General features: G+C 42.4%; 10 protein-coding genes across 29 annotated transcripts; 4 read left to right on the forward strand and 6 right to left on the reverse strand.

Moving 5' to 3' along the window:
• Window positions 1-5,540: 5,540 nt before the first annotated feature.
• On the forward strand, window positions 5,541-22,906 carry LOC129858473 (cilia- and flagella-associated protein 36-like). 2 transcript variants are annotated; one of them, XM_055927735.1, is made up of 11 exons: window positions 5,541-5,881; window positions 7,863-7,927; window positions 8,302-8,403; window positions 13,284-13,398; window positions 13,727-13,814; window positions 19,737-19,893; window positions 20,623-20,734; window positions 20,865-21,025; window positions 21,230-21,373; window positions 21,684-21,791; window positions 21,964-22,906. In XM_055927735.1, exons 1-11 carry the CDS (start codon window positions 5,779-5,781, stop codon window positions 22,045-22,047), a joined length of 1,239 nt encoding a protein of 412 aa, XP_055783710.1. In that variant the 5' UTR covers window positions 5,541-5,778; the 3' UTR covers window positions 22,048-22,906. The 2 variants fall into 2 exon arrangements, with proteins under 2 accessions (XP_055783710.1, XP_055783717.1); XM_055927742.1 differs by lacking the exon at window positions 21,684-21,791 and having other exon boundaries at window positions 5,544-5,881.
• Window positions 22,907-23,636: 730 nt separating this feature from the next.
• On the reverse strand, window positions 23,637-45,267 carry LOC129858431 (serine/threonine-protein phosphatase 4 regulatory subunit 3-like). Of its 5 annotated transcripts, none has more exons than XM_055927647.1 (16): window positions 44,711-45,148; window positions 43,614-43,669; window positions 40,562-40,660; window positions 39,514-40,137; window positions 36,102-36,179; window positions 35,878-35,994; window positions 34,653-34,769; window positions 32,656-32,787; window positions 32,388-32,490; window positions 26,176-26,217; window positions 25,926-26,084; window positions 25,466-25,635; window positions 25,245-25,384; window positions 24,887-25,029; window positions 24,597-24,796; window positions 23,637-24,430 (listed from the first exon to the last, which is right to left on the reverse strand). In XM_055927647.1, the coding sequence occupies exons 1-16, from the start codon at window positions 44,850-44,852 to the stop codon at window positions 24,332-24,334; spliced, it is 2,421 nt and encodes an 806-aa protein (XP_055783622.1). In that variant the 5' UTR covers window positions 44,853-45,148; the 3' UTR covers window positions 23,637-24,331. The 5 variants fall into 5 exon arrangements, with proteins under 5 accessions (XP_055783622.1, XP_055783658.1, XP_055783629.1 ...); XM_055927683.1 differs by having other exon boundaries at window positions 24,597-24,715; window positions 24,887-25,026; window positions 44,711-45,147; XM_055927654.1 differs by having other exon boundaries at window positions 24,887-25,026; window positions 44,711-45,147.
• A 267-nt stretch (window positions 45,268-45,534) lies between these two features.
• On the reverse strand, window positions 45,535-54,129 carry LOC129858448 (polyribonucleotide nucleotidyltransferase 1, mitochondrial-like). The gene is made up of 28 exons (XM_055927696.1): window positions 53,899-54,129; window positions 53,505-53,565; window positions 53,348-53,422; window positions 53,031-53,136; window positions 51,321-51,370; window positions 51,143-51,206; window positions 51,006-51,053; window positions 50,807-50,920; window positions 50,482-50,668; window positions 50,338-50,389; window positions 50,191-50,248; window positions 49,971-50,067; window positions 49,752-49,854; window positions 49,533-49,603; window positions 49,391-49,427; window positions 49,219-49,285; window positions 49,026-49,115; window positions 48,827-48,880; window positions 48,613-48,722; window positions 48,443-48,514; window positions 48,294-48,357; window positions 48,119-48,202; window positions 47,952-48,035; window positions 47,728-47,834; window positions 46,479-46,534; window positions 46,251-46,329; window positions 46,039-46,086; window positions 45,535-45,942 (listed from the first exon to the last, which is right to left on the reverse strand). The coding sequence occupies exons 1-28, from the start codon at window positions 54,042-54,044 to the stop codon at window positions 45,787-45,789; spliced, it is 2,340 nt and encodes a 779-aa protein (XP_055783671.1). The 5' UTR covers window positions 54,045-54,129; the 3' UTR covers window positions 45,535-45,786.
• Window positions 54,130-70,933: 16,804 nt separating this feature from the next.
• LOC129858404 (girdin-like) lies at window positions 70,934-160,719 on the forward strand. 5 transcript variants are annotated; one of them, XM_055927627.1, is made up of 35 exons: window positions 70,936-71,740; window positions 71,874-71,974; window positions 78,277-78,385; window positions 105,799-105,868; window positions 110,330-110,388; window positions 111,668-111,751; window positions 112,039-112,179; window positions 113,899-114,068; window positions 128,303-128,384; window positions 130,304-130,462; window positions 130,641-130,787; window positions 131,477-131,621; window positions 132,368-132,546; window positions 133,661-133,798; window positions 134,354-134,668; window positions 134,857-135,612; window positions 136,115-136,245; window positions 136,428-136,566; window positions 136,910-137,092; window positions 137,235-137,396; window positions 138,179-138,456; window positions 141,474-141,617; window positions 141,898-142,084; window positions 142,491-142,636; window positions 142,774-142,866; window positions 143,391-143,593; window positions 144,163-144,225; window positions 148,727-148,804; window positions 151,826-152,038; window positions 152,347-152,409; window positions 154,162-154,239; window positions 154,600-154,856; window positions 155,051-155,510; window positions 157,417-157,513; window positions 157,967-160,719. In XM_055927627.1, exons 1-34 carry the CDS (start codon window positions 71,678-71,680, stop codon window positions 157,476-157,478), a joined length of 5,658 nt encoding a protein of 1,885 aa, XP_055783602.1. In that variant the 5' UTR covers window positions 70,936-71,677; the 3' UTR covers window positions 157,479-157,513; window positions 157,967-160,719. The 5 variants fall into 5 exon arrangements, with proteins under 5 accessions (XP_055783580.1, XP_055783586.1, XP_055783596.1 ...); XM_055927605.1 differs by having other exon boundaries at window positions 70,934-71,740; window positions 155,051-160,719; XM_055927637.1 differs by lacking the exons at window positions 144,163-144,225; window positions 148,727-148,804.
• On the reverse strand, window positions 160,592-164,615 carry LOC129858486 (ubiquitin-40S ribosomal protein S27a-like). Its single transcript, XM_055927755.1, has 6 exons — window positions 164,539-164,615; window positions 164,365-164,429; window positions 163,810-163,864; window positions 163,641-163,726; window positions 161,379-161,510; window positions 160,592-160,777 (listed from the first exon to the last, which is right to left on the reverse strand). Exons 2-6 carry the CDS (start codon window positions 164,410-164,412, stop codon window positions 160,628-160,630), a joined length of 471 nt encoding a protein of 156 aa, XP_055783730.1. The 5' UTR covers window positions 164,413-164,429; window positions 164,539-164,615; the 3' UTR covers window positions 160,592-160,627.
• Window positions 164,616-224,783: 60,168 nt separating this feature from the next.
• Window positions 224,784-256,507, forward strand: LOC129858509 (reticulon-4-like). 6 transcript variants are annotated; one of them, XM_055927800.1, is made up of 9 exons: window positions 224,784-225,488; window positions 232,082-232,135; window positions 232,892-234,691; window positions 246,565-246,772; window positions 251,648-251,786; window positions 253,261-253,330; window positions 254,079-254,125; window positions 254,279-254,337; window positions 255,633-256,507. In XM_055927800.1, exons 1-9 carry the CDS (start codon window positions 225,023-225,025, stop codon window positions 255,676-255,678), a joined length of 2,889 nt encoding a protein of 962 aa, XP_055783775.1. In that variant the 5' UTR covers window positions 224,784-225,022; the 3' UTR covers window positions 255,679-256,507. The 6 variants fall into 6 exon arrangements, with proteins under 6 accessions (XP_055783775.1, XP_055783784.1, XP_055783793.1 ...); XM_055927809.1 differs by having other exon boundaries at window positions 224,785-225,488; window positions 233,342-234,691; XM_055927818.1 differs by lacking the exon at window positions 232,892-234,691 and having other exon boundaries at window positions 224,790-225,488.
• A 422-nt stretch (window positions 256,508-256,929) lies between these two features.
• Window positions 256,930-343,894, reverse strand: LOC129858493 (echinoderm microtubule-associated protein-like 6). 4 transcript variants are annotated; one of them, XM_055927766.1, is made up of 43 exons: window positions 342,499-343,894; window positions 316,381-316,540; window positions 314,339-314,437; window positions 313,893-313,961; window positions 312,680-312,865; window positions 312,164-312,299; window positions 303,874-304,075; window positions 302,811-302,948; window positions 296,911-297,167; window positions 295,144-295,356; window positions 294,793-294,963; window positions 294,410-294,516; window positions 292,983-293,101; window positions 289,191-289,377; window positions 288,965-289,070; window positions 288,673-288,766; window positions 288,151-288,251; window positions 287,646-287,848; window positions 283,534-283,645; window positions 283,074-283,201; window positions 279,712-279,853; window positions 279,372-279,524; window positions 279,036-279,167; window positions 278,841-278,929; window positions 278,517-278,693; window positions 278,166-278,370; window positions 277,878-278,004; window positions 275,696-275,710; window positions 271,762-271,840; window positions 271,469-271,598; window positions 271,248-271,346; window positions 270,883-270,903; window positions 270,440-270,613; window positions 270,047-270,255; window positions 269,728-269,885; window positions 267,704-267,818; window positions 266,892-267,080; window positions 266,495-266,667; window positions 264,534-264,696; window positions 262,541-262,644; window positions 261,256-261,409; window positions 261,022-261,122; window positions 256,930-259,249 (listed from the first exon to the last, which is right to left on the reverse strand). In XM_055927766.1, exons 1-43 carry the CDS (start codon window positions 342,693-342,695, stop codon window positions 259,225-259,227), a joined length of 5,919 nt encoding a protein of 1,972 aa, XP_055783741.1. In that variant the 5' UTR covers window positions 342,696-343,894; the 3' UTR covers window positions 256,930-259,224. The 4 variants fall into 4 exon arrangements, with proteins under 4 accessions (XP_055783741.1, XP_055783750.1, XP_055783759.1 ...); XM_055927775.1 differs by lacking the exon at window positions 275,696-275,710; XM_055927784.1 differs by lacking the exon at window positions 270,883-270,903.
• Window positions 343,895-347,670: 3,776 nt separating this feature from the next.
• LOC129858541 (spectrin beta chain, non-erythrocytic 1-like) lies at window positions 347,671-470,804 on the reverse strand. 2 transcript variants are annotated; one of them, XM_055927863.1, is made up of 35 exons: window positions 470,644-470,804; window positions 434,936-435,162; window positions 404,996-405,147; window positions 397,678-397,851; window positions 384,670-384,761; window positions 377,962-378,158; window positions 376,967-377,079; window positions 376,585-376,772; window positions 375,940-376,057; window positions 375,362-375,520; window positions 374,724-375,026; window positions 374,404-374,557; window positions 373,277-374,147; window positions 372,277-372,414; window positions 371,407-372,163; window positions 368,664-368,866; window positions 368,265-368,355; window positions 367,840-367,986; window positions 367,088-367,351; window positions 362,221-362,445; window positions 361,301-361,390; window positions 360,845-361,129; window positions 359,576-359,706; window positions 358,941-359,145; window positions 358,469-358,843; window positions 358,051-358,295; window positions 356,763-356,901; window positions 356,483-356,567; window positions 356,128-356,324; window positions 355,376-355,476; window positions 355,016-355,070; window positions 350,729-350,931; window positions 349,426-349,599; window positions 349,265-349,307; window positions 347,671-349,076 (listed from the first exon to the last, which is right to left on the reverse strand). In XM_055927863.1, exons 2-35 carry the CDS (start codon window positions 435,111-435,113, stop codon window positions 348,873-348,875), a joined length of 7,056 nt encoding a protein of 2,351 aa, XP_055783838.1. In that variant the 5' UTR covers window positions 435,114-435,162; window positions 470,644-470,804; the 3' UTR covers window positions 347,671-348,872. The 2 variants fall into 2 exon arrangements, with proteins under 2 accessions (XP_055783838.1, XP_055783828.1); XM_055927853.1 differs by lacking the exons at window positions 434,936-435,162; window positions 470,644-470,804 and adding an exon at window positions 424,252-424,838.
• An 11,878-nt stretch (window positions 470,805-482,682) lies between these two features.
• Window positions 482,683-517,706, reverse strand: LOC129858559 (acylphosphatase-2-like). 2 transcript variants are annotated; one of them, XM_055927897.1, is made up of 4 exons: window positions 517,599-517,706; window positions 496,476-496,492; window positions 495,939-496,048; window positions 482,683-483,259 (listed from the first exon to the last, which is right to left on the reverse strand). In XM_055927897.1, the coding sequence occupies exons 2-4, from the start codon at window positions 496,476-496,478 to the stop codon at window positions 483,145-483,147; spliced, it is 228 nt and encodes a 75-aa protein (XP_055783872.1). In that variant the 5' UTR covers window positions 496,479-496,492; window positions 517,599-517,706; the 3' UTR covers window positions 482,683-483,144. The 2 variants fall into 2 exon arrangements, with proteins under 2 accessions (XP_055783872.1, XP_055783864.1); XM_055927889.1 differs by lacking the exon at window positions 517,599-517,706 and adding an exon at window positions 496,928-497,010.
• LOC129858552 (forkhead box protein G1-like) lies at window positions 517,447-519,031 on the forward strand. Its single transcript, XM_055927875.1, has one exon. The coding sequence runs from the start codon at window positions 517,649-517,651 to the stop codon at window positions 518,705-518,707; it is 1,059 nt and encodes a 352-aa protein (XP_055783850.1). The 5' UTR covers window positions 517,447-517,648; the 3' UTR covers window positions 518,708-519,031.
• Window positions 519,032-576,716: the final 57,685 nt, after the last annotated feature.

The following is a 576,716-nucleotide window of genomic DNA, read 5'->3' on the forward strand; positions in this document are numbered from 1 at the left end:
CCCAAAAAATGACGCTTCTGACTGAAGTAGAGTCACCGGGTGCGTTCCTATTCTTAGACCTTGCTGACACCTGACAGATCTTTGCCTGGATAGGTATTTTAAGTATCAGCTAACCACTTTACAGCAATTTGTCAGTCGATGACGTGGCACGCAAACATTGGTTGTTGCATCGCCTCGGCTTATTAGCTGTGGAACGTGCCCACTGCCTGCATTGGCGAAATGGCAGGGAATTGAGCAGTGCTGTAGTTGGTCCATAGATGGTGAATAAATGAAGATAGTTCACTCAGGCCGATTACCATTTAAAAAAGGTCAGTTCTGGTCTGCTTAACAGGGAGATTATCTCTTAGACACCAATGCAATAGCAGCTGGGTCTGGTCTGCTTAATTCATTGACTGTAATGTAACCAGTTTCAGTTTCTGGTTGGTCTCCACCACCTAAAAGGCTCTGCATGGTCAGTCCAATGTCTGCAGTAGCCCTACAGAATTTATTGTGATATGGCCTCTGCAGAAGTCAGGGCATTCCAACTTCTTGCTTTTCACAGAGCAGAGCAGAGCTGTTGTGAAGGAAGTTGTCAAGGAAGTGAGTTTCTGTTTATACCGCCCCCACCTACCGTCAACCAAACAAATCAAATCAAATTGCATATGTGATACGCGCCGAACACATCAGGTGTAGACCATACCGTGAAATACTTATTTACAAGCCCTTAACCAACAACGCAGTTAAGAAAAATATCTACTAAATACTAAAGTAAAAAATAAACAATAAAATAACAATAACGAGGCTATATATAGTGGGTATCGGTACTGAGTAAATGTGCGGAGGTACAGGTTTGTTGAGGTAATATGTACATGTAGGTAGGGGTAAAGTGACTATGCATTGATAATAAACAGCGAGTAGGAGCAGTGTAAAAAAAAATTGTGGGGTCAATGCAAATATTCCGGGTAGCCATTTGATTAGCTGTTCAAAAGTCTTATGGCTAGGGGGTAGAAGCTATTAAGAAGCCTTTTGCACCTAGACTTGGCGCTCCGGTACCACTTGCTGTGCGGTAGCAGAGAGAACAGACTATGACTAGGGTGGCTGGAGTCTTTGGCAATTTTTAGGGCCTTCCTCTGACACCTCCTGGTATAGAGGTCCTGGATGGCAGGAAGCTGGCCCAAGGGATGTACTGGGCCGTACGCACTACCCTCTGTAGCGCCTTGCGGTTGGTGATCAGGCCTACCACCGGTGTGTCTTCGGCAAAGATAATGATGGTGTTGGAGTCGTGCTTGGCCACGCAGTCATGGGGGGACTAAGCACGCATGCACCCCTGAGGGGCCCCGTGTTGAGGATCAGCGTGGCATATGTGTTGTTGCCTACCCTTACCACCTGGGGACGATGTGTCAGGAAGTCCAGGATCCAGTTGTAGAGGGAGGTGTTTAGTCCCAGGGTCCTTAGCTTAGCGACGAGCTTTGAGGGCACTATGGTGTTGAACGCTGAGTTGTAGTCAATGAACAGAATTCTCATGTCAATGTGTAGCTACACAGAGCCCTCAGCATAGTTACACATTTTGAGAGTGGCACAGCGATGCAGTACGGAGCTTGGTTTGGCCTCTGCATGCCTCTGGAGGCTCCGCAGTTGCATCACACCCTCCATACAAGCCTCTGACCACATTTGCAGATCAAGCATAAATTGGCTTTTTAATGTAACCTTCTCACCTTAAAGGCTCTGCACAGTCAATCCAACTTCTGCATTGGCCTTGCAGCCTTTACTGTGATATAGCCTCTGCAGAAGTCAGGACATTCATACTTCTTGTGCTTCTCTGAGCATTGCAGAGCAGTTCTGAAGGAAGTTGTCAAGGAAGTGAGTTTGTGTTTATACAGGACCTCCCGCCCGCGCCTACCGTCAACCAATTGGGGACCCTCATCATTGGTACACATTTTTAGAGGCACGTGGCGATGTGGTATTGAGCTCAACTTGTCCTCTGTGTGCCTCCAGAGGCTTCGGAATTGCGTCTATACAGCCCCTCCGACCTCATTTTCGGATCAAGCATAAATTGGCCGTTTCGTCAAATACAGTACAGTATGAAGATAGGCAGAAACTGCTTCTCCAATAGAAATCCCCGATCACGCTTATAGTTGACGTCATGGCGACGTTGGCTAGCTAAACTCATGCGTGGAAACACGTAATTTGGTCTAACACGGAACCCAAACCGGTTGCGTGTGTGCGCCATCGTGCATAAATATATTTTGTCCCCCCACAACAAACGCGATCACGACACGCAGGTTAAAATATCAAAACAAACTCTGAACCAATTACATTAATTTGGGGACAGGTTGAAAAGCATTAAACATTCATGGCAATTTAGCTAGCTTGCACTTGCTAGCTAATTTGTACTATTTAGCTAGCTTGCTGTTGCTAGCTAGTTTGTCCTGTGATATAAACATTGAGTTGTTATTTTACCTGAAATGCACAAAATCCTCTACTCCGACAATTAATCCACACATAAAACGGTCAACCGAATCGTTTCTATGCTTTTTCTTCTCTTGACTTTATATTGCGATTGGCAACTATCATAAATTAAATGCATTACCACCACCGACCTCATTTGTCTTTATAGTTACCCAATGTGGGTATAACCAATGAGGAGATGGCACGTGGGTACCTGCTTCTATAAACCAATGAGGAGATGGGAGAGGCAGGACTTGCAGTGCGATCTGTGTCAGAAATAGAACTGACTTCTATTTTAGCCCTTGGTAACGGAGACGCTCGTTGGCGCGCGAGAGCGGTTTAGTCAGCCTTTAAAGGTAGTCTCGCACCGAATTAGACATCGCGTGCCTTTTACTCCCATAGGTCGGTGCACAATTGGCCCAGCGTCCTGGTTAGGGTTTGACTGGTGTAACCCGTCATTGTAAATAAGAATTTGTTCTTAACTGACTTGCCTAGTAAATAAAGGTAAAACATATCATTTTTAAAAATGGTCGTCAAATCAAAGGCACTCCTTAAATATAACGTTTTTTGGCTAATGAAAACGTGTCAGTATATCACTTTCACGAGGTTAGAGTAATAACATGTTCAATTACTTAAGACAATGGCTCAAATCTAGGTTGTGCCTTTAGATTTCGAGCAAATGAACAACTAAAAGGAATACTTTTTCAACTTCTCTCATTGACTTCCCAAACTCTAGCCTGGTCTGATTGGTCTGCTTCGCAAGCGTTCCCGGAAGTCTCGCTATGTTGTGCCTCTGGGTTTAGAAACGATGGTTTCATGATTGCTGCCACTTTTCTTACTAGGATTACTACACATGCGCACTAGCACTAAATGGGCAGCAGTATCAAAGACCGTACAGTATTTTTTTTTAATTGAATAAAATAAAAAAATAAAAAATACAGATCAACAATTTACATTCTTACATCATACAAAACAGAATGCAGGTATTATCGAGAAAATACTGAAACAAACAAAAATGTTTAAAAAATAAACAATTCTAGTGCAATTGTAATCACTCTGAAAAAATCTTATTGTAATGATTTAGGAAAATGTTATTCTTGTTATTGTTCACTAGGGTTAATGTTTTAATAAAATAGTTGAATTCAATCAAAACAAATGTGTAATTTTGGTATAGAATTTGGGAATTTTTGTTTGTGTATGAAGTATTTGGCAACAAGAATAAAAAAAATCACAATCATTTCAGTGGTCTTGTTATCATTGCAATAGTAACATATTATATCTTTCATGTCAAAAACATAGGTAGTGTTCATAATGGTAAATAAGTATTTTGCAAGGTTTTCCCAAAATTCTGACACAAATTTACATTCAAAGAACAAGAGACAGATTCTCACCTTCTTTTTCACAGAAAACACAGATATCATCAGTTGCTATAAATTTGGATATCATAGAATTACATGCATATATCTTATGCAAAATTTTGAAGTGCACTTCCTTAACTTTGTTTGGTATACAATATTTGTAAGGCTTTAACCATGCATTTTTCCAGACAATGTCAGGAATAAAAATGTTCCAGAAAAACTTTCCTCTCGGTGTGAGTTGGTTTTGTGAATGAAGAATTTGTCTTATATATTTATTACAGCAAGATTTCTCAAGTAAGCCCACGTCTTCCAATCTGAGTTCTGGATAAACTTTGTGATCATTGCCAAAAGCTAAGATGAGTTTTCATTAGTGTAGTTAGACCACTGGGAATGGCTTTGAACACAGAAATAAACTCTCTGAAAGGAATTGGAAACTCTTTCAATGTTATAAATTGTTCATATGTGAGAATATTACCCTTGTTTATTCCTCTCATTCCAGCTGGGATAGAGCAATGACTTATTCCTTACAGTTATGTCTGAATTATTCCACTAAAGAGCTTTATGTGGGGAAAAATTGTACAGGAAACATATTTTCCAGGCCATTAAAGCTTGTTGGTGAAACCTAGCCAATTTAGCATGTAATCTTTCAGGAATATAATTACATTTCAGTAAAAATTGAAGACCTCCCAAGTTTTTAAACACATTATTTGGAATGAAATACCATTTTGAATCAGCATTGATCAAACATCTTTTCAACCAGTTTATCTTGAAAGTGTTATTTATGTCAACAAAATCCAACACTTCTAGAGCGCCTTCAGCTCTTTTGTTAGAAAGGACTGACTCTTTTAGTTTGTGAGACTTATTTTTCCAGATGAAATCAAGAAAGGTCTTATTCATCTCTTTACAAGTAGCAGGATGTACACATAACGATAATGAGGGGTACACAAAACGAGGCAGTCCCTCTGCCTTGGACAGAAGTACTCTGCCAAGTATAGAAAGATCTTTTTGTAGCCAATTATTGAATATATTTTTGGTTTTCTTAATTTTAGGAGAGAAATTCAAATGTTGTCTGACTAAGTGGTTTTTTGACAGATGTATTCGTAAATATTTAACACAGTCCTTTACAGGAACATGTTATATTTCTTTATCATCAGATTCAAATAAACATAAGATTTCACATTTAGAAACATTCAGCTTTAATCCTGACGCAAAAACCGTACAGTATGAAGATAGGCTAGCTGGGCTCATGACGTCAGAGGAAGACAATAATGCCGCGTTCAAAACAACTGGGAACTCGTAAATCTCCGACTTTAGACTTCAGTATGTTCAAGACAGCTGGGAACTCGGGAAAAAACGAGTTCCATCTGGGAAAAATCGTTTTGAACAGTCATTATACCCTGAATTCCAAGTCGGGAACTAGGGCATCTTTCTAGAGCTCCGACTTTCTGACCACTGACGTCATGATTTACCTCGTTTTTCCCGAGTTCCCGGTTGTGTTGAAAGCACCATAAAATGTTAATATGATCGGCTGTGAGTGATGGGAGAAAGAAAAATATCCCAAAAACTATATGAACAGAAATTCACATTTTGGTCAAAAATAATCAGTGTCATGTATAAGACTTAAGTGTCAACAATAGAATAGAACAATATACACATTTTTCTTGTGAAAACCCCTTTCATTCTCTCTTCCAGCCTTGTCAATCCACACTCCCACTGCTCTCACTTGACGGACTGTTCTACTTGTAGAACGTAATCGGTCACCATAGGAACCGGGACCGATTAGGTGTCAACCCTTTCGAAATTCATGAGTACGCTTTTTCAGATTTTATGCAGCTACCAAAACATGCTACGGAGAGGGATAATAACAATGGACTAGCTTGCTAGCTAGATCTCAACAAATGTATGGATCCTTAGACTTCAGTTGTGCATTGTTGTACAATTTCAGGGCTAAACTTCCTCGCCTGAAGAATATTATAGGGTGTTATTAGCCAACATGGCTGAGGACAGCGAGTGGGTTGTGGAGAGCATTGCTGGATATTTGTCAAGTCCCGAATGGGTCATACCAGTTACGGACTTCATGGAAAACAAATGTACAGGTAAAGCCATTTATTTGATATATGTTTTTACCATAAGGGAAATTATTAAAGGGTTTATAGGACCAGGATTACACATGCTATAATCAATGCTTTGCACCCGAGTTAGCTAGCTAGCCAGCTAACTTAACGTTAGAAGGCATTTCTGAGTACTTTAGCTAGCCAACGTTAACTGTTGTTAGATTTTACTCTCTTAATCAGTCTGTAACACACAATTTAATTGGTACAGTATAACTAGCTAATTTAGCTATACAGCCCGATACATTTGTGTGCAAAATCGTGTAAATGTTCCTTACAAGCCAGAATGTTTAATCAAATTATATTTCAACTTATTCTACCGGTTGTCTGTGCAGTTTGTCCTTCAGTTTAAGAAAAAATATCCACTGGAAAGTATTGTTTACCCGACTTTTCAGAGCGCTGGTAACGTTAGGTACACGGTCGGGTTAGATTGGATATTCGGGTTTTCTCGTCAATAGTTATTGAACCAACCAAGCGTGCCATGGACAATGAAAATGGTATATTCGGAATCAGGGTGGAGAATATATATTTATTTTTATTTATTTATTGAAATCATGGAATGGCGTGCTTTGTTCAATAGTTTAATTAAAGTGTTGGAATAATGATTACACCAATATTTTATATACACACTAGATGGCTGACATGGGGTGCTGTTTGAAGCCACTGGGCCTCATCTTGGCACTCCCCTAACGTAAAAATATATATTTTGGAAGCTATATAAATGCATTTATTCATGTATACAGTTGTTTTGCCACGTATTTTATTACAGACACCATAATGCATACTTTTACATAATATTATGTAAGCTAAACATAAATACAAATCTATAAAAACATTATCCTTAAAATATATATTTTTTTAAAGTTCTAATGTTACTGTCCCCACTAACACAAAAAATACATGTCATTTTGTCCTTTAATTGAAATACTGTACAATTCCATTCGTTCGTATGGAGAACTGCTTCTTCTTGGGAGTGCCAATATGGCCGACCGGTGGCTTCAAAGCCTCTCCTTGGCCAATACATAGAATCAGCAATCCAGGGTTTATAAATATCATTGGATTATACCCCAGTTCAGGTGTGTATTCATTACTGAAACCGTTTACCATTTTAAGAACCAAACAGAAGCAAATAGACCATAACATTTGTTTCTATTGGACAAATTCAGATAGGTCCCGCCCTGTTTTGTTTAATTTGCATCCATTTAAGAACTGTTTTGGCACAGAATGAATACACCCCAGTTGTTTACATTGTTTGGAATGCATCAGTGCTTCACATGTTTGAGTGACATCAATCCAATTATTGGAAATTATGAATTAGTACTTTGATGCAAAGAAGCTAGCTAGCTAATCTGTCTGGCTCACGCTAGTTAGCTACCATTCCTTTAAGCCACTCGTGTGTGGAACTGTCACACTGTAGCAACAACGGTGCTTAACCAAAATAACAATCACCTCAGTTGCCAAACCTCCCAGTTTCAGGGGCCAGTTTTTAAAAAATGATCAGGATTTTGCGTATTGGATAGGATAAAATGCATAGGAATAGAATGTGAGTCCCAATTTAAGACAATTATTTGTCCGTTCTATGAATTGCATTTCTATACATTTAATTATATATAAATATGTGTGTGTGTATATGTATGTATGGTATATATATATATATATGTATGTGTGTGTGTGTGTGTGTGTGTGTGTGTGTGTGTGTGTGTGTGTGTGTGTGTGTGTGTAGATATATTATATATAGATGTTATAGAAGACAGCAGCTGGCTACTATAGCCTAACTTTTGTAATCCGATGTTAGATGGGCACACATGAAAATGGAACTTGATGTTTGTTGCTATTGTTTATGACGATGGATTAAAAAACACAGCTGCAAATCAGGAATACATAATGTAGGTAGTGTCCCCCTAGTTGTTTAATTGAGATTATGCCTGCAAGTTTTCATAGTTCACCAATTTGGATTTTATTTCAGTTTTTGATGACGAAGATGAGAATAAATTGACTTACACAGATATCCATCAGCAGTACAAGCATTTGGTGAGTAGCTAGTCTTTAGAATGGCTTGCAACATTACTACCGTGCTTCTACACCTGCATTCTAGCTGTTTGGGGTTTTAGGCTGGGTTTCTGTACAGCACTTCGAGATATTATCTGATGTACGAAGGGCTATATAAAATAAAATTGATTGATTGATACTATGCATTGGGTTATTGTGCAAGTTTTCTTATTTTGATTATTTAACATTACACATGCATCTTAAATACAAATACTTTGGATCTACAATTCCAAGTAGACCTAAATCAAAATGTGAAATGGATGAGTTAGCCTAGTCATGAAAAGTTTTTCAGTGTCTTAACATCACATGTTTTGTCTTTGGAAAACAGTGATGCAAGTAGCCACATTTATTTTCAGGTGGAGAAGTTGTTAGAAACCTACATGCAAGAGGTTGGCATCAATGAGCAGCAGTTTTTGGAGGCATGCTCCTCTCCTTTCGCCAAGTCCAAAACCTTACAGGTAAGCGCGATAATCATCTTTTTCATACGCTGCCACAAATACGCAAGATACGTAGATTTAGATGGATGAGTGTGCAGTTTTACAATGCAAATGGTTTCAGATAACAGAACCTCTACAAACAATTGCACAGTAGGAGAGTTGTCTTTTTAATGTAAGGCATATTTTTAGATACAGGATTAATGCCACTCTGCTCTGCCACTTGCTCCATCTTGCCTCTTGTGATGACCAATATCTAGGGGATTTGTATTATGATGATGACATCCAATGGTTGCTGGAGATTTGCCAGCTCTTGGTCTCTTACTTTGGACTCTGGCCTTACTGAACAGGCTATATTCTGTATCCGGGCAGAATTCAATAGCCTCCATCTCAGGATAATTCATTTAATGCACCATTAATGCCATATAGGCTGTCATGTATTTGTTATGGTTCAGTGAAGAACATCCCATGGCCCCTAAATGATTCCTGTATGTGAGGGAATTCATTAGTGATGACTTATTAATGTAATGTTACACCTGACGTCTCAGACCTAACACCTCTAACAGTAGAGATTAGCTCTTTGACATCCCAAAGACCTTGTTGCTTGCTGATGAAGCCAAGTGTCAATTTTCAGGTCTGCTCATAGGGATTACCTAAACTGGAAGCTAATCAAGTCATTTGGGATGATTATTGCACAGTGGAGGAAGGAGTAGTGGACAGTGCTAGTGTCCCTAAAAACGCCACTGAGGTAGCCTAATATGGGATATTACTTTTTTTAGGACTCCCTATTATATTGTTACCATTTAAACATGTAACTTTGGGCCATATCCAATCAAACTCAATTACCAGGTTTCTGAGATAAATTCAAACCGTGATTCTTCTTGCACTAGAAGTCAGCCTAGGTTATGCACATTTTGGGGTGTGTAGGTAAACAAACTATGTTTACAGTGTTTCTTTTTGTGCCAGAATAATCACTTATCCTGTAGACCCAGGGGCGCATCTTTGGTTTAAGAACTGGGGGACATAATATTATTACTTTTATTTTTGCAAGTCCCGCCTCTCCCATCTCCTCATTGGTTTTTAGGAGCATATACCCACATGGGTGATTTTAAAGATGAACTGAAGTCCACACTCCAGTCCAGTTGGTAGTGGTAATGCACATTGGTTGCCAACTGCCATATAAAGTCCAAAAAAGAAGCCTGAAGGAAGAGAGATGACTATAAACAAACTTGGTTTACCCTTTTATCTGTGGATTAATTGTTGTAGTAGAGGACCATGTGCATTTCAGATAAAATAACAACCCAATGTTTATATCTCAGGACAAATTAGCTAGCAAAAGCAAACTAGCTAAATTGCCATAAATGTTTAATGCTTTTCGACTTGTCCCCAAATTAATATAGTTGGTTCAGAGTAGGGATGCATGATATATCGGCGAACATATCGGAATCGGACGATATTAGCTAAAAATGCCAACATTGGTATCGGCCCGATGTCTAGTTTAATGCTGATGTGCAAAATCGATGTCAAAGCAGACGTGCATACCTATAACGCTGGTACATGACGTAATGACGCCACGTTAAATTTTGCGCTACACGTGCAACACAGCATTCCTAACCTAGCCCACAATGTCTGCTGTGTGGATCGAGCAGTCATTTGAAAGAGTAAGAACATTTCAGCGAGACAACTCAAAGGCTAAATCAATTAATGCCAAGATAATGGGATTCATTGCCCTTGACAATCAACCGTTCTCTTTTGTGGTTGATGTTGGCTTTCGCGACTGGTTGAGCACCGGTACACACTACCAAGTGCGCTATTTTTTAGATGTTACACGGTAATAGCATCACTGCTATTAGCTTCACGACATACTATGGAACGTCGTTTGGGTTATTGCGTGTCAAAAAAGATACACGTCAAATAACACTATTTGACAATAACACTATTTGGCGCGTTAAATAAGCTTTTAATTTAACATATCAAATAACACAGGTCTATTATAGAATGTTGTGTGTTCTGAATTTGCACGTGCAAGCCAAGCACCACCACTACTATCAGTAGCACTGTCAAAGCTGCACAAAAAAGTCTACAAACATGCAAACACCGGCCACGAGCGATGTGTTTACAGAAGCGCGTTGGTAATAAAGCATTATTTGTTTGACCTCAACTTCTAGGGTAGCTAGCACCAATACAACCAGCCTGAAAACCATGACCAGTAGAAACTGCAGTCATTTTCATTATTCTTAGCAATGATTTAGGAATCCTTGTGAGTAACTATTAGCTATTGTTGTTCGCTTATTGAAATTGAACTTCAGTTCATGAAAATAAATAGCTAGCCAGCTACTTAACCCTGTTGCCAAAAGCTAACGTTATAAGCAGCCAGCTAGCTTCATCTGGCTAGTGAGGCTCGACTGGACCGGGTTATGTGTTGTGAAGCTAGCCACAATAAGGATTAGGCACATTAGTGGAATTTGCGGTTTGCCTTCAAAATAAAAGTACCTTTTTGAAAAGTTACAATTGGTGGAATCATGCCATATTTAGACTAGATCATGTTAAATAAGGTTTGAATATGAAGCAATGAAATGGGGTATCAGTCAACTTGGTGACACCCACAGAACACAACTGTGAAGAGTTTACACAAATATTAGCATTGTAGCTCTTATCGTGGGACGGTGACTGTGTGAAATCACCTCCTCAGTCAGCCTATTGTGTGTATTGACATTCATATTGCACTGTACAGCTTTACCTAAGGATTGGGGATCAATGAAATGGGGTATCAGTCTACTCAATACCCAAGTAATTTTTCCCCCAACATCTTCCTCAGAGTTATCAGACTCCAAAACATCCACACAGTATTGTTTTTCCTTGGGAATAGTGTTCAAAACACATAGGTTGACAATAAATGGGGCTCAATTCACAGTTGTTTCAGAGTCCCGCAATAAGAGCTACAACGCTAATGTTCTCTGGGTGTCACTGAGTAGACTGATACCCCATGTCATTGATCCACAATCCACAGGTAAGGCTGTACAGTGAATTTTGTATGACCACAATGCAATTCTAAAGTATAATACATCCAGTGTGATTTTAATAATTTGTCAAATTAACAAATGATTGTCTTTTGTTGATTTCAAATAACAACATTCCAACCTCGTTTAGCATGATCTATTCAATTATGGCATAATTCTACTATTTGTATTCATTAGCATCACTGTCAATGACATACTTTTATTTAGAAGGCTAACCGCAAAGTCCACTATTGTGGCTAATCCTTATTGTGGATAGCTTTACGTAGATGGGTCCAACCATCATTAATCAAATAAGAACAGTCTTATAAATTAGGGTTATTTTAGATGATGACACCTAGCTATATAGTTAGCTAGCTAACTATAGCTACTGAAACATATTATGTCGTTTTGCTATGTTTTTGGGGAAGAACATTGTTTGCATCCATGAACTAGCTAGCTTTCTTTTATGACCAGCACTGTAATGTGTAATAACTACGTAAAAAATGAATGAATGTGTTAAATTATTATGTGACGCGCAGTCATATTCAGGTCCTGATTGGTCAACAAACATATTTGACACGTCAAATAGTGTTATTTGACGTGTATCCTTTTTGACACGCAAAGACCCAAACAACGTTCCATAGAAATACTGGTTGAGAATGAAATGACTGAACAACAAAACAGCACATCAAGTAAGTGAAAGAAATAGGTTTTGATTATGTTTTACTGGTAATGGGGACATACGTAAATGCCAACAACATAACATTTTCGACAGTGTGGTGTGTAACCTTTATTTAACTAGGTAAGTCAGTTCCTTTACAATGACGGCCTACCCCGGCTAAACCCGGACGACGATGGGCCAATTGTGAGCCGCCCTGTGGGACTCCCAATCACGGCCAGATGTGATACAGCCTGGATTCGAACCAGGGACTATAGTGACGGCTCTTGCACTGAGATGCAGTGGCTTAGAACACTGCGTCCGTGTGTGTGTGTGTGTGTTAACTATTTAACTGTACTAGAATGCTTAAATGGCCGCAAAAAATGTAAATATCGGTATAGTTTTATTTTTATTTTTTTGCAAGGGAAATATCAGATATCGGTATCCGCCAAAAATGTAATATCGGTGCATCACTAGTTCGTTTTGATATTTCAACCTGCATGTCCTGATCGCGTCTGGTGTGGGTGGACAAAATCAACATGCACGCGGACACACGCACACGAGCGGTCTGGTCAGTATGTAATGCTCTCCTGCAAAACATTCAAGTTAATTTACAGCCTAGTTGAAATGCTTCCTCCTCGTCGAGGACTGAGGAACATGTCCCTTCATGTTCAATTCCATGGCCAAAGAATGTATGGACCTGCATGACAATACACAATAGGAAATAGTTCTTGTACATAATGATAATGTATTCTGTTTCTCCATCTGGTGATGTTGGGTTGTGAGCCTGAGACGGTTAGCTTCTGGAATTCAGGTAGACCTGATCTATGACAGGATTAGTGGGCCAGGCCTGAATTGGGTTAGTGAGATATAGGAACAGCTCAAGGGAGCTATTCCTGATGGAGAGTGTTACTTAGTCCCAGATCCAGCGGTGCCTTCTGGGACTTACCTGGGCCAGAAAAAGACATCAGGTGTGTGATAGAGAGAGAGCGCTAGTTTCAACCCTAACCATGCTGTTGGCCCACTGTAACAATGACAGTGCCAACTGCCAAGAGTGCACACCCAGAGGCAGTAGAAAGTACAAACATGATCTAGTCAAAATAGTTAGATAATGTTGAAAATGATTAGTGCTTGTTATTAACTTGTTACTACCGTAACCCCTTTTTGACTGTTTGTTCAAGTCCATCCTAATTACTGTTAGATAGGCCTAACTGTTTTCTGCTACTGTCCTGTTTTCCTTGATACAGGCTGTATTCCATCCCGTCCTGGCCACAGATGACTTCCAGATGTTCAGGGCTCTCATGGTACAGAAGAATATGGAGCTGCAGCTCCAGGCGCTGCGTGTCATTAAAGAGAGAAATGGTAGGCTTATTGGCCTTGTCAGAGTTGTCACACAACTCCCAATTAGGGTTTCAGAATCCTATAACTTTGCAGAAATGTCCAGATTTTCCAGAAGTCTTGTTTGGAGGATTCTGGATTTCCTGATTATTCTCTGAATCTTTCAAGTGGGATTTCTGTAGAAAATATGGGAAAGTGACTTGATATTTTTGCAGCCCTAGTCCTAATGCTTGCTTACCATACCTGCTTACATTCTACATTCACACACACTATGGTACTGATGAACCAACACCGTCTAAAACGACACCAATTAAACCGTTTGTTCTAATGTTCACCCTTCCTGTGTGCGTAGGCGCTCTGCCTGAGTGTCTCACAGATGGAGCAGATGTCATGAGTGAGCTGGAGCAGCAGGAGCTGAAGATTCTTCAGGAGGTGCTCAAGTAAGAGACATAGAACTGAGGCCTTTCCACCCAATCTCATACATGCACTGTGACTCTGCAATTTATTGATGTAATTTTATAAGAAAAGTGTTTTCATCAGGATCTCATCAATGATGTAGGCCTTTGTGTAGTTTCCTTTACTCATTGGAGCATACATAGGGCCCATAGTTTTTCCTGAGCACATCCTTAGACCTTGAAAAAGCTCCAATGATGGTCTATAACCAGGGTCTGGAGGCTTTCCTGGTCAGGACATTTGGTCATGAACAACTCCTGGCATTATGCTATGCTAAAGCATTATGCTATGTATGCTAATGCACTTGACTACAAAAGTATCCATTTTGGTGTTTGTGTTCTGTACAGTCTGCTGGTGTTTGCTCTGGTTGCAAATCCAATGTCATCTTTGGGGATCAATGTATTTATACACTGGTCAAAAAAATAAAGGGAACACTTAAACAACACAATGTAACTCCAAGTCAATCACACTTCTGTGAAATCAAACTGTCCACTGAGGAAGCAACACTGATTGACAATAAATTTCACATGCTGTTGTGCAAATGGAATAGACAAAAGGTGGAAATTATAGGCAATTAGCAAGACACCCCCAATAAAGGAGTGGTTCTGCAGGTGGTGACCACAGACCACTTCTCAGTTCCTATGCTTCCTGGCTGATGTTTTGGTCACTTTTGAATGCTGGCGGTGCTCTCACTCTAGTGGTAGCATGAGACGGAGTCTACAACCCACACAAGTGGCTCAGGTAGTGCAGTTCATCCAGGATGGCACATCAATGCGAGCTGTGGCAAGTAGGTTTGCTGTGTCTGTCAGCGTAGGGTCCAGAGCATGGAGGCGCTACCAGGAGACAGGCCAGTACATCAGGAGACGTGGAGGAGGCCGTAGTAGGGCAACAACCCAGCAGCAGGACCGCTACCTCCACCTTTGTGCAAGGAGGAGCAGGTGGAGCACTGCCAGAGCCCTGCAAAATTACCTCCAGCAGGCCACAAATGTGCATGTGTCTGCTCAAACGGTCAGAAACAGATTCCATGTGGGTGGTATGAGGGCCCGACGTCCACAGGTGGGGGTTGTGCTTACAGCCCAACACCGTGCAGGACGTTTGGCATTTGCCAGAGAACACCAAGATTGGCAAATTCGCCACTGGCGCCCTGTGCTCTTCACAGATGAAAGCAGGTTCACACTGAGCACATGAGCACATGTGACAGACGTGACAGAGTCTGGAGACGCCGTGGAGAACGTTCTGCTGCCTGCAACATCCTCCAGCATGACCGGTTTGGCGGTGGGTCAGTCATGGTGTGGGGTGGCATTTCTTTGTGGGGCCGCACAGCCCTCCATGTGCTCGCCAGAGGTAGCCTGACTGCCATTAGGTACCGAGATGAGATCCTCAGACACCTTGTGAGACCATATGCTTGTGCAGTTTGCCCTGGGTTCCTCTAATGCAAGATAATGCTAGACCTCATGTGGCTGGAGTGTGTCAGCAGTTCCTTCAAGAGAAAGGCATTGATGCTATGGACTGGCCCGCTCGTTCCCCAGACCTGAATCCAATTGAGCACATCTGGGACATCATGTCTCGCTCCATCCACCAACGCCACGTTGCACCACAGACTGTCCAGGAGTTGGCGGATGCTTTAGTCCAGGTCTGGGAGGAGATCCCTCAGGAGACCAGCCGCCGCCTCATCAGGAGCATGCCCAGGCGTTGTAGGGAGGTCATACAGGCACGTGGAGGCCACACACACTACTGAGCCTCATTTTGACTTGTTTTAAGGACATTACATCAAAGTTGGATCAGCCTGTAGTGTGGTTTTCCACTTTAATTTTGAGTGTGACTCCAAATCCAGACCTCCATGGGTTGATAAATTTGATTTACATTGATCATTTTTGTGTGATTTTGTTGTCAGCACATTCAACTATGTAAAGAAAAAAGTATTTAATAAGAATATTTCATTCATTCAGATCTAGGATGTGTTATTTTAGTGTTCCCTTTATTTTTTTGAGCAGTGTATTTTACCAGATCTGATGTGTTATTCTCCTACATTAATTTCACATTTCCACAAACTAGAAAAGTATTTCCTTTCAAATGGTATCAAGAATATGCATATCCTTGCTTCAGGTCCTGAGCTACAGGCAATTAATTGGGTATGTCATTTCAGGCAAAATATTTAAAAAAGGCCCAGCCTTCGGAACTTCGGTTTTCCTAGAAATGGCTACTATATTGTTGGATTTGGATACTACTTTAAAGGAAATTACTGCTGCATTAATAAAGATGTGATGCATACATGGTGATGATTTAATTTCTGTGCTCTTTGTAACTGCCCTGGTATTTTCACTGATAACTTAAACCAGGTTGCAGGCACTAGGTACAGTTTGAAGCTGTTTCTTGAGTGGGCAGCTTGATGAAAGCCAGTCATTATCGAAATCACCCAGAAAAGATACCTCTGTTGATATCACATACATTATCAAGCATTTCCACACATTATCCAGGTACTGACTGTTAGCACTTGGTGGTCTATACCAGCTTCCCACAAGAATGGGTTTTAGGTGAGGCAGATGAACCTGTAGCCATATTACTTCAACAGTATTTAACATGAGATCCTCTCTAAGCTTTACAGGAATGTGGTTCTTAATATAGACCGCAACACTGCAGCCATTGGCAATTCTGTAGATGTTATAACCATGTATTGCTACCACTATCATAAAAGGTATTATCTAAGTTAGTTTCAGAGATAGAAATAGAATATGAATGTCATCTGTTACTAGCAAGTTATTGACTTCATGAACCTTGTTTCTTAGGCTACATGCATGTTAAAGTGGGCTATTTTTAGCACTTTCTGGACTGCTTGATTGTTTTCTTCACTGGAAAGCTTAGCAGAATTAGACATACTCGTGCTATGTATGTTAGTGCAGGTTGAGCTGCACACAGTGGACTTCCTACTAGGGCACACCACCTCAGTTCTAACAGTATAACTCTGATCCATAGGCACATGATTACTGCATATAGCTGTGGGATCAGCAGAGGCATTCAAGGCAGTTAGAGGGACATATATTGGGTTACTTACAGTACATTGTGTCTTCCAATGACCCTGGGATAATGTAAATTTGCTGAAGCATTATGACAATGGTAGGGATTAAGTGAGCTGAGGTCATTGATAAGTAATCGTGTCTATGCAACCTTATAATGCTGTGAAAGGATCCAGGAACCAAAATGATTTGGGTGGATCCCATCCTCCTTATAAAATGAGCATTGTTTCCAGAAGGTATCAAAATTATCAATACATGTTAAACCCGCAGAGCAGCAATAGTCTCAGAGCCAGTTATGGAGGGCTAAAAGTCTGCTGAAATGTTCAATGCCATGATTTAGGAAGGGCAGAGGGCCAGATATTATGGCGCGTTTGTTGGTGTCAAGCAGTGACACAATCAGTTTATTTAAATTCCATCTTCAGCTGTTCTGAGCTGCCCTTCATAATGTCATTGAATCCCACATGAACCATGAAACTCAATTTCCTGATGTTTAAAATGTTTGGGGGCAGCTTATTGATGTCCTGTACTCGTGCTCCTGGATAGCACAACGTTTTTACTCCAGGGACTGAGACATTTCTCACCATTGAACTGCCCTATACAACGGCCTGAGAAGGGAATGGAGAAATCCGCCCATTCCTACCCCTAACACAATTAGTTGAACCTTTTCACGGATCCACAAGAAGCAGGATAGCGTACGTCCGCTGCTCCCGGCGACAGGTCCAGACCTCCCACAGCAGGCAGTGCCCCGTCAGATCCAGAGAGAAGGAAAGGACCCAAACTCAACGACGAAGCCGTTCCTGGAATCAGCATAGTTCGAGTATGGTGGAATTTACTAGATTATGTTATAATGCTGTTATTGCATCAAATGGTTGTTAGAACGCTCATCTGTGTGTGTTCTACTGAGGATGGGCCTCTAGAAGATTTACAATGTCTTTGGGTGATACCTGCATTCTAGAGCATGAGTTAATGTTTCTGTTCTATAAGGTACCAGGGAGAGATGACTCCAGGGACAGACCCTGGTCTCTACACAATGAGATATTGCCTGCTGTGAATTCTAAGTATTTTTCATACAAATCTTAACCTTGTGACCCATTCCATACATCTGTTGTTTGTCATGTAGACTGAAGGGGGATGGACTTTGCTATAAAATGCTGTGGCTCAAACCAGCTCGTTGAGTTCTCAGTGATACCTCCAGGGGTGATTACCGACCAGCTCCATTACCTCAGTAATTAAATAAAAGTTTTTGATTGTTTTGAAGAAATCTAAAAGTCTCCTTTTAGATTACAATAATTCCAACACGAGTCAACACCAGCAATCCCAGCAATGAAGGCGCAGGTAGATCAGGCACCAGTGCAGCAAAGCTATTCCTTATGTCAATCTGCTCCGACCCTCTCGCAGTCATTCCTATCCACTTAGCAACATGCCGCTGCCTTCGGTTTCCGCCACTTGTGACATGGGACCAGCGCTGATTGGAACAGTCTTCTTGCTGTTCTCGTCTACTTCATTACAAGATGGAGGAGGAGAAGCAGATGGAGACGACTTCTTTGGCAGGCTAGTTCCAGGTAGGACAGGCCATTCGAATAGGGACAGATGACAAGGGACAGATGACAAGGCGGGGAAACATTCATCAGGCCCGAGCGGCGTTTCCCCCATAAATTCGTGCAGAATTGAGATTTGCTTGCTAAGCATAGCCACCCCATTCCTGTAATCCTCCGCTAGCAAACAATTGCCACATTGGAACTCCGGATTGTCAATATTGTCCCAGACAAGAGCGTAATAAGAGCTGGAATATCTCACAGAGCTGGAAACGCTCGTTAGCTATTCCAGGCGAAGCGGGCTCCATTGCAACTTAGCTAGGTAGTTGGTAGCAGGTGTTGACACAAACACTTATAAAACTTCGGAAACAACAGTTTGAGGCGGAGGAGGTATCAGCTTGTGAGCGGAAATGACATTTGATGTATAGCCAGGAACAACACAAATACTGGTCTCACTATTTTAGTAGTTCTTGAAAACCCATGTGTCTGTGTCGTCATGTTTCGTAGTAGATAGCAGTGTAGTAAATCAGTGAGTGCCAAATCATCCGAGATTATATCTTCCTTGTTCTATAAGCCGCTCTATCTCTAATGGGATTTCTGCATTTGAAGCTAAGCGAAGTGCAGCACTAAAGGTTGTGTGTCCATAGGGAACTAAGCTCCTTAGTGTTACACTGAAATTGAAGGGTTTACACTCCATGGCAATGGAGAGAATTGTTTTTATCATTTTATTTTAGGGTTGGCCCCACCCACCATTCTTTGGTCCTGATTGTCTACTTGAAGTCTCAGAGAGACATGTTATAGATCTATGTGATGCGTCTTCATGCTTTGACTGTAAGTGGTCTAATCGGGGCATTAGATTCCTAGTTTACCCAGAGCTTTGAGATGTGCTTCACAAGAGCTAGGCCTATTTTATAGCACATTCTGCGTAGAGACCATATCTCATATTAAGTTATGTTCTCGGCTATGCTCATCGAAAATGTTGCAACATTTTTGTTCTCTTCAAATCCTGTGTGATGGAAAGTTTCATCCTTGTTGAATTAAGCTGCTAATCAATTCAATTAAGAGATCATGATGGTGAGTGGCAGCAAGGTGATCACTAAGGACAGGAGCTTGGACTCATGCCAGCTTTGGGCCTTATAGTGTCTTTATAACACTCATACTTCAGTACTTTGTGGGTTAATGTACTGTATGTTATTTAAGACTGGCAGTAGGCCAACCTTTATTCAACTACAAGTAACACATTCACATTCTTTGTAGTAAAGTAACCTCTCTTATCATAGGTGTTATGCGAATATCTAGGCCCAGAATAGGGGATTAATCTACTGATATTAAACATATCTCCCTCTATATGTTTGCACAGGATGTCAAAGGATGAGTATGACCAAGAGATGGCTCTGAGACTGCAGTCAGAGGAGGAGATTGGCTCCACATCCAGAAGCTGCTCTGATAGGCCACTTCTAGAAGCAGCCAGCATCCAGACGACCGCCTCCACTCAACAGACAAACACCACCAACAAGGTGAGTTATGAATCTAATACTGACCCATTGGAGTGATGTAATACAAAAATAATAAACACCAATGACTTTTTGTCTGCCTTTCTTCAGAGTGTGATAAATGTGTCCTATTTCATGTATTTGGAGCTATAGTATTCTTCTGAGCTATGTAATTTAGCATCAACACAAAGGGGTAGTGATGAGTACTGCAGCCAGCTGCTTACAGCCCCTGCATAGGCTACATATCATGTTATTAGATGTTCTTCAATCAGTCACATCAATCTACTAATGCAGAGCCGTACATGATCTGGCAGATATCCAGCCCTATTCAAGGACATGGACTCTCTTTACTACAATGGCTGTTTTTTCAATCATCTCAGAAAGAGGCTTGTGTCCCTATAAACTAAAGCATTGACTTGTAACACTGTTTTTGCTGCATTATCGTTACAGTGTGGTGTTTTAGCCTGTATATTAACCTAATGTGGGACATGTGACAACTCTTGTATGTTGCACATGCGAAGGTGGGGAACAGTGGGGGCCAACAGCCCTGTCGCACTGGTGAATGGCAATGCAAACCCCCCCCCCCCCCAGTTATGCAATAGCAGATTGTGTGCACTGAACTGTTAGACCTGTAGTCTATCATGGTCGTCCATAAATGTTAGCTGTACAACCTGAACTTTATGAAGCTCAGTATGGCATTAGAATTGGAACAGCTAGATGCAATGACATGGCTGCCCTATGCCCTCCCTGTAGGTGAACAGTACATCTCAGAGGAAAGAGGAGCTGAAGCCTGCTGTAGCTGGAGGTGGTGGGCAGATTAGTCCAGCCAAGACCAGCACATCTGCCCTTTCTAAGTTGCCATCGGGTAATAGTACTGACTCTGTATACACTACTCTGTTCCCCTTTCCTGTAGTATAGACATAGCACATGAATGCTAAAAGGTTGAATATACTTCAGAGGGTGTATGAGTAATAGATGGTTATGTGTTGATGCAGAGCGGCACAGTTCAGAGCCAAGGATCCTGCCTGCAGTGAGGGTTCCAGTGAAGGGCATTGAGCCTCCGGCTGGCTCCAGGGAGAAGGGGAGCAGCAGCCAGGCAGCAGAGGGCTGGATAGAGGAGGCACGTAAGGAGGCTGGCATCTCCAAGCCATTCACAGTGAGTCTCTCCTACTGCATATACCATACATGCCATGTGTGTCATGCACTGACTATAAATCACTCTGAATGAAAGCCTCCGAACTTGATTGTGGGAGAAAAAAAACTCGGGCAACAGTACATAGAAAGGAAACCTTGAAATGCTACATTACCAGTTTTGTTGGAGACTGAGAACTGATGGGAGTGTGTTTCTCTGTGTGTTCAGGAGTTGTCAGCAGAGCAGCAGGAGCAACTACAGCAAAGGGCACTGTACCTGAGGCAGCAGAGGGACAAGCTTCAGGCCATGAAAAAAGAGCAGAGACCCAAACCAGCCACGCCAGAAACCCCAGCACCCACTCCCAGCACACCGGTAACATCACACCTTCTATTATGTCTCTTCCTGTAAACATATGGGTAGTACTCCTCCATAAGACACACGTAACAGCTGTAATTTGTGGTAGATAATAATGCACACCTCGGCTGATGACTGCATTGCACCTGGGGTCAACTCTGGTCTTCCTGTCTCATTGTTTTTAGTAGTGAGTTTCAATCCTTTCTCTTGATTTCCCCTGATATTTAGTCTCAGTTTTGTCCGCTTTCACATTCTTCCCTTTTTGAAGTTTGGATTTTCTCCTGCTCTTTATTCCCGTCATTTTCTTTTGCTGCATTGCCAATCAAAGGACGATGGTCCCAAAATGAACGGGGGTGGTGCTAGTATAAAGGAAGAGAGGGTCAATACACCCCAGCCTGTGAGCTCTCCTGTGGGGGGACAGGAGAAGCAGCCCAAGGTGATCTGTTTGTGATGACGTTTTGATTTCACTTTGTAGTGCTGCTTCCGTATGTGCTTCTATTCTTACTGTAGCTACAGCCGTGTGCCTGTCAATATGGCTGATATGTGCGACTTGACTAGATTTAGTGGGCCTACCGTTCAAAATTTGACTCACTTTGTTCTCTTCATAGGAGATCTCTGTCGAAGAAAAAAAGAAGTTGCAGAAAAGAAAACATCTGGCAGAAAAACTGAAAGAGGAAGTCATCAAAAAGTAAAACTGCAATATATCTCCCCCAGAGTGTAACTGTAGTCAAACTGGACCATCAATTCCTTGGGAGTGAGATGGACTGTGCTTGTGAAGGGGCAACAGGAAATGTGCATTTGTAATGGAATGTACTATTTCAATGGTTTTGATAGTCTTAAAGGGAATGACACATTGGTTTCCTTACCCTATAAGCAGTCTATGGGCAAGGTGACAACAATACATGCTTTGGTTTAGTTTCCCTGGCACTGATTTGGAAATGATGCACAAACTATTCTAATATTGGTCCTATGACTTGAATATGATTTGTTCTACACATGCTTAAATGTTAGCATGTGGTAACAGTGCCAGGGAAACTAAACCAATGTATGAATTACTGTCATACCTTGTCTATAGACTGCTTACAGGGTAAGGAAAAATGTAATTTTGTAATTTGGGTGAACTATCCCTTTGTATAATATGTGGTTTAATACATTTTTTTTAAATGTAAATCCTGCCAGAGATCTTGTGTAATAAACCTACTGGTCTGTGACAGGTGGTTAGCATGAAACGATGTAATTAACTATCCATGCTTGTAGATAAGATGCTCTGAGGTATACATCCTGTTAAGTGTGAATAGGCATTAGGAAATGATCAGCACACAAATATACAAACTTTACTGTATATGAAAAATGTAAGGGTTGTAGCATTAACACAATTCAGAAAAATAAGCAGGTTGTTCACATTTGTATTGCAGGTTCAATTCAATGTATATAAACCCTGGATTGCTGATGCTATGTATTGGCCATTGAGAACTTTGAAGCATCTGGTCGGCCGTATTGGCACTCCTCCATAGAATTTTGGTATTTCAATTAAATGTTAAATACATGTAATTTTGTCCTCTCTTTTTAAGTTGGGACAGTATCTCAATTATACATTAAGGAAAATATGTATGTTTAGCTCACAATATAATTTAAAAAGTATTCATTAAAAGTGTCTAAGAATAAATATGCCAAACATGAATGTAGACAAATGCATTCTAAATATTTTTTACACTGACCGAGTGCCAAGATTTAGGAACTGTGGCTTCCAACACAGCACCCCCTAACAGCCATCTAGTGTAAATATAAATCATTGGTTAAATTCAACTCCTCCAGATTAAAATAAAGCTAGATTCACACAATGCCAGGGTCACAATCTGAAAACGTATCAAATGTTTAGAATAGTGGTAGTAAATGCACATGGAGACAAACCTACACAATCTAGACATATTTGAAATGGTTACATTTGGGCACTCAGCTGTTGTACGTACTCAGACTGAAATGCTTTCCACCTTTCCCTGACATCACACTTCATCTGTCATTAGGAATGTCTATATAAAATGGCAGTAGCTGGCCTAAACCACCACTGCTGCAATTTAGGATTTAAATATGCTCTGACCCACAGGGACTGTGCTAGCAACAAAATCCATGAGTACTGAACTGGAACACTAGTATGAGAAGGGCTTGTGTCCTTTAAAAAAAAAGGACACACCTATCTGCTGGAAAAATGACTTCTCTTAACAAAGACACCTCTGGGAGCCACAGTAGGTCAAAGCCACTGAATACACACAGACTTTAGACATTCTCAGTGGGCTGCAAAAATGACTTTACTGCCGTTTAATACATGTTATTTTAAAACCAGCATTGCAACTCTTGCTTTATACAATGAATCAAATAATTGAATTAAAAGGGTGAACAGTGATCCCACCATTTGTGCAAAAGCAATACACTGGCAGGTATAGCTCTACCCTTTTAAAATCACTTAAGGGGCAAATTATTAAAAAGAAAAATAACTGTACAGTACTTTTAATAAACTCATGAATACAGGACTCCTCGCTGATGTAGGTGTGTGTGAGCCTCGGCGATGCAGCCCCAGCTTCGACGGTTGAGTCCTGCTCCTCGGAACTAAGCAACTTTGTTTTCTGTTGGTTAGTTTTTTTTTGTTAACCCTCATTTTGCCTAGTTCTCTCCACCCAACCCAAATTAACAGTTCTATGGGGTCAGCCAATCAAGCTTCCATTACTAAGCGGCTAGTCCTGCTAGCCTGACTGGCTCTCCCATTAGCCCCTGCTCCCCCTTTTGTATCGCGGCTGAGGTTTGCGTGAAGTGCTGCGTCCCTGCCGGAGCATCAGAGAAACCTTGGCACTGATCAACCTCTCTGGTCCACAGGCCAGGAAGGGGGGCGTAGGAGCAGGCTGGGAGGGTAGGCGGGAGTGGTCTCTGTCCAGTGGACTGTGACAGTGGCACAGCGGACCAAGACCAAAGGACTTCACTGGCTTATGAGCCCAGACGGGGCCGTTTCCGTGGGGACTGCTCTTCATCTTCGTCGTCCTCGTCTTCATCATCAGGGTAGTCTACAAGGCCGACCATCGCAGTCTGTCAACAAGAACACAGGTCACAGAACTCAAGTGACTAAACCCTGCGGTTTGGATAATTTTGACTATTGGGGTGGCAGATGGGGCATTTTACTACAGATTGACAGGTAAAAAGAGGATATGGCTCACCTTGGCAACTAGAATGGCAGTTGACAGGGAAAGCTCACCTTGACTACCGGGGTGGCGGGTGGCGTTGCCGACTTGGCGGGGGAGCCGTTGGGACTGGCGGCAGAGGTGGGCGAGGTGGCTGGCTTGCAGTTGGCACCGTTGGTTCCGTTGGCAGCCCCTGCAGAATGAGAGAAGGTAAACTTAAAGCTGCCAGTTGGGGTCCGCTTTGGGAAGTTCTCTTTGTTGTCACTCTCTTTAACTGCAAAGAGATGGAAATACATAGGGTGAACATACCATTCCACAAGTTGTGGGGTTGAACACACACACTGAGCAGAGTGGAGGCACTTACCTTTTTTTGCTTCCATATACTTTCCATAGCTCTCTGGGAACTCTTCCTCAGGCCTGCTTTTCTCAATAGCCTCACCATCTTCATTGAACCACATTTCCTCATCCTCGTCCTCGTCCAGCGTTCGGGCATCCCTACGATATCTGCTTGAATAACGTCAAGATTACTTTTAAGAGGCTTTATGTAAATAACCAATAAAATGTTTTAAGTCACTCGACAATGCAAAACTGCTGAAGTTACTCTGCTCAATACAAACTACTATTAAATTATATGCTATCCTCTTTGGCTGAAACAAACCACAAATTAACTTCTCCACTCTATTCTAGTTGTCCATGTCTTTGGGAGATGATGCCTTACTGACCTGTTGAGTCTCAGAGTCTGTCGGTCCTTCTCCTGCTCATATCTGCCCTTCAAGCCCTTAAAAGTCTGGACGTATTCAATGGATTCAAGTGCTTTGTAGTAGTTGTCTATAATGTGTGCTATGAGGGACTTGATATCCTCCTGTAGAGACATATAGATATTAGGGTGTATACGTGTGGTAAAATGGTAAACAGACATGTTAAAAGGTGAATATGGGCATACCACTTTGATGAACTCAAAGAGTTCAATGATGGCTGAGTTTAGGAGGTTGTATCTAGTTCCATTGTCCAGCAGAGTGTTGATGACTGGCTCAAACAGGTTCCCTTTGACAATGTAGCGGTTGTAGTACTCATCCTTCTGCCCAATTATCCTCCTCATGAAGCGCAGAGCACCTGTTAAAAGACATAACAAATCAGTACAATCAACACCTTGAAAAAAGGAGTTGAGGAAACTCCATATTGCAACTATTTACATCACAAGCAGTACATTTAAGTTATATCAATGATTATGCTCCACCCAGGAGCCAAACGTTTTTTTTTTTTTTATCATGATGTGCTTCATCAAATCATTCAATTATGAATAAACAAATTCAGTCTACTGACATACAGAATGTTTGTCAATTATTGGTGCTTCCACTATTCTTGAACACATATCCCCTCTGTAGTGTTTCCCAGTGACTCACACAGCGCAAGGAAGGTGTGTTTAGAGTTCATTAGCACCAGAACTCGTCGCAGCAGGTCCTTGTTCATAATGTAGGTCTTTATGTGGTACGTGTGGTGCTCTACACAGAACGTCAGCAGCTCCAGTATCAAAGCCAGGAGTTGGGCTGTCTGGAAATTATCTGAAAGACACAAACATGCATTTACAATAGGGAAAGAGACACTAATATAAATGAGAATTATGATTGGGAGTATCAATGTATGATTATATACCAGGACACACTGGGTTGATCTTGGTGGACCCCTCTTGCAGATCTGGAAAACACAGTAAAAGTAAAGAATATCAGTCTTACAAATGCATAAGTCTTTAACACAACACAGATCCCAACAAAGACATCATGGCCTGTCGAAATCGAATAGAATTGTATTTGTCACATTCGCCGAATACAACCAGTACAGGCTTTACTGTGAAATGCTTACTTACAAACCCTTTCCCAACAATGCCGTTAAAAATAAAACTAACAAAGACAAAGTAAATAGTAACACAATAAGCCTCATGTCTTCTTGGGTATGACGCTACAAGCTTGGTATTTGGGGAGTTCCTCCCATTCTTCTCAAGCTCTGTCAGGTTGGATGGGGAGCGTTGCTGCAGTTATTTTCAGGTCTCTCCAGAGATGTTCAATCGGGTTCTGGCTGGGCCATTCAAGGACATTCAGAGACTTGTCCGGAAGCCACTGGCTGTGTACTTAGGGTCGTTGTCCTGTTGGAAGGTGAACCTTAGCCCCAGTCTGAAGTCCTGAGTGCTCTGGAGCAGGTTATCAAGGATCTTTCTGTCCTACTGGAAGGTTCTCCCATCTCCACAGAGGAACTCTGGAGCTCTGTCAGGGTGACTATCGGGTTCTTGGTCACCTCCCTGACCAAGGCCCTTCTCCCCCGATTGCTCAATTTGGCCAGGTGGCCAGCTCTAGGAAGAGTCTTGGTGGTTCCAAACTTCATCCATTTAAGAGTGATGGAGGCCTGTGTTCTTGGGGACCTTCAATGCTGTGAAAAAATGTTGGTACCCTTCCCCAGATCTGTGCCTTGAAACAATCCTGTCTTGGAGCTCTAAGGACAAGTCCTTCGACCTCATGGCTTGGTTTTTTTTCTGTGACATGCACTGCCAACTGTTGGACCTTATATAGACAGGTGTGTGCCTTTCCAAATCATGTCCAATCAATTGAATTTACCACAAGTGGACTCCAATCAAGTTGTAGAAACATCTCAAGAATGAACAATTGAAACAGGCTGCACTTGAGCTCAATTTTAAGTCTAATAGCAAAGGGTCTGAATACTTATGTAAATAAGGTATATATATTATTTTTTGCTAAAATACCGAAGAACCTGTTTCCGCTTTGTCATTATGGGGTATTGTGCGTAGATTGGTAAAAAAAATGTATTTGATGCATTTAAGGGTAAGGCTGTAACGTAGCAAAATGTGGAAAAAGTCAATGGGTCTGAATACTTTCCGAATGCAACTATGATTGAAAAAGTCGCAAAAAAAGGCATACGCAGTTTCTTGCCTTACTGCACACAAGCTGGGCATCATTCACAAGTGATAGGCTAATATTGTCACCCAACAGACTGTTCTTGATTTAATTTTGTAGTTAGATAAATAATGTGTGAAATTTGTTTTTATTTAGAATGGACCATTATTGTGCACCTGTCTCGAAACAGGGGCGGGGGGGGGGGGGGGGGGGGGGTCACCTATGCACTTAGATAGTGAATGAAGGACGCTTTTCCCGTGGTTCATGTTCATGCCAGCCAGGTAGACTATACTCCTGTTGCAAAGAGAAGCAATGTGCTTAATAATAGCTGTAGGCCAAGCTGATGGGATCCTCTATTTAATTAGAGGCCATCAAAACTCTGTTCTCACGCAATTGCATAGCCTATAGAAATATTACGCAACATGAGCGCTCATGAGGTGTTTGATTAGATTTTCCATTACATTTGTATTAAAATGTCAAGAGTTTATTTTTTTTCAACTTGACAATAGATTGCTGAGTACCAGGCAGTTAGCAAGTTTGGGAGACTACTAATGACCATCAGCATCATCAGAGCTTGAAAATGCCTAATTACCGTGACTAAACGGTCACATGGAATTTGACTGCCATCATGACTTGTGACCGCCGGTGTGGCGGTTCACCGTTGCTTGCCTCGAAGAAAGCATAAAAAGGCATTTAGCTCGTCAGGTAGGCTTGCGTCACTGGGCAGCTTGCTGCTGGGTTTACTTTTTTAATCTGTGATCGTTTGCAAGCCCTGCCACATCCGACGACTATCAGAGCCGGTGTAGTAGGATTCAATCTTAGTCCTGTATTGACACTGCCTGTTTGACGGTTCATAGGAGGGTGTAGCAGGGGGGGAAAAAACCATAAACTTCCGGATATGTGTCCCGCTCTGTGAAAGCGGCAGCCTTTAGCTAAGTGAGGATGTTACCTGTAATCCATGGCTTCTGGTTAGGATGCACTACATGAACAAAAGTATGTGGACACCTGCACGTCGAACATATCATTCCAAAAGCACGGGCATTAATATGGAGTTGGTCCCCCCTTTGCAGCAGTAATAGCCTCCAATATTCTGGGAAGGCTTTCCACTAGATGTTGGAACATTGCTGCGGGGACTTGCTTCCATTCAGCCATAGAGAGCCTTACTGAGGTCGGGCACTAATGGTGGGCGATAAGGCCTGGCTTTTCAGTCAGCATTCCAATTCATCCCAAAGGTGTTCAATGGGGTTGAGGTCAGAGCTCTATGCATGCCAGTCAAGATCAACACCAATCTGGACAAACCATTTCTGTATGGACAACACTTTGAAAACGTGGGCATTGTCATGCTGAAAAAGGAAAGGGCCTTACCCAAACTATTGCCACAACGTTGGAAGCACAGTATCGTCTAGAATGTCATTGTATGCTGTAGTGTTAAAATTTGGGCCTAGCCCAAACCATGAAAAACAGCCCCAGACCATTATTCCCCAACCAAACTTACACAGTTGGCACTGTGCATTGGGGCAGGTAGCGTTCTCCTGGCTTCCGCCAAAGCCAGATTCACCCGTCAGACTGCCAGATGGTAAAGCGTGATTCACCACTCCAGAAAACACGTTTCCACCACTGCAGCCTACACTCGGCATTGCACAAGGTGATCTTAGGCTTGTGTGCGCCTGCTCGGCAATGGAAATCAATTTCATGAAGCTCCTGTTGAACAGTTCTTGTGCGGTCACTGCTTCCAGAGGCAGTTCGGAACTCTGTAGTCAGTGTTGCAACCGAGGACAGGCTATTTTTACATGATACAGCACTCAGCGGTCCCATTCTGTGAACTTATGTGGCCTACCACTTCGCGGCTGAGCCGTTGTTGCTCCTAGACATTCCCACTTCACAAAAACAGCACTTACACAGTTGACCAGGGCAGCTCTAGCAAAACAGAAATTTGACGAACTGACTTGTTGGAAAGGAGGAATCCTATGACGGTGACACATTGGTAGTCACTGAGCTCTTCAGTAAGGCCATTCTACTGCCAATGTTTGTCTATGGAGATTGCATGGCGGTGTGCTCGATTTTATACATCTGTCAGCAACGGTGTGTCTGAAAAAGCCGAATACATTAAATTGAAGGGGTCTCCACACACTTTTGTATATACAGTACCAGCCAAAAGTTTATACCGACTACTAATTCCAGCGTTTCCTTATTTTTACTATTTTCTACACTGTATAATAGTGAAGACATCAAAACTATGAAATAGCACATATGGAAACATTGTAGTAACCAAAAAAAAAGTGTAAAGTCAAAATATGTTTTATATTTGATATTCTTAAAAGTAGCCACCCTTTGCACAGCTTTGCAAACTCTTTGCATTCTCTCAACTAGCTTCATGAGGTAGTCACCTGGAATGCATTTCAACTAACAGGTGTGCCTAGTTAAAAGTTCATTTGTGTAATTTATTTCCTTCTTAATGTATTCGAGCCAATCAGTTGTGTTGTGACAAGGCTGGGGTGGTACACAGAAGAAAACCCTATTTGGTAAAAGACCAAGTCCATATTATGTCAAGAACAGCTCAAATAAGCAAAGAAAAATGAGTCCATCATAACTTTAAGACATAAAGGTCAGTCAATACGGAACATTTCAAGAACTTTGCAAGTTTCAATGCAGTCACAAAAACCATCAAGCGCCATGATGAAACTGACTCTCATGAAGACCGCCACAGGAAAGGAAAACCTAGTTACCTCTGCTGCAGAGGATATGTTCATTAGAGTTAGCAGCCTCTGAAATTGCATCCCAAATAAATGCTTCAGAGTTCAAGTAACAGACACATCAACATCAACTGTTCAGAGGAGACTGCATGAATCAGGCCGTCATGGTCGAATTGCTGCAAAGAACACACCACTAAAGGACACCAATAAGAAGACTTGTTTGTGTTTCTTGGCCCAAGCAATGGACATTAGACCGGTGGAAATCTGTCCATTGGTCTGATGAGTCCAAATTTGAGATTTTTGGTTTCAACCGCCGTGTCTTTGTGAGACGCAGAGTAGGTGAACGGATGATCTCCACATGTGTAGTTCCCACCGAGAAGCATGGAGGTGGTGGTGTGATTGTGCTTTGCTGGTGACATTGTCGGTGATTTATTTAGAATTCAAGGCAAATTTAACCAGCCTGGCTAGCACAGCATTCTGCAGCGATAAAACACTCCATCTGCCTTGCGCTTAGTGGGACTATCATATGTTTTTCAACAGGACAAAGACCCAACACCTCCAGGCTGTATAAGGGCTATTTGACCAAGAAGGAGAGTGATGGAGTGCTGCACTGGATGACCTGGCCTCCACAATCTCCTGACCTCAACCCAATTGAGATGGTTTGGGACGAGTTGGCCCGCAAAGTGAAGGAAAAGCAGTCAACAAGCGCTCAGCATATATGGGAACTCCTTCAAGACTGTTGGAAAAGCATTCCAGGTGAAGCTGGTTGAGAGAATGCCAAGAGTGTGCAAAGCTGGCAAAGGGTGGCTACGTTGCATAATCTAAAATATATTTTGATTTGTTAAACACTTTTTTGGTTACTACATGATTCTGTGTTATTTCATAGTTTTGATGTCTTCATTATTATTCTACAATGTAGAAAATAGTAAAAAATAAAGAAAAACCCTGGAACGAGTAGGTGTCCAAACTTTTGACTGGTACGTATAGTGCATGTACGTACGGTCACTGTGGGGACTACGTCATCGATGCACTTATGAATGAATCCAGTGACTGATGTGGTAAACTCAATGCCATCAGATGAATCCCGGAACATATTCCAATCTGTGCTAGCAAAACAGTCCTGTAGCTTAGCGTCTGCTTCATCGGACCACTTCCGTATTGAGCTCATCACTGGTACTTCCTGTTTGAGTTTTTGCTTGTAAGCAGGAATTTAGAGGATGGAGTTATGGTCAGATTTGCCAAATGGAGGGCGAGGGAGAGTTTTCTTTGTGTAGAGTAGAGGTGATGTAGAGTTTTTTTTTTGCCTCTAGTTGCACAGGAGACATGCTGGTAGGTATGAGGTAAAACAAATTTCAGTTTTCCTGCATTAAAATCCCCGGTTACTAGGAGCGTTGCATCTGGGCGAGAATTTTGTTGTTGTCTTTTTTGCTTATGGCGCTACACATCTCATTGAGTGCGGTGTTCTTTCCAGCATCAGTTTGTGGTAGTAAACAGACAGCTACGAAAAATAAAAGAAAACTCTTGGTAAATAGTGGGGTCTACAATTTATCATGAAATATTCTAACTCAGGCGAGTAGAACCTCAAGACGTCCTTAATATTAGAGATCAGGGACCAACTTGTTGACCAAGCGACGTACACCCCCTCTTCTCAGCTTACCGGATGCAGCTGTTTTATCCTGCCAATGAAAAGAAAAACCAGCTCGATTTATATTTTCCATGTCCTTGTTCAGCCACGAGTCGGTGAAACATAGCATATCACAGTTCTTCAGATCACGCTGATAGAATAGTCTTGAACGGCGCTCATCCAGTTTATTTTCCAAAGATTGCACATTGGTCAGTAGAACGTAGGGTAATGGCGACTTGTCCACTCGCCGTCGCAGTCAGGTTAGATATCCCGAACACCGACCTCTAGAGTCACTGCTTCCACCTCCTCTGAGTTATAGGGATTTGGGCCTGGTCTGGGATGAGTGTTATGTCCTTCACCTCCGATTGGTTGAAATAGAAGTCCTCATCCAAATCAAGGTTAGTAATCGTTATTTTGAAGTCCAGAAGCTCTTTTCGGTCATATTAAATGGCCAAACATTAGGCATAAAAACAAGTTAGGATCAGCGCAAAAAAGCACAACTGGTCAGGGGCCCATCCCCTCCGGCGCCATTATACTGTCCAACATAAAGCCATGCATATCCACATACAGCTGGACCTAAACACACCCATTCAAGCACGACATGAGACCATATGCATTTAGATCAAAAGGTCCCCCCCTGCTCACCTTTACAGTTCTTCTCATCTACAGTGCTGGCCAATAGAGGGACTGTGAGGACCTGCATGCAGTACTTGTAGAAGAAGCTGAGGAACTCAGTCTTCTCTGTTTTCTAATGGGATTCAAAGTAAGAAGTTGATTAGACAGTGATGCTGACATATTGCAGAGATCTTTAAAATGTATGAAAGTTTGGTACAATAATCATTAAACCCAGTGTTATGACAGAACTGTGTGTGAGTGACTGAGTGAGTGAGTGAGAGATCGGACAGGGTCTTACATTGGTGGGGGCCAGCATGTTCTCTGGGTCGATCAATGTGCGTAGAAGCCCCATAAGCTGCACAGCACCACCCAACTCAGGGTCCGAGTCACAGATCATCTGCTTTATCACCACGTTGATCAGCAGCACATCCTAATGCACACAGAGAGGAACTTTGAGCCGCAACACCCACAGGGAACCTTGAACTTCCTAAACATCTAATCACTGAAAAAGATCCGGAAAATATATGCTTGGGTAAACATAACACCTATTATAAGGAACAGTTCAATTAGCATTTTATAGTGCCCTGAGAAAGTACACACCCCCCTTGGCCTTTTCCTATTTTGTTGTATTACAACCTGTAATTTAATTAGATATTTTTTTGGATTTCATGTAAATGGTTATACACAAAATAGTCCAAATTGGTGAAGTGAAATGAAAAAAACAACTTGTTTCAAAAAATTTATTAAAAAAATGTAAAACCGAAAAGTGGTGCGTGCATCACTCCCTTTGTTATGAAGCCCCTAAATAAGATCTCCTGCAACAAATACCTTCAGAAGTCCAATAATTCGTTTTTAAAAAGTCCACATGTGCAATCTAAGTGTCACATGACCTGTCACATGAGCTCAGTATATATACACCTGTTCTGAAAGGCCCCAGAGTCTTCAACACCACTAAGCAAGGGGCACCACCAAGCAAGAGGTACTATGAAGATCAAAGAGCTCTTCAAACAGGTCAGGGACAAAGTTGTAGAGAAGTACAGATCAGGGTTGGGTTATAAAAAAATATCAGAAACTTTGAACATCCCAGCACCATTAAATCCATTATTTTAAAAAATGGAATAGGATAGGGCACCACAACAAACCTGCCGAGAGAGGGCCGCCCACCAAAACTCACGGACCAGGCAAGGAGGGCATTAATCAGAGAGGCAACAAAGGGACTAAAGATAACCCTGAAGGAGCTGCAAAGCTCCACAGCGGAGATTGGAGTATCTGTCCATAGGACCACTTTAAGCCCTACACTCCACAGAGCTGGGCTTTACGAGAGAGTGGCCAGAAAAAAATAAGCAAACATGTTTGGTGTTCGCCAAAAGGCATGTGGGAGACTCCCCAAACATATGGAAGCAGGTACTCTGGTCAGATGAGACTACATTTTAGCTTTTTGGCCATCAAAGAAAATGCTATGTCTGGCACAAACCCAACACCTCTCATCCCCCTGAGAACATCATCCCTACAGTGAAGCATGTTGGGGGCAGCATCACACTGTGGGGATGTTTTTCCATCGGCAGGGACTGGCGGGAAATTCTTGAGGGAAACCTGTTTCAGTCTTCCAAAGATTTGAGACTGGGACGGAGGTTCACCTTCCAGCAGGACAATGACCCTATGCATACTGCTAAAGCAACTCAAATGGTTTAAGTGGAAACATTTAAATGTCTTGGAATGGCCTAGTCAAAGCCCAAACCTCAATCCAATTGAGAATCTGTGGTATGACATAAAGATTGCTGTACATCAGCGGAACCCATCCAACTTGAAGGAGCTGGAGCAGTTTTGCCTTGAAGAATGGGCAAAAATCCCAGTGGCTTGATGTGCCAAGCTTATAGAGACATACCCCAAGTGACTTGCAGCTGTAATTGCTGCTAAAGTTGGCTCTACAAAGTATTGATTTTCGGGGGGTTAATAGTTAAGCACGCTCAAGTTCTGTTTTTTGTCTTATTTCTTGTTTGTTCACAATAAAAAATATTTTGCATCTTCAAAGTGGTAGGCATGTGTAAATCAAATGATACAAACTCCCCAACAAAATATATATTTTAATTCCAGGTTGCAAGGCAACAAAATAGGAACAATTCCACGAGGATGAATACTTTCGCAAGCCACTGTACATTTTACTAGGTAAATAATCATGCCTTTATTTACATAATCACAGCTCCATATGACACCTAGATGTGGCAGAGAAATTTGCCCACCAGTGTCACATTTCATGTAGACCTAGTTATATGACAAGGTTGATGCTATACTTACATCATCAGTCTGCTGTGGCTCCTGCATAACAAACTCCCGGACCATGGAGGGGCTGAACTCCACCAGATAGGAGAAGATATCTGTGGCTGCAGCCCTCACCTGCAGGTCATCCATACCCTGTGGAGACGGTGAGACACAAACTGATAGTGTGCTCAAACTAATAACTCATTCAGCGCCATCAAGGTGTTTCTTTAGGGCACATGTGTCAAACTCATTCCACTGAGGGCAGATTGTCTGTGGGTTTTCACTCCTCCCTTGGACTTGATTCATGAATTAAGGTCACTGATTATTAAGCAGTGGTGTAAAGTACTTAAGTAGTACTTTAAAGTATTTTTACTTAAGTCGTTTTTTGGGGTATCTGTACTTTATATTTGACTACTTTCACTTCACTACATCCCTAAAGAATATTATTTACTTTTTACTCCATACATTTTCCCTGGCACACAAAAGTACTAGTTACAATTTGAATGCTTAGCAGTATAAGGAAAAAGGTCAAATTCACACAATTATCAAGAGAACATCCCTGGTCATCCCTACTGCCTCTGATCAGGTTGACTCACAAAACACAAATTATTCATTTGTAAATTACGTCTGAATGTTTGAGTGTGCCCCTGGCTGTCAAAAAACCTAAAGGAAATTGTGCCGCCTGGTTTGCTAAATATAAGGAATTTGATGGATAGCATCTACTTGTACTTTTCCTTAAGTATGACAAGTGAGTACTTTCCCCATCACTGTACTGAAGTACATTTAAAATCAGATACTACTTGAGTAAAAGTCTAAAGTCTAAGTATTTTACTGTGTTACATTAATATAAAATGACTCAAGTAAAAGTATCTTTACTTTTACTCAAGTATGACAATTGAGTACCTTTTCCGCCTCTGTTATTATGTAACTCCCATCACTTGGTTGTCTAGGTCTTAATTGAAAGGAAAAAACAAAAACCAGCAGACACTAGGCCCTCCACGGAATGAGTTTGACACCCATGCTTTAGGGGCTCAGGAGCCTGGTGCAAACTGGACTGACTTAATACCTTTAGTTCAGGGTTAAGAGACATACTGTTACATACATTTTGACGTGCTTCCAAGATGCAGCCCTTGAAGTTGAGATGGCATTTCACATTCAAGGGTTCAAGAGAACTTTGTCACATCAAAATGTCTAGGACAAATATGCAAAACCTGTTTGACATTTAATACGCACATGCATACAGTAGTAAAACCATTCATACCATGACTATTTCAAGAGCAGGAAGAATGCCTAGATTCGCCAGAGTCTTGAAGAAAGCATCTCTATTTTGCGGTTGCAAGGTTTGTGAAAAAGCACAAAATTCTTTGAAAAAGTTCACCTGTGAAGAGGAAGGAAAACAGAGGACAGTATGTCACTGAAACCTTCATGGCATTAAAGCTTAGTATTTGCATGCTTTTAATTAAACAATTTGATCATTCAACTTACTAGTTCCCGCCTTTTACCGTCATCTGTCGCTTCATCTGTTAGCTGTGCAAAGACTTCAGTTAAGAACTTCTCATCCTCCTGTAGTGCAAGGCAGGGATAAAAAGTTTACAAAAACATACTGCATCACAGTTTGTGGTCATGTTGAAAAAGCACCAGGACTTTACGTACTTCATTATGAAGTCGACAAACCTTAGCCAAAAGCAGTAAAAGTAAGCATGTTTTATAATCGGTGGTTCGATGTGAAAGGAGAGACGAAAGGAGACAAATTGCCAAGAAGTGTTGTGGAACAAACAGCAGACTGAAGACGGCTGCAGCCAACATGGTTGAGCCTGTCTCCGTGGTAACATGGACTCAGGACCTTGTCCCGAAGCTACCGACAGCATCACCTCCTCCATGCTTCACAGAACCACACATGCGGAGATCATCCGTTCACCTACTCTGTGTCTCACAAAGACATGGCGGTTGGAACCAAAAATGTCAAATTTGGACTAATCGGAGCAAAGAACAGATTTCCACCGGTCTCATGTCCATTGCTCCCATTTCTTGGCCCAAGCAAGTCTCTTCTTATTATTGGTGTCCTTTAGTAGTGGTTTCATTGCAGCAATTCGACGATGAAGGCCTGATTCACGCAGTCTCCTCTGAACAGTTGATGTTGAGATGTGTCTGTTACTTGAACTCTGTGAAACATTTATTTGGGATGCAATTTCTGAGGTGCAGTAAACTCTAATGAACGTATCCTCTGAAGCAGAGGTAACTCTGGGTCTTCCATTCTTGTGGCGGTCCTCATGAGAGCCAGTTTCATCATAGCGCTTGATGGTTTTTGCGACTGCAGTTGTAGAAACGTCCAAAGTTCTTGAAATGTTCTGTATTGACTGACCTTTATGTCTTAAAGTAATGGACTGTGGTTTCTCTTTGCTTATTTGAGCTGTTCTTGCCATAATATGGACTTGTTTTTTTACCAAATAGGGCTTCCTTCTGCATACCACCCCTACCTTGTCACAACACAACTGATTTGCTCAAACGCATTAAGGTGTTAAAAGTTAATTTGAGAAATTTCTTTCCAAGGCACAATTTTTAATTGTGACTACCTCATGAAGCTGGTTGAGATAATGCCAAGTGAGTTCTCAAGGCAAAAAGGTGACTACTTCGAATAATCTCAAATATATGTTGATTTGTTTACTACATGATTCCATGTGTTATTTCATAGTTTTGATGTCTTCACTATTATACAATATAGAAAATAGTAAAAATAAAACCCCTTGAATGTGAAGCTGTGTCCAAACTTTTGACTGGTACTGTACATACATACACACAGTGCATTCAGAAAGTATTCAAACCCCCTTCAAAACTTGTCCCGAAGCTACTCCTGCGCTATCTTGGCTGTGTACTCAGGGTCTTTGGCCTGTTGGAAGGTGAACCTTCAAATACAATTTTATTGGTCACACACATATTTAGCAGATGTTAGCGAAATGCTTGTGTTCCTAGCTCCAACAGTGCAGTAGCATCTAACAATTCACAACAATACACACACATCCAAAAGTACAATTATGGAATTAATAAAGACAAATATTTAATTGAGCATTGACTAAAATACAGTAGAATAGAATACAGTATACACATAAGATGACTGGGAGACTAGTCTGGACCTTCACCCCAGTAGGTCTTGAGCGCTCTGGATCAGGTTTTCATCAAGGATCTCTGTACGTTGCTCAGTTCATCTTTTCCTCGATCCTGACTAAACTCCCAGTCCTTGCCGCTGAAAAACATACCCACAGCATGAGGCTGCCACCACCAAGCTTCACCGTAGGGATGGTGCCAGGTTTCCTCCATATGTGACGCTTGGCATTCAGGTCAAACAGTTCAATGTTGGTTTCATCAGACCAGAGAATCTTGTTTTTCATGGTGAGAGTCATTTAGGTACCTTTTGGCAAACTCCAAGTGGGCTGTCATGTGCCTTTTACTGAGGAGTGGCTTCTGTCTGGCCACTCGACCATAAAGGCCTGATTGGTGGAGTACTGCAGAGCTGGTTGTCCTTCTGGAAGGTTCTCCCATCTCCACATAGGTACTCTGGAGCTCTGTCAGTGTGACCATAGGGTTCTTGGTCACCTCCCTGACCAAGGTCCTTCTCCCCCGATTGCTCAGGTTGGCTCTCGCGGCCAGCTCTAGGAAGTGCCTTTGTGGTTCCAAACGGCTTCCATTTAAGAATGGAGGCCACTGTGTTCTTGGTGACCTACAAAGCTGCAGACATTTTTTGGTACCCTTGCCACAATCCTGTCTCGGAGCTTTACGGACAATTCCTTCAACCCCATGGCTTGGTTTTTGCTCTCACATACACTGTCAAATGTAGGACTTTAGCCCTGACCTCAACCCCATTGAACACCTTTGGGATCAATTTGAATGCCGACTGTGAGCCAGGCCTAATTGCCCAACATCAGTGTCTGACCTCACCAATGCTTGTGGCTGAATGAAAGCAAGTCTCTGCAGCAATGTTGCAACATCTAATGGAAAGCCTCCCCAGAAGAGTGGAGGCTGTTATAGGAGCAAAGCGGGGACCAACTCCATATTAATGGCCATGAGATGTTCGACGAGCAGGTGTCCACATACTTTTGGCCATGTAGTGTATATAAAAAAATTCTATTTCCCTTTGCATGATTATAAAACAGTGACCGTGGTCATTTTACTGACAAATATCCATCATCCAAAAACTCATGACTGTCACATCCCTAACCAAGTCCCTCTTGAACTTCTAAACTTGTATAATTATATTGCGAAGTGCCAACAAGGGAACTTAAATGTAAATCGTGCCACAACCTCATTGTTGTTAATGTGAGATCATAGACAAACATCAGGGCCTGTTGATTTCAGATTAGATACCTTGATTAAAATTGAAGATAACCTATCAACTACAAACCATTTCAACAATAGAGCCAAAGACAAGCAGTTTGATATAGAACTAATCCTTAGAGAAGTCACAAGCATTGATTTACAATACTGCAGACAAAAGCAGCAAAAACATATTTTATGACATTCCATTACTGTTAAATAAAATACATTCATAAAGTTAATAATTTCCAGGTTGATGACAACAGCAGAATATCACATACATGTAATGATTACAATTGATGTTCAAATCTGAAGATGGAGGGAATGTTTCATACTTTTCACAGGAAAATAAAACCACCAGCAGAAAAACATCATCATCTACATTGACAATGGTGTGAAAGTTTGTGATATGTAGTGAGTTAAGTGATTGTGCTTTATTACCTTCACTGAACACACTAAAATGTAACCTGTTAAACTGAAAACACCAGAGCTGAAGAGGCAGTGCAGACAACACAAACGGATTTCTAGTCAAGAACGGCAAAATGGAAGAGAACATTTTCTGAGGGTTCTGTGGTTTGCAGTAACTCACCTGCAGCATGCTGACTATCTCCACCTTGTTGAAGAAAATAAAGGATGTGAGGGTGGAAAGGAAGTTCTCCTCGAAGACAGAAGGTGTGGGCAGGATGATGTCCTGGATGTACTGCACCCGGTACGTCTGGTGAATCTTTTGCCGCAGCTCTGAGTCCGTGATGGGGATTACCTCCTTGAACTTGGCCGTCTTGGTGAGGAACTCCCGGTGCTTTTTAGGCTGCACCAGCGACGGATCAAACTCCAGACAGCCAACCACATCCATGATACAGTCGTCCGAGAACATGACCTCGAATAGAGCCGCCTTGTTGAGGAACAACACTCCACGTATAATCTCATACAGATGGTGTAGGCCCTCCCGGTTGTCGAGGTCCTCGCACACCTGGAAGAGCTGCAGCAGCTTCTTCATGTAACCTTCGCTCATAAGGGCCAGGGCCAGCTTCTCCCGGCGGATGGGCGAGGACAGGACAGAGGTCACAAGGTCAGCGATCTCCTCTAGCCGGGCCAGTTCGCATGGAGGCAGCTCCACTAGGTGGCTGGTCTCTGGCATCTCCTCGAAGCGCTCCTCCTCAGACTCATCGATGGGGTCCTGGGTGATCTCCAGCGCAGGGTCTTTCCCTTGCACCTGGGGAGGAAAGACACGGGGCCACATGTAAGAACTACTGAGAGAAAGACTTTAGTCCCGCATTGCTAAGGAGAAAATTCAGTTACATGATATTCTATACTTAATTATTAAATGGCTTAGTTTTGTAAGAGACATGTATTTGTTTGTTTACTGCCCCCCAAAGAAAACCAGTGACCTAAGCACAGACATGGCTATTCATAGTACTGGGGCTTAAAATAACAAGAAAATACAGTACAATCAGTTGCTCTAGACAATGTGCTATTGCAAAAGGATGTTGTTTAACTTATTTGTGTACATGCGTCACCAACAGTAGTGACATGTAGTATTAAGTGTGCTTTCTGGTACCATAAAAAGACTAACGAGCATAGTAGTGTATCCTAAACTTTACACTGAATTACAAAACCGTATAAACACGGTACAATACCTGACATATCTTTTCCCAGATTTCATCGCAGCCAGCTTTTTCCTGAAAACTCAGGGCCAGATCATAGTTCTCTGCTTCTGACCACACAATCAGGGTGTCCTGAGGGGAAAAACCATTCTCATAATCAAGTTGAAAAAACATATTTTCATAACATGAAATTTGTAAATCTGGTCTTTGCATAAATGTAAAAATAATAATAATAATAATCTCAAATTAACTGCAACTGTACACATGCAGAATTCTTTAGATACATAAGGATGAGCCATAGACTACTCTCTGCTTCCACACGGCAAGCTGTACTGGTGCATTAAGTCTGACACCAACAGGCTCCTGAACAGCTTCGATCCCCAAGCCACAAGACTGCTAAATAGCTAACAAAATGGCTACACAGACTGAGTTGACCCGTGCATTTTTGCACCGTCTCTGTGTACACTACTGGGACTCTACACACTAGAGGTCGACCGATTATGATTTTTCAACGCCGATACCGATTGGAGGACCAAAGAAAGCCGATACGAATTAATTGGACAAATTATTTATTTATATTTGTAATAATGACAATTACAACAATACTGAATGAACACTTATTTTAACTTAATATAATACATCAATAAAATCAATTTAGTCTCAAATAAATAATGAAACATGTTCAATTTGGTTTAATGATATGCAAAAACAAAGTGTTGGAGAAGAAAGTAAAAGTGCAATATGTGCCATGTAAAAAAGCTAACGTTTCAGTTCCTTGCTCAGAACATATGAAAGCTGGTGGTTCCTTTTAACATGAGTCTTCAATACTCCCAGGTAAGAAGTTTTAGGTTGTAGTTATTATAGGAATTATATGACTATTTCTCTCTATAGCATTTGTATTTCATATACCTTTGACTATTGGATGTTCTAATAGGTACTTTAGTATTGCCAGACCAATCTCGGGAGTTGATAGGCTTGAAGTCATAAACAGCGCAATGCTTGAAGCATAGCGAAGAGCTGCTGGCAAATGCAGGAAAGTGCTGTTTGAATGAATGCTTACGAGCATGCTGCTGCCTACCACCGCTCAGTCAGACTGCTCTATCAAATCATAGACTTCATTTTAATATAATAACACACAGAAAAACGAGCCTTAGATCATTAATATGGTCAAATCCGGAAACTATCATTTCAAAAAACAAAACGTTTATTCTTTCAGTGAAATACGGAACCGTTCCATATTTTATCTAACGGTGGGCATCCCTAAGTCTAAATATTGCTGTTACATTGCACACCCGTCAATATTATGTCATAATTATGTACAATTCTGGCAAATTAATTACGGTCTTTGTTAGGAAAAAATGGTCTTCACACAGTTTGCAACGAGCCAGGCGGCCCAAACTGCTGCATACACCCCAACTCTGCTTGCACAGAACACAAGAGAAGTGACAATTTCCCTAGTTAAAAGAAATTCATGTTAGCAGGCAATATTAATTAAATATGCAGGTTTAAAAATTTGTGTATTGATTTTAAGAAAGGCATTGATGTTTATGGTTAAGTACACATTGGTGCAACGACAAAGTTTTTTTTTTTTGCGAATGCTCTTGTTAAATCACCTGTTTGACGAAGTAGGCTATGATTCAATGATAAATTAACAGGCACTGCATCGATTATATACAACGCAGGACAAGCTAGATAAACTAGTAATATCATCAACCATGTGTAGTGAACTAGTGATTATGTTAAGATTGATTGTTTTTTATAAGATAAGTGTAATGCTAGCTAGCACCTTGACTCCTTGCTGCACTCACATAACAGGTAGTCAGCCTGTCACGCAGTCTCCTCGTGGAGTGCAATGTAATTGGCCATAATCGGTGTCCAAAAATGCCAATTACAGATTGTTATGAAAACTTGAAATCGGCAATACATTATCGGCCAAGCCGATTAATCAGTTGACCTCTACTACACACTAATTTATACCGACTACACACACCACCATAATTTACACCGCTGCTACTCTGTTTAGCATACATGCTGATACCTAGTCAACTAACCCATATACATATCTACCTTTATCACTCCAATATTCCTACATATTGTAAATACGGTATTGGAACTAACCCATTATATAGCTTATTTTCTTGTGTTCTTATTTCTTGTGTGTTTTTGTTCTGTTTGGGGCAATCCAATAGAACACATTTCTGAATACCACTCTCCATACTTTCAAGCATAGTGGTGGCTGCATCATGTTATGGGTGTGCTCATAATAGTTAAGGACTGGTGAGTTTTCAGGATAAATAGAAACTGAGCAGTCACAGACAAAATCGTAGAGAAAAACCTTGTCCAGTCTCTTTACACCAGACACTGTGAGACGAATGCACCTTACAATAGGCCAAATCTACACGAGTTGCTTACCAAGAAGACAGTGGATGTTCCTGAGTTACAGTTTTGACTTAAATCGGCTTGAAAAACCTATGGCAAAACTTGAAAATGGTTGTCTAGCAATGATCAACAACCAATTTAACAGAGCATGAAGAATTTAGAAAATAATGCGCAATCAATATGTTGATTCTAACATGTATTGAATTACGTAAATGAGATATTTCTTAATTTAATTTTCAATAAATGTGCTTACCTTTCTAAAAACATGTTTTCACTTTGTCATTATGGAATATTGTGTGTAGATGGGTGAGAAAAAAATATATACTTGATGCTTTTTTAAATTCAGGCTGTAACAACAAAATGTGGAATAAGTACACAGAGCAGTCCATTATAGACAGGTTGACAAATTGTCATGAGCTTTTATAGACAGGTTGACATATTGTCATGAGCTTTGTCCAGGAGGCAGAACTGAGCGATTTCCCCATAGGTCAGCTGCAAAGCCAAAATGTGCTACATTGTAAAAATTCATGAAAACAAACATTTGCTTTTTGGTCAGGGTTAGGCATTAGAGTTAGCAGTGTGGTTAAGGTTAGCTTTCAAATCAGATTGTATTACTGTGGCTGTGCCAGCTAGTGCCCACTGCCTCCAGAACAAGACTAATGACGAAAAAACGCTAACCTACCCGTTATAGAGGCAGAATACTCACTTGTTGTTTCTGATATGCAGTATTTGGGCTGATTTTAGACTCCAGGAGAAGTGAGCCTAAAAGACAAATGGGAATTTAGTTAGCTACCCACTATCTTATTGAAATAATTAGTTGATGCCTAAATGTTCGCAAAATGGGTGTGAAAGAACATGTTCTTCAAATAAGACAGATGTAACTAATTGTCAGTCTTACTGCTGAAACCTAAACACCACACCTTTACTAACATGAACTGTGCATGTAAACATGGACAACTACCCATAAATTAGCTTACATAATGTGTATGTTTTTGACTGGCAAGCAAATGTCCCTTTATCTATTACCGAGTAAGCCAAGTGAGTTTACTAGCTGGTTAACGTTAATTATCTAGCCAGCTGACTAACATTGGACCAGGTAACGTTAGTTAACTAACGTTAGCTGGATATAGTACTTTTAAACTGTACCGAAGGTTAACTAGTTACTGTACCAAAATAGCTATAAACAAATAATTGAAAGGAAAACAGGATTACAAAGCAAGTCAGTTAAACCACACTTTACTTCCAAGCATTGGCTAGCTAGCCATCCAACTAGGTTAGTTAGCTAACAAGCTGGTTTGAGTAAATAATGTTAGTTAACGTTAGATAACTAAAACGAATCAATAAACAGCTAACGTTAATTAGCTAACGAGCTACCTAAAGCAATTTGTTTTGATGATTTGTATTTGATCTTAAAGCCCAACCACCAATAACATTAGCTAGCGTTAATACAAGTAAACGTTTAAATGTGTTAGCTAACTAACGTTAAATAGATACCATTAGCTAGTTAACGGTAGCCAACTAGCATTAGCAATAGTGTGATGGCTAGAATAACTAATTCACAACGGCAGCAGTTACTGTAACGTTACGCTACTAACGTTAGCTAGCTAGTTCAGTTGGTGGTTTAACGTTAGTTAGTTACAGTCGCCAATTGTTCGCAAACTAGTTAGCGATATTGATTTATTGAATTTGCGGCCTGTTAATGTTACCAGCCAACTAGATAGCTGCGTTACGAACAAAACAAACATGCGACGAGCTAACGTTATCTGACCATCTACTAATAAGATATGTTAGCTAACAACTCACCGTCGGATTCGGCCCGAACTAATAATGATATTCCCTTCAGTCGTTCGACAAAGGTAGACGAGACATGTCCTGTGCCCCTATCATCCCACTGTCGGTCTTCATTCAGCGTATATACTTTCACACGCCGCCGAGTATCCGACATGGTTACTTGAACGGAAAAGCTAACAATCTAACGTTAGCTAGCCACTAGTTCACTATTTCAAATAGTTGCCTAGCTATTTTCTTATCCCCGAACTTCAAACTTTGTTTCTACCCGCATGTTTTGCAATAATGTGCTAAAACGTAAAGCTAATTCACGAGCATATTACGATGATGATTATTTTCCCCGCAGAATGCCGGATTTCTAGCTATCTAACTGTACAATTCACCGTTGAAAACACAACAACTACGACGGCCTCTTCACTATCATCCAGAGACCGCCATCTTGTAATCCGATCTTGTCTTTTTCTTCCCTACGTCAATCAAACGGTTACCGCCGCGGGGTCTCCTCCGAGGGGCTACGGAAACCGGTGTGTCCCACGCCACATTCGCGCCGCCCAAAAGTCCCCCGCCCTCTCCTTCCATTGAAAATGAATGGGAAGCGGTGTTTCACCGCGCGGTACCGCGTGCTAGTGTACACGGGGCGTTATTGTGGCAATATCGAAACCGACAGACCTGTTACAGAGTCTGTCCTTGGCAAAAAAAAATATATACAATAATGCTGTTGATTTCAATAAAAGATGTCAACTCTAAATATTGTAGAACTAAAACAATGAGTATGTAGAAGTTTGGAATATGCCATCACATGAGAGGTCACAGGTTTAAATCAAGTCAGCGTGAAACAATTACATGGTTCATTTACATATTTATTACACATTGTATAAAATAGATGCAGAAACTGGCAGCATATAAACTCAAAATAGTATGGCCACCCATCTGATCCCATTGCTGAAATCAGCAGAGAATGAGAGTACAGTAAGTGGTGCTTGGAGGATGTTGGCGAGAAACGGTAGTTCAGTGAAGTCAGGGTGAATGGAGAGTGTCCTAAAGATGCATGGTCATGGACAGTTGGTCACAGTCTAGGAGGACAAGGGGAGTCAAGAGGAGGTGCTGGTCGCTTGGCCATCCCCTGTGCCTATGGAGATGCTCTGTTTCTCACTCAGTGTCTTAACAACTGTTGCTGCTGGAGATTGTAACACCTTCCTCGAAAGCCTCATTCTACCATCTGTTGGGTCTCGCCCAAAGTATTTAACCTGTTGGCAAAGTTCCATCAGAGAAATAATGTTAGTTAAGAAATCAAGCAGATTAACAACTAAAGGTTAGAAAAATGATCCTACTGCAACACATACCTGAATCTGCTGTCCAACTTCTAATCCAAGAGCACTTGGGTGTTTTATCTGTACAAATTCAGAGTTTACAATTATTTCACTCTGTCAAAAATGTTATCTGAAACATCTGACAAACAGAAAACAAGCAAACACATGCAGCCCTTTCCAAAATGGTAACATCTGTGTCGAGGGTCCTGTGAGCCCTGCATGGTATTCTGGGGCAAGACTCTTACCCGTTTGTGGTCCAGCTGAGAGTTATGGAGCAGAACAGCACTCATGTTGGGATATAGCTTCACCATGACACCAATGTCCCTGTGGCGGAAGGGAGACAGAATTGAAGCAAGTCATGAAGCTACCCATTTAGCAATCCAATGTTTAATCAGTCCTATGTTTAAAAACCACCGACAGTAGCTGCATCACAGATTAAACAGCATCCTCCAATAACACATAACATTGTGTACCTTATTTCCATGATGGTGGCAGTGTAAACAGCACCAAACTCCAGCAGCTGCTCTTGCTGCAATACAAAAAATGTATCTTCAGATTCATATCAGTATTGATGTGGGTAAACATTGCTTTTTTTGGATGATATAGTCTAGCCCTTGATCATGACTCTCAGTTCCATTACATTACACATAAGAGTCATTGGACGAAGGCGTCTTCTGGAGAGTTTTGTTAAGATCCCAGACACTCGCTCTGCGCATTAACATTCATCGCTTGCGGTACGGTTTTGGAAGCATAAGGACCCCATCTTTCATAGGAGCGAGAAATAATTTTCAATACACAGGTTAAATTGATACACATCTTGATATGGTTAGGGTTGGTGTTCCCACATCTCTATGTTATAGAGCTTGTTTATTGAAAGACAAGAACACCTGTGTGTAAGCGCAACTCGGGAAGTGTAGCGGAAGTGTAGTTTCGTCGGATGGAGGCTCCCCTAGTTGTATGGATCTATACAAAACATTTACAGTAAGTGTTTTTTATTTTAAGGATTATTCCTCACTATGAAAGATAAGAGCCATATGTTTGAAAGCCATATCGCAAGCGATTATTAGAAAGGTTTCTAAACGTTAAAACACAGCGTCGGGATTGCAGTTCACATGAGGCAGTCGTGAATGAAGCTAATGGCTGATACCTGTAGGGAGAAGGCAGAATGTCGCCTCGAGTTTGAGAGCAAATATAGAGCCCTTTTCTGTTACCCATCAAACGTCACGTTAGAGTAATGTGCGCTTCCCAACATCAAAAAGCTCTGTAGCAGGATAGCCAACGTTGATGTCGGGACCTTGACAAACTTAACAGTAAGTGAGTGATGACCATGAAAACATTCAAGACTGATGGCTATAGCTATGTTCAACAAGTACAGTATATTATTCTTCTGGCCTTATCTAGCTCTATTTGTGATATTTCACCTTGCCTCGCTGGCTTGCTAGATAATCAATCCTCTGATGACATCTGCAATGTTGTAGACGATAACCAACTGATTACATGTTTGTTAACTTGCACAAGCTGCATTTGAAGTTGCACGTGATCGTATCCACTGCTAGGTAAACAAAGAGGGTTTTAAAGACGAACAGCGCACAAAACTTTATGACGCGGCCGGGAAATGGGTCTATAGTACAATAATTGTAGTGAATCAAAATGCATTAAGGATGCATTAAGGAATGGTAAGAAATTAGGCAATACAGTGGAATCAGACTAGGTTGGACTCACATCATCCTTGCAGATTTCTGTGATGAATTCCTGGGCTTCATTCATGGCACCTGGAGTAGGTGCAAACACAGAGAAGGACTCCTCGTCCACCTGGCTTATCGTCACACCTATCCAATGACACAGAACCTGTCATTTTCCCATACACTATGCACCTATGAAGAAAGCTCATGTGTCAGGGTTGACACAAATGGAGTTAGAATGTTTTTTTAAATATTAAATGTTACCTGTTTGAGCTTGTAGTCTGCGGAGGTTATATCCCCCTGGTCCGACAAAGCGTGCTCGTCTAGAGACAGGGACTCTGACATTCTCTGCAACAGACAGGAAACATTCCTTCAAAGGGAAATACATAAATGATAGGAATCAAATAAGGGCTAGACACCAAGAGTCTTACCAACAACTGGACCATTCTCCTTTCTTTTATCCCTTGGCTTGGCAATGGTCTTGTTCATGATGCCCAAAATCTCCCTCTTGGCAACTAAAGATATGAGGATGAAATGAGGATTGGTGACTACGATATTTTATAGCGACATAAACAATATATTTCTGGAGCATGTCTTTCATTTCACCCGTGGCTTGCTGAATAGCCTCCATTACAAGTTTCAGAGGTAAGCCTGGAATCTTCACATCAGCCTAGAAGAAGGAGGCATACATTATAGCAAAAATAAAGTCAAAATACGACAGAATAGCGAAACCACTGGACGTTCATCTACAGTACCTGTAAGGCATTGATACCCTTGTTTGTTCCTGCCAGTTTGAAGTCCATGTCTCCTAGGTAATCCTCTATTCCCTGTGACAGAAAACACAAATTAAACAGTTCTACAGGGGATCCCATTATTACAGTACGAATGTAGGATTGGTGAGAAAAATACTAGTAATATTGGGTACCAGAATATCAGTCAATATTCGGTAGTCCTGGATTTCTGATGGCTTCTCTGGGTTTGCCTTGGATATGAGTCCAATAGCAACACCTGCCACAGCTGATGAAATAGGAACACCTGAAACACAAAAGTGCTACATTTCACTGCAAACAGAAAGATCATTAACAACATTTTCAAATTACGTTTTTTATTTTCCACTTCAAAAACATGAAGTTCTGTACCAGCATCCATCAAAGCCAGACTGCCTCCACATGCTGATGCCATAGACGAGGACCCTGAGAGAATGAGAGTGCGTGAGAGAAAGAAAGAGCGGGGGCTAATCATACAGTCAATGAAATTATTAAGATTTTGCAACTAAGCTTATAATAAGTAATAGTCTAAAAATGTAGAAGCAAAATGGAAGTCATCCATAGATCTCACCATTAGACTCCAGAACCTCAGAGGTAACTCTAATTGTGAAGGGGAAGTCTTTGGGAATGACAGGTCTCAAAGACTTCTCAGCCAGTGCCCCTGTTACCATAGAAGCAGAATATGATCTAAATGGTCGCATCAATTTAATAACCATGCCACCCACACTACCCATGCGTCGTCTAATCTATACCAGCATACTAACCATGACCAAGCTCTCTTCTGTTCATTCCACTCATCTTTCCAATCTCATTGGTTGCATAAGGTGGAAACTGAAAAATAAATATAATTTCAGCCCATTCAGATGTTTTTTTGTGCAATACCAAACTAATAAGCAAATCCTTGAATCCTGCGTATTTGCAAAATGTGATACTCACCTCATAGTGAAGCATGAAATTCTTGTCTTTGACTCCACTGTTAAAAGAGAGCAACTAGTTTCATCTAACCTACATAAATTGCATTAACACTTGCTTGAAATTTGTTTTCAAGAGGACCGTAATTAATAATGTATAAGTTTACCTTAACGCCGTAGTGATGATGTCTGTTTTAATACTAGACTCCAAGGAGTCAAATGTTACAGAGCACAGAACCTAGAGAGAAAAGGCTTTATTAAGTAGGCTAAAGATAGAATGACAAGCCACCCAAAATAAATCAGACTCCGCCAATACTTTCCAATGTCCCCAAAATGAATAGGATGCATACTCTGAGCCTACATCTTTATAAACGCCAGGTCCCTACCTGTGTCTGTCCCCTCTGGAAAAGTGCAGACCCATGAAGGGGCTTAAAGATGTCCGCCTCACAGGAAATATTTCTCAATGAAGTCAGGTCTCTTCCATCACACCTGTAAAACAAGGAAACTATTTTATTGTTCCAAACCACACAGTATTCATCAATCGCATATGTTGGTCATGTATTCATGAATATTTGCTAAATACTACTGAGACATGTTCTTTTTACCTCCTGTACTCGTTCAAAACCAGATTGCGGAAAACCTCTTTTGATACCATGTTGAAGGACTCCATCACCTCGTAAGGTTCAGCTTGAGGATATTTCTCTACAGAATACAGACATATGTAGGCGGTTAGACAGTAAACAACCACTCACAATACCTTGAAAGTTGCAAAAAGCATAACATTTGTAGCATAACATTTATTTGGTATAAGGCAATGATATGTACCTTTTATTTGTTCCTCTGTTTCAAGCCTTACTTTATTAATGGCATCATCTCTGGAAATCTGAAAGGACATAGTAAGTTAGTGATCTTAGTGAATGAAAAAGTACCACAAAAACATAATAGCAAAAACACCCAGACACAAATACTTACTTTGTCATGAGTGAAGTCTGTGAAAACAGCATAGACCTTTTCAGAGGCCAACCTGAAAGCAAAATCGTGTGCTGTCATGTTACCATCAATAAATAAAAACATGACAGATATGAGAAATATTAAAACAGAAATTTGATGCCTTACTGTCGCGCAAGCTCAATCATTTCCAGGGGAGCAGAAAATATTTTGGGAGGAGTGCGCTTGGACACCTTTGCTTCTCTGGCCATCTGCTGAATTGCCAGTATGATCTGCTGTGTGTGCTTCACACCAACCTTGACTGCATGACAGAAGTCCTGCTGCAACACATTCTCAGCAGAAGCTTCTATCATCACTAAGACACAAACAATACGTGTTTTTTGTTTTTTACAGAGACTGAATATGACACACAATATATATCATAGAATGTTACAGTAAGGTAAAAGAGAGTCCTATAGGAAAAATGGATGAGCGATATAGATGGACTACTAACCCACTTGGCTGAGCGGTGCTCCAGCCACTATCAGGTTGATAGTGCTGGAAGCCATTTCCTTTCGTGTTGGGTTCACCAGAAACTCTCCATTCACCAGGCCAATGCGCACTGCACCTAAACATCCACGAAACACAGACCATATGGTTAAAGCCACACACACTGTGCAAAAAAAAAGGACAGGTCTGTAAGAGATACTAACCAATGGGCCCATTCCAGGGAATGTCAGACAGGGATAGAGCAGCAGAGGCTGTAGGGATGAGAAATTGTTTATTTAATCACTGGATGTCAAACAAAGGTCATGTGACTGCTTCTACAAGGAAATCAATCTCTCCTCACCTCCATTAATGGCCAGTACATCTGGATCATTAACACCATCAACTGCCAACAGGTTACACAGGACCTGAAAATATACATAGCAGTATTACAATCAAGAGCATAGCTTGTAATAATAGTGTAAACATATCAGTAATGAGTCCATAAATGATTACAACATTAGCTACAAATGATGACTCACCTGAGTGTCATAGAAATAACCAGCTGGAAAAAGCGGTCTGATTGCCCTGTCTGAGGTGAGACAACAAAAAAGGATACAGTTAAAAGTCTGCTAATGGTATTTGTACTAATTCATGACTAGAGTAATTGTTGGTTTGTTACACAAAATGAGTGCCTTTGATATAGATCACAAGGATAATTTAATAAATCAGATTATTAATAAAGACTTGCTAAAGTGCTAAAATTCAACATTTTGATATTTACCACCCTTCACCCTCTGAATTCCAGGTAGATTTTAACCCACTTAACCCAAAAGTTATGACCATCATTGTAAAGCCCTAGTTATTTTGTTGTAATTTCTGAAGATTATTTATTTCATGTGATTAGCAATTCATTTTAAGGAGAAAAAAATAACAATCATTTTAATTTTAAGGTCAATCCTGTTACATGAACTGAACTCTAATTTAATATGGTGAAACTATTTATTTTTTAAATATTTTTTTCAAAAGAAACATCTTACAGTGAAATCCTAGTGTAAAAGCAGGTGGTTCTACTCTTTTTGGCAATTTACTGGTGTTTTATGATGGAAAACAGAGTGGGTCAAGCATAACACATCAACCCTGTTACCAATAGACAGACAAGCTAGACATGTTTTTATAATTTAATTTTGTTTGTGAACCTTGCATTCAATTGCCCCTCCCTGTTGCACACATTTACAATTACAATTTAGTAATTTAGCAGACGCTCTTTTCCAGAGTGACTTAATGTTAGTGTATTCATCCCCAGACAGCTAGGTAGGACAACCACACATCACAGGCATAGAAAGTACATTTTCCTCAATAAACTAGCTATCAGTAGGGTCAGAGCTAGAGTGCTGGTTCAGGTCGAGGTGAGGAGGATTATTTAAGACACTGTTTGATGAGGTAGGGTTTCAGATGTTTTCAGAAGATGTCCTAGCTTCAGGGGGAAGCTGGTTCCACCATTGGGGTGCCAGGACAGAGAAGAACTTGGACTGGGCTGAGCGGGAGTTGCCCTCCAGTAAGGGGTGGTAGGGCAAAAGGACCTGAGGTAGCAAAACGTTGTGCTAGGGTTGGGGTGTAGGGTTTGAGCATAGCCTAAGGTAGGGAGGGGTAGTTCCTCTTGCTGTTCCGTAGGTAAGCACCATGGTCTTGTAGTGGATGCGAGCTTCGACTGGAAGCCAGTGGAGTGTGCGAAGGAGTAGGGTGACATTTGAGAACTTGGGGAGTTTTAAAACCAGGCTGACGCCAGCATTCTGGCTAAGTTGCAGGGGTTTGATGGAACAAGCGGGGAGCCCAGCCAACAATGAGTTGCAGTAGTCCAGACGGGAGAGGACAAGTGCATGGTTTAGGACTTGCGCCTCTTCCTGTGTGAGGTAGGGTCGTACTCTATGGATGTTGTAGAGCATGAACCTGCAGGAGCGAGTCACTGCTTTGACAACAAGTACCCATTTCCCCTGTCATAACGGGATTTATGGCCCATTTAAGATGAAATCATCAACCCTGTTACTATATTTGGCACTTAATAGGAACTCACTAGTCATTTTTTATTTAACCTCTTTAGATGGGAAAATGTTTTTTCTTTATTTTTTACCATGTGCTCTTTATGACTGTTAAAAATAGGCGAAATCCCCCCCACAAATTCACCAAGGTAGACATCTCAAAAGTCACCGCATTGGTGGAACATAGGATAGAAGTTAGAATAATCTTCTCACCTATTAGCCTACTAGTCAGAATCTCATTTTCAGTGGTGCCCAACTCCCGCCGCAGGTGGTTAGTGGGGATTCTACCAGCAGCAGCTGCTTTTTGCCTGTAGTCCACCTGTCAATCAAAAACACACAGCTCTAGCCAAGGGACCTGAATTACTCCAAGGGACCTGAAAACACTATGTAATTGCCCAATACACTAAAGCGATCATTACACATAATGAACCATCCTGCATGGAAGACTAAAAGCAGTTTTTCAATATGTTTGAAGGGCATTAAAATAAATGAATATGACCCCACTTTAAAAAACAGGAGCATTAACTTACCACTAAAGGCATAAATTGGGAGGGGGATGGTTTTGTTTTGCTGACAGCTGTCACCATCACTGTTGTATCCCCAAGCTGAATAAAGAGGTGGAATGCATCTGAGTAACTGGTTTGAACATCTTGTGCATATTCAAGTTGCAAACTGAAATATAACTACCTGCACAACAGCCGACCCATCTGCAAATCTGGCAAGTTTCCCTGTTGAGATCTCAAGTTTTCTTTAAAAGCAGGGAAATCAGAAAACATCTGAGGTTAGAGTGAATTGATGTGAGTCAATCGCCCATTCATCATCACCGCAATACAAATTTAGATAGACTCAAGACCGATAACGTTATATTCTAAATAATATTCCTTCTTATAAATATATCTGACTCAGACCATGACAATATCAAATCAACAAGTACACTCCTGCATTGAATAATGAACTTGAAACCTTGACCCACAGGCTTGACTGGTTGTTACTGTGTAACGTTATGTTATTAGCAAGCTATGAAGCTAGCTAACTACTAACTAGCTAGCCAACTAGCTAGCCAAGTCATACGTCAACTTACTTCTCACCGAAGTCCACTCTCACTTTTCGTATCGTTCCATGACTGTTCCAGACGCTTTGGTGGCACAACCGCACATTTAGTCGAGCCAGCGAGGGCCCAAGTCTCAGTAAATGTCTCATATTCAAGTAAAAGCTAACATTATACATTTTTGTGAATTGCACAGGTATCCTTTACACAATTTTGATGCGCATGTGGGCTGCCATTACAGTTCATCACATGCACGGAAGTACGTCAGAAATACATTTGTCCTGTGATAGGACCAAAGAGAAATCGACAAAACAAAGGCGTTTCAACATACCAGACCACTTTAGAAATTCCCTCCTCATTTATAGTCCAAATTACATACAGTATATACACTACCGTTCAAAAGTTTGAGGTCACTTAGAAATGTCCTTGTTTTTGAAAGAAAATCACTTTTTTGTCCATTAAAATAACAACAAATTGATGAGAAATACAGTGTAGAGACATTGTTAATGTTGTAAATAACTCGTAGCTGAAAACGGCAGATTTTTTATGGAATATCTACATAGGCGTACAGAGGCCCATTATCAGCAACCATCATTCCTGTGTTCCAATGGCACGTTGTGTTAGCTAATCCAAGTTTATCATTTTAAAAGGCTAAATGATCATTAGAAAACCCTTTTGCAATTATGTTATCACAGCTGAAAACTGTTGTTCTAATTATAGAAGCAATAAAACTGGCCTTATTTAGAATAGTTGAGTATCTAGAGCATCAGCATTTGTGGGTTCAATTACAGGCACAAAATGGCCAGAAACAAAGAACTTTCTTCTGAAACTCGTCGGTCTATTCTTGTTCTGAGAAATGAAGGCTATTCCATGCAAGAAATTGCCAAGAAACTGAAGATCTGGTACAAGGCTGTGTACTACTCCCTTCACAGAGCAGCGCAAACTGGCTCTAACCAGAATAGAAGGAGGAGTGGGAGGCCCCGGGTACACAACTGAGCAAGAGGACAAGTACATTAGAGTGTCTAGTTTGAGAAACAGACGCCTCACAAGTCCTCAACTGGCAGCTTCATTAAATAGTACCCGCAAAACACCAGTCTCAACGTCAACAGTGAAGAGGCAACTCCGGGAGGCTAGCCTTCTAGGCAGATTTCCTCTGCCCAGTGTCTGTGTTCTTTTGCCCATCTTAATCTTTTCCTTTTATTTGCCAGTGAGATATGGCTTTTTCGTTGCAACTCTGCCTAGAAGGCCAGCATCCCGGAGGGATCCCTGATAATAGGCCTCTGTACACCGATGTAGATATTCCATTAAAAAATCTGCCGTTTCCAGCTACAATAGTCATTTACAACATTAACAATGTTTACACTGTATTTCTGATGAACTTTATGTTATTTTAATGGACAGAAAATGCGCTTTTCTTTCAAAAACCAGGACATTTCTAAGTGACCCCTAACTTTTGAACGGTAGTGTATGTCAAGCTGCAAAATTACTAAATGCTAAATGTGTTTTTTCTCAAGAGGAGAAAAGGGTGATATTTGAATTTATTTGTGTTTACTTATATAATGTGATTTTTGTTTGTACCCCACACAATCACGATAACCATGAAGTAAATGGAGCTAGTACCTATTTCATGGGGATTTTTGAGTGGTACATAGCTAGCTACCTTATATAAAAAATCTCTGGTACAGTGCTGTTTAAAAATGTGAACACAAGAGGGCACTTTCTCCTCACAATAAACATGATGCCCACATGGCCCATGCCCCAATTATCTCTCCTTCCACCCAAAGTTTGCACTGCACTCCCCTTTGCCGATTTGAAAGAAAATTACTGGTATAAGAATTATTGTGGAAACTCCCACCAGCCCATGCCTCCGCCAATTCAATGCTTTTAGATTTGTTGGAAGTAGTGAACGAGCGCACACTTCAAATCAGATTGTATTTGTCACATGCGCCGAATACAACTGGTGTTGACCTTACAGTGAAATGCTTACTTACAAGCCCTTAACCAACAATGCTTTAAGAAGTTTTAAGTTAAAAATTAAAAATAAAAGTAACAAATAATTAAACAACAGCAGTAAAATAGCAATAGCGAGGCTATATACAAGGGGTACCGGTACAGAGTCAATGTGGGGGGGGGGGGGGGGGGGGGGGGGGGGCACCGGTTATTCGAGGTAATTGAGGTATGTACATGTATGTACATGTAAGTAGAGTTAAAGTGACTATGCATAGATAATAAACAGAGAGTAGCAGCTGTTAAGAATTATGTTGGACCTAGACTTGGCGTTCCGGTACAACTTGCCTTGCGGTAGCAGAGAGAACAGTCCATGACTAGGGTGGCTGGAGATTTTTACCATTTTAGGGCCTTCCTCTGACACCGCCTGGTTTAAAGGTTCTTAGATGGCAGGAAGCTGGCCCTAGTGATGTACTGGGCCGTACACACTACCCTCTGTAGTGCCTTGCGGTCGGAGGCCGAGCCAGTTGCCATACCAGGCAGTGATGCAACCAGTCAGGATGCTCTCGATGGTGTAGCTGTAGAACCTTTTGAGGATCTGAGGACCCATGCCAAATCTTTTCAGTCTCCTGAGGGGAAATAAGCTTTGTCGTGCCCTCTTCACGACTGTCTTAGTGTGTTTGGACCATGACAGTTTATTGGTGATGTGGACACCAAGGAACTTGAAGCTCTCAACCTGCTCAACTTACAACCCTGTCGATGAGAATGGGGGCGTGCTCGGTCCTCCTTTTCCTGTAGTCCACAATCATCTCCTTTGTCTTGATCACTTTGAAGGAGAGGTTGTTGTCCTGGCACCACACGGTCAGGTCTCTGACCTCCTCCCTATAGGCTGTCTCATCATTGTTGGTGATCTGGCCTACCACTGTTGTGTCATCGGAAACCTTGATGATGGTGTTAGAGTCGTGCCTGGACATGCATTCATGAGTAAACAGAATGTAAAGGAGGGGACTGAGCACACACCCGTGAGGGGTCCCCGTGTTGAAGATCAGCGTGGCGGATGTGTTGTTACCTACCCTTACCACCTGGGGTCGGCCCGTCAGGAAGTCCAGGATCCAGTTGCAGATGGAGGTGTTAAGTCCCAGGGTCCTTAGCTTAGTGATAAGCTTTGGAGGCACTATAGTGTTGAACGCTGAGCTGTAGTCAATGAATAGCATTCTCACATAGGTGTTCCTTTTGTCCAGGTGGGAAAGGGCAGTGTTGAGTGCAATAGAGATTGCATCATCTGTGGATCTGTTTCAGGAGAAATTAGATATTATTGGGACGCACACAAGGATAATGCCATATGACGAGGTTGTTCTTGAATTCAGGGGCCTCCCTTGCCTTTGCAATCATACATGTCTTTGTTTATATTAAACTGTTGATCAATGATAAAACATATTGCAAGACCTTTATACTGCAAATGTTGTTTATGCATTGCTTAAAGTACTTAGGGTAAGCAAATTGTCTTGTCCCAGTAGAGATAGAGTGTAGAATTGTAGAGACATGTTTTGGGGATTTAGAAATATCTATTATTTTGAATGCCAGAAAGTGAAAAGTATTTAATATCTTGTATAGATCAATAAAAACAAAGAAGGCTATTAAAATAAAAAATGTTTTACTAGTATAATGTCTGTCCCTCAGTTTTATGTAATTGGTGTTACCGCCTTGAAAATCACTCATGACAAAGATAGACAAGGAATTTGAGCATTCCCTCCAGTGGCAAACTGTTACCGGCGGAGTGGTCTATATTAAAGAAGATTATTAGCTAATCACACCCTTTTAGTGTGTCATGAATTTGAGGATTCAGTGATAATTTGGTATGTCTAATATTGTATTATTGTATTTAACTAGGCAGGCAAGCCAGTTAAGAACAAATTCTTATTTACAATGACAGCCTTCCCCAGCCAAACCCTAACAACGCTGGGCCAATTGTGCACCACCCTATGGAATCAAACCAGGGTCTGTAGTGACGCCTCTAGCGCTGAGATGCAGTGCCTTAGACCGCTGCGCCACTCGGGAGCCACTCAGGAAATCCAAAGGGTCACTTGGTGTTACTCAATTTAATTGAAGGGAAATAACATTGTGAGCAAAATTATTAATCATATCACTATATTTAATTATTTGTGTTAACGGCCTTAGAGTTGAGCATCTGTGGCCTCCATTTAAGAAAATCTTCAAAAATCAAAAATGTCTCATTGATGTTACCGTCGGTGGTGTTACTACACCGACTGGTGGCACAATGTTATCCTTATGGTAAAAAATAGTTATAGTCATTAAGCTGCCATATTAGTTGATTTAGAATGGGAAGATGTACCCAAATACATTTAAATAAATACAACTATTCTTTTCTCCAAAATCCCATGCCCAAATGCAACCGCAATTCAAGACCGACCCATGAACCGGAAGTCTTTGGTTGTACAATGTCAGGCTTGCCAGCCATGCTGTTACTGTACTGTACCAGCCTAAAGAACAATGTGAGGATATGTTGAAAGACTTGTTAGATAGGAATATGATGTTTTTGGTCAACACAGCATTATCAGCTTTCTCATCATGAAATATTGGTTGTCCCTTACACTGTATATTGGGAGTCGAATTTACCTGCTTTAGAGTCAGTTATTGGTACTTTCAGAGTGGTGAACGGTGGTGAGGGTCCCCTACCGAGGACTTAGAATGTGAGCGCTATTAATCCTTGCTCTCATTCATCCCCACTCTCAACCACTCTGACTGCGCCTATGGACTCTTCCTGTGCGGGTGCATTCTCAGCCTCTTTAATGTCAACCAGGACCCATGAGTCCATTGAATGGAGAAACTGCTCTCCTCTCTTTTACTGTACATTTTTTTGTCAGTGGATTTCACTTCTTCAATGGATGAACCACTCACCATATCCTCTATAATAATGACCACAGTGTCGTTATTGGTGTTGGTGATGGGTGTTGGACCCGCCAGCAACCTAATCGTCGACACGGCAAGAGCATGCATAATTAACCTAACATCTATAAAGAGGGAAAGCACACTGGATATGCATGTTCTGTTGCAAATAGGCCTGACTGGCATGCTAGTCACAGCATCATGTTTGAAGTGATGCATGCTTCATACCAAATCATGTTTGTAACTTTGAATTGAATCATCTTTGTCTATGAACACTACAGTTCACCATCCTTACACTCAGATAACAACAATTTGGACCTGAAGCTCTCTCTTTCATTGTTATACCTTCTCAGAAAGATTCAATTCTTTGGGGTGCTAATTCAGGAGGCCATTACTGCTTTCTACTGGACATTTTGGTGTGTGGTGTTTTTTTGGTTCAAATTTCACAATTACACGCCATGCCTCATGTGTCAAAAAGATCCCCTTGCTGTATCCCAGGAGGACATCTTGGTGTAATGAAAGGAGATTAGTGTGAGCACCCATGCTGAGGAAGGGGTGGGAGACTGTGGTTGTTATGACAACAGATTAGTGTCAGCAGTTCTTTTTGCCAGAGATTCTATTAGGCTTATCTTGTTGCCATAGATATGGACAGGTTGAGAGCTCCTGTACTGACGATATCCAGAGGCAAGGACCATCAGTGTCTTATGGACCATTCACTTAATGTTGCCATCAGATTGCACTTAGATTGTTATTGTTTCATGGTTTCTTACAAAAGTTTGTCTTGGAAATGTAATTCTAACCATGTGTGTGCTGTGATCATTTTTTTATTGTTCCTCTCTCATCAGGGACTGGTTTACACCTGGTACACTAGGTGTGTGCAATTAATTATCAGGTAGAACAGAAAACCAGCAGGCTCAGGACCTCGTAGGGTAAGAGTTGAGTACCCCTGGTCTATAGGGACTGGAAGGTGTCTGACCTCGTATCTGAAATCAAATTGTAGTTGTACTGTGAAAGGCACGCTGAAAGATTGAGAAAGCATTCGTGTAGTGTAGAACAGTGGTTCCCAACTCCGGTCCTATAGTACTCCCAACAGTACACAATTTGTATTGTAGTCCCAGATAAGCACACCTGATTCAACTTGTCAACTAATCATCAGGCCCTCAATGAGTTGAATCAGGAATGTTTGTCTGGAGCTACAACAATAATGTGTACTGTTGGGGTATTCAAGGACTGGAGTTCGGAACCACTGGTGTAGAATGCGCTTGGGGGCAGGTCACTCCAGGACTCCGGTGGTTAAAGAGAGTGAACCCATTGCTAGTGTCTATATATTATGGTGGCGCTAGGCACTGACGACAGGCTGTATAAGTACCACAGTAATACATTTTTGGCATATCCAATTACATTTTCAACAGTGGAGTGACAATTTGGGTTAAGGGTGTCTGGCAATCAATCATCACTGCGTCTTAGATAGGAATTACACATAAGACCATTCTGTAAAAATACAGTGCAAATATGTTTACAACAGAAAGTCTGCAGCACACATATCTAGAGTATGGGTGATAGAACATAATACGACGCACAGGAGGTTGGTGGCACCTTGGGAAGGACGGGTTCGTGGTAATGGCTGGAGCGGAATCTGTGGAATTGTATCAAACACATGGTTGGATGCCATTCCATTCGCTCCGTTCCACCCATTATTATGAGCCGTCCTCCCCTCAGCAGCCTCCACTGATATTACATATAAAGGAAATTGCTTTTACAGTGGCCATAGTCTGCCTACAATAGCTTGAGGTGCAAAAAGTACAATATCAATTTTGTGAGTGATAATGGAATTAGATTTCATTTTCTACATCATTTCATCCCCAGTTTACCAGACAACATGTGGTGGCCATTATCCTTGCTCCTGCCTTAGCTAATTTACTGTCAAAAGTGGACATTAGCTCATGAGCACAGTCAGTCATTTTGATTACTAAGACTTGAAGTGGAGAAGACTGATCGTCCATGTCAGGTGTGCAGTAATTGCATGGTGCCTAGCAGAGCTGTAGGTATCATAAAAAGTTCTAAGGAAATTCTAACATGACATATTAATTATGACAATGAGGTGTTGATACTGTAGTCTTGTCAGAAACAAAGCAACAGGGAATGTATTGGTATTTTTGTGGTAATCAGGCTGACCCAATTATGTATATAAACCCTGGATTGCAGATGTTATGTATTGGCCATTGACAGGCTATGAAGCCACCGGTCGGCCATATTGGCACTCTCCAGTAGGAGCAATCTTCCATAGGAATGAATGGAATTATACAGTATTTCAATTTAATATTTCATGTACAAAATTACATTTTTTAGTATATATTTTTTATTGAAAATGTTTGTTTAGCTCACATAATAATTTAGGAGTATGTATTAAGGTGTCTAATATAATAAATATGCCAAAATAACAAATGTAGACCATAATACATTCACTTCTATAGCTTCCAAAATATTGTTTACAATGGTGGAGGAGTGCCAAGATGGAGGCACGGTGGCTTCAAAACAACGGTGGCTTCAAAACAACATCTTAGTATCAGTCATCTAATGTATTTATAAAACGTTGGGCTGACCTTTGCCATAGGGGCTTTATATCAACAGAAGGGGGATTTGATCCATTTGGTTTGATTTCCCATATCAGCCCGACAGGATGAAGAGAAGTGAGTTAGGGAGCTGCTGCTCCAAATAGGTCAGTCATCCCAAAAGCATACATCAATCATTTGACAAGACCAGCAAAGTGTAAGGTTTATAGTGATGTATTTTAGTACACATTCACACCTTGGATAAAGATTCCAAAATGTTTGTGATGAGGCATAGATAAGCAGAGTTGGGTAGATTACTTTCTAAATGTAATCAGTTACAGATACTAGTTACAATACCTTTGTAAAGTATTCATACCCCTTGACTTTTTCCATATATTGCTAGGTTACAGCCTTATTCTAAAATTGACAATATTGTTTTCTTCCCCTCATCAATTTACACACAATGAGAAACAGGTTTAGACATTTTTGCTAATTTATTAAAAATAAAACTGAAATGTCACATTTACATAAGTATTCAGACCTTTTACTTAGTACTTTGTTGAAGCACCTTTGGCAGCGATTACAGCCTCAAGTCTTCTTGGGTATGACGCTACAAGCTTGGCACACCTGTATTTGGTGAGTTTGTCCCATTCTTCTCTGCAGTCCCTCTCAAGCTCTGTCAGGTTGGATGGGGAGCGTTGCTGCACAGCTAATTTCAGGTCTCTCCAGAGATGTTCAATTGAGTTCAAGTCCGGGCTCTGGCAGCGCCACTCAAGGACATTCAGAGACTTGTCCTAAAGCCTCTCCTGCGTTGGAGAGGTCCTGAGCTCTCTGGAGCAGGTTGTCATCAAGAATCTTTCTGTACTTTGCCTCGATCCTGACTAGTCTACCAGTCCCTGCCGCTGAAAATCATCCCCACAGCATGATGATGCCACCATTATGCTTGACCGTAGGGATGGTGCCAGGTTTCCTCCAGACGTGATGCTTGGCATTCAGGCCAAAGAGTTACATCTTAGTTTCATCAAACCAGATAATCTTGTTTCTCATGGTCTGAGAATCATTTTGGCAAACTCCAAGCGAGCTGTCATGTGCCTTTTACTGAGGAATTGCTTCCGTCTGGTCACTCTACCATAAAGCCCTGACGGGCAGAGTACTGCAGAGACGGTTGTCCTTCTGGAAAGTTCTCCCATCTCCACAGAGGAACTCTAGAGCTCTGTCAGAGTCACAGAGTCACCTCCCTGACCAAGCCCCTTCTCCCCTGATTGCTCAGTTTGGTCTTGTTTGGAACCACCTTCTTCCATTTAAGAATGATGGAGGCCACTGTGTTCTTGGGGACCTTCAATGCTGCAAAAATGTTTTGGTGCCCTTCCCCAGATCTGTGGCTCGACAAAATCCTGTCTCGGCGCTCTACGGACAATTCCTTCGACCTCATGGCTTGGTTTTTGCTCTGACATGCATTGTCAATTGTGGGACCTTATATAGACAGGTATGTCCCTTTCCAAATCATGCCCAATCAATTAAATTTACCACAGGTTATCTCCAATCAAGTTGTAGAAACATCTCAAGGATGATCAATGGAAGCAGGATGCACCTGAGCTCAATTTCAAGTCTAATAGCAAAGAGTCTGAATACTTATGTAAATAAGGGATCTGTTTTTATTATTAGAAAATATTTCTGCAAACCTGTTTTTGCTTTGTCAATATGGGGTATTGTGTGTAGATTGCTGAGGATTTTTTTTTATTTAATCCATTTTAGAATAAGGCTGTAACGTAACAAAATGTGGAAAAAGTCAATGGGTCTGAATACATTCCGAAGGTACTGTACCTGTCCAAAACTGTAATCACTAATGCAACTTTTGGATTACCGAAACTCAGTAATGTAATCTGATTACTTTCAGTTATGTTTGAGGCATTAAAAGAAGACAAAAAGGATCAATCAAACGCATTTGGCGTGTCATCATATTGGTCTCTGACTTATAGTCAGACTCACTTAAGGTGGAACAAACTTAAACTTGCGCCTTTTGTCAATGGTAAATTCAATGTCATTGAGAAAACAAAGGTGTCATAATGTATTTTTTTTTACAATTATCCTTTCTGAATTTAAAAGTAATCCAAGAAGTAATCATTGTGTTTTCCAAAAGTATTTTTGCTGGTAACGTAACTGATTTTAGTTTTTTGTAATCAGATTCCATGCAAATGATTACATGTAATCAGTAACTCCCCAAACCTGTAAATAAGTAACAGGAACCAAGCAAGAACGAGGAAAGGGTCATGAGCTCATGAGAGTTAGATAAAATTAGATTTTTTCGCAAGGACCTATAAAGGATACTATCCTCTACAACAGAGGTGTTGTAACGGTCGTTCTCCTCCTCTTCGTCCGAAGAGGAGGAGTATGGATTGGACCAAAGCGCAGCGTGGAATGTGGACATAATGAAGTTTATTAAAGTAAAGACGAAAACACTTAAACAAACTACAAAATAATAAATGACGTAGACTGACCTGAACAAGAACTTACATAGACACGAAGAACGCATGAAACAGGAACAGACTACCTAAAACGAACGAACAAACCAAAAACAGTCCCGTGTGGTGCACAGACACAAACACGGAAGACAACCACCCACAAACAAACAGTGTGAACAACCTACCTTAATATGGTTCTCAATCATAGGAAATGTAAAACACCTGTCCCTGATTGAGAACCATATCAGGCTAAATGACAATGAACCTTAACATAGAAACACATAACATAGAATGCCCACCCCAACACACGCCCTGACCAACTAAACACATACAAAAACAAGAGAAAACAGGTCAGGAATGTGACAGGTGTCAAACTCATTCCATGGTGGGCCTAATATCTGCAGGTTTCAGTTTTTTCCTTTCAATTAAGACCGAGACAACCAGGTGAACCAGTTTACTAATTAGTGACCTTAATTCATCATTCAAGTACAAGGGAAGAGTGAAAACCCGGAAGACACTCTGCACTCTGTGGAATGAGTTTGACATATACACTCTACAACATAACCTTCACTCCAAATCAAAACTCCAATCCTACAACCTGGAATTTGGACAAAATTACCTGGAAGGATTCTTACTACCAATAACTATTCAGGACCATCCAGCAAACCAAAAGTAAAATGCATTACCATAAATTCTAGATATTTTACTTTATAAAGACTGAATGGTAAATTAGGGTTACAGAGCTACCAAGCTTGCTAGGACAGAACAGGTCCGGCTGCAACTTCAATTTGCAGTGAAGTGAGAGGTGTGAAAGCCCTTGGCAAATTAAAATCACAACTTCCCCCGCCCAAATGCAGCCGTGGATTCTTTACATCCCTTTGCAGAGACTATCATAGTACAATTCCCCTCAAATTAAAAATGACTCCAGAGACACTATCTGCGGACTGCTACAAGACTGGCAACATAAGCAACTTAATTTTCCACACATACAATCCCCTGGCATGGCACACTGCTATAAGAGCACACTACCCCTCTGTCAAGAGAGAGGGTATTGGCCCAGGGTGGGTGGAAAATCAGACGAGGGTCCCTGAGACTGAGACAGCCTATGTCAATTTGTACAAGGTTGGAACAGCGGAAGCTTCAAAGGCTTCCAACAGGACTTTTACAGAATCAAAGACATGGCACAGCAGGAGAAGCTCTCTCTTGGTGACGACTCCCCGACTCCAAGTAAGTCCACTGACCACTGTGACTGACGAGAGAGAGAGAGAGAGAGAGAGAGAGAGAGAGAGAGAGAGAGAGAGAGAGAGAGAGAGAGCGAGCGAGCGAGCGAGCGAGGTTTCCTTAGCCAAATGGGTAGTCTGCGTTTTTAAGAAGCCAGCCAAGTTGAAAGAATTTGTAGAGTTGTTTTCCCTGCTGTGTTCAAGCTGCGTAAGGAATGGTGCTGTTGCTCTATGACCCAATAATGAATTAGTATGCTCTGTTACGCACCACATAAACATGATTAATAATTTATGAATAAAAGACATAGGACCAATCGCATTTTCAAAACCAAGGTTTATGCTAAACACACACTGTTCTCCCCATTGAAAAAACAAAAATGGAGCTCCACTAAAAAAATGTCCACATTAAATATAATTGTATTCAGATTGTGGTAGGTGTGCATTACATGAGTCATGATGAATTGATGAGTATTAATTACCTGTAAGTGTTTCAGAATCTGTGCTCAGCCTGGCCTGTGGGTTGGCTGGCTGTGTATTTGAATCTGAATCCCCTCCTACAAAAATGGTAGTCCAAAGTCCCACCCAAACCAGAGAACACATGGAATGTCTACCTAACATCCTCTTTTTGAACATAAACAAAAGCCTACATCCATGGGAGATAGTGTTCCCAGAAAGTCCCATCAAAAGAACTCAAAAGCTCTCCTTCCTTATCTCAGCAGACTAGAGAATGACCTGTGCTGGAAATGTTTAATGTTTGTGCTTTTCTAATACCAAATGTCTGTGTTCTATTCATGTGCTTTTCTAATAACTGTTTTCTGTGTTCATGCAAGTGACTGACTGAACGGATCCCCACTATCAGTAGCTGCAATTTGGCAGTACGCCCAGACCTTTGTTTTGAGAACGAAAGATATCTGAGTTTCAAGGTCTCAACTTAGAGACAAGAAACTTTGTGAGGTATTGATCTGTCAAATGTCTTGAACCAGTATTGGTTGGTCACATGAATGAAACAAAATGGTAATGATGAATGAATCATGCAAATATAACTTGTCTGTGTACAGCTGTATATAAGACAACTGCTGGGACTGCCCCGGCAGAGCTCCTAACAGATGTTCACGATGGTGCTGTAACGGCTGTCAATGTCATTCTCCTCCTCAGACGAGGAGGAGCATGGATCGGACCAAGATGCGGAGTAGGAGGTATTCATGATTTTAATGGCAAACCAACAAACACTACAAATTAACAAAAGTGACTAACCTGCAACAGTCCTGTGTGGCCCAAACGCTAACACAGGAAACAAACACCCACAAATCACCAGTGAAACCCTGGCTGCCTTAGTATGACTCTCAATCAGAGACAAACGATACACACCTGTCTCTAATTGAGAATCATACCAGGCCGAACACAAAACCCCACATAGAAATAGAAAACATAGACTGCCCACCCAACACTCACGCCCTGACGAATAAAGACATATAAAACAAGAGAAAACAGGTCAGGAACGTGACAGGTGCATTGAGTTGGAACCTCTCCAGTGCACTGGCAATAAACAATGATTCATTTAAGATTGACTTCTAGTGTCCCTGTGTAAAATTATTTTCACAACATACCCCTAGTAATTATTTCAGGGAAAGTGATGTGCTTGTGATGTGCTATAGATTTTAGCTAAGCCCTCAGACTTAACCATTAACAAGTAAATAATTGTTTTTAAATTGCCTTTTTGGTGGCATTGCCCTTTCCCCATTCGTTCCGACAGACCAAATAATCAGTTAGGTTGATTGTGAGGCTTATCTCGTGGGATGCATGAATGGGCTGGTCTCAAAATATGCCACAGGAGGTTGGTGGCACCTTAATTGGGGAGGACGGGCTTGTGGTAATAGCTGGAGCGGAATAGTGAGGTGGTATCAAATACATCAAACACATGGAAACCATGTGTTTGATCCCATTCCATTTACTCTGTTCCAGCCATTATTATGAGCCATCCGCCAATCAGCAGCCTCCACTGAAATATGCTTCCTAACTGCTGACAGCTCACCAAATCAAAGTTTATTGGTCACATACATAGTTTAGCAGAAATTCTTATTTGACTATTCTGAATAAAACTGAGTTACGAGTCATATAAAGAAATCAGTCAATTGAAATAAATTGCATTTTATAGATAGCAATTTGAATGTACAGAGATACCGTGGCTAGACCCTGAGGCCCATTGTCGTACCATTCATCTGCCGCCATCACCTCATGTTTCAACATGATAATGCACGGCCCCATGTCGCAAGGATCTGTACACAATTCCTGGAAGCTGAAAATGTCCCAGTTCTTCCATGGCCTGCATACTCACCAGACATGTCACCCATTGAGCATGTTTGGGAATGCTCTGGATTGACGTGTACGACCACGTGTTCCAGTTCTCACCAATATCCAGCAACTTCGCACAGCCATTGAAGAGGAGTGGGACAACATTCCGCAGGCCACAATCAACAGGAGATGTGTCACGCTGCATGAGGCAAATGGTGGTCACATCAGATAATGACTGGTTTTCTGATCCCGCCCCTACCTTTATTTTTAACGTACACTATCTGTGACCAACAAAGGCATATTTGTATACCCAGTCATATGAAATCCATGGGTTAGGGCCTAATTAATTTATTTCAATTGACTAATTTCTTTAAATAAACTTCAACTCAGTAAAATCTTTAAATTGTAGAAGTGGTGCTCCTAGTGGCCGGAGACTTTAATGCTGGCAAACTTTTACCTCAACGTCCATTTTACCTAATTTCTACCAGCATGTCACATGTGCAACCAGAGGGAAAATAACTCTAGACAAACTTGACTTTGCACACAGAGACACAAAGTTCCCCCTCATCCTCCATTTGACAAATCTGACCATAATTATATCCTCCTGATTCCTGCTTACAGGCAAAAACTAAAGCAGGAAGTACCAGTGACTCGCTCAATACGGAAGTGGTCAGATGTCTTCACTGACATTTTCAACCTCTCCCTGACCGAGTCTGTAACACCTACATGTTTCAAGCAGACCACCATAGTCCCTGTGTCCAAGAAGCCAAGGTGACTCTGCTTAAATGACTACTGCCCCATAGCACTCACATCTGTAGCCATGAAGAGCATTGAAAGCCCAACACCAACACCAACATCCCGTAAACCCTAGACCCACTCCAATTTACATACCACCCCAACAGATCCACAGATGTGGCAATTTCAATTGCACTCCATACGGCCCTTTCTAAGCAAAAAGAAACACCTACGTTATAATAGTGTTCATTGACTACAGCTCAGAGTTCAACTCCATAGTGCCCACAAAGCTCATCACTAAGCTAAGGATCCTGGGACTAAACACCTCCCCCCAGCAACTGGATCCAAGCGGTACCAATGCATCAAGTCTGGAACCTGATGACCATGACCATGAACAGCTTTTATCTCCAAGCCATAAGACTCCTAAATAGTTAGTCCAGGTAGTTATTGGTTAACTATTTATCTGCATTGACCCTTTTTGCACTAACTCTTGTGACTCATCCCATATTCTGCTTGCTGTTTATTATCTATCCTGTAGCCTAGTCACTATATGTTATTTTACATTTTTCAATTATTCCAATTTTTTCTCTCTGCACTGTTGGGAGGGGCATGTAAATATGCATTTCATTGTTAGTCTACACCTGTTGTTTACAAAGCACTTTCCCTGGCTGCCACTACTCACCTCTCCTATGGGGAACACCCCCCCCCCCCCCCCCCCCCCCCCCGGAAATCCAATGCAAGTCAATACTATCTACATTTGCATTTTAGATACTTTATGATGATTTGGACATGATTTAGCAGGAACATGAAAAGAGGTACCTTACATGAAAACATAATCATAGTTAGTAGTGGAAAAAGTACCCAATTGTCATACTTGAGTAAAAATCAAGATACTTTCTTTTTTTTCAAGATACCTTAAGAGAAAATTACTTAAGTGAAATCACCTAGTAAAATACTACTCGAGTTATAGTCTAAAAGTATTTGGTTTTAAATATGCTTAAGTATCAAAAGTAAATGTAATTGCTAAAATATACTTAAGTACTTAAACATAATTTCATGTTCCTTATATTAAGCAAACCAGACAACACAATTATCTTGTTTTTATTTTATTTACAGATAGCCAGGGGCACTCTCAAACACTCAGACATAATTTACAAATTAACTATTTGTGTTTAGTGAGTCCACCAGATCAGAGGCAGGGGATGACCAGGGATGTTCTCTTGATAAGTGTGTGATTTGGACCATTTTCCTGTCCTGCTAAGCATTAGAAATGTAACAAGAACTTTTGGGTGTCAGGGAAAATGTATGGAGTAGAAAGTACTGTATATTATTTTGTTTAGGAATGTAGTGTAGTAAAAGTAAAAGTTGTACAAAATATATAAATAGTAAAGTACTTACCTGCAAAACTGCTTAAGTAGTACTTTAAAGGAATTTAACTTAAGTACTTTACACCACTGATCATTGTGAGCATATTAATAGTGAGATGTGCATTGCCATTTTGTTCCAATCTTTGATTTCTTTAAAAACAACATTTCACAAAATAACTAAAAAAGTGAAAACTTCATTGTTTGTTTGCCTAAGCATGACCATCATCCACATACCAATTTTTTTACCAAACTTTTTTTGTGTCAGCAATTGGACATTGTTTTTAGTGGGGGGGCTAGTTACCCCACGTTAATAAGAGTGATTTGTACAGCAGTAGATATATTAGAGTGGGTTATGTCAATAATCCAGTATATAAATAAATATATGGTGTGTATAAACAGTGTAACTAAAACCCAATGTATGGTAGTAGAAATATTGCAATGAGCCATGCCGAGAATACAGTACTAAAATACGTAGCACAAAACCCCATGGCAAAATGGATAGAATTGCAGGGAATTAGCTTCTGGACCAGAGTATGGAATATAAATACTATGTATGTGAATGGTGTGTATAGACAATATAGATCGTATGTGAATATAAAAGGTGTGTACAGCAGTAGTTATATAGGATGAGTTATGACTACAGTAGAATACATTACATACATATTAAGTGGGTAAAACAGTATGTAAACATTATTAATGTGACCAGTCTCTAAGGCGCAGGGTAGAGTACCGGTAAGCTAGTGACAGTGTCTAAGGTTCAGGGCAGTGTACTGGGCAGAGGCCGGCTCGTGATGACTGTTTAACAGTCTGATGGCTTGGAGATAGAAGCTAAACATCAGTCTCTCATGCCCAGCTTTGATGCACTTGTACTTTCTCTGCCTTCTAGATGGTAACGGGGTGAACAGGCTGTGGCTTGGGTGGCTGAGGTCCTTGATTATCTACTTGGCCTTCCTGTGACACTGTGTTTGTAATTACAGGTAGAAATCCAGTGTAAAAATCCAATATGAATTTCCGTGACCTACAAAGCAGTGCATTCCAATAGGATAATAAAAGGGTTGTGTGTGTTTGAGGATAAATGATATGTGCACTGGCATGCAAGTATCACACAAATTGAAGAAAACTGTTTTTTTAATCAATTACATCAGGATATATCAATAGATGGGCAGATGAGGATTTCTTTCCATCCTTAATACAAATATTTGTCTGGACATTCTTATTGATCTCTATGTGATAACACTAATGATTTTTCTAGTCATGTTGTTTGAGATAATTTATATGAATACTACCCATAACCTACATTGGCAGCCAGCCAGCAGGCTACACACACGCACACACACACACACACACACACACAATGCGTAGTCCTACTGACACACTCACTTTAACAATATTAATTGACAAAGAAGACACATCAAATGTGAATCATCATGTCCTGCTAATGTAGTCTATAGTCTACATACAACATAATCCATTTAATGTGGAAGTGGAACTGTTAATGACAACGTGCTGCAGCCCTATTTTCTTGAGCGCAGTTGATTTTGGCGGAAGAAGACACGTCCTCTACGGGTGGATGAGTTGGCTGGAATGGAAACAAAACGGAGTCGAGCCCGTGGAGGCGGTACTTAGTCTAGCGCCATCAGTAAACTCTTGTCAGTAGTAGGCTATTCAGCCGTTAGTCACTTGGCTGGAAGAAGGGAATACATGACAGAAGAAAGACATCTCTGCCCAATTCTATTGGAACAGTCGTTGGTTTTATGGGGGGAAAATATGTGATCTTCAAGACTTAAAAGAACGTGATGGGGAAAGGAATACATTTTTTAAAAGAATATTGTAACTCGACGTCCATTGGAGGAAACCAGTTACTGTCTTTAGGCTTACTACTAGCTCTGTGTTTTATCAGATCAACGTTAGATTTTCATGGAGCATGTTCTTTATTATTAGCCTACCTGTACAGGTCTAATGTCTTAGTTAAAGACATTTAGCTGTAGGTAGGTAAGCTGCCTTAACGGGCACAGGATAGATGAGATTCAAGGTTTTTCAAAAAATGTGATGCAGTCCTTCTCAAGGAGGGTAACGTTAAAACATGTTTATCTAGGGTAGCAGATACGATACTTGTGGATAAATTTTATTTTCAGCTAAACCCGACGTCATTGACTTGTTTTCTTTATCGGCAAAATTTGTGTCTATTTAATTAAATCAACCACATGAGCGGCGTCTAAATTAAGGACACGTTCAGAGGGGTGAAAGGCGACGCGAAGAAAATTCCCCGACAAGAAGAAAATACAGTTTAATTCAAATTCTCAGGAATTGTCGCTGTCCAACACAAGGAAATGGAAAGTGAGGTTTTTACGCCATTGTTGGAACAATTTCTGCTCACGCCTTTGGTCGCCTGGGTAAGGCACCCTAATTAACCATTCTATGGGAAATTGAGCATAGCAATTAAGCAGGGTATCCAAAATAAATGCCCTGTTTAACAAGTGATTTGGTTTTGCTGACAGGTTTGGTGTGTATTGTCATATTTTTCAGGTTAAGGCGGCTGGGCATTCATCAGGAAACGATGGCACCAAACTATCGGAATACATTGAATTGTTGGATGGCATTTATTTAAACGAGATCATGCTTGAGATGTAAGTAGTAGCCTGTCTGTCATTTATGGGTGCTCTCTGTCTTTCACATGAATGAATGGCCATGCATGCTTCTGATCCATTGGCCACTATCATCAATTTTGCCCTGCACTGTAGGTTACAGTGGATTCATGACACAAATTCAGGACAATAAAAAAAAAAGAAGAAGAGTTCCACAGACACATTTCGCAAGTGAAATATATGTCAGCCATCGATGCAACTAGATCAGGTGGTCAAATCAGAATGAGTTGTAGGTATTTTGAAGCAGATCGTTTCACCTCGAGTTCTGTATTGATGGCAGAGTCTGCAGCAGGTCATCTTCCACTCGAGCAGTCAGTCACTGAAAAATGTCAGAATGTGAATTGTCATCTGCAGCCTACTGAAGACCTCCTCTCCCTGGTGCTTGCTCTGCTTGCCTGCTAGAATAATAGTGCGGCTATTCTACCTCACTCACCCAGCCTACCCCTTGAGGAGGAGTAGAAATGAGGAATCCATCAATCTCTGCCATGACCACTGACACTCACTACAAAAGAAGGCGGTTTCCACCCATGCTTTTGTCTGGGCTAGTTTTGCATTATAAGGTAGCCTATGTCAATTTTGGCCTATTTATCCTGTATGAGTAGAATGACCCCGAACCAAGTTAACCTGCGCCTCAACAGTTATTTAGAAGGCAGACATCAAATAAATAGATTTTTTGTTATTGCTGAGCACCTTCTCACTCTGGGCTTGTTACTTCTCACACATTCTATTAACAGGTCTAAGCTCTACTGGCCCAGAGTATCAGTTATCTCACAGTTTCCAGGTACTTGCTGTGCTCATGCTGCCTTGGCAACACTGTCATCAGCTCTCAAATCTTACTAGGTTGCCAATGACCTTGCAAACTCTACTCAGGTCTGTTGAGGCAAATTTGGTATTGTATCCATATCCATTACTCCAGTCATACCGGTAGACCTTGTTTACAATTGCCAATATAATCAGTCAAAGCCTAATATTTGGAATTGTTGATTCTCATCCCAAGAGCAGTTTTCAGTTTTAATGACCTGTAGTTTAGCTGTGCTTGTCTGGCTGGCAGGGTGTTGGGGCTGGCCAGTCTCTTCATCCTAGCTCTTTGTGTGTGTGTGTGTGTGCACAGTCAGTTTTGGGCAGCTGTTGGCACTCGTCTGCCCAGCAAGACTCCCATACAGAAGGCACATTGTCAAAATCTGTTGTGAAGCAGGTCTTTGTCTCGCTCTCACAGTTTCATCAAGGCTACATGTTCATCTTGCATTGGCTGGTTTAAGATATTCACTGGTAAATATTTACCTTGTGCTGGATGAAGTTATTATTATTCCCCCATGTTTGTCCTTGGTTTATTTGATTCGGCCATATCAAAACGCAGGCTTCCAGTTTATTTAGTGAAGTTGTACAAAAGAGTAGATTTAGTTCATGTTAACCATGTCACATCTCATATGGCTTCAGTTTATTCAACAGGTCATGGCTACCAAACTTACTGTTGTCTGCAGTGATGCTGAGTTGGTATGCAGAGTGGAGAGCTGCTTTAAGTGATGAAAAGATGAACTGCCCAGCGGTCTGTAAAGTTGATGGCTTTGCCCAACAATAAGCCCTCTCAGTGCCCATGTCTGTGTTGAAACTCCTGCTAAGTGCTGTTATCGGGGGCGTAATGGTAGGCATACTTGGTATTGACCTGCCTATGATCAATATAGCCTTGTAAAGGGGTGCTCAGTCTTGTCCATGAGCAGCCGTTAGACAGATAAATGGATGTCAAAGATCAAACAATCCATTTAAAAACACATTTCTAATAGGCATACAGGCATCATACTTCTAGCACAGAGCTGTGTAGACCTCCAGGTTGGCATGCTTTGAAGTAGAAGGTGTATCATGTACTGCATAAAATGAACATGAAATGAGTTGCAGTGCTTGTTGTACAAATAGTGAGTTTGGCTTACTACCATTTGAATCTTCTCATGGTAAATACTGTGTGTGTGGTTCATCATGTACTGTACACAGAGCGGGGCTCCAAATGATTTAAGCATCTGTATGTTAATTTGGTAATATCTCTCCAAGCTGTTGACAGAGGCAGGCAGACTTAAGTTGTCCAGGAAGCACAGAGGCCCTGCTGGATTATCTAACGGCTAGTTGGACTCACAGATGGCATGGTGTCACTGTCTGCCCCTCAGTCACTACTGCCCAACCAATTAGACCACCTTTCAGCAATATACTGTAGGTCTGTTTTCTTGTGTGGAGCACAGACTGGACAGAAGTGAAATTTCTCTCTTCTCATTACATTGGTCAAAAAGCAGTTATTTTTTCTGGTTGTACTGGCATACATTACAGTGGTTCAGGTCCACAGTTGGAATAAGGTGAATGGCTGCATTTTTAGTGTCTGGGATGGTTGACCTGAAGGCCAAATTGTAGCACAAATTAGAGCTGAACCTGTTTTTGAAGCAAAATGTATGAATCAAGGCCAAACTACATCCCCCTCAAATCTGGAAGTGTGTGCTATTTTCCACTTCAGTGCTCAAAAACATCACCTCAGTCCATGAAACTCAGATGAATGAGACTAATGAGCATGTGACACGCCATACACACACGTTAATTTCACCTGAAGCCGTGCAGCAGCTGTAGGGAAACCACATGCTCATTGTTCCTGAGCCCCTCCCTCAACACCTCAGTCAGGACAAAAGCACAGACGAGTGCGGCCCATTTCCAACCCGACATGGCCAATTAACGCAGCGGTGCAGTAGCTTAGAGGAAGCTATCTGTTGAAGGACAACAGTTGAATTATCTTAATCCATATAGGATTAAAATCTCCAGCAGCTCCCCAAATTCACACAAACAGGTGTTTTGTTTTTTTCAACTGGAAAAAAAATGGGTGCTAAGACAGGACAGCATCACAACCACCACCTCTGCAACACTGTTGAACCAGACACAACACGCCTCCATGCACGCTCTCTCCTTGTGTTTTCACTGAGCGGCATGCCTCCTGCTTAGGAGGACGGGGCATAGTTTGGATTCTTGCTGGACGGCTGGTGTGTATTTGTTGAATTTCCCTCAGCTAGGTTATTTTTCCTTGGAAATCAAAGGCTTCAGTCATAGGCTACTACTGACAGCCAGCTAGACAGACATCCCACACCATGCTGCTTGCCCGTTATCTGCCACGGACCGAACCTTAATGACCATCCTCCTTGCGTCGCGTCTTCCTGGCCGACATTCCGTTTATCTGCCTGAACCAAAACATCTCTCCGTGTCTACCTATGGTTGGTGTGAACACAACAGAGCTAGTGGTTTTGTTTTTGAATGGTAATGTAAACAGTGGGCATTTATTATTATTATTATGCCTGATGTCTTGTGCTTCACTCACATGGTCGCTAGACTATGGTATTGAAGGAGGATGTTAGGCTGGAAAAAAGCCCTTTGAGTCAGACATGCAGGAAGCAGCTGTTGTGACCTTGAAAGGGTACTGCTTTAACAAGGCCATGCAGAGACTCACAGGAATAGGAACGGCCCAATGGAAATGTACATGAATGACACAAAGCTCTGTACAGAACCAAACTACTATGATTGGGCAACACTATAGCAGCTCCATCACACACACACACACTGTCATCCTGCCTGTATAGTTCTGAGCACCGCCTCACCACAGTGGGACAACTGTAGTCATCATCCACATTCCTCTCTGGTGATTTCCCCCAGCTAGCCCTCCATGTGCCTGGGAAGTAATCACTCCTCCCCACTAGTGTGTTTAGACTGAGAGGCTCACTGGCTCTGTCCTCTCCTCGTGCTGGGCAGCCGGCCCCTGCTCTACTCTGCCCCCGTTGACTTGCTGCATGATGATGCATGTCAGAAGTAGGTTATTTCCCAATGCAACACAGGAGCGCCCTGGGCAGTATTGTGCTCTGCATTGACTATTGACTTATGTTGACTCCCCATTTTCTGAAGCCTATATGATCATTGTGGTACATCATTTGGGTTTTGTCTACCTCACAAAGGGCCCTATTCAGGCGCCTGCTGTCACTAACACTGGGGGTGATGTTGTCCAATGAGGGAGGAGGAATAGAGAGGGCCTCTGCCTAAAAAAAACTAAAAAAACTTGGGATTGTGTTTTCAAGGCACATTGAATTGGCTGTGTGTTTCTGGCTCTGTGATGTATAGAGAAGTTAGTTACTAAATTAGCATCCTCCTTCCCAGCTCCCTCAGTGCAGCCACTGCTCGGCTTGAAAGGATTACAGCTCCCTCCATGCTATTTAATTAGGGGTTAAGACGACCCCCCCCCCCCCTCAAAGTGCTCCTCTAGAGGGGCTCTGAGTGAGCGGTGGGGTCATGTGGCCAGTGCCATTCAAGTACTCTTAAAGTGGACACTGTCTTTCTGATTTGCAAGACTGAGCGGACAGTGTGTGTTTGTGGGAGCATAGCTGATCAAAATGCCTATTAACACATCTGCTTTGTACCCGCTTCCCTTCTCGGGGAAGTTGCTTTCATAAAAAATCATGAATGTTGTCATTTTATTTAGCATAGTTCAATGATAGCTCTCTGGTCTTATGAAGTGCCATTTTTATTTTTTCTAGGCCAACTGCTAAGTCTTAATACAGGGGGTTTCGGGAAGATGCTGGAAACTCTGTTTATTCTTTTTTATCAGTTGCTTGGCAACGGGCCTATTTTTCCATTATGAGTAATATGACCGAGGTGCATTTTATCCCTCACTGAGTGTACTAATTCCATGGAAGCCCAATCTAGAACAGAGTTAACGGTGAGGGGAGAAATTGTGCAAGGTTAATTTGAAATTAGCCGTGTACACATAAGGTTGTGTTAGACATGAATGCTAAAAGCTTGGATCACAGATGCAGGCATGTACTCACGCATGTATGACTGCACGCACATGCTAAACACATACATGCACTCATGCAGGTAAACACACAACCCTGTTTACAATAGATTTAATGAACATGCCATGCCATTTGGGTTTAATGGCCATGCAACAAATGTAGAGAATTTGTTGTCAAAAAGAATTGTCCCATCCTCCAACATTGTGACATCATTCGCTTTATCAGCAAAGCTTTTAGATCTCCAGACCAGTGCAACGCTGCAACGCTGCATGGACGCACCATCAGATTGGCTTCAGTAAGAAATGAGGTCAGAGGAGAGCATCCAGAGACTGAACTCAAGCCATCTGGCCAGTGAAGGAGCCCAGTGGAGGCCTGCGTGTGTTTAATCTCTGAGCTTGTAAACCATGTTGGTCCAAAACCTTTTGGTTGATGATCATCAAAGCATAGCTCTGAACTAACAGACAGTAGACGAGAGGGACTCAGAAATTGGGTCAACCTTGATGGTCTGTGAGGACAGATGAGGTGAAATTCCTCTGCTTTTCAGTGTCAGTGTTCAAGAATTCAATTCAATACCCCTTTTTTTGAATTTCAGGTTGTTTCATAATGAATTCCTCATAGCGTGTAATGAACGTAGTTTTGAAAACAATAATGCAAAATGATTTAGAATGCATGATTAATTACTAAACTGTTGATTAATTAAATGTAGATTGTTGGAATTGCATTGACATTTTTTTACATTTTAGTCATTTAGCAGAAGCTCTTATCCAGGGCGACTTACAAGAGCAATCGGGGTTAAGTGCCTTGCTCAAGGGCACATCGACAGGTTTTTCACCTAGTCGGTTAGGGGAATGTCATGCATTCCTCATACACTCAGAGCAAGGAAAATACGTATTGTTCAGAAGTACCACACCCATGCTTAGTATGTCTGGAATGCCTGTTAATGCAGGTTGACACTCCTGATAACAGTTACGCTCCTAGCCCTGGGGGCAGTGCATCTCAATAGTACTCCTTGACTAAACTAGAATGCACTCCCTCTGCGATTCTCACACCAGACTCGGGTAATAGTGAGTTGTTTTTGCTACAAACTGTTCTGCAACACAGACAAACGTTCTAGAGTTTAGACCAGAGCTCTCCAACCCTGTTCCTGGAGAGCTACCGTCCTGTAGGCTCTCGCTCCAACCGTAATCTAGTGTACCTGATTTGTTATAATTAGCTGGTTGATCAGCTGAATCAGGTTTGTTACAACTGGAGTTGGATTGAACATCTACAGGAAGGTAGCTCTCCTGGAACAGGGTTGGAGAGGCCTGGTTTAGACATAGCTCTGTTAGTACTGGGGACATCAACACAACCATGAGAAATGTCAACACTGATTTAACACTGTACTGCTAATGCAGCATTTTACTGACTGACTGAAAGGCAGAAAGACAATTTACAAAGTATTTGTCTATTCTGCTCTTATTCACATCTAATTCTTCCCCACAGAAATCCAAAAGCCACTGTTCAAAGAACCAACAAGAAAGTGAACAATGACTCAACACTGCGCATACAAAACCTCTCCATCCTGGTCCGGCAGATAAAGTCGTACTACCAGGTGAGTGGGCAGTTAACCCTGAAGCTCTAATGGAAAAATGATACAGATTGCATCTGGTGCTGAGGTCTGGTTCATTGTGCTGATCTGTTAAAGCCATTAGCTTCCTTGCTCTTTGGGATCAATGACATTTTCTACCCTGAGGTTTGTCAGCAAGACACGTTTCAGTGGAGACTGCCTTGTACACACACACACATGTGCACAAAATCAAGTTTAAACTAGCCTATAAACAAATACACACACACATTGGAAAATAAGTATAAACACACACATATTTGAAGATATCTGTGGCTGGTGTGATGTGGCAAGGGGACCTCCATCCAGATGTCACGGAGGCGTCTATAAATGGAAGGGAACTGCATGCAGACATGTTAGACATTTCTGGAGCTGAAACGCAGCACACTAATGTGGTTCTCCGTCTCACGCTTTGACTAATGAAGATCTGGGATGTATTTTGGCTTCAGTTTTGTGAGCGCTCAGAACAGTATTAAAACGGACACAATATGAGGAGTTACTTACCCACTATAGTAACTTTAAAAGCTGTCTGCCAGTAGTGTCTCAGTTTCGCTGCTTGGCTGATGTTTTCACTGCATTAGATCATATCAGGTTCTTGCATGTGAGAGTCAATTCAGAGCGTGGTTGATCATTTCCATTCTGCTCAAGTAATGAGACTTCCCATTAATCTGATGGATAGAGGGAGGAAGCGGGGCTTCCTGATGACAAGATCTGGTATACACGATGACTGCGGATGGAGTGGCTCTGGCCTTAATATAAGGGAAGCTTATCTAGCTGTCAGCACCTCTGTCCACCAACTTTTTTGTCAACCTCACATCCGAGAGAGAACACACTTAATAACTAACATGAGGACGATAAAGAATTCCAGCCATGATATGTTGGTGTTTCTGCTGGGAGAGATAATTGGTCGTCTCAGGGTGTCTTGGCTCTCAGAATGATAATCAGGAAATGCACTTGATCCAGCATGCACAACACCAACGGCAGGAATGTGTGGAGCTGACTATGGGGTATTTACCCAGCAGCACAGTCTGACACAACCGTGGGAAATCCTCTCCTCAATCCGGACAGAGATGTTCTCTCCAGTCGGCCGCCATCGATCTTCCTATAGTCATCTGCAAGTCTCAAAGCAGAAACTACGCAGTCACATCCCCATAAGCCCAATGCTCATCAACATACCATATTGTGGAGTAGGATGATGACCAGGACTCTGGACACTGCTATTACATGCTTGGCTAAGAGACCTTCCTGGAACATCCAATTAAACATCCCTTGAGCATCTCATTACGCAGGGCCATTGTTTATCGACATTAATGTCATAAGCCTTGAAAGCTCTGCTAGGCCCTCTCAAAATGGCTTTCAAAATAATCTGTCACAAAGCCAAGAGTCTTAAGACCCTTATTAGACGCTTGGGTTAAGTAAGAACATCAACTCTCCAAGTGGCCATGTCAAGCTGAAAGCATTAGCTTTAGATGCACAATGAACGTGTTGTGCTTCTAGGGTGGGTGTCATCAATCTTTTCCTAGCCTTCCCTGCCTTTGCGCTAACCTCATGTTTTATATATTGTCAATCCAGTGAAGCCCCCACTGTTTGTAGCAAGTCTCTCAATTGTTGTTGTGGCTTTACCACCCACAATCAACTACTCCGTTAACTGGAAACGCCATGCCATTTTCCTTTCATGTGGACAGCAGTGATTCTTGTGGTGTTTTGAGTAGACCTGCGTAGTCCGTTTGACTTGTTTGTTTGAAATCCACTTGATTACCTCATTCACATTCATCAAAGGTTGAGATTTGACGGAGGCCTGGCCTTTGGTGTGAATGACAACTACTTGACTGAGATCAGTGGACCAGTTGCCAGCAAACACGGCTTGGCTTTTTTTAACGTTTCTTTTGTGACTTTCAGCAATATTATTATTATTTTTTTGGATGATTAGTGAACAAGTAATTGCTCCACTGAAACAAGAACAGCCCAGTCTTATGATATTGAAATAATTTCAATATCATAAATAATAATAATTTCAGATTAAAGGTCTGGTCAACAGACCCCTTGATTTTTGATGTCTTGAATTGAAGCATCCTCCAGCACACTACTCCTTATTCCTAGGTTCTGGATTGCCTACTATCCAGCCTTAAGTTGCTATCTCTGCCCTGGCTAAGGTTCACCCTGGTGCTTCAGTGCTGCTGGTTATCAACCTCTATGACTGGCCTGCCTGGCTGATCCAAAACTAGGCTCGTGGAAAACAGGCCAGCGGGCCCCAGCCATTCACCACTGGGGCTGATCAAAGTCTAGAGAGAGGCACTTTGTTCAATGTCAATGTCTATGCTTTTCTTTGCTGTGGTCCCAGTTGTTCCTGCCTTTTTAATTCATCCCTTTTTAATCTTACGTGCTCCAGATGGAAATGTAATCAATTCTCTAGGTTTTCAACTAATGGAGTTAACATCATACTAAAGTGGGCACGTACACACTGCAGGGCTCATTTGGCATATATGGTGGTTATGTTGGCAGCTCTACCATCTAAGGGTCTGTGTAGTTTGGCGGCATTCTTTTGTCTGTCGAGCTTCTGCAGTGTAGCTTCACTCTTGAATCTCGGGATGAGGAACATTATTAAGCTACTGATCGTGCTGACTCCGTTCAAAGTCTCCTGCAACTGAACAAATGTAATACTTAAGCTAACTCTCCTCTTCAGAGCTCCGGTGTCAGACAAGAGACCTCCATTCCTCTGGGACCCGCCCCCCTCCATCCATCCATCCTATTAGTGCACCAGTGTCTTGGACACGTGGAAAATGACTTTGTGCAGAGGTTGTTAAAGTGGAGTGGCCTATAGTTCCATAATGTCTTTCATATATATATTTTATTTTATTGCGGTGTCAACTCTCATTGGCATGCATTTTGTCATGTGTCCCAAGGTTTCTGCTATTGCACTTATCGATCGGCTGCTTAAATATTTGTAGGCGCTAGTCGCTCATTGAGTGCTATTGTTGTTGGCATGGATACTGTGTTACTACGGTATGACACTGTATTGCGGTTGGGTTTTGTAGGGAAGGAGCAATGCTCATGACTTGTTTCTGTCAGAAGGAATGATTGATTAGAACCAATGCTTTCCTAGTTCTGACTTATTACACTAGGAGTGCACTAGATTTTCATTTAAAAAATGGCATCGCCTTTTATTTATGAAGTAGGCTATTCATTCTTTGTCATGTTCTTTCAGGATCCTCATTACTCAACTGTACGTAATACCTTCCTTTAGCTAGGCTTTGGTCATTAGGATCAGGGCCTGATGTAATCATTGGTGGATGCATCGCTTCCAGGTACTTCACAGTCCACTGAATTCGACTGTGAAGCTGTGAGGGGTGCTTTCCAAATAGCCAACAGTTCACTGAGTACTACCTGGTGATTGAGGCCAGAAGGTGGTTTTGAGATCTAACTTATTAACTCTAGTTCACACTGGAAATGGTCATTTTACATTTTTCCAAACATTTTAAGTGACTCTGTGTGGAGGATGTTGGGATTTATTATTATTATAATAATTATTTTCATTCCTAGTAATGATATTTGGGTTTTCCAGTATTGTTGATTGGTCCTATGAAGGTTTCTCTTCTTGGTTACTCAATCCAAATGAATGTTAGGCCTATTTATTTGGTGGTCTCTGTTTGGCATGCATGCAGATTTTTCTGGAGCTCTCCCCAGCCCCCAAAAATCCATGTGCGTAGCATCACGTCAAGTAAAAAAAAAGACTTCTGGGCCTACACTTTTCAGTACCGATGTGAATTGAAGAGTGGACCTGCTGTGTAACATCGCCCCTTAGCACTGCTTTGCTTTGGGGTGTGTTAAGGCAGTAGCTCATTTTGTTTTCACTGCATTAAAGGGAACAGTGCTCCATTCACACACAGGGCCTTGGTCCTCAGGGCACTGAGCCTAATGTATCTTTTGACCTCACCCCTACCCCATGCCCATTTTTTAGAAGCCATTTAAAGATGAGTTGGCACACTCACAGCTCACATACTCTCTGCTATCATCCAAATGCTAAATAATTCTCAACATATGACACTTTAATGCTGTATGTCTCTATGCTGAGCCCCGGAGTAGTGGAGCTTGTTTTGGAGGCTCCAGGGGACTGAGTTCCCATCGCGGCTGAGGCTTGCTGACCTACACAAAGACTGTCTGTTATTGGGCCAGAGGGCTGAGATGGCTAGAGCAGAGCCTAGGGTGGATGTTGTTGTTTTTGTCTTGGACTTCATCATGGAAAGATTTAAGTGTGTGTTATTATGGGAAAGCTTCAAGCCAGAGGTTATTTTGCTTTCTTTGAATCATCGGCATTTCGCAACATTTATTTAATTTGGGAACCGCGTATGCCTGATCCCCAAGTGATTTCTTTCATGGCCTTTGCATTTGAAACATGAGCAGATCAGTTTATTAGGGCATGTATGCTACTTGTAGCTTGGGGCTAAATGCATCTACTCATGCAATCTCACATGCTAAGCCTAAATGTCCTGTTGATGTCAGAGCTGTGCCGATAGCTGGTATACGCCAGCAGTCTTTGCAGGGTTGTCATTTGTAGGTTTCTTTTTTTATTTGGCAGATGCAATATAGATTGAGGCCGGAATTCAATTCATAGCGCAGCACGCTGGACAGCTGACATTGCGGCTTTTAATGGCCTTTCCCCCGACTTTCGCAGAGATCGCATTCACGGTAAAGGCCGGCATGTCGGCTCCATCAGAAATTAGCGCAGATCTAATGTGGATCGGATCAAACCAAGCCTTTATCTAGATGCTGCATTGCTGTGTAGCCAATGCCCCTTAAGCTACACTGGAGCAAAGTATAATAGAGAATAGCATCATGACTATCTATATAAAAAGAGATTGTGTCAGTGACCTCGCCATGTTCAGAGAAATTATAATTGGATGAGTACTGCCCCTGTCTTAATATAGCATAATGAGAGGTTTTTAATTAATTAAAGCGTATTCCGCAGAAGAGCTTGGCGAGTGTTATATTAAGCCGCGACCCAGGTTGATAATTGGTGCAGTCACCCCTATGTGGCCTCCTCGTTGAGTACCACCAGATCTCTAGCAGGCCTGGAGTCCCAGTTAACAGTAAAACTGCACCCTATAGCTACACCCTTATCCTAATCAGTTGAGAGGCTGGTGAAATTGGCGCTCTCTTGTCCCTTTGCGGCAGACATATTGTGAGCAATATGTTTGGAACATCGAATCGCAATGAAATCACAGGATCGAATCCAAATATGTGTGGAATCGTAATACATACCAGCACCAAAGTAACGGGATAATATTGTATCGTGAGGTCCCTGGCAATTCCCAGCCCTAGTTTCTACACACACAGAGCGAGAGAGAGACCCATTTTTGCCTGCTGTAGGGTTTTGGGTGAAAACTGCCACAACGGGAGCACCCTATAGATTGAAGATCAAATAAAGGGAGATGTCTGCCTGAGGACATCCCTGTGACAGAGTAAGAGATCTGTCACCATGACCTGCTTTAGTACAGAAATACGCCTATTTATTTAGCCAAGCCTGAGTTCGATACTGTCGGACCTTGAGTTACACCACTCTTTCTATCTACAGTAAGTATTGTCATGACATTACAGTGCAGCCACTCCAGCAGGTGCACTTCTCCATAGCGACTTACACTGTAGTTGTCTTATTGAGCATGTGTAAAAGAACAGCACATTTCAAGATTAATTTAGATTAAAGTAGAAAGAAAAGAGCCTGATCTGTAGGAGAGACAGGACAGTGTTGGTACCTGCCACCAGATGCTAGTCTCTGAGTGTGGGCCAAGGCTGTCCTAGTGGAGGTGCCTCTATCTTGGTCATGAGCAACAGCAGCAGCCCCAGGGGGCTATATTAAAACCACTCTAACTGATAGCTCTGGAAACAAAGGGAGGACAGGACTAATGGCTATGTACTCTTCTCCTTCACATGTATGAAGTCTGTCCATCTGGCTGGGTCCTTTGGTTTCTCATTTGGCCTTGCTAACAAGGGTCATTGACAGTCTGACTCGTGGGGTCGTTTGATCAGTTGGTGGTACTACTGACTGTGACAGCTGGTATGATAACATGGATGCGTTGAGATGTTTGTCATGTATCCAAATCGGCACTAAAGCTATGAAATTTGGTATGTGTACAGTAATTTACGGCCAGAGGATTTGATTCTGACCTACATTACAGCAGATCTGATATAACCAAGCACATTGGAGACCATGTTTTATGCCACTATTCACACAGGGAGGTATTCTGAAATCTTTGCGCTGAACTCATTAAATGAGAGAATCATTTATGTGAAAGTTCCACTTGTGCACGCTTATCTCAGCTCTGAATGTGACCTACAATCCTGTCTAAAGGTTTTCATTGTTCTCCAGCTTTTCTTGAAATCCTCAACAATAGGAGCGCTTTCCTTGTCTGTCACATGTGGTGAGAGACTGGTGTGTTACAGTGAGAAAGAGGAAACCTGCTGTGGGCGCAGCTCGTTTCCATAGTGCTGCTTTCTGGAGCTGCTCTCGCTCTTTCCTCTCTCCTGCTTTTTCCTCTCCTCTCTGCATGTCCTCTTCTCCTTCTGCTATCTGACCAGCTTAAGCCTGTCTACATATTTGTAATCACATCACGTTTGTACTGTACCGTAGGGGAGTTAAGTCTGCACTGCCTTTCCCAGAAGTGTGTGTGAGCGAGACGCCCAGGGAAGATTCACCAGGCTGGGGAGAATAAACCCCATCGTCGTTGCTATGGCAACCCACTGTGTGCAGAACGGTTGTGATTCAAGCACTGAGTTGATAAGCAAGCAAGCCACTATCCACCCCCTCCCCAACACACACACACTCTCACGCTACTGCACACTTGCCCCCGTTTGAGAGGTGCCTGTAGTGGAACCTGGGGAGTTGGGGGTAGTGAGCTGCTGAAACAGACTGGGGTCCTGTGAGACAGAAACACAGCCGTCTCAGAGCAAACCTCCCCTTTCTCCTTCCCTCCCTTCCTGGGGCTGGGGCTCTATACTGTTGGTGCCCAGCCCCAGTGAGGGAGATCTGCATTCTGCATACGGCAGCAGAATACTGTATTAGGGAGAGGCTAGTATATCAGCAAGCATGATTTGTCAGCAGAGCACACTGTCTCATAAGTATACTCCAGTTTATCGGGATAAAGAACACTGTCTAGTTGGCGTACAGTGCCAACAGGATCCACATACTGGCATAATGAGGGTTGTGGTTATTTTGAGCAACTGCATTTTTTGAACACCTTGTCATTGTAAAAATGAGTTCTGTTTTGATGCACTGTGAGAACACGGTTTCATCTCAGCAATACATAGTACTACAGAACTGAAGGTGTAGCACTTCAGCAACACCTTATCTGATTGTAACGTGACCCAGTCTTGAAGAGCAATGAACTCTGAGCTGATCTATAATTCAGGAGTACACTGTGTGAAGAGGAAGTGTAAGCTAATCACAGCATACTGTAACTTTCTCTCTCCACACTGGCACATCTGCTTTACAGATTTACTATTTTCTCACCATGAATATTAAGTTGCAGATGTGAGAAGTAAAACAAATCACAAGACAGGCATGTACTGAGTGCTGTTTTTGATGCCCTCCTGCCTGGCACCATGGAGTGTGCCACTGGATGATGGAGGCTTTTCCATTTCAAAGAGGAGTATATATTCCTGCCACCACATGCTCAGTGTTTCCCCTATATGTATTTAGCAGCCTGTCATCGCAGCTGCTAAATTGTGGATGCCACTGTAAAAAAAATAAAAAAATATGTCGAATTAAAGACGGGTTGGTTGTTTAGCAACAAAACTGACACGTGGGCAACAGAGGCAAAACAGACTGGGTTGGCTTAGATTGTTGACATGTAAACTGTTGTTAGTTTCCAAATGTTTATTGAAAATCAGAGGTTAAAGTAAGGCGGTCCGATACAGCGTCCCGGCAAAATAAATAGTGGGGTATGCCGTACCGGTAAAACATGAGCCTATCACAATAATGAAAAATAAATGTCAAGAAAACTGTAGGCTATTACACCACTATTTACCATCACTACATGTTGAGGCATGAAAGATGAGCGAATGGACTTGAAAACGGGTGGTAGGTCTATAGCTTATGCTCCAAAATGCGATGTGGTTCGACGAGAACACTGACATTTTGCCAATGCAGAGATGAGTGGCCGACACTGAGACGCGCGGACAGCAGTGGAGCAATTCATTCTGTCGCCAAAATGGCATTACTCTTTTTGGTGTTTTGTGTAACAGATGTCTCTTTCCATTCACCACTGTTTGGAGGCTGGAAATATGTTGCGAGTGGATCAACGTGAATGAGTAGCCTAGTGAAGGAGCCCCTTGAAGTGATTCTGACAATAATATAAAAACATGACTGGTTGTGTTTATGCTACAGCATATATATATACAACTCGTTATTCAACCACTCCACAAATTTCTTGTTAACAAACTATAGTTTTGGGAAGTCGGTTAGGACATCTACATTGTGCATGTCGCAAGTAATTTTCCCAACAATTGTTTAGCGAGATTATTTCACTTAATTCACTGTATCACAATTCCAGTGGATCAGAAGTTGACTGTGCCTTTTAAACAGCTTGGAAAATTCCAGAAAATTGTCATGACTTTAGAAGCTTCTGATAGACTAATTGACATCATTTGAGTCAATTGGAGGTGTACCTGTGGATGTATTTCAAGGCATACCTTCAAACTCAGTGCCTCTTTGCTTGACACCATGGGAAAATCAAAAGAAATCAGCCAAGACCTCAGAAAAACATTGTAGACCTCTACAAGTCTGGTTCATCCTTGGGAGCAATTTCCAAATGCCTGAAGGTACCACGTTCATCTGTACAAAAAATAGTTCGCAGGTATAAACACCATGGGACAACACAGCCATCATACCGCACAGGAAGGAGATGCGTTCTGTCTCCTAGAGATTAACGTACTTTGGTGCGAGAAGTGCAAATCATTCCCAGAACAACAGTAAAGGACCTTGTGAAGATGCTGGAAAACAGGTACAAAAGTATCTATATCCACAGTAAAACAAGTCCTATAACGACATAACCTGAAAGGCCGCTCGGCAAGGAAGAAGCCACTGCTCCAAAACTACCATAAAAAAGCCAGACTACGGTTCGCAACTGCACATGGGGACAAAGATCGTACTTTTTAGAGAAATGTCCTCTTGTCTGATGGAACAAAAATAGAACTGTTTGGCCATAATGACCATTGTTATGTTTGGAGGAAAAAGGGGGAGGCTTGCAAGCCGAAGAACACCATCCCAACCGTGAAGCGCGGGGGTGGCAGCATCATGTTGTGGGGGTGCTTTGCTGCAGGAGGGACTGGTGCACTTCACAAAATAGATGGCATCTTGAAGAAAGAAAACGATGTGGATATATTGATGCAACATCTCAAGACATCAGTCAGGAAGTTAAAGCTTGGTCACAAATGGGTCTTCCAAATGGACAATGACCCCAAGCATACTTCCAAAGTTGTGGCAAAATGGCTTAAGGACAACAAAGTCAAGGTATTGAAGTGGCCATCACAATGCCCTGACCTCAATCCCATAGAAAATTCGTAGGCAGAACTGAAAAAGCATGTGCGAGCAAGGAGGCCTACAAACCTGACTCAGTTACACCAGCTCTGTCAGGAGGAATGGGCCAAAATTCACCCAACTTACTGTGGGAAGCTTGTGGAAGGCTACCCAAAACGTTTGACCCAAGTGGTGATCCTAATCCTAGTTTTTACTATGATTAAATGTCAGGAATTGTGAAAAACTGAGTTTAAATGTATTTGGCTAAGGTGTATGTAAACTTCTGACTTCAACTGTATTTTTTAAATTTAAAATGTATCCTTTTATTGAACATGGCAAGTTGGGTTAAGAATATATTCTTATTTATGATGACGGCTTACACCGGCGAAACCCGGACAAGCTAGATAAATAGGACAAATTAACATTAGCTAGCAAGTGCAAGCTAACTAGCTAAATTGCCATACATGTTTAATGCTTTTCGACCTGTCCCCAAATTAATGTCATTGGTTCAGAGTTTGTTTGATATTTTAACCTGCTTTTCGTGATTGCGTTAGGTGTGGGATGGCAAAATAAATTTATGCACGATAGCGCATGCGCGCAGCTGGTTTGGGTTCCGTGTTAGTGCCTGTAGCACTAAGATGCGCCACTCGGGAGCCCCAATAAAAGGTAATACATTTTAAAAGTTAAATGACATGTCTTTGACTAGAGATGCTTTTGAATCAAATATAAATCTAGGATTAGGCAGCTGCCTGGAGCGGCAGTTTGACAAGGGCGGCATTTTTTGAGCTCAACTGACCAAGACGCACCTCCAACAACACCTCACATTATTCTTTCCAAAAACAATATCTTCTCTCACTCAGTGGCATGAAGGCTATTTAGGTGAGTGCTGATGCCGCCCCATGATAAGCAATGCCCACTTTGCCAAAGGCAGTGCTACAAAATATTTATATTTTCCATGCCCAGCGTGCCTCTCCAGGGTGCTGTTGGAGAAACGCAGCGCTGCGGCTCTCCACCAGTGCTCCATCAAATTAATTTAACATAAATTAGACCTATGTAGCCTACAGTAGAAAGAGTAGTAGCCTGTGGGGTTTTTCTGTAGTCTTAGATGGGAGCCCAAATGTATTGCAATGTCATGAGACACACTTTTTAAATCATTAACTTATTAATGAGGAGAGAGTGCAGGAACAAAGAGTGTGGTCAACAAGAATTGCAAGCGGGCAGACATCAGCTATGGAGCGGCTGAGGCATAATCAGAGGTAGACAGCAAATGGTTCTGAAAGTAATTTCAACATTTTTTATTTGACTAAACTAACAACAAAAGGGCTTTGTTGGAGCCCATTTATTCCAATCTATCAACAAAAAAAAATAATGTATAAGCCCAAAGTTGCTTTTAACCTTATAGAAGCAGAAAGGGGGCATTAACCAGACAGACTGTATGTTTCTCAGTTCACATGTAACAATTCACTGCCTCCCTCTTCACAAGTTCTGTGCCAGGAACACCAGCCTATTGACAGTTTCAGGCTTCAAAGTTGCCGTCTGGCATGTGACCACATTGCCCCCATTGCTAAATCTCTGAGGGCACACAGCCGTGGGAGACTTCTCTCTTGAAGAGGACCAGAGTGAGAAAGAAGAGAAAGTTAGGGATGCATAAGTATTTCTTTGTCAGACAACTCACTTGTGGGAAGTTGGATGCGTGAACTCGCCACCACTCCAAAGGATCAGCCTCACTGTCTGCTGCCATCATCAGTGTAGCTGTCCAGCTCTTGCTCGGTGATTGGTCTCTGGGTTCTTAAGGCAGGTGCACTAATGGTTTTCTTTAAAGATGCTCTTCTTGGACTTCTTTGCTGATTGTGGTGCAGTGGCAGCTTCTTTCTCACTCTGGTCCTCTTCAAGAGAGAAGTCTCCCACGGCTGTGTTCCCTACCAGGAGGGCTTCTGTCTCAGGCAGCTGCTCACCTTCACCACCATCTTCTCAGTGGTCATGTAGGTGGTCTTGAACCTTGGGTGCAGAAAGGTAGCCATGGTGAGCAGCTCATCTGTTTCAGGGTTGGTGCATTTGTCATTCAGGTAATTGAGGACATTCATAATCTCTTGGGTCAGTTTGGCTTCGCCCTCATTTGATTTCTGAACCTCCGTCTTGAACAAATTGAGGATCGGCTTCAGATAGTACACACTCCTGTATGTCTCTCCTGACAGGGCATCTGTGAAATCCTGGAGAGGCTGCAGTGATAGATTCAAAGGCATCAATGTCTTGCCCGGAGGGTGCAATGTGCGGTGTTCTTTTTTTGCCTGCTGCCAGGACTTGTGTGATGGCCTTTTCCTGCACCAGGACTCTTTCTATCATCTGCAGTCGAGGTCCCCACTTTGTCGGGGATTCTGGGATGAGTTTGTGGAGGGGCAGGCTCTGTTTACCTTGTGCACTTGTCAGGGCCTTCTGCTTCTTCTAACTTTAGGAAAATGTGCTGACCAGTTTCTTGCACACTCCAGTGGCCCGGGAAACCAGAGGTTCATTTTGGAAACTCTTCTCTGAAAAAATAAAAAGGTGAAAAAGAATTACATATGAATCACAATTATTCAATAGAAATAATATTGCATCTTCTATAATTACAGCCATTTACAGCATGGACACTGGACATGATTACAAATGTAATCCATTTATAGATTTACAACTGTTGTGTTTTAAGAGAGCTATGTTGCATTAGAAAACAGGATAGCCTACTCAATAAATTATTATTGAAAGAAAGAGGATGGATGCATATATTGAAACCATAGGCAACTGTATCAATTATAACTAAGCAATGTAATCCATGTAATGTTTGGATATTGCACACGTAAACAAATTGCAAATATTATAGATTTGCGTAGCTGTATATATTCGGCGTAACATATGAAGGATCAGACCGTGTAGTCAATTATAACTTTAAGCAGAACTTAACTATAGTTCTGCATTTTTTCTTTATTTTTAAGTTATGTAATTATTCTACCTAGCTCTGTGCTTGGGACATTTTGAAACTTACCAATAGCAATATATAGCCTGTGTCCGGAATACCCTAGTCTGTCTGTAGTCCTACATACTTGACGCAACTCTTTCAGGCCTCAGGAGGAAAGTGCCTCCCTCAGCCCAGGTGCAATTATTTCTCCGGTGTGATCATCTGGGAAATAAGAGGTTTGAAGGAATTGGCTTTGCAGCAGTTGTCGTCAATGTAATGAATCGTGAGGCTAATGTATGGCTCTGTGGTCCGGCTTGATCATAAGTCGGCAGTGGTAAAGAAGAATGCAGCGTTAGGGATTTTGTTGTCAGGACAGCGTTGCCATTCTGTGTAGAGTTCTGGCAGACATGTTTTGTGAAGCTCTGGATCTCGTATCTTGGGTCTAGCGTTCAAATCAACTTCCTGAAACGGTCTTTCTCCACAGTTTAATTGGTTCCATGTCTTTCGTTATGTGATACTTAACTGCATTTGTTATCGCATTCCTTTTTTTGTCATAGGGAGTACCACTAACGAATGATGCCTTGAGTTATAGCTGAGTGCAGGTCTGACTTGAAGATGTCTTGAGACTTGCGCTGAGGGTTTGTTGCACGCATTCTGCTAGATTCTTCATATTCGCGCTAGAGTTTGACCGATTTATGATTTTTCAATGCTGATACCGATTATTGGCGGACCCAAAGAAAGCTGATGCCATATTATTATTTTTTTAATATATGTTTGTAATGACATTTACAACAATACTGAATGAACACTTATTTTAACTTAATATAAAACATTAAATCAAATTAGTCTCAAATAAATAATGGAACATGTTCAATTTGATTTAAATAATGCAAAAACAGTGTTGGAGAAGAAAGTAAAAATGCAATATGTGCCAGGTAAAAAAAGCTAACGTTTAAGTTCCTTGCTCAGAACATATGAAAGCTGGTGGTTAAATATTCCCAGTTCATCAATATTCCCAGTTAAGAAGTTTTAGGATGTAGTTATTATAGGAATTATGACGCGTCGACTATTTCTCTCTATACCATTTGTGTTTCATATACCTTTGACTATTGGATGTTCTAATAGACACTTTAGTATTGCCAGCCTAATCTCAAGAGTTGATAGGCTTTAAGTCATAAACAACGCTGTGCTTCAAGCATTGCTAAGGGCTGCTGGCAAACACAGTAAAGTTTGAATGAATGCTTACGAGCATGCTGCTGCCTTCCACTGCCCAGTCAGACTGCTAATCATATCATAGACTTCATTATAATACACTGCTCAAAAAAATAAAGGGAACACTTAAACAACACAATGTAACTCCAAGTCAATCACACTTCTGTGAAATCAAACTGTCCAATTAGGAAGCAACACTGATTGACAATAAATTTCACATGCTGTTGTGCAAATGGAATAGACAAAAGGTGGAAATTATAGGCAATTAGCAAGACACCCCCAATAAAGGAGTGATTCTGCAGGTGGTGACCACAGACCACTTCTCAGTTCCTATGCTTCCTGGCTGATGTTTTGGTCACTTTTGAATGCTGGCGGTGCTCTCACTCTAGTGGTAGCATGAGACGGAGTCTACAACCCACACAAGTGGCTCAGGTAGTGCAGTTCATCCAGGATGGCACATCAGTGCGAGCTGTGGCAAAAAGGTTTGCTGTGTCTGTCAGCGTAGTGTCCAGAGCATGGAGGCACTACCAGGAGACAGGCCAGTACACCAGGAGACGTGGAGGAGGCCGTAGGAGGGCAACAACCCAGCAGCAGGACTGCTACCTCCGCCTTTGTGCAAGGAGGTGCACTGCCAGAGCCCTGCAAAATGACCTCCAGCAGGCCACAAATGTGCATGTGTATGCTCAAACGGTCAGAAACAGACTCCATCAGGGTGGTATGAGGGCCCGACGTCCACAGGTGGGGGTTGTGCTTACAGCCCAGCACCGTGCAGGACGTTTGGCATTTGCCAGAGAACACCAAGATTGGCAAATTCGCCACTGGCGCCCTGTGCTCTTCACAGATGAAAGCAGGTTCACACTGAGCACATGAGCACATGTGACAGTCTGGAGACGCCGTGGAGAACGTTCTGCTGCCTGCAACATCCTCCAGCATGACCGGTTTGGCGGTGGGTCAGTCATGGTGTGTGGTGGCATTTCTTTGTGGGGCCGCACAGCCCCCCATGTGCTCGCCAGAGGTAGCCTGACTGCCATTAGGTACTGAGATGAGATCCTCAGACCCCTTGTGAGACCATATACTGACACATGCACATTTGTGGCCTGCTGGAGGTCATTTTGCAGGGCTCTGGCAGTGCACCTCCTTGCACAAAGGCGGAGGTAGCGGTCCTGCTGCTGGTTTGTTGCCCTCCTACGGCCTCCTCCACGTCTCCTGATGTACTGGCCTGTCTCCTGGTGGCGCCTCCATGCTCTGGACACTACGCTGACAGACACAGCAAACCTTTTTGCCACAGCTCGCATTGATGTGCCGTCCTGGATGAACTGCACTACCTGAGCCACTTGTGTGGGTTGTAGACTCCGTCTCATGCTACCACTAGAGTGAGAGCACCGCCAGCATTCAAAAGTGACCAAAAGATCAGCCAGGAAGCATAGGAACTGAGAAGTGGTCTGTGGTCACCACCTGCAGAATCACTCCTTTTTTGGGGGTGTCTTGCTAATTGCCAATAATTTCCACCTTTTGTCTATTCCATTTGCACAACATCATGTGAAATTTATTGTCAATCAGTGTTGCTTCCTAAGTGGACAGTTTGATTTCATAGAAGTGTGATTGACTTGGAGTTACATTGTGTTTAAGTGTTCCCTTTTTTTTTTTGAGCAGTGTATAATAAACACAAATTACGAGCCTTTGGTCATTTAATATGGTCAAATCCGGAAACTATCATTTCGAAAACAAAACGTTTATTCATTCAGGGAAATACGGAACCATTCTGTATTTTATCGAACGGGTGGCAACCCTAAGTCTAAATATTTCTGTTACATTGCACAACCTTCAGCCGAGCGGTAGAGATACTCTCAATGATCCAACTGACATTTACTCCCGAGGTGCTGACCTGTGGCACCCTCGACAACTTCTGTGACTATTATTATTTGACCATGCTGGTCATTTATGAACATTTGAACATCTTGGCCATGTTCTGTTATAATCTCCACCCGGCACAGCCAGAAGAGGACTGGCCACCCCTCATAGCCTGGTTCCTCTCTAGGTTTTGGCCTTTTCTATGGAGTTTTTCCTAGCCACCGTGCTTCTACAGCTGCATTGATTGCTGTTTGGGGTTTTAGGCTGGGTTTCTGTACAGCACTTTGAGATATCAGCTGATGTAAGAAGGGCTATATAAATACATTTGTTTTGATTTATGACATAATTATGTACAATTTTGGCAAATTAGTTCGCAACGTGCCAGGTGGCCCAAACTGTTGCATATACCCTGACTCTGCTTGCACTGGAACAAGAGAAGTGACACAATTTCCCTAGTTAATATTGCCTGCTAACATGAATTTCTTATAACTAAATATGCAGGTTTAAAAATATATACTTGTGTATTGATTTAAAAAAAGGCATTGATGTTTATGGTTAGGTTCATTGGTGAAACGATTGTGCTCTTTTTTTCGCAAATGTGCTTTTGCTAAATCACTACACGTTTGGTGAAGTAGAAGGTGATTCGATAAATTAACAGGCACCGCATTGGTTATATGCAACGCAGGACAAGCTAGTTAACCTAGTAATATCATCAACCATGTGTAGTTAACTAGTAATTATGTGAAGATTGATTGTTTTTTATAAGATAAGTTTAATGCTAGCTAGCAACTTACATTGGCTCCTTGCTGCACTTGCGTAACAGGTGGTCAGCCTACCACGCAGTCTCCTCGCGGATTGCAATATAATTGGTGTCCAAAAATGCAGATTACCGATTGTTATGAACTTGAAATCGGCCCTAATTATTCGGCCATGCCGATTTAATTGGTCGACCTCTAATTTGCGCACACATTCAGGGTTTTCAGGTACTGAAATATATTACTAATGTTTCCACCTCTGGCTAGCATAATGCGTTGACACAACTTGCACAGTACTGTTGGTCAGTGATCTTAAAGCGAAACCAATTCCAAACCACAGAGGCCCCCCTTTTCTTTCTTTTTTTCTAATCAATTCTTCGTCCTGCGAATCAACCTCAACAGTTATTTTCCTTGTCTTCAGTCATCATCAATGCTCGCTTACACGTTTGCGCTTGATTTTCGGACATTTGCTAACGAAAGGGGTTTACTTCACTAAATGTTTGCTTACTCTGCAGTTGCGCAAGCTTGTTTGTATACTTTGATTGGTAGGCAGATTGCGTGTAACATCCATGCTTCTAGTTTTTTTCTTTGCTAAAAAAGGCTATGTTTTTAGTAAAAGAGAAACAATTTGAACTAGCCCAATAGGCCGTAACACTCGCCTGAAATCTTGAATGAAACAACGGATTATTTTATTCATTCATCATGACATGCACGACATGGCAAAATCCATATCATGGCAAAACGTCATACCGGTATTCGCGTTCATCCCGCTATACCTCTACAAAAGATGTGACACTGATGCTTATGGGGATGTTATTTGTATCTGACATTCTGATGCTGCCTTCAATTTTGAGGAGCCAGAAAATTGACCTATTCGGTCCCTATTATTTGAGCTTTTCACTTTCTGACAAGATGTTTAAACTCGGGAAGCTTTTAGGGAAGCCCTTCTCTTGGGTTAAGCTACGGATGAGTAGCCCAGAGTTGAAGCTTACATTTATCTGCATCAGGCGAGCCGCCTCTGTCTGGGTGGATGAGTAACTTTTGAAAGTGTCATGTTTAGATTCATACTGATGTCTAATATTATTGAATTATTTGCAAACCGCAACCGTTTCATTGCAAACAAGACACTTTGGATTGACATTGGAGAAATATAGTAAGAATGCCTATTTCGCTGTCTATTCTTCCCTGAAACTTTTCAATATCCACCTTTTTGAGACTTTTTCAGAGCGACATTTTCTCTTGATTGCAAGCGGTTTTTCCTCAATCAACGCACCAAGAAATATATATAAAAAAACAACTTGATTTTTAGCAGTGTAATCAGATTAAAAATATTAGGATGTATTATTGACATTGAACTGATTTATATAGCCTACTAACCAGATGTGTTTAATTTGTAGCAAAGGCCTATGAATTGAGCTGCTATTATGTTCTGCCGATTTAGCTGAGAAAATATCGTCCCAAGTACAAACCATAACAAATTACGGCTTCCAGTCACATCGATGTGCACGTAACATTTGTGACATTGTTAGCCAAACCGTCTATAGATGTATGCCCCAGGAAGACCCCCCCCCCCCCCCCCCCCCACGCTAGACCCCATCCACATGGTGCAGCACAGCGCCCAGAAAAACAACTTTAAAACTAGATTTCGTAGCTAAGGTAAAACGCTAATTGTGCTCATAGATTATGCATGTGTGAACTACACATTGAGAAATCCAGCCGAAAGTGGGAGGTTTAAAAAAATATTTAATATTCCTAAATTTCCAGAGCATGTCTTTAATATGCTAACCTTGTTTTTAGCATCAACTCATTTAGCCTTTTAATTTAGCAATTAGTCCTATGCTGCTTGTTTTGCTTTGCCTAATCAAGCATCCATAATGAAACATCATGGAGTTTATCATTCATTGGCCAATCTGTGCACCTCCCACTGCTCTATTTAGAATCCAAACCCCCACTTCAAGCATTTATTTGGGGATTTAAAGAGTGAGATTTCATAAACCAAACAAAGGAATACACTTGAGGTCGTTTTAGCCTGGATCTGAGGCTTTCCATTCCCTGTGTTTTCTCTCTTTGCAATAGCAGATAGTTCAGCTTCTTAACCCAAATAGAGGTGACAGAGCAGATAAGGTTGGTGGACTGGCTAACGTACACTCAGGCTTTTGACTCAGTGCCTGACAGTGCCACAGTATGTGATTGCATTGCAAACATGTGCTAGTTGTAAGGGACAGGTGTGTGTCGGCAGGTGAGGCAGCAGCTAGAAGGGACATGTGTGTGGTGGAGAGAAAGGGTGTTTGTATTTATTCCTTTTTGGGTTTAGTGGCGCCAGAGGAGATGGCTGCAGTTTTACGGGCTCCTAACCAATTGTTCTGTACTTTTTTTGTAGCATTATTTGTAGCTTTTGTACATAATGTTTCCGTCTCTTATGATCAAAAAGAGCTTCTGGATATCAGAACAGCGATTACTCACCTCATACTGGACAAAGATTTTTTTTCTTTAACGAGTTCTATGCAAAGGATTTACTTCAGACACCGGACAAGTCCCAAATCCCCATCATTCGCATGAAGAAGAGACAGAGATGTAGGGTCGTAGGTCGGGGTCCCTGGTAATTAATCAGATGGCGAATGGATAACCCGCATCTGCCATCAGTCTTATTAGCCAACGTGCAATTATTGGATAATAAACTGGATGAGCTCTGATCAAGACTATCCTACCAACAGGACATTTAAAAACTGCAGTCTTATGTTTCACCGAGACGTGGCTGAACGACAACATGGATAACATACAGCTGGCTGGGTTTTCCGTGCATCAGCAAAATAGAACAGCTGCCTCCGATAAGACCAGGGATGGCGGTCTGTGTCTATTTGTCAATAACAGCTGGTGCACGAAATCTAATATTATTGAAGTCTCAAGGTTTTGCTCACCTGAGGTAGAGTATCTCATGATAAGCTGTAAACTACACTATTTACCACGAGTTTTCATCATATATATTTTTCGTAAGCTCAATAAGTACATTGATGACGTCATCCCCACAGTCACCGTACGTACATGCCCCAACCAGAAGCCATGGATTACAGGCAACATCTGCACTGAGCTAAAGGGTAGAGCTGCCGTTTTCAAGGAGCGGGACTCTAACCCGGACGCTTGTAATAAATCCTGCTATTCTCTCCAACAAACCATCAAACTTAACACAGGACTAAGCTTGAATCCTACTACAACGGCTCTGACTCTCATCGGATGTGGCAGGGCTTGCAAACTATTACAGACTACAAAGGGAAGCACAGCCACGAGCTGCCAAGTGACACGAGTCTAACAGACGAGCTAAATTACTTCTATGCTCGCTTCGAGGTAAGCAACACTGAAGCCTACATGAGAGGACTAGCTGTTGTGGAAGAATGTGTGATCACGCTCTCTGTAGCCGATATGAGTAAGACCTTTAAACAGGTCAACATTCACAAGGCCACAGGGCCAGACTGATTACCAGGATGTGTACTCTGAGCATGCGTTGACCAACTGACTAGTGTCTTCACTGACATTTTCAACTTGTCCTTGACCGAGGCAGTATTATACCAAGATTTAAGCAGACTACCGTAGTCCCTTTGCCCAGAAACACCAAGGTAATCTGCCTAAATGACTACTGACCCGTAGCACTCACATTTTGTAGTCATGAAGTGCTTTGAAAGGCTGGTCATGGCTCACCTCAACACCATTATCCCAAAAACCTAGACCCACTCCAATTTGCATACCGCCCCAACAGATCCACAGATGACGCAATCTCGATTGCACTCCACACTGCTCTTTCCCACTTGGACAAAAGGAACACCTACATGAGAATTAGAGGTGAAACGGTTCACAAAACTCATGGTACGGTACAGTGGTGTCACGGTTCGGTATGGTTTCGATGATACATCGACAAAATAAATGCCTGAGAAATGTAATTTGTATTTAAATTTTCCATTTATTATAATAGTAAACACGGGTAGCTTGAATTCCCAGGAGCATATGGAAACAAAGGGACTACAAAAAACAGCAGTGGCTGCCGTATAACATGAAATAAAATTTTAAACAGAACTTCAACGAGTGCATAGTCCAGCAGCATATATCAAAATTAAGTCACATAGCAGTGCCTTAAACAAAATAGGACTACTTGAGACTGGTTACTTCATCTGATAAAAATGTTTAAAAATGTTTTCAAGTTTTTCTTTAACTTCTTGACGCTAGGAGGTAGAATTTTTATGTTTGGAAAAATAACGTTCCCAATGTAAACGGCCTATTTCTCAGGCCCAGATGCTAGAATATGCATATAATTGACAGATTAGGATAGAAAACACGCTAAAGTTTCTAAAACATTGTCTGTGAGTATAACAGAACTGATTTTGCAGGAGAAAATCTGAGGAAATCCAACCTGGAAGTGCCTCTTATTTTGAAAAATTCCTGTTCCATTGCCTGCCTTTCCTCCATTTAAAGGGATATCAACCAGATTCCTTTTCCTATGGCTTCCTCAGGGTGTGAACAGTCTTTAGACATAGTTTCAAGCTTTTATTCTGAAAAATGAGCAAGATTTATCAAATTGCGTCAGTGGACTGCCAGATGTCCTTGATTAGTTCATGCGTGCGAAAGTGGTAGCTCAACATTTTCTTTCTGTCTTGTATTAAATAGTTTACCCTCCGGTTGAAATATTATCGATTATTTATGTTAAAAACAACCTGAGGATTGATTATAAAAAAAACGTTTGACATGTTTCTACGAACTTTATGGATATTATTTGGAATTTTCGTCTGCCCTTCATGACATGCACGAGCCTGTGGATTACTGACCATAACGCGCCACCCAATTGGAGGTTTTTGGATATAAAAATAATCTTTATCGAACAAAAGGAACATTTATTGTGTAACTGGGAGTCTCGTGAGTGCAAACATCCGAAGATCATCAAAGGTAAGCGATTCATTTCATTGCTTTTCTGACTTTCGTGACCAAGATACTATGCTGCGATGTGTTTAATGTTTTGTCTACCGATCGATAAACTCACACTAACGCTTGGATTGCTTTCGCTGTAAAGCATATTTTCAAAATCTGACACGACAGGTGGATTAACAACAAGCTGAACTGTGTTTTGCTATATTGCACTTGTGATTTCATGAATATAAATCTTTTTAGTAATTTTTTTTTAATTTGCCGCTCTGCAATTTAGCGGTTGATTAAAATGATCCTGCTAAAGGTATCCGTGCGCCAAGAGGTTAAGAAGATTAGTCTATCCACATGTTCTGCAATGAGCACAGATCGGCTTGCTGTGACAATGTCAGCCGCTGTGGAGAATACCCTCTCGCTAGGAACAGAGGTCCCAGGCACAGCCAGGTAGCACCTTGCTAATATGGCAACATGACGGTATATTAACTCCTTGGTCTTCCACCATGTAAGTGGACCAGCATCCAGGGGAATACAGTCCACTTCCCTGTATGAGGTCACCACCTCCTCGATGACCTTGACCTTTGACTTGGTTCAGCAGGCCACAAATGTGCATGTGTCAGCATATGGTCTCACCATACCTATTGGCAGTCAGGCTACCTCTGGCGAGCACATGGAGGGCTGTGCGGCCCCACAAAGATGCCACCCCACACCATGACTGACCCATCGCCAAACCGGTCATGCTGGAGGATGTTGCAGGCAGCAGAACGTTCTCCACGGCGTCTCCAGACTGTCACGTCTGTCACATGTGCTCAGTGTGAACCTGCTTTCATCTGTGAAGAGCACAGGGCGCCAGTGGCGAATTTGCCAATCTTGGTGTTCTCTGGCAAATGCCAAACGTCCTGCACGGTGTTGGGCTGTAAGCACAACCCCCACCTGTGGACGTCGGGCCCTCATACCACCCTCATGGAGTCGGTTTCTGACCGTTTGACCAGACACATGCACATTTGTGGCCTGCTGGAGGTCATTTTGCAGGGCTCTGGCTGTGCTCCTCCTTGCACAAAGGCGGAGGTAGCGGTCCTGCTGCTGGGTTGTTGCCCTCCTACGGCCTCCTCCACGTCTCCTGATGTACTGGCCTGTCTCCTGGTAGCGCCTCCATGCTCTGGACACTACGCTGACAGACACAGCAAACCTTTTTGCCACAGCTCGCATTGATGTGCCATCCTGGATGAACTGCACTACCTGAGCCACGTGTGTGGGTTGTAGACTCCGTCTTATGCTACCACTAGAGTGAGAGCACCGCCAGCATTCAAAAGTGACCAAAAGATCAGCCAGGAAGCATAGGAACTGAGAAGTGGTCTGTGGTCACCACCTGCAGAATCACTCCTTTATTGGGGGTGTCTTGCTAATTGCCTATAATTTCCACCTTTTGTCTATTCCATTTGCACAACAGCATGTGAAATTTATTGTAAATCAGTGTTGCTTCCTAAGTGGACAGTTTGATTTCACAGAAGTGTGATTCACTTGGAGTTACATTGTGTTGTTTAAGTGTTCCCTTTATTTTTTTGAGCAGTGTATTTTCGGTTTGTACCGAACCGTGGACCCTGTACCGAACAATTCAATGCGAATACACGTACCGTTTCACTCCTAGTGAGAATGCTATTCAAGGACTACAGCTCAGCGTGCAACACCATAGTGCCCACAAAGCTCATCACTAAGCTAAGGACCCTGGGACTAAACACCTCCCTCTGCAACTGGATCCTGGACTTCCAGACGGGCCACCCCAAGGTGGTAAGGGTAGGTAATGACACATCTGCCCCTCAGGGGTGCGTGCTCAGTCCCCTCCTGTAATTCCTGTTCTACCACTACTGCATGGCCAAGCACGACTCCAACAGCATCATTAAGTTTGCCAACGACACACCGGTGGTAGGCCTTATCATCGACAACGATGAGACAGCCTATTGGGAGGAGGTCAGATCTGGCAGTGTGGTGCCAGGATAACAACCTCTCCCTCAATATGATCAATACAAAGGAGATGATTGTGGAATACAGGAAAAGGAGGACCGAGCACATCCCCATTCTCATCGACTGGGCTGTCGTGGAACAGGTTGAGAGCCTCAAGTTCCTTCGTGTCCACATCACCATCGAGCTGTCATGGTCTAAACACACCAAGACAGTCGTGAAGAGGGCACGACAATGCCTATTCCCCCTCAGATCCTGAAAAAGTTCTACAGCTGCACCATCGAGAGCATCCTGACTGGTTGCATCACCACCTAGTATGGCAACTGCTCGGCCTCCGACCGCAAGGCACTACAGAGGGTAGTGTGTACGGCCCAGTACATCACTGGTGCCAAGCTTCATGCCATCCAGGACGTCTATACCAGGCGGTGTCAAGGCCCTAAAAATTGTCAGACTCCAGCCACCCTAGTCATGGAATGTTCTCTCTGCTACCGCAAGGCAAGCAGTACCGGAGCGCCAAGTCTAGGTCCAAAAGGCTTCTTAACAGCTTCTACCCCCAAGCCATGAGACTCCTGAACAGCTAACCAAATGGATACGTGGACTTTTTGCGTTGACTGTTATTTTATTGTTGCACTAATTATTTTCCTATTTTTCCCCATTTGTATTTATTTGTTTACTTCAGTTTATTTAGTAAATATTTTCTTAACACGTATTAGTAAGCATTTCATTGTATTCAGTGCATGTGACCAATAACATTTATTTGATAGTTATCCAAGCCATAGTTGCTGTCTTGGGATCTGACTTAGCGGTCAGCACCTTATGCCACAAAATGATTGTGGTGGGATAGCATTTGATGGCAAATCACATGTTATTCCATTCGATCTATTCTATTCTGGAAGCATGGAAAAGAAGTGTGACGGTACTCCCTTCCTGTGGTGTTAGCCATATAATCATCCATCCACCCTTCACCAGCATGGCAGCAGTACAGGGTGGAGCAGCAGCTGGCACTCATCCTGACTGACACGCAAAACCATGGCAACCGTGTAAAATTCTCACTTAGTAACCCTTGGAAACGAATGACCTTGAGCCCTTCCGTCCCCTGGCGCTCGTTAGTGTGACCGGCATCTAGCACACATCTGAGGTTAGGGGTGCTGTGGATAGGGAGAGTGTGTCTGGTGTCTGAAGCATCAGTATTTTGTCCACTCTTATCTGTTTATCCTCATGCCATGTTATACACATCATATAGGGCTACAACTGTAAATCTCGCTCAAAAGACGAGCATATTAATGAACAAAATAATTTTCACCTTGTGCCTCCCGAGTGGCGCAGCGGTCTAAGGCAGTGCTAGAGGCATCTCTACAGATCCGGGTTCGATCCCGGAATGTGTCACAGACGGCTGCGACCGGGAGGCGGCGCACAGCTGGCCTAGCGTTGTCTGGGTTAGGGGATGGTTTGGCCGGCTGGGATGTCCTTGTTCCATCGCACTTTAGCACTGTTCTTACCTTGAATGCCGAGAGTGTGCAAAGCTGTCATCAAGGCAAGGGGTGACTATTTGAAGAATCTTTAATATATCAAATATATTTTGATTTGTTTAACACTTTTGTTGGGGTACTACATGATTCCATATGTTTTATTTCATAGTTTTATGTTTAAACTATTATTCTACAATGTAAAAAATTCAGAAAAACCCTGGATTGAGTAGGTCTCCAAACTTTTGACTGGTAGTATGTGTGTAAATCACTCTACTATTATTCTGACATTTCACATTCTTAAAATAAAGTAGTGATCTAACTAATGTAAGACATGGAACTTTTACTAGGATTGAATGTCAGGAATTGTGAAACTGAGTTTAAATGTATTTGGCTAAGTTGTATGTAAACTTGCGACTTCTTCTACTGGATATAGATTTATATATATATACACACACACACACACACACACACACACACACACACAGATATACATATATACACTCTCGCTCGCTACACTGGTCAAAAGTTATAAAACGTCTACTCATTCAAGGCTTTTTTTATTTTATTTTTGCTCGCTGGACAAATGACAAGGTCAGGCCACCGCCCCACATACTTTAATGGTTACTTTGGGTTGGAGTTCTTTGGCTCAAGTCCCGACGTAGGCTTTAATTACTATTAATTATGCTTACACCGTAAGCAAGGTCATTATCAAAGGTTATTTTCCAAACGGCGGCCAGTCAGTCTGGCATTCTGTTAGAGATTACACAGGCCCTAGAACAGCACTGCCCACTCGTCTCATTCCAGTCCCACCAGTTCAACAGACTTCTTCACTACTGAATCAATAGTTAAAGCTGTTTAATTGAAGGTCTCCCTCATTTAGTGAGTACTTGGCTTTTTACATAATAGATGAAGGTGTGTGTGTGTGTGTGTGTGTGTGTGTGTGTGTGTGTGTGTGTGTGTGTGTGTGTGTGTGTGTGGACAGAGGTGTTATGCCCACAGGGGCACGTGCCCCCTCGGATAAAAAAAAAAAAAAGTTTGTTTCTCTGTAATACTACTAGCCACCTAGCTAAAGCCAACTTTATAACATTGCTAACTCGGATAGGTTCCCAACCTCAACTAGTTACCAAGAAGCCATTTCAGGCTATCAATCAAGTTTGAGTAGCTAGCATGTCTATTTTAGCTGGCATGCCTACTGGCAAGGTTTGTGGACTTAACTAAATGTACTGAATAATACTCACATTTTAATATTATTATTATTTTTTTAATAACCCAGATTTGATCAGAGATAGAGAAGCATATTTAGTTTATTTAAAAAATGTATTTAAAAAAGAACCACTAGTCCGGAGGATTCAGACTGCGAGGGCTACATACGGGCCCCGACAGAGAGCATTGCGGCGTGGTCTACATTTTTCAGGCTGCGGTTGGGAGCAGGCGGTCAGATCAGATGCAAATTGTCCCGCTCCTTATAGGTAGGCTATAAAATGTATCTCAAGAGAAAGTGCAAGTGTCCACTCTGCTCTCTTCAAACTAGCCTATTGGTTGATATAGCCCAGTAATACCTACCGATAGCCTAATATAATGGGCCCAGTGAGAATCTCTGGTAATTTAACCTATTTCTTAATCTATTTAACCTATTAAGTTATTTTTGTGTTTTTTGATATTGACTATAGGGTGCAATGTTGCTGCGACCTTGGCTGGCAAGTGAGCTTTGTCGTCACATACGTCTAAAATAACATAGCGATACTGCGGTTGGGTTCCAGACCATTTCTTGCGGTAGTGGGTGGGAGTCGGACACACAGACAGCAGGTGTGGGCGGGGGCAGTATGAAAAGCTGCAGGCGGGAGCGAGATGAATAAATCAGTGTAAACCCGCACAGACCTCTAATATAGAAAGCTGAAGAGGTATGCTTAGATATGCAGAACATTTGACATCGAATTTAAGCATAATGATTATGGCTCTCGATTGCAGGAACAGGGTTTCGGGTGTTTGAAAAATGCTAAATTCTCCAACTTCAGGAATGGCAGTCTAGTTCTCCAAGACCCTCCCCCCCCAGCCATCCTCACGTACTTTGTGCTCCCTCAGATTGTTGGGGTGCATGTCACCCCTATGGGTGGAGAATCGACCAGTCGGCATGACTGGCTGCCTGTCAGAGTACCAGTAGCAGCATGGTGGTGTAGTACTGAACTAGGAGGAGCAGGAGATGAGCAGCTTTAGTTGTCTAGTCAGCTGACGACAGCTTTTGCGCTGATAGTGTGGCGCTGTGTGTGTGTTTGCACTCCCATGTGCTCATTTTCACTTATGTATCTGATATTTGTATGTGAGCTTTAAGTGTGGGAATCCTGTTTTCATGATGGACATATGAACACCTGTGTAGTGAAAGGGGGATTTGAGATTTACAACCTACAGACAGACCAAGGTCACCGTTGTCACATGACCGCCAAGAGCACAGTCGGCACATAGACACAGGACGGGTGACATCATCAAACAATGCTATATGAGACTTCTGCTTTGTCCGTTGTTGGACAAATTGATACTCTTTTATATAACATCTCCATTGGGCCTCCCTCTGCCTGTACGGTCTCTGTACACGGCCTGCCTGAAACTCTCTAGCCTATAGCGATCACGTTTTGGGGGAGGGGGGATTCATACATGATTCTGCAGTGATCCTTTAAAGATTCCTTCTCCATGCAGTCACTAATCATTCTGATGTTCAGTGAAAACAATATGTACACTTGTCAGGATGTATAAAATCCTGTGAACATCTGTAATAACTAATACTGTAATGATAAGTATTTTATGTTTTGTTCTTCCAGGAGACCCTCCAGCAGCTGGTGGCGATGCCTCTCCCCAACGTGCTGGTGCTGGGCAGGAACCCGCTCAGTGGTATGTCCTTCATCTGACTGACCTGCCAACAATGCACACTGTTACACACTGTTACATTTCATGGCTGATCAGTGTATAATACACACTCTCTTACACTGGGATATAATGTGCTTTTTGAACATTTTATAACTTCATTATTGTGCAACTTGCGTGTAGGTTGTTTTTCATTTCACGTTCCCCTTTTATCTTGAATTCAGTTTTCCTTGTGTCAAACCCTTGTGTGTAGATTTGATTTCCCCCAGCTAGAATTAGTCTGGGTTATCTTCATAGTACAATATTGGCTGGTGAAATAAAATGAAGATCAAACCAGCCATTGGTTGTATTGTCAAAATACTGTGATTTGGGAAACGCTATGCTGGTTTATTGAATCTTGAATCATTCTGCTACTGTGAAACTTAGCTAGTATCTATCTGCGTCTAGAGTCAAGACCTAGACAACGCAGCCATGAAATTCGATACTCCTATGTGCAAAGTATTATCAGACCAACTCAAAGTCCTGAACCAAAACATGTGGCATTCCAGTCTCTTTCCTATGACCTTTGACCCTGGTGGTGTGCAGCGGTGCTGGTATCTGGAGCCATCTGAAAGTGATTGAACATGGGGCTTTTATTATGCAGTCATTAAGGCTCAGTGGGGTATGGGCCTATTATCAGCACTATGGGAATCCACCCCAGGCTCTGATTATTAACCCACTCTGTGCGCAACACTGCAAAACCCCACTCCTCTGAGCCAACTAACTCATCTGATTACCTCTCCCCTCCTGCCCCCCTGCCCCAGACTGTCTGTTGAACTCAGACGTGACTTCCACACTGAATATCACTTCGATTCAGTCTGATCCAGCTTCAAAATGGAAAGCACTTTGGCCAGCTACAACACAATGTGCTCCTAAAGGCTCATCTCCTGTTCAATGTGGACAGTCATGCCCTGTCTGTGTCTTTCTAGTGAAACTTCTCCTTGGGTGGAACGATCAAGCCTTAATTTCAGAGACTGGACACGTGTGTCAGTTTCCTGCCACGTGGAGAGCAGTTTGTACCTACTTTGTATTGCTGACATTGTGATTCTAGTGTGGTCGTTTAGATGCCAGAGGAGTGTCTCTTTTCAGGAACAATGGCAACTGCATGGAGATATGTGCTCTCCAATGACAGGTGGAGGCAGGCCAGAGTGGCAATCATCAGCAACGCTGTGTGGGGTTGTGGGAAAGTCAGGAAACCTGAAGTCACATTTAGAAACCTGAAGATGGTTCGAGCACCTGGGGTCTCATTTTATAACCGTTACATAAATTGAACACTAAATATCTGTGCGCCATTTCTGAAAAGACTGCACACGTGCAAAAATATTGAGATTGATCAACTTGCCGCACGCCATACATGCGTTTTATAAACTTCAATGCAAAATATTAACATGTTCACCTGTTAATCTTATGAACTGTGCTCCCTGTCGGATGCATAGAGCAAAATACTTCTGTAATTTCAAGTTATCTAATAGGCCCAATTTTAAATGAGATGCGTGCATGGTAATTTGTTGTGTAGCCACTTCGGGTATATGAGCTCCACTGTCTCAGCACAAGGATACTGCTTTTGCCTGCAATGCAATACTTCAACCAATAGAAACTGCGTGCACGTGGTCTAAAGTTTGCGCGAGGATAAGCACATTCTCGCTTCAAGCTCAGTTTTTATAAATGGCAAGTTTTGCGTGATCTGGGCACACGCATATTTTGTGCGTGTACAATGTTTATAAATGAGGCCCTTGGAGTAGTGGAAATAAGTGATTTATAACGTCAGTTTCAGTTAAGTGAAATTAGCAAAAGTATGGTATTTTCTTATCAGAGGAACCATGAGTAGTCCCTGACTCACGTTATAGACAGATATAATGAATAACAATTCTTGGGCCAATTGACAAAATACACTGACTGTACAAAATATTAGGAACACCTGCTCTTTCCATGACAGCTTTCACATAGTCATTCTATGATCCCTTATTGAAGTCACTTGTTAAATCCACTTCAATCAGTGTAGATGAAGGGGAGGAGACCGGTTAAAGAAGTGTTTTTAAGCCTTGAGTCAATTGAGACATGGTTTGTGTATGTGTGCTTTTCAGAGGGTGAACGGGCAAGACAAAAGATTCAAGTGCCTTTTGAATGGGGTATGGTGGTAGGTGCTGGGCGCACCGGTTTGAGTGTGTCAAGAACTGTGACGCTGCTGGGTTTTTCACCTGTATGCCCCAGCGTCACTGAGGCCTTGTGCCCCTGCCCCCTGGTAGGACCCCCCCCCCCACCAGGTTCCTGTGAACAATGGCTGGGCAGGAACGGTTGCAGCAATGAGGGGTTAGTCACTGTCTGTGTCTGCCCCTGTGAGTTTCCTGTCAGGAAGAGCGGCGTGTAGCAACCGAGGGAAGGAGCCACACTAGGCGCATACAGCACTATCATAACAAAGCCTGCGGAGTCAAACCTCAGCAGAGCCAGGGCTTCTGAAGGGAAATTCCATCTATTTTAAACCACCCCCTATCTCCTCTTGCTCTCTCTCTCATTTTCTCGCCACATCTTGCTCTCTCCCCCATCTCTTTTCTTTCTCTCTCATGCTCGCTCGCCATGCTTGGTTCAGTCAGCTTCTTAAATTATTCATCCAGCGCCTGCCTGCTCCTTTATCTTCAGCGCTCAAGAAGATTTGCCTTTCTAAATCACTGTGCAGGCTTCTGTGTGTAGGCTCTACTGTGTGTGTATGAATCCTTAAGGCTTTCAGCTGGAAGAAAAAGCATTTAGAAGGCATTCGTAACAGCTGGCCTTCTGTACTCAGAATAGAATCCAGAACGGACTACTCTCGTATTCCCTAAAGGACCACACATATTGTCGATCTGCCGCTTGTTCGGTGTGGTGTGTTTTAGAGACCACCCGCTGATGGACTTCCCGACTGCCAACATTTTTGCACAATTCTACATGAAGAATGGTTGGCAAATTATGGCCTGCACTCGGTTCAGAGGTGCTAAGTACTCTTGGCCGGCAAAAGCTATTGTACGTCCTAGCCTTTATAGATGTTGTTTAGCTTTGATGACGTCTTGTGAGGATGGGCCTCAACTTTCTCATCGTCGTCCGTTCCGTCCATATCCTATCTATCAGAATATTATCTTGAGTTATTCATTGCGACCTTAACACTAAGTGACCAATACCCTTCTCCCCTGATTGCTCAGTTTGGCCCCTGGCCAGCTCTAGGAAGAGTCTTGGTGGTTCCAAACTTGTTCCATATAAGATTGATGGACACCACTGTGTTCTTGGGGACCTTCAACTTTGCAGACATTTTTTGTTACCCTTCCCCAGATCTGTGCCTCGACACAATCCTGTCTCGGAGCTCTACGGACAATTCCTTCAACCTCATAGCTTAGTTTTTGCTCTGACATGCACTTTCAGCTATGGGACCTTGTATATACAGGTGTGTGCCTTTCCAAATCATGTCCAAACAATTGAATTTACCACAGGTGGACTCCAAGTTGTAGAAACGTCTCAAGGATGATCACTGGAAACAAGATGCACCTGAGCTCAATTTCAAGTCTACTAGTAAAGGGTCTGATTACTTATGTAAATAAAGGTATTTCGGTTTATTTAATGCATTTGCAAAAGAAATAGTGTTTTTGCTTTGTCGTTGTGTGTGGATTTGAGAGGGGGAAACAATTTGAATCAATTTTAGAATGTGGCTGTAACGTAACAAAATGTGGAAAACATCAAGTGTTCTGAATACTTTCCAAATGCTCTCTAGGCTACATCCAATAGTTCAACCTTCCAAACCCACTACCTCTGTCACTACACACCCACATGGAGGGATGCACCATAACATACACGAAGAACAAAATATTGCCATTGATGTTATGGCTGTCCATGAAGATGTACCTACTGGTGGGGATTTACAGTAGTTGTTATTGCTGTGTGGCCCTTTTTTTCTGAATAGACATGCCTGGTTGTCAAAGCCTGTTAGTAATCTGTGTTTATGGCCTTGGGGCTGATGAGCTGGCTTACACACACACACGCAGACCCACCCACCAACCGGCTCATTATTTTACAGTGCAATTCTACAGATTACCTCAACCTTGTTGAGCTTCCTAGCAGCTGTGTAATCATTTCCTCTACATGTGGCTTGGCATCATACCGTACCTAGCTGATTGGATGCTGCAAAATACAGTACAATCTTTTTGGTTCAGGACCTCGCATTATAAGTAAGCAATAGTAGGTTTGCGTGTAATGGGGTTACTTGAATGGCTCATCTCAGGGCTGTAGTAAGTATCCTATCTGTGTGACCGGGCCGGGGGGCAGACATCTTTTTAGCTTTTTGCAATATGATACAGAAAAAGCTTATGGAATTTGGTTGTGATTTATGAAATGAATTTGAAAGGAGGCAAAATGACAAGGACAATAAAAACTACAGTCAATGAAAATATGTATGGTAGTAAAACACTAATTGACAATCTCTGTCTGCAGAGCAAGGTCTGGAGGAGATGAGGAAGCTGTTGTTGCTGTTGCTTGGCTGTGCTGTCCAGGTAAGTCCTTCAGTACACTCATCATCCCCTTAGTCATCTACTGTCAATAGTCTACCATTTACCATTTCCTGTAGGATTAACACTCTTCTACTGATTTGAGTAGCTCTTACTCACTAGTTCCTGACCATCAATAACCTTCGGCTCTATTGTTCAGACGAGTGTTAACACAGCTACAGTTGTATGAGTAAAATTAGTCATTCTCACTCAGACTAGCATTCGTTTCCTCTTCCTCAGCAGAGTTGGCACTATGACAGGTGGTCTGTCCTCTGTCCTGGCAGCAGGCCAGAGAAGGGTCAGAGGGGCTGTCAGAGGGTATGTCTGCTCAATGGGATGCTCTGTATGCCCTGACCCGACCCTTGTCTCTGTCTTTGCCCTGGGCCTGGCTAGAGTAGCACTGATGATGCATCATACTTAACCCCTGGCCAGAGAGACGCTAACCTCACACAGTCATTCTCGTTCACACTTAGCTCACTGTTTTAGGGAGTTCTGACCTAGGATACTTCTTCAAGGACTCCTGATAGGGAAATATGCGTGATGTGTGAAGTCAGTGTTGATTAAATGTTGTTTTGTAGATCATACTTGTTAGGTGACACTGTTCTTTTACAGGGTAACTTGATTTTTAGTTGAATTCCTGGTGGTTTTAGTCGTGTTTGACCAAAACATGAAAATCGCCTTTTTCTTTTCTTTGCAAAATAACTTTGGGGGGAAATCAGTTGCGGGCCGGTTATGGCCTGTTGCTGACCCCTGACCTACATATTCCTTCACAGGCATTTTTCCTCAAAGTCAACCAATCAGAACCCAGGCCATTCTCCTGTTAAGACCATGTAATAATTCAATGCTGAAGCATTAAAAAATAAACTAATGGGACCGGCGCCATTGACAACTACTAGTGCCGTTGCTAACTAGTAAAGCTAGGTCCATGAATTGTAAAGAGTTATGGGATATTAGAACCCTGTTGTCTTAACCTTGTAATCTTCAACCTCGACGTTAGCTAGCTGGCTCGATGTCTTTTTTTCTGGCTTTCGCTTAAAATGCATTTTTCACCAACCTGATATCTGTTTCAGAACGCTTGCCTTCTGCCTAGGCAGCGTAGCTACAATATTTTAGCTGCTCCCATGGTTGATTCAGAGTGGTAGAACCTGCTGTATTGTGACGCTGGTGTCTTAATCTTCCCATCTTCAACCTAGCCTGTGTTCAGGAAGCTGACCTCGCAAAGACCTCTCTAATTCCACTCTCCAGACTGTCATCCAAACCCCAAACTTCCTCCTTTTGTTTGCAGTGTGAGAAGAAAGAAGAGTACATCGAGAGGATCCAGACCCTAGACTTTGACACAAAAGCTGCCATAGCATCTCACATCCAAGAGGTATGAGAGACGGATATATAGATATATTTATATATCTCATTTTGTGAAGGCATCCAGTTCAAACATAAACCCTGGCGTCTCGTGTGTCTGTTTTGGGCCATCTTTTTGTAAAAGGAAACTTGAGTTCTTGTAGGACAGATCTGTGAGCTTTTCAGCCAAATTTGTCACTGCCCTCCACAGCAGTTTGAGTTCAAGTAAATTAGTTTGCTTCCCATTGCTTTCAACACATTAGTTCTGTGTATTGGCTGGCAGAGTGTGATGACTCTGCTAATGCTGTTGTTTTGAAGGTGACCCAGAACCAGGAGAATGTTGTGGACCTACAGTGGCTGGAGGGGGGTGACCTGCCCCCAGAGGACCTGGACTCCTTCTCCAGGAACATGGCCTTCCATCTCAAACGCCTGGTGGACGAGAGAGACGACCAGCTGGAGGTACATGTCTGAAACCGGGCACATTGGTGCCTTTTTAACTCCACTCAAGAGGTTAGAGCGTTGGGCCAGCAACCGAAAGGTTGTTCGATTGAATCCCCGAACTGACAAGGTAAAAATCTGTTCTGGTCCTGAACAAGGCAGTTAACCCACTGTTCCTAGACTGTCATTGTAAATTAGAATTTGTTCTTAACTGACTTGCCTAGTTAAAATAAGGCACTAAAGTAAAATTGCCCAAAAATTTGGCTAAGAAATATCCTGAATACAAAGTGTTATGCATGCATTCTGTGCTCAGTCAATAATTTAGATATGAGAAACATACACCATTATTTAGTGATCACACGGGAAGAAGCTCCTTTCGCACCCCTCTTTTATAGCTCAATAATCTCAATATTTTAAGATCAAAATGGCAAATATTGCCAAAAAGGAACAAGCTTGCATCCCTGTAGACAACTCACAGACGAGGACCCGGATCATGTACCCTACACACAACCTCTATACTTGACACATGTATCCCTCCCTCCTTACTTGAAGTGACCAGCCCAAGTAATCTAACAGATTTGGATGGGTGAAAACAGCTCTCACCAAATTGCTTTCAACAGTGTTAGATCATTGATCACAATGAGGGACAAAGCAGTTGTCAGACAGAGTATTGAGGATACTGACAGTGTGGATTGCAGTCTATATATATAGTCTACCGTGACACCTTGTTATTGAACAGTAGAACCTATGTTGCGTCAGGCTCCCCTGCTGTTCTGTCTGCTCAGTCTGGGAGGTGTGAGTTTAGGGAGATGACTCTGATTAGGACGGACCTCAGAGGAGGTGGAGGAGCAGCAGCACCTAGCCACCAGGATCAGTCACTTAAATGGAAACCCCAAACATAATGAAAAGCCCAGTGCTAATGCAGTTAAGGCTCAAGTATCGGCACACAACAAGGGTATATTAGGCTGGGTTCAGAGATAAGAGTCGCAAAAGGCATTGGTTTAAAATTGTCTGTGACAACATATCGTCATTGTAGTTCACCACGCAGCCCTCCTCTCTCATCGTCCGTTCATAACCCAGTGGCTACGCAATGAAATGGGCTTTTAATGAAGAGCGTCTAGCCTCCAGTGGAGATCCTTATAATCCCACCTCCTTCTCCCTGCCCCCCTAGACCATAGGATGCTGGGACTGCTGCTCTACCAGGCTACAGGTGGGCTGTCCTTAATCAGACTGCTCTGGGTTCAATTCACACACACACACACCCCAACCATACACACAAACTGATGCACATGCCATAAAAATGCACAGACAACATCGCATAATACAGACTCTATACAGGCCGTTAACTCATTGAGACAACATTTTATGTATTTTATTTTACCTTTATTTAAACAGGATGCATATTTTGGAGCATTTGTATTCTGTACAGGTGTTTTGTATTCTAGTATTGTAGTATTTGTATTCTGTATTCTGTTCTTTTCACTCTCTCATTTAGGTTAGTATTGTGGAGTAACTACAATGTTGTTGATCCGTCCTCAGTTTGCTCCTATCACAAACCCTGTGTGGTATCACGATACCACTCTGTATCGTGATACTTGGCCATCGTTAGTAACATTTTGGTGTAGTGACAACCCCATTCTGAAAATAGCCAGTTTACACAGAAAATGTTTTGTCACCTTCTTGGGCCTTCACCAGTTTGCATCCCTGGTCTAACTGTTATGGTGTTGTGTGTCCTTCCAGACCATTGTGGAGCTGACCCAGGAGAGGGACTGTGGACAGTACTCTCCCCCGCCCCTCTTTGCCCAGTCGCCCAACGACTCGCCTAGCATGCGCCGCACAGAGAGCCGCCAGCACCTGTCTGTGGAGCTGGCCGACGCCAAGGCCAAGATCAGACGCCTGCGCCAGGAGCTGTAAGTACCCTCACTTGGCCTTTCTCCAGCTCCATTGGCCCTTTTTAGTAAGTCTGTGGTAGACTGCAAATACTGTTGGACCTCCCAGGATCTCTTAACACATCATTGGTTCTTACAAGTTCTATAAGCTTCGTACAAGTATCCTAAGAGTACTGTAGGTGCCTCGTGTTGTCTAGCAGAGTGTCTCTAAATGTGAAACTCTGCCTTCAACTACTGCTGTCTCGTGACTGCCTAGTAATGGAAAACAACCCAGTACGGTGTGTCATTGGAGCTAGGAACCGTGACTCAGCTCTCTGTCTGAGTATCCCATTCTCTGTTCGCCAGTTCATGGAGCACTCTAATGCTGACCGGAGAGAACCGCAAAAGCAGGACGCTAATTACGGAACTTAAAGTTTTATGGCAGCGATATTGTTAAAGAAGAATACATTTCCTCTTGCCTCTCAGTAGGAAACAAATGGTTCTACACTACTGTTCTGATGCCGTAGTGCTAGACCTTCATTGTTGTCATAAATAATTGAACTTCCTCTTCAGAGTCCATTAACCCTGGGTAGAGACAAAGGCCAGTGGTCAGTTTATCAAAGGGAGGGGTTTTTACGAGAAGCATTCTCTGTTTCAGACGGAAGTGTTTTCTAGGATGCAAAAAACTGAGGCGCTGACTCTGGAATCTCTTAATCAAGTCCATCATAACATTGATACGGTTGGAGTTCTGTAATGCAGGCTTCTTAGTGCTGGGTCGAACCGGTTCTGAGGTACTTTTGGTAATGTAGTGTATGTGGACACCTGCTCGTCGACTATTTCATTACAAAATCATGGGCATTAATATGGAGTTGGTTCCCCCTTTGCTGCTATAACAGCCTCCATTCCTCTGGGAAGGCTTTCCACTAGATGTTGGAACATTGCTGCGGGGACTTGCTTCCATTCAGCCACAAGAGCATTAGTGAGGTTGGTCACTGATGTTTGGCGATTTAGACCTGGCTCCTCGCAGTTCCAATTCATCCCAAAAGGTGTTCGATGGGGTTGAGGTCAGGGCTCTGTGCAGGCAAGTCAAGTTCTTCAACACTGATATCGACAAAACATTTCTGTATGGACCTCACTTTGTGCGTGACAGCATTGTCATACCTTCCCCAAACTGTTGCACAGCTTTGTCTAGAATGTCTTTGTATGCTGTAGCATTAAGACTGCCCTTCACTAGAACTAAGGGGCCACCAAACTTTACAGTTGCCACTATGAATTGGGGCAGGTAGCGTTCTTCTGGAATCCACCAAACCCAGATTTGTCCGTTGGACTGCCAGATGGTGAAGTATGATTCATCACTCCAGAGAACGTGTTTCTGCTGTTCTAGAGTCCAATTGGTGGCGTGCTTTACACCACTCCAGCCAACACTTGGCATTGTGCATGGTGCTCTTAGGCTTGTGTGCGGCTGCTTGACCATGGAAACCCATTTCAGGATGCTCCCGACAAACAGTTATTGTGCTGACGTTGCTTCCAGAGGCAGTTTGGAACTCGGTAGTGAGAGTTGCAACAGAGGACAGACAATGTTTACGCGCTTCAGCACTCAGCGGTCCCGTTCTGTGAGCTTGTGTGGCCTACCACTTTGCGGCTGAGCTGTTGTTGCTTCTAGATGTTTCTACTTCACAATAACAGCACTTACAGTTGACTGGGGCAGCTCTAGCATGGCAGAGATCTGATTAACTGACTTGTTGGATGGGGGGCATGCTATGACTGTGCCATGTTGAAAGTCACGGAGCTCTTCAGTAATGCCATTTTACTGCCAATGTTTGTCTATGGCGACTGCATGGCTGTGTGCTTGATTTTATACACCTGTCAGCAACGGTCACTTAGAAATGTCCTTGTTTTTGAAAGAAAAACACTTGGTTTTTTAAATTTTAAATCTAGACACTAATATATAGTTCTCTTGCTCAGTTGTGCACAGGGGCCTCGCACTCTTTCTATTCTGGTTTGAGTAGTACACAGCGTTGTACGAGATCTTCAATTTCTTGGCAATTTCTCACATGGAATAGCCTTCATTTCTCAGAACAAGAATAGACTGACGAGTTTCAGAAGAAAGTGCTTTGTTTCTGGCCATTTTGAGCCTGTGATCGAACCCACAAATGCTGATGCTCCAAATAATCAACTAGATACTCACTCCATCACTCTCCTACTTGGTCAAATAGCCCTTACACAGCCTGGAGGAGTGTTAGGTCATTGTCCTGTTGAAAAACAAATTATAGTCCCACTAAGCGCCCACCACATGGGATGGTGTATCGCTGCAGAATGCTGTGGAAACCATGCTGGTTAAGTGTGCCTTGAATTCTAAATAAAACACTGACATTGTCACCAGCAAAGAACCATCAACTCCTTATCCGTTCTTCACTCTTGCGGAGATCATTCATTCACCTACTCTGCGTCTCACAAAGACATGGCAGTTGGAACCAAAATCAAAAGTTTGGACTCATCAGACCAGAGGACAGATTTCCACTGGTGTAATGTCCATTGCTCGTGTTTCTTGGCTCAAGCAAGTTTCTTCTTATTATTGTAGTCCTTTAGTAGTGGTTTCTGTGCAGCAATTCGACCATGAATGCCTGATTTCAGTCTCCTCTGAACAGTTGATATTGATGTGTCTGTTACTTGAACTCTGTTACTTGAATGTGTCTGTTACTTGCAGCCCACTTTATTTGGGCTGCAATTTCTGAGGTGCAGTAAATTCTAATGAACCTGTCCTCTGCAGCAGATGTAAATCTGGGTCTTCCTTTCCTGTGGCGGTCTTCATGAGAGCCAGTTTCATCATAGCGCTTGATGGTTTTTGCAACTGCACTTAAAGAAACTTTCAAAGTTCTTGAAATGTTCTGTATTTACTGACCATGTCTTAAAGTAATGATGGACTGTCGTTTCTCTTTGCTTATTTGAGCTGTTCTTGCCATAATATGGGCTTGGTCTTTTACCACATAGGGCTATCTTCTGTATACCACCCCTACCTTGTCACAACACAACTGATTGGCTTAAACGCATTAAGAAGGAAAGGAGTTAACAAGGCCCACCTATTACTTGAAATGCATTCCAGGTGACTACCTCATGAAGCTGGTTGAGAGAATGCCAAGAGTGTGCAAAGCTGTCATCAAGGCAAAGGGTGGCTACTTTGAAGAATCTCATAAATATATTTGGTTTTGTTTAACACTTTCTTGGTTACTACATGATTCCATATGTGTTATATCATAGTTTTGATGTCTTCACTATTATTCTACAATGTAGAAAATAGTACAAATAAAGAAACCCTTCGACTAGTACTGTATCTTTTTTTTTATTCTATAAGATATCCAGAATATCAGAGTGACGCGGCAGACTTTCTCTGTAGGAGTGTGAGTGCATATATTGTAGTCTCGTATGTGTGTGGAGCTGTTATTGCCGTAGATGGCCACAGACCCCTCCAGTCACCCAGGCCTGATGCTGGGTCAGATGTCTGAGGATTTGGCCCAGATCCGATGATGCCGTGCAGAGGCATGTTATTTTTTTATGCGTTTTTGACCTACTTACGCAGTTCCTATTGAATTCCACTTGCTTTCATCCGATTTCTGGCCATTGTTGACTCTGGCGCACCAACACTAGAGGGAAGGGGAACTGGCCATTCTCTGCCAAAGGCATGCTTTAAAACACAATAAATAGAGATTCAGTTCTACGGAAGGTCCTTTTGAGGGCACAGTAAAGTGACCATGTTGACCATACATCCTGCAGAATGTCTTTAGAAAATATGGCTTAATGTTCGTATTTTATTTAATTTTTTTGCCTAAATATGAAACCTGTTAAGAGGAATGCAGGAATAGATTGTATAGAAATAGATTATGATATAGCCCCTAAAGACTCAATCTCAATCCTGTCAGGTCCTGTGGAACTACAGTAGGGTGCATTTTCTATTGTGAATGTTAGACTGGAAAATGCATGTAGACCATGGTACCATGGTTGTTAGTGTGACCCAGAGCTGCTGCAGGCTCAGTGCTGTCACCCACAGTGGATGAGCAGCTTTCTGTTAGGCCTGGGCTGTCAACTACTCTCTTTGTTAGGGCCTTAATTAAATGTGGAATACAGTGAAAGGTGTTTTGCTGCTTAGGCTGAATGTCTGATGACAGGATCTATGGTGGGATGGGATTAGATGAAAGGACTCTAAACACAAGGGGTACACACTTGGAGTGTGTGTGTGTGTGTGTGTGTGTGTGTGCTCACCAAAAGCAGCTGAAGAAACAGAAGCATAACGTGAGTTTTATTCCATGCTCGAAGCTAGCTGCCCAAGCCTCTGATTTCAACATGCACATCACAGGAAGCATAGAACAGAACAGTGATAATAATTCCTACAAGCAGCAAAGCCAGTACAGATCGCTAATCTAGCAGGCCATAATAAATTATGTTCAGTGGACCAAGGAGTCTGGAAAGCATCTCCACTCATCTGAAGAATGTACAGGTCTCTTCAAAGCTTTGTGTGGCACATTCTTAATTCCTCACCGACCAGGAGCTTGCAGGACTGGCCACCCTCAGCCTCATCAAGTCCCAACCTGTATTTTGGTTGCATTGCCTGTCTACTGTAGTGTTACAATCACGCAAACCCATTAACGGTCGAATATTTTATCAGATGAGCTCTATTTGCTGCTAAATCTGGGTTGAGGGGGTTTGAAGTCCGTCTAGTCAGAGACGGAGCGAGGAAAGGAATCTGTTGGCCTGTTGCTCACTTAACATCTGGTGATCTGGATTTGCTCTGTTATAAAGAGCTGGTGGAACTAAAGCAAGGCAGCTCTACAGTTAGAGATTTGCATGTCATAGGGGAGCTTATTGTGAGGTCATTTGTAGGTTGTGTTTGTGGTCCTACTTTGTATATTTTCAGTTGAGCTATGTTTGTTGTCCTGAGGAAAGAGTTGCTCTGTCACAGTTGAAGTTGTAAAATAACACACAGACGTTTTTGTTTTTTCCCACTCAAGTTCATTGACTTGCCTCTGAAGGAAATGTATGCTTGGTTCTTTTTCCCCAAGTACAAATCAGGTTGTTTTCATGTGATCAAAAAGACAGAAGACGTACTCACACACTCATGTCAATTGTTCATTACACATATAAATCAATTATCCTCACCTGCAGAGTCTGAATAGCTCCTAAGAATGTCAAATATAATCCACTATGCACTGTATATAATTTGGTAATTAACCACGCCCCCAACCCACACAGGCAGAAGTAAACAAGCTGACCTGACCCGGTAAGGACAGAGGTCCATGGATTCCTATCTGCTGGGTAAACACCTTGGTTTGTACTAACCAATGAGTTACATGGCCTAAGTAAAAATTCCAGTTTTTCAAGACTACTTTAGAGAAAACAGAAATAAATATAGCTGTGAGCAGCAATAAACGGGATACATAGGACACAAAGCAAGCACTTTAGTTCCTACATGATATCTTTATGTGCAGTCAGTGAAGGCATTACCATGTTTATCTCTCAAATTGTTGAGGTTTACTTTATTGAAATCAAAAGCATATTTAGGATAGTGTTAGAGCACAATCCATTGTACAACAAACCTTTTCACACACTATAGCAATTGATTTATTCAAGACATTCACAGCAATTTAGAATAAAAATGTTGGTATTTGTTCATTTGCACACACTGGCAATAAACTAATACAGTGCATTCAGAAAGTATTCAGACCCCTTGACTTTTTCCACATTTTGTTACATTACAGCGTCATTCTAAAATGTTTTCCTCATCAGTCTACACACAATACCCCATAATGACAGTGAAAACAGGTTTTTGGACATTTTTGCAAAGTATTAAAAATAAAAAACATTCCTTATTTACATAAGTATTTAGACCTTTTGCTTTGAGACTTGAAACTGAGCTTAGGTGCATCCTGTTTCCATTGATAATCCTTGATATGTTTCTACAACGTGATTGTCCACCTGTGGTAAATTCAATTGATTGGACATGATTTGGAAAGGCACACACCTGTCTATACAAGGTCCCACAGTTCACAATGCATGTTAGAGCAAAAACCAAGCTATGAGATCCAAGGAATTGTCCGTAGAGCTCGGAGACAAGATTGTGTCAAGGCACAGATCTGGGGAAGGGTACCAAAAAATGTCTGCCGCATTGAAGGTTGAAGATCCCCAAGAACACAGTTGGCTCCATTCGTAAATGGAAGAAATTTGGAACCACCAAGACTCTTCCTAGAGTTGGCCACCCGGCTGAACTGAGCAAGTGGGGGAGAAGGGCCTTGGTCAGGGAGGTGGAGATGGGAGAACCATCCAGAAGGACCACAGTCTCTGCAGCACTCAACCAATCAGGCCTTTATGGTAGAGTGGCCAGACGGAAGCCGCTCCTCAATAAAAGGCACATGACAGCCCGCTTGGAGTTTGCCAAAAGGCACGTAAAGACTTAGACCATGAGAAACAAGATCCTCTGGTCTGATGAAACCAAGATTGAACTCTTTGGCCTGAATGCCAAGCATCACATCTGGAGGAAACCTGGCACCATCCCTATGGTGATGCACGGTGGCAGCCTCATGCTCTGGGGATGTTTTTCAGAGGCAAGGACTGGGAGACTAGTCAGGATCGAGGGAAAGATGATTGGAGCAAAGTACAGAGAGATCCTTGGATGAAAACCTTCTCCAGAGCGCTCAGGACCTCAGACGGGTGAAGGTTCATCTAACAGGACAACGACCCTAAGTACACAGCCAAGACAACGCAGGAGTGGCTTCGGGACAAGTCTCTGAATGTCCTTGAGTAGCCCAGCCAGTGTGTAGCATCATACCCAAGAAGACTCGGCTGTAATCACTGCCAAAGGTGCTTCAACAAAGTGCTGAGTAAAGGGTCTGAATACTTATGTTAAAGTGATTCTTTTTTTCCCTTCAGTTAAATTTTTATTTGTAATAAATTTGCAAAAATTTCTTAACCTGTTTTTGCTTTGTTATTATGGGGTATTGTGTGTAGATTGATGGGGGGGGGGCTGAATATGTAATCCATTTTAGAATAAGACTATGTAATCCATTTTAGAATAAGACTTTGTAATCCATTTTAGAATAAGGCTTTAAATTTAGATTTTTTGTCATTGGACTAGACACAATCTTTACAAATGTAAAACCTTAAGTCGCATGGACTCTGTGTATAATAGTTGTTTGACATGATTTTTGAATGACTACCTCTGTACCCCATTTGACCAATTATCTGTAAGGTCCCTCAGTCAAGAAGTGAATTTGCAAAAAAGGGAACCTGGATGGGTAAATTTTTTAAATAAAAAGCAATACATTGAATATCCATTTGAGCATGATGAATTTATTAATTACACTTTGGATAATGTATCAATACACCCAGTCACTACAAAGATGCAGGCGTCCTTCCTAACTCAGTTGCCGGAGAGCAAGGAAACCGCGGGTGACTTTAAAACAGAGTTTAATGGCTGTGATTAGGAAAAACTGAGGATGGGTCAGTAACATTGTAAACTCAGCAAAAAAAAGGTCCTCTCACTGTCACCTGCGTTTTATTGTCAGCAAACTTAAGGTGTAAATATTTGTATGAACATAAGATTCAACTGAGACAAACTGAACAAGTTCCACAAATGTGACTAACTGGAATAATGTGTCCCTGAGGGGGGGGGGGGGGTAGAAATCTAAAGTAACAGTCAGTATCTGGTGTAAGTACATCTCCTCATGGACAGCACCAGATTTGCCAGTTCTTGCTGTGAGATGTTACCCCACTCTTCCACCAAGGCACCTGCAAGTTCCCGGACATTTCTGGGGGGGAATGACCCTAGCCCTCGCTCTCCAATCCAACAGGTCCCAGACATGCTCAATGGGATTGAGATCCAGGCTCTTCGCTGGCCATGGCAGAACACTGACATTCCTGTCTTGCAGGAAATCACGCACAGAACGAGCAGTATGGCTGGTGGCATTGTCATGCTGGAGGGTCATGTCAGGATGAGCCTACAGGAAGGGTACCACATGAAGGGGGAGGATGTCTTCCCTGCAATGAAGACAAGCTCAGTCCGATGATGCTGTGACACACCGCCCCAGACCAGTCCTGTCTGGTCCAGCGAAAGTGGGTTTGTGCCCGTAGGCGACGTTGTTGCCGGTGATGTCTGGTGAGGACCTGCCTTACACCAGGCCTACAAGCCCTCAGTACAGCCTCTCTCAGCCTATTGCGGACAATATAAGCACTGATGGAGGGATTGTGTGTTCCTAGTGTAACTGGGGCAGTTGTTGTAGCCATCCTGTACCTGTCCGCAGGTGTGATGTTTGGATGTACCGATCCTGTGCAGGTGTTACACGTGGTCTGCCACTGCAAGGACGATCAGCTGTCCGTCCTGTCTCCCTGTAGCGCTGTCTTAGGCGTCTCACAGTATGGACATTGCAATTTATTTCCCTGGCCACATCTGCAGTCTTCATGCCTCCTTGCAGCATGCCTAAGGCACATTCACGCAGCTGAGCAAGCACCCTGGGCATCTTTCTTTTTGTGTTTTTCAGAGTCAGTACAAAGGCCTCTTTAGTGTCCTAAGTTTTCATAACTGTGACCTTAATTGCCTACCGTCTGTAAGCTGTTAGTGTCTTAACGGCCGTTCCACGGGTGCATGTTCATTAATAGTTTATGGTTCATTGAACCATGGGAAACAGTGTTTAAACACCTTTACAATGAAGACCTGTGAAGTTATTTGGATTTTTACAAATGATCTTTGAAAGACAGGGTCCTGAAAAAAGGACGTTTCTTTTTTTGCTGAGTTTAGTTACTCCACAATACTAACCTAATTGACAGAGTGTAAAGAAAGCCTGTACAGAATAAAAATATGCCAAAACATGAATCCTGTTTGCACTGAAGTAAACCTGCAAAAAATGTGGCAAAGAAATTAAATGTTTATCCTGAATACAAAACGTTATGTTTTGGGGCAAATCCAACACACATCATTGAGTACCACTCTTCATATTTTCAAGCATGGTGGTGGCTTCATCATGTTATGGGTATGCTTGTCATTGACAAGGACTAGGGAGTTTTTGGGGGGATAAAAATTAATGGAATAGAGCTAAGCACAGGCAAAATCCTAGAGGAAAACCTGATTGTCTACATTCCAACAGACACTGGGAGACATTCACCTTTCAGCAGGACAAACTACAACACAAGGGCAATTCTACACTGGAGTTGCTTACCAAGACGACATTGAATGCTCCTGAGTGGCCTAGTTAGTTTGACCTAAATTGGCTTGAATGGCTGTCTAGAAATTATCAACAATCAACTTGAAAGAGCTTGCAGAATTTTAAAAGGAATGTGCAAATACTGTACAATCCCAAGTGTGCAATGCTCTCATAGCTGTAATTGCTGCCTAAGGGGATTTTATTTAAATGAGATATTTCTGTGTTTCAGTACATGTTTTTACTCAGGCTGTAACACAACAACATGTGGAATAAGTCCAGGGGTATGAATCATTTTCTGAAGGCACTGCAAGTAATGTAATAGAATGAACAGTGCCTGTCAAATAAATGCAAATCAAACAAACCACATCCATCAATGGAAAGATCTTCAGCTCTTCTTTATTTCTGCGTGTCTGTTGAGTCACTCCCCATTCTCCACCATCCATCTCTGTTTTCCAGTCTTATAAAAGGCAGACTGTTGAATCTCCCTCCAATACCATGTACACTTGTGCTAGGCAGTAGATATTTTCCTGACACTCCAGGGAAGCCGGTATGTGTTGGAGGGCTGTTAGGGCCTTTCAGTGGCTGATGGCAGAACTTGTACAGACGGCCCGAGGTATCCACCCGCTTCTGGATCTCTTTCTCCCTGTGGTGCTTGGCCAGTAGCCAATCAACAGCCATTGGCCGTGGCCTTGGTCCAGGACGAACTCCTGTCTTGTTGCCGGTCAGGGAGAAGCTTTCAGGGGCAGTGGTGGCGTGGCTGGCAGATGTCTGCGCTGCTGGGGCCGGATCGTTCTCAGCAGGGAGGAGAGCAGAAAGTCATGCATGTCCGTCCTCTCCTGAGATAGACAAAGAATTAACTTAAGTGATAATAATCACACAGCTAAACTACGTGAGTGGCGGACAGGTAATTGTGTGATCATGTCGCTATGCTCTCTTTTTTTTTTTTTTTTTTTTTTTTTTTTTTGCGTTCAGTCACTAGGCACATGGAGCTTTTTTACGTTGTCTTTTTGTAAACGTTTAACTTGCTTTGTCATGTGTGTTAGTAATGCGCGGTTTGACTCAAGAGAAAACAATGCATTAAAAATGAAGTATGAGGACACCGCTTCAAATCAGTGGATTTGGGTATTTCAGCCACACCTGTTGCTGACAGGTGTATAACATTGAGCACACAGCCATGTAATCTCTCATGACAAACATTGGCAGTAGAATGGCCTGTACTGAAGAGCTCCGTGACTTCCAACGTGGCACCGTCATAGGATGCCACCTTTCCAACAAGTCAGTTTGTCACATTTCTGCATGATAGAGCTGCCCCGGTCTACTGTGTTTGTTATTGTGAATTAGAAACGTCTAGGAGCAACAATGGCTAAGCCGCAAAGTTGTAGGCCACACAAGCTCACAGGACGGGGCTGCCGAGAGCTGAAGAACATCAAAATCTTGTCCTCGGTTGCAACACTCACTCACTACAGAGTTCCAAACTGCCTCTGGAATCAATGTCAGCACAAGAACTGTTTGTCGGGAGCTTCATGAAATGGGTTTCCATGGCCAAGCAGCCGCACACAAGCCTAAGATCACCATGTGAAATGCCAAGCATCTGCTGGAGTGGTGTAAAGCTCGCCGCCATTGGACTCTGGAGCAGTGGAAACGAGTTCTCTGGAGTGATGAATCACGCTTCACCATCTGGCAGTCTGACAGACGAATCTGGGTTTGGCGGATGCCAGGAGAACGCTACATGCTGTTTTTCATTGTTCGGGCTAGTTCCAGTGAAGAGATCTTAACGCTACAGCGTACAATAACATTCTAGACGATTCGGTGCTTTTCAACTTTGTGGCAACAGTTTGTGGAAGGGGCTTTCCTGTTTCAGCATGACAATGCCCCTGTGTACAAAACGAGGTCCATACAAAAATGGTTAGTTTGTCGAGATCGGTGAGGAAGAACTTGATTGGCCTGCACAGAGCCCTGACCTCAACCACATCGAACACCTTTGGGATGAATTGGAACGCCAACCTCACTAATGCTCTTGTGGCTGTGGGATCAAGTCCCTGTAACAATGTTTCAACATCTAGTGGAAAGCCTTCCTAGAAGAGTGGAAGCTCTTCTGGAAAGGTGGGGGGGCAACGCTATATTAATAGCCATGATTTTGGAATGAGATGTTCGACGAGCAGATACTTTTGTAGTATGTACTTTTGTAGTATGCCATGTAGTATAGAATTTTTGTACAATTCATATGAAGCTACATGTATTTTTTTTATCTGGCGTTAGTGCGTAAGCCTAATCTTTAGGGCCTAAGTGTACGAGCACCAATACATGCCAATTACAGGACGGGGCTGCCGAGAGCTGAAGAACAAATTGTGAGGCGGCTTATTCTAATGCTTACCCAATAAAAATCATTGCGCACATGTTAGGCTACACATCATGAAATATGAGACAAATTACAGACAGTAGCCTAACTAGCCTACAAGCAGCAAAATATAACTCAATTTATTGCACATTAAATGTAAATTGATAGGATTGAAATAGGCCTATAGCCTACTGTATTTATATTTTAATGCAGTCATCTGTTCATTTGAAGCATGTTTTTATGTCACTTGTTTGTATCATTGGCAACTTTGTAGTCAACTTTGTTCTGAACGTATCAGCTGTCACAGAGAGACTGATAAAGCATGTGATTCTATGTTTAGCAGAGCTCTTCTGTGTATAAAGTGACGCGGGAGGGCAAAAAAAGCATCTAACGACGCACTTCTATGGTTTATGAGTGGTCTGAGGCAGGCATTAGATTATGATCACTTTCAAGTGCAACGTTAATAACGATGGTTTAGGGAAACAGCTCGGAGATTTACCGACGCGCCTACAAAGGATCTAACGATTAGCTTAGCCTTAAAGACATGTGCCAGTCCTTTGACGGCTAAGAAAGAATTTTATAAACCTCCTGCATTGGGCTGGATGTTTAGTTCACACATGCAGAAATACTGTCTAACTCAATTAGACACAAAATCCCTAGTTTGAAACTACTATTCTTGAAGCTGTGCCGCGCCATTTTCCCACACGTGGGCCATATTCCCCGGCGAATCGAGCCCCATAGCAATTTGAGTTCTAGCCAATGAGCTTCAACCCCTTGCATTTGAGTGACAGCTAGCAAGAGGCCTAACCAGCATTTGCCAATGAGCGTGAGAGAGAGACACTTTTCGGGGACCACTTTTGGCTCATTAGTGCTACTTTCAGAACTACTGGCTAAAAAGTATACCGCCGTCCATCTGCGTGAATGTGTGGTGTGTCTCCCTAATGTTAATTTAACAATTACAAGACCAATGAATTACAGAACAGTAGGGTGACTGTCATTCAGTTATACTGTACCCCATATCAACCAACTAGCTAGTAGTGACAAGCCTACTTTGTCATTCAGTATTGCTGTAACGTTACTGTAGACTACTACTGTACCCCACCCACATCAGCCAGTACTTAGTGATATAATAGCAATGACATCGACAGATGTATAAAATAGAATACTGGATATGCAATATCTCGCCATCTCCCAACCCAGAAAACAAACGTGTTTTTTTTTTTTAGCGTATGTGCTAAAATGCATCTACTGGTATAGTGTGGCCATCTTTGAATGCATCAACATTATTTTCTCAAACACTTCAGGGACTATTGTGATGAATTCAAAGACCACATTTGGAGTGAATCTGACCTTTTAGTCCATGAGCAGATTTTCTTATTTATTTTCAGCATTAGCGTTATATATTCCAAAAAGTAAATTAAGTTTCCTTATTTTCTTTAAGATATCAATGCCAATCTTAACATGGTTCATCATGGTAATGTCTTTGACCCTAGAAGGTTTCAAGTTGATGGGCCAATGGGAAGTGGATTTACAAAGGATTTATATGGACATATAAAATCTGATATACTGATTTTTATCAATAACTCAGCCATCTCTTAACCAATCCCGTACATTTTTATCAAACTAAGTCAAGAGATGTGGTTGCAAAGCTATCGGTAATTTACCACAGTTATCGGATTCTTCAGTAATTTTGAGATTTAACAATCTATCGTAACTTTGGTAATTTATACTTAAATAACTTAAAACGTATTCATATATAGTATTAATTTGTGTCCATATTTTCCATTAGTTTCTGGTAGATAGACTGTATGTTTCAAGAGAAAAATAATTAAGGAAAAAAGCATCTAATCAATGATGGCATTATTTTCAATTAACTCTGCAACTCTTCCCGCTATTGACATTTTTCATAACTGCCACCAGTTTGACACCAAAACATTCACAACAAATACATATTAACAGAGTAAAATAAACAAGTTTGTAAAATAACAAACATTCACTAAGTTGGTTTATATTTAGAAGTGTTTTACACCTTTGACATTATTTATTTGAAAATCATTTTTAATTATTTCCATATTTTACATAAATAATGCCACAGAGTGACAGACACCTGTAATAATCTGAAGTACCCAAAAGTGCCACTAAATGTCTTGTGATAGATCAAATCCTTGAAAGAGACCAACATTCTGGTAGTTTACTAGTAAACATTAAACATTTCCAGTAATTTTCCCTCCGTTTGCAACCCTAACAGTTGGGTCATATACAGGACCTACCGCTGTTATAAGCAGTCTCACTTAAACCCTCAAATCGCCATCTGTTTGACCTAGAGACTTGAAACTTGGAATGTAGGCGTATTTCATCATGCTGAACAAATCTGCCTCAAGGACCCATAAGGTCTGTCAGCATATATTTTCCTCCATTTTGGAAAATTGTTGAAAAACTTCTCATTAACCAAATAACAGCAAATTAGTCATGGTTAGGGTTGCAAATGTAGGGTATATTACTGGAAATATAGGCCAATCGGTGCCTTTTCTTTTTGACCAAGTTACTCATGGCCTCTAGTTTCTGTGCCAAATTAGAAAAATGTAAAGAAAAAAATATTATAAGAATAACAACTGTGTGGGACAGTTATGGTCTTGTTTGTGAGGAAGGATATTTTTGTGTGTTTAAAAAAAAAATGCGTACATGTGTGATTGAAGATATTTCTCTTTCTCTTCCTTTCGCTCTCTGCCTCTTTCGCTCACTCTGTCTTTCAGGGAGGAGAAGAGTGAGCAGCTCCTGGACTGTAGACAGGAGCTGGACAATATGGAGACTGAGAACAAGAGGATTCAGCAAGAGGTACTGGACAAAACAAACCTAGCTACTACAGCACGAAGAAATATAGAACAGATTTCCAACAATGCATTAGAAAGATGAAACTAGCACAACATATAGCCCAACATAACACATTACCGTCCAACCCCAGAGCAGACTGAGACCTCACAGATGAGTAATCACCAGGAGTCAATTACAGCTGATGTCAGAGATCCCAGTCCACGTCACATTACACAATTTAGCACCAGCATGACTCCACTTAATACACACAGTCTGCCTTGGACCAAACATGTCACTTCTGATCTCCAGCTACACACTTTCACACACAAACTACGCACCGACCATGCTGCTGAGCTATGCTAGGCATCGATCCAGATTTACAAGCCTGTCACACAGAGCTGGCCCGCCGACAACTGGACAAAAGCGCCACCTATAAGACATGTCACCTGTTGTGCCCTGACTGTTCTCAAGGTTATACAACACATCAAACCATCTCCACCGCCTCCTATTTGACATTCTTAATCATGAGGTTAATGCCCTTAACCAATTAGTGGCTGAGCTATCTATAGTTTGGCTATCTCCTTAGATGTAGGCAAAGATGTTCTTTTATTTATAGTCTTTGCTGTAAACATGATTCGCAGTGCTAGAAAGTAGGGACAACAGCAACAGCATGGCAGAGGATCTTGTGTGTGTGTGGGGTCATTTCAAATCCCCTTTCCAGAGAAGATTACTGGCTAATGACCCTATTGACTAAGAGGAGCTTTAGTCTGTCCCTGTGTGTGTGTGTGTGTGCGTGCGCATCTACCTACTCAATCTATGGTGTGTTTGTTTACCAATATGAATTATGCATGTGCGCAATGCATGTACATTGAGTGTATAAAACATTAGGAACACCTGCTTTTTCCATGACATAGCTTTCACCTGGTCAGTCTATGATCCCTTATTGATGTCACTTGTTAAATCCACTTCAATCAGTGTAGATGGAGACAGGTTGCATAAGGATTTTTTTTATTTTTTATGTTAGCCCCTTTTCTCCCCAATTTTCGTGGTATCCAATCGCTAGTAATTACTATCTTGTCTCATCGCTACAACTCCCGTACGGGCTCGGGAGAGACGAAGGTCGAAAGCCACGCGTCCTCCGAAGCACAACCCAACCAAGCCGCACTGCTTCTTTTTTTTTCTTCTTTTTTTTTTTAATTATTATTTTTATTATTTTAATTTTTTAAATATTTTTTATTGGGGGCTTCTTAACACAGCGCGCCTCCAACCCGGAAGCCAGCCGCACCAATGTGTCGGAGGAAACACCGTGCACCTGGCCCCCTTGGTTAGCGCGCACTGCGCCCGGCCCGCCACAGGAGTCGCTGGAGCGCGATGAGACAAGGATATCCCTACCGGCCAAACCCTCCCTAACCCGGACGACGCTAGCCCAATTGTGCGTCGCCCCATGGACCTCCCGGTCGCGGCCGGCTGCGACAGAGCCTGGGCGCGAACCCAGCATAAGGATTTTTAAGCCTTGAGACATGGATTGTGTATGTGTGCCTTTCAGGGGGTGAATGGGCAAGACAAAAGATTCAAGTGCCTTTTGGAAGGGGTATGGTAGTAGGTGCCAGGCGCATCGGTCTGCGTCAAGAACTGCAACGCTGCTGGGTTTTTCACGCTCAAAAGTTTCCCGTGTGTATCAAGAATGGTTCACCACCCAAAGGATCTCCCAACTGTGGGAAGCATTGGAGTCAACATGGCCCAGCATCCCTGTGGAACGCTTTCAACACCTTGTAGAGTCTATTCCCCGGCGAATCGAGGCTGGTCTGAGGTCAAAGGGGGTGCAACTCAATGTTAGGAAGGTGTTCTTAATGTTTATTACACTCAGGGGAAATAAGTCTGTGAAAATAGATATCTTGAATGTGTGTGACACTGACATGAAGTGTTTTGTTTGTACCCTCCAGAGCCTGCAGTTGTTGTCAGATGCACGTTCTGCCAGGGCCTATCGTGACGAGCTGGACGTTCTGAGAGAGAAGGCCATCAGAGTGGACAAGCTGGAAAGTGAAGTGGGACGCTACAAGGAGAGGCTCCATGACATTGAGTTCTATAAAGCTAGAGTGGAGGTATACCCAAACAAATAAATAGCAGTTCAGCACCCAACAAGCTTGATGTGTCAATGAAGCATCCATTGGGTGTAACATAAATGTATTGACTTGTTTCCCCAATGTTTGTTGAATGTTGTGAGCCCCGTGTATTAGACGTGATAGGGCTGATGATGTTGCTCTCTGCTGGGCCCTACAGGAGCTGAAGGAGGACAACCAGGTTCTGCTGGAGACCAAGGCCATGCTTGAGGACCAGCTAGAAGGAACCAGGGCTCGCTCTGACAAACTCCACGAACTGGAGAAAGAGAGCCTGCAGCTCAAATCCAAGATCCACGACATGGAAATGGTGAGGGAAAGATTGAGAATGAAAGTCTGTGTTTTGTGTGGGATGAAAGTTTTTTATTTATTTATTTTACCGTTATTTTACCAGGTAAGTTGACTGAGAACACGTTCTCATTTGCAGCAACGACCTGGGGAATAGTTACAGGGGAGAGGAGGGGGATGAATGAGCCAATTGTAAACAGACATGATGGTATGTTTGTATATTTCCACTTTATGGAACCATTTTTTTAGGTTCTCTTTGAATAAAATCCCATATGCTGTACTGAATAGGTTCTCACTGTAAAAGCCAATTTATGCTTGATCCTGAAATGTGATCCAGAGGCTCTATACGGAGGGTGTGATGCAATTGCGGAGGCTTGCGGAGGCCAAATCAAGCTACGTACCCGCGTTGTCGTGCACCTTCCAAATTTTGTAACAAACCGGAGGGCTCCGTATAGCTCTGCGCTGACATGGTTGATGATAGGTGGGGGTGGTAGGTCCTGTATCAACGCAATCTTACTTCCTTGACAACTTCCTTTACAACTGCTCTGCAAAGCACAAGAAGTATGAATGCCCTGACTTCTACAGAGGCTGCATCGCAGTAAATGCTGTACTGTCAATGCAAACGCTGGAATTACCTTAAATCGGCTTTAAGGTTTAGTAAATTGTATAGCCATCCTGACAGTACGTTGTGTGTTTGTCTATGTGCATCAGGAGCGGGACATGGACAGGAAGCGTATTGAGGAGCTGCTAGAGGAGAACCTGGTGCTAGAAATGGCCCAGAAACAGAGCATGGATGAGTCTCTCCACCTGGGCTGGGAGCTGGAGCAGCTCTCCAAGACCCCTGATCTGACAGAGGGTGAGCAGCAGTAGGCTCTGGCTTCAACCCCAGCCCTGGCCCACCATACACACACACACACACACAACAGATTGGACAGGGTTTATTTACACATGATTAGCTCCTGTAATTAATATTTAATGAATCCGAGACCCAGATTAGCAACGGGCCTGGATTTGGAATACTGTTTAACTGGTCTTGGATCAGGATAAACACTGTGTGTTTCCTCAGTAACTACAGTACTGATATAATTTACATTTAGGGATGTCCCATACTTCCTCTTCCCTTTAGGAAGTTCCCCAACACTAGAACAGTACCTTTTAGCATATCAAATCAAATTTTATTGATCACATACACGTGTTTAGCAGATGTTATTGCGGGTGCAGCAAAATGTTTGTGCTTCTAGTTCCAACAGTGCAACAATATCTAACAAGTAATATCTAACAATTTCACAACATATACCCAATACACACAAATCAAAAGTCGAAGTAAAGAAATTAAGAATATATACATATATGGATGAGCAATGTCATAGCGGCATAGACTACGATACAGTGGAATAGTATAGAATACAGTATATACATATGAGATCAGTATTGCAAGAAATGTAAACATTATTAAAGTGACTAGTGTTCCATTTATTTAAGTGGCCAATGATTTCAAGTGTGTGTATATAGGCAGCAGCCTCTCTGTGCAAGTGATGGCTGTTTTCAGTCTCTCGGTGCAGTATGTTGTGTGTTTAACATAGAGTTGGTTTCATTGTGCAGTGCCTCAGAAGTCACTGGGCCACGAGGTGAATGAGCTGACGTCCAGCCGCCTGCTGAAGCTGGAGAAGGAGAACCAGGCCCTGCTGAAAACCGTAGAGGAGCTGAGGGGCTCTGCCAGCGAGGACGCCCCTGCACACCGCCTCAAGGCCGACAAGGAGAACCAGAGGCTCACCCAGAGGGTCAGAGCAGCTTTTACAATTGTCCCATACGTCTTCACACTTGCTGCCTAAACATGGGCCCTCATCTGCCCATCAATCATCTGCCCACTCCACATTGGCTCCTTATTGTATCAACAACACACACAATGGCTGCCTGCTCTGTAACCCTACAGTGCACTAGCATCTTTCTCCAGCCCCCTATATTTCACCCCAGGACTTGGCTTTCAGGACTCATAGATCCATGACAACAGAGGGAGTTGAAAGAACTGAGTAAATCCTGGAGTCCATTTCTTATTATTTCTCAGACTTGACACTTGAATGTTTCTCCAAGCTAACTCTCTCGGCTATTTTCAGACACTTAAGCCTTCTCTGTGCATATAAACTGCATGAAATGTGCATTTCTCAGGCGAAACAGAGTTAGGCAACACCACTCTGTCTGTAAAAGAGCTCATTTAAAAGTGAATCCAAGCAGGAGCAATAAGAAGGCAATTTTGAGTTAAGCTGCTTTGACGTAATGAAGTGCTTGTGAATATATATCTATGATATGATTAGTAATAGTCCGCCTGCTTTTTGAAGAATGGTGTGTGTATGTGTATACAGTGCGCTTGTAGTTGCTGTTGGTGCCACAGTGTTTGTGCGTCATGCGTTGAGCAGAAATGGGAAAGAGGGAGAGAACAGACTGAGGATGAAGCGGCTCGAGTGAAAAGCTTTTATTTGTAGATAATTCAGCCCTTCCCTTTGTAGAGGGTGTGAGTGACATGAGTGGTAATTACCTTGTGCAGTCTGACAGAGCATCCTCCGGAGGGGAGAGGAGACAACAGAGATTGGAGCCGGTGTTCATGGGAAGGGCGATATGGAGTCGCTTACGCATCTCTTTAATATAGGACATGCATCACAACACGGAGCCACTGTAATTAGAGAAATATAAATGTCTGTATCATAGTCAATTCAGTTTTATTTTGGCAAATCAGGAAATTAAATTGAGAACCGTGGGTTCTTCAATTTCATTGACCGGATTACAATGTAATTGAGTCCAATTGTGATGTGTAATGATGTGGTACTGCATAGTGTCATTGTCTGTGATATAAGTGACTGGGTGCCATGGTAACAGTGCGTTCTCTGTGTGTGCCTGCAGCTGGTGCAGCTGGAGAGTGAGCTGAACACAGGCAGGGAGAGTCTGTGCAGTACAGAGAGCCTCAGCACTGACCTGATGAAGGAGAAGGCTCTGTTGGAGAAAACCCTGGAGACACTGAGAGAGAATGCAGATAGACAGGTACACACACACACACACACACACACACACACACACACACACACAGAGGCATGCATGTCCATGCTCAAGACACAAACAGCCTTTCATTTTAGGCGGGTCAAAGTACTGATTTGACCTTGTTCTGGTCTTGTTCCAAGAAACTCAAAACGACATTGCTACTTAACTCAATCCAAATCCATAATGATTTTCTTAGGAGAGCGTAGTCTTTGTGCTTGCATTCTCCCAGTGAGTTTGAAGAGCTCTGTGTGGCTTGGGGGGGTAATGAAAGCCGACAGAATCTAATGAGGCCCCAGACACAGGGAGTTTAGATTGATGAGGTTTACAGTAGAAGAACAGATCTCTGGTGAACCTACACTACAGGGTTCAGAGCTAGGGCCAGGAACTTTTCATGACTACTCGACCTGATTAGAACAAATTCAGGACCCTAGGGTATTATAAGAGCAGAGTTTTTCATGGTCAGATAATCTCTGGGGCTCTGTTCATATTAACACCATACTGAAGCATGACTCGAGTTGAAGCTGTCCCATAGCGCCACTCAGACATCCTCTGTTCCAGGTGAAAGGCTTGGAGCAGGAAAACGAGCATTTGACCCAGACCGTCTCATCGCTGAGGCAGCGCTCCCAGGTGGGCGCTGAGGCGCGGGTCAAAGACGTGGAGAAGGAGAACCGCGTGCTGCACGAGTCCATCCGGGAGACCAGCTCCAAGCTCAACAAGCTGGAGTTTGAGCGCAAACAGCTGCGTAAGGACCTGGAGATGTACAAGGATAAGGGCGAGAGGGCCGAGGAGCTGGAGGTGGAGGCGCAGCGGCTGGAGAGGGAGAACGAGGCCCTGCAGAAACGAGTAGCCAGTCTGGGCATCACCTGTGACAAGGTCGGCCCCTGCGTGCATTGGTGGCTGTAAACTTCACTTATAGTTGTCAATATACCTGGTGTCTATTGTGTGCCAAATTAGTCACTTATTTCTTTGTTGTGCAGCTCCCATTGTATAAAGTAGATGGGAGTTTGAATGAGGAAAAGTGCTTTGTTGATAAATGTTCCCATATTCTCCTAAATCCTCAGGTGGTGTCTCTGGAGAAGGAGAACTCCGAGCTGGAGGCAGAGGGCCGTCGTTTAAAGAAGGTGGTGGACGGCCTGCGGAGCACATCCTTCCAGCTGGAGGCCCTGGAGAAGGAGAACTCCCAGCTGGACGAGGAGAACCTGGAGCTTCGCAGGACTGCTGAGGTGCTCCGCTCGGCTGGGAACAAGGCGGCTCAGCTGGAGCTGGAGAACCTTGAGCTGGAGAGTGAGAGGAGCCAGCTGAAAAGGAGCCTGGAGCTGCTCAAGGCCTCCTCCAAGAAAACTGAGAGGCTCGAGGTGAGCAACCAGGGCCTGGATACGGAAAACCAGCGGCTGCAGAAGGCCCTGGACAACAGCAGCCGCAAGATGCAGCAGCTGGAGGGGGAGCTGCAGGACATAGAGCAGGAGAACCAGAGCCTGCAGAGGAGCCTGGAGGAACTGAAGATCTCCAGCAAACGTCTGGAGCAGCTGGAGCAGGAGAATAAGACTCTGGAGCAAGAGAGCTCTCAGCTGGAGAAGGACAAGAAGCACCTGGAGAAGGACAACAAAAGGCTGAGACAGCAGGCGGAGATCAGGGACTCCAAGATGGACGAGGACAACCTGAGGATCAGCCACCTGGAGAAGGACAACCGCTTGCTGGGCAAGGAGATGACCTCCTTCAAGGACTCCTGCAACCGCCTCAAAGATCTGGAGAAAGAGAACAAGGAGCTGGTCAAACAGGCCACCATCGATAAGAAGACCCTGGTCACTCTGCGAGAGGTAATGATGTAGTGACTACCTTAGAGATGCATGTTGTAATGTTAGTATATATATTGTAATGGTAATGCATGGGGTGAATGCCCACAAGTCTTCAAATGTACATTTTAGAATATTGATTTAAAGGAAAACTCTTTTGGTATTTGTTTGTTTCATTAGTCCATTGTTGAAATAGTCCCAAAATGTTTTGCATGTCAGCAATCAAGTTTTCAAGATATATGCAAAATGCATCATACTGGCTGTATTTATGTGTTTTGAAAGTAAAATATTTAGAAAACTTCATTCCTGACATTTTGGGACTAACCTTTAAATTCAGCTATAATCATTGCACCTGCGTTATGCCAGAAGTAATAAAACCAGAGCACTATGCCAACACTTTTTCTTAAACATGGAACTTAACTATGTTCCATTTAAGTACATTAAGATTGGATTATTCATTAATAAAGGATTAAATTCTAGGGATTATGAATGTAGAGTGACTCTGGATTGGCGTTTGATGTTTCAGGAACTGGTGAGTGAGAAACTGCGGACTCAGCAGATGAACAATGACCTGGAGAAACTGACCCACGAGCTGGAGAAGATAGGCCTCAACAAGGAGAGGCTGCTGCAGGACGAGCAGAGCTCTGACGACGACAGGTAATACACACACAAACCATTATGCTGCTGCTCAAAGGTACCCATCCCCCCATAAATAATTGTGACCACATCAATTAAGGTTCATAGTAGACACTCTGCCAACAATACAGTGTCAAGACATTGAATTCTATCCAGGAAAGATCCTTGGTCTTTTAATGATTGTGAATGTCTATTATGTGCAGGTACAAGCTGCTGGAGTTCAAGCTAGAGTCCACTCTCAAATCTACTCTGGAGATCAAGGAGGAGAAGATAGCAGCCTTGGAGGCCAGACTGCAGGAGTCCTCCAACCTCAACCAACAACTGCGCCAGGAGCTCAAAACTGTGAGTCCTAAACAATATAGAACAGCAGCCCAATGAACATCTGTACAAAACAACATTATCCCAGAGAGGTCCTGTGTTATGCTTCTTTAACGCGTGACTCAGAGAAACACTCAAATGCTTCTGAGGCAATTCATTATTTATTAATTCCTTTTCCATTGTGTTATCTATTCATGAGGCACCAGGAGCCTAGAAAACCCTGAGAATAGTTTCCACAGCACATGTTTAACTTTGTGACAAAAACTAGAACCCTTGCCGCTGAGGTGCCAGAACAGAGATGGAACTCTTAAGTAAGGGCATATTTTGGGGGATGGAGGTTTAACCCATTCACCTTTGACCTCTCCAGGTGAAGAAGAACTATGAGGCCCTGCGACAGAGGGAGGAGGAGGAGAGAATGGTGCAGAGCTCGCCCCCCAGGAGAGGGGACAGGGAGGACTCTCAGGCGGTCAACAAGTGGGAGAAGGAGAGCCACGAGACCACCCGGGAACTGCTCAAGGTCAAAGACCGCCTCATCGAGGTGGAGAGAAACGTACGTAAACTCAATCTAATCAACAAGTCAAAATAGTAATCTTTGATACAGTATGTGAAGGGCCTCTGTATGAAGTGTGAAGGGCCTCTGTATATAATTAATGCATGCGTTAATCTTGTGTGTGTGTGTCTGTCATTTTCAGAATGCCACCCTACAGGCAGAGAAGCAGGCCCTGCATACCAACCTGAAGCAGCTGGAGACCCAGAGCAGTAACCTGCAGGCTCAGATTCTGGCTCTACAGAGACAGACTGCATCTCTACAGGAGAATAACACCACCCTACAGACCCAGAATGCCAAACTACAAGTAAGGGAAAGGGGGATACCTAGTCAACTAAATGCATTCAACTGAAATGTGTCTTCTGCATTTAACCCAACCCCTCTGAATCAGAGAGGTGCGGGGGGGCTGCCATAATCGACATCCACGTCTTCGGCGCCCGGGGAACAGTGGGTTAACTGCCTTCTCGGGCAGAACGACAGATTTTTACCTTGTCAGCTTGGGGCTTAGATCCAGCAACCTTTCAGTTACTGTCCCAACGCTTTAACCACTAAGCCCTGGTTCCCTCTGTTGCTCATTCACTGCTGTGCTCTGCACCCTATACGCTGGCCTTGTCTACACTACATTGATAGCCTATATTGTAGTTTAAACCCTCCCCAAGCTCTGTCTCTGGTTCAACAAAATCTTGGGTCGTAAAATCTACATCTGAACAGGATTCGGCTGCATTCTGCTGCATGTCAAATCTAACTTTAAACATGTCTGTGCTTGGGAATTTGTACTTTCAAAAAACATTTGACCACTGATGTATATCCAAATCAAACAAGAACATGCGATGTCTCAACCGGATGGACAGGCTGTCTGGGTACACAGTGCCCCCTATTGCTCAGAACCGACACCTACACTTATTCAAATTGTTTTGTGAGGTTATCGGCCTGTTTTTTTCCCCCCACATAACTGGATAATCTAATCCAATGCAATGCCTAGAAGGACATGACACACGCCTTGAAAAAACAGACGTAGTTAAGGGCATTTCTGAGTAACTGAGTTCAGACGGCACAGATGTCCAATCAGATGTCTTGTTTCCCCTTTAGGTGGAGAACTCCACCCTGAACTCCCAGAGCGGCACTCTCATGGCCCAGAATGCCCAGCTTGCGACACAGCAGTCCAGCACGGAGAACGAGAAGGAGGGGGTGATGAGGGAAAGGGAGGACCTGAGGTCCACCTATGAGATGCTACTGAGGGACCATGAGAAGTTGGCTGCCTTGCATGAGAGGCAGGCCTCGGAGTATGAGGGCCTCATTGGCAAACACGGAGGCCTGAAAAGTGCCCACAAGAGCCTGGAATCACAGCACAGAGACCTGGAGGACAGGTGGGATTTCAACTGATGCTGTTATGTGCCTACAGCATACTCCAGCACAGCTGGCATCGATCACACACTTAAAACCTCTCTAGGGTACGTGGCGTCCCACCTCTTCAACAGCAAGTGAAACTGCAGGGCGCCAAATTCAAAACAACAGAAATCCCATAATTCAAATTCCTCAAACATACATGTATTTTATACCATTTTAAAGATACACTTGTTGTCCGATTTTAAAAAAGGCTTTACGACGAAAGCAAACCAAACGATTATTTTCGGTGAGGGCCTATTCACAGAATAACACAGCCATTTTTCCAGCCAAAGAGAGGATTCACAAATTTGAGTGTACATTGGCGCGTTACGTTCAGTAGTTCCAAAACATTCGGTGATTTTGCAGAGAGCCACATCAATTTACAGAAATACTCATTATAAATGTTTATAAAAATACAAGTGTTATGCATGGAATTTTAGATGCACTTCTCCTTAATGCAACCACTGTGTCAGATTTCAAAAAATCTTTACAGAAAAAGCAAACCATGCAATAATCTGAGGTCGGCGCTCGGAGCCCAATCAAGACAAAAATATATCCGCCATATTGTGCAGTCAACAGAAGTCAGAAATAACATTATAAACATTCACTTACCTTTGATGATCTTCATCAGAATGCACTCCCAGGAATCCCAGTTCCACAATAAATGTTTGTTTTGTTCGATAATGTCCATAATTTATGTCCAAATTCCTCCTTGTTGTTCTAGCGTTCAGTACACTTTCCAAACTTACGACAAACTTACGACGAAGTCCAGCGGAAAGTACGGACGAAAAGTTAAAAAAGTTATATTACAGTCCGTAAAAACATGACAAACGAAATATTGAATTAATCTTTAGGATGTTTTTAACATAATTCTTCAATAATGTTCCAACCGGAGAATTCCTTTCTCTTCAGAAGTGCGATGGAACAGAGCTCGCTCTCACATGGTCAGCGCATGTTCAGGTCATGGCAGACCTTACTCAATCCCCTCTCGTTCGGCCCCACTTCACAGTAGAAGCATCAGACAAGGTTCTAATGACTGTTGACATTTCGTGGAAGCCTTAGGAAGTGCAACATTAACAATATCCCACTGTATCTTCAATAGGAGCTGAGTTGAAAATCGACCAACCTCAGATTTCCCACTTCCTGGTTGGATTTATTCTCAGGTTTTTGCCTGCCATATGAGTTCTATCCAAATCTACTAATAATATGCATATTCTAGCTTTTATCGCTGAGTAGCAGGTCGTTTACTCTGGGCACGCTTTTCATCCGGATGTGAAAATACTGCCCCCTACCCCAAAGAAGTTAACCACACATGGCCAAATACGTCCACACTACCATTACACAGTGCTCAAGTCAGAAACACATACATTTGAAGTCGGAAGTTTACATATACCTTAGCCAAATACATTTAAACTCAGTTTTTCACAATTCCTGACATTTGATCCTAATAAAAAATTCCCTGTCTAAGGTCAGTTAAGATCACTGCTTTATTTTAAGAATGTGAAATGTCAGAATAATAGTAGAGAGAATTATTTATTTCAGCTTTTATTTCTATCATCACATTCCCAGTGGGTCAGAAGTTAACATACACTCAATTAGTATTTGGTAGCATTGCCTTTAAATTGTTTAACTTGGGTCAAACATTTTGGGTAGCCTTCCACAAGCTTCCCACAATAAGTTGGGTGAATTTTGGCCCATTCCTCCTGACAGAGCTGGTGTAACTGAGTCAGGTTTGTAGGATCCTTGCTCGCACACGCTTTTTCAGTTCTGCCCACAAATTTTCTATAGGGTTGAGGTCAGGGCTTTGTGATGGCCACTCCAATACCTTGACTTTGTTGTTCTTAAGCCATCTTGCCACAACTTTGGAAGTATGCTTGGGGTCATTGTCTATTTGGAAGACCATTTTTGACCAAGCTTTAACTTCCTGACTGATGTTGCTTCAATATATCCGTATAATTTTCCTCCCTCATGATGCCATCTATTATGTGAAGTGCACCAGTCCCTCCTGCTGCAAAGCACCCCCACAACATGATGCTGCCACCCCCGTGCTTCACGGTTGGGATGGTATTCTTTGGCTTGCAAGCCTCCCCCTTTCTCCTCCAAACATAACGATGGTCATTATGGCCAAACAGTTCTATTTTTGTTTCATCAGACCAGAGGACATTCTCCAAAAAGTACGATCTTTGTGCCCATGTGCAGTTGCAAACCGTAGTCTGGCTTTTTTATGGCGGTTTTGGAGCAGTGGCTTCTTCCTTACTGAGCGGCCTTTCAGGTTATGTCGATATAGGACTCGTTTTACTGTGGATATAGATAATTTTGTATTGGTTTCCTCCAGCATCTTCACAAGGTCCTTTGCTGTTGTTCTGGGATTGATTTGCACTTTTCGCACACCAAAGCTCGTTTATCTCTAGTAGACAAAACGCGTCTCCTTCCTGAGCGGTATGACGGCTGCGTGGTCCCATGCTGTTTATACTTTCCTACTATTGTTTGTACAGATGAATGTGGTACCTTCAGGCGTTTGGAAATTGCTCACAAGGATGAACCAGACTTGTGGAGGTCTACAAATCTTTTTCTGAGGTCTTGGCTGATTTCTTTTGATTTTCCCATCATGTCAAGCAAAGAGGCACTGAGTTTGAAGGTAGGCCTTGAAATACATCTACAGGTACACCTCCAATTGACTGAAATGATGCCAATTAGCCTATCAGAAGCTTCTAAAGCCATGACATAATTTTCTGGAATTTTCCAAGCTGTTTAAAGGCACAGTCTACTTAGTGTATGTAATTTTCTGATCCACTGGAATTGTCATACAGTGAATTATAAGTGAAATAATCTGTCTGTAAACAATTGTCCTAACCGACTTGCCAAAACTATAGTTTGTTAACAAGGAATTTGTGGAGTGGTTGAAAAACAAGTTACAATGACTCCAACCAAAGTGTATATACACAACTGTATATACACACACAGCTGCCATCCACTAACCGGTGGTAATGTGTTGCAGGTATAATCAGTTGCTGAGGCAGAAGGATCAGCTGGAGGAGCTGGAGAAACAGCTGAAGGCAGAGCAGGAGAAGATGCTGTCTGAGAACAAGAGCCACGAGGCCACGGCTATAGACTACTACAAACTGAAGGAGGCGAATGAAAAGTGAGTGTTTCAGGGATAAGCTGAGGCCTGTGTGTGTTTGTATGCGAAAGAGGGGGATTTGTCCTGAGGGTTACTTTGAGGTGCAAGGGAACATCCTTCAGCTGTCATTCCAGGTACAGAGAAATCTGTTCATCTAAGTTTTTAGAGAGAGAGGGGGAAATAAAGTTAGCATGTTTTGAGTGGCAATATGCAGACATTACAAGTGGTTGCAATTAGAGAACTAACCAGGGGGCTATGAGTAAAGCAGCTGCTGTTTAAAACACATGACGTCTGTGTGTAGGCTGAACATGGCACACCGCCAACTGGTGAAGGATAATGAGGGCCTGCAGGTTGACCATAAGAACCTGAAGAGCCAGATGAATGGTGCCAAGCTGGAACAGACCCGCCTGGAGGCAGAGTTCTCCAAACTCAAAGAGCAGTACCAGCAGCTGGACATCACCTCTACCAAGCTCACCAACCAGTGTGAGGTACAGTTACACACCCCTCAGTCCCCCTTCACCCCTTCCCACTCACTAACCTGTGTGAGGTTCTACAATATCTGTACCCCCTACCCATACACCAACCACTAGATTATAATTATTATGTTCCGCATATTTCCAAACACTATCACAGGTAACTCTTGGTAAATGTAGTCCTATGTTATGTAAGTGTTCAAAGCCGATATGTGGCCTCGGTCCAGACATGACTATGTTTGCCTAATATCTGTCTGTTAGATGGTTTCTCAATACCATGCTCTTTAAGGCTTAATAAGTGTCTGACCTGTATTCACCCACTGTGAAGGGAAGGCACAGCCCACGTGTAATATATACAACAATGTGAAAGCAACTTGGATACCAACCACTATGCTCAAATAGTCTATTTCTCTCTCCCTAGTTGCTGAGTCAGTTGAAGGGGAACCTGGAGGAGGAGAACCGTCACCTGCTGGACCAGATCCAGACCCTGATGCTGCAGAACCGCACTCTGCTAGAACAGACCATGGAGAGCAAGGACCTGTTCCACGTAGAACAGAGACAGTACATGTGAGAGATGACCCCCACTATTACATTTTGTAACCAGTGTTCAAGTTAACATTTCAATAAGAGAGCGATGTCTGTTTCTTGGCTATGTAGCTAGATGTAATTTGTTCCTGTGCCTAACTGGTCTTTCCCTCCTTCAGTGACAAGCTGAACGAGTTGAGGAGACAGAAGGAGAAGCTGGAAGAGAAGATCATGGACCAGTACAAGTTTTATGACCCCTCACCTCCACGGAGGTAAGTAGCTAGGAGTCCACTGCTATCGTTGTGGTTGGTGCTTTGACCATGTCAGTCTCTGTCGTAGTAAACAGCTGACTGAGACAATGCTGACATCCCCCACATGAAAATTAAATATATAACTGCGGTAGATTGCTGCAGTTGTCTGGTTATGGTTAATTCTATTGCATATCCAACTGCCCTGGATCTTATGTGCCTAAGCATTCAGTTCTGATTCATTTCCATGCCTGACTAAATGCATATGGTTTACTTCTGAACCTAACCAACTCCTGCATATGGTTCAAATTAACCAAGAAGCTCTGGTTCATCTTTATGCCTCACTAACATCATCATAGCTGTCTCTGGGGAATTGGGAGGCTGTACAAGAACACCCCGGATGCTGGAAAACCACTGGTTCAATAAGCCACAAAATGGGAAAACATCCCTTAATTTCACAAGTTTTCTGCTCTTTTTGTGCCTACTGAACACTACCCAGAGTCAAATAATTTACCCTAAATTACAAAACCCCCTCGCTCTCATCTTAGACGAGGGAATTGGATCACCCTGAAGATGAAGAAGCTGATCAAGCCGAAGAGTCTGGAGCGGATGCGTTCCCTGACACTGACGCCCACGTGCTCCGAGTCCAGCGAGGGCTTCCTGGGGCTTCCTCTGGACAGCCAGGACTCCTCCTCCATAGGCTCTGGCTCCAACTCCCTGGACGACACGCTGACACAAAAGAGGAACAGCAGTGAGTAGACACTCTGACCTGCATGGAAAACACCAGATCAGATCAATTCGAGCCTTATTTGAAGTGCATTAAAACACATCGATATACTTTACTGTAAAATAGACACAATAGAAGGAAGTAATAGACCTATATTTTGAAAGAGTCCACTCCAGACCAGAACATAGTCTAGGACTAGGTCTTCCTCTCACTCAATATGTCCCTTCCTCTGATCAGAAGGACTAACAGACAGGAAGAAGGACTAGATCACATATTAGTTAAATAAGACACTGGGAGCAGAGCGTATGTTAATAAATATATGCGGTTTAAACACAGGAAATGCATGGTCAGACAGAGGCAGATACATGCAGACACTGGTAATATGATGCACGCAGACAGAGAAACCGAAGTACACTGGGTCAGACGGAAAAGTACATGCTGGCACAGACACTAGAACATGAGCAGCGGTGAGTTGTAGACAGTGAGGTATGCAGGGCAGGAGACACCAGGACAGTAGCCCATTGTTGCTGTGTGGTGGCTGGTTGTGCGGACCTAATGCTTCCTGTGCTTGTTTTTCCCTCTCTGTGCGATAGGGAAGAAAGACTCTCAGAGAGTGCAGCACTCCCATGTGCAGAGTAACCAAGGTTCCTCTAATGGTATGCTGAGAGGGGAGGGCTGGGCGGGGCTTGTAGTTGAGCTGTCGTGTCACTCAAGGCACGTCAGCATGTTGTGTCTCATCCTTCAGTCAATGGTCGCGTTCCCCTACTCAGATGTTGCATGCATCAACCAATGTTTGCGTGCCACGTCATCGGCTGTGTCATCGACTGATAGATTGCTATAACATATGTGATTAGCTGATACATAAAATACCTATCCAGGTGTTGTAAGATCTGGCAGGCGTCAGCAACGCCTGGGCAGAGGAACGCACCCACATTCCATACCTATTAAATGGTGTAGTGCATTATATGTAACCTGTGTTCAATGCACCAGCTATGTATGTATGTATGTATGTATGTACAGTGGGGAGAACAAGTATTTGATACACTGCCGATTTTGCAGGTTTTCCTACTTACAAAGCATGTAGAGGTCTGTAATTTTTTATCATAGGTACACTTCAACTGTGAGAGACAGAATCTAAAACAAAAATCCAGAAAATCACATTGTATGATTTTTAAGTAATTAATTTGCATTTTATTGCATGACATAAGTATTTGATCACCTACCAACCAGTAAGAATTCCGGCTCTCACAGACATGTTAGTTTTTCTTTAAGAATCCCTCCTGTTCTCCACTCATTACCTGTATTAACTGCACCTGTTTGAACTCGTTACCTGTATAAAAGACACCTGTCCACACACTCAATCAAACAGACTCCAACCTCTCCACAATGGCCAAGACCAGAGAGCTGTGTAAGGACATCAGTGATGAAATTGTAGACCTGCACAAGGCTGGGATGGGCTACAGGACAATAGGCAAGCAGCTTGGTGAGAAGGCAACAACTGTGGGCGCAATTATTAGAAAATGGAAGAAGTTCAAGATGACGGTCAATCACCCTCGGTCTGGGGCTCCAGGCAAGATCTGACCTCGTGGGGCATCAATGATAATGAGAAAGGTGAGGGATCAGCCCAGAACTACACGGCAGGACCTGGTCAATGACCTGAAGAGAGCTGGGACCACAGTCTCAAAGAAAACCATTAGTAACACACTACGCCGTCATGGATTAAAATCCTGCAGCGCACGCAAGGTCCCCTTGCTCAAGCCAGCGCATGTCCAGGCCCGTCTGAAGTTTGCCAATGACCATCTGGATGATCCAGAGGAGGAATGGGAGAAGGTCATGTGGTCTGATGAGACGACAATAGAGCTTTTTGGTCTAAACTCCACTCGCCGTGTTTGGAGGAAGAAGAAGGATGAGTACAACCCCAAGAACACCATCCCAACCGTGAAGCATGGAGGTGAAAACATCATTCTTTGGGGATGCTTTTCTGCAAAGGGGACAGGACGACTGCACCGTATTGAGGAGAGGATGGATGGGACCATGTATTGCGAGATCTTGGCCAACAGCCTCCTTCCCTCAGTAAGAGCATTGAAGATGGGTCGTCGCTGGGTCTTCCAGCATGACAACGACCCGAAACACACAGCCAGGGCAACTAAGGAGTGGCTCCGTAAGAAGCATCTCAAGGTCCTGGAGTGGCCTAGCCTGTCTCCAGACCTGAACCCAATAGAAAATCTTTGGAGGGAGCTGAAAGTCCGTCTTGCCCAGCGACAGCCTCGAAACCTTAAGGATCTGGAGAAGGTCTGTATGGAGGAGTGGGTCACAATCCCTGCTGCAGTGTGTGCAAACCTGGTCAAGAATTACAGGAAACGTATGATCTCTGTAATTGCAAACAAAGGTTTCTGTACCAAATATTAAGTTCTGCTTTTCTGATGTATCAAATACTTATGTCATGCAATAAAATGCAAATTAATTACTTAAAAATCATAGAATGTGATTTTCTGGATTTTTGTTTTAGATTCCGTCTCTCACAGTTGAAGTGTACCTATGATAAAAAATTACAGACCTCTACATGCTTTGTAAGTAGGAAAACCTACTGTATCAAATACTTCTTCTCCCCACTGTATGTGTATATATCGGTTTTTCTTAATCTTTTACTATTTTCTGTTTTGTACATGGTAGAATAATATTGAAGACATCAAAACTATGAAATAACACAAATGGAATCATGTAGTAACCAAAAACGTGTTAAACAAATCAAAATAAATGTTATATTTCAGATTCTTCAAAGTAGCCAACCCTTTGCCTTGATGACAGCTTTGCACACTCTTGGCATTCTCTCAACCAGCTTCATGAGGTAGTCACCTGGAATGCATTTCAATTAACAGGTGTGCCTTGTTAAATGTTAATTTCTGGAATTTCTTTCCTCCTTAATGCGTTTGAGCCAATCAGTTGTGTCGTGACAAGGTAGGGGTGGTATACAGAAGATAGCCCTATTTGGTAATTGACCAAGTCCATATTATGGCAAGAGCAGCTCAAATAAGCAAAGAGAAACGACAATCCATCATTACTTTAATCCGGAAAATGTCAAGAACTTTGAAAGTTTCAAGTGCAGTCACAAAAACCATGAAGCGCTATGATGAAACTGGCCCTCATGAGGACCGCCACAGGAAAGGAAGACCCAGAGTTACCTCTGCTGCAGAGGATATGTTCATTAGAGTTACAAGCCTCAGAAATATCAGCCCAAATAAAATGCTTCACAGAGTTCAGGTAACAGACACAACAACAACTGTTCAGAGGAGACGGCGTGAATCAGGCCTTCATGGTCAAATTGCTGCAAAGAACCCACCACTAAAGGACACAATAAGAAGAAGACTTGCTTGGGCCAAGAAACACAAGCAATGGACATTAGACCGGTGGAAATCTGTTCTTTGATCTGATGAGTCCAAAAGTTAGAGTTTTGGTTCCAACCGCTGTGTCTTTGTGAGACGCAGAGTAGGTGAACGGATTATCTCCGCATGTGTGGTTCCCACCGTGAAGCATGGAGGAGGAGGTGTGACGGTGGTTTGCTGGTGACACTGTCTCGGATTTATTTAGAATTCAAGGTACACTTAACCAGTATGGCTACCACAGCATTCTGCAGCGATACGCTATCCCAACTGGTTTGCAATTAGTGGGACTATAATTCATTTTTCAACAGGACAATGACCCAACACACCTCCGGACAGTGTAAGGGCTATTTGACAAATTAGGAGAGTGATGGAGTGCTGCATCAGATGACCTGGCCTCCACATTTACCTGACCTCAACCCAATTGAGATGGTTTGGGATGAGTTGGAACGCAGAGTGAAGGAAAAGCAGCCAACAAGTGCTCAGCATATGTGGGAACTCCTTCAAGACTGTTGGAGAAGCATTCCATGTGAAGCTGGTTGAGAGAATGCCAAGAGTGTGCAAAGCTGTCATCAAGGCAAATGGTGGCTACTTTGAAGAATCTCAAATGTATTTCGATTGTTATTTTATAGTTTTGATGTCTTCTCTATTATTCTACAATGTTGAAAAGAGTCAAAATAAAGACAAACCCTTGAATGAGTAGGTGTGTCCAAACTTTTGACTGGGACTGTATATATAGATACATATACGTCTCTCTATCTATAGTATATATCTATCTCATACAGACGCACACAAACATCAACATCACACCTGTTCTCACCCCTATCTCCAGTGTCTGCACTACTTTCTCCCACATCCTCAAATCGCACCATTTTGTTCCTTTCTGTCACCCACACTCTTTCAATATTTAGATAATGAAGCATATCATTTCTCCATTGACTTAACAATGGAGGATTGGTTGATGTCCAGTTTTTAAGTATAAGCTTTTTCAAGATAATTCACGAGAAATGTATCATCCAACCCTTCAGGTATCTCTCTGCCCCCTCATATGACATGTCTTGAAATATGCAGACAGATGGATTAGAAGTACATTGTAATACTTCTGACAATACTTTTTAGCTATACTAAAGGCAATATTTGATGTAACTATGTTTCTTTTGTCTTTTAATAGCTATTCTAAAGAACCTTTTACGTAACACACACACACAATATGTCTCCATTTACAGAAATCTGTCAGTCTATAGAACACACGGAGTTGTCTGTGGAGCTGGAAATCTAAAATGGTGTCTCTATACAGTGTCCCAGGATCTACTATTTGTCTTGCGTTAGTAATGGGATCCCTGTGGCCATTCCTTCCACTGCAGTGTCGTTCCCCTGGTGTCACTGTTGTACTCTCCTAATTGCACCCTTTAATAAACGTCACCCTATGTGTGGTGTTTTGTGTGTGGTATTCTATGTGTCTGTTAGCAGTCTGATGTCTTCGATGTGGCAACCCCCTTCACAGCCATCCCACTTTGCTGTGTGCGTGGCGTTTTGTTTGAACAGTGAGTGAATGAGCGTTAAAGTGTGTGTGTGTGTGTGTGCGCATGTGTCTGTTTGCATACATATCAGCGTTTGCCCCGATATCTTTGTAACACTGTTTTATTACCAGTTGAGTCTTCAGAACGGTACACTGGTTCCCAACGTTAACATCTATCTGTTTTTTTTCCCTCCTTTCCTCTCCATCTCCCCTGGTATTTCTGTTTCTCCCCTCTCTGCTTTGGCTGTAAACTGACAGCTGTGAAATGGTTGCCCTTTATGAGGAACAGATCGAAGGAGAAAGACAAAGCGAAGGACACCTACCGCCGGTCCATGTGTAAGACCTCCGATAGCCTGGCGTCCTACCACCTCCATCCACCTCCTCTGGCCTGCGCCTTCCTGCTTCCCTCACCTAGCTTCTCTTCTCATAGCTTCTAGCTGCTTTCTATTCTTCCTTTCTAGGAATAAACAAAACGCGTACTCTAATTTATCACCAATAGTAGATACATCTATCTTAACAACACATTTTGTTGGGTTAGATTTGTGTACAGTCGAAGTAATGTCACACAAGAACTAACAAATGTAGATATTAGTACAAACTAACACTCTTCAATGATTAACAACACTTATGTGAAGTAATGTGAGTGGTAGTAGTGGTGTTCTGTAGTTCTTTTTCTGTAGTTTTTTCTGTTGTGGTATCTGTAGATGCACTCTAGGTTAGTCTTAGTCTAGGTTCTACATTTTTGGGGGGGAGAATTTAATCGGGGTCTAAACTTAATGTTGCGAGTTACAATAGTAGAATACACAAGGTGCCATTTCAAAAATATGTCTGTGCATCAGCAGTTTTCCTCTTGTTATGTCAGTCACTGATAGTCAGTCAATTAGCCCATGTCAGCAACAAAAAAATGTGGATTGCTATTTAGCGGCCAGCTATCTAAACTTGTTATCATGGTCGATTTACCAGCCGGGGGGGCCCCAATGGTTTTATTAGTCAGTCTCACTCAGATATTATATTAACAAATTCTAATATTTCTCTCCACTCTATGGCAAAATGTGTAGAATTGCACAAAATTAACTCAAACTTAAAAATGTTTCTCTCCGCTGTCAAAATGTCTTGCTCGCAAATTGGCCAACTGCTGCCTCTCATGAGTTCAGATTTTTTTGTGGCCCCCACCCCCATCAAAGTTGCCCATCGCTGGTCTAGGTCTAGAATCTAGATGATGTACAGTTGAAGTCGGAAGTATACATACACTTAGGTTGGAATCATTAAAACTTGTTTTTCAACCACTCCCCAGATTTCTTGTTAACAAACTATAGTTTTGGCAAGTTGGTTAGGACATTTACTTTGTACACAAGTAATTTTCCCAACAATTGTTTACAGACATATTATTTCACTTATAATTCACTGTATCACAATTTCAGGGGGTCAGAAGTTTACATAAGTTGACTGCCTTTTAAACAGCGTGAAAAATTCCATAAAATAATGGCATGGCTTTAGTAGCTTCTGATAAGCTAATTGACATCTTTTGAGTCAATTGGAGGTGTACCTGTGGATGTATTTCAAGGCCTACCTTCAAACTCACTGTCTCTTTGCTTGACATCATGGGAAAATCAAAAGAAATCAGCCAAGACCTCAGAAAAAAAATTGTAGACCACAAGTCTGGTTCATTCTTGGGAGCCTGAAGGTACCACGTTCATCTCTACAAACAATAGTACGCAAGTATAAACACCATGGGACCACGCAGCCGTCATACCGCTCAGGAGGAAGACGCGTTCTGTCTCCTAGAGATGAACGTACTTTGGTGCGAAAAGTGCAAATCAATCCCAGAACAGCAGCAAAGGACCTTGTGAAGATGCTGGAGGAAACCGGTACAAAAGTATCTATATCCACAGTAAAACGAGTTCTATATCGACATAACCTGAAAGGCCGCTCAGCAAGGAAGAAGCCACTGCTCCAAAACCGCCATGAAAAAGCCAGAATACGGTTTGCAACTGCACATGGGGACAAAGATCGTACTTTTTGGAGAATGTCCTCTGGTCTGATGAAACAAAAATAGAACTGTTTGGCCATAATGACCATTGTTATGTTTGGAGGAGAAAGGGGGAGGCTTGCAAGCCAAAGAACACCATCCCAACCGTGAAGCGCGGGGGTGGCAGCATCATGTTGTGGGGGTGCTTTGCTGCAGGAGGGACTGGTGCACTTCACAAAATAATGGCATCATGAGGGAGGAAAATTATGTGGATATATTGAAGCTACATCTCAAGACATCAGTCAGTAGGTTAAAGCTTGGTCGCAAATGGACAATGACCCCAAGCATACTTCCAAAGTTGTGGCAAGATGGCTTAAGGACAACAAAGTCAAGGTATTGGAGTGGCCATCACAAAGCCTTGACCTCAATCCTATAGAAAATTTGTGGGCAGAACTGAAAAAGTGTGTGCGAGCAAGGAGGCCTACAGACCTGACTCAGTTACACCAGCTCTGTCAGGAGGAATGGGCCAAAATTCACCCAACTTATTGTGGGAAGCTTGTGGAAGGCTACCCAAAACGTTTGACCCAAGTTAAACAATTTAAAGGCAATGCTACCAAAAACTAATTGAGTGTATGTAAACTTCTGACCCACTGGGAATGTGATGAAAGAAATAAAAGCTTAAATAAATCATTCTCTCTACTATTATTCTGACATTTCACATTCTTAAAATAAAGTGGCGATCCTAACTGACCTAAGACAGGGAATTTTTACAAGGATTAAATGTCATGAATTGTGATAAACTGAGTTTAAATGTATTTGGCTAAGGTATATGTAAACTTCCGACTTCAACTGTATATGTGACAGTGCAGTCGGGAGGTACTGTATGCCATTCTACTGTACCTTACTGTATAGGGTGGTGCGGTCTGTAGGTGTGTGTGTGGCCTGCACATTGACTCTGGCCCCATCCATCTATATACTGTATCTCTGCCTGTCTGCCTGTGGTGTGAGCGCAGCCTGTCATCCTCCTCACTCCTCTCTCACTACAGAGCCGGCATGACTTTGCAGAACCTCACTGCTCTTTCTCTTTCTCTCGCCACCTCTCACTCACAGCCACCACGTAGGAATTGAAGTGGAGCCTTACAGTGCTTTTTTCTCTTTCTTTCTCTTTTTCTTTCATTTCCTGACTTATCTGTCACTCTCTGCTATTTTTATTGAGTCTTTCAGTTTGGCTGCATTTCAGCTCTTGTGCATGCCTTGCCGACATGGGCTTGCCCACACTGACTGTGGCACATCTCTGAATGCTGCTGCTTTGACTTAGCAGCTACTTCATGCCTAGCCTAGCGTTACTCCCTGTGCCCTCGGCTAATTTATCTCCATCTCCACCACAGCCATGAACGACCTGCTGCAGACCATTGCCCTGGCAGGGGGCCAGTGGGCGGGCAGCACAGAGAACCTGGAGGGGCCCGTGGAGGCCAACGGGGGCAGCAGAAGTCGGCACATGAAGGAGCTGGGCTCCATGGCCTACTCCACTAATGCTATCAACTACGCCACCCTCACTTTGCCCTCTGGCAACAGGGCCAAGAGGAGCCTGAAGATCAAAGGTAGAGACTACAGGACCGCTAGTCGATCCTCCTTTGGTGGTGTGGTGAACTATCATCTAGAATGTGTATTTACTACAAGTCTCATTGTGTTTCAGAAGCAAGTCATTGTTTAATCCATCGTAAATGTCATTTTTCTTTCATCTCCATTTTTACTTTTTGATTTGGACACCGGTGAATGCCTACCATCATACTCTAGCTTTCAGAAGATTATCTGCCACATACTTTGTTTCCTTCGTAAGCCCTATTCTCCTGTAGTTTCTCCATCCCTCCAGCCATAACTCATATTTCCACATCTTTGTCTCCTCCAGACAACGCTTCCTGTGAAGACGTTCCAGCATCCTCAGACGACCCCATTGGGATCAGAGGTCAAGGTAAGTTAACTGTTGACCTTTAGGACAAACTCCCATTACTATTATTTAACCACAGGGCTTTACACCAGTTTATTTACCCTGTGTAGGGTGCCGTCTTTCGGATGGGACGTTAAACGGGTGTCCTGACTCTCTGAGGTCATTAAAGATCCCATGGCACTTATCGTAAGAGTAGGGGTGTTAACCCCGGTGTCCTGGCTAAATTCCCAATCTGGCCCTCAAACCATCATGGTCACCTAATAATCCCCAGTTTACAATTGTCTCATTCATCCCCCTCCTCTCCCCTGTAACTATTCCCCAGGTCGTTGCTGCAAATGAGAACGTGTTCTCAGTCAACTTACCTGGTAAAATAACGGTAAAATAAATAAATAAATAAAAATTACTGGGAGACAAAGGAATTAAATATCAAATGGGGAAAAAATTGGCAATGTTTTAAAGCCTTACAGTAAGTGTAAATGTCGTGCCACTGGAAGCTTGGTTTATATCTCTACATTTCAGTTTGCTACCATTAGAGCAGGGTTCTCCAAACCTGGAACGCTACCCTACTGTAAGTTTTTTCTCCAGCCCCAGTTGTAACTAACCTGATGCAGCTGATCAACCAGCTAATTAAAATCAGGTGTGCTAGATTAGGGTTGGAGAGAAAACATACAGGACGGTCCAGGAACAGGGTTTTAAAGCCCTGCGTTAGAGTAGATCTGCTTAAATGACTAGATTCGGCATGCTATCACAAACAGTAAACTCTGCTTAACAAATGGTCATGAGCCGCATTCCTCCCATTAGCTAGTAGATCGGGCTGTCTGCCTACTCGATTCTCCCAAACACAAACATCACAATTAGTGTCCATTATCTCCATTTTCTGTGCAGTCTTGGCTAGCTAAAATGTCCTTCCACTGTCATGTACGTTGTATTATACAGTAATGTACCTTCTATTGCATGAACTTTACCACGACTGTTATATTGTACTTTGTTATGATGTGCTGTGAAGTTGGTGAGTTAATTAATATAATGGCAGATAACCTAGTACAATGCATTATATCCTAAACTGAGCCAAACTAACAGTAGCTCAGTATAAGTGAACTGCACCACTGTAGTAGCAGGTTAACCCAGTTAGCTGTGTGTGTTGAATGTGCCAGGCCTACAGGTCTTTAGCAGTGCTCAGGCTCTGTCGCCCTCTGCTCTCGACCCGTCCGCTATGTGCAGAGTCCCCTGTAGCATCTGTTGTAAGTGACACACTTGTGTACATCTGTCTAAGACCACTAACAGTACCACTTTACTCAAGACTGCCACTGCTATCAATGATTACCACCCACTACCTGCGGACATCGCTTCCCCAGTACTACTACTGTACCAGCCACACCAAACCTGAACCAAACTGAAGACCACTAATAACAGCAACAACATTGTATCAATTTGCATCCCACACATTCACATACAGCCCACCTATCCTTTGGTACATTCCTCTGCTCCAGGTCTCCTCCTCTCCCTACTCCTCTCAATCACCTGAGCCCCTCCCGTGTTGGTCTCTGGGTCATGTCAATCACAAGGCCCCTCTCCTTTCCTCCAATCAGGTTTTACAACAGGTTTTTCTTCATGAATGATTCCTCCCTTTGTGTTTGTGTGGCCCCTCCCTCTCCACTCCCTTTGTGTGATTGGGCATGTTGGCGTTGTGTGGCACCGTGCCACCCCTCCTGCCTGCACCATCTGCTGACCCGTGTGACGTGTCCTCTCAATCTGTGTCCTCTTATCCCTATCCAGACTCGAGAGCCTCCAGCCTCCATAGTATCAAGACCATCAGCAGTAATACCTCCCACTCCGCTCCGCTCGAGGCCAAAGGTACAGTCACATCACTAAGGAGAACGCCCCCTCTCTCCCACGCTCCTGCATATGACACCTCCTTCATTGTACTCTCTGTTGATTTTCTCATACACACACGTTAGAGAGAAAAAACACAACACTTTTGTGATCTATTAACATTGATACTATAACTCTCTTCCTCTCTCTGTGTGAGCTAGGTTCTGGCATGTTTATTATTTATTTATTTATTTGCATTCTCACAAATAAGCAGGTTTCTGAGCTTTGCTGGTTTATATCTAGTGCCTGTCATCACCTTAGGGTGATACTCGTATGTTAGTACCTAAGTTAGTCATACACTATTAGAGCAGAACTCGCCTACAGTAGTGTGTTTCTCTTCAGGCACGTTGAACGGAAACCTCAGCAGGCCCCACAGTGAGAGCAGTGGGGAGTTCAGCCTCAGTCTGGACCAGGAGGAGTGGTCCAGCGGGAGCAGCCCTGTCCAGCAGCCCCTGTCCCGCTCCTCTCATCAGAGCCCCATGCTGCTGCAGAGGTCCCTGGAACCCCAGGCCAAGAAGAAGAATGGCAGCGCCTCAGGCAGCGCCAGCGAGGTGCTCTCTCTACAGCAGTTCCTAGAGGAGCGCATCGACCCTGCAGAGGTGACAGCCTGGAACACACAGGAACATTAGATTAAGACTTTACTGTACAATTTTTAGATAGGAGTACTGTTTTATTCATAGGCTTCAGATGAGCTATGATAAGAAACAAGTAGAAGTTATTTCACCACTCAAGTCTGCTATAAAAACCCAGGTATTATGGTATGGTAACTTTACTGTCTCTTCTCCATCAATAGTCTGGCAGCCAAGAGAATCTGACCGTTGAGTCTCCCCACCTTTCTGGAGGCGCTGAGCATGTGCAGAGAGACCGGGCCGAGCGAGGCTCCACCGGCACTAAGGGGCGGGGCATCCTGCGCTCAACCAGTGGGAAGGCAGCGCCAGTGAACTCCGATGGCCGCCCCTCCAGGGGTGGCCAACCAGGCCATCCCAGCTTACGAAAGGCAGAGAGTACGCGTGTGAAGGGCATGGTCCAGCCACGGGTCAGCCTCTCCTCCCAGAGTAAAGCCGTGTCTGTGTCTGAGCGTCTGGACATCTCCTCCTCCATGCTGCCCCGGGCCAGCAGCGTCATATCCACAGCCGAGGGCTCCACACGTCGGACCAGCATCCACGACCTGCTGTCCAAAGACACCCGGCAGCCCGTGTCTGTGGACCCCTCACCCTCCTCAAAGGCCTTGCCTCGTGCCTACACCACGCCCAGTGAGTACCCCCCAACCAACAACCCCACCCAGTCCCAACATCCCACCCACCAGTCCATCCCCCTAGCCCCAGACCCCATGCCCCTGTCCCTGCCGAAGTCAGTCAGTATGCCCTGCACAGGCAGTCAGCACCCCCTCAGTTGTAAGGAAACTGACCTCTCCAGCCTCGAGTCTTTCTTTGGCTCGTCCTTCACAGTGGAGTCAGTGTTTATGGACTCCATCTTCAGCGAGCCAGCCTTCACAGGGTGCAGTAGCAAGAGCCACACCTTCCTTTCCCTCAACACCTCCCTGGTCAGTAACATCAGCGGCCCCCCAGGCAAAACCCACCTCCGGCCCAACCCTGCCCAAACCGCCCAGAACCAACCAAATGGGCTAAAGCCCAGCCCACCTGACCAGAATGGGGAACATGTCATTGACACCAATCATGTGCTTGATGCTGACCCATCTCCACCCCTTAGCCCAGAGGACCAACAATCGTTGTGGTATGAGTATGGCTGTGTCTGAATGTGTGGCGTCCTGGTCAGCTACTGATCTGGGACCTGCTTAAGGACCGGTGATGGTCAGGGAGAAAGAAGGAACTCTGCATGCATTATCAAAGCCCTATCATGCTATGTTTTCCTTTGAGCTTTTATGTTTGTTTTTTCATGGCTGATTTGTAAATCCCTTTTCCTCACTCCTGGTTTGGTATTTCCCTCCGTCTTATGGAACGTGGGGTTCTCTGGATGTCTTTGCTTCAAAGGTCTGTTCACACTGTATTTGGCTCACATTATAACTTTGTTTTATGGGGGACATCAATAGCTGTTCTAGTTATTTTATTCATTATTTGCTATTTCTTTTCGAATCACAAATACATTTTCAGAAAACATGCTGCAAAGCTACATTAACTATCATTTGGATGTTCAGTGCATCTTTAAAACATCTTCATGTCAGAAGTCCTCCAGAATTAGAATGGAGCTCTGTTTAATAATAAAGTAATGAGGCTTGTAGAACACGTCCCATGATAGGCTGACTGAGGAACACATTAACTGTCATTATGTAATCTAGCCCTTCAGAGGAAAGCAGTTTCACATCTATTGAAATTAGATAAAATATTTGGTTTCCCCTCTATCTTCTTGGGTGTTTGGTATGTGGGAGAACCCTGTCCTGTCTAAAGTACTGTGTCACATGGCATTACCAGTCTACTTCTACTGTGTCAATCTCAATGCATATTCACTGAACTGCATGGCTTTATTCTCTTGGTTTTGTCTTGGTTTTGTTCTGATGCTCTCATTTTGATTGTTGTGATCAAAATGGTTTTGTTTTGTGCATATGACACATTTTTCTGTTCCATTTCTTTTTCTGACCAAACCACTTTCAATGTGGGGATTCTGATTGGGTGAATTGGGGCTAAGGGATTGTTTTTGAGGAAACGTAATTCACAAAATGAGCTGAGAGCAATGTTACGTGTTTGAGAGAGAACATTTTAAAGATTGTTGAGTCTTGTGTTTGTGTTGCTCTAAGACAGCATCATAGTGGTGAGAGAAATTTGCAATTGAGACAAATATGATGGCCAGATTATGTTGTGAATGAAGGTTCCTCTACTCTTGGTTGTCATGGTATTGGATCTGGTTAAAGCCTTGAATGCTCATGGCCACAATACAAATTCCAATTGCACAATAACACATTTTAGGTTATGTATATTTGTAGACTGACTACACCTTGTACAAACAGATGTTTTAACATTGAGTTATATTCAAGGACAGAAAGCACTCATGTATGCACAAGCAGTAGGAGTAGTAATGTTAGTTAGATTTTTATTTCTGCTTTATGTATTTGCCATTTTGAAATAGTTTTATTGTATTTATCTTGTGTATCAACTAACGTTCGGCCTTTATTCCGATGTAATATGACATGCCTTTGTTCTGCAGATGTGGAAGTGTTACAAGAGCGCAGAAAGTCAAAAAGCAGTGGGGAGCAACAAAGCTCCTAAACATTACTCATCGGCTACCGTTATGAGCTCAAGTGGTGAGTGCTACTCTGAGTCCAGTGGGGGGTGCTCCATGGTAACTCGGTGGCGTAACAGATGTCCCATCCTGTTCATGCTTGCTTATGCTGGTGTTGTAAAGGGCACATGAATGGAGCCTGGTCTGCATGGCGTCCCTAATAACAGGAGGTCCTGACCTGCTACACTCCCTCCCTGTTCCTCAGTGTAACGTGTTCATAGCTGGCTTTTCTTTTACTTTTCTCTGCTGGTATTCAGGAAAAACCACTGGTGGCTCTATAGGAGGTTGTGATCCCTTTGTGAACTTATCTGCAGTGCTGCATGGATTGTGGGTCACGCAGCTGAAACCCCTCCCTGTCAATGCATGTAGACTGCTTTCCAGTGCGTCCATATATATGTTCATCCTCTTCTCTGATGTCATCTGCCGCTAACCTCTTTTTCTGTCCTCTTCTCTCTTCTGTCTGCCTCCAACTCAGAGAGAAAAGTGACCTTAAAGCTGTCTGACTCTGAAGCCATTTAAATGTTGGTCTACTGAGATGGTCTTCAGTGCGAAAAAAAGATTGTGTAAAACAAAAATGTATCTTTATATATACTTTTTTTCAAACAAAAAATCAATTCTTCAATAAAGAAAAGTAAACATCCTCTTTTTCTCCTTGAATCAAGGAAATAAAACTCTTAAGACACAGTATGTGGCGACAATAGTTTTTTTTCTAGAAGTGACTTTCTGGTAAATTGCACTGCAATGGTGTGACAGACTGCTAACATGCACTCTACACGGACATACTGTTTGTGCCAATGTTCACGCAAAGCCAAATGGGTGAACTTAAACGAGACCCTGAAGACTCCTTGTCCTCTGTGACTTTGAATCAGCTGGATTTTTTCTGTCTGCCAATTGATGCTAATTATACTTTTTTTGTTGTAAATGAGCATGCACATGCAGCAACTTTCTGAGGAACAACTGATGTCTACGTTCAACAATCTGCACAGAAGGGAAAAAAATGCATGTGGGCACAGAACAAGGTCAAACACAATGTGCATGGAGCAATCAACCTGCTTCTCTTCCAATCAGAATGGACGATTGTTTTAAGTTGTGTTCCTCTGAAATGCCAAAATGACTTGTGGGAAGCCATGCCAACTGTGATTGACATACAATCCAATCATGAAGGTTGTGTGAGCTGAATGGCACAGCTTTGTATATGTGTACAGTATGTATGTGGCTACTATCAGATTTCTGTCTGTGATGACCCTAGTGTTCATTTCCTTTTCCACTTTTACATAAATCCATTTGATAAAAATTCCAGAAGAATCCTGTGTCATTTCATCTTCACTGCCCACAGTGCTGTCTTCATCACATAAAGGACTGTGACCCTCAAGTAACCTATTCTTCCCCTGATTAATGATTGATTTTGTCTGCGTTTATAGAATCATGAAATCTCACCAGCTAAAGTTGTTGGGATATTGGATCAAAGTAATGTCATGATTTCTATGGACAGACGAATGCAAGGCGCTTAAAATAATCTCTAGCCTAATCTTGTATTGCTTTTATATAAAGAATACAAAGATCCCAGTCAAAGCTTTATGGAACACAAGTGATGAACGGGGGTTGTGCCGATGACGTCCATTTACTGGATCGACAAAGCTTGAGTTATCCATTAGCCTACATAAAACGTATACTTTGGCCACTCAATGGTGTAGTCTGCGCGATAAGGAGGTATACACCAGAATATAACCACTTTGGGGGGGGGGGGTGTATGAGTGGATAATCAATGTTCCATGACTACAGTAATTGTGTCAGAAAGGTGTAAATTACTAGATCTTGCTGAGGGAGATATGAGGATGCAACCACCATCATCACTACTACATTGTCTATCAACCGTCCACATAGAATAAAGACTGCTCTCTTGCCCATAGAAAATAAGGGCTCTCCAGACCTTATTCTGTCCCAAAGGTTAGCTGAAAATTGTAACAATGCCCATTTCTCTTGTGAGAGAACATATGATAAATGTATGAACTTGAAGATTTGATTCTCTGACATGTATTATAATTGTTATATTTTCTACCTTAAACCCAGGGGTGGTTCCAGGCATAAGCGACATAAGCGGTCACTTAACCCGGACGACGCCGGGCCATTTGTGATACAACCCGGGTCTGTAATGACAACGGAAAGCTCCTTGAACCTGGGAATATGCAAGGCCTATTGTATAGATAATATAACAAAAATTAAACGTTTAAGAGATCAGATTTTTCTGTTTTGAAATACTTTGCTACAATGACACAGTTGTCTACCCACCTTGTTCCTTTCTTTTAGCATGTGCACGTAGTACTATATTGAAAGCTGCGCCACTCAAGATACGTACTACGCATCTTTAATACAACGAAATGTTTGAATGCTGAGGGATTTATGTCCCTACCAGCCTATTGTTGCACTCGCAAATGCTTCATAATGTATTTCTTTGTAGACTATAGCCTTGAAATAATTCATTTTCGTTCCTTCTTACACACTGCTTGCGTCGCAAAATAAATGTACACATACGTTATTCAATCATTGCGCCAATGAGCGTTTACGTTGCCAGGCGCTAAAATAGAAGTTACCCATGGCCAGTTGTGATACAGCCTGTACTTAAACCAGGGTCTGTAGTGACACCTTTAGCACAGATGCAGTGCCTTAAAGCCCCTTCACCCATGTGTGGTTTGTGAATACTTTAAGTCACTGTACTTCAGAAAGAACAAAGTTCTGTTCAAAAACAACCAATGGGCCGCAGGTAGCCTAGTGGTTAGGAGCGGTGGGCCAGTAACTAATAGGTTGCTAGATTGAATCCCCAAGCCTACAAGGTAAATATCTGCCGTTCTGCCCCTGAACAAGGCAGTTAACCCACTGTTTCCCGGTAGGCCACCATTGTAACTAAGAATTTATTTAACTAGGCAAGTCAGTTAAGAACAGGTTCAATTTAAAGTAAGTCCACACCAAGCCCATATTTAGAAAATGCTAATGCTTAAACCAATAACTACTTTTAGCCCTGCTAATAATAATTCTCCGGAAATGTGATATTGGTTTACCCATCTCATTCATATCCAGTGTGAAAAAAATAGGAATCAAGCCATCGGTGAAAACATTTTATTTAGTCCAGTCCATCAGTTTACTTGTCCTCAGGCTTGTTGAAGCAGTAAGTGAGGCAGCACTTGCCACAGTAGTGCCTATCGAAGTGGCTGGCCATGAACACACCAGCGCCACACTCTTCAGCTGGACACTCACGACGCAGACGGTGGATCTTGCCATTTTCATCAACCTGAAGATACACCATGGAAGCCATAAGTATAGCAACAAACACGCACACAAATGAGACAGTGGCCGTGTTCAGTAGTGCACAACAGCAAATGTTTTGCAACAGAAAACAAATTCCCTCTTATCACACACCTCATTGACAAGGAATTTGACACCACAGTAAGTCTGAATATTCATTTAAAATTTGCTTTGTTTATGCCTAATAAACATGGCCTATGTATACCAGATTTTTAAAATACTAATACTTAAATTGACTTCTGGAGCCAGTAACAAATGTCTACAAAACAAATGCTGGCTCCATTCACTAGACCAAGGATTTTTAAACAATGGGTCAAGACCCAAAGTATGCCCTGGGCATGCGAGGTGGGTCGAGTTATGGAAATTCATCTTATAATACTACTTAATTCAGGCCGTTGAAGGAAAATATGGGTCACAAGAGGCCGGTCAATTTCTAATTTGGGTCTCTAGCTGAAAAAGTTTAAGATCCACTGCACTAGAGACTAGTGGCAGTAGACAGCCAAATTGACATAGACTTTTTTTGTTATCTACTGGACTGGTTATCAGCAATCAAGGAAATGGATCAGGTTGCGATCCAGCGCATTTACCTTGTAGTACTTGAGCACTGCGAGCTTGACCTTCTTCCTCTTGTGCTTGTTCTTTTTGGGAGTGGTGTAGGACTTCTTCTTCCTTTTCTTGGCACCCCCACGCAGTCTCAGCACCAAATGCAGAGTGGACTCCTGCAAGAAAAAGCAATTCAGTTCAGCCAAAAAGACCAACAAACAGCTATGGCGTCAGTGGTCAATGCTGCATATGACAATCTAAAAATAAATACTTATTTGGGCTGTCTCATTGTAGTGAAAAATTCAAATATAAACCTAAGAAGTATTCCCCATCTGTACCAGAATTAACCAAAATACTGAGAAAATAGCAATACAATGAATGAGTCGGCAGGTAGCCTAGCGGTTAACTTCTTATGGCTGGGGGGCAGTATTGAGTAGCTTGGATGAATAAGGTGCAGAGTAAACTGCCTGCTACTCAAGATCTGCATATTATTAGATTTGGATGGAAAACACTGAAGTTTCTAAAACTGTTTGAATGATGTCTGTGAGTATAACAGTACTCATATCGCAGGCAAAAACCTGAGAAAAAATCCAACCCGGAAGTGGGAAATCTGAGGTTTGTAGGTTTAAGTCTTTGCCTATTCAATATACAGTGTAAAATTTGGTCCGATTGCACTTCCTAAGGCTTCCACTAGATGTCAAGTCTTTAGAACCTTGTTTCAGGCTTCTACTGTGAAGGGGGAGAGAATAAGAGCTGATTGAGTCAGGTGTCTGGCAGAATGCCATGAGCTCAGTCAGGCGGGCACCTGTGAGAGTTAGCTGCGTTCCTTTTCCTTTCTAAAGACAAAGGAATTGTCCAGTTGGAATATTATTGAAGATTTCTGATAAAAACATCCTAAAGATTGATTCTATACTTCGTTTGACATGTTTCTACGAACTGTAGTCTGAACTAAGTGCCTGCGCCGTGTGAATTTAGATTTGTGAACTAAACGCGTGAACAAAAAGGAGGTATTTGGACAAATTATGGACTTTATCAAACAAAACAAACATTTGTGGAACTGGGATTCCTGGGAGTGCATTCTGATGAAGATCGAAGGTAAGTGAATAGTTATAATGCCATTTCTGACTTCTGTTGACTGCACAACATGGCGGGTATCTGTATGGCTTGTTTTGGTCTCTGAGCGCTGTACTCAGATTATTGCATGGTGTGCTTTTTCCATAAACATTTACATTTAAGTCATTTAGCAGACGCTCTTATCCAGAGCGACTTACAAATTGGTGCATTCACCTTATGACATCCAGTGGAACAGCCACTTTACAATAGTGCATCTAGATCATCTAGATAAAGCTTTTTTGAAATCTGACACAGCGGTTGCATTAAGGTGAAGTATCTATAATTCCATGCATAACACTTGTATCTGTTATCAATGTTTATAACGAGTATTTCTGTAAATTGATGTGGCTCTGCAAAATCACCAGATGTTTTGTAAGCAAAACATTACTGAACATAACGCGCCAATGTAAACTATGATGTTTGGATAAAAATATTTACTTTACCGAACAAAACATACATGTATTGTGTAACAAAGTCCTATGCGTGTCATCTGATAAATCAAAGGTTAGTGATTTTCTCTTTCTGCTTTTTGTGACTCCTCTTTGGCTGGACAAATGGCTGTTTTTCTGTGACTAGGTGCTGACCTAACATAATCTCATGGTATGCTTTCGTCGTAAAGCCTTTTTGAAATAGGACACCGTGGTGGGATTAACAAGTTTATTTAAAATGGTGTATAATACTTGTATGTTTGAGGAATTTTAATTATGAGATTTCTATTTTAATTTGGCGCCCTGCACTTTCACTGGCTGTCATATCGATCCCGTTAACGGGATTTCAGCCGTAAGACGTTAAGAGCATTGGGCCAGTAAACTTTGCCATTTTTCACCTAGATGGCTATGTGCCCTTGAGTAAGGCACTTAGCCATAATAGCTCTGGATAAGAGCATCTGCTAAAAAACAAAAAAGTCAAATTAAACACTGCTGAGAAACAATGGTGTCCATATTTAATCTACCACAAACAATAATTCCTGATGGCAATACATTAAAACCTTCTGAAATGTCATACTTTGACCGAATATTCAGCATGCATTACTTATAATATGATCTGAAACATTTTAAGATAAAAGCAAGGCTGAGAACCCCTGGTCTACAGGAATGGTGTTGTGGACTTCAGTGATGTATTCTATTTCCTGCAACACATTTACGAAAGTGTAGTATTGTCAAATGTTTACCAAGGTGAAAATGTCAGCTCACCTTCTGAATGTTGTAGTCGGACAGTGTGCGTCCATCCTCCAGCTGCTTACCAGCGAAGATCAACCTCTGCTGATCGGGAGGGATACCTGGAGAGACATGAGGGTGAGTTCAATCTTTCAGGCAGCCACTTCAAGCAATTCCAAAGATTTAAAAACAAAAGTGCAATTACCTTCTTTGTCTTGGATTTTGGCCTTGACATTTTCAATGGTGTCTGAAGGCTCAACCTGCATATAACATTAGAGAACCTGTCTTGAAACGGAAGCTAATGTGGCTAGCAAGAAGACTAAACAGTTCCAAGACAACTCATTCCCAAGGTATTGGTGTACTAACTACCAGCAAAAAGGCAGTAACAAATTACTCATAAGTACATCTACATTAAAGCAGACGGGTGTTATTAGATGGGTAAGATAAGTTGCCGAGCTGTACCGGTCATTTACACGTGTATAAGCAGGGCCATGCTACTAAAATTATAGTTAGCTACTGGTAGCCAACTAGCTAGCAGTTCAGAATAAAAGACCAGTAACCAAATCGGCAAGTTCTGGTAGGCTATTAACTACTGTCCAATAAAGATGAGGGAACTTGCAAAGGTGTTTATACCTGGTGAATTGCTATAACGCACTATAGGCTGATTTTAAAGTGTTACCTAGCCAGCTAGTTTTCTAAAGAATGCATGCGCCGCTATTAGAGGCAGGAAGCACTCCTGCACCAAATCCGAAGTACCCACCTCGAGGGTTATTGTCTTCCCCGTGAGGGTTTTGACGAAAATCTGCATCTTGGCGATCAATCCACCTGCACACAAGAACGACCGTGTTGTAAGTACAACTATATCAGCTAAAACACGATCTACAATGTCTTTATTGTGGTAAATAATTGCTTAAAATAGAGAGCACGATCTTACCACCGGTCTCCTACTAATGGCGGATCATGAGAAGAGGGCTTTCCGAGCGTGCGACGGGGTTTTCTCGGCTCGTCTGCAGGGAGTAGGCGTCAAATAAAATGCCTGTTCAAAAACACCCTCAGAAAAATGCATAATACATCACACTTTACTTTTCGAGGTGTTTTCCCCAAACCAGATAAGTTTTTTCTGAAAAGATAAACATCCGTTTTGCTACTTTTTAGAAATACAGATATTGTGGGAGAAGTCCCCCACCTAAAAAAATAATTGACTTTAAAATAAGGTGACCAGATTTCTGAGTTCGGCGGTCAATATATAATTAAAATATCCAATGTTATTATCTATGAAATATAAAGGGGGACAATTCCGGTTTCATGTATTTAGTCTAACAGGCACATTGTGATAGACAAAGAAAACAACTATATTACAGAAACATTACAGACAAGACAGAACTGTCCAATCTGAACAGCCATTCAGTGGTCCTGGTAGAATAAGAGCAGAAGAGAACATGAGCAAAATTGAAAAAACAGACAATAGTATATGTGAAATAGTTAACATAATAAAGAAATAACATGCTGATGATTGGTAACTACATAATATACTTATACCAACCTAATCTGTATATTTCTCAGAAGAATGTATTTTCTTCAGGATTGCGCTGTCTTTGGCCAGCTTCTCCATGAACTCTTGGCAGGGGAGGTTGACGTTTGTCTTCACAATAAGCATGGCCTTGATGGTAGGAACAGTGAACCTATTTCTTACTGCTGTCCATAGATCATTCATTTGGGAGAACACTCTCTCGACTGGTGCATTACTTCCAGGTAAGCACATGACAACAGACACTAATCAGCCAGGTTAGTGTGTGGGATGTCATTCTCTTTGAAGGGGGTAACCACCGTGCTCCATCTCTGACTTAGCGGTGTCTCAGATGTTTTCCATTCTTCAAGCGATCCCTCCTTTAGGAACTCTTGCAGGCCAGTAACCTCGTCACACAATGCATCCTAATTGATGGTCACATTGGGGCATTTTTCCCGCAGTGTGCCTGCTGCCTTCTGGATCTCTTCACGCAGAGGTTGCCTTTTTAAAAGGAGACAATGTAAATATTTTAGATTATCTGTGTGCTTTCCCCATGCTTGCAAGTAGTTCACAGCCATAGTGAAGAATGATTGGGATGTTTTGAGAAAGCTCTCTTTAGACATGGCTCCATTTTCCTCTAGCTCTCTCAGAAGTCCTCTGACCAAAACTGGAATGAAGTTGTCATCACGTCTTGCAGACAATTTCGCCTCAACGTTTCTCAGAATTGCAGCGGACTCCCCAGCACAGTGGTCCTGGCCTCCAAGCATCTTGATCGTGTCACTGAATACAGTCAAGTTTCCATGGACAAAGACCAGCCAAAGTTTAGTCAGTGGATCTTCGAACATTGTTCACAGGACAACAGAGCATTTGTCTTCAGAAATAAAAAAGGATTTCAATGGCACATACATTTTCAGCACTCTTTCTAGAGCAGGGAGCATGGACATCCAGCAAACATTGCTGTGTCCTAAAATGTTATGGTACTCCTGGCCAACAAACTCACAAAAGCCCTTCAATTTTTCTACTCTGACAGTGAAAATATGAACATATCCAAATATCTTTGTGAGCAGGTACTCAACATCATATCCAAAGCTGTTCTGGCCGTGTTATGAATGATGTGGGCAGAAGCCAATCACCTCCCACTGCAGAGCATTGTTAACTTTGGTATGGACATTGACCCTCCCCAGCCTATTCAGTCCTCCAAAGTTGGTATTTGTTGTCGGCAGAGAATGTTTTCCAGGTTACATTTTTGGATGACCACCAGGACCTCAGCTGCAATTTCCTCTGCTGTTTCTCCATTCAATTCAACAAAATCAAGCAGTTTTGTTTCCACAGATGTGCTGCCATCATATCTGACTACTAATGGCAGCAGCTTTACATGTCCATGATTGGATGCATCAATGGACAGGGACACACATTCAACTTGGTCTAGGTCCTGTGTTACCAAAGTAGTTGCCCATGTTGCTAACACGTTACTCACTATGGCGTCACATTTTGTCCTAGCACATGTCAAATTTGGCTCATAAAGCTTCTGTGTCAGTTGTGCTGTGCAGCCCAGAGATCTGTAACTATGATAGTGGCGCATAGTGTTGTATGCAAAGACAGCCTCCTGCACAGCTAAACCATATTCTTCTTGGGAAGGCTCTACCTTCTTGAAGAATGTGGTGACAGAGGGCATACCAACACGGGCAAACAGAGAGGCTTTATGCTTTTTTGTCTGCTGATGTTCTACCACTGCCGTTCTTCTCCGGCTGCCAATTGAAAGAGAGGAATTACAAAGGGTTCAGTGAACAATTCTATTGTCTTGACCTGAGCGTATAAATGGAAATTCTGTCATCATGTTTTTCATAAAAAGTGCATTTCCGTTTCTTGGAAAGAGTCATTGTATCTCCTCTGTTCTTCTTCACTCTCCTTGTGTCACTCTTCTTACTCTCTTAACTTTTTATTCTCCTCCAATCTTTCTCCTCCTCTTTTCTTCACTCGTCTTCCTTTCCTTCTCTTCACCTTTCCACCTCACACTTCTACACTCTCCTTGCTTCACTCTTTTTACTCCCTTAATTTTTCCTTCTCCTTCCTCTCCAATCCCAATCTGTATTAATAAATAGCATACTATTAGATAAAATACTTTGGTTAACAGATTCCCAATGCATGCCTCATTTTTGTATTTGATCTCAAAAACATTGTTTGTAATAATAAATTGGCAGGCTCTGTAATCATATCTTTACCTTTCCTCCTCTGTCTCCTTCACTCTTCTTCCTATCCAGTCTTCCTCCTCTCCTTCCTCTCCACTGCTAATGTTATCCATGAACACTAAATATATTTTCACACCACTTATTATAATGCCAAACCATTAAAATTGTAATAAACAAAAATATTCTCAGAATTAATTGTGCATTCATTTTATATAATCATATTTTCAAAATAGCCCGTCCACTGCATGTTTAACGTTACATGTGAACGTTTTTAACCTACCATAACAGTAGCTAACTTAGCTAGCTAACTTAGTCTACATAGCTAACGTTAGCTAGCATAACCTATTTAAAACCTTATAGAGCAGATCATCTATCTATATAATAAATTGTGACAGTATAGCATCACTAGTATCTCAAACGATTGTAACTTACCTGGCTTGAAAAGACGTTTGTGGTGATGTTGTGGATTCACTTGACACTTGCTATCTTCTGTACGAGTTTTCCACAGCAGTTTTCTCTAAAACTATCGCGAGCAAGGAGTTGGTAGAAGAAGAGTGAATGAAGCTGCTATAGCGAGCAGCCCCCTCTACTGGACAAAACAAGCACAACGCAATTGAGACAACCGGTAGGATCTGCTGCCCGGTCTTTCTTACCAAGTAAAATATTTCACTTTGCGGTCTGTTTTTAACGCACAGTTAAAAACGGGGACATTTCCGGGGACAGCTCCAGCCTGGGACAGGCCACCAAAAACGGGGACGTCTGGTCACCCTATTTTAAAACTACACAACATACCCTTATGTCCATAGCAATCTTCCTGTCTACCGTTTGGACACATTGGACAGACATCTCAGCAAAATGTCTGGTGTTGGATTAATGAAACCATGTGCAAGAAAGGAGAGTGAAAAACAAGAAAATTATGTTTGGAGCTGGAAACTTCCATCACTCAACAGAAGAATATGGAAGAAGAACCTTGCCACCTATCAAATCTGCCAGTGACAATAACTTCCTAGAATCTCTTGGTGAATACATGTGAGAAGGAACATCTGATGTGTCCAGATGAGGGACTGATGAGCAACGTTACATAATTTACAGTTCTGCATTTGGTATCAAAATAAAGAACCCTTTCGCCTTTTTTTCATCATCATCACTCAAGCATCTTTATAGGCCTATACACCTAACCTGTTTAGAATGCCTGGGCTTGTTGCATAACTAGCTATGCCTTTCTCTTGCTTGTTTGATTTTCACCAGGTAATTGAATATGCAACTGCAAAAAAAACAGTTCTCACCGCCTTCAAGAAAGAGTATGATGAGTTCATCTGTGCCATAAAGAAGAGTGACCGTGATGCCAAGCTGGCGCATGGGAAACTAAAGGCCATGGTGGCCCAGCTGACCTCCCTTATGTACTGTCAGAGAAGAGCTGTCCAGCTTCAGGAAATGCAAGCTAGTCACTTCAGTGTTCCAGGTAGCCTCTGAGAAGAACATTGACGAATACACTGATACGGTGACTAAGTTTATCAGGAAGTGTATAGGAGATGTTGTAGTCACTGTGACTATTAAAACCTACCCAAACCAGAAACCGTGGATAGATGGCAGCATTCGCGTAAAACTGAAAGCGCAAACCATCACATTTAACCATGGCAAAGTGACTAAGAATATGGCCGAATACAAACAGTGTAGTTATTCCCTTCGTAAGGCAATCAAACAGGTAAAACGTCAGTATTGAGACAAAGTAAAGTTCAATTCAACGGCTCAGACACAAGATGTATGTTTTTTTAAATGTTTTTATTTGACCTTTATTTAACTAGGCAAGTCAGTTAAGAACAAATTCTTATTTTCAATGACGGCCTAGGAACAGTGGGTTAACTGCCTTGTTTAGGGGCAGAACGACTGATTTTTACCTTGTCAGCTCAGGGATTCAATCTTGCAACCTTTTGGTTACTAGTCCAACGCTCTAACCACTAAGCTACCTGCCATATGTGGCAGGATATACAGACAATCACAGACTAGAAAGGGAAAACCAGCCACGTCACGGACACCAACGTCTTGCTTCCGGGACAAGCTAAACACCTTCTTCACCCGCTTTGAGGATAACAGTGCAACCGACGCGGCCCGCTACCAAGGACTGTGGGCCCTCCTTCTCCATGGCCGACGTGAGTAAGACATTTAAGCGTGTTAACCCTCGCAAGGCTGCCGGCCCAGACGGCATCCCTAGCCGTGTCCTCAGAGCATGCGCTGACCAGCTGCCTGGAGTGTTTACAGATATATTCAATCTCTCCCTATCCCAGTCTGCTGCCCCAATAGATCCACAGACGATGCAGTATTTAAGTAAATGTGTATTGTTCTCTGTATGTTTGTGTGCAGATGACTGTCTGTTTGGCTGTCCCAGTTAGTCAATGCCTGGAGCAGAGCCAAAGGAGTATCAGGGTCAGCATTCAGTGATTTCTCTGGGCTTTGCCTGCCATGCTCTGCTCAACTCTGATCTGGAGGAACTGGCACTGCAGATGGTGGAGAAAATGCATTCAAGTGGGCAAGATAGGTGATTGGCTGAGAAAAATTGATGATCAAAAGGTTGTGGGTGCTGTCCTGTTAGACTTCAGTGTGGCTTTTGACATTATCGATCATTGTCTGTTCCTGGAAAAACTTTTGTCATGGCTTTACACCCCCTGCTATTTTGTGGATAAAGAGTTACCCGTCTAACAGAACACAGAGGGTGTTCTTTAATGGAAGCCTCTCCAACAAAATCCAGGTAGAATCAGGAATTCCCCAGGACAGCTGTCTAGGCCCTTACTTTTTTCAATCTTCACTAACGACATGCCACTGGCTTTGAGTAAAGACAGTGTGTCTATGTATGCGGATGACTGTTTTTCAAATGTATAACTGCCTTAATTTTGTTGGATCCCAGGAAGAGTAGCTGCTGCCTTGGCCAGTGTGTCTATGTATGCAGATGACTCAACACTATACATGTCAGCTACCTCAGCGACTGAAATGACAGCAACACTTAACAAAGAGCTGCAGTTAGTTTCAGAGTGGGTGGCAAGGAATAATTTACTCCTAAATATTTCAAAAACTAAAAGCATTGTATTTGGGACAAATTCACTAAACCCTAAACCTCAACTAAATCTTGTAATGAGTAATGTGGAAATTGAGCAAGTTGAGGAGACTAAATTGCTTGGAGTAACCCTAGATTTTAAACGGTCATGGTCGAAACATAAAACAATAGCTAGGATGGGGAGTCTGTCTATTATAAAGCACTGCTCTGCATTCTTAACAGCACTATCAACAAGGCAGGTCCTACAGGCCCTAGTTTTATTGCACCTGGACTACTGTTGAGTCTTGTGGCCAGGTCCCACAATGAGGAACTTAGGAAAACTGCAATTGGCTCAGAACAGGGCAGCACGGCTGGCACTTGGATGTACAGAGAGCTAACATTAATAATATGCATGTCAATCTCTCCTGGCTCAAAGTGGAGGAGAGATTGACTTCATCACTACTTTATTTGTGAGAGGTATTGACATCTTGAATGCACCGGACACCCATGCATACCCCACAAGACATGCCACCAGAGGTCTCTTCCCAGTCCCAAAGTCCAGACCAGACTATGGGAGGCACACTACTATATAGAGCCGTGACTACATGGAACTCTATTCCACATCAAGTAACTCATGCCAGCAGTAAAATTAGATTTGAAAAAAACAGATAAAAACACACCTTATGGAACAGCGGGGACTGTGAAGCAACACATAGACGCATGCATACAAACAAACGATAACATACGCACTATACACACATGTACACATGGATTTTGTGTTATTGATATGTGGTAATAGAGTAGAGGCCCAAGGGCACACACTTAATATGTTGTGAAATGTGTTATGAATGTATTGTAATGTTTTTAAAATGTATAACTGCCTTAATTTTGCTGGACCCCAGGAAGAGTAACTGCTGCCTTGGTAGCAGTTAATGGGAATCCATAGTATATACAAATACCGGTAGGTATGCTATAAGCACCAATCATCAGGGCAAGCAGACATGGCCGCACACACGCGCAGTAGTTGAGCTGACCTGTGCTGCTGTGATTTTCAGGTACTATGGAGAAGGTTATTCTGGATGATACTGTGTGTTCTGCAGTGAACTGAGGTGAGATAGCAGGTTGCTGTTGCCAGAACAAAGGGACCCTGCTGGCCCAGGATATCCTCTTCATCCTGCTGTCTGTCAGGGGCCATGTATGTACATAGAGAGCTCCAGGATGATGGAGTACGTGTTCATGTAGGGAGACAGCCACCAGAGGGTGCCCATGGGACTGATCTGAACCAATCCAAGAGGCCTCACAGCAAAGCAACTCCATTTATAACTCACGTGTCATCCTGCTCAGTGCACACAGAGAGTTGCACAGTCATCCACACAGGTCCTCCAGAGTCCAAATCATTAAATCATTTGAATATAATTTCACTTGGATTATGATCATAAGCAGTGGTGATTTTAGCATGTACCTTTTCGGGGGGCAAACACTTTTATTTTTCAAATATATGCCAGCAAAGCCACTACACACATTTTCTTTTAAAGCCCCTACACAACACAACACATCACTAAACCATACATGAATTGCACTATAACGGTGACAAACGGTGACCACAAACTGTTAGGGCCTACATGAAGCTGTCCCAACAGCAGTCCCAACACCTTACCACTGCTACACCTGGCTATCAGCAGAGCCTTGTCTGGCAGCGAAACAGTTAATTCAGCCCTCATTTATTGCCTTTAAAAAAATATAGCTGATGTGGCTGACTTGCTTAAACAAATGTGGTTCCCACCAGCACAGAAAGCACTGAGTTAGGCTGAAACACCTGCATTTTGGAGCTGCCTTAATCAAGAAAGTAAAAAGAGACCAAGTTTGTATGCGGCTTGATTAACTCTTTTTTTAATCTTTTTTTTTTTTTTTACATTGTTTGCAAACTGATGTGACACTTATTAATGCCAAAATAACATACAAAACAGGCAACCCCCCCAAAAAATGTATATATTTATTTTTATTGTACCAGTCCAAAGTTTGGACACACCTAGGTTTTTCTTTATTTTTACTATTTTCTAAATTGTAGAATAATAGTGAAGATGTCAAAACTATGAAATAACATGTATGGAATCATGTAGTAACCAAAAAATTGTTCAATCTAAATATTTTATATGTGAGATTCTTCAAAGTAGCCACCTTTTGCCTCGATGACAGTTTTGCACACTTTTGGCATTCTCTCGGCCGGATGTGATGCAGCCTGGATGAGCTTCGTGAGGTAGTCACCAGGAATGCATTTCAATTACCAGGTGTGCCTTGTTTAAAGTTAATTTGTGGAATTTCTTTCCTTAACGCATTTGATTCTATCAGTTGTGTTGTGACAAAGTAGGGGTGGTATACAGAAGATAGCCCTATTTGGTAAAGTCCATATTATGGCAAGAACAACACAAATAAGCAAAGAGAAATGAGAGTCCATCATTACTTTAATCCGGAAAATTTAAAGAACTTTGAAAGTTTCTTCAAGTGCAGTCGCAAAACCCATCATGCACTATGATGAAACTGGCTCTCATAAGGACCGCCACAGGAAAGGAAGACCCAGATTTACCTCTGTTGCAGAGAATAAGTTAGTCATTAGTTACCAGCCTCAGAAATTGCTGCCCAAATAAATTATTCACAGAGTTCAAGTAACAGACACATCAATATCAACTGTTCAGAGGAGACTGCGTGAATCAGGCCTTCATGGTCCAATTGCTGCAAAGAAACCACTACTAAAGGACACCAATAATAAGAAGAGACTTGCTTGGGCCAAGAAACACAAGCAATGGACATTACAGCAGTGGAAATCTGTCCTTTGGTCTGATGAGTCCAAATATGAAATGTGCAGAGTAGGTGAACGAATGATCTCCGCATGGAGGTGGTGTGATGTTGGGGGGAGGGGGGGGGGGGGTGCTTTGCTGGTGACACTGTCACCAGCAAATTCTTATTTAGAATTCAAGGCACACTTAACCAGCATGGCTACCGCAGCATTCTGCAGCGATACACCACCCCATCTGGTTTGCGCTTAGTGGGACCATTATTTGTTTTTGAACAGGACAATGACCCAACACACCTCCAGGCTGTGTAAGGGCTATTTGATCAAGGAGTGTGATGGAGTGCTGCATCAGATGACCTGGCCTCCACAATCACCGGACCTCAACCCAATTGAGATGGTTTGGGATGAGTTGGACCGCAGAGTGAAGGAAAAGCAGTCAACAAGTGCTTAGCATATGTGGGAACTCCTTCAAGACTGTTGGAAAACATTCCAGGTGAAGCTGGTTGAGATAATGCCAAGAGTGTTTAAAGCTGTCATCAAGGCAAAGGGTGGCTACTTTGAAGAATCTAAAATATATTTTGATTTGTTTAATACATATTTGGTATTAAATATACAAATGATTCCATGTGTGTTATTTCATAGTTTAAGCCTTCACTATTATTCTACAATGTAGAAAACAGTAAAAATAAAGAAAAACTCTTGAATGAGTAGGTGTGTCAAACTTTTGACTGGTACTGTATATACAGTGTCAGAAGTATTCAGACCCCTTGACTTTTTCCAAATTTTGTTAGGTTACCAGCCTTATTCTAAAATGTATTAAATTGTTTTTTCCCCCTCATCAATCCACACACAATACGGTCACGCGGAATGGCGCTGTTGAGCTAACTAAAAAGCATTCCCCAAGTGAGGATGGCTTTCACTTCAGTAGTAATAAATTCATGAACTTCTTTGAGGAAAAGATCATGATCATTAGAAAGCAAATTACGGACTCCTCTTTAAATCTGCGTATTCCTCTAAAGCTCAGCTGTCCTGAGTCTGTACAACTATGCCAGGACCTAGGATCAAGAGAGACACTTAAGTGTTTTAGTACTATATCTCTTGACACAATGATGAAAATAATCATGGCCTCTAAACTTTCAAGCTGCATACTGGACCCTATTCCAACTAAACTACTGAAAGAGCTGCTTCCTGTGCTTGGCCGTCCTATGTTGAACATAATAAACGGCTCTCTATCCACCGGATGTGTACCAAACTCACTAAAAGTGGCAGTAATAAAGCCTCTCTTGAAAAAGCCAAATCTTGACCCAGAAAATATAAAAAACTGTCGGCCTATATTGAATCTTCCATTCCTCTCAAAATGTTTTTAAAAAGCTGTTGCGCAGCAACTCACTGCCTTCCTGAAGACAAACAATGTATACGAAATGCTTCAGTCTGGTTTTAGACCCCATCATAGCACTGACACTGCACTTGTGAAGGTGGTAAATTACCTTTTAATGGCGTCAGACCGAGGCTCTGCATCTGTCCTCGTGCTCCTAGACCTTAGTGCTGCCTTTGATACCATCGATCACCACATTCTTTTGGAGAGATTGGAAACCCAAATTGGTCTACACGGACAAGTTCTGGCCTGGTTTAGTCCTTATCTGTCGGAAAGATATCAGTTTGTCTCTGTGAATGGTTTGTCCTCTGACAACTGTACATTTCGGTGTTCCTCAAGGTTCCGCTTTAGGACCACTATTGTTTTCACTATATATTTTACCTCTTGGGGATGTCATTCGAAAACATAATGTTAACTTTCACTGCTATGCGGATGACACAGCTGTACATTTCAATGAAACATGGTGAAGCCCCAAAATTTCCCTCGCTAGAAGCCTGTGTTTCAGACATAAGGAAGTGGATGGCTGAAAACTTTCTACTTTTAAACTCGGACAAAACAGAGATGCTTGTTCTAGGTCCCAAGAAACAAAGAGATCTTCTGTTGAATCTGACAATTAATCTTGATGGTTGTAAAGTCGTCTCAAATAAAACTGTGAAGGACCTCGATCTCTGGACCCTGATCTCTCTTTTGACGAACATATCAAGACTGTTTCAAGGACAGCTTTTTTCCATCTACGTAACATTGCAAAAATCAGAAACTTTCTATCCAAAAATGATGCAGAACAATTAATCCATGCTTTTGTTACTTCTAGGTTAGACTACTGCAATGCTCTACTTTCCGGCTACCCGGATAAAGCACAAAATAAACTTCAGTTAGTGCTAAATACGGCTGCTAGAATCCTGACTAGAACCCCAAAATGTTATCATATTACTCCAGTGCTAGTCTCCCTACACTGGCTTCCTGTTAAGGCAAGGTCTGATTTCAAGGTTTTACTGCTAACCTACAAAGCACAACATGGGCTTGCTCCTACCTATCTTTCCGATTTGGTCCTGCCGTACATACCTACACGTACACTACGGTCACAAGACGCAGGCCTCCTAATTGTCCGTAGAATTTCTAAGCAAACAGCTGGAGGCAGAGCTTTCTCCTATAGAGCTCCATTTTTATGGAATGGTCTGCCTACCCATGTGAGAGACGCAGACTCGGTCTCAACTTTTAAGTCTTTACTGAAGACTCATCTCTTCAGTGGGTCATATGATTGAGTGTAGTCTGGCCCAGGAGTGTGAAGGTGAACGGAAAGGCTCTGGAGCAACGAACCGCCCTTGCTGTCTCTGCCTGGCCGGTTCCCCTCACTCCACTGGGATTCGCTGCCTCTAAACCTATTACAGGGGCTGAGTCACTTGCTTACTGGTGCTCTTTCATGTCGTCCCTGGGAGGGGTGCGTCACTTGAGTGGGTTGAGTCACTGACGTGATCTTCCTGTCTGGGTTGGCGTCCCCCCTGGGTTGTGCCGTGGCGGAGATCTTTGTGGGCTATACTCGGCCTTGTGTAAAGGTATAACTTTAGTCCGTCCCCTCGCCCCGACCCGGGCGCGAACCAGGGACCCTCTGCACACATCAACAATAGTCACCCACGAAGCATCGTTACCCATCGCTCCACAAAAGCCGCGGCCCTTGCAGAGCAAGGGAACCACTACTTCAAGGTCTCAAAGCGAGTGACGTAACCGATTGAAACGCTATTAGCGCGGACCACCGCTACCTAGCTAGCCATTTCACATCGGTTACATTCACCCCCCTTTCGACCTCCTCCTTTTCCGCAGCAACCAGTGATCCGGGTCAACAGCATCAATGTAACAGTATAACTTTAGTACGTCCCCTCGCCCCGACCCGGGCGCGAACCAGGGACCCTCTACACACATCAACAACAGTCACCCACGAAGCATCGTTACCCATCGCTCCACAAAAGCCGCGGCTCTTGCAGAGCAAGGGGAACCACTACTTCAAGTCTCAGAGCGAGTGACGTAACCAATTGAAACGCTATTAGCGCAGAACACCGCTAACTAGCTAGCCATTTCACATCCGTTACACTTGTCTCAGGATGGTAAGTTGGTGGTTGAAGATATCCCTCTAGTGGTGTGGGGGCTGTGCTTTGGCAAAGTAGGTGGGGTTATATCCTTCCTGTTTGGCCCTGTCTGGGGGTATCATCGGATGGGGCCACAGTGTCTCCTGACACCTCCGGTCTCAGCCTCCAATATTTATGCTGCAGTAGTTTGTGTCGGGGGGCTAGGGTCAGTTTGTTATATCTGGAGTACTTCTCCTGTGGGAATTTAAGTATGCTCTCTCTAATTCTCTCTTTCTTTCTTTCTCTCTCTCGGAGGACCTGAGCCCTAGGACCTGGGCCCTCAGGACTACCTGGCATGATGACTCCCCAGTCCACCTGGCCGTGCTGCTGCTCCAGTTTCAACTGTTCTGCCTGCGGCTATGGAACCCTGACATGTTCACCGGACGTGCTACCTGTCCCAGACCTGCTGTTTTCAACTCTCTAGAGACCGCAGGAGCGGTAGAGATACTCTTAATGATCGGCTATGAAAAGCCAACTGACATTTACTCCTGAGGTGCTGACTTGCTGCACCCTCGACAACTACTGTGATTATTATTATTTGACCATGCTGGTCATTTATGAACATTTGAACATCTTGGCCATGTTCTGTTATAATCTCCACCCGGCACAGCCAGAAGAGGACTGGCCACACCTCATAGCCTGGTTCCTCTCTAGGTTTCTTCCTAGGTTTTGGCCTTTCTAGGGAGTTTTTCCGAGCCACTGTGCTTCTACACCTGCATTGCTTGCTGTTTGGGGGTTTAGGCTGGGTCTCTGTACAGCACTTTGAGATATCAGCTGATGTACGAAGGGCTATATAAATACATTTGATTTGATTTGAGACGAAGCAGGTACGGGGAGTAAAACATTTAATTATAACGGACAGAGACGAGACAGGAACAGCGTCAGAAACCAATTCAAAAGACAAAAACAATACAATGCAGGAGCGGGGAACAGAGCAAGGGAACAGACTAATATAGGGGAGGAAAAGAACATGTGATAAGTGAGTCCAGGTGAGTCCAATAACGCTGATGCGAGTGACGAGGGAGGTCAGGTGTGAGTGATGGATGGCAGGAGCGTGTGATGCAGGGTAATCTGGCGCCCTCAAGCGCCAGGGAAGAGCGGGAGCAGACGTGACAAATACCTCATAATGACAAAGCAAAAACATGTTTTTAGTATACATTTACATAAGTATTCAGACCCTTTACTCAGTACTTTGTTAAAGCACCTTTGGCAGCCTGGAGTCTTCTTGGATATGACGATATACTGTAAGCTTGGCACACCTGTATTTGGGAAATTTCTCCCATTCTTGTCTGCAGATTCTCTCAAGCTCTGTCAGGTTGGATGGGGAGCTCTGCTGCACAGCTATTTTCAGGTCTCTCCAGAGATGTTCGATCGGGTTCAAGTCCGGGTTCTGGCTGTGCCACTCAAGGACATTCAGAGACTTGTCCCAAAGCCTGTTGGAGGGTGAACCACTGCCCCAGTCTGAGATCCTGAACTTTCTGGAGCAGGTTTTCATCAAGGATCTCTCTGTACTTTGCTCCGTTCATCTTTGCCTCGATACTGACTAGTCTCCCAGTCCCTGCCGCTGAAAGAAATCCCCACAGCCTAATGTTGCCACCACTATGCTTCATCCGTATGGATGGTGCCAGGTTTCCTCCAGACGTGACACTTGGCATTTAGGCCAAAGAGTTTAATCTTGGTTTCATCAGACCAGAGAATCTTGTTTCTCTTGGTCTGAGAGTCATTAGTTTCCTTTTGGCAAACTCTAAGCAGGCTGTCATGTACCTTTCCAAAGAGTGGCTTCCGTCTTGCCACTCTACCATAAAGGCTTGATTGGTGGAGTGCCGCTGAGATGTTTGTCCTTATGGAAGATTCTCCCATCTCCACAGAGGAACTCTGGAGTTCCGTCAGAGTGACCATTGGGTTCTTGGTCACCTCCCATACCAAGGCCCTTCTCCCCTGATTGCTCAATTTGGCCAGGCGGCCAGCTCTGGAAAGAATATTTTTGGTTCCAAACCTCATCCATTTAAGAATGATGGCGGCCACTGTGTTCTTGGGGACCCTCAATGCTGCAGATCTGTGCCTTGACACAAACCTGTCTCGGAGCTCTACAGACAATTCCTTCGACCTCATGGCTTGGTTTTTGCTCTGACATGCATTGTAACTGTTGGGCCTTATATAGACAGGTGTGTGCCTTTCCAAATCATACCCAATCAATTGAATTTACCACAAGTGGACTCCAATCGAGTTGTAGAAACATATCAAGGATGATCAATGGAAACAGGATGCACCTGAGCTCAATTTCAAGTGTCATAGCAAAGGGTCTGAATACTTATGTAAATAAGGTATGTTTTTTTGTTTTGATAAATTTCAAAAAAATTCTAAAACGTGTTTTTGCTTTGTCATTATGGGGTATTGTGTGTAGATTGCTGAGGAATGTTTTGATGTAATCCATTTTAGATTATTAAGATTGTAACATAACAAAATGTGGAAAAAGTCAAAGGGTCTGAATCATTTCTGGAAGGCACTGTATTGGTCGACCGATTATGATTTTTCAACGTCGATACCGATTAAATACTGAATGAACACTTTTATTTTAATTTAATATAATACATAAATAAATTATATTTTGTCTCAAATAAATAATGAAACATGCTCAATTTGGTTTAAATAATGCAAAAACACAGTGTTGGAGAAGAAAGTAAAAGTGCAATATGCCAGGTAAAAAAAGCTAACGTTTAAGTTCCTTGCTCAGAACATATGAAAGCTGGTGGTTCAATATTCCCAGTTAAGAAGTTTTAGGATGTAGTTATTATAGGAATTATGACGCGTCGACTATTTCTCTCTATACCAATTTGCATTTCATATACCTTTGACTATTGGATGTTCTAATAGGCACTTTAGTATTGCCAGCCTAATCTCAAGAGTTGATAGGCTTTAAGTCATAAACAACACTGTGCTTCAAGCATTGCTAAGAGCTGCTGGCAAACACAGTAAAGTTTGAATGAATGCTTATGAGCCTGCTGCTGCCTACCACCGCTCAGTAAGACTGCTCTATCAAATATCAAATCATAGACTTAATTATAATAAACACAGAAATACGAGCCTTTGGTCATTAATATGGTCAAATCCGGAAACTATAATTTAGAAAACCAAACATTTATTCTTTCAGTGAAATACGGAACCGTTCCGTATTCTACTGAACGGGTGGCAACCCTAAGTCTAAATATTGCTGTTACATTGCACAACCTTCAATGTTACGTCATAATTATGTACAATTCCTGCAAATTACTTCGCAACGAGCCAGGCGGCCCAAACGGTTGCATATACCCTGACTCTGCGTGCAACGAACACAAGAGAAGTGACACAATTTCCCTAGTTAATATTGCCTGCTAACATGAATTTCTTTTAACTAAATATGCAGGTTTAAAAATATATACTTCTGTGTATTGATTTCAATAAAGGCATTGATGTTTATGGTTAGATACATTCGTGCAACAATTGTGCTTTTGTTTAATCATCACCCGTTTGGTGAAGTAGGCTGTGATTCGATGATAAATTAACAGGCACCGCATTGGTTATATGCAACGCAGGACAAGCTAGTTAACCTAGTAATATCATCAACCATGTGTAGTTAACTAGCGATTATGTGAAGATTGATAGTTTTTTATAAGATAAGTTTAATGCTAGCTAGCAACTTACCTTGGCTCCTTGCTTCACTAGCTTAACAGGTGGTCAGCCTGCCACGCAGTTTCCTCATGGAATGCAATGTAATCGGCCATAATCGGAATCCAAAAATTCAGATTACCGATTGTTATGAAAACTTGAAATCGGCCCTAATTTATCAACCATGCCGATTAATCTGTCGACCTCTACTGTATGTATATATATATTTTTAAAGCAAAGCTTCTGCCCACCTGCCTGAATGACGGGTCGCCATTGATTACAAGTGCCAAGTTCCATCTTTATTAGAAAGCAGTGCAACGTTAATAAATTGACATTACATGAACAGAGTCACGTCACCTAATAGTTGGTTTATCAGTTTTAGTTATTCATCAATATTATTTACTGGACTCAAACAATACGATGAAACAACTTCATAATTGAAAATCATCACTACGTACTACACATTTAGATTTGGATCAATGAGATCTACCACATCCCAAATCATTAATGGTGAAAAGCTCTGCAGAATATTGCACTTTCTTTTAATACATTTCCTGCTTCCTGTACACCACTGACCAACCCTTGGTGGTATTAGTGAAGAGGGCAAAACCTATTCCCCGTCAGGAGACTTGATTTGGCATGGGTCCTCAGATCCTCAAAAGGTTCCACAGAGAAATTGTATAAAGAATGATAGTAAAAAACTTTGGGGCACCTTAAATGAAATTTTGGGAAAAAAAGACAACTCGGCTCCTTCATTCATTGAATCAGATGGCTCATTCATCACAAAGCCCACTGATATTGCAAACTAATTAATTACTTTTTCATTGGCAAGAAAAGCAAACTTAGGGATGACATGCCAGCAACAAACGCTGACACTACACATCCAAGTATATCGGACCAAATTATGAAAAGACAAGAATTGTACTTTTGAATTCCGTGAAGTCAGTGTGGAAGAGGTGAGAACTGTTGTTGTCTATCAACAATGACAAGCCACCGGGGTCTGACAATCTGGATGGAAAATTACTGAGGATAATAGCAGACAATATTGCCACTCCTATTTGCCATAACTTAAATTTAAGCCTACTGGAGAGAGTGAGCCCTCAGGCCTGGATGGAAGCTAAAGTCATTTCGTTACCAAAGAATAGTAAAGCCCCCTTTACTGGCACAAATAGCCAACCAATCAGCCTGTTACCAACCGTTACTAAACTTCTGGAAAAAATTGTGTTTGACCAGATACAATGCTATTTCACAGTAAACAAATTGATAACAGAATATCAGCATGCTTATAGGGAACAAGCACAGCACTTACACAAATGACTGATCATTGCCTGAGAGAAATTGATGATAAAATGATTGTGGGGGCTGTCTTGTTAGACTTCAGTGCAGCTTTTGACATTATCGATCATAGTCTGCTGCTGGAAAAACATATGTGTTATGGCTTTACACCCCCTGCTATATTGTGGATAAAGAGTTACTTGTCTAACAGAACACAGAGGGTGTTCTTTAATGGAAGCCTCTCAAATATAATCCAGTTAGAATCAGGAATTCCCCAGGGTAGCTGTTTAGGCCCCTTGCTTTTTTCCATTTTTACTAACGACATGCCACTGACTTTGAGTAAAGCCAGTGTGTCTATGTATGCGGATGACTCAATACTATACACGTCAGCTACTACAGCGACTGAAATGACTGCAATACTCAACAAAGAGATGCAGTTCGTTTCAGAGTGGGTGGCAAGGAATAAGTTAGCCCTAAATATTTCTAAAACTAAAAGCATTGTATTTGGAACAAAACACTCACTAAACCCTAAACCTCAACTAAATATTGTAATATATAATGTGGAAATTGAGCAAGTTGAGATGGCTAAACTGCTTGGAGTAACCCAAGATTGTAAACTCTCACGGTCAAAACATATTGATGCAGTAATAGCTAAGATGGGGAGAAGTCTGTCTATAATAAAGCGATGCTCTGCCTTAACAACACTATCAACAAGGCAGGTCCTACAGGCCCTAGTTTAGTCTCACCTTGACTAATGTTCAGTCGTGTGGTCAGGTGCCACAAAAAAGGACTTAGGAAAATTGCAATTGGCACAGAACAGGGCAGCACGGCTGGCCCTTCGATGTACACAGAGCTAATATTAATAATATGCATGTCTATCTCTTCTGGCTGAAAGTGGAGGAGAGATTGACTTCATCACTACTTTTATTTTTGAGAGGTATTAACATGTTGAATGCACCGAGCTGTCTGTTTAAACTACTGGCACACAGCTCGGACACCCACGCACACCCCACTAGACATGCCACCAAAGGTCTCTTCACAATCACCAAGTCCAGAACAGACTATGGGAGGCACACAGTACAACATAGAGCCATGACTACATGGAACTCTATTCCACAACAAGTAACTGCAGTAAAAAAGCAGTAAAATATATATATTTTTAAAAAACATTAAAAAAACACCTTATGGAACAGCGGGGACTGTGAAGAAACACAAACATTGGCACAGACACGTGCATACACAAGCACACACACACGATGACATACGCACTATACATACACATGGATTTAGTACTGTAGATACTGTTTGTGGGAGTGGTGGAGTTGGGGCCTGAGGGCGCACAGTGTGCTGCTGCTTTGGCAGCAATGGGGATCCATAATAAATACAAATAGACTGTTCTCTCTGCTACCGCATTGCAAGCAGTACCGGAGTGCCAAGTCTAGGTCCAAGAGGCTTCTAAACAGCTTCTACCCCCAAGACATAAGACTCCTGAACATCTAATCAAATAGCTACCCAGACTATTTGCATTGCCCCTCCACCCCCCACCCCTCTTTTACGCTGCTGCTTCGCTCTGTTATTATCTATGCATAGTCACTTCAATAACTACCTACATGTACATATTACCTCAATTACCTCGACTAACCGGTGACCCCGCACATTGACTCTGTACCAGTACCCCCTGTATATAGTCTTGCTATTGTTATTTTACTGCTGCTCTTTAATTATTTGCTACTTTTATTTCTTATTCCTATTTTTTGTAGGTATTTTTAATGTAAATTGTTGTTTAAGGGCTTGTAAGTAAGCATTTCACTGTAAGGTCTGTATTCGGCGCGTGTGACAAATTTGATTTGACTAGTCATTATCCCCACAGAGATGAGAAATGATGGCCACTCCCTGATTGGCGCACAATTATGTCAACAGAAATACGAAGACGACACAATGGCAGATAGCAGGCATCTCAGTGGCTTCCCCCTCACACAGTGGACCTATTGTCCTAGTGCAGGGCCAGTCTCAGTCACCCAGCAATATTAGAGCGAGTGAACCTTCCACACAGCACAAACAACGCCCACCATCATTAAACACAGTGTCCAGTTTTCTTTGCCGCCGCCTTAGAGTCATGAAGCCACACTGAGCTGTGTGTCTATGATCCACACAGTCAATCAATTCTGCTCATGTCTTTTGGCACATTGCTGTGTATATCTGTTTGATCCGTTAATGGGTTAGTGAAAGGACGTGTGTAGTTGATGGGCTTGTATGTCATACCAATTTAAATCCAGAGCGGATCAACTATGATATGGAAAACAGGGCTCTTATACTTTTATTCGTATTTGCCACAAATATCACCCATGCAACATTTCATGTTGTGATTATCAATTGATGCTGGTTGCTCTCCAGGCACCAGAGCAGTTTAGCCCCCGCAATCTGTGCTGTTAGGTCTTTGAACATCAATACTTGTAGTGTTAGAACAATGACGCTAGCACACTGTGTTGTCAGACTGCAGATTGTGGGGGCAGCTGGTATCCAAGGGAGACATTTTGCTGGCGAGATGGAGAGACGTGAAAAGAGTGGGTTGACAATATGTGAGGCAAAGATGGAGAGAGTAAGATTAAGATGCTGATATAGCATTTCTATTACAGAGAGTAAGGAGCAAAGAGACAGTGTGCAATGAAAAAGAGAAACAAAGAGCGAGCGAAGGAGACTGTGAAAGGCAGAAATGGTAGCGGGGGAGTGAGAGATGATGCTGAATCAGCGCAGCATGGCTCCACCCCTCCTGCGGTTATTGATCTCCTGCAGTAAGAGGAGCTGGAGCTGGCCTGGCCAGCTGATGGCCCCGACGCAGCTCCCCAGAGACTCTACCTCCCTACCCCTTACTCCACAGCTCACAGAGCAGCCCAGTGTCCTGCCCTGAGGACTACCTCAGCCCTGGGTCTCTGTGTCAAAGGGTGCTGTATAACCTTGTGTCTTTGTGTTCATAAAGGGTAAAGGGTGAAAAGGGTGTTGAGTTCTGCCTTCTCTCACATCTTTCGTTTCCTATGCTGAAACTATTATCAACAAGAAAAAGCATTGCAATCGATCTTCCCAAAGCGATGCAATCAATAGTTGTGTTTTGCAAAGTGCCTATTAGTCAGGATCCCATTTATAAAAGGATGCATGTAGTGTCCTTGGATAGCACTTTTAGAATGTTAAAATATTGATGGTAGTTTTACTAGTACAGAAAAAAACACCAGTGTAGTATCATGGCCCTTTAAAGAGGAGGTATTTCCCTACTCCAGCCTGCCTGTCAGAACCTGTTTAACAGCTCAGGGTTTTCCCTCTGTATTCCAGCTCCAGTGTGTTTCTCGTCTCCAAGAGTGTGGCACAGATATCGGCCCTCTCCTCAGTCCGGCAGCGTTATGTAAACTGACAGCCGTGTCTAGCACACACAGCCTCTGGGCTAGATAGAGCTAAGTGCAGCAGACCAACAGAGAAAGAGAGTGAGGGGGGCGTTGGCCCTAACGTCTCACATGCTTTCGTCCAGACAATGTCCACAGAGGTTTGACTCACTTCCAGGCTTTTGTTTGATAGAGCGTTTGACTCACTTCCAGGCTTTTGTTTGATAGAGCGTTTGACCCTGCTTTAATGCTATCACATGTGGGATGTGGCTACGGTTTTGGAAGGAATGTGGTCCGTAATAAATACCTTGGTCAAGGCTTCTATTTCTGAGCTGTGACAGCAGATTTATGCAGAATTGTACTGGGGTGGGAAGGGGAATCTCTGGATTACACAGCACATCTCATACACTTTGTATTGATGTCTCCTGGTTTGATAGTATATTTATTCACTGTGGTTGTGTCCTGTCCATTTTGTTGAGATTTCCATGGATTAAAGCAGTGCCACATTAGATTTGCAATGGGAATGGAAAATAGTTAATTGATTTCCAGCATGGCAGATGGGTAGAGGGAATGCTTTGCTGTGCAGCTGTCATTATTATATTGGCAGCAAATACAGTTGAAGTCGGAAGTTTACATACACCTTAGCCAAATACATTTAAACTCAGTTTTTCACAATTCCTGAAATTTAATCCAAGTAAAAATGTCCTGTCTTAGGTCAGATAGGATCACCACTTTATTGTAAGAATGTGAAATGTCATTATAATAGTAGAGAGAATGATTTATTTCAGCTTTTATTTCTTCACATTCCCAGTGGGTCAGATGTTTACATACACTCAATTAGTATTTGGTAGCATTGCCATTAAATTGTTTAACTTGGGTCAAACGTTTTGGGTAGCCTTCCACAAGCTTCCCACAATAAGTTGGGTGAATTTTGGCCTGTTCCTCCTGACAGAGCTGGTGTAACTGAGTCAAGTTTGTAGGCCTCCTTGCTCGCACACGCTTTTTCAATTCTGCCCACAAATGTTCTATAGGATTGAGGTCAGGGCTTTGTGATGGCCACTCCAATACCTTGGCTTTGTTGTCCTTAAGCCATTTTGCCACAAGTTTGGAAGTATGCTTGGGGTCATTGTCCATTTGGAAGACCCATTTGCGACCAAGCTTTAACTTCCTGACTGATGTCTTGAGATGTTGCTTCAATGTATCCACATAATTTTCCTGCTTCATGATGCCATCTATTTTGTGAAGTGCACCAGTCCCTCCTGCAGCAAAGCACCCCCACAACATGATGCTGCCACCCCCGTGCTTCACGGTTGGGATGGTGTTCTTCGGCTTGCAAGCATCCCCCTTTTTCCTCCAAACATAACAATGGTCATTATGGCCAAACAGTTCTATTTTTGTTTCATCAGACCAGAGGACATTTCTCCTAAAAGTACGATCTCTGTCCCCATGTGCAGTTGCAAACCGTAGTCTGGCTTTTTATGGCGGTTTTGGAGCAGTGGCTTCTTCCTTGCTGAGTGGCCTTTCAGGTTATGTCGATATAGGACTCGTTTTACTGTGGATATAGATACTTTTGTACCGGTTTCCTCCAGCATTTTCACAAGGTCCTTTGCTGTTGTTCTGGGATTGATTTGCACTTTTCGCACCAAAGTACGTTTATCTCTAGTAGACAAAATGCGTCTCCTTCCTGAGCGGTATGACGGCTGCGTGGTCCCATGGTGTTTATACTTGCGTACTATTGTTTGTACAGATGAACGTGGTACCTTCAGGTGTTTGGAAATTGCTCTCAAGGATGAACCTATTTTTTTCTGAGGTCTTGGCTGATTTATTTTTATTTTCCCATGATGTCAAGCAAAGAGGCACTGAGTTTGAAGGTAGGCCTTGAAATACATCTACAGGTACACCTCCAATTGACTCAAATTATGTCAATTAGCTTATCAGAAGCTTCTAAAGCCATGACTTCATTTTCTGGAATTTTCCAAGCTGTTTAAAGGCACAGTCAACTTAGTGTATGTAAACGTCTGACCCACTGGTATTGTGATACAGTGAAATAATCTATCTGTAAACAATTGTTGGAAAAAATGATTGTGTCATTCAAAGTAGATGTCCTAACTGACTTTCCAAAACTATAGTTTGTTAACAAGAAATTTGTGCAGTGGTTGAAAAATGAGTTTTACTTACACTTAGGTTGGAGTATGTAAACTTCCGACTTCAACTGTATCTCCTCTCCACGGTTAGCTGATGTGACACACAGTAAACAGACTGGGGTCGGAGAGTGGTCATTCACATAAAATAAAAACACTGTTTGGTATAGGATCGGGAGGGAATATCTAATCTTGCCATATCAATGATGAGACTCTTGGATTGTTAAAATGTTGTCCACTGCCAGCTCTGGAACTTTCTGTTCTCTGATCTTCCTCTTAACGTCAACACCTTCTTCCAGTCTGTTTAACAGCTGAAACATATATTTTCTCCATCATCAGAGTGAGGCTGGGTTTCTGTGTTTAGAGAGAACAGAGAGCTATCTGCCTTGTAATTACATGCTGGGTTTCATCTCAGGGGAATGACAGCCAACTATTCTGTGCTAGAGAATTAAAATGGCCCCAAGGCTTCAAATACAATATTGAATTAATCCTCACTTTTTGTGTGGAGAGGGCTTTGTCAGGTATAGCACACCAAAAATGTGAGGAATTGGTGTATATGAGTCATAACAATCTTCAATTAAGGGGGAGGGGGGAGGGGGGCGACTCACAATTAAACACGCAGTAACCTTTGTTTTATGTCCCAGAAGAGGCCGTTTCTTTTTTTGGGGAACATGTTACATAAGTGTTTCCTCTTTTAATTAACGTTGCTGGAAGCTCCAGTGGTCTATTCCAGTCAAAACAAGAACAGGATGCTTTTAGGACAGTATATCGATGCAGATCCTCCTGTATACAGCCATTTGGGGTTCCACCCTTGGAGGGGACTGCTGGTTTTCATTGGGGCTGATTAGTCATGCTATACTATTAACATATTTAGGGTGTTGTATGCGAGTTCCGTTTGCCTTGGTTGGTCAGTATAATGATGCTCGTCAACACAATCTTTACGTTTTTAAGAATGTATTACCCAGCAAGCACATATGGTTCCTTGGAAGTTGTGGGAACGTATGTTTTTAGTTTTACATTGGTTGTAGAAATAAAGCTTCCTGACAGGTAAAACATATTTTTTTCATGTTTTGAGAACAGCTGTTCTGCAAACATTTATTTTTAGGTTGCAGGGACCTTCTGAGAACGTTTTACTCTGGTTCCGTGATAGTTTTCCTGGGAGCTTTTATTAAAGCTCTGAAACGGAAATGATGGGTTATTTGGAGGTTTTGAATAACTTCCTTAACTTTAACTGAATGTTTCAATAACACACTGCTAGCTTAATTTGGGGAAACTTTATGGAACTCCAAGCAATACATTTCCTTTGCAATTACTCATGCAAACACATGTATTTATTATGACACGACATCAGTGAGATTCAAACCCTTAATCTTCTGTTCTCTATCCATGGAATAAGTCCACTACGCCACCAGGATGAAGCTAGAATACAAAGCTGTTAATTTTACTCTATTCACACACACCCCATTTCTAAGGAAACAAGCACTCCTTAAGACCAAGTGTGGTTAAATGTTCTGAGAATGTTCCAAAGCCAAGCAACTATTCTGCACCATTCCCAGAAAGTTGTGGGAAGGTTATATGCAAAATAACCATAGGCCAACCACGCTCTCACTAAACTCTAAGAAACATATAATTCTCAAAAAGTTGTGCTTTCTGGGTATTCTCTATAGGGATTTAAGATGATCAATTAATAATGTAGAAAATAGGTTATACTGGTCATTTTGATGTATAATCACTGGTCTGCCTTTTGGTGCCACAGATGGTTGGAAGACTATTTATTGCATCCTATCGCAGGTTTCACTTGGCCAGCAGCCTGCTCAATGCAGCAGCCAGAGTTCATGGAATTAGGGGTTTTGCTTGGAGAGACACAAAGTGTAGGCCAAGAAACATCTGAATTATTGATGAGGCAATTCAAGGCATTCACCACTGACCTTCAGTCCCTTGTTCACACAGACACACAATCGTCGGTCACTTCCTCTGTCATGAACATAGCGTTCTGTCATATTTGCTGTCTGATGCGATCAGCCTTTATTTCACACTTCTAGAGGATTAATACCACCGCCCCTCTTCTGTCTTTCTCTCTCTCTCTCTCTCACAAACCTACACGATGAGGCTGTAGAGTCTGTCTCATTGCTGAGAACAGAAATGGAAAACTGTCTAACATGAACACTGCAACAGAAAACAGGGTCAAATTCATCACTATCAAAGAAAATATTATTGAGTGAAACGTTATTCAAGCAAAGCTCTCCTCTTATTGTGTTTGCTTTGAATCATATAATCATACCACATATTGACAAACGCAAAATAAAATCCCTTTGACATTTCAAAAAGACAACTAACACAGATTATTCAAATGTCTCAGATGCCATTGCAGCAGCTATAATAGGAGAACATTCCTGGCATTTCTGATGCAATACCAGTGTACTGTAACCGTGTCAGAGTTATTGTGAGAGTAGAACAGTTGGAGTTACTCCTGGTTCTGAACCAAGGAGCCTTACAATGTGGCGAATCCTGTTCCGCCTCCTGTAGCGAAGCCATGTGAGAAGAAATTGAGCTATTCTAAATCAGGCCTGTTATGTGAGCCACTTCAGCCGACTCATCAATAAAACAACATGGTGGTGTTACTATAGCGCTCCAGCTGGAGCAGAGACCGACAACATCACCGTCTGTGCCATGATCCTGTACCAGACCAAAACAACAGTGCTGCACACTGCCATTCATTCATCTACTCAAACACTACTTTCATGAGTATACATTATGTATTATATTGAGCTGGTGTCTAATCCCTTACAAAAAAGATTGCATAGTTATACTGCACTCTGACTGCAATCATTTTTGTAAATCTCCTCTCTTTCCAGTCCAACACATCCGATTGTGTTACTAATATACTTGTATTTATTCACCTTGAGCTGTTTAAATGCCATACGATTTACTTTCTCTGTTTTATTTCTGTAATCTTCATGGTCAGGCTCCAAGATGGCTATGAGGGAGGTATGACTAAGCTGTCTGAGTCTGCTGATGATCTCACCTCTAAAGCCGCTCCAGGCCATAGTTTATAACAATGAGGTAAAATACTGTAACAAAGACATTCACAAGAGATGGAGTCCCACCAGATAAAGGTATTTTGAAACCACAAACACATGTCCAACAAGCTAAGTGGTTACCAGGCAACACCACTAAGCAGAGCAACTGCCATCACCCCGGCAAATCCAATGAGAATAACAACCAACCTTTCAGTGCCAGGTACTAACAACAACTGTGACATTGTGTTACCTTTTCTATTTACATTACTTGAATACACCTATGGATTAAACAAATGTTTTAGTTGTAAATTCTCTCATTTTGAATGAAAGTTTGCCACCTTAGTCCTGCATAATCCCAGAGTTTGTTGGATGGAATGAGTTGCCACATGCCTGTCCCATTTAATAACAAGACTCAAGTCTAGCCATGCCAATGATGCTGGCACCCTTCTCTCTCACACATGTTCTATTGAGGATCCATCCTCATGCTGCTATGCCAGGGCAATGCCCCTCTTCACCCTCCATGCCTGTATGCTTGCCCTGCCATGACTCTACACATTACTACTCTGGCAAATGGCCATATCACAGGGCAGGGTCATATTCAAGAGTAAATTATTTACGTTTACTCTGCCTTGATGCATAATTACATATTCCACATGCAGTGCCTCCAGAAAGTATTCACACCCCTTGACTGTTTCCACAATTTGTTTTTACAGATAGAATTTTAAATTGATTAAATTCATTTTTTGTGTCACTGGCCAACACACAATACCCCATAAGGTCAAAGGGGAATTATGTTTGTAGATTTGTTTTATAAATTAATAAAACATGTGTTCAATATTCAAACCCTTTGTTATGGCAAGTTCAGGAGTAAAAATATGCTTAATATGTCACATAATAAGTTGCATGTTCTCATTCTGTGTGCAATAATATTGTTTAACACATTTCAAACACAGATTCAACCACAAAGACCAGGGAGCTTTTTCAATGCCTCGAAAAGAAGGGCACCTATTAGTAAATGGGTAAAAATAAAACAAGCAGACATTGAATATCCCTTTGAGCATGGTGAAGTTATTAATTAGACTTTGGATGGTGTATTAATACACCCAGTCACTACAAAGATACAGACGTCCTTCCTAACTCAGTTGCCGGAGAGGAAGAAAACCACTCAGGGATTTCGCAATGAGGCCAATGGTGACTAAAACAGTTACAGAGTTTAATGGCTGCGATAGGAGAAAACTGAGGATGGATAAACAATATTTTAGTTACTCCGCAATACTACTAACCTAAATGAAAAGAGTGAAAAGAAGGAAGCCTGTACAGAATAATAATATTCTAATATATATATCATATTTGCAATAAAGCACTCAAGAACAATTTCTCAAAATGTAGCAAAGAAATTAAATCTATATCCTGAATACAAAGCGTTATGTTTAGGGCAAATCCAACACATCACCGAGTACCACTCTTCATATTTTCAAGCATGGTGGTGGATGCATCATGTTCTGTGGGTTCTTGTCATCTGCAAGGACAAGGGAGTTTTTTATGATAAAAATAAATGAGATAGAGCTAAGCACAGGCAAAATCCTAGAGGAAAAGCTGGTTCAGTCTGTTTTCCAATGACACTGGGAGACAAATTTACCTTTTCAGCAGGACAATAACCTAAAACGCAAGGCCAAATATATACTGGAGTTGCTTACCATGATGACATTGAATTTTCCTGAGTGGGTTAGCTACAGTTTTTACTTAAATCGGCGAAGGCTTGAATATTTTTGGCAAGATGTGATAATGGCTGTCTAGCAACGATCAACAACCAAGTTGACGGAGCTAGAAGAATTGTAAAAAGAATAATGTGCAAATATTGTACAATCCACATGTGCAAAGCTCTTTGAGACGTACCCAGAAAGACTCACAGCTGCCAAAGGTGATTGTAACATGTATTGACTCAGGGATGTGAATACTTATGTAAATTAGATATTTCTGTATTTCATTTTCAAAAATGTCTAAACATGTTTTCACTTTGTCATTATGGGGTATTGTGTGTAGATTGAGGAAAAACATAAATGTAATACATTTTAGAATAAGGCTGTAACGTAACAAAATGTGGAAAAAGGAAAGCGGTCTGAATACTTTCCGAATACACTGCATTTAATCAATTTTGAATTCAGGCTGTAACAGAACAAAATGTGGAATAAGTTGAAGAGTATGAATACTTTCTGAAGGAACTGTACATGCCTGAGCCCTGGCATGGACCTCCACCTATTCACTCTCACCGCCATACAGGATCTGCCACCTATTCACTCTCGCCGCCGTACAGGATCTGCCACCTATTCACTCTCGCCGCCAGACTGGAAAGAGAGGATTTATTCAGCCTTTGTGTGCCAAATGACCAATGTGACCGGCCATTACCACATTATATTGCAGTTTGCTTGACAAGATCGTGCTTTATGTCTGTATTTTAGCACCTCTTGTTGTTTGATGCATTGTCTAATGAAGAAGCTACTTCATCACACTTTATGACTGTGCACAATCTTGCTGGGAAAGTTTGTCGTTTTTGGGATCTGTCACACAATTAAAGAAAGGTCAGAAACTTTTTGAAGCCCAGGACTGTTGTAAATTAATAGGAAGTAGTGGGCAGGGTCGTATAAAATATTGTAGCATGGTCTATGTTACATGGAAGTTTTTTTTTTTTTTTTTTTTTACAAGTGGGAGTTGCTTGAAATTGTTAAAAGGTTTTAAAATAAATTATAATAAATGCAAAGTTGGACAATGGATGAAGACACTATAAACTTCTAGAATTGTTACACTACAACAGATGTTAACTGAATTATAGCATATAAAACATTTTACTGGCACAGGTAAATAATGGAATTCAGGGGTTTTGGTGGGAATTCAGGTATTCAATGTAAAATTTCACTTTTTTTATTAGAATGCACTCATATATACATTTTCTTATATCAGCGATTTGTTTATATTTTTTGTTTAAAAAATATAATTATATGTGCCTAATTTGCATAAATACACCATGTGTAATACACATGGTGTACTTATGTGATGTGTATTTATGCAAATTAGGCACATATACTTGTGTATTTGCAAATATGACAAAATTATATGGCCAAAATATCATATCACAGTATTTTTTTTAAATTAATTGACGGTACGACGGTATTTTATGTTTTTGAATAATATGAATGTGCTTTATGAGTAGTGTCATGACTGTCCTGTGAGGATCCAGATGGGTCGGATCAGCTTTGGAATTAATTACTTCAGACAGAGCGCAGAGGGGGGAGAAGGGAGTTGGTGGGGTTGACAGCTTACACCCTGTTGTAAATCAAGGATTAGAACTTTCAGCTATCTCCCTCTCCAAATTCACGCAGGAATGTGCCTTTTTTTCACAGACATTTTTCCACTGAAACTCTAACTTGTTCTAAAGCGAATACTGGAACAATATTTATAGCATAGAATGTGGGGAATGGTCAGAGGCGATCTAAAGAACAATGTCATGTCGGTTGTTATTTTGTGATGTCATTATAAATGTTATAAAGGAAATAATGTAACTTAAAGTATATACACTACAGGTACGAAGTCTCCATCCTCTACGTTGTGTATGAAATTTGACAAATGATGAAAGTGTTTTTGTTAAGAGAGGGATGTGATCTTAGAAACTATAAGAGGAAATTGTTTCTAGAACTTTGTACAAGTGAGTAGTCACCACCCCTTGAGTGAGATCAGAGAGCGTGTCAGCCTCACGAACGGCCCCTTTTTGAATGAACTGTATCAAACGGTGGGTTAAGAATTAACATATCGGACCAGAGAGGCGTGTAGCTGCAGCTCATGTCCAAAGTGGTTTGAATTCTGAAATCTCAACACGAGGTAGCGACGATAACGTCACCTCCTGGACAATCACTGGTACGGCTGATTAGTTGTCCTAAGTAAAGTATCTAGAAGAGCAAATTTAAGTGGGACCATTCTACTACTCTCCTCAAATCACCGTCTCATTACCCAATGGGAACCATCGACACGGCTGGCTAGCTTATCTTCAAATAAACACCTTCCAGAGCGAGTGGAAGCAGAGTAAGTTTTCTGGATGCCGGGTGACGGCAGAGGAGAGCAACAGTAGAAGAGACGGGTGGGGACCCCTTTTGACAATAAGAGCCTTATAAGCATGCCGCGGAAAGGCCCAACACCCTTTCTAAGAAGGTTCCGACAGAGATACACGGCGAACAAGGGCATTTACACGTAAATACATTCATGATTTCTTACTCCAAACAGGCGGCAGTTCGTGTGCAAAGTATATGATTACTGTGAGAGTAGTTTCTAAATGTACCAAAGTAATATGTCTCTGTCCCCCTCTCTCTCGCCCTCTCCATCTCTTCTGTAACAAGCCACCATATTGTGTCCTGTGACCTGTTTTAATGTATTAAGTGTGTATGTTTATCCTGTGTTACCATTTAGTTAGAGTTAATTATTTACCAACTAACTAAGACCTTTAAAGTTTAATTCGGGAGATGGTAACTCTTTAAATAACCGCTCGTGGTGCCCCAATTCCTAATGAGTTAAATTAATAATGTAATAATTAACCGGGTAACAATTAAACATAGTTAGTTGATTAGATAAATAACAATCATCAGATTATTGCAAGTAAAGTCATGACATATTGGAGCCCCGTGCGAGGAATCTAAGACAAAATTAGGCCTTACTGTTGGATTCAGTCTGCATTTATTTTGTAACAAATTACGCTATACACCAATAGAGCTGAAGGCAGGATTATCGTTGAGAGTGTGTGTGTGTTTCATTTTGACCCAGATAGCAGGGAAAGATTGCCTCCGGTGGAATATAGCCAATTTGACAACAAAACATGCCAATTTGAAAAATAAGCCACGAGAGTTTGAGAGAATTTAGATGACTTTCGAGTAGTAAGACATGCATAAAAGCAACAGATACCATTAATAAGAAGGGGTTAAATAAAGGCAAAGTTATTGATTATTATTATATCATTGTTTGTGCCCTATAAGAGCTCGTTTGTGGTCCTATAAGAGCTCGTTGTCACATCGCACAAGCCGGGTTGTGACAAACTCACACTCATTCTGATGTTTAATAAATGTATTGTATAGTGTGTGGGTGGCAGGCTTACAATGATGACAAAAAACACAATTTGAGAGTGCGCTGACCCTGGTGCTAGAGGGGGTACGCAGCTGGAGGTTGAATGTTGAAGGGGTATGGGACTATAAAAGTTTGGGAACAAATGTTCTACAGGAACAAAATTGTCTTCTACAGGAACAACTCGATTTAGCCAAAAAGAAATACGACGAAGTCCACTCCAAGCGAGATAAATCTGACGAGTTATCTACAAACAGGGTCGTGCAACTGGATAACATACATGCAGTTTTGATGAACAACACTCAAAGCAATAATGTTCTAGTCAAAATGCTGCAGACCAAAGACGATCAGTTAATGAACACAATGACCAAGTTGAATGACAAAACAGCGGAACTCATTGAAGTCGCTGACTAAATTAATGATGAGAGAACCCAGGTGATGAATCTGAACAAAATTATCTCTAAGCAAATGGAGGAAATCTCATAACTGAATCTCTTGCTTTGCACTCAAGACCTTATACTTATCTGTCACCTGCAAACCGTGACAGATAAGTATAAGTACTTAAGCGCCCAAGTGGACTCCGCAATGCAGCAGAATACCACCCTTAGGTACCATCTGGAGGAACTCCAGAACAGTCACGAGCTACAGCGTAACTACGCAACCAAGCACGCAACCAGAGCTCGGTACACAAAGGAGTGAAGACAGAAGGTTTCAGACTTTACCTCTCTCAGGTGTCCCTCAGCCTTTTCCTCAAAATTTCATTCGGCCCAAAATCTCATTGGCCCAAAAATGGATGAAGTCAACCCTCTCCGCACACTTGGCACGGAACACCTTGACAAAATCATCAAAAACTTTGGCACCTTTGACCCCGTTCCAGGGAAGTCAAACGACACCGAGACGTTCTTAGCAGACAGAGGACGCCTATGATAGCTACCAGAATGCTACGGGTACTGACAGGCTTTACCTGTTGTAGTGAACGTCGAATAGACACCTGACAAGATTAATCCGTCTACAACAGCAACACGTGCAAAACGACTACACGAAACTTGCCACGGCTTTCTTAATAGAATTCAGTGGTTCTTCGACTCGCAAACACAACAGCTCGCTGGCTAACACTGTCAAACAAGCTTGGAATGAACAGCCACAAGAATACTATCATTTTCTTCTTTCAGCTTACTTTGGCCTACTCACTGAAACAGGAATAGAAGAGCTACTAACCATTCAAACAAATGTTTCAGTCGAACATGTATCCTCACTTCATTAACTACTTGGGCCCTTCAGCCCACGTTGGTTTGCCAATCTCAGAACTCAGAGAGTTTGCGAGCACAGCTTTTGAGGAATCAAAAGTGAGCCGTGCTAAGAGCCCTGACATCTCGGTTTTCAATAGCGAACAGGAACACTAACTCCAGTTAGAGGGTGCGTTGTCAGGGATAGGAGCATTGAGAGAATGACGCACAAAAACGGTATCTACGAAACCACGATACCAATAACCACTGCGGTCAAAATAACTACAAAGAACGTGACCACCCACACAGGTATCGCTACAATTAACTTCATTGCTACGTTCCTGCACCCAACCCACACAAAGTGTCAGGGCACAAGGGTAACAAAAGCTTCAATTACGATCAAATTGTTGACGGCTGTTCTCTAAAAGTTCAGCTAAGAGAAGTACAAAAGCTAAAGCAAAAAATTGAGAAAGAGGAAAAAGATAAGTCACCATGACTAGTCGTGGAAGTGCCGGAGAACAGGTCCGCCGAAATGAACTCCATTAGTGAGGAATAAACAATCCAATTACTCCCGCTCTCACTCAAAATTCTATCCAGGGCCCACTTGATCAAGAAACAAGACCCCAGGCTTTGACTATAGACTCAGATACAAATGTTGCGACTGACAAGGTAAATAACATCGCAATAGCCAATTCCACTCAAACTCCGATAAGTCAATCTGTTCCCACCATGAACAGAAATAACAAATCACTTTGTTACAAACAATCACTGTTCTCTGTAGGGAATATGACCACAAAACGCACCTCTGAAAGTCGCTACCTGGAAACAGTGCTCTAGGACTGCTTAACCCGTGATGGCCTAATTGATTCAGGCTCAACAATATCGCTCATCTCTCAAACGTTTTTCAATCATCTCAAAGGGTCTGTGAACCCTGCTAAACATTGGTTAAAAACAGAACGATGCGACACTACACTGAGGTTTCACAGATTACCTCGCCTCTCACTATGTGACTCATGCTGAAACTACTCTTCCAAGACATATCGCTTGTTCACCCTGTGTATGTGACCAGCCTCGAAACTGAACACCTGCTACTCAGAGCAGACTTGATGGATTGTTTGATACCACTAATGGATTAGAAAAAAGTATGGTCACAAGTAACCGTGCCGTCTCCACTGACCACACTGCCACCCTAGTGTGTGACCCTAGGGTGGCAACACATACATTCTAAGTGATTTCAATGGGTCTTTCTCCATTCTGATTGTTAAAAATATATAATTTGAGATCATTTCCACACTGCCTTATAGGGCTGCATGATGAGGGCTAACAATCTAGGATTTATTTTTTACCGAATGTTACAATTGCGATTTGACTTGCAATTTAGAGCAACACACTTGGGTAAGCTGTTGGAATCATTGAAATAGAATGATTATTCAAATTCTACAGTTTGAACATAATAGTGGGCACTCAGAATACAGTGTTGTTTGACATGCCAACGAATGAAAATGCCAGGGAGGAGTTATTGTGTTTCCTGGGGGACCCTATAATCTTTGGCTACATTGAATGTTTCTCTTAGCTACATGTAGCTAACATTCTTACTTTGAGTATCCAACATTATTCTTTATAAGATACTGTTGCACAAACATGCTGATTTAGGTCTACACCATCACTGGCATTACCAGGCTGAATAGATAATTATGTTTGCTTTGAATCAGTACATTTATTAGCTAGCTAGTGATTAGTATTAGCGGCTAACAAGATTTAAACCCAACTTGCTAAGGAAAGACAAACTAGCTGTTTGCAGATGTAAGAAACACAAACTAATTGTGTAACTATATAACTGGATTTATATTAGGAAGCACAGTGAAAACAGCATCATTGTCATCAACATTATTGCATGTTCTGCATTGGCCATGCAGACTGAACGCAAGTGTCTCATGGTCAACTTGAGTGACAGGGCCGGTGCTAGGTCTATGTGGAAAGCGGCTTGGAGAGAGAGAAAACGAGAGCGGGCAGATGACTCAACTAGCAAACTAAACAATAAAAAAGGACGTTACACATGTCGTATCACGTTTAACAAACCAAACATTCAAATACCATTATAGAAGGTAAATTAAAAACCCTAACCGGTCCGTACGTCCACACCGGTATATTATAAAATATGGTATACCAACCAGCCCTAGCTGCAACCACCAAAAACATACTCTGGGCGCGTTTGAGAGGTAAGCCGAAAGTAGCCAACTGTAGATGGCAGTCGAGTAAAGTCCAGGGAGGTACATACACTACCTTCAGAAAGTATTCATACCCCTTATTTTTTTCACCCATCTACACACATAAACCCATAATGTCAAAGTGAAAACATGTTTTAAGAAATGTTTGCAAATGTATTGAAAATGAACATTTACATAAGTATTCACACCCCTGAGTCAATACTTTGTAGAAGCACCTTGGCAGTGATTATAGTTGTGAGTCTTTCTAGGTCTCTCAGAGTTTTCTACACATGGATTGTGCAACATTTGCCAATTATTTTCAAAATTCTTCAAGCTCTGTCAAATTGGATGTTGATCATTGCTAGACAGCCATTTTCCCCTTGACTTTTTCCACATTTTGTTACGTTATAGCCTTATTCTAAAATGAAGTTAATTTTTTTCCTCCTAAAGCTACAATACCCCATAATGGGTGGTAGTAGTGGTATCTGCTTTTAAGTAACTTGGCATCATACTTGATTCCAACCTCTCTTTTAAAAAGCATGTGAAAGGTAATTCAGTTAATCAAATTCAACCTAGCTAATTTCCGATTTATACGAAATTGTTTGACTACAGAGGTAGCAAAACTGTACTTCAAATCTATGATACTCCCCCACTTAACATACTGCTTCACTAGTTGGGCCCAAGCTTGCTGTACAACATTAAACCTATTCAGTCTGTCTACAAACAGGCTCTCAAAGTACTTGATAGGAAGCCCAATAGCCATCATCACTGTTACATCCTCAGAAAGCATGAGCTCCTGAGTTGGGAAAATCTTGTGCAATACACCGACGCATGTCTTGTGTTCAAGATCCTAAATGGCCTGGCTCCCCCTCCACTCAGTATTTTGTTAAACAGAAAACCCAAACATATGGCAGCAGATCCACAAGGTCTGCCATGAGAGGTGACTGTATAGTTCCCTTAAGGAAAAGGACCTTTAGTAAATCCGCTTTCTCTGTGAGAGCTTCCCATGTGTGGAATGCACTGCGATCAGACACACATAATTGTACCACATATCACACTTTCACAAAATGCATGAAGACATGGCTAAAGGTCAATTAGATTTGTGAACATAATCCCTAGCTGTGTATTGCCGCTTTCCATGTTGTCTGTAGCTTGTGAGGTGTGGAAACACTTTGTCGCTTTTATGAATTTTGCTTTTATGAATTTTGTCTTGCTGCTTTTTGTTCTATGTTGCTCTGTCTGTATGCTACGTCTTGCTTGTCCTATGTTGCTCTGTCTGTATGCTATGTCTTGCTTGTCCTATGTTGCTCTGCGTGTGCTCACTGCTCAATGATTGCCTATATTGTAATTGTTTTTAATAACCTGCCCAGGAACTGCGGTCGAAAATTAGCAGGCTGGCTAAAACTGACACTTTTACTGAAACGTTGATTAATGTGCACATTAATGTAAAATAAACTCAACTAATGTCAAAGCGAAAACAGGTTTTTAGAAATGTTTGCTAATTTATTAAAAATAAAAAACAGATATACTTTATTTACATGAGACACGAAATTGAGCTCAGGTGCATCCTGTTTCCATTGATCATCCTTTTATGTTTCTAAACTCAGCCAAAAAAAAGAAACGTCCTCTCACTGTCAGCAAACTTAACATATGTAAATATTTGTCACGGCCATCGAATGAAGAGGACCAAAGCGCAGCATGGTGAGCGTACATATTCCTTTTTATTAGGATGATGCCGACAAAAACAATAAACAATACAAAAACGACCGTGAAGCTAAAGGCTATAGTGCCACAAACAAAGACAACTTCCCACACTGAAAGGAGGGAAAAGGGCTACCTAAGTATGGTTCCCAGTCAGAGACAATGATAGACAGCTGTCCCTGATTTGAGAACCATACCCGGCCAAAACATAGAAATACAAAAACATAAAATGCCCACTCCAAATCACACCCTGACCAAACCAAATAGAGACATAAAAATGCTCACTAAGGTCAGGGCGTGACAATATTTGTATGAACATAACAAGATTCGACAACAGACATAAGCTGAACAAGTTCCAAGGACATGTGACTAACAGAAATGGAATAACGTGTCCCTGAATAAAGGGGGGGGGGGGGGGGGGGCAAAATCCAAAGTAACAGTCAGTATCTGGTGTGGCCACCAGCTGCATTAAGTACTGCAGTGCATCTCCTCCTCATGGACTGCACCAGATTTGCCAGTTCTTGCTGTGAGATGTTACCTCACACTTCCACCAAGGCACCTGCAAGTTCTCTGACATTTCTGGGGGGGGAATAGCCCTAGCCCCCACCCTCCAATCCAACAGGTCCCAGACGTGCTCAATGGGATTGAGATCTGGGCTCTTCGCTGACCATGGCAGAACACTGACATTCCTGTCTTGCAGGAAATCACGCACAGAACGAGCAGAATGGCTGGTGGCATTGTCATGCTGGAGGGTCATGTCAGGATGAGCCTGCAGAAAGGGTACCACATGAGGGAGGAGGGATTGTGCGTTCCTGGTGTAACTCGGGCAGTTGTTGTTGCCACCCTGTACCTGTCCGCAGGTGTGATATTCGGATGTACCGATCCTGTGCAGGTGTTGTTACATGTGGTCTGCCACTGCGAGGACGATTAGCTGTCCATCCTGTCTCCCTGTAGCGATGTCTTAGGCGTCTCACAGTACAGACATTGCAATTCGTTTCCCTGGCCACATCTGCAGTCCTCTTGCCTCCTTGTAACATGCCTAAGGCACGTTCACGCAGATGAGCAGGCACCCGGCGCATCTTTCTTTTGGTGTTTTTCCAGAGTCAGTAAAAACGCCTCTTTAGTGTCCTAAGTTTTCATAACTGTGAACATAATTGCATACCATCTGTAAGCGTCTTAACGACCGTTCCATAGGTGCATGTTCAATAATTATATTTATGGTTCATTGAACAAGCATGGGAAACAGTGTTTAAACCCTTTACAATGAAGAACTGTGAAGTTATTTGGATTTTTACGAATTATCTTTGAAAGACAGAAACGTCCCTTTTTCAGGACCCTTTTTTTTTTGCTGAGTTTCCAACCTGGTTGGAGTCCACCTGTGGTAAATTCAATTCATTGGACATGATTTGGCAAGGTCCCACAGTTGACAGTGCATGTCAGAGGAAGAACCAAGCCATGAGGTTGGAGGAATTGTCCGTAGAGCTCCGAGACAGGATTGTGTCGAGGCACAGATCTGGAGAAGGGTACCAAAACATTTCTGCGGCATTGAAGGTCCCCAAGAACACAGTGGCCTCCATCATTCTTAAATGGAAGATGTTTGGAACCACCAAGACTCTTCTTAGAGCTGGCTGCCCAGCCAAACCGAGCAATCGGGGGAGAAGGGCCTTGGTCAGGGAGGTGACCAAGAACCCGATGGCCACTCTGACAGAGCTCCAGAGTTCCTCTGTGGAGATGGGAGAACCTTCCAGAAGGACAACCATCTCTGCAGCACTCCACCAATCAGGTCTTTATGGTAGAATGGCCAGAAGGAAGCCACTCCTTAGGGAAAGGAACAGAGCAAAGTACAGAGAGGTCCTTGAGGAAAACCTGCTCCACAGCACTCAGGACCTCAGACTGGGGCGAAGGTTCACCTTCCAATAGGACAACAACCCTAGGCACACAGCCAAGACAACACAGGAGTGGCTTCGGGACAAGTCTCTGAATGTATTTGAGTGGCCCAGCCAGAGCCTGGACTTGAACCCGATTGAACATCTCTGGAGACACCTGAAAATAGCTGTGCAGCGACACTCACCATCCAACCTTACAAAGCTTGAGAGGATCTGCAGAGAAGAATGGGAGAAACTCCCCAAATACAGGTGTGCCAAGCTTGTAGTGTCATACCCAAGAAGAGTCAAGGCTGTAATTGCTGCCAAAGGTGCTTCAATAAAGTACTGAGTAAAGGGTCTGTATACTTATGTAAATGTGATATGTTTTTTATTTTAAAGAGATTTGCAAACATTTTTAAAAACCTGTTTTTGCTTTTTCATTATGGGGTATTGTGTGTGGATTGATGAGGGGAAAAACTATCGAATCCATTTTAGAATAAGTGTGTAACGTAACAAAATGTGGAAAAAGTCAAGGGGTTTGAATACTTTCCAAATGCACTGTAAGTCAAAACTGTAACTTTGCCACTCAAGAACATTCACAGTCTTCATGGTAAGCAACTCCAGTGTAGATTTGGCCTTGTTGTTTAGGTTATTGTCTTGCTGACTGAACCAGGTTTTCCTCTAGTTTTTTTCCTGTGCTTAGCTCCGTTTTTTATCGTGAAAAACTCCCCAGTCCTTACCGATTACAAGCATACAAGCAGCCACCAGTATGCTTGAAAAGAAGGACAGTGGTACTTAGTAATTTGTTGTGTTTGATTTGCCCCAAACTTTGTATTCAGGACAAAAAAAGTTAACTGCTTTGTGGAGTAACTACAATGTTGTTGATCCATCCTCAGTTTTCTCCTATGACAGCAATTAAACTATGTAACTGTTTTAAAGTCACTATTGGGCTCATAATGAAATCCCTGAGCAGTTTCCTTCCTCTTCAGCAACTGCGTTAGGAAGGACGCCTGTATCTTTGTAGTGACTGGGTATATTGATACACCAACCAACGTGTAATTAATAACTTCACCATGCTCAAAGGGATATTTCATGTCTGGTTTTTCTTTTTACCCATCTACCAATAGATACCCTTCTTTGTGAGGCATTGGAAAATCTCGCTGGTCTTTGTGGTTGAATCTGTGTTTAAAATGAACTGCTCGTCTAAGGGATCTTACAGATCATTGTATGTGTGGGGTACAAAGATGAGGTAGTCATTCAAAAATCATGTTAAACACTATTAGAGTCCATGCAACTTATTGTGACTTGTTAAGCAATTTTTTACTCCTGAACTTATTTAGGCTGGCCATAACAAAGGGGTTGAATTCTTACTGACTCAAGACGTTTCTGCTTTTCATTTTTAATTAATTAGTAAAACATTTGAAAAACATAATTCCACTTTGACATGTTAGGGTATTGTGTATTTGCCAGTCACAAAAAAATGTACTCAAATTTAATCCATTTTAAATTCAGGCTGTAACACAATTTAGAACAAGTCATGGGGTATGAATACTTTCTGAAGGCACTGTTAAGCCGGGTGTACACTACACGACTTTCAAAATCCTAACATCGCTAAGCCTCACATTAAAATACAGTCTTTCCTATAGTGCAACGCAGTGGTGCACACAGTAAATGGAGGGGTCACACACTACAAGATTCTTCACTTGATCTTGAGGATTCTCGATACCACGCTGTCTCGTGAAAACAGCCACAACAAACTGTGGCTCAATGCAGCCTCAAACGTTTTCCTTCAGACATTCACGCTTGCCATACAGAGTTGAAATATCTAGCCAACATTTAGAATTTAACAACATTGCATGTGAACTTCAGAGCTGTTACGATTTGATGCTTTGGTTAAAGGAAAGTACAAAACTCATACTAGTAGTAGTCATTGCTCCTGCCCAAGAATCTACACATTCTTATTTTCTTCTTCTGTGGGGTTTATGGCGGCAATAGACCTTTTTGGGTTGTAGTCCACCACCAACTGGACTGGTTGAAAAAAACAGTAAAACATCTGTACATGATAGTTTCCCTAACTTAATCCACCCAAATAGAAATAGTACATTGACAAAAACTAAAAACAAAACTCCCACTTATTCATTCAACTCTCCATTTCACCCTTATCAGGCTCTAGGACCTGAGAGGATGGTACGGCTTGTGACAATACTCCATCATACTTCGCTGCCGAGAAGTCTTTCAAGATGGCGCCGACAGAGATGGTCACCTCGCTTTGAGTCCTTAGGAAACTATGCAGCATTTAGTTTTTTTAATGTATTATTTCTTACATTGTTACCCCAGGAAATCTTAAGTCTTATTACATACAGCCGGGAAGAACTATTTGATATAAGAGCGACGTCAACTTACCAACATTACGACAAGGAATACGACTTTTCCGAAATGGATCCTTTGTTTGGACCACCACCCAGGACAATGTACATAATCCCAGAAGCCGACCCAAAACAATTGCGCCGCAGAAGGGGCAGACAGAGCAGCCTCCTGGTCAGGCTCCGTAGAAGTGCACATCGCCCACCGCTCCCGAGTATACTACTCGCCAATGTCCAGTCTCTTGACAACAATGTAGATGATATTCAAGCAAGGGTTGCCTTCCAGAGAGAGACATCAGAGATTGTAACATTCTCTGTTTCACAGAAACATGGCTCTCTCATGATATGTTGTCGGAATCGGTTCAGCCACCGGGCTTCTCTATGCATCGCGCCGACAGAGATAAACTCCTCTCTGGAAAAAGGAAGAACAGGGGGGTATGAATCATGGTTTAATCATAACAACATACAGGAGCTCAAGTCCTTCTGCTCACCCGACCTAGAATTCCTTACAATCACATGCTGGCCATATTATCTCCCAGGAAAAATCTCGTCAGTTATTGTCCCTGCGGTGTACATTCCCCCCTCAAGCAGACACCAAGACGGCCCTCAAGGAACTTCACTGGACTCTATGTAAACTGGAAACCATATATCCAGAGGCTGCATTTATTGTAGCTGGGGATTTTAACAAAGCAAATTTGAGAACAAGGCTACCTAAATTTGATCAGCATATTGATTGCATTATGCACGGTGTAATACACTCGATCAATGCTACTCTAACTTCCGCGATGCATATAAAGCCCTCCCCCTTCCTCCCTTCGGCAAATCTGACCACGATGCCATCTTGCTCCTACCTTCTAATAGGCAGAAACTCAAACAGGGTGTACCAGTGACTAGAACCATTCAATGCTGGTCTGACCAATCGGAATCCACGCTTTAAGATTGTTTTGATCCCGTGGACTGGGATATGTTCCGGTCAGCCTCAGAAAACATCGATCTACACCCTGACTCGGTGAGTGAGTTTATAAAGAAATGCATTTCTTTATTAACCCAATAGTCACCCACTGTGACTATTAAAACCTACCCTAACCAAAAACCGTGGATGGATGGTGACATTTGCTCAAAACTAAAAACTGAATATGGCTGAATATAAACAGTGTAGTTATTTCCTCCGCAAGGCAATCAAACAAGCGAAATGCCAGTACAGGGACAAAGTGGAGTCGTAATTCAACGGCTCAGACACAAGACGTATGTGGCAGGGTCTACAGGAAATCACGGACTACAAAAAGAAAACCAGGAATGTCACGGACAACGACGTGGATAATACAGGGCAACCGTCGCGGCCCACTAACAAGGACTGCACAAGGACTGATTGAATATGTCCGTAAACACACCAGCCAGCTCGTCTGCGCATGCTCTGTGGACAGGGCTAGGGACGCCGTCTGGGCCAGCAGCATTGCGAGGGGTTAACATGTTTAAATGTTTTAATCACGTCGGCCACGGAGAACCTTCTAACCCCTCGCAATGCTGCTGGCCCAGACGGCATCCCTAGCCCTGTCCACAGAGCATGCGCAGACAAGCTGGCTGGTGTGTTTACGGACATATTCAATCGCTCCCTATCCCAGTCTGCTGTCCCCACATGCTTCAAGATGGCCACCATTGTTCCTGTACCCAAGAAGGCAAAGATAACTGAACTAAATGACTACCGCGCCGTAGCACTCACTTCTGTCATCATGAAGTGCTTTGAGAGACTAGTCAAGGATCATATCACCTCCACGTTACCGGCCACCCTAGACCCACTTCAGTTTGCATACCGCCCCGACAGATCCACAGATAATGCAATCACACTGCCCTATCCAATCTGGACAAGAGGAGTACCTATGTAAGAATGCTGTTCATTAACTACAGCTCAGCATTCAACACCATAATACCCTCCAAGTTCATCATCAAGCTGGAGGCCCTGGGTCTCATCCCTGGCCTGTGCAATTGGGTCGCCTCCAGGTGGTGAAGGTAGGAAACAACATCTCCACTTTGCTGACCCTCAACACTGGGGCTTCACAAGGGTGCGTGCTCAGCCCCCTCCTGTACTCCCTGTTCACCCATAACTGTGTGGCCATGCACGCCTCCAACTCAATCATCAAGTTTGCAGATGACACAACAGTAGTGGGCTTGACTACCAACAACAACAACAACGAGACAGCCTACAGGGAAGAGGTGAGGGCACTCGTAGTGTGGTGTCAGGGAAACAACCTCTCAACATCAACTAAACAAAGGAGTTGATCGTGAACTTCAGGAAACAGCAGAGGGAGCACCCCCTTATCCACATCGAAGGGACAGCAGTGGAGAAGGTGGAAAGTTTTAAGTTCCTCAGCGTACACATCACAGACGAACTGAAATGGTTCAGCCACATAGACAGTGTGGTGAAGAAGGCGCAACAGCGCCTCTTCAACCTCAGGAGGCTGAAGAAATTTGGTTTGTCACCCAAAACCCTGACAAACTTTTACAGATGCACAATCAAGAGCATCTTGTCGGGCTGTATCACAGCCTGTTACGGCAACTGCACCGCCCTCACCCTCAAGGCTCTCCAGAGGGTGGTGCAGTCTGCACAACGCATCACCGTGGGCAAACTACCCGCCCTCCATGACACCTACAGCACCTGAGGTCACAGGAAGGCAAAGATCATCAAGGACAACAACCACCCGAGCCACTGCCTGTTCACACCGCTACCATCCAGAAGGCGAGGTCAATACAGGTGCATCAAAGCTGGGAGCGAGAGACTGAAAAACAGCTTCTATCTCAAGGCCATCAGACTGCTAAACAGCAATCACTAACTCAGAGAGGCTGCTGCCAACATTGAGACCCAATGGCCACTTTAATAAATGTAGCACTAGTCTCTTTAAACAATGTCACTTAAAATAATGCCACTTTAATAATGTTTACATATCTTACATTACTCATATCATATGTATATACTGTATTTTATACCATCTATTGCACCTTGCCTATGCCGCTTGGCCATCGCTCATCCATATATTTATATGTACATATTCTCAGTCACCTCTTACATTTGTGTGTAGTCAATGTGAATTTGTTAGATTACTTGTCAGATATTACTGCACTGTCGGACCTAGAAGCACAAGCGTTTCACTACACTCGCATTAACATCTGCTAACCATGTGTATGTGACCAATAAAATTTGACAGAGATGGACCAAAATCTATTTTCCTGGACTTCCTCTCCAGCCCTGACTTTGGCCGCCTCATTCTCTTTCACCCTTGTCAGGCATTCCAAAGACGTGGCTTCATGGTTCCCACCACAATTGCAACATGCCACATTTGAATCACTTTTAAAACACATATGATATTTTCCACAGCTTGGACATCTCGGCTTCTCCCTTACGCAAACACTTGAAACCTCCAAACCATTTACAGTGATCACACTGCATTGGTCTTGGGATAAATGCTCTGACTGTAGTTTATATACCCCAACTGCACTTGATTAGGGAAGGACTCCATATAAAAAACAAAAGAACAGAGACAATTTTTCTTTATTCACCACACAATTCATCCGAGGTGCATCAATGCTTTTAATCTCTGCAACATCGACTTCCCATGAGATGCCAGATATTAACACACATTCCTTCTGATCATCAGAAGTACAAAAAAATAAAAACAAGCCCACCTCTCGTGATCCTCACAGCCTTCAATTTATTGTTACCCAGCACTCTCCACCAGTTTGGATTCTTCAAGATTGGTAATAAGATCAGCTGTTCCTCATTAACAAACCATACTCCTACAAGAAAAGAAGGGACATTCTTAGCACTGTATGCTACTTTTCTCCGTTTTCAAATCTTTTGGACATTAGTCCAATTCTCCTTGATTCCACCCCTGTTAGATTCAAGATCACCATCGGCGTCCGCTTCCGCCATCTTTTTCTATCACAGCCTCGCCGACACAATCTGGGTGTTGCGAAATAACGTGATCATCTCACTTGCTTGTTCTCTGATGAACTCTCATTGGCTATTGCTGATCACCGTTCTCAAAACTTGTCATTGCACATTTCACACACTACAAAAGCATTGCAGATTTTGTGCCGCTAAAATCTCAAATGTTTAAAAATATCGGGCTGTCTGGGACTGCTCAAAGACAAGATCGGTAGCCCTCAGATTGCATCTCTGAACCGCTCACATCAAGTGAGCATCGGTGATGGCCGTGCGCCCTGAGTAGGCAAGGATATGGGGATTTTGTGTCCGATCTCAGAAACTTGATTGGGACAGATAAATCAGGGCCAAAATCATGTAGTGTACACCCCGCTTTAGTGTCGAGACAGTGCGTTAATTCAATGATGTATATAAACCCTGGATTGCTGACGTTATGTATTGTCCCTAGAGAGGCTTTGAAACCACCGGTTGGCCATATTGGCACTCCCCAGTAGGAGCAATCTTCCATAGGAATGAATGGAATTCTACAGTATTTTATTTTTTTATTTTTTATTTCACCTTTATTTAACCAGGTAGGCTAGTTGAGAACAAGTTCTCATTTGCAACTGTGACCTGGCCAAGATAAAGCATAGCAGTGTGAACAGACAACAACACAGAGTTACACATGGAGTAAACAATAAACAAGTCAATAGTAGAAAAAAGAGAATCTATATACAATGTGTGCAAAAGGCATGAGGTAGGCAATAAATCGAATAATTACAATTTAGCAGATTAACACTGGAGTGATAAATCATCAGATGATCATGTGCAAGAAGAGATACTGGTGTGCAAAAGAGAAGAAAAGTAAATAAATAAAAGCAGTATGGGGGTGAGGTAGGTAAATTGGGTGGGTAGTTTACAGATGGACTATGTACAGCTGCAGCGATCGGTTAGCTGCTCGGATAGCAGATTTTTAAAGTTGTTGAGGGAGATAAAAGTCTCCAACTTCAGAGATTTTTGCAATTCGTTCCAGTCGCAGGCAGCAGAGAACTGGAAGGAAAGGCGTCCAAATGAGGTTTTGGCTTTAGGGATGATCAGTGAGATACACCTGCTGGAGCGCGTGCTACGGGTGGGTGTAGCCATCGTGACCAGTGAACTGAGATAAGGCGGCACTTTACCTAGCATAGCCTTGTAGATGACCTGGAGCCAGTGGGTCTGACGACGAGCATGTAGCGAGGGCCAGCCGACTAGGGCATACAGGTCGCAGTGGTGGGTCGTATAAGGTGCTTTAGTAACAAAACGGATGGCACTGTGATAAACTGCATCCAGTTTGCTGAGTAGAGTATTGGAAGCTATTTTGTAGATGACATCGCCGAAGTCGAGGATCGGTAGGATAGTCAGTTTTACTAGGGTAAGTTTGGCGGCGTGAGTGAAGGAGGCTTTGTTGCGGAATAGAAAGCCGACTCTAGATTTGATTTTGGATTGGAGATGTTTGATATGAGTCTGGAAGGAGAGTTTGCAGTCTAGCCAGACACCTAGGTACTTATAGATGTCCACATATTCTAGGTCGGAACCGTCCAGGGTGGTGATGCTAGTCGGGCGTGCGGGTGCAGGCAGCGAACGGTTGAAAAGCATGCATTTGGTTTTACTGGCGTTTAAGAGCAGTTGGAGGCCACGGAAGGAGTGTTGTATGGTATTGAAGCTCGTTTGGAGGTTAGATAGCACAGTGTCCAGGGAAGGGCCGGAAGTATACAGAATGGTGTCGTCTGCGTAGAGGTGGATCAGGGAATCGCCCGCAGCAAGAGCAACATCATTGATGTATACAGAGAAAAGAGTCGGCCCGAGAATTGAACCCTGTGGTACCCCCATAGAGACTGCCAGAGGACCGGACAACATGCCCTCCGATTTGACACACTGAACTCTGTCTGCAAAGTAGTTGGTGAACCAGGCAAGGCAGTCATTAGAAAAACCGAGGCTATTGAGTCTGCCGATAAGAATATGGTGATTTACAGAGTCGAAAGCCTTGGCCAGGTCGATGAAGACGGCTGCACAGTAATGTCTTTTATCAATGGCGGTTATGATATCGTTTAGTACCTTGAGCGTGGCTGAGGTGCACCCGTGACCGGCTCGGAAACCGGATTGCACAGCGGAGAAGGTACGGTGGGATTCGAGATGGTCAGTGATCTGTTTGTTGACTTGGCTTTCGAAGACCTTAGCTAGGCAGGGCAGGATGGATATAGGTCTGTAACAGTTTGGGTCCAGGGTGTCTCCCCCTTTGAAGAGGGGGATGACCGCGGCAGCTTTCCAATCCTTGGGGATCTCAGATGATACGAAGGAGAGGTTGAACAGGCTGGTAATAGGGGGTGCGACAATGGCGGCGTACAGTTTCAGAAATAGGGGGTCCAGATTGTCAAGCCCAGCTGATTTGTATGGGTCCAGGTTTTCCAGCTCTTTCAGAACATCTGCTATCTGGATATGGGTAAAGGAGAAGCTGGGGAGGCTTGGGCGAGTAGCAGCGGGGGGGTGCGGGGCTGTTGGCCAAGGTTGGAGTCGCCAGGAGGAAGGCATGGCCAGCCATTGAGAAATGTTTGTTGAAGTTTTCGATTATCACGGACTTATCAGTGGTGACCGTGTTACCTAGCCTCAGTGCAGTGGGCAGCTGGGAGGAGGTGCTCTTGTTTTCCATGGACTTTACAGTATCCCAGAACTTTTTGGAGTTAGAGCTACAGGATGCAAATTTCTGCTTGAAAAAGCTGGCCTTTGCTTTCCTGACTGACTGTGTGTATTGGTTCCTGACTTCCCTGAACAGTTGCATATCGCGGGGGCTCTTCGATGCTATTGCAGTTCGCCACAGGATGTTTTTGTGCTGGTCGAGGGCAGTCAGGTCTGGAGTGAACCAAGGGCTATATCTGTTCTTGGTTCTGCATTTTTTGAACGGAGCATGCTTGTCTAATATGGTGAGGAAGTAACTTTTAAAGAATGACCAGGCATCCTCAACTGACGGGATGAGGTCAATATCCTTCCCGGGCCAGGTCGATTAGAAAGGCCTGCTCGCAGAAGTGTTTTAGGGAGCGTTTGACAGTGATGAGGGGTGGTCGTTTGACCGCGGACCCGTGGCGGATACAGGCAATGAGGCAGTGATCGCTGAGATCTTGATTGAAGACAGCAGAGGTGTATTTGGAGGGCAAGTTGGTCAGGATAATGTCTATTAGGGTGCCCATGTTTACGGATTTAGGGTTGTACCTGGTGGGTTCCTTGATGATTTGTGTGAGATTGAGGGCATCAAGCTTAGATTGTAGGACTGCCGGGGTGTTAAGCATATCCCAGTTTAGGTCACCTAACATGACAAACTCTGAAGCTAGATGGGGAGCGATCAATTCACAGATGGTGTCCAGGGCACAGCTGGGAGCTGAGGGGGGTCGGTAGCAGGCGGCAACAGTGAGAGACTTATTTCTGGAGAGATTAATTTTTAAAATTAGAAGTTCGAACTGTTTGGGCATAGACCTGGAAAGTATGACAGAACTTTGCAGGCTATCTCTGCAGTAGATTGCAACTCCTCCCCCTTTGGCAGTTCTATCTTGACGGAAAGTGTTATAGTTGGGTATGGAAATCTCAGAGTTTTTGGTGGCCTTCCTAAGCCAGGATTCGGACACGGCAAGGACATCAGGGTTGGCAGAGTGTGCTAAAGCGGTGAGTAAGGCAAACTTAGGGAGGAGGCTTCTGATGTTGACATGCATGAGGCCAAGGCTTTTTCGATCACAGAAGTATTTCAGTTAAATACTTGTAATTTTGTCCTTGAAGCATTTTTGCATTTTTTGTCATATATCATAGCTCGGGGAGAAGAAATTATTATATATATATATATATATATATATATATATATATAATAATTTCTTCTTTTTTCTTTTTTTATATATATATATACTGCTCAAAAAAATAAAGGGAACACTTAAACAACACAATGTAACTCCAAGTCAATCACACTTCTGTGAAATCAAACTGTCCACTTAGGAAGCAACACTGATTGACAATAAATTTCACATGCTGTTGTGCAAATGGAATAGACAAAAGGTGGAAATTATAGGCAATTAGCAAGACAACCCCAATAAAGGAGTGGTTCTGCAGGTGATGACCACAGACCACTTCTCAGTTCCTATGCTTCCTGGCTGATGTTTTGGTCACTTTTGAATGCTGGCGGTGCTTTCACTCTAGTGGTAGCATGAGACGGAGTTAACCCAGCAGCAGGACCGCTACCTCCGCCTTTGTGCAAGGAGGTGCACTGCCAGAACCCTGCAAAATGACCTCCAGCAGGCCACAAATGTGCATGTGTCTGCTCAAACGGTCAGAAACAGACTCCATGAAGGTGGTATGAGGACCCGATGTCCACAGGTGGGGGTTGTGCTTACAGCCCAACACCGTGCAGGACGTTTGGCATTTGCCAGAGAACACCAAGATTGGCAAATTCGCCACTGGCGCCCTGTGCTCTTCAGAGATGAAAGCAGGTTCACACTGAGCACATGAGCACATGTGACAGACGTGACAAGGTCTGGAGACGCCGTGGAGAATGTTCTGCTGCCTGCAACATCCTCCAGCATGACCGGTTTGGCGGTGGGTCAGTCATGGTGTGGGGTGGCATTTCTTTGTGGGGCCGCACAGCCCTGCATGTGCTCGCCAGAGGTAGCCTGACTGCCATTAGGTACCGAGATGAGATCCTCAGACCCCTTGTGAGACCATATGCTGACACATGCACATTTGTGGCCTGCTGGAGGTCATTTTGCAGGGCTCTGGCAGTGCTCCTCCTTGCACAAAGGCGGAGATAGCGGTCCTGCTGCTGGGTTGTTGCCCTCCTACGGCCTCCTCCACGTCTCCTGATGTACTGGCCTGTCTCCTGGTAGAGCCTCCATGCTCTGGACACTACACTGACAGACACAGCAAACATTCTTGCCACAGCTCGCATTGATGTGCCATCCTGGATGAGCTGCACTACCTGAGCCACTTGTGTGGGTTGTAGACTCCGTCTCATGCTACCACTAGAGTGAAAGCACCGCCAGCATTCAAAAGTGACCAAAACATCAGCCAGGAAGCATAGGAACTGAGAAGTGGTCTGTGGTCATCACCTGCAGAACCACTCCTTTATTGGGGGTGTCTTGCTAATTGCCTATAATTTCCACCTGTTGTCTATTCCATTTGCACAACAGCATGTGAAATTTATTGTCAATCAGTGTTGCTTCCTAAGTGGACAGTTTGATTTCACAGAAGTGTGATTGACTTGGAGTTACATTGTGTTGTTTAAGTGTTCCCTTTATTTTTTTGAGCAGCGTATATTCACCTCACCCAGAATTGTAATGAAAACTTACCCAAAAGCATGTAGTCCTTGGCTCAGACAGTGTAGTAGTGTGGGCTCAATAGCATCATTAGTGTGCAAGATCTTGAGAATCAGCTGTACATGTGATGGGAAAATGCACTATGCATGCAGAGGATTGCAATTCCATTGAATTGGGGATAGTTTAACCAAAATATGCCACAAGACCTAGAATTGCCTTCAATGCTGCAGAAATGTTTTGGTACCCTTCCCCAGATCTGTGCCTCGACACAAGCCTGCCTCGGCACTCTACGAACAATTCCTGTGACCTCATGGCTTAGTTTTTGCTCTGACATGCACTGTCAACTGTGTGACCTTATATAGACAAGTGTGTGACTTTCCAAATCATGTCCAATCAATTGAATTTACCACAGGTGGACTCCAATCAAGTTGTAGAAACAACTCAAGGATGATCAATGGAAACAGGATGCACCTGAGCTCAATTTCGAGTCTGATAGCAAAGGGTCTGAATACTTTGCCACAATTCAAGTATACAGTGGATACGTACAAATTAATGTGATATTTGAGTCTCTCTCACCATTAGATTGTACAATGTACACACATATATTTTCAGTTTGTGAGTGTGTGATATGGGGGTTGGAGACATGCTTATTTTCAAATTATAAAGAAAAACTTTGATAAACAATGGAAAAACTGCCATGTTGCACTGATGAAAAGCACATCAGTCTGACTTTTGGCTGTCGCAGATGCACCTCTCCAGCCTTCTTCACTCATCAACTTTTGTCTAGAGTCGTTTACTTTCAAAGCCTTACCACTCAAACGAGCCGATTGTATTCCATTGAGCCCATTTCAGCCATTACTGGAGTGTTTTTGACAGGTCATTACAAACATTTCCGGGTTCGTAAAGTTAACGGGGGAAAAACGAGCAAGAGTATGAAAGAGTCGCAGGAGTTAAATGAAAGCAATCAATCCAGCGAGATTTAAGTTAAAGTGGATTTTGCACACCTCTGACAGTAAATAGATGGCTGTAAAAGACAGATCCTCAGGTGGGCGGGGCATGAGCATTGCTAGTGGGAGACCTCTCAATACCAGTTACAGCAAGATACTGTACTATAGATATAACAATGAGATTTTAGTTATAAATATCTTTGACTGTACATTTTCAGTCTGACCACTTTCAAAGCTATCATGTTTCTCCTCTGTATATGTACAGCCTCATCGGGAGTACTCCCCAGTCCCCTCTATCTCTCTCACACACACACACACACACACACAACCACACCACACCACACCACACACACACACACATCCCATCCTCATATGCTTGCAAAGCTATGGCAAGAGATAAAATGCAATGTCACAGTAAAGACTTAAGTCCATCTTCCATCAAGTGCACAGCTGAAATTCCTAAAGGAGAGGGGATATCAATGGGCACTAACAAGGCCATGCTATGTTACTCTGTCGAAAGCAATACAGAAATGTAATGTAAAATTAAATTTTGGTCAAACAAATAATGTAAAAGTGATTTCCCCTAACTCTGTTCTCTTTCTCTCTCTCTTTCCAGTCTGTGTAGGGTGCTGTGCTGTATATATTTGTTACCAGAGGAGACTGACTGTAACTAGAGCTAGATCTACATGTTGCAGTAATTCAACCCTATATACGTTTGGCTCCCGCAGGCCAGCAGGGAATTGTCATCATAAACACATCGAAAATCCAGTGTAAGTATTAGGCAATGTCACAAATGAGACTTATACCTACTGAATTGACTAAATATACTGAACAAAAATATAAATGTATCGTATTTGTCCCATGTTTCATGAGCTAATATAAAAGATCCCAGAACTTTTCCATACGCACAACAAGCTTATTTCTCAAAAATGTTGTGCACAAATTTGTTTTTCATTCCCTTTTAGTGAGAATTTCTCCTTTACCAAGATAATCCATCCACCTGACAGGTGTGGAAAATCAAGAACCTTGTGCTGGGGACAATAAAAGGCCACTCTAAAATGTCCAGTTTTGTCATGCAACACAATACCACAGATGTCTCAGGAATTGAGGGAGTGTGCAATTTTCCGCATAATTAATTTTAACAACACAAAAAGATCACACAAATCTCGAACTAACAAATTGTCTGTTGGCATTTATAAAATTGTACAAGCATTCCATGTAATCCATCAGGCCGATCGTGACCTTTTTCATTTGTCAGGTAATTCCTCCACATGAAACAGTTGGATGGAAACATGGTTAGTACATGAAATAAAGCAAACTATTAGAATTTCTGCAACCAGGAAAAGGCAAACCGATTGGTGCATAGTGCATTTTAAAACCACCACAACCCGCTAAACCATGGTTTACACTTTGATCACACCGACAGCATCATTGCATTTTGGTACACCAGAATTACATTCAATACCAATGGAGGCAATTGCAGTGCGTTCGGTGTGGTGCAGAAATGGTAGCAGAAAGTGGCTAGAGGAAATGGTAGCAGAAAGTGGCTAGAGGAAATGGTAGCAGAAAGTGAATGTTGAGCTTTTGTTGCACATGTCCAAATGATGCTGCATACTATTTTGCACAAAGACACTGCCGTTGTGTTCAAAGCGTTATTCTGTTCTTAATGCTTCGAACACACAACAGCAAGGAGCTTGGATCTGTGTCCAGGATAAAGGGCAAGGTGAGGTCAGGGGGGGTGAGCATGGGGGCCTCGATCAGTGCACGTTTGAGGGTGTTGAAGGCCTCCTCGCACTCCACTGTCCAAGTGAAGGCCTTGTCCTTCGGCAGCAGGCGGTTCAGGGGAGCAGTGACGCTTGAGAAGCCCCGTACAAACCTCCTGTAGTATGAGGCCAGGCCCAGGAAGCTCTTCAGCTGATGCTGGTTGGTGGGGGTGGGCCAGTCTCGGACAGCCCCCACCTTGTCCTCCATGGTGCTGATGCCCTCTTTCCCCACTCGGTGGCCCAAGAAGGACTCCTCTCTCCTCATGAAGTGGCACTTCTCGGGGTGGAGCTTCAGGCCTGCGGCAGCCACCCTCTCCAGCTCACACCGTAGCTCCACCAGGGCTGACTGGAAGGAGCTGCCATGGGCCAGGATGTTGTTGAGGTATATCAGACACTGCTGCCGGGGATGCCATCCAGCACCCTATCCATCAAAGGCTCAAAAGTAGATGGAGCTTTGCACAGGCCGAAGCACAGGACCTTGAACTGACAGTGTCCTCTGTTGGTAGAGAACACAGTTTTGGCTCTGGCCTCTGGGGAGAGGGGCACCTGCCAGTAGCCACTGCGCAGCTCTAATGAGGAGAACCAGGAGGACCCCCTAACCAGGTCCAGCGACTCATCGATACGTGGTATGGGTTATGAGTCCTTCCTGGTTACCTCATTCAGCTGCCTGTAGTCCTTACAGAACCTCAGCATGCCCCCTTCTAAGGATCCATGATGACTGGCATCGCCCAGGGGCTGTCTGAAGGCTCAAGGAAGTCTGCCCACTGCATCTCCAACACAGCCTTGCATCACCTGTGTCGATCTCATGCTGCACCAGATGAGTCTGACCCACCTCTTTCTCACTCAGCGCAAGGCTGTCTCTGAATTCAAACAGCAACTGCCACAACCGTTCCTGCTGCTCGGGGTCAAGACCAATCGACGAAGTACTCATGCCCGCTTCAGCCGCCATCATTCTAGCGGTCTCCCTCAAGCAGCCTCTGTGCTCCAATGCCCTGGTGATCTACTATGCCAGATACTCCGACGTCCATGCACACACCTCCTTGGCCATATTCGTCCCCTACCTCCACCTTCACTTTCGGATTCCTTTGAAGCATTTTCAACCCCCATTCTCACGTACGTTAGCTAGCCACAGTAGTCAGCTAGCTAGCTGGCTAACTTTTTTCTATGTTTTTACTTCTGACACCAAGGTAATGACCTGGCTAGATCATAAAGGAATAATTGTCCAGACAGTGGTTTGAGTTTACGAATTTACGGTTTATTAACCCAACTCCACACAGGCTACTGTTTGGCAATAGCCCAAGCCAATTAAATGAAAGATACCCTATAAAACAACCATGACCTTCTCTTGTGAAGACCAGACGTAATAGAGAGAAATTCTTCTTCTATGAGGTTTAACGGCGGTTGGCATCCAATTTGTTGCATTACCGCCACCTATTAGACTGGAGTACATACCCTACCATCTAACACGACACTCACTAATTTAAAAATTATATAAAATAAAATGAACACCACCCTACTCCACTAATTAAATGTATTTATTCCAACCTCATGCCATCATCCTGAAAGGATGGGACATCACCACTTAACACACCCTGTAACTCTTCTGATGTCAAGTCTCGCACAACCAAATACCTCTTTGCAGCTGCCACCACAACCTCAATTTTCTGAGACTTCCAATCCATCCCTGAAGTACAATTGATAACCATTGCTATAAATGTTAATAATCCAATCTTACTGAAACTTATATCACTTTTTGGCCTATCCCTCTGTACTGGTATGTCTCTACTACTCTCACCACTCCTCCCCCTTAATCCATATTCCTCTACATTCTTCACTACCTCAGCATATGACAACTTCTGAACTACTCTAACCCTGGAGAACCTCAACCTGCCGCTCTCGCACGGGACATTTCTGATCCCCAGCTCCATGGGCACCCCTACAATTAATACACTCCACTAATTTCCCCAATACTAGACATTCCTTTGTCTCATGCCGTTCTGAACATTTCTCACACCTTGGACCCTCCCTCCTACACACTGCTGCCACATACCCATAAGCTTGACACCAGTAACATCGTAATGTTTTTGGCACATAGGCTCGTATAGGATAACTTATTTATCCTAACTTCACTTTGTCAGGCAAAGACTCAACTTCAAAACTCAAAAGAACAGACAATGACTTCTGTTTCCCCACTCTCATCACCCTGCCTGCATCACATCAAACGCCGAGCATCACATACACCGGGAATCTTTCCCCTCAGCTGGTCAACTTTTATATTTACTGCTACCTCTATTATCACTCCTTTCATTGGTGCCCTTTTCTAGAGAATGAAACAATTCACTTTTCCTGCCCCCATTCGTTTTACTCCAAGCCCTCTGCCCAACAGAAACACAAACATTTATCACTAGACCACTTCTGGTTACCCTCACCGATTCCACATGAGTCATGACCTAACTCTTTTTTCACCCACCGTGAAAGCACAAATGGATCAGCCAAAAGGCAAGAGTCCAGTTTTTCCATAAACTTCACTCCTACTGTCACAGACTCTTCTTTTTCCCAATCCTCGGTGCATACCTCGGTCTCAGATAATTTCACCGCACCTACCACCTCTGATACTTCACCCTCATGCACGTCCATGTATCCTCCTGTCGTCAGCTACCGAGGTAAAGACAGTTTCAAGTTGAATATTTAACGGATTTTCGAGCTTTCAAACCTCAATAGCTTTCAAACCACTTAAGCCACAGACTCCAAATAAGTGTCATTATGTTGGAAAAATTGCGCACAACTTTGCACAAGTCTTATTTTCACGATTTGGACATATATTCGCTTTCCAGAGCTAATAAACATGTGGAAATGTGAGCAGCATTTTGTATTACTAGTTGAATTAGTTAGGGAGCGTAAACAGTGTAGGGAGAGTAAACAAAGTACAAACTTTTTTTTACATCCGACCACAACTCTATCCTCCTGATTCCTGCTTACAAGAAAAAATGAATGCAGGAAGCACCAGTAACTTAGTACAAAAAAGTGGTCAGATGAAGCAGATGCTAAACTTTTTGCTATCACAGACTGGAGTGGCCTGCTGGAGGTCATTTTGCAGGGCTCTGGCAGTGCACCTCCTTGCACAAAGGCGGAGGTAGCGGTCATGCTGCTGGGTTGTTGCCCTCCTACGGTCTCCTCCACGTCTCCTGATGTACTGGCCTGTCTCCTGGTAGCGCCTCCATGCTCTGGACACTACGCTGACAGACACAGCAAACCTTTTTGCCACAGCTCGCATTGATGTGCCGTCCTGGATGAACTGCACTACCTGAGCCACTTGTGTGGGTTGTAGACTCCGTCTCATGCTACCACTAGAGTGAGAGCACCGCCAGCATTCAAAAGTGACCAAAACATCAGCCAGGAAGCATGGAACTGAGAAGTGGTCTGTGGTCACCACCTGCAGAATCACTCCTTTTTTGGGGGTGTCTTGCTAATTGCCTATAATTTCCACCTTTTGTCTATTCCATTTGCACAACAGCATGTGAAATTTATTGTCAATCAGTGTTGCTTCCTAAGTGGACAGTTTGATTTCACAGAAGTGTGATTGACTTGGAGTTACATTGTGTTGTTTAAGTGTTCCCTTTATTTTTTGAGCAGTGTATTACAGACTACAAAGGGAAGCACAGCCGCGAGCTGCCCTGTCATGTTTTGTCTTTGATCATCATGTCTTGTCCCTGTGCTTCCCTCTGCTGGTCTTATTAGGTTCTTTCCCTCTTTCTATCCCTCTCTCTCCTCCTCCCTCTCTCCCTCTCCCGCTCTCTCTCTCTATCGTTCCGTTCCTGCTCCCAGCTGTTTCTCATTCTCCTAACGACCTCATTTACTCTTTCACACCTGTCCCCTATTTTGCCCTCTGATTAGAGTCCCTATTTCTCCCTCTGTTTTCCGCTTCTGTCCTTGTCGGATTCTTGTTTGATGTTTGCTGTTCTGTGTCCTTGTTCCGCCCTGTCGTGTTTTTGCCTTCTTCAGATGCTGCGTGTGAGCAGGTGTCTATGTCAGCTACGGTCTGTGCCTTCCTGAAGCGACCTGCAGTCTGTGGTCGCGTCTCCAGTCGTTCCTCTCTACTGACGAGAGGATTTCAGTTTCCTGTTTTGGATTTACCTTTGATAATATCCAGGAGAATCATTGTTTGTTTAAGACTGGAATAAAGACTCTGTTTCTATTACGTCGCTTTTGGGTCCTCATTCACCAGCATAACATGCCCAGTGACACGAGCCTACCAGACGAGCTAAATCACTTCTATGCTCGCTTCGAGGCAAGCAACACGGCCAAACGGATTACCAGGACGTGTGCTCCGGGCATGTGCTGACCAACTGGCAGGTGTCTTCACTGACATTTTCAACATGTCCCTGATTGAGTCTATAATACCAACATGTTTCAAGCAGACCACCATAGTCCCTGTGCCCAAAAACACAAAGGCAACCTGCCTAAATGACTACAGACCCGTAGCACTCACATCCGTAGCCATGAAGTGCTTTGAAAGGCTTGTCATGGCTCACATTAACACCATTATCCCAGAAACCCTAGACCCACTCCAATTTGCATACCGCCCAAACAGATCCACAGATGATGCAATCTCTATTGCACTCCACACTGCCCTTTCCCACCTGGACAAAAGGAACACCTATGTGAGAATGCTGTTCATTGACTACAGCTCAGCGTTCAACACCATAGTACCCTCAAAGCTCATCACTAAGCTAAGGATCCTGGGACTAAACACCTCCCTCTGCAACTGGTTCTTGGACTTCCTGACGGGCCGCCTCCAGGTGGTGAGGGTAGGTAGCAACACATCTGCCACGCTGATCCTCAACACTGGAGCTCCCCAGGGGTGCGTGCTCAGTCCCCTCCTGTACTCCCTGTTCACCCACGACTGCATGGCCAGGCACGACTCCAACACCATCAATAAGTTTGCAGACGACACAACAGTGATAGGCCTGATCACCGACAACGACGAGACAGCCTATAGGGAGGAGGTCAGAGACCTGGCCGGGTGGTGCCAGAATAACAACCTATCCCTCAACGTAACCAAGACTAAGGAGATGATTGTGGACTGCAGGAAAAGGAGGACCGAGCACGCCCCCATTCTCATCAACGGGGCTGTAGTGGAGCAGGTTGAGAGCTTCAAGTTCCTTGGTGTCCACATCAACAACAAACTAGAATGGTCCAAACACACCAAGACAGTCGTGAAGAAGGCACGACAAAGACTATTCCCCCTCAGGAAACTAAAAAGATTTGGCATGGGTCATCAGATCCTCAAAAGGTTCTTCAGCTGCAACATCGAGAGCATCCTGACTGGTTGCACCACTGCCTGGTACGGCAATTGCTCAGCCTCTGACCGCAAGGCACTACAGAGGGTAGTGCGTATGGCCCAGTACATCACTGGGGCTAAGCTGCCTGCCATCCAGGACCTCTACACCAGGCGGTGTCAGAGGAAGGCTCTAAAAATTGTCAAAGACCCCAGCCACCCCAGTCATAGACTCTTCTCTCTACTACCGCATGGCAAGCGGTACCAGAGTGCCAAGTCTAGGACAAAAAGGCTTCTCAACAGTTTTTTATCACGAAGCCATAAGACTCCTGAACAGGTAATCAAATGGCTACCCGGACTATTTACTTTGTGTCCCACCCACCACCCGCCAACCCCCTCTTTTACGCTACTGCTACTCTCTGTTAATCATATATGTATAGTCACTTGAACCATATCTACACGTACATACTACCTCAATCAGCCTGACTAACTGTTGTCTGTATGTAGCCTCGCTAATTTTATAGCCTCGCTGGTGTATATAGCCTGGATTTGTACTGTTGTTTTATATCTTTACCTATCATGACCTATTGTTCACCTAATTCCTTTTCTGCACTATTGGTTAGAGCCTGTAAGTAAGCATTTCACTGTAAGGTGAACACCTGTTGTATTCGGTGCGCGTGACAAATAAACTTTGATTTGATTTGATTCAATAGCTCATTGGTCATGTGACCTACTTGACTCAAACAAGGTCCAGAATGTCCACTGACTACCCTTCAATATTGCACACCCTTTAGATTGTCCATTTTCGTCTCAAAAGATTTTACATACATTTTTCTAAATGTAATATTTCAATAGCTCCTTGGTCATGTGATGTAGTGACTTCAAACAAGGTTCAAAATGTCCACTGAGTGGGCCTACACATTGCACATCCTTTAGTTTGTCCATTTTCATTTCACAAGATTTTACATGAATTCTACAAAATGTAACATTTCAATAACTCCTTGGTCGTGTGACCTAGGGACTTCAAACAAGGTCCAGAATGTCCACTGTCTACCCTTTTATATTGCACACCCTATAGTTTGTCCATTTCCATCTCACATGATTTTACATGAATTTTTCAAAATGTAAAATTTTAATAGCTCCTTCGTCATGTGACCTAGGGACTTCAAACAAGGTCCAGAATGTCCACTGACTACCCTTTTGTGCTGAAAGAAAGTCATATCACAAAGATCACAGATGACAATGCCCTCCAAATCTATGACAATAGAGAATTAATTGTATGTTTGAAGTCATTAGGTCACATGACCAAGGAGCTATTGCATTTATACATTTAGAAAAATTCATGTAAAATCTTGTGAGATGAAAATGGACAAACTAAAGGGTGTGCAATGTGTAGGCCCACTCAGTGGACATTCTGAACCTCTGTTTGAAGTCCCTAGGTCACATGATCAAGGAGCTATTGAAATTATACATTTGGAAAAATTTATGTAAAATCGTGTGAGATGAAAATGGACAAACTAAAGGGTGTGCAATGTGTAGGCCCACTGAGTGGACATTCTGAACCTTGTTTTAAGTCCCTAGGTCACATGACCAAGGAGCTATTGAAATTTTACATTTTGAAAATTTAATGTAAAATCTTGTGAAATGAAAATGGACAAACTAAAGGGTGTGCAACATAGAAGGGTAGTCAGTGGACATTCTGAACCTTGTTCAAGTCCAGTAGGTCATATAACCAATGAGCTATTGAAATTCAAAAATGTAAATAAATAATTTGAAATAGTGCGAGATGTAAATCGACAAAAAATATATGTGTGCCTATGCCATCGGGTTAGCTAGAACCAGTTTTGAAAGTTTTAGGAGTAATGGTTAAATAGCTATTGAAATGTGAAAAATGTGATTTGTCACCATGTTGACGGTCCCTTACTGCTGTTTGTGGACTTAAGGAAGACTACAGGCAAATACCAGTCGAATATCCAATCTGAAACTGTCTTTACCTCGGTTCTTCAGCTCCTTCTGCTTACACTTTCTACCATTCTTCTTCAACTCACCCTCTTCTTCCCCCCTCCATTTTCCAAGTATACGTCTCCTTGAGATAATACTGTTGCCCAACTCCTGACACCCATCTTGTTCTTGCTTTCTCTAGGGACTCAATTTCCCTTCAAGAGGGAGAACAACGGGTAAACATGGTCTTAACTTGCAATGCTCATTCCTCCTGCCAACCCCCAGGATGCCCGGCATCAGAACATTCCCGTGACTTGCAGACAGCAGGTTGATTGGCATGTCGGACCCCGCGAACACTAGGTATTGGTAAGTACAACACAACCAACTAATAGTATAACACACAGCTGTCTGTGCAGGTCGCTACAATACGTTTGATAAATAAACGTATGCACTGCAACTGGCTCTGCTATGCAATGCTGGAAGGCAAACAAGTAGGGTTTCATTGGAAATTAATGTAATTCTGGTGTACCAAAATGCCAAGCGCTGTCGGTGTGTTCAAAGCGTAAGAAGGGTTCTGCAGCGCCCCCTGAAAAATCAGGGAAAATATATACATTAATGATTTTTTAAAAGTAGTTCGTAATTAGTTCTAATTGTCATGAATTACAAATTGCTATAACTTATTATGTGGTTAGCCTACACAGGTGTTGTAAGATCTGTCATGTGTAAGCAATAAGCATAGGAAAGGGCCCCCAGGCTCTTTGCATAGAAGAAACGTTGCCTGCAAAATAGTAGGCAAGGCAACAATCTCTTACGTGCTTCACCTCTCTTTGTTTTCGCTGTGGGCTTTAAATGGGGCTCCTGGCTCACGCCTGGAAGGCAGCCCAGTTCCAAACGAATGCGTGAACTTTTCACCCAATATAAACTCCTCATACACATAACCCGGGCCAGATAATCAAATCCCCTCACTGTGCCAGGGTTGTGAAAGGGGTGTTAACAAATGCAGCGATTCCCCAACACCTTATTGGTCACAGGTGGCATCGCTCAGGGTTATTCGGTAGTTATTGGTCACTCAACTCTAGTTTATCTATTTCAACATTCTGGTGAAGGTGCTAGGTGTAGTAGGCGACTCACACGAGCTATTCGGTTGTTCCGTGGCAGTGTTCGAGTCGTTTTTCTGTAACAGTAGTTTATTCGGACCCAAAAAGCCCGAGGGAATTCAACGAGCTTATTTCGTTTGTTGGAGTTTTTGAGTGTTCGTAGTTATTCAGTGAACGTGCCCTGCAAAGTACGAACTTTATCCGCAGACAACCGGTAGTTAACGTTAGATGGACGACGGTGAGCAAGTCGTATCGTCCACAACCGAAGACGAAATGAGTAGATACAGTCAATACGGTAATCATTATGGCAACAACGAGGCCACAGCTACATTTGGCGACGATGATATTGTAGACTTAGTTGGCGGAGCACATGATGCTATTGAGAGGCACAAAGCTTCGTACCCCGAGGATATAATCAAATTTAGGAAGGACGAGGAAGCGCTACTGACCACCGCTACAGAGCGTGCCACAGCACAACTGACACACGACGAGGTGATTCCAGATTCCACTCCACCAGAGGAAGAGTTGGCAGAAATAATTCCAGCACCAGTGATTCTCAATTGTTTGGATGCAGACTCTTTGCCAGAACTCATCAGACCATATCCCCCGGCAAAAGCAGCTCCAGAAGAAGCAGGTCCAGTACTAGAAGCAGCTCCAGAGGAAGAAGCGACTGCGGCTCCTCCAGCACCACCCCGTGAGTAGTCAATTTAAGTATTTTAAGGATCATCTGGTTTTTAAATCTGTCTCTTGGTAAAGCGTTATTTAAAATAGACGTTTCAGTACTTGCTTGCTAACTTAATTGGCAATATTGTTACCGTTGACTGGCTGGCTAACTCATTTTTGGTAACGTTAGCTAGCGTATGTGATTGTGGAATTGATGCGGCAACATTCATAAACCATTTTTTGGAAAATATGAAATTGTTGCGCACGGCTCGAGACTGCATTGGTAGCTAGATATAGTCAGATACTCCACACAGACACGCAGTGGCAGGCTAGCTAACTAACCATTCCGAAGTCCCCCCTCCCTAAAAAAAGGATGGTTAACTAGATAGGTGGCTTTGTAAAGATGATGCGGACCACCTACTTGACACATCGGCAAGAAGCTAGTGAACTGGCAGAATTGTACCACCTATTTCGACAATTTATTTAAACGGATGCATCGGTGCTGATTATTACATAACATGAAATGCCAGAGTATTTTTTTAAATCCAATTAACTAACAAATTGGCTCATACTAGAATAATTCTGACTGTCATTTTCCGACCTGGTTTGTGGTTGCGCAAGCCAAGCTAGCAAGCTCTGTTCTGACTCAGTCAAGATGGCTTGGATTAGTCACAACAAAGGAATCTCATCTACAGTCGTCTACTCCCCTGTTTTAGTTGTTTATCCCAAAATACCTTAAGTGAACGGTAGCTACCTCGTGGAAGCAAGCAATTTTTATGATGGGTAACATTTTTCATCGCACGAGAAATTGGGTTTTCACCCCTCAAATCTCCCGATCTGTCAACCATTCACGCTTTTGGATAATGACGTGTTTTTATCTCATTCGGGTGAAGACAGACATTGTTTGAGAGCATTGTTATTGTGTAACTTGGTTAGCGCCTTAGCGCACACGAATTTAATTTAAAATGTTATATTTTCTGTTAGAATAGCTGAGCACTTAACCAGACATGCGAGGCCAGACGGGCAGGGCGGGGTTGGGAGACCATTACAAAGACCTGTTTGAGTGTCATTCCATTTAATCGCTTTAGGCCCGACTATTGCCTAAGGACTAATATAAGCATACTTGTCATTTTGGAAGGGCAGACATGCTTTATATTCTATTTCGGTTTCCTGCAATCATTTGGAATGCCTTCTTACTGCAGGATAGATGGTGTAAAGGAAATGGTCCTACTGGCTCTGACGGGCCTTGTGGGTTTGCTCCCTGTTTTTGCTGTGATGTGTATTCTCGCTATCCTAGGAAGGGCTAGATGAGCATGCTTAAGCGTGTATCAATACTATCACAGCTGGATTTAGCTGCTACTAATGCACTGAATCACTTCTGACTTTGTGTTGGTCTACTTTTTAAGTTGGAACGTTAACACAGTGCTGTAGTTGCTATATGGTGTACGTTTAACTAGGCCTCCGTTTCTCAATCACGCGCCACACTGACTGTCGTTAATGTTACACCTACAATACTGTGCACCGCTCTAGTTAATAACTGCACAACTATAATGTACTAGAATGACCCCTTCTCATATTTCATATTGACTTGTGACTAGAGGTAACATGGCGTTCATTGCAGTCTGTGCCATTAGCTTTATTTGCCTCTCAGACATATTACATTTCATGGGCAGGTGTTGGCCTACATTTTAGGTTCAACGAAAGTGTTCAAGCAAAGTCATTGACTACTAGCCTATGCAGAACAGGTGGACAGAATTCAAGCAACATGGATTTCATTATAGCTAATGTTAATTGTCTATGGTTCAATTTTAGATGTACTTCAATGCTGTAACCTAGACTAGAGAAGTAACCGGTCTTTAAACTGGTCTAATCTGAATAATCAGTACGGTAATAAATGCATTTGTAATGTGATATTTCCTGGCTTTTGAGGAGTGGATGCTTTTATTCATTTTTTTTTTGTGTGATTGGACAATGGTATTCAGAACCATTGTACGTTGATGGCAACTAGTGATTTTCAATTGTTGTGTTCTTAATCATTGAAAACATGTTTTGCATCTGTCCTATTGAAACATTCCAAGACATTTTAATCTGCAGGTTATTGAGAATATTGTATAATTTTGGTGACTTGGCTAAAATGGAGCTCATAGCATTCAAATTGGGAAATTTTTGCTATTAAACATTTCACATTTTGTTTAGATGGTCTTGATTTGAATTTGTGCTCTTTCTCTCTCAACCTAATGCTCTGCTTGGGTGTCTGTCAAGCATATGTCTCAACCAGTTAGGCACAAAAGCTGGAATCAAGGATTGAAAGAGGGATTACTACTTTCAAATACGTTGTCTAGGCTATTATATCTTAGAGCCTGAACCAAATTTTTGCTGCTTAACCTGTCGCAAATTGGAATTATTGATTAATTTAGTTCATTAACTTAAAAAAAAATGTCTGCTTGGATCAGAAAATGACTGCTATGCCTAATTGTATCAGTTATTTTGCCTTTTAAAGGTTGATCTTCATGCTGCTACATTAAAAAGTCAATTCTTCAGTCATTCTGACACTAATGACCTTTTTCCCAGACTTTGTTACATGCCTGTAAGCTATTCCCATCTTGTATGCTATAAGCTGCCTGTCTTTGCAGAGGGTGTAAGCAATGTTGCACACTGGGTGGATTTACGTTAGTAAAATATGTCTAGTGATAACATCAGATTTCCAACTTTTCTGTTTACACTAGCCTTGGATATGGGTGCAGCTATTAGCATACCATAATACAACGGGCACCAACATTTTCAGAGTATCACTTTCGCAGTCAAAAAGAAAGCAGAGATCTACCCCTCAGAGCAGGGAGGGAAGGGATAAGTCAAATCATGATCACAGTGATCTTCAGGTTGGAAAATCAGTGCATTCAAGGAACTCAAGCTCAAAGTCAACGATTTCCAAGTTCACAGTTATTTTGAACACTGCATTAGTCTCAACCGAGGGAGAGGGCAGCAGAGCGTTCCAGAGCGTGCTCTCTCCTTCCTTTCCCCTGGTGAGACTGACCAGAGGGGGGGGCGCTGTCTTCCAACTGATGGTGAAACTCGAGTCACACCGCATCTGCCTCATGCACAAATTCATGTTGTTCCCATGACCAGAGAAAGTGAAAAAATTATTTGATATTAAAATAGCTTCTAATAATAAAAACGCAGGGCTATCGATACACTTTGCTACTCATTCATTGCGGCGTGAGTGGAAAGTAGGGAGAAGCGCCTTTTGTAATAGTGTTGAAATATAAACAGTGGCGGTGCTGAATAAAAACTTAGACATGAACGCACTCCTAAAAACAGCATCTCTTTGCTGTATTCTTTGACAGTCTCACTCTGGTCAGGGTTTTAAAACTTTGCTGTGGCCGGGGTAGTGGAAGCTGTAGGCACAACGATTTGAGCTATCCGATTGGCCGGCACAGTAGGCACTTGATTAAGCCCCAGATCTCCCAGTTCGCAGAGGTGTAGTTTGTCCAGATGTAAAGCTAAGCAAAAATGACAACGGAATAATTCAAATAAAGAGCTATAATGTATACATAAAAGGTGAAATTATTTTATACAATCGCTCAGAGAACAGGATTATTTGGCACCCCTGTTTTCAATACCTCACCTTGTGAGGATAATGGCACTGAGGCTTTAAATAAAATATTGTATGAGTTGGAGAACACATTGGGAGCGATCTTAGACCATTCCTCCTTTCAGATCCTTCGTCTGCGCTTATGGATTGCCCTCTTAAATTCTACTGAGCTAACATATGGAATTGTTTTAAGATGGTTATACCAAGGATCAATTAGCTATTAGAATTTTAGGACCCCTTTTTAGGTATCAAATACATTATTGGATAAAAATATAGATTTTTTTTGCCTTTACTACTAAAGCCCATAGTAATGGATTGAATAACGCATTTATAGATGGCAAAGGACAGTCAAACACACATGAGAAACAAGGTTTTGAACTGGCCTAAATCTAGGAGAAACAAAAAACTACCAAACAGAAGTTGGCACATCAACAGTACCGACTTCAGCCGTGTCTCCTGAAACTTGTGGATAGGGATGCAAACTAGTCACCTTTCGACAAAGTTCGCCATTTTGAATCCAAAATAGGTTACCTACATGATTTGTGTAGCTCCAATGAGAAGTTTTGGGGGGGGCCGACGACGACGACTTTGGATCACTACTGGCTGTAAGCGAACGAGTGATTCGCATTTGGAGCAACACTGGCTGTTTCCAAGGCTCAGCCAATCGTTCACATAACAGAAGCAGCACGCGACTGAAAAGACAACCAATTTGCTAGTTACGTCATCAGCGCACGCTCTGGGAAGACGGCGGGAGATTGGAAAGGCAGTTTGTGCTTCCCCTGAACGATAACGACGAGGTAGGTGAGAAGCCTGACCACGGAGACGGGTGTGAGAAGGTGATGAAGTGTACTCCATGAGCTGTAACTGAAAAACAACTGGCATTTGGAAAGTTTGAGGTGAGGGTGGTGGAACAAGTATTCTTAAGGATCTTGCTGGCTGGCTCGAATTCTCCGTTAGCTAGCCAGAGAAATGTTGAGCCACATTAGCCAACTTATCTGATCAAATAATGTTGTTTATGGTGTGAAAAGTAGCTGGCTAATAAAGTCAGTTAGCACATCTGATGTAACGTTACCTAACGTTAGTAACCTAACCAATTCGCTATTGTATTAACTGGTAATGTTATGACTCCTTGCCGTTCCACAAGTTATAACACGTTAGTTGATTACCGGACCCTGGCAATCTGTTGGAAATGTTATCTCTAACGAACTAACTACTATCTGTAAGCTAATGCTTTCCCTCTACAGTGTATGGTTAATTTTCAGAATGAGAGAACTACGGTAGGTGAAAATGAAGCGTTGCTTGTTAAACAGTTAAGTGTAGCTGGGCCTGGCTTAAGCTGGATGCCACTGTAGAGGTGAAAGGAACACCACACAGTTTCCTTTCTCACTTTTTCAATACAGTGGATAAAAAGGGGTATGCCAGGTGCTCTCTCTGCCTGAAATAGATCAATTATGCCAACAAAGGGTATCATGATCTGCTGGCACATTGTAGAACAGATGTCCACAGGCAGAAAGTGTATAATGTGCAGTGTAGCCCAAAGATATTGCTTTTGTTGTGTTGAACTTGACAGTAACACGTGAGGGGGGATTATTACATTTTTACTCAGTAAATGTTATTTTTGCACATATGTAGCATTGTGCATAGTGGCCACTATAATAGAGTAAAAAATAGAATGCCTGTTTGTTTCATTCCAGTTCTATGTAAGATGTTTTTTCCCCCCCAAGTGCTCCATTTAGGTTGTGTGTGTGTGTGTGGAATGGCCGCAAGCATTCTATTGTAAAGGCTGTCCATGGCTAACTGCAATATTAGTGTATTTTTTTTTTCTCAAGACTTGTGTAATTTTGCAGTGAAGTCTAGGCAACAAATAACATTGGATTGCTTTCTTTACATTTTTTAGCTGTGAGTTAGGTTCACATTAACCACGTTTTATTTTACACACAGACTGGTTACGTAGATCATATTCTATGTTAACCTGCATTTCCCCCTAGCAGGGATTTTCTTTTTTACACGTTTCAGTGTGGGAAAATATAGTCACCTTTTTGGGTCCGCACCAGTTTGTATCCCTGGTGGGGGTCGTAGAGCAAAACGTAGAACACCATTATGTTCGTCAGTCTCCCCTTATACTTTGTAGGTCAAACTGTTCGGAAGCTACAGACGTTTACGTGAGCAGAGTACCTGGCCATATACAAGGGGTACTGAGTCGACGTGCAGGGGTACAAAGTTCTTGTGGTAGCTAGGTACATATAACTAGGAATAAAGTGACCGAAAATGCATATGCTGCTACTGTTTACTGAGTCAAAGCTAGTACAAAAGGGTCAATGCAGATAGGCCGGGTAGTGTAGTACTCCAGTATAGAGCTACTGTAGAAATTGTTCAGGTTCCAGACTTGGTCCATCGGTACTGCTTGCCGTGCGGTAGCAGAGCGCAGTCTGACTTGGGTGACTGGAGTCAATTGACAGGTTTTGGGCTTTTCCTCAAATTGAAGAGGGCAGTCTAAGCGTAGACTAAGGGTTCTGTAGGGCGGAATGGTCTAAGATCATTCCCAATGTGTTCTCCAACTCATTAAACATTTTAGAAAAAGGCTGTGCCATTGTCCTCGGAAGGTGAGGTATTGACAACAGGGTTGTGAATAATTTTGACCTCTACCTTTTTTGTTGTTGAAAAAAATGACTTGTTAAACACAACCTCTTTCTTTGTATTAGTATTTTAGCATACAATATAGCTCCGTATTTGAAATATTTATTTTAGTCATTTTTGTTCATCTTTGTCAAAGGTATCAATAGTTTCGGAACCCACTATGTGGTGTATATGTTCCCCCCACTATCTCCGGAGGTCATGTGGCAGATCTCTTCAAGAGATTTGAATCTAGATCCATCTGTTTACACTACAGAAGCATCTCTCCTGGACCTAGTTTGTTGTCAAAGTAGTGTAGAGGCCCCATGTTAGGTTCTGTTTCACACTGTTGAAGTGTTAATTGTTTTCTCAGCTGCTGGCATTGTCCACTTCACACTGTGCTACTGTCTCTTTTTCAGATGACAATTTTCTTCCTTCTGCTGCGCCTCAACCTCTGATGCAATTCCCAAAAGGCAAGTTCTTTTTCCTGGCTGCCTTTGCCCTCCTGCATCTTCTCTTTAATTTCATGCCTTTTATACCTTAATTACATTTTGACTGATATGCATGCGAAGTTTGTTAAAGGCCCAAATGCAGCTGTTTATATAGTAATGTCAAATTTCTTGGTAGCAATTATGTACCTTACTGTAATAGTTTCCAATTGTAAAAATAAAATAAACCAATTGCCTTTTTAGCTACATTTACCACCTGGGGATGTCACCAGGCAAGCTGAAATTCCACCCATGATTAGAAGGTCCTGTGTAAATCGTTTATTCAACCAGCAACTATCAGGAAATAACACTGATCAAATTTGTTTACACTTTTACAGTGTTCATTTTTATCAGCTATTGTACAATATGATATAAAACACAGGATAACTGTACTTGGCCTTTAATAATATTTTACATTGCTTTTGCATTTAAGTAATTTAAAAGAAAGACTAACATTGTTTGTATGATCCTATAATGTGAATCCCTGTGATAAGTCCACTTACAGTAGAGAAGATAGAAGACTAACTTTACAGTTAAAAGTTTAGGTGATGATTCCCCTCATTGATTGCTCCCATAATTGGTTTAGCATCTTTTGGCATGCCAGTTGATAACTCTGAGATCACTGATGGGAAACACCACCTCAACTCTGCAGACTGCTGGCAGGGCATGCCAGGCATGGCTTGCTAGCGCTGAAGGAATGGAGTGTGTCTTGATGTATTGCATTTTCCCTCTTTACTCAAGAACTTGGGCAGAAGGGTGATTCCCCTGCTCCCATCTTCCCTCTCTCTCGCCTTCACTCTCCCGACTCTCTGGAAGACCTCTCTTTGTCAGAGAGTCCAAATCCAACATCTGCTCCATTGGGCTTCTCTTCTTGGCCTTCTACTGAGCCCCCCAAAATACTGACCAAGGATATGCCTTGGGATGAAGAGGGTAACACCAGATTAGGATTTAGTTTGAGTGATGAGGATATTGTGAAAGGGTTAGAAACTGCTACCTACACTCAAAGTAAATATATAAAAAAATGCCCTGAGAGCGATGTAGGGTCCAAGTCTCTGTGTGGAGACAGTGGAGTGGTCTCTCCTGAAGAGCAGCTTTGTAGCTCAGTCAGGTCTACTACTCCTTCCCAGTCCCCCAATAATCCCCTGATGACTCCTGAATCTGACATTGCACCTGCCTCCTCTAACCCAACAGAGCACTGGGATTCTCCATTCTTAGCTTCTCAAGACAACCCCAGGGCCTCCATGGATACGTTTACCAAAGACTCAGCATCCAGAGGCTCCTCTGGGTATGAGCCAGATATGCTTGGCCAATCAGATGATGACTTAATGTTTAAGGTGAAGAAGAATCCATTCCAGGGCTTCTCCCCTGTAGCAGATGCTGGGTTCTCCCATCTTGGGGATATGACTTCTGACAGCCAGGCAGCTAAAATGTCTGAGAGTCCCACCCCAGACCTGGTTCAGTATGGCCGGGCTGAAGACTCACAAGATGGCAGCCCACCATCATATTATGATGAAACAAAAACGTATGAGTCTGTCAAGATGGCTGCGGACTCGCTCATGGAGCCATTCAATCAGTTCTCAACCGCCCCAAAAGAGAGCGAGGACTCTACACTTCCATCTCTTCCAGATATCTTAAAGCCCTTCCCTCTGAACCCTGACAAAGTGGACTCTGGCTCTTCTGAAGGAAGCACTGAGCCAAGCCCTGCTCCTATCCGGAAGATGGTTGAGTCACCCACTGTCCCTGTGTCGGCCACAAATCCCTTTGCTTTCGATTCCAAAGCTTTACTGCTGAAGGAGCTGACTGAGGAGACTGAAGCAAGGCTAGCTGTGAAGGTGAAGGCTGAAGATGAAGGCTTTAGTGCCTTTGACCTCGTAAAGGAGGCAGAGCCTACACCCCATAGCAAAGCACCTGTCCAGATAGAACAAAAAGATTGGATGTTTTCCAGTCAAGATTCACCTCAAATTGTGAACAAATTAGAGCCTCTTAATTTCCAGACAAGAAAGACCCCTGAAGATTCTGATTCTGAGAGTCCGTCAGCAGACTCCCTGTCCCCTGTTCTGGAGGCAATGGCCAAGAATCCTGCAAGTTTCCAGGTGGAGTCTGAGAAGAATGACATGAAAGTGGAAGAGGCAGCAGAGGATATCTCTGAGCCGGAAGTGTCCTCTGAAGAGTTTGAGTTCATCGAGAGGCCCCTCAGGGGTGTAATCGATGAGTTTCTAGAAGCATTAGATAGCTCCAAGTTTGCGAAGGCAACAGAGTTTAGCATGGATGAAGATGACATGTGCTTAGGGCTGACGGGTGTGGCGTCTGCAAATCTAGTCCCAGAAGTTCAGGAAGAATCTCCTAGTCAGCGCTCTTACCTCCTACTCACCCAGAAGGTTAAGTCAGACCTGGAGAAGGATGATACCAAAGGTCCCACCTCAAAGGCCCCTCTCATCCACTCGCCTGTTCGCAAACCGGAGTTGCTCGCTAAGGACACAGGACCGGAGTTGCTCGCTAAGGACAAAATGGATCAGATGCCCAACCTGAGTGCTGAAGCAGGTAATTTCCACATGGAAGTTCACCAACAGTTATTTTTTTTGTTTTTATTGGTGCATCATTTTACTCTCCTTGGTTGTCATTTCCCTTTTTCCCCCCATAAGTTTTCATTTTTTCATCACCTTTCTCCTCTGCATTGTCCCTTTTTTTTATAGCATAAAAAAAAACATTTACAATTGGGTGCATGTGTTGGCATGATATTGTTTTTCATATTTTCTTAATTTGTGTTTTTGAATCCATCCTCTTGATGTAGTAAGTAATGAATTTCTCTCGACTTCTCTGTGCAGAAACATAATACAAATGTGCAATGGGTGGGGTTACAAAGAGATTATGTTAAAATTACATTGACACCACACAATCCATTTATAGGAAGTGACCTAGCAATGTATAATCCCATACCTCATTAAGCTATACAGTGCCTTCAAAGTATTCACACGCCTTGACTTTTCCCACATTTTGTTACAGCCTGAATAAACAATTTATTAAATAGAGATTTTATTTGTCACTGACCTACACACAATGACCCATAATGTCAAAGTGGAATTATTCTTTTTGAAATGTATACTTATTAATAGAAAATTAGGCTGAAATATCTTGAGTCAATAAGTATGCAACCCCTTTTATGTCAACCCTAAATAAGTTCAGGAGTACTATTTTACTTAAGTTGCGTGTTAAACATGATTTTTGAATGACTACCTTCTATCTGTACCCCATACATACAATTTATCTGTAAGGTCCCTCTGTCGAGCAAGGAATTTCACACAGATTCAACCATAAAGACCAGGGAGGTTTTCACATGCCTCGCAAAGAAGTGTACTTATTGGTAGATGGGTAAAAATAAAAAAGCAGACATTGAATATCCTCTTGAGCATGGTGAAGTTATTAATTACACTTTGGATGGTGTCGCAATACAACCAGTCACTACAAAGATACAGACGTCCTTCCAAACTCCATTGCCGGAGATGAACAAAACCACTCAGGGATTTCACCATGAGAACAGTGATGAGGATGGATTAATAAGTGTTTACACTCCACAATACGAACCTAATTGACAGCGACAAGGAAGCCTGTAAAGAATATAAATATTCAAAAACGTGCATCCTGTTAGCAACATGGTACTAATGTAATATTGCAAAAAATGTGGCTCAGCTATTCACTTTTTGTTGTGAATACAAAGTTATGTTTAGGGCAAATACAATGCATTACTGAGTACGACTCCATATTTTCAAGCATAGTGGAGGCTGCCTCATGATACGGGTATGCTTGTAATCGTTAAGGACTGGGGAGTGTTTCAGGATAAAAAAAGGGAATGGAGTTAAGCACAGGCAAAGTCTTAGAGGTAAACCTAGTTGTCTGCTTTCCACCAGACACTTTCAGCAGGACAATAACCTAAAACACAAAGCCAAATCTAGTCTGGAGTTGCTTACCAAGAAGACAGTGAATGTTGCAGAGTTAACGTTTTGACTTAAATCTACTTGAAATCTATGGCAAGACCTTAAAATGGTTCTCGCAATGATCAACAACCAATTTGACAGAGCTTGAAGAATTTAGAAAATAATAATGGGCAAATGTTGCACAATCCAGGTGTGGAAAGCTCTTAGACTTACCCAGAAAGACTCTCAGCTGTAATGGCTGACAAAGGTGCTTCTACGAAGTATTGACACAGGGTTCTGTATGTAAATGAGATTTAGTTTTCAATACATCTGCTAAAATGTCTAAACATGTTTTCACTTTGTCATTAGGGTATTGTGTGTAGATGGGTGAGGATCTATTTCATCCATTTTGAATTCCGGCTGTAACGCAACTAAATGTGGAGTAAGTCCAGGGGTTTTGTGCTTACATTTCAGCCGTGTAGTAATATTTAAATGCCTATCATTATTCATAGACATGCAGTATATCTTATGAACACCCTTTTTTTTTTTTTTTTCATAATACGCCTGGTTAGAAAATTTAGCTGATCTACAATTAAATGTTTGATTCTTGCCAATTGGTTTGAATGGTACCACAGGGCCTGGTAAAAACTGCCTCCCATGGGAACAGTGTGGCAGTTAGCAGGCCTGACTGTCTTGCTTATGTAACGGATGTGAAATGGCTAGCTAGTTAGCGGGTACGCGCTAGTAGCATTTCAATCAGTTACGTCACTTGCTCTGAGACTTAAGTAGTGTTGCCCCTTGCTCTGCAAGAGCCGCGGCTTTTGTGGAGCGATGGGTAACGACGCTTCGTGGGTGTCAGTTGCTGATGTGTGCAGAAGGTCCCTGGTTCGCGCCTGGGTCGGGGCGAGGGGACGACGAAAAGTTAAACTGTTACACTTACACCCACAGTGATTTTAGTTTGCCCAGATTTTTTCTCTATGGAATTTAGATTATCTCTGTAAACTGTGGATTGCTGATGCTGTGTGTTGCCCAATGAGAGGCTTTGAAGCCACCGGTCGGCCATATTGGCACTCCCCAGAAGAAACATTCCTCCATAGGAATTAATGTAATTCTAGTGTTTCAATTCAATGTCTCAATGACACAATTACATGTATTTAATTGGGGACAGTAAGTCAAATTGAATTTGTCACATTTTTATTTCACTTTTATTTAACCAGGTTGAGAACAAGTTCTCATTTACAATTGCAACCTGGCCAAGATAAAGCAAAGCAGTTCGACACATACAACACAGTTACACATGGAGTAAAACAAACATACAGTAGAAAAATATGTCTCTATACAATGTGAGCAAATGAGGTAAGGGAGGGAAGGCAAAAAAAAAAGGCCATGGTGGCGAAGTAAATACAAAATAGCAAGTAAAACACTGGAGTGGAAGAATGTGCAAAGTAGAAATAATGGGGTGCAAAGGAGCTAAATAAATAAATACAGTAGGGGAAGAGGGAGTTGTTTGGGCAAAATTATAGATGGGCTATGTGCAGTAATCTGTGAGCTGCTCTGACAGCTGGTGCTTAAAGCTAGTGAGGGATAGTGTTTCCAGTTTCAGAAATTTTTGTAGTTCGTTCCAGTCATTGGCAGCAGAGAACTGGAAGGAGAGGCGGCCAAAGGAGGAATTTGCTTTGGGGGATGACCAGAGATCTATACCTGCTGGAGCGCGTGCTACAGGTGGGTGCTGCTATGGTGACCAGCGAGCTGAGATAAGGGGGGACTTTACCTAGCAGGGTCTTGTAGATGACCTGGAGCCAGTGGGTTTGGCGACGAATATGAAGCGTGGGCCAGCCAACGAGAGCGTACAGGTCGCAGTGGTGGGTAGTATATGGGGCTTTGGCGACAAAACGGATGGCACTGTGATACACTGCATCCAATTTATTGAGTAGGGTATTGGAGGCTATTTTGTATCCTCGTCGAGGATCGGTAGGTTGGTCAGTTTTACGAGGGTATGTTTGGCAGCATGAGTGAAGGATGCTTTGTTGCGAAATAGGAATCCAATTCTAGATTTAACTTTGGATTGGAGATGGTTGATGTGAGTCTGAAAGGAGAGTTTGCAGTCTAACCAGACACCTAGAATATGTGGACAACTACAAATACCTAAGTCAGAACCGTCCAGAGTAGTGATGCTGGACGGGTGGGCAGTTGCAGGCAGCGATCGGTTGAAGAGCATGCATTTAGTTTGACTTGTATTTAAGAGCAGTTGGAGGCCACGGAAGGAGAGTTGTATGGCATTGAGGCTCATCTGGAGGGTTGATAAGTGTCCAAAGAAGGGCCAGAAGTATACAGAATGGTGTCGTCTGCGTAGAGGTGGATCAGACTCAGATTTTGCAGCTCTTTCAGAACATCAGCTGATTGGATTTGGGAGAAGGAGAAATGGAAGGCTTGTGCGAGTTGCTGTGGGGGGCGCAGTGCTGTTGACCGGGGTAGGCAGGTGGAAAGCATGGCCAGCCGTAGAAAAATGCTTATTGAAATTCTCAATTATAGTGGATTTATCAGTGGTGACTGTTTCCTGTCCTCAGTGCAGTGGGCAGCTGGGAGGAGGTGTTCTTATTCTCCATGGACTTTACAGTGTCCCAGAACTTTTTTGAGTTTGTGTTGGAAGGAAGTTTCTGCTTGAAAAAAATAGCCTTGGCTTTTCTAACTGCCTGTGTATTTTGGTTTCTAACTTCCCTGAAAAGTTGCATATCACGGGGGCTGTTCGATGCTTATGCAGAACGCCATAGGATGTTTTTGTGTTGGTTAAGGGCAGTCAGGTCTGGAGAGAACCATGGGCTATATCTGTTCCTGGTTCTACATTTCTTGAATGGGGCATGCTTATTTAAGATGGTGGGGTAGGCATTTAAAAATTAAATATCAGGCATCCTCTACTGACGGGATGAGGTCAATATCCTTCCAGGATACCCGGGCCAAGTCGACTAGAAAGGCCTGCTCGCTGACGTGTTTCGGGGAGCGTTTGACAGTGATGAGTGGAGGTCGTTTGACCGCTGACCCATTACGGATGCAGGTAATGAGGCAGTGATCGCTGAGATCTTGGTTGAAAACAGCAGAGGTGTATTTAGAGGGCAAGTTGGTTAGGATGATATCTACGAGGGTGCCCGTGTTTGGGGTGGTACATAGTAGGTTCATTGATAATTTGTGTGAGATTGAGGGCATCAAGCTTAGATTGTATGATGGCTGGGGTGTTAAGCATGTCCCAGTTTAGGTCACCTAGCAGTACGAGCTCTGAAGATAGATGGAGGGGCAATCAGTTCACATATGGTGTCCAGAGCACAGCTGGGGGCATTGGCTGGTCTATAGCAGGCGGCAATGGTGAGACTTGTTTTTAGAGAGGTGGATTTTTAAAAGTAGACGTTCAAATTGTTTGGGTACAGACCTGGATAGTAGGACAGAACTCTGCAGGCTATCTCTGCAGTAGATTGCAACACTGCCCCCTTTGGGCATTCTATCTTGTCTGAAAATGTTGTAGTTAGGGATGGAGATTTCAGCGTTTTTGGTGGTCTTCCTAAGCCAGGATTCAGACACGGCTAGGACATCCGGGTTGGCGGAGTGTGCTAAAGCAGTGAATAAAACAAACTTAGGGAGGAGGCTTCTTATATCTTCTTATGACATAAGTCATCAAAAGAGCGCCTGGGGAATAGGAGTGGAGCTAGGCACTGCAGGGCCTGGATTCACCTCTACATCACCAGAGGAATAGAGGAGGAGTAGAATAAGGGTACGGCTAAAAGCTATGAGAATTGGTCGTCTAGGACGTCTGGAACAGAAGAAAAGGAGCAGGTTTTTGGGGCGATTTTAAAATAGCTTCAAGGTATGGTAGGATGTGAATACAGTGGAGGTAAACCTAGGCATTGAGTGATGAGAGAGAGAGATTGTCTCTAGAAACGTCATTGAAACCAGGTGATGTCATCGCATGTGTGGGTGGTGGGATAAGGTATAATGAGCAAGGCTAGAGGCTCTACAGCAATTCAGAGGTCATTTTGCAGGGCTCTGGCAGTGCTCCTCCTTGCACAAAGGCGGAGGTAGCGGTCATGCTGCTGGGTTGTTGCCCTCCTACGGCTTCCTCCACGTCTCCTGATGTACTGGCCTGTCTCCTGGTAGCGCCTCCATGCTCTGGACACTACGCTGACAGACACAGCAAACCTTCTTGCCACAGCTCGCATTGATGTGCCATCCTGGATGAGCTGCACTACCTGAGCCACTTGTGTAGGTTGTAGACTCCGTCTCATGCTACCACTAGAGTGAAAGCACCGCCAGCATTCAAAAGTGACCAAAACATCAGCCAGGAAGCATAGGAACTGAGAAGTGGTCTGTGGTCACCACCTGCAGAACCACTCCTTTATTGGGGGTGTCTTGCTAATTGTCTATAATTTCCACCTGTTGTCTATTCCATTTGCACAACAGCATGTGAAATGTATTGTCAATCAGTTTGTTTTCACAGAAGTGTGATTGACTTGGAGTTACATTGTGTTGTTTAAGTGTTCCCTTTATTTTTTTGAGCAGTGTGTATGTATACATACATACATACATACATACATACATACATACATACATACATACATACATACATACATACATACATACAAGACGAGGACAAAGGACGTCTGACTGCTATGCCATCTTGGAAATGTAATGTGCTGAATACAACAAGTGTAGACTGTGGAGGGCAATGCAAATATTCTGGGTAGCCATTTTATTAGACGTTCAAGAGTCATATGGCTTGGGGGTAGAGGCTGTTTAGAAGCCTCTTGGACCTAGACTTGGTGCTCCGGTACCGCTTGCTGTGCGGTAGCAGAGAGAACAGTCTATGACTAGGGTGGCTGGAGTCTTTGACAATTGTTAGGGCCTTCCTCTGACACTGCCTGGTATAGAGGTGGATAAGAGGAAGCTTGGCCCAGTGATGTACTGGGCTGCACGCTCTACCCTCTAGTGCCTTGCGGTCGGAGGCCGAGCAGTTGCCATACCAGGCAGTGACGCAACCAGTCAGGATGCTCTCGATGGTGCACTTGAAGAACCTTTTGAGGATCTGAGGACCCATGCCAAACATTTAGATCTTTCAAAATTATACTTTAAGGAAAATGTTTTAATGTACTATTTACAAATATGCATTAAGGCGTCTAATGGAGTGAATGTGGCAAACTATGTACATGCATGCATGCGTGTGTGTGTATATACACATCTTCCCCTCCCTGGGTCCATTTATTTAGTTTTTGTTAAATCCTAGCACTACACAGCTGACTCAATTAACCAGCTCATCAAGCTTTTGATTATTTGAATCCGCTGTGTAGTGCTAGGGCAAAAACAATACATGCACCCAGGAGGTTTGGGAAACCCTGATCGTGTGTCATTGATATCACCAAACGCTACTGTCTGGTTTTAGCCCTGGCTGAAAATAACAACTAGAGATATGAAACTGTACACCACCTTGTAGGCCCCATTTGCCTTTTGAGCTCCCATGTCCAGATAAACCTTACCCAGCTCAGTGAAAAGGGCAGTGTTGTAGCAAAAAAAAAATCTTATGTTTGGAAGGCTTACTGCACTGGGGCAGTGGCCTTCAGATTTAGTGTTTTTATTTTGGTATTTTTGCATGACTGTTCGGTTAAAGGCTATGCTTTCATTTTAAGTATTTTTACAATGAATGGCTAAGTTTTACCTTGCTGGTTATTCACCCCGAGGCACATCAGTAGAGTGCAGATATTTATCTGATTGGGACATTCCTTTGAGCAAGGCTGGCTGACACAGACAGTGTGTGAGGAATCGCCCAATAAAAAGGCTCTGCCTGCATTGCGACACCAGCCGATGAAGAATAGAGCTTGTCAGCAAGTGTTCCCTTATTTGTTCGACTCGAAATGCAATACCATCAAACATCACCCCTGCCCTATCTCATTCGCAAAACCCCCTTAGTGAGATTGCAGGTTGTTTTGAATCCACAGAACTGTAGTAACTGACCACTGTATAATTAATTAGTCTCCCATAGTCTTCAGTAGGACTACACCCATATGGTACAAAATGTACCTCCCATTTATCTAAATGACTCCAGCTAAAGTTCTGAGTGAATATACTTTTGTCAACTCTCTAAATAACTTTCTGAAAACACTAACGCAATATAAATGATTTGAAACAAGAATGAGGAAACCTAGGCAGACTTAAGTGAAATTAGTGAGGTGCCCTCTAGTGGACTAATACAACAATCACCATTTTCTTATGTGATTTAAGACTGACTACTGATGAGGGTTGATTTGGTGACGACTATATCATAATTGTTTGGCTGATTTTGATATGGTACACCGTTTGTGAAGATGGATTTTGACTCTGATCAACAGAATAATATTACATTCATAATTTAAGTGCAGTAATGGTACGATTAGATGTCTGATGCTTTCCAGAGCATGGAGGTTAGATTTGAGGTTTTTGTTTTAATGTTACTCACCAACTTTAGGAGGCAATTCAGAGGGCATTTAAAATTAAGTCACAGTACACACTAGTGTCATTTTAGAGGTAGTGGGATAGTCTGTACTTGTAGTTCCTACAGAGACCGTTGGGTGGAGTCACCTACTCGCTGCTTTGTCATCCATGTGGGGATGAGAGGGAGGGGAAAAGCACATGTACATTTGCGCAAGGGGAGGGGGAGTATCAGAGGGGGAGTGAGTTAGATGGGGAAGTTGCTGCGTCAGTGCGTTAGCCGTTCTAGGTGGCAGCAGACAGTCAGCTGACCTCAGTCCTACAGCCTGAGAGGAAGAGAAAAGGGGGAGGGAGGTAGAGAGAGCAGTAGTACTGCAGTCATCTCACAGGAGGAAGGTTTGGTTGTCCACTATCTTCTACCTCGGTCCCCGCACCCCACCCGCCTCCAGCCAAACACACCGCATGCTGTCTGGAATGCCCTGCTGATACCTACACAGTGGCTCTATCATGGAAAACGGGAAAACGGAAAATGGAGACACCCAGCCTCCACCACAGTGGAAAGACAAGGGTATTCCTCTTATTTTACTGTTTACTGTTATTTTTTTGTAGTTATTGCTGGGTTCTCTAGATGTATGTGAAATTAAAAGTAGTCCATTTGTTTTTAGTGGGTGGTTATTAAACAATGCACAGGTATTGTGGACATTCATAGTATGTAATCACTCTGGTAGTTGAGTGGGTTTTGATATTGCTTGTCCCATCCAGCCATGCATGCCATTTGCTCTGAATGTGTAGCCATCCGTAAATTAATAAGGTTGTTGGTAACCAGTGGAACTGTTAATGCCACACAAAAAAATCTAAAGGTTTCTCTGGATTTCTAATGTGTAATACACTATCCTAGCAGAAACTTTGGTAAGGGTAGCACTGACAGGAGGAAGTCTGTCCAAAGGTGCATGGTGGGAGGGGTGTTGGGCTAAAGTGACAAGTGTAATAGATGTCTAATGATTCCATGCTGCCTGGAGTTGACTCACGACTGTCTGGCCCGGTGCACCAGGGGTCTCTAACCCCTGTGACAAATTCTGCTGAATGCAGGACCAACCTTCAGCCCTACAGTCTGCTGACTAGGCTTTATAAAGGTGTATAAGTCCATTGTTCAGCATGTGCAAAAAAAAGTGTGTGCATAGTGGTTAAGCTTTGGGCAAGTAACCGAATGGTCGCTGGTTTGTATCCCTGAGTTGACTAGGTGAAAAATCTCTGTGCCCTTTAGTAAGGCACTTAACCCTAATTGCTCTTATAAGTCGTTCTGGATAAGCATGTCTGCTAAATTACAAATGTGTGTATGTATGGATTCACACTGAGCCTATATGGCAAGCACCAGAGGAGCCATGTGGCTTATGGCAGAAGAGGTCTTCTGGTGTTTTCCAGGCCCAGTTGTAGCCATCTGCTTTCAGCTCAGACGGGACATTGTGAGGCTCAGGCAACCAATGGCACTGCTGGCACATCCTGCTGATTTTTGTCATGTGTGCTATTGCCGTTGCATCATTCTGGGATGCAGCATGGCAATTGGCACACATTGCAACAAAGGGCATTGTGCTTAAAGGGCCCCTGTCAACTTTATTTGACTAAATGGTATGTCATCCATTTCAGCAACTACCATCTGGCTGAGCGCTCCGTTGAACATGACCGGCACTTGGATAGGGTATGGGTGTAGTAGACTACCAGCCTGAGTCACTCCAGTGACTAAGCAGTATTGGGCTGAGAGATTGTCTACATTAGTCTGTAACATTATGTATTAAAACATTAAAGGATGAGGGGCAGATGGCAGTGACATAACACTAAAGGGGCCAAAAAAAGTGTATAGCTGGGCAATGATGATGAAGTAGGATGTTTTCTGGCGTGCCCCATAATTAGTTTTAACAGGTAAGCATATTGTTAGATTATTTTATCTGGATATGATGCATGGATTTCCATCCGACATGTGTTCTGATGTAAGAGTTTGAAGAGGACTCTTTCTGGCTAGGGCATTAAGGCTATGAACTCACTACCAGACAATTGTATTGGTTCAATATTGACCTACAGCTTCACATGGCTGTATGAAAGGCTTCCAATACATTGCAAATTGCCTGTGGTGGTCAGTTTACATTTGTTGGAATTTATATTTATTAAAAAGTCTTTGTAATAAACTCCTGATTTTAGATTTGACCAGTTGTCAGTCATAATGATGCACTGTTGTGTTATATTGGTTAAGCTGGTCAACATTTGCAGTTAACGTTATGACTAACATTTTCCACACCACCTACTCCCCCATTTCCAATATTTTCATTCCGTTTTGAAACCAAATGACTATTACTACAAAGCTCTACCAGTCTTCCCACGAATAGTAGAAAAGCTCATTCTCATATTTGCGTTGGGCACGTATTGAAACTTAAAACATAATTAGAACGGGCTGAGGCGCTGCGCATAATGAGAGGATCTTAAATGTACCTAGCAGGAAGTGAACACCCTTTCGCGCAGCTGAGCTAGTTAAGTGCTGGATGCTAAAGATGGATGCCGAACGGGGTAAGTGCTGTCATTCTCATGTGTACGATGCTGCCTTTACATATCACATTTATATTCGGTTGTATCGCCTTTGAATTAACCAATTTGCCTTACCGACGTTACGGTGTGAGGCGAATGGGTAGGAATTGAGCTGTGCATGGCGCTATGCAGAGGCCCAGCTAGGTCAAACTGGACGTTTTATCGTGATGGGGCTACGCTGAGAACTACATGGCGTCAGACTCGTACGATTCAGTCATTTTCCTGTTTATCCATCTACCCCCGTGGATATTAAAGTGTTTACATGAAGGAGATGTATACGGAAGGACATTATTAAAACATGACATGTTATTAGCTAACTATATGATGAGATTAGCGCAGTTGATATGCCTGGGCTATTTTTAGTTCCCACACATGCTAGTTCATGCTCACCATATGTACCGTAGACCGACTGAAAGGACGACCCCACCCCCTTCACGGTTGCACGTTAGCTATTATTGCTAGCAACATTTTAAACAAAGGGTCCTGGTGACGCAAATGTTGGGGCTAGCTATTAGTAACTGGCTAATATGCTAGCGAACTACCTATATTTAAACGCGATGTAGCCGAGCTCTCCAGTTAAGCTAGCAGCTAACATTGGCGTTTGGGAGAAATTAAAAGCTTAGCGTCACCGCCTAAAAAGACACCCCACGAGTGTGGTCCATAAAGGGTCTGACATGATTCCTCACGAGAAGCATTCTTGTGATTTGACAGTGAAGTGTGTCCATAGGCTGGCTAAAACGGCGTATGCTTCTTTTGATTCTGCTCCTGCGGTGCCTTTAGGCATTTTACTTGTTAACTATATGATCATCAATCACAATAATGCATCAGTCGTTGCTTTGGTATGAATCGCTTGATACGATTATCTATTTGGCAGAAACCTGTACAATTTTGGTTTTCAACTATAAGCTCATTCATTACTTGTTAAGCAATTTGAAATCTGGTGGCCTGCCAAGTCATTGCACATTGAAGACTCGAGCAATGCCCGCTTGTTGGCTAGCCTACGTTTTGAAATGCGTCTGCCAGTAGGAAATGGATGTCTCACATCTAATATTGTACACTGACGTGCTAGGGATTGCTGGTGAAACACAAGCATGGGTCTGTCCTGCCCCTAGCTGTCTGTGTGACCGGGTGGGGGTTGGCTAACGATCTTAAAAAATAACAGGTTTTAGACCGTGCCATGGCTATGAATGGACCTGGACCTAGGTACATTACCTGCAGTGGTATACTGGTATTCCAACAGTAAACGAAACATGTCAGCTGTAGGGAACACCAGGGATTCCCGTTTTAGTGAAGTAGTGTGGCTAGTAGCTAATTATCTGCAGACAAATAATTAAGCAAATTAAATCGTGTTAATTTTCATAGATTTACCCCTTCTCATTCCACCCCCACATCACCACCATAATCTCTTATTTTAATGTGTTGAAAAGAAGCACACTTAGCTGCAGGACACAAAAACTATCTGACCCTGTTCTCTCTCTCCTGCAGTGGTAGAGCTCCTGTACTGGCGTGATGTCAAGACTTCTGGCGTGGTGTTTGGCGCTGGCCTCTCTCTGCTGCTCTCCCTGACACTTTGCAGCATTGTCAGCGTCTCGTCCTACATCGCTCTGGCGCTCCTCTCCGTCACCATTTGCTTCAGGATATACAAGGGGATCCTGCAGGCCATCCAGAAGTCTGATGAAGGGCACCCATTCAAGTTAGTAACCCACTTAACATCAGTGGTGGAAAAAGTACCCAATTGTCATACTTGAGTAAAAGTAAATATACCTGAATAGAAAATGAGTTGTGACAGTCACCAAGTAAAGTACTACTTGAGTAAAATTATGAAAGTATTTGGGTTTAAATATACTTCATCCAAAGTAAAATGTAATTGCAAAAATATACTAAAGTGTAAATGTCAAACCAAACGACAATTTTCCTTCTTTTGAGTCAACGGCACATTAAAACATTATTTACAAATTATCGTTTGTTTAGTGAGTCTACCAAATCAGAGGCGGTATGGATGACCAGTGGTCTGCTCTTGCTGAAAGTGTGTGAATTGGACCATTTTCCTGTCCAGTTAGGCATTCAAAATGTAGGAAGTACTTTTGGGTGTCAGGGAAAATGTATGGAGTAAAAGGTATATTTATTTTCTTTGGTGAAGTAAAATATGTCAAATATAAATAGTGAAGTACAGATGCTTTAAACTGCTAAAGTGGTATTTTTGCTTAAGTACTTTACACCACTGCTCAACATACATCATGGTGTATTGCAGAAAAAATCCATATATTCTATTATATACATCATGCATGCATTAGCCTCAGCTGCGCTCTGGACTATCTCTTGTTCCAAAATCGCAGATTAAGATTCCTATACAGCAGAGTAACCTTGGCATCTCACATTTCCAATACCCCAGCCATGTGGGCCAGTAGAAGAATGTAAGGCCATGGAACAGTGATCACTGTTCCAAGGCAGTGTTCCTGAAGTGTGCATCTTTTTTGGGATTATTCCATTTAGTCACTTCAGGAATTGAAGATAAATGACTGAATTGAAACTACACATGTTTTATCAATCATGCAATTTGAACATGATTATCCAGCTACTGGCTAATTTAAGTTGGAGTAAAATATTGGCCTGATTAGACGTATTCCCAGCCAAGGAGGGAGAAAGGGACATGTCTCTTATTTGAGTAAACATTGTGACTCTGTCGCACATAGAGCTGCAACTCTGGTTATCCCCATTCCTGGCAGTGGCTTAAAGCCTTATGAATTCTCACTAACCACTCATTAACATTGAATTATCTTGGTTTAAGATTACAGGGAATGTGACTGGTGCTCAGAAAATCATAACTAAGCCGGTCAAGCGTGGTTCTTGGCTTTGCTTTCTAAGAAATCAATCTGACGTGCAAAAAGGCCATCCACTCTCCTCGACAACCTGTAGGCTTCAGAGGGTATTGTAGACCCCTCGCCCATGTTTTGTGAATAACCTCGACACTAAGAAACAATTTAATTGTATTTGTTGCGTACACATTTTGCCGATGTTGCAGGTATAGAGAAACACTTATGTTCCTAGCTCTAAGAGTGCAGTAATAACAATACATGCAAATAAAAAAAGAATAGAAATATTAGAACAAGCAATGTCAGTCTGTAATGTATATGATGGTGTGTAGACATGGACACTATATTCATAGAAAAGAGGTGTACAGCAGTAGTTTAGGATGAGCCTTGACTAGAATAGTGTTGTGACTTGACTTTCATTAATCTGATGACTGTTATCTAATCAACTGTTTAATTGTTACCCGGTTAAATTAATAATTTAACAATTAACTCATTAGGATATGGGGCACCACGGGAGCGGCTCTTTAGAGTTGATTCGGGAAATTGTAACTCTTTAAAGGTCTTTACCTATCACATCCATAAACAGTTAACTTATTAATCATAAACTTATTAATCATAACCTCGTATCATATCATCATTCTGAACAGTCGTAACCTTGCATCTGCAAAAACCCCAGCCTTATGATTCAGTACTACATAAATTGGTTTCATTATTTACGAACTAAATGGTAACACAGGATAAACATACACACTTAATACATTAGAAACGTGTCCCTAGCAGACTGACAACAAAATGGCTGCTTGTTACAAAAGACATGGAGGTCGAGAGAGGGACAGACATTTAACATTGTTACATTTAGAAACTACTCTCACTTTGCACACACCGCCACCCGCTTGGAGTAAGAAATCATGTATTTACGTGAAAATCCTTGGTTTCTCTCGGTAGACAGGGCCTTGGAAAGGATGTTGGAACTCTTCGCTTGTAAGGCTCTGATTGTGCGAAAGGGGTCCCCACCAGTCTTCTACTGTTCTCCTCTGCAGTCGTCCGATATCCGGTGACTTGTCGTGTAATCCTGAACAGAACTACAGATTTTATTCTACTTCCATTCGCTCTGGAAGATGTTTCTTTGAAGATAATTCTAATGGGGTGATGAGAGTAGTGTAATACGATGATTTGAACACAGTAATGGAATGGTCCCACTTAAATGTGCTTTTCTAGATACTTTACTGAGGATAAGCTAATCAGCCGTACCAGTGATTGTCCGGGCGGCACCCGACCCCCCCCCCCCCCCCCACATTCCACTGAAAAGGCAGAGCGCGAAATTAAAAAAATATATATTTTTAAATATTTAACTTTCACACATTAAAGTCCAATACAGCTAATGAAAGACACAGATCGTGTGAATCCAGCCAACATGTCCGATTTTTAAAATGTTTTACAGGGAAGACACTATGTAAAGATGTAAATCTATTAGCTAAACACATTAGCATAAGACACCATCTTTTATTTGTCCACCAACACCAGTAGCTATCACCAATTCGGCTAAACTAAGATATTGATAGCCACTAACCAAGAAAAACTCATCAGATGACAGTCTAACCTATCCTATACCATAAATATGTTTTGTTAGAAAAATGTGCATATTTCAGGTAGATGTCATAGTTTACAATTGCACCCACCGTCACAAATGGACTAGAATAAATACATAGAGCAACGTGTTTACCTAATTGCTAATCATCAAACATTTCGTAAAAATACACAGCATACACTAATCGAAAGACACAGATCCTGTGAATACAGACAATATTTCAGATTTTCTAAGTGTCTTACAGCGAAAACACAATAAATCGTTATATTAGCATACCACATATGCAAACGTTACCAGAGCATTGATTCTAGCCAAAGAGAGCGATAACGTAAACATCGCCAAAATATATTAATTTTTTCACTAACCTTCTCAGAAGTCTTCCGATGACACTCCTGTAACATCATATTACACAATCCATATACAGTTTGTTCGAAAATGTGCATATTTAGCCACCAAAATCATGGTTAGACAATGACAAAAGTTGCCCAGCTGGTCAGACAATGTCGTGCGCCATATTAGACAGTGATCTAGCCGTATACATAAATACTCATAAACGTGACTAAAAAATATAGGGTGGACAGCGATTGATAGACAATTTAATTCTTAATACAATCGCTGATTTACATTTTTTTTAATTATCCTTACTTTTCAATACAGTTTGCGCCAAGCGAAGCTACGTCAAACAAGATGGCGTCATAAGCGATTAACATTTCTCGACAAACACGATTTATCATAATAAATTGTTCCTACTTTGAGCTGTTCTTCCATCAGAATCTTGGGCAAAGAATCCTTTCTTGGGTCTAATCGTCTTTTGGTCGAAAGCTGTCCTCTTGCCATGTAGAAATGCCCATTGCGTTCGGCATGAACTGGAACCGTGCCCAGAGATTCACAGTGTCTCAGAAATAAATGTCCCAAAATCGCACTAAACGGGTATAAATTGCTATAAAACGGTTTAAATTAACTACCTTATGATGTTTTTGACTCCTATAACGAGTAGAAACATGACCGGAGAAATATAACTGGCTACACTAGTGCTTGGAAAAAGAGCAGGTCGGTGTCCACCGCGCGCATGACGCAGCTGGAAAGGAGTTCCTACCTACACGTGTTTTTGTTTTATAGGGGCTGTGATTGCGCAATCGATACCATTCAAATCGTCATCACGTAAAGGCATCCAGGGGAAGACGTAAGCAGTGTCTGTATGCTCATAGCGTTCACAGTGGCCTTTAAACTGACTCCAGATCAGGGGCCAAAATGTGTGAAATCTGACTCCATGTCAGGGAAATTGCTGTAGAATGAGTTCTGTTCCACTCAGAGACAAAATTTCAACGGCTATAGAAACTAGAGACTGTTTTCTATCCAATAATAATAATAATAATATGCATATTGTACGATCAAGAATTTAGTAGGAAGCCGTTTAAAAATTACACGATTTCCATAAATAGTGACAACAGCACCCCCTAGCCTCAACAGGTTAAATGTGAGCTGCAGCGCCACGTCTCTCTGGTCTGATGTGTAAATTCTTAACCCATTTTATACAGTTTATTCAAAAGGCCGGGTCTGTCAGGCTGACACGTTCTCTGACCTCACTCATGGGTGTGGCTAGTCACTGCAAAGTTGATGTAGAACTCTATGGCTCCTAAAATCATGTCCCTCAACAAACACGCTTTTCATATTTCATGCACAACACAAGATGGACACTTCAGTGTATACTTTTCAAGTTACAGTATTTCCTTTAACAATTTTAATGACATCACAAAATAACTGAAACGTCACCAGTGTTCTCCAGATCGCCTCTGACCATTCCCCACGTTCTTTGTTAGAAATATTGTTCCAGTATTCGCTTTAGAATGTGTTAGTTTCCTCTGGAAAAGGTCTGTAACAGGTTCTTTCCTGTGGTGAAAATTGGAGAGGGAGATGCTGAAAGTTCTCCTTGATTTACAACAGGGTGTGAGGTGTTAACCCCCCCCCCCCCTTATGTGGCTGAAAGGGTCTGGTTGGAATTGTTCATTGCAACGCTGACCTGACCTATTTGGATCCTCACAGGACAGTCATGACAACAGTTTATACATATGTGGGTTAACTCCATTGAATGATAACACACCTTGTTTAGATTCAGGATTTGTCTTGCAATATCCATAGGCCCAGCTCATGTTTTGTGGTGTTGCAGGCTGTACCTGGATCAGGATGTGGGTCTGTCAGAGGAAACTGTCCATAAGTACAGCGACTGTGCTCTGGCACGGTTCAACACAACAGTCATAGAGCTGCGTCGCCTCTTTCTTGTTGAAGACTTGGTGGATTCCCTCAAGGTAAGAATGCAAATGAAGATTTAAGCATGTAGGCTAACCTCCTGCATGGAAATATGGTGCTTGTTTAGGATAGGCTACATATTTTAGTATTAATTATATATTTTTAGTTGCTATTACTCAGTCTAGGGGGAATTTGACTGTTAACCTTATGGGAATGTTCAGGTTCAACCCCCTAATAGCTACTGAAAACATTTGCCCTTAATTCTATGGTTGCGTTCACATGTAAAAAGTTTGAGCCTTTCATTTTGTCCATGTACAGTCAGGCAGAAGTAGGTGACCCTCATTGTCTTAAGGGGGAAAACAGTCTTGTAGAGAAGAGCAGCTGTTGAGAGCTATGAAGTTTCTACATGTCTGTCAACACCTTCCAGTTCAACCCCTGCCCTGTCTACTGCTAAGGCCACTCCAGACCCCTCCTCCCTGCATGCCCTGGCCCCTCTCTCTCCCCTCCCTCTGTGGTTCTAGCCTGGCCTCTTTTGTTAGAGGGTACAGTAAATTAGACCTCTGCCCATTCAAGAGCCATCAGCTACATTGATTTAGGATTATTAAGATTCATCAAGAGTGTCATCTATTTAGTCTGTGCCCTGTGGGCAGAGTGAAATGGTGACCTGGTGAACTTCTGCCAAATGTCGTAAATATACGAAATAAGGCACCACCATTGCCTTATTTATACATTTGGGACAAGACTATAAATGGTTGTTGATATTTTGATTCCAGGTCAGATTCTGTTTCTTTACTAATTGATAATTGTCTGTCTACCTTGGATATCACTGTATAAGGATGCATGTGATCCTGGATTACAACTGCGGAGTGCCTAACATGTGAACATATCTAAGCTCCGTAGGAAGGAATATGCAACATTTTGAGTGAAATTGTCATAGAACGGCTTTGCACCTCTGTCACTCGTTTGCCATAGTTCTCAGCGTTCTACAGATGCCTCAGCATATTGATGTCTGACAGATGGTTAATGCCAAGTCTTTCAGAACAGCGGCTTATGACTTCGTCAAATCTACGCGAATGGTCTGTAAATACGTTGACATTGCTAAAGTAGACTAATTAGTAGAAAACAACTTTGCCATCATGATGTCGTTAAGTTTACGATAGATGGCAATGTTGCCATGCGCTAGCAGAGCTCATCAGAAATGGCTAACAATGCCAACATTAGCTAGGTAGAATGTCGGCGCTCTCCCCTCAATCTTAGATGAAGTTGTACTGCATCTAAAGTCTCTGGAGATATCACAAAGATTACAGAAGCTTGTCTTACTAATTATTTGCCTACATTTTGAAATGTCATCGTGTTTCCAAGCCACAGTAATGCACTTCAGAATCTTAATCGGCACCAATTGAGACTTGAGTAGTATGGTCAGCTGGTCTTAAAACGAATGTTCACAACAATATTGTGACAACATGCAACCCATGAATAGGCCTACTGTTCTGAACAGACTGAAATAAAACCTGTCATTCTTCTCTCATCCAGTTTGCTGTGTTGATGTGGATTCTCACCTATGTTGGTGCCTTGTTCAACGGACTCGACCTCCTTATTCTAGGTAAGATACTTTTTAAAAAAGTTGATCATTGGAAACTTAAGCATAAAGGCTTTTTGTGACATTTTTGACACTTCACTTCCACTCTTGCCTGGCTGGGCAGAGTTGCAGTTTAAAATATATATGTATATATTTTTATTTGGGCAGGCTTAGGTTTAGGCAAAAACCCAATCAAAACAAAAAGCTCCTTGAATGTGGGAGTATGCCAGGCATATTGGGCTTATCAATTATGGCCTATTGTATAGATAGTAGAACAAAAATTAACGTTTAAGATCAGACTTAGTTTATAAATACTTTGCTACCATGACACACACCGACCCACTTTGTTCCCTGTTAGCATGTGCACATAGTAAGTACACAATCGTGCTTTTGGGATACGTGTCTTTCCAGATTCCACAATTCTTCTTTAGTTGAACACTACATCAGTGCACTCCCTCTTGGTTCTTATCTTTGTAAGTCACCTTGATTTAGCACGTGTTTTATCAGTTTCTTTATTAAAATATTTAGCTAACTCTGACAGCAGGTTTAAGCAAGGGGCTTGAGCAGCACACAAGTAGACTACAAATGCATGCTGGGCCGGGTTACCCTGACCTCGTGACGTGAGCGAAATTGGAGCGTGCGAGAAGGCAGACCCTCCAGCCTTTGGGAATTTCGCTCCAGTCAAATTGGGTGCTCTGCTCGCATACTCTTGTCTGTATACAGACATAGTGGCTGACTGACAGAGGTGTCAACCCTCTCCCCCTCTCTCCAGGTCTGGTTGGACTGTTCAGTTTCCCCATCATCTATGAGAAGTACAAGGTAATAGCCGTTATTTGCTGATAATGTATGAAAAATATGTTAGAACTTTCACACCTCTACTGAAATGTTGATCAATTGACTTCAAAGTGAAGTGGAAGTTTAATGTTGTACCTACGCTTTTCACTAGAATGATTTTTGTTTTGTGTATTTTAGGTACAGATTGACCATTATGTGGGGATGGCCAACAAGCAGGTCAAAGACATTATTGCAACGTAAGTAAATACTAGTTGACAAAATGTGACTAACTTGGCAGTGTTGTAATGCAAAGAAAAAATGTATAGGAAGTAGGTATCCAAAAAACTCTGAACAACCAGGTCAATTGCAGTCCTAAAAAGCTGTTGAAAAGTAAATTGTGGTGGATGAAATTGAAATATCTTGGCAGTGATGTAATGAGAGATGCATCTTCCAAATATTCGTGGGCGGCAGGTAGCCTAGTGGTTAGAGCGTTGGACTAGTAACCGAAAGGTTGTGAGATCGAATCCCTGAGCTGACAAGGTAAAAATCTGTTCTGCCCCTGAACAAGGCAGTTAACCCACTGTTCCTAGGCCGTCATTGAAAATAAGAATTTGTTCTTAACTGACCTGCCTAGTTAAATAAATAAAGGTAAAATATATAACAAATTCAAAAGTAGACAGGCTAGAGCTAGCAATGAGTAAATGGTGCAGGCACAGGGAAAGTTTGGGGCATGGCTAGAATTGAAACAGGATGCACTAAAGCTCAATTTCCAGTCTCATGGCAAAGGGTCTGAATACTTATGTAAAGGTGTTATATAAAAGTAAATTAGCTAAATTTTCTAACTGTTTTTGCTTTGTCATTATGTATTGTGTGTAGATTAAGGAAACATTAATTGAATCCATTTTAGACTAATGATGTGGGGAAGGGGTCTCAATACTGCCGAATGCGCTGTATAGCAGACTAATCCGACTTGATCGTTTAAAATCCTGTGCCAACAAAGCAAGCAAATTATCTTATAGTTTTGAAAAAATGTGAATCTCCAATTGATGACAAATTTAATGAAATCCCTCTGTTATACCACTGATTTAAACATTTTATTCACATTTTTATCAGACACGTATTGCATCATTTTACCATTAAGGTTCTGCAAGAATTCAATTGTATTATAAATAATTTACACAACATGCATACAGGAAGAACCCACCCCTTGTATTCAGAATGACTTTTCATTCAGAACCAGAATTTTATTACCCAAACACATAGCCACTTTATATTTGTTTTTATGTACTTTGTAATATCTTCTAGGAACCTTTGGCTGGATTTGTATTATTACGGTTTTTTAAACTATTGGTGATGTCGTCGTACGTTATTTTTACACGTCTGCACTCCTGCCTACATAATTGACCCTTGTATGATAAAGTAGGCCCTATGTTGAATTGAGGTGTTTGTAGAAGGGTGTTTTACTCAGAATGAGCTCTTTCATTTTAGTGTTTTTTTTTTTAAGCATATCAACATGGTTTAACTAAAGCTTTGTGCTTCTTTCCACTTTCAGGGTCCAGGCCAAAGTCCCTGGACTGAAGCGTGTGAAGGCTGACTGAAGAAAGAAATGCCGGTCAGTCCCTGAAGTCCTTTAAGAGGGTGGGAGGCACTGGGCGGGGGTGGACTCAGCACTATTATTTTCAGAATTCCTTGTGTTCCCTGAAACACCCTGGATTATCAGTATTCTATAGCTCAAGTATTGCCACCTTTTGATTAACTAATTTGACTATACCATGCGATCTGGCTCAAAATGCTAGTTGGAATATGTTAAAAAAAAGATATATATTTTAATCTTGCACTTGGACAGTGATGGATGTTGAAAGGAAATTGTTCCATGGGCTGGTTCATTTGTTCTTCGAAGCAGTGTTCAGACAATTGGAATTGCTATGTCTTTCTCTTTTTTTTTTGTAAGAGGGAGAACTTTGGAAACCTGAGGTTTTTTTTTGATTAAGTTAGTGGTGTTTGTGATTTTACTGTTTTATTGATTGACTGTAGTTTCACAAAGCTTCTAGATCTCTTCAGTGGCTCTTGAGTGTGCTTGACACGATGTGTCATTGTGCTTGGCGATGGTCTAATACCAGCAGGGCGCTATTCCATAGCACTTCATGCTTCTGAGTATTTCTAGTTAGAAACATTTAGAACTTTAAAAATTAGAGCATTTAATGATCATTTCAACTCATGCAGCTGCCTAGTTAAACTAACACGTTTACAAACAACTTAAGATGAAAAAAATGAAACTGTCTGTGGACCCTATCTAAAGCTGCAAAATTATGTAACTAACTTCAAGCATTGTTTATGCAAGTAATTGTGAATGTTACTTCATACAATTGTAATGTACTCTTGTTTGTGGAATGCATTGTGAAATATAAACAATTACAATAAAGCTTCTAGATGAATTACTGTGTTTATTTCTCAGTAGGCAAGATGGAGGGTATAGAAAAGTAAACACTTGCAGAAACTATAGCTCTGCCTGAACACAACCCTATCCAGGGCATGTTTTAAATGCTTGGATGTCAACCTTTTTTCTTGAATAGGAATTTACAGTATACTCAATGCTTTTCTAACTAGCATGTAGGATGTTAGTACATAATGAATTGTCATTGTCTCAACCTAGTCTGAAATTTAATTTTGTACATTTGAGTGATTTTAGCGGATGGTCTTATTCAGTGACTTAGTCCGTGCATTCATCTTAAAGGTAAAAGTGAAATGACGAAGTCCTCAACTGGGGGCAGAGATGCTCAATATGCCTTGAGTGATGCCCCCTTCTAACTATTTGAGGTCTAATTATTCAACTTTCATTGGACAAATGATTACGGTTTTTGTATACATAGTCATTTATTCTTTCCATATACGTAACATTTGTACATCTATGTTGGCACACCATCACTTACAATAAATTGGTATAAAACAACCATGATTGTCATTCATACAATAGTCTTGCCTCACTCTACAAAGATGTAATTTTGATTAAAAAATAAATTAATGCATTTGAGCATATTTTAGTAATTTACAATATGATACAAATAATATGAAACAATATCTAGACAATCAGTCTTGTACAAAAATGAAATGACAAATGGGAACAGGAATCCATACTTTAAAGAATGCACATAGTAACGATATTGCTGCCACACTACTAGCTAAACGTTAGTGAGATTGACTGACTAAATACACCAAGGTGAGGCAAAGAGTTCAACAGCAGATGAACACAGAAGAATGGAAAGATGACCAGGGCTTGAGTAAGACTGCATAGTTGGCTTTGGTGTGACAGGTCACTCCTAGACTGTCTAATTTCACTTCACCTTAAAGCCACCAATTGAAGTACCACTGAAATCCCTTACTGGAAGTGAATCTCGATTAAAACAGTAATCTTCAGTGTATTAGATCTGAACATTCTTTTCACTATGGTTACATGGAAAAACATTTCACCAAGATATTCCACAAAGTGTAAGTAACATTGACAAAATAAGAATGTTCAATGACATTTGTGACGTTCACAAGCTGAAAATTAAACATCAGATCACTGAGTAACATTTAATATTTTCATTAGAGCTATTAACATACTATATTACATGTCATCATACTTTGGATGTTTATGCATTAACTTAAACAGCAAAGCAATGCCCTTTTCTGCATATTGAATGAATAAAACTTTACAATCTAATAGCACCAGGCATGTACAAAAATTATTTCAACTGAAATTGCAAAAAAATAAGACCAGTAGAAATATTCATAAAGGCACTTAAGTTTGATAAGTTCAATGGAAAAGGCTCTTTCAAATAAATTATGGGGAATTTTTTTTTTTTGCTCTATATTGGTTGGGATTCAATTCTTGAAGCGCTGTTGACAATGCAGAATTTAACCCTAAGCCTACAATTTCCGCGCACTGGAAATTCTTACTAACATAAAAAAAATCCCCATCAAAATCCGTCTGTTTAATTAAACTAGATGTTTTTTTGCATTCGTTGCATCTCAATCCGCCGATATCGCCCTTCCGCATCTGCGGTGAAAGGTCGCAGAGCTAGAACGGTGTTTTGTCAGACCATGAGACATCCCGAAAATCATTCTCACAAAACGAAAATGTCTAGCGTCCGAACGGTTTAACCTACAAACTATTATGACCACTCTATTGAAAGTTGAGACAAAGGATGGTTTTCTCCGTTTTGCTTTAGGACGCTCACAAGACTCGTCTGAAGGACCCCGGTACCAGTTACAAAAATTATATATGGAGATAGTTTAGTGCCTAAAATAAGGGGGATAAATAGATGTAAAATATATATATATATATTGTTTCCTGATCTTTATGTCTCAGATTTTGGTCAGACACTTCAAAACAATCTTCCTTTAGATTTTTTGGGGACTATTTGTTGTTCACATTATTAAAATGTGTTTGTTGGCAAATAGCAGTAATGCCAAATTCAATGTTTCATCCAATTTTTGTATATATTGTTTGGATACCTTAATGGGTCTTAAAATTAAAAATCTAATAGCTAAATAATCCTTGGTATTACCATATTAAAACAATTCCATATGCTATCCCCGGCTTAGACAGAGTTTAGACTTGAGGTTTTAAAGGTAATTTCAGCTTGAGCTGACATCTGCAGCGTTTACTGTGAATGAAATCTCCGCAAGCGTGGGAACATTGCCTTTAAAAGCCCCCTTGTCGACAATACGCAATCGGATTGAATCCCAGCCATTATCAATGGTTTAAATAAATCAATAGCTGGCGTGGCAACCTGTTTTCATGTGTTCTTCATTACAAGCAGATGAGAATGTAAACACAAATGGTAATTTCTTGTTTGGACAGAAAATCCACCATTTTCTAGTGGCAAAAAATCTGCTTCAAAGTAATTTCCTGTTAGAAAAGGAGCTACCTGCTCTGCCTAATGCTTAGACTTGAATTAATAGTACAGTGATTAGCGTATTGCACCCCATTCTCCCCCACAGGTGGATGGGGAGACATAGTTGCAGCATGTCAGGCAAAAGATTGACCGTAGCCAGACACTTGAGGCGTTGGGATCCTGGCTGCATTCTTGTCAGAATCCAAGACTTACTGCGTTAGGCTAAGGAGTCTGAATGCATGGTTGTGGAGAAAAGACTCTGGTTTATAGGCATTTCCACACAAAGACACTGAAAAAGAGGGAGACAATACAGCAATCAGTCAAACAAAAAATCATAACTGAATCAGACCTGTCTGAAATCAGTTTTTAATGCAACTACTCATTGTAGAGTATCTACAGTTGAAGTCGGAAGTTTACATACACCTTAGCCAAATACATTTAAACTCCGTTTTTCACTATTCCTGACATTTAATCCTAGTAAAAATTCCCTGTCTTAGGTCAGTTAGGATCACCACTTTATTTTAAGAATGTGAAATGTCAGAATAATAGTAGAGAGAATGATTTATTTCTCTCATCACATTCCCAGTGGGTCATCAGTTTACATGCACTCAAATAGTATTTGGTAGCATTGCCTTTAAATTGTTTAACTTGGGTCAAATGTTTTGGGTAGCCTTCCACAAGCTTCCCACAATAAGTTGGATGAATTTTGGCCCATTCCTCCTGACAGAGCTGGTGTAACGGAGTCAGGTTTGTAGGCCTCCTTGCTCCTACACGCTTTTTCAGTTCTGCCCACACATTTTCTATAGGATTGAGGTCAGGGATTTGTGATGGCCACTCCAATACCTTGACTTTGTTGTCCTTAAGTCATTTTGCCACAACTTTAGAAGTATACTTGGGGTCATTGTCCATTTGGAAGACCCATTTGCGACCAAGCTTTAACTTCCTAACCAATGTCTTGAGATGTTGCTTCAATATATCTACATACTTTTCTTTCCTCAGGATGCCATCTATTTTGAGAAGTGCACCAGTCCCTCCTGCAGCAAAGCACCCCCACAACATGATGCTGCCGCCCCCATGCTTCACGGTTGGGATGGTGTGCTTCGGCTTGCAAGCCTCCCCCTTTTTCCTCCAAACATAACAATGATCATTATGGCCAAACAGTTTTAATTTTGTTTCATCAGACCAGAGGACAACCTTTGTCCCCATGTGCAGTTGCAAACCGTTGTCTGGCTTTTTCATGGCGGTTTTAGAGCAGTGGCTTCTTCCTTGCTGAGTGGCCTTTCAGGTTACGTCGATATAGGACTAGTTTTACTGTGGATATAGATACTTTTTTACCTGTTGTTTCCTCCAGCATCTTCACAAGGTCCTTTGATGTTGCTCTGGGATTGATTTGCACTTTTCACGCCAAAGTACATTCATCTCTAGGAGACAGAACGCATCTTCTTCCTGAGCGGTATGACGGCTGCGTGGTCCCATGGTGTTCATACTTGCGTACTATTATTTGTACAGATTAATGTGGTACCTTCAGGCATTTGGAAATTGCTCCCAATGATGAACCAGACTTGTGGAGGTCTACAATTTTTTTCTGAGGTCTTGGCTGATTTCTTTTGATTTTCCCATGATGTCAAGCAAAGAGGCAATGAGTTTGAAGGTAGGCCTTGAAATACATCCACAGGTACACCTCCAATTGATTCAAATGATGTCAATTAGCCTATCAGAAGCTTCTAAAGCCATGACATAATTTTCTGGAATTTTCCAAGCTGTTTAAAGGCACAGTCAACTTAGTGTATGTAAACTTCTGACCCACTAGAATTGTGATACAGTGAATTATAAGTGAAATAATCTGTCTGTAAACAATTGTTGGAAAAATGACTTGTGTCATGCACAAAGTAGATGTCCTAACCAACTTGTCAAAACTATAGTTTCTTAACAAGAAATTTGTGGAGTGGTTGAAAAATTGGTTTTAATGACTCCAACCTAAGTTTATGTAATCTTCCGACTTCAACTGTATAACGTAATTCATCTGACACGTGGTTAAGCCTTAACACAAGCTCTGCATACCTGGAGTCATGTCCTCCAGTGCTGATCACATATTTATCATCATAGGAGAAGCGAATGTTGGTCACGTGTGCCGAGTGCCCAAAGTAACGCTTGTGTTTGGCCTGCAGAGGATCAAAAGATGTATTAAACATTTGGAGCAGCCACAGCCAACAATGTCTGCTCTATGGATTCAGTAACTACATATATTTTTTAAGCTATCACAGTGATATTGTTGAGAGGAAGTGAAGCGCTCACAAATTTCTCAGTGCATGGGAAGTCAAAGAGCTTGACCAGCCCAAAGTCGTCCCCGGTGACCACGTTGAGTCCGGTGTGGGAGACACAGGCACAGTTGACGTCAGCCTTATCAGCATTCCGTGGCCAGATACCCAGCACCTCATCTCCCAGGATACTGAGAAGAAATGAGGGAGAGGAGCCATGCTCAGACTGCAGAATATGCTGCACAAAACCACAGGCCTGCCAGTAAAATACTGAGATAACATTGTTCCACCACAGAATAGCCATTTTTGAGTTTCATCCAAGTCAATTGAATTACTATAGTACATTTCTCTCCTCAGTAGTAAAACATATGTATACTATAGAAAGAAAGAAAAAAGGATTCCTGCATACTACTAAAGATCTCAACCAGACATTAGCTTGTTTCCCATTACAATGTGGTCTCAGGGAAATTTGTATTATTATGTACGTAAAGCAGTGAGACTTATTATGATATATTACATTACATTATGGCGGTTAGGGGAACTAATGACAAAGGTTAGGATAACTTCCATAAAATGTTAGAATTTACGTAGCAGGTTAGGTGAATTGGGTTAAGTTTAGAATAAGGGTTAGCTAAAATGCTACAGTTGTCCCCGATGCGACTCGGAACGAATAGCCTTTGGATTGCTAGACGGTCACGGATTACGCCCATCCATCCTCTCCAACCAACCTCCCTACTTTTGTTTCTGTCTAAAGTAACTATACTATTAGTAGATATCATACGTCTTGGAAGTGCTCAGAAATATGTAAAGTATGTTTCGAATGGCTCTGAGACCAGGCTGCCTAATAAGTACGCTACTGCTTATATGCAGAATCTATTTTTAACCCATTAACCTTGGGAAGACTGATGTTAGAGGGAGTTTGGGGTCTCTTCATGAGAAGTGGACAGTGACAGCTGTGCTGCAGACAGTATTGATTGACCCCTATTATTCCATTGATCAATAACAGACACCCAAACACAACTACAAAACAACATGTCTGGGTGTGCCCCACTAAACATCCGTACGCAAACGTGCCCAGATGGCTTCAAAGAGCCTAAAGCTCAAAAAAGTTGAACCAGCAATGTATTTGTATTGCTTTGGCTTCCCATATTGCAATGTCCCTACCCGAGTGAGCTGTTATGTGTAGCTCCCATTGTTGACGCAATACCTCAATAGTGTTACCGTGCAGTGCTTGCGTTCTTTACTGAATATGGAGCTCAGTTTTGATTTTAGAGAGTATGTGGGTTTGATTGAATTCCAGTGACTACAACTAATCTTTCTACCTGGTCCAGGTGGCCCAGGTGATCCTGTCAATCACAGTCTGTTCTGTCACAATTTTCCCAGAAGGCATCTCATGCACCTGGCGCTTATAGTTTCCTGTGGACACCTGTAGACACACAGCCAGTGACACGTCAGAACACACACTCATGCATATGCACACACAACCTCTATCAGATGTCGTCATATTATATCACTCTGAAATCAATCAGTCATCTATCTACCAGCACTGTCTGCACAGCTCAGTCTGCACAGCTAGGAAGGGAAAAAAATGTATGAACCAAAACATGGATTTAGGCTGTGATTCAATCAGACCATGGGTTGTCGACAATGTGGCTTTTAAAGGCAATTAACGATTGAGCCGACAGATACAGGGTTTACTGTAAAATCTCTGTGAACGCGGGGACATTGCCGCATTGTAAAAAACCCACAGTCAGATTGAATCCCGGCCTTACAATGAAATCGTAATGAGCTTAGTCCATTATATAACTTCAAATGGACTGGGAGGACCTTGGCCAACTATACTGGTCCATCCCCTTCTGTGTCCTGCCTCTGTCCCTTCAAGCCACAGACACATTTGTACTTGTAATTGTACGCTGAGGTCAGGTTAAATTTAGCAGGCCAAGTCACCATCTTACCCTGTTTCTGATCATGTGCCAGTCACATCAACATTTCAGAAAAGGTGCAAGGGTCTCCATAACAGCAAGGAATGAGTCTATAGAAATACCTCAGATAGGGTTACTTTGTAGCATAATGATGCGTGAGGTTACTCTAGAGCAGCTCCAGACTACTGTTAAAGGTGCTACTCACAGGTTGGAATCTTTTTGTTGCATTGTTTTTCAGAAAATTTCCATAATATATCTGCCGCTAATAGTGGAATGATAGTGTTTCACAGTATTACTTACCCACCAGTGTTGTGATTGGCTGTGATATTCGCCACTTGATTTCTCCCGCCAGAGCGGCATCTGTTGTCAAACTGGGAAAGCAGTTCTGACTTTGTGGCTGTGTTATCTAGTGGAAATCGCTCTGTCAATTCCAGGTTGCTAAAATTCGCTCAATTTCAGTTTATATGAGAAAACAAGCATTGAATTGTTTAGAGAATCATCATACCATCTAAATCGCTGTGAAATATATTTTCTATAGCAAAAAATATTGTTTTAAAGCTATTTGAACCTGGTGGACAGTTTTTACAGCTGTTTGAGGCTGGTGGACCAAAACCGGAGATACTTCCGGTTTTGGTCCACCAGCCTCAAACAGCTGTAAAAACTATATTTTGTTATTGAAAATATATTTCACAGCGATTTAGATGATACAATGATTTCCTACACTATTCAAGTGGTAAAACTGTAGAATTTTTCCAAACAGGAGTGATTTTCACTAGATAACAAAGCCAAAAAGTCAAAACAGGTATCTCAGTTTGACAACAGATGCCGCTCCAGCGGGAGAAATCCATAGGTGAATATGACAGCCAATCACAACACTGGCAGGTAAGTAATACTGTGAAAACACCGTCATTCCACTATTTAGGGCAGATATTTTATGGACATTTCAAAAATTAAAATGTAACAATTAAAAAAAAAAAATCCTATGTGTAGTACCTTTAACTAGAAGGGCACTTGGCTAACACGCCTGCCATACATGTGTGTCTAAATATAGGTTTTTCCACATTCAGTATGCTTTGAAATGTATATATGAGTGTCCATCATGGTGAGAACACACTGTGCAACATGATCAAATGGTCAAGAGTGCTGTATTAAACACAACATAGGTTGTAGATTTAGCTCAATTGGTTTCCACAATAATCAAATAATATATTGTTTTTTTTTACCATTCGAACATAATGACCTTGACAGCAAAATAACATTTAACTCATTCCACTATCTATTTTGTGTGGTTTTAGGACACATGTAGTGTCTATCGTTTATTTAACAACAACAGCTCTCAAGTGAATTATCATATTCAGCCTGTTTTTAAACTATCATGGTCAGTGTATCATACCTCAATGAACATGCTGTCTGCAGAGAAGTCCATCTGGATAACAAAGCTGGAGATGTCCTTACAGTAGCCCACACGGTTTAGCGAGGGGCCCAAGGTAAGGTCGTAGAGGTCAACCGTACTCTCCACTGAGCCCACTGCCAGGAGGTGTTTGTCTGGACTGAACCTGAGAGGGTCACACAACAGACATAATATATATATAGACAGACATCCTCAGAGTTCAATGGTCATTGACTGGCCTTTAACTGAACCAATGTCATTTCAAATGAGTTTACTTCCCCTTTTTAGTGAAATCAGAATTTGAAAAATCCCTTTAATGTTTTTTTAAGTTTTTTCCTTGGTTGTAACCAAGGGTTAAATTGGGAATTCAGTGGTGGGGGGAGTCATATTTGGGTTGAGCCAGGGTTAAACAAAAATCTATGGTTTGAGTTATGCCAAGATTAAGCTTAGGGTTATGCCAAATCAGGGTTATGGCTGAGGCAAGGGTTAAGGTTAAACCTAGGAGAGGGGGTGACCTCGACAATTTATTGTTAAAACATGAGGCTGCCTGGATCTTTAATTTAAAGACCCTTGCTCCCCTCGGTCTCAACGTTTACAGACACCTGTGTGTCCTTTGACACTAAATAAACTAGTGATCCGCAGTGTTTGTCATTATACCCTGATGAAGACAGCTTGTCTGTTGAAACGTTGGATATTAGGTTATTCAATTATTTCATCTGAGCTCCTAGAGTGTGCGGCTCTCCTATTATTTCTCAAGTGAACCGGGGTGTGGACATGAAGATAGGGTTAATTAAGGTTGTGGTTGAGGCTAGGGTTCAACTGGGATGTGTACATTAAGCATGGTCAGGGTTGTGGTTGAGGCTAGGTTTGAACATGGATGTGGACATGAAGCTAGGGTTAGGGTTAGAGTTGTGTTTGATGCTAGGGTTAGAGATGTGTTTGATGCTAGGGTTAGAGTTGTGTTTGATGCTAAGGTTAGAGTTGTGTTTGATGCTAGGGTTAGAGTTGTGTTTGATGCTAGGGTTAGAGTTGTGTTTGATGCTAGGGTTAGAGTTGTGTTTGATGCTAGGGTTAGAGTTGTGTTTGATGCTAGGGTTAGAGTTGTGTTTGATGCTAGGGTTAGAGTTGTGTTTGATGCTAGGGTTAGAGTTGTGTTTGATGCTAGGGTTAGAGTTGTGTTTGATGCTAGGGTTAGAGTTGTGTTTGATGCTAGGGTTAGAGTTGTGTTTGATGCTAGGGTTAGAGTTGTGTTTGATGCTAGGGTTAGAGTTGTGTTTGATGCTAGGGTTAGAGTTGTGTTTGATGCTAGGGTTAGAGTTGTGTTTGATGCTAGGGTTAGAGTTGTGTTTGATGCTAGGGTTAGAGTTGTGTTTGATGCTAGGGTTAGAGTTGTGTTTGATGCTAGGGTTAGAGTTGTGTTTGATGCTAGGGTTAGAGTTGTGTTTGATGCTAGGGTTAGAGTTGTGTTTGATGCTAGGGTTAGAGTTGTGTTTGATGCTAGGGTTAGAGTTGTGTTTGATGCTAGGGTTAGAGTTGTGTTTGATGCTAGGGTTAGAGTTGTGTTTGATGCTAGGGTTAGAGTTGTGTTTGATGCTAGGGTTAGAGTTGTGTTTGATGCTAGGGTTAGAGTTGTGTTTGATGCTAGGGTTAGAGTTGTGTTTGATGCTAGGGTTAGAGTTGTGTTTGATGCTAGGGTTAGAGTTGTGTTTGATGCTAGGGTTAGAGTTGTGTTTGATGCTAGGGTTAGAGTTGTGTTTGATGCTAGGGTTAGGGTTAGAGTTGTGTTTGATGCTAGGGTTAGAGTTGTGTTTGATGCTAGGGTTAGGGTTACTGCCAGGATGTGGACATGAAGCTAGGGATAGGTATCTGGTTCAGGGTTAGGGTTGAGCCAGGAAGTAGACAATGGTCTAGTCAAAGTGCAAGAGCCCAGCTCCAGGTGGCTCCTATCTCTCCTCAGTTCTTGCCTGATGTCCTGTATGGCAGCACTGCGGTCTCGTTTCTTGGCCCACATCTTAAGTGAGTTGGTGAGGAGGATGATGAACTCCCCATTCTTCATGCCCACAGACACCATCTCCCCATCAGGACTGTAGCTGGCACACTTGGCTGGGTGGCCCAGGCTCACTTTGTTCAGCAGTTTCTATCAAGGAAACAGACGGCAGGGTTGAAGATAACAAAACATGAGACATAGCCTTAGAATGGCCACATACCATCCTAACTAAATACAGGTGCAAAGGAAACCAAGAACACAAATAAACTGTAATTTGAGATTCAAAAAAGTTTTTTCAGCGAATAAATTATGAAAGACATTCAATGTAAGTGCAAATGCAACTCAGCAGACCATAGTGTTTCTCTGTGCTGTACCTTGTCGGCCAGGTCCCATATGCGGATGGTTCCGTCGTCACTGGCGGAGATGAACAGGTCTTTAGAGGGGTGGGTGGCCAGGCCCCATATCTCGCCCTGCATGTGACTGTTGATCAGGATGTTGGACGCAGCATTTTTCTCCCCCACCTCAATGATCTCACCATCCTTTGTGCCTACCAATATCTTACCCTGGTAGACAGGCACACAAGAAGGTTACTGTTTTTGACCCTTCAAAAACCATAGTTGAAGCTATAGATGTAAAATAAACTTAACTTGACGTGAAAGACTGGTTCAAATAACATGTCACATCTCCCATACTACTACCGTAAAGGTGGCTAAAGCTGCTGGGTAGGCTATGAGCTTCTGAAGGTTGCCACAGTATGGGAAGAAAGCCAGCAAAGCCATTTCCAAACAAATGACTCAGCTATCTTTTTTCGATTGAAAAAATAAGTGATTTTATTCGCTGCATTAATACCTTCTCTGACCTTGAATATCCCAACTCTGTAACAAAATGTATGTTCTGTTGCAGTGCAATAAACAAGGAGCAAGTGTGTATGAAAGAGCACCAAATAGATTGTGCAGTTATAAAGGCCCAAAAATTCTGACTCAAAACCAAGTCTTATCTAATGTCTAATCATCAGTCTATCAGATGAGAAGGTACCATTCTGTTTTTTAAATAATATAGCTAGCTAGTGTACTGTATATTTATTTCCAAAGGGAACTTTCAGGGAGTTATTTTCAGGTTTAACATTTGCTGTATGCATACTTATAGTCCTTCCCACTGGGGTGTGTGCTGGCTGTGCTGAACTCACCTTGCCTCGGCAAACGGACCTCACACACTCAACAGTCTGTCCCGTCTCAAGCTGGAACGCTCGGCAACGTTTCATCTCCTGGTCCCACAGTTTCACTGCACCGCCCTCCTTTGTACTGAGAAAGCATGTGCCGTGCACACACACATTTTACAAACCTTGCGGACACAATTGATTCCTGTTCAAAATCCTATTTTCCCTAACCCTAAACTGGGTCTGTGCCCCATCTTGGCCACCCCATTCAAAATGTTCTGGACACACCACTGAATATACAGTTGAAGTCAGAAGTTTACATACACGAGTCATTAAAACTTGTTTTTCAACCACTCCACACATTTCTTGTTAACAAACTATAGTTTTGGCAAGTCGGTTAGGACATCTACTTTGTGCATGACAAGTCATTTTTCCAACAATTGTTTACAGACATATTATTTCACTGTATCACAATTCCAGTGGGTCAGAAGTTTACATACACTAAATTGACTGTGCTTTTAAACAGCTTGGAAAATTCCAGAAAATGATGTCATGGCTTTAGAAGCTTCTGATAGGCTAATTGACATAATTTGAGTCAATTGGAGGTGTACCTGTGGATGTATTTCAAGGCCTACCTTCAAACTCAGTGCCTCTTTGCTTGACATGATGGGAAAATAAAAAGAAATCAGCCAAGACATCAGAAAAACAATTGTAGACCTCAACAAGTCTGGTTCATCCTTGGGAGCAATTTCCAAACGCCTGAAGGTACCACGTTCATCTGTACAAACAATAGTACGCAAGTATAAACACCATGGGATCACGCAGCCGTCATACCGCTCAGGAAGGAGACGCGTTCTGTCTCCTAGAGATGAACATACTTTGGTGTGAAAAGTGCAAATCATTCTCAGAACAGCAGCAAAGGACCATGTGAAGATGCTGGAGGAAACAGTAAAACGAATCCTATATCGACATAACCTGAAAGGCCACTCAGCAAGGAAGAAGCCACTGCTCCAAAACCGCCATAAAAAAGCCAGACTACGGTTTGCAAATGCACATGGGGACAAAGATCGTACTTTTAGGAGAAATGTCCTCTGGTCTGATGAAACAAAAATAGAACTCTTTGGCCATAATGACCATTGTTATGTTTGGAGGAAAAAGGGGGATGCTTGCAACCCGAAGAACACCATCCCAACCGTGAAGCACGGGGGTGGCAGCATCATGTTGTGGGGGTGCTTTGCTGCAGAAGGGACTGGTGCACTTCACAAAATAGATGGCATCATGAAGCAGGAAAATTATGTGGATACATTGAAGCAACATTTCAAGACATCAGTTAGTAAGTTAAAGCTTGGTCGCAAATGGGTCTTCCAAATGGACAATGACCCCAAGCATACTTCCAAACTTGTGGCAAAATGGCTTAAGGACAACAAAGTCAAGGTATTGGAGTGGCCTGCACAAAGCCCTGACCTCAATCCTATAGAAAATCTGTGGGCAGAACTGAAAAAGCATGTACGAGCAAGGAGGACTACAAAACTGACTCAGTTACACCAGCTCTGTCAGGAGGAATGGGCCAAAATTCACCCAACTTATTGTGGGAAGCTTGTGGAAGGCTGCCCGAAACATTTGACCCAAGTTAAACAATTTTAAGGCAATGCTACCAAATACTAATGGAGTGTATGTAAACTTCTGACCCACTGGGAATGTGATGAAATAAATAAAAGCTGAAATAAATCATTCTCTCTACTATTATTCTGACATTTCACATTCTTAAAATAAAGTGGTGATCCTAACTGACCTAAGACAGGGAATTTTTACTCGGATTACATGTCAGGAATTGTGAAAAACTAAGTTTAAATGTATTTGGCTAAGGTGTATGTAAACTTCTGACTTCAACTGTATCATCATCATCATGGACACAAGAGGAGAGTGTTAGCCAGTGGAATTCCAGATGTGATTTTGGTGCTATTTTGTGTTGTTGTTTTGGTTTGATAAGGAATGGTGTTTTAATAGGATCATTGAGTGGATCATCAGTGGTCATGCAGCAGTGGGGTACTCACGGCCTCTCCTTGCCCCCTGTGACGATGAGGCCGTCTCTCAGTGTGGTGTACATGGTGAACACTGGCCCGGTGTGGGCTTTAGCCACGACACGAAGCAGGAAGTGATCTCTCCACACGTACACATCCCCGTTTATGGCACCTGTGAATGTTAGGTTATTCTGGAGGAAGAGAAACCACACAGATAGGATCACAAAACTTCAAATGTATCTCAAATGAATCACAGAAAACATGGTTGATTATATTAGCCCATTAGTCTAGGGTAAATCAAATCCATTAGGGCAAATTAAAGAGTTTAGTTAAAAATTCTGTCAATACTCACAGCACCGAAGGCCACAGACAACATGGTCTGCATCCTGCCATCCTCCACTGAGCCCACCACTCCCTTTTTATACATGAGAGAGCCTCCAGCCAGTGTCCAGAACTTGATGTGTTTGATGCCAACAGACACAAACTGAGAATCGGAGTCTGGCCGGAACTCCACTACAAAGATCCTGTCTGGATGGCCTCCTTTACTGGTCACTTTAGCACCTGGACAGGGGAACACACACACAACCACAAACACACTTCTAAGACCTGCTATTTACAGTTTACTGAATGATATCTAACAACATTGTTACGATTAATTATCACAAAAAATCCACTTATCACAGACCAATCTAAGTTGTAGCCTACCACCATCTCAGTGTATATTACCAGGGTCAGAATGGCTCACCTTCCTGCCAGCGCCACACAGTGATGGTGTGTTCAGGCTCCACCCCCACAGAGAGCAGCAGCTTGCCTGTGGCGCTGAAGTTGACGTAGCCCACCCCCTTAGTGTGAGAGCAGCGCAGGATGGACAGTGTCTGTTTACTCATTGCGTCCCACACGTGGATGGAGGGAGTGGTGCCTGCAGTACAGAGAAAAAGATCATACTCTGATCAAGTATATAGGGATGCAGCATGGAGCAATAAAGGCCAAATAATTGTCTGTAGTAGATAGAATGTCTCGGCAGAGTCTAGGTTGAATCAATATGGAACAATACAGAGGAATAATTACTGGACAAACTAAGGATAGAAAACAGAGGACAGCCCACTGGGAAAACTGTAGGAGAACAGCAAGGAAAGGGTAAAACTGTAGAACACATCAGTACAAGGGGCAATCTGGAAGGCGTTTTACCTGGTAGGTCTGTCACTTCACCTGTGGTGTGTGAGCGATGGGAAATTAGGCAGCAAAATTACAATTGAAATCTAAAGTGAGTGCTTTATCAGATGCTGCTGAGGACATTATGATATAAAGCATCAATACAACTAATTCTAGCACCAAACAAAATGAAAATGTGCCAACGCAGACTGAACTGGTCACCAAAAATGGCCCAGAAAAATGAAAAGATGATAAGGCATTCAATATCTAGCTCTTTCTCTCATGTGCACACATTCAGCCCACGCAAAAATGCTACGAATAAGTACATGCAAAGTACATATAAACACAACCACAATCAAAATTAAATTAAACACGCTCATTCACAGCAGTACAGGACATACCAATCTGTCCTGTAGCGATTACATTTTTGTATTTTGGATGTTGATTGACGGTCAAACAGAGGATATCATCTGTATGTTCCAAGTAGAAACTCTGAGTCCCTGAGGAGAAATAGCATTAAACACAGAGTTCATCTTCATCTTATCATGTACATTCCTATATATCACAAGCCCTGAAGTTAATGTTGAGTATGGTATCCAAAAGTGTGGCCATGTAGCTGTACCGGTGGTGAGGCTGTGCACCATAGCCGTGGCTGCTGTGTGGAAGACAATGTCGGCGCCGTCGTTGAGGTAGTGAAGGTTGTTGCGACAATCAAATCCCCTGAACCCAAACACGTGGTCCAGAACCAGGTCCTGAAAGTACACACATCACTGACCAATCACATCCCACTGTGCACCAAACCTTCCCAACACTGTTTCATAACAAACAGTGAAAATGTAACATGAACATGTAAAATAGGATGAGACCGACGTCAGAGTTATTCAGAGTTCACTTTAAAACCACTGTGAGACAAACCTCAACAAGCTTCTTCTTTTTGGTGATATTGTTCTTCTGTAGCTTCTCTGGTTGGGGAGCAGCTCGGCTAACAGGAGGCCTGCAGAGAGTAAACAGGTAGAACTGCCTCACACAGCTGATATATTGGACAAATATATTATCATGTTTACCACAGATCTTCAAAAAAAAAAAAAAAGTAATGTTTTCTCAGAACAATTTCATTATAGGACACAGCAATGGCACATAAAGGATAGATTAGGCCACGTTCTAAAGAGGCTGTCTGGTCTGACATGAGGCAGATAGAAACAAAGAGAGGAAGAAATATAAAAGAGGGCACGTGAGAAAGAATAGACCTATGGAGTAAGCTGCAGCTTGAGCAACTCAGAGAACAAAGCAGCTACAATCAGTCATATCACTCTGAATAGAAACATTGTTAAGCAGTGCTACAGTATATCATTGCTTGTTCATCACTCATAATAGGGCTTACTGCTTATAAATACACAAACATTCAGTGTGCCCCATGACACTATAGATACTACACAATGTCTACAGACAGATTCAGTGCTACATAATGTATGGAATAAATTGCATACATCAAATTAAATTGTCCCATTACATTTTCCACATGTATGAATTTTGGCCAGCCGCTGCACACACACATATCACCAAGGTGACACATCACATTCACAACATAGACAAGCGTCAACTTTCACATAAGGATTACACTAATAATGACACATCACACCAGTTGGCTGAGGTTACATTTAACATGTATGGCAATGAGCCACAGAATGAAATTCCACTCAGTCAGTCTAGGAGCTCTGCACTGCCGCCTGCAGCACATGTACATCTGCCTCTCAGTGAGGCTTCCCTGTATTTTCCTCTCTCTCTGTCACCCCCCTTACTGTGATTGTTTTCAATAAATGTTTTATAAAAGAAACAAAATCACTTCATAGCAAAGACCAATTTCTCAAGTAAGAATTTTGCTAGGACTGTCTGGGAGTGGTCTGAGTGAGGAGGGGAAAACTGAAAACGAGCTGTTATTGGCAGAGAGGTTTGGAACTCTTTCTTATTGGTCTATTAACTCATTTACCAACTGGTGATGTCACCTGGCAGGCCAAAACTCCATCCCAATAGGCTTAAACATTCAGGTGGTTTTTCAAACAGCTCTTACACTGAAAGTGCATTAACATAATTTTCACAATATTATTACAATCGCATAGTGTGGAAATACAGTATATAGAAAACAGGAAAATCACTTGGTTGACTGCACTGGGCCTTTAAGGTGAGTGGAATTCCACCCTCCTTAAAAATTAAGTTATGGGATGTGTTGTAAAATTAGATTTCCTAGATGGTGTTGGTTACCACAGTGATGTGGCCTTGCTGAGACCTGAGGTCCATGGTCACACTTAGGGTTTAACAGACTGATCTTGTTAAACATCTGACTTATATTGGGGTGTCAGGTAGCCTAGTGGTTAGAGCGTTGGTCTAGTAACCGAAAGGTTGCAAGATCGAATCCCTGAGCTGACAAGGAAAAAATCTGTCGTTCTGCTCCTGAGCAAGGTAGTTAACCCACTGTTCCTAGGCTGTCATTGAAAATAAGAATTTGTTCTTAACTGACTTGCTTAGTTAAATAAAGGTAAAAATATCAATACTATTGATATCTGACACAAAAACACAGGGCCATTAGAGGAAGAATAGAAGTTATTGCTCCTAAACATTGGTTGTCAAAGGTTCACGGAAATCTGTACATGCTTCCGTGCGCACAGACAGAGAGTCTACAAATGAACAGAGAAACACATATTAAAGTAGACGATGAGGTTAAAATCCCACAAGAGGTTGAACAGTGCAATGACGATGCAGAAGGATTAGTTATACAGCACCACCACTGTATGCATTTTGTATTTGATTTATTTATTAAGAATCCACATTAGCTGCTGCCAAGAGGTATTGATATGTTTAAACCACCGAGCTGTCTATTTAAATGACTAGCACACAGCTCAGACACCCATGCGTACCCCACAAGACATGCCACCAGGGGTCTCTTCACGCAGTTGTATTGTATAACTACAACCGTGTCAAACAGTTGCACAAGACAAGGTTCCAGGTCACTGGTAAAACACTATAGCCCAAAGGTGATAGCTGTGATCACATACATACATAGTTTACACTCCTTACAGCTGACAGACACTACCGTTCTTCTCTGTTTGTCTGAACAGCACCTTATAAGCATTGTCTGGATGACCTTGCATGACAGGGAGTTAATATTTCCATCATTTACTTTCTCCGGTTTCATTCTGAAATCAGACTCCCTCTTCCCCATATGTTTTAACAATATTTTTTGGTGACGGTGTCTACGTGCTCTGAAATGAGTTCAATCAGCATATCAGAGTGTAGCGTTGCCACACATAACACCACAGATTGAATATCTGTACAAGTGTAGTAACTAACTCCTGCGGACTGATTGCAACATTTTTCATGCCGAGACAGGATTGTATGATCATACAGTGACATGAGTTTGGGACATTGTCTAATTCCATGTCTCTATCTGAACAGAAAAAAAAGATGACAAGAAGAATCCACCCCCTGGGTGTGAAACTCTGCAGTCTGGATGCAGAGATGCAGTTGTGATCAGATGGGAACGAGATGAGCCGACTGTCACCATGCAGGACAAACATACAGAACAACAGAACATCACAGAGAAACAGAGACACACTTGGACCTGGAGCCACAGTTTACACACAGTGTGATAGACACAAGTAGCTCACTTTACCTGGATCCCCTTGAGAGCAGTGGACAGAACCAAGTGAAAGGTTTAGAGGACACAGGTCGGAGCCCGAGGGGACTCACTATACTACAGTATAGCTATAAGGCTCATGCAACAAGCAACCTGGAGAGCTATTTGACTGTCATTTTTGCCTGCTGCAAACCATGCTCTGACTGTTAGCATACTGTCAGCATGCCAGAAAGAGAGAGAGACTGCTCAGAGGAGAGGTGTGGAATGAGAGAGTGTCCCAGTCTAAAGAGCAATAAGGGGAGGGGGTCATACCCTGGGGTCCCTGTGCAAACTGTGCAATAGCACTCCTATGAGAGGGGGGAGGAGGAGGGGCACAGGGAGAGAGAAATGCATCAGTGCCTCTCTCGTCACCCAAGGGGTTATGGGAAAACAAGGTCCTGCGATGTTTGGGGCCCCACAAGAGGGAGTGAGGAAGAGAGAGGGGGAGAGACAGAAACAGAAAGAAAGGTCTCCTCCAGCACCACTTGGTAGATCATTACTGTACTCTTAGTGCTCTCTACACCCTAAAACAAAATATATTATTGTGATACAAACGACACAAAAATGAGAATCTGAAATAAAATGTGTTATTCATGCAATTCCCATGGCTTCATGTTACTCAGAATTTGAGGCGTTTGAGCAAGCTGAGTGATATGAGGACCCATAGGCTATGGGAGGTTATGCCCATGGTCCAAATAAATAGATGACTACAAAATGTTTCAGACCTGCCTCCTGTAGTACCATTATAGGACATAAATGAATAAACAAACACTTTTAAATTTACAGGTACATAGGTTAAAAAGGAATAATAAACACAGATTTCCTTTTCTTCCATTCTGTTGAAAAAGCAACACCATACTCTATTGAATGTTAGATATTTTAGCTTCTGCCCACTCTACTACTATCCTTGTCCTGCCCATCTAAAGCCCTGTTTATAAACCTGGTTCTAAAATGCTTCCTTCGTCCTGCTCTTGTCCGTTTACACTTTACAATCAGATCACAATGTGTCTTTTAATCATCTACACCAGTCTAACAATGTGGGCACAATCAGAATGTGGACAAGATCAGGACAAAGGACGCGTGTTAGCACCAGGTATAAATGGGACTTAATGTATGGGAATACCACCCACATCCACATCCCATAGCTAGCACAGAATGTATGCATTAGGTCATACTTACTTGACAATGCCCTGCCTCCAAAGGAATGCAAGTTAAAACACAATAGAGATATTAGCTGTTTCTGCAGACAGAAGTGTGCCCCAGAGTCATGGGGATCACAGATAGTAAGGTTGAGGGGACAAATCAGCATGTTACCATGGAGCTGACTAACCCCAGAGAATACAATCTGTTATACATTCATCAAGGACTAGGAACGCACTACTGAATACTCAACTCTAATGGTGTAGTAGACAATGGAGGCCATAGGGCAAGAATTGACCCTATTAGCTATAATATCAGGGTTTGTAGTAACTGCATATCATTATACGCAATTACTGTTTATTGGTGGCTATAGAGAGAATATCTAGCTACAGTACTGCTTAATGGGGTTAGTACTGTGCAAACATGCAACTTGCTGAATTAAGTGTACACAAATTATAAAGGGATTGATAAAATAATCATACAATTTAATTGTAAATCATGCAAAGTGTATACTGCATTGGATTTTTCACAACAATACTTCTACTTATTGTACATACCACACACACACAGTAGAGTATATACTCTATACAGTCTCAAAGCAACTGAGATCATACCAATGATACTGTTATGTATAGACCACATATCGGTATCATAGCAACATATATCACACAGAAGCGCCAGAGAGCACACCTGCTATACATGCACATAACATTATGCAATACATTGACTAGATTCCTACACAAGCCACAAATACATGCAATCTCATACTGTAAAACCACATAGATTATGAACCAAACACATACATCCAACAATCCACAAATAGATGGACAAAATATAAAACATGCACACAGCATACAATATCAACATGCTACACCCACAATACATGCCCAGGACAATCCATCGTATCATAGCAACAGAGCTGACTAATATAGAGAGAGTATTGGAGAGAGAGGACACACATACACTCATACAGTGCAGAAAGATTACATGGAAATGGTGATAAAGATCTTTATATGTGCATAAAATAATGTCTCTTTTTGTAAAAAAAATATGTTGGGTTAAGTAGTACAGATAGGTAGAGTAGTCTATGTCTATCAAATGATTAAATCAGGCCTCATACTCCATTTGAAATAGCCTAACATGGAAAAACACACCAAGCAGCCTTCCCTTACTCTGCAAATGATGTCAGCTAAGCACTAAAAAGTCAACTCACTCTGTATCATAAAAAGCAAGACCAAATTCTTTATCCATGTCAATCCTACAATGACCACCTCTGAGGCTTTACAAAAGGATAAATACAGTAGATGTCAGTTATACTCACACAACACCAAGATGTATATTGATAGGTAGGAGGTAACTAAAGTTGTATCAAATGACAAAAAAAACAGGTGCAGTTTCCGTTTCTGACACCAGAGGGCTCTATAAGCATTCCTTTAAGCAATAAGGCCTGAGGAGGTGTGGTATGTGGCTAATATACCACGGCTAAGGGCTGTTCTTTAAGCACGACGCAACGAGGAGTGCCTGGACACAGCCCTTAGCCGTGGTATATTGGCTATATACAACAAACCCCCGATGTGCCTTATTGTTATTATATTATTTTAGGGCTACTGAGTGGCGCAGTGGTCTAAGGCATTGCATCGCAGTGCTAGAGGTGTCACTACAGACTCTGGTTCGATTCCAGGCTGTATCACAACTGGCCGTGATTTGGAGTCCTATAGGGTGGCACACAATTGGCCCAGCATCGTCTGGGTTAGGGTTTGGCCAGGGTAGGCTGTCATTGTAAATAAGAATTCTTAACTGACTTGCATAGTTAAATAAAGGTGAAATAAATAAAAATATATAAACTGGTCACCAACGTAATTAGAGCAGTAAAAATAAATGTTTTGTCATACTCATGGTATATGGTCTGATATATCACAGCTGTCAGCCAATCAGCACTCAGGGCTTGAACCACCCAGTTTCTAATTAGAGATAATCATGGTGTTGGCTGCTGATGGCAGCCTGATTAGGATCAAGACATTAATACAGTCTTTTGAGGCCTAAAACAGCTCAAACTTGACAGTTTAAAAAAAAAATTGTCACTGCTTCAGACTTTTTAAATTGTTTTAAATCTATACACTCAACACAACAGTCAGGAGCCAAGACACTCTCTAATGTTTAAGCTCTATCACTTTGAGTGACAACAACCAGTCCAAACACAGAAGCTGGCATGGGGGTGTACCTTTCCTCTGCCGACACCTCCTTCAGTTGCTGGTGGGGTTTGATGCCACACATGTCCCGGATGCTGACAGCATAGATCTTAGTGGTGTAGTCAATGCTCTTCTCCCTCGCCACATCACTGTCATACCCTACAGACACGCCCACAGGAATAGACTCAACCAATTAGAGCAGTTTGTGAAAAGTAGGATTTGATCAAGATAGCTTTGTATGTGTTTGTTGAGAATGTTGTATTAGAGTTTTGAGAGAAGATTGTACTGTATGGATCAGTAGTCTAAAGGCTGGCGTTTACCTCCGTCCTCCTCAATGTCATCGTCTGACTCCTCACTGTCCACAGGGTTCTCCCTGTGACCCTCTCCGGTTCTCTCCAGGGCCCAGATCATCAGCGCTGTGTCAGCTCCGCCGAGCGTCAGTAGCATGGCATCATCTTGTCCCCATCGAACATTGGTTACATGGGCACTGTGACCCATGTACTTCTTGAAGCGGGCATACTGACCCTGAGGAGGGAGCAGACAGAGCCCATGAAAAAACAAGAGACAACATTCGACTTGAATCAACAACAGAGTCACGTACCAGCGTTGGGGTCAATTCCATTTCAGTTCAAGAGAGTAAAATTGAATTGAACATCTAGTGCCTGTCTCACCCTGGTTGGATAGCTGAAGAGCTTGAGGAAGCCAAAGTCATCTCCGGTAGCAAGCAGCTTCTTGTCTTTGGTGAGCGAGGCGGCGTTGACATCTGTGATGTCACTGTGGGTGGGCCAGATCCCCTCACAGGTGGGGCCCAGGACACACGTCCAGGTAGCCCACTCCATCTTCTCTATCTGACAGGCAGAAACAGAAACATGAATGCACACACACACACACACACAGTTAAACACTGCCAAATGCTTTTATGGGATGTCAATTAATATTTGATGTCTAGCTGGGAAAAATTACAAGAAAATTGCAATCTCAGTTGGGTCTCTTACCTCAGCATTTCGTATGGTTTGTCTCTTCCCTCTTGGGGCTTCAAAGAATAATTGCTCTTTGGCACCTGAATTTACTTGCAGCAATTTACCTATAGAAAAAATAACAATCTCAGAATCAAAAGACAAAATAGAACTTGTGTCTACAGAGTACTAATGGGAATCCATGCTCTGCTTCCAATTACACCATAAACTCACCACGAGAGTCCCAGTCTATATGAGTGATATAGCTGGAAGCTCCTTTGCAGATTCCCACCCTCTTGCTGGACAGCACATTGTAGATATCCACAAAGTTATCATGAGAGGCCACAGCGAGGTATTTACCAGCATCTGAGGAGGAAGCCATAGAACAAATAATTAATACCTCAGCCAGGTGGGCGAAAATGTTATTCTGTGAAACCTCACTTCATATTTTAGAAAAAGTTCAACTCAAATTAACCTTACTAATAAAATACCTATGCAAAATAGCAGTGTTATGAAATACAGACAACAATGAATGGACATTTTAATGATAAGTCAGTTGTCAAAGGTTACCTTGTGAAAACCTGACGTCAGAGATGGACTCCTTCCTGTGATGGAAGGACACCAGGTCCTCCAGGGTGTCAGAGTTCACCACCAGAAAACTACCATCATTGAGGCCCACCGCTAAGGCTTTCCCATCAGGGGAGAAGGCACAGCATCTTCCACCTGATACACACACACACACAACACACACACACACTTATACACTTCCAAAATGGAGATACAGACATAGACTGACAGACACAGAAACAGAAGGTGACACTGGAGTGCCTTATGTTTGTTGATGATCATGGGAATTAATGACTCGCTTAATGACTCATTAGTTGATGAAGATATCAACATTCAGCAGTACCTTTTTTAAGTTTGCGAACGGCCACCATGCGGTGGTTGGTGGAGAGCTCCCATATCCGCAGGGTTTTGTCGTCACTCACTGTGGCACATATGGGGAGCAGGGGGTGAGCAGCAAGACCCCACACCTCGCCTTCCATGTGACCCTGTATCCATAGCAACAGACGGACACAATCAGCTGTCAGTCAGTTGACATGCCCTGACCTACACCTAATCCATTTGACACACCTGTCACCCACAAAATCACTCGCCATTTTTCTCAGTACAATACATTGTGCTCATATTGAAGTGGGGTTTGAGTGAGAGACGGTACTTTTGAGACAAAACAAAAGCCCAATCGATCGCATCTCAGATAGCTGCAGTCATTTTACCCAACAACACATCCATACTGATCCTTCATAACCCATCCCTATCAGCTCTGTTCACCATGGCAACAGAGCACAGGTACCTGACCGCTAGGGAGTCTGGAAGGCTCTGACTCTGAGCTTTAAGAGTTGGGCCACACCCATAGGAGGGAACTACCACAGAGACACACTGACAGTCAGAAACACTCATACACACAGGTGTACACACACACACATGTAGTCATTATACAAACTACAGTAACTGTCATCTACAATGCAGCACTACAGAGCAGGGAAGGGAAGTTCTGCTCTTTTTACTGAATCAGATCTTTTCGTCTTGTTCAGTCAAAAGAACAAATCTTTCGACTCATTTTGTTCATTTGAGTCAGTAATGCCCAGAGCACGCAGGACCCGCTACCTGCGAACGATGAACTGAAAACTCGAAAGAGTCATGATTCTACAAGCTGTCATTTGTGACAGACTTATAAAAGTGTGCTTTAAACAATGTACATTTGTTGAATGCTAGGCATACAAACAAGAGCATTTCTTGATACATTTGAAACGAGGTCTAGTTGTGGCCGCAACTGGACTAGACTGTGAACGAGATCTTGGCAGAATGCATTGCTTGACTGCCGTGAGGATGATAAGCAGAATATCGTTTGCGAACTGCAGCACCCAGGCAGCCCCCAGGCAGCACACCAAATGATTTGTTCTTGAGTGGAGTTTGTTGAGCAGAGGCTGTGTGTGTGTTTTGGATCTACGAAGCTGTGTCCATCATAACATTTATTCATCAACTGATTGCATTCATTATTGCACCATGTGATCAATTAACAGTTCTAAACTTGTCTTTTTCTCAAATCTTATTGGTCACATTCTTCGTAAACAACAGGTGTAGACTAATAGTGAAATGCTTACTTACAGGCCCTTCACAACAATACAGAGAGACAGAAAATAGAGAAACAATTGAAAAGTAAAACACGTAATAATAAAAGTGCCAGCATTGGTTTGTGGTGGTAAATAGACAGCTACGAAAAATACAGATGAAAACTCTCTTGGTAAATAGTATGGCCTACAACTTACCATGAGGTATTCTAACTCAGGCAAGCAGAACCTCGAGACGTCCTTAATATTAGAGATTGTGCACCAGCTGTCGTTAACACACACACCCCTCCCCCCTAACCTTACCCAACGCTGCTGTAAAGTCTTGAGATGCATAGAAAAACCAGCTAGATGTATATTATCCATGTTCTTGTTCAGCCACAAAACATATGATATTACTTTTCTTCAGGTCCCGTTGATAGGATAGTCTCGAACGGAGCTCGTCCAGTTTGTTCTCCAGTGATTGTATGTTTGCCAATAGAACGGAGGTGTCACGCCCTGATCTGTTTCACCTGTTCTTGTGATTGTCTCCACCTCCTCCAAGTGTTGCTTATTTTCCCTGGTGTATTTATCTCTGTGTTTCCTGTCTCTCTGTGCCAGTTCGTCTTGTATGTTTTCAAGTCAACCAGCGTGTTTTTCCTGTGCTCCTGTTTTCTATTCTCTTTTTCTAGTCTTCCCGGTTTTGACCCTTGCCTGTTTTTCTGGACTCCGTACCCGCTGGCCATGACTCCGTACGAACTGGCCATGACAGACCCAGCAGACTTGGACCAGCTCCGCCAAGCTGTCTCCCTGCAGGGAGCCACTATTGGGAGACATGACAAGCTGTTACAGGACCTTCTGGAAGGGCTCCGTTCCTTGACGGAACGCCACGACCAAGGGTTTAAGGATATAATGGAGCAAATCAGGGAGTTAGCTCAGAGGCTGCCTGCCACCTCTGAGAAACCCCAACCACCCAGTATTTTTTTCCTATTAGTGGTGAGCTTGTACAGCCTATTAGTGGTGAGCTTGTACAGCCTACCCCGGCTCCCCGAGAACCCCGCCTGCCTGACCCTTCTGCCTGCCCTGACATCGAGCCTGTCTGCCACTCTTTACATCTTTGACTCAGAATCTGGTTTTGACCTTTTGCCTGTCCACGACCATTGTCTTGCGTACTCCTTTTGGATATTAATTAACAAAGACTCTGCACCTGTGTCTGGCCTTGTGCCCTTATAGAAGGGTAGAGGCAGATTATTTATTCGCCTCTCTTACGCCGTCTTTTCCTTTTCCAAGTCTCTGGGATTAGGGCCTGGTCCAAGGTGATCAGTATGTCCTGCACCGCCGACACGTTGAAGTACAAATACTAATCCAAATCGAAGTTAGTGATCACTGCTCTGATGTCCAGAAGTGTTTTTCGGTCATAGGAAACAATAGCGGAAACATTATGCACAATTTCTTTTAAGATCAGTGCAAAAAAAACACAAAATGGTCAGGAGCCAGTAAAACAGCAGGTATCCATTGCAGCACCATTCTTGGGTTGTTGGTTGGAGCAGGTCTCCTGAGCCGCTGAGCCGGAGGACTGCGTATTAACCCTGCTGTAGAATTAATTGCGGCCAGCAAGTCAAACGAACGACTAAAAGTCTCTCAGAAAAACAAATCATGACTCTCAAGTCAGTAAAACGAATTGTTCGCAAACTGCACATTACTACTACAGAGGCCATACACAAGCCTTGTGCACACAGGCAAGGAAAAAAACGTGACAGGTTTGACAATAATAAGGAAGAAGGTATTGAGATATTAAGCTATGAACTATTCCTCAACTGGGCTGGATAATCCAGAGGGGGAACACAGAGCTTTTCGGAGCCAGCCAAGCGGCAAACTGTTAATGCCTGCCTCAGATATGCAAAGATATATTTCCGACTGCAGTCCCTGAGTGGAGAACACAAGAAATAGGGAAGAAGCCAACAAATCCAGAAGCCTGAGTAGGTGGAGAACAGACAACACTTGAGGGCTGCTGTTTTACTGCATGATGCTGCTGTAAAAATGTCTCTAACCCAAATTGGGAAAACCAAGTAGAATAAGTAAAACACACCACCCTAGGTGTTTCAGCTGTATGCACACACGCAGGCACAGGCACACAGACACACACAAACAAACACACACACACCTGGACCAGCAAGGTCATCGGTCCACTCTTGTCGATTTCAAGTATTTCTCCGTTCTTGGTTCCCACCAGGATGTGTCCGTGTCCCAGAGTTATGGCACGGATGGAGGGGTTGTCCTCCAGGAGTAGCCCTGGGGGACGCACACAAATAGCACTGTAAAGACGTACAGTACTAAGTCCTCCCAGATCGATAGCAGCAGATCCATGTGAAATATAACTGCAATTCCACATGAGGCCAAGAGATGGCAACACTAAATGTAGGAGGCAAAAGTGGTCAATGATGGTTACAGTATCTATTGAATGTTTATGGTCAAATTTCAAACACATGATGCTTCCTGATACAGGTATGTGCTTTACATGGTCAGTGTGAGCTTCAAGAGAGAACTACAGCACTTCTCAGACAGTGTTTCTGTATCTGTCATAGACTCTTTCAGTTACTGTAGGGCAGAGAGTGTTATCCTACCTTTAGATCCCGGGGAGAGGGCTGCTCTCTTGATGGCGTAGGTCTTTAGGCACCTCTCAAACATGTCGTCCCACAACTCCACCACTCCGTCCTTCCCACCTGTCACAAAGCCCTGGAGGGAAAAACAGCAGAGGGACGTCACCCAGTGTACTCCAACTCTGACAACCACACTGAGGAAAACTTTCAGTGATGAGGGCCGGATGAGACAGGGGCTCTGACCTACACTAATCTTCTGCCTGACATCTTCTCAAGAGGTCTGTCTGAACTGCTGAAGTATGCTAGGGGGTCAGTTTGTCTAGAAACTGAGAATATAGTGTTGGATGATGAAGTGCATGAGGAAAGTATGGATGGAGGGAAGACAAATAAAAAATACTGTCTTTCTCTGACATCTTTCCCAACACACAGAAGCAGCTGGGAATTACAATTACTATTCTATTAGCAGGCAGGGCCTGTCAAGGATTTGAAGCAGCAGCAGCAACAACAACACATCAGGAATTCAGCGGAGGTCTCTACCAGGAATGGTCTCCCACATCCTCCTTAAGGCTACTTCTCTGATGAAAGGTTTCGGGAAAAGCATCACATATACAGTACCAGTCAAAAGTTTGGACACACCTGCTCATTCAAGGGCTTTTCTTTATTTTTACAATTTTCTACATTGTAGAATAATAGTGAAGACATCAAAACTATGAAATAACACATATGGAATCAAGTAGTAACCAAAAAAGTGTTAATCAAATCAATATATATTTTATATGGTATATTCTTCAAATTAGCCACCCTTTGCCTTGATGACAGCTTTGCACACTCTTGGCATTCTCTCAACCAGCTTCACAAGGAATGCTTTTCCAACAGTCTTGAAGAAGTTCCCACATATGCTGAGCACTTGTTGGCTGGAAAAGCAGCCAACAAAAAAAGTGCCAAGGGAAGCCAGCTTGGATTTTGGCATCACTCCTATCAAATCCCATTGAGAGCATACATCATTGACAGAAAAACTTGAATTGTTGCATCTCTCTGTGTTGTTGTCCTCCGGTGTCTTGCTAGCTAAAATCATCCCTTTCCTAAATTAGATGGAGATAGAGATTTGGACTTGTGATTTTACTTAATTCTCCATACTGGCCAATGATTATAACAGCGATTCTGATCCAACCATGAATTCATACATTGTTGTGCCCCTGGCCTGAGAGGATGGAAGTTCAATATGTAGCTAGATGTAGAAGGCTAATGTTAACTAGCTAACGCTGCCCATGAATGGAAGTTAGGCTAGCGAGCAAGCATTTTAGCCAGGTAGCCTTGGACAACAAAAAATAAAAGCGTATACTGTATGACAGAGTGATAAACTGTTTCATTAACATGAAAGAGAGGAGGATGGCATTGGCGTTTCTCTACAAGTAGGGTGAGTCAGCAACACACACATACACACAGAAATCAGAACCATGGACAGCCACATGATATTTAGCTTACGTTGGTTGGACTAAATTGTTTTTTGTATCTTTAAGTTGTCCCTGTATTAAACTAAGCAGAGGTGATTAGATGATGTTGAAATGTTGAAGTTGAAATGGTGCTGGCATAGTGAAGGCAGCTTCTGTTGTCTTTGTGATCAATCAGCCTATGATATTATTGACCATTACCTGTTGTTGAAAAAACGTATGTGTTATGGCTTTTCAACCTCTGCCATATCGTGGATTCAGAGCTATCTATCTAATAGAACTCAAAGGGTTTTCTTTAATGGAAGCTTCTCTAATGTCAAACATATAAAGTGTGGTGTACCGCAGGGCAGCTATCTAGGTCTTCTACTCTTTTCTATTTTTACCAATGACCTGCCACTGGCATTAAACAAAGCATGTGTGTTCATGTATGCTGATGATTCAACCATATACGCATCAGCAACCTCAACTAATGAAAACACTGAAACCTTTAACAAAGAGTTGAGGTCTGTTTTGGAATGGGTGGCCAGTAATAAACTGGTCCTGAACATCTCTAAAACTAAGAGCATTGTATTTGGTACAAATAATTCCCTAAGTTCTAGACCTCAGCTGAATCTGGTAATGAATGGTGTGGCTGTTGAACAAGTTGAGGAGACTAAATTATTTGGCGTTACCTTAGATTGTAAACTGTCATGGTAAAAACATATAGATTCAATGGTTGTAAAGACGGGGAGAGGTCTGTCCGTCATAAAGAGATGCTATGCTTTTTTGACACCACACTCCAAAAAACGGGTTAAGTTGTAGCTGGCCCAAACAGAGCAGCACGTCTTGCTCTTCATTTTAATCAGAGGGCTGAGGTAAATACTATAAATACTATGCATGCCAGTCTCTCTTGGTCAAACAGATGGTTTCCAGGTGTTTGATGCCATTCCATTTTCTCCATTCCGGTCATTATTATGAGCCTTTCTCCCCTCAGCAGCCTCCCCTGGGGCCCCTCCACCTATTCGGGATGCACTGTTTTAGTTTGAAATGACTCAATATTTTGGACAAAAATTGGACCAATGTAACTAAGGCTGAGAATGTCAATACAATAAAACTAGCAAGGGCAATGATCACAAGTCAGTCATGCTCATAACGTGGCTAATAGGTTAGTGTATCTATTTATGTAGCTATTTATTTAGCCAGCTAAAAACACAGAGCCTACCGTTAGCTAGCTAGCTGCTGGGAGGATGTCATGTCATTGGAGGAGTGGGTGAGTGATCAACTTTTTACCCTCATTGTTTTTCGGTGTCTGCAGCTAGAGATGCAGGTGTCATTTGGTTAGCTAGCAAGAAATGAGAATCGTTTTGCTAGCTAGATAGCTATGCTGAACTGTCTGTCTCTATGACATGTACAATATTGTATCAATATTCAAATTCGATCTCCAGCTGTCCCATAGTAATGAACGTGTCGGGAGTTCGGATGAGACAGATTGGCAGGCAGTTTTTACCAGCCAGTCGAAATCATGAATCAGCATTATTTTTATGGATATATACAAAGAACTATCAATCGCAAACAGGTCAAACGGAACAAAGTGCAGCTAGTTTGCAGTCTTTTCAGCTTCAGTTCGAAGGGATTGTGTTAGCTGTGTTGTTGGCTAGCTCCTCTGAACAACAGTGTCCTGACGAGAAAGCACATTTTCTACACCAGGCGAAATCGCGCATCATTAGCACAATGTCATGGATGTATCCAAATAAATGTCACTAGAAAACAGCTTAAACAAACGCAAATGCTGACTTGACTGTAAGTTGGCCGTAGTTGGCTCACTAGCAAGCAAGGTATAAGAACATTACCAGCCAGTATGGCTAAGGAACATTAAGAATGAACGACTGGCTGGCGTCCATAGATATAGAACAAAAAGACTGAACGACTGGGTCGCGTCTCTGTCAACCGAACCGATTGAACGAACGACCAGCCGGCTTTGCTAGCAACCCTAGATTTGTGTCGGGACTGTATCTTGTGGAAGGATGAAATAGTATATATAAATTCATCAAAATAAAGTTTTTAATGAAAATATGTCAATCATTATTTGAATATGTTGGTAACCCGTTGTATTTAAGTAATAATGCCCTTGAAGCCGGTGTCTGGAGGATATATTGGCATGTTAGGCCAGAGACAAAGTCATGGGCCGGCAAACCGTGCCAATATATCCTCAAAACACCGGCTTCGAAGGCATTATTATTTTAGTCTGGGTTTCTGTACAGCACTTTGATATATCAGCTGATGTAAGAAGGGCTATATAAATACATTTGATTTGATTTGATTATCACTATTATTGTAATGTGAGATAATGTCTAGATGCTTTTTATAGTGGAGAATAAGTTTATAAATTGCCTGGCTGGGCTGATGAGACAGTGGATTGCACAGTCAGATGGAACAGAGTAAATAGGAATTTTAACGTCATAGATTTAGCCGGTGGTAACTTGTGGAATAGACACCGGCTGAAATATTTACACTAAGTGGGTGTTGGGAAGCCACTGAGTACAATATAGAGACGTTCCCAATTGTTATTGATCAAAATGACCATGCAATAAAGAGGATGATCTTATTATTATATTATGGTTATTGAGATCATGATTATAAGATTAGCGGAAACTAGTTGACCAACAGTTTGTTGATAGCAGACAGGGCTGATATCCAGTACAGAACCTTGTCTAGGGAGTACATGGCGAAAACAGGTCCGTCGTGGGCCTTGATGGTCTTCAGCAGCATGGGTTCCTTCCAGACATATATGTCCCCTGTGGCGGCTCCAGAGAATACCAGCTCGTCTGTCCGACCATAACACACGGACATCATCGTCTCCAGCTTCCCCAGGCTCCCAAAGATGCCTCGCTTGAACATAAGGCCCCCACCTTTAGAGACAGCATACCATTAGAAACTCAGGTATACATTAATTGATTTCAATAAACGTACCATGCCTGACAAGCTAAATAGTTGTTCATAAGAAGAATTACAGGGCGGATCACTTTCCTAAAGATAAAATAATTGTGTGAAAACACCTATGGAACTATATTTTTCTTAAGGGTAGCTTTAGTGTAGCTGATTTTTTCAAGTGTGAAGTAATTGGTAGCTTGGTAAACTATATTTTCAGAGTAGCTTCCCCAACACTGCTGATGGTATGAGAGAGACAGTCAGGGAGAAAAGGAGGGCACACCTGTATGCTGCCAGAACTTGATGTGTTTGATTCCCACTGTGACCAGCTTGTCCATGAGGATAGGATTACACTTCACCACAAACAGCTTGTCTTTGTGTCCCCTGGGAATAACAGAGACAGAATTTCCACTTCACATTCTGTCAGCTCAAATACATAGAGCCCTAAGTTTTTCATGGCCATGTAATGTGGTCAGGAAAAACATCCTAACTGATTCTACACATGTGTTCTCATTAAGACAACAAACCTGAGTCCAAGTAGAATTTGATTTCTTTCAAATACTTTGAGCACTTGATTGAGCCTGGATGGTCAGACTTAGAGGACTATACCATAAGTTCCATTGTGCCAGGTAAGCTCAATCAAGAGCAGCTAAAGTATTTGAAAGAAAAAATTACAATTTGAATCCAGCTTAGCTGAACTATTCTATAAAACCCTGTTTTTTGAATAACTCTAAATGTATAAATGCACACCCCCACTGATCACACAAATAGTAGCTATCAGCCGGTGTGAAAAAGCTTTTAGTACCTTGCGGTGGCCAGCTTCTCCCCCTTCCTCCAATCCCACACGATGATAGAGTGGTGTTCATCAATGCCCACTGAGACCAGGCTCTTCCCATCCGCTGCACAGAAACAACAAGCTACTCTTAGTTTGACATCTTAACAGACATAGGGACAGAACACCCATGGACAACACATTTACTAAATATTTTTTTTAAACTTAGGAAGCATTGTGGGCTTTGATCATTCAATAGGCTGGTATTGATATTACATTCTGATAATGACATAAGTTACATGCCCAGGACAATACATAGCCATACCAGAGAAATCAAGGGCACAAACTCCTTTCTGGTGAAAGCCCTTGAGCAGGGAGAAGCACTTCAGGGTTTGGATGTCCCACACATGGATGGCTGGGTCCCTGCCAACCTGGATTCATTCACAAAGAGGTGATTAAGATCAGTGTGTGAGAGAGAGAGAGAGAGAGAGAGAGAGAGAGGGGGGGGGGGGGGAGGGAGAGAGAGAGAGAGTGTGATTGTACATGTGTACCTGTCCAGTGGCTGCATAGTCTTTGAGTGGGTGTACGGTCAGGCTGATGATGTCATCATCGTGGCCCAGGTAAAACCTCTGACAGTGTTGCTCTCTGTTGTAGACCACGCCCACCGCCGCCACATGGTACACCACCTCCCCCGCCTGGGTGTAGAACAGGTTGTTTCTGCAGTCGTAGCCGCGGTACCTACACACACACACACACACACACACACACACACACACACACACACACACACACACACACACACACACACACACACACACACACACACACACACACACACACACACACACACACACACACACACACACACACACACACACACACACACAATTCTACCATATTAAGGGAAAAGCCACTTACAGTGCATTCGGAAAGTATTTAGAACCCTTCCCCTTTACCACAGTTTGTTACGTTACAGCCTTATTCTAAAATGTATTAAAGAAATGTTTTTCCTCATCAATCTACACACAAAACCCCATTATGACAAACTGAAAACAGATTTTTTTTTTTTTATTACCAACTGAAATTCCTTATTTACATAAATATTCAGACTCTATGCTATGAGACTCGAAATTGAGCTCAGATGCATCCTGTTTCCATGTTTCCTTGAGATGTTTCTGAAACTTGATTGGAGTCCACCTGAGGTAAACTCAATTGGTAGGACATGATTTAGAAAGTCACACACCTGTCTACATAAGGTCTCACAGCTAACAGTGCAAAAACCAAAGGTATGAGGTCAAAGGAATTGTCCGTAGACCTCTGAGACAGGATTGTGTTGAGGCACAGATCTGGGGAAGGGTACCAAAACATTTCTGCAGCATTGAAGGTACCCAAGAACACAGTGGCCTCCATCATTCTTAAATGGAAGACGTTTGTAACCACCACGACTAGAGCTGTCCGCCCGGCCAAACTGAGCAATCAGGGGAGAAGGGCCTTGGTCAGGGAGGTGACCAAGAACCCAATGGTCACTCTGACAGCGCTCCAGAGTTCCTCTGTGGAGATGGGAGAACCTTCCAGAAGGACAACCATCTCTGCAGCACTCCAGCAATCAGGCCTTTATGGTAGAGTGGCCAGACAGAAGCCACTCCTCAGTAAAAGTCACATGACAGCCCGCTTGGTGTTTGCCAAAAGGCACCTAAAGGACTCTCAGACCATGAGAAACAAGATTCTCTGGTCTGACGAAACCAAAATTGAACTCTTTGGCCTGAATGCCAAGCGTCACGTCTGGAGGAAACATGACACCATCCCTACGGTGAAGCATGGTGTTGGCAGCATCATGCTGTTGGAATATTTTTCAGCAGCAGAGACTGGAAAACTAGTCAGGATAGAGGAAAAAATGAACGGAGCAAAGTACAGAGAGATACTTGATGAAAACGTGCTCCAGAGCGCTCAGCACCCCAGACTGGGGAAAAAGTTCACCTTCCAACAGCACATCCCTAGACGCGTCCTCAGATCATGCGCAGACCAGCTGGCTGGTGTGTTTACGGACATATTCAATCTCTCCCTATCCCAGTCTGCTGTCCGCACATGCTTCAAGTTGGCTACCATTGTTCCTGTGCCCAAGAAGGCAAAGGTAACTGAACTGAATGACTATCGCCCCGTAGCACTCACTTCTGTCATCATGAAGTGCTTTGAGAGACTAGTCAAGGATCATATCACCTCCACCTTAACTGTCACCCTAGCCCCACTGCAATTTGCAAACCGCCCCAATAGGTCCACAGACAATGCAATTGCCATCACACTGCACACTGCCATATCCCATCTGGACAAGAGGAATACCTATATAAGAATGCTGTTCATTGACTACAGCTCAGCATTCAACACCATAGTACCTTCCAAGCTCATCATTAAGCTTGAGGCCCTGGGTCTCAACCCCGCCCTGTGCGATTGGGTCCTGGACTTCCTGGTGAATGTAGGATACAACATCTACACTTCGCTGAGCCCCATCCTGTACTCCCTGTTCACCCATGACTGTGTGGCCATGCACGCCTCCAACTCGATCATCAAGTTTGCAGACAACACAACAGTAGTAGGCTTGATCACCATCAACGACAAGACAGCCTATAGGCAGGAGGTGAGGGCACTCGGGGTGTGGTGTAAGGAAAACAGCCTCTCACTCGCCAAAAAGATCATCGAGGACAACATCCACCCGAGCCACTGCCTGTTCATCCCACTACCATCCAGAAGGCGAGGTCAGTGCATCAAAGCTGGGACCGAGAGACTGAAAAATAGCTTCTATCTCAAGGCCATCAAACTGTTAAACAGCCATCACTAACACAGAGAGGCTGCTGCCTAGATACAGACTTGAAATCATTGGCCACTCTAACAAATGTACTTTATTTATGCCACTTTAATAATGATGTTTACATATCTTGCACTACTCATCACAGATGTATATACTGTATTTTATATTTTATATTTATATGTACATATTCTTATTCCATCCATTTACTTAGATTTGTGTGTATTAGGTATTTGTTGTGGAATTGTTCGATTACTTGTTAGATATTGCTGCACTGTCGGAACTAGAAGCACAAGCATTTCGCTACACTCGCAATAACATCTGCTAACCATGTGTATGTGACCAATAAAATTTGATTGGATTTGATTTGATTTGAAGCACACAGCCAAGACAATGTAGGAATGGCTGTGGGACAAGTCTTTGAATGTCCTTGAGTGGCCCAGCCAGAGCCCAGACCTGAACCCGATCGAAGATCTCTGAAGACCTGAAAATAGTTGTGCAGCAACGCTCCCCATCCAACCTGACAGAGCTTGAGAGGATCTGCAGAGAAGAATGGGAGAAAACTCCCCAAATAAAGGTGTGCCAAGCTTGTAGCGTCATACCTAAGAAGACTTGAGGCTATAATCGCTGCCAAAGGTGCTTCAACAAAGTACTGAGTAGAGGGTCTGAATACTTTGTAAATGTGATATTTCAGTTTTTTTAATACATTTGCAAAAATGTCTAAACCTGTTTTTGCTTTGTCATTATGGGGTATTGTGTGTAGACGTATTCCATTTTAGAATAAGGCTGTAACGTTACAAAATGTGGAAAAAGTCAAGGGGTCTGAATACTTTCCGGAATGCACTGTATACTGAAACAAAAATGTCAATTCATTCCTTGACTGAGTGTCTGGGTGTTTCTGTAAAGCTGACTAGGGAAAATTACATATTAAGATAAGACGGCTATTGTTCTGAAACTGTGAAGGTATGATCCTTATCTAAAAGGTACTCCAAATAAAAGCACAGTTCATATGCTGTCTCTCCCCTACATGGCCTATATAAGAGAGTCTAATAAACCCTGCGTGGGGAATTGTAATCAAATGTGCGGCATTTATTTCATCGCTCAAACACTGAAAGACTTCTGCCTCCCCCACTGTGAGGTCTTTAAGTTTTACAAAAAGGAAAGGACACTGAGGGAGTATTAGAGCTGCTTCAAGTACTTCATGTATCAGTAATGTTAACTGCTTCACACATCTTGAACATTTTTAGCAAAAATTATTTAAATACTACAGATTTGAAAAGGGATTTGCATATTCCAACAGCTGACACAGACAGGCCAATTTCAGAGAGAGAGAGAGATTGTTTCATCGCGATGGAAACACACGATTTCCTCTCAATTCAAGACATCTGTCCTTATCACGTCATTTCAAATGGTGGAGTGTCATCTCAACCAATTTGACATTGAAAAGATGACACCTAAAATACACGTGTGAGTATTTTTCTGATGAACACTCAGTAACACAGTCAAAATGGGACCCATAAGACCTGTCATAAGAACCCATTACCCGTGGACAAACTTTAGACGAAGAGCTTCATCTGGGCCTCTCTGGCGCTTTAGGGAGCCGACCTGCTGCTTCTTCTCTCTGCTCTGCTGCCTCAGCTGGGGAAGGTCCTCCTTATACACCTGAAACAACCACACACAGTCGTCCTTCTACACCTGTAACAACAATAGTCCCTCATATTGTACATCATGTCAACCTGCTATCAACCACTTTCCCCACAATCCCAAGCAGCTAAGGGTGACTAAATAACATGAATGGTGATCATGTTGACTTCTCCTACAACACATTATATGTTTTACCGAACCATGATATGAAATACTACCAATGACAAACAATCAACAAATGCAAAGTGTTGCATGAGGACAAAAATGAAGTCTTAAGAGATGCAGGGACAATAATATTTTTACCCCACACTTGAAATTTTAAACAGGCAACTCATTGATCTGTCATGAAGCAGTGTTGGCACAGCCGGCCATGTATCTCCAGAGCACACATGGCAGCGCTCCGTGTGGCACCAACCCGCATCGTCACGGCAACAAATGCAGATCCAGCTGCCAGTGGAGATAAGGTATGTGATGGATGCCATGGCAACCCAGGCGTTTTCCGACAAATAAAGTCTCAGTCAGCGCTGATCCCATACAAAGCCGCTGATAGGAGCACTCTGCTATTTGAATATATTATCTCCCCTTCCGTCCGCCTCGCTGCCTCTCTCTGCTAACATCAATCAATATCAGAATATCTCCACTCGGCACCTTCATTGACTTTCAGGATGCCTCAGGATCCTCGTATATGGCTGGAGCCATTCTGACTAACAACGGACCATTCCAATTCAGATTACACTGACTAATGTGGGTTGTTCAAACAATTTATTCTCTCTCTGCCTCATCTACTGTAGGGTATTTAAACAGGGTACTGTTTAAGCCTTGAGTAGTGTGTTCTCTTGTCTCTCATGTTTTTTCCCGAACACCAGTTTAAATGGGGCATATTCTCCTCTCATCTCATTCAACTGTCATTCTCATATATAGATATAGTATCTTCATTTGATTACCCTGTTGTCGCAGATCATTTCCCTGTGCCGCAGGAAATTTAAATGAGCCTCGTGACTAACATAAATTCCCTAAAAACCCACAGTTCTCTTTTTCTCTCTAGATCTCACAACTAAACTATAGTCTATCAAAACAAATTTCTGATAAGAAATTATAACTTTTTAAATGATTTTATTATTTTATTACTGCGAACAAACTGGTCGAATTAAGATCACACAACTGTACTGACACTCATTCTACATCATGTAAGACACTCTCACTGTTCCTCATATGGAACTTTCTCAATGTCCCTCATATCGTGTATCATCTTCAACCTGATTTGACCCACTTTCTGTCTGACCCATATAGGACTCCCTCCAGTGTCTGTAAGCTCCACACACCCACCTGTCGGTCGTAGTTGATCTGTGTCTCCTGCTCAATATCAGAGTCCAGCTCCGGGACGTCAGACACGTCAGAGTCAGACTCCTCACTGTTCGAGTCTGCATGGCCATCTAGAGGGAACCGATACCAGGAGACAGTGGCAGCAAGCAAACGGATTTCACTGCTGCAACAATCACTCACATAGTCATTACATTGGCTTTTGACAAGAGCATGGCTATTGTGTACTGTAGTCACTCTAAGGTAGATTAATCATATGAAATAATATTTCATACACGAATCTACCCAAGAACAGTTCAGCACCAGCTCAACATGACAATATGGGGTCTCTCATTAGAACCATACAATACATTCTTAAATCAAACCTCCAGGTTCCTCAGGCTAAATACCTTGTGGTATATTGGTCTCCAGTCCTCCGTTCATGACGCCCTCAGGCAGGAACTTCCACTGGAACACAGAGTGGTCAGCCCCGCCGGTGGTCAACACCCACTGCAGGTCGTGAGACCAGTGTACGTTGGTCACGTGGGCAGAGTGGCCAATGTACTTCTTGAATTTTGCCCCTGTTCACAACATCAGGGAAAGAAAAACTAGTCAAAATGAAATGAGAGAAGGGGAGTGTGTTCAACATAATTCCCTATCTCATCATTCTATATTTGCATGGGTACACATGTATTTTTTATTGTAATGACTCCAAAGTAAAAATGGCATGTTGCATATTCAGAACAAAGACATTTACTGACCTTTCTTTAGGCAGGGGAAGCGGAACAGTTTGACCAGACCAAAGTCGTCTCCAGTAACCAGCACAGCACTGCTGTAGTTGGCGTCCACAGAGTTGACGTCACTGATGTTGGTGTACTTGGGCCAGATCCCACTCACCTCTGGACCAATCACACTTGTCCACGAGCTCCAGTGGATCCCTTTTACCTCCTCCTTAGTGGTCAGGTGCTTCCCAACTTCAGGGGAGAAAAACAGGATGGAAGACAAACATTGGCAGGATGCATGTATCTTGTAAAACCAGCTTGTTGTGCGTAAATAATAGCACCTTTAAATAATGTTGACTATGTCACAACTCTACTAACCTAGCTGCTAAGGTTTTTAGCTAGAACTAAAAGGCAATACGTTTACTCAACAAGTAGGCAAAGGTTACATAAACATGAGACTGAAGGTGTTAACAAACAAACACCCTGTTCCTGTGTTAATGAGGGGTTTAATTGGTGCAAGAAATAAACCAAATAGCAACGTAAACAAAGCCTAGAGCCGGGAGCCCTTTTCTGTCCGAAGCTTGCATCACTTGTGGAGCTCCTTTTTTAATTAGGGTCCTCAGCATGAATATTTGTGTATGTGTGTGTGTGTGTGTGTGTGTCAGTGCATGTGCATGCACGTGGTTTGTTAGTCTAACCCCCAGGGAAGAGGGAGCTATCTAGAATCCCTATGGGACAAGTGAAATTAGAAAATCTACCATGCTTCAACACTCGATTGACGTCATTCTATTATCGTAATTAATTGACTTTCTAAGAGAATATTCCCCTTGGCTTTTATAATTGCAAAATAATGCAATGTTAAAAAGACAGATAAGTGAAGCAGGAAACACAAATAAATAAACACATTGAGGTAATATGTTTGAGGTAAATGTAAGAAAGTACCAATTGATGTCAAATATTATCCCTAATAAATAATAGGAAAATGTAGCAACCAAACAATGTTTTCCCCTCTCTCCTGTCTTCTCTGCAGCATCACCTGTTGCCCTCCTGACTGTCAGTCTAGACAGTCTGTCTGCTGACACTAAACACCCTGGAGCAACGCTGAGTCACTCACTCTGACAGGGCTTTTCACACAGCTCTCCAAAAACATAGTGTAGTTTGAGAGAGAGGTGTTTGTGTTTGTGCGTGCGTGTGTGTGTTTGTGCGTGCGCGTGTGTGCAGACAGTGGTTATGTAGTGACTGGGAGGCTTGTGTAGCTGTCTAGAGTTTTAGACAGTGCCACCTAGAAAGCAGCCTTGCCTGGGAAGAGCCTTGCCTGTGTGACAGACAGAAGAGACAAATAAGAATAAGAAATAAGAAACCACATCGACGTTAAAGCCGGATCTGATGTGATGATTGCTGCTGCTGGTGTGTGTGTAAGAAGGGCTTGTTTGGCGTGGCGCTAAGCTAGCTGTGATCCACCTTCGATTCATGGACCTAATTACTGTTTACTGTCAAGCTGATTGCTGTGTGATCTGTTTACGTGCCTTCTCCCAACAAGGAAACAAGAAACAGCTACATCAGATTCAATCACGGATAGTGTTCCCAGTAAGCTGAGATAATAGGAGTTATACCATGGTTATCATGGCCTAGTTCAGAGAGACACAGGGACAATTTTAAGTCATTATGAAGCGTTGCTTTTCTGCAAAGTGAGTCACTCTCAAAGTGACAGCAGAATCTGTCAAAAGCAAAGTCAAGCTGCCAAAGCACAACATTGTCACAACGTTGCCAAAACGTGGTGGCGGCTGGCGGCGGTGATTCACTCACTTGGCATCCTGTAGAAGAGGCGTTCTCCCGCACCGTCGTTGCTCTGGAGGAACTTGCTGTCGATGGACCAGTCCAGGTGGGTGATGAAGCTGGAGGACTTGTTGCACTCGCCCACCTTCTTGTAGCGCTGTGCCACAGCGTACACATCCACCAGGCCGTCATTGGAGCCCACGGCCAGGTAGCTGCCATCCGGAGAGAACTTCATCTCATGGATCACCTCCTTCCTGTCTTTAATGTGCACCACCTCCGTCATGTCCCTGGAAGGGAGAGAGGAGGGGGGAAGGAGGACGCGAAGGGGAGAGAGGGAGGATGGATGGGAGGGAGGGAGGAAAGAGAGATGGAGGGGGGGAGAGAGAGAGAAAAGAAGAGTGAATCCCTTAGCTCTAGGCAGGAGGCTGGCTGGCTAGCTCATCTATCTAACTAACAGTGAGCAGCAGCAGATGGACTGGGCCCATTCATTGTCATAATGACTCTGAGGCCAGCTGAAACACTGAGAGGGAGCCTCGCCACGAAACTCATCTTCCTGCTGTCTCTCTCTGAGGAGGACGCATTACAATGAACCACCACAGTCTTATCACACCTGTTGCGCCCACCCAAAAGCAATTCCGCCGGCCCAGACTTGATTAACTAATTTTTCATGGGTAATTTTAGATGGGGACATAATTATGTTTTTCTGTCTAAATTGCTCTCAGGTAATGTTAATGTTGGTACGATCACAAAAAGGGGAAGGAAGTATGTAATCACAGGACGTATAGACAGTGTGGCTTCGTATTCTTATAATGTGCTGTAATTGTGAATCATAGTGCCAGTGATGTTTGTCCCTTATCCTGACAAAATCCTAACGATTAGATATGGAAAACAGTAATCATAGGGAATAACCTATGGGGAATATCAATGCATACAGTGCAGTGTGTCTCAAACAGCTATATCCAACGATGAGGTAGATAAAAAGTCAAAGTAACAAGTCAAACCCTTTTAAACGCACCAGCTCTCAGTCAAAATCATACAGCACAACACAGCCCCAGGCAACATAAATTCATCCAATCATAAAAAGCTGCTCCTAATGCTGTAAACCCGTTCTTTTCCGATAGACTAAATGCAAATCAGGAGCACTGTTCACTTCAAAGTGCAGCGTGAGGATTAGCCACTTCAAACCGTATTGATTAACAGCACTGCGGACCAATTTACTATAACCTAATGGAAAGTGCCAGCATACCAACTGAATCTGCTGGGGAGTAAATTAAACTGGGGCCTTCAGTCAGGCTTTAAGTGATGAATTCAGCATCTCATTTGAAGGCTGTTAAAACCAGAGGTTTTGGCCCATGGCGCCACTGCAGGCTAGGTTGCATAACTTAATGGCCCTTCTTTACAAGATGTATCTGAAGACTTTGATGCTGGAAATACTTTTGCCAGCTTTGCTATAATGCAAGTATTTATGAAAGCTAACTAACCAAAGTAAAAACGTTCCTTAATTTTCCTAAATTAAATTATCTTCCTAAATGGCCATTCGACCACTCTGTGAGCTTCCACTGGGGGAAAAAGCACTTAAGGTAAATTCACACGCTAGTGTTGCAATGTCATTTTTTTGTCACAAAATCGGCGGCTCCTTGTAATATGCTCCGGGATTTAACAAGCTTTTGTATTACCTGAAAATTGAGATGCCCCGTATCATTCCTTCCGCAGCCGTGGGGGCAATGTAGTCGCTTGGTTCCTTGATCTGATCTATAGACTATATAGGCTATTCATCAAAGTAGCCTATTTTGCATTGATAACCAAATATAATCTCAGTGACTGTTCAAACAGTAAACCAAACAACACAAATCCACCCAAAAGGGTATTTTGTTTATAGGTAATAACTAGTGATTCCAGGCTATTGTGAGATGGTAGAAACTGCTGTAGCCAACTAGCTAGCCATGTGCTTTTTCTCCATGACCAAAACATGATGTTCTATTTTTAGCTGATATCATAATGAATACAACAGCAGCATATCAAACTGGGATACTGTTTTAGGTTACACCAGCAAGTATAAGAATATACACCACCGGTCAAAAGTTTTATAACACCTACTCATTCAAGGGTTTTTCTTTATTTTACTAGTTTCTACATTGTAGAATAATAGTGAAGACATCATACCTATGAAATAACACATATGGAATCATGTAGTAACCAAAAAAGTGTTAAACAAATCAAAATATATTTTATATTTCAGATTCTTCAAAGTAGCCACCTTAATGACATCTTTGCATGCTCTTGGCATTCTCTCAACCAGCTTCATGCGGTAGTCACCTGGAATGCATTTCAATTAACAGGTGTGCCTTCTTAAAATGTAATTTGTGGAATTTCTTTCCTTCTTAATGCGTTTGGGTCAATCAGTTGTGTTGTGACAAGGTAGGGGGGTATATAAAAGATAGCACTATTTCGTAAAAGACCAAGTCCATATTATGGTAAGAACAGCTCAAATAAGCAAAGAGAAACAATCATTACTTTAAGACTTGAAGGTCAGTCAACAAGGAAAATGTCAAGAACTTTGAAAGTTTCTTCAAGTGCAGTTGCAAAAACCATCAAGTGCTATGATGAAACTGGTTCTCATGAGGACCAGAGTATTAAAAGACCAAGAGTTACCTCTGCTGCAGGGGATAACTTCATTACGAGTTACCAGCCTCAGAAATGGCAGCCTAAATAAATGCTTCACAGAGTTCAAGTAACAGACACATCTCAACATCAACTGTTCAGAGGAGACAGTGTGAATCAGGCCTTCATGGTCCAATTGCTGCAAAGAAACCACTATTAACTTGTGGTCCCGTGTGGCTCAGTTGGTAGAGCATGGCACTTGCAACGCCAGGGTTGTGGGTTCATTTCCCACCGGGGGACCAGGGCTCAATTCCCACGGGGGGACCAGGATGAATATGTATGAACTTTCCAATTTGTAAGTCGCTCTGGATAAGAGCGTCTGCTAAATGACTTAAATGTAATGTAAATGTAACTTCTTATGGCTGCAAGGGGCAGTATTGAGTAGCCTGATAAAATGTGTCCATTTCAAACGGCCTCGTACTCAATTCTTGCTCGTACAATATGCATACTATTATTACTATTGGATAGAAAACACTCTCTAGTTTCTAAAACCGTTTGAATTATTTCTCTGAGTGAAACAGAACTCATTCTGCAGCACTTTTCCTGACCCGGAAGTTCAAAGTCTGAAATCGATGCTCTCTTCCTCTTCCTGCCTATAAATGGGCACAAGAGCTATTAGTATACATGCACGTCATACACCTTCCTCTGTGTGTCAAGAAGGCTGTGAGAGAAGAAATGAGGTGATTATCTCGATCTGGGATGGAATAAATCCTCTTGGAATGACGTGTACCCCATTTCCGGTACTCTGAAGAACGTAATTTGGACAGTGGGGTTGCCTTTTGTTTTGCTGACGTTATAGGCGACTATTATTTCCGGCTTTGATTTTATTTGATACATGTCACCATATCATCGTAAAGTATGTTTTTTCAATATAGTTTCATCAGATTATTGAAATTTTTTCGGGAGTTTTGCCGTGTTCCGTTCTCTTCCGTTTGTTTACATGGAGAGATCCGTGCAACCCGGCTAGCGCGCTTGCTAAATGGAGAGAGAAAGTTGCCATTCTGAATCCAAACAACGACTCATCTGGACAAAGGACACCTTGTTCAACATTCTGATGAAAGATCAGCAAAAGTAAGACCCAATTTATGATGTTATTTCATATATCTGTCGTAGTCGCCGGCGCCCAAGTGTTTCTGGCTATTGTGCTCAGCTAATATAACGCTACATTTTGTTTTCGCTGTAAAACACTTAATAAATCGGAAATATTGTCTGGCATCACAAGATGCCTGTCTTTCATTTGCTGTGACTATGTATTTTCAGAAATGTTTTATGATGAGTAATTAGGTATTTGACGTTGGTGTCTGTAAATATTATGGCTGCTTTCGGTGCAATTTCTGAATGTAGCTGCAATGTAAACTATGATTTATACCTGAAATATGCACATTTTTCGAAAAAAAAACATATACTATACAATAAATATGTTATCAGACTGTCATCTGATGAGGTTGTTTCTTGGTTAGTGGCTATTTATATCTTTATTTGGCCGAATTTGTGATAGCTACTGATGGAGTCAAAAACTGATGGAGTAATAAAAGTGGAGTCTTTTGCTAACGTGGTTAGCTAATAGATTTACATATTGTCTTCCCTGTAAAACATTTAAAAAATCGGACATGTTGGCTGGATTCACGAGATGTGTACCTTTCATATGCTGTATTGGACTTGTTAATGTGTGAAAGTTAAATATTAAAAAAAAAAAACTTTTGAATTTCGCGCCCTGCACTTGAAGTGGCTGTTGTCATAAATGTACCGACATCGGGCTTGCACGCCAAACAGGTTAAAGGACAAAAATAATAAGAAGAGACTTGCTTGGGCCAAGAAACGCGAGCAATGGACATTAGACCGGTGGAAATTTGTCCTTTGGTCTGGAGTCGAAATGTGAGATTTTTGGTTCCAACCGCCGTGTCTTTGTGAGACGCGGTGAGGGTGAACGGATGATCTCCACATGTGTATTTTCCACCATAAAGCATGGAGGAGGAGGTATTATGGTGTGGGGGTGCTTTGCTGGTGACATTGTCTGTCTGTCAATTCAAGGCATACTTAACCAGCATGGCTACCATAGCATTCTGCAGCGATATGCCATCCCATCTGGTTTGGGCTTTAGTGGGACTATCATTTGTTTTTAAACAGGACAATGACCCAACACACCTCCAGGCTGTGTAAGGGCTATTTTACCAAGAAGGAGCGTGATAGAGTGCTGCATCAGATGACCTGGCCTCCACAATCCCCCAACCTCAACCAAATTGAGATGGTTTGGGATGAGTCGGAGCGCAGAGTGAAGGAAAAGCAGCCAACAAGTGCTCTGCATATGTGGGAACTCCCTTCAAGACTGTTGGAGAGAATGCAAAGAGTGTACAAAGCTGTCATCAAGGCAAAGGGTGGCAACTTTGAAGAATCTGAAATATAACACTTTTTTGGTTACTACATGATTCCATATGTGTTATTTCATAGTTTTGATGTCTTCACATTTATTCTACAATGTAGAAAATAGTAACAAAATTAAGAAAAACCCTTGAATGAGTAGGTGTTCTAAAACTTTTGACCAGTAGTGTATACATATATATTATTATTATAACTCAGATTATTTCACATGCAGATGTGGGAAGCTAAAAAACTTAGCTAGCTTGCTATGTTTTTAGACAGGTTAAAGCCTGCTTGCCAGGCTGCCAGCTAGCTACTACTAGCAAGGGAAGATTACTTTTCCTTGCTATCACAAAATTTAAAAAAGTTAAATATGTAAATAATATGCTATCACCTATCACCCCCTTGTGAATGGGAGTGGGACTGGTGAGGATATTATGTTACCAAAAGGTGTCCGCTGCTCCAAAAATCCCACTCCACCGACACACGCACCCACGTACTAGATCAACGGAGTGAAGCTTGTAGTAACCTTTATGGTGGGTAATAGGAGATGCGTGAACTTGTAGCAGTAAAGGGGGAGGTGATGGTCCTATACCCGATAGGAGAGTCTGTACTGAACACTGAGCTCTAAAGCAGATTGTGAAAGGAGTGCTTGTTGTACTAAAGATTAGTCTAGGGACTACAGGTGTGGTAAGTGGTGCCTGTATTTGGGAACTAAATGTGCAAGACAGTGCGTGCTGTACTGCACTTGCCTCTTGGGACTAAAGGAGGTAGTGATATGGAAGGTGGGAGTTTGTTGTACCTGACACTCGAACCTAAAAGTGTTTGTTTGTGGATGTTTTCTGTAACTGTGAGCTACAAACTGACTCTAGGGACTAAAGGTAGGTAGTGAAGGTACATTTTAGCAGTACCTGACTCGGAGCACGGTGAAGGAGCCGTCCTTCATGCCCAGAGCGAGCTGAGAGCCATCGTTGCTGAAGGCCACACTGCGGACTGCCTCCTCCATGTTACAGCGAGCTATCAGGGCATGGTCCGCCAGGCTCCACAACCTGAGAACACCACACATGCAGGCAGCCACGCATGCGCGCGTACACACACACACACACACACGCACAAACACACAAAGGCACAAACACACACACAGTCATAACCAATCAGCACAGTTTCAGCTATGAACATGGCTTCTGTAGCCACACCCATTAGAAAGTATTAAGTGAAGAATATATCAGTAGCAGCTAAATGACTAAGACAGATGTTTTAATGAGCTAGTTACTGCTGCAGGGTGAGGGCTCGAATTAAGGGTTACACTTTATTTTACCAGTCCGTAATAAACCATTTATAAAGCATTTACAAAAAGATTACATAACGGTTACGGTTGGGTTAGGTTATGTTAAGGGTTAGGGTTAGATAGCGCTCACTTTAGATTAGGGACTGCAAAAATACTTTACTTATGATTAATAGATGGTTTATAAATGTGGGCGTAATGATTAATGTATGGTTTATTAGGGACCGTTAAAATAAAGTGTTACCAGGCCCACAGAGAACTCTGTCTCTCCTGGTAGAAAGGGGTTGTGTGGCGTCATTATCAACTATCTGTCCCCTGCACAGGCTGGCACTGTGACTTTTCTATAGCTAGCGCTGAACTCTGGGCTAGAACTGTCCCGGTTAGAAATGTGTAGAACAGTGTCTGACAAACTAAGGGCTGTCTGAAGGAGAGGAGAACCAGTGAACCAAGAAGGACGAGTAGTACTGCTGGTCAGGGTTCACTGAGTGTATGTAATTAAGATGAAAAGTCTGGATGAAGTGGTACATTAAAATAGAATGAACAGGGATGGTGGCCTGGGTAAACTGAGAAAGGATGAATTAGGGAACAAAGCTCTGATGATAACTACTGGGTCTATAAAGATGTTAGTGTAAAGATGCTTCTGAGGGAGCTGATGTACGAGCTAAATTACTGCTGGAGTTAAGACTGACCGTACAGATCGGTCATCACTGCCGGTCACAGCAAGCGGTTTCTTGGGGTGGACGTCCAGAGCCCAGAGCTCTCCCTCACAGTGACCCTGCATGATGAGCAGAGGCTTGTCTCTGTCCCGAACCATCACCTCAAAGATCTCACTGTCCTGCGTCCCTGCCAGGATGCGGTCTGCCCTCCAACACACACTACGAATTGACAGTCCTTAGAGAGAAAGAGAGGGAAGAGGGAGGGGGATGGATGGAGGGAGAGAAAAAAAGAAAGAGGGATAGAGAGAGACAGCGGATGAGAAAGACACCGCAAATAATGAATGCGCTGTCATGTAAAACAAAAGGGGATTGAATACAATCACACCCGTTCTTCAGCAGGTGATGAAGGGTAGCATCTAATCCATTTCATTGTGTATTACACTTCAATCCAGAGATAGAAACTATTACGTTCAGACAACTTTCAGGTGGCATGTTTTTCACAGAGTGATGTGTGACTAATACAGGTAGACTTTCATTTCAGGGGAGAGAAATGAAGTAGACAACTCTAGAGGGAGGAACAGATTGAGCTGCTACAGTGAAGGCATTTCAAGCAACAAGACATCAGCAAGACATCACCCAATGCAAGACATCACCCAATGCTATTAATACTAAATTAATACATAAATAGTCTCTAACTCAGTCAGGAAAAGCACAGCTACAAATCCTCAGGCTCTTCCTAAAACAACACCTCACTAACATCACACGATATGAAAAATATATATAAAAATACATGGCAACCAGAAACCAGCTACAGCCAATATACAGATGTAGGATCTTAATTTTAGCCAGTTTGCTAGAGCAGGAAAATAATCCTGTAGCAACAGGTAATGTGAATTATTATGTGAATTACAATTAATGTACATTTTTGTAGGGGTTGATAAATGTTTTGTTAGGGCAAATCAAGTCTGAAATTTCAAAATGGCAATTACAAATTTTAGAAGCCTTTTTAAAACTCAAATACACTACAAAAGTGATCAATTAAGATCCTACATCTGTATAGGCTAACGAAATACCTGGCAACCGAAACCAGTCTCATAATCTGTGTGTATGGACAGAATCCCTGGCAACCGGAGTAACATGAACTAGAGTTAATTGGCTGCACAATACACTTCAGCTTTGACACCCTGGGGGAAAAACCGTTTCTAAAAAGTAATTAATGTGGATTCTTATTTCAGATTTCCTCTCACTAAAACTGATCCATAGTTAGGAATCAAACCTTCACTGGGACTCAAAACTTTCAAGAACAGAAGTAGGAAATCCCTTAACACGGAGGATACAAAAATCATTGGGAGCACTTTCTAATCTAGAGCCACAAGCTGTTACGAAGGTTTTTGGCATGTCTACTAATTTCTCAGATTTGGTCCTGCTGTACATACCTACACGTACACTACGGTCACAAGACGCAGGCCTTCTTATTGTCCCTAGAATATCTAAGCAATCAGCTGGAGGCAGGGCTTTCTCCTATAGAGCTACATTTTTATGGAATTATCTGCATATTCGGTGGAGGAGATCTTCGTGGGATATACTCAGCCTTGTCTCATGGTACTAAGTTGGTGGTCTGTTGATATCCTTCTAGTGGTGTGGGTGCTGTGCTTTGGCAAAGTGGGTGGTGTTATATGCTGCCTGGTTTGCCCTGTCTGGGGTTATCGTCGGATGGGGCCACAGTCTCCCCCGACCCACCCCTGTCTCAAATTCTATGCTGCAATAGTCTATGTGCCAGGGGGCTAAGGTCAGTCTGTTACATCTGGTGTAATTCTCCTGTCTTATCAGGTGTCCTGTGTGAATTTAATTCTCTCTCTCTCCCTCCCCTCCCGGAGGACCTGAGCCCTAGGATCATGTCTCAGGACTACCTGGCCTGATGACTCCTGGCTGTCCCCAGGCCACCTGGTTGTGCTGCTGCTCCAGTTTCAACTGTTCTGACTGCGGCTAGGGAACCCTGACCTGTTCACCGGACATGCTTCCGTGTCCCGGACCTGCTGCTATTGACTCTCTCTCTCTTTACCGCATCTGCTGTCTTGACCTCTGAATGCTCGGCTATGAAAAGCCAACAGACATTTACTCCTGAGGTACTGACCCTGCTGGTCATCTATGAACGTTTGAACATCTTGAAGAACAACCTGGCTTTAAATGGCCATGTACTCTTATAATTTCTACCCGGCACAGCCAGAAGAGGACTGGCAACCCCTCAGAGCCTGGTTCCTCTCTAGGTTTCTTACTAAGTGTCTGCCTTTCTAGGGAGTTTTTCCTAGCCACCGTGCTTCTACATTTGCATTGCTTACTGTTTGGAGTTTTAGGCTGGGTTTCTGTGTAGCACTGTAAAAAGGGCATTATTGTCACGTTCGTTGACGGAAGAATCAGACCAAGTACATCATTTTATTTGATGAACACAAAAAAACAATAAACTACAACCGAACGTGAAGCTACATGCAGTGCAGAACGCAACTACACACAAACAAGATCCCACTAAAGGCTGCCTAAATATGATCCCCAATCAGAGACAACGATAGACAGCTGCCTCTGATTGGGAACCATACCCGGCCAACAAAGAAATAGAAAAACTAGAATACTCACCCTAATCACACCCCGACCTAACCAAATAGAGAAATAAAAAGGCTCTCTAAGGTCAGGGCGTGACAATTATAACATTTTATATTACATTTGATTGACTTGTGTTTGGAAAAGATGGGTTGCCTGTTTTGCATGTTATTTTGACATTAATACGGGTCACATATCACTTTGCAAACAATGTAAATAAATAAATAATAGAGTTAATAAAGCTGCGTACAAACTTGGTCTTTTTTGCTTTCTTGATTAAGGCAGCTCCAAAATGCAGGTGTTTCAACCTAGCTCAGTGATTTCTGTGGTGGTGGGCAGCCAGCGGAAAATATGGAGCATAGCGGTTGGTAATGTTCTCTAGCTGCGCCGTGATTGTCTCAGTGTTCTGTCACTCATGGGGACACTATGTCCCTGGCAAATCTAAGGGTAGAACTCGAAAATTCAAGCCCCTTGAGTGCTACCATAGAGTTACATTAGAAGTGCCCATCCAAGAAGTCTCAAGGTCATTGGCCACAGATAAAATGATGTCAAATCATGTTATATCTACAGCAGCTTTGATTTGACTGTTTATATTAACATCATACTTTCAAAAGTCATCATGAATCAAGTAGACAATCTACTGGCAAATGCTTTTTAATCCTTGTCATATGAAGAGAAATAATGAAGAGAAATCTATTGGTGCTCATTGGCCATTGGACATAAACACTACACAACAAGTTGGAAATCGCAAATTCAACAGTGAGTAATTTAGAAGGAATCAGTTGCTAACTGCAAGCATCACAAAGCAATCACTGGTCTGCTACTCAGTGGAGTAGGTATGTGGTCCCAAGTCTGAAAAAGCTTAAAAACATTCAACATTGGCCATGCTGTCAATCCAGCATGACTTCTGCCACGCTCAAAACAACTGGAAACTCAGAAATTAGAAATCTGACTTCAGTGAGTTCAAGACAACTGGGAACTCTGAAAATATGTTTTGAACGTCCATCCAACTCGGAATTGCAAGTCGGGAACTCTGGCCTCTTTCTAGAGCTCTGACCTGAAGATCACTGACTTAATCATGATTCAACCTTGTTTTTTTCCGAGTTCCCAGTTGTCTTGAAAGCACCATAGATCCAGAGAATGCCAGACTTTGATGACAAAGTTTGATGACAAAATTTGTCTATGAAGGACCGCCGCGCCACCTTCCTATTCAAGTGAGCACAGCACAACAAGGTGAGTCCAAAAATGTCTTGTATGCTGCTGCATAAATTATGTAATATGCCAGGGAGATATGTATACTCTAGCTAAGAAAGTAATACTACGTGTATGTTGTGTAGTAAGCTGTTAGTAGCCCATGTGCCTCACCCTAATAAATTGGTCCCTTTCCCCTCTTAATTTCGCCTGCTGTTCTGACTTGGTGGTGCACATGTAGCCTATACCCTGTTTTAGAGAAATGTAATCATTGAATATTGTAATCATCATTGTCTGCTTATATGCCCCCTTTATTTATCCTATGGTTCTGAGTTGATGTACAGAGAGAATACTGTAAGAACGGCCATTGTTCTGAATTCTGTCGCTGTACATTTCAAAAGTGCTGAACAAATAGAGCGGCACGTTTTGCTCTTAATTGTAATCAGAGGGCTGATATAAATATTACGCATGCCAGTCTCTCTTGGCTAAGAGTTGAGGACAGACTGACTGCATCACTTCTTCTTTTCATTAGAAACATTCATGTGTAAAAAATCCCAAATTGTTTGCATAGTCAACTTACACACAGCTCTGATACACACACTTATCCCACCAGACATGCCACCAGGGGTCTTTTCACAGTCCCCAAATCCAGAACAAATTCAAGAAAGCGTACAGTATTATATGGAGCCCTAATTGCATGGAACTTCCTATCTCATATTGCTCAAATAAACAGCACACCGGGTTTAAAAAAAGAGATAAAGCAACACCTCACGGCACAACGCCTCTCCCCTATTTGACCCAGATAGTTTGTGTGTATGCATTGATATATAGGCTACATGTGCCTTTTACATTTTCTTTAACGTAGTTCTGTCCTTGAGGTGTTCTTGTCTATTGATGTTCCGTATTATGTCATTCTGTATTATGTTTCATGTTTTGTGTTGACCCCAGAAAGAGTAGCTGCTGCTTTTGCAACAGCTAAAGGGGATCCTAATTAAATACCAAATACCAAATTGTTGTATTGACTACGTCTGTCCTAGCACTCTCATTAATGTCTTAATCCAAATTACGTATTGCCTCTTATCCGCTCGTAGTTCCCTTCTGCCATTGTTTGTACATCTCAATTTGTCAGTAGAAACCACATTTTGATTAAGCAAGTCTGCCATATCAGCAATGTTTTTTTAAAGGCTGTAAATGAGGCTGAATGAACTATTTCGCTACAAGACAAGGCTCCGCTGATAGCCAGGTGTAGCAGTGGTAAGGTGTTGGGACTGCTGTTGGGACAGCTTTATGTAGGCCCTAACAGTTTGTGGGCACCAATATACTGTTATTAATCAAATCAAAGTTTATTTGTCACGTGCACCGAATACAACAGGTGTAGACCTTACAGTGAAATGCTTACTTACAGGCTCTAACCAATAGTGAAAAAAAGATATGAGGTGAACAATAGGTAGTTAAAGAAATAAAACAACAGTAAAAAGACAGGCTATATACAGCAGCGAGGCTATAGAAGTAGCACGGCTACATACAGACACCGGTTAGTCAGGCTGATTGAGGTAGTATGTACATGTAGATATGGTTAAAGTGACTTTGCATACATGATGAACAGAGAGTAGTGTATTGTTTAGTGTTGTGATGTGTAGTGGCTTTAAAAAAAATGTTTTTGCTCCACCAACGTTTACATGTTAAAATTGCCACTGGTTACAATACTTTGACTGGCCAACAAACACCCAACAATGCCATTATCTAATCCCAGGGTGTACATGGTGTCTGTGGGGCTTTCAGATATTAGTATGCCCCACCGCTGGGGCTGTCTGGGGACACAGAGCTTTTCTCTGCTTTAACCACAGTGTAACGTTCGTTCTCCTCCTCGTCTGAGGAGGAACAAGGATCGGACCAATATGCAGCGAGGTATGATGACATAATGATTTATTTACAGAAAGACGAAAAAACTCTTAAACAAACTACAAAACAATAAACAACGTTAACAGACCTGAACTTGTGAACATAAAATAATGAACGCACGAACAGGAAAGAACGGACGAAACGAAACAGTACCGTGTGGTGCAACAGACACAGACACAGCAACAATCACCCACAAACAAACGGTGTGAACAGCCTACCTTAATATGGTTCTCAATCAGAGGAAACATCAAACACCTGCCCCTGATTGAGAACCATATAAGGCTAATTAACAAATGAACCTAAACATAGAAACACATAACATAGACTGCCCACCCAGCTCACATCCTGACCAACTAAACACAGCTAAACAAAGGAAAATAAGGTCAGGAACGTGACACACAGACAGCCAGGCAGCCACTGCTCAGAACAGAGAATGAGAGGAAAACAGAGGAGCAGAGGAAGGGAAGAGAGAAGAACCTCATTGATTATACATGTGCCACTGATGGTTTCCTCAATTTAACAGGAGGCATAGAGCAAAAGGAATCCACATGATATTGCTATGAAGAAGGGGAGTTTACTAAATGTCATCTGTCAAAGGTTTAGATTTTTTTTTGCTATCTTAACTTCTCTATTCTGTTTTATCCATACCTCACAGTCAAACTCTCTCAGGCCCCTAGAATATAACCATCTTTTGTTTCTCTGTCTGATTGGACTAACATGGCCTGCTCTGGCTCTTAGCGGTCTCTCTCTCTGTTGGTCTCTCTCTGTCCTCTGTATCTGTTCCACGTCAACAGATGTCAATGATACATCCACAGGGCCAGGCTAATAAATCATCATGGCAGGGCTCTCAATGAGCTAAACACACATCGGCCTCTATTAGGCAGCACAAACACACTGACTGAAGTGAACTACACATTATCCCTGGTTACAGTATTTTAACCCCTGTACAAATACATCAGTGTCTGGATCGACCTACTCACACACCTCTGCAACAGAAGCGTGGACTCTGACCCTTAAATCCATAGACAGCACAGTGCACACACAACCCTGTGTGCTTAGATGGATCTCCTCATAAGGACGTGCCTCTCATCCTCTGTCTCTCCATCACCCAGCTACCCTAATTACCCATCATACCCCAGGGACAAGCACAAACATGCAGACTATGACACGGTTTGATCAGCTGTGGCCCCGTGTTACTCTGACGTCCCCCACGAGCATGTGAAGGGCCGGCCTGCAAATGCACACAGCTTAGATTGTTTGTTTAATTGATGAGAGGGCTAACACTCACCAGCCATTTAGCCCCATGCTACCTTCACACCTGCTCCTGTCTGTATCAGTTAAAATATTGAATACAGAATAGGGCTGGAAATTGCCAGGGAGCTCACGATACGATATTGTCACGATACATAGATGCCGATACGACATGTATTGCGATTTTTTCGATTCTATAATTGTGTTCGTTGTCCGTAGCTTATGCCTGCCCATACCATAACCCCAGAACTATGACAACAGTAAACCGCTCACACACACAGGCCACCTGCCTGGTACAGTTGAAACCGGGATTCATCCGTGAAGAGCACACTTCTCCAGCATGCCAGTGGCTATTGAAGGTGAGCATTTGCCACTGACGTCAGTTACGATGCCAAACTGCAGTCAGGTCAAGACCCTGGTGAGGACGATGAGGCACGCAGTAGAGCTTCCCTTAGATGGTTTGTGATAGTTTGTGCAGAAAGTATTTGGTTGTGTACACCCACAGTTTCATCAGATTTCTGAGTGGCTGGTCTCAGACCATCCCGCAGATGAAGATGGCTGATGTGGAGGTCCTGGGCTGGCATGGTTACACATGGTTTTGCGGTTATGAGGCCGGTTGGATGTACTGCCAAATTCTCTAAAACGACGTTGGAGGCAGCTTATGGTAGAGAAATTAACATTACATTTTCTGGCAACATCTCTAGTGGACATTCCTGCAGTCAGCATGCAATTGCACGCTCGCTCAAAACTTGAGACATCTGTGGCATTGTGTTGTGTGACAAAACCGCACATTTTAGAGTGGCCTTTTCTGGTCCCCAGCACAAGTGGCACATGTTTAATGATTATGCTGTTTAATCTTGATATGCCACACCTATCAGGTGGATGGATAATCTTGGCAAAGTAGAAATGCTCACTAACAGGGATGGAAACAAATTTGTGCACAACATTTGAGAGAAATAAACTATTTGTGCGTTTGGAAAATATCGGGGATTTTTTATTTCAACTCATAAAAGACTTTACATGTTGTGTTTATATTTTTGTTCAATATAATATCGTCCAAAATAATATTGCGATATGTTAGTGTATGATCATACATCACAGGTAGAGCGAACCAACATGGACATATCACATTTCATCTGTATGCAGTCGGGGTAACAAACTGCATAAGCACATTTTGACAAGCATGCAAAGAAAGAGGTGAATACCAGAAAGAAATACCCCAAATAAATTGCAACTTTTCATGAGGCCATTGACTTTAAAGCCTCGTTGTTTGTAAGTCTTGCACTAACTTTAGCATCATTAGCTTATGCAATTGGCTTTTTAATTAGAACCATTATATATTATCACCAAGAGCTGGTGGTAAAACCAGGTTCCTGAGGCCTACCTTTATACCCCTGCTCAGCCTCCCGAAGGTCGATCTTGGTGATAGGCTTGAAGTCCAGATCCCAAAGCCTGACACAACCGTCACGTCCCCCCGTGGCGAAGCCCTCCTCACAGGCATACATGCTGAAGATCCCAGCCTACACACAGTGCAGTCAACTTTAGTCATCGGCAGGGGGATTATCAAACTGTTCTGTGCATAGAAAAAGGTACTTGGAAAGGAATATGATTTCAATAGGAATGTGGGTCATAAGTCTATTTCCGTATTGGAGACACAAAAAGGGGGCAAAATCATTATTTTCAATGCTTTTAAAGGCCTTAGAGATTTACAAAGAAGGTTTCAGGGTAGGGATGCAGAGGGAGGGAAGGGGAATTGAGTAAGAGGAATTGAGTTGCTTCAGTGTAGGGTGTAAGCGATTATAGGCATGAGAGGGATGGGGTTTAGCTGGAGCGGGTGTTTGGATGTCTGGAAGTGTACAATCAATGGGTCTTGAGAATTAGAGTGACGTATTTCACTCACTCCATGAGCGGCTTGCACCGTGCGTAAAAGGTTCAGTCCTTTCCACACGTAGATATCCCCATTCAATGCCCCAGAGTATGTAACATCATCTTTAGCCGATGCCACACACAAAATGGTCTGTAGATCCCCCGTCTTCCCGAATATCCCCCGTTTGGGCGTCAACGCATTGCCACAGAGAGCCCAGAACTAGAGACATGGAGAGGGGGAAGCGAGTGAAAGAAGAAGGAGAGATGAGACAGGAAATGAGAGAGATGTACAAGTAGGCATAGGTAGGGGAAGGAAAGGCCAAGCAAGATAATTAGAGGTGAAGAGAAAGGTGGATAAAAAAGACAATGGGAGGAGAGGTAGAGAGAGGAAAGAAAAAAGAACATAAGGTGGATAATGACAGGAAAGGATAGGAGGTAGAGAGAGAGAACATGAGCTCAGAGATCAGCTGCTGTCACAGTACGTTTGGAGAACCGTTGCTCTAAATCACGACTGTTCATTTGCCAGCCTGATCACCTCAGGGTTGATAGCATGGGGCTTATTTCTAATAAAGCTCACAGCGGTCAGTTAAGAAGATTCCCTGTCCATGAAAGCTGTTTTATGGCCAAAAGGCACAATAGGCTCAACTATTTAGTTCTCATACCATAACTGGATATACATAAATATATTGATATATATATACAAACAAAACAACAAGAAAACCGATTGTCCATTGCTACTGTTTGTGAGGCATATGTATTTACATATTTATTGTAAACTGAGAGCTCTTCTGTAAGTTCAGTGTTGTGTGTGTTTGTGTGCTTGTGTGTACAGTAGGAGACAGCCCTTCCGGAGGGGAATGACAGAACAGATTACTGCTTTTGACTGAATAGAAACTGGCGTCCTCCAACTGCTCTTCACGCGTACCCATTGAAAACAATATGCCCCAGTCCCCCTAACACCACTTTCTCATTCTACTGCTAGAATATCTGATAGCGCCTACTTACTCCTCCACTGACAACATGTCATATTGTTTATGAGGTTGTTCCAAAAGCAGCTTTTAACAACAACCATATAAACGTATTACATGTTAAATAACTTGAATAGACTGATGCCGGCTGCACTGGGTCAGGGTAACCCATCTCAACATTGATAGCTCCTCATATGTTATTTTTGAACATGACTCAAAGGTAATGTATGGACTGACTGGACAGCACAGAGCATACTGTGTTGTTATTGTGAAGCTCACCTTTATGTGCTTTACCCCACAGCTCACCAGCCGGTTCTGCTGAAAGGGATCCCAAGATATATCGAAGATCTGAAAGACAGCCAAGCCATTAACACACATACATTTCCTCTCCTTCACACAGAAAGTCATGTCACACACACACTGTGTACTCACATGTGTACTCACTACAACTGAATCAATACACAACACACACACTGTGTACTCACATGTGTACTCACTACAACTGAATCAATACACAACACACACACTGTGTACTCACATGTGTACTCACTACAACTGAACCAATACACAACACACACACTGTGTACTCACATGTGTACTCACTACAACTGAATCAATACACAACACACACACTGTGTACTCACATGTGTACTCACTACAACTGAATCAATACACAACACACACACCCAAATGCCAACATGCACACAGCACACACAAAAGCTTACCCTGTCTGAATGTCCTGTCGCAGTGGCCAGAACCTTTCCTTTCTTCCAGTCCCAAACAGACACTGTATTTTTGGCATCCAGCCCCACAGAAGCCAGCCGCTGAAAATTAGAAAAAGTGGAAACTATTCATTAATCTGCAAATAAAGGAGAGAGACTGTTTCTATTCAATGAATGAAGATGAATAAATCTTAATGAATGTACTGTAAATGGAGGCAAATAGTCATATTTTCATAATCAATTCATTTCTATGACGGGACATATGACAGAATTGTTCTATGTGACAGCTGCAGAGACGCAGTTCACAGGCAGTGCAGACATTTGCAGATAATACAATAAGACCTTAAAACAGCACTATCTAAAAAGCCTTCTGTATTTTATCACACTGGCTGTAGAAAGGAAAGGAATGCAAATTGTTTCCAATTAGTCTGGCATCAATTACCATTCAGCGAGTTAATTGTTAATTACCCATCTTATGACTTAGACAAAGGAGCTAGGCCTTTAGGAACATTTGGACAACTGTCTCCGGGTGAATATTGGGATGACAATGAAACATTAGATAGAAAATAAATTAGACCTAAATGTAGGGATATTTCAGATTTGATGCTCCAATATAAAATAAGTATGGGCCATTCTACTGAGTACAAAAGAGAGGAGATGAATGCCAAATGTTAGTTGACCTAATGTGCTGTTGACTTTACAATGAAACGGTAATGTGTGTTTCCATTAATCAATACATTTCAGTGATAGAGAATACATTCTCTTTTCTTCAGGAAAACATGTTTTGTCATATTTGTGGTTTGCCACAACCATTCATCCACAAACCCATTTAAATGCCAACCAAACAAGACATCCGTCTGTGTTATATGACATCACCCAGAGTTGTTTACCCGCTCTGCCCACAGGGGTTTCCAAGAAAACAGCCATCTAATGCATTTCAGAATGGAGCTAATAAAATGATAAGGCCTAAATGTCTTTATGATTGACTAAGGGTCTGAGGTAAACCTTGTTTACTGCCCCTCCCTGGTTGGTCTTCATTACAGTGTAGCAGTAATGTAGACTGGTGGCCAGTGGCAGGAGGTGATAAGACTTGTTGCATTAGCCCTGGTAGCATTAGCCATGGCTCTACTCACCCACCCTTCCTCTTCCTCCCCCTCCCTCTCCATCCCAGACACATTCTTCACCAGACGCAGCCTCCTCTGACGTGGCATTGCATTTGTCAACTCCAAAACCACAATGAAGGCAATGACAACAGCAGCCATTCCTCCTTCCTTCCTGCCGTTCCCTCCCTCCCTCCCTCCATCCCCTCCCTTTCCCCTTACATCTTTCCTGGGTGTAGCCTACTGGTCTTGTATGGGGGACGTCAACAGGCTGCTGCTGCTGTAGGAGACTCTCATGGAGCCCCATACATCAAGATAAAGGTCATAGGAGACTGGTGCTGTCCCAGCATTCCCCCCAGTAAACATGGGCCATCATGATTCATGGCAGAGCCGTTTATCATCCCCAGCCTGCACAGTTACCCAGTAGGCTTCACTTCTCAGCAACCCACCACAACAATACCATTCCCATGGCTATATGCTATGTGAGATATAAGGCACATTTACATATGATATAATTAGGAGAAATCTATTAATTATGACCCTTCAATCTCGCAAATGATGGAGCATTCACATTGCTGTGTGTCAGAGTATTGTTGTTTTTCAGTCAGACTCAGATCATCAAACAGATTTGCCTTGGTAATAGGGTGATAGTACAGGAACCCATCCACTCAGAGAAAAGGTGGATGAGAGGTGTGCCTGTATGCGTGAGGTGAAGTGTGTGTGTGAAGTGGTGAGTGCTTGGCTGTGTGTGTGTGTGTGTGTGTGTGTGTGTGTGTGTGTGTGTGTGTGTGTGTGTGTGTGTGTGTGTGTGTGTGTGTGTGTGTGTGTGTGTGTGTGTGTGTGTGTGTGTGTGTGTGTGTGTGTGTGTGTGTGTGTGTGTGTGTGTACGTCTGCTTGTGTGGAAGCTTGCGGGCATGAGGTGGTGTGTGCGGGTTTGTGTCTCACCTGTCCATCTGCGCTGAAAGCCAGGCAGGCCACCCCATGGGAGTGTCCGTCCTTGAGGATAGAGATGGTCTGTACAGTGAAGGTGTCCCACACACAGATGTAGGGCTCCTTCCCCACCTGACCTGTTGCCACCAGTGACCTCTCAGGATGAACGGCAAGGCTGGAGAAACAGGAGAGGAGACATAACAGGAAATACCAATGCAAGAAATGTGGATTAAATATGTATATAACCTGTTGCTCTTTCTGGTTAAACCATGTGCTTGACTCATTGTTGACATTAATAATCATGTCAGTATACACAGTGTTTGATACTTTGTCGATAACCATTTTCAGCCATATGTGTACAATCTGAAACTCATAGGTTACAGACACCACAGTGGGTCATTGGTAGCTCCAGGCGCCAACCTGCCTCCCTCGTTCCCTTTCTCCATCTTTCTCTCTATCCTTCCCTCTCTCCACATGTTCCTCATTATCTCTCTATCTCCCCTCTCTCTTTCCCCCTTTCTCTCTCTGCCACCCCTCTCTCTTTATATCTTCATCTCTCTTTCTCTCTCTAGGGAGAGAAGGGTCCTGCTGAAGAGTACCCACAGGTCATTGTGCTCCTTTATGAAAGGTGCCCCGGTGTTCTATAAATACATGAGGTTAATGGCATCATTACTGGGGCCTGCCCGAGCGTCAGACATTAGTGTGTTAGTTGCATCAGCCACACAGGGTCAGGGATCATCACACCACCAATGGAGTGGGGAGAATACCGTGCTCAGTTCCGCTCAACACGGTGAGCCCTCTGTGACCTTGACCATGGACACCGTACAGAGGACAAGCGGTAGCCTACCAAACCGAGCCTTGGCATTGAAAATAGTCCAATTGTAAAAATGAGTGTAAAATTACAATTTCTATCAAGAGAAATAACCTGACACTACAAAGCAGACATGGTAGTACACACTACAAAGTACACATGGTAGTATACACTACAAAGCAGACATGGTAATACACACTGCAAAGCACATTTGCATGTCTTGCTTTCTCTTTCTCTTTCAACGCTTTCTCAGCCCGTGAATATCTTTCTCTCTCTCTCTGTGCTCAGTCTGACTGTCTCAGACTCTTTCATCTCAAAGCCTCTTTCTGCATGAAGCTCATGGCTGTAAATCTGGGCTTGGAGCTCTGCCTGGAGCTGAGGCTCAGCAGATGAGAGAATGAGGAAGTAGAGAGGGAGGAAGAAGGGATAAATAAAGGCTGTGAGAAAAGCAATGGAGGTAGGGGGAGAAATGGAGAAACCCTCATGCAATTTGAGTGAGAGAAAGACAGAATGAGAGAGAGAGAGAGCTCAGCTCTACTCAGCTGACTGTCGGGAGGTTTCCCACACAGTATGGAAGCATGCATTCCCAGACAGTCAACATCCCAGCTGGCCCTAATATAGCACATGGGGATGAGCAGAAGTGCAACGCTAGCTGATGGAGATGGAGAGACTACGACATGAGGGCAGATTTGCCGGCTCATGTGTTTCAATGGGCTGTTGGGTTGCCAGGGTCAGGAGCAGGAGCAGAGGGAGTGCACGTGAAGAGATGCATCAGAAGATGCTCCATTCATGCAGTGTGTGATGGCAGCCCAGCCAGCCTGAGAGGAATTCACTGTACTGTGACTGTACTGTCACTGAAGGATGAACCTTCTGATTTATTGACAGCTACAATCATGATGAATGTGTTCGGGGTATTTAATGTTATGCATACAGTACTGTGTGGTTTTCAATACATTCTTTGATACGTATGTACACTATGCCTTTACCAGTGGTTAGATTACATAAACAACATGAGTCAGAAAGAAAAATATGTATTTTAAAGAGATACCAACTTGTATTTTTTTCACTCCATAAAATAACATATGTAAAATCATTATGCATACAAATTATATCATTGATGAGATCATTTATTGTACTAATGCATTATTCATAGACAAAATGCTAGTGAAGGACACAGAGTCAGTCCCAGTGGGACCGGACTGCAGTATCGGACTCCCGTCACACAAACAAACAGTAATGTGACACTCCTCTCCTCTGCAGTGGCACAGGGAGTTCCCCAGGGGAAGGAAATCAGAGCCAGGCATCACTGCTGCCACAATAAAGTGATATTTTAAAAAATGAGGCAAAGCAATTAACTTTTTGTCCTGAATACAAAGTGTTATGTTTGGTCATTGTGGTGGCTAAGCACAGGCAAAATCCTAGAGGAAAACTTGCTTCAGTCGGCTTTCCACCAGACACTGGGAGACTAATTTACCTTTCAGCAGGACCGTAACCTAAAACACAAGGCCAAATCTACACTGGAGTTGCACACCAAGAAGACAGTGAATGTTCCTGAGATGCAGAGTTACAGTTTTGACTTAAATCTACTTGAAAATCTACCACAATACCTTAAAATGGTTGTCTAGCAATGATCAACAACCAATTCGACAGAGCTTGAAGAATTTTGAAATGAATAATGGGAAAATATTGCACAATCCAGGTGTGGAAAGCTCCGAGAAACGTACCCAGAAAGGGGTGTAAATGGTTACAGTACATTCGGAAAGTATTCAGACCCCTTGACTTTTTCCACATTTTGTTACTTTACAGCCTTACTCTAAAATTGATTAAATCGTTTTTTCCCCCTCATTAATCTAAACACAATACCCCATAACGACAAAGCAAAAAGAGTTTTTAGAAATTTTAACAAATGTATTAAAAATAAAAAAACATAAATATTCAATTTACATAAGAATTCAGACCCTTTCCCCAGTACTTCGTTGAAGCACCTTTGGAAACGATTACAGCCTCAAGTCTTCTTGGGTATGACACTACAAGCTTGGCACACCTGTATATGGAGAGTTTCTCCAATTATTATCTGCAGATCCTCTCAAGCTCTGTCAGGTTAGATGGGAAATGTCGCTGCACAGCTATTTTCAGGTCTCTCCAGAGATGTTCGATCGGGTTCAAGTCTGGGCTCTGACTGGGCCACTCAAGGACATTCAGAGACTTGCCCCGAAACCACACTTGCATTGTCTTGGCTGTGCTTAGGGTCATTGTCCTGTTGGAAGGTGAACCTTCGCCCAAGTCTGAGGTCCTGAATGCTCTGGAGCAGGTTTTCATCAAGGATCTCTCTGTACATTGCTCCATTAATATTTCCCTTGATCCTGACTAGTCTCCAAGTCCCTGCAGCTGAAAAATATTCCCACAGCATGATGCTGCCACCACCATGCTTCACCGTATGGATGGAGCCAGGTTTCCTCCAGACGTGACGCTTGGCATTCAGGCCAAAGAGTTTGATCTTGGTTTCATCAGACATAGAATCTTATTTCTCATGGTCTGAAAGCCTTTTAGGTGCCTTTTGACAAACTCCAAGCGGGCTGTCATGTTCCTTTTACTGAGGAAAGGCTTCCGTCTGGCCACTCTACCATAAAGGCCTGATTGGTAGAGTGCTGCAGAGATGGCTGTCCTTCTGGAAGGTTCTCCCATCTCCACAGAGGAACTCAGGAGCTCTGTCAGAGTGGCCATCGGGTTCTTGGTCACCTCCCTGACAAAGGCCCTTCTCCCCCGATTGCTCAGTATGGCCAGGCAGCCAGCTCTAGGAGGAGTCTTGGTGGTTCGAAAGTTCTTCAATTTAAGAATGATGGAAGCCACTATGTTCTTGGGGACCATCAATGCTGTAGACATTTTTTGGTACCCTTCCCCAGATCTGTGTCTCGACACAATCCTGTCTGGGAGCTCTACGGACAATTCCTTCGACCTCATGGCTTGGTTTTTGCTCTGACATGCACTGCCAACTGTGGGACCTTATATAGACAGGTGTGTGCCTTTTCGAAACCATGTCCAATCAATTCAACTTACTCTAAACAAGTTGTAGAAACATCTCAAGAATGATCAATGGAAACAGGAGCTCAATTTCGAATTGCATAGCAAATGGTCTGAATACTTATGTAAATAAGGTATTTCTGGGTTGTTGTTTTGTTATAAATTTGCAAAAAAAATTATAAACCTGTTTTTGCTTTGTCGTTATGGGGTATTATGTGTAGATTGATGAGGAAAAAAAATATTTAATCAATTTTAGAATAAGGCTGTAACGTAACTAAATGTAGAAAAAGTCAAGGGGTCTGAATACTTTGGTAATGCAATGTATGTAAATGTAATATTTTTGTATTTCATTTTCAATAAATGTGTAAAAAGAAAAAGTCCACTGCCCGCCGGCGCCATATGTGAACAGTATGAGCTAATGTGAGCCAATATGTCTGATCTAACACACAATTCACTAACAACAACCAACCTGCTGACAGCATGGTTGCCTTGACAACTGGACAGCCAAGGACACAGGAATCAAGATTAAGAATGAAAGTCTAACTAGAGGTGAAATATCAGCAGACGTACACAACAAACCTCACCTACACATGAGCAAACCATCCTCAACCAACAAAATGTCCTACAAAATATATCCTTATGTTGCATACTGTTTTCTGTTAAGAACACAATATTGTGATAAATTGAAGAAGGGTAGGGTGAAGGTATTCATACCCCTTCACTTATTCCACATTTTGTTGCATTACACCCTGAATTCAAAATGGATTACATATTTTTTTCCACCTATTTCCACACAATACCTCATAATGACGAATTGAGAACATGTTTTTAGAAATTTGTGCAAATGTATTAAAAAATGAAATTCAGAAATATCTCATAAATCTCAATACTTTGTAGAAGCACCTTTGGCTGTGACTACAGCTTTGAATCATCTTGGGTATGTCTGTATCAGTTTTGCACATCTGCATTTGGCATTTTCTTCCTTGCAGATTTTCTCAAGCTCTGTTAAGTTAGATGGGAGAGTGGCGGTGAACAAATCCTTCAAGTCTTTTCACAGATTTTCAATGAGACTCAAATCTGGACTTTGGCTTGGCCATTCAAGGACTTTCTGTTGGAATGTAAATCTTCGCCCCAAGTCTAAGGTTGTGTGCATTCTGAAGCAGGTTCTCAAAGATTTGCATGTATTTGGCTCCATTCATTGTTCTCTCTATCCTTACCAGTCTCCCAGTCCCTTCCGCTGAAAAGCATCCTCATAACATGATGCTGCCACCACCATGCTTTTATGGTAGACGGGTAATGAGCTGTGCCTGGTTTTCTCCAGACATAGCACTTTGCATTCAGGCCAAAGTGTTACATTTTTGTTTCATCAGACCACAGAATCTTTTGCCTTATGATCTCAGAGTTTTTCATGCGCCCTTTTTTCAAACTCCAGGTGTGCTATCATGTGCATTTTTCTCAGGAGTGGCTTTCATCTGGCCACTCTCCCATAAGCCCAGATTGGTGAAGTGCTGTAGTCGACGGTTGTCCTTCTGACAGGTTCTCCCATCTCAGCCAAGGAACTCTGTAGTTCTGTCAGAGTGGCCATCCGGTTCTTGGTCAACTCCCTGATCAAGGTCCTTCTTGCCCAGTTGCTCAGTTTGGTCGGATGGCCAGCTCTAGGCGGAGTCTGGGCAGTTACATATTTTTTCAATTTCCCAATGAGACCACTATGCTCTTGGAAACACTCTAGAAATGGTTTTATACCCTTCCCCAGATATATGCTTTATCACAATTCTATCTAACAGACAGTTCCTTGGACTTCGTGGTACAGTTTCTGCTCAGACATGCACTGTCAACTGTGGGTCCTTATATAGACAGGTGTGTTTCTTTCTAAATCATGTCCAAACAATTTAATTGGCCACAGGTGGACTCTAATCAAATTGTAGTGACATCTCAAGGATGATCAAAGGAAATTGGATGCACTTGAGCTCACACCTGTGCTCACTTTGTCATTATGGGGTATTTTTATTTATTTATTTATTTCACCTTTATTTAACCAGGTAGGCCAGTTGAGAACAGGTTCTCATTTACAACTGCGACCTGGCCAAGAAAAAGCAAAGCAGTTCGACACATACAACAACACAGAGTTACACATGGAATAAACAAACATACAGTCAATAATACAGTAGGAAAAAAAGTATATATACATTGTGTGGAAATGAGGTAAGGGAGGTAAGGTAGTTGGATGGGCTATTTACAGATGGGCTATGCACAGGTGCAATGATCTGTGAGCTGCTCTGACAGCTGGTGCTTGAAGTAAGTGAGGGAGATAAGAGTCTCCAGCTCAGCAATGTTTGCAGTTTGTTCCAGTCATTGGCAGCAGAGAACTTGAAGGAAAGGTGGCCAAAGGAGGAATTGGCTTTGGGGGTGACCAGTGAAATATACCTGCTGGAGCGCGTGCTATGGGTGGGTGCTGCTATGGTGACCAGTGAACTGAGATAAGGCGGGGCTTTACTTAGCAAAGACTTGTAGATGACCTGGAGCCAGTGGGTTTGGCGACGAATATGAAGCGAGGGCCAGCCAACGAGAGCGTACAGGTCGCAGTGGTGGGTAGTATATGGGGCTTTGGTGACAAAACGGATAGCACTGTGATAGACTGCATCCAATTTGTTGAGTAGAGTGTTGGAGGCTATTTTGTAAATGACATCACCGAAGTCAAGGCTCTGTAGGATAGTCAGTTTTACGAAGGTATGTTTGGCAGCATGAGTGAAGGATGCTTTGTTGCGAAATAGGTGATTCTAAATTTAATTTTGGATTGGAGATGCTTAATGTGGGTCTGGAAGGAGAGTTTACAGTCTAACCAGACACCTAGGTATTTGTAGTTGTCCACATATTATAGGTCAGAACCATCCAGAGTAGTGATGCTGGACGGGCGGGCAGGTGCGGGCAGCTATCGGTTGAAGAGCATCCATTCAGTTTTACTTGCATTTAAGAGCAGTTGGAGGCCACGGAAGGAGAATTGTATGGCATTGAAGCTCATCTGGAGGTTAGTTAGCACAGTGTCCAAAGAAGGGCCAGAGGTATACAGAATGGTGTCATCTGCGTAGAGGTGGATCAGAGAATCACAAGTAGCAAGAGCGACATCATTGATGTATACAGAGAAGAGAGTCGGCCCGAGAATTGAACCCTGTGGCACCCCCATAGAGACTGCCAGAGGTCCGGACAACAGGCCCTCCGATTTGACACACTGAACTCTATCAGAGAAGTAGTTGGTGAACCAGGTGATGCAGTTATTTGAGAAACCAAGGCTGTTGAGTCTGCCGATAAGAATGTGGTGATTGACAGTCGAAAGCCTTGGCCAGGTCGATGAATACGGCTGCACAGTAATGTCTCTTATCGATGGCAGTTATGATATCGTTTAGGACCTTGAGCGTGGCTGAGGTGCACCCATGACCAGCTCGGAAGCCAGATTGCATAGCGGAGAAGGTACGGTGGGATTCGAAATGGTCGGTGATCTGTTTGTTAACTTGGCTTTCGAAGAAAGGCAGGGTAGGATAGATATAGGTCTGTAGCAGTTTGGGTCTAGAGTGTCTCCCCCTTTGAAGAGGGGGATGACCGCAGCAGCTTTCCAATCTTTGGGGATCTTAGACGATACGAAAGAGAGTTTGAACAGGCTAGTAATAGGGGTTGCAACAGTTTCGGCAGATAATTTTAGAAAGAGAGGGTCCAGATTTTCTATCCCGGCTGATTTGTAGGGGTCCAGATTTTGTAGCTCTTTAAGAACATCAGCTATCTGGATTTGGGTGAAGGAGAAATGGGAGAGGCTTGGGCGAGTTGCTTTGGGGGGTGCAGGGTAGTTGACCGGGTTAGGGGTAGCCAAGTATTGTGTGTAGATGGGTGAGAAACAAAAGGTATATTTAATTAATTTTGAATTCAGACAGTAACACAACTAAATGTAAAATAGGTCAAGGGGTATGAATACTTTCTGAAGGCTCTGTACACTATGGAAAGAGGCAATAATATAGTCAAGTGGTTGATGTGGCATCTCCAGTTTTTCAGAATTCTAAAAGGTTCTTGAAACATATGAGTCCTGCAGATGTGTCCCTTTCATAGCACACAGCAAATGGGCCCGTGTTAACTAGTGTTGATTTTTCTAGTGTTGATTCGAGAGTTAAATTAACACTCAGGGGTGTAAAAGAAACTACACATCACTTTGCAAGCCAGCATAATGTGACTGTATTGGGGTAAAACTAGGCCGCATCAAAAGAAGACCTTATGAAATATGTATTGTATTGTCTTAAATAATGTAATTGTAATGAAGTTATATTCACTCAGGATCTTGAAGGCAACAGGACCAAAAATGAATGAATGCAACAACCATGTCTCTGTCACTAGCAAACACAATCATAGGTGGTACTGGTAACTCTAAAATCCACTCAAAAGGCACCACGGGAAATATGCAAATAAGGCATAAAACCCTACAGCAGGGCTATTCAATTCCGGTCCTGGAGGGCCTAAACATTTCCGGTTTAGAATTTTTGTATGGTTCTTCAAAGAACCATCCCATTTATGGTTCTTCAGACACCCTAAAACGGTTCCCCTATGGCATCGCTCTCAAGAAACTTATTTGGTTCCTACTTGCATCTTTATTTGGTTGTACCACACCACAGATCCAACCAGTTCTAACAGAGAAATATAAGTAAAATTTTTTGAAGAGTTTCATTCAAAAACGAGATAAACATTTTCAGAAATGTTGGTAAATTGACATTAATAAAAAAAATATATATTGTGAAAGAGATAGAGCTATTATTTTTTCATCTTACCATGACATGGGCTAGTGAAAAGACAAACATAATCTTGTTAGAAATATATTGGAAGATCATTTTATTTTAGAGAGACAAATAATCGTGTTTTGCCAATTCAAACAACAGAACTCCAATATAAAAAGTATCCCATTTCGGTTTTAAACAGTTACATGTAATAAAGTATCGATACATAAATAATTATACAAATATTCAATTTGATCAAAATTATTGTGCAAATATCACATAGCCAATGTATTGTAGCCTATGCAGAAGGTGAGCAGTGTATAAAATGTTTTCTTTTTGGTAATTTAAACAATTTTTTGAACAATTTTATGGGGGGTTACAGGTTTTGTCAGGATAAATCAAGGGAAGCTTTTTGAGTTTGATTATATACACTTTAGGTAATGATTTAAGGACTAATAAGGATATTGAAAGTCTGTCAGAATTAATTTGCCGGTCAAGGATGGATTTATTCCTATTGTTGGAGTGACACAGCCCGCTGTGTGTTTGCAGCCGGTAGGCTATTAGCCTCGGTTGTTTCCCTTCACCTGAGTGTCGCTGGATCTCTCCTTGTTTACAATTGTTCCTCTTTAGTCCAACAGGAACAGATATCACAGGCTCCAATAAACTGTCGATAGGATCCATACTCAAAAGTTCCACGACACACACGCGCACAAAGCCTAGCATGACGCTAGCTAGCCAGCACAAACAGCTGAGAGTGGCAGCTGTCAATCAACACATCCGGCTGACTAAGCCAGGGGTTAAATGAATAAAATAGGGATCTGATTACGTTCCTAAGTGTGGAAAAAATATTTAGAGAAACTTACAATTGAACAGCCATAGAATGTTTCAGTGTCATGTAAATGTATCATAATGCAGAAACCTCAATAGCCCAACTCTCTAAATACATGGCTCTGGATATAGTGCATTTTAGTATGAAACAAGTGTCGGATATCACTTTTAGCAACAAAAAAACACACATTTTAAAGCACATCTAAAGTCAAATGTTTTAAAAGCATGAGAACAGCCATGATTCATACACATAGAAAGGGACCAATGAGCATTCATTTCAGATGAAAAAATGCAAATGTACCAAAATTGCGTATAAACTCTTCAATTTTCACTGATGTGATAACCTACAATCTCTTAATGACCTAAACAATAACCCTACATCTCACTGCAACCGCTCACCCCCCTCTAACAGGCACCTAGGTCTACTTAGCATTCACCTTAACACTCATCCAACCTACACTGCTAATGCATTACCCATCCACTCTACAACCGTACCACTCATTCTTTCCTCTGACCCTTCCCTGACCCCCCACCCTGCTCGTGATGTCAGTCTGACTCTCCTGTAATCTTGCCCTCTCATAATTAGTGTGAGTTCCTCTCCTGGAAGCCTGTGTCCCCGGGACAACCACCATCTGCTCCACTAAAACGATAGCAATATCACCCCGGCTATTCATAGCTGCCACAAAATCAGCTCAGGCTAAAAACAGCAGAAAGGGACTCTGCCAAGAGGCTGGTTTTCACGGTAAAAAGCAATAACCCCATTTATAAATGATTCAATAGGGTTTGGAGGGCAGAGGGGAGATAAACAGAGGAAAATGAAATGGTGCTTTGTTTGTGTTTCCTCAGAAGACTCAATACATCCCTCTGCTCCTGAGGAAGATGTTTGCCTTACAGCGATAGCTCAGTCAAGAGACAAAAAGACTCAAGAAACATAGCTAGACAAACTCATTGTGAAAAGGTATTCATTGAGCGTCATTCGTTGAGCACTGTACTAATGGCTACATAATAAAGAGTGCTGCTGCACGGGTACTGACCAAGACCAGACGGAGAGCACACATTACACCGGTTTTAAGGTCTTTGCATCGGCTGCCTGTGAGTTTCTATTGGTTTTTAAATCAATCCACGATTGTGCACCCCAATACACGTCAGACATGCTTTTAAGTTATGTACCCAGTAGGTCCCTTAGGTCCTCTGTCACTGGCCTTTTAACTATCCCAAAGCCTAGGACCAAGAGGCATGGAGAGGCAGCCTTTAGTTACAGTATTATGGCCCCAGCCTCTGGAATAGCCTGCCAGAGAACATAAAGGGGGGGGGGCGAAACTTTGGACATATTTAAAAGAGACATTAAAACACCTTTTTAGCGTTGCTTTTCCTTAGGGTGTTTTTTTGTCGTTTTGTTTTTGTCAGTATTTTGTTTATTATCTTATGTTTGTTGTGTAGTAAATATTTCAGCTTTTATTTTATTTATTTTTTATTTTTTTTCGTTTTTCTTTCTGTGAAGCACATTGAGTTGCATTCCATGTCTGAAATGTGCTGTAAAAATAAAGCTTGATTTGATTTGATACAGCATATTTTATACGAGGAGCAGGAAATATAACCGATTATCAATGGAAATTCTGCAATAAGGGGCATAATCTAAAACATTCATAGTCTCAGTTAATCTATAATGAGCGCAATTCCTCCTTCGAACATTTTAAATCACTTAATGAATAATAGAACAATAAGTGTCTGCCACCAGACAGTGTTGGAAGGAGTACTGTAATTACACTGATATTATAGAGCTGTCAAGTTAGACAGAGCAAAGGAAAACAGAGGATCAGTCATTCTAACAAGACTCTCAGAAAACATTCATCTCAATACTATATGTGATTACAGTATCTATGGAAAAAGCCTGGGCTGTTATGACCGGCATGTTACAGACGTTTATAATGAATGGATCACACCACCTGCAAAGTGGATAGGATTCCCTATTAGATGTCACACCTAAGGTATCCAGTGAATATTCTAGTACTAGTGGAACATTCCTGATGGAAATACAGTCCTGTATAGCCTATTATTCTGTGCAATTTCAGCACAGCAAGATAAGCATCTCTGTCAGAGTGCTCGGGGAAGAACAGACACATTAGGATTTTCATGATCAAAGACCTACTTAGATGGTCTGTGCTGTAGTTTGCTGGGAATGTCAACGTCAAGATTTGCCATGTACAAACCAACTGGAACCCAAGCTACACCTCAGACACTCACTTAGGTATATTCACCTACTGTCCGGAATTCCGACCCGAGTTAAGCCTGTGTAAATGGAGCGTAATTACCCTTTTATGCACTTTCTCTCTCTATGCATATTCTGACCTTGAATTTAAGCATGAGATTAGCATGCTATTCACCCACTACTCGTTTGGTGTGGAGATCAAATAAATGAAGTGGCAGAGTTGTGGCTACAGATACGCCATATTCTGACCTTCACTTAATTTCCTCTGGTGTCATTATCCTGTGACAGGTATTCACAAGGCTGATCAGACTACATGCTTGAATAGGGCTTTTGACATCCTGTTACAGTACCGAATGAAATCCTACATACTTCAACACTATTACAAAAAGACGACTATCTCCATAGCTTGACCTCAGAGGCACGAAAGTTCAGTTTCCTCAACATCCTACAGCTTTTAAGGAGTTACGACGGCTCCTTCGCTCAACCGTGAACACGCATCTTACACACGTGAATGCCTTTAGATAAGCCAGAGCTTCTATATACAATACTTCATTATCTCAGCATGGTCCTTTCTCATGGTGTGAGAGATCTGAAGTGCTAGTAGGATGGTCACTAGTATGCCCCCTGACAGACCACTCACTGTCTAACAACCATCCAAGGCCTACTGTTCTAATATCTAGGGCCTAGAGGGGCCCAGGGATATTTCTGACCTTGTGCCCTGCCCAGGACAAATTGTAATTAGGGCCCTGAGATTTTCCTGGGTCATGTGGTCAGGAAGAATTCCCTTCATATTGTCAATAAAAAACTGGGCCAACACCATGAAATCACCGAGAGATACAGAGCCTTCAGAAGGTGTTCACAGCCCTTGACTTGTGTTACAGCCTGAATTCAAAATAGATTAAATAAATGTTTTCCACCACCTATCTATACACAATACCCCATAATAAAAGTGAAAACATATTTTTAGAAATAGCTCATTCACAAAGTATTCACACCCCTGAGTCAATGCCTTGTAGAAGCACCTTTTGCAGCCAATTTTTTATTTAAACAAGGCAAGTCAGTTAAGAACAAACAATGACGGCCTACCCCGGCGAAACCCTAACCCCACTGGGCCAATTGGGCGCCGCCCTATGTGACTCCCAATCACAGCCGGTTGGTATACAGCCTGGAATTAAACCAGGGTCTCTAGTGACACCTCTAGCACTGAGATGCAGTGCCATAGACCACTGCACCACTTGGGAGGCCATCACAGCTGTGATTCTTTCTGGGTAAGTCTCTAAGAGCATCCCATACCTGGATGGTGCAACATTTGCTGATATTCTTTTCAAAATTCTTCAAGTTCTGTGAAATTGGTTGTTTGATCATTGCAAGACAACCATTTTCAGGTCTTGCCATAGATTTTCAAGTAGGTTTAAGTCAAAGCTGTAACTCTCCCACTCAGGAACATTCACTGTCTTCTTGGTAAGCAACTCCAGGTTTAGATTTGGCCTTGTGTTTTAGGTTATTGTTCTACTGAAATGTGAATTAATCTCCCAATGTTGGGTGGAAAGCAGAATTTCCCAGGTTTTCCTTAAGGATTTTGCCTGTGCTTAGCTCCATTTGTTGTATTATTTTTTATCTTGAAACTCCCCAGTTCTTATGATTACAAGCATATTGATAACATGATGCAGCCACCGCTATGCTTGAAAATATGGAGAGTGGTAATTAGTAATTTGTTGTATTGGATTTGCCCCAAACATAAGACGTTGAATTCAGGACAAACAGTTAATTGCTTTTCCACATTTTTTGCCATATTACTTTAGTGCCTGGTGGCAAACAGGATGCATGTTTTGGAATATTTTTATTCTGCACATTTCCATCTTTTCACTCTGTCAATTAGGTTAGTATTGTGGAGTAACTACAATGTTGTTGATCCATCCTCAGTTTTCTCCTATCAGTGACATTCATCGTGAAATCCCTTAGCGGTTTCCTTCCTTTCCAGAAACTGTGTGGGGTACAGAGATGAGGTAGTCATTCAAAAAATTGCACACAGAGTGAGTCCATGCAACTTATTATGTGACTTGTTAAGCAAATGTGTACTCAATGTATTTAGGCTTGCCATAACAAAGGGGTTGAATGCTTATTGACTCAATACATTTCAGATTTTATTTATTTTTTATTCATTTGTAAAAATGTTGAAAAACATAATTCCAGTTTGACATTATGGGGTATTGTGTGTAGGCCAGTGACAAAAAAAGTAAAGGGGTGTGAATACTTTCTGAAGGCACTGCAGTGACATGATCTACAGTAAGCCTGTCTGAGATGGTGCATGAGCATGAATGAGATGCAAATTAAGAGTTTCATTCCAAAATGCTATATCCATTTTCAGAAATGTTGGTAAATTAGCTTTATTTGTTTAAAGAAATTTTGAAAGAGATTGGTGTGTTATTTCACTATCTAATCATTTCAAATGGTTGTTCAATGAAAGACATGTATTTGTTTAAATATATAATTTCAGGGATATTAGCGTTTTGCAAAAAAACACATTTTGTAAAACCCATGAATTAAAAATCTGAGAACAGTAATATTTTACATACATGAAGGTACCCATAAGAAATCATTTCTGATGAAAAAACACAAATGTGCAAAATTTATGGATATAGCGTTTTGCTAATAAACTCTTCAAATATTGAACAGGATATATTTGTATTTATTATGGACGTGTATGTATAGTGCGTGTGTTGTCATGTGTATGTATGAATATGTCTGTGTAGTACTGTGCGCCTCCCATAGTCTGTTCTGGACTTGGGGACTGTGAAGAGACCTCTGGTGGCCTGTCTTGTGGGATATGCATGGGTGTCTGAGCTGTGTGCTAGTCATTTAAACAGACAGCTCGGTGCTTTCAACATGTCAATACTTCTCACAAATACAAGTAGTGATGAAGTCAATCTCTCCTCCACTTTCAGCCAGGAGAGATTGACATGCATATTATTAATGTTTGCTCTCTGTCTACATCCAAAGGCCAGCCGTGCTGCCCTGTTCTGAGCCAATTGCAATTTTCCTGTCACTCTTTGTGGCACCTGACCACACGACTGAACAGTAGTCCAGGTGCGACAAAACTAGAGCCTGTAGGACGTGCCTTGTTGATACTGCTGTTAAGGTAGCGCAGCGCTTTATTATGGACAGACTTCTCCCCATCTTAGCTACTGTTGTATCATTATTTTTTGACCATGACAGTTTAGAATCCAGGGTTACTCCAAGCAGTTTATTCACCTCAACTTGCTCAATTTCCACATTATTAACTACACGATTTAGTTGAGGGTTAGGGTTTAGTGAATGATTTGTCCCAAATACAATGCTTTTAGTTTTTGAAATATTTAGGACTAACTTATTCCTTGCCACCCATTCTGAAATAAACTGTAGCTCTGTGTTAAGTGTTGCAGTCATTTCAGTTGCTGTAGTAATTGACGTGTATAGAGTTGAGTCATCTGCATACATAGACACACCGGCTTTACTCAAAGCATGTCGTTAGTAAAAATGGAAAAAAGTAAGGGACCTAGACAGCTGCCCTGGAGAATTCCTGATTCTACCTGGATTATGTTGGAGAGGCGTCCATTAAAGAACACCCTCTGTTCTGTTAGACAGGTAACTCTTTATCCACAATATAGCAGGGGGTGTAAAGCCATAACACATATGTTTTTCCAGCAGCAGACTATGATTGATAATGTCAAAAGTCGCACTGAAGTCTAACAAAACCGCCCCCAAAATATTTTTAGCATCAATTTCTCTCAGCCAATTATCAGTAATTTGTGTAAGTGCTGTGCTTGTTGAATGTCCTTCCCTATAAGCATGCTTGTTACGCTGGTATAAAGGTTTTGGAGACAGGTGCAATACATCCTCTGGGTTTTTAATACACCCAAAACAAACATGGGTGCATGTTTATTAGTAACTGGGATAAGCAATTTCATAAATGTGTCAAGTGCAACGTCTGTTTGCTCCTCATTACACACCATGGACCAACACATATTCTTTACATCAACAACATAGGAATCCCTACAAAACTTATTGTATTACCTCTTATACACTATATTAGGCCCAGCCTTTGACACATTGTTTTTCCTAGATATGGCCACTATATTGTGATCACTACTTCTAATGGATCTAGATACTGCTTTCAAGCATATTTATGCAGCATTAGTAAAGACGTGATCAATAAATGTTGATGATTTCATTTCTGTGCTGTTTGTACCTACCCTGGTAGGTTGACTGATAACCTGAACCAGGTTGCAGGCACTGGTTACAGTTTGAAGCTTTTTCTTTAGTGGGCAGCTTGATGAAAGTCAGTCAATATTTAAATCATCCAGAAAATATACTCTCTGTTGATATCACATACATTATCAAACATATCACACATGTTATCCAGATACTGACTGTTAGCACTTGGTGGTCTATAACAGCTTCCCACCGGAATGGGCATCAGGTGAGGCAGATGAACCTGTAGCCATATGATATGAATGTGTGTCTTGGCGGAGCAGTGTGTCAACAAGACAATCTATGTGTCAACAAAGTACATCATCGATGTGTCATCAACGCAATCAATATGTTGTCATAATCACCCATGCAGTTACAATGTGTGTTTGTGAGACAGCTGGACCCAGCTACACAGACAACCAATGGAATATCCCAGCACCTTTTATTAAATCATGTTTTAATATACTGTAACATTACCAATCATTATCAAGTCCAATTAACATAAAAGAAAACATGTATTACCACTGAGAGAAAATTCTATGACTACACATTTTCTTTCCCTATCCACCCACCTATTTTTCAAAGGACTCCATATTCTAGAGAGGCAGAGAGATGAGCCAGTAAAGGTCAGCAGCTCATTTGAAGTCTTCAGCTCCGTGAAATCAGGAGCACTTAGAGCCCAGCCTGGTGTTAATGGAGCATCATGGGAGCAGCTATCCGTCCGCCTCTGATCCAGTCATTAACCCTGATTAATGACACCAGCCCCCCCCCCCCCCCACACACACACACACACACACACACAAAGACACACACCATCGGCAATCCGTGCCCATCTCCCAAACTCAGCATGCTCTTTCTAATAAAGCTGATATTGTGGTGTCCCAGTCAGCCTCAGTAATGTATGCAAAGGTCATGAGGAGGAGACAGGATGGGGCAGTGGTGGGAGAGAGGTTGACGGGGTCTTTGTATTTTCACTACTAGCCTTTTCAATCAGTGATACGACATAAAACAAATGTAATCAACCATGTCATTGCACTAGCGTAATTGAATGACGTCCTGGTGTAAGATTCCAGCTGGTTGATAAGTTGTTAAATAGTTGCAATAGCTTTTGACTAGGCTATATAAACATTTGGCAAAAGAAATTAAAATAAATGTCAATAATGATTGTCACATACACCAGATAGATGCAATGAAATGTGTTGTTTTACAGGTTCAGCCATAGTAGTACAGCACACCTGTAGCAAATTAGGGTTAAGTGCCTTGCTCAAGGGCACATCGGCAGATTTTCCACCATGTCGGCTCAGATAGTTGAACCAGCAACCCTTTGGTTCTAGCCCAACACTCTAACCGCTAGGCTACCAGCCACCCTTCAAGACTAGACTGTGGAGTGTGTGAATGTAAAGGTCTAGTTTAAAGACTTGCTTGTCTGAGCATGAAAGGGCTGTTTGAAAGTGTGGTTGTGACCCGGTTCTTCCTACTTCTGTCTGGCTGGCAGTGACAGATGCATCCGGAGCCGGGTTCTGCCCTGCAGCACTGACGGAAATGGGACAGCAGAGGGAGGACAGAGAACCAGAGCATGAGAGGAAGCAGTGGCACAGCCCGTCCGGGGCCAGGCAGGGGACGCCAGCCAAGGGTACGACACTGTGAAACACACCAGCCAGGGTCACAAGCACCAGTGACTTCCAGACAGAAAGACACATAAGAATAACTCACAACTGAACCTGTGAGTTTAGCAAGAGCTTTTTTTCTTCCCTTTTTTGATTCCCCTTTTGTATCTGCCAAGGGCATGCATGTCTGTATGTAGCCTCGCTACTTTTATAGCCTCGCTACTGTATATAGCCTGTCTTTTTACTGTTGTTTTACTTCCTTACCTACCTATTATTCACCTAATACCTTTTTTGCACTATTGGTTAGAGCCTGTAAGTAAGCATTTCACTGTAAGGTCTACCTACACCTGTTGTATTCGGTGCACGTCACAAATAAACTTTGATTTGATTTGATCTCCATACGTTGGTATTAGTTTAAGGATACAGCTGTTTAGATGGAGAGCATTCAAGAACCTGTTGACCTTAAAACCACTGTAATTATACATCATTTTGTACTGTGCCCATCACTGACTCCAACACTGGGTGTCTCTGTGTCACATCATACACAGTACCACAGCATGAGGGTAAAGGTAATCTCGGTTAACACAGAACTAAAATCTGGCGTAATTTGATCAGATGTGTTTACGTAGTCTGTCCACAAGAGATTTGGATAAAGGCAACTACAATGGTGACTATTTTGTTGCAAGGGTACATGAGGAAAAGGAGATTAGGTCTGAAATAGTACTGAAAGTGGCTGAGTAATTCTAAAGCATCTCATAGAGGACACTGGAGTGTGTCCTCTTGAAAATAAGAGTCCTGAGGTAGGGGTTAACTTGAGACCACGTAGCCAATCACAGTGTGAGGACCAGACTTCAATTCAACTTCAATTAGAGTAGGCAGCAGACAGACAGCAGCACATCCCTACACCAAGAAATAATAACGTTGAGCTCAAATTGGAAAAAGGAAACGACCTTAAGGTGCTGTGTGTATGTACTGTGATATTGAAAATGCATGTGACGTGTACAAGCCATGGAGCAGGGGATACATTATTGGTATTCCTATAATGACTCCCTAACCATCCTTCTGCAAAAACTTATCTGCCTGCACGGACACACACAAATGCACAGATGTGGAAACACAGGCAGGAGTATAGACACCATCTGCATGCACACACATAGACAATGACACAGGGACACACATACATGAACCTCATCACCCCCACCCACAAGCCATCTTTTCAACAGCCTGATACATTTCACTTTCAGATGCACTCAATGCAAACGGGTCAATCAATAAATCCAATCTATTTTATGTCCTTTTTATATCAGCAGTTGTCACAAAGTGCTTTACCGATACCCAGCCTCAGACCCCAAAGAACAAACAATGCAGATGTAGAAGCACAGTGGCTTGGAAAAACTCCTTAGAAGGCAGGAACCTAGGAAGAAACCTAGAGAGGAACCAGGCACCGAGGTGTGGCCTGTCCTCTTCTGGCTGTTATGGGTGGAGATTTAAGAGGCCATTAAGGCCTGTTTCAAGACGATGGTCCCACAGGATAATAACACTCATTTATTTACCTGTACATGTCAATCATATAAGCTCAATGCTTTCTCTTCCTCTTCATATTCATAGTTGAAAGCAATCAATGTCAGTGGGGAGACTTCTCCCTCTGTTGAGATGATGCCAGAGGGTACTTCTAAAATAACTGCACCCTGTGTGAGTTCAAGATAGTCAAACTCCGGAAACTTGTGACTGTGTAAACCCCTTCAGCCTTCATGGAGCTGTGGCACAAAGTAGGTCTGATTTAATGACATCTTAACTCACTCTGGGTGAAGAGGATGTTGATCTTGAGAATGTCTTAGCAAAGTAACACCAAGGACAACATGAACATGTTTCTTTACATAACTGTAAAGAAGGCGTAGAGCAGGTATTCCCAAACCCCCAGGGGTACGCGCAATGCCATCGGAGGTACGCCAAATAAAAACGTGATTCATATTTCCTCAGCCACAGTGTGTTATATGTGCAAAAGTACTATCTCACAACTCGATGAAACCTTCACTCTTGCGCAGACATTTAGAAACAAAACATGCCAATTTGAAAAATAAGTCACTGGAGTTTTTTGAGCGAGAATTATGATGACTTTTGAGTAGTAAGCCATGTATAAAAGCCACAGATAATGTACCATTAATAAGAAGGGACTAGAAGCGTCTTATATGGTGAGCTACTGAGTGGCTAGGAGAGGCAAGCCCCATACTATTGTGGAAGACTTCATTCTTCCTGCTGCCACGGATATGGCTGGGACAATGCTGGGGGAAAAGGCCAAAAAAACTATACAGACAATGCCTCCATCAAACAACACTGTTTCACGACGCATCAGTGACATGGCAGGAGTTGTTTTGAAACAATTAATGACGCAAAAGCCATGACAGGGAGACATAGTGGAGTGGTAACGTGCGTGCAAGCAGTTGCTCCCGACGCCACTTGGGTACACTGCAGCATCCACCGAGAGGCTCTTGCTGCCAAAGAAATGCCTGACAGCTTGAAAGATGTTTTGGACACTACAGTGAAAAAATTGTTAACTTTGTTAAAGCAAGGCCCCTGAACTCTTGTGTATTTTCTGCACTATGCAATGATATGGGCATGTAACGCTTTTACAACATACAGAAGTGCGCTGGTTATCAAGGGACAAAGTATTGACATGTTTTTTTAAATTGAGAGGCGAGCTTAAAACCTGTTGAGGATGGGGGCGCTGTTGTGACTATTTATGCTAATCGTGTAATTTTTGAAACGGCTTCCCACAAAATCTTTGATCGTACAATATGCATATTATTATTATTATTGGATAGAAAACAGTCTATAGTTTCTATAGGAGTTGAAATTTTGTCTCTAAGTGGAACAGAGCCCATTCTACAGCAATTTCCCTGACATGGAGTCAGATTTCTGAAATTTTGGCCCCTGATCTGGAGTCAGTTAAAAGGGCACTGTTATTGCTATGAGTATACGGACACTGCTTACGTCTTCCCCTGGATGCCTTTACGTGATGACGATTTGAATGGGGTCGATTGCGCGTTCACAGGCACTACAAATGAAAAAACCCTGAGGCTAGTCACTCTTTTGGAGCTGCGTCATGCGCCTAGAGGACACCGACCCGCGCCTGTTCCAAGCATTAGTGGAGGGAGTAATATTACTCGGGTCATGTTTCTACTCGTTATGGGAGTTAAAAACATCATAAGGTAGTTAATTTAAAGCGTTTTATAGCAATTTATATCCGTTTAGTGCGATTTTGGGACATTTATTTCTGAAACGCTCTGAATTGCTGGGCACGCTTCCAGTTCATCCCGAACGCAGTTGGCATTTCCACATGGCAAGAGGACAGCTTTCCACCAAAAGACGATTGGACCCAAGAAAGGATCCTTTGCCCAAGATACTGATGGAAGAACAGCTCAAAGTAGGACATTTTTATTATGATAAATCGTGTTTCTGTCGAAAAATGTTAGTGGCTTAGGACGCCATGTTTTTTGACGTAGCTTCGCTTGGCGCAAACTGTATTGAAAAGTAAGGATAATTTAAAAAATGTAATTCCGCGATTGTATTAAGAATTAAATTGTCTATCAATCCCTGTCCACCCTATATTTTTTAGTCACGTTTATGAGTATTTATGTATAAGAGTAGATCACTGTCTAAGTGGCGCACGGACATTTTCTCACCAGCTTGGCTACATTTCACATTGTCTAACCATGATTTTGGTTGCTAAATATAAACATTTTCGATCAAACTCTATATGGATTGTGTAATATGATGTTACAGGAGTGTCATCGGAAGAATTCTGAGAAGGTTAGTGAAAAAATTAATATATTTTGGCGATGTTGACTTTTATCGCTCACTTTGGCTAGAATCAATGCTGGGCTGCTATGTGCTATGTGCTATGCTAATATAACGATTTATTGTGTTTTCGCTGTAAGACACTTAGAAAATCTGAAATATTGTCTGTATTCACAGGATCTGTGTCTTTCGATTAGTGTATGCTGTGTATTTTTACGAAATGTTTAAAGATTAGTAAGTAGGTAAACACGTTGCTCAATGTAGTTCTTCTAGTCCATTTGTGACGGGGGGTGCAATTGTAACCTATACCATCTACCTGAAATATGCACTTTTTTCTAACAAAACCTATCCCATACCATAAATATGTTATCAGACTGTCATCTGATGAGTTTTTTTCTTGGTTAGGGGCTATAAATATCTTAGTTTAGCCGAATTGGTGATAGCTACTGGTGTTGGTGGACAAATAAAAGATGGTGGATTATGCTAATGTGTTTTTAGGTAATAGATGTACATCTTTACATATTGTGTCTTCCCTGTAAAACATTTAAAAAATCGGACATGTTGGCTGGATTCACAAGATCTGTGTCTTTCATTAGCTGTATTGGACTTTAATGTGTGAAAGTTAAATATTAAAAGAAAATATTTTTTTTTAATTTCGCGGCTCTGCCTTTTCAGTGGGGGGGGGGGGGGGGGGGAGTGCCGCTAGCGGCACTCTCATCCTAGACAGGTTAAAGTTTTCTTTACTGACCATAATTTTCACTTGTCTGGCCGCTTGCACGATGACGAGTTTCTCACACGACTGGCCCATCTGGGTGATGTTTATTCTCGCCTGAATGATCAGAATCTAGGATTTCAGGGACTCTCCACAACTATTTCAATGTGCGGGACAGAATTGAGGCTATGATTAAGACGTTGGAGCTCTTCTCTGTCTGCATTAACAAGGACAACACACAGGTCTTTCCATCATTGTATGATTTTTTTGCGTGCAAATGAACTCAAGCTTACAATGTCAAATGTGATATAGCGAAGCAGCACCTGAGTGAGTTGTGTGCACAATTACGCAGGTACTTTCCAGAAACGGATTACACAAACAACTGGATTTCTTTATGTCTTTCATGCCCTGCCTCCAGTTCACTTACCGATATCTGAACAAGAGAAATTGCAATAAGCTATTCTGTGAAAATTGAATTTAATCAGAAGCCACTGCCAGTTTTATGGATTGGGCTGCGCTCAGAGTATCCTGCTATGGCAAATCGCACTGTTAAGACACTGATGCCCTTTGCAACCACATACCTATGTGAGAGTGGATTCTCGGGCCATCACTAGCATGAAAACTAAATACAGGCACAGACTGTGTGTGGAAAATGATTTAAGACAGACTCTCTCCAATACAACATTGCAGAGTTATGTGCATCCTTTCAAGCACACCCTTCTCATTAATCTGTGGTGAGTTATTCACAATTTTCGATTAACAAATAAGGTTTTATATGTGAGATGGTTAAATAATGAGCAAAATTATTGATTATTATTATATTACTATTTGTGCCTTTGTAACAGTATAACTTTTAAACCGTCCCCTCGCCCCAACACAGGCGCGAACCAGGGACCTTCTGAACACATCAACAACGGTCGCCCACGAAGCATCGTTACCCATCGCGCCACAAAGGCCGCGGCTCTTGCAGAGCAAGGGGAAACCCTACTTCAGGTCTCAGAGCAAGTGACGTAACCGATTTAAATGCTATTAGCGCGTACCCGCTAACTAGCTAGCCATTTCACATCCGTTACACATTGGTCCTATAAGAGCTCATTGTGACTTCCCACAAGCCGGGTTGTGACAAAAACACACACTCATTCTTATGTTTAATAAATGTATCATTTAGTGTGTGTGTGGCAGGCTTACAATTATGGCAAAAAACAACAATTGAGAGTGCGCTGACTCTGGTGCTAGAAGGGGTATGCAGCTGGAGGTTGAATGCTTGAAGGGGTAAGGGACTATAAAAAGTTTGGGGACCATTGGTCTAGAGCACAGAAAATCCATGTAGTAAAAGACCAGAAAATGGCCATTGACACACCACAGTGAAAGCTCTAATAGGCCCTTGTGACAAAGCCAAGCCAGTCCAGAGTAGATAATGTAATATACTGTAATCACATTACAACTACATACTGCAATTTACTGACGCATGGCGACATTGGTTAAATGGGTAGCTCAACTTGAAGGTAGTCTTAATGATGCTAGGTGCTAATTGTGTTCTTTCTTTCCTGTTAAACATTTTTCGGGGTATTTTACCCACTTTTTCTCCCCAATTTCATGATATCCAATTACGATATCCAATTCTTGTCTCATCACCTCAACTCCCCAACGGGCTCGGGAGAGGCAAAGGTCAAGTCAAGCGTCCTCCGAAACATGACCCTCCAAACCGCACTTCTTTACACCCGCCCGCTTAACCCAGAAGCCAGCCGCAGCAATGTGCCAGAGGAAACACCGTTCAACTGACGACTGAAGTTAGCCTGCAGGCGCCCGGCTCACCACAAGGAGTCGGTAGTGAGGCCTCATGCCTCAAGCAGTGCCTTAGACCGCAGCGCCACTCGTGAGGCCCCGTTTGGAGAAATCCGCAATACTTGTATATCACTCACATATTTTGCGATAAAACTTAAAGTATTTTAGGCTACATGGAAATAACATGAAGTAGCACAATTAACATGGTACATCGAAATAGGCTTTCCAGCTCTTTCCTAAACATGGGAAAGGTACCAACACTTCTGTGTAGATGAAGTTGATCTGTATACTGGATGTTATAATTAATCCCATCCATTGATCATGCAATGGGGTCTCTCTGAGTTCAGGTTCTGGCTGTTTCAATGGTTTCCCAGAGCATCTGGGTCCAGTGCTCCAGCTACCCTCAACATTGAGTGACTGACATGTATGACTAGAGAATGTGTAACAGGCATAAACAAGTTTTAATGAACTATTCAATAAAAGTGCCTCACTAAACAAATCCACTATATATAGATCTATATATTTCTGAAGGGGAGTAGGCCCAATTGTGTTACAAATCACAGTTTTTTTATGTTCAGTCCTGGCCATGGAGACATGTAATAACTGTTCAACAGCAGGGAGTGTCCACTGAAAAGGCCTTTTATCAGAAATTATAGGCCCAACATGGATTTAATTAATCAATATGACTGGCACAATTACAGACCTAATCCATCAATACAACGACTGTGATAATGTGTCTGCAGTAGAATGATTCCCTGACAGAGTGGAGAGAAATAACAGTGCACTATTTAAAACCTTTTCAACAAGGCTGGTAGCTTAGCGGTTAGGAGCGTTGGGCCAGTAACCGAAATGTCACTATTTAGAATCCATGAGCCGACTAGGTGAAAAATATGTCGAAGTGCCCTTGAGCAAGGCACTTAACCCTGATTGCTCCTGTAAGTCGCCCTGGATAAGAGCGTCTGCTAAATGACTAAAATGTATTGTAACCAAAGTGGATGGGGATGGATTGGTGTTACAATCTCACCAGTACTGTAGGCCTCAACCAGTTTGATTGTGCTCTGTGACCTGAGGAGGACTTTGCATTGACTAGCTAAGAACAGTGGCTTTGCAGTGAGCCTTGTAGTTTCAAGCACGACTGAGGACAACTACAGACCAGGGATGATCATGTTTGTGTTTGGGTTGTTACTGTGGTTTGCTGGCACCAGCTTGGCTTGCTATCGCTGAGCCACAACAAAGACCATCTGCACTGCCAGCTCATGCTCTCAAAAAAATACTATATTTGCATACAGAACCAAGAACTATACATTTCACACATCCCCCAGCCTCAACCTCTCTCCAGTGTGTGCTTTTACAGGGGGCACTGCTGCTGTAGTTGCAGGCATCCAAGGGAGACAAGAGCTTTTAAGGGACTTTTTGGCACTTGAATAACTATTGGAGTGAGGAACTGTGGGCCAGCTCCACGCTTTCAAATCATCATGGTGGCTGACTCAATGAGCAAGGAGCTGTCCACCAACTGGTGGCACTGAAATGGCTGTTTTGACATAGGTAGACGTGATGAGAGATCTAAGGAAAGTCATAGTACAAATAGTATGATCTCTGTGAATAGAATTCTTGCAATGACTCCCTCAGGTTATAGGCTCTCTGGACAGGCGAGGCTACACATTACATCTGCACAGTGACGGCTCACATGGCCACTGGACAGAGCAACACTGGAGTGATGCCATGAGTCAATGTATTGCTTTAATTAAGTAATTCATTGAGATCCAAAGATTCAATAAAATGTGAATGTGATTTTGATAACTGGCTAAGAGAGGGACCGAGGAAATGTTATGTTTTAAAGTTGATCAGCTATGTGAACCGTAGTCACTTAGCAACCAGCAGGTACTCTACCTTGCACCTTAGAGACTGCTGCCCTATGTACATAGTCAATGAACACTGGTCATTTTAATAATGTTAACATGCTGTTTTACCCATTTTATATGTATATACTGTATTCTAGTCATGGATCCTCCTATATAACTACTGCTGTACACACCTTTTCTATTCATATAATATCCATACAGTCTTTACACACCATTATATATATAGGACTATATTTTTACTCTGGACACTGACATTGTTCGTTCTGATATTTCTTAATTTCTTTCTTTTTACTTTTTGGATTATGTGTGTATTGTTTTGTATTTCTATGCATTACTGCACTTTTGGAGCTAGAAGCATTTAGCTGCACCTGCGATAACATCTGCAAATCTGTGTATGCGACAAAAACTTTGATTTGAATTGACACATATTTTACATTTGTGCGCATTTTGTACGCATTTTACGACATACTTGTTGGTGTTCTTTGACTGTAGGTAAAGCGATACATTCCAAGTAACACTCACCTTATAATGTCATCGTTGTGACCCAGGTAAAACTTCTGAGTGTGTTCTCTGGTATTGTAAACCACGCCGACTCCAGCCACGAAATAGACCACTTCTTTCCCAGCGGTGTAGTACAGGTTGTTTCGGCATTGATGCCCTCTGTACCCGTAGATCCATTCTAATCTCAATTGGCAACGCGGAGCAGTCCGATCCGCCATTATATTTGACAACTTGTTTGTTTTGTGAATTATTCCACTCTAAAGTAGGCTACACGACAACACGGACCGCAGACATGCATATGCAAAGTTCATGGAAAACTCACTGATAAAATTAGAAAAATCCTAACAGATGACATTTTCCTGTAGTCTAGGCTATCGATTTTAAAATGAATTCCCGCATTCTACAGCAGATGTGCACATTGCGTTTTGAAGAAACACCAGCAAGGACACGACACCACACACCTCAGATCTATTCATATTTTTTGCTTTAAAAAACTGTGTTGCCTGAATGGTTACTATGTTAGGCTACTCTTAGAGACTGCGAATTAATGCATTATTTTCATCATCATCATCATAAATAAAAAAAATCACTCTTACCATTATGTCTTACTAAAGTTAATTTACTCCACATTAAATGATATTTTATATGTATTTAAAATGGGTTCCTTTTCAAATGACAACGAAAACAGAAGAACTGGCCAAATAAACAAACAGCAAATGAACACAACTGCTAGAGGATTCGGCTGCTGCTGAAATATAATCCGGACACTAATCCTCAACTGTAACACCAGCCATAGTTACTACGGGTTTATACAATTCCCAAGACAATAACTAACAACTAAACATTTTAATCAAACAAACACGTAGAAAAATAGGGCGAACATGCAATCTGTCTGTCGTCAATTGACAAATCTGGTTGAAGTAAATCCAAGAGTCGAAGTATTGTGAGGAATTACGGATTTTCACTGCAAATCACTCCGACAAGGTGCAAACTGTCTGACAGCCACAGCTGGTTCGCCGCTGTCAGAGTGAAGGCGCCCCAAAATGCTATTTATATGATAACTTCCGTGCAGAGGCAAACAATCTATGGGTTTCAAAACACAGTCGCTCACCGCGCGACTCCGTCGCATCTCCCGCATCTCAAATGGATTGATGAAAATAGGGATTCCGGGCGGCAAGCGACAGAAGCCTATTACTCATATGGGCGAATGACAGGCGATGCCTATGATAAACCGGGGTGGAAAACTGAGCAGAGGTCTAGTACTGTGTTATTCATTCCGTATTAATATTAATGTAGTAACGTAATGGAGACTTTCCCCATCAAGTATTTAGCGTAATATTTTTCAGAACAGCCCCTCTCTATTTTCGAAATGCTATTACCACGTCGCTCTGCGAGCCACCCCTGCCCTGCCGCCGACGTTAAGCGGCCAGCTGCATGGGTTTATGGGTATTGATGTATTTATGTCTGTGGCATCCCCTCTCTCATTGGTCCAAAACATTGAAAACTACAACTACCAGTCAGCAGTGCTAAAGCGCTATCCAAGGTCCTGAAGACCTAAAGAAACAACAATACATCGGTTAGCTATGAAAACAGAATGGCAGCTCTACGATCAGCAATAATTGAGTAAATTCATATGATAGAAATTTACTTTGATTTAATCATGAACATTTTAGGCCCTAATTAGAATAAAGGCATTACACTGAATAGGAACTGACTGAATCAAATAACAACTGATAAATGTTTTTTGTAACAAGTTGGATAGTAGATGATATTGGAGTTCAATCGCGAATAGTTTACAATTGCTCATTCATCCCCCTCCTCTCCCCTGTAACTATTCCCCAGGTCGTTGCTGTAAATGAGAACGTGTTCTCAGTCAACTTACCTGGTAAAATAACGGTAAAAAATAAATAAAAAATAAATAAATAGGAAACTAAATTGGATGTAATAATTTAGCTTGACTAATATTAATATCAGGATTTATCAAATTGGAGAGAGTTGAACCAAAGGGAGTTCTCAACACACATGTGATACTTCAGATCATAGACAGATGCATTCTAGAACGGAATATCTATTGGATCCATGGCTCTCAAAACTGAACACCATTAGCCTATGCTATATTTTCTGTAAAAGGTTTAACAACCTTAATATTCATATGCCCCTCTTTGACTGGGGCAGCAGGTAGCCTTGTGGTTAGAGTGTTGGGCCAGTAACAGAAAGGTTGCTGGATTGAATCCCCAAGCTGACAAGGTAAAAATCTTTAATTCTGCCCCTAAACAAGGCAGTAGGCCATCATTGTAAATACGAATTTGTTCTTAACTGACTTGCCTAGTTAAATAAAGGTTTAAAAAAAAAATCCCTACCATGTTTATATATGGAACAAGAGGTCTTTCTAGATGGAAGCTGGACTCTTGTAATGGATGTTATGTAGATTGTTCTCAAATGCAAAGTAGAGCATGCCATTGCCAGCCCCTTAGACAGCACGGAACGGTGACAGACTTTACTGGAGAGCCAGCGCAATCTACCGTGCCATTCTTAGGGCCTCACATAAGGGCTCTCTGTGAATATGTTGCGAGTGAGAGGAGGTGGCTGAATTAATATTCTTCTAGCACGCTAACAGTCATGTTCACAAAGACCTTGACTGACAACTCCCATGGGACTCTAGCAGCCTACCGATTCCTCAACATAGCAACTGCTCGAGGTTTGTATTACTGCTCCACCCAACCCAAGACCTGCTTGTGCTTAGCCAACTCCTCTGACATTTGTTGCCATGCACGCCATCAAGCATGGATGGTATGATAATTATTGATAGAGGCATTGGATAAAGCACAAAAGGACTGGCTATACCCTATATACAGTAAGGTCCATTATTGGCACCCTTGATAAAGATGAGCAAAATATACTATATTAATAATTACAATACAAATACTGAGCTATATTGAAAAAAAGGTACAATTATATTATTTTATACTAATACAATTGCTATTATTCATTTTATACAGTCTTTTTTCTCAGCTTTATCAAGGGTGCCAATAATTTGATCTGACTGTATACCATACTATGCCCCAACCAGCCTGACCATAGCAACAGAATAAGCTTCTATATCACTGCCAAGCCTAATCTAACGATGACAACTGTTCATGTTGTCATGGTGCTGGGAGGGAGACAAAGCACTTGTTATACTTCCTTATGGTTTATAATTTGGTTGATGGCCTAATGTTACTTTGTTATAATACATAATCCCCTCCCTCACTCCTCTAACCAGGGCATGCTGGGTGAGTCTGTAAAAACAAGAGATGTTCTATGTTTGTGGTTTATTTAATGCACTGTTTGTGTGCAATCAAGCATCTAATTAAGTATTAGACAAGACTACTGTCTTGAATCCTGCCTCATATTCCTTGTGACTAGTAAAATATAAAATACTACAGATGCACAAAGTAATTGCATGTCACTGTTTGAATTGATGCAGTGGATAACTAGTTTCAAACTGTATTGATTTGTTGCGCACATTAATCCAAATGTGTATTCTTGCAGTGCAAGGTTTTTTGATTGACAGGAGAAACTTGGTTGTCAGGGTTGATAGAATAGACCTATCTACACAGTGCGCAAAACATTAGGAACACCTTCCTAATATTGAGTTGCACCCCCTTTTGCCCTCAGAACAGCCTCAATTCGTCGGGGTATGGACTCTACAAGGTGTTGAAAGCATTCCACAGGGATGCTGGCCCATGTTGACTCCATTGCGTCCCACAGTTGTGTCAAGTTGACTGGAAGTCCTTTAGGTGGTAGACCATTCTCGATACACAAAGGAAACTGTTGACCGGTGCGCCTGGCACCTACTACGATACCATGTTCAAAGCCACTTCAATCTTTTGTCTTGCCCATTAACCCTCTGAATGGCATACATACACAATCCATGTCTCAATTGTCTCAAAGCGTAAAACTTATTCTTTAACCTGTCTCCCCTTCCTCTACACTGATTGAAGTGAATTTAACAGGTGACATTAATAAAGGATCTTAGCTTTCACTTTGATTCACCTGGTCAGTCTGTCGTGGAAAGAGCAGTTCCTAATAATTTGTACACTCAGTGCACAATGAATGTCCTTGTGTGAAGGGCAGTCTGAGTTCTCAGTTTACTGGTACTCTTGCGCCCTCTTGTGATAGAATTGCTGACGGAAACGTCACTGCTCTCTCCCAATACGAGAGACACGGGCGCGTAGTCAAACTAATAACCTAAAAGACAAACAAATATATACATATATATATATATCCCATACTCCTGTCCCCTCAGGTTGGCTGTTAGATTACTCAGAGGTGATAGAAAACTCTGCCAATGGGGTTACTTTGATGTTTAGTAGCCAAATTATAATCTGTAAACACTTTGAGTCTTCTTTGTGGTCTCCTTTCCTTCATGGTCTAAGAAAGGATTTCTAAATTAAAGCAAAATGGTTAAGAACTATGGTCCGATTTTTTTACTCTCAGTTTTCATGATAAAGGATTCTCAAGCCTCACCCTAGATAGTCTTGCAAGGTCAAACACGGTATTCTCACATTCGTTTAGAGGCAAGCTTCCCCCAAAACAGACACACCTAAATCCTGATGTTTCTAGAGGGGGATAGAAGTGGTCAATTTAACAGGCCACCTGTAATCTCAATAATCTATGCCATTTTGAGTTTTAACATACCCGAAAATCAAAATCGTCACGCTAAGCCATTTTACCAAACTGTTGCCAATAGTGTTCTTTCGTCTCATATTAGAACAAATTAAAATGGCGTATTTGTATTCTTCCAGTGATATATTGTTTAGTTTTCTGCTAGCCTCTTACCCAGGCGCAAGGTGTCTGGGAACGAGATACGCGTTATGCAGAAATGTTCAACACTGGCTGCAAAATCTCCATAACGCCACTAGATGCTGCACACATTTAGGGGCAGTCAAAAATCTATGTTGCCTAAATGAAGTGAAAGGACACATCATTTATTCTGCCATTAATTTCATTGTTACATAGAAATAGCTCTGTAATTGCTTGGTAATAGTGTTTTTTTTGTTTTGTTGTTGTAATGAATGAGAATATAGTGCTTGCACTGAATGAGGCATGATTTCATTAAAATGTATTCAATGGTATAGAAGCAGTAATGACATAAGGAAATGTTGCTGATTTGGTGTGAAGCTGTAGTACTGAAAACACAAGAGACAGACGTCATCTTAAAAGCAATTTAATGGATTTGCACATATTTAACAGAGAGGGCAAAAGTCTACGGGTGCAGTTCCATCTACCTGTGACAATGGTCCATATTAAACTACATACCTAGAGGCGTCGCTATGGCAAACAAGCTTTCTCCCATCGTGGCATTGTTGATTGTGCAATATGAAGAAATATTTCATTACAATAGTTACAGTGACAGAGAAATGCACACTATTTATCAAATAGGTAGAGAATGTAGCAAAATAATAATATGCGGTGCTATAGCCAACAAGCAAGCGACCTTATTCCAGTATTTGCCTTAGAATCCACTTTTCTACTTAACAACAATGCTTAGTGTTTATTGTTTTGTACATCTAATTTTTATACTTTGTACTAAATATATTTTAAACATACATTATAATGCAACTCAAATACATAGGAAAACAATGTTTAATAATGTTTTGAAAAATTACAGAAATAAACCTTAATCTGTGTTGTAGTTCTTCATGGATATCCAACATTCTGACTGGTTTTAGTAATTTCTTTAGCCCGAGTAGGTATAGGATTACATTTTACAATATTATGATCTTTTCATTCAAATGAATGTCATACTATGTTTTCGGGAAAAAAAGTTAGACTATATTGAAGCTTATAATGGTTGTAGGGCTTGTTTATTAGTAAGTGAAATTAAACTGTTTTTTAATAGTTTGTTATACACAAGTTATACACACAGTTCAAAGCACCGCTGACTTTGCTTTTCAACCGCAGAATGCAAGTCATCTTTCAAAGATAGCCTCACAAAACTGAGGACAGACCGTAGAAACTACATAGGATTACAAAAAGAACTGGGAAAAAACAACAAAAGCAACAAGTGAAAAGCAGAGATGAAAGCAGGAAGAGAGAGAGAAAATACAAAGAAATCTTAACTGGAAACCCTATCCTGTTGTTCAGCGGCGACTTCTGGATGGTTTACAATGGCAGCTGCCCAAAGCATCAAATCTACCTTAACATAATTGTTTGTCTTTTTTTTTGTTCCTTATCTTAAAAAAGAAAACACCATACTGTGGTTGACCTCTGAGCCCGGCTGTTGGATTGTCAGGCACAGAGTGTGGAGTTTTGGCTCTGAGCTTGCATGCTGGAGTCTCGCTTTAAGAGGAACAGGAGCAGGGGAGAGAAGAGAGAAGAGGAATGGCATTGAAGGGGCTGGGGAGGAGGATCTACTTCTTTTTGCTGAAAAGGCTGAAGCGTTTTTCTTTGTCTTTCTCGCGCTTGCCTGGGCTGGATTCGGTTGCCAGGGCAACAGAGGCGGGCAAGGTCTGGGCTCGGCTGGAGGTGGGGGTGCTATGGCTGCTGGGGGTCATCTCGGTCTTATCAGAGGACGCAGCACTGGAGATGGCCTGCATCCACGAGTTCATCTCCTCCTGCGGCCCAGACGAGGATTCATCAGGACACACAACACAGATCACACCAATACATCAACACTCAGACACCCACGCGATCCTCATAAGAGACAGGGACTAAAGACAGCAAAGGATACACAACATTCAGAGGAGGAAGATAATCAGTCATTCAATGCACAATGTACAAATTAAAAGCTAAGCAAGCTTACGTCATCTTTGGCTTGGAAGAGATACTCATTCCCATCTGTAGCTCTGTAAAAGGAAAATAAAAACTTGAGTAATAAGTCAAGCTAACTACTGTACAGTATGCAAGATCCCATCTTCTGATAATACAAGACACATAGGGAGCTATACAGCAAATAGTGCTCACTTCAGTTTGAACACATGCTTCTTCTTCTTGTAATCGAGGGCGATCTCACACGCAGCATCCTTCAGGCTGATGGGGATCTCGTTGTGATAGGGGATTCCCTGGCTGGCACTCTTAATGTCTTTGTAGAAGCCCATTTCCCAGTTGTTGATCACACAATACACATTGTGCCAGGATCTGAAACCATAGGAAACACAGTTATCAGAGTCTGTTCAGCTAAATAAAATGTTGGCATTATTGTCAGGGGAAAGTATTTGGCTGCATGCTCCAACTTGCATGAATATGTCCAGTAAGCATACATGTTGACTCCCCAACGTATTTATTTGGACAGCGAAGCTAAAACTTTTAATTTGGCTCATTACTCCATTGTTTTGGATTTGAGATTAAATGTTTTATGAAGCGACAGTATAGAATGTCACCTTTTATTTAATGGTGTTTTCATATCTGTTTAGAAATGAAAGCACTTTATGTACTGTATCTAGTTCCCTCACTTGAAGGTGCATAAGTATTTGGACAAATGCACTTATAGTGTATCAAATTTAGTCAAAAGTTGAGTATTTATTCCCATATTCTTAGCACACAATGACATCAAGCTTGTGACTCTACAAATTTGTTGGATGCATTTGCAGTTTGTTTTGGTTGTGTTTCGGATTATGTCGTGCCCAATAGAAATGAATGGTAAATAATGTATTGCAAATGTTATTGTAAATAAGAAAATAATTTGTTTCTGAACACTTCTACATTAATGAGGATGCTACCATGATTATGGATAATCATGAATGAATTGTGAATAATGATGAGTGAGAAAGTTAGATGCACAAAGATCATGCCCCCATGGTAGCATCCACATTAATGTAGAAGTGCTCAGAAACATATTCTATTCTTATTTACAATAAGCGACTCCAAAATTACACATTACATTATTTACCATTCATTTATATTGGGCAAAACATCCGAAACACAACCAAAACAAACTGCAAATGCATCCAACAAGTTTGTAGAGTCACAAGCTCAATGTAGTCAATGCGTGCTAGGAATATGGGACCACATACTAAACTTTTGACTACATTTAATACACTATAAGTGAATTTGACTATGTATCACCTTCAAAATGGGGGGACTAGATACATAAAGTGCTTTCATTTCTAAACCGTGAAACAGATATGAAAATACCCTCAAATAAAAGGTGGCATTCTGTATTGTCGCCTCTCAAATCCAAAATGCTGGAGTATAGAGCCAAATTAAAAGACTTAGCTTCGCTGTCCAAATAAATGCTAAGGGGAGTGAATGTGAATTGTGTGTGTACCTGCTGGATGCCTTCTTGTTGTGACCCTCCCACTCATGTTTGCGGTGCAGGAGGCCTTCCATCTGGTTGGCTGGGGTTGAGTCCAGGGACTTGGCCGGGAGCGTGGCAGCCTGGCTGGGCTTGCCCTTGCGTTCTGCACTGGGCGACCCGCCTGGGCTGGGCTCCGCCACCCCATTTACAATGTCACTTCCCTCCCCATTGTCCTGAGGTAGACAGAAACTGGTATTAGAGAAAGCTGGGGCTTGGTAGACAAAACACACAGTGGCGCTGGAAATCAGAGAGTTGGCTTCATGCATAGCAGGATCAGAGGCTGTGTAGAAACATTCAGTACTTTCCCTTTGATTGCGATATTATATCACAATGGCTTTAAGACAAGTAAAGTTAAGTAGAAAGGGATATTCTATACGACTAGGCCTAATCTTTTGTAAATGATACCAAAATACATATTTTCATCCCAATATGTTTCCTCATTTCCATTTGATGAGTAAAAGAGCCTCTGGGTAGGTATTTGTATAAACCAAAACAATGCCATTACACCAGCCTCAAATTTTTAAATGTGCCTCAATTTCACAATTATAGCCCAGCTTCATCATAAGATGAACGGCACACACTGAACCCCAGAAGTGAGTGTTTGTACTATTCTTACATTATGTCTCAATCTCTGTGTCACCCACAGTGTCTCAGGTCTTAAGGTTCAGTGCCTGGAGTGAAACTCATCAAGTGTTTAACTCCATCTCAGTCTCTTTCTCACTCCTATCTCTAATCCTCTCACTCCATTTCTCCAACATCGAGTGCCATCTACTTGGGACAGTTGATTTTTGTGACTTCTACACTAACTTGACTCTGATCAAACGACTCAATCCGACTGATTCATCATGAACCTCTCTGACTCAATCCGAATCTTGAGACGAACAGCCTCTAAAATGACTCACAGTTGGATTCACTCTCACTTATAATAACTCACTGTTTGACTAACTCAGATTCCGACCCATCTAAGCATGGTTAGGCGGAGACTTTGCAGATGCAGTAAAAATCAATTTATAAAGATTCTGAGAAAAGCTGGGACCCTACAGATTTAAAAGAGCTTTGGTTTATGGGATTGGTTAAAATGGGACCGGAGTCCAGCCGAGACAGCGAGAGAGAAAATTTCAAAGACATGCACAGATCAGGGGTTGAGACATGCACACCACATTGCCACACCCACACAAAATATTGTTGGAGAGAAAGAGAAAGCCAGCAAAAGGGAGATAAAGTCCAAAATAAAATCCCAAACAATTAACACAATTGCTTGAACTCATTATTCATTTTACGGTATCATTATTGTAAAGTGAAGGGGAATGCAAAATTGGCCAGTTAAAAGATTTTATCACAACACACCCACTCCAATTTGTCACTTATTACCCATTACTGAGCTCTTCAAGGCTGGACCAATCGTGGACACTTTAACTGAGAGCTTGCCAGACGATGGACAAATCCTGGATGCTTATACAGAGATCCTGCCATTGGTTGGACCACCAATACTGGACACGAAGGACTGCATCGCTGCCAGGTTTTGCACTGTTCGATTGGTGTAACATGGGACTGATATTTCTCACCACCTCTTTGTTAAATGTTCAGGGTAAAAGCTAAAATAGTTTTCGCTTGGGCTAACACTCATATAGGTAATCATATTATCAATGGTCACATCTGCACCCTCATTTTATCTCAAATATACTCTCCAAGCTTATAATATGAATCCAGTTACCTCCACATAAATACGTAAAGAAGTCTGATCATCTCAAAGTTTGATTACCCTGAAGGAGGATCACTTTGATAGCAGTAACTGTAGTTACCTTAGAAATTACCGTTATGCAGAACTACAAACACTAAACTTACAATTGCTCACACATTGATCTCTCAGTTTGGATGGGTGCCTTTTTACACCAACGCAAAATACTGGAGATTTATTGTCAGAAGTCTACTGGATAAATTATATCTACAAGACAATTCAATTAAAAAAATAGTATGAAAAATCAATTACACTTTACTTGACACCCAGTGTCATTACATGTTATGACATGGTCATAACCATAACCACAGCTGACATAACCTGTCATAATATGGTCATAACACTTATGACAAGTGATTATGACTGCGTGTTATGATGCTGGGTGTCAAGAAAAGTGTTACCGAAAAATCTTTGAAAAAGTATTGTACATCAATGTGTATTAAACCACCCCAGGATGAAAACATAGAAAATACACAGAGAAAAACACAAAAACAGTGGGCACTGAAAGTGAAAGGTGATTACCAACATGTTAATGACATGCAAAACAATATAACCAACATAAGACATGAGGACAAAAACAGTGTTACTTTGTAGACGGCACAAGGACAACAAAAACCGGACATACATGGGGAGTGATTGACTAACAATGTTTTATTGGGGAATGTGCGTTAGTGGGTTGGGGATGCTGAAATGACTCAACGTGCAACATAACCAGCAATAAAATGAGGATCTGATGCACAGAGCTAACATGAAGAATGATATGAGAACAAGAAGGTAGGTACCATAGAACTACTGAGACCCAATGACCGGAATAAATTGGAATGTGCTTACACCCCTCTACACACACACACGCACACGCCATGACTGGAACAACCCTACAAACATAATTACGACAGTGAAGCATAGTGAAATGGTATTTGAGATGGTACTGTCTGACAGTGGTATAACATGTGTGGTATGGATGTGCAGGTCATGTAAATGGATGGATATCTGGGGCAGATAGCTACTTAATACTTTTGATTTCCTATTCTCTTGAATTTTATTTAACCTTTATTTATTCAGGCAAGTAATTGAGATAAAATCTAGTTTGCAAGAGACCTGATTGATTTGATCTGGGGCAACTTGAAACCTGAGACTAAAGACGATTTAACTGCATTACTGAGGCAACGATTAAGCCATGTATTTTGTCTGTCAGTTATTCAGGTTCCACATGGTAAGTTTGTAAATAATAACGTACACAAAGAGTAATATCATCAGGGATGGAGATAGGAGGAGAGGAGTGTCGGGCTGAGAGGCGGAAGAGAAGAAAAACAGGGATAGAAGAGAGAAGGGAGAGAGAAAGAGGGGAAAGGAAAAATAGGGAATAAAGACTAAAACCTGACAGTAGAGGGAAAAAAATGTTTTCTATAAAGAAAAGATACGAGTGGTGGGGGGGGGGGCAAGGAGGGCGTGTTCTTCTTTGTTCCCTTTGACACACACTTATATATACACACAAACACACTCATGCTGTGCTCATTCTCATTTTAGACTATGTAGTGCTTCTGTGTCCCATACTGCCTTTCTCTGGTGTCAATAGGTCAATAGATCATGTCAATCTACTGTGAAAACAATTAAATAACTTATTTTTTGGACCTTTTGCTCAAATCTCAAAATGTTCATTTTGGAAATGTTGTACTGCTTCTGAAATAGGGTTGCCTAACTCAAAAACGGTTTCATCTTCTTTCTCATTTGATCTCGGGCCAGCTTACATCTAATCAGTAAATACTACAGTATTTAGCTGCAGCAGTGGAGGCTGCTGAGGGGAGAACGGCTCATAATAACGGCCAGAACGGAGCAAATGGAATGGTATCAAACACCTGGAAACCATATGTTTGATATCATTCCACTGATTCCGCTCCAGTCATTACCATGATCCCATTCTCCCAAATTAAGGTGCCACCAGCCTCCTGTGAGCTGCAGCTAGCATTTATCAGCCGTCCTCAGTGGAGTGTTCGAGCAGTATCAATAAAAGGTACCAGTCGGTTTGAAGGAATATGAAGGTAAAAAGATGAAAGCATAAATAACTATACGATTGGACCAATTATTTTTTATCTAGTACCCTGCTACTGTTCATCTATGTTCAGTCCTGCAAAATCCATGTGATAAAATAAGACAAGGTGAATAAAATAAGACAAAATGAAACTGCAATCAGCAAAGCTAATTTCCATTAAAATGCATTATGCAAATAAAAAATAAAAAGGAATAATCAAGATAGAATTAGTATAGTTTCCTGTAATGGAATTAGGATACAGCTAAATGGTAAATGAGGAATAAGTGTGACTAACTAACTGTCAGAACCATTGGTGGGGTGGGGGTCAGGGGTGGAGGGGTGTACAGTCCTCTCCCTGTGGTGGGGGCAGGGGGTTCAAAGGGCAAGGGAGGCATTGGGGGGTCACGGTCCAGCCCGCCCGCCTTTCTCGCCCAGTCCTGCGGGTTTGAAAGCTGGTGTACTTTTGGTAGGCTGGGGAGCGGTAACTAACCCGAGGGGAGTCCTGGTCCGATGGCAGTCCATTCAGAGACACCTGCTCAGCCTCCCTGTAGGGACAACACACAGAGACACAACAGTAAGTCTCAAACATAGTGCAGGATAAACACACTGGGACAGTCATAACATACAGTATAGAGACAACAGTCAGTCTCCAACGCTGTACTGCAGTATCTATAAACACACACAGAAAACTGTCAGCCTCAAACACTGTACTTAAGTCTTAATAAACACACTGGGATAGTCATAATACCAGAATACAACATGCCTGCTCAGTCTAAACACAGACACAGAGCAGACACACAAACAGACCAAACACATTATTTCAGTATGGTGCTCCAGGCTCATATCTTACTTCTGCTGTGGCGATGCAGTGTCCGTCTGGAACTCTGCAGGTGGGGGATTTCTCCTCCTCTCCTCCTCCTCTTGCTGTCTTCTCACTTCCAGTAACTCCATCTGCATCACGAACAGACACACATCATTAATGACAAACAGAATTTGTTCAATTGAAATGTAAACATTTAGGTAATTTCATTAAAGGTGCAGTCAAAAACATGATTTTTCTGTGTTTTATATATATTTCCGCACTATGAGGTTGGAATTATACTGTGAAATTGTGAAAATGATGATAATTCCCTTTTAGTGTAAGAGCTGTTTGAAAAGGTCGCCTGAAATTTCAGCTTGTTTGGCTGGGTGGATGTTTTGAATTGCCTGGTGACATCACCAGGCAGCAGTATACATTCATAGACCAATAACAAAGAGAGTTTGCCCTCCTCTCTGACAAACAGCTAGTTCAGGTTACACATCCTTCTCATTCGACTCCTCTCTCAGAACACTACCAGACAGTCCTAGCAAAAGTCTTGCTTGAGAAATTGCATTTTGCTAAGAAGCTATTTTTGTTACGTTTTTTACAATTTGAATTGAAAACAATCACAGCAAGGTACTTCATTGCATTGGACCTTTACGTCACGATTTGACTGACAGACAAATGGGATGAGAGCATTGCAGATGGATGTCTAATCTAATTAAAAACAAAATTGATAGAGTTATTGGATGAATGGTTTAACTGACAGCCCAGTGAGTTGTGAACACCCCCCGTCCTCTCACCGTAGTCAGCCGTTCCAGCGCAGAGAACCGCTCTTCCCAGGTGGCAGCTGACTTCTCAAAGGCCTCGTGTCTCTTGATGAGTTTCTCCACTTCATCCACATTCTGACCCATCTCCCTGCTGGACAGGTACGGCTCCTGTCCCAGCAGCCACGACTCGGCCACACCCGCGTCCCTTCCAAACTGGTGCACCTCCAGAACTGGGCAGAAACACAGCTAGTCACACACCACAGCAGTAAAAAGTAATGGTGATACCTCTGGAAATACCAAGGGACTGTGGGATAATGCTCGGTGAGCCCCAAGGCACTACTCTTAGCTAATACTGTGCAACAGACGGAAAACGATTTGATAGAATTACCCAATCTAAGCCACTCCCATCTGTCCTCCCACTTGTCAATCATGTCTTTCCTCTTGTCCGTCAACTGTAGTAACTTCTCTTTGATCTGAAAATGGAAGGAAATTAAGTCAAACGAGTCTAAAAACACCATATATTTAATGACGCAACACAAAACCAGAGGGAGCTACATTTCCATCCGGAGACTGAAAGAAGGAGAATGGGGGTGAAGAAAGAAACAGAGAGCGGAGTAGAGAAGGAGGTACGAATCTGTCAGGGTGTTATGAAATTGTTGGCCCCTCACCTCCTCTAATGCGTAGTGTTTCCGTGCCAACAGGGACTTGCCCAGCTCGATGCAGTTGGTAAAGCTGTCGTTACGGGCGTCGATCTCAGCCTTGATGCCCTGGTGGTTGTTCATCAGGAGCTCCACAGATGACACGTCCCTTCAAGACACAACAATAACCAACCCAGTTACACACACTGAACACACCAAGGTCCTAATGTCCTTTGGTTAGGTTACCTGGCGTTTAAATTAACCAAGAAATGCTGCTTACGTTGCTACTTACGATGCTAGCATATGTTTTCTAAAACCACATGTACAAACAATCCAGACAGGATGCTGACACCCAGCGTATTTCAGTGGACTACAGCCTTCAACATAATGATGTTACAGGGTGGGTACCTGGGACCATGCTGTTATCAAACTAAACACTAGTCAGGATAGGGTGTCGTTCTCTCAGACAGTGGAAACAGAGCAATGCAATTGCTGACACAAACCAAGTCTCTCTCTCTCAATTCCCCTCGCCCACCCGCTTTTTTCCTCCTTCACCCCATTAGCCATCCATCTTTCTTCCCCCCTTTCTTTTCCTCCAGTATCTTTTTTTCCACTTCCCCTTACATCATCATTAGCCCCCTATGTCTGTCTGTCTTTCTCTTATCTTTTCTATTTCTGTCTCCTCCTATCTCTCTCCCCCTCTCTCTTCCTCTCTCCCTCTTCATCCGTCTCCATGGTAAGCTGCTGCCTGAGATTCAGCTGAGAGGCGCAGATAATGAAGGCCTTGTCGACCCTGGTGATTATCACAATTACAGCTGAAACCAGAGCCAGATAAGGGCTTGGTGTGCTGCTGTCTCCCTGAGAGGAGAAGACATCCTGGGACATTCATTGAGTATTGATACATTGAGTATTCACCATTTTCTGCAGCTGCATCTTCAGTGGTTATAAAAAGGACCATCCGTGGGTGGCAATACATTCAGCTGAGCCTTCAGTTGAAAACCTGAGCTTCACTACAGTGCCAGAGCTACAGCATTCATACAGAGGGTTGTTTCGGGTGAGCTAGTGAGGATAACTTCGTAAATAACAACAATCGGAACATTGAGGATTAGAAACATAAATCCAGACCTGAGAAAGTGTGATTACGGCGTAAGCTGCAGACCAAAAGCTGCTTACAGAAAACTACAGAGATTACTCACACCTTCTTTTCTGGCTTTTGTTGGAGAGTCGGTAGGAGAAAAAAAAATGTGTACTGCAATAATGCCAAACTATTAAAAGAACCAGCCTGAGGCAAAACCGCTTCCCATCAGGTTCACGGTACCTGGGCTTCTCCTGAGCCTCGATTAGGCGGATGACGTCCTCCATCCAGAGCATGAGGTCTCGGACCATGCTGAAGAAACGGAACTTGTCGCCGGTGTCGAGCAGTCTGACCCTGCGGCCGTCACAGGCCTCCAGCAGTGTTCTCCAGGCCTCCAAAACCTCACCCTCTCTCTTTTGGATGTCATCAGCCTTGTCTCCGGCATAGGCAGACTGCAGGCGCACAGCATCCTCCTGCAACATCCTCACCTGGGGAGGAAAAGGGAGAAATATGGGTAGGCAGATACTAAATGTTGAGAAGTCTTGTCTATGATCTGTGAGAGTTTCACCTTATAGCTGCACATTTTGTTAAGGCTGTAGTCTAAAATCTGTTTTAGGCATTTTGGCTTTCTGGCTATGTCTCTCTGGTGTCATTGTCATACCTGTGTCCCCAAGGCTTGGATGTCGTGTTCAAAGGTGGTGTGCATCCTCTGCAGGGTCTCCACTGTGTTCTGGTCTCGGCCCAGCTCCTCAGGCAGCTTCTTGTGTTTGTCCAGGATGCGGTTGAGGATCTCCTTGGCGTCATGGTAGAACTTGTGCAGCTCGAAGGACGCCGCCAGGATCTGCGTGCGTGTGTCAATCAGCTCCAGCAGGTCAGCCCACGCCTCATTCAGCCCGTCCTTCCACTCGGCGATGGTAGCCGCGTCGGCGTGGCCCGAGTTGATGAGCTCGTCCGCCAGCTGGTTGACAGTGTCCACACGCTCTTGACCAATGTTGCCCGTGTCGCGAGCAAACTCACGGAAACGCTCCTGAAGCATCTGTAGATGGAGATTATCACAGCAAAGTCTGAATGGACATATTCCGCAAGATATTCTGGCAACAAAGGAACATGGGTGGCAGGGTGGCACTACATACCGTGACATGTTCATAGTCCTGTCCCAGCTCATGTGACCCAGCCACCACCTCCCTTTCAGCGATCCACTGCTCCAGGTCATCCACCTCCCTGTTGAGCTGAAAAAGACGGAACCTCTCGTCCAGCTTCCCCCTCCTCTCCTCCGACAGGTCCTTGAGCCCCGCGTACAGCTTATCCACCTGGGACTGACGCATGCCGATCCGTTCACTACACAGCAGGAGGAGGGAGGAGGAGGCAGAGAGGGAGGGGGTTAGAATATAGGAACTACATTATCCTATCCTCACTCTCTTCTGGGATGCTAAACTGTCAAGTGTTAAACCTCTGGGTGGTTAAATCCTACTTCAACTCAGCAGGGGTGGAGCTTAACCTTACACTGATCTAATGTTAGTTGTCTGGTACTGACTGACCACTCTGGGTTTAAAGGGATAGTTAGGATTGGCTCGCAAAACTACCTCTAACTTCCTTCATACTGGACGCGGAGACATAAAAATGGCATTCACGAGTTCATTGCCAAAATCCTGAACTATCCCTTTAACGTTCTTTAGTCTGAAATTGGTGAATAGGATCATGGATTCAACTTCCAATTTTCACTGGAGGGGATTGTTAACCCTGAGAATAAGCCCCTGAGGCCCCTCACCTTTCTGGGTGTCCGGCGGCCGTCAGGCCCCTGCTGGTCTTGGAGAGCTGGTGGACAGTCTCAGCATAGTCTTCCACAGCCTGCTCCAGGATCTGGTGCTTCTTCAGCATGGCCACGGAGCTCTGCTCATCCTACACAGAGAGAGTGACAGAGTCAAGGTACGGATGCAGACAGTGAGTATGAACAGGCACATACAATCAGTGTAGAGGACACAGTATTGACTAGAAATAGACTAGTCTCACAGAGATCCAGTCCTGTAGAAAGGGAATGTTAAGGAGTCAAGGACAAATGAAATGATGGCCTGGAAGACTTCTCTCTGCCTACTCACCTTTCACATCCAATACCACACAGCCCTCGCTGAATCTCAAATCATCCCCCCGCCCTTACCAACTCACTCAGACGTCCCTCCATTGTCACGTGTTGCTAACACAACTCCCGAGAGTGGCGAAGGGATCAATAACCCCATCAACTTCGGGACACACTCCTGACTTGAATGATGCAATTCATGTTCCACTTTTAAATAACAAAACAAGCATGAAATTCAAATGAACAAATCCCTCAGTAACAGTTGAACATTTCATTTGGGAGGTATTTTGTTTGTTTTATGTGTCATGTCTTGTAATCAGACACAAACAAACGCATGTGTCATATAATTAGCCACGCCTCTCAATGATTTTCTATTTTGTTGGGACAGCTCTGGAGTCTGCAACCTTGCTGGCTTGGTCGAAGAGGCTATCGGAAGTCTTAATTAGCTCCTATACCCTCTATATTTTTCACTCCTTCAGTTTTGGGACACTTATGCAAATGGAGGGCAAAGCATCAAGGAAAAGGGGAAGAATTGGGATTCAGCCTGTTTGCCCAAGTCACCCTCCACTGACTTCCTCATTCCACCTCGTGACAATGACCCACTTCTGCCTGGTAATCCAACAACTTACTGGGCAATGGTCATAGACCTAACTCTACCAAGTGCAGCAATACCCCTGGTACAGTATCAACCAGTCCTCCTATCCAGCAGCTTTGCCCTGTTACAAAAAAGCAGCTTGCCCTGTAACCAAACCCAATTTCCTATTCAACTTTGCCCCTACTAATGATCCATCCCAACAAAATACTGGAGTGCAAACCACCAGTCCTAACCAAAAGCCACTTTGTTTCTCTAACGGCTTGCTACTCATCCTAACAGGTCCAATCCCCATCCTACTTCACATTCAAACCCCATTCTGATTGCTTATGAATAGCAATTTTAGCTTTCTGACCCACTGCACCCCTCACCTTGGCTTTCTCCTCTGACATCATGTAGAGCTCCTGCTCGCTCATCCAGGCCTCAGCCTCGGCAGCATCAAAGTAGTACTGCTGGGCCTTGTGGGCCTCCTCCAGGCGTCCATGGCGTTTGGCCGTCTCCTCCAGGATCTGGGCCCACAGGCGCCGCAGGTCGACCAGCCGCTGGCGGATCCCCTCGCCGCTGGGGCTGTTGTCGTCATCCTTCAGCACCTGCTGACTCCGCTCAAAGATGTCATCACAGCGCGGCTGGTGGCCCTGGATCTCCTTTTGCAGGGTCTGGTGGGGGAGAGGTCAAAGGGCAGCAGGTCAGAATGATATCAGCTGCTTTAAAAGTACAGTGGTTATCTGTCACTGGATTCTAATGGTAGTACTGTAAATGCTAGGAGCTAATATTCTATGGATGGAAATACTGTTCAAGGTTCAAACTGATGGGAGTTTGTTTCTTACCTGGTTCTTCTTGATGAGTAACTGGACTGTTTGCAGGTTGTTTCCGTGGTCTGTAGATGTTGCCAGTGGCATTCTCTCTTCAACCCAGAGCTAAGAGGAAAACACAGAAATAGGTAGGAATACTTTTCGTGAAGACTGATGCATTGATGTAGCAAATGCAATGACAGAAATTAAACTTAACAACAACTAACCACTTGAAAAGCATGATTTGTGCAAAGCGTTCTTTTCTAAGCATTTTAAATGCAGTTGATGACATACACAGATGAGACACATCAGTTCCATTCAGAGACCCAAACCATTCATTTCAAAACACGTGGCCTGCTCCTTCTTGCCTGTATGAAAGGAGTCAACACAGTCATTAGAATAATAAACAGACCCTCACAGCTATGAAAGCATGCACCTGCTGCTACTCTTGGTGGGTGCCTTCCCTCAAAAGAGGAGAAAAAAAGACAATATCACTTAAATCACAAGGGAACTGCTCTGCTGTTCAGCTTCTGCTGCTATTCCACACTACCATAAGGGCAGGGATTTCACACAAGCACAAACATACTGTAGCCGATACACATTTGCATAAAAATACAATTAACATTTGCACAAGTAGGTATACAGTACATCATCTCTTTTACTCGTTCTCTGAAACACACATGCGCACGCCCACACTGAGACAGACACACAGGCAGACACAGACAGGCAGACACACATAGACAGACAGGCAGACACACACACAGACAGACAGGCAGACACACACACAGACAGACAGGCAGACACACACACAGACAGACACAGGCAGACAGACAGCCACGCAGACAGACACAGACAGGCAGACACACACACACACAGACAGAAATTGATCACAGAATCAGACAGACAGAAACAGACAGACACACGACTAGGCTAGATTAAAGGTTTAATGTACTTACGATCTCGTCCTCTACGTCTCTGTTGAACTGGTGGATCTCGCGGGAGGCCATGAGGTTTCCCTTCCTCTTCTTCAGTGGGTTTAGCAGCTGCTGGAACTTCTTCTCCACGATGCGGCGCTGGCCGTCCACCTCATCTGTGTCCTTCCCCTCCTGGCTGAGGACCTGGGCCTGGCTCTGCAGCTCCTCCACCTCCTTCTGACGCACCTCCACCTGGCTCTCCAGCATCTAAGGATGCCACACCAGGAGGAGTGGAGAGGAGAGAGACAGTCATAGCATGCTCTTTCTAGCTCCCTCTCTGGTTAACCCCCTAGCATGCGTTCCAGAGTTCTCCGTCTCGTTTGTGCTCTAGGAGTTTCCGGTCTCTCTCTCGCAGATCGAACAAACTGTGGAAATGCACTCCCTCTCTCACATGCACACATTTTAGGTCTGGGTTACACAAAGGATACCATGGGTACACAATCTTTAATTACACAGTTATCCAATAAGGCACAGGGGGTGTGGTATATGGCCAATATACCACGTCTAAGGGCTGTTCTTAGGCACGACCCATCGCGCAGTGCCTGGACACAGCCCTTATCTGTGGTATATTGGCCATATACCACAAAACCCAGAGGTGCCTTATTGCTATTATAAACTGGTTACCATCGTAATTAGAGCAGTAAAAATAAATGTTTTGACATACGTGGTATACGGTCTGATATACCACGGCTGTCAGCCAATAAGCAAAGGGAGAGGAAAAGAGCGCAGTCCTATATGGTGACATAACATAACCGTGGGAGACATACAATATTTCAAGCTCCAGCAGTACCAAGCTATACAGAGGATGCACTAGCAAACAAACAGCAGAGACCTGAGGACACCATTCCAACCTGGAGCTGAGCTCCCAGGCTTGAAAGGATAGACCATGTACAAATTCAATTTGCACTAATGTGTGACGTAAAAGGGCTTTTGGCCCAACAAGCGTCCTCTGAAGCCCCCTCCTGCTGTTCAAAGACCATTCACTGGCATTTTCTACAAGAAATCTGCCTCCAGAAATAAAAGCTTCTCCCAAGTGGGTCTGACACCTACTCCCTTTGCCTGCTGCACTGCTGCTTGGATTCCACCTGGAGATCTGTTCACCGTCTGCCCTGGTTGTCTCCCACTGTCTGGTACAGGTACCTCCACCACACTCACCTCTCTCTCCCGAGCTTTCGCTCGCCTCCAGCACACACACACTGTTGGGGCGAGTGACTCTGAACTTAAAATGGCTGGACCCAAGTCGTTATATATTTTATTTTTTTCTTGTGCATTTTGCCATTTGCCTCATGACTCCTGCATACTTTGTTGACTACAAACTTTCTTTACCCAACCACAGACTGTTTGTTTCCACACTCGGGACTCTGACTCTCTATTGGTTACACAGACTTTTGGCCTCCCATCCTATTCTAACCACCTCTCGCCGGCTTTGTATTCATGTTACCTGATGAAATTGCTGTACAATATGACCTTGTTGCCATCTGATGCACATTCAGATGTCATAAATCAGCACTGCAGATCTCTCCCTGTCCTATGCCGTGCCTTGATTGTATTACTGTTGATGATATCTGGAAATGTGCATGTACACCCTGACCCATCTACAGTTGCTAGCCCCAATTCTGACTTGTGCTCTGATATCTGCTTCACTGATTTCTGCTTTCGTAAAAGCCTGGGTTTTCTGCATGTTAACCCTAGAAGCTTGGATCAATTGAAAGTGTGGGTTCACAGCTCCAATCCAGACGTTGGTCATTACTGAGACGTGGTTAAGGAAGAGTGTTTTGAATACTGATGTTAACCTTTCTGATTATAACCTTTTTCAGCAAGACAGATCTTCCAAAGGTGGGGGAGTGGTAATCTTTACCACCTTCAGTGCTCGGTTGTCTCTACCAAGTCTGTCCCCAAACAATTTGATTTGCTGGTTTTAAGCATTAAAGTTTCAAATAGCTCTTTGTTGACTGTTGCTGGGTGCTATCGTCCTCCATCAGCACCGGCCTGTACCCTACCTGCCCTAAACTCTCTCCTGGCCCCTTACACTAAGTCTGCATTTGTCCTGCTAGGTGACCTAAACTGTGACATGCTTAAACCACCTGACCAAGTCCTAAAGCAATGGGACTCCCTAAATCTTTCTCAGATAATCACCAATCCCACAAGGTATGACTCCAAACACCCAGAAAATGCTAATCTCCTCGATGTTATCCTCACAAATAATCCTGATAAGTATCAGTCAGGTGTTTTCTGTCATGACCTTAGTGATCACTGTTTTACAGCCTGTGTTCATAATGGCTGCTCAGTGAAATGACCTGTCCAGATTTGTCATAGATGCTTGCTAAAAAACTTGAATGAGCAAGCCTTCCTTCATGAACTGGCCTCTGTAAAATGGTAAAGAATCAGCTTGATCCTCTCTATCGAAGATGCTTGGACCTTCTTTTTTATATTTTCAGTGGTATTGTTAACAAACAAGCCCCCATAAAGAAAATTATAATTAAAAACAGGTTCAGCCCCTGGTTCGACCGTAATCTTGCAGAGTTACTCCACCTCAAGAATTGCATTTGGTGAAAGGCTCGGCACATGCATACTCAGACTGACTGGCTCTCGTTCAGGCAAATGAGAAATAAGTGCACTCAGGCTATCCGGAAGGGCAAAGTTAGTTACTTTAAGGAGCAGTTCTCTCTCTGTGGGTCTAACTCCAAGAAGTTCTGGAAAACGGTTAAAGACCTGGAGAATAAACCCTCCTCCTCACAGCTGCCCATGTCGCTTAAAGTTGATGATGTGGTTGTTACTGACAAGAAGCACACGGCTGAGCTCTTTAAAATCACCACTTCATTTAATCAGGATTCCTATTTGACTCAGCCATGCCTCCTTGCCCGTCCAGCATTTCCTCATCTCCCACCCCTTCTAATGCGACTATCCCTGATGCTTCTTCCTCTTTTTCCCTTCCCCGCTACAAAGTTTCTCCCTGCAGGCAGTCACTGAGTCCCAGGTCCTAAAGGAGCTCCTTAAACTTGACCCCAAAAAAACATCTGGGCCAGATGGTTTAGACCCTTTCTTATTTAAGGTTGCTGCTCTTATCATTGTAAAGCCTGTCTCTCCTTTCTGGGGAGGTTCCCATTGCTTGGAAGGCAGCCACAGTTCATCCTTTATTTAAAGGGGGAGATCAAGCGATCCTAACAGTTATAGGCCTATTTCTATTTTGCCCTGTTTATCAAAAGTGTTGGAAAAACTTGTCACTAATCAACTGACTGGCTTTCTTGATGTCTATTGTATTCTCTCGGGTATGCAATCTGGTTTCCGCTCAAGTTATGCAACCTTAAAGGTCCTCAATGATGTCACCATTGCCCTTGATTCTAAGCAATATTGTGCTGCTATTTTTATTGACTTGGCCAAAGCTTCTGATACGGTAGACCATTCCATTCTTGTGGGCTGGCTAAGGAGTATTGGTGTCTCTGAGTGGTCTTTGGCCTGGTTTGCTAACTACCTCTCTCAAAGAGTACAGTGTATAAAGTCAGAAAATCTGCTGTCTCAGCCACTGCCTGTCACCAAGGGAGTACCCCAGGGCTCAAATCTAGGCCCCACGCTCTTCTCAATTTACATCAACAACATAGTTCAGGCAGTAGGAAGCTCTCTCATCCATTTATATGCAGATGATAGTCTTATACTCAGCTGGCCCCTCCCCAGATTTTGTGTTAAATGCTCTACAACAAAGCTTTCTTAGAGTCCAACAAGCTTTCTCTACCCTTAACCTTGTTCTGAACACCTCCAAAACAAAGGTTATGTGGTTTGGTAAGAAGAATGCCCCTCTTCCCACAGTTGTTATTACTACCTCTGAGGGTTTAGAGCTTGAAGTAGTCACCTCATACAAGTACTTGGGAGTATAGCTAGATGGTGCACTGTCCTTCTCTCAGCACATATCAAAGCTGCAGGCTAAAGTTAAATCTGGACTTGGTTTCCTCTATCGTAATCGCTCCTCTTTCACCCCAGCTGCCAAACTAACCCTGATTCAGATGACTATCCAACCCATGCTAGATTACGGAGACATAATTTATAGATCGGCAGGTAAGGGTGCTCTCGAGTGGCTAGATGTTCTTTACCATTCGGCCATCAGATCTGCCACCAATGTTCCTTATAGGACACATCACTGAACTCTATACTCCCATGTAAACTGGTCATATCTGTATACCCGTCTCAAGACCCACTGGTTGATGCTTATTTATAAAAACCCTCTTAGGCCTCACACCCCCCTATCTGAGATATCTACTGCATACCTCATTCTCCACATACAACAGCTGTTCTGCCAGTCACATTCTGTTAAAGGTCCCCAAAGCACACACATCCCTGGGTCGCTCCTCTTTTCAGTTCGCTGCAGCTAGCGACTGGAACGAGCTGCAAAAAACACTCAAACTGGACAGTTGTATCTCAATCTCTTCATTCAAAGACTCAATCATGGACACTCTTACTGACAGTTGTGGCTGCTTTGCATGATGTATTGTTGTCTCTACCTGTTTGACCTTTGTGCTGTTGACTTTGTCCAATAATGTTTGTACCATGTTTTTGTGCTGCTACCATGTTGTTTTGCTACCATGTAGTTATCATGTTGTGTTGCTCCCATGCTGTGTTGTCATGTTCTCCTGTCTTGTTATGCTGTTGTCTTAGGTCTCTCTTTATGTAGTGTTGTGTCTCTCTTGTTGTGATGTATGTTTTGTCCTATATTGATATTGTATTTTTTTAATCCCAGACCCCCATCCCCGCAGGAGGCCTTTTGCATTTTGGTAGGCCGTCATTGTAAAAATAATAATTTGTTCTTAACTGGCTTGCCTAGTTAAATAAATGTTACAAAAAAATAAAAGTACAATACCTGTTGTTTCTTGAGCAGGATGTTGACGCTGGTCAGATCTTTGCCGTAGTCGTCTGATTGGATTTGTCCATCCACTCCCACCAGCCACTTGTCCAGGTCGGCACAGCTCTGGGTGAACAGCTCGGCCTTGTTGGCGTCAAACAGACACTTGGCCTTAGTCTGGGTGGTGGACTCAAGGTCATCCCACATCTTATGGAGTGCTGCCAGCTTTTCCTTCACCATGGCCTCGGTCTCCGGCTTCTCAGCTATCAGCTGCATCCCGTCCTGGGATTGGGTGGGAGAAAACCATGTTAGGACATTATGGAGATAAATAGATCTACACTAATATCATTCAGAAAGGAATACACTGGAAATTCTTTCAATCTGACCTGAGCAATGTGACTCTGCCCACAATCACTCATGTATACAAGCATCAATACTGGACTTTCAAACTACTAGTTCTAGTCTGCAGAGCTATTGCGCTGAATCTGCTGAAAGCTTGTTTTGAAATTAATTCCACTGAACACGAATATAATAATAGCCAACGTGGTTGTTATGACTTAATCTCTCTGTATTTAGGACTAAAATATCCACAGGAGAGGGCTGTGCTCATCAGACTGGAGTGTTTTGGGGGGCATAAGCATCTTTACACAGGGGAAAAACACACCCACACACAGAGCTTAAGGGCACAGCGCACTCACGAAACATAAACAGGGAGAAGGCATGCAACGAAATTGTCAAAAAGATCAGACACCCATCATTTAGTCACTGACCTTCTCGATCTTGTCCAGCCACTCCTTGTTGGACTGCAGCTCGGCCATGAAGGCCTGGTGTTTGAGCCATTTGCTGTGGAGGTTCCTGGCTTCGTCGTACGACATGTCCTGAGCCGTGAGCATCTTCTCATTGATCCACAGGGACAGCTGCACACACCAGAGAGCCAATCAGTGAGACAGATGGACATACACAGACTCATCCACAGCTTGGCACCATCCACAATTACTATAAATTCCACCTACAGTGCTGTACTCTATAGAGCTGGTGGGAGGAATCAGTGGGTGTTCGGGTTTCCTTGTGTGTGAATGAAGTGCGGGGGCAGCCCTAGCTGGCAGATATGGGTGTTGTGCAGTGGGGGGCTGGGGGGAGTAAGTGAGCGGTGTGTTGTAAGGGTTTGGTAGGGAGGGGGCAGGTGGCAGCTCACCTCTTGGCAGTCCTGAAGGAACTTCTGTAGGTCTCTGTTATCCTTCAGCTTACAGAGAAGCTCACTGGCCGCCAAGCGGTTCTTCTTATGTCTACACAAACAGAAGAACAGGGGTTAACACGTGATGGATTTAGCACAGAGAGGTAACGGCTCAGAAACATATTTTTTGTGTATTGGTAATATTAACACCTAGACAAGTACTATACATACAATTTATTATATGCATGTAAATCTTCATTTTATGCATGTAATTCAGTTTAATCTAAGCACATAATATCGCTGCCATAATTATCACTGGAGTAAAACACATTCACAAGATGGCTACCACAAAATCAGCCCCTGTTCTCCAAATACAGAATAAATCTAAATGTATAGCGCTTTTTACAAAGCATTCAATACCTCTCATCGATAGAGTCCACTTTCTCCTGGATGCGGTCAGCGTTGATGTTTTTGTCACTGACCAGCCTGCGTCCGGTGTCCACCACAGCATTGATCTTCTCCTCGTTGGCGTCCATGGTGGTCATGAAGTCCTCCTGCTTCTTAATGGCTCCCTCTGCCCCCTCCAGAGTCGTGGGCATCTCAGTATGGGCCAGCACGTACTCCTGAGAGAGAGAGAGAGAGAGAGAGAGGAGGGCGAGAGGGAGGGAGAGAAGGAGAGGGTAGTAGAGGTGTTAGTGAGTGTGCCATTCGACACTTGATCAAGAACAAGCAGGTGACTCTCGTATACTGTAGCCTACTTGTAGCATAGTAACAGCTGACATGGTGTTTCTCTCAGAAATCCTTCCAGAGGACTGAGCCCACAGAGGGTGTGTGCGTCTGATTGGCTCTGATGTGAGCGGCATTGCTGAACAGGGCGGTGATGTCCAGTCAGACAATGATCTGACTAATAGAGCCGTCCGCCTCTGTTAGCATCACACTAATAATGAGAGCGGGGTTCAGTCCCTCGGCTAAACCACACAGGAACGCACGCACACCCTGACACATGCGAACAAACACCCACTTTCTTTAACAATTTGCATGAGAAGGAGGACATTATTTCACCAAAGTTTAGTAAAATCCAACAGTGTAATGCATGTGACGCAATCACTAGTCGCAGTATAAATCAAATGCTATTGGTCACATACACATATTCAGCAAATGTTATTGCGGGTGTAGCGAAATGCTTGTGTTCCTAGCTCCAACAGTGTAGTGGTATCTAACAACTCACAACAATACACAAAGTAAAAGAATGGAATAAAGAAATAAGTAAATATTAGGACACGCAATGTCGGAGTGGCATTGACTAAAATACAGTATATACATATGTGAGATGAGTAAAGCAATATGTAAACATTATTAAAGTTACCAGTGATTCCATGTCTATGTATATAGGGCAGCAGCCTCTAAGGTTCAGGGTTGAGTAGTCGGGTGGTAGCCGGCTAGTGATGGCTATTTAACAGTCTGATGGCCTTGAGATAGAAGCTGTTTTTCCGTCTCTCGTCCCAGCTTTGACGCACATGTACTGACCTCGCCATCTGGATGATAGAGGGGTGAACAGGCAGTGGCTCGGGTGGTTGATGGCCTTGATGACCTTTTTGGCCTTCCTGTGACATCGGGTGCTGTAGGTGTCCTGGAGGGCAGGCAGGCAGTGTGCCCACGGTGATGCGTTAGGCAGACCCTACCACCCTCTTGAGAGCCCTGCGGTAGCGTGCGGTGCAGTTGCCGTACCAGGCGGTGGGTGATACAGCCCGACAGGATTCTCTCAATTGTACATCTGTAAAAGTTTTTGAGGGTCTTAGGGGCCAAGCTTCACCACACTGTCTGTGTGGGTGGACCATTTCAGATCGTCAGTGATGTGTACGCTGAGGATCTTGAAGCTTTCTACCTTCTCTACTGCGGTCCCGTTAATGTGGATAGGGGCGTTTTGTTGACGTTGACGGAGAGGTTCATTTCCTGGTACCACTCCGCCAGGGCTCTCACCTCCTCCCTGTAGGCTGTCTCGTCTTTGTTGGTAATCAGGCCTACTAATGTTGTGTCGTCTGCAAACTTGATGATTGAGTTGGAGGCGTGCGTTGCCAGGGAGTGGCTAAACAGGGACTACAGGATGGGGCTGATTCTGCACCCTTATGGGGCCCCTGTGTTGAGGATGGAGTTTCCTACCTTCACCACCTTTAGGCAGCCCATCAGGAAGTCCAGGACCCAGTTGCACAGGGCGGGGTTCAGACTCAGGGCCCCGATCTTAATGATAAGCTTGGAGGGTACTACGGTGTTGAAGGCTGAGCTATAGTCAATGAACAGCATTCTGACATAGGTATTCCTCCTGCCCAGATGGGATAGGGCAGTTTTCAGTGCATTGGTGATTGCATCATCTGTGGATCTATTGGGGCGGGAAGCAAATTGAAGTGGGTCTAGGGTGTCAGGTAAGGTGGAGGTGATATGATCCTTGACTAGCCTCTCAAAGCACTTCATGATGATAGAAGTGAGTGCTACGGGGCGACAGTCATTTAGTTCAGTTACCTTTGCTTTCTTGCGTACAGGAACAATGGTAGACATCGTGAACAAGTGGGGACAGCAGACTGGGATAGGGAGAGATTGAATATGTCTGTAAACCCTCTAGCCAGCTGCTCTGCGCATGCTCTGAGGACCCGGCTACGGATGCCGTCTGGGCCGGCAGCTTTGCGAGGGTTAAACCGCTTAAATATCTTACTCACGCCGACCACATAGAACGAGAGCCCACAGTCCTTGGGAGCGGGCCGCATCGGTGGCACTGTGTTATCCTCAAAACGGGCGAAGACGGTGTTTAGCTTGTCCGGAAGCAAGACGCCGGTGTCAGCGACGTGGCTGGTTTTCCCTTTGTAGTCCGTGATTGTCTGTAGATCCTGCCATATAAGTCTCGTATCTGAGCCGTTGAATTGCAACTTCACTTTGTCTTTATACTGACATTTTGTCTGTTTGATTGCCTTACGGAGTGAATAACTACACTGTTTGTATTCAACCATATTCCCAGTCACCTTGCCAGGGTTAAATGTGGTGGTGCGTGCTTTCAGAAGTCGCCTTGGACACTGTGCCACCCAGTCTATCCGACATATTATTTTGCTTAGTTCTCACTAACATGTGTGTGAGCCAAATGGAGTCTGTACTGTGTAATGTAATGTGATGTTACCTGGTTGTTGAGGAAGGCTTCAGCCTGCTTGGTATCCCTGAGGAACAGCTGGTGGGCATGGGACTGGGACAGCAGGTTCTGACGGTTCTCCCACATCTTGTGCAGCTCGTTCCAGCCTGTGTCCAGGGCCTGCAGCCTCTGCCTTAGGAACATGTACTGGGCGTCCGTCTGGCCCTGGGTCACCATTTCCCCCATGTCCCTCATCTTCTGGTAGTCCACTTCATAGTTTCGGATCTCGTTCTTGATGCCCTCGTGCTGCGCCAGCAGCTTTTCGGCATCCGTCAGTGTGTTGGGCATGTCTTCTGAAGCAATGGCCGTCTGTGTCTTGGACAGCCATGACTGGAAGTCATCCAGCTCCCGGAGGAACTGCTGCAGCTTGCTTGCCTCACCCAGGGACTCCTCACGGTTCTTCAGGGTGCCCTTCATCTCGTCCCACACTCCTGTGATCTCCCCCAGACGACCCATGATGCCCTGGGCCTGGTCAGGGTGCTCGGCTGCAAGGCGCTCCCCCTCCTTCCCCAGTTCTCCTAGCTTGTCCTCGATGGCAGTCAGGTCACGCTCCATGCCGGTGAGTTTGCGCTGCAGGGCCATGACCCCGGCCAGGTCATTGCCCAGCTCCTGGGTGGACTCGATCACCTTGGTCTTCTCGCGGATCCACGACTTGGTCTCGTTACACTCCAGGTGGTAGTTCTGTACACCCAGAGCTGAGTTGAGGGAGTCTTTCTTCAGGTCAACTAGGTCACGGAACTGGCTCCATCTAGAGAGATGTAGAAACACACAGACAGTCAGGGAACAGTACTTTCCCACTAGAGGTTATTAACTGAGGTTAACTGTAGTTGTTGTTGAGGTTGATGTAGGGTGTTACTATACCTGGTGTTGAGTTTGTCCTGTTGGGCTTTGATCTCCTTTTCACTGGGGTGACCACTGTGGATGAGTTGCCTAGCAATCTGGTTCACCACAGCAACGCGGGAGGCTTGGTTGTTCATCTCTGGCTCCAGACTTTCAAACCTGCGAGGGAAGAGGGGGTAGAAAAGGGGAAGGGAGAAGAGGGGGAAGAATAGAGGGAGGGGGAGGGGGAGGATGATGGTGTAGAGAGGGGGAGTTAGAGAGGGAGAGGTAGAGGAGTAAAGGTAGAAACGGTAGAGGTGGTAGAGGGAATGAGTGTACTGTACATAAACATATGGAAACAATGTAATCTTAATGTAAATCTCGTTAACATGCTTTGTTTCCAGCTGAACTATAATGTCATGTTCCAGTTGCCAGTATATCACACAGAAGCAAAGCCAATGAAACAGGAGTCTGGGAATGATTCCATGCGGCGCATTGTGAGTAAACAGTGTGGAGGGGGAGAGATCATTTCAGAGCAAAGACACACGTTAGAGTAAACAAGCCATTGAACCGCTGTCCAAAACACTTAGCAAACTGAGGACAAGCGCCTGTTTCTTCTCAGTGTGGGAAGACTTTAGAATGATTGGCTTTAAAACATTGTGGGCTCTGTTGTTAAGTGGAAAGTGAATTATAGGAGTCTAGTTCCCACACATTACACTAGCGGCCCACCCGTGCTTGTATAAAAAGTGTTCGTGTCACACATCCCTTTCACTGTGCTACATTCCAATGGCCAATCAAACCGCCGGGAGAACATTCATTTCATTCTAGCTGTGACAAACATACAATGTTACTGCAAACATGATGGGAAATATTCTTACAACTCCTTTCCTTTTCAAAGTGGTTTCACTGAGGGAGTTATATGTCTACACAGTCTGCCTCAAGAGAATGGGTTGTCCTGAAATGATAACAGCAAATCTCCAAATATATCAACTGACATAATGCATCTGGACTGAATAAGCATGGTTAGGCTGAGTGTCTTTACCTGTGCTGAACCACTTCCAGATCCTCCAGTTTCTCTGGTATCTCCATACTGTTGAGCCACTGCTCCTTCTCATCGATCCACACCTCACAGGCGTCCGCCTCGCTGAACATCTTGTAGAGGGCCAGGGCATCCTGTAGGGCCTGCTTCCTCAGCCGGGTCAGCTCAGCCACCTCCTTATAGCGCTCCTCGATACCTGACAGGCGCCTCTGCACCTCCTCTGAGCCAGTCTGTTCCCCGGGCAGGGTTTTGGACTGCTCGTGCAGGGCGTCGATGACAGGTCGGTAGCCGGCGATCTCCTCGGCCACATCCTTGTGCTTCTTGACCAGGGCCTGGGTGGAGAACTCGTCGTGGCCCACGTCGGCACTGGACACAATGCGGAGAACATCCAGCATCCAGGCATCGATGTCGTCGGCGTCAGCTTGGAACTGGTGCAGGTTGCAGGCCTCCTCCAGCCGGGCCTTCCTAACGGCAGATAGCCTCTCCAAGGCCGCCCACTGCTCCTGGATGTCTTGGATGCGCTCACGGATCTTGTCGGCTCCGAAGTGGTCGGCGGCCACCAGCTCCTCTCCCTGTTTGATGGTCTGTTGCAGGTGGCCGGCGCGGCCAATCATCTCATCCTCGAAGGCGCGGTGCTGGCTCAGCAGACGCACGGTCCCCGTCAGATCCTTACCGCAGTCCTCCGAGGACAGGATCTGCTCTTTCTCACGGATCCAGCCCTCCTCCTCGGCCATCTCCCAGAAGAACTTCCAGAGGCGGCGGGACTCCTCCAGGCGGGCGCAGCGCTCGGCGGCCAGCTGGCTCAGCTCTGCGTAACAGAACTCCATGTGGGCCACACGGTCCCGGATCACCTGGGGGTCACAGGGCTTGTAGCCTAAAGAGGGGACAGGAACACATCACAATTAGCGGACTTGTATCATTTAAACTGAGAATACAGGCTTTAACTGACAAAGATCAAGGACTTATTTTGCTGACAGGTGGCAGCATTGGCTTGGATTTTACAACAGGCTATACCATTTCAGGATACAATTAATCTCACATCTCTTTTATAGCCTACAGGTATCACCCACAGAGAGAGCATAATCACCTACCACCCAAACCCGACTGTAATCCCAGAACATGTTACTTACCCTCTGCATCAATGGCGAACTTCTGAGCGTTGTTGTTGACGGCTTTGACGCGGTCGGCCTGGATGGCAATATCAGCCTCCACCAGAGTGTGCTTCTGCAGCAGGTCCTCCACTCCCAGCAGGTGTTTCCCATAGTCCTGAGACAGCAGCAGCATCTGAAGATACAGGACACAATAGTGGGTAATGTAACTAAGAAATAGGCAATAGCTCTTACATCACAAATATGTGACTGAGTAAGCTACTGTATCAAGACAATTCTTACCCCACCATCCAAACAAAGTCCCCAAGCTATCCCTCCATCATCAACATCATCTTCCTCACCTTCATCTCATCCATCCAGTCCATGATATAAAGCATCTCCTGGAAGACCCTCTGCAGGCCCAGGTTCATCTCCAGCCGGATGCGCCGGGCCTTCAGCAGCTCCAACAGGTACTCCCACAGACGCAGCACGTTGTCCTTCCTCGCTGTCACGCGCTTGATGTCATGGTAGTTCTCTGCCTCCAGCTCCTTGGCCACGGAGAGCACTGCCTGCACACGCTCCTCATAGGCGCCGATGTCCGTCTCGATGGCCTCGTGCTTCTTGGTGGCGGCCTCCACCGCCTGCAGATCGAAGCCAAAGTTGTCCTGAGGGAGGGCGGAAGAGGGCAAGAGAAAGAAGGAGTGAGGAGAGTTACAGGTTTGTATCTAACTGCTAAGCAGTGTCATAATCTCCATCCAGTAGTTTATGTTTTTAGAACTAGCAGGGATATTAAATGGGTCAAGATCATGAGGATGAATCAGGGGAGTAAATGACTTCATTGTACATTACTCTGTATGACCACAAGGCTATGCTATGAACTAATAGAGTTAATGTAGACAATACAGTAGGAGTGGCATCATTGTTAGTGTGTACCAATAGTGTGTGTGTATCAATGAGCGTGCGGCATTAGTATTTTCATGAGTGTATGTGTGTGTGTTACCTGTGAGACGAGCCGTTGGTTCTCACTCAGCCAGGTCTCTCTCATGGCGGCTTTGCGGTCAAAGCGGCGGGCCAGCTGCTCCAGTTTCTCCTGACGAATCAGCTCCGTCCTTAGCGCCAGCTCCCTCTCATGCTCTGACTTCTCCAGCCTCTCCCAGGCCTGACACACAAGCACACACACATACGATCGAGTAACGGTCACACAGGTGCGCCGTACAGAACTCTATGGACCTAATACATCTACTGTACTAAACCTGTTTTAACTTGTCTTATGGTCTTACCACACCGTCAAACAACTAAACCCACCTAGCAACTGCACCAACTAAATCCACCTAGCAACTAAATCCACCAAGCACAAAGCAAAGTAATCTTCCTGTCATCAACTATACCAAACTTACAGAAACCATGTCTATCTATTAAATCTATTTTAACCCACTGTCGATCAGCTTACCGCCCTTAAACTGTCTATGAATCACCTTAATCCATTCTAATTGAGGACACCACATAATGGGTTTCTGAGTGTATGTTTCGAGATAAGATAAGAGATAAGCCTGTTCTTTAAAGAGCAATAGGTCTCACCTTGTTGATGTCTGAGATGAGTTTTCCATCCCGCGGGATGTAGACCTTCTGATTGTTGGCCCTCATCTTGCTCTGGATGGTGAAGAGGAGAACCTCCAGGTTGCCTTTCTCAGTGAACCTGACAGAAACACAAACTATTTTAATGTTGAGCGTAAACCTTACAGAGGAGAGACTGAGTGGAATTTGGCTAATCTCCCTAATGGTGGCTTTTTGACTTTTGCGTTGAGCCATCCAGCTCCATCTGTCAACATAAAGATCAGCATTATTTTTTCTGCCCGTAGTCCACAGAGGGAGAGGTATTTTGTCAGCAGTAGGGGTGACATTGTTGCCTCTGTGGAAATGGTGTCAGAGTCCATTTCAACAGGCTGAAACATCTGTCTAAGCAAGCTTTACTTTTAGCCACTTCTCAGAATTAAAAAATGTAATTCTGAAAAAAAGCTCTGAATCTGATACAACTGTTTATCAGTAATAGGGTACATATCTAGAATCCCTGACAGTTTCAGTTTAGTCCTTGGTGAGTCAATTCTGGGAATTTATACTGTAATGTTACAGAAAATTACAAGCTGCTGTGTGGAAAATAGGTGGAGGATATGGTGTAAGACTTTTTAATTCCGCCATGTAAGTGTGTGTCTGTGTGAGACTCACTTGGGCGGCTTCTCGACGGTACGGTAGGTGTTGAAGGCCTGGAGCTGTTGCTGCACCCCCACTAGGGAGTTGGCAAACCTGCGGTTGTTGAGGATGATGATGGTCTGTTCAATCCATTCCAGGAGGTCAGAGGCCAGACTCTCATATTTCTGAATCATGTTATCGGTCTCAATGGCATTGTCCAGCACCTGGGAGATGAAGGTGGTGAATCAGTATGACAGTACATACATTATATACTGATTACAGCTACATCGGGGAGAAAGTTAAAATATAAGGCCTTGTCATAAAGTAAATGGAATGATTGTGCTTGGAGAAGTACAGGACAAGATACTTTGTTCTCTTGTGATCCAGGTTGTGGAAGATGCGAACTCTGACCCCTCACCTTCCCAATCCGTTTGCCCTCCACCTTCAGGGCCTTCATCTTGGAGAAGTAGTGGTAGTAGGTCACAACATAGGTGATGATGGACTTCTCATCAGGGTGGTCCACGCTGATATCTGTAGAGGTAACAAACACACGCACATACACGCACACATACACACACACACACACACGCACACTAAGAGTCAGACATAAATGGCTTTGACTGCCCCATGTTTCCCTAATCTACAGACATCAACAGAGGGCTTGGCTTCCGCGCTGCTCTGCTGAGAAAAATTGAATTTGAGGGAAAATTGATTTAGCAGCTATGTTTAGACGGAGGCGGTCGGGGTAGAGGGGCTGCTATGCTAGGAAGCGTTCTCATGCCTGCGTCTCTTTGTTCCCCATACTGCAGACCTCTGAGAAACAAACTGAGATCTCAGAACCACCGCTTAATAAATATTTAACACAACCATTACTCTGCCACGCTTCAGAAGAAAGAGCTCCAGCGGTGAACATTGCCTTTCTGTTTGTACCCGTCACCCTCCTATAATGGGTCTATCATCCACCCGTTGAACTACATTAAAGACGCGACCCAGACGTAGCGGCCTGTCAAACTACACATGATGTGGTTTCTGTAAGTGTTGTACAGTAGTAACAGTTGTCAAGTTTCCATGTATTCATACCGGGATAATATGGCATTTTTTAAGGGCATAACTGGGTGTGAGGTGAAAATGTCTGGGTATAAATATACTGTCATAATGGCATATAACACTGGCAGATGCAGGGCTAGAGTACAGTATGCTTCAGCAGTGTAAGCACCTCCTCCACCCTCCTACTGTTCTGTACACTGTATGTGTTGTTTTCACCAGACTATGGAATTCCATGACTATGTAAAACAGTACAGAGTCATGCGCCGATGAGTATATTCAGAGTGTGTACTGCAAATGAAGTATGTGTGTGTTCATGTTTCCATGCGTGTGCGCTTGTGTGTTTGCATGCGTGTACTCTGTACTTACCCTCTACGTCCAGTAGCTTGTGGAGGCCCAGGTGTTGCTCTGCCAGGTTGAAGGCATTCTGCAGGTTGTGGTGGGCATTTGACTTTTTCAGCTTGTCAAAGTCTATCAGGTCAGGTCTGTGTTTGTGGAGGATGGCGTTGAAAGCCATGCCATCCCTCCAGCTGGTGCTGAAGTTGTGAATGTTTACGTTGGGATATCTGGAAAACAGACAGAACACATAGGTTAGGGAAATAGAGCTCACCAGCTTGAAGTCCTACAAAACCTAAATGAGTTACCTCTGGTTCGTTCAGCCATTTCTATGGGGGAAAAGAATAGAGTTCTGGGATAAACGCCGAAAAATAAGGTCTGAGGTTAACACAGATTTAGGAGATCTTATACATTTTGTTCTATGAGATAATATCACCCAGTTAACATGACCTTATGAATTATGAGGACTTATGTGCTTTGTAATTTTTTTATTTATTACATAAATGCTTCAAAATTCACAAAATGTTACATTAGCCGATCTCATTGAAGAAAACATATACACTGAACAAAAACATAAACGCAACATGTAAAGTGTTTGTCCCATGCTTTAGGAGCTGAAATAAAAGATCCCAGAACTTGTCCACATTCACTAAAATATTATTTGTCTAAAATTTTTTGCACAAATTTGTTTAGATCCCTGTTAGTGAGCACTTCTCCTTTGCCAAGATAATCCATCCACCTGACAGGTGTGGCATATCATGAAGTGAATTAAACAGCATGATCATTACACAGGTGCACCTTGTGGTGGAGACAATAAAAGGCCACTCTAAAATGTGCAGTTTGTCAAAACACAATACCACAGATGTCTCAAGTCGAGGGAGCATGCAATTGGCATGCTGACTGCAGGAATGTCCACCAAAGCTGTTGCCAGAGAATTGAATGATTGTTTCTCTACAATAAGTCGCCTCCAACGTCATTTTAAAGAATTTTGCAGTATGTTCTACTGGCTTCACAACCGCAGACCACGTGTAACCACGCCAGCCCAGGACCTCCACATCCGGCTTCTTCACATGTGGGATCATCTGATAGGGTGCTGAGGAGTATTTCTGTCTGTAATAAAGCCCTTTTGTGGGGAAAAACTCATTCTGATTGGCTGGGCCTGGCTCCCCAGTGCGTGGGCCTATGCCCTCCCAGGCACACTTGTGGCTGCACCTCTGCCCAGACATGTGAAATCAATAGATTAGGGCCTAATTTATTAATGAATTTCCTTAAATGAACTGTAACTCAGTATAATCTTTGAAATTGTTGCATGTTGCATAAATATTTTTGTTCAGTATAAGATCTCCTAAGCCTGTGTTTATCACATACCTTACTTTCGCATTTATCGAAAAACTCTACGGAAACTCCAGCATTTGCCCATAGACTTTGGGCAACGAGCCATGATGGAGTTAGTGCCAACAAAAAGACGCCATTACTATTGGGCTCTGTGTTGCTTGTGTATGAGCCTACTGTTGACTCAACGACAAACTCACATTGTCCGTCAACATAAGTCTTTGATGGCAATTTGGAGAGACCTTTGTTGTTCTTCAAACATCTAATAATAATCTAATCAAATCTCCTGCATCCAACTCCCTCATCAATGAAACAGATGGCTTTTGAAAATGTGTTCCACCTACCGTATGTTCCAAATAAGTTCCAACTGACACCAAACACAATGCCTTTCTTTATTAAGAATCTGTTTATTAAAGTGATTTTACCCTGATGTGTCATATTCTATTTGAAGCTGGGCATTAGCAGTGTTAGTTTTGTTAATGAGGGAATTGACTTATTCAGCATGTAGCCTGGGGGCTGTTAGTGCTGCTGATGTTTTAAACAGCTTGATATTTAAGCCGTGATGTCTGATGTGACACCCTCGTGTGATTTCAGAGTCGTTCCATGTCATTTGAGCAAACCATGAAACCCACCATCTCAGATTGTTCTGAAATGGTTTCTATACTTAGAAACCGTTAAGACTGGCATTCCTGAAACATTATTTTGTTCTCTGAGAAATTAAGCTAATTTATTGCACCCAAATAGGCTATTTTAATTTATAGGATTCAGATAATATTCAATAGTTATAGTACCCAACATCCGATTTGAACCAAACTTCTTCCTACCAATGAGTAAGACATGTTGCCTGGCTGCCAGACTCCTTGCTCTTTTATACATTTTCCTGTTTTCGTGTGTCACAACATCCTTTGCCATTTTTGGTAGAAAACTAATAGATTTGACTCATGATGAAAATACATTGTGTGGTCATCCTAACAATTCAGGTCGTTGTCCGGTCCTCCATGAAAGCAAATCAGTTTGTCCTTCTTTCACGCTTAATCTGTGTCAAGGAAATGGCCCCTTTGCGTGTGGTTTATTCCCTTCAAAAAAGGTCTATATTAGTTACTATTGGACCATTCATGGTGAACAAGCAAACTACAAGGCTACATCAGTTCTAATGGTTCCAATATTATGGTCTCTAATGGTCTTCAATGGTAAAACCAGCGGTGTTGACTTGAGTCACGTGACAGATTTTGTGACTTGAGACATGACTTGGCTAAAAGAAAAAACACTTGCCACTTTACTTTGACTTCAGCATCTATGACTCATGACTTATCTTGGACTTGAACTGCTTAACCCGAGACTTGATTTGTCATCTTGTGCACTATGTAAGCATTTCTGTCCTTTATATATGAGTGCTGTAGGTTCTGTGTGTTCTGCTCTGTGTCTTAACCAATGAGATTCATGTAAATCACAGGTCTAGCAAAGCGTGTGCCGCTCCACTGATCTCCGGTATTTATTTAGCAAAGGTGATAACACATCACTCCCGACATACACAAGCAAGAACTCTTCACAGAAATGTTGCAGCTGCCCTACACCTAAACTGTATGCGAAGAAAACAAGTAGATTTCTCAGTCTGATCAACTAGGCTACTGATAACTACTGCAGCTGCATAGGCTACTGCCAATGCGCCCTGTAACGTCTTGCCCTCTAGCCAGGGTAAACAAAATTTTTATGTTATGTAGCCAATTTATAGCCCATTTATTTGTGTTAGGAGAAAATGCGATCAAATTTGGTTTAGGCTATTTTCAATCTAGGGCTGGCTGGCTAGGCTGACCTTAACAATCCAAAATTATTAACTGAAAGTAATCAAACACAATACTGATTATATAAACACTCTGAGTTACTTTTGAATTGCAGTTGCATAGGCCTATGTGATGCAAACCTGCATACAGAAAGCTCAGCCCTGTGAGTTCTATTGTCCAATTGCAGTGGTTGTGTCTGTGTAAAGGAAAGTGTCGTTTTAAAATAGAATTCATATTAACAAGTACAAGGCTGCTGCAGTTTGACAGGGTTTTCATCCCCCCTTGGGCCAGGAGTTTTTCCAGAATTTCTTTAAAACCATGTGACCTGTTTAGAACATATCTGTATACCTAGGCAGCAGGTAGTCTAGTAGTTAAGAGCTTTGGGCCATTAACTGAAAGGTCAATGGTTGAATTACCGAGCTGACTAGGTGAAAAAATCTGCAGATGTGCCCTTGAGCAAGGCACTTAACCTGAATTGCTCTGGATAAGAGCATCTGCTAAATGACTCAAATGTCAAATCTGGTCCCACTCCCATCATTGCCCTTATAAATACATTTTTACAACTACTAATTAATCACTGTCAGACCATATAGGGTCCTGATTTATACTTGGTTAGGTTTTCAGATTAGGAAAGGCTCCGGACACCAGGGAAAACAAATTTGCCCCACCACTCTGGGACCTGTGGTGCCACCTCTGGGGGGGGGGGGGGGTATTTTACAATTGATATTGAGTTGAGCTGTATTTAATGGTAAATGTCACTAACCACAATGCATATAGAGCAGTTTCCTGAAACCTTTATTTTAAAAAATAAGACTGCCATGCAATTATTTGATCAGAATCCCTAGTGATAGTCCCTAGCCCTTTTAGAAAGCGGCCACTTGTTGGACTATTCAAGGAGAGTTGGGTTGAAGCATTAGGTTGCTAAGAGGAGGACAAACTGAATTGCTTTCATGGATGACTGACTTCATGACCACACTATTTATTTTCCTATAGAGCCAAATTTAATGAGGCAAATCTATCTATTTAATAAACACAAGAGACCAGCAGAATGGATAAAACAGTGTGAAAGTAGCAAGAACAGCATCTAGTGGTCAAAACCTGGTACTTTCACAGTATTTTATGGTAAATAATGCAAGCGACAACAATTGCATATTTTTCTGAACGGGGGGGGGGGGGGGGGGGGGGGGTGGGGGCGTCACCAGAATCACAGGCAATATATTTCATAGTATGGGGAAAAGCAATTCTCCAAGCCACAGCTTCATACTACTTGTCAAACACTGATAATGTATATTGGTTGTTGGGGTGGGATTGGCATGGGGTGTGGCAGGTCCGTGGTTGGCTTTTGACCATTATTGGGGGGATTCCTCATGTCTTACTCATTGGTAGGAAGAAGTTTGGTCCAAATCGGATGTTGGTTACTATATTTATTGAATATTATCTGAATCCTATAAATTAAAAATGGCCAATAAATTAAAATGGCCAATTAGCTTAATTTCTCAGAGATCAAATTATATTTCAACAAAAGAATGTTTCACGAATGCTAATTGTATCTGTTACTAACTACAGAAACATTTTCAGAACAATCTCAGATGGTGGGTGTTGACATCCTCTTTCTTGTGTTTTTTTTAGGTGGACAACCCTTCATCTGTTCTGCTTTCCGCCCTGTGCTCCTCTACAGATTCTCTTTAGTTTCAATGAATGAAATTAATTCAAATTAATCAAATCAATTGTGCTAAACCCAGCATTGATCGTGAAATATCTTAGATGCTTTTCTTTCAAGGCCATGTGATGCCTGAGATGGCTGTGACTCACCCATAAATACTGGGACAGGCCAAATTGTTCTATATACACGACATGAGCAAAAGGTATGTGGACATCTCATTCCACAATCATGGGCATTAAATATGAAGTTGGTCTCCCTTTGATGTTATAACAGCCTCCACTCTTCTGGGAAGGCTTTCCACTAGATGTTGGAACATAGCTACGGGGACTTGCTTCCATTCAGCCACGAGCATTAGTGAGGTCGGGGACTAATGTTGGGCGATTAGGCCTGGCTCACAGTTGGCGTTCCAATTCATCCCAAAGGTGTTCGATGGGGTTGAGGTCAGGGCTCTGTGCAGGCCAGTCAAGTTCTTCCACACCGATCTCGACAAACCATTTATGTATGGAACTCGCTTTGTGCACGGGGGCATTGTCATGCTGAAACAGGAAAGGGCCTTCCCCAAACTGATGCCACAAAGTTGGAACACAGAATCGTCTAGAATGTCATTGTATGCTGTAGCGTTAAGATTTCCCTTCACTGGAAATAAGGGGCCTAGCCCGAACATTGAAAAACAGCCCCAGACCATTATTCCTCGTCCACCAAACTTTACAGTTGACACGATGCTCCTCGAAGAACAGTTTGTGTGCTGAAGTTGCTTCCAGAGGCAGTTTGGAACTCAGTAGTGGGTGTGGCAACCGAGGACAGATGATTTTAAAGGGCTTCAGCACTCAGTGGTCCCGTTCGGTGAGACTGCATGGCCTAGCACTTACATTGGACCAGGGCAGCTCTAGCAGGGTAGAAATACAATGAACTGACTTGTTGGAAAGGTGGCATCCTATGACGGTGACATGTTGAAAGTCACTGAGCTCTTCAGTAAGGTCATTCTACTGCCAATGTTTGTCAATGGAGGTTGCATAACTGTGTGCTCGATTTTATACACCTGCCCTCAACGGGTGTGGCTGAAAAAGCCGAATCCACTAATTTGAAGGGGTGTCCACATACTTTTGTATATATAGTGTATGTTTCTCACATATACCCTTGATGATGTTGATATTTTCTATCACAAACTGTAGACCATAATCTGTTGACCAGATGGATGTTCCAGAAAAACGGGTTATTGAGTTAGCCAGATCTGTCAAATCAGAATTTGAGCAAACTCAGAATTTACAGTTCCAGAAAGAGAGCTTGACATTTAGCCTGATCAGAAACCATGGCAATGAATGCTCTGAAGCAAACTTGTTACCTCCTAGGTTAACTTGATTTTAGCCTGTCCTGGTGGATAAAGACAGGGATTCTCCGCCAATCAGATCCTTGTCCAATACCATGACTGGTCCCTTTACGGAAAATCCAATTGACATAGGAGCCTGCATTGTTTGCTGTGCATTACAAATGGAACGAATTACTGGACCTCGAATAGATCCTTTAGATCATTCTGACGATCTTATTTTGGAATGGTAACCAATTATTATTATTTATTTTTTACAATCAATCATGTATCTGGTCAACTTAACCTGTAGCCTGTAACCCAACACAGTTTCCCATTGACCGCTATACAAATGCTGTGTATTGCCTTGTGATTTTTTGCAACTGGAAGAAATCCCAGACTCACTTTTCTGGTTAAGAGAAGCCGGATATGTTCAGGGAATCCTGAATTTGTTAAACCATCTTTCTGGAAAACCCCCAAGGATGTTTCTGAATCAAATCAAATGTATTTATATAGCCCTTCTTACATCAGCTGATATCTCAAAGTGCTGTACAGAAACTCAGCCTAAAACCCCAAACAGCAAGCAATGCAGGTGTAGAAGAAAACTTTGCGCTATAGTAGAATACAGTAAGCCTCAGGCTGGTGGTGGTGTAGACACTCACCCTGCGGTCTTCATCTGGCACCAGAGCAGCAGAGCATCTTTAGCCGACTTCTTCTCCTTGTTATCCTCCGTCTCCACTCTGATGTCCTGGATCTGTCAAGCACATATCAAAGAATACGGTCACAACGCCAGCCATCAGCAGGACCCAAAGACTGATACAACCACACCCCCCCCCCCCCCCCCCCCCCCCACCCACACACACACACAGGAATGCACCCACCTGCATTGAGTAACACAGACATAAACACCACTTAGCACTTTATTGATATACAAATGTAACCCTCTGGTTACTTTTTAATTTTTGAACAGGGACTGTATTATTTAATGTGTGCTGACATTGTTGCATGTTGGTCATATTTGTGAGACTGACCGGTTGCTAGGCAACAGTGTGAAAAGTGCGAGAGAAGACTCATGAAAACTACAAGCTATCAACATTTGCTAACTAGTTGTTTCAAGCAGTTTATAGTTGTGTAACTCACTCATCAGTGCAAATTAATGTAGTATACAGTTGAAGTCGGAAGTTTACATACACCTTAGCCAAATACATTTAAACTCAGTTTTTCACAATTCCTGACATTTAATCCTTGTAAAAATTCCCTGTCTTAGGTCAGTTAGGATCAACACTTTATTTTAAGAATGTGAAATGGCAAGAATAGTAGAGAGAAATATTTATTTCAGCTTTTATTTCTTTCATCACATTCCCATTGGGTCAGAAGTTTACATATTTGGTAGCATTGCCTTTAAAATGGTTTAACTTGTGTCTAACGTTTCGGGTAGCCTTCCACAAGCTTCCCACAATAAGTTGGGTGAATTTTGGCCCATTCCTTCTGACAGAGCTGGTGTAACTGAGTCAGGTTTGTAGGCCTCCTTGCTCGCACACACTTTTTCAGTTCTGCCCACAAATATTCTATAGGGTTGAGGTCAGGGCTTTGTGATGGCCACCCAATACCTTGACTTTGTTGTCCTTAAGCCATTTTGCCACAACTTTGGAAGTATGCTTGGGGTCATTGTCCATTTGGAAGACCCATTTGCGACCAAGCTTTAACTTCCTGACTGATGTCTTGAGATGTTGCTTCATTATATCCACAGAATTTTCCTTCCTCATTGAGCCATCTATTTTGTGAAGTGCACCAGTCCCTCCTACAGCTAAGCACCCCCACAACATGATGCTGCCACCCCTGTGCTTCACGGTTGGGATGGTGTTCTTTGGCTTGCAAACCTCACCCCTTTTCCTCCAAACATAAGGATGCCATTATGGCCAAACAGTTCTATTTTTGTTTCATCAGACCAGAGGACATTTCTCCTAAAAGTACGATCTTTGTCCCCATGTGCAGTTGCAAACTGTAGTCTGGCATTTTTAAGGCGGTTTTGGAGCAGTGGCTTCTTCCTTGCTGAGCGGCCTTTCAGGTTATGTCGACATAGAACTCGTTTTACTGTGGATATTGATACTTTTGTACCGGTTTCCTCCAGCATCTTCACAAGGTCCTTTGCTATTGTTCTGGGATTGATTTGCACTTTTCGCACAAAAGTACCTTCATCTCTAGGAGACAGAAAGTGTCTCCTTCCTGAGCGGTATGACGGCTGTGTGGTCCCATGGTGTTTATACTTGCGTACTATTGTTTGTTGAACGTGGTACCTTCAGGCATTTGGAAATTGCTCACATGGATGAACCAGACTTGTGGAGGTCTACAATTTCTTTTCTGACATCTTGGCTGATTTCTATTGATTTTCCTATGATCTCAAGCAAAGAGGCACTGAGTTTGAAGGTAGGCCTTGAAATACATCCACAGGTACACCTCCAATTGACTCAAGTGATGTCAATTAGCCTGTCAGAAGCTTCTAAAGCCATGACATAATTTTCTGGAATTTTCCAAGCTGTTTAAAGGCACAGTCAACTTAGCGTATGTAAACTTGTGACCCACTGGAATTGTGATACAGTGAATTATAAGTGAAATAACCTGTCTGTAAACAATTGTTGGAAACATTACTTGTGTCACGCACAAAGTAGATGTCCTAACCGACTTGCCAGAACTATAGTTTGTTCACAAGAAATTTGTGTAGTGGTTGAAAACGATTTTTAATGACCCTACCTAAGTGTATGTAAACTTCAACTGTATTTAATAAACATTTAGTTGAGCATCCCCGATCACAGTGAGGATAGCGAGGGATTTATGGCTTGTACTTGTGGAAAGCCTCTCGCTAAATAGTAGAAAGCAGATTATTCAGTTGACGTTCCTATCGGTCTTAGACTACGGCTACATCATCTATATGAACAACTGCCACTTCATTAAAGCCGTCAGATGCAGTTTATCATAGCGCACTGCTCTTTATTACGGGTGACCATTTTTGTACTCGTCACTGCATTCTCTACCAGAAAGTTGTTTGGCCCTCTTTGATGTCACGTAGGTTGATACATTGCTATGATTTCATTTGAAAAGCTATTTTACAAAAAGTCCCACTGTACCTAACATCATTACTAAACTTTAGACATACGAGTTCCCACACCCGGTCTCAGGGATGGCTAACTCTGTAAATTCCTTTGGTCTCTACTGAGTTAACTAAAAGGTGATTTACCCTTCTTGCACCTTATTTGTGGAACAATCTTAAAACCTATCTAACATTTGATATTCTGGTGCCTCTATTGTAATTCAGAAAGCTGATTGAGGACCTTATTACTGATGAATGTGTTTGTTTTTGATGACTGTGTTTCTCTTTCTGCTTGCATTTTGATGTGTATTTTCTGTCATTTGTCATTCAGGGCTCATCTGTAAGAGACGTTGGTCTCAGTAAGACTCCCTGACAAAATAAGGTTTTTATGGCTGCAGGGGCAGTATTGAGTAGCTTGGATGAAATTTGCACAGAGGTGCCCATATTAAACGGCCTGCTCCTTAGTCCCAGTTGCTAATATATGCATATTATTATTAGTATTGGATAGAAAACACTCTGAGGTTTCTAAAACTGTTTGAATTATGTCTGTGAGTATAACAGAACTCATATGGCAGGCAAAAACCTGAGAAGTTCCACTTCCTGTTTGAACTGTTTCTGAGGTGTCAGATTTTCAACCAAGCTCTCAATTGCAATTACAGTGAGATATAGATGAGTTTTCACTTCCTACGTCTTCCACTAGATGTCAACAGTCAACAGAACTTTGTCTGATGACTCTAATGTGAAGGGGGGCCGAAGGAGACAGGAATGAGTAATCACTTCCACGAGCTGATCACGCATTCACCATGCGCCTTCACATGAGTAGGACGTCCGTTCCATCGCTCTTCTGAAGTCAATCTAATTCTCCGGTTGGAACGTTATTCAAGATGTATGTTAACAACATTCTAAAGATTGATTCAGTACATCGTTTGACATGTTTCTACTGACTGTTACGGAACTTTTGGACATTTCGTCACGTTATAGTGGAGGCGCTTTCTGACTTTGGAATTGTTTACCGAAGGCGCGAACCAAAGCTAATTGGACATAAATAACGGACATTATCGAACAAATCAAGCATTTATTGTGGACTTGGGATTCCTAGGACTGCATTCTGATGAAGTTCATCAAAGGTAAGGAAACATTTCATGTATTTTCTGGTTTCTGTTGAGTCCAACATGGCGGCTAACTTGGCTATTGTTCTGAGCTCCGTCTCAGATTATTGCATGATTTGCTATTTCCGTAAAGTTTAAAAAAAAATCTGACACAGCGGTTGTATTAAGGAGAGGTATATCTATAATTCCATGTGTATAACTTGTATTATCATCTACATTTATGATGAGTATTTCTGTTGAAACGATGTGGCTATGCACTATCACTGGATGTTTTTGGAACTAGTGAATGTAACGCGCCAATGTAAACTCAGATTCTTTGTTATAAATATGAACTTTATCAAACAAAACATGCATGTATTGTGTAACATGAAGTCCTATGAGTGTCATCTGATGAAGATAATCAAAGGTTAGTGATTAATTTTCTCTATTTCTGCTTTTTCTGACTGCTATCTTTCGCTGGAAAAATGGCTGTGCTTATTGTGGTTTGATGGTGACCTAACATAATCGTTTGTAATGCTTTTGCTGAAAAGTATATTTGAAATCGGACACTTTGGTGGGATTAACAACAAGAATACCTTTAAAATGATATAGGACACATGTATGTTTGAGGAATTAGAATTATGAGATTTCTGTTTTTTGAATTTGGCGCCCTGCACTTTATCTGGCTGCTGTCATATCGATCCCGGTAGCGGGATGCAGCCAAAAGAAGTTAAATAAAATAAATTCAAAATATAAACTTTCTCTGACAGAGGATCAACTGTAATCAACAGGCTGCTCTTTCTGCCTCTCGACCGTATGCTAAAATGCTGACCACACTGCTCGCGTGTTTTTAGACATTTTCATATTGAAAATGAAATACCTCATTTACATAAGTATTCACACCACTGATATGTTAGAATCACATGTTGCAGCAAATACAGCTGTGAGTCTTTTTTAAGTAAGTCTCTAAGATCTTTGCACACCTGGATTGTGCATCATTTACACATTATTACAAAAATTATTCAAGTACTGTCATTGCTAGACAGTGATTTTCATGTCTTGCCATAGATCTTCAAGACGATTTAAGTCAAAACTGTAACTAGGCCACTCAAGAACATTCAATGTTGTCTAAGCAACTCCAGTGTATATTTGGCCTTGTGTTTTAGGTTATTGTCCTGCTGAAAGGTGAATTTGTCTCCCAGTGTCTGTTTGAAAGCAGACGGAACCAGGTTTTCCTCTAGAATTTTGCCTGTGCTTAGCTCTATTCCGTTTATTCCCCCCCCCCCCAAAAAAAAACTCTAGTCCTTGCAGATGACAAGCATACCCATAACATGATGCAGCAACCACCATGCTTGAAAATATGAAGAGTTATAATTCCATGATGTGTTGTGCTGGATTTGCCCCAAACATAATGCTTTGTATTCAGAACATAAAGTTAATTTATTTTGCAGTTTTACTTTCGTGCCTTATTGCAAACAGGATGCATGTTTTGGAATATTTTTATTCTGTACAGGCTTCCTTCTTTTCACTATGTCATTTAGGTTAGTACTGTGGAGTAATTACAATGTTGTTGATCCATCTTCAGCTTTCTCCTATCATAGCCATTAAACTCTAAACTGTTTTAAAGACACCATTGTCACCATCCTTCCTCTTCGCCAACTGAGTTAGGAAGGACGTCTATCTTTGTAGTGACTGGGTGTATTGATACACCATCCAAAGTCCAATGAATAACTTCACCATGCTCAAAGGGATATTCAATGTCTGCTTTTGTTTTACCCATCTACCAATAGGTGCCCTTCTTTGTGAGGCATTGGAAAACCTCCCTGGTCTTTGTGGTCAAATCTGTTTTTGAAATTCACTGCTTGACTGAGGGACCTTACACATAATTGTATGTCTGTGGTACAGAGATGAGGTAGTCATTCAAAAATCCTGTTAAACACTATTATTGCACACAACTTGTTTAGGCGTGCCATAACAAAGGGGTTGAATAATTATTGACTCAAGACATTTAAGATATTATTTTTTTATTAATTTGTAAAGAAATCTAAAAACATAATTCCACTTTGACATTATGGGGTATTGTGTGTTGGCCAGTGTCACAAAATCTAAATGTAATAGATTTTAAATTCAGGCTGTAGCACAACAAAATGTGGAAAAAGTCAAGGGGTGTGGATACTTTCTGAAGGCACTGTATTATATTTCCTACTGGGTAAACTATATATTCTTCAGGGTTTATTACCTACTAGGTGGAAGCACTGGACAATTTTATTTATGGTTAGGCCCACCCAGTCCACACACTGATTTTCACATGCTGCCTGCTTACAGACCACATCATTTTCTATTGCCACACACCTAGATGCTCCTGTAGGTTCAAACTGACATGAACTCCAGTCCCTCAGAAGAGAGGGCTACAAATGGAGGCACTGCTGAGATGGTTAACAGGAGATCCTGAGATAATGGATGAGCAATGATTAAACAACAGGACTGTACATGAAGGCAGTGCAGTGAACAGTGAATATAAAACATTGAAAAGACCCCTATCATAAGCCCAGCTATTAGAGGCAATGTCAAGCCATTTGGGAACCCTCTCATTTTAACAGCGAGTTCCAATAGCTCAGAGGGAAAGAAAATGGAGATGAATATGGAAAAGCTGACACAGTGGAGCCAGTGGGAGGACACTGATCCTATCAGGGCATTAATGGTTGTGGGAGTGGAGAAGGAGCATCCGATATTGAAGGGGCTTTGGATGCCTTCGAGTTGTTTGGGTTGCTTAAAGTGAAACACTGTATGCAACATCCTCAAACCAAGTGGGCCAGTGTTTTAGTTAAGACGTTTGTGGATCTCACTGCATAGTGTGTGCAAACTCTGGTTGAAGAAAAGGGCATCAACTGGCAGTTGATCTGTCTAGGAAATGTAGCTCCTCCCTCTCCTGAGCAAATACCCAACACCAAATTCCCCCCATGTCAGCACCCCGTAGTAAAAACAAACTACAGGCCTTCATGATGAGAGAGTGGATCTCAGATAGCAAGCTGAAGAACCTTGTAAAACCCCAAGCAACAGCCTCAAGACCTGAATACATAATTGAAGCCATGGGGAAGGTTCTGAAGGAAGCTATGACATCTCACTACGAGACCAGTCCGTACAGAAGACTGCAGACATTCAATGGCACAGTGTATATGCCCCTTGGGGAAGAGGACATAGACCCCTGGATGGAACAAGTAAATCGGATGTTGCCTGAGTGGCAATACTCCAACCAGGAGAAGAGAAAGAGACTCATCAAGAGTTTCAATGCCCCTGCCCTGAGTGTGGCTACAGTGCTAAGAGCTAACCACAAATATGCATTGGTAGAGGACTAATTGAACATACTGGAGCACACATACGGCACAGCAGACTGAGGGGAGGACCTCTATTACAAGTTTGAGGGCCTGCAACAGAAACCTGGAGAGAAGATCTCTGGTTTCCTCCTTTGACTAGAGAAGTCGTCACAGAAGGTCAGAGTGAAAAGAGGCATTGGTGAGTCCAGGGTCGACGTCGCACAAGTTAACCAGATCATCAAGGGAGTGATGTACAGCATTGATATCCTGGTGCATCTTCAACAGAGAGGGAAGAGAGGTCGCCACACATTTCCAGGTCGACTGCAAATGCTGAGGGAAGAAAAGAAGCACTCTCATAGAATCCCAGTATGCCAAGTCCAACCTCAGAAAGAGCCAACATCAAATGCTGGGGCTGAAATCAAAGCACTCTGCAGACAGGAGGAAGAACTGAAGTCTGCCATAGCAGTAATGAAGGTGACCCTGACTGAAGGCAACATCGAGGTTTACATGAAGTTCAACTCTGCTGAGAGGCCCTGCACTGTGCTAGTGGAACCAGCTGAGAGGAGTGAGCTGCCAGCTTCTGTCCTGATAACCAGCAGTGTGGTTACTGTTCCTGCTGAAGATGGCGGCAGCATAACTCTAAGGGTGAAGAATGAGTAGCTCTCCGTCCTCGACCATCACAGTGGCTATTACCAGATCCCCATGCGCCACAGTGGCTATTACCAGATCCCCATGCGCCACAGTGGCTATTACCAGATCCCCATGCGCCACAGTGGCTATTACCAGATCCCCATGCGCCACAGTGGCTATTACCAGATCCCCATGCGCCACAGTGGCTATTACCAGATCCCCATGCGCAAGGCCGACAAGGAGAAGACAGTGTTTATCTTCCCTCTTGGTTTCTACCAATTAGAGAGGATGCCTCAAGGAGTCACTGGAGCCCCAGCTACTTTCCAACTATTAATGGAGAAGGCTGTTGGCTACATGAACCTCCTTGTGTGCTGGTCTACCTGGACAACCTCATCGTGTTTGGGAAAACCTTGGAGGAACATAAGGAAAGGCTGATGAAGGTCCTGGACCAGAAAAACTCAAGGCCCTCCAGTCATTTCTGGGTTCTGCGGATACTACCGGAGGTTCGTGAAAGGATACGCTGTCCAGAAGTTATGCCCCCAAGACAGAAAATGGCAAGCCCATCACTCCCCCTGGAGTTACCTACCTGAAGGAGAAGGAGCTGTTTAGAGAACTATGGATAGCAGTGTGAGAGAGCCTTCCAGAACATCATTGAATGCCTCACCAGCTCACCTGTGCTCGCATTTGCTGACCCTGAGAAGCCCTACGTCTTGCACAATCGACACCAGTCTAAGTGGACTGGATGGAGTGTTGTACCAGGAGTACCCTGAGGGATGGAGACCAGTGGATTATGCAAGCCGGTGCTTGTCCAGGAGAGAGAATAACTATTCAGCGCACAAGCTTGAGTTCCTGGGGTTAAAGTGGGCCATGTCGGACAAGTTTCATGATTATCTGTACGGAGCAAAGCTCTTGGTGCGCACGGACAATAACCACCTCACCTACGTGCAAACCACTGCCAAGCTGAATGCCACAGGTAGATGGCCACTCTCACCATCTACGAGTTCAAGTTGCAGTACAGGCCAGGGCGAGTGAACATTGATGCCAACGCCCTGTCAGGATGCTCACACATCAGTGCTGAAGAGGATGGAGACTGGGTTGAAATCCCCTCATCAAGGGAGTCAGAGCCATTTGCCGAGTAATGACTGCCAAAATCTCTTCAGACAGTATCTCTAAGAGGGCAACTGTGAACATAGGAGCCCCGCCCAAGGCTGTCCCTGAAGCTTTCATGAAATTTACTGCTCTGAAGATGGATGGACTATCCTGCCTGAGTCCTGAGGATCTGCGATGCGCACAGCTCTGGGACCCAGTGATATCCACCGTCAGCCAGGCCCTGGGGTTAAGAAAGGAACCCTTCCTAAGAGGAAACACAAACCCAGAAGAAGCCTTTCTCCTGAGGTAATGGAACATGCTGTACAAGGAAAGGATGTTTAAATCCAAGGTCCCCAATTACAAACAGGTGTCAAATAAAAGGAGACAAGGCCGACAGAACAGAAACGTTTGATGACACGTCCTTCTGAGAAACTGGATGAGTTTGGATATGTTTTGGAGGGGTGATGGCTTGGATGGCGATGGCTCGAATAATCAGTCATCTGTGCCAATGGCAGAGCCATACAGTTAATCCCAGTGACATTTAGCAGACTGCACCCGGTCATACAAGGACAGGACTTCCTTCCTGCTCTCAGAGCTCAGTGGAGCAAAACTAAGGTAATTTTAGAGTAGGGAGGATGTTACACAGCTAAGATGGAGCGCAGATATTAGTGAAGAAGAGGAGTCTGAACAGATTCAATGTAAAGTCAGTGAGCTAAGAAGAGATAAAGAAACCACAGTGGGAGAAAAAATAAATGTTTTTTGGAAGCTAAAGATAAAAAGCTGTAAGAGACAAATTAAGGAGCACAGACCTCTGGGAATGAGATGAACGCGAAAAACTCTACAGAAGCGGGCGGGCGGAGCATGCAGAGCGAGGCGGGTGGAAAGGACAGGACAGGCAGAGCAGTGACTGTATGCTAGCAGGATAGTCCATATCTCCAAACATCTTCCATAAGTGGATTAATTGGTCTAATTTATGGTAAAACCTCAACCAATAGCTACCTCTTCCAATTCAAATGAGCTTGAAAGTTAAATATGACAAAATTTTTATTGTTTTGTGTGAGTACAGCCCCTGCGATAAAACGCCCAGTGATATCCACCATCAGCAAGGCCCCGGGGTTAAGAAAGGAGACATTCCTAAGCAGAAACACAAAGCCAGAAGAAGCCATTCTCCTGGGGTCATGGGACATGCTCACACAGAGATGGAGTGCTGTACAGGAACCCCAAGAACTCCCGTTCAGTTTGACAGAGACAGCTGGTCCTGCCCCAAGAGTACCACCATGCTGTCATGAAGTCACTGCATGATGATATGGGACTGGCCCAGGCAAGATTTTACTGGCCTTGCATGTCTCGCGACATTGAGCAACACTGCATGAACTGTGCAAGGTGTATCCATTGGAAGACCCTACCCCCATGGGCCGCTGAGCTAGTCAACATCACCCATGGAGCTGGTCTGCATCGACTTTCTGACAGTGGAGCATGACAGTAGAAACATCAGCAACATCCTCATCATTACATACCACTTCACCCACTATGCCCAGGCATACCCTACCAAGGACGAGCTTGTAAGCACAGTGGCCAAAGACTTGTGGGAGAAGTTCTTTGTACACTATAAACTACCAACAAGAGTCCACTACAATCAAGGAAGATACTTCGAGAGCAGACTGATCCACCAAATGCTAACCCTTGTGGGTGTAAAGACGTCAATAACCTCTCCCTATCATCCTCAAGGGAACGCAAAGTTGGAACGCTTCAACCCTATGCTGCTGAACATGCTTGGCACTCTGGGTCCAAGCAGAAGTCCACCTGGAGGCAGCATATAGCTCACCTTGTGCACGCTTACAACTGCACGAAGAACGACTCCATTGGTTTCTCACCATACCACCTCATGTTTGTTTTGGAGAGAGTTAAGGCTACCAGTCCACCTGTGTTTCGGAGTGAGCCCTGATGGAAGCCCTTCAAGTGACTAACTGCAGTACACAGTCAAGCTCAAAGACCAGCTACATGAGGCGTACAACCTTGCGTGAAGTGCTGCAGGGTGGAAAAATGCTGCAAAGAAGGCTCATGTGGAGAAGAAGGTGAAGCATTAAGACCTCCAGCCTGGAGTCCTCCTCCAAAACTTTGGCGTGCCCGGAAAGCACAAGATAGCCAACTGATGTAAGACTGAGCCATACCTCATCTCAAAGAAGCTCCCAGGCCTACCCACCTACTAGGTAAAGCCGGAAAATGGCCATGGGCCAGTGAAAACCCTGCACAGGAACCACCTGCTGCCCATTAGCCAGATAGTGGAGCACACTGATCAAGAGGAAACTCTGCCAGCAAGGCCACTCCAAACACTGAGTCACAGGAGGAGGAGAACCGAACAGCCCACAGGGAGCATTGCTATCCAGTCCCCATCCCCTTGTTGTCGGATGGATCTGAGGCAGAAGAAAGCAATTCAGAGGATGACCTCACCAGGCAGTTTCTAAATCCAGAGGCTACAGTTTTTGCCCCAAAACCTAAAGGAGCCACAGGAGATGAACTGGAGAGTGATCCTGAAGGAGGAAACTGTCCTCCCCTCCAGGTCCACAGTGGACACTCGGGCCATCCCAGAACTGCCAGTAGTTAAGCGGTCTTGTGATGAGTTAGGTACACCTCACAACCCTACTGTAATACACTGAGGTATATGGGTATTTAGCAGCATCTTTGGTATGAAAAGGGTAACAAAGGTGTAAGTAGTGCTGATATTTTGAGAAGCATCCCTTTTTGGTTTTATTTTTCTTGGATGAAACATGGTCTATGTTTACATGTGTATCTGTGTACTTTTATGATGACAAGCTCTGACATACTGACAATTCTGTGTATATATTAACCTATTTCATACTTTTGAGGTCAAAGGTGTAGGGACTTGTTGGGAAGTTTCTTTTGTGAGGGGTGTATGTAACCCCCTGGTTACTTTGTTGTTTTTTAGCACGCACTGTATTATTTACTGTGTGCTGACATTGTTGCATGTGGGACACATTTGTGAGATGGACCGATTGCTAGCCAACAGTGTGATGTGCTTGAGAGAAGACTCACAAAAACTACAAGCAATCAACATTTGCTAACTAGTTGCTTCAAGGATTTACAGTTGTGTAACTCGCTCACCATTGCAAATAAATGTAGTATATAAAAGTACACCAGTATGTGGACACCCATTCAAATTAGTGGATTCTGCAATTTAGCCACACCCGTTACTAACAGGTGTATAAAAATCGAGCATACAGCTCTGCAATCTCCATAGCCTAACATTGGCAGTAGAATGGCTTGTACTTAAAAGCTCAGTAACTTTTAATGTGGCACGGTCATAGGATGCCACCTTTCCAACAAGTCAGTTTGTCAAGTTTCTGCCCTGCTAGAGCTGCCCTGGTCAACTGTAAGTGCTGTTATTGTGAAGTGGAAATGGCTAGGAGTAACAGCGGCTCAGCCGCGAGGTGGTAGGCCACACAAGCTCAAAGAACGGGATCGTCGAGTGCTGAAGCCCGTAAAAATTGTCTGTCCTCGGTTGCAACACTCACTACCGAGTGAGGGGGGGGGGGGGGGGGGGGGGGAGAGCTTTGCATGCGTTTCTGTGTGTGGAGTAAAGGTGGTCTAGAGTTGTTTTCCCTCTGGTTGCACAGGTAACATGCTAATAGAAATTAGATAAAAATGATTTCAGTTTTCCTGCCTGTTTTCCTCTGGGTGGGAGTTTTCCTGTTTGCGTGGTATTTTGCCAATATATCACGGCTAAGGGCTGTTCTTACGTATGACGCAGCATGGAGTGCCTGGACATAGCCCTTAGCCGTGGTATATTTTGGCCATATACTGTACTACAAACCCCTGAGGTGCCTTATTGCTATTTTAAAATGGCTACCAATGTAATTAGAGCTGTAAAAATACATTTGTCATACCCATGGCATACGGTCTGATACCACAGCTGTCAGCCAATCGGCATTCAGGGCTTGAACCACCCAGTTTATAACACCTACTAGGTGAAGGCACTGCACTATTTTATTCAAGGTTAGGCCCGCCCAGTCAACACTCCTTTTCACATGCTGTCTGCTTCCAGACCACATAGTTTATTATTGCCACGCACCTAGATACTGGGTCCAAACTGATATGAACTCTGGTCCCTCAGAAGAGATGGCTACACAAATAAACAACTAAAGCCACCTACTCACACCCACCCACATTCCTTGCCATCTACTATACATTTTCACTCTCATCTCTGGATTTAAGTAGACAAAGAAATGTGTATAAAATGAAATCCCTTTACCAACTGTGCACTCTCACATTATACCGTTTTTTACAAATAACCATTCAAATGCTCAAATAAATACTTGTTGAAAAAAGTATTTTAAATACCAGATACCCAAATACACATGTATTTAAGCCCATGTCTGATTAGCACATTAGAGAGCGAAAGCGTGCAAGAAAAGAGAGAGGAGTACTGGGTGGTCAGCTAACCTGGAAGCGGAGGATGATGGTCCAGATGAGGCCAAGGGTGAGGCGGTGGTTGCCGTCGACGATGTCATGGGAGCCCATGTTTTCTAGATGGACCCTCTGCTCCTTGAGGAACTGCAGGGCCTTGTCCACGTTCTCCAGGCAATGGATACGCATGCGCCCCTTAGTGGGCTTGGGCTGCAGAGGGGAAAGAAAGAGTGGGATAGATGGTATTAACACAGGCAAATTACATTAGTGTCACTCAAACTCTTCATGTAACTGATATTCTACTGTCAACAATCTAAACGGTTTGGTTTTGTATATTGTAACTTGAGGCAGGACTCCCTGGGCTGATGACCTACTTAGCAGACTTATTTAATCCTTGAGGTAGGCAGATTTAGGATTTTCCTGTGTCTATTACACAACAACAAAATAATGTACATTATATACAGGGACATATCTATGGGAAATCAGTGAATGTTGTGGCTGCTGAGGAGACTAAATTACTTGGTGTTAACTTAGATTGTAAACTGTCATGGTGTAAACATTTAGATTCTATGGTTGTAAAGATGGGGAGAAGTCTGTCCATAGTAAAGAGATGCAGATGCTCTGCTTTTATGACACCACACTCCAAAAAGCAAGGCTCTAGTTTGATCTTATCTTGATTATTATCCAAAGAAAGACCTAGTTAAGCTGCAGCTGGCCCAGAACAGAGCGACACGTCTTACTCTTCATTGTAATCAGAGGGCAAACATAAATACTATGCATGCCAGTCTCTCTTGGCTAAGAGTTGAGGAAAGACTGACGGAATCACTTCTTGTTTTTTTAATAAACAATGTGTTGCAAAATCCAAAATTGTTTGGATAGTCAACTTACACAGCACTGACACAAACACTTCCCCCACCAGCCATGCCACCAGGGGTCTTTTCACAGTCCCCAGGGCCAACAAATTAAAGGAAACGTACAGTATTATTCAAAGCCATGAGTGCGTGGAACTCCCTTCCATATCATATAGGGCAAGTGAACAGCAAACCTGGTTTCAAAAAACAAATAAAACACCTCTCCCCCGTGTGACCTACTTGCTGTGTGTATGTACTGACATGTGTGTAACTGATCGATGTACACACGCACACTACATGTAAATGTACGTAAATTGTAAAGTATTTCATCTGTAATGTATTTTTCGTTATGTGTCAGACCCCAGTAAGACTGGCTGTCGTCATTGGCGTCGGTTAATGGGGATCCTAATATATCAAATACCCCATAATGTAAAAGTGGAATTATGTTTTTCAGAATTTGTACAAATTAATGAAAAATTAAAAGCTGAAATGTCTTCAGTCAAGTATTCACCCACTTTGTTATGGCAAGCCTAAATAAGTTCAGGAGTAAAAATGTGCTTTTAAGTCACATAATAAGTTGCATGGACTCTGTGTGCAATAATTGTTTTTAACATCATTTTTTAATGACTACCTCATCTCTGTACCCCACATATACAATTATCGTAAAGGTCCCCCAGTCGAGCAGTGAATTTCAAACACAGATTTAACCACAAAGTCCAGGGAGGTTTTCCAATGCGTTGCAAAGGAGGGAACCTATTGATAGATTGTTTTTTCCCGTTTCTTTTTTACCGGACATTGAATATCCTTTTGAGCATGGTGAAGATATTCATTACACTTTGGATGATGTATCAATACACCCAGTCTCAACAAAGATACAGGGCTACTCATTTTTTTCTTGCTTTCAAATAGGCACATTTTTCTCTTCTCTCCCCTACAACTCTTTCCCGGGTCCTTGGTGTACAAGATAAAGACGTGCACTATGTTTTCCATCAATATACCCGGTAAAATGATGGTTAATAAACAACTCCAAGGGGGTCCTATAAAATCTGTGATTTTCCCTGCCAAAATTATGATTTGTATTTTCCCAAACTATGGTCCCGGTTACATCTTTCCTGTTTTATATATTTTTTGTTTTCACTCTCAAAATTACAATTGTTCATTTTTTGGGGTCTGGAAGAAAACTAAACATTTCATATTTAATTCACCTTTAATTGTGCATCTGGCCCTTTAATGGCACATCTAGCAAGTGAGGAATGTGCTAACGTGCTGGTCTAGCAATGGTTCTGTACGGTTGCTGCTCATTTCATGGCAAAGTTTGCAAATAATAGATACAAATGATATACGCTAATCTGCCAGGTAAGCCTACTTTGCTGGTAACATTTAATTGAGAAGGTTTTGGGGAAAGTATTTCTGTCAACCCACAAGACAGTTATCACATCAACTTGCTACACATGGGTTGATTGACAAACGCACCCGCCACAGACAGACAGATGGGCAATATTGCTGGATATTAATTGGCAGATAAACCAATAATGGCTAACCAGGGGTGGTATAATGTCAATGTGGCGTTGATTAAATATTAGCTGAGAGCTTGCGCTGTCTGATACTTGTGAGATGTGTTCATGACAGTTTGCGATGGAACATCTGAAAATTGCTTGTACTTTCAGAATTGTTTCGCGAGCTACGAGCTACTGGTAGCTTGCGATCAATCTTTTGGAGACCCCTGCATTAATGAACACCACTCTCCATATTTTCAAGCATAGCGGTGGCTGCATCATGTTATGGGTATACTTGTGATCTTAAAGGACTGGGGAGCTTTTCAGGGTGAGAAAGAAATGGAATGGAGCTAAGCACAGGCAAAATCCCAGAGAAATAAACCTGGTTCAGTCTGCTATCCACCAGAAACTGGGAGATAAATTCACCTTTCAGCAGGACAAACTAAAACACAAGGCCAAATCTACACTGTAGAGTGTTGCTCACCATGAAGACAGTGAATGTTCCTGAGTGGCTGAGTTACAGTTTTGACTTACAGTAAATCTGCTTGAAAATTGCAAGACTTGAAAATGGTTGGCAAGCGAAGATCAACAACCAATTTGACAGAGCTTTATGTCTTTTGAAAATAATGAATGGGCAAATATTGTACAATCCAGGTGTGCAAAGCTCTTAGATACTTACCCAGAACAACTCACAGCTGTAATCACTAACATGTATTGACTCAGGGGTGTGAATACTTATGTAAATGAGATATTTCTGTATTTAATTTTCAATAATTGTGCAATGTTTTCTAAAAACACATTTTCACTTTGTCATTATGGGTTATTGTGTGTAGATGGGTGAGAAAAACGTTTTTTTAATCAATTTCGATGTCAGGCTGTAACACAACAAAATGTATAATAAGTCAAGGGGTATGAATACTTTCTGAAGGCACTGTATGTCCAGAGACAGGTAATCTAAAGCTTTCCCATGACCTAGGAAGTACCCAGGGCCTGAACTTGTTGGGACAGCTGGAGAATACCAGTCGATATCTCCTCTGCCCAACACAAATAACACCAAACCAGAGAGATACCCATCTGGCACTTTAATGTAGTGTTCTGTGGAGTGAACTCTAACATGGAAATTCTACGCTTCATGAAACAGTTGAGAAATGGCGGCTGGCTTGAATTCAGTCGTCTGACTTGAGATCATTTAGCAGGATGTTGGTCACTTCCCCACTGTTTCGCTCTCAAAGATCTCATTGATAATTTCTGCCTTCCTTTCCTCCATCAAAGAAAATCAACTGACATTTTTCCGTTTTGTTGTAGTTTTTTTGCCTTACTTCCTCGAAACAGCCAAAAGAGAGGGAAGGACAAATTACTCATATTTTGAAGGGACCACAGTAGACTGCATTCACTGGGAGTAAGTTGAAGCCATGGTCAGATCTTTCTCACAGCGAAGCCCCGTGAGCTCCCTCAATGGAGGATCTTGGCACGTTCCACTGGAAGTCACAAGACAGGGGGTGATGGGGGGGGGGATTAAAGTGGTAGGGGCTGTAATCGGCCTTAATTGAGTTTTGATTCCAGAGCTGTCTGGACGAGTCCATCAGAGAGCTGCCTTTCAAAAGCCACTGATGGTGAAGGGAGGGGTGAGGAGGGAAGGGGTGCATGAGCTAAATTGAGACATAGTTAATCAAACCCATCAGTGCTAACTTTGCTAAACCTCTCTTTTAGCGGCAATCCTGCCATGATAATTACTTCTCTCCCCTCCTTCAGCACAGCTGCTAAGATGGAAAAGTTCAGTATGAAGTTTGCTCTCTGACGTCACATGCGTAGTACTACTACTACTACTACTGTAGTCAGTAATTATGTTTTGGTTTTGCCTTAATCTCTTTGACGCCAGTCTGGGCATAAGGTCTCCTAACCTAGCTTGGCCTCTAGCATTCTGTAAGCACTCGGCCTGTCTTTGTGTAACCACATGCTTTACTGCAACTTGCTTGGTGCATTGACTGTCTAATTGGATCTGCATTAGTGTGTTTGTGGTACATGTAGGTTTTAAAATGTGTATTTCTGTGTTTGTCAGATGCCTGGGTGGATCGCTCAGTGTACATTTGTGAGTGTGTCTGGTAGTGTATATTTCCATGATGTTTCCATGAGAGACAACAGGATCCCTGTAACCTAATATATGTGAACCATTCTGAAACTCTAGCAGAGCGTAAACCAATAGGACACGCTACTACTATCCACTTCACCCTTATATCTTTCTCTGCTCTATCCTCAACTGAACTGCTCATAACCTCTCCATAGTATACAGATAAAGACCATGACTTTACCAGGGCTGCTTTGAATACATTCTGTCCCAGAGGTGGAGAGAGTAGTTTAGGTGTGTCTGGTTTTATAAATGTTGACTCTGTAAGATATGACAAGGGAGTTATCTGTATATAGCGTGTAACATAGCTACATACATCAGAGTGGGTGAGAGTTGAGTGAGATAGATGGGTTTGTGGTTAGCAACAAAACCGACGCGTGGGCAACTATGGGGCAAACAGACTGGGTTGGCTTAGACTGTTGATAACATGTAGGCTATATTTCATCTTCAAATGTTTAAAGAAAACAAATAAATTTGCACAATGAGCACTTGTTGTCTCTAAAATCCATTGTTACAGTTAACTAGCTAGAGAATTTTAACCATATTAGCATAGACGTGACATCAGTCAAAACAACTCAAAACAAGACATGGTATCAACAACAAGATAAAACAAGCTGAAAAAAGCTACTTCTGATTCCCCACAAGGCAGCTTCTTGTCATTGATGCTAGCCATCTGACCTTTCAGAATCATAACAATACACACCCTCCGGCCACATTGATGCGCGCACATCATTTTCATGAAGTTGTCAGCCAACCCGTCTATACTGCTATACCACAGATTAGCCCCGACATTCGTATGCTGTCCCTTAGACGACATAGCCACGTCAAATTGTATTGACGAAAACCTATAACACGAGTAATTAAACAGACTTCAAAACGCAGGTCTCTGTTTGGCTTTCATACTTTATGCGCTCATCACCTGAGGCACGTGCACACGGAAGTACATGCAGGCGAAGTATTGCAGGTGTTTACATGGTTTTGCGCATGTGCCAGGTGATAAAAATCTCAACGGTAGTACGAGCCCAAGAACGTACTTTTTTAGTCCGAGGACCTTACATGTTATGTTCAGAAGCGAATTGGCTCTGGCAGCCAAAACAGCTAAATACAGATAAACGGGAATGGATTCTCAGCTACTGTTCTAGAAATAAAGCCCTCTCTATATCACATCAAAATAATTTCACAAATGCTAAATATACAATTACTGTATCTGTTTTAACCGGTTTTAACACAGTTGCAGGCGACAGTATCTTTCAGTTACAACACTGTGGCGTTCTTATTCTGTTACACACAGTTGGTCGGAGAAACAGATGGCTTATAAGTACTCCTGTGGATACTTTTTCTCAAATTCCTACTCACAAAAGGACAAACAGATCAGACAACTGGTAGAGTAAATAGAAATTAAATTATATTCAACATTCTTGTTTGTGAGAGGAAGATTTACAGTCCAAGTTCAACTAGTAATTAAACTACATTTTGCAGAAGCTTTGTGGTAGTTGAACTAAATAAAAATCTAGGTAGTTTTCAGTAGTTAATTACTTTTTTGCCATGTAGCGTGTAGCTAACTCTTAGAACTACACCCTACCCTTTTCCGCTAATATAAAGCAAAATATGGGTGAAGTAGACAAGAATTATAATTTTTTTCATCTTTAGTTAAGTAAACTATATTTTTCTTAAGGGTAGCTTAACTTCTTTCGTTGTTATGTAGATGATAGTTTGGTAAACTATGACTTCAGGATATCTTCCCCAACACTGCTGATTTATCATGCAAAGCACAAATAGGATTGTAGTAAGAGAAACAACTATGACTACAAATAAATAGTATTTCAAGTTGAAAAATACAGGTAACTCACAAAATAATGGAAACACTTGAGAAAATGAGGGAAACAAAGTATATTGAAAGCAGGTGCTTCCACACAGGTGTGGTACCTGAGTTAATTAAGCAATTAACATCCTATCATGCTTAGAGTCATGTACAAAAATGCTGGGAAGGCCATTATTTTTGTCATTATTTTGGTGACCATGGCTATGCCAACATAGGATGACAATGCTCCCATCTGTCACGCCCTGACCGTGGAGAGCTTTTATGTCTCCATTTTGGTTTGGTCAGGGTGTGATTTGGGTGGGCATTCTATGTTCCTTTTTCTATGATTTGTATTTCTTGGTGTTTGGCCGGCTGTGGTTCTCAGAGGCAGCTGTCTATCGTTGTCTCTGAGAACCATACTTAGGTAGCCTTTTTCCCACCTGTATTTGTGGGTAGTTGTCCATGTATAGTTGCCTATGAGCACTACATTGGCGTCACGTTTTCGTTTTGATGTTTGTTGTTTTGTTGGCGACATCTTATAATAAAGAAGTATGTACGCTCACCACGCTGCACCTTGGTCTACTGTTTCCACCTTAGATGATCGTGACACCATCCATAGGGCACGAGTGGTCACAACGGTTTGATGAACATGAAAACAATGTAAACCATATGCCATGGCAGTCTCAGTCACCAGATCTCAGCCCAATTGAACACTTATGGGAGATTCTGGAGCGACGCCTGAGACAGCGTTTTCCACCACCAATAAAACACCAAATTATGGAATTTCTCGTGGAAGAATGGTGTCGCATCCCTCCAATAGAGTTACAAATACTTGTAGAATCTATGCCAAGGTGCATTGAAGCTGTTCTGGCTCGTAGTTTCCCAACGCCCTATTAAGACACTTTATGTTGGTGTTTCCTATATATTTCCTATACATATACTGTAGGTTTAGAACCCGGGGGAACAGCATTTTAACATTTGAAGTTTGTGTAAGGTGAATTATTACTCTATATGTGACCTGGAAATCCAAGCGAAACATATTACGTGCCATGTAAACCAGTCTGACGGTCTGTCTACGTACCAGTTTCTCCCCAGAGAGAACCTCCAGTAGTTTGATGAGCATGCGTCCATCTCTCAGGTCCATATAGAGGTCAGTGATCCTGCAGGACACTCTGGCTAGGTGGGAGTTGACCCACTTGGTGAAGGTCTTCTTCTGCACCGCTTCACGCTCATCTACAGGGAGGAGCAGAGAGAGAGAGAGAGATCAGGGGTTAAGTTTTACTTCTGCATTCTACAATGGTAACATATTCACCAGGTTATCATCTGGGGGGGTAGAAGGTGTGTAAAGTATTTTACAGTTCAACTAACGTGTGCTCTTCTTTAGAGACTGACACACACACCCAACATCCTGCTATGATTAAGTTCTGGGCACTCAGAAAAACAGCGGCACAATATAGGCTACGAAGCTAACACTCCAGCTGTGCAGCTAACAGAGTAGAACGTGAGGGTTTGCAGGCCTCATCAGAAACAGCACATTCCACTCATCCTTCCTGTTTATGCCAGGTGTCCCTCACTTTCCTGGGCGGAGGGTTGTTGGTCTTTGTTACTGTTCGTCTTCTGTTGAAAACATACACCAAGGCGTCATTGTTCTTGGAAGAACTGTGTAGGGGGTAACTTCCTCTGTCTAAGAAATACAATGTAGACACTGTAGCTCGCTAGCTAGCTAGCTGACTTCTCTTTCACAGCAACAGAGTACTGTAAATATCAACATTTCACAGGCCAGGTGGGTTCTTAGTAAACATACTTAAATACCCAATATGTTTATTACAATTGTTGTCTGAAACAGTCTTATTCGTAAACACCATCTTTAAATAGCCAGTCTTGTTTGCACAAGCTAAATGTTGTTAGCATAGCTGGAGTTATTCTCACAGAACAACTATATTCCTAACATAATGGTCTTGCTGCCAGATAGTCTTCTGCACATACTGTAGGCCAAGTGATATTTGTCTACTGTACATGCTATTCATGCGGGCTAGCTGCTGCTAGTGTTGTTAGCTGGTCATGTTCTCACAGGGTTGTTCTAATGTAGTGTTCCCATGCACCCTTACAAAAAAGGAATGGCGTTTTGAAACTGCAGTAAAAGTGCAGTAACTGCAGTCGAGTGTGGTATTTTGGATGCAATAATTGCAGAAACCTGCAGTGTATTGTAGTTGAACTGAAGTTATACTGCACTCTAACTTTAGTTACACTGACAAATTACTGCAGTCGAGTGTGGCATTTTGGACGCAGTATTTTCAGCATACTGCAGTTATACTGCACTCTGACTACAATCTTTTTTCGTAATGGCAAGGCAGGTGGTCTGGCCCAGGCTTCTCATCCTACTGCAGACCCAATAAACATCAGTCACAACGTAGTATAGGAGCCAGGTCCAAGAGAACCAGCTGCCCCGGTCAGCCCATACTGTATCTGCTGCATTAGCCATGAACATCATCATGACACACACACACAAACAGTCTTGTTTTACAAACCTTGTGGGGACACACAATTGATTCCCATTCAAAATCCTATTTTCCCTAACCCCTAACCTCGAATCCTAAACCCCCTAGAAATATCATTTTTCCTTGTGGGGGCCGGCAAAATGTCCCCAGTTGGTCAAAAAAAAAAAATCTGGTATAGTTAAGCATGTCCACACACACACACACACACACACACACACACACACACACACACACACACACACACACACACACACACACACACACACACACACACACACACACACACACACACAGTGTGCCAACTAACGTCTCCGCTTCACAAGGTATTCCTCATATGAACTCAAAGCCTGTTGCCATGGAAATCTGGCTTTGAGAGGAAGTTTCACAACCTCCCTCCATCAGGGTGGGTCTCTCTCTCTGTCTCGCTGACTGTGAGAGATGACACCCGTTAACAAAGTGCACTGATGCACTTTCCCTTCCAGCTCCAGCCCAGCCGTTAGCTCAGAGGACGTTGCGACATCACAGCGTGACCAGACTGCTAATAAAGCAGCAGCATGACTGTGATATCATGTAGGTACCAAACAGCACACTGTCCAACAGCCTGACAGCCGGGTCCCAGAGATAGTAGATAGTGGCCTTTATGAGTCCCAGTGCCCAGGGCAGAGGCAGATGGAGGCGATGAGACAGAGGGAGCTGTGTGCCCCACTGTGGGGGCCCAGTCAGAGCATCACAGAGACAATGAAGCCAGTGTTCTCTGCTCTCCATCATACCACGCAAAGCAGAATCAGATGGCATCAGGCCTTATCACTGACTAGACTAAGTAACATTCAGCTCCTTCACTGTGACACGGGCTGCATGGTTAGATCATGTCTGTGTGGCCTCAGAGGGGCTAGGTTAGTTATGACTTTGGGAATCAGGAAAAGGCTTTGGAAATCAGGATGGGGCTGGATATGCTTAGCAGCACATAAGATACCAAAAAAAAGGAACAGAATGAAAGGTAGCTTCAATAACAAAACAGTAAAGTGAAATAATCCATTCACAATATACATTTTGCTTTATGACACATGACCCTGTGTTCTGTTCAAGGTTCCAATTACTTGTTGACACAATCAGCTGCAGTTCAAAAGGGCATCAAATGTCTAAAATAAATGTGCGTTCTAAGGCTGAGATAGAGACGGATGGAGGATATGGGTGGAGCTGGACATGTCCTGAGTGTCTGTAAACAGGGTTTCCTGCAGGGGAGAGCATCTGGCCCTCACAGCAGAGCCCAGGAAAGGGAAACCCTCGGTCAACAGATATACACACGCTCGCATATACACACACACACACACACACACACACACACACACAAACTCCTTATCTCAACCTGCAGCTCTCTGGCTCTGCAGAGTACAAACAGTAACCCCCTCGGACCACAATCCCGACAAGCAGTCACAGACCACCATCACAGACCACTGATCAAGACCCACAAACCACAAGTCTACCAAATGTTTAGACCACTGACCAGACCACAATCTGTGGACAGCCGCTATGCTATGCATGATGTCCTGATCACTGAACTGTGTGCAATCAATGTCAACTCCTTACATCAAAAATACCTAAAAGTTAAATGCTAAGCATCCTATTAGTCTGCCAAGACCAGAGTTGTTTTACTATGTGTGACTGTTGAAAGGCAGTGTTAAGTTAAAAAGCCAAAAGCAGTAATAGAGTAGTAATGTAGACTGTATAAAAGTGTTAAGAATATTATGTAATAGCAATACAATGCAACGTCAAACTATCATCAGGCCTGGTAGTACATGGCTCTATTACCTGAGAGGCCAAGTCAAGGGAAAGAAGGAACTAGGAAAGAGAGATAGAGTTTGACGGTGAGATAAAAGACAAAATGACAGAGATGGATGTTGTCACATCCTCTCTCTGGCTCCTCAGTAGATGATTCTGGAATTAGTGTGAGGCAGCCGGTGCACTCACACAGACACCGAATGTAAAGGAGGCACGCTAGTTTTCACAGGCGTCTGCAGGGCCTTAGGTGTGAATGTTGAGCATTTCTGTGAAACGGCTCCAAAATGGACTGAGGTAATTAACAAAAGAGTTGTGAGTTGGACAAGGAAAGGACGTTTAAGTCCAAGGTCCCCATTTCCAAACTGGTGTCAAATAAAGAGAGACAAGGCAGACAAAACACGACCGTTTGATGACACGTCCTTCTGAGACACTGGATGAGTTTGGATATGCTTGGGAGGGGCGATGGCTCGAATAACCAGTCATCTGAGCCAATGGCAGAGCGATAGATTGAATCCCAGTGACATTTAGCAGACTGCACCCGGTCATACGAGGACAGGACTCAGTGGAGCAAAACTAAGGTGATTTTAGAGGAGGGAGGATGTTACACAGCTAAAATGGAGCTCATACATTAGTGAAGAGGAGTCTGAACAGATTCAATGTAAAGTCAGTGAGCTAAGAAGAGATAAAGACACTGCAGTGGGAGAAAATATAAATGTTTTTTGGAAGCTAAAGATAAAAAAGCTGTAAGTGACAAATTAAAGAGCACAGACCTCTGGGAATGAGATGAAAGCGAAACACTCTACAGAAGCGGGCGGGCGGAGCATGCAGAGCGAGGCGGGTGGAAAGGATGGGAACAGGCAGAGCAGTGACTGTATACTAGGAGGATAGTACATATATACAATCATCTTTGTTGATAGCGATGTTGTGTTTCCATAAGTGGATGAATTGGTCTAATTTATGGTAATTTATGGTAAACCCTTAGCTACCTCTTCCAATTCAAATGAGCTCCAAAAAAAGTGAATTATGACAACATTTGTGTGACTACAGCGCCTGTAATAAAACACAAACACAGACTAAAGTTCACATTGAGCGAGGCGTCAAAGCGGATAATCAGCCCGCCCTCGATTGGGTCATTATAATTCAAAACAATGCATTCTAAAATAAATCACACGCTTTGTGTATAAGCCTCTTTGTAGAGGCAGTGATAGAACAGGCTAGCCCACTCTGCTGATTGGCTACAAATACTTTCATTCTGCTAGGTAGTCAAAACCCCCACGTCTCAATGTCAAGAGAGGCGTCTTAAATTACTCAGTGGCTTATCAATAATGCTGAACCAACAGCGGGGCTATTTCCAAAGTGGCTGTAACACACTGTCTGTCTGTCTGTCTGTCTGTCTGTCTGTCTGTCTGTGTGTGTGTGTCTGTGTGTGTCTGTGTGTGTCTGTGTGTGTCTGTGTGTGTCTGTGTGTGTCTGTGTGTGTCTGTGTGTGTCTGTGTGTGTCTGTGTGTAGGGGCAGCCCCATTTAAAGCAGCACATTGATATGCGGGGTCCTCTTTGGGTCAATACTAAAGCTCACAGACACAGTCATGCATATTAGAGGTCGACCTTGACCCCGGTGTGGGAAACAAAGGTTGCCTCCGGCTATACTGGCTGGGCTGGGGTGTGGCCACATGGCTGAAACAGAGACTTGGCCCGGATATCTAGCTAGTAGCTAACCCCCTCCCCTCTCTGACTGTTCTGCCCACACAATAACTCTATACTGTACTATACACTCTACATGTGACTTGATGTACACTTTAAAGCCAACCTCTTCAACCTCAGGAGGCTAAATAAATGTGGCTTGGCCCCTAAAACCCTCACAAACTTTTACAGATGCACAATTCACCGCCTGGTATGGCAACTGCACCGCCCGCAACCGCAGGACTACCCAGAGGGTGGTGCGATCTGCCCAACACATTACCGGGGGCACACTGCCTGCCCTCCAAAGCTGGGGCCGAGAGACTGAAAAACAGTTTCTATCTCAAGGCCATCAGTCTGTTAAATATCCATCACTAGCCGGCTACCACCCAGCTACTCAACCCTGCACTTTAGAGGCTGCTGCCCTATATACATAGACATGGAACACTAGTCACTTTAATAATGTTTACGTACTGTTTTACTCATCTCATTTGTTTATACTGTATTCTATTCTACTGTATTTTAGTCAATGCCACTCCGACATGCCACTCTCGTCCCAATATTTATATATTTCTTCATTTCATTACCTAAATTATATATTTGTGTATTGTTGTGCATTGTTAGATACTACAGCACTCTTGGAGCTAAGAACACAAGCATTTTGATACACATATTTAGATGTTATTGCGGGTGTATGTGACGAATAAAACTTGATCAGTGTTGGGGAGTACTGAACTACATGTAGTTCAACTAGTAATTTAACTACATTTTGCAGTAGCTTTTCAGTAGTTAACATTTTGTAATGCAGCGATGTAGATAACTACACAACTGTTTTTTAGCAAAAATGTAATATTGGTGAAGTAGGCAAGAATTTCCTTTATTTTTCGGCATCACACCTTCCTAATTTTCACTTAAAAACATAGTGTGTGTGTTAAATAGGCTAAATTACACATTCTGTTAACATTTGACTCCAGAGTGATCTGTCTTGCAATTAGTCTATGACATTTCAGATTTAGATATGATAATATACAGTTGAAGTCGGAAGTTTACATACACTAAGGTTGGAGTCATTAAAACTTGTTTTTCAACCACTCCAGAAATTTCTTGTCAACAAACTATCGTTTTGGCAAGTCGGTTAGGATATCTACTTCGTGCATGACACAAGCCATTTTTCCAACAATTGTTTACAGACAGATTACTTCACTTATAATTAACTGTATCACAATTCTAGTGGGTCAGAAGTTCACATGCACAGTCAACTTAGTGTCTTTAAACAGCTTGGAAATTTCCAGAAAATTATGTCATGACTTTAGAAGCTTCTGATAGGCTAATTGACATCATTTGAGTCAATTGGAGGTGTACCCGTGGATGTCTTTCAAGGCATACCTTTAAACTCAGTGCCTCTTTGCTTGACATCCTAGGAAAATCAATAGAAATCAGCCAAGACCTCAGAATTTTTTTTTGTAGAACTCCACAAGTCTGGTTCATCCTTGGGAGCAATTTCCAAATGCCTGAAGGTACCACGTTCAACAAACAATAATACGCAAGTATAAACACCATGGGACCACACAGCCGTCATACCGCTCAGGAAGGAGACGCGTTCTGTCTCCTAGAGATGAACGTACTTTGGTGCGAAAAGTGCAAATCAATCCCAGAACAACAGCAAAGGACCTTGTGAAGATGCTGGAGGAAACCGGTACAAAAGTATCTATATCCACAGTAAAACGAGTCCTATATCGACATAACCTGAAAGGCCGCTCAGCAAGGAAGAAGCCACTGCTCCAAAACCGCCTTAAAAAAGCCAGACTACAGTTTGCAACTGCACATGGGGACAAAGACCGTACTTTTAGGAGAAATGTCCTCTGGTCTGATGAAACAAAAATAGAACTGTTTGGCCATAATGACCATCGTTATGTTTGGAGGAAAAAGGGGGAGGCTTGCAAGCCGAAGAACACCATCCAAACCATGAAGCACGGGGGTGGCTGCATCATGTTGTGGGGTGCTTTGCTGCAGGAGGGACTGGTGCACTTCACAAAATAGATGGCATCACGAGGTAGGTAAATTATGTGGATATATTGAAGCAACATCTCAAGACATCAGTCAGGAAGTTAAAGCTTGGTCGCAAATGGGTCTTCCAAATGGACAATGACCCCAAGCATACTTCCAAAGTTGTGGCAAAATGGCTTAAGGACAACAAAGTCAAGGTATTGGAGTGGCCATCACAAAGCTCTAGCCTCAATCCTATAGAAAATTTGTGGGCAGAACTGAAAAAGCGTGTGCGAGCAAGGAGGCCTACAAACCTGACTCAGTTACACCAGGTCTGTCAGGAGAAATGGGCCAAAATTCACCCAACTTATTGTGGGAAGCTTGTGGAAGGCTACCCGAAACATTTGACCCAAGTTAAACCATTTTAAAGGCAATGCTACCAAATACTAATTGAGTGTATGTAAACTTCTGACCCACTGGGAATGTGATGAAAGAAATAAAAGCTTAAATAAATATTTCTCTCTACTATTATTCTGACATTTCACATTCTTAAAATAAAGTGGTGATCCTAACTGACCTAAGACAGGGAATTTTTTACCAGGATTAAATGTCAGGAACTGTGAAAAACTGAGTTTAAATGTATTTGGCTAAGGTGTATGTCGACTTCAACTGTATCATAAAGTAGTTTGGATGTAGTGAACTACTATTTCAAAGTAACTTTAGTTAACTAAACTACACTGCTCAAAAAAATAAAGGGAACACTTAAAAAACACAATGTAACTCCAAGTCAATCACACTTCTGTGAAATCAAACTGTCCACTTAGGAAGCAACACTGATTGACAATAAATTTCACATGCTGTTGTGCAAATGGAATAGACAAAAGGTGGAAATTATAGGCAATTAGCAAGACACCCCCCAAAACAGGAGTGATTCTGCAGGTGGTGACCACAGACCACTTCTCATTCCTATGCTTCCTGGCTGATGTTTTGGTCACTTTTGAATGCTGGCGGTGCTCTCACTCTAGTGGTAGCATGAGACGGAGTCTACAACCCACACAAGTGGCTCAGGTAGTGCAGTTCATCCAGGATGGCACATCAATGCGAACTGTCGCAAAGAGGTTTGCTGTGTCTGTCAGCGTAGTGTCCAGAGCATGCAGGCGCTACCAGGAGACAGGCCAGTACATCAGGAGACGTGGAGGAGGCCGTAGGAGGGCAACAACCCAGCAGCAGGACCGCTACCTCCGACTTTGTGCAAGGAGGTGCACTGCCAGAGCCCTGCAAAATGACCTCCAGCAGGCCACAAATGTGCATGTGTCAGCATATGGTCTCACAAGGGGTCTGAGGATCTCATCTCGGTACCTAATGGCAGTCAGGCTACCTCTGGCGAGCACATGGAGGCCTGTGCGGCCCCACAAAGAAATGCCACCCCACACCATGACTGACCCATCGCCAAACCGGTCATGCTGGAGGATGTTGCAGGCAGCAGAACGTTCTCCACGGCGTCTCCAGACTCTGTCACGTCTGTCACATGTGCTCAGTGTGAACCTGCTTTCATCTGTGAAGAGCACAGGGCGCCAGTGGCGAATTTGCCAATCTTGGTGTTCTCTGGCAAATGCCAAACGTCCTGCACGGTGTTGGGCTGTAAGCACAACCCCCACCTGTGGACGTCGGGCCCTCATACCACCCTCATGGAGTCTGTTTCTGACCGTTTGAGCAGACACATGCACATTTGTGGCCTGCTGGAGGTCATTTTGCAGGGCGCTGGCAGTGCACCTCCTTGCACAAAGGCGGAGGTAGCGGTCCTGCTGCTGGGTTGTTGCCCTCCTACGGCCTTCTCCACGTCTCCTGATGTACTGGCCTGTCTCCTGGTAGCGCCTGCATGCTCTGGACACTACGCTGACAGACACAGCAAACTTTTTTGCCACAGTTCGCATTGATGTGCCATCCTGGATGAACTGCACTACCTGAGCCACTTGTGTGGGTTGTAGACTCCGTCTCATGCTACCACTACAGTGAGAGCACCGCCAGCATTCAAAAGTGACCAAAACATCAGCCAGGAAGCATAGGAACTGAGAAGTGGTCTGTGGTCACCACCTGCAGAATCACTCCTGTTTTGGGGGGTGTCTTGCTAATTGCCTATAATTTCCACCTTTTGTCTATTCCATTTGCACAACAGCATGTGAAATTTATTGTCAATCAGTGTTGCTTCCTAAGTGGACAGTTTGATTTCACAGAAGTGTGATTGACTTGGAGTTACATTGTGTTGTTTAAGTGTTCCCTTTATTTTTTTGAGCAGTGTATATTGTTCCTAAGGGTAGCTGTAGTGTAGCTTAGTCTTTTCCAGTTGGTAGCTTGGTAAAATATATTTTCTTCCACAATACTGCATGTGACACTTTCACCCTCAGGTAAAAAAAAAAACTGAACGAATAAAATATTGCACAAGTTCCTGAGGCATTAACAAAGGAATTCAAAACAGAGTTGAGAGAGACAAAATGTCAGGAAGCTTGTCTGCCAGTCCGGCTCCCTCTTTCCGGAAACATACAGTACCAGGGAAAAGTTTGGACACACCTACTCATTCAAGGGTTTTTCTTTATTTTGACTATTTTCTACATTGTAGAATAATAGCGAAGACATCAAAACTATGAAATAACACATATGGAATCATGTAGTAACCAAAAAAGTGTTAAACAAATCAAAATATATTTTATATTTGAGATTCTTCAAAGTAGCCACCCTTTGCCTTGATGACATATTTGCACACTCTTGGCATTCTCTCAACCAGCTTCATAAGGTAGTCACCTGGAATGCATTTCAATTAACATGTGTGCCTTGTTAAAGTTAATTTGTGGAATTTCTTTCCTTCTTAATGCGTTTGAGCCAACCAGTTGTGTTGTGACAAGGTAGGGGTGGTATACAGAAGATAGCCCTTTTTGGTAAAATACCAAGTCCATATTATATCAAGAACAGCTCAAATAAGCATAGAGAAATGACAGTCCATCATTACATTTAGACGTGAAGGTCAGTCAATACAGAGTAACTTTTCAAGTTTCTTCAAGTGCAGTTGCAAAAACCACGAATCGCTATGATGAAACTGGCTCTCATGACGAGCGCCACAGGAAAGGAAGACCCATAGATTCCTCTGCTGCAGAGGATAAGTTCATTAGAGTTACCAGCCTCAGAAATTGCAGCCCAAATAAAAACAGACACATCTCAACATCAACTGTTGAGAGGAGACTGCGTGAATCAGGTCTTCATGGTCAAATTGCTAACAAGAAACCACTACTAAAGGAAACTAATAAGAAGAGACTTGCTTGGGCCAAGAAACACGAGCAATGGACATTAGACCGGTAGAAATCTGTCCTTTGGTCTGATGAGTCAAAATTTGAGATTTTTGGATCCAACCGCCGTGTCTTTGTGAGACGCAGAATAGGTGAACGGATGATCTCTGCATATGTGGTTCCCACCGTGAAGCATGACGGAGGAGGTGTGATGGTGCTTTGCTGGGGACATTTATTTAGAATTCAAGGCACACTTAACCAGCATGGCTACCACAACATTCTGCAGTGATAAGTTATCCCATCTGGATTTCACTTAGTGGGTTTATCATCTGTTTTTCAACAGGACAATGACCAAACACACCTCCAGGCTGTGTAAGGGCTATTTGACCAAGAAGGAGAGTGATGGAGTATTGCATCAGATGACCTGGCCTCCACAATCCCCCAACCTCAACCCAATTAAGATGGTTTGGGATGAGTTGGACCACATAGTAAAGGAAAAGCAGCCAACAAGTACTCAGCATATGTGGGAACTCCTTCAAGACTGTTGGAAAAGCATTCTAGGTGAAGCTGGTTGAGAGAATGCCAAGAGTGTGCAAAGCTGTCATCAAGGCAAAGGGTGTACTTTGAAGAATCTAAAATAGAAAAAATATTTTGACTTGTTTAAAAAAATGTTGGCTACTACATGATTCCATATGTGTTATTTCATAGTTTTTATGTCTTCACTATTATTCTACAATGTAGAAAATAGTACAAATAAAGAAAAACGGTCCAATGATACTGACGCCCAGGGCAGCTCTCTGCAGCTGTGTGTTTGGGGACAGCCAGGCCATCGGTGACCGCCGGCTAACCTAGTCACAGGAAAACACTGTCACATTGTGTCTTACTCACCAGAATACAGAGCTAATCAACACTGCATTGTTTCATATAACAACAGTCTGTAGGCTACTACAGCCCGATGTAATGTCCCTTTATGACCTTTTCTGAAAAATGATTTCAATGCCTTTGAAATGAGCTGGCAAAATCAGCATCTGTATCCTAGAATTAACTCTTTCTCTAGGTGTGTTAACACCTTAATCCTGAGGCAAAGAGAACTATAGCCTATTTGTGCCCCATTCAGCTGAGATCCAGAGTGAGAGAGGGATGATGGATAGAGGGAAGGGTGAAAGGATGAACAGAGGAATAAAGAGGTAGCAGTGACGGTAAATCAGGCTAGCAGCAGCCTAACAACTTCACGCTGGTTGTGGCGCAGCACCCCAATGCCACATGTCCCAGATTGTTGTTAGCAAACTGCAGTTTAATTTTGTCTACATCTGGTTGGGAGGAATTTGGACTTTTTCCTGGAGACAATTCACCAAAAACACACAAATACCATGCACCAAAATAAACATTACGATACGGTGAGACATTCAACAAAATGAAATTTTGGCTGAGGCCTTTGGTGGCTGATGTCATTCACAGTTGCCTCACCCTATGGTGGCTGGGGCGGTAATTGAAAGATGTGGACTGCAGGTCATACAACTGTTCAGCTACCAACACAAAGTCTACATGTACTGTACAGTATGTGTGTGGAAAAACTGCATGTACAATTGGGAATTCTGTGTGGCACTGTCCTGTTGAAGATAGCTGTGCAAATGACACAAGATGGATGAAAGGCTTCAGATGACTCCAGCTAAAGCATACACAGACAGATGATCTGTATGTATACACAACCCTGCTTGTCCAGGGAGCGCAGATTTACACATCGCTTCACTCTCCAGTCAGGACACAGCTGTGTGCCCCTGCATTCACACCAAGTATACAACCACTCACCCCTGGGGTTGTCCTCCCAAATGTTTCCACCCTGCCTCCCTCTAATGTAGGCCACATTGTTTCACTTATAAATCTGTCATTTCTCAACTTCCTGCTCAGTGCAAGGTGCACACCCAATACCTGCGAGAGAGGGAGAGAGCGCTTGAAGGACAAACAAGGAGGAAAATGGCTGCCACAGTGTCAGTGCCCTTTCTTATGGGCCCACACATGATAGCTGGCACACTGTGTCGAACAGACAGGCACCTCAACAGTACCCTAATTTACTGAACAGGGACATAAAAACACCCACCAAAAAAATAAAAACCCAGAAAACATTTTCCTATCGGGTTATGTCAAGGCTGGTCGAGCAGTATGTTTCCCTTCATTGTATTAGTACAGAGCCAAGGGGAGAGTTAGAGAGAGAGAGAGCTACAGCTGTGTGGCCTCACAAGGGAGATATCATTCATGTTAGTTTATTACTCAAGTCATACACTCGGAAACCCAGTTGAAAAATGAAACGGTATGATGTGTTTCCTGTATAATCTTCCATAACCACATCTGTGAATGTGAACTTTGTTCATAATTTTTGCAGCCTGTTTCTAGAGATGACTATTCACTCACTCATTCAGAGAAGAACATACAGTTACAGATATGACTGAGAGCACAAAGAGTACACAATTTGCTTAAGTGCATACATTACTGTCCATTTTTGTATCTAAAGCTACAGGTATCTGCCAAAATAAAGGAAACACTTGAGTAAATGAGGTATACAAAGTATATTGAAAGCAGGTGCCTCCACACAGGTGTGGTTCTTGAGACAATTAAGTAATTAACATCCCATAAGAGGTGAGGTCACGAATAAAAATTCTCAGTTGCCCATTATTTTGGCTACCATGGCTTGAAAAGATCTCAGTGAATTTGAAAGAGGGGTCTCAAAGGAGGTTAGGGGATCTAAAGGGAGCATGTTTGTCTCATTTACCAGATCTCAACCCAATTGAACGCTTATGGGAGATTCTAGACCGGCGCATGAGACAGTATTTTCTACCAAAATCAACAAAATACCAAATTATGTCATTTCTCGTGGAAGAATGGTGTCGCATCCCTCCAATAGAGTTCCAGACACTTGTAGAATCTATGCCAAGGCGCATTGAAGCTGTTCTGGTGGCCCAACGCCCTATTAAGACACTTTCTATTGGGGGTTCCCTTATTTTGGCAGTGACCTGTATGTGTTTGATCAAACACAGTCACACAGAAGACTGTATACTAGGTAGTCGCTAAGAGTAAGACAAGCCTTCTGACGTAGTAAAATAAAATAAAAACATGACGCTGTTCACAGGGAATCCGGCGCAATCCTCAGTGTGACAATAAATACCACGCGCAATGAATGAATCAAACTTCAAACGCAACAAGCTAACGTTCTGAACAGAACCAAAATATTTTAACTGCTACATAATAGCTCAGATATGTCAACTTTTTCCATTCTTGTGTTTTAAGAAGCTCTGAAATCCTGCAATCATGTGGAACATGAGCTGTTCAGGAGATATTGGAGCTGTTATTCTGTTTAACGAATCAGCCTTGGTGTAGTGAGGAGATGGCAGGCAGAGTCAACCACAGCGGAGTCATGAAGTTATATGGAGAGTAGGAGGGAGAGGAGAGGTGCGGGGCACATGCTAGTCATTCTCTCTGTTGCTTTAGGCATAGAGAAGAAACTCCAAAGCAAACAAATTCACTGAGCGTTAAAGAGAAGCTTTCGGTCCTCATCTCAACCTCTTTAGGAAGGACCAAGAGGCTTTTAAGACCTGATCTATATCACCTTTTACAGTGAACAAAAACAGTATATATATAGTTCAGTCTGCTGCTTTGGATATTACATTAGGTCGATAGGTTTCACATATTGGAACTGGAGCTCATTCTGACTTACAACCTAATGCTATGGACTTCCACTAAAAAGGTCCACTCAATTTATTGGCAGTATTACTGATAATAAACATAAGCCAGGTATGAAATGAAGTCTTACAAGAAACCATGTTTCCCCTTATACAGAGGCCAAGGCTGTGACATAAGGGTTGGTGTGTAGGTGCTATTCTAGGAGGGGTAGAGCCCACAAGCCTGGAGATAGAAAAGCTCATTATATCAAACATCTGTCTTTAATAAGAGAAGGGGGAGAAGAGAGAGGGGGAAAGGGTGGGGTAGATAGAGGGTGGAAGGTTGGTGATGTGCTTCGAAAACTAGAAGCTTTCTGAGACCCTCTTATGTCAGACACACATGCAACTGACGCTCTCTCTCTTCCAGCCACACCCTGTAGCGTATTGGGGAGACATGCGGACAGACAAAGACAGACCAGCCTGGTTGGCTTTAGCCTAACTCTGTTCACTCTCGCATGACTGTTATGAAGACTACCACAAACAGGGCTTTGGGCCATTTGACCTGGATCGTATAACATATCTAAACTCACATTCCCAAAGCATCCGGACCCAAATCCCATGCTTCTGTGCCTTTCACCAGGGTGGAATGTGGGCTCACGCCCCAGTACTTACCATGACGTTCCCTGTACTGATAGTGTGGATACCTTGCCTACACATGTACCAAGACTCAACACTACTAAATTAGTTTATTTTCCTCACAACACTAAACGCCAAGGTTCTTGATACAGAACGTCATGTTGAGACAAACCTCTTCTATGGCTGTAACAAATCTGCCTTTGCCTACCAGGGCTACTCAGCTGATCAGCCTGCCTCTCTCTGCTCTGCTGGAGTAGAGGTTTAGCCTTGACTGGCCAACTGTTGCGATCTGAAAGAGGTGACCTGCACATGTAGCGACATTTCAGTTGATTGGTGAAGCCGACCTTTGTTTTGAAGGAAGAAAATCAAACAGTCTGTTTGTTCTCTGACCGCCCTGTAAGAGAACAGGCAAGCCCAGTGTGTACCTACTATTAATCTCCTGGCAATGCTTTATCTTAACAAATGCTGACCACTTTCAGTGTTTTAATGTAAAATCTTCTTGTTAGCAGAATGAACAAGAAAATGTCACGCACAATGTACCGTTGCAAGTTCATTTACTTTTCACAATGCCAAATTGAATGTAGTATTGGTGCAAATAACCAAAGAAACTATAAGTTATGCAAAGACACAGAGTTAATTTTGAAACCTCAGAGAGAGAGTGTGAGAATGTACACGGGCAACATCTGAAAACGAGCACATTTAAACTGGGAACCGGGACACCCCACTGTCCATACCCATCCGCTCCAAAACACACTCAGGGCCAAGCATGCCTTTCACAACCAATTACATTTGACAATACTGATACTATCCCAATCTGCTTGGCTTCTTTTCTGCTGCCTGGGTCATTTTCCCTCTTGATAGCTGGATGAAAGAGGCTGCCTGTCATCTCAGCATTCCCAGTCTCTGTCACTCCACTCCCATTCATAACAGTCTGGGCCACACTGCATTGGCCTGGAGTTGATAGGCTGATACAATCTCCATTGTCAGAGGGATCCGGAGGCCCCTGATGGGTTTTAGGGGGTTCCATGCAGCGTGGCTCAAGGGGTGTAAAGTCAGTTTCCTACAAGGCAGACATGGCCTATCACTCATTTCAACAAGTGTCTCACCCTGTGGACTTTCTCCAATCAGAGAGTTGTGAATTGGAGCCAAGAGCGGAACAGAGGCAATGTGTCCCCTATGTGCATTTAGCTAAATTGTGGCCACCACTGCAAAAAAAATATATAAAAAAATAAAAATCGGGATGGTAAAACATTTTCAGTGTAAACTTAAACCACTAAAACTAGATATAAAGGATGTCGAAATATAATGGAGCAACAATAACCAAAAATAAAAACAGAATTTAAAATTCCAATGTTTGAGTCACTCAGATAACATAAGAACATGGCATAAGCCATGGCAAAATGTGTAGAATTGCAGAAAATTAGCTTTGAAATTGCAATTCTTATCTCGACTTCATTACATTTAAAAAAAATAATAATTGTAGGAAACTAGCTTTAAAACTGTAAAATGTTCTCCCCCCATGTCAAAATGTGTAGAATTGCAGGACATTAGCTTTGAAACTTCAATTTTTTTCTCAGCCCCAGGACAAAATGTGTACAATTGCAGGAAACTAGCTTTAAAATAGCTCAAGTTTGTCTCTGCGGACAAGAGGAGGGAGTCTAAAACTGCACCATTGGCCAACCAAAACTACACAGGTAGGCTACATTTATCTGATACCTATACCTAAACTAAACATGTTGGCCTGTACTGTGTAGCTATGCCAACCAGCACATGTAGGCCTGCACACTGTAGCTACGCCAACCTGAACCTGATGGCCTGAACTGTGTGGCTATGTCTCCATCACACCCATATGGTGACATTATGTTTGGTATCCATACAGTCTACAGCCCTTTAGAGCATTTTATGTCTTTCTTCCCTCCCAGAAGACATCACTGTCCACACATTTCTCCTAGTGCCAGTACTTTCATTGCCAGATAGACTTCTGAGGTCATATGATGGATAGAAAGATGAGGAAAGAATTCAATGCAAGCATCACAGCATAGTGTTTTTCTTTTTACCACATGTGATTTTCTTCTACCTCATGTTTGCTAACCAGGGCCTCCATCATCATTGTAATGGTCTAGGTCATTTATTGATGTGCTGGTGGCCATTTTTAAATGAAGTTATAAGAGTGCCAAAGACCGGAGTCCTCCTATTCTCTGACCAATCAATCATACCAAGGCTGGTGGGAGACCAGACACAAGGACTGCCCATTTCATCAGGTTGGTATAGTCTCCCCCTCTTTCCCTCTAGCTCTTTCTCTGGCCCTCCTTAACCTTCAGCACAGCTCCAGGAAACGCAAGATTTACACTTTCCACCGAGCTCATGTTACACCATCTCGAGTCCAGGGAGCATAAAGAACTGTGTCACTATGGCCTCCCAGACATTCCAACCCTACACATACACCCAGATGGACATATAATGTAGTGTGAAGTCTGAAGACATACTACCACCTGTGAAAGATGTACTACCACCAGTTAAACACACGTTACTTGACAGATATTCTGTTTTTCATTATAGTATCATTGCGGCACAAATCAAAAACACATTCAGCCAGACTTGGAACCAAGAGCCTCCTCTTCCCTCTGCAACTATTCGATATACAGTACAATCAAAGCAGCACAACAGGTATGGTTTTCCACTGAGTCATTGATTGAATTGCACTGGGAATGCAGCAATGACTGGCCCTTTCATAAAGATGCCAACTCCCTTCCACTTTCACCCTGTCTATTTTAGAAGAGTTGTTTATTCATTCATCGTGGCCCCTACAGCACACAGGGGCAGTACAGGAAGAGTCTGTCAGTGGTCTTACCAGGCTGATAACTGTCTTGCACCAAGCAACAGTTAGGCGCTAGAGCTGACCCATAGCCAAATGGACTGGCCTCAGAAACCAGACCCAAAACAACAAAGATTGGAATTGTCTGTGAATTTATCAGTGCCTTCATGTCCAGTACTAAACACCAAAGTGGGTGCACACAGAGAGCTTATCATAAGCTAGTGTTCTCCATGCTGGTCCCAGACAGAAATATGTAGCTGAATGGGACAATAGTTCATTGGATCAGCACCTTTCTCTGGCACACTTCTCTGTACAGAGAAAGCTAATGCAGAAGACCAATAAGCGACAGACCAATCTGCCACGTTTCAACACTATGTTATCTCAGCGATGCCACAATACTTGGGCGGTATCCCTCCCTGTCCCATGTCTCTGTGTGGAGTGAAAGTGCTGTGCTGTCAGGGCTGCAGTGATTCATATTAAATCAGGGGAGACTCAGTCAGTCTCACAGTGACATTGGCTCGTAAAACAAATTATTCGTCACATACTTCGTAAACATCAGGCGAACTGTTTACGGACCCTTCCCAACAATGCAGAGAGAAAAATAGAGAAATAATAGAAAAATAGTAACACGAGGAATAAATACACAATGAGTAACGATAACAGAGACGCCTCTGGAGTCATGGGTTCCATAGGGTGTCTGAAGAGGTTCAGAGGCCTCTCTGACACTAGCATGCTAATGAAACCACAGAGGAGACTGCCAGGAAAACGTATCATTCACCAATACCTCATCTCAAAGATATTTCATTATGCAAGCTAATAAAGTATTACAGTATCTCAATATCATAAGTCAACACACTCATTCATTCCTGGCGCCTGCGATGATGTACCTGTCTGTGTGTACACGTACTGTATAATGCTGTTTGCATGAGATTGTGTGCCCCCTGCTTCAACTCAGTCCTCGTGCTCCAGTTGTGACTTCCTTGTATTTCACAGCTCTGAGCACAAGACAACAACCAACCGTCACAGGATCCCAGTCAATAAACAGCATCTTGCCCACAGAAATAACAGATGTCAACAAATGATCGGAGGCCATACAATGCTTTGTTTGTAACGTAGAGTGAGACATGACTTCTGTCTCAGCTAAGATGAGGAGTCGTGTTTGTTCTTTAGGTTTTGCCCATGAGAAAGGGAACGAGAGCAGCACTGACAGACCCAAACATACACACACTTCAATGAGCAGGCAGGGCTGTGGAATGCAGGCAGACTGCACGGGACAGACAGAGGGGCTCAAATGCTCTTCCCTCTGTTCGGCACATGCTCAGTGGAGCGTGCTCCATCACAGCCCTCTTTCATCCTCTAATGTGCTGCAAAACAAGACAACGTGAGACTCCTCCTGTCTGGTTAACAACTCCACAACACACCGTCTAACAAGGAGCAATGCCAGGGCTCTCCTCCTCTAGCACCATGCTGCTTACAAAGCAACACAGGAGAACACCGCCCCTCCCACTTCTCTTCTCCTGCTATTGTTGTCTTGGAACAGCCAGTCAGCTGCAGCCATGCTGTCTGGTCTGAAAGGCACATTTTAAAATGTCTCTTTCCTTTTACCCCGTTGTCTCCCAAAAAAGTGTCTCTGTACACGTGTAGCTGATATCCAGTCTTCCTCTTTTCCCACCCTGCACTACCTCATCAATATTTCATTAGGTGATGGATGGCATCTGTCATTGCCTCATGATCCCCCAGCCCTCTCCCTCGTAGGAATTAGAGGATGCTGCGACCCTCTCCTATCACTGACAGACAATGCAAAACAAAGACGGGAAACCTTACATCCCCAGGCATCCTGAGATTCACAACTGCTTCCCGACACCATGAAATCATATGTCTTTATGAACCGGAAACTACAGACACTTCCCGATTGTCAGCTATCATCGGCTAGCTTTAGCGTGCATAGCAACGCTGGTAAACAAAGCCCTGGGCTCTGCTCTGCTCTGCTTTGCCTTCCTCCCTACTTATCTTACCTTGCAGCTGCTTAAAACGGCCTTCGAGTTGGTTGTAGTTGAAGGCAGCCTGTTTAGCAGAGTAGCCCGGATCAGGGCCGGGGCTGGAGGCAAGAGAGGGGCCGGGCCCAGAGGAAGGGGACAGGGGCCCTGGGGAGTGGGACCCTGGAAAAATAGGCCCTGGGGACAAGGGGCCAGGCATGCTGGTCGCCCTCTGTAGCTCCATCAGTCCAGTAGAAAATAAAGGGCTGGAGAGAAGAAGGGTTCGCTGGTCCCCCTCCTTCTAAAAAAGAATGTCCAGTGGTGGTCCCTGTAAGAGGTCAGCTGGGAGAGTCCCTCTCTGGGTGATCGTGCAGCAGTTAGCCCCGAGGTGAAATGCTGGCTCAGCAGCACCGCAGCATCATACTCGTCTCAGTCTTCTGTCCTCCCTCCTCTATCATCCACTCATATTCACACAGCACAAGCAGCTTGCTGACACTAACACGCACAGTGAGAACGATAAAGTGCTGCGTTCCAATATGGTAAAAGCCACATGGAGAGAGACAGAGTGAGAGAGAGAGGGAAGCAGAGAAAGCACGCTGGACTCTGTACTCCTGCAATGAGCGGAGGGCTGCTCAAACACTGCACACCTTTTACAAACCTTAGGGAGGGGGGAGGAGCCAGCAACCTGGAATTCCTTCAGCAGCCACTCACAGTCCTTGTGTTCAGTGGTGATGTCACAGCCTCATTTCCAAAAAGGGGAGTGGGAGGGAGGAGCAGAGGGGAGTGGTGGGCTGTACCAAATGGAAATAGAAAGGGGGAGGGGGAGACTTGGCCATGACCTTCCCCATTTCTAACTACATTTGTTATTTTAAGAGACAAAACATCCCCTAATATTTCACTGATGCGTAGACAGGCTCATGCACACAAAAAACGAACTTCCTGACTGTGTTTTACCAGCACGTCCTGTTAGAGTTCACTGCTAGCCCCCCCACCCTCACCGCTTCACATTAGTGTGTGGGCCTTACAAAAATGCACTGGCTTTTGAATGGCCAGACAAAGCCAGAAGAATAAGGAGCTCTCATAGTGAGCTCTGTGTAATAATATCCTAGACAGTGAACCGGACCCAAAGTGCAGGCAGGTCTCCCCAGTCTTCTCTCCTTTCCTCTCCTCTTCATTATTTAGCCATGTAGTCCACCTTACCCACCGCTTGAAGCGAGGGGTTATTAGATAATCACAGAGCACAAAATAAGCCTTTTATTTATCAGAAAAACAATGAATCCCCATTTACTCCATTTTTCCTGACAAGAAAGCACTCTTAAAACATTTACAGTAGTTAGACTAGTCCAACAGCACAATATTCCCACCCATCTGAAAACCCTTTGCCGGAAAGCCCCCCTTTTACACCATTTCAAAGCTGGTCTTTCTTAAATTCCAGGCATTTTATGGTATGGAATTTCTTCACTAGCTTTAAATGGAAGGCATGGCTTTTAGAGGATAAAAGGTTTCTACTTCCCAAACCTCATGTGAATTCAACCCCGCCGGGCCCATTACTCCTGGCAATGTATTTATACTGTAACATATCTTAACATTGCTGTGTGTTTTCACAGGGCAGTCAGTCTAATGTGATTATACGCACTGAAAACCATTCCAGGTTTGGGCCGAGCCAGCCTGGCATAGCATGGCGGGGGAGGCGCTTCCAGATTAGGTTTTATATACAAACCCTTTGAAAGTTGGGTGAGTGTGGTATCTCTGTGCTGTAAAGAATGAGTGTGGGAGGTAAATGCACGGTGATAGCTGAATGAGCAAGGTAAACATGAGCAGTGAAAGGGGGCTGTTTATAGTAGTCAATAGTGAAGTGAAAACAGCTGAATGTCTGAAGGGAAAAGAGTATGGACCAAATGAAAAACTCCATATGAACTGCCCCAATTTCCTGTATGGTCGGAGCACAAATCACAAGGCCTCCTCGTGATTCCCCTCTGGAGCTCCTCTTCTGAATAGTGTGTTTGAGTGGAACATTCAGTTCAAAAAACATCCCTCTCCTCTCCACTGTTTAACTTAAATACTCCCTCACTTAAATAGCAGAACCCTCATCTGAAACAGTTTCTATATTATCTAATTAATGCATGCAAAAGCAATATCTCACTACTTACAACAATGTCCCATGAGGATGTTGCAAATGCTTTTTCACAAAGATGGTCCAGTGGTTTAAGATTCACAGTGGGGGGGGGGACCATGTGATCTTAGTCATAACCCGCCAACCAGGAGAGTGAAGCAGTGAAATATCACTTGACAGCCACTCTCTCTGGCATGTGCTACACGACAGACATGCCTCTACAGCCATTGTACTGTAATCCACGAGGACAAAAGGGAAAACAATGGCGCACAAGCGGCGACAAAAGAAACTCATTATGCTTCATTATAGATGCCACAAAGTCAATCAACCAATGTGTTACTCGATAAGAGCCTTCCTTTTTCTTTTCTGATAACTAAATGCTTCCTTAAAGATGGTACAACAGAGACCTGCTAAGGCACAGACTCAAATATACAGGCACTCCACAAAAGCCCCTACATAATCTAGATTAGAAGCTACACGGGGACAGCCATGAGACAGCTATGACAGGTGGAGGTGGTACGAAGCCAGTGGGTTGCTAAGAAACCTGGCCCTGCTGGCACAGTCTTCACTGGGCGCCACAGTGATGCGTTAAGGACACAAAACTTGTAATCGTGGAGAATTTCACAACAGCACTCCGTTTCATCCCTGTTGAATGAGACATTCTTATGACTTCACCTCCTGCCAGAAAGATTGAGGAATATCTTTACTGAGCCAGAGTCAGAGTCCACTCCACACACATTCTTGTCTTTCTCTTATATTTGGGACATGATACACCCCCCCAGACCTGGGGAGTCTGTCTGAGTTGGTGGCTTCCTGTTTTAATGTGTAAATGTTGGAATGCAGAGAATGTTAGGAGCAGGGGGGCTTGGGGTGGATGCTCAGCAGCATAAAGACTCTTTAAGATGGGAGGAGAGGAGGCTGCCATGGCTAGTTTTATTTATTTACACGTCTTGGCTGGGCCGGCTTTTCAGAATGTGGCGATTGCTCTCCTCAACTCCACAGCCATTCCTGTGACCTCCGCACTGGTTATTCCTGGACTTTCCAGGGTCAAGCAGAGCGACGTTTACCAGAAACACAGCAGGGATACTGCCAAGGTTACAAACAGGTCAATACACACAAATTGAAAGGGTGTAAAAAAAATCCACAAACACTCTTACTGGAAACCAGCATCCCGCAGTGCAGACTATCTTAGCAAGTGCAGGGGGTTCTTCATGACATTATTTACCATCGCAGACAGACATTCACACACAAACCTCTTGGCTGTTGGGCGTATTCTCATACTGTACACTACTGTACATACCATACCCTAATTTGGGATTAGCTCCAAATTGAATATGTACTGTTAGCCATACATACACACTCCCTTGCTCCTTCCTTCAGTGTAAGGAGATACAGATCTGTTTCTAGAGGGATCAGTGCAGTTAGCCCCAAGTGGTTTTATATTTGCCTACCTATCATATGCACACTGTGGAGGTGAATCACACCAGGCCATACGCACTGTTCAGGAGAAAACTAGCCTGTGCCTCAGGAGGGGGCATCAGTTTACACCATAGACTTGATTGGTTTACACAGACATGTTAGTGTGATCAAACACAAGACCTAGCACCTCCTAAGTCATTCTGTATACTTGAACAGCATGGTTTAGTGTGGTGGCGGGTGCATTATGTAATGTATTTATTTTTATTTTTATTTAACTAGGCAGGTCAGTTAAGAACAAATTCCTATTTTACAATGACAGCCTATCTCAGCCAAACCCTCCCCTAACCTGGACGACGCTGGGCCAATTGTGCCTTGCCCTGCCCTGCACTGTACAGCTAACCTTAACTGGAACTGTTTGGCAACATTTTGAGAGGTGATTCTGAATTGAAGATTTTACTTAAATACAGTAAATGCCTATAAATACATGTTTCACCACACTGGTGAGCTCTCCACAACTAACAATGTGAGAAAATGGCAATATTCCATATTAAACTGCTGACATAGGCAGAACCACACTGCTTGGCTGCCTAACTGATGATGAACGCCTCTGAAAAAAGGGGCAGGCGTGTGTGAGTGATGTAAGCGCAGTCACCTCCATTAAGAGACGCCAAAGGAGCAGAATGCCATCGCCACTGCAACGTTAAACTTACATCTGGCCAGCAAATGCTAAGAGGGAGCGAGGGAGAGGGAGTGAGAGAGAGTGAACGAAAGAGAGAAAAAAGCAAGAGAGGGTAGGGCGGAGAGAAAGGGTTTGTACTACACAAACATCAGGTCAGTATAGAGATGGATTACATGAATACATGACTGGTGCAGTAATCAATTAAATCAGATCTGCTTAATTCGAAAACAGGGGAAAGTAATAATACCACACAACATGATAACCGGTGTTACACGAACAATATACCTCAGACCTAACAATACAAATTATGCTATATACAGTATTTAAACAATAAGGCCCCAGGGGGTGTGGTATATTTAAGCAATAAGGCCCAAGGGCGTGTGGTATATGGCCACAGCTAAGGGCTGTTATTATGCATGACAGCCATGCTATATTGGCCACATACCACAAACCCGAGGTGCCTTCTTGCTGTTATAAACTGGTTACCAACGTAATTAGAGCATTAAAAATAAATGTTTTGTCATACCCGTGGTATACCACGGCTGTCAGCCAATCAGCATTTCAGAGCTCGAACCACCCAGTTTATAATGGCCAATATACCATTTCTAAGGGCTGTTCTTCTGCACGACCCAAAGCGGAGTGCCATTGTAAAGCACAATTTCTCCCCTTTCCAACAAAATTAATGACATTACCTCCAAGCTGCCCGTTTCTGCATAATTCAAGGCAATGAGCTCCGTCGGGTCTTTTTAAAAATGGCGGGTGGGGAAGCGAAACTAATGCGTGGTAGTGAGAAGGAGAGGAGATGTGTGGGAAAACTGCTTTTTTTCACTCGATCTGTCCAACTTATCACCTTATCGCCTTTAAAACTTCTTATGGCTGCAAGGGGCAGTATTGAGTAGCCAGTTAAATCGTGCCCATTTCAAACGGCCTCGTACTCAATTCTTGCTCGTACAATATGCATATTATTATTACTATTGGATAGAAAACACTCTCTAGTTTCTAAAACCGTTTGAATTATTTCTCTGAGTGAAACAGAACTCCTTCTGCAGCACATTTCCTGACCAGGAAGTGGAATGTCAGAAATCGATGCTCTGTTCAACTTCATGCCTATACATGGGCAATGAACGTAAGAGTCTACATACACTTCATACACCTTCCGCTGGTTGTCAAGAGGCGGTGAGAGAAGAAATTTCGTGTCTATCTTGGTCTGAGGTGGAATTAAAGCTCTTTGTATGATGTGACCGTCCATTTCCTGTTTCCGGAGCGCGCGAAAGAAGACATGGATTTGTCTTCTGTTTAGCTGTCGTTATGGACGACTAACATCTCCGGTTTAGATTTTATTTGATACATGTGACCATATCATCGTAAAGTATGTTTTTCCAATATAGTTTAATCAGATTATTGAAATTTTTTCGGGAGTTTTGCCGTGTTCCGTTCTCTGACTTTGTTGACGTTAGAGAGATCCGTGCCACTTGGCAAGTGCCCATGCTAAATCAAGAGGGAAATTTGCCGTTCCAGATCCAAACAACGACTGTTCTGGACAAAGGACACCTTGTCCAACATTCTGACGGAAGATCACCAAAAGTAAGAAACATTTTATGATGCTATTTCTAATATCTGTCGTGCATGTGAACTGGTCGTCGGCGCCCAAGTGTTTCTGGCTATTGTGGCTACGCTAATATAAAGCTATATTGTGTTTTCGCTGTAAAATACTTGATAAACCGGAAATATTGTCTGGAATCACAAGATGCCTGTCTTTCAATTGCTGTACACTATGTATTTTTCAGAAATGTTTTATGATGAGTATTTAGTTATTTGGCGTTGGTGTCTGTAATTTTTCTGTCTGCTTTCGGTGCAATTTCTGACTGTAGCTGCAATGTAAACTATGATTTATACCTGAAATATGCACATTTTTCGAAAACAACATATGCTATACAATAAATATGTTATCAGACTGTCATCTGATGAGGTTGTTTCTTGGTTAGTGGCTATTTATATCTTTATTTGGCCGAATTTGTGATTGCTACTGATGGAGTCAAAAACTGATGGAGTAATAAAAGTGGAGTCTTTTGCTAACGTGGTTAGCTAATAGATTTACATATTTTGTCTTCCCTGTAAAACATTTTAAAAATCTGACATGTTGGCTGGATTCACGAGATGTGTACCTTTCATATGCTGCATTGGACTTGTTAATGTGTGAAAGTTAAATATTAAAAAAATATATATTTTGAATTTCGCGCCCTGCACTTGAAGTGGCTGTTGCCATAAATGTACCGACGTCGGGCTTGCACGCCAAACAGGTTAATATGTAAATAAAACACTATAAAGAGTTTATATAATGTGTCATTACATACCTATTTGAAGGTTTGTGTCGAATTTGAATCAGGTTTTTAGGGCAGTGCTAAAGGGATCTTCAGAAGTAAACAGCGGCTTTGAGAGTCATGATCGCTTACAGTGATGACGCAAAAAATGACAAGGTATCCCCCCCGTACCCCCGTCACTGTCCATTTCTTGTTTTTAAACAATGAGAGAAGTGCTACACCTGGTGGAGAGAGATTGTAAGACAGAAACAGTTGCTTTATGCGTGCTGTACGTTACGGCATGACACGTCACGATGTAACGGAGGGTCAGTTTTTTCAACTTTTCTCCAATACTATAGAGCCATTACCATGTCGATCAACGCTTGAATAGAAACGTAGTTCACACACCTGATTTTGAAGTCAACACAGTCGCTACAGTCCCATTAGTTTTCTTTGCTGCCTCGTTTGAATGTTGCGGTTGCGCACATTTGTACGGAATGGGGTGAGTTTATGTTAGCTAACGTTAGTGACCAGCCCACAAATCAGTGGTGGAACCCACCCGACAAAATAGCCAGCTAGCACTTGGTAAGACATATGGATATTTGTACCATATATATATTATTTGCATTATGTGTAGTTTAAAGTAACGGCCCAGTAAAAATCTCACTTTTAAAAGTTAACATTCTTTTAAGTCATATCTAAAGAAATTTGTTGACTCGTTCTATACTGGTACTATACTGGCCAAAGCAATAATTAGAGAAAAATATAATTTTAAAAAACAACTCAAAACTTGTATCTCAAACAGAACATTGAAAAAAAGTATTTATATTTCCTCATAGAACATGATGTCATCTCGCTAAGGATGACGAACTGGCCAACCAGCGGCCTAGAGAAGGATGAGCTGGCCAAATCAGTGGTCCACAAGCTCAACTCTCTCCTACAGATCAGATTTTTTGCTAATCGGACAAAGACGGAATGGGCACAAAATGTATAGCTAGAAATGTAGCTACAGATTTGGAATAGTGGTACGGCTAAATTAGTTTACTCCAATTTAGGTCTAGCTAGCTAGCCAGTCAGTTTGCTTGTTCAAATTTGGAACAGTTTGAGCTCTCATCACATGACAACAACTATGGTGGCTCATAAGGAACTGAAACCACGTTACGATGTGATATAACATTTTTTTTAAATATATGATATTGATATGAAAAAAAATGTAACTGATTAGGCTTGGGCGGAATACTGTATATTCCATAAACCGGGGTATTTTGAAATACCCACAGTATGATTTTCCACTCACCCCAAAAAAACATATTCACAAAAATGTAATTGAGCTATTCACATGTCATATTTGTTTACAAAGAGCACACAGAGCAAGCAAACTGAAGTTTAATGATGTGACAATCCACTGTTGAGCAGCGCAAGAGAGGTGATCAAGTTACACTAGAAATTCACTACTATTGTTTGCGATTACAGCATTGAGTCTTCTTGGGTATGACCCTACAAGCTTGGCACACCTGTATTTGGGGAGTTTCTCTCATTCTTCTCTGCAGATCCTCTCAACCTCTGTCAAGTTGGATGGGGACTATACTGCACAGCTATTTTCAGGTCTCTCCAGAGATGTTTGATCGGGTTCAAGTCTGGGCTCTGGTTGGGCCACTCAAGGACATTCGAAGACTTGTCCCGAAGCCACTCCTGCATTCTCTTGGCCGTGTGCTTAGGGTCGTTGTCTTGTTGGAAGGTGAACCTTCATCCCAGTCTGAGGTCCTGAACACTCTGGAGCAGGCTTTCACGAAAGATCGCTCTGTACTTTACTCCGTTAATCTTTGCCTTGATCCTGACTAGTCTCCCAGTCCCTGCCGCTGAAAAACATCCCCACAGCATGACGCTGCCATCACCATGCCAGGTTTCCTCCAGATGTGATGCTTGGCATTGAGGCCAAAGTGTTCAATCTTTGTTTCATCAGACCAGAAAATGTTGTTTCTCATGGTTTGAGAGTCTTTAGGTGCCTTTTGGCAAACTCCAAGCGAGCGGTCATGTGCCTTTTACTGAGGAGTGGCTTCCGTCTGGCCACTCTACCATAAAGGCGTGATTGGTGGAGTGTTGCAGAGATGGATGTACTTCTGGAAAGTTCTCCTATCGCCACAGAGGAACTCTGGAGCTCTGTCAGAGTGACCATCGGGTTCTTGGTCACCTCCCTGACCAAGGCCCTTCTCCCCCCCCCAATACTCAGTTTGGCCGGGCGGTCAGCTCTAGGAAGAGTCTTAGAGGTTCCAAAAGTCTTCCATTTAAGAATGATGGAGGCCACTGTGTTCCTGGGGTCATGCAATGCTGCAGAAATGTTTTGGTACCCTTCCACAGATCTGTGCCTCGACACAATCCTTTCTCGGAGCACTACAGACAATTCCTTTGACATCATGGCTTGTTTTTTTCTCTGACATCTGTGGGACCTTATATAGACAGGTGTGTGTGCGCCTTTCCAAATCATATCCAATCAATTGAATTTACCACATGTGGACTCCAATCAAGTTGTAGAAACATCTCAAGGATTATCAATGGAAACAGGATGCACCTGAGCTCAATTTCGAGTCTCATAGCAAAGGGGCTGAATACTTGCAAAATTGTCTAAAAACCTGTTTTCGCTTTGTCACTATGGGTATTGTGTGTTGATTGCTGCAGATTCTTTTTCTATTTAATCCATTTTAGAGTACGTCTGTAACGCAACAAAATGTGTAAAAAGTCAAGGGGTTTGAATATTTTCCGAAGGCACTGTACATAGTCTACAAAAAGCAACTCAGACAGTGACACAAGCTACTCTATGGGGATAAGAGAAAAGCAGGATTTACAATACATATGGCCCAATAACAAGAATACAGCCATTATCATGAATGAAAGACCAAATAACTGAAAGTCAAAGAGCCGGAGAAGCCATGTTGTGGTGCTGTAGTCCCCAACAACTCCTGCATATTTAAGAGGCAGGTGAATTATTTAGTTAAGTGGAACACTAGCATATTAGCCTAGAAACCAGTGAACTACGGAGCCCAAAAACAGACCTACAGCTACGATTCCAGCACAAACAGAGTGCCACCACGAATACTACTGGGGGTAAAAGGGGAACACCTCAGCAGGGACACATTCTGTACTGTAGGGGGGTACAGTAGGTGGTCTCTTTTCATTGTCTGGGTGAGCCCAAATACCGCATTGTATTAAGATGTAAGAAGGGCATTATGGAACAACAACAGTGCCACATAGACCTTAGGACAGGAGGATATGGCTTTATAATGGCCATTCTAGCTACAATGCTTCATCTTAAAAGGAGGCAGTGGCAGCCTGTGTGTGTATACTTTTCTACAATAACACAGGGCTTTGGCCACTTACTGTACGTTAGTATATTTATTTTCTGTACAACATAGATTACCTGGCCCCAGAGTTAATCCTCATTTTACATAATTAAGTATTCCTTGTTAACGGCTATTCTGTAACTCTGTGTCCACTAATCCCCTGTTAATCTTCACAGAAGTACTTTATGCGGTCCAGAGACAGTGGACATACTCACCTCAATGACATTAAAGCCTATTGATCCCAATTAACAAGCAATACAGCTTAATCATGTGTATCACAGAAAATTAATCTGATTAGATCAAGAGAGTAGCTGGAGAGTTCAATTGGCTCAAGAGTAGCCAAATGATAGGCTGAATCCAGCCTGACCCTATGAGGAAGTATACATCACTGTGACATTTGTAACCCATTTATGCAATAGAAGAAGCTTGTGCTGTGTCAGTTGGGGCCAGTATTGGCCCCTAGTGTTTAGTTAGTCTATGACCAGTCGGTTGGAGCAGGGGACAAAGTTGTTTGCGTATCCACCGTAGATGCTTGAACTGTGCTGGAAAGGACAATGTAAAACAGTATATCCATGTGTAAGATGGTCCTCAGATCCAGTAGTGTTGTAGTTCTGGTGCCTATGTAACAGTATAACTTTATTCCGTCCCCTCGTCCCCTCGCCCCGAACCCTGGCGCGAACCAGGGTTCCTCTGCACACATCAACAACAGTCACCCACGAAGCATCGTTACCCATCACTCCACAAAAGCCGCGGCCTCTGCAGAGCAAGGAGAACCACTACTTCAAGGTCTCAAAGCGAGTGACGTCACCGATTGAAACGCTATTAGCGCGCACCACCGCTAACTAGCTAGCCATTTCACATCGGTTACACCTACCTGCCAAGGCCTTGATGCGGGAGCGTTCAAACAGCCTGGCCGAGCTGTTTTCGTTGTCCCACTCGTCAGCATCCCAGCGGTTGTTGACAATGTCGCTGCTGTACTGCTGCTGCTGCTGCTGCTGCTGTTGCTGCTGCTGGATCTCCATGTGGTCGTAATCGGCGGCTACAGATGTCATCCTGACCCTTCAACTGTCACACTGCCACACATCGGCCACTTCTGAAGCCCTGTGGACACAGAGGAGATGATGTGTTTAGGGAAATGATCAGGCGTATGATGATTTTACATAATCAACCAAGGGTGTGTTAAATCAAGCAAATGTGCATTGCTATTCCAACTACATCCTAACATTAGTCTTTAATCTCAAGCCCTAATCTTCAATGATTATATTGTACTGGTTATAGAGATTCTGACCAATTCTGTCCAAATTAGAAGTAAGTTGTCTCCCCCTAATGTCTCAAACAGCTTGTGTGAATTTGTAAAGCTTGTTTACAGTACCATCTCCTGGTGATAAAATGTAACTACTCCAATACATAGAATAAAGCTGAATTCTCATCTGTTGGCAATGGCAGCAACTGTGAGGCTCCATTACATGCTGACTGCACTGGCCACACGCGTGTCCGCATGCACCATCGTGTGTCCTCATGCGTGCATGTTGATTTTGTCCATCCACACCAGGCCCCCAGTGTCCGGTCTGGAGCGTGAAGTCACAAACTCTGTTGGTCGTCTACTGCGTAGCAACCTAGTGGTGCCAAAAGCCATGGTCTATCCTAAAAAGCCTATGTAAATTCGATCACCAGAGTGACCAAAAATAATAATAATTGAAGGCTGTTTTGGACTGTAAAATTAGTTTATTGTGATCAAGTACGATCCCCATGGTCAATTATTTTAATGTTAGCTACAAATCGAGACATTTAATTAAACAGTGATGCATTCTAACCACTTAGTGGATTTGGCTGTTTCAGCCACACCCGTCGCTGACAGGTGTATAAAATCAAGCACACCGCCATGCAATCTCCATAGACAAACATTGGCAGTAGTATGGCCTTACTGAAGAGCTGAGGGACTTTCAATCTGGCATAGTCATAGGATGCCAGCTTTCCAACAAGTCAGTTCGTAACATTTCTGCCCTGCTAGAGCTGCCCCGGTGAACTGTAAGTGCTGTTATTGTGAAGTGAAAACATTTAGGATCAACAACGGCTCAGCCACGAATTGGTAGGCCACAAAAGCTCACAGAATGGGACTGCTGAGTGCTGAATCGCATAGTGCGTAAATATCTTCTGTCCTCGGTTGCAACACTCACTACCGAGTTCCAAACTGCTTCTGGAAGCAATGTCAGCACAATAACTGTTCGTCGGGAGCTTCATGAAATGGGTTTCCATGGCCGAACAGCCGCACACAAACCTAAGATCACCATGTGCAATGCCAAGCATCGGCTGGAGTAGTGTAAAGCTTGCCACCATTGGACTCTGGAGCAGTGGAAACTGGAGTGATGAATCACGCCTCACCATCTGGCAGTCTGACGAACGAATCTGGGTTTTGCAGATGCCAGGAGTACGCTACATGCCCCATTGAATAGTGCCAACTGTAAAGTTTGGTGGAGGAGGAATAATGGTCTGGGGCTGTTTTTCATGGTTCCGGCTAAGCCCCTTAGTTCCAGTGAAGAGAAATCTTAACAATACTGCATACAATTACATTCTAGACGATTCTGTGCTTCCAACTTTGGGGCAACAGTTTGGGGAAGGCCCTTTCCTGTTTCAGCATGACAATGCCCCTGTGCACGGAGCAAGGTCCATGCAGAAATGGTTTGTCCAGATCGGTGTAGAAGAACTTGACTGGCCTGCACAGAGCCCTGACCTCAACCCCATCAAACACCTTTGGGATGAATTGGAGCGCCAACTGCAAGCCAGGCCTAATCGCCCAACATCAGTGCCCAACCTCACTAATGCTCCTGTGGCTGAATGGAAGCAAGTCCCCGCAGCAATGTTCCAACATCTAGTGAAAAGCCTTCCCAGAGAGAGGAGGCAGTTATAGCAGCAAAGGGGGGACCAACTCCATAATAATGCCCATGATTTAGGTATGAGATGTTCGACAAGCAGGTGTCCACATACTTTTTGCAGAGCTTGCGCATGCAACGTGGCCGCAGAGGTTTGCATATTAGGCTCATTAAACTCAAGTTGGCTTTCAGAGCACCTATAAAACAAAGTTAGACAAACAAGTTTAACACAATCTGGCCAACAACACTATTGTAGGACACAGCACACACAGCATTTTCTAAACTATGCTGGTAAACATGAAATATTCCTCAGCAACATTTCATACAGATAAAATCAGAGTATGACTGTAAAAAAAAAATCATGTTTGAAGGGATACCTTGCTACAGTCCAATGAAAAGTCCCGCTGCACCACAAAAAAATACAAATCTTGCAAATAGTATACACCACATCTAAAGTATACACCACATCTAGTACCCAGTACCCACCACCATTTTTAGTACGTTCCACCCAAAAACATGCTCATTACAGCCTTAGCAGCCTGCCTTGTTCTCCCTCTGCTAGCCCCTGTGTTCTGCTGCAGTCAGACAGTCATTGGCCAGACTAAGTGAATCAACTCAGCTCATTTCAATGGGACAGGCCAGTGTTTGCCTGATGAACTCAGCAAATCGTTGAGAGGAGAAGTCTATCTGAACACCAACAGTCAGCAAACATTGGACAATGGTGCTCTGGCTAGTGTAGACTGTCTGAGGGCCAACAGAGCCGCAATCATAGAGAAACACACACACACACACACACACACGTCTGAAAGTGTGTCAGGACATGGACTTAGGAGGGGAGGAGACTGCATGGTGGCGACCAGCAGTGGCAGTGGAAGAGATTAACACGAAGACTCAGAGACAGCACAGCAGAATGGTATCTAGTGGTGAAAGCAGCACACCGTAAATGATGCTGAATACCAACAGCACCTGTCTTGCAGTACTTAACCAGACCACCTGGGGAATCAACCACTATCGATGGTTGAGAGCTATCGAACCATGACCGGGATCACTGGTGTGGGATAAGGGCTATGGATTTTACAAATCATTCTTCCATACAGTGAGCAATGTTGTTCTCCACATTTGCTAGATTGCATGAGAGCGTCTGCAGTATGTAATGGGTTTGGCTCAGGGGTAGTATGTCTGGATACTCTAATTCTAAACCTGCTTCACCAAAGAGGCTCAGCCCCAGCAACGCATCATCCTCACACCCCCACCGACATCCTCCCATCCTGTCACTCTGATGATGCAGGGAGATGTTGTGTTCACCCACTGTGTGCTGGGTAAGACAGAGAGATGGAGAGAGAGAAGAGAGAGGGTTGGTCTGCTGTGACTGTAGGCTATAAAGGGCCGGGATAAGATACAGAATCTAGATGCTGATGTGTGTGTGTGTGTGTGTGTGTGTGTGTGTGTGTGTGTGTGTGTGTGTGTGTGTGTGTGTGTGTGTGTGTGTGTGTGTGTGTGTGTGTGTGTGTGTGTGTGTGTGTGTGTGTGTGTGTGTGTGTGTGTGTGTGTGTGTGTGTGTGTGTGTGTGTGTGTGTGTGTCTCATCTACATAAGGCAGTAGATGGATAACAGGTCGAAAATATATATTTTTAGCCTGTGTGGTAGAGGAAGGTGAGCACCTCACAAGAGACAGAAAGAGGGAGGAGAGGAGGAGAGGATAAAGGGAAGGCGAGAATCCATTAAATGCCTATCTATGGACGACCTTCAACAAATTGTACCTCGGCTTGTATCCATCCATCATCCTATTACAGACTACAAATATCACCCATCTTACAGGTCGACAGAGGATGTATTCATTGTCCAGGACAGTGCACTGAACACAGACACAAAACATACAGACATTGATGGTACTGACACTGACATGCAGAGATGACGTCATACACCAAAAAACAAACATTCACAAACAAACAGTAGATCAACATTCTATCCTTTAAATCAGGGCTAATCCATACCAACTGCTGACTCATTTCACTTTCAAAGCCTCTCTTCTTGAGGAGGGTAATTTCATCATTCTCTCCTACCCTAAGAGCGACACACATTGTGCCTTCTCTGAGCACAGGCTCAACACGAGCACATCAGGGGTCAAATAAACTGATCTGCAGACTGGCACATCGATGTATAAATAAAAGGAAATGTAAAAAAAGAGGTCAATTTTGGGTCAATATGAGCCTAGAAAGCAGGACGCTGGCATGGGGATGATTGCATCATCAGAATATGCTTAGCATTTTTCATTGTTTACATTGAACCCAATGCTACTTAATAACAGGGGAAAAAAGGGCCCACTTTCTCAATATTTTTCTTAAAGCTGCATGTGTGGCCAAACACAGATCAGCAATACTTTACAATAACTTATTGCCATTTAGTTACAGCTGTACTGGATCCACTCCGGCTCTCGTTTTCAATTTTGTGCTGCCTTTCTCTAAATTATTAATTTGATTTCTCCTTCACCCGTTCACGTTTTCTCTTTTGATCCAGCGCCATTTCTCTCTCCAGTCTCCTACATAGAAACATTTCAGTGACTGTATTGAAAAGGGCCTTTATCAAGATCGAACTAAAGATCTCCATGGAAACCAAACAGACAAAAGCCTTTGTTGCAAACTGAAAATGGTACAGTGTTCCATCTCGGCCTACTCCATAAGGCTGCCAAGCATAACACAAAGGCAGGTCCAAAACAATCTTATTTTACAATTGACTTGATCAAGAGATAGGAAAAGAAAAACATTGATTGTTCACATAGGAATTGAAAACCAATGAAGGGTTAAAAACAAACATTTCAGTCAAAGGGTTTTGTGAAACAGCAGACAATTTGTAGTTTTATACTATACTCTAGACTAGAGCACTTATATTAACTTAGTTTGCTATTCATTTGTAAATATATCATCGTCACAGCCTGAACCTCTGAAAACAGGGATCGGATCTACAGTGCCTTCGGAAAGTATTCAGACACATTATGCAATTTTTTTTTTAAACCTCAATATACACACAATACCCCATAATGACAAAATGAAAACAGGTTTTCAGAAATTTTCGCAAATTAAAAAAAAAATTGCATAAGTATTCAGCCCCTTTGCTATGAGACTCGAAATTGAGCTCAGGTACATCCTGTTTCCATTGATCATCCTTTCTCCAATTTGATTGGAGTCCACCTGTGGTAAACTCAATTGATTGGACATGATTTGGAATGGCACACAACTGTCTATATAAAGTCCCACAGTTGACAGTGCATGTCAGAGTAAAACCAAGCCATGAGGTCAAAGGAATTGTCCGCAGAGCTCCGAGACAGGTTTGTGTCGAGGCACAGATCTAGGGAAGTGTAACACAACATGCAGCATTGAAGGCCCCCAAGAACACAGTGGCCTCAATCATTCTTAAATGGAAGATGTTTGGAACCACCAAGACTCTTCCTAGAGCTGGCCGCGTAGCCAAACTGAGCAATCGGAGGAGATGGGCCTTGGTCACGGAGGTGACCAAGAACCCAATGGTCACTCTGTCAGAGCTCCAGAGTTCCTCTGTGGAGATGGAAGAACCTTCCAGAAAGAGAACCATCTCTGTAGCACTCCACCAACGCCTTTATGGCAGTGGCCAGACGGAAGCAACTCCTCAGTAAAAGGCACATGATAGCCAGCTGGGAGTTTGCCAAAAGGCACCTAAAGACTCTCAGACCATGAGAAACAAGATACTCTGGTCTGACGAAACCAAGATTGAACTCTTTGGCCTCAATGCCAATCGTCACGTCTGGAGGAAACCTGGCACCATTCCTACTGTGAAGCATGGTGGCAGCATCATGCTGTGGGGATGTTTTTCAGCGGCAGGGACCGGGAGACTAGTCAGGATCGAGGCAAAGATGAACAGAGCAAAGTACAGAGAGATCCTTCATGAAAACCTGCTCCAGAGTGCTCGGGACCTCAGACTAAGGGCGAAGGTTCACCTTCCAACAGGACAACGACCCTAAGCACACAGCCAAGACAATGCAGGAGTGGCTTTGGGACAAGCCTCTGAATTTCCTTGAGTGGCCCAACAAGAGCCCAGACTCCCCATTCAGCACTGTATACTTTGAAGAGACACTGGTTGCAGTTTCCGTAATTTCTCCAGTTTCCTTCTATGTCAAACCCAATAGCAGGCTCAGAAAGCTCTCTCACTGCAACCTCTCTGACATCATCCACACTAACCAGGTTTCCATTCAACCATTTCATGCGGATGAATTACCTAACGCATCAAAAAAGTCACGACCAGGCTGATGGACACAGGAAATGCTGGTACATATTTCTAAATGCCGACAGACATTGTTTGTTCGACATGGAGTGATCTTTTTGTGTCTCTAAAATTAATTAGGTGGCGGTGGAAATGGCGGAGAAAAACAGTGCTAATAACCATCCTATTTTAGTCAATTTGTACTCACGCGTCTGGAGCAAATTAAAAGGACTCCTCATTAAATCTGCGTATTGCTCCAAAGCTCAGCTGTCCTGAGTCTGCACAATATGTTGTGTAGTTCGCCCACTACGTCTCGGGAAAGCATGCAGTTTATTAGGCTACAGATGAAATTAATTATTAACTTCACAGGGTGGTGAAAGTGCACACACACAAAGGAGTTTGACGCTCCTTTCCAATAAATATTGAGGGTCTTATTCTGGTGACATGATGATCGATGATTAGCTGCCATTTGACAAATAAAAATAATCTCGGTCTTATCCATAATAATCTCATCATGTAGGTAGCCTACCCGCACTGTATCTGCCAGCTGTTGGCTAGAGCACACGTGCCAAGACCAGAGTGGTCACATTTGTGACAAAACCATCACTAGAGTTGAAAATGCGATGGAAACCCATTTAACTTGTATTTTTTATTCAGTACATGGGAATTTAACCGCAAAAATTATTTGTATGTGCACTACGTCATCACGCACAGACTTTTATCTGCAATACATTTGCAGTATCTTTTTGATACTGTCGCAAAGCAAACTAAAAAGCAGCATTCCCCAAGTGAGGATGGCTTTCACTTCAGCAATAATAAATTCATGAACTTCTTTGAGGAAAAGATCATGATCATTAGAAAGCAAATTACGAACTCCTCATTAAATCTGCGTATTGCTCCAAAGCTCAGCTGTCCTGAGTCTGCACAACTCTGCCAGGACCTAGGATCAAGAGAGACACTTAAGTGTTTTAGTACTATATCTCTTGACACAATGATGAAAATAATCATGGCCTCTAAACTTTCAAGCTGCATACTGGACCCTATTCCAACTAAACTACTTAAGGAGCTGCTTCATGTGCTTGGCCCTCCTATATTGAACATAATAAATGGCTCTCTATCCACCGGATGTGTACCAACCTCACTAAAAGTGGCAGTAATAAAGCCTCTCTTGAAAAAGCCAAACCTTGACCCAGAAAATTTAAAAAACTATCGGCCTATATCGAATCTTCCATTCCTCTCAAAAAATGTAGAAAAAGCTGTTGCGCAGCAACTCACTGCCTTCCTGAAGACAAACAATGTATACGAAATGCTTCAATCTGGTTTTAGACCCCATCATAGCACTGACACTGCACTTGTGAAGGTGGTAAATTACCTTTTAATGGCGTCAGACCGAGGCTCTGCATCTGTCCTCGTGCTTCTAGACCTTAGTGCTGCCTTTAAAACCATCGATCACCACATTCTTTTGGAGAGATTGGAAACCGAAATTGGTCTACACGAACAAGTTCTGGCCTGGTTTAGATCTTATCTGTCAGAAAGATATCAGTTTGTCTCTGTGAATGGTTTGTCCTCTGACAAATCAACTGTACATTTCTGTGTTTCTCAAGGTTCCCGTTTTAGGACCACTATTGTTTTCACTATATATTTTACCTCTTGGGGATGTCATTCGAAAACATAATGTTAACTTTCACTGCTATGCAGATGACACACAGCTGTACATTTCAATGAAACATGGTGAAGCCCCAGAATTTCCCTCGCTAGAAGCCTGTGTTTCAGACATAAGGAAGTGGATGGCTGAAAACGTTCTACTTTTAAACTCGGACAAAACAGAGATGCTTGTTCTAGGTCCCAAGAAACAAAGAGATCTTCTGTTGAATCTGACAATTAATCTTGATGGTTGTAAAGTCGTCTCAAATAAAACTGTGAAGGACCTCGGCGTTACTCTGGACCCTGATCTCTCTTTTGACGAACAAATCAAGACTGTTTCAAGGACAGCTTTTTTCCATCTACGCAACATTGCAAAAATCAGACATTTTCTGTCCAAAAATGATGCAGAAAGATTAATCCATGCTTTTGTTACTTCTAGGTTAGACTACTGCAATGCTCTACTTTCCGGCTACAAGGATAAAGCACTAAATAAACTTCAGTTAGTGCTAAATACGGCTGCTAGAATCCTGACTAGAACCAAAAAATTTGATCATATTACTCCAGTGCTAGCCTCCCTACACTGGCTTCCTGTTAAGGCAAGGGCTGATTTCAAGGTTTTACTGTTAACCTACAAAGCGTTACATGTGCTTGCTCCTACCTATCTTTCTGAGTTGGTCCTGCCGTACATACCTACACGTACGCTACGGTCACAAGACGCAGGCCTCCTAATTGTCCCTAGAACATCTAAGCAAACAGCTGGAGGCAGGGCTTTCTCCTATAGATCTCCATTTTTATGGAATGGTCTGCCTACCCATGTGAGATCAACCTTTAAGTCTTTACTGAAGACTTATCTCTTCAGTGGGTCATATGATTGAGTGTAGTCTGGCCCAGGAGTGTGAAGGTGAACGGAAAGGCTCTGGAGCAACGAACCGCCCTTGCTGTCTCTGCCTGGCCGGTTCCCTTCTCTCCACTGGGATTCTCTGCCTCTAAACAGGGGCTGAGTCACTGGCTTACTGGTGCTCTTTCATGCCGTCCCTAGGAGGGGTGCGTCACTTGAGTGGGTTGAGTCACTGACGTGATCTTCCTGTCTGGGTTGGCGCACCCCATTGGGTTGTGCCGTGGCGGAGATCTTTGTGGACTATACTCGGCCTTGCCTCAGGATGGTAAGTTGGTGGTTGAAGATTTCCCTCTAGTGGTGTGGGGGCTGTGCTTTGGCAAAGTGGGTGGAGTTATATCCTTCCTGTTTGGCCCTGTCCGGGGGTATCATCGGATGGGGCCACAGTGTCTCCTGACCCCTCCTGTCTCAGCCTCCAGTATTTATGCTGCAGTAGTTTATGTGTTGGGGGGCTATGATCAGTTTGTTATATCTGGAGTACTTCTCCTGTCTTATCCGGTGTCCTGTGTGAATTTAAGTATGCTCTCTCTAATTCTCTCTTTCTCTCTTTCTTTCTCTCTCTCGGAGGACTTGAGCCCTAGAACCATGCCTCAGGACGACCTGGCATGATGACTCCTTGCTTTCCCCAGTCCACCTGGCCGTGCTGCTGCTCCAGTTTCAACTGTTCTGCCTGCGGCTATGGAACCCTGACCTGTTCACCGGACGTGCTACCTGTCCCAGACCTGCTGTTTTCAACTCTCTAGAGACCGCAGGAGCGGTAGAGATACTCTTAATGATCGGCTATGAAAAGCCAACTGACATTTACTCCTGAGGTGCTGACTTGCTGCACCCTCGACAACTACTGTGATTATTATTATTTGACCATGCTGGTCATTTATGAACATTTGAACATCTTGGCCATGTTCTGTTATAATCTCCACCCGGCACATCCAGAAGAGGACTGGCCACCCCTCATAGCCTGGTTCCTCTAGGTTTCTTCCTAGGTTTTGGCCTTTCTAGGGAGTTTTTCCTAGCCACCGTGCTTCTACACCTGCATTGCTTGCTGTTTGGGGTTTTAGGCTGGGTTTCTGTACAGCACTTTGAGATATCAGCTGATGTACGAAGGGCTATATAAATAAATGTGATTTGATTTGATTTGATGGTGGAAAATTGTTTTATGCAGATTTTAGAATATTCACATGAAAATCTGTCGCCAATTGGATGGAAACCTAGCTACAGTCAGCCTCACTTAAAGCTTGAGTATTCCTGATGCTTTAGAAAATCCAGCCACAGGATAGTATTCTGCACCCACACAATCTGCCTTAACAATACCATACATTATTACCTGCCCTGAGGGACACAGCTGGATGGATCATTCACTACGCCCACTCAAACATCCTCACTGTACATTGGATTTTACTTTATAGATGATGACAGCTCTACTTAGTCACACGTATACATTTCAAGTTTTCACATTCACGCACATAGGATTTTGCTTTTGGGTTATTTTATCATTTTTACTCCCATTCCTAGGGGAGACACCCACACGTATATGTGTAAAGTCTGAAAGCGCATCATTAGAAGCTTAAGCAAATAAATTCACTAGCACATATCGCCCACACAAACACATCCAGTAATTGTACACTCCTTCAAGCTTTAGATCATACAACACATTTTACCTCACTTCCTCTCTCTACATAGCTACTACAGGGGATTTCCATGTAAAAAGCTCCATGAGCACTAACATCAAATCAAATGTATTTGTCACATTCACATGGTTTGCAGGTGTTAATGCAAGTTTAGCGAAATGCTTGTTTGTGCTTCTAGTTCCGACCATGCAGTAATATCTAACAAGTAATATAACCTAACAATTTCACAACAACTACCTTATACACACAAGTGTAAAGCAATGAATACGAATATGTACATAAAAATATATAAATGGGTGATGGCCGAACGGCATAGGCAAGATGCAGTAGATGGTATAGAGTACAGTAAATACATATGAGATGAGTAATGTAGGGTATGAAAACATTATATGAAGTGGCATTGTTTAACTTCTTCTGGGCAGGGGCCAGCATTTTCACTTTCGGAAAAATAGCATGCAAAAATTCAACTGTCTGCTACTCATCCCCAGAATATAAAATATGCATATTATTAGTAGATTTGGATAGAAAACTGTTTGAATCATATCTGTGAGAATAACAGAACATATGTAGCAGGCAAAACCCTGAGGACAAACCGTTCAGAATTTGTATTTTTTTGATGTCACCGACTGACGGTCGGCTCCGGACTGAAGGGCAGCTCCGGACTGATGGGCAGCTCCAGACTGAAGGGCAGCTCCGGACTGAAGGGCAGCTCCTGGGCCACCCATCTGTTCTGAGCCGCCTGAGCCGCCCGTCTGTCCTGAGCCGCCAGAGCCGTCCGTCAGCCAGGAGCCGCCAGAGCCGTCCGTCAGCCAGGAGCCGCCAGAGCCGTCCGTCAGCCAGGATCCGACAGAGCCGTCCGTCAGCCAGGAGCCGTCAGAGCCGTCCGCCAGCCAGGAGCCGTCAGAGCCGTCCATCAGCCAGGAGCTGTCAGAGCCGTCCATCAGTCCGGAGCTGCCCCTCAGTCCGGAGCTGCCCCTCAGTCTGGAGCTGCCCCTCAGTCTGGAGCTGCCCTTCAGTTCGGAGTTGCCCGTCAGTCCGGAGCCGCCCTTCAGTTCGGAGCTGCCCATCAGTCCGGAGCTGCCCCTCAGTCCAGAGCTGCCCTTCATTCCGGAGCTGCCCATCAGTCCGGAGCTGCCCTTCAGTCTGGAGCTGCACCTCAGTCCGGAGCTGCCCCTCAGTCCAGAGGCGCCCCTCAGTCCAGTGGGGCCATTTATTAGGGTCCCCAGTCCAAGGTCGGCGGCAAGGGTCGCCGCTCCAAAGACGCCACTGAAGCGGACTAAGACTATGGTGGAGTGGGGTCCACGTCCCACGCCAGAGCTGCCACCGCGGACAGATGCCCACCCAGACCCTCCCCTATAGGTTCAGGTTTTGCGGCCAGAGTCCGCACCTTAGGGGGGGGGGGGGGGGGGGGGGGTACTGTCACGTTCTGACCTTAGTTCTTTTGTTATTTATTTGTTTTAGTATGGTCAGGGCGTGAGTTGGGTGGGTTGTCTATGTTCGTTTTTCTATGTTGTGGTTTGCGTTTGGCCTGGTATGGTTCTCAATCAGAGGCAGGTGTCATTAGTTATCTCTGATTGAGAATCATACTTAGGTAGCCTTTTTCCACCTGTGTTTCGTGGGTGTTTATTTTCTGTCTTTGTGTATGTCACCAGACAGGACTGCTTCATTTCATTCTCGTTTATTGTTAGTTTTGTTGTTTTGTTCTAGTATTCGTTTTCATTAAAAGGCATAATGAATACTTACCACGCTGCACCTTGGTCCTCCTCTCTTTCTCCCAACGACGAACGTTACAGTTTCACAAGTTTGGACAGCACAGTAAAGTAGGGTCAGTACAAAACAGTACAGTAGAATTTAGCACAGTAAAGGACAGTAGAGTATAGGTCAGTACAATACAGTAATGTAGAGTAGAGTTTAGTACAGTACACTAAAGTAGAGTACAGTATAATTTACTGAACTCTACTCTACCATGCCGTACTGTACTCTACTGTGCTGTACTGTGATGTCTAAACTTGTGAAGCAGAGACATCTATGATTAGTACCAAATTTGGTCTTGTTTGAGGGTTGGAGCTCATTAGAATAATAGCCAGTGTGTACAATAATACCCAAACATGCAAAGAATGATGTTACATGTTTCTACCTTTGTGTACCTATTCAGCATACATCACCATGAAGAGAATGACTTTCATAATTATGCATTTCTGTATAGTACAGATTAGGGACCCATGATGTCATTTTGTTACTATCGTCCTGTTACCAGGTGTTAATCCACTTCACTTATTATATAATCAAAAGAGATTTCATATCATAGCGGACACCTCATTCTTTCTGCAGACATCTTTAAATCTGAATTCAGAGTAGATATTTAACCGTTTTTTGTAAAGCGTGGTCACAAACTGTGGAACATTTTACCGTTCTTTTGTTACCGAAATTTACTTCTGCACTGTTCTTCGAGTAAATGTGTTTTTGAAAATTGCTTTAAAAAATGTAACTTTACAATCAAGGCTTTTTGTTTGTCATACTTTTAAAGGGAAAAATGTGAGTCTCGGCGTCATTTTGTTACCGTGGAATTGCCCTACAGTAAAACACTGACTAAATATGTGGGTCATGCTTGTCACCTGCTTTGGCACAATCTAGTCAAATGAGACTTTCCCATTCATTCTGACAGAAGAGGAAAACTGTCCAGAGCTTTTCAGAATGATTCAGTGAATGGTTCTATCTACAGCATCTGGGCTATGTTGGACAGCTGTTGAGTTTCATCAAGATCGCTTTGAGAAAGACAGTCTAAGGTACACAAACAGCACTTTGAAGTGACAGAGTCTCTGGAACAGATTGTCAACATTCTTAGCGCAGCACGCTAACCCTTCACTTCATAGTATGACGAAATGAAGACTCTGTTACCCTTGGCTCCTGAGAGACAGGGAATTTCTCAAGTCAGTTGTGGACACATCATTCAGGCTTGTGGGGCTATTCTATACAAGCTATAAGACACTCATGTAATATTTTTTAAGGTGAAGCCTACCCTACACCAGTGCCCAGATAAGGGAGGCTAACTTCAGGACATTACCTATTCTGGTCAAGTTCCAGGATCCACTGTGGAATGCCTCCAGCCAATTTACTAAAAATCTATCCAGACCATAATATGCATTATTTGATAATAATTTATACCATATAAAAGGAAGGACAGGTCCAAACTGGTGACCCTAAGGCCACAATAACATCTGGGATATAGGACTATAGTGTGAAGGAGAATTACACCAGACGGTCAGACACTGAAGAGAATAACATAATGACACCAATAAAATACCAAAACTTTGGTCACAAGATATTTTGGGGGTTTTCCATGTCAAACATTCCAGCCTGGTTATTAGGTTATCCAATAAATGGTCAGCTAATGTCTTAAGCAGTTGCTATGTCTTTTGTGATAAAGTCTAAAATACATGTCCGTTTCTGTCTGAGAGCTGAATGTCTACTCTGAGGCTTATGTAGGCACAATAACAGAATTCACCAAGGAATAGCAGTCACTTATAGATAACTATAAGCAAGATGGAAATAGATGTCCTTTTCTTAACTCCTATCGAAACACATTGACATAGAATGTTCATGTGTCATACAGTGCCTTCGGAAAGTATACAGACCCCTTGACTTTTTCCACATTTTGTTAGGTTACATCAGTCTAAACACAAAGCCCCATAATGACAAAGCAAAAACAGTTTTTTAGAAATTTTAGCAAATATCACATTTACATAAGTATTCAGACTCTTTACTCAGCACGTTGTTGAAGCACCTTTGGCAGAGATTACAGCCTCGAGTCTTCTTGGGTATGACGCTACAAGCTTGGCACACCTGTATTTGGGGAGTTTCTCCCATTCTACTCTGCAGTTATTTTCGGGTCTCTCCAGAGATGTTCGATCGGGTTCAAGTCCGGGCTCTGGCAAGGACATTCAGAGACTTGTCCCGAAGCCACTCCTGTGTTGCCTTGGCTGGTTGCTTAGAGTCGTTGTCCTGCTAGAAGGTGAACCTTCGCCCCAGTCTGAGGTCCTGAGCCCTCTGGAGCAGGTTTTCATCAAGGATCTTTCAGTACTTTGCTCCGTTCATCTTGGTCATGATCCTGACTAGTCTCCCAGTCCCTGCCGCTGAAAAACATCCTGCCACCACCATGCTTCACCATAGGGATGGTGCCAGGTTTCCTCCAGATGTGATGCTTGGCATTCAGGCCAAAGAGTTCAATCTTGGTTTCATCAGACCAGAGATTATTGTTTTTTATGTTCTGAGAATCTTTATGTTCCTTTTGGCAAACTCCAAGCGGGCTGTCCATGTGCCTTTTACTGAGGAGTGGCTTCCTCCTGGCCACTCTACCATAAAGGCGTGATTGGTGGAGTGCTGCAGAGATGGTTGTCCTTCTGGAAGGTTCTCCCATCTCCACAGAGGAACTCTGGAGCTCTATCAGAGTGACAGTCAGGTTCTTGGTCACCTCCCTAACCAAGGTTCTTCTCCCCCGATTGCTCAGTATGGCCGGGCGGCCAGCTCTAGGAAGAGTCTTGGTGGTTCTAAACTTCTTCCATTTAAGAATCATGGAGGCCACTGTGTTCTTTGGGACCTTCAAGCTTGCAGAAATGTTGTGGTACCCAGATATATGCCTCGACACAATCCAGTCTCTGAGCTCTACGGACAATGGCTTGGTTCTTGCTCTGACATGCACTGTCAACTGTGGGACCTTATATAGACAGGTGTGTCTTTCCAATTCTTTCAAAATCATGTCCAATCAATTGAATATACCACAGGTGGACTCAAATCAAGTTGTAGAAACATCTCAAGGATGATCCATGGAAACATGATGCACCTGAGCTCAATTTCGAGACTCATAGCAAAGGGTCTGAATACTAATGTAAATAAGGTATCTGTTTTTATTTTATTTAATACATTTACAAAAATGTCTAAAAACCTGTTTACGCTTGGTCATTTTTGGGGTATTCTGTGTAGATTGCTGATGATTTTGTATTTATTTAATCCATTTTAGAATAAGGTGGTAATGTAACAAAATGTGGAAAAAGTCAAGGAGTCTGAATAATTTCTGAAGAAAATCTGATAGCGGGACAATGTTTAAACTGTTTTTATTTACGAGCCAATAATTGTGTCAAACTAAGAACCCTCAGGGGACACTCATACTCATGATTCTTAACAGGCATCATCTCAAACACTAAGAGTGATTAGGAATTGTGTCTGGGCGACTGGGCGGGCAGTCCTTCAGTGACCTAGTATGCCTCTGCATGGTGATTATTCACTCTCCACAGCTCCCATGGTGATCCCATGGTGCTGGCGTCAGGGGACTGATAACAACCTCCCTTTGTGGCCCCGCAGAGTCAAACCAGAGCCTGTCTGGAATCAAGTCAGTCATTCACTGGCTTCCGGACACTTCTGCAATGTCATGTGCCGTAAAAGAATGTCAGACACACCGCAGTGACTGTCCCGGCCGAGAGGGGAAAAGGGAGAGGGGGTGTGCCCATGCCTTTGGAAACGGAGGTAATCCTAAGTACATCCAACAGCCAATAAAAGAAAGTGCACACTTCTCAATAGTTCCAGAGGCCAATCATTGGAAGTGCATTGTGCAGTATTGTCACTCTGAAAATGACATCATTGACCAGACAAACTCTGCTGTAGTATTTGCCTTTGGTGATAATAATACAAAATCTATTATAAAGTCTTTCTGGACAATATAAACATCAAATTGCACAATACAGCCCTCATTGAATACATTGATTCATTAATTCCCTCTGCTAATAAACTGAAATATGGAGACTGATTTTCCACTCCCTCCCTCCTCCCTTCTTCATATGAGGATTCCAAGAGATGAGAAAATGTGGCAGTGAGACAGTGAGAGTGCAGCGTGGGCCACAGTGGGACCAGTGGAGTGGAATCGAGGGGGCCACACGTCATCACCTCATTAGACTGAAGGCCCTGAGGAGCCTACAGGGCCGTGTCTAATGATCCAGTGATATATGGGATGTGTGTTGGAGCCGTGATAAACCTCTTCAAATATTACGAGTGGGTCTGTTTTTTTAAATAGCTGGGTATATACATAAGTACTTCAATGGATGTTGCCCAGATTATTATAATATCTTCAGTCTAGCCAGCCCAACTGTGACAGTCAGCCTGGAGAAGCCTCATAACGAACCAAGGCTACGGTCTTACTGAACTAAGTAGAGGGAGATTCTCACCTGACGAGGGCTCAGCCAATCATATGAACCCAGAGTGTGTTACCATGAAAAAAATATGTTGATGTTAGTGTGTTTGTGCAAATCAGATGAATGCACAGAAAGTATTCGGTTGTGCCGGTCTCCATCGTGTTCATTCATGTTCAGTTCAGATAGCACTCATATTGGTCAACAGCACTAGCAATATTACAGTAGTCTCCTGGTAAATACACTCCTGCTGTGTGGATGAATTATGAATAAAGGCCTGAGTGTATGTGGGGGTGGGGATGTGTGCGTCTCTCATGATCAATAGCAAGCGTGCACTGAGGAAAACCCCTCTCTGACCTCCCTTCGTCCGTAGCAACACAGTAGGCTTTATTCAGAGGAAGACAGATGTCACACTATTGGATCAGCCACAGCATCTAGTCACAGCTTACTGGGCTTCACTGTGGAGGTGATGGTAGAGGAAAACCCTTCTCATAAACAGCAATAGTGAAATAAATGAACTATTTTCCTTTTCCATTAATAAAATGAGTTTCATCAACACTGACCGAAGGACAGCAAGTGACTATAACAGGCAGAAATACATTGGCCTATAGATTTTTTAAGTGACTATAACAGGCAGAAATACATTGGCCTATAGATTTTATAAGTGACTATAACAGGCAGAAATACATTGGCCTATAGATTTTATAAGTGACTAGAACAGGCAGAAATACATTGGCCTATAGATTTTATAAGTGACTATAACAGGCAGAAATACATTGGCCTATAGATTTTATAAGTGACTATAACAGGCAGAAATACATTGGCCTATAGATTTTATAAGTGACTATAACAGGCAGAAATACATTGGCCTATAGATTTTATAAGTGACTATAACAGGCAGAAATACATTGGCCTATAGATTTTATAAGTGACTATAACAGGCAGAAATACATTGGCCTATAGATTTTATAAGTGACTATAACAGGCAGAAATACATTGGCCTATAGATTTTATAAGTGACTATAACAGGCAGAAATACATTGGCCTATAGATTTTATAAGTGACTATAACAGGCAGAAATACATTGGCCTATAGATTTTATAAGTGACTATAACAGGCAGAAATACATTGGCCTATAGATTTTATAAGTGACTATAACAGGCAGAAATACATTGGCCTATAGATTTTATAAGTACAGCAGTATCAAACCAGTACTTTCCAAACCATAGCAGTTATTTTCAGTACCATTATCGGATCTGATGGGCATGTTGGTACCTCGTGTGCAAGTTCATGAGGGCAGAAATAGTCTACCACATTTAAATAGACCTTCTGGTGATTAGCATACTTTTTAGCCAGTAGTTCTCAAAGTAGAGGTCAAGAGCCAAAATGGGTCCCTAAAAATTGCGTACTACATCATCTATGTGCAGATATGTGCAATAAGTGATTGCTCTCCCTCTGTCTGCTGTGTTACTGAGCCGTTGGGCTACGTCATGGGATAATGCTGGCGCGACCTGGGCCAGCTTTATTCTTTCATTGTGCAACTTGTCAATGTGCATCTTGCTAGCTGTCACCAGAGAGGAAGAGGTGAAGCGAGAGATTTTACTCTGCCCAAAATCTATCCATGAAAATAAGACCATGAAGTGAGGAATTTTTGTATGGAGGTCAATGAGAGATTGTCAAATTTGGTCAACACATTTTGTATTGCTAATTTTCTACATGGGCTTATTTTATTTGAATAGAAGTTTTGTAATGGTTAGGTTGTTACAAATTCTTCTTTAAGCAATAACTTTTTTCTTGACACTCTTCTGTAAAGCCCAGCTCTGTGGAGTGTACATCTTAAAGTGGTCCTATGGAGAGATATTCCAATCTCCACTGTGGAGCTTATTCTTTCCATTTTTTAATAATGGATTTAATGGTGCTCCGTGGGATGTTCAAAGTTTTTTATATTTTTTTATAACCCAACCCTGATCTGTACTTCTCCACAACTTTGTCCCTGACCTGTTTGGAGAGCTCCTTGGTCTTCATCGTGCCGCTTGCTTGGTGGTGCCCCTCGCTTAGTGGTGTTGCAGACTCTGGGGCCTTTCAGAACAGGTGTATTTATACTGAGATCATGTGACAGATCATGTGACACCTAGGTTGCACACAAGTTATTCAACTAATTATGTGACTTCTGAAGGTAATTGGTTGCACCAGATCTTATTTAGGGGCTTCATAGCAAAGGGGGTGAATACATATGCACGCACCACTTTTCCGTTTTTAATTTTTATGAATTTTACTTCACCAATTTGGACTATTTTGTGTATGTCCTTTACATGAAATCCAAATAAAAATCAATTTAAATTACAGGTTGTAATGCAACTAAATAGGAAAAACGCCAAGGGGGATGAATACTTTGCAAGGCACTGTATCTGCCCTCTCATTGGCTAGAATGGTCCCACCTGATCTTGCCTCCTCCCTTCAATCTTTGAAGAAGAATTTCCATTGTTAGAGCAGTCACTTGACTATCTTTCCAATATAATAGACAATCTTTGCTGTCACTCAAAATGGTGAGGGCCTGAAGTTTATTGGCTGGAACTCGAATTGCTAGGGGCTGGCCCGTGTGGGCCAAGCTTGCAGTACTCAAAATGGCGCCACACAGCTTCCAGAAAACAGTCGCTTTCAAACTAGGGATTTCATGGGTAATTGAGGTAAGACAGTATATCTGCTCATAGATTATGCATGTATGAAGTACACATTGACACATCCAGCCCAAACCGAGAGGTTTAAAAAATACTTGCGTAGTTGCCAAAGTTCCGGGAAAGTCTCTTTAATCAGAAAGGTTGCCAATATATTGATGCACCCCTATTGAAAGCCAAAACTACATAACCCTAGCCAGTGCACAGGCAGAAATAGTGCATATTCCAGGCACACAATGGTCTGGATACCATTACTCTCCCACCCACTCCCCTCTCAGAGTACAAACACTCAAACGTTAACTCCCTCAATGCCCTGTTGCCAAAAATCTCTCCTCCCTCTGTCCCAAAAACAGCCACTCCTCTCCATGTATGGGTGGGGGACAGGGAGGGGGTGGTAGGAGGCTGGCGGCGGGCCACAGGCTTTAGGGATCGAGGGTCTCTGAACCTAGAGCCTAAATAATATAACCAGACAGTTTTGATGTGCATAGAGGGCAAAGTCATTAACGGTTAATGGGAAGCTCAGGGCGGGCACTCTTCCAGCCCACCAGCACCGCTCACATCTCTCAACACTTGACAACAACGTATTTTTGTGGATCTCGGCCACTTTCATGTTACACCTGGTATGCCATTAACCCAGGTTTAACAAATGAGAGGATAATCCCCCTAACAGAAAAACCTCGTGGTACAGTAAATAAAACAGGCATTAAAAGCGACCATACGTCTTCCAGTTGGCTTCTGGTCTGATATCAGGCAAGATGAACAGCTGGGTAACTTTCACACCACTGAGGCGGGTAACTGAGACTTTGCCAAACGCACTGTGGATATTTCATTTCAGAAGAGCGCTTCCCTGTCCTGAATAATAAAAAGCCTGTTTAAAGAAGCCGATGCCAAATACGTTTAATTGAAGAACAAGGTTACATACAGCACAAAAATATATATCAGTTCTTTGTCTGATCAAAGAAAGGAAATATTCTATAGCAGTTCCCTGGTCAAATTGAAACAATTTTAAAAGCATTTAAGGCCTAGACAAGATCACTAGTGAAAGAGATCTGACATGAAGAAACCAAGATGACCCTCATATCCCTCCAGCCAGGTAACGCAGGCAGATCTAGTTGAAGTTTCCCAGATATAGAGATTTGCACAAATCTGATAGAGAATTAGTCCTCAAAATAATTCCCTTTCCCCAGCACAGGAGAATAGAACCATTGACAGTTTTGCGCTTTACAGATGGCTCGATTCACAGCACAGACGCGTCAACTGTGAACAATACATTTCACAAGGTTGTGCAGCATAACCTGAATTAAATTCATTGCTTCTCATGGGCTTGGACTGAAAAAGGTTCATTAAATAAAACTATAATTTGGGAGAAAATAAGGCCCAAGAGAAATAAGACTGATGACCCAAAGCATCTCTCCTTTGGTACAGTCCTTCAGTCCAGAAGAGGAATGACAAAACACTGGGCAGAAACGCAGCGCCGAAGTCAGAATGGCAACTATGAACAACAATAGCGATAGCATGATGTCAATGATATAAAAAGTAGTAAAAAACATAGAAATACTGTTTGTACAGCTTAAACTACTGGTGTTTAGCTTCTTATGGCTGCAGGGGCAGTATTGAGTAGCTTGGATGAAAGGTGCACAGAGGTGCCCAGAGTAAACGGCCTGCTCCTCAGTCATAGTTGCCAATATATGCATATTATTATTAGTATTGGATAGAAAACACTCTGAAGTTTCTAAAACTGTTTGAATTATGTCTGTGAGTATAACAGAACTCATATGGCAGGCAAAAACCTGAGAAGTTCTACTTCCTGTTTGGATTTTTTCTGAGGCTGGTAGATTTTCAACCAAGCTCCCATTGAAATTACAGCGAGATATGGATTAGTTTTCACTTCCTACGGCTTCCACTAGATGTCAACAGTCAATAGAACTTTGTCTGATGACTCTACTGTGAAGGGGGGCCGAAGGAGACAGGAATGAGTCTCACTGCCATGAGGTGACCATGCTTTGACCATGCGCGTTCACGTGAGAGGCAGCTCCGTTCCATCACTCATCTGAAGTCAATGTAATTCTCCGGTTGGAACGTTATTCAAGATGTATGTTAACAACATTCTAAAGATTATTTCAATACATCGTTTGACATGTTTCTACTGACTGTTACGGAACTTTTGGACATTACGTCACGTTTTAGTGAACGCGCTTTGTGACTTTGGAATTGTTTACCAAACGCGCTAACCAAAGTAGCTAATTGGACATAAATAACGGACATTATCGAACAAATCAAGCATTTATTGTAGACCTGGGATTCCTGGGAGTGCATTCTGGTGAAGATCATCAAAGGTAAGGGAATATTTATCATGTCATTTCTGGTTTCTGTTGACTCCAACATGGCGGCCAATTTGACTCTTGTTCTGAGCTCCGTCTCAGATTATTGCATGATTTGCTTTTTCCGTAAAGTTTTTTTGAAATCTGACACAGCGAAATCTGACACATTAAGGAGAGGTATATCTATAATTCCATGTGTATAACTTGTATTATCATCTACATTTATGATGAGTATTTCTGTTGAAACGATGTGGCTATGCACTATCACTGGATGTTTTTGGAACTAGTGAATGTAACGCGCCAATGTAAACTCAGATTTTTTTTATATAAATATGAACTTTATCAAACAAAACATGCATGTATTGTGTAACATGAAGTCCTATGAGTGTCATCTGATGAAAATCATCAAAGGTTAGTGATTGATTTTAGCTATATTTCTGCTTTTTGTGACTGCTATCTTTCGCTGGAAAAATGGCTGTGCTTATTGTGGTTTGGTGTGACCTAACATAATCGTTTGTAGTGCTTTCGCTGAAAAGCATATTTGAAATCGGACACTTTGGTGGGATTAACAACAAGATGACCTTTAAAATGGTATAAGAAACATGTATGTCTGAGGAATTTTAATTATGAGATTTCTGTTGTTTTGAATTTGGCGCCCTGCACTTTCACTGGCTGTTGTTATATCATCCCGTTACCGGGATTGCAGCCATAAGAAGTTTTAATAACAAACAAGAAGCCAAATCAAACTGTAACAGAGAGTGTTGACAAATTGACAAATTGGTCACCACTGCCTTGTGGAGGAATTTGGGAAAGGGTTGAAGGGAATGCTGGGAGATTTGGCATCACCTTTGACCTTTTTAAACGTGTTGGCTGGAGTTTTACTGTTCTCTATTGCCAGGGAAGGAGAGTTGTGACCGGTCGAGTGGGACTCTGGCAAATAGTATATATTCAGTGATAGGGAGAGGCAGAATTATGCAGTAATGAAAACCATACATCAACTAATCTCAAATGAACAAGACATCCAGACAGTTCAGCCCATACAGACCCAGAGGACTGGAGCCCTGCCCAGCATTTTATGGCAAATATGTCACCATGGAAACCTCATAAGCACTTTGGCTGTTCTTGGGGACTAGCCAAGCCCGCCATACACAACTCCCAAAGTGGGGCGGACATTTTGTGGTTAATGGGAGTAAGGGCCAGTGATGGGACGTTTAAATGGAGTATTTAGGATGGGCGGTCTTGTTTTGAATATCCTCTTTTTTTCCAGCTTAACGTTGTAGCTTAGCCACACGCACACAGCAAGAGGACGTCCACAATGTAAATAAACAGTGAACCCTCCTCAGCAAAATACACTTCACACATAAATCCGGTCTCTGATAGCACACGGAAGGGCTCAGCGCATTGCATAATGGGCTGCTGAATGTTCATGTGGAAAGTGAAAACACATTTACAGGAAGCTCCTAATGATCATCTGAATTGTGTTTGGGATCTTGGCTGCTTCATCTGGCTCCACTGAGGCGGAACAGTGCACCACGCTGAACGGGAGCTTTGCTGAGAGACCGGTTGGGACAAGAGCAAGGGAAAGGACTCCTGGGAGCATTATCTGGGGAGAGAAATAATGTTGTGTTGAAGCTGCAAGTCTGTCTAAACTCGTTGTAAACCACAAACTGTCAGCAATTCTATCCATAACAATTAAAAATACAGTTATTAATGCTACTTTAACGACAGTCACTGAAATAACACTCATTGTCTTGCATGGAAAAGGGATTCTTCAAATTTCTCACCACTTTAGTCAGGAAGTGAAGGGTGCAAATTTCCATTCCTCTGAGATGGGCGGGAAGCACTTGAAACAAATGTGGTCAAGAGGACCTGTCAGAGCTCAAGATCTCTTAACTCCCTCCCCACCTAAATGAGGAAAGGTAACGTGGCTAACTTCATCCAATGCAAGCTGATATGGATGCATCAAGACATCCTAAACATAAGTCAATATATAGCAGGACAACCCAGCCAACAATTAACTACATGCAGGCTTGCAAGTCAAGGTTGACAAATGTTCACATATGGAATCACAGGTAGAGAGAGTGTCTCCCCTTTCATCTTTTGGTTTCTTATGAGCAGTCATAACACTTACCCACTGTCTCCATAAACCACAAGTCCTACTTTTTGGGAAAAGAAATATTTATCTACAGTGCTTAACTTCACCTGACTTTGACCGGCCACTGGGAGGCCATATTTTGGATTAGACCTCAGGTTTTAATAAAACTCGCACGCTGCATCTATCTAGCAGTTCTCTCTGTCTTGATTACATTTTATTGGCTTTTGAAGCTTATCTCAGACATTTGCACTTCAGACAGCACAAGTTGTTCATCTCAGACCAGGGTGGGACAGTATTGGTGCACAGCCAAGGAAAGGGGAGGAAGAACAAGATCCCATGATTGATTACCTGCTTAGTGTGGCTTCCAAAAAGTTCAGCAACTCTCATCACTTATCCTTTACTAAAATCTATACTCCTAACCCATTTGTAGCATCCCTGAGACTCTACACAAGCTATTTGTAGCCATCTATTAGTAATATATTTATTCTGTGTTCAAATCTAGGCTGTTACTGGTCAGCAGGTATCTGAATACTGCAAGGCACCGATGATTTTATTCATATTTGTTTATACAGTAAGGCATTCCAATGATTATATAAAACTGATGGAAAATGGGCTCAAGAAAAAAAAATGTTCTTCCCATAAATCAATCATGTTGAATTGAGTCACTTTATAAAATCAGAAATTATCGAAGGTGCTTAGTATATAAGGACTGAATATACAAAACATTAACAACACCTGCTCTTTCCATGACATAGACTGACCTAGTGAATCCAGGTGAAGCTATGATCCCTTATTGATGTCCCTTGTTAAATCCACTTCAATCAGTGTAGATGAAGGGGAGGAAACAGGTTATAGAAGGATTATTAAGCCTTGAGACAATTGAGACATGGATTGTGTATGTGTGCCATTTACAGGACAAAATATTTAAGTGTCTTTGAGCGGGGTATGGTAGTAGGTGCCAAGAACTGCAATTGGGTTTTTCCCACTCAACAGTTTGCCGTGTGGATCAAGAATGGTCCATCACCCAAAGGACATCCAGCCAACTTGACACAACTGTGGGAAGCATTGGAGTCCATGCCCCGACTAATTGAGGCTGTTCTGAGGGCAAATGGGGGGGGGGGGTTCCTAATGTTTGGTATGCTCAGGGTATAAAGTACACTTTTGGCAGCACCAGTGGGAGCCAACACATTCCAAAATTCCTCCAATCCCCTGCCATATCTGTTATATATCCACAATGGATTTACACAGGCTTTCTGCAGCACGTCTCCCATTATATTACCACCTTCCGCAGCTACGTACAGAGCAGAGAACAGGAATAAAACTCCCCTGAACTCCACCCTCCCTACAGTATGTGCTGTAACTCCTCCATAAATCTAGGAGGGTCATAGCTGAGCACTGAGTAGGTGCACGCACATACTCCAGCATCCTCAGTTTGTTCCATCAGTGAAGCCCTAGGCAGATCGACCGTCGGCATGCAAAGCTCTGGACAGATTGGAGAGCCTCCAATGAATCCATCACATCTCACCTTTCATGACTCCCAGGGCATCTTGGACCATACTGCTGCCCCCCCCCCCCCCCCCCAGTGCATTGTGGGATGTCATATTTCTCTATTTAGATTATATACGTGAGTCTCTGGGCATGCTCACATCGCTCAGTTATTAGAGCAGAGCTGCACGGGAACTCAGCTGGGTTATCGGGTTGTCAGTATCCAGCATCACAGTGGAAACCAAGACCATGAAACGGGTAGTCCTTGGGAATCCCCAGTTCTCGTTACTCTCAGCTCTGATGTCAATCTCCTGCTGTGACATTATTGGCAGGTCAGCCAATCAAACAATCCCCCCTATCTCCTGGGCAATCCAATTCTGGGTGGCCACTGTGAGCCATGTGACTGAATGATGTGTACAAGGACACTCTCTGAGGGTTTTGCCAGTGGCCCCCAGTTTTTTCCCAACATGCCAAGTGTATCTTTGGGAAAAGAATACTCCAAGGGAAAATCTCCTCAATACTCCCTCTGCACAGCTCATCCCCCAACCCCCCAAATCCCACAGAGCCCCCAGCCTTTGTAAAAAAAAATTTTTACAAACACAATCATCCACAAACACAGGCACATTGGAAAAACAAGCACACAGATCTCAAACAAGCACACAGATCTCTGCATCTCTGGATGCAGCACTGTAGTACGATATTACAGTACAATATTATTTCGGAAAAGCTTCTGCCATTATGCTGGTCAACATATGCAGTTATTGCAAGGATCTCTAGCCCTAAGGCTGTAGAGGAGACAGGGCTTTACAGGATCCAGACAGCCTGTGTGTTGAGGCCATCAGCTGCTTTGTCATTATAACAGTATATTATTGACAATGGCGAGGCCCAACAAGTACTTGGCCGATCCTGTGATCCTAAGGGTGAGACTGGCACAACTTCAAAGCTCACAACGACAAGTACACATATCACACACACACAGACACACTACAGGGGGACTAGGCTCTGAGGGGAACAGGTCAATTAGAGCAAATCTCAGCATGACTCCTTGATAGTAAACAGTTTTTCTAACCCCTGAAAGACAAAGGTTAACTCACAATGCTTCAAACCACAGCTAGGGACAGATAGTAGCGAAAGGTTGAACTGACCCAAGATTACTTCATTAACAGCCAAAAAGACAGGGACATTCACATACTGTTACTGTGAATAAAGGAGAGGAAAAGGCAGATAAAAAGGGAAAGGAACAACCCCAGTCCAGCTGCAGCAGAGTTTAAGACCCTCGCCTTATCCCAGGGGGACGTCTAATCGCTCATTTCCGTAGAGTCATTCTGGGGCTCCGCCTGTACAGCTAATATCCAAAACAACCTCCAGAAAGCTCCTCTATCTACAGTGCAAGAAAAAGTATGTGAACCCTTTGGAAATACCTGGATTTCTGAATAAATTGGTCATCAAATTTGATCTGTTCTTTATCTATGTCACAACAATAGACAAACACAGTCTGCTTAACTTCTTATGGCTGCAGGGGCAGTATTGAGTAGCTTGGATGAAAGGTGCACAGAGGTGCCCATAGTAAACTGACTGCTCCTCAGTCCCAGTTGCTAATATATGCATATTATTACTCGTATTGGATAGAAAACACATTTTTTTTAACTGTTTGAATTATGTCTGTGAGTATAACAGAACTCATATGGCAGGCAAAAACCTGAGAAGTTCCACTTCCTGTTTGGATTTTTTTCTGAGGTGGCAGATTTTCAACCAAGCTCTCATTGAAATAACAGTGAGATATTGATGAGTTGTCACTTCCTACGGCTTCCACTAGATGTCAACAGTCAATAGAACTTTGTCTGATGACTTTAATGTGAAGGGGGGCCGAAGGAGACAGGAATTAGTCACCACTGCCACGAGCTGACCATGCTTTCACCATGCGCGTTCACATGAGGAGGACCTCCGTTCCACCGCTCATCTGAAGTCAATCTAATTCTCCGGTTGGAAAGTTATTCAAGATGTATGTTAACAACATTCTAAAGATTGATTCAGTACATCGTTTGACATGTTTCTACTGACTGTTACGGAACTTTTGGACATTTCGTCACGTTATAGTGGACGCGCTTTGTGACTTTGGAATTGTTTACCAAAACGCGCTAACCAAAGTAGCTATTTGGACATAAATAACGGACATTATCGAACAAATCAAGCATTTATTGTGGACCTGGGATTCCTAGGACTGCATTCTGATGAAGTTCATCAAAGGTAAGGAAACACTAATCATGTATTTTCTGGTTTCTGTTGACTCCAAAATGGCGGCTAATTTTATTATATTTCTGAGCGCCGTCTCAGATTATTGCATGGGTTGCTTTTTTCGTAAAGTTTTTTTGAAATCTGACACAGCGGTTGCATTAAGGAGAGGTATATCTATAATTCCATGTGTATAACTTGTATTATCATCTACATTTATGATGAGTATTTCTGTTGAAACGATGTGGCTATGCAAAATCACTTGATGTTTTTGGAACTAGCGAATGTAACGCGCCAATGTAAACTCAGATTTTTTTATATAAATATGAACTTTATCAAACAAAACATGCATGTATTTTGTAACATGAAGTCCTATGAGTGTCATCTGATGAAGATCATCAAAGGTTAGTGATTGATTTTAGCTATATTTCTGCTTTTTGTGACTGCTATCTTTCGCTGGAATTTTTTTGGGCGCCCTGCACTTTCACTGGCTGTTGTCATATCGATGCCAGGAAAGGGATGCAGCCATAAGAAGTTAAACTAAAAACACACAAACAACTATACATTTTGTTTGTGGTCTTTATTGAACACACCGTGTAAACATTCACAGTGCAGTGTGGAAAAAGTATGTGAACCCTTGGATTTAATAAATGGTTGACCCTCCTTTGGCAGCAATAACCTCAACCAAATGTTTTCTGTAGTTGTGGATCAGACCTGCACAACGGTCAGGAGGAATTTTGGACCATTCTTCTTTACAAAACTGTTTCAGTTCAGCAGTATTCTTGGGATGTCTGGTGTGAACTGCTCTCTTGAGGTCGTTCCACAGCATCTCAATCGGGTTGAGGTCAGGACTCTGACTGGGCCACTCCAGAAGGCGTATTTTCTTCTGTTGAAGCAATTCTGTTGTTGATTTACTTCTGTGTTTTGGGTCATTGTCCTGTTACATCACCCAACTTCTGTTGAGCTTCAATTGGCGGACAGATAGCCTAACATTCTCCTGCAAAATGTCTTGATAAACTTCGGGAATTAATTTTTCCATCGATGGCAAAGTCCAGGCCCTAAGGCAGTAAAGCAGCCTCAAACCATGATGCTCCCTCCACCATACTTTACAGTTGTGATGAGGTTTTGATGTTGGTGTGCTGTACCTTTTTTTCTCCATACAAGTTGTTGTGTGTTCGTTCAAAACAACTCAACTGTAGGTTCATCTGTACACAGAATATTTTGTCAGTAGCGCTGTGGAACATCCAGGTGCACTTTTGCAAACTTCAGACGTGCAGCAATGTTTCTTTTGGACAGCAGTGGCTTCTTCTGTGGTGTCCTCCCATGAACACCATTCTTGTTTAGTGTTTTACGTATCGTAGACTCGTCAACAGAGATGTTAGCATGTTCCAGAGATTTCTGTAAGTCTTTAGCTGACACTCTAGGATTCTTCTTAACGTCATTGAGCATTCTGCGCTGTGCTCTTGCAGTCATCTTTGCAGGACGGCCACTCCTAGGGAGAGTAGCAACAGTGCTGAACTTTCTCCATTTATAAACAATTTGTTTTACTGTGGACTGATGCACACTAAGGCTTTTAGAGATACTTTTGTAACCCTTTCCAGCTTTATGCAAGTCAACAATTCTTAATCTTAGGTCTTCTGAGATCTCTTTTGATTGAGACATGGTTCACATCAGGCAATGCTTCTTGTGAATAGCAAACTCAGATTTTGTGAGTGTTTTTTATAGGGCAGGGTAGCTCTAACCAACATCTCCAATCTCGTCTCATTGATTGGACTCCAGGTTAGCTGACTCCTGACTCCAATTAGCTTTTAGAGAAGTCATTAGCCTAGGGGTTCACATACTTTTTCCAACTTACACTGTGAATGTTTAAATTATGTATTCAATATAGACAAGAAAATACAGTTTAATCACACTGTGTCTGTCTATTGTTGTGACTTAGATGAAGGTCAGATCAAAATTGATAACCAATTTATGCAGAAATCCAGGTAATTCCAAAGAGTTCACATACTTTTTCTTGCCGCTGTAAAAGAGGTACTGAGCAAACACTGGGTTTCACACTGACTTTACCATTAACTCTTTCATGTCACCCTCTCTCAAAGCCTCTGAACTCAAAGCAGAGGGGTTTGGACTCTGTTTAAATGTAACTGTGTCGAAACATCTCATGAGCTCAAAAATGAAAAAATAACAAATGTATATTGGTGCTTTATTTTAATTTCCTTATGTTGACATTATGTGGGGGTGTTTGCAGAATGATTCTTTAGAGAAAGAACAGATTATCAAAGAGTTTATGTCTCCTTGGCTAGCGTTTTACTCCCACTCTATACCATTATCCCAGAGCTGCTACATGTGGGAGTTTGTAGGGTTTCAGCTAATGTTGTATGTAACAGACACGCCTTTGGCCACATGAAAATCAAATTAAAGTAATCCCAGTGAAGGTTATGTCGCATCTCTCTCTCTCCCTCTCTAAGCAAATAGTTTCCCATCAGCAAAAGGCAAAAGCCTGAAGGTTAATGCAAAACATTCACAACAAATAGGGCTGCACAATTAAAGATGCATTCTCAAACCGTTATATCATTTCTGCCAGTAGTTTTGAAAGTGGGGCTCACGAGCCAAAACAGCTACCCATTTTTTTGTGTACTACATCATCCATTTTGTGTGGTATGTTACAAATCGAATTTGTGCAATATGTTATGAATTTTTTTGTGCTTAAGATCCCAGAGTGAGTGTTTAATGAAATTCATATACAAATCACAGCATTGACATGTGCAATATCGATATGGCATGCATTATTTTGAAACGCCACTCAGCCGTCGGTTTTTATAGTTTCCTCTGTCGCTTCTCTCCTCTGACCAGACACACCAAGCCTTGCCCCCTGTCTCTCAAGCAGCGCAGTTCCTCCTCCTTGCTGTAAGATTCAACAGAATGATGCTGTATTTCACCTTGCTTCTTAATATAAGGGCTGGATTCAATCAGTATCGCCAAAGTTCAGTGTTGTAGCGCGCTTTAAATTTAAAAGGTCATTTTCAATTGAGCCGACATATGCAGTGTTTGCCGTGAATGCAGTCTCTGCTAACACAGGAACATTGCCTTTAAATGTCAATCTGGCTACAAGACGCGGAACGTCGGGGATACGGATTGAATCCTAGGCCTAGGGCCATGCACACATAGGTCCTTGGGTGTGCACACAAAATGTATTCACACAAACTGCCTGGGTCCATAAGTGAATACATATGACTGTGATGTTTTACATTCAGACCCAAACCCATTGAAAAACGGTAGCTGTTTTTAATTGAGCAGTAAAACTAATTTGCCCCAGCACCAAGCTCCTGTCCAGCCACTGTTAACCCCCCCCCCCCCCCCCCCCATCCTGTCAAACATCACACATTCCACAGCCCAGGCCTCTCTACACACTACCACGACCCACTAAGACACCACCACATTCCAGAATGCCCACTACAACACCATTATCTTCATTCAACTCCCTTCTGATTCCATACAACCCATAAATCACACACACACACACACACACACACACACACACACACACACACACACACACACACACACACACACACACACACACACACACACACACACACACACACACACACTTCAACAGTAACAGTGATGCTGCATAATCTTCCAACAGGTTGTTTAGAATAGATGACACCCAGGGCACAGCTGTAGTAAAGTCAGAGAACACAGACTGGCCCAAGCTGAGGTCATCCCTGGACCTCTCATAACTCTCTGTGACTAGAACTTGAGGCAAAGCAAGATCAGCACTGGACATGTTTTACATGCCTGTAAACAGAAAGAGGAAAATCTCTTCTCTTGTGTGATTAAAAGGTGGTGGCGGTCTGGGAATTAAACTACATAAATGGATGCCAAAGAGCCTGATGTAAAGGACAGGAGATGAAAGGGAGGTAAAAGGTACAGAGGAAAAGAACATTGAGAACGCTTTCAACCATTCATTTCGATCTCTCCATTTATACAAACAAGTCCACAAGAGGCGAGAGAGAGAGAGAGAGCCTCCATCGAATTAACAAAAAGGGCAGAAAAAGAGAGAGAAAAGGTGGGGGCGATGCTGAATACCTTCCCGGCTGAAACAGAGTGGTCTATATTTAGCCAGGACTGTGCTGCTGGGCAAACGCACTAGTTCTCTGTCGCACTATTCCATTTCTTATCTGCTGGCAGCTTTCCAGCACATGCCTCCTTTCCCCTCCCCAATGGGGCTCGAACCCACTTACAGAATTGTGGATGAAGAGCCAGAGAGGATCCCACGAGGCAAGGTCATGCCAGCCTCCACAGCCATTCTCACCCAGAGGAGAGCACTCAGCCTGGGCTGCACAGCACAGCTGACCAGGGGTCCCATAGATGGAGAGGCTAGAGTGAGGCTATACAAGTCTGTCCAAACCCACTAATGGGGAAACCAAACCCAAACTCACAGGGAAATTCTGTGTTGGATTGACTTTAAAGGAGATATGTGAAGATGTACAGTGCATTCGGAAAGTATTCAGACCCCTTGACTTTTTCCACATTTTGTTACATTACAGCCTTATTCTAAAATAGATTTTCCTCATCAATCAACACACAATACCGCATAATGACAAAGAAAAAAATAGGTTTAGAAATTTTTGTTTTTGTTGAAGCACCTTTGGCAGCAATTACAGCCCAGTCTTCTTGGGTATGACGCTACAAGCCTGGCAAACCTGTATTTGGAGAATTTCTCCCATTCCTCTCTGCAGATCCTCTCAAGCTCTGTTAGGTTGGATGGGGAGTGTCGCTGCACAGCTGTTTTCAGGTCTCTCCAGAGATGTTCGATTGGGTTCAAGTGTTGATCCACTCCTCTTCAATGGCCGTGCAAAGTTGCTGGATATTGGCGGGAACTGGAACACGCTGTCATACACGTTGATCTAGAGCATCCAAAACATGCTCAATGGGTTACATGTCTGGTGAGTACGCAGGCCACAGAAAAACTGGGACATTTTCAGCCTCCAGGAATTGTGTACAGATCCTTGCGACATGGAGCCGTGTATTATCATGCTGAAACATGGCGGCGGATGAATAGCATGACAATGGGCCTCAAGATCTCGTCATGGTGTCTCTGTGCATTCAAATTGCCATTGATAAAATAAAATTGTGTTCACTGTCCGAAGCTCATGCCTGCCCATACCATAACCCCACTGCCACCATGGGGCACTCAGTTCACAAAGTTGAACTGAGCAAACCAGCAAACTGCTCGCTCACACAACGCCATACATGTGCTCTGCGGTTGTGAGGCCAGTTGGACGTACTGCCAAATTCTCTAAAACAACATTGGAGATGGATTATGGTAGAGAATTTCACATTAAATGTTCTGGCAACAGCTCTAGTGGACAATCGTGCAGTCAGCACGCCAATTGCACATTTCCTCAAAACTTGAGACATCAGTGCCATTGTGTTGTGTGACAAAACTGCACATTTTAGAGTGGCCTTTTTTGTCCCCAGCACAAGGTGCACCTGTGTAATTATTATGTTGTTTAATCAGCTTCTTGAAATGCCACATCTGTAAGGTGGATGGATTATCTTGGCAAAGGAGAACTGCTCACTAAAAGGGATGTAAACAAAATTGTGCACAACATTTGAGAGAAATACGCTTTTTATGTGTATGGAACATGTCAGGGATCTTTTATTTCAGCTCATGAAACATGGGACCAACAATGTTGTTGATCCATCCTCAGTTTCCTCCTAGCACAGCCATTCAACTCTGTAACTGTTTTAAAGTCACCATTGGCTTCATGGTGAAATCCCTGAGCGGTTTCCTTCCTCTCTGGCAACTGAGTTAGGAAGGATGCATGTATCTTTGTAGTGACTGGGCGTATTGATACACCATACAAAGTGTATTTAATAACTTCACCATGCTCAAAGGGATATTCTATGTGTGCTTTTTTTTGTACCCACCTACCGATATGTGCCCTTCTATGCAAGGAATTGGAAAACCTCCCTGGTGTTTGTGGTTGAATATGTGTTTGAAATTCACTGCTCGACTGAGGGAACAGATAATTGTATGTGTGGGGTACAGAGATGGGGTAGTCATTCAAAAATCATGTTAAATACAATGTATTAAATACGACGTATATTGTGACTTGTTAAGCAAATGTTTACTCATGAACTTGTTTAGCCTTGCCATAACAAAGGGGTTGAATACTTATTGACTCAAGTCATTTCAGCTTTTCATTTTTTATTTATTTGTCAAATATATTTTAAAAAACATTTCAACTTTGACATTATGGGGTATTGTGTGTAGGTCAGTGACAAAAATCTAAATGTAATCAATTTTAAATTCCGGCACAACACAACAAAACACAGCAAAATATGGAAAAAGTCAAGGGGTGTGAATACTTTCTGAAGGCACTATAGATAGTAGGTTACACTGCATAATAAAACAATCCCTAGTAAGCTAGTCTTTTATTTGGCAATAATAAACTGGTTTTATGCACAACAACTTTCTATCCAAGCTGGGAGTAATGCAGGTTTAGGTAGGCTATACAGGACAGTTGTATATATATTTTTTAAATCTATTGGTTGCTGATTAGTATGCTGTTGTATCAAAAATACATTTTACAATCTGCAATGTTTGAATTTCCAGGTTTAATTATGAAAAAGTAATTACATTATTGCCACCAGACAGCAGTCTAAAACGCAGCCTTGAGGCACTATAGCTTTGTGAAATGTTAGGCTTAACATGAGAAAATAATCACCCAATAGGCCTACCAATAAACATTTATCCATTAGCTAAAGCAAAGCTATAGGGTACATGCCCTGGCACCACAGAAAGCACATCATCGATTTCATAGGCAGTCGGATAGATATGTCGCAATTTCAGCACCATGGACAGTGATCAGTAGTCCATACTTTGAGTGCCTGTCAGGCTGATGGATTACATTTTATAAAAAAAAATTGGCAGGGGGTTCCGAAGTCCAAAGAAACTGCATTAGCCAGTGTCTGCACTAAATACTGTTGCAACACATACTGATCTGGTTTATATGTAGAAAACAAGAGAAGATGGAGGCAAAGACAGCGAGAGATAAATGGAGAGATACAGTCTTTGATCATTCTAATCACAGTCATACTCATACTAGAGCACAGCGAACCATAAACTATCACCAAGGGTTCACAAGGGTTCACAAGTAGGCCAACGGCCTATGATGCTAGCCGTCCTAACAACTGAGCAGAGACCTATTGACGTGTAGCCTATCCGCATTACTCTTTCCTCTTGGATGGCTTCATGGAGCAGTATCCCATACTCTAAATGGGTATAACGGGTTTGTGAAATGGTGTGTTAAATATTAATATTCAATAGCAAGAGGCCCGCTTACTCCCAATGGTGATGCTGCAGCAGAGCAATGATTTAAGACCGAACTGCATCACGACAGTCAGTGCAACCCGGGCGAGCAAAGCCCATGGATGTCTCATAATCACAAGGCGTTCGTAACCAATTAAAATGCCTCAAAGCCCACTTCGCTCAATATAGAGACAACCCCGTTTGGCACCAAACTGTGAAGATGTGAGGCAAATGGGGGATTTTGCCACCAAATGGTCGTTTTAGCAGTTCGGGTGTGATTTAAATTGTGCCAATGACATGAAGTCGCTGAATGTTTTTAACTCGACACAACATCAAAGGGTAGCCTCGAGCCACATGTAGCGGAGAGCACTGATTAAGATGTGACATATGTCTACAGTGATGAATACGTATCGCCTATAATATCTTATACATAATGGTTTGAAGTTATCAATATATAATTACATCTAGGCGCCAATTCAATATCATTACGCACAGTTAATATAATACATTCTATGATTTTGTTTTGAATGTCACAATTTCAGTTTGGTTTGAAATCAGCGTTGCGATCTGTCTACATACAGGGCGACTACGCCTGCGTCTCTTCAAAAGGCAGTAGTCTCCTGTGTGTATACCGTTATCTATACACACTTAACCCTCCATATTAACATGGCGCACTTCTGTGACTGCAAAGTGGCTAACTGATTCATAGAAGCTCTGAATGGCCTTTTCAAAAACACTATGTTGCACAAATACAATAGAAATCTGATATCGTTCCAAGCAAAAACAACTTATACAGGGTAAATAGAAGAACAGGAACCAACTTTAACGTATGATTGCATCCCTAGCAACCTTGATATAAAAAAAATCTGTCCCGTTTCCATATTTTTGCAACTGATGCTAGATACAATGAAACAATTCTTCGCACGCTAATCTGCGCATAGTTTAGATTAACGAGAAGAGCACCAACCCAATAGCCTATCTCAATAAAACAATCAAACTTACCAATCAACAAATTCGCAATGAACTTCACCGCGGAGAAGCCTGCAAACAGCACGAAGCCTGAGACTGGACGACCAAAACGTAGAATCCTGATGGAAGAATCCTCTCCACCTCCTTTGCTGCAACAGCACTGCCAACTGCAGCACAATCTCAACAATGGGCGGAGATTTCGCCCGCAAGGTCTCATTCACACCAAGTGGGTTCTACGCAGCGCTACTTCGTCAACATCTCTCCACAGGCGTGATTTAGGGTATTTAATTGACCTGTTTGAAAATAAAAGTAGGATTTACTGCGGTCTATATCGCTATGCTGCCACTGAAATTCAACCCTGCCCTTATGTTCGAAAAGGCTATATGCCACACGAGTTATGCTCAATTTCAGTGGGGGTTAAAGTAGACAATTGTCATACTTGAGTAAAAGTAATGATAGTGTAACTTAAAAGAAAATGACTAAAGTAAAAGTCACCCAGTAAAATACTACTTGAGTAAAAGTCTAAAAGTGTTTGGTTTTAAATATACTTTTGTATCAAAAGTAAATGTAATTACTAAAATATACTTAACTATCAAAAGTAAAAGTATAAATCATTTCACACCTATTTTAAGCAAACCAAACGGCACCATTGTTTGTTTTGTAATCTACAGATAGCCAGGGGCACACTCCAACACTCAGACATAATTTACAAACGAAGCATGTGTGTTTAGTGATTCTGCCAGATCAGAGGCAGTAGGGATGACCAGGGATGTTCTCTTGATAAGTGCATGAATTGGACCATTTTCCTGTCTCACTAAGCATTCAAAATGTAACCAGTACTTTTGGCTGTCAGGGAAATTGTATGGAGTAAAAAGTACACTCAGACAAAAGAGTGCTATCTAGAACCTAGAAGGATTTTTCAGCTGTCCCCTTAGGAGAACCATTTGAATAACCCTTTTGAGTTCTACGTGGAGCCCTTTCTACAGAGGGATCTACATGGAACCCAAAAGGGCTCTGCCTGGAACCAAAAAGGGTTTGCCTATGGGGACAGCCGAAGAACCCTTTTGGAACCCTTTTTTATAAGATTGTAGTGAAGTAAAAGTAAAAGTTGTCAAAAATATAAATAGTAAAGTACAGATACCCCCAAAAACGACTTAAGTAGTACATTAAACTATTGACCACTGGTCAATTTGACCGATATAGTAAGTACAGTAAGTACACCAAGATCATAAATATATGGTTTTAACCTCCCAAAATGTATTTTCCAGTAGCTGGGAATCACAGGAAGATGTTGGAGGGAGGGCAGCCCATAATAATGGCTGGAAGGGAGTAAATGGAATGGCATCAAACACATGGAAACCAAACATATTCCGCTCCAGACATTACAATGAGCCCGTCCTCCCCAATTACGTGCCACCAACCTCCTGTGCCGGGAATGACCTCTTTCATATGCTTTTTCCCCCTTCGTTTTTAGACCCAACTGTTCAAAATGTTGATCAAAACGTTTGATTACCAAAGTCGTATCAATCAAATGATGACATTTAATGAAATGAAATTTTTAGCAAAAGTTTAGCCAAACTTCAGATCTGTCCCTCGGCCTCTGAACATCACAAGGATAACATACTTCTATCCTTGTGATCATCGTGGTTAGACCTTTACTGCACAGAAAACCATTAGTCTCTAGCACAAAGGTCAAGGTCAAAGGACAAATTGCATGTCAAATACAAGTCAACTACAGGTCAAGTACAGAGTAGTGTTGTTGTTGTTGTCGTTTTGTCGTTTTACAAGGTTATTACCATACATAGAGGACTAGATGAAGGGTCATGGTGGAATTTTCTTTGCTAAATAGTATTTTAGTGATTAAAAACTCAGTTGTGGGTGAAATTGACATGTTTAAAGGGAAGGGTTAATTAAATGTATCATGTTACATACATTTATACCAGTTGAGAATTATTAAACTAAATTAAATCAGGACTGGTAAAAGCTCAAGCCAAAGAAAATTGTGTGAGTACTAAAGAGTCACCAGAGTCGACCCATGGAACCTAAATTGGCTGACACATTGGAAATACTTTGTGGAAATTCTTGAAAGATTCCATGTTTTAATGATAAATTCAGATGTAGATGATGTTTTATAGAGAGATTTTAAAATGGCGTGTTATAGAAAAACCCCAAAGGAAATACAGGCAGCCCAGAAGAAAGATTTCCAAAAAATAAATCCAATTATGTCTCTAGGAATTAGCTTTCTTGTTTATTCTCCATCAAAATAGAGAGACATTAAACATATTAGAGAATGTTTAGCCATCATTTTAATGCATTAAATGGTTATAGAGAGAACACTGAAATCCTAAACATGTGAATGAGGTACAGGTACTGTAAAGTAATGGACTGTGTCTCAGAATCCGTTTAAGGAAATTAAACACTAGCCACTTTAATAATGTCTCCGTATCTTGCATTACTCATCTCATATGTATAAACTGTACTATATACTATTCTACGGTATCTTAGTCACTTTAATTGTGTGTAAATATTGCATCACCCATCTCATATGTATATATCGTACTCTATACTATGCCACTGTATCTTAGTCCAATGCAGCTCTGACATATATGTATATATATTCTTAATCCATTCCTTACTTAGATTTATGTGTATTTGGGGTATATGTTGTGAAACTGTTAGATATTACTTGTTAGATATTGCTGCACTGTCGGAGCGAGAAGCACAAGCATTTCGCTACACCCGCAATAACATCTGCTAAACACGTGAATGTGACCAATACATTTGATTTGGATTGGATTTTTTTGACACTGTACGTGAAGCAACTCTGACACGGTCACAAGAAGCTTTCAAGATTCCCACCATATGTGTTTTGTATATCACAAATACTGTATATAGAAAACTGTTAAAAATAGTCATACAAAAGTATAACAACTCAACAAATGAGTCCACTGGAGGAGTACAGTGTTTGTAGCCCAGCTGCTGCTGAGTCAGTGGTACTGTGACACACAGGGCCATAGGCCTGGTGTCAGCTGGAGGTATTACAGCAGGAGAGTTGTGTGTTTGTTAATGCTCTGTATGGGGTATAGCTCTGGACCCCCATTTTCTAATTTTCTGGCTCAACATTTTCTCACATCTCTGGTTCTGATAAGCATACTTTGCTTCCAACATCTGGAGTTGAGAAAGCTTGGGTCAGGACGTCCCGTTTCCTCACATGGGGCGTGTGCGTGTGAGTGGACAGGGTCCAACCTCTTTACATGGAGTGAATTATATGTAGTCTGTTAACGTGCCTTCCCTTCTCTGCATTAACTTATTCAGACATTGTCATGCTCATTATGTATGTAAAGTATTTTCACATCATTTACAGTAGGCCTACTATGCTTTCAATAAATACAGAAGGAAAGGTAACATTTGCAACTCATCTCTGTGCTAGATCGAAGTATGGTTGTCATGACAATGTGTTTACCAGGAAAAGCCATCTTGGCTGTGGTCCTGGAACTGTCCAGCAGGCAGTATATCGCCCCTCCTGCTGTGGAGTCAGTGACAGCAACACTCAGACAGACAAGTCATTGTTGCTCTGTGGTGGATGTTGCGCTCACTGTGGAAGTAAGAGTAATCCTAGTCCTATGGCCTCACAGCTGGATCACAAAACAATGCAGTAATTGCAACCAGACAAGTCCATGCTTAAGTCCATTTGAGGACCACTGCTTTGTTGTTGTTACTATACCTTACCACTTGGTTAATACAAAAAGGATAGTGATCATATTTAGAAATGAGTCTCCTTGAGTTTTCTATTTTTTGACACTTTTTTTATACAGCGCATTCGGAAAGTATTCAGACCCCTTGACTTTTTCCACATTTTGTTACGTTACTGTTAAGAGAATTTTGTTCTCAATGTTCATAAACTGAACTTTAATTAAACTACTCTGTCTGTTACTAAGAATTTGTAAGGTTCTTATTGAAATGAAACAGACAGAGGCCAGTCTATAATAGTCAGCAAAGTTTACTTACGAGAGCTCTGCTTATCATTTCCTGTATATTGGTCTACATACCTCACATTTTGTCATAAATGTCCCTCCTCCTCTCAGAACCAATGACAATATAGTTCACAAGGCTTCTCCTTCTCATACATTGTCTGCCACCTGTTATACAATCTACTACAAGCCCAAGGTATCTCCCATCCCTGGTTGGGGACAGAATGTCCTGAAAGGAACACAGTAGTACAGCTTGTCTGCCGATAGCTCCTCTTATCATTTGTTTCACACTTGCACCCTGCTTACATACTAAAAAGGAACAAAAAGTCCTTGTTCTAATTCTGACTAAAACTACACACATCGGATTTAGATTTATGATTCTAATAAATGTCATACAATCATACAGTGACAGGGTAGAATTCTGTTAGTTATAGTTCTATGTTAAATGTATACATCATTTAGTCATTATTCATAAAATGCATAACAGTTACAGCCTTATTCTAAAATGTATTAACGTTTTTCGCACTCATCAATCGACACACAATACCCCATAATGACTGAAATATTACATTTACATAAGTATTCAGACTCTTTACTCAGCACGTTGTTGAAGCACCTTTGGCAGAGATTACAGCCTCGAGTCTTCTTGGGTACGACGCTAAAAGCTTGGCACACCTGTATTTGGGGAGATTCTCCCATTCTTGCCTGTAGATCCTCTCAAGCTATTTCAGGTTGGATGGGGAGCGTTGCTGCACCGCTATTTTCAGGTCTCTCCAGAGATGTTCGATCAGGTTCAAGTCCGGGGTCTGGCTGGGCCACTCAAGGTCATTCAGAGACTTGTCCTGAAGCTACTCCTGCGTTGTCTTGGCTGTGTGCTTAGGGTCGTTGTCCTGTTCGAAGGTGAACCTTCATCTCAGGTTTTCATCAAGGATCTCTCTGTACTTTGCTCCATTCATCTTTCTCTCGTTCCTGACTAGTCTCCCAGTCCCTGCTTCCACAACCATGCTTCACCGTAGGGATGGTGCCAGGTTTCCTCCAGATGTGACACTTGGCATTCAGGCCAAAGAGTTCAATCTAGGTTTCATCAGACCAGAGAAACTTGTTTCTCATGGTCTGAGAGTCCTTTAGGTGCATTTTGGCAGACTCCAAGCGGGCGGTCATATGCCTTTTACTGAGGAGTGGCTTCCGTCTGGCCACTCTACCATAAAGGCGTGATTGGTGGAGTGCTGCAGAGATGGTTGTCCTTCTGGAAGGTTCTCCCATCTCCACAGAGGAACTCTGGAGCTCTGTCAGAGTGACAATCAGGTTCTTGGTCACCTCCCTAACCAAGGTCCTTCTCCCCTGACCTTGAGGGGGTCCCAGAATTCACTCTGGCTGAATTGGATCTGGTCAGCTTAAGGAGGCAGCAGCGTTCATGATAACAAAGAGTATTTCCATTCAGACACCAGACTGTCATGATCGTTTGTAGAATTAACGGACCAAGGCGCAGCGTGCGTAGAGTTCCACATGTTTAATTAAAGAAACTCACCAAAACAATACAGAACAAAAACGAAACGTGAAGTCAAATGCCGTGCAACTGGCAACTACACACAAACAAACAAGATCCCACAAAAACCCAGTGGAAAAGGCTGCCTAAATATGAACCCCAATCAGAGACAACGATAAACAGCTGCCTTTGATTGGGAACCATACCAGGCCAACATAGACAAATAATAACCTAGATAACCCACCCTAGTCACACCCCGACCTAACCAACATGGAGAGTAACAGGATCTCTATGGTCAGGGCGTGACACAGACACCATAGTGAACAGGCACCGCCATGTTTGTTATGAAACGAGAGACTGTGTTCTGTCCAACAGCAAATAGGAGTGAATAGGAATTAAACATCACCCATGTCAAAGCAATCGATCAAACCAACCTAACACAGGGCTGATTATACCTTTCTCTAGTCTGAACCACATTACTAGAAAATCACTTTGCCTTAGGTCAGACTTAGGTCAGAGAGAACAAAGGACTACTCCATTTTCCACATAGTTTACAGCACAGAAAATGTTCAGTAATTGCTCCCAGCTTTGTTTTTGCACCATAGACTTAGATGAAGCAAAATACTGTATATTCAAATGATAGCTCAAGCAAGGTGACAATATATATTCTCAGCTTTACTAATACCGCCCCCACAATGAAATCACTGTAAACTGTTGATACAAGAAAGTTGGCCTTAGCCGGGAACTTTTGTAAGTTGCCTAGCAACCGTTTCCTCTCAGCACACTCTTAACGACAGGTGAAGTGATGTGTTGACGATGTCCGCCCCCGATGTATGGTAATATAGAGAGAAAGGTAAAAACATAGATGGTATGGATGGATAATAATTGGTGTCATTTTGAGCTTACTGTGGAGGCACTGAGAATGTTTGGTCACTGGTAATGAGGGACTCATAGAGAGAGAGAAAGGACTGTGTTTTTGTGGTCATGTTGAGCTTCTGTCAGCCAAAGCAGTGAAATAATGGGATTTGGTTGGAAAGTCTAGCATAAATCGGACTCATTCCATAAGCAATGAATCAGAGCAGTGTACAAACAGTACAGAGTGAGGGGAACTTTCTCAATATTTTGACACCACTAAGTGATGCCCTGCATTCACGTGTTTTGTCCCTTCCTGTCCTCCCTGTTCACCCACGACTGCATGGCCAAGCACGACTCCAACACCATCATTTAGTTTTCTGATGACAAAACGGTGGTAGGCTTGACCACCGACAACAATGAGACAGCCTATAGGGAGGAGGTCTGAGACCTGGTTGTGTGTTGCCAGGACAACAACCTCTCCTTCAACGTGAGCAAGACAAAGGAGCTGATCGTGGACTACAGGAAAAGGAGGGCCGAACACACCCCCATTCACAACGACAGGGCAGTAGTGGAGCTGGTCGAGAGCTTCAAGTTCCTTGGTGTCCACATTACTAATAATCTTATAATACTAATCTTGTCCACACACACAAACACAAGTAATGAAGAGGACACGACAATGCCTATTCACCCTCAGGAGACTGAAAAGATTTGGCATGAGTCCCCAGGACCTCAAAAAGTTTTACAGCTGCACCATCGACAGCATCCTGACCGGTTGCATCACCGCCTGGTATGGCAACTACAGAGGGTAGCAGGACCTCTATACTAGGCGGTGTCAGAGGAAGGCTCAAAGACTCCAGCCACCCAAGTCATAGACTGTTCTCTCTGCTACCGCACGGCAAGCGGTACCGGAGCGCCAAGTCTAGGTCCAAAAGGCTCCTTAACAGCTTCTACTCACAAGCCATAAGACTGCTGAACAATTAAACAAATGGCTACCTGGACTATTTGCATTGACGCCCCTGCTGACACTGCTGCTACTCGCTGTTTATTATCCATGCATAGTCACTTTACCCCTACCTACATGTGCATATTACCTCAATTACCTCGACAAACCTGTAACTCTGCATATTGACTCGGTACCGGTTCCCCCTGGATATAGCCTCATTATTGTTATTTTATTGTGTTACTTTTTTAAACTTTAGTTTAATGAGTAAATATTTTCTCAGCTCAAATTTTCTTAAAACTACATTGTTGGTTAAAGGCTGGTAAGTAAGCATTTCACGGTAAGGTCTACACCTGTTGTATACGACACGTGACAAATAGCATTTGCTTTGATTTGATTTCTTCTACCGCTTAAAAAGATATAGCACAGTTTTCCAAATAAGAGTCAGCATTGCCATTGAGTTTACCCACACAACAATATGACCAATATAATTCTTTGTGAGATATTCATCAGATCCTAGCTCCTTTATTATGTAGCAGCAGATTGCGACGCCTTTTTGTATGGAGTGCTAGGAGATAGAGAGACAGGATGGAAACTTCTAGTTGCTCTGAAACCCTTCCACATGGTTTGGTTACCATGGCCACTGGTGCAAGTTGGCTCTGTTGGTTGCCGTGGAAGTGGCCTGTGTGTGAAGTGGAGGAGGAGAAAGAAGTGGAAGAGAGAAGAGAAGAGCAGAGAGAAGAGGTCGAGGGGGCAGATATTCTACGCCTGATTTCAGACGTGGTGCAGCGCTGAGTGAAGAGAGTGGGTGGTCTGGGTGCACGGTGTTGCTCCACTCTGATCACTCCTCTCCTCTTTTCTCTCTCTGCCTCCATCCGCCTGCGCTTGGCTTCGAGCCAGTGGGCATTTGATGGCATGACAGTGGAATATCACTGCATTACTCAAAAATAGAAACAAGATGATGGTTGATAGATTTACTTACAATATAACTAAAATATATGGCTGAATATAACATAAATACTGGTTCTATGTTGGAGCTGGTTCTATGTTGATGTAATCAGATGGGGGGCTTTCAGTGAGGACCTTTGACAGAATGACTGGTAATGAAATACTGGTCCTCAGGCGCATGGCTTTGTGTCAGTGATGGCGCAGACTGTGGGAGACTAATAAGCATGAAAGCCAAACACTGAACAATGCACACAGTCAGACACTACTGAACTACAGAGGGTTTCTCGATGGTGAGGGGATATAGGGCTGTTACTATAAACATGTGCAACAAGTTGATCTCCTACCTGATTGGCTAAAGACTGTCCCCTTGTTCCTTGTATAGCTCTTCTTATATCTTCGTGTGCGTGTGTGTGTGTGTGTGTGTGTGTGTGTGTGTGTGTGTGTGTGTGTGTGTGTGTGTGTGTGTGTGTGTGTGTGTGTGTTTGTGGATGGGAAGTGTGTACTCCTACACTGTAGCCACGACACAAGCAGCTATGTGCCCTTTTCTCCCCATTGGTGATGGATAGCTTTTTCCAGAGAGGAGAGTTGCCACTGTACTGTTTCCATGTGGGAGCACCACTGGTGGCTATTAACGTACAGTTACAATACACAGCCTGTGAATCAATGACACACCGCTGACTCATTGTCATGGAAACGCCATGACTGGGATAAATACCACACCACACAGACAAAGGCTGAAGACCGCGTTGAATGGGGGATTGCATAGGTTATGTAACTGTAGCGGATTGGGGCCTAAATGAGTGGTTCTATAGTGGTGCATGTCCTATTCACATGGGACATAAATCCACTGCTTTTGGCCGCCTCCAATCAGAGGGCCTCCTCCTTTGTCCTTGCAGAGGCTCCAGTGAGAAAGGTCCTGGGAATGGGTGGCATGGCAACACACTCCGCATCGCACCCAGCCTACTCACACTGGGAGAGAGAGGGTACTGAGAACATCATAAAGGTGGTGTGTTTTGGACTGATTTACTGAGCATTGCAATATATCAGGGACAAACACTGTACCGTAGAAAAGAATGGACAGACAGCTCTTTAGACTGAGGAGTTATACACTGACTGTACAAAACAATAGGAACACCTTCCTAATATTGAGTTGGAACGCCTTTTGTCATCAGAACAGCCTGAAATCGTCGGGGTGTCGAAAACGTTCCACAGGGATGCTGGCCCATGTTGACTCCAACGCTTCCCACAGTTGTGTCAAGTTGGCTGCATGTCCTTTGGGTGGTGAACCATTCTTGATACACACATGAAATGGTTGAGTGTGAAAAAGCCAGCAGCGGTGCAGTTCTTGACACAAATCGGTGGACCTGTCCTAGCACCTACTGCCATACCCCGTTGAAAGGCACTTAAATATTTTGTCTTGCCCATTCAGCCTCTGAATGGCACACATACACCATTCATGTCTGAATTATCTCAAGGCTTAAAAATATTATTTAACCTGTCTCCTCCCCTTCATCTACACTGATTGAAGTGGATTTAATAAGTGATATCAATAAGGGATCATAGCTTTCACCTGGATTCATCTGGTCAGTCTATGTCATGGAAAGTATGTTTTGTACACTCAGTGTATAACATACTATTATGAGTGGGTGGAGAGCATCTTGTGACTGAACATTGAAGCATAAGTGAGACTTGTGTGGGTGTGATGTGTGTGCACTGTTGGGGTTATCATACTGCTGTATCAAGAAGTTACCTTGGTCAGTCTCTCCATTCCATCCTGTTGTTAAGTGGCCATTACACCCCTGTTCCCAAGTGTAGTAATGGACTGGAGGAAATGGGACTGCTTAGGCTACCTGGTCACTTTAAGTGTGCCACTGATCTTTACTATATGAGATCCTGTCTGAAGGGTGGGGTGGGGCGTGGGGGAGACTAAAGGCTTTTATCCAATCATCTGAGACCAGGAAAAAACCTTCACATGAGCCTTCATAGGGCACTTAAACAATTAGTCATTTACCAAGAAGCCCCCACTTTCTAAACCTGTCTGTCTGTCTATGACATAAAGCACTGCCTATATATCATAATTAGATAAAGCACTGCCCATATATCATAATTAGATAAAGCACTGCCCCTATATCATAATTAGATAAAGCACTGCCCCTATATCATAATTAGATAAAGCACTGCCCCTATATCATGATTAGATAAAGCACTGCCCCTATATCATGATTAGATAAAGCACTGCCCCTATATCATAATTAGATAAAGCACTGCCCCTATATCATAATTAGATAAAGCACTGCCCTATATCATGATTAGATAAAGCACTGCCCATATGTCATAATAAGATAAAGCACTGCCCCTATATCATAATTAGATAAAGCACTGCCCCTATATCATAATAAGATAAAGCACTGCCCCTATATCATAATAAGATAAAGCACTGCCCATATATCATAATTAGATAAAGCACTGCCCTATATCATGATTAGATAAAGCACTGCCCCTATATCATGATTAGATAAAGCACTGCCCCTATATCATAATTAGATAAAGCACTGCCCCTATATCATAATTAGATAAAGCACTGCCCTATATCATGATTAGATAAAGCACTGCCCATATGTCATAATAAGATAAAGCACTGCCCCTATATCATAATAAGATAAAGCACTGCCCCTATATCATAATAAGATAAAGCACTGCCCATATATCATAATTAGATAAAGCACTGCCCTATATCATGATTAGATAAAGCACTGCCCATATATCATAATTAGATAAAGCACTGCCCCTATATCATAATTAGATAAAGCACTGCCCTATATCATGATTAGATAAAGCACTGCCCATATGTCATAATAAGATAAAGCACTGCCCATATATCATAATTAGATTAAGCTAAATCTATAACAAGCATCATTATCCCTGGAGGGGTCCTGATAGGTTCATATGAATGCTGTAAGGACTGTAGCCTCCTGCTGTGTAGAGAGGCTCAGGTACAGTATGCTTCTCTCTCTATGAGACTGTATTCCCATGCAGAGCAGTAGGAGACTCTGGGCTCAATATTGGATCATAAGCCCTTGGGTTAAATCAAGTTTCTCTGTCAGATAAGAGGATTTTGCCCTGCTCCTGCTCACATGGGGGATTTACCATCACACTGCATGCTGGGTAAAAATCAGACCTGAATGGATGTTGTTACTCAGGTAGACTTGACTGGGTGATGACGAGATGGTGTTGGCACAAGGCAAGGTAGAAAGAGGTCAGGGCAGGGGCAGCTGGGAGTCAACAACATAGTGTCGAGAGAGAGAGAGAGAGAGAGAGCGAGATGATTTGTGCGAGAGAAAGAAGGTGCAAGCGCCATGGAGATAAACACACACATAGGCCTACGTGTCTAATGAACCGGAAATCATGCAGATGCATGCACGCGCACTCACACGAACACACACACACACACACAAGCATACACACCAGTTGAGGTTGCTGAGGGGAGGACGGCTCATAATAATGGCTGGAATGGAGTGGTATCAAACACGTTTCCATGTGTTTGATGCCATTCCATTTAATCCATTCCAGCCATTATTATGAGCCGTCCTCCCCTCAGCAGCTTCCACTGATACACATGCACGTTAGCAGACACGCACACACACAAACTGTAATGGGTTATTCAATACTCCTGACTTGGCCAGTTGTGTCTTGGCAACTCAGCATGATGGTGCAGTCTGACTGTCTGGATTTCTCTGTGTTTAATTGGATTAGGTAAACAATCACGTGACCTTACACAACATTATTCAGGACCAGAGGAGACCAGGTAGGAGAGACACAGTAAGAGGCTCTATCTTAAAGGGACAACAAAAAGAGATATTTTGTCCCTTGTATTAACTATTTAATAGTGCATTTGTATTGAATTCTAATAACATCGAGCTTGAATGGTTTTATTTATTGCATTACATGTTCAGAAGAAAAGCATTGAGAATCTGCAAAGCACATAGGCAACATAGCTGCCTGACAATATATGCTGCTCTGCCAGCCTGAATGTAACATTCAAAATGTTCAGACGGGGAATGCATTTATGAGAAAAAGACAACAACTTTTGGATGAGCAACTATTTGGATTAGCTTCTACTTAAAAAAATGTCACACAATTTCAAACTGTCTGCATAATAGATTTAGACATCTCAAAAAATCTTGACATTTATTTATGTATTTTTCAGAAAGGTTGGGAACGAAACAATGCATTTAGAAACATAAGGTGGTACCCACAGAGACAGTAGGTGACATTGATGTGGTAAAAGTGCGGGAGAGGGTGTGGTTAGAGTGGCGTTGGATGAAGGGAGTTCCTCAGAAGCGTGTCTTGAAGCCAAAGAGCTCCACCTTGTCAATGGATCTCTCATTGGAGAACGAGGCTCGGGTGATGCGACAGCTGGGACTCCCCTCCTTACTCAGCCACACCTTCCTGTGCAATTAGAAAGATAGAGATGTTCTGTTATCCACTACCCTCATGTCAATGATGGTCATTCTTTTAGGCAACACACTGCTTCTGTTTCCCATAAGGAATGATCACTCTGCTCTGTTCTTGTGTTGGCTATTTTCTCTAATATAAGCTACTACATGATCTGTTTATCATCTCAACCGCTAACCATGTTCTCTATAGCTTGGGAACATACATTCCACTGCTAAAACTAACTTTGAGAGTTTGAACACGCTCTAGACAGCAGGGAATCTGAGGTTTTCTGGAGACCCCTCTGTTCAGCAAACAGTTCCAAGGCCAAATAAGGCTTGTCACATGTCAGATGGACAAAGGGAATGCAGGCTTTCTGAGAAAGCCGGCCAACCCATGTGGGTGACACTAGATTGACTGTATCCGCTATAATATAGTCCCTCCTATCCCTTGCAAAACTGGGATTTTTGTCATCTGGTAAACAGCTGTGGGCATTCACTAAAACTTCAACCTCTGTTTCAGCCGACTGGTAAAAATGGTTCAGCAACATGATCCTAACTTCTGTCAGCAAAGACAAATGATTCAGCTATAGCCTGAGTCCAAGCCCCAGCCAAACTCGGTACAGTGCATAGGAGGCAGTTTTTCTTGGCACCATCTCTAGTGTTCTCTATGACAAATGACTTTGGGAAAAGCACAACACAAACATAATCAAGTAAATTGAATTGTATAACTCAGCACTGTCTTGAGTCTAAACCTCAGTTTACCACAAGACATGACTCAATGAGGAGCAACAGGCAACATGCTTACTCTACAGCATGTAGGTCAAGCCCTGGAGACTGAGGCCCTGTCACTCAAGTCGCTGCATGGCTGATATGGGATACATTATTTCCTAGTCTGTGTAGATTAGTGGAGAGATTGTAGAGGATCAGTGCGCCACATGTGGTCATCCTGAAGCACGGTCTGGTGCGACGGGAGTTCGGTCAGATCACAGAGACACAACGCAATAGCTGCCCATAGCGTGCCGGCTGACTGACAGCTGCCTCAATGACAGAGAGCGAAATGGAGGGAGAGAGAGAGAGGGATGAGGCAACATCTCCATCTGCATTCTCTGCTCCGCTCTGCTCTAGTGTCGCACACAGCCCACAGACTGCTGATTTGACAGCAATCACAGGGCTTAGAGGTTAGCTCTAAGTCGTCGTTGCATCAGGTAAATATTCATCTCCACTGACTTCACTCTGCAAAATAAAATGGAGTATTGAACCCAAAAGAGTATGAGCATAATGAGGGTTGTCTATCTACTATATGATGTGTCTGTGGCTATTTTCCTTGTTCAAAGCATTTGCTCTTCTTGTCCTGGTAATAGATGGACATTGATGTTTTTGACTCGTAGGTTGAACCTCTCAAGCAAAGCTACCCGCCAGTCCACCCCCTAATAAGTGAATTATCCCAATTTAGAAGCACATGACCGTGTGAACTGATCTAATAAGCACATGAAAAGAGAAACAATGTGGTGTGTGTCACAGAGAAAGACAGAGCGAGAGCGACGAGAGAGCAATGACTGTATTTGCTGCTATAACAAGACCTAACATTGACCATTTGATGGTGGGTTGATAATAATGGCCTGGTCTCTGAGTGAGCACCACCCACTGCATCCACTCTGCCTGACTGCCTGACTGACTGACCAGGCCTCTAGAGGAAAGGACGTTTCCTTTTTCCCACACACTTGAGGAAATGAGATAACATAGACCAGTGTATGGGAAGGAATTCAATATGTTTTAAACAAATGTTCTGCTGCAGAATAAACTAAGGCATTGCATTGTTCCTTGAGAGCAATCTGGAGCAATCTTAACTGGGCCTGGCTGGCTAATGGCTCTGTATGGTTTATAATGAAGTTGGACTTCAAACACTGCCAAAGTTACAAGTTTTTTTTATCGCTTTGGTACTATTTTCACAAGTACGTGGTAAAATTGAACAACTCTTAGTACAAAACTCAAAACTCAAAAAGATCAAAACTTGAAGCATATTTTCAATTGACTAAGTACAACACAAAAGCAAATCACAAAGTAACTTTTTCACCAAACCTAATTAGTTATTTCACCTGGAAAAACCTTTCACAATGCAATGCTCATAATACATTTCATATGATTCTCTTCTCATTTGTTTAAAAACATTTGACCATCTCTTAATCCAATTGCGCTTAATGGTTAAAATCACTTAACCATTCGGTAAACCTATAGATCTTAACTGGTTTGTCTACTATATATGGATTTAGAGAATTACAGAAATAAAATGTGTGTTTGTAAAGTATAAACACCTAAATGTGGCCTCCTAATGGGCTCCCAAGTGGCGCAGCGGTCTAAGGCACTGCATCTCAGCCCTAGAGGCGTCACTACAGACCCTGATTCGATTCCAGGCTGTATCAACAACCGGCCGTGATTAGGAGTCCCATAGGGCGGCGCACAATTGGCCCGTGTTAGGGTATGGCCGTAGTAGGCTGTCATTGTAAATAAGAATTTGTTCTTAACTGATTTGCCTAGTTAAATAAAGGTTCAATACAAATAAATACAATAAAATGACATGTATGATACATGATAACCATAGATAATAACCACTTGTTATTGCTAATTGATTTCACATAGGGGCAACCACAATTGGCCACCATATAAAAGGGTGTGTGTAAACACTTGCACTTTCTTTCAACATGGAGCAGGATAGACAGCAAGGGAGAGGAAAAATAAAATAGCTCATGGACAAGGGGCCCCTCAGAGAGGTGGACATGGGCCCCGTCAAAGAGGTGGACATCAGAGAGAGGGAGGCATACGGCAGGAACTGTTGTATCTAATGAAGTCCGGACCATCGCTGTTGATCATATGGTAAACAGAGGCCTTACCATGGCAGAGGCCGCCCGATTAGTTCACCCCAATCTGAGAAGATCAATTGTCAACATTTCGTCAAGAAAACAGGTAAGTCTGCAGGATGTGCACTATGCTTTCTCATTACATGTACAGTAAATGACATTGTAATGCATGTAAATTCACAAAACATGTTACAGTATGATCTATTGACAGTATACACTGTTCTACCCTCAGGATTGACAAGACCCCATGGATGTGGCTGTGTGCTGACCGACCATCTGAAATCGAGCAGGCCATTAGGGAGCACGATGACACCTTTGCCAATGTGGCATCCATCAGCATACCAACAATCACCCGCTTTTTGAAGAGGCACCAGGTATCTATGAAACACATTTACCTGGTGCTTTTTGTGAGAAACAACGATAGGGTGAAATAACTGCGGGCCAAGTATGTTCAGGTACAGCACTATATACTGTACTGCTGTTACTATTTGACGCACATGCTACTTCACAATATCATGTTGGAACTATACTATAAAAAATATATATATATTTTTAGAGGGTGATGCTGCCGTGAACCATCACAAGTATATCTTTGTTGATGAAGTGGGCTTCAACCTGGCCAAAACTCTGCGTCGTGGGCAGAGCCTCATCCGCCAATGGGCGACCGTTCAAGTGCCTGGACAACGTGGGGAAACATCTCCATGTGCGTAGCTATCTCTGAAGATGGTGTGGTAGGACATAGGCCATTACTTGGATCCTACAAAGCTGCACACCTCATTGTTTCTCAATGAAATTGATCAGGCCTGTCAAGATGAAGGGATCACCGATGTCATTGTGTGGGACAATGTCAGATTCCAACATGCAGAGGTAGTTCAAGCATGGTTTCGGGCCCATCCCCGATTCGTGACCCTTCACCTGCCTCCATACTCTCCTTTCCTTAACCCAATTAATGAATTAGAGGTGTAATGTATACGATTGCCATCCCCATGAGTTTGCCACCCTCCTTCTGGCCATGGATGAGGCATACGACGACATCAATGCAGACCAATGTCAAGCTTGGATTCGCCATGCCAAAAGCTTTTTCACACGGTGCATGAACAACATTCACATTGCTGTGGATGAGAATTTATGGCCAAATGCTCAAAACAGGCTTGATGCAAATGAATGTGTGCTAAACGTTAGGTTTTATTTTAATTTGTCGAATTTAATTTTGGACATTTGATTAGACAGTACACCTACTTTGCAACTGAAATAAAAGTAACAATTAGCTAATTGCCAATGTCAGGCTGGGTCTGTAGCTAGCTCTATTTGGCATATTCCATAATAATAAAAAAATATTTGTTAGCTAGCTAGCTTGTAAGTGGCTAATTAAAGTAGCCTAACTTTTTCCTGTCTAGCTAGGCAGCTAGATAGCAAAGATAGCAAAAACCAGCTTACAAATGGTGCTCAAATTCTAATACAACTTTGTTTATCTAGCCTAGCTATAATTTGCCATATGACTTTTGGTTTTATATATTTTGTAACGGCGTTCCTCTCTCTCTTCATAAGAAGAGGAGGTGTAGTGATCGAGCCAAGGCGCAGCGGGTTGTGAATACATGATGAATTTTATTTATAAGACAAAACGAAACAAACTATACTTGAATAAACTAACAAAATAACAAAACGAAAATAGACAGACTTAGTACGACGAACTGACATAACACACGCAGAGCGAACGAACAAGTACTTACTACAAAAACGCACGAACAAACCGAAACAATCCCGTATGGTGTAAAATCGACACAGACACAGGAGACAATCACCCACAAACAAACAGTGAGAACACCCTACCTAAATATGACTCTTAATTAGAGGAGAACGCAAAACACCTGCCTCTAATTAAGAGCCATACCAGGCAACCAAAACCAACATAGAAACAGATAACATAGACTGCCCACCCAAAACACATGCCCTGACCTAAACACATACAAAAAACAACATAAAACAGGTCAGGACCGTTACATATTTCAATTAAATAATAACGTTTGCTTACCTTAATAAATAGAAAAATAACATGCTTATTGGTTGGCTATTTGCAAGTTCAACTACCGTCCTGTTGCATCGCCATAATGGAATGGCAGTTGGGTTTTGAATCAGAATGGCAGTTCAAATGTGAATTGACAAAAAGGTTCTATCTATAGAGCCTTTTTATCTATGAGTGTATGCTTTTAGTTTGCAACAGCAGAGCTTTGTATGAATCTTGCAGTTTGCCAATCCGACATTGGCAGCAATGTTGCAAAATGCGAATTCGATCTCCCCCCTGGCAAAGATAGTTAATGGTGTCGGATGTCAGCTAGCCATTTTTCTGACCAGGTGAAATTATGCAGCATCATTAATGTGGACATGAATGTCAATGCAAAATATCTCAAATAAATTTTAAGGGAGCTAGTTAGCTGTAACTTCAGAGTTTGATTTGACTGTGTTAGCTTTTGTTAGCTGTTGTTTGCTAAAATCCACATTACATTCAAGGTTATTTGCCTTCACTGGGTATACAGTGTCTTCGGAAAGTATTCAGACCCCTTGACTTTTTACACATTTGTTACGTTACAGCCTTATTCTAAAATGTATTAAATAAATAAAAATCCTCAACAATCTACACACAGCACACCATTTTGACAAAGCAAAAACAGGTTTTTAGAAACACCTTCTTTACATAAGTTTTCAGACCCCTTGCTAAAAGACTCGAAGTTGAGCTCAGGTGCATCCTGTTTCCATTGATCATTCTTGAGATGTTTCTACAACTTGATTTGTGTCCATGTGTGGTAAATTTAATTGATTGTACATGATTTGGAAAGGCAGACACCTGTCTATATAAGGTCCCACAGTTGACAGTGCATGTCAGAGCAAAAACCAAGCCATGAGGTCGAAGGAATTGTCCATAGAGCTCTGAGACAGGATTGTGTTGAGGCACAGATCTGGGGAAGGGTACCAAAACATTTCTGCAGCATTGAAGGTCCCCAAGAACACAGTGGCCTCCATCATTCTTAAATAGAAGAAGTTTGGAACCACCAAGACTAGAGCTGGCCGCCCAGCCAACCTGAGCAATCGGGGGAGAAGGGCCTTGGTCAGGGAGATGACCAAGAGCCCGATGGTCATTCTGACAGAGCTCCAGAGTTCCTCTGTGGAGATGGGAGAACCTTCCAGAAGGACAACCATTTCTGTAGAACTCCAACAATCAGGTCTTTATGGTAGAGTGGTCAGACAGAAGCCACTGCTCAGTAAAAGGAACGTGACAGCCCATTTGGAGAATGCCAAAGGGCACCAAAAGAAACAAGATTCTCTGGTCTGATGAAACCAACATTGAACTCTTTGGCCTGAATGCCAGCATCATGTCTGGAGGGAACATGGCACCATCCCTATGGTGAAGCATGGTGGTGGCAGGGACTGGGAGACTAGCAGGATCGAGGCAAAGATGAATGGAGCAAAGTACAGAGAGCTCCTTGATGAAAACCTGCTCCAGAGCACTCAGGACCTCAGACTGGGGTGAAGGTTTACAACAACCCTAAGCACCCTGCCAAGACAACGCAGGAGTGGCTCCGGAACAAGTCTCTGAACGTCCTTGAGTGGCCTAGCCAGAGCCCGGACTTGAACCCGATCGAACATCTCTGGAGAGACCTGAAAATAGCTGTGCAGCAAAGCTCCCCATCCAACCTGAAATAGCTTGAGAGGATCTGCAGAGAAGAATGGGAGAAACTCCCCAAATACAGGTGTGCCAAACTTGTAGCGTCATACCCAAGAAGATTAGATTGCAATCTCTGCCAAAGGTGCTTCAACAAAGTACTGCGTAAAGGGTCTGAGTACTTATGTAAATTAGGATATTTCAGTTTCGTAGTTTTTATAAATTAGAAAAAAAATCAAAAAAATAGTTTTTGCTTTGTCATTATGGGGTATTGTGTGTAGATTGATGAGGGGGGGAAATTATATAATCTTAGAATAAGACTGTAACCTAACAAAATGTGGAAAAAGTCAAGGGGTCTGAATACTTTCCGAAGGCACTGTAAGTGTATTGCTTAATGTGAACTGTAATCTACTGTAATTTACAGTACTGTAGCATAGTACTTTTAAGGCTGATTTGAAACACACATCTTTAATTGTTTGCTATTGGATTAACTGGTAGGTAAAATTACTACATTGAGAAGATGTCATGTTGTATTTTGGTGATTTAACCAATGTTTCACTCAAAATCAGTCATCGTTTATTCATTTTGATTGTAAACATCAGTCGCCACACAACCATTGAGTCAAAATATGTGTATTGTGAAATGTAATGAGAAGAATGGATGCTTTACAAGTGTGACAAGGGTGGAATTTTGTGAAAATGTACCACATGCTTGTGGAGAGAGTACCAAAGCGATTAAAAACAGTATCAAAGTGATTCAAAACTAACAGTGCCAGGCCAGCTAGACCATTTCCTGCTTAAAAGAACCAGGGTGACACAGTAAAATAAAACAAACTATGTTATGTTAATATGTATGGATTATAATGTGGGATGGCTGATTCGAACTGTACCCTTCAATTGTAGCCTAGTCTTCCAATTGGTGAAATACTTTACATTTCAGGATTTAAAAAGAGCAACAAGCAGCAGGAAATCTTATGGAATGTGCATTTGATGTAAGTGAGTTAGCCATCTGTGGGAGGGGCTGATACTCTGAACACAGCCACATCCCTGATGTCAACATGCTCCCAGGATGGACGCTTGAAAGTCCCTGAGCTTATGGGAGGAGAGCGCAGGGGGAGGGAGCTCTAGCAGGAGGGGATATACTGACCTCATATGTACTGTTCATACAAACACAATATTGCCCCTCTGTAACTTCTGAATTCATACACAGAGGAATTCCTCATGGGAGAGCGTAGGTATGGGAGGGTGTGTGTGTGTGTGTTTTCTAAGGGAAGTGTGTGTTCTCTGAGTGAGGAATGTGAAGAGGGTATGAGATGAGCAGTGCCAGTTCTAGAATTGTACCTACATGGATTCCTTACTGATTGATGGATGTTTGTTCACTAAGAGATAAAGCATCCTAAACAGCAGCTTTATCCAAAACCCTTCCAGAGGAAATCTTACCATTGGAGTTGGAGGAGGTCAAAATGAAACATCTGGGCCAGTCTGAGCTTCATAATAGGCTGAAAACCCCTGTCCCCAAACAGTCATCAGCCCAACAGCTGCATGCAGTGCATTACACATAGCTGCAGTGAATAGGGGGCGTAGTGGCATTCCTATAGAGAGCTTTAGAGAGGACGAAGGCTTTAGTTGGGGCTCCATCAAAACAGGGCTAAGAGGGATTAAATGGGCCAGAATCCAGACCATCTGTGTCCCCGCCATGCCACTCGCTGACCAGTGGTCTCAGCCGCCATGGACAGAGGCCTTGGGAAAAACAGTGGCACCTACAGCCACACCCCTCCACTGCCCTGTTCCTCCATCTAACTACTTTATCATCCTCCCTCATCACCCTCTGCTTCTCCCTCTCCTGTTCTCATTCTATCCCCATCTCTCATCCTCTCTTATAGATTAACTCAATCTCCCTCCCTCTCTCTCCCTTAATCCATCTTTCAGTTTCTCCCTTTCGCTTTCTCTAATTTCCTCTCCCTCTGTCACTCTCCCTCACTCTTGAACAATCATCCCTCCCACCTAGTGGTGGTTTGTAGGTCTCTTCCTACACAGAAGTTGTTCTGATTTGGGTCACACGACTCAGGAGAGAGAAGAGCTATATTAGTTATAGCAGGCAGCAGGTCAGTCCCACAGTGCTGCATACATAGTACAACTGATACAGAGCGCTAAAACACCATCCACTTTCTCCCAGTCTACAAAACACCCAGGAACACATGTGCTTTCTGTGAGGACTTTCATTGATTTTAAGAATGAGAGAACCCTGTGTGTGACATATAAAAACAATATGCCACTCCCTGTCTGTTACAGCCTACTAGCCTACATCAGCTAGCTGGAAACTGATTGAACAGGTGAGGACTTCTAGCTTGATTTCAGTGGTGGCTTCGCTGTTCTATACACATAAGTTATTTGTGACATACCAATAAGCAATATGATCCAAACACAGAACAGAGTAGGATAGGGAAAGAGCAGTGGAAAATGAGAGAAAAAAGGCCAAATGCAGGTACGTGGGTGGGTACATTTCAGTCATTTTGCAAATGCTCTTATTCAGAGCGATTTACAGGAGGAGCACAGAAAGATTTTTCACCTAGTCGGCTCTGCGATTCAATCCAGCAACAATTTGGTTACAGGCCCAACACTCAACCGCCAGGCTACCTGCCGCCGGGGGTACTGGGTATAGCTTCAGAGAAAATCAAAAACACTCAACACTCAATTCAAGGCAGGAGCTCAGCTGCATACTGTCCAATAGCTTCAGACATTATTATTTGTCAACCTATTTGTTAAAGGAATAATCTTGTTAATGATTTGAGTAGAATACATTGTAGCTGTATGGCTGATTGAATTATCTCAATGGGGATGGATGCAGCAGCCATGCAGATATGATCTGGGCCCAATAGTAGGGCGAGTTCATCCATCCACCCAGAATTCTGTGGCCTAAAATAACAATTAGGAAGGAAATCATGTCATATTAGGGAACACAAAAGCTGACTGATACTGGCCAAACCACTCTCTCTCTCCTGACCAGACAGCGTAAATTGGGGATAATTCCATTAGGGCTCTTTAAATAGAGGTTTTATGGCCCAGGAATGACACTGTTACCATAGCAGCACGCACAGCTGGACCTTGTGAGTAGGCACCAGGGTTTAGTTTGCATTGTCAATGATCCCATGTCTACAGGTTGAGGTATCCAGAACACTCAACAGAGCTGAGCTCAGGAAGAGATGACCCCTGCTGAGTCCCAAAGACACCGTTCTGTTTTTTTCTGCTTCAACTGTCTATGGAGAAACAGGATCAGCCATTACACTTTTGTACTTGTCGTAAAAGAAAACAACACACAAACACATGCACGCACGCACACACACACACAGCAATGTGTATCCCTCGTGAAAGGGTAGGTGTGATCTGTGAAGGCTTGGCATTTCCAAAGAGTGTGCTCTACACCAAATAACCTTTAAGAGTGAGAAAAGATGTAAAGCTCGGTTTTGGCTCACATTGACAGAGGTCTTGAAAGACTGAAGTTAACTAAAAACTAAAATCATTTTGATCTGTGAAAACTTTGTCTCCTACAGTGTATCAACAACGTGTGTGTGTATGTGTGTGTGTTTAGTTACAAGAATTTCTGGGCGTAGTGATGAGATACAGTAAGCATTAGAGAGGGTGTGCGGCTGGGTGGGTGTGTGGAGCAGCCTCCCATAGCTCTCTGTGGAACACACTTGAGATTATGATGTAATCTCTGTGACCTGCCTCCACCCCAATGACATCAGATTCCCATCTGGATGAGAGACCCACCCCCGGACCCCAGTCCTGTCGGTGAGATTATCTCTACCAAGAAACTCACTCCCTGGCCAATCGACGAGAGAAAGAGCGAGAGAGCAAGAGAGGGCGAGAGAGAGCAAGAGAGCGAAAGAGCAAGGTTGAGAGAGGAGAAAGAAGAAAATGTAGAAAAAGAGAAATAGAGCAGACAGTCGCAGGTTTTCATCTCCTCCCCAAACGGACTCTCAAAGGGAACATTTGTGACAAACTCTGACAATAAGAAACACATTATCCATAGTAATCAGCTTACGTGTGAGCCAACACCAACAACAATTAATAGCTCATATCACACCAACACACAAAGATCAGTCAAAATAATAGGTCTGGATAATAGCACTTAACTTGGAAGGAAAATGCAGTTTGAATCGTGTGATATTTCTCTCCCAGAGAAACTGAATGTATCAGGACGTTCTAGTGGAAGGCTATGCCAAAAGACTATCTCATCATTACAGAATGTGCAGGCAGTGGTCTGGGATTGCCCTGCCCACCAGAACAGAGGAAAATAAAGCCAATCATATCTATGGGGCTAGACAGACTCGAGGATTGTGAGGATTGTAAAAACAATCACTGAGTGAAGTGTGACTCCAAAAAGTCTAAATTCTATTGCGTTTAGTCCTATAACACGACTATAACACGACTATGGAATGCTGGAACTGGTCTTTGTAGGGTAATAGTGCCACCTGCTGGTATAATAAGAGAAAAACATTAAAGGCAGTGCTTGACTTGGACTGAAATACGTGCCGGTATTCATTTTGGGTGCTGGTACTGTTTACATTTAGGTGCAGGAGCTCCGCAATACTTTTGAGCTAATATTCTATAAGTGGAATAGGAGCTCAAGCAGTAGAAGAGCTCAAGTGAGCTCCTGCCCAAGTCAGGCACTGAGTAAAGGCCCAATGCAGCCATTACACTTTTTTTAATTATCTCAATATCAAATCATTTCTGGGTAACAATTAAGTACCTTACTGTTATTTTATTCAACTAAAATGGTCAAAATGGTCTTAGCAAATAGCAATTTCTCAGGCAAGAATTTTGCTCGGACTGTCTGGGAGTGGTCTGAGTTAGGGGCCTAATTGGATGAGCCTAATGGGAGTTTTCAGGTTACAGATCCCTATCTGTTATTGGCAGAGGTTTGAAACTCTCTCTATTATTGGTATATTAACTTATACTACCTGGTGATGTCGACAGGCAGGCTAAAACTCCATCCCACCAAAACAGGCTGACATTTCAGGTCTTTTCAAACAGCTCTTACACTAAAATTGCATTATCATAATTTTCACAATTTCACAGTATTATTCCAACCTCATAGTGTGGAAATATATACTGAGTATACCAAACATTAGGAACACTTTCCTAATATTGAGTTGCGTTCCACAGGGATGCTGGCCCATGTTTTCTCCAATGCTTCCCACAGTTTGTGTCACGTCTGCTTCCGCTCTTCCCTCCCCCTGGCACTTTAGGGCGCCAAATTGCCCTGCATCACACACTCCTGCCATCCATCACGCACTCCTGCCATCCATCACGCACACCTGCCTTCCCTCATCACGCGCATCAGCGTTAGTGGACTCACCTGGACTCATTTATCACCTGTTCATTTCCTCCCCTATATTTGTCAGTTACCCAGCTCTGTTCCCTGCTGCTGTATTGTTTTTGTCTTTAGTATTAGTTTGCTGACGCTGTTCCTGTCTCGTTCCATGCCCGTCTTTATTAAATGTTTTACTCCCCGTACCTGCTTCGTCTCTCCAGCGTCATCGCATATGACAAGTTGTATAAAGTTGGCTGGATGTCCTTTGGGTGGTGGACCATTCTTGATACACACGGGAAACTGTTGACCATGAAAAGCCCAGCAGCGTTGCAGTTCTTGACACAAACCGGTGTGCCTGGCACCTACTACCATACCCCGTTCAAAGGCACTAAAAACTTTTTTCTTGCTCATTCACCCACTGAATGGCACACATACACAATCCATGTTTCAATTGTCTCGAGCCTTAAAAATTCTTCTTTAACCTGTCTCATCCCCTTCATCTACACTGATCGAAGCGGATTTAAGAAGTGACATCAATAAGCGATCATAGCTTTCACCTGGATTCACCTGGTCAGTGTATGTCATGGAAAGAGCAAGTGTTTTAAATGTTTTGTATACTTAGTGTATATAAAACACAGGGCCTTTAAGACAGATCAGCAATGGGAGGGGATGATTGGCACTGCATTCTGTATCACTTTTAGAAAGGGTTGAAAATGGTTAGAACATTTTCAAAGTCCATATTTCAATGCAAAATAAGACTGTTGTTCCTACTGTCTTTCACTCTGTGGAGCTTTTACTGCGTTCCGCGCCTTGGTTAGCATGGGGTGTTTTTTCAATGCAGTAGATAGTGGTGTAGGACTTACATCTCACAGATCATGTCTGCAGGCCCCTGAACCTGGCCGACCACAGTGCCCTTGTTGGTGTTCTTCACCCAGCCACACAGACCCAGTCTCAGACCCTCCTTTTCTGTGTACTGTAGAGAGAGAGAGAGAGAGAGAGAGAGAGAGAGAGAGAGAGAGAGAGAGAGAGAGAGAGAGAGAGAGAGAGAGAGAGAGAGAGAGAGAGAGAGAGAGAGAGAGAGAGAGAGAGAGAGAGAGAGAGAGAGAGAGAGAGAGAGAGAGAGAGAGAGAGAGAGAGAGAGAGAGAGAGAGAGAGAGAGAGAGAGAGAGAGAGAGAGAGAGAGAGAGAGAGAGAGAGAGAGAGAGAGAGAGAGAGAGAGAGAGAGAGAGAGAGATGAGCATGATTCATACAGTCATGAGTGATATCACTAGGCACTATACTGTTGGTTGGCATCTCCTCTGTGAAAGTGCGAGGGGTGGGCACTTCATTTAGCAGAGTAGAATTTTTATTATTTTCATTTGACTGAAATTCAGTTATAGGGTCTTGTGGGAGAAACTTACCATTCTGAAACAGACCCCTACAAGAAACAGAGAAAACGTGATTACTGACAAATATAATAGGCCGGTGTGTCACTTATTAGCTTATACAGTTGACTGAGTCTTCACTTATGATGATAGGTTCCATATTGACTGTACTGTAAGAGTACTGTGGGTGGAAACAAATAGCTAACTGTAGGATTGTAAACAGAATGTGGGTGTAATAATGCAGTAGCAAGCTCTTAGGTTGTTAGAACCTGTAGGCTATGTGTCATTGAAGGCAAGTGTAAATCAGAGACTCTTAGCAAGCAAGTGTTACTTTGATTATTTAGTGAAGTGCACTACGCTTATAAAAACACAGAGCAATGGACACTTGCAAGAACCTAAATGAAGAAACACAGATCATTTTACAGTATGGTCACTAACGACGGGAATACTGTGCAATTAATAATTACAAGCAACATGAAGACACCAACCTTGGACATGGCCAAATATCTCAAAATCTACAGAACACAATTTTGCACCAGCTGCGTCATTGGACATGGTGAATTCAACAGCTGTCCAGAATAATGTCAAGAGGAACTGGCAACAGAAAAGCTTGAGCCACTTTGTCCACTAGATGGCAGACAAACCATCCTGTCTCATTCGGTACACAGCTCTACTGCTGTTTTTAGACATATTTCCTAAAACACTCATATCTTGGATAGCCATGGTAAATGCCAGCCATTGGGGGGGAAAGCACACAAGCAAAACAATGTCAAGTGTCAAAGTCTGTATTAGTGAGGGCGTTGGTGTTGAAAAGAGCTTTTGGGTGAAGGTTCAGCAAATGTCTGACTGGATGGAAACAAGAGTTGATTTGATAGATCCCTCAGGGTCTGAAATTACATACAAACAAACAAACATAACCTACTTAACCTGTAAAATACAGTGCAGAGCGGCTATATACCCAACACATACAAATAAATACACGTGTAAATCAGATGAACGCACACACACACACACACACACACACACACACACACACACACACACACACACACACACACACACACACACACACACACACACACACACACACACACACACACACACACACACACACACACACACACACATACATACACACAGCAAGCACAGAGATACTTATACACATCAGAACAGCACAGCAGTGAAACTCATATTATATTCAGAAAACATCTGAAAAGAATGCTTAATCACAAAATAGCTAGCTTGTATAGGTTATTAGATAAATGACCCATGCAATCTTGGTAGCTAACTACCACAACCCTGCAGCTGTTTGATAACTTTAAGCTTCCTCTATACCTGCAGCTGTCTAGCGCTTGTCTCAGGCTGATATACCGGCTAACATGAAGCTACCTATCTGACCTACCAGTAACTAGAATATAGTGTTAACCTTGGGCTAAATGATAACTAGGGCTCTCTGCCAACCTGGGGCCCCTTAGCTATGACCTGCAGCTACCTGCTGACTCAGAAACATGAGCTGAACTGGACTCCTGATTGAACTTTGCCTGCAGCATCAACCTCACACTGACTGAGGGCAAAAGTATAAATAGCACAAATGTGCCATTTCTTAACCCGTGGAATGAATTTCCACTCCAGAACCCAGAAAAAAAATCCTCTCACCCACATTGACTCACAACCCAGGCAATACTCATATTACATATCCAAGGGAATACAGTTACTTTAAAATATATTCATATTTACTACCACATTCAAATTAAAATATAGTTCTTATACAACATATCCAGTAGAAAAAATGTATTTGCATAAATATTACCCCATTATTTTCTAAACATGAACTGATACTTTCCAGTTTAGAAAAGTGAACCTTTATGCTCAAGCCCAGAACATCCATGTGCTTCCTCCTACAACAAATACCATCCTTAGGTTCACAGTGGGTGTAATAATGCAGCAACAAGCTCTTAGGTTGTTAGAATCATTATGCTATGTGTCCCTGTCCATACAGCCAGCTGGGTTCTCAGTACATCGTGCAGACAGGAATAAAGAACTCTCCTGGGAGAAGCAAGGCGGCGGTGCATGTTTCATGAGTAACTACTCATGGTGTGATTGTGATAACGTAGTGGAACACAGGTCCTTTTGTTAACCCGACCGAGAATATCTCACAATCAAATGTCAACCTTATTACCTCCCAAGAGAATTCTCTTCAGTTATAGTCACAGGTGTGTATATTCCCCCTCAAGCCGATACCACGACGGCCCTCAAGGAACTACACTGGGCTTTGTGCAAAGTGGAAACCACATTTCCTGAGTGTTACATTCCCCAGTTTCTGTGTTGTGGTTTTGTTTGTATGTGTGTGTTTCAGGATGGCTTCCTGAAATTCCCCCAAGCAGCTGATTGGTCGGCCCCATTGCTAATTGGAGCTGACCCCGCCCCGTCAGGATACAGCTGTATCCCATTAGACTCCTTCTCCAGCTATATAAGCCAGTGTTCTGTTGCTCAGAAGGGAGATGATTAGTATGTCCTATGTTGGTTGTTGCAGAGCGAGAGAGAGTGTATGGTTATGCCCTGTATTCTGTGTTTATTTGTTGCTCAGAGAGAGAGCTTCTTGAGTTAGTAGTTTTTTTTGTGAAGTATTTTGTAGCGGTCCTGCGGAGGTATGTTTATGTCCAAAGGTCTGTTTTGATTGTTGAACTTGTTTGTATTATTCTGTTTCATTTGTTCCCGGGGGGGAAGGGGAAGGCACCTAGGGAGTGCTTAGGCAAGAGGCCTGCGGGCATACATAACCCGTAGATTTTACTGTCTACATACACTAGGTAAGACCTGGGCGGACCACCCCCTTGTATTTTGGTTAGCGCACCAGGTGGTGCTAAGCTAGGTAAGTAGTGGGTAGGTAGGAGAGGAGGCTTTGACATTTACTTTCTTTGCTTTGGTTCCGTTCAGCCCCTTTTCCCCACAATTGAAAGCATATTACCGTGTGAAGGAATAAATTTCCAGTAAACGGTAAATTCTCTGCCTTTGTCATCCTTACTCGCACCTACAGTCCCATACCTCTTTCACTCCACGGTGAGTGGAGTTGTAGCAGGGTGTTGCGTTCCCTCTTCCTAGAGGCCTATGTAACACTGAGGTTGCATTTATTGTGGCTGGGGATTTCTATCAACACTGACTGTAGTACTCGCAATACAAGAACTCTCAACCATTGTTACTCTTCCTTCCGGGATGGCTACAAGGCCCTCCCCTGCCCTCCCTTTGGCAAATCAGATCATGACTCCATTCTGCTCCTCCCTTCCTATAAGCAGAAACTCAAACAAGAAGTACCTGTGCTAAGGTCTATTAAACGCTGGTCTGACCAATCAAAATCCATATTTCAAGATTGTTTTGATCACGAGGACTGGGATATGTTCCGGGTTGCCTCTGAGAATAACATTGACATATACACGGACACGGTGACTGAGTTCATCAGAAAGAGTATAGGGATGTTGTTCCCACTGTGACTATTAAAACCTACCCAAACCAAAAAACATGGATGACAGCATTTGCGTAAAACTGAAAACGCTAACCACCGCATTTAACCACGGCAAGGTGACTGGGAATATGGTCAAATACAGTGTAATTATTCCCTCTGTAAGACAATCAAACAGGCAAAATGTCAGTACAGAGACAAAGTGGAGATGCAATTCAACGGCTCAGACGTATGTGGCAGGGTCTGCAGAAACCAGCCACGTCGCAGACACCGACTTGAAGACACCAACAGTTGTCCAGAATAATGTCAGGAGGAACTGGCAACAGAAAAGCTTGAACCACTTTGTCCACTAGATGGCAGACAAACCATCCTGTCTCATTTGGCCCACAGATCTACTGCTGTTTTTAGACATATTTCCTAAAACACTCATATCTTGGATAGCCATGGTAAATGCCAGCCATTGGGGAAAAAAAGCACCCAAGCAAAACACAGTCAATTGTCTGTATTAGTGAGGATGAAAAATAACATTTAGGTGAAAATTCAGCAAATGTCTGGCTCTATCTGATGGAAATGAGTTGATTTGATAGATCCCCCCAGGGTCTGAAATTACAAAAAGCATAACCTACTTAACCTGTAAAATACAGTGCAGAGCGGCTATATACCCAACACACACAAACAAACACGTCTAAATCAGATGTGCACACACACAAACACACAGATAGATACTGATACACATCAGAACAGCACAGCAGTAAAACTCATATTATTTTCAGAAAACATTTGAAAAGAATGCTTAGTCACAAAATAGCTTGTTTGTAAAGGCTTATTAGATAAATGACCCATGCAATCTTGGTAGCTAACCAGCACAACCCTGCAGCTGTTTGCTAACTTTAAGCTTCATACAAACCTGCAGCGGTCTAGCACTTGTCTGATATTGATATAACAGATTTTTTATTTTTATTTTTTTAAATTTCACCTTTATTTAACCAGGTAGGCAAGTTGAGAACAAGTTCTCATTTACAATTGCGACCTGGCCAAGATAAAGCAAAGCAGTTCGACACATACAACAACACAGAGTTACACATGGAGTAAAACAAACATACAGTCAATAATACAGTAGAAAAATAAGTATATACAATGTGAGCAAATGAGGTGAGATAAGGGAGGTAAAGGCAAAAAAAAGGCCATGGTGGCGAAGTAAATACAATATAGCAAGTAAAACACTGGAATGGTAGATTTGCAGTGGAAGAATGAGCAAAGTAGAGATAGAAATAATGGTGTGCAAAGGAGCAAAATAAATAAATAAATACAGTAGAGGGAGAGGTAGTTGTTAGGGCTAAATTATAGATGGGCTATGTACAGGTGCAGTAATCTGTGAGCTGCTCTGACAGCTGGTGCTTAAAGCTAGTGAGGGAGATAAGTGTTTCCAGTTTCAGAGATTTTTGTAGTTCATCCCAGTCATTGGCAGCAGAGAACTGGAAGGAGAGGCGGCCAAAGGAAGAATTGGTTTTGGGGGTGACCAGAGAGATATACCTGCTGGAGCGTGTGCTACAGGTGGGTGCGGATATGGTCACCAGCGAGCTGAGATAAGGGGGGACTTTATCTAGCAGAGTCTTGTAGATGCCTTGGAGCCAGTGGGTTTGGCGACAAGTATGAAGCGAGGGCCAGCCAACGAGAGCGTACAGGTCGCAGTGGTGGGTAGTATATGGGGCTTTGGTGACAAAACGGATGGCACTGTGATACACTGCATCCAATTTATTGAGTAGGGTATTGGAGGCTATTTTGTAAATGACATCGCCGAAGTCGAGGATCGGTAGGATGGTCAGTTTTACATGGGTATGTTTGGCAGCGTGAGTGAAGGATGCTTTGTTGCGAAATAGGAAGCCAATTCTAGATTTAACTTTGGATTGGAGATGTTTGATATGAGTCTGGAAGGAGAGTTTACAGTCTAACCAGACACCTATGTATTTGTAGTTGTCCACATATTCTAAGTCGGAACCGTCCAGAGTAGTGATGTTGGACAGGCGGGCAGGTGCAGGCAGCGATCGGTTGAAGAGCATGCATTTAGTTTTACTTGTATTTAAGAGCAATTGGAGGCCACGGAAGGAGAGTTGTATGGCATTGAAGCTCGTCTGGAGGGTTGTTAACACAGTGTCCAAAGAAGGGCCAGAAGTATACAGAATGGTGTCGTCTGCGTAAAGGTGGATCAGAGACTCACCAGCAGCAAGAGCTACATCATTGATGTATACAGAGAAGAGAGTCGGTCCAAGAATTGAACCCTGTGGCACCCCCATAGAGACTGCCAGAGGCCCGGACAACAGGCCCTCCGATTTGGCACACTGAACTCTATCAGAGAAGTAGTTGGTGAACCAGGCGAGCCAATCATTTGAGAAACCAAGGCTATCGAGTCTGCCGATGAGGATGTGGTGATTGACAGAGTCGAAAGCCTTGGCCAGGTCAATGAATACGGCTGCACAGTATTGTTTCTTATCGATGGCGGTTAGGATATCGTTTAGGACCTTGAGCGTGGCTGAGGTGCACCCATGACCAGCTTTGAAACCAGATTGCATAGCGGAGAAGGAATGGTGGGATTCGAAATGGTCGGTAATCTGTTTGTTGACTTGGCTTTCGAAGACCTTAGAAAGGCAGGGTAGGATAGATATAGGTCTGTAGCAGTTTGGGTCAAGAGTGTCCCCCCCCTTTGAAGAGGGGGATGACTGCAGCTGCTTTCCAATCTTTGGGAATCTCAGATGACAAGAAAGAGAGGTTGAATAGGCTAGTAATAGGGGTTGCAACAATTTTGGCAGATCAGTTTTAGAAAGAAAGGGTCCAGATTGTCTAGCCCGGCTGATTTGTAGGGGTCCAGATTGTGCAGCTCTTTCAGAACATCAGCTGATTGGATTTGGGAGAAAGAGAAATGGGGAAGGCTTGGGCGAGTTGCTGTGGGGGGCGCAGTGCTGTTAACCGGGGTAGGGGTAGCCAGGTGGAAAGAATGGCCAGCTGTAGAAAAATGCTTATTGAAATTCTCAATTATAGTGGATTTATCGGTGGTGACAGTGTTTCCTGTCCTCGGTGCAGTGGGCAGCTGGGAGGAGGTGTTCTTATTCTCCATGATCTTTACAGGGTCCCAGAACTTTTTTGAGTTTGTGTTACAGGACGCAAATTTCTGCTTGAAAAAAGCTAGCCTTGGCTTTTCTAACTGCCTGTGTATATTGGTTTCTAGCTTCCCTGAAAAGTTGCATATCACGGGGGCTGTTCGATGCTAATGCAGAACGCCATAGGATGCTTTTGTGTTGGTTAAGGGCAGTCAGGTCTGGAGAGAACCATGGGCTATATCTGTTCCTGGTTCTAAATTTCTTGAATGGGGCATGCTTATTTAAGATGGTGAGGAAGACATTTAAAAAAAATAACCAGGCATCCTCTACTGACGGGATGAGATCAATATCCTGCCAGGATACCCCGGCCAGGTCGATTAGAAAGGCCTGCTCGCTGAAGTGTTTCAGGGAGCGTTTGACAGTGATGAGTGGAGGTCGTTTGACCGCTGACCCATTATGGATGCAGGCAATGAGGCAGTGATCGCTGAGATCTTGGTTGAAAACAGCAGAGGTGTATTTAGAGGGCAAGTTGGTGAGGATGATATCTATGAGGGTGCCCGTGTTTACAGCTTTGGGGTGGTACCTGGTAGATTCATTGATACGTCCCCGACCAAGGCCCTTCTCCCCCGATTGTTCAGTTTGGCCGGGGTCCAGCTCTAGGAAGAGTCTTGGTGTTTCCACACTTCTTCCATTTAATAATGATGGAGGCTACTGTGTTCTTGGGGACCTTCAATGCTGAAAAAACTATTTCGGTACCCTTACCCAGATCTGTGTCTCTACAGAATCCTCTCGGAGCTCTACGCACAATTCCTTCGACCTCATGGCTTGGTTCTTGCTCTGACATGCACTGCCAACTTTGAGACCTTACATAGACAGGTGTGTGCCTTTCCAAATCATGTCTACAGGTGGACTCCAATTAAGTTGTAGAAACAACTCAAGGGGGATCAATAGAAACAGAATGCACCTGAGCTCAAATTCGAGTCTCTTAGCAAAGGGTGTGAATATTTATGTAAATAGGGTATTTACATAAATGTAAATAAGGTATGTTTTTGCTTTGTCATTATGGGGTATTGTGTGTAGATTGATGAGAAGAAAAACTAATTTTAGAATAAAGCTGTAATGTAACAAAATGTGGAAAAAGTGAATGCACTATGAATGCACTTTTCGAATGCACTATGACCTGCAGCTACCTGCTGACTCAGAAACATGAACTGAGCTGAACTGGACTCCTGACTGATCTTTGCCTGCAGCATCAACCTCACACTGACTTTGATGGCAAAAGTATAAATAGTACAAATGTGCCATTCCTAACCCTTGTAATTAATTTCCAATCCATATACCAGAAAATAAATCCTCCCACCCACATTGACTCACATTTCCAAACCCAGTCAATACTCATGTTACATATCCAAGGGAATATATTTCCATTCAAATACAGTATATTCATATTTACTACTACCTCCAAATTTAAATAAAAGCTCATATACTGTACAACATCTCCAGTAGAAAAAAATGCATTGCATAAATATTGCCACGTTATATTCTAAACTAGAACTGATAGTTTCTGGTTTAGAAAAGTTAAACTTTATGCTCAAACCCAGAACATCCACTTGTCTCCCCCTACAGCAAATACCATCCTTAGGTTCACAGTCCACAATGATCTATTTTATTCAGTACTGCATTTGCCAACGGCTACAGTAGCCTGCTTAGGTCATTTGCTCTTATTCTGTGTTAATGTGTTTACATTTCTCCTATCACTTTGAATCAGATGGGCATTGTACCCAACATTTGCTGGACAAAAATTTGAACACGTTATCTGATTTGATAAAGCTTTCTATTTAAATCACGTTCTGTTTCCACAATCGTTATTGCATCATTGGGATATGGTACTACATTACTGACTGATCCAGGTTCCGCCTGGCTGATTGCCACCCACAGTACTGGGGGGGGGGGGGGGGGGGGGGGTAACCTGCCAGCTGTGTATGTATGTGTTTATAGAATGAGATCTCTGTGGATTACTGTGTGTTCTGGACTGGCATTATCTGCTGATCGCTTGGTGTTTTCCTGTATGTACACATTGGCTCACTGAAACACATCTTGGACCCCGCCACTCTGAATTTCAAGTCTGTCCGTTGAAATCCAACAGCTTAACATTTTCAGTGACCAAATTTTGCAAAAGCAAACAAGCTCACTCAGATGTAGAGTAGCTGGTCAATGGAGGAAGCTGAGACAAGACTGCTCCAAAGCCCTTCACTGCATGGGTTTAAGTGATCCAAAATGATTGATGGCACTGAGTGTGTGTGTTGATGTTTTCTGAAAAGAATATGAGTTTTACTGTTTTGCTGTTCTGATGTGTATCATTATTTGTGTGTTTGTTGTGTGTGTGCATCTGATGTATTTATTTGTATGTGTTGGGTATATAGCCGCTCTGCACTGTATTTTACAGGTTAAGTAGGTTATGTTTGTTTGTATGTAATTTCAGACCCTGAGGGATCTATCAAATCAACTCTTGTTTCCATCCGATAGAGCCAGACATTTGCTGAACCTTCACCCAAATGATATTTTCAACACTAACATCCTCACTACTAAAGACTAAGGCAATTGACTGTGTTTTTCTTGTGTGCTTTTTTTAAATGACGGCTGGCATTTACCATGGTTATCCAAGATATGAGTGTTTTAGGAAATATGTCTAAAAACAGCAGTAGAGCTGTGTACTGAATGAGACAGGATGGTTTGTCTGCCATCTAGTGGACAAAGTGGCTCAAGCTTTTCTGTTGCCAGTTCCTCCTGACATTATTCTGGACAGCTGTTAAATTCACCATATCTAATGACGCAGTTGGTGCAAAATTGTGTTCCGTATATTGAGATATTTGGTCATGTCCAAGGTTGGTGTCTTCAAGTTGCTTGTAGTATTCAATTGCACAGTATTCCAGTCATGAGTGACCATATTGTAAAATGATCTGTGTTTCTTCATTTAGGTTCTTGCAAGTGTCCATTGCTTTGTGTATTTTTTAAGCGTAGTGCACTTCACTAAATAAGCAAAGTAACACTTGCTTGCTAAGAGTCTCTGATTTACACTTGCCTTCAATGACACATAGCCTACAGGTTCTAACAACCTAAGAGCTTGCTACTGCATTATTACACCCACTGTGAACCTAAGGATGGTATTTTCTGTAGGGGGAAGTAAATGGATGTTCTGGGTTTGAGCATGAAGGTTCACTTTTCTAAACAGGAAACTATCAATAGTTTAGAATATAATGGGGCAACATTTACGCAAATGTTTTTTTCTAATGGAGATGTATAAGAGCTGTATTTGAATTTGAAAGTGGTAGTAAATATGAATATATTTGAATGTAAATATATTCTCTTGAATATGTAACATGAGTATTGACTGGGTTTGGAAATGTGAGTCTATGTGGGTGGGAGGATTTATTTTCTGGGATCTGGAATGGAAATTCATTCCAAGGGTTAGGAACGGCATATTTGTGCTATTTATACTTTTGCCCTCAAAGTCAGTGTGAGGTTGATCCTGCAGGCAAAGATCAGTCAGGAGTCCAGTTCAGCTCATGTTTCTGAGTCAGCAGGTCATAGCTAAGGGGCCCCAGGTTGGCAAAGAGCCCTAGTTATCATTTAGCCTCAGGTTAACGCTGTATTGTAGTTACCGATAGCTCAGATAGGTAGCCTCATGTTAGCAGGTATATCAGGTAGTCTAAGACAAGTACTAGACAGCTGCAGGTCTGTATGAAGCTTAAAGTTAGCAAACAGCTGCAGGGTTGTGGTGGTTAGCTACCAAGATTGCATCTGACATTCATCTAATTAGCCTCTACAAACAAGCTATTTTGTGACTAAGACCAGAGCATAATTACCATAAGCACAAAATGAAAGAGGGTGGAATACAAACAAACACATATACACACAGATAGACAGACGCGCATGCGCAGACACATACCACTGGACAGGCAGGCGCGCACATACACACCAACGCACAGGCAAACAGACACATACCACTGGACAGGCAGGCGCGCACATACACACCAACGCACAGGCAAACAGACACATACCACTGGACAGGCAGGCGCGCACATACACACCAACGCACAGGCAAACAGACACATACCACTGGACAGGCAGGCGCGCACATACACACCAACGCACAGGCAAACAGACACATACCACTGGACAGGCAGGCGCGCACATACACACCAACGCACAGGCAAACAGACACAGCATCCTACCACCCACAGATAAAGAGAGAAAGAGACAGACGAGCAGCAGAACTGACAGCTGAGGATCGTCACATGAAACAACGATGATCGCTCCTATCGAAATATTTACTCTACTGTTCCATAACACCCCCCCCCCCCCCCCCCCCCTCATCACATTGCAGGCGACAGGGAACAATTTTACAGTCTTGCTAAATTATTGGAGTGTGGTGATATAATCGAATTTCAGTGTGTGTTCACTGTGTTCACACATGGATGACTCTTCTGTTTGGAATGCAGGGTTTTCTGTGAGCTGGGTTTTTAGGTCGCAGTGTTCTTTGCAGCGTCTGTGAAAGATGTCGAGTGCTATTCTGCGCCTCGCTGTGGACTGGGGTGATCCCTGAGGCCTTGTCAGGCACGGGGGCAGAGAGCTGAGCTGAAAGGCAAAGCTACGCCATGTCTGCTGTGTAACATGTCGGCTCCTTTTAGTAATATCATCCAACAGAATGCATCCGTGGCCAGAGTCCATCTCCCCTCCCTGTGCATCCACGCACGAACACACGGTACATACAAACACACACAAATACACACACACAAACCAAAAATTCACACTGACACCGGTGCACACACACACACACATCAATGACTTTACATAACAAAGGATAATGAAATAGAGCTCCATTAAATACATTATATGCAGTAGGCCCTGGTCGGGCGCCTGTTCCCTGATGTGTCTGATGATCAGTGTGGGGCTCAGGCTGGGGTTGAGGCTGGTTAGGGAGGAAGTGTGTGGCCAACCAAAGCAGCCAGATTGACCTTTGTAAAGGACACGGGAACACTAGGCGCTAGTGTACACAAACCCAAGGGGGAGGAGAGAATTAGGGCACATCCATGAACAGCAACGGACTTGTCAAAAGACACCTGCAGCAGTTCAGTCTTTCAATGGTACTCACTGTTCAGACTAGGACATTATGCTACGTTAGGTCGCAGTAAAAAATGCTGTCGCTGGGTTTGTGGTGGATATAATTGTGGGTAGATTGTGTATAGGCTAAAATCTCAAAAGCAGTAAAAACATTTTTTTTAAACATAACAAAACCACTTCCATCTTGTCAACAAACGTACATATCACATATTATTCAAAACCAGAATCTGTATTTACCAACTGTCAATACTCTCAGGTGTTTCCATTAACCATTATATGATTGAAATCATACTGATTGCATTGCACTGCATTGTCCTCTTGAATAAACTCAACTGGACACAGAGCGAGAACATTTATGTTTCCCAATGATGAAATATACAGTACCAGTCAAAAGTTTGGACACAAACTTTATTTAGACTATTTTCTACATTGTAGAATAATAGCGAATACATCAAAACTATGAAATAACACATATGGAATCATGTAGTAAGCAAAAAAGTGTTTAACAAATCAAAATATCTTTTATATTTGAGATTCTTCAAAGTAGCCACCATTTGCCTTGATGACAGCTTTGCACACTCTTGGCATTCTCTCAACCAGCTTCATGAGGTAGTCACCTGGAATGCATTTCAATTAACATGTGTGCCTTGTTAAAGTTAATTTGTGGAATTTCTTTCCTTCTTAATGCGTTTGAGACAATCAGTTGTGTTGTGACATGGTAGGGGTGGTATAGAGAAGATAGCCCTATTTGGTAAAATACCAAGTCCATATTATGGCAAGAACAGCTCAAATAAGCAAAGAGAAACAACAGTCCATCATTACTTTAAGACATGAAGATCAGTCAATCTGGGAAATGTCAAGAACTTTTGAAGTTTCTTCAAGTGCAGTCGCAAAAACCATCAAGCGCTATGATGAAACTGGCTCTCATGAGGACCACCACAGGAAAGGAAGACCAAAAATTACCTCTACTGCAGAGGATACGTTCATTAGAGTTACCCGCCTCAGAAATTGCAGCTCAAATAAATGCTTCATAGAGTTCAAGTAACAGACACATCTCAATATCAACTGTTCAGAGTACACTGCGTGAATCAGGCCTTTTTGGTTGATTGGCTGCAAAGAAACCACTACTAAAGGACACCAATAAGAAGAAGAGACTCGCTTGGGCGAATCAACACAAGCAATGGACATTAGACCGGTGGAAATCTGTCCTTTGATCTGATGAGTCCAAATTTTAGATTTTTGGTTCCAACCTCTGTGTCTTTGTGAGACGCAGAGTAGGTGAATGGATGATCTCTGCATGTGTGGTTCCCACCATGAAGCATGGAGGAAGAGGTGTGATGGTGTGGGGGTGCTTTGCTGGTGACACTGTCTGTGATTTATTTAGAATTCAAGGCACACTTAACCAGCATGGCAACCACAGCATTCTGCAGCGATACACCATCACATCTGGTCTGCACTTAGTGGGATCATCATTTGTTTTTCAACATGACAAAGACGTACCACACCTCTAGGCTGTGTAAGAGCTATTTGACTAAGAAGGAGAGTGATGGAGTGCTGCATCAGATGACCTGGCCTCCACAATCATCCAACAGCAACCCAAGTGAGATGGTTTGGGATGAGTTGGACCGCAGAGTGAAGGAAAAGGAGCCAACAAGTGCTCCGCATATGTGGGAACTGCTTCAAGACTGCTGGAAAAGCATTCCAGGTGAAGCTGGTTGAGAGAATGCAAAGAATGTGCAAAGCTGTCATCAAGGCAAAGGGTGGCTAGTTTGAAGAATCTCAAAAATAAAGTACATTTTGATTTGTTGGTTACTACATGATTCCATACGTGTTTTGATGTCTTTGATATTATTCTACAATGTAGAAATTAGTAAAAATAAAGAAAAACCCTTGAATGAGCAGGTGTGTCTAAACTTTTGACTGGTACTGTAAATTGTGCAATAACATGTTATGATAGATTTTGTCATAGACTGTATGTTTGGAGTACCAGTAAAAAGCCACAATGCTTCAAGCACACACATACATGGGAAAGTAGTCTATCCATGTTCTAATCCATATTTTGATCCTCTGCAATGATATAAAGCTAAACTGGTGTAATGGTCCTCCACTAAGGTATCACATAAAACCCCAAAGAGTATAACCCATAAACTGTATTCCATTGAGTCCAAACATTTTATGGATTATTTCTATATTGAGGATTGTTTGTATTTCTTCACTGTCAGATACATATAGTAACGCAGGATTTACTATGTACAGTAGTTGCTGAAGTGCTCTGAGAATAATGCTTCTGAACTTTGCCTCTGTCTATGTTGCTTAAGCTGTGTTTAGACAGGCCAATCCCATCAGATCTTTTCACATCAGATCTTTTTCATAGTTGATGTGATTGGTCAAATGATGAATTAGTGCATAACAGAATTGGGCTGCCTGTCTAAACACAGCCTTAGTATGGATTCTGTTTTGAAGCAGTGAATAACTCATGTGAATGGCGCAGCGTTGGAGAACACATCTCTTATCTTCAGTCTTGTTTGCCTTGACTAATGTAGAGAGAGATACAGTTCAGTTGGATCCAAGGATTCTGTGAAAAACACTTGTGATTGTTATTGAGTGGACTATCCTCGTTCAATAAACAATACATTCATTAAATTAAATCCATTACAGTAGTTATGTAAATTAGCTATAGGCTTAATAGTTGGCCTAGTTGCATGATTCATCATAGCCATTTTTTTATGTAATACAGTGCGTATGGTCTTTAATGAAGACTTGTATGCACCCATTGGCATTGACTTACAGCAGGGAGGACAATTGACTTGGAAGCGGCCCCTGCTCCCATAGCCCCCAGGCTACACCAGAGTATACGGCTGGCTTCAGAGGCGCTTTCCGCAGCCACACCAGTCCCAGCTAAATGTGTCTGCATAATCAATATGACAAGAGGAACATTTTGTCTGGTAATACAGCAAAGCTAACTCTCCATCAACAAACAGAACAGAAACAATTAGATAAGCTGGACTTCAATGTAAACATGCTGCAATTGGGTTAAAAGAGGTCATTTGTGAATCATAATAATTTTTATGAATAATAATGTGATTTATAAACAATTCGTAATTAAGTATTTAATAATTTGTAAACATTTACAGCTATAAGCATTACAACTCATAAGCATTTATCTATCACATGTAATAATTCATAAAGCATTTAGAAGTATTTATAATGAGTTATGCATAAACATTAAAACTATCAGAGTGACTCGTATCAGTAATTACTTCCAAGAACGATCTCCTGAACATACCTTAAATAGGGCAGTTAGCCAGGAACGTAATATGAAACTTTATGAAGCCTCTGAACTTCATAAAACTAACCCAGGTTAGAGAACCTGCCAATCACCAACATCAACACAATCACAAATATTAGTTCTAAACAGCACAATAAATGCAGTAAAACCTTAGCTGTTTCTTCAAAACTTTTTTAAAAACATTGATATAACAAGCTAGAGCAACACTGTGGTACCCCTCGAACCAACCTCAGTCAGAGGTGATTAAACAATAGCTTCCCCGACCTAAAATGGCCTCATGTTCTATTAGAGGCATTCCAGACAATGAACCTAAGCTTGAAGCCTTGTTACTGCTGACATTTCTACATTATCTGATTACCAATATAAACTCCCACAACATCTTCTATTAGCGTGTCAGTCAGTCAGTCTGTCAGTCAGTCAGTCAGTCAGTCAGCCAGTCAGCCAGTCAGCCAGCCAGTCAGCCAGCCAGCCAGCCAGCCAGCCAGCCAGTCAGTCAGTCAGTCAGTCAGTCAGCCAGCCAGCCAGCCAGCCAGCCAGTCAGTCAGTCAGTGTGTGTGTGTGTGTGTGTGTGTGTGTGTGTGTGTGTGTGTGTGTGTGTGTGTGTGTGTGTGTGTGTGTGTGTGTGTGTGTGTGTGTGTGTGTGTGTGTGTGTGTGTGTGTGTGTGTGTGTGTGTGTGTGTGTTGTGGGCTTTCTCCTGCTCTAAATCTGGTCTGTGTTGTCACACTTGCTCACGTGAATGGGTTTTGTGTGTGAGTGTGTGCACAGAATTCACAGCAACACCCCACACATAGTCGTGCACACACTCACACACAAAACGCATTCATGTGAGCAAGTGTGACAACACAGACCAGGTTTAGAGCAGGAGAAAGCCCACAATGGGATGTTCTGTGTACGGTAGCTATAACTTCCCTGTGGGAACATCCTGGTTTGTGGCATTGTGTCTCTTCCAGCCCTGATGGAGCTAAAGTAATCAGGCACGCTGTGTGGGGGCGTTACCATCATAGCCCTGGAAAAGGCTCCTTACCTCGGCTCTATAAATAGCAGTAAACTTGGAATGACCCCGAAACTGCTGGCGATTCAACCTGATTTAATTTGGCATTGGTGTGTTAGGTTCGGCTTTAAGACTATTTAATGGTAGATCCTCCAAGAATCCCTAGGGGGTGCTCTGGCACACATATGTCCTGTTTGATGGGCCAGACTAATGTTTTGACAGAGTCTTTTTCTTTAATGTCCATCAAGACTATCCTTGCAATCTAGTAAAGCTGTGTTTGAACTTGTGTTTGAACTTTTCTGACTGACAATGCCAGAATTTGTTTCTATGTAGTGAATGTGGCATTATGATAGGACATTCTCATATTCACTTTAAAAGGTTGACGGGTCACAGGTTTGTGAAGCCACTTAAAAAGTTGGAGAATGCAATGTTTTTAAATTCACTCAAAACAATCAAATCTAAAAGACCTGTAAAACTCTGCTACCACCCCAATTTTTTACACAAAAGGACAGAACTCCCAGGACTTGTAAAGGGGATATTGGATCCAATAAATGAAATAGCACAAATTAGTATAAAACACTAAGTGTGAAGAAAATAACTTCTCTGACCAGACTCTCATATATGACTTTATTCCAAAGTCCTCACTCTCCATCTCTTGTGAACATATGATTTCAAGTGGATGAGAGGAGTGTCAGCCAAGTTCATGTTTAGTGACACCAAAAAATATTAATCTCGCACTTAAAACTTGCTCTTAAATAGTACTGTAGCAATACTGCTTTAATCTGTGCAGCTGTGGAATAATTGATTGCTGGGGAAAATGGAAATGATTTCTTGACTTTATCAAACATTTGTCAACTGACAGTCTGTGGTAACACACTGATGTAGAGTGTGGTAGTAGAGATATTACAGTGAAACATTTAGGTGTTTCCCTACAGAACAATGGTAATGTAGTGACTTGACTGAGGTTAATGTCGTATCTAAAATAGACGTATCTCTATATAATACCAGTGTGATTATACACTGAACCAAAATATAAACACAACATGTAAAGTGTTGGTCCAATATTTGATGAGCTGAAATAAAATATCCAAGAAATGTTCCATACGCTCAAAAAGCTTATTTCTCTGACATTTTGTGCACACATGTGTTTACGTCCCTGTTAGTGAGCATTTCCTCTTTGCCAAGATAATCCATCCACCTGACAGGTGTGGCATATCAAGAAGCTGATTAAACAGCATGATCATTACACAGGTGCACCTTGTGCTGGGGGCAATAAAAGGCCACTTTAAAATGTGCAGTTTTGTCACACAACACAATGCCACAGATGTCTCAAGTTTTGAGGGAGTGTGCAACTGGCATGCTGACTGCAGGAATGTCCACCAGAGCTGTTGCCAGAGAACTGAATGTTAATTTCTGTACCATAAGCTGCCTCCTCCAACGTCATTTGGCAGTACGTCAAACCTACCTCACAACCACAGACCACGTGAAACCACTCCAGCCCAGGACCTCCACATCCAGCTTCTTCACCTGGGGAATTGCGTTCCAGCTCCTCTATAAAAACAAAGTAGCCTGTTGCTGGCCCAGATTCACACACCAAGGCAAAAAAGGCTGATCAAAGCGGAATGAAGTCAGGATTTTCATTGAATAGCAATAGAGAGTGGGCATTCATAGAGAGTGGGCATCCACATCCGGCTTCTTCACCTGCTGACCTTCGATGGCCACTGGCATGCTGGAGAAGTGTGCTCTTCAAGGATGAATCACAGTTTCAACTGTACCGGGCAGAGTATGGCATCGTGTGGGCGAGCAGTTTGCTGGTGTCATTGTTGTCAGAGTACCCACATGGTGGCGGTGGAATTATGGTATGGGCACGCATAAGCTACGGACAACGAACACAATTGCAAGATTCTGAGGCCCATTGCTTCAAAAACAGTACCTCAATTAAATTTTTTAACTAGGCAAGTCAGTTAAGAACAAATTCTAATTTACAATAACAGCCTAGGAACAGTGGGTTAATTGCCTTGTTCAGGGGCAGAACGACAGATTTTTACATTGTCAGTTTAGGGATTCAATCTAGCAACCTTTCGGTTACTTGCCCTAACCACCAGGCTACCTGCCGCCCCAATGACCAGCATGCAGTGAATACTTAGGTATTATTACCTTCAGCATTTCTGTTAGATAACAGTCCTTTAGACTGAGTATATGGAGCCGTATAACACCTGCTGCTGTTTGACAGGCCTAAACAAAGGGGGCAATATTGGCTTTTCATCACTTAAGATTAGATTTGTTGGGGTCTGTGTTTGAGATTTGTTCATTGGAGGATTTTGTCTCAGCTGTCATACAGTACAAACAATGTCTGCATGAACTATAAATCAACACATATTACTCCCAATTGCAATGTAATCAAAAGCCTTAGGCCTACCTCAGTGATACAAAATGTACGGAATTATATCCCATAGTGTTTTTCCTCAAAAGGAAAGTTTAATTTCACAAATGATAGGTACAATATATTTATAATACAGTATACATGTATTATAGTTTCAATAAAGTAATATAATCTCCACAATGTATCTTTTTAAATATAAAGATAAATTGAATTGATATCTAAACTTTTTAAATATAGACAGGAAACGTGTTATTTTACATAACACCCAAACCTGTTTACAATCATTTCAGACAACCTCTAGTCCTTGGCCTGTTTTGTTATTCATTCTTACCCCAAAGGCCTACTAGTGGAGCAGCATCACTTACAGTATCAAGGTATTGTTGGACACAATGGAAGCACAGTTTGTAGTCCTGTGTGGCTCAGTTGGTAGAGCATGGCACTTGCAACGCCAGGGTTGTGGGTTCGTTTCCCACGGGGGGACCAGGATGAATATGTATGAACTTTCCAATTTGTAAGTCGCTCTGGATAAGAGCGTCTGCTAAATGACTTAAATGTAAATGTACCCCAGCTAAAAGCATAAAACATTTCAGATGTGTTGTATTTCTTCAACAGGTTTCAAAGCCCTTGACACTGTAATTGGTAAAGGGTTAATTTACCCAAACGCAACATTTAATAATTTAAAATACCTCTGGTGAACCATCAATATGTTGTGGTGATCAGGGATCAATCCTAACAGCCAATATTACTTTCAATGTAATTTAAAGTTGGTAATAGATTTGAAAAAAATCTCCTAACTGAAAATGACACCTCAATGTATCATGATAGTACATCTTACTTTTATAATAACAAGGATGATAGTAATCTTAGTTATGAAAACTTTACAATGAGGGAAAAACTTTACTAGTGCAAACAATACTTCAAAAAACTAAAATAAAAGACTACTATTCCAACTGAGCTACTACTACTGCTAATACTACTACTACTACTGCTAATACTACTATTACTACTGCTAATACTACTACTACTACTGCTAATACTACTGCTAATACTACTACTACTACTGCTAATACTACTACTACTACTGCTAATACTACTACTACTACTGCTAATACTACTACTACTACTACTACTCCAACAACAACACACACACTAATAATAACAATCATATAAAAGTGCACTATTTTAATGGTAGGCCTATGATAATTATTAAAGAGTTCACAAATATTCAATGAACAAAAGTAGGCCTACTAGTAATGATTAGTAATGGCATAGAACCTTACTAGTTTTTGTATACCATCATTAGGTTTACGTTAAGTTAAAAATGTCACTAAAATGTAATGTAATGCATTAATATTCAGAATGGGAGATAACATTTACCTAAATTGTAATGTATATACAAGTACAGTTTAACAAACCATAAAACATATCATTTTAATCCTGCTTGTATCGGCATCTTTACGCAGTCCTAAACAAAGTTTCTGAGATCGAAAACAAATGAAGTCTGTTGCTTATTTGTTCAAGTCAAGTCTACATCATAGGCTATTCTATTTTAAGTGAATAGACCAAAACAAACGTGTTACTTATAGGTCTACACAGCTCGTTAGTAGCACCAAATGTTATGTTTGTAGTCAATTAGCCTATATTTAGTCACAAAACCGGCCTGCATGCTGCTAGAATAGTGCGAACTCAATGCAGGAACATCCCAGTACACTAGAGGCGCTCAAGTAGTGGTGTGCCTGAGTAGGCTCTCTGATGTGCATCTGATATGTCCAGTACTCAGAACAATAGTATGATTGGAGCGCGTCCACAATGCTCAAGGCAGTATTAAATGCATTGTAGCCTATTCAAACCACCTTTGTCCTCAATACAACAGGGCACACTATGACAAACACTTTGATGCGTACACCACACCACACATAGACAGAAACAGTCACACGAGCATGCACGTACGCCACACACCCGCACTCTTATGGTAAACACACACCCGCATAGCTTTGTGTTCCAGATATTAGACTATATGAACACGTCATGAGCCATGCATTTTTATTTATTTTTTATTTTACAGGAAATTATCTTAAACGGTAATATTTTCTCTCAGCCTCATGGCAAAATGTGTAGAATAGCAAGAAATTAGCTCTAAAACCGCTACATTTTCTCTCAGCCTCATGGCAAAATGTGTAAAATATCATGAGATAAGTTAGTTATAAAACTGCACATTTGTATCTTGACCCAGATGGGTTGGTTGTTTAGCAACAAAACTGAGCATGCCCAACTATGGGGCAAAACAGAGGGGTTTGGCTTAGATTGTTGACAAGATATATTTCTATATTTCGTCTAATGTTGTTTACAAAAAATAACGTTAATAGCTAACATTTGCACAATCAGCACTTGTCTCTCAAATACATCGTTACAGTTGTTGGTTAGCTAGCTAGCGATTTTTTGCCATATTAGCATTGACATAAAATATTATTAGCATACTAAAACGTCATAATCCTTTAATTTTATTTTTAGAATGACAGAAAATTTGCTTTTAGAACGGGACCTTAAACTGCGTTACGTCATTGGGTAAACGGATACAGCCGTCCAGTCAAATCCTTACGAAAATGTGTTTTCTATAGGCTATATGTGAAAGTCTATTTCGTGTTTCAACAATATCGAATGGGAAAGAGGGATAAAAATCTGCAAGTTACAGGCTCCTCCCCTGTAGCCTAGTGATAAGACGGAATCTCCTTAATTAGTAATTTCTACATCCCAGTCCCGGCTAACTCTCCATCCTACAAGTTCCTTCATGCATGCAATGTCCTGATCCAATTGCATCTTACCTTATCCTTTTTAAACACAAAGCCCAATCATTTTTTTGTCAGTGTCCGGCATGGAAGATCAGAAGGAGCCGCCGATGGTGCACCGATCTACTTCATTTAGTATCAAGAGTCTGCTGCTTCCCTCAAAATGTGACAAACAGGACTCGGTGCTCCCGGAAAAAAACACTGCTTCTTCGGGGTCTGATTCGGAAAAATCCCTGGATCCTGATATGGAATCTGCACCTTTGGACCGGGAGAAACAAAAGGAGGAAGACGAGGGTACCTTGCGGGCGACAGAGCCTAGCAAAAATGGGAAATATGATAAACCGCCATTCAGCTACAACGCCTTGATTATGATGGCTATCAGACAGAGTGCGGAGAAGAGGCTGACTCTGAACGGTATCTATGAGTTTATTATGAAGAACTTTCCATATTACCGGGAGCACAAGCAAGGCTGGCAAAACTCTATCCGACACAACCTGAGCCTCAATAAGTGTTTTGTGAAAGTGCCAAGGCATTACGACGACCCGGGCAAAGGGAACTACTGGATGTTGGACCCTTCGAGCGATGATGTATTTATTGGTGGAACTACGGGGAAACTTCGGAGACGTTCTGCTACCTCCAGAGGCAAGTTGGCAATGAAACGTGGAATGCGCTTCTCGCCTCTTGGTTTGGGAATAAACGACAGGGCAAACAACCCTCTGTATTGGCAAATCTCGCCGTTTTTATCATTGCACCATCCCCATTACAATGGATCATCAGCAGGATTTCTGAACCAAGGGCACGCATATGGGTCCCTACTCCCCGGGGTGGACCAGCTGAGTAATGGGGACCTTACGCGCCATCTAAGTGGATCTGTCGGTGCTCTGGGCTTGTCAAACAGTTACGGTGTAAGCACGTCTAGTCTATTATCCGGACATAGTGGCTACTTTGTCTCAGGGAGTCAGCACCAGCCGCCGCATCTCCAGCAGAGCGCGCAAGGCTACGGTGTACCCACGAGCTCCCCACAAACACTGCTCTCGGACTCACTTCGAACGTCCCTACCGTCTTTTTCACCAGGAGTTTCTAGCGGGTTTCCAGGAATGTTGTCACATCAAAAGAGGGTCATTCCAAATGCTTTCTTAAATTGATGACACAACTACAACATGGGAAGGACAAATAAAAGCACCATAGAAATGGCAATTATAGGGGTAAACAAACAGTGATCACTAATTAGGTCAGAAACGACACATCCACAAAGCAAATATGGCCATATTAGGCTATGTATCCTGAAGTGCAACGATGTATTATTTTTGCGTTAAAGGGACAAAAGTCGTTATCTGTGGGGTTTAAACTGTAACTAGACTTGCCAAATGTAACAATATTTCGGGCTATTTATATCTTGTACAAAGATTGTAATTCTTTGAATCGTTTATTTATGTTTGGTAGGCTATTTATTAAACACTGTATTTACATTTTATTGTCAGTGTATTCATCAGTATTGAAGAAAAAACATAAATCATTATTCATATAATAATTAATTTAGAAATAGTTTTTTGGGAAAACGCCTTATAAAGATCAGGGTTAATAAGACACGCGGGATAAAACAAAAGCCTACAAGTTATGTCTTCTCAGGTTCTCCTTCTATAGACTCCAATCTAGGCTACTGCTCTATCTGTAATGTATGCAACACATTTTAGAGAGAAGTGGAGTTTTAAGTGTGTACTCATAAATTCATTATAGCCTATTTTGTCCTCTGTTTTGTTGATCGAGCCATAATGAGCGCATGTAGATTATAAGATACAACAGTGCATGACAGTGCAGGCCTCCTCTTATAATAGCATGCCATAATAACTGACCCTTTGTTCGCATTTGTTTCCATCTTTCATATAAAGCACTTGAAGTTTCAGTTTCTCGTTAAAACCAGTTCCTCTTGTCTTGAACCTTGTCATGCTTGATACGGTGTTATAGGCTACTTATTCAGGCCTGCATTACATCCCTTTAATTGTCTGATCATTTACTTTTATTAGGCTACATCAAGTACAGATTTGGCAAACCGACGTAGCCTATAATATCCACACCAATATAGAATTTCACTTCTAAATCCGTGGTTCCCAATGTTTTCTTAGTCACGTCTACCTATCATAATTAAACCCAAATTACGATGTATAAGGCCTACCAGCGTCCTATAGCTATTGCCCTGACAAAATTACAAACATGTCTACTGACCCTTTGCTATTGCCCATTTTGTGCTACTTTATTCTGTAAATTAGGACTTTACTCAACTGTAATTTAGCCTACCTTAGGATTCCACCTCACATTCTGAGAAAAAATAGTTTGATATAGCCTAGGCCTATACAAATGGTTTGATATAGCCTAGCCTATGCCTATTCAAATAAATACAACAACAAGATCATCAATGATAATCTACTTCCTGAATCTGGATTGCGTAGCGCTGGGGTAGGCTTACAGTACCACAGTTTGGCAAACGCTGATCCAAATAAATTACATCCGGCGTTGTTATTGTAATAAGCAGTTAAGCTTTCATTGCCCAATAGGCCTATTTACTACCAAAATAGTAGCCTATTAATACTGGTGAATGAGCTGATTAACACAACAAATAACAATTAGGCTACATTTGACACATTTTGACCTAACATTTGACAGATTTCTTTCCTTTATTGGGAATACTATAGTTTTATTTATTTAACAACGTTATATTTTCGATGTTGACGATTTTTTTTGTAAATGTTATTTCAAAGTTTTGCACTTTTTGTTGTTAGAATAGGCCTACCTAATGTGAGTATTGTCTGTTTTTTGTTGCTGTATGAAAAACATTAACTTGATTAAAGTGTAAGACATTACAAGTTTGCAATAAGTTTGCTATCATGAATGAAAGAACAACACAAACCTAATGTAGGCCTACTGTTATACATTCAGAGACGCTATAGACAGAGGAAAACTAGACTGAGTGTACAAAACATTACGAACACCTGCTCTTTCCATTACAGACTGACCAGGTGAATTCAGGTGAAAGCTATGATCCCTTATTGATGTAACTTGTTAAATCCACTTTAGTCAGTGTAGATGGAGGGGAGGAGGCAGGTTAAAGAAGGATTTAAGCCTTGAGACAATTGAGACGTGTATGTATGCCATTCAGAGGGGGAATGGGCAAGACAAAGGATTTAAGTGCCTTTGAATGGGAAATAGTATAGCTGCCATGCACACCGGTTTGAATGTGTCAAGATCTGCAACACTGCTGGGTTTTTCAGGCTCAACAACAATGGTCCACCACCCAAAGAACATCCACACAAATTGACACAACTATGAAGCATTGGAGTCAACATGGGCCAGCATCCCTGTGGAACGCTTTCGACACCTTGTAGAGTCCATGCCCCAACGAATTGAGGCTGTTCTAAAGGCAAAAACGGGTGCAATTTAATATTAGGAAGGTGTTCCTAATGTATGTAGCCTTGTTTTATCAACATAAACAAATAAGCACATTTTTATGCTTGCATGAAAAAAGTGCAAATTCACATAAAATTGGGTGTCTACTCCATAACAGCATCCCATATCCTATCCAATAGTCCGATATTGTTGCTGAATCTTACAACGTGAAGGGCTAAATCTAAATAAATATAATATGTTATGCTTGTCCCAACAAAAACAAACAAAATTCTGTGAAGACAATCAGCCCAAGTAACCTAATGAATTATTTTCAAACTATTGAAATAGGCAGGATAGGGTAATTTGTTCTGGGTGCAATTACGCTTCAATAATTTATATTTTTGTGGATAAAATATACATAATAAAGATAAATAATAAATAGTGTAAATTCAATTGAAATGTGCAATGTGTGGAGAGTGTTCGATAAGCATGGCATATGATTCAACTGCAGTGAAAGGATCGATGTCCGCATTTCCCATTCATTAATAACAATGACGTGGGGTGACATGGCGTACAGTTCGTGTTTCTGAGAGGCAACGTATACAGCTATTCTTAATGTCAAAGCAATATGCTACAATTTATTTAATCTATGCCTATTCATTTATAATTTTCAAATATTGTATTCACATACAAATAAATTCATTGTGTTTTGTTAGAACAAAATCGTACAAAATGGTCATAGCCCAATTACACCCAAAATACATTACACATTTTTTTTTAAATTGACCAAATAAATTAAGCTCTCACAATATCTCTACAGTGTAGAGCTATAGGCCTGTTTTGTTATACAACCATTTGGACAGAAGCACATATTCATGATTTGTTGTAATTTATTTTGGACTATATTACAATGATTCCACCCTATCTACAGGGTTTAGGGTAAGGCAGGGATGATTTAGGGTTAATGTCACGTTTAAGGACCGAATAGGACTATAACTAACCCAAGCCTCACATAAAAAGTGTAACATATAGGGTACAAATAAAAGTGTAATAATGGACTCAAAAGTATTCTGAAAGTGTTGGGTTAATATGTGCAGATCACATTTCTTTGAGTGATTGGACCACATATACACTCTTAAAAAAAGGGTACCGAGGGCATCTTCGGCTGTCCCTATAGGATAACCGTTTTTGGTTCCAGGTAGAACCCTTTTTCGTTTCAGGTAGAACTCTTTTGGGTTCCATGTAGAACCCTCTGTGGAAAGGTTTCTGCATGGAACTCAAAAGGGTTCTACCTGGAACCAAAAAGGGTTCTTCAAAGGGCGATCCTATGTGGACGGCCAAAAAACCCTAGATATAACTTTTTTTTTCTGAGCGTGTAGGCCTATTTTTCATACACTATTCAAAACGAACATTCCCGTTCAATCATTCATTTAATTTCTAGGCCTATGTAGGCACGACATCACACAAAGGGCAGGGCCTGTGTCTTATATGCTATAGAAAATGGATAGAAACAATAATATTCTCCCTGTGTTCAGGATTATTTTATATCCATGTCGTTGGCACTTTACAAAACATAAACAAGTTGGACCGTGAGGCATGCATTGTTCTGGCGTCAAGCAATATGCTGCTGATGGTGTGGGCTGTCTGAACATAGCTACACGAACATGTGTGAACCTGTGAATATAACAATTATTTTGAGGATGTATTCACTTAAACCGTATCAATACAAATATGTTTCCCTATTATATGGATAATAGCGCACCACATTGATAGACGTAGGCTACTGTTTTAGTTCTACAACGCGTGCAATATTAGTCTACTGCCAGTGTGCATGAAAATACCTCTATCTTGGAGTAATCATTATTATGTTTGTTGTTCATATAGCACATTAATAAAACTAATATTGTTGACTACTTTGGTCATGTTCCTCCAAAATTTACATGCATTAATGCATTTCTACTAGAGCATAGGCTAACGATATCAGAATGTAATTGTTCCAAGCTCCTATATTCTCGAGAAAGGTCAAACATTTCAGATAAGTTCACAAAACACTTTAGATACATTGTTATTATGGATCAGTTTAAATAATTCCTCCGTTATTCAATTGATACAGCCTAAACGTGAGTGCTACTACAGTAGTTAAAGAAAACAAACAAACTGTTTATCAGGAAGATATTCCAGAGTATAGCTTTGCCTTAAACAACTATTTGCCTTAAACAATATCTAGAAACAGTACACAACGTATAGCCAGATAAAAGCTTTTCAATATAAATAGTTGGCTACAAAATTCAAATGGTTTTAAAGTCGAAAAATCAATGCTATCCCTACTCCCGCGAAGTTCGCACATAGAGGCTTCTGTGGGCCTCACGACAGAGGACAAAAAAAGTACAAATATAAGCTTCATATTTGGGAATCTTACATTGCCTCTGGGTTAGACATAGCATTGCCTCTGGGTTAGACATAGCATTGCCTCTGGGTTAGACATAGCATTGCCTCTGGGTTAGACATAGCATTGCCTCTGGGTTAGACATAGCATTGCCTCTGGGTTAGACATAGCATTGCCTCTGGGTTAGACATAGCATTGCCTCTGGGTTAGACATAGCATTGCCTCTGGGTTAGACATTGTAAAACCAATTGTTCTGCAAGGATTTACTGGATTACTTGTCATGTAACATTGGATGATTGCTGAGGGCTCCTGAGTGACGCAGCGGTCTAAGGCACTGCATCTCAGTGCTAGAGGCGTCACTACAGACACCCAGGTTCGAATCCAGGCTGTAACACGTGATCGGCAGTCCCAAAGGGCGGACGCACAATTGACCCAGCGTCGTCCGGGTTTGGCTGGTGTAGGCCGTCATTGTAAATAATACGTTGTTGTTAGCTGACTTGCCTAGTTAAATAAAAATAAGAGGCCTGTAATACAGACAACACACCTGCATGAATAGACGACACAAACCGCGAGGGTCTTGTGTCTTTGGCTCAAAGAAGGAAGGCAACAATTGATTTGCCGATTTTTATACAAGAAGCCTACAATAATTATTGACCTCTTGGATTTTGTCCAAAGTAGGGCTAACGTTATGCCAAAACAGGTATATTGATAAAGCACAATGTCAACTTGACCTCAATGTCAACTTGTTTTGACATCGCGTTGTTTTTAAGCCGTAGTCTATAGATTATGTATTTTATTTTCAACGCGCAATTAATTGTGATAAAAAATGAGTGCATTAAAATTACAAAAAGTTAACTCGAGTTACCCTGCTGTCAAACGATAACAATATTTGTCTGTAGTTAACTACCATTAATCACAATTTTATAACGAATTCAAATTTAAACCTAATTAAAGATTAAATCAAATCAAATGTTATTTGTCACATGCTTCATAAAAAACAGATATAGACTAACAGTGAAACGCTTACTTACGGGCCCTTCTCAACAATGCAGAGAGTATGAAAATGTATACACACACTACTAAGTTGCTCTGGATAAGATCGTCTGCTAAATTACTAAACTGTGCATGTAAATGTAAAATAATAGAAATAAGATGTTTTCATTTAAAATTCCATTAGGTTGTATAATATCTATTTTTATTATAGTGTTAGAAATCACACAAAAAGCGATATTCTCAGACAATAACATCTCAGCCAGATCTGATATAAAACTTAATGTAACTATTCGATCTAGCCTAGGCTTACTTCTTATGCATGTTCAACATGAACCAGTCACAAGCTGCTACAGTAGGCAACTTTTGGATCATTTGTTTAATCTTTTGACCTGAAAACTACACCAAAAACAGCTAAATGGAATGAAAGTTCTGTTCTGATTAACGTTAGCTAAAATCATTGTGTTGATTCTAGAGGGATTCAGCTAAACATTCTCATTTGGTTAGCTAGCTAACGTTAGCATAACTGGCTAGCTACTTCTGTGCAAATTACGTTTTTGCTGTTATATAACCAAACGCCCGTTTATTGTTGGACTTTCTGTAAGTTTTCCTTCAACTTTGTTGCTCAATGCTTTGCACGTAGTAGATGGTTTCAGTAAACTTTGGGTTATTGTCTTGCGGGAAGATCCACTTGCTGCCAAGTGTCAGCCTCCTGCCAGAGGCAACCAGGTTTTTGGATAAAATGTCTAAATACTTGGTAATGTTCATGATGCCATTGACGTTAACAAGGGCCCCAGGACCTGTGGAAGTTGGCATTTCCCCATAACATCAAAGATCCACCACCATATTTTACCTTAGGTATGAGGTACTTTTCTGCATATGTTTACGTTTTTCAATGCCAAACCCACCACTGGGGTGTGTGGCCAAAGATATATATTTTCATGTCATCTGACTATAGCACTGCCTGGAGTTTGACAAACGCATTGGCACTTGGATTGGAATCGGTTCTATGGTGCCTTATTCTAGTCTTTTAATGTTTTAATTAAGGGCTAGCGGTTAGAGTGTTGGGCCAGTAACCGAATGGTCGCTGGTTCGAATACCTGGGCTAACAAGGTAAAATAAATCTGTTGATGTGCCCTTGAGCAAGGCACTTAACCCCAATTGGCTCCAGGGGTGCCATACTACTATGGCTGATGCTGTAAAACAATACATTTCACTGCACCTATCTGGTGTATGTGACAATAAAGACATCAGTTATTTTCCTGTGTTTTTAAAATAGTTTATTTGATTGTGGATAGCAATTTGAATCACTTCTGTAGAATGAACCATGTATATAGTGCTGTCAAATACAGTATATATGGGCTACTGTATATATACACATATATATACACAGTAGATGTGTGTGATATTCACTTACAGTCCAAATGTATAATAGAATTATTATCATCTAAGCATTTTGTGTGAAATTGGTATAATGGAGACATCATTTGAACTTCAGCGAGATCATGTTAATCCTTTTGGAGTCAGTTCGGATGCTGAAATATTGCCCTGGAATGCGTTGGACCACAATGCCTCATCTATTTGACAACAATATTTGGCTAAAATAGGTTGAATTTCAAACGAATGACAAATTTTAACTTGCGTTTACATATGCCAGCTGACTATTAGTAGCATTTATTAATACAGTATTGTTTAAAGGCCTATTAGTTTATAGCTTGACACATTTGGCTAACTTACACACAACAAATGCAGATTTAATGATTATATTCAGTTCTCCATAGTAGAACATGAAGATTTTTGTTTTCTTCAAAATGTACTGTGATTCATTTTGATAGCACTAAATAGGCTACTGGAGAAGAGCTTAATCAAAATGTTCTGACAATGGATGGACTTTGTTTGGCAATTACAACCCTCAAAAACCAACATTCCACAGTGAATGTATAGGACAATATACTGGGTGCTGTAGAGAGGTTGTTTTAAAGTAATGTATCAATCAATCCAGTTTCAAATTCCAAATTAGCTTATGTGTTATGGAGTCATACAATAAAGTGATCACAAAAAGAAGAGATAACTGAAGGGAGAGATAAAACTTAAATGCTAATTGATTTTTTTTTTAAGTGCCTTTAGAAAGTATTCACACCCCTTTACTTTTTCAACATTTTGTTGTGTTACAGCCTGAATTTAAAATGTATTAAACTGAGAATGTGTATCTGGCTTATACACAATACCCCATAATGTAAAAGTGGAATTGTATTTTTAGAAATGTTTACAAATGAATAAAAAAGCAAAAAGCTGAAATATTTTAAGTCAAAATATAACAACACAGGGCGAGACCCAAATGCAGACACAGGAGGCAGATGGTTCGAGTCTCTGATATTTATTAAAACAGCAAGGGGCAGGCAAAAGGCAAGACAGGCAAAAGTTAATTAAACAGGTCAGAGTTCCAAACGAGAAACAGGGCGGCAGGCAGGCTCAAGGTCAGGGCCGGCTGATGGTCAGGCAGGCGGGCTTAGTGTCAGGGCAGGCAAAAGGTCCAAACCAGGAGGACTAGAAAAACAGAGACAAGGAAAAATCAGGAGCACGGGAAAAACACGCTGGTGTATACCCTGGGAATAATGGGGAAGATGAGTGACACCTAGAGGTGGGTGGAGACAATCACAAAAACATGGAAACAGATCAGGGTGTGACAGTACCCCCCCCCCCTAGGGGCGCCACCTGGTGTCCTACCAGGGTACCGGCGGTGACAGTTGGCGATGAGGGCCTGGTCCAGGATGTCTTTAGCCGGAATCCAGCACCTCTCCTCCAGGCCATAACCCTCCCAGTCAACCAGGTACTGGAAACCCCTGCCCGTGGTCGACAAGGGCTTAATCCTGGACACATGAAAAGTAGGGTGTATACGGAGGGTACGGGTTAACAGCAGACAAACAGCAGTGGGACTAAGGACTCTAGAGATGGGGAAAGGACCAATGAAACGGGGGGGGGGAAGGTTTGCGGCACTCCACCCGGAGGGGCAGGTCCTGCGTTGACAGCCTTACCCTTTGCCCGAGACGATAGTGGGGAGCCGGAGTCCGGTGGTGCTCCGCTTGTCGCTGGTACCTGGAGGTGGTCTTAAGAATAGCCGACCGAGCGCTTTTCCAGGTACGCCGACAGCGGCGGATGAACATCTGGGGTGAGGGTATGTTGACTTCTACTTCTTGCTCCACGTAGATACCCCATGGAGCACTCGAAGGGAAAGTGTCCAGTGGCTGAGCAGGGAAGAGTGTTCCTAGCATACTCCACCTAGACCAGATGCTGGCTCCAGGTGGTGGGTTTACTAAAGACGAGAAACCGAAGTGTCGTTTCCATGTCTTGATTGGCTCTCTTCGGCTGGCCGTTGGATTGGGGATGAAACCCGGAGGACAGGCTGGCTGACGACCCGATACGGGTGCAGAACGCCTTCCAGAATCGGGATGAGAACCGAGGACCCCGATCAGAGACAATGTCGACCGGGAGTCCATGGATTCGGAAGACGTGCTGCACCATCAGCTGGGCCGTCTCCTTGGCTGACGGTAACTTGGGGAGAGGGATGAAATGAGCAGCTTTGGAGAACCTATCCACTACCATCAGGATGGTGGTGTTGACATCTGACGGGGGGAGCTCAGGGACAAAATCTAAGGATATGGGACCAGGGGCAATGAGGAATAGAGAGTGGCTGAAGGAGGCCAGACGGAGCTTGCCGCAGAGTCTTATTTTGAGCACAAACCGTGCATGCGGCGACGAAGGCCGAGACATCAGAAACCATGGTGCACCACCAAAAGCATTGTAGGAGGAAAGCCAGGTTTCGACATGCACCAGGATGACAGGTAAGCCTGGAGGAGTGAGCCCATTCCCGGACCCGAGACTGGGACGAATCTGGGACGAACATCCAGTTAATCGAGTGAGTGAGTGCAGAGAGGGGAGCCGCCAGGGTGCTGTAGCCCCGAATGAAACGGTGGTAGAAATGAGCAAATCTCAGAAACTGTTGTAGCTGCACCTTGGACGTGGGTTGGGCCAATCCACCACCGTTCTCACCTTTTCCGGATCCATCTGGACATTCCCTTCAGCGATGACGTATCCCAGAAAGGAAATAGTGGAGCAGTGGAACTCGCACTTCTCTGCTTTTACAAACAACTGAATCTTCAGGAGGCGCTGAAGGAATTGTCGAACACGGAGAACATGTTCTTGGGCAGAACGAAAGAAAACCAGGATGTCGTTGAGGTAGACAAAACAATTCAACATGTCTCGGAGCACATCGTTGACCAGGGCCCGGTAAACAGTGGGAGCGTTGGTGAGTCCAAACGGCATGACCAGGTTCTCATAGTGTCCACTGACAGTGTTGAAGGCCATCTTCCACTCGTCTCCTTCGCGTATCCGAATAAGGTGGTATGCATTCCGAAGGTCCAGTTTGGAAAAGATGGTAGCCCCCTGGAGAGGTTTGAAAGCCAAGGAGAGGAGTGGTAGAGGGTAACGATTCTTGACCGTGATGTCATTGAGGACCCAGTAATCAATACATGGACGCAGGGTCTTATCCTTCGTCCCCACAAAGAAGAACCCTGCGTCGGCAGAAGGGTGAATGCTCCCAGCAGCCAGAGAGTCCTCAATGTACTCCTCCATGGCCTTGGTCTCAGGGCCAGACACGGAATATAGCCAGCCTCGAGTCGGTGTGGTGCCCGGGAGGAGGTCAATAGTACAATCGTAAGGACGATGTGGAGGAAGGAAGGTAGCACGAGCCTTAATGAAAACCTTCAGGTCATGGTACTCTGCGGGAATGGCAGACAAATCCGAGGCAGTACTTAAACCTGGAGGTGGACGTTCCAGGGGAGGCTGCACCACCTTCAGGCAATGTGAGTGACAGAATGGGCTCCAACCCAGGATTGAACCCGTGATCCAGTCAATATCGGGGTTGTGCTTCTGGAGCCAAGAAAATCCCAAAACAACAGGAACGCGGGAAGACTCAATGTGATTTCCAGATACCCAGTGCTGTGTGTGACTCTTCCAATGGAGCGGCCGTCCAGTGCCCTGGCGTCAATGGGAACGGAGAGGAGTTGAGTGGGGATACCTAGTTCCGATACCAGGGTAGCGTCCATAAAACTCTCATCTGCCCCATAGTCAATGAACCCCCGGAGAGACTTAGACTGGTCTCCCCACAGCAGGATCACAAAAAAAGGAGTACGGGGTAATGGGAATTAGAGAATTCCCAGTCTGGCTCACCAGTGTACTCTTACCAACTAATGAGTCAGGTCTCTTTACTGGGCAGGTGGCTATGTAATGCCACGCAGCACCACAATACAGACAACTGTTGGAGCTTAGCCTACATGAACGTTACCTAGGCGATAATCTAACTCTGCACAGTTTAATAGGTTCCAGTGTATCCGACTCACCCGTCGCCAATGATTCTCAAGGGAACTCGGATGGCTTCGGATCTTCTCAGAAATGCAACCTTTGGGACGTCCGGTTTCCTTCAGAGGTGAGCAAGCAGCAGCCGATGAATGAGTGTTACCTAGACCCGACCTCCTCTCACTCCTGTGTTCCCGTAGATGCCCATCAGTCATAATGTGAAGGACGATGAGGGAATCGAGGTCCAAAGGTAACTCCCAAGCTGCTAGCTCGTCTTTTATCTCCTCTGATAGTCCGTAAAGGATGGCATCGAACATGGCCTCCGGATTCCAGGCACTCTTGGCGGCCAAGGTGCGAAGTTCTGATATAATTTCAGTCGTTTTCGGGCCGCCTCTCTCGCGGGCACTGGAGAATCGGACACCTTCCTCACCTCCACCATAAATCCTCCAGATTATAGCAAACAATGGATTGTTGCTCCCAAACAGCTGTAGCCCAGGAGAGCGCCCTTCCAGGCATTAGCATAATAAGATGCGCTATCTTCGACCGATCCGAAAGGAACAAAGATGGCTGTAGCTCAAAAATAAGGGAGCACTGGGAAAGAAACGCCCGGCAGGTTCCAGGATCCCCAGCATATCGCTCCAGAGGATGTAAGCTGGGTTCTCGGGGGAACCGGGGTAGGCTGAAAAAACCCACCATTGGTCTCACTGCCTGTGAGATAATTCACAGAACTGCTCCATTAACGACCTTGAACCCCTGGTCGTGGCGTTCCGCCACCCTTCCATAAGGTTCTGTTTAATGGTGGCTCCCTGCAGGGAAACAGCGTGACGGAGCAGGTCTGAGTCTGCTGGGTCAGTCATGGCCAGTTCGTACTATAACGACACAGGGCAAGACCCAGATGCAGACACAGGAGGCAGATGGTTCGAGTCTCTGATATTTATTAAACAACAAGGGGCAGGTCAAGGACTGGCAAAAGTTCATTTAACAGGTCAGAGTTCCAAACGGTACAGGGTGGCAGGCAGGCTCAAGGTCAGGGCAGGCTAAATGGTCAGGCAGGTGGGCTTAGTGTCAGGTCAGGAAAAAGGTAAAAACCAGGAGGACTAGAAAAACAGAGACAAGGAAAAAGCAGGCGCACAAAAAAAACACGCTGGTTGACTTGACAAGACGAACTGGCAACAGACAAACAGAGAACACAGGAATAAATACCCTGGGAATAATGGGGAAGACGGGTGACACCTGGAGGTGGGTGGGGACAATCACAAAGACAGGTGAAACAGATCAGGGCGTGACACAATAAGTATTCAACCCCTTTATGGTAAGCCTAAATAAGTAAAAAATGAGTAAAAAATTGGTTAACAAGTCACAATAAGTTGCATGGACTCACTCTGTGTACAATAATAGTGTTTAACATGATTTTTGAATGACTACCTTATCTCTATACCCTACACATACAATTAGCTGTAAGATCTCTAGGTCGAGCAGTGAATTTCAAATACAGATTCAACCACAAAGACCAGGGAGGTTTTCCAATGCCTTGAAAAGAATGGCACCTATTGGTAGATGGATAAAAATAAACCGATATTGAATATCCCTTTGAGCATGGTGAAGTTATTAATCACACTTTGGATGGTGTATCAATACACCCAGTCACAACAAAGATACAGGTGTCCTTCCTAACTCCGTTGCCGGAGAGGAAGGAAACCGTTTAGAGATTTCACCATTAGGCCAATGGTGACTTTAAAAAAGTTACAGAGTATAATGGCTAAAACTGATGATGGATCCACAACATTGTAGTTACTCCACAATACTAACCTAAATGACAGAGTGAAAAGTAGGAAGCTTGTAAAAAATACAAATATTCCAAAACATACATCCTGTTTGCAGTAAAGCACTAAAGAAAAATTGCTAAAAATGTGGCAAAAAAAAGTAATTTATGTCCTGAATACAAAACGTTATGTTTGGGGCAAATCCAACACAACACATCACTGAGTACCACTCTTCATATTTTCAAGAATGGTGGTGGCTGCATCATGTTATGGGTATGCTTGTCATCAGCAAGGACTAGGGAGTTTTTTAGTATTAAAAGATACAGAATAAAGCTAAGCATAGGCCAGGCCAAATCCCAGAGAAAAACCTGGTTCAGTCTGCTCTCCAACAGACACTGGGAGACAAATTCACCTAAATTACCTAAAACACAAGACCAAATATACACTGGAGTTGCTTACCAAAATTACATTGAGTGTTCCTGGTGGCCTAATTACAGTTTTGACTTAAAATCACCTTGAAAATCTATAGCAAGACTTGAAAATGTCTGTCTAGCAATGATCAATAACCAACTTGACAGAGCTTGAAGAATGTTTTAAATATTGTGCAAATATTGTACAATCCAGGTTTGCAAAGCTCTTAGAGACTTACCCAGAAAGTCTCACAGCTGTAATCACTGCTAAAGGTGATGCAAACATGTTTTGACACAGGGGTGTGAATACTTATTATGCAAATTAGATATATCTGTATTTCATTTTTCGATAAATCTGCTAAAATTCTAAAAACATGTTTTCACTTTGTCATTATGGGGTATTTTGTGTAGATGGGTGAGACAAAAATGATATTTAACCAATTTATAATTCAGGCTGTAACACGACAAAATGTGAAATAAGTCTAGGGGTATGAACATTTTCTGAAGGAATTGTATATCTTTGATTTATTATAGACGTCAACAACAGGTTGCAGGTATCTTTGGTCCATTAAAAACACTTTAAGCCTGTTAACATCTACTTCTCAGTAATGATCATCATACTGTTTTCGTTAGTGATAGAATCATGTTTTTTTCTTAGACATAAAAGTGCTAATGATAAGATCTAACCCCACACTGAATGACGTCCCTCAATATTTCACAATATTTGGCTACCATAATGTTTACCCACCTATCATCTGTTTGATAGGATAGTTTAAAAAATCATACCATGGCACTTAAGAATTTCCACATGACTGACTGAGAAGCCTAAGCAGCCATTTCATATCAATGGGAAATCAGACTTAGAAACTATACACTCTGAAGAACTAAGACAGACATGAAGTATTAGAAGTTACCTTTGAAAAATGTTTTACTCTGAAAACAAACACTTAAAGGGAATTAAACCCCTTTTCAACCTCATTTTCATTATCTCCAGCACAATACCAATGTCTACATATGTGAAAACAGCACATATCTATGTTTTGTAGAAACAAATACAAAGTTATACCCGATGACATCATCAACATTTAAAAAAAACAATTTTTAACTGTGATTTTCAAACGCTATAAGATTTGCGGTCATGGGGAGCAAGAAAACACCCTCTCTCTGGCTAAAACACATTCAGTCAAGAAAACACTCTCTCTGGCTAAAACACATTCAGTCAAGAAAACACCCTCTCTCTGGCTAAAACACATTCAGTCAAGAAAACACCCTCTCTCTGGCTAAAACACATTCCAGTCAAGAAAACACCCTCTCTCTGGCTAAAACACATTCAGTCAAGAAAACACCCTCTCTCTGGCTAAAACACATTCAGTCAAGAAAACACTCTCTCTCTGGCTAAAACACATTCCAGTCAAGAAAACACCCTCTCTCTGGCTAAAACACATTCCAGTCAAGAAAACACCCTCTCTCTGGCTAAAACACATTCAGTCAAGAAAACACCCTCTCTCTGGCTAAAACACATTCAGTCAAGAAAACACCCTCTCTCTGGCTAAAACACATTGCAGGTTTTGAAAATCACTGTTTTTCTTACTTTGAATCCTACCCTATGATGTCAGAGAAGCATTTTCTTCTCATCTTTTTAACCACAGATCATAGAAACTAGAAGTTTTCACACTCGTGTGGTGCTGGAGTTGATAATGAATATGAGATTGAGAAGTGGCGGAATTGCTCTTTAAAGAGTGCACTTTTTGTGAATCAGTAAAACAAAACCGTTTATTCAAATTTCCCATTTGCACTATGAAATTACGTGATGTTGATTAGGTATCCATTCTTTTAATATAAATTGTGACGGACTACCTGAAATTTGATATGTACAATGCAAATTGAATGAATGAAAAACATTCATGAATACTCAAGGACACAAAGCAGAAAATATACATTTCGCCAAAAATGTTCTATACTGACTTTGAAGTTAGACATCTAAGAAATTGTTCTCACATTTAAAGGAACACTGTAGCTTCTAGTTCCATCCTAAATATTTCTTAGGTTGGGTTTTGGAGGACTGATGGGAGGGTTAATGCAGGTGAAAAATCACAAAAGAAGTGGAACAAGCTTTGTAAATCAAACAATATTGAGCTATGATGGTGAATGTCATTCATTATGCTACCACAAATGATGCAATGGCATGGAGTTCACATTTAAGACTTTCTTAGATCGACTCAGCAAAAATGACTTGCCTATTCAAATCAAATCAAATTTTCTTTGTCACATGCGCCGAATACAACAGGTATAGGCGTATGCACAAATGTTATAACAGTAACAAATCTTGACAAATATCCATGGCGATAGGCTTATTAGAAACCAAGGGTGTACATTCAAGAAAGATACACGACTGAATCAGTAGCGTGGGCAGAAATCCCTTAATGGCAGCGCCAGCAAAAACGTTGGTGGGACAAAATGTAATTATGATTTGAGTGCCCAAATTATCATAAAAGCATAGCCTACCCTAAACCTTACTGTAATCGATCGCACACACCAAAGGTGATTCCGCATTACAGACCAAATAGTCCATGACTCTTACATTTAACATGCAACTCACATAGACCAACACATTATAAACAATAGGCATATAATTAATAGACTAGGGGAATAAAGCATAATACCCTGATATAACAGTAATAATCACAATAGGCAGCCATGGCCTATATAGTCTAGAACATAATACCCTGATATAACAGTAATAATCACAATAGGCAGCCATGGCCTATATAGTCTAGAACATAATACCCTGATATAACAGTAATAATCACAATAGGCAGCCATGGCCTATATAGTCTAGAACATAATACCCTGATATAACAGTAATAATCACAATAGCCAGCCATGGCCTATATAGTCTAGAACATAATACCCTGATATAACAGTAATAATCACAATAGGCAGCCATGGCCTATATAGTCTAGAACATAATACCCTGATATAACAGTAATAATCACAATAGGCAGCCATGGCCTATATAGTCTAGAACATAATACCCTGATATAACAGTAATAATCACAATAGGCAGCCATGGCCTATATAGTCTAGAACATAATACCCTGATATAACAGTAATAATCACAATAGGCAGCCATAGCCTATATAGTCTAGAACATAATACCCTGATATAACAGTAATAATCACAATAGGCAGCCATGGCCTATATAGTCTAGAACACAATACCCTGATATAACAGTAATAATCACAATAGGCAGCCATAGCCTATATAGTCTAGAACATAATACCCTGATATAACAGTAATAATCACAATAGGCAGCCATGGCCTATATAGTCTAGAACATAATACCCTGATATAACAGTAATAATCACAATAGGCAGCCATGGCCTATATAGTCTAGAACATAATACCCTGATATAACAGTAATAATCACAATAGCCAGCCATGGCCTATATAGTCTAGAACATAATACCCTGATATAACAGTAATAATCACAATAGGCAGCCATGGCCTATATAGTCTAGAACATAATACCCTGATATAACAGTAATAATCACAATAGGCAGCCATGGCCTATATAGTCTAGAACATAATACCCTGATATAACAGTAATAATCACAATAGGCAGCCATGGCCTATATAGTCTAGAACATAATACCCTGATATAACAGTAATAATCACAATAGGCAGCCATAGCCTATATAGTCTAGAACATAATACCCTGATATAACAGTAATAATCACAATAGGCAGCCATGGCCTATATAGTCTAGAACACAATACCCTGATATAACAGTAATAATCACAATAGGCAGCCATAGCCTATATAGTCTAGAACATAAAACCCTGATATAACAGTAATAATCACAATAGGCAGCCATGGCCTATATAGTCTAGAACATAATACCCTGATATAACAGTAATAATCACAATAGGCAGCCATAGCCTATATAGTCTAGAACATAATACCCTGATATAACAGTAATAATCACAATAGGCAGCCATAGCCTATATAGTCTAGAACATAATACCCTGATATAACAGTAATAATCACAATAGGCAGCCATGGCCTATATAGTCTAGAACATAATACCCTGATATAACAGTAATAATCACAATAGGCAGCCATGGCCTATATAGTCTAGAACATAATACCCTGATATAACAGTAATAATCACAATAGGCAGCCATAGCCTATATAGTCTAGAACATAATACCCTGATATAACAGTAATAATCACAATAGGCAGCCATGGCCTATATAGTCTAGAACATAATACCCTGATATAACAGTAATAATCACAATAGGCAGCCATGGCCTATATAGTCTAGAACATAATACCCTGATATAACAGTAATAATCACAATAGGCAGCCATGGCCTATATAGTCTAGAACATAATACCCTGATATAACAGTAATAATCACAATAGGCAGCCATGGCCTATATAGTCTAGAACATAATACCCTGATATAACAGTAATAATCACAATAGCCAGCCATGGCCTATATAGTCTAGAACATAATACCCTGATATAACAGTAATAATCACAATAGGCAGCCATGGCCTATATAGTCTAGAACATAATACCCTGATATAACAGTAATAATCACAATAGGCAGCCATAGCCTATATAGTCTAGAACATAATACCCTGATATAACAGTAATAATCACAATAGGCAGCCATGGCCTATATAGTCTAGAACATAATACCCTGATATAACAGTAATAATCACAATAGGCAGCCATGGCCTATATAGTCTAGAACATAATACCCTGATATAACAGTAATAATCACAATAGGCAGCCATGGCCTATATAGTCTAGAACATAATACCCTGATATAACAGTAATAATCACAATAGGCAGCCATGGCCTATATAGTCTAGAACATAATACCCTGATATAACAGTAATAATCACAATAGGCAGCCATAGCCTATATAGTCTAGAACATAATACCCTGATATAACAGTAATATTCACAATAGGCAGCCATGGCCTATATACATTTACATTTACATTTAAGTCATTTAGCAGACGCTCTTATCCAGAGCGACTTACAAATTGGTGCATTCACCTTATGACATCCAGTGGAACAGCCACTTTACAATAGTGCATCTAGATCTTTTAAGGGGGGGGGGGGGGGGGGGGGGGGGGGGCAGAAGGATTGCTTTATCCTAGGTATTCCTTGAAGAGGTGGGGTTTCAGGTGTCTCCGGAAGGTGGTGATTGACTCCGCTGTCCTGGCGTCGTGAGGGAGTTTGTTCCACCATTGGGGTGCCAGAGCAGCGAACAGTTTTGACTGGGCTGAGCGGGAACTGTACTTCCTCAGTGGTAGGGAGGCGAGCAGGCCAGAGGTGGATGAACGCAGTGCCCTTGTTTGGGTGTAGGGCCTGATCAGAGCCTGAAGGTACTGAGGTGCCGTTCCCCTCACAGCTCCGTAGGCAAGCACCATGGTCTTGTAGCGGATGCGAGCTTCAACTGGAAGCCAGTGGAGAGAGCGGAGGAGCGGGGTGACGTGAGAGAACTTGGGAAGGTTGAACACCAGCCGGGCTGCGGCGTTCTGGATGAGTTGTAGGGGTTTAATGGCACAGGCAGGGAGCCCAGCCAACAGCGAGTTGCAGTAATCCAGACGGGAGATGACAAGTGCCTGGATTAGGACCTGCGCCGCTTCCTGTGTGAGGCAGGGTCGTACTCTGCGGATGTTGTAGAGCATGAACCTACAGGAACGGGCCACCGCCTTGATGTTGGTGGAGAACGACAGGGTGTTGTCCAGGATCACGCCAAGGTTCTTAGCGCTCTGGGAGGAGGACACAATGGAGTTGTCAACCGTGATGGCGAGATCATGGAACGGACAGTCCTTCCCCGGGAGGAAGAGCAGCTCCGTCTTGCCGAGGTTCAGCTTGAGGTGGTGATCCGTCATCCACACTGATATGTCTGCCAGACATGCAGAGATGCGATTCGCCACCTGGTCATCAGAAGGGGGAAAGGAGAAGATTAATTGTGTGTCGTCTGCATAGCAATGATAGGAGAGACCATGTGAGGTTATGACAGAGCCAAGTGACTTGGTGTATAGCGAGAATAGGAGAGGGCCTAGAACAGAGCCCTGGGGGACACCAGTGGTGAGAGCGCGTGGTGAGGAGACAGATTCTCGCCACGCCACCTGGTAGGAGCGACCTGTCAGGTAGGACGCAATCCAAGCGTGGGCCGCGCCGGAGATGCCCAACTCGGAGAGGGTGGAGAGGAGGATCTGATGGTTCACAGTATCGAAGGCAGCCGATAGGTCTAGAAGGATGAGAGCAGAGGAGAGAGAGTTAGCTTTAGCAGTGCGGAGCGCCTCCGTGATACAGAGAAGAGCAGTCTCAGTTGAGTGACTAGTCTTGAAACCTGACTGATTTGGATCAAGAAGGTCATTCTGAGAGAGATAGCAGGAGAGCTGGCCAAGGACGGCACGTTCAAGAGTTTTGGAGAGAAAAGAAAGAAGGGATACTGGTCTGTAGTTGTTGACATCGGAGGGATCGAGTGTAGGTTTTTTCAGAAGGGGTGCAACTCTCGCTCTCTTGAAGACGGAAGGGACGTAGCCAGCGGTCAAGGATGATATATATAGTCTAGTCTAGTCTAGTCTAGTCTATATATAGTCTAGAACATAATACCCTGATATAACAGTAATAATCACAATAGGCAGCCATGGCCTATATAGTCTAGAACATAATACCCTGATATAACAGTAATAATCACAATAGGCAGCCATGGCCTATATAGTCTAGAACATAATACCCTGATATAACAGTAATAATCACAATAGGCAGCCATGGCCTATATAGTCTAGAACATAATACCCTGATATAACAGTAATAATCACAATAGCCAGCCATGGCCTATATAGTCTAGAACATAATACCCTGATATAACAGTAATAATCACAATAGGCAGCCATGGCCTATATAGTCTAGAACATAATACCCTGATATAACAGTAATAATCACAATAGGCAGCCATGGCCTATATAGTCTAGAACATAATACCCTGATATAACAGTAATAATCACAATAGGCAGCCATGGCCTATATAGTCTAGAACATAATACCCTGATATAACAGTAATATTCACAATAGGCAGCCATAGCCTATATAGTCTAGAACATAATACCCTGATATAACAGTAATAATCACAATAGGCAGCCATGGCCTATATAGTCTAGAACATAATACCCTGATATAACAGTAATAATCACAATAGGCAGCCATGGCCTATATAGTCTAGAACATAATACCCTGATATAACAGTAATAATCACAATAGGCAGCCATAGCCTATATAGTCTAGAACATAATACCCTGATATAACAGTAATATTCACAATAGGCAGCCATAGCCTATATAGTCTAGAACATAATACCCTGATATAACAGTAATAATCACAATAGGCAGCCATGGCCTATATAGTCTAGAACATAATACCCTGATATAACAGTAATAATCACAATAGGCAGCCATGGCCTATATAGTCTAGAACATAATACCCTGATATAACAGTAATAATCACAATAGGCAGCCATGGCCTATATAGTCTAGAACATAATACCCTGATATAACAGTAATAATCACAATAGGCAGCCATAGCCTATATAGTCTAGAACATAATACCCTGATATAACAGTAATAATCACAATAGGCAGCCATAGCCTATATAGTCTAGAACATAATACCCTGATATAACAGTAATATTCACAATAGGCAGCCATAGCCTATATAGTCTAGAACATAATACCCTGATATAACAGTAATAATCACAATAGGCAGCCATAGCCTATATAGTCTAGAACATAATACCCTGATATAACAGTAATATTCACAATAGGCAGCCATAGCCTATATAGTCTAGAACATAATACCCTGATATAACAGTAATAATCACAATAGGCAGCCATGGCCTATATAGTCTAGAACATAATACCCTGATATAACAGTAATAATCACAATAGGCAGCCATGGCCTATATAGTCTAGAACATAATACCCTGATATAACAGTAATAATCACAATAGGCAGCCATAGCCTATATAGTCTAGAACATAATACCCTGATATAACAGTAATAATCACAATAGGCAGCCATAGCCTATATAGTCTAGAACATAATACCCTGATATAACAGTAATAATCACAATAGACTAGAACAGTGGTCACCAACCTTTTCTTAGTCCAGATCTCTTTATGAGTCAAAATGCAAGCTGACTGCAATTCTCTGCTGGGCGCAGGAGATCAAGTACAATGTATTGTTTGATATCAATTACATTATCAATAGCCTATAGGGCATAACTATAGTGGAGATGGATGGATGGAGAAGTACAGGGCAAAGTTCTATTTCCAATTAAATTAAAATCCCACAAATTATAGGCTATTTACATTGACTGGAAATAAATATTGTTTCATGCATTTGCCTATTTTTATATATAATAAGACAGCTCAGATTCTCTCCATACAGGCCTACCGCTTATTATAAATAATGAAGAGTCTCTTAGATTTCGAAACTTGAGTATAAAGCTATGCTCTATGATAACACTGGCAATAGGTCAGTTGTTGTAGCCTATTACTTGTGAAGCACATTGGAGCATAAATTGAAATAACTTTTTTTACTGGACTGATGGTCATGTCTCAGCGGAGGGAGAGAGTGCAAGTCGAAGTGGAGACGTATTACAGGATATCGTCTGAGACTTGTTGTATTGCTCTAAAATTGTAGGCAACTGACACACATCAGATATCCATCATTACATCACAAAATAAGTACACATTGTGTACATCTAGCATGGACTGATATATCTGAAAAATAGGTGTGTTGATACAATGTGTGGATATATGAACTTGCTGACTCAAAGTTTGTCTTTATGAAAGTGAAGTCCATGTCCAATTCATTTGAAAGCGCTTGTTAAGACACATGGAAGTTAGAGTGCATTACTGAAGTAATTTAAAGACAAACATGAGGAAAGATATGGATATGTTGATAACCATAAAAATAGCCTATACTTTCAAAATGTATTTTAACCCAATGAAAACATTGGATATTATTTGAATCATGCAACATTTGATTTCATTTGGTGTAATGCATTTGGGTATATACCTTGTGGATTTATACATTTTCTAAAGAAGTTAGAGATACCTGAAATTGTGTAAAACTACTTTCTTCAACACCCAAAACAACCTACCAACATGACATATTTGTTGTATTGTTTATGTTTTCTACTTCCCATAGCAGAATGTGAACCAATCAATGAATAAGAAAATACAAAATTGGTAGAAAGCTAACTGCAATAACAACACATACTTTACATTTCTCTAAAACAGAAATTTCAGAGAAAAATACATCAGAATTGTTTTTTTTTAAAGAATATATATTTTTTCTAGGTGGATTTTTCTTCTTCATTATTTATAAATGTTATGAATGAAAAATAGACATAAAAAAATATTCACTACATATAGACACGTTAAGAAAATCCTAACATTATTGATCAAATTGATTTCAAGAAGAGGAGTCAGAAAATAGTAACTTAAGGCAGCATTGCACTTTGTCAAAACAAGTGCAAGTTGTAAATAGACATTTCTGAGTGGTGTTTACACATAACAAATACACTACAAAAGTATGTGGACACCTGCTCCTCTAAAATCTCATTCCAAAATCATGAGCATTAATATGGAGTTGGTCTGCTGCTATAACAGCCTCAACTTTTCTGGGTAGGATTTCCACTATATGTTGGAACATTGCTGCGGGAACTTGCTTTCCATTCAGCCTTAGAGAGTGTTAGTGAGGTCGGGCACTGATGTTGGGCGATTGGACCTGGCTCTCAATCGGCATTCCAATTCATCCCAAAGGTGTTCAATGGGATTGAGGTCAGGGCTCTGTGCAGGCCAGTCAATGTCTTCCGCACCGATGTATGGTTTTTGCTTTGTGTACAGGGGCATTGTCATGCTGAAACAGGAACGGGCCTTCCCCAAACTGTTGCCACAAAGTTGGAAGCACAGAAACGTCTAGAATGTCATTGTATGCTGTAGCGTTAAGATTTCCCTTCACTGGAACTAAGGGGCCTAGACCGAACAATGTTAAACAGCCCGACCATTATTCCTCCTCCACCAAACATTACAGTTGGCACTATGCATTGGGGAAGGCAGTGTCCTCCTGGCATCCGCCAAACAATGATTTGTCCATCGGACTGCCAGATGGCAAAGTGTGATTCATCACTCCAGAGAATGAGTTTCCACTGCTCCAGTCCAATGGCGGTGATCTCATGATCTCTTTGTCAAAGACCACTCCTATAGTTATCAGACAGACACGCCTGATTTATTTTATGGGGTCGTGGGCCAATGTATGGCCATTCATGTCTCTGCGGAGCACCAGGAAATCCAGGCTTGTCTTCTCTTTACAAATGGAGGATATCAGAACGGACACCAATTAGGAAGTAGATCGGAGATAAATCCTGTGCAACACAGAATGCAAAACTTAAAACACTTCTCTCAAGGAATAGGGTAAGTGGAGCTCATTGTGCTCATTTTGATTTTTTTTGTGAACTTTGTTCAAATTTAGTTACAGATTTGAAGGCCTTCGGTATATAATCTAATGGACATACAGTATGATTTATCTACATGTTGATTGTATGTGATGGCATTAAACTGTCACATGGCCAACTATGCAGCACAGGCACAGCTAAACAAACTACCAGTTTCCTTAGGAAAAACAATTATTCTTTGATCAGTGTAAATTTACTTACTTGAATGGTGATGAATAACATTATGGTTGCACCCTGTTTGGCTGACAGGACAGGCGGATTATTATCAAAGCCCATGGTTGTTTGCTTAACCTGCTCACCCACCCCCTGCTGAGGTCAAGGTGCCCAGCTACGCCCCGTCGTTACCACGATTAGATCACAAGTTGTCAAGCACACCAGGGGAGGTCTTCATGATGGGGAGGTTGTGTGACTCTGAACTGCGGAATAGATTATTTCTACCTGTGTTAAAGGAGCTACAGTATGTGAGGCTCTGGCCAATTTGGTAAAGGTCTGCACTTGCAAAGTATTCAATTTGAACAATTACAGCATTCATCAGAGCTAATGAATCTCTGATTAAGGCCTTGAGGCTGAAATGTTAGCAATGAATGAAAGTGATACTTTACCAGCGTAGTGAGTGGGAGCTTAATTTCTTTTAATATAATATCAACATGTCTGAGGCACATGCTGAAACATCCTTCAGGTGTGCTAGTGTATTTAATTTTCAACGGGTTATCCTAGCTAACAACAAACGTTCCCGCAACTTTAGAGAACGTTCCCTCAAGGGTCTCATTAGGTCATTAACTAATGTTTACATAGGAATGATCCTGTGATGTGCAAGTAATGTTTCCAAGAGACCATTCCCTTAATGTCAAATAGAACTTAGCCAGAACGTGGTACCATTTTCTCAGAATTGAAGATATTCATGTTCTAGACACGTTTCATGGAAACATTGCAAGAACAGTCATGTGTCCCGTTTCAAATCAAATCAAATTTCACTGGTTTATTGGTTTTCTGTGGGTTAGGAGATTATTCCATCAACGTCCCACCAAACATACACAGAACATACATGCCGTGTTCTCAGAACATAAGATATTAATGTTCTAGACACGTTTCATGGGAACGTTGCAATAACTTTTGTGTCCAGTTTTCTGAGGGTTAGGAGAATATTCCATCAATGTCCCACCAAACATACCCAGAACATGGCTACCAATTTCTCAGAACATAAGATATTAATTTTCAAGAAACAATTCATGTGAACTTTGCAAGAACTTTTCTGTGTACCAAAAAAGCGTTCTCCCCCAAAATATGTGTTTCATTACACATCACGCCTTGTTACTTTTGCCGAGCCAATCAAGGCTCTGATTGGTGAACTACTGATACATTCATAATTTATTGTCACACACAGCGTTTTTAACATATTGTTTTCACCTTAAATATCTGACACACTTTGATATACATGATTACATTGTGCATGTTCATTTATATAGTAATTACTATTCAACAGTCCTGACCTCAGATTTGAACTTACAACCTCTTGGTTAACGGTATGCCAATCTTCCGTCAACGGCACCATGTCCGTGTCCTGTATAAATTAATCGGACCATTGATTTGATTTACTTATTTCAACAATTTAAGTGCTTTCAGTATAGTTGTCTAATGTTGGTGAGGCATGTTAATGACACCCTTGAATCACTGTGATCAATAAGTGGAATTTAGTGTAGTTTTAACAGAGCTGAGATTTACTTCAAAGTGCCAACATTAGACAACTATACAGAAAGTCCTTGAATTCTTGAAATAAGTCAATCAAATCAATGATGAGAATAGTTAGATGAACCAATACCTGACACAGACATGGTGACCTACCGGGAAGATGGGAGTACAGTGAACCAAGAGGTTAGGTTGTGAGTTCAAATCCCAGAAGAAGACATGTTGAATAATAATTACTGTGTAAATGAACATGCACAATATTTTTATTTTTATTTTACCTTTATTTAACTAGGCAAGTCAGTTAAGAACAAATTCTTATTTTCAATGACGGCCTAGGAACAGTGGGTTAACTGCCTGTTCAGGGGCAGAATGACAGATTTGTACCTTGTCAGCTCGGGGATTTGAACTTGCAACCTTTCGGTTACTAGTCCAACGCTCTAACCACTAGGCTACCCTGCCGCCCCAATATAATCAAACATGTAAATTGAAAACATTATGTTAAAAGCACAGTGAGTCTGAGTATGAGTCTGAATATCCCTAACCTCGCTGTCACGCCCTGACCATAGAGAGCTGTTTATTCTCTATGGTGCTTGGGGCGTGACAATGACAAGGGAGGGTTATCTAGGTGTTTAATCATCTATGTTGGCCTGGTTTGTTTCCCAATCAGAGGCAGCTGTTTATCATTGTCTCTGATTGGGGATCATATCTAGGCAGCCATTTCTCCTTTGTGCTTTGTGGGATCTTGTGTTTGTGTAGCTGCCTGTGAGCAGTCCAGAACGTCACGTTTCGTTTGTGCTTGTTTGTTTTGGTGAGTTTCGATTTATTAAAATATGTGGAACTCTACGTACGCTGTGCCTTGGTCCATTCATTATGACGAACGTGACACTCGCCAACAGACAAAGAGCTATGAATGAATCAGTGGTTCACCAATAAGGGCCATGATTGGCTCGGAAACAGTATCAAGGCGTGATGTTTAATTAAAAACCATTGGGGGGGAGAACGTTTCTTTGGAACAATCAGGCAACGTCCTGACAACTGATATACAGAAATGTTTCTGCAACGTTCCCATGAAACGTGTCTACAAGATTATTATCATGGCAACATGACAACCATGTTTTGTGTATGTTTGGTGGGACGTTGATGGAATATTCTTCTAACCCTCAGAAAACTGGACACATGAATGTTCTTGCAATGTTCCTATGAAAAGTGTCTAGAACAATAATATTTGATGTTCTGAGAACATGAATATGTTATGTTCTAACAACATGGCAACCATGTTCTGTATATGTTTGGTGGGATCATTGATGGAATGTTCTCCTAACATTCAGTAGACTGGACACATTAATGTTTTTGCAATGTCCCATAAAGCGTGTCTAGAATATTAATATTGTAAATTCTGAGAACATGGCAACCACGTTTGACATTAAGGGAATGTTCTCCTAACTTTAACGCCAAAACATGCTAAAAAAAGGTTATCTGAAGGTTTTTGCTAACATCGATAGAATGTTCCCCCTAACTAATGGAAAACTGGACACTCAAACATTATGGGTAACATTACAAAAATGTAGCTCGGGTGTTACAATGCATGCGCTGCCCTGAATGTTTTGTTTGTCTGTCCTAGTTTATGAGCGCTAGTCTCGCAATACCAGACCTCCACAATATATTCTCGTTCAAGAATTGCAGACACCTAGAAGGCCTGGAGTCGAGGTGGCGAATTTGGCTCTCTGAAAACCTGACAATCATGTCATTCTGCAGAGATAGTGTAGGTGTATGTCTGTGATCTAGCTCTGTAAGATTGGACCATCTCTTCTTGTTGTTTTCAATAATTGGGTCAAGTATTTGACATCTGCGTTAAGCCACACCCCCAAAATAATGGCTTTGGCTGCTAAAGTAATCCTAGGTGTTTGTCCTACCGTTCGCCAAAGTATTAACCTTAGAGTCCTGTCTTACACAGAACCCAAACCTGCTGCGCGCGTGAGCCATCGGGCATAAATTAATCTTGTCCCACTACACCAAACGCAATCACGACATGCAGGTTAAAATATCAAAACAAACTCTGAACCAATGACATTAATTTGGGGACAGGTCGAAAAGCATTACACATTTATGGCAATTTAGCTAGTTAGCTTGCACTTGCTAGCTGGGATAGCTGGGATATAAACATTAGGTTAATATTTTACCTGAAATGCACAATTAATCCACACATAAAAATGGTCAACCGAATCGTTTCCAGTCATCTCTCCTCCTTCCAGGCTTTTTCATAGTTTAATTTATATGGTGATTGGCATCTAAACGTTCATAGTATTACCACGACAACCGGCAACTGTTCGTCTTTCAATCACCCACGTGGGTATAACCAATGAAGAGATGGCACGTGGGTACCTGTTTCTATAAACCAATGAGGAGATGGGAGAGGCAGGACTTGCAGCGCGATCTGCGTCAGAAATAGGAATGACTTCTATTTTAGTCCTTGGCAACGCAGACGCTCGCTGACACACTCGAGCAGTGTGGGTGCAATAATTGAATGACATAGATTCCTAAAGAAAAATTGTGACGCGAGCGGTGTAGTCAGGGTATTAGCACACTGAAATATCGCTATAAAATGTAGGAGCTACACATTTGCCCTTTTTTTTCAGCAAATAAATGTCTGAGCCCCATATAAGCCACTCGATGTAGCTCCAATTGTAGCCATTGGCCATATAAAATGTTGATACTTAGCCATCAGTGAGTGTCTAACATCACATTCCATGTTTAGTCAAAAGGGAGTATAGCATTAGCCCCCAGTGTTGCATCGGTTATTATCCACTGGAGTATGTGGCGAACTGTAGTGTTGGAGAACATTATACTCCACAGAATTAAAGCCTCCTGTTATCTCCAATCATTTTCCCTTCACGTGTTCCTAACATTAGTGACCTATGTAAGCCCCTATAGTGGTATTAAGTATCACCTCAGGTTAAGGAGTTGTGTCTAAGTAAACAGAATGTAGCTATGACTAGAATGGTTACAGCTGGCATGTGGGTAACATACATGCTAGGCTAAAGTAGACCCTTAGCTGAAGTATTAACTGTAAACAGTTACTTTATCCTCTACAATCTGAACACCTGTCTTTTTGTGAGCATTGAACAATTAGAAACAAGTAGGCCTATAGATTGTTGTTTTCTTAGGGTAAACTATTTCATAGTTTTTTTAAATGATGATAATCGAAGTCAGCTACAACCTCAAAGTATAAATTTATCACAGACATAATTTGACTTGTTTTCTCATAGGCAAAGCAATAAATAAATAACATTGTGTTCAATTCGCTTCCATTGTTTTTAGGTAAAAAGTGTTGATGGCAGTTGGCAAGTATGGATTGGCAAGTATGCAAATTTACATTTTCTCTATTGATTGCAGGCTATAATCAGTTAAGATAAGGCTAACATCTGAGTATATATGATCTGGAAATGTTGTAGGCCTGACTGCGTAGTTTAGCCTATGCATCTGCGGCAACGGATGAGTAAACATCATTTCTTTCATGGGCAATCCTTCACGTGTGATGTGCGCTCAGCAGGGCATCTAAAGTGCTTATTGTAGCTTTGAGTGGTCTGGACTTTTTATTTTACTGTAATGTGTAATTTTTGGTAAACGCCTTAAATATTAAGTCAGTTAAGAACAAATTGAATAGCAAACAGTGTAAACAGTATTTATGTAAGCTATATAATTGTGAATTCAAATCACATAAAGGTGTAATATTCCAAGGTCTGATTTTTAATCAGCATATATACAGTGCCTTCAGAAAGTATTCAGACCCTTTGACTTTTTCCACATTTTGTTTACGTTACAGGCATATTCTGTTTAACATTTTATTTAACCTTTATTGAACTAGGCAAGTCAGATAGGAACAAATTCTTATTTTACAATGGCGGCCTACCCCGGCCAAACCCTCCCCTAACCCGGGCGACGCTGGGTCAATTGTGCGCCACCCTATGGGACTCCCGATCACGGCCGGTTGTGATACAGCAACCAGGGTCTGTAGCGACGCCTCTAGCACTGGGAAGCAGTGCATCAGACCACTGTGCCACTCGGGATTCTAAAATGGATTACATGTTTTAAAATCCTCAGCAATCTACACGCAATATCCCATTATGACAAAGCAAAACCATTTTTTTGTAAATTTTTGCACATTTATTAAAAGTAAAGAATAGAAATACCTTATTTACATGAGTATTCAGACCGTTTGCTATGAGACTCGAAATTGAGCACTGGTGCAACCTGTTTCCATTGATCATCCTTGAGATGTTTCTACAACTTGATTGGAAACTCCCCAAAAACAGATATGCCAAGCTTGTAGCGTCATACCCAAGAAGACTCGAGGCTGTAATCGCTGCCAAAGGTACTTCAACAAAGTACTGAGTAAAGGGTCTGAATAATTATACAAAAGTAATATTGCAGTTTTACATTTTTTTATAAATTTGCAAAAAATTCTAAAATCCTGTTTTTGCTTTGTCGTTGTTGGATATTGTGTGTAGATTGATGGGAAAATCCCAATTTAATCAATTCTATAATAAGGCTGCAACCTAACAAAAAAATAAGTCAGAAGGCACTGTACATAGACTTACACAGTTCAGCAACCTACTTAAAAACAGCTGTGCAGTGCTTGGTTACGCAACTATCAACAAAAACATTTTAATGCTGAAGCAGTAGTTTTTCATTGATGGAATTGTGTTTCTCGTTACTTCAAATGGCGCCTTTCTTTCCCCAGAGTGACAATGGGGGCAGACGACATGTTGTAGCTGAGACTGGTCGTGTTCCCCTGCTCAGACATTGTGTGCATCAACCAATGGTTGTGTGCCACGTCATCGATTGTGTCATTAGCTGTGTCATCAGCTGCTGTAACATATGATGTGGTTAGCTGATACTTAAAATTCCTATCGTGACAGGTGTCAGCAACGCCTGGGCAGAGGAACGCAGGCTGTATCTGTCATTCAGCTTGCCCTTAACCCTAACTGTTTCCCACACAGCTTTAGTGAGAACCCCAACTCTTCCGCCTTTCATCTCAGCCCACATTCCTGCCCATCCACCTTCGCAGTGCCAGGGAGCATAAGAGTCTCAGACATCACTGTCTGTATGTTAGAAAAGATGTCTATCGACCCAATTTAAGCTCTTTCAGTGGTTATGTACAATCTATAACACTATTACAGCTTATTGTGAAATAGACACAAGTTACTTATTCGGAAATACTTCGTCTTTTTTTCCCGTGTGTATTACACACATTTTCTTCTGCACAACACATTTCGTGTACATTACACAGATTCCAATTTGTTGTGGCTAACGTTAGCAAGGCAAGCTAGGTGGCTAATGTTATCTAGGCTAGGGGTTAGGGTTAGATTTAGGGGTTAGGGGTAGGTAACATGCTGTTTAAGTAGGTAAAGAGTTAGGGTTAAGGTTAGGGTTAGAGGAAGGGTAACTAACATGATAAGTAGTTGCAAGTATCTAAAAAGTAGTTAGTTTTAAAGTTGCTAATTAGATAAAATGCTAAAGTTGTCCATGATGAGATTCGAACATGCAACCTTTTCAATAAGCAATTTGTGTTTATATCACTGGGTTGACAATCTCATCAACTTTTCATTCCAGCTGTCAAGAGTTCACTGCTTTCATAACTACAAAAGCCTTGATTAGCCTTGAGTGAGCAAGATTTACCCATGGCTTCAAGGCTTTAATGACTTTAAAGCTATCAATAAATTAACCAATGTAGAATAATAACAATAAGGCTGACGCTTAACAGATATTTGGAAAACTATATGGGAAAAATGCAGGAAATGTGATGGTACAATAAAATATAATTTTAAAGTTATAACCAAATCAATGTTTCATTAACGTTATCTTCACCAACACTATGAAGCTATTCAAGCTAATATGAAAGATTAAGAGCTGTTGGCACTGAAAATGGGGTCTGGCAAAGAGTATGACTGCTTTACATCTGACAATTTGCGTGCCTAAACTCAACGTACTTTAAAGCAGATGGGGTTTGTAAAAAACGATGGAAATAAAAGCCTGCATACATAATAAACTGAAATGATGAGAAGAAGTGGAGTGTATCAGCCACACTTTGTTCGTGTAAATGCAGAACTCTAAACAGAGAAAGCTCAAATGGAGCGACTGGGAGGGCGTAGTCAAGAAAGTGGAGGCATCTCTGAAAACCATTAAGATTGGAATTTTGAAAATAAAGCCAGTGGAAGATTGAAATAATTCTAATTAGAAGGGACTCTCTGTGCCAGTGATCCATGCTGACTATTAGTGTTGTCATGAAATGCTGCAGATGCTACTGCACACTGGCACCCTTGCATCATTGCCAGTTTAGGGAAGGTAATCTCGCCTGGGTGTACATGCTCCCAGAGCCAACAGTGGGTCTATGATTCTGCACGCAATCATTACCAGGGGTGGGGGGGGGGAAGGTGTCTGTCCATGGAGGTTTAAGCACATAGATTTCTGCTTGTTTGTTTCAAAATAATGCAAAAATGCCTCACAAAATCCAAGCTAATGTTGCAGGGTCACTGATGTTGTTAGTGATATAGACTGCGGGTTCAAGATGTTGACCTGAGCCAAAGCGCATTGAGTTTGAGACCTTTGAAAGAAATGGACAGTGAAATAGCATGGATTAGTAAGATTCTGGTGCTACAATTCCCGCTACCAAATCTTTTTAGTTATTCAAAGGCAATTAATTATATGATTTATGTTAGTAATTTAAACAATTATATAACAGTGGAATCACACTGGTTCTCAATTAAGCTAAATGTTTTGACACAGTTCAGGGATATTTGATATTTTAAGACTATCAAACATTATAGCGACGGGAAGACAGACATCATATTACAAATCTTATTCATATGCCGTGTAATACTAAGGCCCAAGTGGTTCAGATTTATGCTGTCAGAATAGTTTTCTGCGGTGACCATTGCTTTTCCCAATGTGATATAGTGCTGGATAATATTGACCGAAATATAGTAGATAATATATTGCACAATATGTATGTTCCTTATAGAACCAAAAATATATGGAACCCCTAAAAGTTTTCTATAGAACCCGTTTATAGGGTTCTTTGATCAGAACCCGAAAGGATTTTTCTTCACTGAACCAAAATTAGTTCCATTTAGAACCTTGTATAGTACTAATAAATAATGGTTTTTGCTAAGAATATAATATAATAAACAATTAAATAATGGACAAAAGATTTTATTGTCATTATATGCAAACGTAGTTTGGAAATATGCACTGGTGGCCAGAGAGTCATCTCTTTGTTTGTAAGATGGCCCAGATCAATCTTGTTACCAACTCTGGCTGACTTCTTTATGGAACAGTACTGTATGGGTTGTTGCCTGGCAGGTTCCTGTAAAGAGGAAAAAGGAGCAAAAACATGAGTTAATCTGCCAAAATGAATACAAAATACTATGCAGATATATAATTATTATGATGTAGATTAGAAGAATAATATACATGCTGTTGTTGTTACTGCCAGACTAAGCAAAACATAGTGTGTTAAAGTCATGTAATGATTAACTTGGCTATTGAATCACCAAGACTTATTATACATAATTTATTATAAATAATTTAGATACATACCACCTCTGTCAGCCCATCCCCTGCATTCAACAGATGTCAGCAACAGTCTTCTAATGGTTTCATGAAATATAGTCCTTTCATCTGACTGAAAGTAACAATTAGCTAATTGCCAATGTCATGCTGGGTCTGTAGCTAGCTCTATTTGGCATATTCCATAATAAAAAAATGTTTATTTGTTAGCTAGCTAGCTTGTAAGTGGCTAATTAAAGTAGCCTAACTTTTTCCTGTGTAGCTAGGCAGCTAGATAGCAAAGTTAGCTAGCTTACAAATGGTGCTTAAATTCTAATACAACTTTGTTTATCTAGCCTAGCTATAATTTGCCATATGACTTTTGTTTTTATATATTTAAATTAAATAATAAAGTTTGCTTACCTTAATAAATTGAAAATAACATGCTTATTGGTTGGCTATTTGCAAGTTCAACTACTGTCCTGTTGCATCGCCATAATTGAATGGCAGTTGGGTTTTGAATCAGAATGGCAGTTAGAACCTTTTGGTCAATTCAAATTTTATCTAGAGAGCCTTGTTATCTATGAGTGTATTCTTTTAGTTTGCAACAGCAGAGCTTTGTATGAACCTTGCAGTTTACCAATCCGACATTGGCAGCAATGTTGCAAAATGCGAATTCGATCTCCCCCCTGGCAAAGATAGTTAATGGTGTCTGATGTCAGCTAGCCATTTTTCTGACCAGGTGAAATTATGCAGCATCATTAATGTGGACATGAATGTCAATGCAAAATAGCTCAAATAAATTTTAAGGGAGCTAGTTAGCTGTAACTTCAGAGTTTGATTTGACTGTGTTAGCTTTTGTTAGCTAAAATCCACATTACATTCAAGGTTATTTGCCTTCACTGGGTATACAGTGTCTTCGGAAAGTATTCAGACCCCTTGACTTTTTACACATTGTTACGTTACAGCCTTATTTACATAAGTTTTCAGACCCCTTGCTAAAAGACTCGAAGTTGAGCTCAGGTGCATCCTGTTTCCATTGATCATCATTGAAATGTTTTTACAACTTGATTTGTGTCCGCCTGTGGTACATTTAATTGATTGTACATGATTTGGAAAGGCAGACTCCTGTCTATATAAGGTCCCACAGTTGACAGTGCATGTCAGAGCAAAAACCAAGCCATGAGGTCGAAGGAATTGTCTATAGAGCTCCGAGACAGGATTGTGTTGATGTAACAGTTTAACTTTACGGCGTCCCCTCGCCCCGGGCAAACCAGGGACCCTCTGCACACATCAACAACAGTTGCCCACGAAGCATCGTTACCCATCGCTCCACAAAGGCCGCGGCCCTTGCAGAGCAAGGGGAACCATTACTTCTAGGTTTCAGATCAAGTGACGTAACCGACTGAAAGGCTGCTAGCTCGCACCACCGCTAACTAGCTAGCCATTTCACATCCGTTACACTCACCCCCCTTTCGACCTCCTCCTTCACATCAACAACGGTCGCCCACGAAGCATCGTTACCCATCGCTCCACAAAGGCCGCGGCCCTTGCAGAGCAAGGGGAACCACTACTTCTAGGTTTCAGAGCAAGTGACGTAACCGACTGAAAGGCTGCTAGCTCGCACCACTGCTAACTAGCTAGCCGTTTCACATCCGTTACATCGAGACACAGATCTGGGGAAGGGTACCAAAACATTTCTGCAGCATTGAAGGTGCCCAAAAACACCTCCATCATTCTTAAATGGAAGAATTTTGGAACCACCAAGACTAGAGCTGGCCGGCCAGCCAACCTGAGCAATCGGGGGAGAAGGGCCTTGGTCAGGGAGATGACCAAGAACCCGATGGTCATTCTGACAGAGCTCCAGAGTTCCTCTGTGGAGATGGGAGAACATTCCAGAAGGACAACCATCTCTGCAGAACTCCAACAATCAGGCCTTTATGGTAGAGTGGCCAGACAGAAGCCACTCCTCAGTAAAAGGCACATGACAGCCCGCTTGGAGAATGCCAAAAGGCCCCAAAAGACTCTCAGACCATGAGAAACAAGATTCTTTGGTCTGATGAAACCAAGATTTAACTATTTGGCCTGAATGCCAAGCATCATGTCTGGAGAGAACCTGGCACCATCCCTATGGTGAAGCATGGTGGTGGCAGGGACTGGGAGATTAGTCAGGATCGAGGCAAAGATGAATGGAGCAAAGTACAGAGAGCTCCTTGATGAAAACCTGCTCCAGAGCACTCAGGACCTCAGACTGGGGTGAAGGTTTACAACAACCCTAAGCACCCAGCCAAGACAACGCAGGAGTGGCTCCGGGACAAGTCTCTGAACGTCCTTGAGTGGCCCAGCCAGAGCCTAGACTTGAACCCGATCGAACATCTCTGGACAGACCTGAAAATAGCTGTGCAGCAATGCCCCCCATCCAACCTTAAAGAGCTTGAGAGGATCTGCAGAGAAGAATGGGAGGAACTCCCCAAATACAGGTGTGTCAAACTTGTAGTGTCATACCCAATTAGACTCGAGGCTGTAATCGCTGCCAAAGGTGCTTCAACAAATTACTGAGTAAATGGCCTGAATACTAAAATGACTAAAAACCTATTTTGCCTTTGTCACCAACGTGTATTGTGTGTAGATTGATGAGGGGGAAAAACAGCTATTTAAACAATTTTAGATTAGTTAAGGCTGTAACCTTACAAAATGTGGAAAAAGGGGTCTGCATATTCTCCTGAAGGCAGAACCTTTTTTAGTTAAAGGGATCTTTAATCTCATCCAAAGAAGTAAAGGGTTCTTAATATGGAACCTCAAATTAACCTTTTTTCTACGAGTGCTGGGTAAGCAGGAAAAGTATTCTAATAGTATACAGTATGGCTATTAATATCATGGATAGTCAATACTGATCATGTATACATTTTATTACTGACTAAATTAAAGTCAAGATGAAATTCAAGATTAAACAGTTTTGCAATCTTACTGGATCAGATTAGAAGCTCTGTAGGTTCAGATTCGTCCCCCACACAACCGCTGGTCACGTTAACCACTGCAACGCTCTCAAGCCATTTCTCCTGCCTTATGTTTCAATGGAAACTTCCCATTTAGCATTACTAGCTATACCATCACATAATGATGCACAGATACAAGAAGACCTGAAACTAGTTTACCTTTCTGCTCCTTTTGCTTTCAATAGCGACATTATCCCCCCTCTAACTAAATATATTCAAACCGATTTCCATGAAAGTTTCTTCACCTTTCACTGTTTGTTGAATATAATACATTTTCAAACCGAGGCACAACATCGCGATACTTCAGGGAACGCGTCGCGAAGGAGACCAAATAGACAAGACCGGTGTGGTGCCGAAAATGTACTACCTGTCAAAATCCCCCCCTCTCCTTCGCGTGAACGCGCACACACTCAATTCTCCATTGCTGCGACTTGCTTGCTCGTTGAGATTGCTGCTCTTCACTCCGTTGTCAGTTTAGCCTACATTTCACTGATCTTAGTAGCAGAAAGCATGTTTTATTTGTATCCTTCAAGGCAGCTGTCAGTGACCACGTTAGGCTGCGTTTCATTTTATTTTTATGGCGGTTTGTCGCGAGGGAGGCACTAGTAATGACTGCAGTTTTCGGTTTGGCTATTTGTTTCAAGCGTATTAGTCTATAAATAAATCTCTGCCACAATTCGTCATCTCTCCCATGTCTTATTCGACTAGTAGTTGTTCTGAAATGTGTATTGCTTGCCTACATTTTACTCCCTCTATGTTTAATATAACACATACCCATGAATTATTAATTTTGGTTGCCTATTCTGACGTGAAGTTTGTTCTATAGGAAGTATTTGACTCTGATGTGTGCCACAGAAAGTATTTGACTCTAGACAAAATTAAGGAAATTAGAAGGGGAGCATCCTGTAAAGGTTTGTGAGAGTGGTAGGGGCCAGGACGAATTTCTTCAACCTCCTGAGGTTGAAGAGGTGCTGTTGTGCCTTCTTCACCACACTGTCTGTGTGGGTGGACCATTTCAGATTGTCAGTGATGTGTATGCCGAGGAACACTTTTTACCTTCTACACTGCGATCATGGAAGCAGGGTGAAGCTGGTGAAGAGCAACTGTAGAAACTTGCAGTCGACTGCAGTCAAAACTTCATGACCTTTGATTACAGAATTTCTGTAGTTCATGCAGTAGACGGACAATTTTTTCTCCATAATGCATGTGACCATCATTGACTTGACAAAAGTGATCCGCCCAATTACTCGCCTGTCCTGTCAGCAAAATGAGATGTCAGGGTGCAACCATAATGTTATTCATCAGCATTTAAGACCCACAATTCAAGTAAGTAAACTGATCAAATAATGATTGTTTACTTTTCTAAGGATACTAGGAGTTTGTCTAGCTGTGCCTGTGCTGCATGGTTGGCCATGTGACAGTTTAAAGCAGGGGTTCCCAAAACTTTTTTGGCCCACGACCGCATTTTGATATCTGACAATTCTCGTGACCTCAACTATGTAATTACCATGTAATTAACAGCAAACATTTACTTTTTTATTTTGGGCTATGGCAGTCAGTTGAAAAAAACTCTAACAGTAGGCTATTTCTGATTGACTTCTCAACTCACAATCCCATACTTTTCATGTGGGACTATGACAGTCAATTGCAAATTAGTCTGACCATGTATCTTAACTCACCACCACTAATGAGATGGGTGTTCTTGATGCACGTCGCATCTGAGCTAATCAAAGTCAGGGGGCGTGATAGACAGTGCGCACTTTTTCCATGTCGGTCCATTAGACTATGTTCACTGAAATTCGCAAATGACATTATGCAATAGAAACCTCTGATTACTCAATGTTAATGGTTTATACACATTGTCCATGACTTTTGACCAAATCTTCATGACTATTATTATAGCCTACATGAAAACGTAAGCATTATTGGCACTGAAACGCTGCTGTGTCTGATCCCATGTAGACCTACCCCCTCCTGCCGTTGTGCGCTTGATCAAGGCACTTAGCCCGCCACAGATAACATTGTAAATAAGAATTTGTTCTTAAGTTCTTAACTGACTTGCCTAGTTATTAAATAAAGGTTCAATATTTTTTGTAAATGTTTTAATATATATATATATGCTTTATCTTGGCCAAGTCGCAGTTTGCAAATGAGAACTTGTTCTCAACTAGCTTACCTGGTTAAATAAAGGTTAAATAAATAAATACTTAAAAATATTATTTTTTTATATTTAACTGCACTGTTAGTCACAGGTTGTCAACATGTGGTCAACCTTCCATCTGGAGATGTCCTGGGTGTGCAGGTTTTTTCAACATTACAACCAAATAGTTTTGTCTTTATAAAACGATTCCCTCATTCAAAAAAATCAAGGATCAAATGGACAAGGTAGGCTACTTCAAAGCAAGGTATCGAACTTGAAATATTTATACATAAGGCTCAAATATTGTTTCGGGGGAGATCTATGCACAGCAAGTTATTTGTCAATTAGGCTATTCGAATATTTTTAACGTTGTCGCAATTACATGGCTACTGTTTAATAGACGGGAATCCCAGTTTTCCAACGGTGCCGATTTATTTATGCTCTACAGTACCGGTGGAAAGGCAACAACGAAACTAATGCTTAGTTAGCTATAGTTAACTAGCGATATAACTACAACAAGTCATGTTTTGAATTGATGATCTAGTTAGTCTCTCTGTCATTTTATACCTGCAGCTGAAATGTTGCGCGCTCTCTCTCTCCTGAGTCAAAGGCCCACTCGTACAGGCACACACGCAGCACCACAGACATGTACTGAAGAGTAATTCCGATAATAGCTGATATTTCGTTTTTTGATTGGTTGATCATATTTAAAAGTGTGATTTCATTAATTACATTAACAATTATGAAACTAATTACAATCTGCGCAATCTCGAACAACCTACTGTAATTCACAGATTCACAGACTAGCGGCAAATAAACTTGAAAAATGCGTAATCAGGAAATTAATGCCACTCTACATTGCTATTCAATGAAGATCCCTCCTTCATTCCGCTTGATCAGACATGTTTGCTTCGGTGTGTGAATCTGGGCCAGCGATATAAAGGGAAAGGGGATACCTAGTCAGTTATACAACTGAATGCATTCAACTGAAATGTGTCTTCTACATTTAACGCAACCCCTCTGAATCGACATCCACGTCTTCGGCGCCCGGGGAACAGTGCCTTGCTCAGGGGCAGAACGAAAGATGTTTACCTTGTCAGTTCGGGGATTCGATCCAGCAAATGTTCGGTTACTGGCGCAACGTGCCCTAGGCTACCTTGTTTTTATATAGAAGTTGGTACGCAATTCCCCCCAAATTATACTGAACAAAAATATAAATGCAACAATTTCAAAGATGTTACTGAGTTACAGTTCATATAAGTAAATCAGTCAATTTAAATAAATTAATTAGGCCCTAATCTATGGATTTAACACGACTGGGCAGATGTGCAGTCATCAATGGGTGGATCTGGGAGGGAATAGGCCCATCCTCTTGGCAACCAGGCCCACGCACTGGGAAGCCAGGCCCTGCCAGGCCCTGCCAATCAGAATATGTGAAAAAGTCAGATGTGGAGGTCCTGGGCTGGAGTGGTTATACATGGTCTTAGGTTGTGAGGCTGGTTTGAGGTACTGATCAATTTTCTAAAATAATGTCGGAAGAGGCAGCTGATGGTAGAGAAATTAACATTAAATTATCTGGCAACAGCTCTGGAGGACATTCCTGCTGTCAGCATGCCAATTGCACACTCCCTCAAAACTTGAGACATCTGTGGCATTGTGTTGTGTGACAAAACTGCACATTTGAAAGTAGCCTTTTATTGTCCCCCCAGCACAAGGTGCACCTATGTAATGCTCATGCTGTTAAATTAGCTTCTTGATATGCCAGACCTGTCATGTGGATCGATTATCTTGGCAAAGGAGAAATGCTCACTAACAGCGATGGATACAAATGTGTGCACAAAATTTGAGATAAATAATATTTCTGTGTGTATGGAAAAATTCTGTGTTTTTAAACATTTCAGCTCATGAAACATGGGACCAACACAATACATTTTGCGTTTATATTATTGTTTAGTATAGAAGTGCCGGTACGGCGTTCCGGACAGCTTCGGCACAAGTCAAGCACTGCTCACAGCTAACGTCCATTTGGAGAGCATAAGTTGGGGAGTTTGAGTTGTTCAGTCAGAAACATGAATGGCCATAAATGGGATATAATGACAGGAAAAGGCCATCACAACCCTCTGTGGCTCTTAAGGAAGAGATCCATATGCATTCGATCAGGCGTGTCTGTCTGATAACTCTTTGACAAAGCGATCATGATGTTCATCGTCATTTAAGAGGTGTGACAATAGAAATCTCAGAAGGGCACGCCGTTATAAACAAAAACATTTCAACCCCTTATAAAATAACATTTCAATTGTAAATGATCTGGAATTGTAAAGATTATATATGTTTCACCATGTAATATCCAGAAAGCTTTTGTGGGATTTCTAAGACATAACAAAGTCAAGGGCATATGTATTACAATGAAAAACAAACGTTTTTCCCACACACAATTATAATAATAACCTTTCATAATAATCCATAGATCCATAGTTTAAGCAGGATTTAGTAAAGACAACCGATTCTGATGAAGGTTGTGTGTGACCTCTTCAGGATAACCTCTCGAAAGTTTTGTTGACTCCTCTCACTCAGAAATAAGCAGGGAACTGTCACACCTGAAGTAAGGACAATGACACAAGGTCAAGGACATATTTGTTATGTGTAAACACCACTCAGAAATGTCTATTTGTACAACTTGCGCTTGTTTTGACATACTGCAAAGCCGCATTCAAGTCAAATTCAAGACTAAACGGCTTTGCAATCTTACTGGATCAGATTAGAAGCCCTGTGGGTTCAGATTCGTCCTCCACACAACCGCTGCAACACTCTCAAGTCTCTTCTCCTGAATAATTGCCACATGTTTTCAATGGAAACTTCCCAGATAGCATTACTAGCTACAGACCATCACATAATGATGCGCAGATACATCAAGACCTGAAACTAAGGTAGTTTAGCCTTCTTGCTCCTTTTGCTTTCAACAGCAACATTATCCCCCCTCTACTACATACAATCAAACTCATTTCCATGAAAGTGTCTTCACCTTTCACTGTTCGTTGATGGTCTGTTTGTAAAATATCATTCTCTCAATGTTTTCAAACCTTGTGCGGGGGAAGTGCCATACAGGATCCTGTGATCAGTGCATCCCTGTAACCTATTCCATCTGCCTCTGAGGCAGCGAAGGCACTCTCCACTCTCTCGAACATCTCTCCATAGTTCAGCCCCTATTGGAAGAGTCTGTTGTACTAATTTGGGCAAACACTCATCAACACTGTGGCATTGGGATTTGAAATTATTTATTTAAACACACACACACTTTTGGAATAAGTGCATTTAGTTCCCTAGGCTGGGAGACTGGAGGTGCCCTGTGACCCGAGCTTTTGTTACCCCTCTTTCAAAAATATCACATACACCGAAGTAAGCTTTTAAACCTATATGTCCCTCAGGAGGACAGAACTGTTTTTCTGTAATCCAAATAAACATATACGTTTTCCTGAAGCATTTTGTACCGGCACTCTGGTAATTATAGAGCATGTTCCCTCAGAAAATCTCTCTGGCTTATGCATGTAAAGACCTTATTTATGTACACAGGTACTGTGATTGCTACCTGACCTCCGCAATTGCGGTATCGACCCCTAAATAGAACAACATTTTCCCTTTTCTAATTTTCTTGACTTGATTCCAACCAGAAAACCAGCACTACACAGCGAAAAAACAGTGAAGCAGGCACCCAAGTTACTATGAGATTTCACTATTTGTTTTTGATTGTCAAATGTCTTCACACCTGTAGTTTGGCAATGGTTTGGTTACTGATCAGTTATGTAGAGTGGTAAAACTAATTATGGGTAAACTCTGATCGCCGGTCACTGTGAAAAAAGTAACGCTACCTATACTTTAAATGCATTTTTCTGTAAAAGGTGGGTAAACGGTCGAGCAAAATAAAAAAGATGAGTAAACGACATTGACGTGCGTTTAACCTCCACTACACCACTGCTACTATATACAGTACCCCTCTAGACCTAGCTTACTTATCACTGAAGATCTTGACTCTAGGTCAAAAGGGTCAATTTTGGCATTTGGCAGTGGTACTAATGTAGAAGTTGCAGTCTAGTCCTATTTCTTGTGACCCTCTTAGACTACATTCCAGTAGGAAGCAGGAGACAGTACACTGCCTTTACATTTGCCCTAAATAGTAAGACAGAAAGTACACTTAAGATCAAGTGGAGTACTATTATTTACAATCACCATCAAATCACCATAATTCAGTTTTCTGGGACATCTGCAACCCATGACAATCAAAGGATCAATATGCCTAAATAAATGAAGGAAAAAGCAATAAGGGGAAACAGCCTTTCCCCTGCCTCCTAATCAGTGATAATACATGTGATCATCAGAGCTAATGGAAGTCTTTCTGCTTAGGGAATAGCAAACAGCCCTGGCTAACGTAACAGACTGCAGAACAGAGGTGAACACAAGTCAGAGAACACATTGACTGAGCACATGCAAACACACTTGCACACGCACACACGCATGCACGCACGCACGCACGCACGCACGCACGCACGCACGCACGCACGCACGCACGCACACCACTGTACCGTAACATTATGCCGTTTCACAGAAACAAACTGTAAACACACATATATACAAATAAACAGTACTGCCCACATAAGCACACACACACACACAAACACAGCTGTGCCTTCACCCTTGCGAAAAAATTCACAGCACAGGATGAACACACAGCTCATAACAGAGAAAAAAACACTGTCCAACAAATAACAACATATAAATACTTGCAGGCACATCATAGCACAGATGTGGTTATAGGCCTAATGAGGGAATATTTATAATTATGGGTGTAAAATGTGAATTGCATTGGAACACAGGGATCACTGTAGTCATAAAAGAGAGAAGAGAAGACGCACATGATCTACGTGCCATCTTACGTGTGCAACCTCCATTAGGGTGCTGAGCTGAAGTCCAGTAACACTGGCTTGTGGAGCCATGATTAGACTCCTGATGCTGTTACTGTCATTAATTACATGCATTCACTCAGCCTGGCACTGTCCATTCACAGACAGGCAGCTGGGTTAGCATGGCGTGCTGCTAGTGGCCTGCTACCACCAACGGCTGAATAATCAAATCACAAAAGCTAAAAAAACATCCCTTTAACCCTCTGCCTCTATAGCTGCACTGTCTAATGAGCGTCATTTGTGTACATCCTTTTCAAGTGGTCTTGCAGAAATTAAAATGCCTATTCTGATAGATGTACTCATACGATAAGCAGGGGTACAAAACAACAGTCTCTGACTCTTCATCATACAGAAATGCTACCAATATGAACTAAATTCTGGCAATATTAGTTTTCTGTAAAACAAACTGTACATGTCCGACACTACCTGAAATAAACATCAAAAGCTGGCATTTATATCCTAGACTGTTAATGAAGCTTCGTGTTCACTCTAGTTTCATATACAGTACCAGTCAAAAGTTTGAGAGACACGTACTCATTACAGGTTTTTTGTGTTGTTTTGCTGGGGACACTGTCTGTGATTTCTTTAGAATTCAAGGCAATACGCCATCCCATCTGATCTGCACATAGTGGGATCATCATTTGTTTTTCAAAAGGACAATGACCCGACACATATGTGGTAACTCCTTCAAAGTTGTTGGAAGGGCATTCCAGGTAAAGCTGGTTGAGAGAAGGCCAAGAGTGTGCAAAGCTTTCATCAAGGCAAAGTGTGGCTACTTTGAAGAATCTAAAATCTAAAATATATTTTGATTTGTTTAACACTTTTTTGGTTACTACATGATTCCATTTGTGTTATTTCATAGTTTTGATGTCTTCATTATTATTCTACAATGTAGAAAATAGTAAAAATAAAGAAAAACTCTTGGTGTGTCCAAACTTTTGACTGGTACTGTACATTATCAAATAAGTCTCCATAAGCACTTGTCTTTGGCTTTCGTTTAGAACTACAATACAGTGTGTGCAGGCTTTTCTTCAGTCCAGCACTGGCACCCGTCTGGCAGTATAACAGGCCTTCATATTATACAGCAATAAACAATAGATTACATGTGCTGTGTAGAGGAATGTAGTACGTCTCATGTTATGTAGGATACCAAATTGCTCGATTATATTTTGTCAGACTCGGCAGAACACACACACACACACACAGTATACACTAAGACTTACATCCTGCTGACAAATGAGAATCGCAGGATTTATGCTGCCCTGTTGACGTTGACATCATGAAACAAACAAAAGCAGCTTAAATATTACATCAATTTAGCACATTTATTTCACAATTCTAATCATATATTTAGATAACAGAATTTGGTGAAAGCGGGACAATTTTGTAATGAAAACAGACAGTTTCATTATCCCATGTTACTGTAACAATACAATGAATTGGGCATAAGCAGACATAAGCAGAGAGAAACATACTGTAAGCAGACATAAACAGAGAGTACAGGATATTCGGAATGCATGTTTTCCTTTCAACAAACACACACAATGTAATCCTCCAGATAAGATGGTCACGACAACAATAGAAGAACAGTGATGAATGTGGTCAAATATTGTGAAAAGACAAAGAGTGTTCTTCAGGTGTGTTCATGTATCCGAATGTACCCTTTAGAGTATCTACAGCACCATCACTACTATCCACGATCCCCTTTTCCTAACCTCTGTACTGTATGATTGTTGAAGCTTGCCCAGTCATTCCATAGTATAAAGCACAAACTGTGGAGGAAAAGGCACTGCAATCTCAACTAATTCAGCAGCAGCCTCCATTTACACTCAGTATACAAAACATTAAGAACACTTGCTCTTTCCATGTCAGACTGACCAGGTGAATCCAGGTGAAAGCTATGATCCCTTATTGATGTCACTTGTTAAATTCACTTCAATCAGTGTAGATAAAGGGGAGGAGAGAGGTTAAATAATTATTTCTAAGCCTTGAGACAAATAAGACATAGATTGTGTATGTGTGCCATTCAGAGGGTGAATGAGCAAGACAAAAGATTTAAGTGCCTTTTAACTGGGTATGGTAATAGGTGCCAGGCACACCTGTTTGTCGAGAACTGCAATACTGCTGGGTTTTTCAAGAATGGTTCACCACAAAAAGGACATCCAGCCAACTTGACACAACTGTGGGAAGTATTTGAGTCAACATGGACCAGCAACCCTGTGGAATGCTTTCGACACCTTGTAGAGTCCATTTCCCGTTCATAAGCATCAATGACGTGGGGTGACATGGCCTACAGTTTTCATGTTTCTGAGAGGTGAATTATACAGTCGTTCTTCATTTCAAAGCAATATGCTACAATTTATTTATTACCTATACCATTTTTTTCTTTTTTTAAATGTAACCTTTATTTAACTAGACAAGTCCGAACAAATTGACAATGACGCCGTACCCCGGCCAAATCCGGACTATGCTGGACCAATTGTGCACCTCCCTATGGGACTTCCAATACAGCCTGGATTCGAACCAGGGACTGCAGTGACACCTCTTGCACTGAGATGCAGTGCCTTAGACTACTGCGCCACTCGGGAGCCCGAATTCCCCTATTGATTTGTAACTTTCAAATATGGAATTCACGAAGATATAAATGGTGTTTTGTTAGTAAACATGTTTATAAAATGGTCATAGCCCAATTACACCAGTGGAGGGTCCTCATAGGAGGAAGGGAAGGACCATCCTCCTCTAGTGAATTTCATAAAAATAGAGAAACATTAAAGATAAAACTCTACTAAATGTATTCACGTCACCAAATCATTGATTAAAACACATGGTTTTGCAATGAAGTTCTACAGTATCCTCAACAGCACTCTGTAGGGTAGCATCATGGTGTAGACGGAGGACAGCTAGTCCTCCTCTGTGTACAATGACTTCAATACTTAACCTAGGAGGCTCCTGGTGCTCACCACCTTCCGTAGACTTACACAGTAATCATGACAACTTCCGGAGGACATCCTCCAACCTATCAGAGCTCCTGAAGCATGAAGTGACATGTTGTCCACCAAAACAAAGTATCAGAGAAAATCTATTACAGAAAGCATAAGCTACAGCTAGCTAGCAGTGCAGTGCATAAAATGTGGTGAGTAGTTGACTCAAAGAGAGAGAAAAATTACAGAGAAGCAAGGGAGAGAGAGAGAGATTTTGTTGTCTTTTTTTCACTTACTTAGCGAATGCAGCTAGCTAGTTTAGCCTACTCAAACACCCGGCTCAAACAAAGAGGGGTGCTATGTTAGCTAGCTGGCCATGGCTATCGAACACTGGAACTCTTCCAAATCAAGGTAAGCTTTTGGTTTTATTAACTTATTTCCACTGGGGTGTAACTGCTAAACTGCTTGCTGCTAACTGTATGCTGTACTGCATGATTGTAGCAGGTTTACTAACGCGTTAGTTCTAGTAGCTATGTTGACTATGACGTTAATATGGTGACAACGATGAAGGCTGTGTGTAGCGTTTTTTTCACCTGGTCACAGAAAGCTGATCTGTTGCGTACTGAAGTCCACAAGCGAAGGGAAAAGGTGAAAGGAGGAGAGCGCATAGATGTGAGAAGGAATACAACGCTCAAAGGGATCATGCTGTTTGTATGTGGCTGCTATGAAAGTGAACTTTGTTTGCGTTTAATCAGGGGTGCATTCATTCCGCCGATTCTGTTGAAAAACATTTCTTAAACGGAAACAAACAGAACAAAACAGGGATAAACATACCTGAATTTGTCCAATAGAAACTTGTTTGCAACTGTTTAACTAATGATATAACCATAGATCAGCTAGATGCAGGCAAGAGTGTGCAAGGCGGTATTGAATGTGTCAATGTCTGTCACCTTGATTACTCCAATTTCTATCGATCTGTTGTACTTTCATTCATAGGCTACGTTGTAGCAACCTCATGATGGGTATAGAGAAAATTTGAGTATACCTATCAATGTTACATTGAGCTGGGTGAATGGAATATGACTGACAGTTATCCAATATGCTGTAATAGAAATAAGGCCATGCTCATAAAATAATGAGCGTCCTCCCTCATATTAAACAGCACCAACAGACACTGAATTCCACCTAAAATACATGCCACATTTATTATAATTGACCAAATAAATGAAGCTGTTACAATATGTCTACATATTGTGAGTGTAACTTCCTGTTAGGAAGGTGTTCCTAATGTTTTGTATACTCAGTGTATGAATCATATCTAGCACTTTACAGTAGGTGGTGGGAGTCAGCTCATCCATGAATGATAGCATCCTCAGAGAGCTGACCTATTGATTACTCATGAGGTTTGGTTTTTGTTATTCTATCGGAGAGGCTTACCAGACCACTGCAGGCAACATACAGTGTATTTGGAAAATATTCTTACCCCTTGACTTTTTCCACATTTTGTTACGTAACAGCCTTATTCTAAAATTGATTAAATAGGTTTTTTTCCTCATCAATCTACACACAATACCCTATAATGACAAAGCAAAACCAGGATTTTAGAAAATGTTGCTAATTTATTAAACATAAATAAGTGAAATATCACATTTATAAAACTGTTCAGACCCTTTACTCAGTACTTTGTTGAAGCACCTTTGGCAGCGATTGCAACCTTGAGTCTTCTTGGGTATGACCCTACAAGCTTGGCATACTTGTATTTGGGGAGTTGGGTCTGTAGTGATGCCTCAAGCACTGCCTTAGACCACTGCGCCACTCGGGAGGCCTTAGCCTCCACTCCTGAGAGAGAGGGTCCCACCTCGATAAAAGATGTGCAGTTGAGGCAACCGGGGACATGCGTCGCCCGAACCGAGAGAATGTGCACACTGCTCCCCAGCAATAGGGAGCAAGCAAAGGTTAGGAGGGAGAGAGAGAGTCTCTCCCCGTCTGTTGATGCACGCCACCACTGACATATTCTCCGTTCTGACCAGCGCAAGCCGGCCCGACAAAGCAGGGGGAAGTGCTTGAGCACCAGATACACCTTTGGAAGCTCCAGGTAATTGATATGCTGTGTGCTCTGCACCAGTGTCCATTCCCTCAAATCGAGTTGCCTCCATACAGCGCACACAACCCTTGGGGGGGATGTGTTTGTTGTGATCACCTTGCAGAATACAACTTTGCCCTTGGGAGCCCCCTGACCATAGCAGAGGGTCCCACCAATGGGCCACGGCCTGTAGACCTGACAGAGACACCCAAAGCGACCGGCTTAGCTGTGAGATGTGTCCAGGTAAGTGGCTAGCACTCAGTGCTGTAATAGCCCCAGGGGAATAACTTCCATCACTGAAGCCATCATCCACAGGAGGACGTAGGAACTTGCGAATAGGCACTGTGTGACCCAGACAAAATTTGGGTAAGCAGAGCCAAACCAGGACACCCCACGGGGGGGTAGAAAAATGCAATACACGAGTGAGCCTAGCTCGAGACCCAGAAACGAAATGCGCTGAGATGGAGTCAGACAAATATTTTTCTGGTTTCTTATGAAGCCTACAGACTGAATACGGGATAGTAGCATGGTTGTGTGTAACTCTTCTTGCCCCCTTGACACCGCTGCCACCAGCCAATCGGCTGTAAAAGTCAGCGGCTCGTGAGCATTCTGAGTTTGTAGACTCTGAGGTGCTTGCTGAGGGCACATACTGTAGGTCTAGAATGGGATGCAAAATTCAGTCCCTATTTGGAACCAGTAAATACCGGCTGTCTCTCTGGATCTTTGACAGGATTGCCTGCTTCCGGAGACTGGAGGATATTTCCTCCCTCAAAACAGGCACTGAGGCCTTGGGAACAGTCGATGTGATGACGCTGCAGAAGCATGAGGAATGCACAAGAAATTGTGGGACGTAGGTCAGAGAGCCTTGTAAGGATCCGACGGTGAGTAGGTAATCCGCCTCTACTATCAGTCCTATTAACCAACGTGCAATCATTGGATAATAAACTGGATGATCTCCGATAAAGACTATCCTACCAATGGGACATTAAAAACTGTAATATCTTAATTTCCCCCGAGCCGTGGCTGAACGACAACATGGATAACAGACAGCTGGCTGGGTTTTCTGTGCATCTGCAAGATAAAACAGCTGCCTAAAGGGGTGACAGTCTGTGTCTATTTGTAAATAACAGCTGGTGCACAAAATCTAATATTAAGGAAGTCTCAAGGTTTTGCTCGCCTGAGGTAGAGTATCTCACGATAAGCTGTAGACCACAGTATTTACCAAGAGTTTTCATCTATATTTTTCATAAGCTGTCTATTTACCACCACAAACCGATGCTGGCACTAAGACCGCACTCAACGAGCTGTATAATACCATAAGCAAACAAGAAAATGCTCACACAGGAGGCGGTGCTCCAAGTGGCCGGGGACTTTAATGCAGGGAAACTTAAATCCGTTTTACCTCATTTCTACCAGCATGTTACATGTGCAACCAGAAGAAAAAATCTTGACACCACCTGTACTCCATACACAGAGACACGTACAGTACAAAGCTCTGCCTCGCCCTCCATTTGGAAAATCAGTGACCCTACGTACATACCCCAACCAGAAGCCATGGATTACAGGTAACATTCACGCTGAGCTAAAGGGTAGAGCTGCTGCTTTCAAGGAGTGGGACTCTAACCTGGATGCTTATAAGAAATCCCGCTACGCCCTCCGACAAACCATCGAACAGGCAAAGCGTCAATCCAAACACACCAATACAGTCGTGAAGAGGGCATGACAGCATCTATTCCCCCTCAGAAGATTGGAAAGATTTGGCATGGGTCCCCAGATACTCAAAAAGTTCTACAGCTGCACCATCGAGAGCATCCTGACTGGTTGCATCACCGCCTGGTATGGCAACTGCTCGCCCTCCGACCGCAAGGCACTACAGAGGGTAGTGCATACGGCCCAGTACATAACTGGGGTCAAGCTTCCTGCCATCCAGGATCTCTATACCAGACGATGTCAAAGCAAGGCACTAAAAATAGCCAAAGACTCCAGCCACAATAGTTATAGACTGTTGTCTCTGCTACCGACACGGCAAGCAGTAGTGGTCTAAGTGCAAAAGGCTTCTTAACAGCTTCTTCCCCAAGCCATAAGACTCCTGAACAGCTAATCAAATGGCTACCCAGACTATTTGCACTTACCCCGCTCCCGACCCCCATTTTTACGCTGCTACTCTGTTTATTATCTATGCCTAGTCACTTTACCTCTACCTACATGTACATATTACCTCAATTACCTCGACAAACCTGTGCCCTGCAAATCGACTCTGTACCGATACCCCCTGTATATAGCCTCGCTACTGTTATTTTATTGTTGCTCTTTAATTAATGTTTGTTTTCTAGTTAATTCTTTTTTTAAACTTCTTTTTACTTCAGTTTATTTGAGTAAATACTTTCTTAACATTATTTATCTTAAAACTGCAGTTTTTGTTAAGGGCTTGTAAATAAGCATTTCACTGTTGTATTCGGCACATGTGACTAATACAATTTAATTTGAACACAGGTTCTGCTTCCGTGAGACTGTATAGCCTGCATGAAGCCCTTCCCCCTCTTATGGGCACAGAGGGCTCCGGCAATGGCTAATGCAGTACCCCGTTTGAAGTAACTGAAAGTGGAGGCACTGTCTTCACAGCAATGTTTTTGTGGAGTGGCACAACTGTTCGGGAGCTACTTCCTCATTGGAGGAGCACGCAAGCCCCTCTCTCTTTCTACTCCCTTCAACTCCAGGAAATGAAAATAGGAATAGGGTTGCCATAGCGCCGGAGGAATACTAGTAAGCTTAATTCACCAGAAGTTATGTATGCTATCCGAAGTTAGCAAGGAGGCTCTTTAGTCTAAGCTAAGCTAGCTAGTCTCTGACCACAGCACGGTCCATTTAGAATAACCAAGTGACTCAACGCTACTTATACTAAACAAGAGAGCATTTAAAATGTCACTGTTAGTCTACGCCTGTTGTTTACTAAGCATGTGACAAATACAATTTTAAATGATTGATTTTATACCCAAGCCACTCCACCGCGGGGAGTCAGGATTAGCTTCGACGAGTTAGCTAACCTGGCTAGCACGCTATGCAGCACTTGTTAGCTAGCCTGGTCTCGAAAGTCTACGTAGGACCAGATCACCGAGGTGGGACCCAGACCCTTCTGGGAAGAGATGCAAGCGGTGCTTAACCAAGGCAGCACAGGGGCCTGGGGATACTCACAGAACCTATTCTTACACACAAACTGATTCGAACGAGGACAGCCTGAGCATGCACCGAGCCGAGACATACAAGACAAACAACCTGAGTATATTTTAATTCATTGGGGCATGGTCGCGATGCCGAACCTGGCTTGTTAGCCTTTATCGTGTCGGTTGCGTTATCCATCTTACTTATTGCTATGGCCAGTCCAAGTTATTCGAAGAATAACTAATTGTTTGTGATTAGGAAACTTATGAGAACCATACAAACTTCAGCACAGAATGTCCAGGTAGTGAGGATGCTCGACCACTAAGAGACAGTTTAGCTGACACAATGTAAGTTAGTCTTGTGCTCCAATTGTTTGTATATATTAGTGTGAATCATTCCTATTCACACAAGGTTAGGAGCTGAATAATTGAAGAGTAGAACACTTATCACCTGTGGAAGGCAGGGCTTCCAGTGAGGCGAGGATTCCGTTGGCCTAGTCTGGCATGATTGTTGATCCTGCCGATTTCTCGCTTGGAATAGCCTTCATTTCTCAGAACAAGAATAGACTGATGAGTTTCAGAAGAAAGTTCTTATGTTTCTGGCCATTTTGAGCCTGTAATCGAACCCACAAATCCTGATGCTCCAGATATTCAACTAGTCTAAAGAAGATCAGTTTTATTGCTTCTTTAATCAGAACGACAGTTTTCAGGTGTGTTAACAGAATTACAAAAATGTTTTCTAATGATCAACTACCCTTTTAAAATGATAAACTTGGATTAGCTAACACAATGTGCCATTGGAACACAGGAGTGATGGTTGCTGATAATGGGCCTCTGTACGCCTAGGTAGATATTCCATAAAAAATCTGTAGTTTCCAGCTACAATGTTCATTTACAACATTAACAATGTCTACACTGTATTTCTGATCAATTTGATGTTATTTTAATGGACAATTTTTTTGAGCTTTTCTTGAAAAATCAAGGACATTTCTAAGTGATGCCAAACTTGTGAACGGTAGTGTATATATTGTATTTATACCATGCATTGCATCTTGCCTATGCCGCTCGGTCATCCATATATCTACAGTGGGGCAAAAAAGTATTTAGTCAGCCACCAATTGTGCAAGTTCTCCCACTTATAAAGATGAGAGAGGCCTGTAATTTTCATCATAGGTACACTTCAACTCTGACAGACAAATGAGGAAAGAAAATCCAGAAAATCACATTGTAGGATTTTTAATGAATTTATTTGCAAATTATGGTGGAAAATAAGTATTTGGTCACCTACAAACAAGCAAGATTGCTGGCTGTCACAGACCTGTAACTTCTTCTTTAAGAGGCTCCTCTGTCCTCCACTCGTTACCTGTATTAATGGCAGCTGTTTGAACTTGTTATCAGTATAAAAGACACCTGTCCACAACCTCAAACAGTCACACTCCAAACTCCACTATGGCCAAGACCAAAGAGCTGTCAAAGGACACCAGAAACAAAATTGTAGACCTGCACCAGGCTGGGAAGACTGAATCTGCAATAGGTAAGCAGCTTTGTTTGAAGAAATCAACTGTGGGAGCAATTATTAGGAAATGGAAGACATACAAGACCACTGATAATCTCCCCCGATCTGGGGCTCCACGCAAGATCTCACCCCGTGGGGTCAAAATGATCACAAGAACGGTGAGCAAAAATCCTAGAACCACACGGGGGGACCTAGTGAATGACCTGCAGAGAGCTGGGACCAAAGTAACAAAGCCTACCATCAGTAACACACTACGCCGCCAGGGACTCAAATCCTGCAGTGCCAGACGTGTCCCCCTGCTTAAGCCAGTACATGTCCAGGCCCGTCTGAAGTTTGCTAGAGAGCATTTGGATGATCCAGAAGAAGATTGGGAGAATGTCATATGGTCAGATGAAACCAAAATATAACTTTTTGGTAAAAACTCAACTCGTCGTATTTGGAGGACAAAGAATGCGGAGTTGCATCCAAAGAACACCATACCTACTGTGAAGCATGGGGGTGGAAACATCATGCTTTGGGGCTGTTTTTCTGGAAGGGACCAGGACGACTGATCCATGTAAAGGAAAGAATGAATGGGGCCATGTATCGTGAGATTTTGAGTGAAAACCTCCTTCCATCAGCAAGGGCATTGAAGATGAAACGTGGCTGGGTCTTTCAGCATGACAATGATCCCAAACACACCGCCCGGGCAACGAAGGAGTGGCTTCGTAAGAAGCATTTCAAGGTCCTGGAGTGGCCTAGCCAGTCTCCAGATCTCAACCCCATATAAAATCTTTGGAGGGAGTTGAAAGTCCGTGTTACCCAGCAACAGCCCCAAAACATCACTGGTCTAAAGGAGATCTGCATGGAGGAATGGACCAAAATACCAGCAACAGTGTGTGAAAACCTTGTGAAGACTTACAGAAAACGTTTGACCTCTGTCATTGCCAACAAAGGGTATATAACAACGTATTGAGATAAACTTTTGTTATTGACCAAATACTTATTTTCCACCATAATTTGCAAATAAATTCATTAAAAATCCTACAATGTGATTTTCTGTTTTTTTCCCTCATTTTGTCTGTCATAGTTGAAGTGTACCTATGATGAAAATTACAGGCCTCTCTCATCTTTATAAGTGGGAGAACTTGCACAATTGGTGGCTGACAAAATACTTTTTTGCCCCACTGTATATGTATACAGTTGAAGTCAAAGGTTTCCATAGACTTAGGTTGGAGTCATTTAAACTCGTTTTTCAACCACTCCACAAATTTCCTGTTAACAAACTATAGTTTTGGCAAGTCATTTAGGACATCCACTTTGTGCATGACACAAGTAATTTTTCCAACATTTGTTTACAGATTATTCCACTTATAATTCACTGTATCACAATTCCAGTGGGTCAGAAGTTTACATACACTAAGTTGACTGTGCCTTTAAACAGCTTGGACAATTCCAGAAAATGATGTCATGGCTTTAGAAGCTTCTGATAGGCTAAATTACATAATTTGAGTCAATTGGAGGTGTACCTGTGGATGTATTTCAAGGCCTACCTTCAAACTCAGTGCCTCTTTGCTTGACATCATGGGAAAATCTAAAGAAATCAGCCAAGACAGAAGAAAAAAAATTGTAGACCTCCACAAGTCTGGTTCATCCTTGTTCATCTGTACAAACAATAGTACGCAAATATAAACACCATGAGACAACGCAGCCATCATACTGCTCAGGAAGGAGACGCATTCTGTCTCCTAGTGATGAACGTACTTTGGTGCGAAAAGTGCAAATCAATCCCAGAACAACAGCAAAGGACCTTGTGAAGATGCTGGAGGAAACCGGTACAAAAGTATTTATATCCACAGTAAAACGAGTCCTATATCGACATAACCTGAAAGGCCGCTCAGCAAGGAAGAAGCCACTGCTCCAAAACCGCCATAAAAAAGCTAGACTACGGTTCACAACTGCACATGGGGACAAAGACCGTACTTTTTAGAGAAATATCCTCTGGTCTGATGAAACAAAAATAGAACTGTTTGACCATAATGACCATTGTTATGTTTGGAGGCAAAAGGGAGAGTCTTGCAAGCCAAAGAACACCATCCCAACTGTGAAGAACGGGGGTGGCAGCAACATGTTGTGAGGGTGCTTTGCTGCAGGAGGGACTGGTGCACTTCACAAAATAGATGGCATCATCAGGGAGGAAAATTATGTGGATATATTGAAGCAACATCTCAAGACATCAGTCAGGAAGTTAAATCTTGGTTGCAAATGGGTCTTCCAAATAGACAATGACCCCAAACATAGTTCCAAAGTTGTGGCAAAATGGCTTAAGGACAACAAAGGTATTGGAGTGGCCATCACAAAGCCCTGACCTCAATCATATAGAAATTTTGTGGGCAGAACTGAAAAAGCGTGTTCGTGCAAGGAGGCCTACAAACCTGACTCAGCTACACCAGCTCTGTCATGAGGAATGGGCCAAAATTCACCCAACTTATTGTGGGAAGCTTATGGAAGGCTACCCAAAACAGTTGACCCAAGTTAAACAATTTAAAGGCAATGCTACCAAATACTAATTGAGTGTATGTAAACTTCTGACCCACTGGGAATGTGATGAAAGAAAAAGAAGCTGAAATAAATAATTCCGTCTGCTATTATTCTGACATTTCACATTCTTAAAATAAAGTGGTGATCCTAACTGACCTAAGACATGGAATTTTTACTAGGATTAAATGTCAGGAATTGTGAAAAACTAAGTTTAAATGTATTTGGCTAAGGTGTATGTAAACTTCTGACTTCAACTACATATTCTTATTCCATCCCTTTACTTAGATTTGTGTGTATTAGGTCATTGTTGTGGAATTGTGTGATTACTTGTTAGATATTACTGCACTGTCAGATTTCACTACACTCGCAATAACATCTGCTAACCATGTGTATGTGACCAATAAAATTTAATTTGAACAGTGTCATGGCTGTCAATGTACTGGGCCATTAGGTCTTCTACTCGTTTTGCCGGAGGTGATAGTGCTCTTTATTGGCCCCAGACCACTACAATCTGCTCAGGTATGTTTGAAAACATTTTATTTCAGAAAGGTATTCCATCATTGGCATCTCAGCCTGAGTTTGGATGCATGTGTCTGTCTACTTGTGTCTGTTCTACTAATAATTTAGCAAATAGCTACAGCACTGAGAGGCTTTGGAGGTTAAGTGGAGATTGCTAAATGCTCAGTTGAAAGGACACCCACACCGTCACAAGTTTAGGCCCCATGCTTAGGTCAATCCCTAAACTGCATCGTACTAATTACCATCCATAAACAGCACTTATACAACAGTAGAGTATTGGACCAGACACTAATGTGCTTTCTGACAGCACAGCAAACGTCATCAGCGGAATACTTACATTTACATGGGAATCATTTTAAGTACTACATTGCGTTTCAACAGATTATCCTCTCTGACATAACCAATTTACAGCTCACACTACAGATGTGTTGCAAACAGAAATGAGAGATTCATAATTATTTGTACAATGTATAAATACAAGGCCGCAAGAAAGTACATGGTGAAATCTGCATTTCCCCCCCCCCCCGACTGTACATTAACTTGTTCATGTCCATACCAAGCATTTAAACAGGTGAGTGATATAAGCCAACATCTGAAGTGAAACAAGAGGAACCAAACTATGGGAAAGTATGTGAACTGTACTCACAAGGTTCAGGCTCCTCTCACTAAAGCCTGTGTCGTCATGACACTGCTTCAGCATAGCCATGAGGCCCTCGATTTCACACGTCAGCCAATCCAATATCATGTAACATAGTTCCTTTTCTTTTGGTAAGAGCACCTCTCATCCCAGAAACTCATAGGCACAAAAGTGATGAGAGCTGAGCTGATGGGTTATCTACGGTCTTGTGGTGGGTTAGGGGAAAGAGGCACAGCCAAACACTGCCAGGCAGTCAGTCAGACAGGGTTGACTTGGGTCCTGTAGCGTCCCACTGGGCGACCTGGTGGCTCCACTCTGACACAGAGCATAAGGCTCACCTGCCCAGTCAACCAGACAGAGAGGAGAGGCTCTGGAGTTCTGAATGAGAGGATACAACCTCATATCCTCTCGTTTCATAATTCAAGATAGATTCCCTCGAGGTAAGTCTGTCAAGTTTTGGAATGAGCCCTACCGTAATGACTTAAGATGAAATGGTTTGAATCTAAAGAAAATCATAGTTTACAGATAACTGCTTTCTATTAAATCATATATTTTAAAATCATCCAAATGTGAGCCATACTGCAATTCATAACTAAGCACAATGAAGAGTCTGTCAAAACACAATGTAGAGTGCATTCGGAAAGTATTCAGACCTCTTGACTTTCTACGTTTTGTTACGTTAGAGCCTTATTCTAAAATGGATTAAATACATTTATTTTCATCATCAATCTACACATAATACCCCATAATGACAAAACAAAACGGGTTTTTAGAATTTTTTTATGAATAAAAAACAAACACCTTCTTTACATACAGTTGAAGTCAGAAGTTTACATACACTTAGGTTGGAGTCATTAAAACTCGTATTTCAAACACTCCACAAATTTCTTGTCAACAAACTATAGTTTTGGCAAGTCGGCTAGGACATCTACTTTGTTCATGACAAGTAATTTTTAAAACAATTGTTTACAGCCAGATTGTTTCACTTATAATTCACTGTATCACAATTCCAGTTGGTCAGAAGCTTATATACACTAAGTTGACTGTGCCTTTAAAAGCGTTCTGTCTCCTAGAGATGAACGTACTTTGGTGCAAAAAGCGAAAAACAATCCCAAAACAGCAGCAAAGGATCTTGTGAAGATGCTGGAGGAAACAGGTACAAAAGTATCTATATCCACAGTAAAACTATTCCTATATCGACATAACCTGAAAGGCCGCTCAGCAAGGAAGAAGCCACTGCTCCAAAACCGCCATAAAAAGCCAGACCACGGTTCGCAACTGCACATGGGGACAAAGACCGTACTTTTTGGAGAAATGTCCTCTGGTCTGATAAAACAACAACTGTTTGGCCATAATGACCATCGTTATGTTTGGAGGAAAAAGGGGGAGGCTTGCAAGCCGAAGAACACCATCCCAACCGTGAAGCACGGGGGTGGCAGCATCATGTTGTGGGGGTGCTTTGCTGCAGGAGGGACTGGTGCACTTCACAAAATAGATGGCATCATGAGGGAGGAAAATTACATGGATATATTGAAGCAACATCTCAAGACATCAGTCAGGAAGTTAAAGCTTGGTCGCAAATGGGTCTTCCAAATGGACAATGACCCCAAGCATACTTACCAAAGTTGTGGCAAAT

The sequence above is a fragment of the Salvelinus fontinalis genome, chromosome 1 (assembly GCF_029448725.1).
Source record: "Salvelinus fontinalis isolate EN_2023a chromosome 1, ASM2944872v1, whole genome shotgun sequence".
In the NCBI taxonomy this organism is placed as follows: domain Eukaryota; kingdom Metazoa; phylum Chordata; class Actinopteri; order Salmoniformes; family Salmonidae; genus Salvelinus; species Salvelinus fontinalis.

Coding starts and splice junctions, on each gene's coding strand:
- LOC129858473 (XM_055927735.1), top strand. CDS start 5,779: ATGGCTGAGGACAGCGAGTGGGTTGTGGAGAGCATTGCTGGATATTTG. Junction 8,404..13,283: donor CCAAGTCCAAAACCTTACAG/GTAAGCGCGATA, acceptor TCCTTGATACAG/GCTGTATTCCATCCCGTCCT. Junction 21,374..21,683: donor CACCCACTCCCAGCACACCG/GTAACATCACAC, acceptor TGCCAATCAAAG/GACGATGGTCCCAAAATGAA.
- LOC129858431 (XM_055927647.1), bottom strand. CDS start 44,852: ATGTCGGATACTCGGCGGCGTGTGAAAGTATATACGCTGAATGAAGAC. Junction 40,138..40,561: donor TCTGGGAAAAGATATGTCAG/GTATTGTACCGT, acceptor TTTCCTCCCCAG/GTGCAAGGGAAAGACCCTGC. Junction 26,218..32,387: donor AGATGAGAAGAACTGTAAAG/GTGAGCAGGGGG, acceptor TGTGTTTTCCAG/ATCTGCAAGAGGGGTCCACC.
- LOC129858448 (XM_055927696.1), bottom strand. CDS start 54,044: ATGTATAATGTTAGCTTTTACTTGAATATGAGACATTTACTGAGACTT. Junction 50,068..50,190: donor AACAGAGGAACAAATAAAAG/GTACATATCATT, acceptor TGTATTCTGTAG/AGAAATATCCTCAAGCTGAA. Junction 48,358..48,442: donor AGGGTATCAATGCCTTACAG/GTACTGTAGATG, acceptor TCCTTCTTCTAG/GCTGATGTGAAGATTCCAGG.
- LOC129858404 (XM_055927605.1), top strand. CDS start 71,678: ATGGAAAGTGAGGTTTTTACGCCATTGTTGGAACAATTTCTGCTCACG. Junction 105,869..110,329: donor GGGCAGGAACCCGCTCAGTG/GTATGTCCTTCA, acceptor CTCTGTCTGCAG/AGCAAGGTCTGGAGGAGATG. Junction 130,463..130,640: donor TCTATAAAGCTAGAGTGGAG/GTATACCCAAAC, acceptor TGGGCCCTACAG/GAGCTGAAGGAGGACAACCA.
- LOC129858486 (XM_055927755.1), bottom strand. CDS start 164,412: ATGCAGATTTTCGTCAAAACCCTCACGGGGAAGACAATAACCCTCGAG. Junction 163,865..164,364: donor GGAAGACAATAACCCTCGAG/GTGGGTACTTCG, acceptor TGTTATATGCAG/GTTGAGCCTTCAGACACCAT. Junction 163,727..163,809: donor CAAAATCCAAGACAAAGAAG/GTAATTGCACTT, acceptor ATGTCTCTCCAG/GTATCCCTCCCGATCAGCAG.
- LOC129858509 (XM_055927800.1), top strand. CDS start 225,023: ATGGACGACGGTGAGCAAGTCGTATCGTCCACAACCGAAGACGAAATG. Junction 254,126..254,278: donor TCATCTATGAGAAGTACAAG/GTAATAGCCGTT, acceptor TGTGTATTTTAG/GTACAGATTGACCATTATGT. Junction 254,338..255,632: donor GTCAAAGACATTATTGCAAC/GTAAGTAAATAC, acceptor TTCCACTTTCAG/GGTCCAGGCCAAAGTCCCTG.
- LOC129858493 (XM_055927766.1), bottom strand. CDS start 342,695: ATGGCGGATCGGACTGCTCCGCGTTGCCAATTGAGATTAGAATGGATC. Junction 302,949..303,873: donor AGTGATGACCGATCTGTACG/GTCAGTCTTAAC, acceptor TGGTGTTCTCAG/GTTGTGGAGCCTGGCGGACC. Junction 288,252..288,672: donor GAGAAGCTGGCCACCGCAAG/GTACTAAAAGCT, acceptor TGTTATTCCCAG/GGGACACAAAGACAAGCTGT.
- LOC129858541 (XM_055927853.1), bottom strand. CDS start 424,456: ATGGAGCTACAGAGGGCGACCAGCATGCCTGGCCCCTTGTCCCCAGGG. Junction 377,080..377,961: donor CAAGCTACTGGACGTAGAGG/GTAAGTACAGAG, acceptor TTACCTCTACAG/ATATCAGCGTGGACCACCCT. Junction 359,146..359,575: donor GCCGCCGGACACCCAGAAAG/GTGAGGGGCCTC, acceptor CCTGCTGTGTAG/TGAACGGATCGGCATGCGTC.
- LOC129858559 (XM_055927889.1), bottom strand. CDS start 496,994: ATGTCCAATGACGCAGCTGGTGCAAAATTGTGTTCTGTAGATTTTGAG. Junction 483,260..495,938: donor GCAGACATGATCTGTGAGAT/GTAAGTCCTACA, acceptor CTAATTGCACAG/GAAGGTGTGGCTGAGTAAGG.
- LOC129858552 (XM_055927875.1), top strand. CDS start 517,649: ATGGAAGATCAGAAGGAGCCGCCGATGGTGCACCGATCTACTTCATTT.